This window comes from Neurospora crassa, linkage group IV (genome assembly GCF_000182925.2).
Source record: "Neurospora crassa OR74A linkage group IV, whole genome shotgun sequence".
Lineage (NCBI taxonomy): Eukaryota > Fungi > Ascomycota > Sordariomycetes > Sordariales > Sordariaceae > Neurospora > Neurospora crassa.
Genome location: NC_026504.1, coordinates 454,747 through 1,001,712, shown reverse-complemented (window position 1 = coordinate 1,001,712; position 546,966 = coordinate 454,747). Strand labels below are relative to the sequence as shown.

Sequence of the window (546,966 nt, the reverse complement as noted above, 5' to 3'; positions counted from 1 at the left end):
GTAATTTGTATATTGGAAATCCCTTGTAAATTAATTAGAATTTTTGACTAGATTAGTATTCGTTATATAAGTAATTGAAATTAATATATTATTTCCCTAATAATTAATATAATTATAATTTAGATTAGGGGATTATTGTATTTATTGTATTATATTCATTGTATGTAGTAGTTTAAGTTAGTGTACCAACCCTTGAATAATCGACTTTGAGTTGATTATTATATAGTTCCGAATCTAGATTAGGGTATTATATTATATTTGATTATATTTGTTACATTTAATTATATCATTGTAAGTTAAATTCCTCCGATCGCTTATATACATTGCTCCCCGAACTGGCGCGTAGAGCCGGCCGGGTGTAGTGCTGGGAATGTTGGGCTGGTGCCGGGTGTTGGGTGTAGGTGCTAGGTACCGGGTGCTAGGTGCAGGTGCTGGGTGTAGGTATTGGGTATTGGACTAGGGGCAGGTATAGTATAGTGTAGAGCGTAGTGTAAGTGCTAGGTATAAGTGTTGGGTTAGGCGGCGGGTAGTATAGTGGATTGTGCGTAGGTAGGCAGTAGGGTGGGCGGTAGGGTGGGGGCGGTAGGTAGTAGGTAGATTTATAAAAAAATGTACGTTTATATACTTTGTTCGCGACTTCCCTTGATGATTTTTCTGTTTGCTGGGACTAAGTTAGAGTCTTTGTAGTTATTTGACGTTTGGGAAGGTGCGACGTTAATTTACCGTAGGAGAGCAACTTACTGTAAGAGGTCAATTTACTATATAGATTTACAGACGGTTGATATACGGTAAGCTGGATTGTATAGTAATAGGTGCAGCTTACGGTCGGCTGACGGTAAGCTGATGGTATCCAGCTCTGGGGGTCCCGCAGGTAAGTAAAGGAGGCGCGTAGTTAAATATAGATTTACTAGGGATAAAAGGAAGCGTATAGCTAGAAGTAGCCTTACTAGGGATAGGAGGTAGTACTATACTACCCGGCTTAGTGTTGTCGAATTTTTCGAAGAAGGAAGGCGAAATTGCAATCCTTTTTTTCGATTTCTGCAATGCTATAATCCTCTTTGCTAGGTTTTCCACTACTTTTTTAGACCGTCTCGGGGTTGAAGGCTCGTCATCGGACTCAGAATCTCTACCTCCAGGCTTAATTATAGGTTTGGCCGTTACTTTAGCCTTCTATTACTTAAATTTATATACTAATCGTTCGATTAAATCCTTTCGATATTCTATATTATTACTAACTTAATCGGCTTCATTACATAGCCGATTACATTCTTCGAAACTTAGATCTAAATTTCGAGCTCATTCCTCAATATTTTGTAATTAAACTTCTAATTTATTCAACTTACATCGTTCTTATTATCGCCAAATTTCTTTATCGACCCCTTCGATAAAGGAGATATATTGCGCGCTCTAGTTATTACGCAATTGACCTCTATCTTATAATTAGCTACTACCACAACTAAATAAAGGGGGTAGTTAGTAGCTAAGAGGAAGGGGTGGGTACTGACCACGACTACGGCTACAGCTACAACTACTACTACGACTACTACTACAACTACTACTACGACTACTACTAAGAAGGGGGGGTGGTTGGTAACTAGGAGGAGGGGGCGGTTGCTAGCCCCGAATAAGGGGGGATAGTTAGTACTAGTTATATCTAATAGAGGAGGATTACTGGCTATAATTAAGGGGGGACGGTTAGTATTAACTATAATCGAAGGGTGTAGGCGATTAGTATTGGCCGTAACTAAGGGGGGACAGTTAGTATTAATTATAATTAAAGGGTATAGGCAATTAATATTAGCCGTAACTAAAGGAGGAGGGTTGGTGTTGGCCGTAGCTAAGGGGGGACGGTTTATATTGGTATTAACTATAACTAAAGGGAGTGGGCAGTTGCTGACTACGATTATCGCTAGTAACCGGTTATTAATATTATAGGGATTAGGTTATTCTTTAATATAGCGACTATATATTATACTTTAATTAGGCTTAATATTGTTATTAATATAACTAATATTAGTATTATTAATATTAATTATAACGAATTTATAATATTACTTTGGGTATAATAATTGGAGGTTGGGGAAGCGTAGGTCGTTTAGTTGCCGCCTAGGAATCCTTAGTTAAAAGATTAATTAAATTGGTCGCAATAGATTTAGAATAAGTAGTCTTTTTGAGATTCTTCTTAACTATAGTCCGAGGGCTTAATCTAGCCGGCGAAGTAATATTGCGGGGGCCCTATTAAGAATATTAGTAATATATTAAAATTAACTATAATGTATATTATCAATTTACTTAGGCCTATACCTTAAAAAGTTATTAATAGGTACTAATTATATATATAGGCGGCGCTTACACTAGCTTTATAGGGCTTATAGTAGGCGAAACAAGCGTACTACTAGTAATTTACTATTATTAATTATAGTCTTTATAATCGTTATTATAATATTAGCCGTTATTACTATCATCGCAATCTTAATAACCCTCGAAGCTAATAGTCCTTTTAATTTATTAATTAACTACAGAGGTAGGCGGTTTTCTCTTCCTCTTTATAAAGCCCTCTATTTAAATAAGAATATTAATCGGTCCGGGCGTATAGTTAAATTAGGGTAATACTTACGGTAACAGTAGTCTAGAATAGCTTATAAATTAGGAGGGGGGGGACTCAATAATAGTAATTACAAACTCTTTAATATATTATTGGAAGAAGTAGAGTTTAAATTGAAGGATGAGCGAAATAAGAGTCTTCAACTCTTTGGTTGGAAGGAGGGAGTTTAGAAGAGGAGGAAGCTCGAAAGGGAAGACGGCCGGTAGGATTTATGTATTTACCTAATCATCGACTAGTACTTTCGAATATTAAGATAAAATATAGCGCGCAAGTAACTAATTCTTATTAAAGATAATACTAATAAATATAATTACAACAGTTCAACTACCTTCAATTAACGATAACGGGGTAGTCGTTTGCTCCATTCTCGTTTATACTGCCGGACGTAAATAGTATCGAAAATTCAAACGACGGAACAGAGTACTACGCATTCAATCGTCTTCGATACTCTACCGGCCCTATTTTTTAGAGTTAACTTACCGACACGCACCAAAAACTTACAGGTACGCACTTTTGGGATCTGACAGCTGACATGTAAATTATCTCGTTTTGGCTGTAAAAATCGTGATTTTCAATGTCATGAAGTGGGTCAACCTAGTAAATGCCCAATGAATGCCCTGTAAAGCTTGGTCTTCAGCGGGCAAGCAAATCTGACAGCGCGAATCTGGTGATACTTTCCACTTCATGGAGTTGATTGAATGCGACGATTGAAACGTACATTAAGGTGGTGGATTGAATGCATGTGTATAGTATAGATGGGTGCAGTGTAATTGCGTACAGTGCAGTGCAGTGCAAAGTGCTGGCGCAGACTGGAGTGCTGGTGCAAATGGCCGTGTGAAAAAGAGTGAAAGAAATGACTAAGTTCTTAGCTACGGGGTCCTAGGGAAGCACATGTCGTGAAACGACCGTCAATCGACGGTATCCGCCTCACTACCGTCAATTGACGGTTGGCAACAGACTACCGTCGTTGGGCGCCATGTACCGTTGTCAGGAAAACTACCGTTGGAGGTCATGCAACCCAAGAGGGGAGGAGCAGATAAGAATATAGTCAAAGGCAATTACGATTATAGTGGTCCTTCTATGTTTCACGGTCGCAAATCAGACTAGCGCTGCACGAGGGTGGGTTATATTCAGTCCAACGCGGAAAGTACACCAGCGCTCCTGCCCAAGACATCGCTAAATGAACTTGGCGGTTGGCGGCGCTTAATACCCCTGTAAGCATATAGTGGTATTCAGGGGGTGAAGATAGCGCATTTGCGATACGGTTGTATATCAATAAATTAATCAATCGCACTGCGATAACAGTACCAAGGACAAAGGGGAACAGACAGGACAGTAAACGAAACATTATAGTGTTACCTATCTACGATTGGATGGGATTCTTTTTCTGTAGTAATATTGAATACCATATATCTAAATTGAATGAATATTGCGACGTTAAATTGCGTATTATTAAATACGATACTACTAAGTACGATACTGCTAATTATAATACTATTGTTAATCGGATATAGGTATTATATAATACTATAACAATTGGCTATAAACAGCCGCATACTAGAGAATAAATGCATTGTTCAAAGGTGTAAATGCTTTATACTTTCGTCTAAGGTAGTAGCCGATTGGAAGATTATAGCCGGCGAAGAAGTAGTAGCGATTGGTATACGCGTACGCCTGGGTATAGGAGGCGAAATATTGAAGGTAAATTAGAATATAGCTTAACTATAACGACCGTTGTAATGACCGCTATAATGGCGACCCTTACGTTTATACCGTAGATAAACCGGGCTATTATCATCCTCGTCATCTTCCTCGTCCTCCTCCTCCAAATTATAGCTACTACTACTACCACCGCGGGCACTACGAGCACCGATAGAGCATTAACGCTCATATTAAGAAGAAGCATGAGTAGGGGTGTATTCGCAGTACCTGCTGCTTTCGCCTTGATTATAATCGCCTCTATAGCTACTTTAACCGCCGTGACTATAACCGCCGTAACCTCTATTGTCCCTAATATCTCAGCCACCTCTATCATTACAATCAACTCTATCTCAGTTGTTACAACCGCCACCTCTATTATTATAGCCGCCACTACGGCTATTACAACCACCTCTATCATTACAACCACCTCTGTCAGGACGGCCACCTCTGTCCCGGTTGTTACGGCCACCGCTTCTATCATCACGACCACCTCTATTATCACGACCACCTCTATCGGGACGGCCACCATATAGACTATATCTAGGACTCTAATTACCAGAGCCTAGACTAATATTACACTAGGCACCATAGTTGCCGCTTAGAGTCTTAGGAGTGCCGGAGGGTTCAAGGGTCTATTCGGATAGTAAGCGACGCTATCTACCAATATTGGGGTGAAGAACGTTAGGGGGCGCGGGTAGTGCTTTTATAATAACGCTCCTATTTAGGCGATCTATTTTGGGTGCATTAGCCGGCTTAACCTATTTAAGTACGAATTCTAATAGTATTTTAACGAACTATTTTCTATCGACTTCCTTATACCGCTCGTTGAAAGGCAGGGTTGTAAAGGTTTGGTGTATAATTTTGCGGGTATTTTCGTCGGTTTTTCTCTCTTCAGATTTAGGCCGGCCCTTATTTATAATGCGTTCGGATTTAATAATATTTAATATTACGAAGCCTATATTTTATAATTCCGTTTTAATATAGTAAAATAGAAGACTAGTCCGATTGCCGAAGGTGGCCTTGTAGTCGATATATTTTACAATATAAGTATAAATCTAGTTGAAGGTCCTTCTATTAATCTAACTTTCGATTAATTCTAAGTAGTAGGCCCTATATTTATTATTATTATTAAGGTCGTATTCTAAAAGGAATAAATTGTCGGTAATAATGTTTTGAAAAAATGATATTAAAGTATAGTTGAGAAAGTTAGACTTTTTCGTACAATAGGTTTTAAGTATATATTCTCGAAGGGCTTTAAAACGCTTAAAACGGGTATTAATACTATTAATTGTATTAATAACGAGGGTGCTAGAGAATTAGTTGTAGTAATATAAGAATAAGGCCTATTGAAGCTCTTTATTTAATTTATTAATAATAATAGTATTATTTTACGGTAGCTGGACACCCTATATACGTTCAATACCTCGTATAGGATCATTTTTATTAATAGAGCGAATATAGTTACTATCTACCGCGTCGAAATCTAGCCTAGTAAGTATACTATTTTTACACAGCTTCTACAAGCTAGTACGGCTGGGCTTATAGAAGAATTCCGGGTAGGATTCTTATAATAGTCTACTATTATCCCTCTTTCCCTTTTTCCGCTTACGAATACTTAAACTAGGGGTTTCAGCACTAGGGGCGGCACCGGGGGCGACACTAGAGCTAAATACAATACCAGAGCTAGAGGCGGCACTAGCACCCCTACCACTGGGAGTGGAAGATGTAGGACCGGCAGGACCTCTACGGCCAGAGGTAGAACCAAATGCAGCACCAGAAGCAGCACCGCCAGGGCGACGAGGGGCTCCAATATCGCCAAATACATCATCATCCTCCTCATTATCGTTATTGGCATTAAAATTATCGTACTCATCGTTGTTTTACTGCGGTGGCTATCGGAAAGACTCTTCGAAATTGAAACCAGAATAGGCATCGGATGCGCTACGGCCAAATATAGTAAACGTATTAGTGGTTAATATAGTCTGGCTGAATGGAGGGACAGGCGGTCTGTTAGCCTTTACCTAAGCTTAGGCTTGAGCCTTTACCTATTGTACTTAACGAAATTATTCGGCTTTCTATTGGCGCGCTATTTCTACTTTACGAACATCTACTTTACACACTTCCTCTACTTTATATACTTCCTTTACTTTGCGAGCCTCTTCTACCTTTCAAGCCTGTTGCTCGACTTACTCCAGTATAGGACCCCTCTGTGACAGGGAAAAATCGCTCGTATCAGTAAAGCTTCTACTACGAAGAAAGCGTTCGAAATCCTTCTAGTTCGTATTGGTAGGAGTAGGAGCAGCTATAGAGGTAGCCGGTTGGGAGGTCTGAGTAGTAGTAGTAGCGGACTGGGCTTAATTAAGTTACTATTGTATTTATTATATTTACTACATTTGCTATTGCATCTGTTGTCGCATTTGTTGCTGTATTTCCTATTACATTAATTGCATTTGCGCTTAGACTCGTTACTGGATTTCTTGTTCAACTTACTATTGAAGAACTTGTAGATTTACTACTATATAACTAGGGGAAAGCTAATAAGGTGAAAAGATTTAAGGAGGTGGCTATAGTATAGGCATTGAGTACCGAGAGGCAGGGCGATGGCTAGGCGGAGTATAACTATGAGGTGGGGTAGGCGAGAAATGTTGGGCGGGTGTTAAATTCCGAGCCGGTGTTGGTACCGGGGTGTAAAAGGACGAGGCGAAAATACCTGGGAGATAACCGGGTATCTAGGAGGATATCTATAAGGAGGATATCTAGGAGTAGGGAGGTATCCAGGAGGCGGGTATCTAGGAGCAGGATATCTAGAAGTGGGAGGATATTGAACATTGGGTGTGGGCACGCTGCTACCCTGTGTACTATACTTTTATTAATATTAATAGGCAGGTGATGTTATGTTCGTTGCCGGGCCAGAGCCAGTGCTAGTGCTAGTGCCAGTGCCAGTGCGCTGGCTCTCCTTTTGGAGGATATCGGTAGATGCGGCCGACTTTATATATTTGGCCACATTCTTAAAGCGGCTACCCTACTACTCTTTGTGCAGCGATGTGATATTGCGGCGCTAAGGCAAGGTTAGAATCAATGTATATAAAGGGAAAAAAAGACCGATTAACTTACTGGATCCTAATGTATGGGAAGTTGAATACTATCTTAGCTAGTGAAAGAACGCGACGACATTTTGGACATAGCAGGTTTGGGAGGCGTATTAGTAGGTAAAGACGGTTAATTACTAGCAATATCCGGCTCGTTATCGTTATCCTCGAGACCTTGCATATTAAAACTGACGGTCCGTTTACCCTTATTAACTGGGTTAGCCGTATCCTTGGGAGGGCGACCACGAAGACGACCACTCTTGGGCTTCTTGCTGGGCATCGTCTATATCTATATCAATCAAGTAAATCTGAAATTTTGGTAATGATTATAATACGTACGTTCACAGTCGAGTATTACTGCGAAAATCCGGAGATACTTTAAATTATTTGAATTGGGTGTAGTTGATTGGAGATTGACAATCAATCGCGTGCAAAACATAATGGCTGCGGGCGACAGAATATCGTCTACGATCTGTAGTTGTTGATTTCAAAGAAAGAGAGAAAGAGAGAGAGAGAGAGAGAGAGAGAGAGAGTTGTCGCAATTAATGTAATTTGCTAGATTTCTTTTATACGCGTAGGGCATAGTCGGCTAGATTCTACCGCCTTCTATTTTACCGTATACGCGCGCGTAAATAGTCTTCATCCTGTTGGGAATTTCAAAGACTGGATGAAATCGCGGGGTGGTGTTCGCAGCAGTTGGTAAATGTAGTGATGGTATTTTGGATGAAAATTGATGGAAGTACAAAGTGGGTCGTCGAGTACGGCTCGTTTGGCCAGAACTGCAATCTTGGTAGGGGAATGGAAGCATTGCAGCCAGTAAAATTAGCGCAGTATAAGCCAATACCCCTAACACTAGACTTAAAGTACGTACAGGTGAAGTAGGGCATATATTGAATGACGGACGTGTAAATTAAGAATTAACAAACAAATAATAGTAAACAGGCACAGTAGCGGGTAATTAGATACTCTTTCCAAATATTGAAATGGTGGGTATAATATACAGACCAATTACTACGTATATTTGGCTAGCTAGATAGAAGCAATATAGCAGTTAATAAAAGGGATAGAATTAGGGAGAAGTTCGTACAGGGGGGAGAATTCTCTAGCTTTAAAGGATAAGATATTTAACTTAAATAATAGGGTATATAGAGAATCGAAGTACTTTAGTACTTAAGACACAAGACTACATGACGTATCTACCCGTAAATAAGCAAACTTACTGTGTAAATATATAAAATGAATAATATCAAGAATTATTTATTAATTTCAAGACGGGACGAGTTCACGAGACTAACCTTATCTGACTTGTTTGTACTACGTACACATCATCAGTGAATATCTCAATAAGTACGTACTACTACCTATATAATCTAATTTATCGTTTTAATTTAAGTTTATACTGTAGAACTGTTGGCGAGTATCTCAAATCTACAGCGTCTGGGCCACCCCTCCTCGGCTACTTAATTCTAACTCTTCCCTTTATAACTACCTCTTCCCCTTACAACTAACTCTTCCCCTTACCTCTCTGCTTGCTTTACCTACTTTGGTTATAATTAACCGTTGACGCAATGCCCCGCTAGGCCAAGATCAAGGAGTCTTCGTCCTTATGGGCAGACTTTGTAGTTAGCAGGCAGGTAAATTATAGAATCCGGGCTGGATATGGCAGACGAATGCCGGTTCCAGATATCTACCCTTATTCTAGTCGACGATAGTAATAATTAAAATTACCAACCCCCCCGCGCTAATTAAGATTATTAATAGCTTAAAATCCTAGTTTCGAACTAATTTTTAATAATAATAACAACGGCGATACTATAATGTTAGACCCCGCTCTACCGCTTAACGAATGGGAAGATATTAACGAAGATAACTAAGGTTAGTCATTATCTTGATACTAAAATAAATCTGATTGCTAACTTATATATAAAGACCGGATTTATCGATTACGACAATATACTTACAAATCTAGACTTGATAAATATACGCCGGCGGCTAGCCGAATTTGAAAATAATGTCCTTCTAGCTACGTTTAACGATGATTAATTGCGTTTTAATATCGAATATATAGAGCGAGAATACGACTGAGAAATATAATAACTAGAGATAGTAGTATTCGACGAGGATTTTATTAACGAATGGGTAGTAGACTAGTTTGTGGAACCCGAAGCTGTAGTAGGGGCACTACCAGTAACCGAACGCGGCCAAATTTTCGATACCTCAGAACTTATTTAATATTTTTGTAATAAATAAAAATATATATCGGATTTTAGTATAGTACTGGGTCTATATACTTATATCCGTCGTATGTTGCTTAGGGACTATAAGATTTGGTTATAGATATTAAGTATATTATAAGGTTATAATAGTTAGCCTATTTTAGTTATTTAAGTACTACTAAGATAATTAGCTACTATTAAAGATTGGGTATTACGCCGCCTCCTTTTATTAGATATACGAATAGTATAAGTATTATTGTAAATAGATAGAATAAAAACCGAGTTAGTGCGTTAAAAGAAATAGGTAGAATAGGTTAAATAACGGGTACAATAAGCACAGCAACCCGAAGCAGATACAAACACGGCAAGACCAGGATCACAACAGTCCGGTTCTAACGAAGACCAATCTAGTACTATTATAGCACCGCTATATTTTATAGACCCCAAATCGCTATTTTAAACTTTTTTAAATTCCAATACAGCTAGCGCAATATATATAGGCATAGCCTATTTGGTAGATAACCCGAACGAGTTATTTTATTCCCCCTATTGGTTATTATCTATTTGGACTACCTCTAGTAAATATACCTATTTTATTAGTAATTCTAATAATAATAGAAAGGCTATTTTCCCATCGGACTTTATATACTTCTACTATTATAAGGATTATACCGCCTACAATATTAGGGATATTAATAATTATACTAACGAAGATAGCTATGTCTAGAGCTATAATTATAGTAATATACAATACTATTATTATTTACCCGATAATTACCCAAATTATTGTGTATATATCGGCCGGGTTAAAAGTGTAGGTAAAAATTATATTAATAATTTCAGAGACTTTATAGGCGAAGTTACCCTTATAATCAACGAATATATCCTAATTAACCAAATTAAGGAGGAATTTCCTAGTTTTAATTTATATTTTTAGTTTAATTATAGTATAAAGTTCAAAAAGTAGGAATTAATATTGCGTCTTGATATCGAAGATTAGATTCCTTAAGAATAGGCGGATTAATTTGCACCCGTCAATATTAATTACTTTAATAGTAACAATTTAAATAATCCTAGCCTAGTAATCAACCTATAGCCAATAAGGGGACGGGCAATACGAAATTGGAAAATTTTCCTAAAATATACAATATAACTAGACTTTAAATTTTAAAAGAACTCTTTTCTAATACATTATATACTAAACGACGTTGTTGATAGCGAACTATATTCTTTCCGAATAGATAACGATAGTAGAAATATAAAGATTTACCCCCCTGTATTTATTCTACCTATTCGAGCGGAATTCGAGATTAAGACCTTTGGCTGATAATTTTTCGAGGAAGAATTCAATAAAACTTATATAAGGTATAGTAACGATATTTTAAATTGTCCGGTGCTTATATTTATTGATAGTTTTGGTGTTTATTGTAATGCCTATAGATTTATTATAGGGGTATATTAATTGCTAGCCGGCCTATCCTTTAATACCCGTACCCGAGATGCTAATATCTTTCCTATCGTCTTTAGCCTATATATATCCAATTTTAACAATATTATTAAAGCTCTCGGATATACTATACTATTAAACCGTAGTATTATAATAGAAGTTTAGGGATGGCCGATTTTCGTATTAATTTTTACTTTATATTATATTAGTAATATACCTCAGTAAAATTAGAACTCTAGTATAGTTAGTATAGCTAGCTATAAATTCTATCGTTTTTATTTTATTAGATTAAAGTATATAGTTAATTAATAAGATATACTTACTAGAACAATTGGCGTTGAAATAAATCGATATTATTACTAGTATTTATAAATGCAGTATAAGGTGGATTTCAACCTTTGGAGAATAAGCGATAAAAATATATATCGTACGTAATGGGGAATTAGTAAATTTAGGCCAACTTTATTCGATTTAACGCCGGTATTCAATATTATATTAAGCCGCCCTCCGGATTTAGTTTATTCCGAATATAAAGGGATTATTGTAGCTACCTACAAAATATTATTAAATGTGTTCCTAATATTTAAAGCTAAAATTGAGTATAATTGTATTTTCTAAGGATAGTTATTTCCCCTTAATTGGAGTACCTTACCTTCGCCTTTATTATATATTTTAAGTTACAACCTTATATACTATATATAGTAGTTAATTATTGTACTACCGCTCTTTGAGGCATAGCTTTGTAAAAACTATATTAATTTACATATATAGGAAGTATAGAAGGTTATTTATTGACTAAACCGCTAAGAAGAAGAAGAGGATAATAATATAAAATTTAGATAGCGAGGAGGCAGCTATAAATACTAGATTAGTTAGCTACTTTATTAGAGCGCTAACTATAATAGTTTAGAATAACTCCATTTTGATAAATATACGAAATATTAGGTAAGTATATAAAAACGTCGATATTAAGATTAAATATACTAGAGATTAGTATATATTACTCTATTAAGTAGCTTCAATTACTATAGCTAAAAACCCTAGAATTAACGCCTTCTAGAATCGTACTCGTACAAATTCTGGTCCTTCTTAGGAATTATCGACTCAGCGATTTTTTCAATGGTCATTAGCAAGCAGTCCTAGTACTAGCAGTCCAGATGAATAGATAGCTAAAATAGCCGACCTAAACGACGAAGAGGGTGGAATTGTGGCTGCAGCTGCTCCCGCCGACTTGCTAAAGAGGGTAAAGGAGTATGTGCGTGAGGCACCTCGACCCAATGTGTATTTAGGCGTCCATTATGGTTAAATTTATAATGAATATGGATCACCCGGTTTGTTAAATGTGTTGGCGGAAGAAAAGTATTATAAGTGAATTCAAATGTACCCCTAAATCCAAGTCTTGGCGTCTGTCAGGTACCCGACTGCACTACACTATAATGTACCTAGTGTAGGGCAGCTTACAGTACGTAACCTATACCGAGAATTGATGTATAAAAGCCGTGCCAGCAATGCTCGAGGATGTAATTTGAATATATATTTATATTAATAATGACGATCCAGACGACTTAAGGCCACGGCCCAAACTACTAACGGTAGGGATATCGAGAAATGGATCCTTGAGTAGGAGCGTATTATCTATACTATTCGGTTTACCTTGTTTAATTTATTTACTATATCCGATCTTATATTAATAGAGTAGATCTAAGCTATTGCTAGGGACGCCCCCAATTTATTTAATAGCTTACTCTACTACGAAGATAAGTAGCATATTAGTATTAGCGGTAATTAGAAGAAGGATAGATAGGAGTTCGATATCCCGAAAGCGGTAATAATACCGTTGAGAGGGTATTTGAACGTTGTGACAATAATATGTGTCTGATTGAATATGTGTAAAGTGATGATCTGGATAAGAATCCAGAGCAGGGAGCTTGCGTGCGGTCGATTGACTATAAGGTACGCAAGCCTTATCTAATCTATAGGACCCACATACGTGGGTGGGCCTCTGTGGGAGCGGTTCATTTAATTGAATGAACCCGACCGAGCGGGCTGGACTATCCAGTCAGGTGACTTGACATATAATAACCCTAGCAATACTATTCTAGTATTAAATCCCGGCCGCTAAAAGGAAATACTATTGTCTTTAGTGGTTTAGTTAATATATATGTGTGAATGCCTTCTTATTTCTTTCTTAGTCTTAAGTTCCTACTGTAAGTAGGGGGCTCGTTGGTTTCGAAATGGACCTTCCTCCGCTTTTGTACTAATAGCTTGGCCTTGCTCTTCTGTAGTCCTCTTAAGCGTTCCTAGTATTCCGAGACTAATTCTTGAGTATTGCCTATCTCCTTCTCCGGTAACTATTTATTGCAATTGTAGTTATAATTAGTCTATTTTATTAGATATTTCTATTTTCTATTCTTTTTGTCCTCCGTATGGTTTAGGATGATATTTATTTCGTATTCTTCTTCGTTTAGTCTAGTTTAGTCGTCCGTAATTGGACTAGGGGGAGGTTGGACCCGATTATAAGGATTTTCTTCGATGGGAGTTTGTTTGAGGTGAGCTATTGAAATAATTAGATGAACGCCGGCTATTTTAGGAGGTAAATCTAATTGGTAAGTTAGATTCCCTATTTTCTTAGTGATTGTGAAGAGATTAGTTCGTTATTAAGAGAATTTATAGGATAGTTGGCTAGGTAAATAATACCCTTTGTGTAATTTGAGAAATATTCTATCGCCTACGACGAAGGATTATTATTTATAATTATTATTGTATTTCTTCTTTGTATTAGTAAATACGAATGTTATAGCTATTTATATTTTTTCTTTGAACCCTTCTTTTAATATTGGAAATTCTTTAATTAATTTTGGAACGTCCTTCTTAGCGATTGCTTCTATTGGTTTAAGTAGTTTAAAATCGAAGAATTGTTCGTATAGGGACGATTTAATTGGATTGGAGTAAGTGCTGTTTATGTTCTATTGGAGGTTAGGTAGGGCTTCTACCTAATTGGATTTTGGGAATATAAAGTAGTAGAATTGTATTATAATTTTTATATTTTAGTTTTAGTATTTAGCTATACTATTTCTTTGAGGGTGGTAGGTAGTAATTATTAAAAGTTTAGTGCTTAATACCTTTTATATTCCTCTTTATATTTAGGATATAAATTTGTAATTTCGGTCCGAAACGATACTTTGAGGGAGGCTCTAGTCGCCTAATATTAAATTTTACATTAATATTATACCTTAGTCTTTAATAGTATATATTAAATATTTTAGAATAAATTTATATTTTTTAGAAGAATAGTAGGAGATTGGTATTAAGGTATCGAAGAAATTGTAGTTTAATAAGTGTTATAGAGTGCCGGATGCCGGAATTTTCGGGAGATTGGTAATGAAATTTATAGTTATTGTCCTTATAGGTAGTGTATATTCCGGGTTAATTGGTTAATATCCGCTAATGGTAGCTTCCCTATTTATATAATTGAATTAATAAGTTGGGTAGTATTAGACGTATTCCTTAATTTACTATATTTTCCTAATTATTATATAATTTTTAAAATTGTTGAGTATATAGTCCCTTCTAAAGTAGTACTTTTTATTGTGCGTAGTATTTAGAATTATTACAACTATACCCTTTAGGATATATAGCCTTTTAGTTTTGTCCGTTAGATTAATATTATACAATAGTCCGTTTATAATTTTGAAAGGGTAGTCGGCGTATAAAATAACGCTATCGACCTCGGTAGTATTAATATAGGTTTTAAATTCGGTTATAATAGTATTGAACTTCGTATTCTATTTGTATACTTCTTTAAATTGCGCTTTAGTCGTTACTTCTATTTGTACTTCTACTCTTACGAAGTAGGCGGCCTCGCTGATTAGCTAGATTTGGTCTAGCATTAGTACTTCTTCGAATCGACCTAATTTATTACTTTTAATTAGTAGGCGGTTTAAAGCGTCGGGCACTAAGTTTAGCTTACTTACAATATAGTAAATCTTTAGGTTATATTAAAATAAATAGATAGATATATTAATTAAACGGCGATTACCCCTATTAGTTAATAATATATCTAGGATAGTTTACTTATAAATACCCTTAGTAGCAGTATAGTTTATTAGTATAATAATAGGGTAGTTATAAGAGTAGATTAATATTCGTAATTATTTAATTACTTATACGAAGTATACAATTTCTATTTCCGATAGTCTATAGTGTATTTTAGTTTTATTAAAGGCTTTACTTAAAAATATAATAGGTAAAATTTAATTCGCTAGAATCTAGCTACCGGGTAATTAAATATATCCCTCTTTTAAATAGTATAGTATTACACTATATCCCTTCTCTAAGGAACTATTAATTTATAGGAATACTTATTTATTAGGATTAAAATAATATAATTTTATATTATTACAAATAGCTTTCTAGATTGCCTTGAATATGCGTTCCTCTACCTCAGTTAGGATGTACATTATTTTTATATAGTAATTAGCCTATTTAGCTAGGTTATTTACTACAATAGTTCTTAATTTGCGTCCCTCTACTAGGAGAGTTACTTTCCTATTTTATAAGGGCTCCGACAGTTTTGTGTAGTAGGGTATAAAGTACCGGATAAATCCCAATACGCTTATATATTTCTTAAACAATTTTAAAGTATTAGGAAACTTTGAATTTCGAAACGCAGCTATTCTCTCGTTCGTCGTTAATAGGCCTAAAGCGTTTATTTTAAAACCTACTAACTCTATATTTAGATATTTAATATATAATTTTATTAGGGATAGGGTAATATTCTTTAATACGAATAGGTCGAATATTTACTTTAAGTGCCTCAAATAATCTTCGGCCGTATCCGAGAAAATAATAATATTATTAATAAATACCCTATAGAAGGTAGCGAACGTTGTTAAAAATTGGTCTATAAACCTCTATATATACGTTAGGGAATTATAATATCCTATTAGGGCTATATTTAACTATTCTAATCCTTATAGGTTAATTAATATAAGTTTATTCCGATACTAAGGTTAAACGCTAAATTAATAGAAAAATATTGTAGCGTCGATAATAGTAATAAATTTCTTGCTTCTAGAGGATGTAATAACCTTAAATTGAAGGGGTAGGGGATAATTATCCGGGACTATAATTTTATTGAATATACGAAGGTCTATTACAATTCGACTTTTTTATTATCCTTTAATAGTATATTAGACTACGAAGATTGGATAGGCGAAGGGGGTAGTCCGGTTAACTTAATTTATTTTTCCTTATTTATATAGCGTATTGAATATTTAGTTTAATATTTTTCAATCCTTCTTACTTAGGGGGTAAGAGTAGCTCCGGATACGCTAGTTTTACTACCCTTCTACTAATAGTATACGTATTATATCTTCTTTTTTTATTCAAATAATATTTCCCTCCTCCTATAGGGAAGGGTATTTGTTAATAATACGTTCGATTTTGCGTACTAATGTTAGATCTTGGGTATATATGTAGATGCTTTTATTGGTAATTTTCTTAAGTAGGTTTTTGGAGGTTTTCAATCCTAGTATTAAATGCTTTTCTAAGCTTACTTTTGGGGGCAACCTCTCTACGTTTATTATACTATTTAATATTTTAGTAATTTTATATAATACGTCCTCGTCTTTAAATTCCGTGGCTAGTTCGGCTAGGATTTCTTTGTCCGATATATTATTAATATAATTATATTTTCCTAGGGGCGCTTTATATTTTAGGAATTATTCTAGTTCGATATTATAATTAGCTTTATCTACTATATTGTATACCCTAATAATAGGGATTTCGAATTTATAATTAAATAAAGTCTCTATTTATATTATAGTAGTAAGGTCGGCTATTATACTTTTTAATAATAAGAGGTAGCCGCTATTAGTTACTTTAGTAATACTACTTACGTAAAACCTTTTTAGGATTATTAATACGCTATTAGTAGTATTATTAACGAATATTACTGCTAGGGACTTCGAATTTACTATTGTATTAGTAGCCGCAGTATATTTAGAATTTAATATAAAGCTTCGTCCTTTAGGGAGTAGCTTATATTAGACTGGGATATATTTAGATTGGCCGGGTATAATAGTGGTTTTCTTAATAGTAGTTACTTTACGAAGGTACAGTTTTAAATTAATTTATACGACGAAATTTACTTAAAAATTATTAAAATTCTAAAAGGTAATAGTTTTAGATTTATAATTTGTATTAGCAGTGTAAGAGTATAAAAAGTTGTTACTAAATAGGATATTAAATTTTAATTCGTTAATTACCCATCCTCCTTTTATAAATCTTATTAAAGTAGGGTTACCTATTTTATTATATCCTTCTAGATAGACTTTAAAAGTTGCTTATTTAGAAATATTAATAGACTTTCCTCCTACTCCCTTTACTTTAGTATATTTAGCTTCGACCGTATATTCTAAGGTTTTTAAAAATTATTTTCTAATAAGGGTTCTCCCTATACCGGGGTTTATATAGATTTTTACGGTACTACCTTCGGGAGTTGGGCGGGCATTAATTTTTATATAAGTATAATTAGAAATAGGACTATTATCGATATCGGAAGTAGACTTTATATTATATGCTTTATGGATTTTTATAGGGGCTATTATTTTAATAGGTATTGGCGTTACTCTAAGTATAAGGCTTAATTCTTCTCCTTTTAGTTATCCTTCTACAGTTATTTAGTACCTCTGAAAATGCTAGAAGAGTTTATTATATAATTCGTATTATTTCCTATAGTAATTGTACGTTTATTGTTCTAGGGTTAGAGGCGATAGGGTCCGGATCTTCTTAGCTTTGGTGGTTAGGGGTAATTAATAGCGATTTTAATGTTCCTTCTTTTTCGCGATAGTTTTAAAGTATTTGGAGTATTTACGGTATTTCTTTAAAGATTCTAATACTATATATACCGTCACCCTATTAATAAAATTATTAGAGTCCGAATTATACTTATTGTTTATATTTTCTCTAGTATAATAAGTATAATTATATACCCTTTTATTATACGTTAAATCTCTATTTTAACTGCGATTATAATTAGTATTTTTATACGGGGGGGTAATAATTGTAGCTACGTTTGTAGTAACGATTCTAATTTTGGTTTTACTCCTAATTCTAATTGTAGTTGCGATCTTGGTTGCGATTGCGGTTATAGTTTTAGTTTCGGTTGCGGTTTTAATCCTAGTTGCGGTTATATTTATAATTCTAAGAGTATAAATTAAAGTTAAATTAGTTAGAGAAGTTTAAATTTAATTCTTATTTAATTGCGGCTATAAGTATAGTTTAGAACGTTATAATTAATTATATATAGTCGGCTAGAGTTTCTCTTTCTATTGGGGTTTTCAAATACTATTTTACTTATAAGTCTAAATTTAATTAAATTTATATTATAATTCTATATTAGTTAGTATTATCCTTAATTAAGGTACCTATAGCCTTGGCGTAGCGTATTTACTTTTAGATATAGTATATAAGGGCATTGTGATTGTTATTGATATTGCGGAGATAAAACCGGCCTTTTGTAAATTTAGTAGTGGCTGTGGCGGAATTTAGTGAAAAGTGCGAAATTAAACGGTCTAATAATTTATAGATATTTTTTTCTTTCTAGCTGAGTTTGGTCCCGCTGTTTATTTCTACTATCTATTAAATACGAATTGTACCCGCTAAATAGGTATGAAATAAGTATATGAGTTGTTTATTTATTTTACTAGTTGGGTATTTCTGCTTTGCGTTGGTAATGAAGAATAATATTTATTTTTGGAAGGCGTAGATATTAGTATATATAGTGTATTTACTATTATTAACGATACCCTAGTCCTTAGGGTTGTATCCATTTGGATCGAAGCTTCCGATATCTTTTCGTTTAACTTTTTCGAATTCTTTATAATTATTTTTACTATAGCTATGTCCTTAACGCCTATTATTAAGATTAATATATCCTCCTCCGCTTCCTCTTAGGGGGGAGTCTCTACCTCCGCTACTATTATTACCATCCGTACAATAACGGTAATAGTAGCGTCCTTTAAAATTGGGGGTATAGGAATTGCCTCTTCTATTTCTTCCTCCATCTAATAGGGAATTCGGGGGGCCTCCTCCTCCTCTTCCTTTGGAGTAAGGTAGGTTATTATTACTATATATACTATTAGCATTGCTTAATATTTGTTCGGGCGGAATTTTATTTAAAATGACGATGGGTTTGGCGGGGGAATTAGTAGATGTAGCGAGGGAATTGATATTAAGTCTTCGAAATTAATATAATATTTAAATTTTAGTAGGGGTCAGTGCCAATGCCCCTTTAGAGTTTAGTTAATTTAGAGATAGGTTTTTAATTTGAGGGGGTGTAGATTGAATACGAATTATGTTGATGGCCGTTCTTAGTTTTAGTAGGGTAGGAATTATCTTTAGCTTAATAATTTCGTTAATGTTCTACGCGGCTTTAGTAAAAAAAGCGTATTTTTAAAAAGGGTTAGTTAGAAATAAAGTTTTATAGGGGGCTTCTTTGGGTATACTTTCTATAGAGGCTTAAAAGGCTTAGGGTTTTCTTTTAGTAAATACTTTATTTTTAGAAATTATTTTAATTAAATAATTATATATTGTAGTTTTAAAAGGGGTAATGAAGATATTATTAGCCTTATAAATAATTATTACCGGCTTATTTAGAATTAAAGGATTTTAATCCTCTTTTAACTATATTCGAATAGGATTAGGAGGAGTATAAGGGTTATTAGACAATCCTTTAAGTACCTCCTCTTAGATATCTTTCGTTACTTTAGTACAGATCCTATTAACTTAGTAATATTATTTATAATAATCTTGGCCGTTTCCTTTTATTAATTTACTAATTTTTTAATAGTATTATTTAGTATAACTTCGAAGTACTTCCTTTAAATATTAATTTACTCGTTTAATACTTTTTAAAAGTCACTATTAATATTACAATACTAAGAATTATATATTACTTTATTTTATTTGTCCGACTTATTAATTATTTTCCTAACGTTGGCTAATTATTCGATTAATATATTACTAATTTTAATAAATTCCTTAACTAGTAGGTTATTAATCTTCTTACAGTCCTTATCCAACGATTCTTAAATATTAACTAATTGTAAGGTAATTTGGTTAAATAGAGCGTCGATTTGCCTATCGAGCTTAGTATTAAGATATTCGATTAATTCTTTATTGTTACTAAATTTGGCTAGCCTTACCAGAAGGGCTTTATCTAGGTCGTTGTAAAGTAAGCTTATAATTCTAGAATTGCGCTCTAACTTTATATATAGTTAGTCCTTCGGGAGATCCTTACGAAGGTAATTTATAGAGGGGTATTAGAGTTCGCAATACAGGTCCACGATAGGGGGAGTATAAACGTTGGTTAGTAATAGTTTATTGTAGGGTTTAATAGCGGTTATTACATAGGATTCGTCCGGCTTATAGTTGGATTGATAGAGGTTGGCCTTACTTTTAATATAATTAATATCGTTGTTTATACTACGAATATATTCGCTTTGGATATCCGACGTATCTATTAGGTTATTGTAGTTACAGAGTCAACAAGAGTTTAGGGGGTTAAACCCGATTTTGGAAGTAGGGAGGATATTCCAAGAATTTAGCTTTAGGTCGTTAGATTCGACGAATAAGCCGGGTATATTAGTTAAAGTACGTTAAATAAGTATGAGCTTAGGTATAATTTTATAATAATAATTGGTGTTTGAAAGTATAGAAAGTACATAAATAGGAAATAAATAGGAAGGACAAATACTATTACGTACCCAAATTCAGTAGTAGGGGAAACTTTTCACATTTAGAAATTTTACGACTATTAGAATTTAGGTAGTAATATATAATTACCTAAGTTTGCCGTATAGGGTAAAAGAGTATAATTTATTAACATTACGAGTACCTAAGTTCGTTGTAATATCGAAGGACTTTTACGGGTACCTAAGTTCGCTATAAAGAGGGGTAGATTGTATTAATTAAATAAATAGTACACTCTTTAGAAGAAAGGTGGTTGTAGTCGTAAAAGTACCTAAATTCGTCTTACGTACCTTGTAGGTACTTCTAGTCTTTATAATAGAAGCAATCTTCTATCGCTCGATGCGACGTTGCTTAGTACCTTCTTAGTTTAAGGCCGGTTGGCGATGGGGATGGTGTAGTGTAGTTTAGGTTAAGCAATTAAAATTGCAATTACTATTTAATACCGTTGAGAGGGTATTTGAACGTTGTAATAATAATATATATCTAATTGAATATATATAAAGTAATGATCTGAATAAGAATCCAGAGCAGGGAGCTTGCGTACGGTCGATTGACTATAAGGTACGCAAGCCTTATCTAATCTACAGGACCCACATACGTGGGTGGGCCCCCGTGGGAGCGGTTCATTCAATTGAATGAACCCGACCGAGCGGGCTGGGCCATCCAGTCAGGTGACCTGACATGTGATGACCCCAGCGATACCATTCCGGTATTAGGTAACTAAAACGTATATTCAGCTATCTGTGACTAGTAAGATTAATAATACGGTAGTGCGCTGAATATACTATTCTATTACTAGTCTTAGTTAATACTTACCTTTATCCTTTCATTAAATATCCGATAACTTTTAATGTGCTCTTTTATAGGTATGCGAAATAGACTACGACGTACGGATCCTGCGGTTCGTGCCTGGTGCCTTATAGTATAGCATAGATCTGTCGTTTGTAGATAGGTATGTTTATGTCCTATCCTCCCTATATCCTTATCCTATATTTATCCTGCCCTTCTAACTAATACCAACGCATACCGGGTAGGGGAGCCGTCTATTAAAGGCATCCCCCTTATCTTGTACTTAATACTACGCATCTGCTACCTAAACGTAATGTATTTATGCGTTTAGTATTGTTAGGCTTTTAATATTATGAATCACTGTTAATGTCACCGAAATCCCGTAAGAACCTACCAAATACCGTCCGAATTAAAAAATCCCGCTGCCTTTCTACACTCTTCGCACTTGTTATAGCACGGAATACGCAAACTATAATAAATAGCTAATAATTTAATATACACTATATTAACTATAGCCATTGGGCCCTATAACAGCACCTCGAAGCGCTATAGCTACAGCGTTAGCGATTATATTAGATACTGTAACTACAGCGCTATAGGCTGTATTAACTATATTTTTATTTATAAGTAGAAGTAGTATAACGAACGCCGTATCTTTCTTGTGCTAACTAAGATAATAGTTACGAACTGGATTATTCAAAGCCTTACCCTTTAAAAGGTTGAGGAAACGGGAGAGATATTGATCGTCGGCTTACCGGCCGTCAAGATAGATAGAATCTATATTATAAACGTTTCTAAGATTAGCGAGCGCAATGAGCCAGGTCATTGCCCTGAATGGGTGTTGGTGAAAGTATAGGCAGGGGTAGTCCTCCCCAGCATAATCTCCAATATCATAGCGCTCCTAAATATTATAGTCCGTAGTATTATAGTCCTTAGCATAGTCCCCAACATAGCCCCCAGTATAGTCCCCAGTATCATAGTCCCCAATATTATAGTCCCCAATATCATAGTCCCTAATATCATAGTCCCCAACATTATAGTCCTTAGTATAGCGGCCCCCAGGGTAGTCATTAACAAAACTATCAAATAGGCATAGGCAGAAGTGGTAATTACAGTCAAGATAACCGTATAAACCGTAAATACACCCCAATTCGACCATCTAAGCAAGAACGTCAGCGCTAAGTCGGTAGCCGCCGCCGCAATCCTAGCGGGGCACCTCCCAATCTCCGAAATAAGTATAGATAGCCGCCGCCTACTAGTAGTAATTGTGGTAGCTAGCGATTTTCGATAATCATTGGCATTACACCCCTTATTCCCAGGCGCACTCGCATACCCCTTACTACAATTATACCTTCTAATAGTATACTCGCTTCTTCGATAATTAACGAATTAGAAATACTAGATGTCGGTATAAAGTTCTTACATTTGTAAATTAAATCCATCTAGTATATTTAGTATTTAATATTATTAATATTATTAAACTATTTATGTAATTATTTTCAATTAATGATACTGTTTATTTTAGCGATAAAGTAATTAGCGACACCTTTAGGCATGCCTTTATTATTATATTTAATATTAAAGCAATTAGCGATATAGCAATCAGCAACATCTCTAGTAGGTATATATTCATCGTCGCAATTAGCGACACTCTCAGGTATACCTTCGTCGTATTCAGCGACAGCCATACTGACGGTAGATTCTATAGTTATATAGATAGGTAGATCGTTGTTTATATTGTTATTTAATATACTATTTTCTTAATATAGTAGTTAATAATGATAGTAATAATGCATCTAGTAGTGTAGCCCGTACGCGCTGACTTCGTATACTAACTTAGCAGTCTTTAATTAGTAAAACCCTCCTATTACAACTGCCTTTGATATTTACGACCGTGAGATCTACTATGTATATTGACTTTGACTAATTGAAATAGCAAGAGCCTACGATCATGACTTCCTTTCTAAACCTTTTTTACGACTTAGCATGTCGTAGCGCCCTATGGTAAAATGTTTTCCAACAGTAAATTGCGAACCAACGGTAAAATGTCGACTTACAGTCCTATGACGGTAATTTAATGGTAAAAATCAATTTATAGCTCTAGGACGGTAATGTGATTGTAAACAGGCTTCTATATACCCCTAGCTAAGTAATATTATTTAATTTAACTCTAGTACTAAATACCATCTTAACACACCCCCCTAATCCAGCCCATTCTAAATATAAGGGTATTATAGCCGAAATACGTAAAATATTATTAAATGTGTTTTTAATAATAAAAGCACGTACTAAATACAATTGTACAATTCGATATTAACTATTCCCAACCGGTTAGACTTCGTATTAGGAACGTAGGCGAAAGGTAGGCTGAGGTGACTACGGTCGTAACCATACGTAGGGGACGGTAAATTAGGGGTTAATCCAAAAATATATTAATAGTTACCAACTATAATAAATTACACTCCGGTAAACCTCTTTTATATTTGTATAAATTCTATTTATCCGCTAACGAGCATTATAGAGCCTCATACTAATTTAGCGCCCTAGTACAGTGCTGGATTATCCTTCCCGCGAGCCTAACCTAATATAAGCGTTATTGTTAATAATTCTACGCTCCGGTCGACGAAGGGGAGCAGCAGCCGCTGAAGTATTTCTATATACGAGTTCTTGGCTTTTTAATACAACCCCCCCCTTTATAAGTTCCGTCCTCGGAACCTTTATAATAAACGCCGGTATACCGTAGTATTATTAGATATTGCTCGCTATAACCGCCGATACTATATACCGGACTATAGCTACTTTGCTACTAATAAATTGCCCGCTAGAATATCGGTATTATAATATCTATTCTTATAAATTCTAAATATAGATACGAAATTGGTATTAGATTTAAAGAGCTGGCGTTCCGTCTGCTAGAACATCGGTATTGTAATATCTATTCTTATAAAACCTAAATATAGTTATAAAATTAGTATCAAATTTAAAGAATTAACTAAGTTCCCGCCCGTTTCTAAGACTATTATCCCGTAGGCGTACGAGGTGGTGAGTATTATTTTGCCTAATAAAGAATATTTTATTAAATTTAAGAGTATTAATAAATACTTTGGAATATTAATATAATTATACTCCGTAATTCCTCTTACTAGATATTCTCTATTATTTATATCTATTATAAAATACTTATGTAATCGAATCCCGAGGCTCCTCTTATAGGGTACTCTCTATTATTCGTACTTACTACGGCCTATTGTAATACCTAAATGTAATCCCCCTCCCTATAAATTCCGCCCTTAGGATTTTCGTTTCCTTCCTTTACCTCCTATAATTTTATATATTATTCCCTCTATAAACCTCCCTTATTTATATTATTCCTTCCTAATTACCTTCCTATTATTTTCGCCTTACCTTTCGTATTATTCTTTTTATTTTAATAATATAATTCTTAATTACTACCCTTACTCTCCCTACTATAATCCGAATTACGTACCTTCCTATTTTCCGCCTTTTTTTCCTACTTTTTTATAGCCGTTACTATTACCTATTCGTCCTATCCTTTCCCTTCTAACTATTACCCTTATTTTATCCTTCTATTTACCCCCTCCTACTATTTATATAGCTGCCTACCGCTTTTCCTACCCTATATTATTTTATATTCGCCTATTTAGAATTATATTTATTTACTTCAATTCATATTCGTATAGGAGCCTCCTCCCTTATTTATATAATATCCTTTCCGCCTACCCTCTTCACCTCTCCTCTCTCCTTCCTTCTATTTTTACTTTTATAATTATATTTATTATTCCCTCCCTTAGCTCTATAATTACTTCGGCTACCCCCTCGCTTAAGCCGGCCCTTACTACGGATATACGTATCTTTATTGTATATTTATATATTAATCCTTATTTTCGTTATAAGCCCAATTAATATATTTACTTTTCCTCTCTATTTTCTTTTTTTTCGCTCCGTCCTTTCCTTCCTTTTACCTTATACCCGTTATTAACCTTTAATCGGCTATTCCTTTCTTATCCTTTAATAATATTCACCCCCTTACTTATTTAGAATATAGTATCGCTTTAATTTAAACGTTCGCTAATACCCTAACTTTAAATTTATATAAAGTACTCCGTTTAATTAGTACGAATATTTGTTAGACTAAAGGTACGCTATTTTCTTTATACCCCTTATTATTTCTCCTATTCTTTTTATTTTTTTTCTTTTTTTTTTTCACTAACGCCTTCTCCTTCCAAAGTTTAACAAAAGATCGCAGTATTCGCTATCGCTACGCCGCTATATTTTTAAAGTCCCCCGTAGTATTTATAATCTCCGGAATAATATATAGGATATAGCAGTTGAGATTATACGCTTTATTAATACTAGTAGCCCCCTACTTATTCTCTTCTTATAGCGGTTACATTAATTTGTAGTAGCATTTTAGGTTGCGATATAGGTGCGTTTTATTAATAATAGTCTCCTTATAATATTATTTGGTATACTCCGAGCTAGGAACTTCGATTATAAAGGCTATTTGAAATTTAACTACTATAATATTAGTAATACTAATATTAATATTAATCCAATAGCCCTTATTAGTAGTTCTATTATTAGTAATAGCGGCTCTCCTATAAATATTTCTACGCCGAACTCTCCTATTCGTATTACCCCCTCCCCCGGTTATAGCACTACCGTTTAGTATTATAATATAAATAAATAGTTGGAAGTAATAAATGGAAAGTTAGACGAATTATTAGTATTAGCGAAGGAGGAATAGATAATATAAGGTAATACCTATTAATAACGTCGATAAATGTAGTAGCGTATAGGAGTACTTCTCCTAAAGTTATAGGTTCTAATCCTATATTAATAGTGTTAGGCGCCGTTGAGGATTTTTTCGTTGGGGGTAATAATAGAGAATCCGGGTTATACTCTTCCTAGCGCTTTATTAATTTTCTATAATAAATTTGATTTACTTCCCCTCCCTCTATCGCCCTATTTAGCGTTTCTTATATTTTTCCTCTACGTTTTACATTTATATTTTATATCTATATCTTACATCTACGTTTTACATCTCTAATTTACGTTTTATATTTACATTTTACATTTCTACTTTATATTTTACATTTATATTTTATGTTTTTACTTTATACCTTACATCTACGTCTTACGTCTCTACTTTACATTTTACATCTGCGTTTTATATTTCTACTTTACGTTTCTAAATCCGAGAAATTAGTATTTTCCTTCCTCTAATTAATTAATGCTTATTAACTTAGTAGTTAGCCCGCTTCTAATATATTATTACTACGCTTCCTTACTTTTATATTCTTTAAGAAGGTCCGGGTAATTTATATCCTTTTATAAAACCTACGAATTTTCATCGTCCGGATACCCCTTCCATTTAATTTAAAATTAATATTAACGGCCAGATCTATAATATTTCATAATTGCCTCAACTTCGTACTAAATATTATCCTCCTCAATATCTATAACTTCCCTTTGTAGCGCCGCTATAGTAGAATCCCTATAGTACAGCTCTAATAGAGAAATAGAGAATATTAGGTAAATTTAGTAATATATAGGGAATATAAGTTGGTATACTATTTTCTTCTCCCTAACGATTTTAGTAATTTAGAAGGGTCTTAAAAATTTATCGGTTAATTTAGTACAGTAAAAACCCCTGCAGTTGCTACCCCCCCCTTTTGCTAAAACCCCCTCTTTTGCTAGAAATTTCGATTGCCCGCATTCCCTCTAGTATAGATTACTACTAACTACTATTAGCAACCGTAACAGCCCGGATTTACAAAAAAAGGGGTACTAACAGCCGAATCCGGGCATTTAACAGCTACAGACGGCCCGCCAAACCCAGGGTTAGGGTTGTAGAATCTTCCAGATTCCAGGCCAGCCAGCACTCAAACACCCTAATTTGCACTCGAAATACCCTAATTTTACGCTCTATTGCCCACGCTCTATTACCCACCCTCTATCGCCCACGCCCTATCGCCCACCCTATCTATAAGGGACCTACTCCCTATACAATTTTATTAGTAATTTTGTTTCTAATTAAATAGTACTATTAGTACCCGCCTTCGAGCCGCCGCCGCTATACCTAACAATAAATACCCCTCCTTAATATAAGAGTAGTAATTACAATTGCAAAATTAGGCTAACTGCTATAACTCTCGCCTATCCCTCGCCTATACTACCTACTATATTTAGGGGAAATAGGGTATTAATATCCCTCTTTACTCTATTTTTCAATACTTTAATAAAAGGAAAAATCCCGCTACACTTATTCGAATTGATAAGCCTTTAATGCAATTCCAAGTATTACGTATAAGATTTGGTAAATAGCTAGTTTTTAAGACTTTATTCTACTACTAATAAATTAGTTTTGAAATGCGGGGTATAAGTACTTCTATTGAACTTTTATAGGAGAAAGTACACGAGATTTGGTTGAAGTACTTTAAAGCCCGCAATTACGAATTAATTAACAAAGATACCTGCCCTCCTTTTAGAAAGAAGTAGTATAGCCTTTTTAAGGAGCGATATTATATTTGCGAGCGCGCCTTCTATAGTAAAGTAGTTGAAGCGCCCAAAGACGATAATAAAATATATTAAACGATAGAGGAAATATAAATTCTTACCGCTACTATTCCTAAAGGCAATAAATATAATATGGATGAGACTGGGTTATATTAGCGGTGTACTACTTCTTACTAATTCGTTTTAGAATTACAATTAGGCGTAAAGAAGGATAAATTATATATATTACTTATACTTACAATTAACAATATTAGTAACGAATATTTCAATATCTAAGTAATCGGGACGTTCAAAGAACCTTATGCTCTATACGGGTTCAATTTTAATAATACGCGAATTGTATAGCGAAGTAACGATAAAGTATAGATAATTAGTAAAGTTATAGATAAATAGCTCCAATCCTTTTATATGTATATTAATTACAAAAAGCCCGGGTAACGAGTATTTTTACTATTTAATAGCTTCTCTATATACAAATTTAGCATTAAATTAGCGCTTCCCCCTTCTAATATTATTATTAAATTTTTACCCGCTAATATTACTTCGTTGTATTAACCAATAGATTAGGGTATTATTAATACTTTTAAGAACTACTACTATTACTACTTTTTATACTAAATATATTATTAAATTATTAATACCTCTACTACTAAGGATTATATAAGTAAAATAAATTTGAGAATTACTTTTAAATAGATTTTATAGATTTAGTTCTTAAAAGTAAAGGTTGAGGTTATTTAGAACTGTTGGATTAAATTTACTGTCGTAAGTGATAGCTCTAGAAGGATTGTAATAAATAGAGATATTGAATAGCTACCGCTAGATGTGAATATTCTCTTTTAGTAAGTTAATAATCTCGTCCCTATACGAAATCGAATGACTTAATCTAATTTTTTCAACCTTAAGGACGAGAACAATATACTAGTAGAGCCAAAAATAGTAGATGAGGTACTTGAGTCTGTCGTTGCTAATTGGCAAGTAGAAAACGGTAAGAATAAGACCGTAGAGGAGGAAGAGGATGATTGTAACTTTAAACTTCTAGTTACAATATTAAACAAAGAGGTAGTATAGTACCTCACTAGTATATTAAATTGGGCATTCGAAAAGGACTATCTGCGATTTGAGGAGGTTCAGTAGTTAAAGAGGGTTAAACAGCGAGTAAAGGGATAGAGGAATACTAGAAAAACTTAAGTTACGATTGAGGGGATATTGCAATGCAGAAAGTAGTAAAAATGTATGGGATTTTGACACTTTTGACATGGGACCCCCTCTTTTGCAAAACCCCCCCTTTTGCTAAAAATTCTGGCTGCCGGGATTATTAGCAAAAGCAGGGGTTTTTACTGTACTTAGGTAATATTATTTAATATATTTCGCGTTAAGTAGAACCTAGCTTCCTATGTCGAATTCCTTTAGCTTCCGAACTTTATTATATTATTTCGCATACCTTTAATTAATAACCTCTAAGGTTACAACAACTTCTAACTACTTACAAAGTAATTCGTCGATTCTATTAGTAATTACTATAGGAAGGACTATCCTTCGCCCTCGCTCTAAGTCTACTAGTCCCTAAGGATAATACCCGAAGAGTAGTTCCGAAGGGGACTTCCCGATAATAGTATAAAAATGGTTATTGTACGTTTATTGCGCTAGTATAATTTTTTCAGCCTAATCGACCTACTCTATATTATAGAAGATTCGAAAATATAGTTCTAAATTCTAGTTCTATCTCTCTATTTACCCGTCCGTTTAAAGGTATTAGGCTATATTAAAACGCCTATAGATATTTAAGAGTTTGTAATAAATCTTCTAAAATCAATTTATAAAAAGGCTACCTCTATTTAATAAAATACAGTTCCCCTGGGCGGAGCCAAAGTCCAGGGGAGACAGAGAGACGCCCTAGAATCTACTTAGTTAAAAAAAAAAAAAAAAAAAAAAAAAAAAAAAAAAAAAAAGACTCAGAGCTGAACTGAACAGGTGACCTTTAAAAAAGGTAATAATAATAATAACCATTAAGCTACAAGCTCAACCAGTTTCTTAAATAAATAGTAGAATTTTCCCCCCTATATTACCTGTTCCCCCCCCCCCCCCCTCCTCCCCCCTACCAAAAAAAAAAAAAAAAAAAAAAAAAAAAAAACTTGAAAAGAAATTTTTTTTTTTAAATTCGCTTTCAGAAATCTCACTTCTAACCCTAACCCTCTTAGTGGCCTTTAGGGTTAGGGGAATTAGTCATTTTTCGGACTTGGTCATTTTTCGGACTTGGTTATTTTTCGGACTTAGTTATTTCTAGGCTACAATCGCAACCAAAATCCTTATTTTCAACTTCTTTTTTATTTTTCTCAACAACCAGAGCGTGCACTACAATGCGACCGGTACCAAAATAACCGCCTTTCCTTTCTCGTCATTTTGACACCAGTTGCATTTAAGTGCATTAGATGGTCGAGGAGAAATCGCTGTTGCAAAGGAAAAAGTGGCTTTTTCGAGCTGCTATTCGAACCGTGTCCTGCTTGGCGCCAAGTTTTCCTATTTGGGCCCGCCAAGCACGCGCCAAGACGGGTAATTTTCTGCATTCTGGCCTATTATAGACAGATACGCCGCGCCTTCCTTGCTTGCGGCGTTGGAGTGGGCCCATGGACCACGACCTTTGGTGTGGATCTTCCATGTCACCTTTCGGGGGCCCACGACAACGGCCGGGCAAGCTCTGAAAGCATGGGCGTCTCAATAATAGAATTTAGGAGGCCGAACTATTAGAATATATTTCCCTAGAATAGGAACGTAAATTGCCGGGTATTAATTATTTTTTACGTAGGGATATATAAGGCGTACTTAGTAAAACGGTCAATAATAATAAGGATAACGTCGCAAATCCAATTAAATATAGGGTCGAATACTTTTAATAATCTAATAATAAAGTTATATAAAATATTTTACTAGGAGATAATAAGGATAGGTAGCGACCCTAATAGCCCGTATAGTTGGTACTTATATAATTTAACCTTTTAGTACGCTAAATATTCGCGGACGTATAATTTAATATTAATTACAATAGTAGGCTAGTAATAGAATTAATTAATATACTTTAACGTCTTACTTTAGTCCGGGTATCCGGCTATTATAGTATTATAGTAAATATAGAATAATTCGGCCTACATTTATTCTAGGACGTAGACCTAGTATTAATACTATAGAGTTCTGTCTTCCTCTATCTTCTAATTTTTCGTCCGTCTCCTTCCTTCGCTATTCTTCTATACTTCCTTAATAATAAATAGGTCTTCCTTCTATACTTCTAATAATTATTATCCTAATAATAGTAGCTACTCTTTATCCTTCCGCACCCTTACTACTATTATATACCTACGTATATTTCTTATAATAATACCTTCGTTCCTCTTCCCTAATTTAATAGTAGCTTCGTTTATAAATTTTACTTTCTTCTTTACTACTCTATCCTCTCTACTATCGGCTTTAATTCCCTTTCGCTTCCTCTCTTCCCTATTTAGTTCACCTTCCCCCTACGAATTCTACCTTTCTTTTTATAATTTAACCCCTTTATCCTCCAACGCCCAATCCTCTTTTATTTCGCCTATATCCTATTACTATTCCCTTTCTTTTACTACCATCCTCTAAACCTCCTTTCCGACTAAAATTACTTATTTTACTAGCGCCCTCAATACCTAACTTTCCTTTATCGTTTAACCCTTCTTCTTATTCCCTTTAATAACTTTTATTAATAGGTAATTGCCTTTCATCTCCGGTTCTTCCTCTTACAATTATAATTTTTTTAATAGCCTATCCGCTAGATTTAACTTTCCCGGATAATATTTAATCTTAAAGTTATATACTACTAATTCTAATGCCTATTAATTTTACTTTGCGTTAGCCCGCTCCTTATTTCAAAAATACTATAAATTTAAACAATCTATAATTATTAAAAATAATTTATTTATATATAATAAGTATTACCTTTATATTTTTAATACTCCTATAACTACTAATAATTCTCTATTCCTAACCTTATACTTCATTTCCTCTAGCAATTTCTTCTTTAAAAAGAAAATTATTAAGTACTACCTATTATTATATAACTATATAAGAACCGTCCTAATTATAAAATTTAATATATTTATCTTTATTTAAATTTATAATACTAGGTTGAAGTAGCGCAATATAAGAACTTCTTAGAATAATTTTTTAAATTCCGCAAATACTTCTTCCGCTTCTTTTATAAATTTGAACGGCCTCTGTTTATTCCCCTTTAGTAATTCCGTTAAAGGTGTAGTTACTTTAGAGTATAATATTATAAAATATTAATAGAATCCTATAAATCTTAAGAAGACTTAAATATTATAAACGCTTACCGGAGCCTCCTATTCTACAATTACTATAACCTTCTCTAAATTTATCGATACGCTTTCCGGGGAGACGATATATTTTAAGAACGATACCTACTTTATATAAAACTTATATTTACCTAAATTTATATAGAAGTTACAATTTTATAGCCGTTAAAGGACTTCTTTAATATAGTTAATGTAATTTTCTTTATTCTTACTATAAATTAGGATATTATTAAAGTAAATAATATATATTATATTTATTAACCCTATTAATATATTATTAATATACGTTTAAAATATTACCGGTATATTCGCTAATCCTATTAATATAATTAAAAATTTATAGTACCCGTACTTCGTACGAAATACCGTCTTCTTTTCGTCTCCCTCTCGAATCCGAATCTTATAGTATATATCCTTTAGATCCAACTTTATAAAGACCTTAATTAATAATAACCGATCTAAAATTTCCTAAATAAAGGGTAACGCCGTCCAATTCTTCTTCGTAACCTTATTTAACGCCCTAAAATCGACGTAGAATTTTAACTTTCTACCCTTCTTTAAAACGAAGATAATAGGAGCGTCCACTAAATTAATAAAAGAATAAATCTATTTTTTCTAGAGTATTTCCATTAGCTATTCGCATAATACTTTTAACTTTTTAATATTCAATATATAAATTAGTCCCTAAAGCGCCAATTCCCCTTCGACTAAATTAATATAATATTCTAGCTGGTTGTATTAGGGTAGGAATACAATTAAAGCTTTAAATACTAATTAGAATCCTTTATATTCCGGCGGGATAATCGGTTTAAGGATAATAAATTTACCTTCTATTTCTTTTAATAATTCTAGGGGTTATAATAGCGCTAATTCTACAGGGGGTACTAGGGTAGGGTAAATACTATTAAATACTACTCAAAAAACCTTTACTAAGGGGGTAAGGATTGGATGCGATTCGGCCGACTCTAGTATAACAGGTAGGGTTACGAACTCTAACATTAAGGAAAAGGGGATTTCGAATAGGATATTTATATACGCGGGAAAGTAAAGACCCTCCTCTACCTTTACTATTTCCTAAAAGTCTAATAGTAGAATTAAATCCTACTATAGCCCTACTAGAACGGCTATAACGTTATATACTTCCTTTACTAGTACTATACTTAATACGAAATTACTAGCCTTAATATAGAATTAAAATAATTATTATCGTTAATTAATATTGGAATTCTATTTATAAAATTAAGAATAACCGAAAATAACTTCTATAGTTAGAGATTTAATTATAATAAAAGTAATTCACTTCGTCTACTTAATACTATAGGAGTTACGTATTTTAATAAAATAAGTAGTTATATTATATATAGGAATAGGCCGAAGGGAGAAATTAATAAAACAATAGGGTATTAGATTAATTTTTACGTTCGATAGGAGTAAATACCTACTAATTAAATTTAATTCTATACCTAAATCTATTAACCCTTATATATTCTACTAATCTCTATAAATCCTTACTAATAACTTCGTTTCTAAGTATATTTATAATCTACCTGTATTATCCTAGGCAATTATAGCTACTATTTTAATTATAATCGGTTTAATATTCGTTTTATATAAAGGGGTATTTGTAGGGATAAAGCAATTCCGTACTAAATAGCCAATTTAATTATAATTGTAATAAGTTCGGTTCGGGTACGCTACTACGAAATAGTCCGTTATACTATACTTATAATAAGTATTCAGTAGCTTCGGCTAAGTATATTAATTATACGTATAACCTTTCTAGTAATAAAGGGAATAAATAAAATTAGGATTTATTCAGAAAGTAGTAGGGGGGCGACGGAGAAAATCGGAGGGGTTAATATTATAAAATAATTAAGAAGGGATATTCGAAGAGGAAGTAAAAGGGTACGAAGGTGAAGAAAATAATAGAGTATACCCTAAAGATATTTAGTTTTAGTAATATAATATAGATAGTTTGATATTCTTTAGGCCTTCCAACCGTTTTACGTATACTACTATTTTATTTATTATATTAATACCGGCTATTAAGAGGATACTTTATTTAAAAAGGGGGTATAACCGGTTAGCTTAAATAATAATTCGAATATATTAGTTTAATTAATCGTACAATAGATTAAATTCTTCGGTATAATAATAGTTATAGAAATTATAAACGGTTTCTAAAGCGCTTTACTATATATATTTAAACTTATTGAAAGTAGATTGTTCAATAGCCTAAGTATTACTATTATATTCAATCTTTAAGAAAGTACAAAGGTCGCTCTATATAGGCGTATTACAAATAGCATTATACTTAAACTTACTATAGAGAGCCAATATATATTTAATTTATATATTCTTAGGATTGCCCTTAATATAATTAATAGCGAATAAGAGGGAAGTATAGGGGTATTTCTAAATATATATATCGATATTATAAAAGTAATTCTATAGTTATAAGAAACTTTCACTAATAAATTTAGTAATATTATATTTAAAATAATATTTAATACGGGCTAATATAATTACAATTAATAAGGGAATAACTATAGCAATGGCCGTTGACGAAGGGGTAGTAAAGGGAAATATAATAGAAATACGAATTTAATTATAAAAGAGGTAATCCTAATAATAAAATTTAGTAGGAATAAGGGGGTAGTTTCTTACTAAGTTTTATTTAACGAGGCTTACAAAAGCGAATTATTCCTACTAGGATATATACAAAGGGAAATAATTAAGAAGGAGTTTAATTATAGCGAATTGAGATTCAAATAATTATTATTTGTATATAAATTTATTAATTTCCGAAATTTAGGGGTATAAATAGGAAGTTTGGGGCGGCGTAGGGGGGTAATTTTCGTTACTATCTTCTTCGACGGATTCTATAATAAATTAGTATTATTACAATAAAAGTAGAGGAGGTTGAATTATTTTAATTATAGTAACTACAGGGGTAGTATTACAAGAGGGATAAAGAGTAGCTTTAGTAGTATAAGAAATAAACCGGCCGCTACATATATATATTTTAATAGTATTAGCTCAATTCCCGGAGGAAGAGCTATTAATTTGTTAGGAACGTAGGCGAAAGGTAGGTTAAAGTAACTACGGTTGTGACTATACGTAGGGGACAGTAAATTAGGGGTTAATTTAAAAATATATTAATAGTTATGAATTATAATAAATTATACTCCGGTAAACTTCTTTTATATTTATATAAATTCTATTTATCCGCCAGCGAGTATTATAGAGCCTTATACTAATCTAACGCTCTAGCGTAGTACCGGATTATCCTTCCCACAAGCCCAACCCAATATAGGCATTATTATTAATAATCCTACGCTCCGGTTAACGAAGGGGAATAGTAGCCGCTAAGGTGCTTCTGTGTACGAGCTCTTAGTCTTGGACTCGTGGGTACAAGAAGCGTAATAATTGTGCTAAGCTAAGAACGAGAAAGGAAAAGAACTGTGGAGGGCTAAAATATATAGTAGTAGCGCCCTAATAGGCCCTATATATGACCGAGCAATTCGGGTAGGCCTAATGCCAGTGAATGGCAGTTTGGGCGTTCTATACTACACTACAACACCCCCCCGTAGCCCGAAACGGCTCTGTAGACTCATCCTTCCTCTTACTCTCATCAATTATAGTATAAACTTTGCCAATTGCCCTTTTCCAGTCTAAAGTAGGCCCCTTTTCCCCGTCGGTTAGTACAACTAATTAAATTCGTCCAAAATTTTTAACGTCCGCGCCAAGACGGGAAGCCGCTTAATATTTAGACTCTTACTTAGGGGTAGAATACTAGCTAAAATATTGCTAATCTAACCCTTCTACTGTGAGAGCTATTATTCTACGTAATAATCCCTCCTTCTACCGCAAACTTACTCCAAACGCTCCAATTACACTATATAGTTTTCCTTAAATTACCTTACTATTACCAACCCTACCGGGGGTACTATAGGGACGTCCGTAGTATAGCGGTTTATGTAGGACGCCCGTAGCTGCTACTAGTGTAAGTTTGGAGAGCTTGTGCGTTTAATTCCCTACTATTAACTTCTTTTCTCTTTAAACGTTTAATTATTGTACTATTAACCTCTTTTAGATCCTTCTTATTTTTAAATCTTAGTATTAATTATGTAGGGCCACTCTAAGGAATAGGAGACGTAAGACCGCTGTAAGACGTACTATCTCTCAGTACCGTTGATAGTTATTCTATAAAAAAATATACTATAAGGTATTCGACTAGGGTGTACGGAATAAGTCGAACTAAACTCCTTTCTTTTTGCTTAAAATTCGTTTAGCCTCTTTTATTCGAGATTTATTCGGGTTTCAACCTATAATAGTAATCTTTATTATTATTTATTTAAGCTTATAGTATTAATTTTTATTCAAGTCCTAGTTACTTAACGAAGGAAGTGTGCTTATTTATTTTTAGAGGTTTTATTAATCTATCGGTAATTATATTTTCGCTTTTAATATAAATAATTTCAAACTCCTCTCTTTTAATTTGTTCGATAATTTATTTAAAACGTATATCTATACAATAGTTGTAGCTAGGGACTTTTCGATTTAAGACCCGGTCCTTCGTATTTTTGCTATTTGTATATAATATTTTTAGTAGTAGTTGTCTATAGCCTAGTTCTTCTATTATCTGAGAGATCTACTATAGTAATTTAACTATTGGAACGAGGTTAGTAAACTCTACCTCGGTTATACTAGTTGTTACAAAAGCTTACTTCTTTAATTTCTAATATATTAATCTTCCAATTAGAAATATAATGTGTCCTCTAGTATTGTAGCGAGTTATTGGATTATTTGTAAAAGATACGTTACCGAACGCCTTTAAATTTATATTTGAAGGTGATATTTTACCTCCTAAAAGAATACTTATATCGGTATATTTTGTTAAGTACCGAAATAAGTGTTTTATTATAGTAATTGATCCTGTCGATAGTTTGGCATTAATTTTACAAAATTTATTAATTGTAAATGTAATATCCGGTCGGGTACCTATTAATAAATAATTTAGGCTATTAGTCTTTTTAATATACTATTTCTATTACTTAAGTAGCTCATCCCTAGTTTTATAATCTCCTACTTTTATATCGTTAAACTACGGTATATTAACATTATAAAGGTCTTTGTACTTAAACTTCTTTAATAGAGATTTAATATACTAAATCTGTAATACGAATACCGTTCTTTCATTCCTATTTCTTATAATATTAAAACCTAGGAATGTCCTTATTTCCCCTATTTATTTAAGTTTAAAGTATTGTAAGAATTAGTCTCTAACTTTAAGGATAATATTTATTGAAGGCGCTGCAATAAGGAAATCGTTTATATATAGTACCAAAAGTGCCCCCTTCTTCTTATTACTAAATAGATATATATTATTACTTATTAGTTTAAACCCTATATTCTTCAATATAAGTAATAATATTTGAAACTAGTAGAGAGGGCTGCTCTTAAGACTATATAAGGCTCTTTTCAACAGACAGACTAAGCGTTAAAGTCCTCTCGGTCCCTTTTCCAATTTAGTAGGTTATTCGATATAGTATATCTTACTTTTAGGAATTAACGCGTTTAAGAACGCTGTATTAAAGTTAAATTAGTAGTACTCAAGGTCTAGGATTACTATAATAGCTAAGAAGAGTTTTACGCTCGCTACGTTAGTAATAGCCGTATAAATATCCTCTATATCTTAAGAACCCTATTCAAAGTTACTACAAACAACCTATCTTACCCTAAGCTCCTTTATTTTCAAGTCGTGGTTATCCTTTTCATTATATACCTATTTACTAGGCAGAACTTCTATATCTCCTCTCTAAGGAATTAGTTTATATACCTCTTTATCCTCCAAAGCTTTTAATTGCTTTTCCATAGCTAATTTCCAATAAAACGTAAAATTGGCCAATTTTCGTACTTTTCTATAATTTTTAGAAACTCCTTCCTAAAGGTTATACTCTACTTTTATACCCGTAAGATATTGCAGCTTAATATCCTTTTTAATTATTCCCCTCTCCCGAAGGCCGAAGTAGAAGGTTAGGATATCTCTAGTAGATTTATTGTTACTATCAACCACGATTTGCTTTCTAGTCAAAGTACTTAGTTATAGTACTACTTACCGTTTAAGCCTACCGGTCCTTATTAATATCATTATTAGTTCGGTAATAGTTTAGTTCGTTACTAGGTTCTATTAGGATTCTTCTTATTGCTAGTTTATTAACTAATTTAAATCCCTTAGCAATTTTAATAGGGTATTAACTATAGAATCCGGAGATAACTATCTTCTTAGGTTTCTTCGGGATAGGATAGGTTTATCTTTATTTAAATTATTAGGGTTAATAAAGGGGGAATTATCGAAAGGTTCAAATTCTTCCTTATTCTCCGACCTAATAAATAATTCGAAATAGTCGTTATTTTGTTTAATCGAATTTACTATATCGTTGGCCGGTATTATTCTCTAAGATATTTGGAGTTATTTTATTGTTTATATTAAACTATTTAATAATATAAATATTTATAGATTAGAAATAATTAATCGAAGACCTTAAATTAGAATTTTAGGTATTAAACTTATTATAGTAATTTGCGAGGTTAGTATTAGGGTCTATTAGCCTTCCGGTAGTAGGATTTATAATAATATTAATAATTCTAATCCTAATTCTAGTTCTAGAACTAGCGTAATACTAAGTGAAGGTGTGGGTAATCCTGGTTGATTTGTTGTTTTGAGACTTATAATATTATTAATAGACGGTTAGATTCGTTCTTTCTCTCCTTCCTTCTCCGTTTCCTCTATTCCTCTTATAATTTCTATTACTTTGGGTCTATTTACTATAATCTAAACTTCCTTTCTACTTTATAAAACCTTATCTATATCTTTAATCGATTGATTAGAAAATATAATTGTATAGTCTAGTGCTTGTTCTTCTAGTGATTGATCTCCTTCTAATTCTAAGAATCGTACCGTACTAGCTTTAATGAGTTGCTTATATTCTGGATCCTAGATATAGAAGATTCGTCTATTCAAGTCCGTATATCCTACTAAGTAACCTCTTTTTAAATATACAGTAAATTTATTACCTTAAACCCGCTTCTACTTCTTAATATAATAGTATACCGTATAATAGTATATCCGAAGATACTTAATGTTAAGTTTAGGATTCGGGATGCTTATAGTACGGCTAAAGACTTCGTATAAATTAATATACTTATTATTAGCCTTTATAGGAAGAAGGTTTATAATTTTAACTACTAAGTTAACTACTAAAGGCTATAGCTCAATGGGGATACTATGTTGGATAATTGTGGCTCTCGCTTTCTCTATTATTACTCTTCCTGTTCGTTCTAGTACACTATTTATCCAAGGGGTATATACTAGTATCTTTATAATTTTAACACCTTCTTATTATAATTATACGATAATTTTATTATTTTAGAAATCCTTGGAGCTAAAACCAAATTCTATACCTCTATTTAGGCTAAGTACTTTTACTTTTAAGTCCGTTTAAAATTCTACCTATCGCTTCTACTCTTTAATTATATTAAAGCCTTCGCTTTTATCTCTTATACCTTTGATTTAGTAAAAGCCTAATACTATATATACGAAATATATAATATATCTTATACCTAAATAGCCGGCTATATTATAATTCTATATATTAACTCTCACGAATTCCAACGGTATAGTTGTTACTAAGTTCGAAGTCCTATAAATTATATCTATTGACTTGCTCCGAATGCAAGTATTGCATTCCGATTTCCTAGTATTAGCCAACTTAATACCAGCATCTTTGTAAACCTTCAACACCTATTCCTTTCTTACATATATAAATCTTCAATATATTATTTTATAGTTAATAGATACTATTAGAGCTAATCTTAGTACCTAAGCCCTATATTTCTCATTAATATCCGGAGGTAATTTAATTAATAATACTAGTAAATTCCTAACCCAATTGTATTGGACTTCCTCCTACCTCTTCTTCAATATAATTGTATTGGTCTCTATTGACTATACTATACTATTATTGAAAAGACCGGTCGTTGTAATTAAGTTAATTAGTATTAATGGGTAGAGTATAATATTTTTAATTTTAATTAATATCCGTTTCCCGGTTATAGTAAGTAAATTTAATTCTACTACTCCTATATAATATAATCTAGTCTTTTTACTGTTGCTGATTTGATAGGTGACTGGTTTAGGTAGGGGATGTAGTTCTATAAACTATTTAATATCGTTAAATATATTAGAACTACTACTACTATCGAATAGTACTATATTTCGTATTATAGTTCGTGCTTCAGGAGTTTATTAGATTTTAATAAAATTATATTGAACGCTATCTACTTGATAAATAAGTTCCAAAACCGTTAGGAGCTCTAGTGAAAATCCTCTTCGTCCTAATTATTATTAAAGGATAGTCTTCTAAGACTAAATAGCAGGTTGGAATTAATATTAGAATTGGTAATAGTAGGAGGGTTATTAATATTAGTATTATTGCTAGCGACCGTAGTAGTAGTACCACCAGTTCCCTTTTTAAAGCCTATAGCCTTTACTTTATTCTTCCAAGTATCCGGGGCCTTATTAGGCTCGTACTACTAATAGTCTAGAGTTCTAGGAATTCGGTGATAACCGTAAGTATAATACTTCAAACCCTTAAAGATCCTTTTCTAATAGATATTGCAATTGATATACTTCAGGCTATTATCCTCAATCTTATTCTCTTTTACTGTATCCTTAGTTCCGATTTCAACCTTCGCCACAATTATATTAGTATAATTCTTCTAAGTATTGGTTAGGGTAGATAGACGGGCGAGGAATAATATAATTATTATCTTATTCTTATTTATATCTGTAGCCTATAGTATAGCTTTAATAGGAAAGGAATATTTAATAGTATTAAATAAGTTGGTTAATTCGATTATCTTATTAATTTTATATTTAATATCCTTCATACATTTACATAAAGTTTACTAATATATTAGGAAGGCCTCTAGGGTAGTAAACGAAGTATATTTGATGGTCTAATACTTATTGAGAACGTTGCTCTTGGCCTCGTTGGTAATATTGGAAATGTTGCTTTTAATGAAGTCGAAAAGATATTTAGGGTTATTATTATTTTCGTCCTAACTATTAATAGATAAAGTATTCTAGATTTTTTTATTACGAATTGTAGAATGGATAATAGCTATAGCTTTAGCGCAGTCTATATGCTACTAATGTTGGCGTTTCTCATCTTCTACTTTAGTCGTATTATTAATTTTAGGCTTGGGGATATTGATAGTAATATAAATTTTCAGGCTATGAGAGGTAAGTTTAACTTTTAAAGTACGAACCTAAGCGTCGATATTGGATTTGCCTTTGAGGGCGATTAAGGTAGCGGTATTGAAAGATATAGTATCTTGTCTATTATTGTAAATAACGAGTTTGTTTTAGTATAAAATTTTGGTAGTAATCTTTATTTATTTCGTCGCTTAATAGATTCTGGTTTTTAAAGGTTTATTGCTTAATAATAAGGAGATTGTTGTATAAAAGGATTTATTAATAAAAGAAAGGGGTACTTATATATAGTATACACTCGATATTGCGATATTGCAATCTTAAATAGACTTGTGCTTGAATAGTATTGCTCGTCTTCTCGTTTTGGGTTGATTCGCGCTCGAAATAGTGTCGCTTGTCTTCTTATTCTTTGTGATTTGTGTTTAAAGGGTGTCGTTTGTTGTTTTGTTCTAGTATTTTTGAATAGTTGCGCGTAGTATTGCGATATAGAATATCGCGTATAGAGGGCTCATAACCTCTTGGACTCGTGGGTATAAGAAGCGTGATGATTGTGCTAAGCTAAGAACGAGAAAGGAAAAGAATTGTGGAGGGCTAAAATACATAGTGGTGGCGCCCTAATGGGCCCCATATGTGACCGAGCAATTCGGGCAGGCCTAATGCTAGTGAATGGCAGTCTGGGCGTTCTATACCACACCACAACACTTAGCCTCCTAATACTTCGCTACTATTACTAATATTATACCTTCTAAATTATACTTTAACGGACTATACGAAATAGTCTATTATAGCACCCCCTCTTTTTACAATATAGCTTTACAAAGACTATATCGAGCAATATATATAGGAAGCTTAGAAGTCTATAATCTAGCTAGACCGTAGAAATAACGAAGATAAAGAAGCAAATATTCAATTAATCCTTAGTTTCGCTAAGGTATTAACTACCATAGTTCAAAGTAACTATATATTAATAAATACTAGGAATACCCTTTTAAAATATAGTAAAATAAACTATTATATTCTAATTACTAAGAATTAATATACTAAACTATACTTAGCTGTCGGTATATGGGATTGCCTGTGCAGTAGTGACATGGTTCCCGAACGATAATTTTTATTTGCTACTATTCACGTACGGTTCGCACTTGCTTTTACGAAGTTACTATTATTTGTAGACTACCGTACTCTTAGAGGTTACCGTACGTATTTGACTACCGTATACAAACTATTTTAAGTAGTTGCAATCGTACTTGTACGGGAAAGAGCTCTATATTTACGGATAGGCGTAGAAGGCAAATCCAAACATTGCGATCCTTCCCTCCCAGCCCATAAAGTTTGGGCGGTCGGCCGCTAAGATAAGGAATAATATAGGTACTATAATATAGGTATTACAATACATAGTATGTCGGCTAATATTCGATCGTACTCAATCCCCCCAATACCCCTACTAGGTAGATATTTAGTAGGAAAGATAGTAGCATATGCGATACCCGTCGTACTATAATTAATTATATTAATTGAATATAGCGAAATAGAAATTTGCAATATACGTAATTATAATTACAATGACGAAGATAAAGATAAAGAAGTATAGGAAATACTTAGAAAATAAATTAATTAAGCTCGCTAGGAACTAGAATAGTATTACTCCTCCGAATTTAATAGGCCGAACCGCTAAGGATACAAAATACCATTACTCTTATAATTTAAATATAATTAAATAAACTATAATTAGTTCGCTAATATAGTTATACTAATAGACTAATTAGTTAGCAGAATAGGCACTTTATATAATTTCGTAGACGTACTATCTAGTTATAAGGCTATATATATTAGTAATTGCTATATTAATATTAATATTAATTATATTACTATATACTATATTATTACTTAGTAATTCGAATAGAATATAACGAATAAATTTAAAAAAGAAAGTAATACTAAAATTAAACCGCTTAAAATAAACATAAAGAACTTATACTATCCTTAATTATAGCTAATTCTATAATAGTTAATAAAGAAATAAGTATACGTATACGCTAGGGAATTGGAGGGGTGATATTAATAATATTAGAGCTATTGGGTTAGCGGCGTTCGCAATTGCGGATCGATATAATATTATATAATTAAATATAGTAGTTATAATAATAATAATATTGCAGAATATTATTATCGTTATTGTTATTGTAGTTTTAGCCGATTGGGCGCTATTAAAGTACCGCAGGTTCGTTGCGGGGTATTAGTATAAAAAGCCTGCTCCTACTACTATTAATATTTCTACGGCCGCTATTATCGCTATAGTTATTACAATAGTCTCTATAGCCGCTATTATTATAACAATCTCTATAATAGTTATTATAGGGACGATTATATAGACTACTATAGTGGCGAGGATTGTTTATTACGGAGCCGGGACCCGAAATACGGCGAGGACCGGTACTACTAGTACTAGTGCTAGTATATAAAGGTATAGGCCGTTATATATTTGAATTGTAATATTGTCTAATATTTTTATACTTATAGCGAGGCGGTTGACTAATAATAAATCTCTCTATTATTTTTTAATCTACAATATTATTACGGGTTTATTAGCTAATAACGAATTCGGGGGGTATATTAATGAAATCCTCCTGATTAATATTTATAAATAAAGGGTAGAAGGTAAGTATATTGTATATCGCTAGTATTTCGTCCTACAAATTTCTATCCTTCTTTTTAACCTCCAATATAGTATAGCTAATATTAAATTTAACTTCGGATTGGATGACCCTATACGCTATAATACTAAGGTTAGTAATTACGTTTTTTAAGAAGAAGTATTAAATATCCTCCTTATCCCCGAAAGTAGCCTAATAATCGATATACGGCGCGATATATATAAAGACTTACTCGAAAAACATAGTATTAATATATAGCTCTACTATAACCGTAAAAACCGCTTTATCTTCTAGGTCTTCGAAATTGTACTTAAAAATTTTAAGGTAGTCTTTAATTAAGGTTATGAAAAATAAGTGAAATTGTCCCCAAATGAACCGCAATTTCTAAGTACAATAAGTAGTTTTAATATACTTTTATAGCCTTCTAAATCGAATATTACGTATATTAATACCCGGGGCGGCTTATATAGTAATCCAATTAGTAAATTAATTAGAATAGTAAATTTAAAGATAATACTATATTTCCTTATAAATATAATTAATAATTTCCAATTCCTTGTTACGAAGTATAGAAATTATAATATTCTTTTCCTCTCCCTTACTAGGGTTGAAATCTATACGAAGGGGTAGAGTACTACTATCCTTTAATGAGTAAAGTATAGCTCTGTTAGAGTAATAAAAGTAGTTAGGGTATTTATTTTCCAACTATTTTTTATTAGGATCAATATCTTTATCTTTAATTAGCCGGCCCTATAAAGACTTACTACAACTATAATTTCCTCAACTACAGCTACTATAATTACGGTTACTATAATTACCTCTAAGTATCTCTTATCCTTATAAATGAAATTGAATATTACTATTAAATTATTTAATATTAGGGGTTTAGGGAGTTTGGGGAGCGTAGGATTAGCTTTAGAAGTTATTTGGAATATATAGAGCTGGGTACTATTAATTATATAGTCCTTGGATTTATGGACCTTAATAAGTATATAGATCCTGTAGAAAGCTATATTGTTGGAAGCTAAGTTGTTAGAAATTTTGAAACCCAACCTGTTTAAAAGTATAGGGGAATCCCTCTCGTAAGTAACTATCGCTAAAGTAATCGCTATAGCTAGAAAACTTATCGTCTTTAAAGTTGCCTTAGTTAAATGTAGTACCACAACTAGAGTAGCCTTAGCTAAATATAGTAAAATAGTTCTCAGACACCGGTGCGATGCTGGATCCTCAGCTCAAGCAATGCCCGGTGTATATTAAAGCGTGCTTTGGATCCACATTACGTAAGCAGGTCAAATGTCAAAATGCCAAGACGGGAGCACGGGAAGGTTCTTGGCATCTAGAATTCGCACTCAAAGGCACAACACCAGCCAAAACATCACCAAATCTAACCCCTTCCACGAATCTTTCTATTATTTTACCTATAAACCCAACTAAACTCAACAAACACGCTCAAAACGCTCCAATCAGCCAATATAGTCTACTTCCAACTACCCTACTATCACCAGCCCCCCCCGGGGTACTATAGGGACGCCCGTAGTATAGCAACTTATATAGGACGTCCGTAACTACTACTAATATAAATTCTAGAGAATTCTCGCATTTAATTCTCTATTGTAATTATCTTTTATAAAAATTTAATTAATAAACTACTAATCTCTCTTAAATCCTTCTCATCTTATCTTCAAATCTTCTAATATTAACTACGTATAGGCCATTCTAAGGAAACAGGAGATGTAAGACCGCCGTAAAACGTACTATCTCTCGGTACCGTTAACGGTTACTCTAAAAAAGGGTATACTATGAGGTATTCGACTAGGGTGCGTAGAATAAATCGAGCTAAACTCCTTTCTTTTTTACCTTTTTTTTTTTATAAATTACCTTAACCGTTAATTAGATTAATTTAGATTATAATTAATAATAAGGGTAACATACTACTTTAAACAGATGGGGAGAGAAAGTTTAATAATAGTAATCTTCTTCTTATAAAGAAGTTCATCGTTGGCTAGTAATAATATCTTAGTACTAACCTAGCTAGTAAAAGTCCATTAACGCTTAAGGGCGAGTAAATTACAATATTCTTTTTCTTCTTTTAATATATTATTGAGGCACTCCTCAAGTTCGAAATTATCGTCTTCAAAAATAACTAATATAGTAGCGCTAAGCATTGAGAATTGTAATAATAGTTAATAATTAATAAAAGTAATAAAGGGTTAAATATAAGAGAAAGAGGAAGAGGGAGAGGGAGAGGGAGAGGGAGAGAGAAGGTAATAGCGTTAGAAATATTGGATACGAAATGAAATAGAAGGAGCAGCTACAAATACTATTAATTTATAGAGGAAGGTATATTAGGGAAGTTCAATTATTATTATATTTATATATATATTTAAAGTTGGCACCGGACTGGAAGTAGTAATACTGGGTGCCCGGGGTCTTAGTATTTAAATATCCGGGATTGGTAGCTTCTCTAGCAACCTTCTTACCTCGTTAGTTACTCTTATAACGAAGGTATAGTTAAAAGTAATTCGGAGAACGTTTAAATTGAATAGTATATCGAATATAAGCCCTTATAACGTCTTAACTCTCAAATAAATTACATATATAAGTCCTATTTGGAAGTCTTTTTTTGAAATATTAAGTACCGCTATATTTAGTATTGAACCCTATAATTTATATATTATAATAGTATATACAATTATTAAGGGGAATTATATTCTTTGGTATTGGGCGTTCCGATACGATATAAAATCCTGTATTATTTTAAATATTGGGACAACATTTTAGAATCGTTCTTAGTCTTCCTAGTTAGGAAAGTAATGTAGCCCAGTATACCAATCGAATTTAACTAATATTATAAAGGGATTTCTATAAGGATATACCTTATTATATATCTTTTGATCGGGAAAATTAGTATCCTAAGTAATCTTAAAAATAGTACCTAACGTACTATTAACCAACCTAGCCTCGGTCCAAAGATTTTCAGTAAGTATAACTCTACTATAGATTATTAATAGTATTTCAATTTATAGATTATTAACTTCCGTAGTATCTATATCCTTAATACTAGTACCCTTATAAGTAATAAGAAGTATAAAGTATAGTTCATTCAATACTTCTATATATTCGATATTGTAAGCCCTTATATTATTGCGCTTGGGATAAATACGTAAAGCGTATTAAAACCGGTCTACTTCTTTAGTAGGCAATTGTACTTTAATCCGAAAATATAATAATTATTAATATTAATAGGTAGGTAAATTATTACATAGTCCTTCGAATACATCCCTAAATAGGGCCTAATTATCACCTTATTATCGAATAATCTGCTATAACTCTACGGTTTTATTGAATATATAGTAATAGGTATAATTAATAGCCTTAATAGCGGATAATACTTATTAATTATAAAATAACGATTTTTATTTAATTGGTGGTAATTAGTAGAAATTACTAAGTAGAAGAACGCTCTGCCTACTAAATAGTTGACTCTAATATTTAGGAAATACTTAATAAAGTCTTTAATTAATAAAATTGAATATTCGAAGGCCCAATATTAATTTTTTATCTATAATAAAATATTAATATAGTTATAGTCTTCGTTATAAATTAGTAAGATTAATACCCTACAATACTGCAACGGCCACTTCTAGATTATTTTAATTGACGTTCTTGGGCGCAATAGGCAATTTGAATAAAGAGTATAGGGTTTAGCCGTTAATATTATTGGCAGTTACCCTAGTAGGAGTACTATAAATAATAGGATTACCCTTCCTACAACCTATAGTTATTTACTCTAATTTAAAAGATAGAAGCTTAATAAGATGTGACTTGCTAGTGCCTCTACGGCCATTAACTTGTAGAAGTAGAGGTAGGATAGCCCTAACTTATTTATTATTATTATTGTAATCTAGGATAAATTAGTAATAAGCTATAAATTAATTAAAGACAACCTTCTAGGTAGGGTTGAGATTGTCGATAGTAGAAGCGGTAATAGTATTAGTATTGGCTCGTAGATGAGTATTGTCGGTTTTTATATTATATTAATAATTCCGAGTTAATAATAATAAATCTTAATAATCTAAGTAGTTATGCTAATTGTATAAGACGTTTTGATCCCTAAAGTTAAGTATTCCGAAATTTGTATTATTTTCAACTCGTTGGTAAGTAGGAAGCTCTTTAGCCAATACTTACTATAGTTCTCGTTGCCTCTCTTCTTCGGCGGGAAGTTTAAATTCATTATTAGGTTTTCTATTAGAGAGGTTGCCGTAGTAATTATAAAGGTGATTTATATTGCCGGTATGAACTTCTATATAAATAAGATATATATTAGAGTATATCTCCAATTTTTAGACTCTATCTATACTATAAATACTAAATAAATTTAGCTAAATACAATAGGGATAATGTAATATTAGCTTAAGTCTATACTAGTCTTTATACTAGGTTTGATCCTCCATATCGGATTTATATATAGGATAGTAATTAAATACCCTTTTTTTAGTACAACTACCCAAATGGTGATTATTATTAAATTAGGTAAGCTATTCGAAATAATTAATATTTTCGAGGTTGTTTAGGCGAGATAAGTATTGAGAATATTAATTGCGAGTTTGAACTGGCTAACCTTATTTAATAAGCACTCCGGGTCTAGGGATTCTATTAGGATAATGATAATCTATATTAATAACTTTACGGGTGCTTTGGCTAAGCTGTAAGCTAAGAAGAAGATAATTAATCTCTTGAGCAGACCAATCTCTTTCAACAACCAACTAATTTATTATTTTTATAGCAAAAGAAACAATAGGGTTATTAGAAGTAACCTGGGGGGCAATCTATTGGGCGATCTCTTTGAAAGGCTTTAACTACTTCTTTGCCTTTAAATAGTATTTAGTAATATAATTAATAATAGTATTATAATTAGTATATAGCTGGATATTTATATTAGTACGCTATATTAAGGTAATAGTCCGGTTATAGTTATTTATACGGTTATTATTTCTTACCCTATCGTATAGCTAATACTTTGGGTTAAAACTACGTATAAGGTAGGTTTTTAAGTGGTAATTCCTAGGAAAGTGAAACCGGTATACTTTTAAAATTAAATCCTTAGGACGTAAAGTACCTTAGTTAAACCGCTTAATACAAAAGCAATAATTATTAGTATACCAGCTATATTATTATATCCGGTTGACTATACGGGATAGAAGGTTAAAAGTAGGTAGGTATATACCTTCTTCTTCTAGGCCATCCCTAATAATAATAAATAGGGGATCTCCTTCGCCTTATTAACTAACTCTCTCAAACTTAAAGTTAAAAGCGGTTATATAATAACCCTATAGTTCGGTAAACTCCCGCCGTATATTTTTATTAGTTAATTCAGGTACCTCAATATATAGTACCTAATAAATACTATAATTATAGCTACTACCTCTTATTTGGAACTTAATACGGTACTACTAATCTTTGATTTTAAACTTTAGTATTAAGATATACTCTTTGAATAATTTAAAACAATATTCTAAGTAGTATACGGCAATATAAGGGTTTTCCTTGAAGTTCTTTCTTACAATTCTATTACGATCTTCGGCAGAGGCAACCTTCCACTCTTCGTAGTTGGGTATATACCGAGCAAGGCTGTCCTAATAAGTATTAGTTGTATTAAATATTATAAATATAACTAGTATGCCTAAAGTTTGGATATAAGTACGAAATTTACGATTTTTACATATCTAATATAGTTATATACCCCGAATAGTATTAGAAAACCGAATAACCGAATCGAATAGCCGATATACTTCGGGAGTATTAAATTCAATTACTTCCCTTAATTACTCAACACTAGCTAAACCCTCGTTATTTACTCTACTACAACCCGAGTGGATAAAGAATTAATTCTTTAAATTAATTTATTTATATATTAACGTATTAAAAACGACGAAAGGGAATTAGTAGTATTGTAAAAAACGACTATTATACTATTTAAGGGTATATTTAATATAATCCTTAAAATTAATAAATTGTACTTAGGGTTTAATAAAATCGGTTTTACCTTAGGGATAGAAGGTTAGGAATACTTATAATAGAATAGGCTAAAATCTATCCCATTCCCTTATAGGGGTATTACGTAACGGACTAAGCTTAAAGAATAGTTGAACTAGAAGGTATTAGCCGGAAGCGGGTTAAACTAATATATTATTAATTTGAGTACTAGCCTAAGTAGGCTATCCTCTATTTAATTATTGACGAAGTTATTCTATATCTACTTAATTAACTATAAAGTTGGAGAGGGCGGCGATTTCTAACTCAAAAATATTATTATCCTTATCCTCTTCTTATTTATTAAAATTAAGATTATTATCCTTAGGGAAATTATTAAAATCGATTTTATATACTACTAAATCGTTATATATATTACTATTAGGAAGTCATTCTAATTCTTTAAACCGGGCCTTAATAATCTTAATATCCTAATATTTAGGGTAATTAGCTTTTAAGTAATTAAAATAAATATAAAGTTTATTAGGATTGACTATTATAGCCTATTTAATTCTTCTAATAATACGGGGTTCGTCCCTAGCTTTACGAAGTTGAAGGATAATAATATTGAAATCGTAGGGTAGTAAGGGTAATTAGTAATAAATGTAACTAATATTATAAAGGAAGTTGATGATATAATTAGAGTATTTATATTGTAAACCTTTAATAACTTAAATATCGACAAATATATATACCCGGGCAATAAATTATTCCTTAATTTAATTAAGCGTTAATAGATTAGGAATATTACTAAAGTTTAGATTATTATTGGCGCTAAAATATTTAGGGTTATTGGAGACTCTTCGGTCGTTACGGTTATAATATTAATAATAATATCCAGCAATAATATATATATTAAACTATCTCTTTTTATATTATAGATACTATTCTATATTATCTTCTTTCTCGGTTGCTTAAAACTCCTTAATTATATTGAAATCGATATTAAATATGGCCCTTACTAGAAGATCTTCAAATCCGTAGTATAAAAGATCCCTTTTAAATTCAATACCAGGAAGTCCGGGAAATTAGCGAGGCCGAGGGGGGGATGGTGGCGTAGGTTGCTCAAGTCCATTTACTACTATTTCGGAAGGTCTAAAACTATAATAAAATAGTAGTAAAGCGGGAGATTATTGTCGAACGTCACATTGAAGTGTACGTGCCGGTATATTAAAGGGATTTATAGATTGTATACGTTCGGGGGAATTATTATTATAATAATACTAATCGCAATATTCCCTCTCTTCCCTATTATTAAAATTAAAGAACAACCCCCGTATAAATACCCTTCCATAACATATATAGAATTTATTCTCGAGGTTGGTATTGCTATATAGGGTACCCAGCCGGCAATATCTGCAAATACCAAACTCAATATACTTATCTACTATAACCCGAGCAATATTATATACTAAACAAAAGAAATAGTCGTCTAGGTCTAGGTTTAAATTTGGGTCTAAATTTAGGTTAAGGTTCTAACCAAGGTTAAAATTATTATTTTCTATATTATTATCTATATTATTATCCAAATTATTATCCTAATTATTATCCCTATTATAAATACTAGTATTATATTGTCTCTGACTATTGAGAGAAGGAGTAATTGAAATTGGTTGACCGTTACAACAACGACGACAATAATCATACCGAATTTGATTAATTTAGCGGCGGGCTACAACGGTATTAGGGGAATCCTATACAAAAAGTATAGTTAACTATATTTATATCCATTATTAAAAATAAATATATTTGCAAATTCTTTCCTATAGGAAAGAAAGGTGTGATTGAACGTATAATACGATTTCGATTTTAAAACTATTTATTACTATTAATAATTCTTTAAAATTATTATACTAGCTAGGCTAGTACTAGGACTGGTACTAAGGTAAGTACTAAGGCCGGGGCTAGGGGTCTTTAACGCGGCATTAGTATAGGGGGTACTATCGGTAATAGTACCATCAATAGTACTATAGGTAGAAATAGTTAAGGTTCTCGCTCTAATAACTTATTAAATTCTTCTTTATAGGCAACTATCCTAGCAAATTGGAATTACTAGGTTGGAATTACTAGAACTATAATTTAATAGGGTTAAGGATAGGGTTAAAGTAATCGAAGTAGTAAAGGTTTTAGCGGGGGAGGACCTAATAGTTATTATACTAGTTATTATACTAGTCGCTATACCGGTTATAGTCGGTTAGGAGGAGGGGATAGCTCAGTAGCATCTCTCTTTTTACAACGAATAGCCTATTAATAATATTAGTTATTCAATAGGCCGACCAACCGATACTGCCCGAATTGTACCTACAACCCCCCGCAACTCGGATTATAATATTATTGATTATTAAGTATCCTATTTACCTATAGGTAGTAAAACAATATAGTATATTAGGTTTATAGTAGGATTTACACATTTTAAAGGATTTACTATTAAACGGATAATACCGGTTAGTTAGCAAAAGGAATATAGGGATAGTAATAAATAAGGACATAATAAATACTTACCTCCACTTACTTATTACGGTATTCTTTACAATTTTGTACGAATTTAGTAGGATCTCGCTTATTAGCAAATTCGGTATCGGGTTTATATTAATAATACGTCTTACAATATTTAATACATATATTTATAATAGTAACGACGAAAGGAAAGATATATAAGCCCCTAGAATAAATTAATAGATATTAAACAGGAAACCCTGAGAGAAAAAGAAACCCTAGAGAAAAAGAAATCCTCTATACCTATAATAATAAGTTAGTAACAATAAATAAATAAATAAGAAAAGGAGAACTAACTTCACTTTACAAACGGGATCTAGAAAATCGGGGTCTATATCTACTATCGAATTTAGGGCAATACCCAATCATAAATTTTCATTACCTTTCGAGGATAGAATTGTAGGTTAGTAATTAGTAGGATAGTCTATCTAACAATCCTTTTACATACCGAAATAAACTAGTCGCTCTAGAATTTAAGAATATAATAATTTATTTCGTTATAGATATAAACTTCGACTAATTCTAAAATACTTAATTTATTATTAGCCTTAATAGTTTTACGAAGGCCAATCCTCCTTTCGAAAGTAAAATTGTAAATTAGTAATTAATAGGATAGTCTACCTAGTACCTATTTCGAAAGTAGAATTTTAGATTAGTAATAAGTAGAGGAGAAATTTTGAAGCTCGAAATTAGAGGGGGGCGAAATTCTTATACCCCGCGCGGACTACTTTACCGGTCGCTTACCGGAATAAAAAAACTACTACTTTTTAATAATAGGTATTTATAGCCGTTACAATAACTTATCTAACGGTAAATTAGGTATTAAAATTAAATTGTAGTAATAATATTAGTATTGTTATTAGTAGGTGGAAGGTTGAAAGTTGAGGTTAAATAGCGGGAGGTTTATAATGTAAACGGTTGGATAGTACGTATGCTAGACCGATTAGTAGCGCTAGTATCCGGTATTTACTAACCGTCTACCAGACCCGTTAGCTAACTATTATTAAAAAAAGGAAAGACTTAGTGCGACTTAGCGTAGACTATTAGAAATACTGTCTACGAATTAACTAATTAGAAATGGGCTTGGTAGACGCCCTAACTAGTTGTTGGGACGTATATTTAAGTTAACTAATGATAGGCCTAAGAACTTTGTTAGAAAACCCGGCTTTAGACGAACCGTCCCTCAACAGTCCGTTCGGTGGATGCGGGTCATGGAACCATGAGCCCCTTTGAGATAGTGAATGTCATCCACCTCTGAATAGTTGAAGCACGCTTCAATTACAACCCAATATAGTATTACGACCCGATATTGTACTACGGCTAGAAGTGTTGCTACGGCTAGAAGTGTTATTATAATTAGAAGTATTATTATAGTTAGAAGTATTATTACGGCTGGATTATAAGCTATTAAATTATTATTATTGGAAAGCAACCTCGAAATTAAAGGCTGAATGTATATTACTAGAATAAGTAGGAGTACAATTATTAGTGCCTAAAGTAAATTCACGGCTAGGAGTAAATATTGTAGGTAGGGGGGTTGAAATAGGTGCAGCGTTAGTAGTTATAGATATAGATAATCTAAAGTCGCTAATAGAAGATATAGTAGGTATAAAAAATTCGAAGGGTAGAATAGGGGGGTTTTATTGGGCTATAGTTTGCCGATTAACTTTATCAAATATTATTTATAATTTAAAATCGAGGACGTCCTATATTAACGGTATACTTCAATTATTATATAAATAATCGTCCTTTCCTTTCGTTCTATAGCGCTTAGTTTAGTAACTATACTATTTATAAGGGAGTTGATGGAATTGTAGGGATTATTAGGAACATTATTAAAGAAATTACTATACGAATAGTTGGAATTACGCTAGCAGGAATTGGAATAGAGGTTAGCGCTACTCCGGAGTAAATTGGCGCTGCTATTAAGTAAATTGGCCTGGGGGTATAGGTATTTAGTCGGGAGGAATTATAATATTACTAAATATACCGGACGGGTTAATAAATATAATTAAGTATAGAGGTATTAGACTTCTAATATTGTATTAGGGTAACTAATTGTAACGACGGTTTAATATTATATTACTAATATACAGCCTTTAACGGTTAATTACCTTCTAAATATCCTTCTAAAAGGGATTTATTAATATTATTATAGTAGATAATATATATAGTATAAGATTTTTTTTAATTGTTGTACGAGGTCCTTAGGGGGTAGAGGTATATATAGCGTTACTAAGATAAATATTAATTAATAGTCTATACTATATATTAAAAATAGTTAAGGTTTAATTAAATAAAATAGTATATTTAATAAATTTGGGGTAGGACTTATAAATAATTAGTAATTATATACTAAGCACGGTCAATAAAATTAATAGGCCTTTATATAGGCTATAGCGGTTATAGTAATTAACAATTATTATTATTATCGTTATTTAAATCCTCCTCTTCCTCTTCCTTATCGGAAGTCTTCTCGGGCTTATTAATATTATTATTATTATAATTAAAAAACTCTTTAAAATTAGACTTCGAAACCTTCTTATTAATACCGGTACTACAGCTACAACTATAAGCGCCCTATCCCTTAAGACCCATAACCTATTTAATATTAATAATTTAAATATATTGTAAGAGGTAAAATGATTTACAGTGGTTGTAATTTGAAATATCGCTAATATTAAAAGTAAAAAGCTAGTAATAAACCTATAAATTATTTATATAGGGGATTATAACTCTTATAATACTATAAATAATTAGGGTATCTACTAGCAAATCTCTATATTAACGAATTGCCTATTTAATTAAAAGGTTATAAGAGGTTTGCGAGAGAGAAAGGAAGAGGAAGAAAAGTTTGGCGATTCAATAGGATTTATAGTACGCGGGGTAAAACAGCGAGCTTCCACCGCCTTCTATACTACTAGGCGGCCTCCTAAAGGTAAATAAATTTTATTTTTTAAATTGAGGATTAAATGAAATAGTAGGGTATAATTAATAATATAAATTATTATAGTGAATAGTAATAATAATATTAGTAGTAAATATATATTTGGTTAACCGTAGCGTTAATTAAATCCTTTATAGGGCGGCAATCTATAGGGCAAGGGTCCTTTTAAACGTAATACGGGATGGGAATGTAGTCTTAGTAGGGGAATAACGCCCTATAATTAATAATATTAGGGCTACTTTAGAATATGAATAAATATTAAATATTATATTTCTAATATTTATAGTATAGAGGAGACGGAAGTATTATATAAAAGGAAGGAAGCTCTAGAATATTAAGAATTAATTTAATATATTTCTATTCTCTTCTAATTTAACGGAAAGCACTATAATTAAGTAAATACTTCTATATAAAAGGCAAGCTGTATACCCCCTTACAACTCTTACTTCTACTACGTAGTATTTTCAAATAGAATAATATTATCTACTATAGAAACTATATATAAATAACGTATAACTCAAAAAATATCTTTATATTTATTATTAAAGTATAGTATTACTATTATTCTTATAGAAGATAGGACGGATACCAATAGGACGAATAATCTAATCTTAAATCTCGGTTTATATAATATATAACCTAGTTTGCTCTTATAAATAGGACGTAAATAGAATAAAATATTTATTTAAAATAGTATAAATTTAATTTATTAAAAATTATATACTCTCTCTCTCTTTTATATTCAATTATCCGTCTTATATCCATCCACTTCTCCCTCTTATAATTAATAACTTTTTACAACGCCTCCTTTAATATTTCCTTTACTAAATAGGCAAATATAAAATACTAACCGCTTACGTACCTAAGATTATACCCCGGTAGGTACCCCTAGTCCTTAATAAGATATATTTTAGAATCGATTATAATAGTCGCAAAGTACTATTATTAAGGCCAAAACCCGTACATATTCCTAATTATTAACTATTACTATAATACTACCGCTAAAGGTTATAAAGTACTAACTTTACCCCGCTTTTCGATAGTAATAATAATATATTTATATTAAACCTAATAGTTAGCGAAGACTACAAAAATAATAAAAATTATAATAACAATAATAAAAATAAAACGGGTAAGTTACCTTCGGGTTAGATTATTTAAATTAAACCTAATTACTAATTTAAATATAAGCGCTATTAATTAAAATGCCCAACTCCGAATAAAATTAGAGGGTTTAATAATGGATAATATAGACAATAGCGTCGATTATAACGAAGTACTTCCTATAGGGTTCGATAAAGAATGATTTTAGTTAAATTTAGAATATAGTAAATACAACGGTTAGGAACCTAAAACCGTTAAATTTAATAAAGAGTTTATAAACGAGGATAATATTATTAAAGGGTAGATGGACGATTAAGAAGCACTGCTATATTAAATAGTTGAGCCTATCCTAGGAGTTGCCTCTACTACCGGAAATATTATTAATACATTAGAATTAATCTATTACTATTATAATAAGTCGTTCGAATTATTTAATTTCTATATAGGGTTTGGCCTATATACGTATATTAATTATATAAAAGGCGTAGATTATATAATATTATATTAGTTATTAAATTTATTATACGGTTAAAACGGTAAACCTATACTAGTATTTTAGTAATTTCCAAAGTAATTACGCACCTTTAAAGGCTATATTAAGATTAGATTACCGTTATTCAATATACAAGTCGCTAATATCCTTTTATAAATCGAAAAGTTTAGGATTAAAGCGGCTATTTAAAAGAAATGATAATAGAAATAGACTATATAATAAAACGGATTAGATATAGACTCGGATGCCGACCTATTAATAATAATAGTCCTACTATTTTTTATAGACCCATATTCCCTTTTTTAAGCCTTCCTCAATTCTAATATTATTATAAATATATATAAAGGTATAGCGTATTTAGTAAATAACCCAACCGAATTACACTATACTCTATATTAGTCCAGCTTTATATAAACCACTTCTAAGGAATATACGTATTTTATTACCGGTATTAATATTAGGAAGCCTATTTTTACGTTAGACTTTATCTACTTTTAATATCTCAATAGTAATTATAACAGCTATTCGTATTTTCTATAAAAGGGTAATAACGAATATATATTATATATTAACCGTGTAAAAACCGTAGGTAAGAATTATACTAGGGATTATATTAATTACGAAGGTGAGATTACTATTGTTGTCTAGGAGTATTTGATTATCGATAAAGTCGATAACGAGTTCCTTGGCTTAGGTATTGGAATATAAATTAACGAGGGTATAAAATTCAAATCTAACGAATTGGTACTTCATATAAATAAAGAGCAATAGCTATTATAATATTTAACCGATTCTTTCGTACTAATCTATATTAATTACTTTATTAGGGATATATTAAATAATTTAAATCCCCTAGTCGATTTGCTATCGATATTTAAGAAGTTAAAGAAGCTTCGAAAACTATTTTATAAATATAGTATTATTCCTAATAATCTAATAGCGAAAGGATCCTTCTTAATTAGACGTACTTTATAAAAAGTTCTTAAGCGGATACTATATAATAAATAAATTATACTATTAGTATATACTATGCTACTTCGAGCCTATTTCGAATTTAAAATTTATGGCCGGGAAGTTTTTGAGTAATATTGGGATAGAATTAATAATCTAAGTATTAATGTTTTGAACTACCCGGTGCTTATATTTATTAATGGATTTAGTATTTATTATAATGTACGCTATTTAGTTATAGGTATATATTAGTTGTTGGTAGGTTTATCGTATAATGGTAGTAAATGAGTTAGAAATATTAATATTTTCCTTATAGTTCTTAGGCTCTATATAGCCAACTTCGATGTTATTATTAATACTATTGGATATTTAATACCTTTAGAAAAGGGTATAATAATAGATATTTACAGTAAGTTAATAATTGTATTAGTATTTACTATATATTATACTGGGGATATACTTTAATTAAATAAGAATTTAGGTACTACTGGCCCTACCGGCCTAAAATTTTATTACTTCTATTTTATTGGACTAAATTATATAATTAATAAATAGGATATTGTAGATGAATATGGTCTGTATATAAACCGATTCTATTACTAATATCTATAAATAAGGTACGAGGTCGAAGTTAATATTCGAAAAAAGGGGATAAAAAGGCGTACCGGATTCAATAGGGAATTAGCGAAATTCGCTTAATTATATTCGATTTAATACTATCCCTCGATGTAATTATAATTAGGGCACCCGATCTAATATATTTTGAATTTAAGGGTAAATTTAACTATATATATCAAAACTATCTACTATATTTACTATATCCGCTTTATTTACTATATCTACTATATCTTTCTAACTAACCGATTTTTTTACTCCCTTCCTCTAATTATAATTGCTTATATCTACAATATACTTCTTAATATATTTTTAATACTATAAACTGTACTTGAATATAGCCGAGTATTATAAGTATAGCTATTTCCCTTAGGTTAGCTAATACTATTATTATTAATTTCGTACTTTAAAGGATATGAATTAATATATTATAGTCGGTGGTCGATTATAGTACTAGTACTTTTCGAGGCCTAGCTTGAAAAGGACTATATTAATCTATATATATGGGATGTTTGGAAGGATGTGCTAGTATAGTATAGTAATTATTAGAATTTATCTAATAAATTATTAGTTAATTTAATACTTAGAGCGCTAGTAACGATAGTTATTAGTAATTCGGTATTAATAAATACTAGAAATACTACTTTAGCCTATAATAATATAAACTAGTATATTATTTATAGTCGATAATAGTATAAAATAATGTATTATATTATAATAGAGGGTATAATTAAGAATCTTCGGATAGATACGTTTAAAAACCGGATTCGAATAATAGAATTACCTTCCTAAATATTATTAAGGCGGTCGTCTATATTAGTTAGGTATACCTCTCAATTTTAATATTCGGTACTAAATATTATAACGATTGATAATATAGTTAAAGATTTAGAAATATAAAACAATATTGCTCTAGTCGCCGAAGTAGTAGCCGAAATAGCCGCAAAAATTATATAGCTCCTAAAGCGTATATAGGAATATATAAAGAAGGTACTCTAATTTTAATATATATTTAGGTATTTACTACGTAGATATTTATAAGGAGTATAGTTTATTAAAGTTATTGAATATACTAGCGGAGGAGAAGTATTATAAGTAAATTATTAATTATATTATAATTACCCTTGAAATTAATATACTATTACACTTAAATCTCAACCCGTTGCGGGCCACCCTATATAATTTATATTGCAAATTTAGGTATACAAAAAGCGGACCCGCAATAGTAGATTACAATATTCTTAAATTGAATTAATAATTTTAATAAACGATTTAAGAAGATAGTAGAGACTACTAACAGCCGAGATATTAAAAAATAAATTCTATAGTATAAGTATATCGTCTATACTATCCGATTTGTACTTCTAAACGCCTACGCCCTATCTAATCCCGACTTTACAAGATAAATGAATACTATTGCCCGTTAGATGCCTAGTTTATTTGAGAAGTTATTATATTAAGAAGATTAAATTCGCCTTAGTTTTATAGAAGAAGATAAAGTACTCGATATTAATTTATTTATAAATAATACCTACTTATAACCTTTAATTATTAGTAAATTTAAAGAAATAGCTATACAACGAACCCGTTACCTAATCTCTAGTATTAATACAACTATTAATCTACCTTATATACTACTAGTAACGTTAAAATTAATATTAAATATATTTCATCGAATACTTTCCGAAACTTATAATTTAAATTATATAATACTATATATTATAGTCTTTCCTCCTAATATTATTAACTATAGCGAGAAAGTATCTTTTTTAAACGAATAAGTCCGACCTATACCTATATAAATAAACCCCTTATATTATAACCCTTAGTATTAATCTTTCGGGTCTATCCGTACTCTTACTACCCCTTTCCCGCCTATTATATATAAAAGATATTAGGGTAGAATATAGCGAATATATTATATACCCGTTAATTTAATATACTATTACCTCCTATTCGTATTATAGTATATAATACTATATTATTCTTATAAAGATAGTACAATACTCTAAACTATATATAGCCCCGAAGAAACTCTATAATAAGTTCCGAAACTACATTCGAACTTCGATTTAGGGGATATAGTATAATAATTTTACTAACTTTATATATATATATTCCCTAGGGCTTATAAGCGCTATACCTATAGCGTTAGTAATTATATTCGTTATAGAGATATGGATTTGGGGCGTATTAATTATATTTTTATATATGAGATAACCCGTAAGTATAAACGTTATATTTTTTTTGTATTAATAAAGGTCGTTTTAAGTAATATTATTATATTATTCGACCTTAAAATAGTTAAAGATATTGGCGAGCTTATTATTATTAGCCTTTTAATTATTCGAACCGATTATATATATATTATTAATATTTTAAAGTTTAAGAACTACTATAAGTTTAGCTACTAGCTATAATAAGCTTTAGTAAATTAGAATATTATTTTAATATAGTTATAATTTAGTAGTAATTATTAATTCCGTTCCCTCTTTACTTAACTACTATAATCATTTGTAATTGAATGTATAATAGGCATCCTGTGTAGTGTAGGAAAAGGTGTGTATAACTATATAGTATATTCTATACGTTTGATTATTATTAATATTTCGTTTAATAGGTATATATAGTATATATTGAATATCGTCTCGTTTCTTCTCCATCGTTTTATTTAATATCCAGAAGTTATTCTACTATTTATATATTATAATATTTGACCGGTATATTTCTTTTTGCTTGTGCGTACAATAGTATATAGGACTATTCTTCCAAACTTCCCCTAGCTATTAGAAATTTAATATTAGTTATACTATATTAGCTATAGCCTATTATATACCGTATTCAATTCATTGTATTACAATATATTTAATTTATTACATTGTATCGCAATACATTCAATTTATTATATCGCAATATATTCAATTCCTCGCATTGCATTACATCGTATCGCATCGCATTCGGGCCGGCGCACAGCGCCGGGCGCCGGTATAGTACAGGTGCAGGTATAGTACTAATCGGGGTCAGGGTCGGGGTGCAGTGCCGGGAATGCCGAGTGCAGGTGCAAGTACAGGTGCAGGTGCAAGTGCAAGTACAGGTGCAGGTGCAAGTGCAAGTGCAGGTGCCGGGGTAGGCGTAGGTCGTACGTTGGTTGGGCGGCCGGCAGCTAGTATAATATATTGTACTATAGTTTATAATTAAAATTTTTAGTTATTTGACGGTCGAGCGGGGCGTGATAGTGCGGGTACATAGGTTAGTCGCGACTCCCTAACTAAATTTATAGTTGCTTACTATAGGAAAATAAAGTATATAGTAACTGGGTAAGAATCTCCTTTACACTTACCAAATATAACTTAAATATATTGTTCGCGAACAATAGTCTACGAATTACAGTAGGGGAACTATATTTCGCTGTAGTACGGGAAAGAACGATTGTAATAGTTCGGGAACTATATTACAACTATAAGGCGGTTCTAGGGTGGGCTAGGTAAGTAAAGATATATATTAATATTAATAATAACAACGACAAACAACTCAAGGCCACGGCCTAGACTACCAATAGTAGAGATATCGAGAAATAGATCCTCGAATAAGAATATATTATCTATACTATTTAATTCGCCCTACTTAATTCGTTTATTATATCCGATCCTATTAATTAATAGTCTTATTCCCTATACTATAACTATAGCGCCTTATTAGCATAGGGTCCTTCTCCAGTTCTCTAGAGGGGAAAACCGTGCGGTATTAAACACCGCCGGATAAAAGCCCCCAGCTCTATCTCGGTCGTAGTTCTCTACACTACTCCTATTTTACTTATAACTATAATAGTTCTTACTTACTACTATAGTAAATTAATTTCGTCTCTCCTACTACTATATTATCCTGATACTAAAATAATAAGGATAATAGGAATAGGACCGGACTAAACGTACCGCTTCCTTCGCTACCCCTCTATTTTATTTTCTACCGCTCTTTCCTCTACCCTTTCTCCGCTTCCCTATCCTATTTTCCTATTTATTATTCTACTTTTTTACTTCTTTATTCTATTTATAAATACCTCCGCCCTATTATTTATTCTATTATTCTACGGATTTACCTTTATTTATAATAGCGTAAAGACCCCCTTCCTTTATTTATATAATCCCCTACGCAGCGCCCCTTTTTAATCCTCCTTCTCCCTCCTTCCTATTATAACCTCTAATAAAATAGCTTCCTCCGGCCGTTATCACCCTAATCCAATCGATTTAACTTCTAATATAGAAGGTCCTTCCTTTAGTATATCCCCGGGCCTTATATTCCTTATAGTTTTATTTTTAGAATTTACATTCCTTATTTATAACTTTTATAACTTCCTTAATAATTATCTTCCTCCACACCAATACAGCTTCCTTCTTTATCCTCCTTAACCTTTATATTAATTTAAAAATACAATTCCCCTGGGCAGAGCCAATGTCCAGGGGAGACAGAGAGACGCCCTTAGAAATTACTTAGGGCAAAAAAAAAAAAAAAAAAAAAACTCAAATCTGAACTGAACGAGTAACCTTTGAAAAAGACAATACTAATAATAACTATTAAGCTACAAGCTCCAATAGTTTCTTAAATAAGTAGTTGAATTATGTGTCTTGTATTACTAACATCGTCTGCCTCCCTCCCTCCCCCTACCCCTCCTATTTTGAAAAAAAAAAGAAAAGAAAAAAAAAAAAAAACCTCAATGGCAAAATTTTAAATTTTTTTTATTTTTTTTTCACTTCCCTAGAGGTTTTCGATTTTCAACCCTAACCCTAACCCCCTCCTTGGCCTTCAGGGTTAAGGGTGCAGTCTAGGACTTGGTCATTTTTCAAACTTGATCATTTTTCGAACTTAGTTATTTTTCGGACTTGGTTATTTTTCGGACTTCGTCATTTGCAACGCCCGGGCGCATTTGCTAGTTTACTTAGCAGGCGGTATATAGAAACCTATATACCGTAATACCACTGTACTAACACCGTACAAAAATCACTACGGAACAGCAACCGTAACAGTATAGTAAATGCTAAACTACCGTAATTTGCTAAATTACCGTAGGAGTTTCCTACTACAATATGATATTTCTGTATTTAGGGAAGTTGGGACATAGCGGTCCTTCCTTAAAATTACGAAGTTAAATTGTATTTACGATACGGTTGTATATTTAATTGAATATTAGTAAAAGGGATAGCGATTATATTAAATTAATAAGTTAATAAACGATACTAAATTACTTAGAATAATTTAATAATTGTATAATTATAATTATAATAAAGCTATAGTATTATTGATTAAGCGGTTGGCTAGTAAGGTGTACTATATTAGGGACGTAGATATACTATATAACTATACCGTCGATTGTAATATTGGATGTAATACTTCGGAATATGATACTAAATATAATGTTACTTTTTTTATAGGTTTTTTTTTCGTTTTAGCTTAATAATTATAAGTATTATAAAACTCTAATAAAGGGAAGACTAAATACTATAGAACTTAAAGATACAAGGAGCTTATACCCTTTTTAAGTATAATTGAGTCTAAGGTAACCGAATTTACGGTAGTCGATTATAGTATCGCCGATAACGGGGAAATAGCGGTAGGAGTAAGTATACGGGTACGCCTAGGAATCGGGGGAGTAATATCGGTAATTATAGATATTATACTAGTACGGTTACTATATTAGCCTCTATAATTATTATAGTAATTATAATAATTATAATAATTACTACCGCTTTAACTACCGCCGGGATCTCCGCAAGGAGCCTTGCGGCGTCTATTATAAGGATTAATAGGATTATTATTATTATTATTGTTGTTTTTATTTATATTACGGCGGCGATTGTAATTACTAGGAATAGTACGTTGATGTTTGGAATATTGAGGGGTTAGTGTATATTCGTACGTCCTATTAATATTATAATCCCGATTATAACTATAATCTTAAGGATATTAACGGTCTTAATTATAATTACTATAGCTATTATTATAAAAGGAGTCCTAACGGCTACTTTTACTTTAATTATTTATAGTCTAGCCGCCCCGACAATTATAGTTACGATAATTATAATTATAATTATAACCCTTACGACGGTTGTAATTATAATTATTACGATTACTAGTATTATTATAACCGCTATAGCTACTTCTATTATTATAGCTACTTCTATTGTTATAGCTACCTTTAATATTATAACTACCTCTAATATTATAGCTACCTCTAATATTACGACTACCTCTATTATTATAATTACTTCTATTATAATTGTAATACTTATAATTTTTTTTAGGTAATAGATTAAAGTTAGAATTACTTTTACTTCTACCTCTATTAGCGGGAATAAATTAATTATTAGGTATAGGGCATTATTTATTAGCTAAAGGCTAGGTATTTTACTGTATTGGGGGAGGTTGTTTATTAATAATACTATATTAAAGCAGGCCCAAAATAGGGGCTTTAGTAGGCTATATAACCTTCGGTATAAATTCTAAAAGTACGTTAACGAATTAATGATGTTCGACCTTAATATATCTATTATTAAAAAGTAAATTTTCGAATATAGAGCGTATTACTCTACGGGTATTTTCGTCGGTAACCCTCCTACTACTACGGGCACGACCTCTATTCATTTTATTCTTAGACTTAATAATATTAATAAAGATACAGCCTATATCGAAAAACTTTATTTTAATATAGTAGAAAGGAAGTTAGCGTTTATTACCGAAAGTAGCTTTATAATCAATATATTTAGTAATATAAAAGTAGACCTCATCGAAAGTACGCTTATTAAACCAACTATTAATAAACTATTTGAACTAGACCTTATATTAGGAATTTCCGAATAAATTATAGTCGAGGATTTTAAGGTAATCCGAAGCCAAATTTTTAAAAAAGCCGAGTATAAAACTAATAAGGAATTTGGATTTCAATAACTTATAGATATCTATAGCGTAAAGGCGAAGATTTTTGAACCTTTTATAACGGGTGTCAATACCTAGGACTGCTTATTTAATAATCGAACTATAAAACTAATTATAATAGAATAAGAATAAGGCCTACTAAATTTCCTTATTAATCTCGTTAAAAATAGATAGGTAATTATTAAGGATTTTAATACCTTTAGAAAGGTCTTCGATACGTAGGGGTATCTCGGGCTCTATACCGTTTAATATATATTCGCTAGTAATAGGGTCGAAGTTTAAACGAATTAGAATACTACTTTACTAAAGACTTCGAAGGTTAGCGCGGTTTGTAGTATAGAAGAATTCGGAGAAAGATTCTTCGAGACAATGACTATTATCTCTTTTTTAATTTCTCTAACGAGAATTAGATAATTAGGTAGGAGTTTCGGATTATATTGAACTAGTACGATTACTACTATAATTACTATAATTACTACTACTACAACTTCTATAATTACTACAACTATATTTATAATTATTATAATTACCGCAATTACTACCTCGGCTATAATTATTACTATAACTACAACCGCCTTGATTACGACTTTTATTACAGCTAGAATTACTAAGATTGAACTCCTCTTTATCCTCGTTGTACTAGATAGGATCCTCGTTATTTTCATTATCTTCGGGACGACTTTAACTATAACTAAATATACTAGATAGGGGAGTACCAATATCGCTAAATTCCTTATCTTCTTTATTATCGTTATCCTTATTATTATTTTTATTAATATCCCTATAAAACCTATCTTTGTAATTAATATTATCTTTATTACCGTAATTACCTTTACTACCGTTATTATTATTATTTTTATAATTAAAATAATTATATTAATAGTAAAGACCGCTACGTTTATACTATAGATTATAGTAGGAGTTGGATAATTGAAAATATTATTACTAAAAATATTTTTAAATAAGAAGGTTAGAGGTAGTTATACTCATTAAACTACGCTAAATAATTATCGCGCTAGTTGTAAAGGATTTAGGGGGTTGCTAATAATAATTGGTAGTACTAGTAGTAGATTTACTAATAGTAGATATACTAATAGTAATTATACTAGTAGTAATTATATTAAAGGGGGGGATAGGTAGAAGTTTAGCGCGTTTAATTTTCTCTACTACATCCCTTACCTTCTTTTAATTATTTAATTTATACAACTTTTTAGTTACATTACTATAATTTATTAAAGCTTCGAAAATATTATTATTATTTTGACTTTTATAAATAGCTTTAAATATTTTAATTTAGCGTTTCCATACTTCTCTATTGCATTGAGTTTAGTTTAAACGATATATAAAGTATTTACTAATCCTTTTAACCTTGCGCTAAAATATATTTTAGTTAACTTCATTAAAGGTTGTAGCTTCCTCTATATTTAGAAAACTACTTATATTACTTATACTTTAGGTACTATATAATATCTTTTTACTAGCCTATTTGCCAATAGATTATAGGATACGGCTTTATCCTAGAGGGGGGAAATTTAGAAAGGCGGGAGGTCGAAGCGGAAGTTAGAGCGGAGGATATTAAGGGGGGCGACGGTTTTAAAAAGATTAATCCCAAAAAGGGTTAGAAAAAGTAGGAGCTTAAGGCGGAGGTTGGGGCGGAGGATATTAAAAGGGGCGACAGTTCTAAAATAATTAACTTTAATTAAATATAATAGCGGTAGGCGGAGGTAAATAAATTAATTAATATAAAGTATCCTAATATAAAATATCCTAGTATAAATTATCCTAGTATATAGTAGTTTAGCGACCCTATATAGCGGTAGGAGGGGGAGAATAGGTCTAACGGTTGGGAATATACAATTCTTAATATTTATGAAATATATAACGAGTTTATAATATTACGTTAGAAGTACTTACTTAACTACAGTTTTAGGTATTTTTTTAAAAAATATTAATCGATATAACAAACTCTATATATTTATTATAGTATTCCTTTCTAACCGTACTAAACGATTATTAAACTCCTTAAATAATATTAGCCGGTATACTAATATATTTATTAGTAAAGCTAATAATTCTTTTATCCTTTAAAGGCGTACTTTAGTTATTTTTAAACGGGCGACCCTATGGACGACTACTAGCTTTACGCTTATTAGGTATTATTTTAATTAATATCAGTTATACAATTAACGGAATAGATTATATAATTGAAAGGAGTACTTATAATAATTATAATTTAAAATAATTATTAATTAAATCAATAATATTAAATACTAAATTAAAGGATAAAAAGGAAAGGCCGTTAAGTATTGCAATTAGAATATTATAAAACAAATTAATTAGATAGCGGTAGTTAAATTGAAAGAGTATTAAAATAAGAAGTTAAAAATTCTTTAAAAATATAAATAACCATCGCGTAGTATTTAGTTATAGAAGGAGAGGAAGAGGATGAAGGGATTAGGAATTTTAATGTAGTAATTTATATACGTAGGGTATACCCTTCTACCGCCTTCTATACTATACTATAATACTAGTAGTAAATAGTCTTTATAATTAATTGTTTAATAAATTAGAATAAAATTACGGGACTTTACTAATAAGGATAAGTAAAAGTAATAATTGTGTTCTAATATTGAGTATTAAGTATTTATTTATAGCAATTCTCGAAAATCTAAAGTAGGCCGACCTTAAAGTGCGGTTCGAACTATAGGTTTAGTAGGGGAAGTAGTTAATTAAATATAAGGAATACCTAGCGACTTTTTTAGACCCTAAAAGATATTAATATATATATTTAATATAAATAGGAGATGGGAATAATAATAAATATATAAGGGGGGTAGAATTAATATATAAATAAGATAAATAGTTATATAAAGTATTTATATATTTTAAATTAGTTATATACTTAGTAATTAAAATAAATTCGATTATCCTCGTAATTCTAATATTGGATTAATAACCTAGAAATCTTCCAACTCTTACTAACTCTCCCCTTAATACTATATTTTTAATCTTTATACCCTTTTAACTATAGTAAGGTTAATATACCGCGTAAGCCCCGGCTAAGGTACTAGCCTACCGTACGTATTAATAATATTATTAACCGGCTATTACAATATTTTTACATTGACTGTAGCCGACGAATTCCTATCCTAAGTATCTACCTATATACTAACTAATTAAGAAAATTAGTAATAAAATTATTGCACTCTAGCCCGGTATTTAGCGATAATAACGACGATAATAATAATAATAATAATAATAATAATAATAATAATAATAATAATAATAATAATAATAATAATAATAATAATAATAATAATAATAATAATAATAATAATAATAATAATAATAATAATAATAATAATAATAATAATAATAATAATAATAATAATAATAATAATAATAATAATAATAATAATAATAATAATAATAATAATAATAATAATAATAATAATAATAATAATAATAATAATAATAATAATAATAATAATAATAATAATAATAATAATAATAATAATAATAATAATAATAATAATAATAATATACTTAATATAGTTGGTCCAAATAGCGAGTAGGAGGATATTAAAAATAATAATAATATAGTAAATAAAGGTAGGTGCTAATTAAATTTTAATTTATTAATTTAATACTAATATAAAATAAATAACGGTATAATTAATTAAAATGTTCTACTTAGTAGTAATATCAATTTCGCCGATATTCGGCACTAGCTTGCCGATTTAGAAGTTAATAAATAAGAACTTCGTATAGATATCAAATATAACGAATAGGAATTTGACCAATAAAAGCCTAATATTATTGAATTTAATAAGGAGTTTATTAACGAATAGGTTATTAAATAAATTAATCAATTAAAAAAACTAGAGATTATTAAAGGCGTTATATTGTATAGACTTATAACTAATAAGTCTAAACTTTTACAATATTATTATAATAAGTACGAAGGATCCTCCAACTTTGAGATACTATTCGGCTTATATATATATATTAACCGTATATCCTATAAATAGTATAAAATATAGGTATAGATATTAGGCGTATTATAGGGTTGTAATAGCCACTATATTTTAATTATTAAACAGCTTCCTAAATAATAAATAACCCTTAAAAAGCGTATCTTACGTAGACTACTTTTATTAAATATAAGGGTTGTAAGTATACTATTATAAATTTCGAGAATAAGGACGGAGTCGGTACGTTAGAAATAAAAGTAGTAAGCGAAGTGTAATATATTAAAATAAAAAGATAAGGATAAGAATATTGAGGTAGATTTGGAATTATAGGAGGGTTCTAATTCTAATTAATTAGCCGCAGCCGAATAACAACTAAACGACTAGCAACTAAACCCAAACACAGTCTTAGTACCCCTATACTTTATAGACCCCAAATTTCTTTTTTAGGTATTTCTCAATTCGGATATAATTGCAATATTGTATAAAGGTATAGCCTATCTAATAGATAATCCAATAGAACTATCTTATATACCTTACTAGTTATTATCCATTCGTACGATATTTAGTAAGTATATATATTTTATTAGTAATTCTAACGATAATAGGAAGGCTATTTTCCTATTAGATTTCATTTACTTCTATGACTACAAAGAGAATGGTTATTACAATTATCGTTTAAATAACGATTATTATAATTATATAATATATATTAGCCGTATTAAGGTTATTAGTAAGAATTATACTAACGATTTCTATGAATAGTAAAGGGAGGTTATACTTATTATTAATAAATACGTAGATATTAATATTATTGAACAAGAAATTCTAGGATTAGGTATATACTACTAAGTGGGCTAGGATATATATTTTAGAAAATTTAAATTTATAATACGTATGAACGAAGAGTATTAGATACCTTAATATTAGGCTGACTAATTTGCACCCGTTAATTCCGATTATTTTAATAGTAATAATTTAAATAACCCGAATCCGGCTATCCTAAGTAGAAGGCCTAGATTAGACTTTGCGAAATACTTAATAGAGTTATATATAGAGAAAAAAAAGAATTCTTTTCTAATTCGCCGAGTTTTTAATAAAGTAGGACTTAATGAGAAAGAGGGTACTAGCTATCGAGTAAACCCTAAGGATCTAGACTTTAAAAGATAAATTTACCCTCTTACTTATATTTTACCCCCTCGAGCGGAATTAGAAATTAAAGCCTTTAATTATATAATTTTTGAGCATTAATAGGATAGAATTAACGGCGGTATAAATATATTAAATTATTTAGTACTTATATTTATTAACGGTTTTAGCGTTTATTACAACGCCCGGCGGTTAGTTATAGGTATATATTAGAGCCTTGCTGGCCTATCTTTTGGAAATAGTTGTACTAGAAATACTAATATTTTTCTATTGGTTTTGGGCCCCTACGCTTTTAACTTCGATAATATTATTAAATATTTTGGCTATTTAATACCGTTTAATTAGAGTATAATAATAATGGAAATTTATAGTAGACTTGCTATAGTATCGGTATTTACGCTTTATTATACTAGCGATATACTATAATAGAATTAGAACGTTGGTATTATTGGTATAGCCGGCTATAAATTTTATTATTTTTGCTTCGTTGGCCTATAATATATTATTAATTAATAAAACATTATTCGTAGGATAGGAACCCCTAAAATTAATAGGTTTTATTATTAATATATATAAATGCAGTACGAAGTAGATAATAATTTATTTATTAAGAAAGATAAGGCCGCTTTTAAGACCTAGTAGGGTATTAGTAAAATACGGCCAATATTATTCGATTTAACGCTAATGCTAAATACTATTATAACCCAGGTTCTAAATTTAGTATATTTTAAGTATAAAGGTATAATAGCCGCTACTTACGAAATGCTTTTTAAAGTCTTTTTTACGCCCAAAGTACGTATTAAGTATAATTATATATTTTGTAATTGGCTATTCCCTTCTAATTGGAACGCTTTACCTTCTATTTTATATTTGGATATATACAATTTATTACAATATATCTAATAGTTAATTATTATAGTACCCCTTCTAGAAGTATAGTTACGGAAAGATTTTATTAATTAATATATATAAGTAGTTTGGAAGGCTGTAATATAATTTAATTATATTAATTCGGATGGAGATGATAATAATAAAGATGACGGAGTAGACGATAGTTTATTGAGTTATATTGTGTAAGCTATAGTAATAATAATTTAGAGTAATATAGTATTAATAAATACTAGAAATACCAAATAAGTATATAAAAAAATTGAAAATATTACTTTTAATAGAAGGGTATAGTATAAAAAATTGTATTAGGCTGTAGTATATATAGTAGCTAAGAATCTGAGAGTGTACTAAGTATTTAAAAATCGAGTTCGTTATTTATTATAAATATTATTTCGGATCTTATTAGTAAGTAGATTAATAAGTGTTGGGGGCCTTAGTACTACGAGTAGTTATAGTGGAAGTAGTCTAATAAATATTAATATACTAAATAATATAGAAATATTTAATAAAGATGAAGAATAGGGGGTAGTAAATATAGTAGCGGAAGCGACCAACCTTCCTAAGCGTACAAAGGAGTATATTAGAAAAGTATTACGGCCGAATATATATTTAGGTATATATTATAGTCGTCTTTATAATAAGAATAGTCTACTTAATTTACTTAATATATTGGCGGAAGAGAAATATTATAAGTAAGTAGTACTAGTAATTACTCTTAAAATTTTATTATTTATGCTCGTATTATACGAAATCTCGGCCTGGTGCTGGGCCGCCCTATATAATTCTTTCCTAATTGTATATACAAAACTAATACCTACAATTAGGATAATGATATTTAAGGAATTAAAGTTAATAATAATAAAATTAACGATTTAAAATAATAGCTTAAACGATTAATAGCCGAAATATTAAAAAATAAATCTTCGAATAGGAGTATATTGTTTATACTATTCGTTTCGCGCTATTCAATTTATTTACTGATACCGACCGCGCTTTAATAAATTAAATTAATATTTTAGTTTAGTAAGCGCCGATATTATTCGAAGATTTTTTTTAATATAATAATAAAATTAAGTTAAGTATTACCCCTTATCCAATTGAAGAGGAGGAGTTGGATATTCCTAACGTAAGCGAAAACCACTTGCGACCTACTATTATTAGTAAGTTCGAGAAAGCTAAAATGCGTAACATATATTACCCTGTTATTGGATATAGTAATTACTTACTATTATTATTATATTAAATGTTGGATGCCTTCCGCTGGGCGCTATTTGTAATATACGAGTTAGATTACGGTATTGATATTAAACGATTTGGTTCAAGTGCTATTTAGTATTTAAATTGAGTGTTATTTATAGATAAGTAAGTATACTTTATTTTATATTTATTATATAAATGCTAGCTATATATTAAAGTAGGTATTAGTTTTATACCCGCTGTAATATATGCTTAGTATTAATCCTCGTACCTTACTATACCTAGATTCTAAAACCCCGAATTTACTTCCCCGAATTATTATCCTAATATATTACTTCGGTAAATATACGGCCTTACTACCCCCTAGTAGGCTTATTTATATTAATAGTATATCATAACGTTAATGTATATTATTTATATATATTACTAAAGGGCTATATTATACCTCGTATTACCGTACGTTAGATTATCCTATTTATAGAAATCCGAATATATTATATCGAAATCGGGATTATAATTAATAAAATATATATAGGACCTTCCGAAGATATATATATAGTGTAGGAAATAATATTAGATACTACGATAATAATATATTCGGCCGTATTAATTATATTTTTATATATAAGTAAAGCCGCTATAGTAAGCGATATATCTTTTTAGTAATTACGAAAATAGTAGTATTAAATATTATAAACACCAACTTTAACCTACCCTATATTTTTCTATAGAAAACGCTAATTATTAGGCTACTAACTATTCTTATAGAGAGGGTATATATTATAGACGTTTCGAAGTTTTACGAGTACTAGAAACGAAATTATTAATTAGTATTAATATTAGTGTTTTAGGATATTATTTGGATGTAATAGCTATATTATATATACTAGAGGATACTTCCTAATTAATAGTATATAATTATATTAAATTATTTTATTCTTAACGATTATACGAATTATTAATAAATTTAATATATATACAATAACTAATACGAATTCTAATTACCTAGCTATAATTTAATATAATAATATCTTCTTTCCCAATATTCCATTTATTCTTTTCTTGTCTATTATAAATGAGAAGTCTAATTGTAATATATATTATTTCCAATCTAATCGCTATATCAATTCTTCATATTTGTACTGTTAGTGTAACTTTCGTATATTTCTCTCTATTGTATAATAATTAACTAATTTAATTTACATTGTTCTAAATGAATTATATTATAATAATTTAATAGCTAATTAGACTAGCCTATAGCGCCGGCTACTAATAGTACGGTAATATTGTATAGTTGAGGAATTCCTTCGTTCCGTTTATAATATAGACGGTACGCATTTAGTTAGAATATAGTATAGTAAATTGTATAGTACGTTGTATTAACGGTATTAGGTAGGTTCGGGCGGTATAGGTATTAGTATTAGCACTATAGTTGTAGGTAAATAATTGAATATAAGCGTCCTACGCGATTTCCGTGTTATTCTATACCCTTATATATATATATATATACCTATAGGTCGGCCTATATTTGGATAGGGATTAATTTTTCTAACTTGGGTGCTAATCTACTATAGGAAATTTAGTATTGTGCTAATCTATTGTAGGAAATCTACCCCGGTGCTAAATTACCGTACTGAGCTATTTACTGTAGAGCGACCGTAGAATGTTTAGGTACGGTATAGATATACCGTAGTAGTACGGTACCAGCACGGTATCCACGATTCCTATATATCCAACTAAGTACTACTAAAATCCTAATTTTCAACTTCTTTTGCATTTTTCTCGACAACCAGGGCGTGCACTACAAGGCGACCGGTACCAAAATGACCGCCTTTCTTTCCTCGTCATTTTGGCACTATGTGCATTTGGATGCATCAGATGGTCGAGGAGAAATTGCCGTTGCAAAGGAAAACGTGGCTTTTTGGAGCTGCTATTCAAACCGTGTCTTGCTTGGCGCCAAGTTTTCCTTTTTGGGACTGCCAAGCCGTGCCAAGACGGGTATTTTTTTTGCATTCCAACCGCTAATAGATAGATACGCCGCGCCTTCCTCGCTTGCGTTGTGGGCCCATGGACTACGACCTTTGGTGTGGATCTTCCATATTACCTTTTGGCCCACGAACGCTCAAGCTCTGAATGCATGGGCGTCTCAATTAATATTATTCGTAAAATTCCTTATTTTTATTATATTCTAAATTTCGCTTCCGTTTTATATTCTAATAATAAATCTAGCTCCCTTAATAACTTCTGTAAGGTTATTACTAAGAAGATTTGCCTTATTTTTGCGATTAGTAGGTCCCTTATTCTCTATATTTCCTTTTTTTTATTATTATTTAATTTCTATTCTAACTAACGGTATTTAGAACGCTACTTACGCTTATACTTATAAAATGTATATATTGGACATTCCCTTTAGCCTTTGTAATATTTGTAATATTATTTAAATAATAATTATTATTATAATATTAGGTAGTTAGAATAAGTTCAATTACAATTTAGATACTTTTATTTATATTATCAACAATTTTATCCATTGTATATATACTCGTTTAGAGCGGGACGAATTACCTACTAGTTACGAGCGTTTTCTCCGCGCTATTAACTATAATATTACTAGATTTTAGTAAAAGGTTTACTATAAATTAATTATACAGGATATTCGTTATAATTATATTCCTCCTCTTCCCGGCGGTAGTACTATAAACCTAATTCGGATTACGTCCGGCTTTAGTAGTAGTACTATTATTCTTATATATATTATATCCGGCGGTAGCAGTTTTACTATTCTTATTTATATAGTCTCTAGTTTTAATGATAGTAATTCTATTCTTAATAGCCCTATAGCTGTCGACATTCCCGGCCGCCCCCTTATAAATAATAATTAAATTTAATAGTATTGTAAAGTTACTGCGAATTAAATTCGTATAATAGAATTATTCAAATAATTTCGTAAATGTAATTAAATATTCGTTAGATAGTATTCTTCAGTTCTTATTATAATTACCATTTAAATAATTCTTATAATTAATATAATTATCTCTTTCTTATTCCTATCTTTTTATTCTAATATTATTAATATTCTATATTCTTTTTGAAAATACTTTATAACTTCTTTATATTCCTCCTCTAATTCGATTATTAAATAATATTCTCTTAACCTCCCTAATTTTAACATTTATAATAGGATTCTTTCAGTTTTAATTCCGTCGTTTAAGAATTCCTAAAATTTCTCTTATATTAGTAACTAAACTTCTTAATTCATTTAGAAGTTAATATTCGTATTAAAGTAATTTAGGATAATATAGACGAAGGTCTCCTTTTTAAATCTATAGGTATAAATAAGAGTTAAAACGTCTAGTATTTTCCTCTAATAGAGGAAGGCCCGAAGGTTAATAATTTCTATCTTAATTTAAATAAGGAGGGAATTCTTTATTTTAATTAATAAGCACGGTTTTTCCTCGTTTTCTTTTAATTTTCAATATCTTCCTTTCTTCTTCTTCATATTAATTATATATCGTTAGATAGCTTTTCTATTGAATTTAGGGGTAAGGTTAGCGATAGTAAATTTATATTATCGCTCTAATTTTATTACTACCGCTATTAACTAGTAATTATAGTACAATATTATTCCTAATTCGTTATATCTTCTAATTATTCCTCTTAGTTAACGGCTATTAGTTTTAGGATTTGTAATAGCAGTAGCGGGGTCCCTAATTCCGGGGGGGGATTAATTACTATTACTAGTAATTTTTCCGTCGGTATTTATAATTCGGCTTATTGAATTTTAACTATACTACTCTTCAACTTATCGGCGGATAGCCGACCTTTCAATTATTATACTTAAATATAATTGGAAATTTAAATTACTATCCCTTAAATAAACTAAATTTAATCTATTTAAGTAAGCCTTTCTTCAAAAATGTAGACTCTTTTATTAAAGTAGAAGTTAAATAGTAAATAGAATATTTCTATTTCTAGGTTTCTTATTAACGTAGCTTTATACGCCCTAATGATAATTTTTAAATACTTAATCTAGTATTTTACTAACTTAATTACAATCCCTCGTAATTTTTTATAGACTTTAGTTAATTAATAAAATACTAAGACTCTATATATAATACCATTGCAAATATATTTAATATATATTTCCCTCGTTTAAATAAAGGAGTAACCTTATATTTTCGCTATTAATCTTATAAATATATTCGTTTAAATTATTATTTTTTATTTTACTACTTCCGCGTAAACCCTATAATTAAATTTACAATCTAACTAAACCCTTAGGAATTATATTAATTTTATTAATTAAAGTATAATATCCCTAAATTAGAAAGTTTCCGCCTTTAGTACCCTCGTTTATATAAAATATATTAGCTCCGTTTTAGTTACTTCGAATTCTATACCTCTCGCCCCTATCTGTTCCGAGTATAGTTCCTATATTGCCTATAGTATCCGATAATTTTCTTCGGTAGTACGAATTACTATTATAATATTAGTATTATTTATAAAGCCGATTGTAATTATATTTGGGATTATTGTTAATTTCCAGTATAATAAAGTAATAAAGAGAATAAATAGAATAAGGAAGAGGGAGGAGCCTTATAGTACGCTTATAATAATTATATAAGGGCGGGATATTTCATTATTAAAAAAGAGTAAACCTCTTTTTTTAGTAATAAAATTTACTATTTATTTAATAATTCATATTGGGAATTATAATTCCTATAAGGTATATAGAAGTTACTTATAATTAATTCTATTAAATACTACTTTTAAATTTAGGAGTATAAGGGACGTTACAACCCCGAGTTTTTAGGTTATATATATTATATTGGGCGTTCGAAGAACGTCTAGCGCGCTCTCCAGCAGCGGCCTTCGTACGGGGCACACCAGCATAGCTAGCGGCCGAGATCCGGAGCTAAAGAATACGATGTTCGCTATATTTAGCGCCGATTAGTAGTAAAATAAAGGCCGAATAGGTTGCGTAGTGGGCCCTAATTAAAGATATACCGGTACTGTAAGGGGAGATAAGAGAGCTTACGCTAGGGGAGAGAGAGAAGTAGTTGGAGGAAGTAATAAAAAGAAAATAGGTAGCGAGATGGTACGTAAAGGTCGTTAAAATAATAAGGAGAAGGAAACACCTAAGCGTTATAGAGGCGCATGTACAATTCAATAGGATAATACTATAGTACTATATATAGTTTAGTACGGACGAGAATCCCGTACTGTACTATCTGTCGAAGACTATAAGCTCCCTACTAATATAGGTAAGAACCGGGAAAATAAGCCTACGGGTATTTCTTTTTAAAAAGAAAGTACTAGAAATAATAACGCTATATTGTTAGTATAGTATAGGGAAGGAAATATTCGAATACTTTATACTAGAATACTGGGAGATAAAATAAATTTAATTATAGGGCGAGAACGCCTCTATATAACTAATAAATAAAGAGGAATTATATAATAAATTTAAAATGAATATTAAATGGATTCTATAATGGGCCTTACGGTTAGGAAGGTTATAAGAATATAAATTAGTAAATAAAATTAAAAGAGTAAAGGAAATAAAAGAAGCGTTAGAAGGTATAGATTAGAGTAGTTTAATTATATATATGAAAGACCTAACTAAAATTAGGAATTACTTAATTGGAATGGAATTATATTGGAATTAATAGGAAATCAATTAAATATATACTAAATATATAAATAATAACCTTAAAAGAAACTTATATTATATTTAAATTGGAAGGATAATAGAGTATCAATTATTTTATATTACTAACGACTAAGACTATATCGGTATTGTTACTAACTTTACCCTCCTTATTAAAAAATTTATCCTCTATATTAGAATTCTCCTCGTTGGCCTTAGGAAAAATATTATTAAGTACCGTTTTTATATTGTAGCGGGGCCGAATAGAGGTAGTATTGTCGATTAAATTTATATTTAAAATATAATTATAAATATTATAAATAATTTATTCGATATTAAAAAGCTATACGAAGAGAATTAATAATAGGGTTAATATAGAGATGTTGCGGAGTACTTATAGTAGAGAGGTAATTATTAAAATTATTCTACCTAATATAGATTGCTATTATACCTTTACTGATACGTTTAATATTAGTAGTAATTGAATTAATTTTATTAGAAAGAGTACGGATAGTCTCCTCGACTTTTATAATATAAAGACGAATTATAATAGTATTATTATAAAGTAGAGTAAAATTTGTAAAGGTATTAATAGGAATATAAATAGATTTCCTCTTCTTTAATAGAAATTTAATTATTATAATAAAATCCGAGGCTGGATAGTTATTAATAGACGAAAGATTGGCGCTAATATAATTCGCTGTAGCCTATATAGTAGCTACAACCTATATTTTACTAACGAAAACCTTAAAATTACCTTTAGCCGAATTGTAGTTATATAGTATCATAACGGATTTAATAAAAGTATATACTAAGGGAGTAAATTCGGTATTCGGATACTCCTTAATCCTCTTCTATAATTAATATTTATAATAAGGGGCGTTAGAACGAATTATTTTAAAAATTAAATATAAAAATACTATAGAAATAAAATAGAGATTTATAAGTATTTTAAAGGTATTAGGCTTAATTAAAAGCGAATTAGAAGCTAATTAGGTTATTATAAATTGTAGGAAGAATATACTATAGGCTATAGGTATAGGAGTTATACTATTTGTAAAACTCGGGAGGTTGGAAGTATCCTATAGTAACGCCCTTCTTCTCCTATATTTCCTTTGATAAATATTTTTTAATTTTTTGAAAGGTAACGGGCTTAACCGGGGTATTATTATAAAACGAATTAGCGGAGCCGGTATTAAGAATTACGGCCTCCGCTATAGCTTCGCCTTCCGATTTGTTAGGGGGGCCCGTAGCTTTTAATACCTTTAAAGCGGGCGTCTTCTTCGTAGTATTAAGAGGTTTTTTACGCAGTATAATATAATAGTAGTAATATTAATTTGGGTTGGATATAGATATAGGACGGCGGCGGATTCGGTTAGGATACGGATATAATATAGTAGAGGCGGTAGTATGATATAAAAAAAGGAAAGAGGGAAGGAAAGAGAAAACCGGGTTGAGGTTTTTTTTATAAATAAATTAGGCGATTTAGGATAATATAATTGAGGAAAGATAAGATAAAAGGCTACTAATTATAAGGAAGTAATAACGAAAAAATAGAAGTAGGGCGGCGATTAATCGGGGTAGGGTCGGTTATGTATATAATAAAAGTTTATAGCCTCGGTTATAATAGTAAAGTTATATTAAAAAGAAAGAAAATAAGACGGGACGGAGTTAATACAGCGCTATAATAATAGCGAAGCGGAGGGTTTTTATCCGGCTATTATAGTACGGTTTTTCCTACCGACTACGAGCGAAGTAGCACCGTATGCCCACGGGGCGAACTATATAAATAGTTAGCGTGTATAAGACTAATAATAATATATTATATTAATAACTACCCGGATTATAAACTTTATTAAATAGTTTACCCGGTTGCCTATTTAACCCTCTAATAGGAAATTAAATTTTTCGGCTACTTATATAAGTCTTTTAATTATAAATATTTCGAAGATTTTTCTTACGTTACTAAATAGTAACATTAGCTTCTACACGCCCACTAACTTCTATTAAATAATATTCTTTCTAAGCTTTCTAAAGATAATTACCTTTGTATTCTTAAATTACTATAGGAAGTAGACGAATTGGAGGCTAGCGGATATTAAATATACTATAACCTATTAGAATAGCTACCTATATAATTTTAGAAATTTATTTAAGTATTAATTAATCCCGGGGGCCTTATTAAGCACTATTTAGGAGAGTATATCTCAAACATCCTCTTTATTAATCAATTTACTAATAATTATTAGATTAATACCCTTTAATAGCTCGGTTTAGTCTAGTAAATAATCCGTTAGGACCTCTACTTTCGGGAAAAAGCGGTCAGTAAAAATTTTAACCTTATTACTATAATTTCCGATTTCTATTACTCCTTTATAGGTTTAAAGGGTTAATAATTTAGGCGGGTCTATTAATCAGTAACTTCGGGTCTAAACCTATCGTTCTAATAACTAAAGTTGATTTAGGTTCTTTAAAGCTTTAATAATACTATTATACTATATAGCCTATTAGGCCTTCGTAATAATCCTCTTCTTCTTTATTATAGGTTTAATAAATTCTCTCTAATTTAATATTATTTAGTATTTAAACTATTCCTAATATATCTTTTATACTTTTTTTATAACCGTTTTATATTCTAATATCTATTAATTTACTTTTGATACCGGACACTCGTATCATTGTATATAGATTAGATAAGGCCATGGAGTGGCTGGTCACGTGTGACCAAACTGCCCGGCCTCTCGTATATAAAGGTTGCTGCGACCGGGCTGTACCCGGCCAGCAAGCCGCCGTCCCAATTAAATAGGACTGGCGATAAAATAAGGAAGCCTTATAAGGCGCGCCCTCTGGGCAAGCCGTTGGCTTCTGGTTCTTCCTTCTACATTATCTTTTACAACGCTTTCAAATATTATTATACTATTATTTACAGAACACTCCGGTTACCCGTATCAAATAATAACTACAACCAAAAATTAATTAACCAAACCAAACCCCTTCGATCAAAGCCTTTGACTAAGTAAATTAATTAATCTTTATTAAACGGTTCGTTGAGCCTCTAATTGTAAAGACCCTATATTATACAATACCGACCCCGCAATTACAATTAATAATAATAAACAATCCTTTACTATTACGTCTCTAAATCACTTCCTATCCTTCCTTTATACCTTCTCCCCCGTACTTCCTTTTTATATTATACTAACTTACTCGTATCGGCTTGTATCGATTAGAATATTCAATACCGTACTACCCCAATCCGAATACTTATAAGCCTCAATACGAAAAGTAACTTTATTTACTAATTATTTACCTCTTAAACGTATCCCTATCCTACTTCCTATTTATACTTCCTCTTAAGCATAATCTTTACTTTCAATACCGTTATTTATTAGCGACCGCAATTAAATATACTATAAATTAGGAAGTTAACCTCAATACTATAGCCGATTACAATTCAGCCAACGATCTACCTAGCGGCTTACTTACGTATAACAACTTATTTTAATAAAAAAATCGCTTTACTAATAACTTTGATAATTTAATCAATTATAACGGCACTATTATCGGACAAATAAATTACCCCTCTACTCGTAGCAGATTACCCTTCATACGACTAATTCAACCCCCGCCCGGCCTAGCAGCATAGTCCAATAAGGTTAAACAGCCCAATACCGCTAAATCGAAGTAAAATCCCTCAATTTCAAATTCGTCTCAATAGTTAGAAGATCCTCCTAAAACCAACTCCTTACTATCTCCGTCGTCTTCTTTACTACCCAAACCTCCAACTCCGCCCCCAAAGCCACAATTACTTCCCACAATATCGTCAACTAAGACAATCCTCGTAATATCTCTAAATAAAATAATCTTTACAATGCCAAATAGCCCACCGATTGTAAACAGTTCCCTAATAAAGCTAGCCTTCATCCTTATAACCCCTAATAATTTAACCGAGCCAACAATAAAAGAGGCACCTAAGAAAGAACCTACCTCCCTATCTAAGTTTAAGAATATTATTAATTTTATAAAAAGTATATTTAAAAGTAGTAAATTTAAAACGATACTTCCCGAAATTAATTTTAATAAAGGAGATAGCGCTTTATATATCGAATATCGTCCGACTAAGGACTGCCCCTCAACCCGCTATAACTGTAATTCTATAATTATAAATTGTAATAATCTTTATAATTATACCCGAAAAAATATAGAAGCACCCGAGGAATCGGAATACGAAATAGAGGAATCTACGTCTAATTTAAAACAACCCAATACCCCTAAGCACCTCAGAATAAATATTAGAACTATACAATTCTTAATTAATAAAACGGCTTTTATTAACGACCGTTAAAGCCGAAATTTCGCCGCCCTATTAAACTAAATTATTATAGCAAACTATAATATTAAAAATCTTATTAACTTTATAAATAATTACTTTAAAACTATTAAATTAACTAATAACAATATTTAAATAAAAATTAATATTATTAATAGAAAAATCGTTATAATAGGCATTAAAGTAACGTAATTTTAATACTAACCTTAATATACTAAATAATAAAATTACTTTAATACAAACAGATCTCACTACTCTTAGGGCAATAACTAAATAGTCCAACGAATTAAATAAGTATATTGAAGATTAACTTTCGTCCGTTATTAAATTACTTAATAATAAAACCCCCCCCGCAACCCTCCCTAGCGTATACCTAGAGTCTATTACGGATAAGGAATTACATCCCCTAAGGATAAAATTAGCGAAGACCTCGAAGCGGGTAGTTACTTAATATTATACTCCTACCGTTAGGGAACCTACTTTAGGCAATCCTATACCCCGGTTTATTAAATTACCCCCCGGCCTAATATTTATTAAGGATTAACGTAAACGCTTAATATCTAGAAGTCCTTTAGTTAGTAATACTAATATAGTTAGTCCTAGACCTTTTCTTCCTACTTACAACCCCAGTACGTATAAGGTTGTACCTCTAAAGCCAACGGTTGAAGACGGAATAAAAACCCTAAAGCTCCTAATCGCCCTACTCCTAGCCTATTCTATACTATTCTAATACATCCTCGTCCAATTTTAAGAATTAGGATTTACCCTAACTTTATTAAAGCCTTACTGGTTTATAGCACTTACCCCTAGCACCCAAAAGATATTAACATCAATTCGTATAATTAACGTTATACTCGAGGAGTCTAAGAAGAATTCTAAATAAATCGCTAAAGATATAAAGGCTATAAAAAAGGATATTAATACCTAGATAGCCGCCTTATAAGTAATATTTATATCTACCTCGAATATAACCCCTATTAATAGTAATGGAACTCTCCTAAGCAAACCCTCGGGAATAGTTACAGCAAGAGCCCCAAGTAATAACAACTCCAATAATAACAATAATAACGCTTATCGCCCCACATCTCCTAAAGGCTTCCCGCCTAGAGGAGGAAGCTTCCCGCCTCGTAGAGGAAGAGGAGGCGGTTTTCCCCCCGACGATAAACTTATAGCCGGAATATATAAAAGCTACCCTCGGGAGTACATTAAAATTAAAAAAGAGGAAGTCGGATATTTCAACCCTTACTACTCCGACCCTAATAACCTTAATATTATATAGGATAGAAAAGACGTTATCTATATAAATGCAACTATATTTACAGACCGTATCTTATTTATAATAAAAGACTTCACTACTTCTAAAACTAAAGTAGAAGTTCAATTAATCCGTCTCTTTCCCTAATTACTATAAAGCGTAATACTCTTATAGTAATATAACTAATTTAAGCCGGATTAATAATATATAATATAAAATAAAGGGCTTAGCGGTTTATATAATAGATTAATTATTCGCTTTAAACTAAATTCTGCTACTGCTACCCGAAAATTTAATTAAGGAACTATTACTTTAAAAGATATTGCTATAAATAAAAACGCCGTCTCGATATACGTTATAAAGAAATTATAATTGGCTCGCGCAATAGGTATACTTTTAAAGACGGAAAATAATTAGCACAATATTACAATATATATTTGGAATAGTATATACATACGTATCAAAACCTTATTGCAGCCTCCCCGCAAAGTAGGCTTCTTAACCGACTATATAGCGGAGATTGATAATACTAGGGAGTTTTTTATATTTATAATTAAAGATAAATACCCCAATATCCCCCCCAAATCTTCCTATACTATTACAAATTCCGCTAACTATACGACTAACGATTTAATATATAATAATCCCCGCTAATACCGTAATTGTAATTCCCAAGGCACTAGCCGTAATTTATGCTATAGTAATTGTAATTAATATACTGACCGTTATAATAATCGACGTACTAACCGCCGCAATAACCGCCGTACCGACTAATATAATAATTAGGACGCCCGTCGCAATAATTGCTAAGATACCTATTGTAACGATAAGTTTAGAGGAAGTAAGGATAATAAAATAAGTAATTGTACTTACTACGCCGAAGACGCTAAGGAGTAAGAAAACAGCCCTAATAAAGCTACGGAGCAAGATAATATAATATTTATAAAAGATTTGGATTCGAATAATAGTACTACCGACGTCTACTATATATATAATAAAGAATTAACTTATTACAAGTACTTTAAGGAGTTTAATTCTACCCTATTGAAAAAACGCTATATAAAATAATACTCACCCTACAAAGCAATTAAATGTAAAGCTATCTAACTACTCTCTAAGATCCCTATTATCCGAAGGATTTACGATTAATATTATTTAATCTACCTATTGCGAAACGCCGTCTTCAAATATATTAAGAAATATAAATATATTTTAATAAATATTTATAAGGAGAAGAAGAAGGCCCCGGAAGTTGTATATTACACTGGCAATCCTATAAACTATAAAATTAAAAAGTCGAAAGCCTACCCCAACGAGGACCTAGCTAATAACTTATTATTAAATTACACTTATTTATATATAAAAACGAAGATAATACTATAAAACGAGGATTTCGAAGTCTATTTCGACCCTAGCGCGGGACGCAACATTATTGACCGAAAAATCCTACTTAATCTTTAACACTCCGTTTCTACAAACCACTCTACAGTAGTCCGAGGAGTAAGTAATAAATTAACTAAGTTGAAAGAATAGGTTACCTTTACAATATATTTTCCAAGTACCGACTAATATAGTAAAGATACTTTACTTAAAATAGAAGTAAATACTTAAATAATAAATAATTTAGCGCCGAATATTCTTTTCGCTAACTCTTTCCTCTACTTATAGTAAATTAATATTAACTATAAGGCCGAATTGGTTCGCTTCCCTAAAAACGGCTTCGTAACAAACTTCTCAGTAGTTAAATAATTTAATAAATATAATAGGAAGGTTACTATTAGTAAGAAGATCTTACTATTGCTAAGCGAATAGACTATAGTATTAATCTACTATAAACCCTTACTAAAGGATCGCTCTTTTACCTTTATATTACGATACGTAGCGGTCCTCTATATAATTGTCGATACTAAATCGCTTAGGTTAATCCCTATAAAGAATACGTCCGAAATTGCTATTAATATTCCTAAGAATTTTTATATTAAATCGATTAGTAAATACGAAAATAGCGGTTTCTTTATAGCTTCGTAGGTTAATTTTAACGCCGCTATAATTATTAAATAGGTACTAACCGTCCTTAAGAATAACCTAAACGCTACCCCTATAAATATAGTAAAATAAATCGCTAAAGACTTCCCGCTACTACTAAACACTAAAATCCTCCTCTCTAATAAATTAAGTACTGAATAGTAATATAGTTTAGTAATTAAAATACTAAAATTACGAAACGTTCCTAAAAAGCATTTAATATTGGGTATTTGTATAGAAGATACGTTAGAAATTATTACCAACGAAGGCGTATATATTTACGCAACCGATCCAAACCTAGCCAAAATTTTAAAGGAGGTCGTAGTAACCTTCTTAGACTTATAGAAGGAGGGAGGAATTATCGATATACTATTAGAAGATATAATAAGAGTCCCGCTCGTAGAGGGATAGTAAAAATAGAGAATTGCGACTAAGATATACCTATTAAATAAAAAAGACTAAACTATAATTAACGAAATTTTTAATATACTTTATAAATAAAGTAAAATAGAGTACGTTCTTCGCATTACGCTATTTACTTACCTAATATTCGTAGTATAGAAGATAACGAAGCTCGGTTTAAAAAGGCGACCGGTTATCGACCTAAAAGCGTTTAATAGTATAACAGTACCTAATAACTACCCCCTACCACTTTAAAGCGAAATTATCGCATTTATCCGAGGCAAGCTCTTTATTACAATTATTAATGTAATATCTTTTTTCTATTAATTTAGTATATAATAGAAGTATTATAATAAATTTACCCTTATTATTTATTATAGCCTAGAATAGCCTATAATAGCCTAAATAGGGTTTAAAAATATACTAACTTATATCTAAAAGTTTATAAATATACTGTTTAAGGACTATAAAGTATATTACTAGGTATATATTAATAATATTATTATTATTTCCAATATATTAAACTCCTTAAATTTCGTATAAATTCTTTAAATTTATTAACTATAATTAAATAAATCGCTGCTATACGTAACTTAGCCTTCCTAAATTAATTAAAGGCCTTCGAATAATATATTAGTAGAAACGGTTTCCTCCGTTATTTAATACCCTACTATATTCAATTCGTTAAACCCCTACAAAATAAGAAAGTCGCACTACTAACCGAGGGTAAAAAAGCAAGCAAAACAGATAATTATAGAAAGCGGGTAATTTACTATATAAAAACTAAATTCGAACCTACTAAGTAAAAACTCGCTGTATTCGAAGTACTATAGAATATTATTTGTAATAATCTAATTATATTCAACCATTTCAACCTAAATTAATAAGCCTTCCTATAGATAGATAAATCCCTAGAAAGAGGCTTCAGCATTATAATATTCTACTTAAAAATAAACTATAATTGGACCCCTAAATTAAGTATTCCTTTAAACTAGGTTTTGCCCATTATATTCTTAAATAAAGTACTAACCTCAATTAAAACCAAATACGGACTATTAAAATTAGAAGTCGTATACTTAATTTAAGCTATTAAGAGATTATATATTTAAATCTATTCCTATAATCGGACGGTCATTATCCTAACCGACTACTCTACAATAAAAAGGATCGTCGAATAAACTAATTTAAGGATTTCCTTAATAAATAGAACGAACTAGCGCCTAATTAACGTATTAATCTACCTATCCTAATATAATATTAAAATCTACTATTTACTAAGAAAACTTAACTTCCTACCGGACGCGCTAAGCCATTTAAAAATAAAAGATAATAATAGCAACCCCGAAGGCGAAGCAATCTTAAACAACATCTAGTATATAAGCGAGGACGAGGAACACTACAACCGAAAAGTCTTTTACATCTATACCGAAGCCTAAATAAATAAAACAACCCGTAGGCGTTTCATCGAGGGTTACAAATTTAATACAAAGTTCTTATATATTATCGACGATTTAAAAGACTACGCTACCGAGGACGGCAGCTTTTTTCGCCGGCCCGGATATCCATTCTTCATAAATAAATAAAGCTTAATTTATAACCAATAGAATAATAACCCTAAGAATCTATACGTACCTTTCACCTACGTAAAAGAAATACTCAAATCCGTATATAATAAAAAACACTATTTTAATAGGAACCGAATAATATATAATTTAAAAGCTTTCTCCTTCCCTAATAAAACGCAACTAATTAAAGACTACGTACAAAAATACCTAGTTTATAATTTCAATTAAATTAATAGGAGTGCGCTAATAAGTAACTACTAGCCAATTCGACCTAAAAATACCCTACTAATACGAACCATCACTATTAATTTTATTATCGGATTCCTAGAAATATTGTCTATCGGTACTCCATAGTATTTAAAAAGCTATAATACATTCGATTATATAGTACCTATAACCGATAAATCTTCTAAGTAATCCTTACTTATTCCTAGATACTTAATATATATAATAGAAGACTAGGGAAAGGTTCTTATCTGCTCCCTATTATTTTATAATTAGGGAATACTAATTGTTATTATTTTAAATTGAGACCGAAAGTTCACTTTAGCGCTATAAAGAGGAATATAGAAGAATATAAATATTAAACTCTTAATAACTACCGCCTACTACCCCTAGGGAGATAGTTTAGTAGAATATAAGAACTAGACTATTAAGGTAGTATTACAATTTTATACTTTTTGCTACCCAAAGAAAATATAATTCGAAATAATTATTTAATTATAATAGAACCTCAATAGCGCCTACATTAAAACTATTAAGGCTAGCCCCCACAAATACTTCTTTAGCTATAAGCTAGTAGTTCCCCTCGATTTAATTACTAATAAAATAATTACCGAAAATTATAAAATCCTTCGTAATTATATCCGGGAAGACGTCCGTCTCGCTATAGACTTCGCTATCGCCGACGCTAAATATCGCTATAACGCTAATTATTAATAAATTAAACTAAATGCCAATAATAAAGTATTCCTTAAATTATATAAAGGTTACTATCTATTAGGTCGGCCTTCGAGGAAATTATTATAATAGCGAGTAGGACCTTTTAAAATTATTTGAAAAATAGGTAAATTTGTATACGAATTGGACTTCCTTAAGGAAATAAAAATTCACCCGGTCATCTTAGTCGCGTACTTAAAGCCTACTCCTAAGGGTAACGATCCCTTTAACCGAACCGCCCCGCCGCTTAGACCAATCGAAGACTCCCAAAATTCGGACAACAACAACAGTGCTAACTACAAATTCGAAATTCTTTTGGATCACAAGCTTCGAAGCGATAGCACCTACGAATATTGTGTTAAATAACTTGGATATAAATATTAATACAACCGCTAGAAGACCGAAGTAAAATTATACAATACGAAGGAATTGGTTAAAGAGTATTAGGCTCGGAAGGGAGGACGTAGAAAGTAGAATGAACGTTGCACTAAGTGCATTATACGAAGCCAAACTAAGAAATAAGGGCATCTTAATAAGGGCGTTCCCAATAAGGACACTAGCGATATCTTTATAAACCGGAACTTAATACCGGATACTCGTATTATTATATATAAATTAAATAAGGCTATAGAGTAGCTGGTTACGTATAACCAGACTGCCCGGCCTCTCGTATATAAAGGTTGCTGCGACCGGGCTGTACCCGGCCGGCAAGCCGCCGTCCCAATTAAATAGGACTAGCGATAAGATAAGGAAGCCTTATAAGGCGCGCCCTCTAGGCAAGCCGTTGGCTTCTGGTTCTTCCTTCTACATCATCTTTCACAACGCTTTCAAATATCATCATACTGTTATTTGCAGAGCACTCCGGTTACCCGTATCAACTTTCCTCCTTCAACCTTTCTTTTAGTACGAGACGAATTTTTCTATAATATTTATAAATTCTCTGTCGAATTTACAAAAGGCGAATTTAAAGTCCTCCACTATATTAATCCTTTTCAGGATTAATATTTATTTCTCCAACACCTCTTTTACCTTCTCTATATTTATAAGATTTTAATTATATTTTCCTTCTTCTTTAATTTTTTTATTTTTTCTTTTTATTTAGACTTAGATCTCCTAAGGGTAGTAGTCCGAACTGGTTTACTTATATTGCTACACTCCCTAATATTCAGCTTCGACCCCGGGTAATAGTTATATATAGTTAATTATTCTATCCCTCTCTCTTTGTATTGTATTTCTAAATTTAATCGATTTACTACGGGGGGTAAGTAAATTAAATCTCTAGCGTTATACCTATATAAGGAAGTGAGCGGCCCTTAAACTAGTTTTATTCTTTAAATTCTAATTAGGATAGTAAAGGTTAAAGTCCTTAATAATAATTAAATTTCCCGCTAAGGGTCCGGCCTCAATAAATTCAAAGAGTAGTAACCCCTATTAATAATCCGGCGTTCCCTATATAGAAATAGGAGAATAAATAGAATAGACGGTCGTTAGATCCTCTAAATTTTTAAATATAATTGCAGTTTAATTCTTTCTAATTTAGAAATTTAAATCCTTTAAATTTTATTTTTTATATATATATATTATTACCCTTCCTTTTTCTAAATAATTAACCCCAAAATATTTCCCGCCTTTAGAATAATAAATATCCCTATTTAAATTTCTACCCAACTCCTAAATTACTATAATATTATAAGTCTCCTCTTACTTAAATAGAAAATTTCCCCCTTTATACGATTTCCCTATATTCTAATAGAATATTTTTAATTAGATTATTAATTACCCTAGGATAAGGTTCCTTTTAATCCTTCGGTAGAGAATAAGGGTATTACTTCCTTAGGGAGGGTTATAGTTATATAGGCGCTATTACTACTATACGACCGATTTCCCCTTATATTTTATAAATATATTTAATATTTATTAATTAAATTTTGTAGGGTTATAAACTTTAATTAGGCGGACAGGCCGATTAGTTTTCTGAACCGTCCCCTCTTTACGCCTCCTCTAATATATTTCTCTAAAGTAATAATAGTATAGGAGTTGGAGGGGGCGTTTAGTAGGACGCCCTTATCTATAATCTCTATTATTAATTTTAATACCTTTCTAATTAGGTTCTTATAGGGGGCGAATACCTACAACCTTTTAATATATATAATAAACGCCTTTATAATTGCCTTTTAGAAAATATGGTACTCTTTATAGTTATACGTATAATACCCCTTCTTCTTATATAATTTATAATAAACGAATAATTTATTATTATTAAATAGATAATTTATTTTATTAAAATATTCTCCTTTGTATTTAGTTTTATTGTAATAGGCGTCAATATCATTTTAATAGTAGAATTTTACTATATATCTAGTTCCTTAGTATTTAAAGTATTATTAGACGTTATTCAAAGTTTAGAACGGTTTGTATAAATATACGCTACTATTTTAAAGGAAAAGGTTTTCTTAGAGGAAGTACGCTGCTAATGCGGTAGCGACTTCTATAAGGAGTAGGCTTCTATTTTTTCCGTTCTTTCTCTTCTATAACCGAATTCTAATAATAGATACCTCTAAGTTTCTCTTCTTTACTACATTCAAAATAACTTTTACTATAGTATAATTATTAACACTATCTTAGGGTACGCTTTAAATTAGTACGCTTATAGTACTTATAATAATAAAGTATCGGAGTTCAAAATTTCTTTAGCCTACTACGCTTAATTTCGCTAATACTAAGTACATATAGGTTCGTCGAATATAATTATATAATTTCTAATTATTAGTATTCTAATAACTATATAGATTATTAGGCCGGGTTTCTTCTTATTTAGGTAAGTAGTTAGGGTCGTCTTCGTATCTTCGTTCGAATAATTTATAAATTCGGCGGTAATTATCGTTCTTTTAATAGTAAATTACTGTTCGAAGTTAAAGGGGATAAACTTTTCAATAGTAGTAGGTAGTTATTAGAGGGTAATACCGATTTTATTCGGATTAATTTTTGCTATAATATTAATTTAATATTTCGGCGCCTCTTGGATGCCTTTTTTAATTTCCTTTAGAATATCCTTTAAATTATTAAAATCCTTCTTAATAATAAATTAATTAGTTCTAGCCTTGCTATCCTCAGGTCGTATAGACCTGTTTTTTCTAATACGTACTTTCGCGAATTCGAGAAATAATTTTCGAATTTAACGACAATCCTTAATTAAAACGGTATTATAACCTATAAATTTATTTGTTTTAATAATAAACTTTTTTAATATTTCATTATTTTTATCCGTTTTATCTAAGGTCTTCATAGTAAGTACGGCTTCGAGATCGTTATATACTAAGATTTATATGAGTAGGTTATAAACGCTATTTTCAAATCTATAAGTACCGCTATCGATAGTTATTAGTAACAACAATATAACGCCGTCGCTACGTTCGTCGTAGGATATTATAAGGGACGTAAACAACTCTCTTGAGTCTATTACTGTTATTAGTTTTCGTTTTAGAGCACTCCTCAACTAGAAATCGGCGTTTCCAGTTTTAAAGCAGTTTACTTTTATCCGATCCTATATTAATAAAATAAATCCAAAATATTATTAAGGACGCCCCCATTTATTCGACAATTTACTCTACTAGGAAGATAAATAGCGTATTAGTATCGGAGGCAATTAGAAGAAGGATAAATAGGAATTTAATATCCTAAAGGCGGCAACTAAAACGTATATTCAACTATCTCTAATTAGTAAGATTAATAATATAGTAGTATATTAAATATACTACCCTATTACTAGTTTTAATTAATATTTACTTTTATCATCTTGTTAAATATTTAATAATTTTCAATATACTCTTTTATAAATATAGTATGAGATAGATTACAATATACGGATCCTATAGTTCGTACTTAGTACCTTATAATATAATACAAATCTATCGTTTATAAACAAATATATCTATATCCTATATCTATATCTATATCCCTCCCATCCTTATATTTATCCTACGCCTTTTAATTAATACTAATATATACTAAGTAAGGGAGCCGTTTATTAAAAGCATCCCCCTTATCTTATACCTAGCACACTATAATACTATATATCTACAATCTAAATATAATATATCTATACATTTAATATTATTAATTACTTATTATTATAAATTACTGGTAATATTACCGAAATCCTATAAGAACCTACCAAATACCGTCCGAATTAAAAAATCCTACTACCTTTTCTACCCTCTTCGTATATATCCTAGTATAGAATATACAAGCTATAACAAATAGCTAACAATTTAATATATACTATATTAATTATGAGCTATTTAGACCCTATATAACAATACTTTAAAATATTATATTTATAATATTAGCGACTATATTAAATATTGCGATAGCGCTATAGGCTGGATCGATTATATCTTTTTCTATAAGTAGAAGTAATATAACGAACGTTACATCTTCCTTATATTAATTAAGATAATAATTATAAACCGAATTATTTAATGCCTTACCCTCCAAAGGGTCGAAGAAACGGGAGAAATATTAATTATTAGCTTACTGGCCGTTAAAATAAATAGTATTTATATTATAAACGTTTCTAAAATCAATAAACGTAATAAACCAAATTATTACTCTAAATAGGTATTAGTAAATTAGAACATTATTTGGTTGTAGTATTTAATAAGACTTTTAATAGTAAGGATTCGATAACTACTATATATATTATTATATTAACTTACTCCAATATCTAAATTTCAGTTGTACTAATATATAATAAAGTATTTATTCTACTACCCCCTTTTCCCCTCCTTATCATCTAATCTTCATATACATAGAGTTAAGGATATTAAGTAAATTTATTGCTATATTTAACCGATTTATCCCTAGTATTATTAATTACGTATCTATATATTCCTGTTCGTCTAAACCGTATTAATTCAATTAACTATAATTTAATAGTAATCCCTAAAGATACTATTACTACGCATCGCATTAATCGCATTCCTATACTATACTATGCAGTACAGTACTATACTGCTTTCAATCGTATCAATCGCATCAATCGCATCAATCGCATCAATCGCATTCGCATCAATCGCATCAATCGCATCAATCGCATCAGTCACATCAGTCGCATCCGCATCAATCGTATTAATCGCATTAATCGCATCAATCGTATTATATTATTTATTAGCATTGTAAATTCATTCGTATTATATCTATAACGTCCTATTCCTATATAATTATATTCAGTGCAGCCCGGCGCTGTGCGCGGTGCAGTGCCGGGCGTATAGTGCCGGGGCGGGCGCCGGGCAGCGGTGCGCTGGACCGTGCGCCGGTGCGGTGCAGGTGCAGGTGCAGGTGCTAGGTGCTGGGTGTAGGTGCAGCGCTGGACTGGATCGTACGCGGGTGGGCGACGACGGGTGGTGGACTGTAGGTAGCTCCATAGACAAATGTATATTGCGTGCGACTTCCTAATACTCTTTTTTTATACCCGCAGCAGACCTGCATGCAAGTAACACGGATTCATTTTCTCTAATAGGGATTCATTTTCTCGCCTACAGTAGATTTAACTTTTTAGGAAGGTATAAACACCTCTACTATTGTACGAAAAACTACCGTTCTACGCTATTAACCGTCAACTCACGGTAACCTCCTTTACAATGGTAGTTTTCTACTTACGGTCGATTGACGGTCATTCCGCGGTATGTGTAGGTCGGGGTTCTACAGCTAAGTAATAGTTATCCTCCTTTAAATTAGTATAATTACCTTTTTCTTCCTCCTCGGCCTTTATATTAATTTAATTAATATTATTTATAAAATTCTTTACTTTTACAATATATTAGATTTCGCCTCTATCCTACATTCCAATGATAAATTTAGCTCCCCTAACGCCTTTTATAAAATTATTACTAAGAAAATTATTTTTTATTTCGGCAATTAGTAATTCCCTTACTCTCTATACTTTTTTCCCTTTATTATTATTTAATTTCTATTTTAGCTAGCGGTACTTAAAATATTACCTACGCCTATACTTATAGAATATATATTTTAAATATCCCTATTAGCCTCTATAATACTTATAATACTATTTAAATAATAGCCGTTATTATAGTATTAGATAGTTAATATAGGTTTAATTATAATTTAAATACCTTTATTCGTACTATTAACGATTTTATTTATTATATATATATATATATTTAGTATAGGATAATTTACCTCCTAATTATAAGCGTCTTCTTTACGCTATTAATTATAGTATTACCGAATTTTAACGAAAGGGTTACTAGAAATTGATTTTAAGGGATCTTTATTATAGTTGCGTCCTTTCTCTTCCTAGCGGTAGTACTATCAACCCGGTTTAAATTGTATTTAATTCTAATAGTAATACTATTACTCTTATATATATTATATCCGGCGATAGTAATTTTATTATTCCTATTTATATAATCTCCAATTCTAATAGTAGTAGTTCCGTTTCTAGTAGCCCTATAACCGTCGATACTCCCGGCTACCCCCTTATAAACGATAATTAGATTTAGTAGCATTATAAAGTTACTGCAAATTAAATTCGTATAATAGAATTATTCGAGTAGCTTCTTAAGTATGATAAAAAGTTCGTTAAATAGTATTCTTTAATTCTTATTATAACTATAGCTTAAATAATTCTTATAATTGAAACGCCCATGCCCTCACGAGAAGGCGATGTCCGGGGCCCAAAAGTGTTATGGCTGTCGAAGACCCCACACCAGAGGTCGTAGTACCATAGGCCCCACATCGTCGCGAAGAAGGCGCGGCGGTTCTATCTATAATAGGCCAGAATATAGAAAATTACCCGTCTTAGCACAGCTTGGTAGTCTTAAATAGGCAATTCTTGGCGCTAAGCAAGACACGGTTTCAATAGCATGCGCAGACAGTGCTGCATTTGATATGTTCAGACATTTATATTTATATGTTAATTGTATGTATTAAAATGCAAAAAGTATTATTCGATAGAGCTCAATTTACTGTATCTCCTATATTATTTGTATTAAGATATAGTATTGAATGTAGTGTACGTAGTATTGCAAATGAAATCCCGTTAAAATGGTTGCGCAGTTGGTTTGCAATTCTAATGCAACTGTGGTGCGCGGGCTCCCGGCTATCTAACACTCCCGGTAAGTTTAGTAGCCCGACTATCCAACACTCCGGTAATTCTAGTACTCCCGGTAATACTACTATTTACGTTATCGCTAAATCCACTACTTTTAATTAATAATACTAATACTCTTTTATTAATACTAATATCCTTTTATTATTGTAACTATTATACAATACCAGGAATCGTCTAGAATCGTCGATATTAATTAATTTGAGGTTTTCAAACGACTATACGACCATCTATATTACTACATACCCATTTATACGACTATTAGTAAAGTATATTTAATTATACATTACTACTTCCTTATTTACGGGCCCTACTATAGAAGGTGCAATACTACTACCAACGACCGCTACTCTAAATTATCCTACTACCTTCCACCGACAACCTTCTACCTTCTATTTTTCAATACTAATAAAGTAATTACAATACTATTCACTCGTTATTAACCCTACTATAAATCCGACTATTAGCTAGACTAATAGAAATTTTTGGTACTTGTTAGCTCCCTCCTAGAAGGGTATAAGAAGCTAGCTCCCCCCGCCTTTCAATTCTTAAACTCTCTCCTCTTTAATATAATATAATTAATATTTTATATTTGAGATTAATTTTAATACTTAATCTTAAACATCTTTTACTATTAAAATAGTCTTAATTTTAATACTATTCCGCAGTAGCTTGGGCTTGATTATTCGCCTATCTCGAAAACCGGCCGCTTTTCTAAATTAGTAGTTTAGGTTTGACTATTTACTTATTAATAATATCGCTTCCTAAAGTAATTATTTACTACTAAAATTAAACGCCGTACGAGCGGTTTGGAACCGGGTTAGTTCCCTCCTCCTATCTCCCCTCTTATTTACTACTAATATCGCTATAGTAAAGTATTTCGGTATTTTTTATTACCCGGTAAAATATATCGGTTATTAAATAGAATTGAAGAGGTATATAAATATTTATTAGTAAATCCCCCCTCCCCCCTAATAATACCTATCTAATTATTTATTAATCCTTAGCTTATATAGATTTACCCACCTTCTTAATCTCTTATATTATTACTACTTAATATTAATATCCGATATTACTACTATCCTACCCTATAGAGTACCTAATTAATAATACGTAGGCTTTTAGGACGAAGTTGGAAGGGCAAGGTTATTAACCTAACTTACCCTATCGGTTCGGACAATATTATTTTAAATCCTCAAAAACAAGTTATTAATATAGATTAGGGTTATAGTAATAAGATTAACGATTCCTATTAGAATTACAATTCGTACTTAAAGTTAAACATTTAATTTTTTAATCTTTCAATCTTTCTATTTTTCTATCTTTCTATCTTTTCAATTAATTAATTATCCTATTAAATAATTTAGTTTTTTAGTCTTTTAATTAATTAATTAAATATTTAATTAAGATGGATTCTAATTAATAGCCGCCTCCTAGTAATTAAAAGTAGAGTTAGATTCGGTAATGCTACGGTTGTAGTAAAAAGAAGTTAATATTAGTATTTATTAATAAGAATAATCTAAACTTTCTTATAGTTACTTATAACGTTTACTATAATAAACGTATTCTAGTATATTATCTTTCCCCTTTATTCTTATCTAGTCTATTATTTCCCTTCTTATTAGCTAATTAATTAACCGGTATTATTTGTTTAACGGTAAATCCTTTAAAATATATAAATCCTACTAATAGAATCCTAATATACCGCATTATTTTACTACCTACGGGTAAATAGGATGCCTATTTATAGGTAATATTATAATCCGAGTTGTGGGGGGTTGCGGGTGCGATTTAGATAATATTGGCTGGCTGTTTGGTAATAGGTTGTGTTTTGAATAATTAACTTTCTGCCTTTCTAGAATCGATTTTAGCGATATTGAATGGTATTTAGTTTGCGATTTGCCGCTAACCCTGATACTTCCGGCGTTCCCGATACCTCCGGTAATCCTACCGTCTTTAATCCCTCTACCGGCGATAAATATAATCCCGAAGCCGCTTTGATATTATTACCGGAAGACACCCGTACCCAACTTCGTAATAGGAGACCCGCGTTGTTAGAAGTTATAGAGTATTTTAATAATACCCCCTAGTAATAAGTCTAGGAGAATCTACCCCCTTAGTAAATTTAGTAATTTTAATTTTAATAACCTATATAACCTTAATAATTGCAACTACAACCCCCGGCATTTTAATATTTAAATCCCTATTAATATTTTAATAGCGAGGATATTAATATTTCTATATAAGAGTTGCTGGATTTTAAACGGTAGTAGCAATAGTAGTAAGGGGAATTCGGACCTTATATAGTTATATATTAAAAATTCGAGGTTAGATAGCGATAGCAATTATAATAAGTATAATAACCTCCCTAAATTCCCCAACCTCCCCTACTATAAATCTAATAATTTTAATATTAATAGACAGTTTAACCCTAACCGGTTTAGAGAATTAGTTTAGAACAGCTTATTAATCGTTCGATTTAATTTTTATAACTTCAATTTTAAACCAATATCTAGTTTACTACTATTAGTACTTCCCGCTTTAAAATTTATACTCCCTAATATTAATTTATTAAGTTTAAGGTTAGTATTATTTAATAGGATACTTAATATAAAATAGGTAGTATATATTTATAGGATAATAAAGAGACTATTCGAACCCGCCGTAAGAGAAATTAAATCTAACGTAATTACCGCCTTTATAAGCGTAATTAGGAATAAAATATTATACCTACTCCCTTAATAGTAATATTAATTGCTCGGTAATACCCTAGTTTAGAATTGAGTACTAGCGAACTAGAACGATTCATATATTACCGCTATTATATTATACAGCTTATTATAGACTATAATTTAATTATTAATTTATATTAACTTTATAATAGCGATGATTGATTTACCTGCCCGATTTATTATATTATTTAATTAATTATAAATTGGAACCTAGCTACGGGTAATTGTATTATATACGATAATAATTAACGATTCATCTATTTGAATTGCCGTTACTCTCAATATAATAGCGAACATAACCCTATTATTAGAAATTGTATATTTTATTAATTATTTACGTAATATAATTTCAATTCTTAGTATAAAGTTTATTATATTTATAATAGTATAGCTAACCGTCTAGATTATATAATTTATAATTTCTTGGAATAGGATTATTATTTGTTATACTTAGGAAGACCTAGGGATTAGAATCGTCCAGTTACTCTTGATTTCCTAACGTAGTCTACTAATAATAACGATATTAATATTTAACCTAATGAAGATATACCCTACTTCTTCTACCCGGTATATAGATTAGTACGGCGCTTTATTAATAAAGATCCTATTACTGGATTTTGCGTGGTATGTATTTATGCTAGTCCTAATTATAATATCCGAGAAGAAAATAAAGTTTGTTTCGGTTGTTTTTAAGACTTTTAATAGATGGATTTCTTTAATAGATATAGTATTGAATATAATTATTATAAATAGTGTTGGGAACTATTGTATGAAGACGAAGTAGATAATAATAATTACAATAATAATCCTAATAATTTCTACTATTTCGATAACAATAATAATAACCTATTTTAAATTAGACCCTGCCTCTAAATGCGTAATCCTCTTAATAGTTTAAGTAATACCTTCAATATTAATGACTTTATATAAAATTATAGCCTTCTATAAATTTAGTCCTAGTCCTAGTCCTAATACTAACCTGAAGCTTTATAATAGAAACGAGGTCGGCTACGGGGCTCTAGACTACTATAGCTACCTTAGCCTCCCGGCGCTTAATTCCCGGGCTTACCCGGTATTAAATTTGAGCGCGACCCCGTATTTAATAGTAATATAACTGCCTGGGCTATTATTAATACAGATTATTAATATATTCTTAATTATTAAGTTGTATTAGATATTGAGACTATAGAAGAATGTTAATATTGTAAAGAAAAGTGGTTTAATTTAAGGTTTATTAGAATTGCCGATTAAGATGTTTGTAAGTAGTATCGGTATATTAATATAGACTTCCGACTAAGCGAGCCTTTTAAGTATATTGCGGCTAATAATATAAATTTTAGTACTTTTAATCTTAATATCGAAGAATACTAGCTACTACCTCTTAATCTTGTGGAGGAAATGTTCATTGTACGAGTCTACGTTTATATTAGTAAGTTTTTACTTCTCCTTAAGGTTTTATTAATATACTAATAATCCTATTAAATATTTATATTTTCGGCCGCTAGTAACGAAAGTATAGGGGTTATTATATTAACTTCCTTTGTAATATTTCTTACGTTTACTATTAATTACCTAAATTACCCTAAGAAATTGATATCGTCTTACTCCGGCTACGAAATACTTAAAACTACCCTAATATTAATTATATATATAAAAAGTTTAAAATTAACCGTTATAAAATTAATATCTAACTTCGGTTTTTAAAAGACCACTACCTTAAGTATTTAAATATCAATATTATCTAAGAACGGTTTAATACTTTACTAGAAAACGGGGATATAATAGACAATGTTACTAATATTCTAATAGATGATATTGTTATTGAAGACCTCGATATATTATAAGAAGATAGATTCGAAGAGATTTTACGAAAAGCTAATAAAATAGAGGTTAGTATAGCCCCTAATATACTAGGTAGTACTCTTAAGGATATCGATCAATTAAAGGCACAACTTCGTAGGGATTAAATACTAGACCCCAACTTTCTACTAATTAAATTTGTAAATATACTAAATAATTAATAATAGCCTCTAAGTTAAACACTATAATTTGTAGGGCCTAAAGGACAACCTATAAATCAATAAACAGAACTTATAGGCCAGCAGGAAGAATATCTTAGTCCCGCTCCACTTCCGGTTCCGGAATTGCTAGCTACTAATCTACTTCTAAATTCTAACCCGGCTCCGGCTCCGGCTCCGGCTCCTAAACGTTACTATATTCAATAAGGCCCTTTTTACAATTAACCTATTAATAAATTCCGGTACAATTAAGTATTACTATCTTAAGTATTTCCTAGTCTTTACCCCCGTAGCCAAATTGAATATCTTAATCCTCGTATGAGGAGAGTTGAATATAATGTATATATCCAATATGCTATGCGGTGGTATAATAGTCGATTTACCTAGTATAAGAGATTTTAATATATTGCCTTCAATTTATTAATACGTAGCCAAATATATAGTAAAAGCGCTTTTTATGTACGAAATGCTAGATTTAACCCCGAAGCTTTTATAGACTAATAATAATTCGAAGAACATTTCGAGGCTTAATTTGAAGAAGTATAGAGTTTTCTCAATTCAATTATTCAATTTACTAATATAATTCGAAGTACACAGTTTTATTAAATTCAACGGTTATACGAGTTAGCTACCTATATTAATTTTCTTAGTATACCGGCTATATTTTTAACCTTTAATACCGCTAATTTATATTGGGAAAGTCTAGTAAAGTATATACCTAATTATAAATAATAGCTAATTTCTAATAATAATGATCGTTATTATATATTTAAGACTAATATTCTTAATAACCCTTATATTGCCACCTATTATTTCATTCGCCGTTTTAAATTATTTAAAGAGTATATATTGATATTTAAATTCAAATTCAATAATTTCTAGTAGTGCTTAGAGTTCTAAGTACGAGGTATTGGTTATACTTATAGAGTATATTAGGTTAATAATATTAATACCCCGGACTTAAGAAATCCGGAAATCCGAAGAGAGATTGCTAAACTATAGGGTTTATATATTATTATATGGAATTTAATACTCGAAGGTGTTAAATAGCTAGAAGAAGTACGGTTTAGTAAGGGTAAAAATCCAGAAGGCCCACCTCCCGGTATTACTAGTTAATATAAGGCCCAAAACTAGCTAATCCCTATTAACCAATTTTTAAAATACTATAATAAACGTAGCGATACCTTAAGTAGAAGGATAGATGCCGTTAAACCTACTTTCGAAGAACTTACAACTATAATTAACCGTATACAACGATATATCTATAGTAATACTTACTACCTCCGAGTACGCCGGCAAATCCAAACCCTTCCCGGAGACCAGCAAATCCCGGATCTAGAGCTCCCTATACCCGAGCAAAAAGTATGCCGCTTTTATTTTGCTAAGAAGCTTTATAAATACCCTTTATTTACTACCTATATTAACCTTAGATTCTAATTATTCGACAGCCGAAGAAATAATAGTATTCTTAATTAATATAACCCCCTTATTATATTGGGTTGGATAGCTAATACGGATGTTCAGCTATATATTAGTATGAATACTATATTGAATTATGTAGCTAAATACGTTTCGAAGGTTGAGAAACGTACTAAGTTTTATAATGAGATTGCAATAGAGATCATCCCTCAAATTACGGTTAGAAATCTAATTAAGTAATTTGCTATAAAGTTTATAAATAAGTTTATTGCTAAAAGGGATTGGTTAATTTAAGAAGTCTGCCACCTTCTTCTTAACCTTCCTCTTTATAAAAGTAATTATATAGTAATTATAGTAGATTGCCGCCCTCGAAATAACTGAGGTATTATTATTTATAATCCTAAGGGAGGAAGAGTAGTAGTGGCTATAGTTGGTGGTAATAATAATGAGGGTAAAGGTAGTATTTATATTAATGCGGTTAACGAAGTTCGGTAAACCCGGTTAATTTACTAAAAGTATATAAATTAAGAAGAACGTTATACCTAAATATCCTTCTTTAAGTTTATTACTAAATTCGATTATATTAACTTACGTCCCAGGCCTTTAACGGATTATACAAGATAGAAGGTAATTAATTATTTCCCTATCTATAAGTATGAAGATAATTAGCGAAATTTTATCCGCGTTAAATTTATATTGTATTATCCTTATTAATATCCGACTAATATTTATATTATTAATAATGTTTACTATAAATTATTGGAAGATATTTATCTAGTTTATTGTAAATAATATATTAATAAATTAAATTACCCTAATAACTATTACGGTAAACTACCGAATATTGAGCTAGAAGAAGAATTTGAGTTACTTAATTAAGAAGAAGAGTTTAATGAGCCTGGCTGGGAAGAAATTGCAAGGTAAGTATTGTATTCCCTACTAGTTTAATTCCTAGTTAATAGTTTAATTATAGAGATAACCCCAATTACTATATTAATCCTAATAACGACGATTTCAACGGTAAGGTTCTTAGCCGCTATAATATCGATTTCAATTATAATTAGTATAATAACTATATTAAATTCTAAAAATTCCTCCCGTTGGCTGCAAATTACTAGAAGTCTCGTTGTAATACCTTTAACCTTCCTAACCTAGAGTTTATTATTTAATATACTTATAATACTTTTAATACCGAGTAACGTATAGTATTTAATTAGTTTATTAATTACTATTAAGTAATATTCGACGGTTAGGCTCCAAATTAGCTGCTTCTTTAAGTTAACGGCCGTAGTAGTACCGGGAAATTTTACTTTATTCGATTACTATTTTATAAATTTACTAAAATAGTATTTATATACAACCTTCTAACTCCTATTATTCGTACTACTCCTACTAATATTACTGCTAATAATATTGATAGTTATACCCTCTATTTTCTTTTGCAGCTTCCTTTCAGTATTGGAGGATTAGCTAATTTATAAGGTACTAGTCTTACTAATATTTAAAACAAATTGAGGTTTTATAAGTACTTTATTATCAATAAGAAGTCTATACTAAGTATAAAAACTATATATTATATTAATACCCGCCTTCGTTAAGCCTTCGTTGAAAATTAAAGGAAATAGTTCGGTAGTACTAATATATTTCTTCTTAAGGATTTCTTTTAATTAGTACCTATTGGATAAAAGGCCCTATTTTATTAGGAACCCCTTAAATTCACTAATAACCCCAATACTCCTCTTAAAGCGCTTGGGGAAGATAATAATCTAGACCGGCTTCCTAATAAAACTGAAGAATAAAAGAAGAAGTATTTAGAAGGTAAGTTAGATTTGGTTCAACGTAGTAACCGAACTTATTACTTTAATTTCGATTAGAGTATCGAATTGAAGTAAATTCTTCATTAATAAAGCCTTAAGTAGGAAGACTTTTATAAAGTTCTAAAAGGACTACGTAATAATAACCCTACTATTTAGGATTAGTATATATTAGCTAATTGTATTAAATTTAAATTATCTATACCCGACTAAGCTGAGTTCGATAATACTTTACGAATCTACCCAACTAATACTATAGTTAATAAATATAATTTAAAGTATTTAGAATAGTTTAAAAGCCCAACTTTTATTATTAAAGCTACTAATAAACCCGATAGTACTAAAAATATTAAATATACTAATGCTGGTAATTTGTATAGTAAATTTACTTATATTAAGGGTAGTAGAATTATATTTACCGAAAATCTATAGATTGAAGCTAGCCTTATTAATAATTCGATTAGTACGGTTATTAATATTATATAGGACGGCAATTAGATGTATAATGTATAGTAAGTTATTCGATATTTATATACCTAGTATTATCTTTTTTTTATTAACGCTATTTGTATTTATAGCCCTAAAGCTAGTAATTCCCCTTTTATTATTATAGTATATTTTAATTACTACTGAGGATCTAATTACTTTGAGGACCTGGATTACTTTAATATTAAAGACCCCGAATATACTATACCTATATTCCAATTTATTCGAGAGTTTTTGAAAGGAGCTCGTACTTGTAGGAGAATTCAATTCCCTTTAACTATTATATATACTATTATTATATATAAAGCGTAGGGTTAAATATTGGATAAGGTTGTTTGCGATATTTCAAAGAAGGATTTTATAATTGGGCTATTATATATAGCTATCTCTTATACCCGTACTATCGAAGGTATTATATTTAATAAAAGCTTCGAAATTAATATTTTACGTATAAGAAATATTAAGATTTATACGTATAGAGCTACGGATATAGCTAAATATATACTTTAATAGTTATATTCCGGCTATTTATTGCTACTATACTATATTTGTAACCCGGGTAGTCCTCCAATTATAAATTGAAGGCTCTAGTTACCTCCGGGACTGGGTAATATTGGTAATAATAATAATAATAATACTAATAACAGCCGGCCGTCCCGGGGAAGAGGAGTACGCGGTAGACCCCGCGGTAGATTTGGATTAAGAGCTAGTAGTAGAGCTAAATTAAAAACTAGCTTAAGAGCTAGCAGTATAGCTCCTTCTAATAGAGTTAATTTAAGAGGAAGGCCCTATAGAAGACTCTATAAGAGTACTAGTACTAATAATAGACCGCTACGGTTGAAAGGAGGATAGATTGGTAAGAGCAATCTAGATAAGCAATTATTATTATAGTAAATAAATATAATAATAAACGAATCTTTACAACTCTCAATCTTTCTCTTTTTTTTATTACTTTTATTAACTATTAATTATATTAATTATTTTTAAAGACGATAATTTCGAATTTAAGGAGCGCCTCAATAATATATTGAGAAAAGAAGAAGAACGCTATAACTTACTTACTCTTAAGTACTAACGTACTACTACTACTAAATATTAGGTTAGTACCAAAATATTACTACCAGCCAAAGATGAACTTCTTTATATAAAGAAGACTACTACCGTTAAATTTTATTTCCCTATTCGGCTAAAACAATATATCTCCTTCGTTATTAATTATAATTTAGCTTATTCTAATTTGGGATTTAAGTAATTAAATCTTACTACCGGCTTAGAACCTTATTAACTACGAAAATTTACTATAAAAAAAAAAAAAAGAAAGGAGTTCAACTCGATTTATTCCGTACACCTTAATCGAATACCTTATAGTATACTCTTTTTTAGAGTAACCGTCAATAGTATTAAGAGATAGTACGTTTTACAGCGGTCTTACATCTCTTATTCCCTAAATCGGCTATATATACAATCAATACTAGAAACCCACAGCGGACAAGATTGGAAGATGAGGAGGATCTGAAAGAGGTTAGTAGTATAATAATTGAGCGTTTAAAGAAGAAATAAGGTATAAGCAGGGAGTTGAACGTATGAGCTCTTTAAACTTATATTAATAGTAGTTACGGGTATCCCCTTAATTATTATACTACGGGCGTCCCTATAGTACCCCCGGTGGGGCTGGTAATAGTATGGTAGTTGGAAGTAGACTATATTGGTTGATTGGAGCGTTTTAGGAGTATTTGCTATACTTGTAGCTGAGTTTATAGGTAAAATAATAGAAATCCGATGAGAAGGGTTAGATCTGGTGATGTTTTGGTTGGTGTTTTGCCTTTGAGTTAGGATTGGCTGCTAAGAACCTTCCCGTGCTTCCCGTCTTGGCAAATGGATTTAATTGGGTGTATCCAAGCTCTATGTGGGTCCAACTTTTCGCTTTAGATGTTTATACCCATGGGCGTTTCTCTGTCTTCCTTGGCCATATCCAGGCTCCGGCCAAGGAAACTGTATTTTTAGTATAATTACTTCCTTCTTATTCCCGTCCCCTTAATCTAATATTATTAATATTCTATATTCTTTTTAAAAATACTTTACAATTTTTTTGCGTTGCTCCTCCTTTAATTTAATTACTAAATAATATTCCTTCAACTTCCCTAGCCTCAACGCCTATAATAGGATTCTTTCGGTTTTAGTTCTATTGTCTAAGAATTCTTAGAGTTTCTCTTTTATTAGTAGTTAGGCTTTTAAATTCGCTTAAAAGTCGGTATTTATATTAAAGTAATTTAGGATAATATAAATAAAGGTTTCCTTCTCGAGTTTATATATGTAGATAGGGGTTAGGACGTCCGGTACTTTCCTTTAGTAGAGGAAAGTCCGAAGGCTAATAATTTCCGTCCTAATTTAAATAAGGAGGGAACTTTTCGCTTTAATTAATAAATATAGTTCTTCTTTATCTTCTTCTAATTATCAATATCTTCCTTTCTTCTTCTTTATATAAACTATATATTATTAAATAACCTCTCTATTAAATTTAAGAATAAAGTCGGCGATAGTAAATTCGTACCGTTGCCCTAATTTTACTACCGCCGCCGCTAAATAGTAGTTATAGCGCAATACCTATTCCCAATTCGTTATATTTTCCAACTATTCCTCCCAGTCGGCGGCTATTAGTTCTAGGACTTACAATAGTAGTAGTAGAGTCCCTAATTCCGGGGGGGGACTAGCTACCATCGCCAGTAGCTTCTCCGTCGGCGCCTATACCTCAGCCCACCAAGCTTTAGCTACACCGCTCTCTAGCTTGTCGGCGGGTGGTCGACCTCTCGACCGTCGTGCCTGGATACAGCTGGAAACCCAGGCTGCTGTCCCCCGGACGAACTGGGTTTAATTATTCATATAGTATTCCTAATTCTTTAATATTTAACGTATAAATCAATCCCTAGAATGCTAATTCCTCTTTAATTTAATTAATATAATACTCTAATTAACTTAATTGGAGTAAGGGTATAACTAAAGCCTTAAATACTAATTAGAATTCTTTATATTCTAATAGAATTATTAGTTTAAGGCTAGTAAATCTATTCTCTAATTCCTCTAATAATTCTAAGGGTTATAGTAATACTAATTCTATAAAAGGTACTAGAGTAAAGTAAATACTATTAGATACTATTTAAAAAACCTTTATTAAAGGGGTAGGGGCTAAGGGCATTTCAGCCAATTTTAATATAATAAGCAGGGTTACGAGTTCTATTACTAAAGAAGGGGGGATTTTAAATAGAATATTTATATACGCGGGAGGGTACAAACCCTCCTTTATTCTTACTATTTCCCTGGGGTCTAATAGTAGGATTAAATCCTACTACAGCCCCGCTAGAATAACGGCAGCGCTATATACCTCCTTTATTAGTACTATACTTAATGTCATGGGACTGGCGCCCGACTAGACATCTGGCTCTGACTGGCCAGACTTGAGTGCCAAGACGGCAGCCAGTATTGAGACTGCTCCAGCTGACTCGGACTACGGCACTGAGCCTCCGGCACCCGGCCTTCTGGAGCATTCTCTAGCGGCTTCAAGCCACGAGGCAGCCACCAGAGTGCACGGCTATTTAAGTTTTAGCACTCGAGCGACCCGGAGGGTAGCGTTTTATCCTTTCTTTCTTCGTAGAACTTTAATATACATATATAAAGCTAGCACCTACGTATCGCTCTACTATCCCCTTACATTAAGTTCTACCTTCTTATTAATCAACTACTAGAAGGAAAGATAGCCTACAATTAATAACGTAGCGCACACTAGTATTAGAATAGTCTCTTTTTCTATATTGAATAATAATAATAATACTAATACTAATATAGAAATTTCCTACAATTCTTCAATACTTAGGAGTGTTAGAATACCCCCCGATACTACTAACCTACTTAGCAACCTACTCCGAATTTTATAAGCGAATCCCGAACTAAAGGGGAAGGTTAAGTCTATAATCCCCTTCTCTATCTACTTCCAGCCCACTTTAAAGCCCGAATTTACGTACCCTATTAAGTAGGATTCCTCTAATAGTAGTAATAAGGATAAAGAGAAGTCTAGCGCCGACGATAATTCTAATAGCGATTCTAATAAATTATACTAGTAGAAGCTACGCAAATTCCCCTAGTAGGATAGTAAATTTACTACCTTCCTCTTCTATTATAATAAATTAATTCAAATATATAATATAAATTTTAAGGCCGGTCTATATACTAATCCTAATACTATATAAATCGAAATCCTTAATACCCTACTAATTAATAAGTAGCAACGGTTAGAGGGCTATTAGATTGCCCGTACCCTCTCTAATAATAAAAATCCAACCGAACTATTCGAATAGATCCGGTAAGTCTTCGATACTTATTATACTTAAAACTACGCCCTTAATAATCTTGCTAAAATAAAGTAGAAGGACGGCGAACCGTTCTCCAAATTCTTTATTAACTTTAATAACGAATTCCTAAAAACCGGCGGCTACAATTAAAATAGCCGTACTAAATTAGGATTCCTTTATCGTACTATTAATAAGAAGTTTAATAACTACCTCTTTATTATTAAGCTCTCTAACAACTACTTCACTTATATAGAGTAACTCTAAAATATTACTTATAAATATAAAAAGACTATGGAATTCCGAACGCTCTACTAGAATTACCTACAGAATAGTAACCGAAATAACCAGCGGATTAGAATATACATCCCTATCGCCGCCGGCTCAAATCGCTCTAATTACTAATACCAATCCCGTAATTCTTCCTCCGCTATACCTTCTAAAATTCAATATAATATCGACGGCAATATCCTTATAAGTATAACTAATATTCGCAGTACTTAAAGTAAGGGGTTTTCTACTTAGTTAAAAGGATGGGCTAAATAAATATTATAGAACGAAAGGGAGAAACATTGTACTAAAGGATAGTATATTCATTGTAGTACTACCAATTACATTATTACTAAGTACCTATACCTACTAACTATAAATCCTTAAAGTAAGGGAATATATATTTAAATTACTTAAGTAGCCCCGTTATTTAATAAAGAATTTCGAGTAACCGAACTCTTAAATTCCGAATTAAACTGAGGAAAAGAGTAGTTCTAATACGAAATCAGGTACTAAAACCTACCCCCGAAGTATTAAATAAAGTAGAAGAGTTTAAACCCCAAATAGAAATAGGACTAACTTTAATACTAATTATTATTAACTCTACTAATCTATTCTACGCCTTTATTAATAAAGGTTACTAGTACTATACTACTATTAGTAAAAATATTGTTCGGGATTTCTAAATCCCTATCGCCCTAATCCTAACTTAATAAATCCGAGGCGCTATAACGATTATAGAAGGCGCCTCTATTTAGAATATTGCGTATTTCTTTATAGAGTTTTAAAATTATATTTTACTAATTTGCGCGTACGTAGTACTAAAGTTCGAATACTTTATTATTTTTAGGAAACTATAATTAACGGCCAACTAAATATATTTAATTTCCTATAAGAAGAGACTCTAATATAGCGCTATTTAATCCTAAATAAATTATATTAATGAATTTAAATTTAAACCCTTATTCTTCGAGGAATTCTAAGGAGCTATATACATTCTCGCTACTACCTTTATTAAGTATATTTATTAGATAAATAAGAATAAGGGTTGGGCTGCTATAGAAGCCTCCGTATTCGCCGTTCGGCTAAAGGATATTAAGAAAGCTTTAGTACTTAAGTAGGTTCGGACTAATAAAGAATTCTAATAGATTATCCCTAAAGATTTCTAAGACTTTATTCTTCTTTTTAAGAAGTAGGAAACCGACTATCTTAATAATTATAAGTCTAAAATTAATTTAAAAATCGAACTAAAGAAGGGGCCCGACGGTAGGAATCTTCCGCTCCCCTTTAGCCTATTATATAATATAGCTCGGGAGGAATTTTTAATATTTAAAAAGACTCTTCGAGATTTAATAAATAAAGGCTTTATTCGTACTAGTAGTTCGGCCGCTAAAGCCCCTATTCTCTTTATTTAAAAGTTAAGCAAAGGCCTTCGCTTCTATTATAATTACTGAACTCTTAATATAATTACTCAAATAAATTAATACCCCCTACCGTTAATCCGAAAGACGTTCTAAGTACTTAAGAGAATAAAGTAGTTCTCTAAAGTAAATATAGTACAAACCTTCTATAAAATCCGAATAGCAGAAGGAAAAGAGTATAAAATAGCATTTCAAATACATTACGGCCTATTCGAATAATTAGTAATCCCCTTCGGACTATACAATACTCTAACTACCTTCCAATAATATATTAACTAAATATTATAAAAATTTCTTAATAACTTCTACTCAATATATATAAATAATATCCTTATTTTTACTAACGGGTTTTAAAAAATTATATATAGAAGGTCCGTATAGTATTCGAACGTCTCCAAAATACCAGACTTTATTTAAACCCCAATAAATATAAATTCATTATTAAGAAGGTTAAATACTTAGGATTTATTATTTACACTAGTATAAACATCCAAATAGACCCTAAGAAGGTTAAGGCTATCCTAGAGTAGGACGTTCTAATATCTTAGAAAGGGGTTCAGAATTTTTAAGGTTTATAAACTATTATCGGATATTTATACCCGAATTTACTATAGTAGCCGTACTATTTACGGCGCTAACCGGTAAAGGAATTCTATTTAAATAATTAATAGTATATGAAGAGGTATTCTAATTATTTAAAACTCTATTTATTCGAACGCTTATATTTACTAAGTAGGATTTTAAGCGCCCGATATTCTTAGAGACCAATTGTAGCGGATTTACTCTCAAGGGCTATCTAACGTAGGAAGTAGATAGTTAATAATATATAGTAGCCTTTTACTCGAAGAAATTAAAGCCGGCGGAATATAATTACTCTATTTACAATAAAAAGATATTAGCGATTATTAATTACCTATAAGAGTAGTAAGCCGAACTACACAACTATAATAACTTTACCGTTTTAATTAATTACTACAATTTAGAATATTTTATAATTTAGTAATATTTATTAGAATAGTAAGCCTATTAAGCCGAATACCTCTTTAGATTCTCTTTCGAACTTCAATATTAGCCGGGTAAAGAAGTAGTAGTACCGGATATATTATTTTAGAGAGAGTAGGACTATTCTACTAAAGGCAATAAAGAGGTTTAAAATTTCTAATTTATTCCTAAGTCCGCCTTATACAATTATATCCGTATTTCGGTAATAAATCTTCGGGGTTCTTAAATAATTCGGAAGAAGGGTATAAAAATTTTCGAAAATCCGAATTTACAATAACTCTAGGACTCTATAATAAGAAGGGACGTTATATATTAGTAAGTCTTTAAAGTAATAAAAAATAACGTAAGGGATTTACCCCCCTTTTTTAAATTTAAAATTTAAATAACCGACTACTCTATTAATAATTTTAAGCGCTTAAAATATTAAGGGAAACTATAGATCCCCGGGTACCTAGTAATTATTAAAGCGGAAGTTATAAAATTGTCTAATACCGACCGAAAATTTAATATATTCTATACCCGTATTATCCAAATTACGTACGACTTTCAAATACTCGGGTACCCCAATAAAGAAGGTACTATTATAGCCCTAATCCGCTATTTCTACTAGCTACTACTCGGAATTTATATAAGGTAATTCCTACGCAATTACTACATATATAACTCTATTAAATACTAGAAAGCTTAAAGGAAGGGGTTGCTCCAATTAATACTAATACTAAATTAATTTTTCTAAGAGGTTCAGATAGACTTTATTATAAACCTCCTATTAATTAGAGGTAATATTTACTTACTTATTATTAAAGACCGCCTTAGTAAAAATATAATATTAGAACTAATATTATTAATAAACACTAAAACCTACGCTAAGAGATTTATAAACTATTTCGTAAGGTATTATAAATAACTATAATTTATAGTTAATAACCAGGGTATTAACTAAACCGGGCGGTTCTAGAGCAAATTTTATAAATTACTCGGAATTAAATAATTTCTTAGTACTATTTATTATCCCTAAATTAACGGCGGCCCGGAACAAATAAATTAAGAAGTATAAACCTTCCTAAAAATATATATTAATTAAACTTAAAATAATTAGTACGAATAGTGCCCGTTGGCGCAGTTCGCTATTAATAGTTATATTAATACTTTAATTAGTATATCCCCTTTCTTTATAATCTACGGATTTAACCTAGAGTTAGTAATTCCAATAGTTCCCGAAACCACCGGAGACTCCTATATACCCGCCGACGTTTAAATTCAGTAATTTATTAAAAAACTATTACAAATTATAAATTTGTATTAAACTATAATAACTATAGCGGTTTAAGAATAAAAGAGGTTCGCTAATTATAACTATTAGTCGGTAGAAAGGTTCCGAATCGGTAATAAGGTATAGCTCAACTTTAAAAATTATATTTTACTAAGGCTTAAGAAGAAGTTAAATTAATTATATATTAAATATATAATCTTAAGAATATTCTTACCTCTAATTATAAAACTTTCTAGCCTTTTAAATAATATTTATAACGTTTTTTATATTAATTTCTTCTAATAAATTATTAAAAATCCCCTACCGAACTAAATTATAATTAACGAATAATTACCGCTAGTAATTATAGAAGGAGAGAAAAAGTACTACGTAGAAAAGATCCTATACGTTAGAAGGCCCCTAATTAAACGGATAGCCTTTATAAAGTAGAAAGGATATTATAAACCTTTATAGCACTAACTCAAAGACTTTTAAAGTACCGAAGCGCTTAAATTCTTCGAAAAGCAATACAGGGACGTTCGAATTAATAATAGACCCTTAAATAAATTTACAAAAGGAGAGATATTAATAGAATAAGAAAAATAAGTAAAATTAGTATTCGGAGGTAAAAAACGCAGCCGCTAACTTAAAACGCCGCCGATATTAGCCTACTATACTTAAAACTCTCTAATATTTAACGCTACCCCAATACCTAATTTAATTATATTATTTAAAAATAATAATATTATAACTATACTACCGTAGGAAACCTACAATCTTCTCCTCTTCTTTAAAGGAAAGGTAATCTCTTCTACCGAATTTAAGAACCGAACTACCTTCTTCAACCGAATTTTCTCTTTAAGGGTATTCCCCTCCTATTATATTATTTCTATTAACGCCGCTAAATCCTCCTCTAATACCTAAATATCTACTACCCCCTCCCCCAATTCCTTTTCCTCCTCTAATTCCCTAACACCTACTACCTCCTCCTTACTAAATAATATACCTAAATAAATATATAACTCCTCCTCCCCTAATAATACCCCATCTCCTTTTATTATCCTATATTACTCTTCTAACTTCCTAATATAAACCTCTAATTCTATAATTAATTTACTAAAAATAATACCTACCGCCCCAACTACTACCCTTTCTTAGAAGGACTAAATTACTCTAGACATTTGAATATTAATTTTAGTAATAAAAGTATTTAAATAAGTAGTAGCTATAATAGTAGTATATTTAATATTCTAAGTAAATTCTATAGTAATATTTATTAAAGTAATTAATTTATAGTTAATTAAGGATAATTCGGCGAATAATAATAATTATAAAGCTACTAAACTACCCTAATTTATATAAAGAGCCCCAAAACTCTTTTCTAAAGTTTCTAATCTTTTGAATACCGTAACCGAAATCGGGGCCGAAGACGAAGAAATATTCGGAATTATAATTAAAAGTACTATAATAGTAAAAAAGGGGGTTAGTAGTACTTTACTAATAGAGTAATTAAGTATAAAGTAAGTAATATTCCTAAAATTGAATTAGTAGTTAAAATAGAATAAAAGGATTTAAAGAAATTTACGGAACTATATAACCTTCGGCTGCTAATTACTTAAGATTTTAAATTAAAATTACTATATACTGGAAAAATTAGTAAAATAGAGTTTTACTACTTAGGTAGCCCTCCTCCAATTAGGAGGAATACTACTTCTAAACGGTAGAGGGCTATTACTAGTAGGTAGTAGAATTCTTAGAGCGCGTATAAAATACGCAATAACCCTTACTTTCGTCGGGTACGCAAACGCTATAGTCTCCTAGTATTATGTAGTGGGAGTATTAAGTAGCTATAGTACCCTCAATAGGGGCCTTAGTAAATTTATAGTAGCCGCCGCCGCCGCTACCGCTACTATTAAAGGTCTAGGGTACCGGAGAAACCGGTATAGTAGGAGCTAGAGTAGGCGTAGTAGTAGGAGCTAGTATAAGTACTAGAGCGGTAGTAATAGTAAATATAAAAATAGTAGTAGCCGGCGTAAAAGTAGGCGTAAGCGTAGGAATAAATATAAATATAGGCGTAGGGACGGGCGCGGGCGCAAGAGTAGCTATAGCCGGGCGGCGACGAGCTAAAGTAGTAGGCCGGAGCCCGAAAGGATTTTAATTAGAATTAGTACTATAATTGAGAATTAGTAATAGGCGTTTAATAGCATTCTAAAACGGGGTTAAAGGTATACGTACAATATAATTGCAATTATTTATTAAAAGAATAAGAAGGAGAGTGTAAATAGTAGAGGGGTAAAATAAGGGTAATATAAATATTAATTATAGCGCGCAACTATAGTTAGAGGGAGAAGGGGGAGGCTAATATTATAGGACTGGCGCCCGACTAAATATTTAGTTCTAATTGGCTAAATTTGAGTGCCAAAACGGCAGCCAGTATTGAGATTGCTCCAACTAACTCGGACTACGGTACTAAGCCTCCGGCACCCGGCCTTCTAAAGTATTCTCTAGCGGCCTCAAGCCACGAGGCAGCCACCAAAGTGCACGGCCATTTAAGCTCTAGCACTCGAGCGACCCGGAGGGTAGCGTTTTATCCTTTCTTTCTTCGTAGAACCTTAATATACACACATAAGGCCAGCACCTGCGTATCGCTCTGCTGTCCCCTTACACTTAAGTTAAAATTATTAGCTTCAATATAAAATTTAAACAACCGTTATTATAAAGTAATATTGGGGTTCTACTTATAAAATTAAAAATAATTAAGAATAATCTTTATAATAAGGGATTTAATTATAATAAAAGTAATTTATTTCGTCCGCTTAATACTATAAGCGCTATGTATTTTTATAAAATAGATGATTATACTATATATAGGAATAGGTTAAAGGGAGAAATTATTAGAATAATAGAATATAGGATTAATTTTCGCATTCGATAGGAATAAATACCTATTAGTTAAATTTAATTCTACGTCCGAATTTATTAACCTTTGTATACTCCGCTAGTTTCTATTAATTTTTATTAATAACTTCGTTTCTAAATATAATTATAATCTACTCATATTATCCAAAATAATTATAACTACTACTCTAACTACAATCAGCTTAATATTCGCTTTATATAAGGAGGTCCTTGCGGAAATAAGGTAATTCTATACTTAATAGCCGACCTAATTATAATGAAAGTAAATTTAATTTGAGTATATTGTTACGAAATAGCTTATTATACTATATTCGTAGTAAATATTTAATAATTTTAAATAGGTATATCGGCTATATATATAGTTTTTTTTAATAATAAGGGGCATGAAGAAGATTAAAATTTATTTAAAAAGTAGGAAGGGGATAATATGGAAAATCGGGGGGGGTTAGTACTATAAAACGAAGGAGGAAGCATATTTAAAGAGGAAATAAGAGGGTACTAAAACGAAGAAGATAATAGAATATACCTTTAAGATACTTAATTTTAGTAATATGATATAAATAGTTTAATACTTTCTAAACCTTCCAACTATTCTACGTACGTTACTATTTTATTTATTATATTAATACTAACTGTCGAAAGGACGCGCTATTCAAAAAAAGAGGTATAATGAGTTAGTTTAAATAACAATTTAAATATATTTTAATTAATTGTAGGAGAGATTAAATTCTTCAGTATAATAGCGGTTATAGAAATTACAAACGGTTTCCAAAATACCCTATTATATATATTCAAATTTATCGAGAATAAACTATTTAATAGCCTAGATATTACTATTATATTCAATCTCTAAAAAAGTACGGAAGTTGTTCTACGTAAGTATATTATAAATAGTATTATATTTAAATTTATTATAAAGAGTTAATAATAATCTCATTCCCTATACTATAAAATATAGCACTTTATTGGAATAAGGTCCTTCTCTAGTTCTCTAGAGGGCAAAACCGTACGGCGTTAAGCGCCGCCGGATACAAACCCCCAACTCCATCTCGGCCGTAGTCCTCTACGCCGCTCCTACTTTGCTTATAGTTATAATAGTTCTTACCTACTATTATAACGAACTAATTTTATTTCTCCCACCGTTGTATTATCTTAATATTAGAATAATAAGGATAATAAGAATAGGACTAAACCTAGAGCGCCGTCTCCTTTACTATCCCTCCGTCTTAACCCCTACCGCCCCTTCCTCCGCCTTCTCCCCGCTTCCCTATCCTATCTTCCCGTCTACCTCCCCACTTCTCCGCCTCCTTACTCTATTTACAAACACCTCCGCCCCGTCCATTTACTTTCTTACCCTATGGATCTACTTCTATTTGCAATAGTACAAGGATATAAAGAGCTAATATATATTTAATTTATATACTTATTCTTAGGATTACCCTTAATATAAGTAATACTAAACGAAAGGGAAGTATAAGGGTACTTTTAGAAGTACATATCGATATTATAAAGGTAATTCCGCAATTATAAGAAATTTTCGCCCATAAATTTAGTAATATTATATTTAAGGCAGTACTTAATACAAGCTAGTATAGTCGCGGTTAGTAAAGGAGTAGCTATAATAATGGCCGCTAACGAAGGGATAATAAAGGAAAATATAGTAGGAATATAAATTTAATTATAGAAGAGGTAATTCTAGTAATAGAACCTAATAGGGATAGGGGGGTAATTTCCTACTAAACTTTTTTTAACGAAGTTTACGAAGGCGAATTATTCCTACTAGGATATATACGAAGGGAAATAATTGGAGAAGAGTTTCATTATAATAAATTAAAATTCCAATAGTAATTACCTATATACAAATTTATTAACTTCCGAGATTTAAGGGTATAAATAAGGGATTTAAGGTAGTGTAGGGAGGAAATTTTTATTACTATTTACTTTAACGAACTCTATAGTAGGTTACTATTATTATAATAAAGACGGAAGGGGTTATACTATTTTAATTATAGTAACTATAGGGGTAATAATATAAGAAGGGCGGAGGGTAGCTTTAGTAGTATAAGAGATAGACCGGCTGTTACGTATATATATTTTAATAGTACTAGCTCAATTCCTAAAGGAAGAGTTATTAATTCTTTAAGAACGTAGGCGAAGGGTAGGCTAAGGTAAATATAATTGTAGCTATACGTAGGGGACGGCGAGTTAGGGGTTAATTTAAAAATATATTGATAGCTACCGGCTAGAAAAACCTACGCTCTATCGAACTTCTATTATACTAATATAAACTCTATATCCTTACTACTAAATATAATAAAGTAAACTGCTTTAAAACCGGAAACGCCGATTTCTGGTCGAGGAGTGCTCCAAAACGAAAACTAACAACGGCAATCGACTTAGGAGGGTCGTTTACGTCCCTTATAATATCCTACGACGAACGTAGCAACGGCGTTGTATTGTTGTTACCGATAAGTAGTTATCGATAGCGGTATTTATAGACTTAAAAATAGTATTTATAACCTGCTCGCGGAAATTTTAATATATAATAATCCTAAAATTGTATTTACTATAAGGACTTCGGATAAAACAAATAAAGATGATGAAATATTAAAGAAGTTTATTATTAGAGTGAATAAATTTATAGATTATAATACTATTTCGATTAAGGATTGTCGTTAGGTTTGAGAATTGCTTTTCGAATTTGTAAAGGTACGTGTTAAAAAAAGTAAATCTATACGACCTAAAGATACTAAAGTTAGAACCGATTAGTTTATTATTAAAAAGGATTTTAATAATTCAAAGAAGGATATTTTAAAGGAAATTAAGAAAAGCGTTTAAGAGGCGCTAAAACGTTAGGCTAATATTGTAGTGAAAGTTAATTTAAGTAGAATTAGTATTACCCTCTAATAATTACCTACTATTATTAAGAAGTTTATCCCCTTTAATTTCGAACGGTAGTTTACTATTAAAGGAGTAATAATTACTACTAAATTTATAAATTATTTAAATAAAAATACGAAGATAATCCTAGTTATTTATTTAAGTAAGAAGAAACCCGGCTTAGTAGTCCGTACGGCTATTAGGATATTAATAACCGGAAATTACGTAATTGTATTTATCGAACTTATATATATTTAGTACTAACGAAATTAAATATAGGTTAAAGAAATTTTTAGCCCTAATATTTTTATTACTATAAGTACTATAAGTATATTAATTCGGGGCGTACCTTAGAATAGTATTAATAATTATACTATAGTAGAAGTTATTTCAAATATAGTAAGGGAGAGAAACTTAGAAATATCTATTATTAAAATTCAATTATAGAAAAGAAGGGATAGAAAGAATAGAAACTTACTCTTTATAGAAATCGCTACTATATTAGTAGTATACTTCTTTTAAGAAAACCTCTTCCCTTTAGGACGGCGGTATATATTTATACAAACTATTTTAAATTTCGAATAATATTTAATAATACTTTAAATATTACGGTGCTTAACACCGTACGGTTTTCCCCTCCAGAGAACTGGAGAAGGACCCCATGCCAATAAGGCGCTATAGTTATAGCATAGGGAATAAGACTACTACTACTTTAAATATTAAGGAACCGGATATATAGTAAGATTTTACTATTAAAATAATATTTATACTTCTTATAGCGAAGCTAAATATAAAGGAGAGTATTTTGGTAAAGCGAATTGTCCGTTTAATAATAATAAATTATTTGTTTATTATAAATTATATAGGAAAAAGGGGTATTATACGTATAATTATAAGGAGTACCCTATTCTCCGGAAGGCGATTATAAAAGTATTTATTATATATACTAAAAGGCTACGAGTATTCGCCCTTTATAAGAACCTAACCGGAAAGGTATTGGAGTTAATAATAGAGATTATAGACGAGGGTATTTTATTAAATATTTTTTTTAATTCTTATATTATTACTATCCTAGAGAAATATATTTGAGGAGGCGTAAAGAGGGGACGGCCGAGAAAATTAGTCGGCCTATCCGCCCGGCCGAAGTTTATAACCCTATAAAATTAAATAAATAAATATTATATATATTTATAGAATATAGGGGGAAGTTGGTTGCGTAGTAGTAATAGTACCTATATAATTATAGCCCCTTTTAAAGAAGTAGTACCCTTATCTTCCGTTGAAGGATTAAAAGGAATTTTATTTTAGGGTAATTAATAATTTAATTAAAAATATTCTATTAGAATATAGGGAATTTATATAAGAGGGGAAAACTTTTATTTAAATGAGAGGAGACTTATAATATTTTAGTAATTTAGGAATTAAATAGAAATTTAAATAAGGATATTCATTACTTTAAAAACGGAAGATATTTTGGGATTAATTGTTCGGAGAAGGGAAGGGTAGTAATATATATAAATAAAAAATAGAATTTAAAGGATTTGGATTTTTAAGCCGGAAAGGATTGGATTGTAATTATATTTAAAAATTCAAAGGATCCAACGACCGTCTATTCTATTTACTCTCCTATCTTTATATAGGGAATACTAGAATATTAGTAAGGGTTATTACTCTTCGAATTTATTAAGGGCAGACCCCCGGCGGGAAATTTAATTATTATTAAGAATTTCAATTTCTATTATTCTAATTGGGATTTAGAGAATAGGATTAGCCCAAAGGCTATTCGCCTTTTTATATAAGTATAACGCTAGAAATTTAATTTATTTACCCCCTATAATAAATTAATTAAATTTAAAAATATAATATAAGGAGAGAGGGATGGAATAATTAATTATATATAACTATTACCCGGAGTTAAGGTTGAGTATTAAGGAGTATAGTAGTACGAATAAACCGGTTCGGACTACTACCCTTAGGAAATTTAAATTTAAGTAAGAAAAAAAAATTAAAAAATTAAAAAAGAAGGAAGATATAGTTAGAATTTTATAAATATAGAGAAAGTGAAAAAAAGTATTAAAGAAATGAATATTAGTTTTAAAAAGGATTAATATAGTAAAGGATTTTAAATTCGCTTTTTATAAGTTCGATAGAGAATTTATAAATATTATAGAGGAATTTATTTTATACCAGAAAAAAAGTTGAGGGAGGAAAGCGAATTAATAGATATTAGAATATAAAACGGCTATAAAAGAAGTACGGAAGATATATTAAGAATAGTTTAAATATCAGATGGTAATATTAAAGGGAATTTATTAAAGTTATAATAAAGAAGAAGAGCATTATTATAAAGGTTTAGTAAACTACGTAGTATAATAGTATTACCGAAGCTTCGAAGAATTTAAATTGATTTTAGTTATTAGAACGATAGGCTTAGACCCGAAGTTACTAATTAATAGATTGACTGAAATTACTAACCCTTTAAACTTATAAAAGAGTAATAAAAATCGGAGATTATAGCGGTAAGGTTGAGATCCTTATTAACCGTTTTTTTCCGAAGGTGGTGGTCCTAATAAATTACTTACTAGATTAGATTAAATTATTAAAGGGTATTAATTTAATAGTTATTAGTAAATTAATTAATAAGAAGGACGTTTAGGATATATTTTTCCGGATAGTATTTAATAAGGCCCCTAGGATTAATTAGTATTTAAATAAATCTTTAAAATTATATAGGTAATTATTTTAATAAACTATAGTATATTTAATATCCGCCAGCCTCCGACTCGGTTATTTCTTATAGTAGTTTAAAAATACGAAGGTAATTATCCTTAAGAAGTTTAGAAAGAGTACTACTTAATAGAAGTTGGTAGGCGTATAAAGGTTAATATTATTATTTAATAATATAGGAAAGATTTTTAAAGTATTTATAGTTAAGAGATTTATATAGGTAGTTGAAGAGTTTAACTTCCTACTAGAGGGTTAAATAGGTAATTAGGTAGGCCGTTCGATAGAGTTTATAGTCCGGGTAGTTATTAATATAGTATATATAGTTTAGAAACTCGGGGCTATAATATTCTTTATATTTTTAAATTTAAAAGGAGTATTCAATAGAGTTAATTATAGGTAGCTTTTATATACCTTATAGGAAATATAATTCCTAATATAGATTATTAGGTAGGTAGCGAATTTCGTTATTGGAAGAAGAGGTTTACTCTTCTTTAACAACGAAATATTCCGCCCCTATACAATTATTATAAGCGTATTATAAAACTCCCCCCTCTCCCCTATTCTATTTATTCTTTTTATTACTTTATTATATTAGAAGTTAATAATAATCCTAAATATAATTATAATCGGTTTTGTAAATAATATTAATATTATAATAGTAACCTATATTACTAAAGAAAATTACCGGATATTATAGGTAATATAGGAGGTATATTTAGAATAGGTAGGGGTAAGAGGTATAGAATTCGAAGTAATTAAGACGGAATTAATATATTTTATATAAACGAGGGTATTAAAAATAGAAAATTTCTAATTTAGGGATATTGTATTTCAATTAATAGAATTAATATAATTCCTAGGGGTCTAGCTGGATTGTAAGTTTAATTATAGGGCTTATGCGGAAGCGGTAAAATAAAAAATAATAATTTAAATAAATATATTTACGAAATTAGTAGTAAAGATATAGGGTTATCCCTTTGCCCGGGCGAGGAAAATATATATTAAATATATTTATAGTGTTATTATATATAGAGCTTCGGTATTCTACTAATTAATTAAAAGTTATAGAAAATTATAAAGGATTATAATTAGGTTAGTAAAATACTAAATTAAATATTTGAAAATTATTACTAAGGCGTATAAAATTACGCTAATAAAAAATTTAGAAATAGAAATATTTTATTTATCATTCGATTTCTACTTTAATAAAAGAGTCCGAACCTTTAAAGAAAGGTTCGCTTAAATAAATTAAGTTCAATTCGTTTAAAGGATAGTAATTTAGGTTTTTAATTGTATTTAAGTATAACAATTGAGAGGTTAGCTATTTACTAATGAATTAGAGAGTAGTATAGTTAAAGTTTGATAGGTTGAATTATAGGTATTAATAGAAAAACTATTAGTAATAGTAATTAATTCCCCCTTAGAATTAGGGACCCTATTACCGCTATTAGAGGTCTTAAAACTAATAGCCGCCAGTTAGGAAAAATAGTTAAAAAATATAACGAATTAGAAATAGGTATTGTATTATAATTATTATTTAGTAGCAGTAGTAGCGAAATTAGAGTGACAGTACGAATTTACTATTATTAATTTTACCCTTAAATTTAATAAAGAAGCTATTTAATAATATATAATTAATATAAAAAAGAAGAAAGGAAAATATTGAAAATTAGAAGAAGATAAGGAAGAATTATCTTTATTAATTAAAATAAAGAGTTCCCTCTTTATTTAAATTTGGATAGAAATTATTAACCTTTAGGCTTTCTTCTATTAGAAAAAAATATTGGATATTTTAACCCTTATTTATACTTACGAATTTAAGAAGGAGATTTTCGCCTATATTATTTTAAATTGCTTTAATATAGATATTAACTTTTAAGTAAATTCGGAAGTTTGGTTATTAATAAAAGAGGAATTTTAGGAATTCCTAGACGATGGAGTTAAAGCTAAAAGAATCTTATTATAGGCGTTAAAATTAGGAAGGTTAAAAGAGTATTATTTAGTAATTAAATTAGAAGAAGAGTAATATAAGGAGGTTGTAAGGTATTCTTAGAAAGAATATAGAATATTAATAATATTAGAATAAAAGGATGGGAGTAGGGAGGAGATAATTGTATTAATTATAGGAATTATTTGAATTGTAATTATAGTAAGAATTGAAGAATATTATTTAACGAGTGTTTAATTACATTTAAGAAGTTATTCGAATAATTCTATAATATAAATTTAGTTTATAGTAATTTTACAATGCTATTAAATTTAATTATTATTTATAAGGGGGCGGTTAGGAGTATCGACGGTTATAGGGTTATGAAGAATAGAATTACTATTATTAGAATTAGAAATTGTATAAGTAAGAGTAGTAAGATTCCTACCGCCGGATATAATATATATAGGAGTAATAGTACTATTATTAGAATTAGATATAATCCGAATTGGATTTACAGTATTACTATTCAAAAGAGGAGGGATATAATTATAATAAATATCCTTTATAATTAATTTATAGTAACCCTTTTATTAAAATTCGGCGATATTATAATTAATAGTATAGGGAAGACGCTCGTAGTTGGTAGGTAGTTCGTCCTACTTTGAATAAATATATATACAATAGACAAAATTATTAGTAGTATTAATAAAAGTATTTAAATTATAATTGAACCTATTCTAACCGTTTAATACTATAATAATAATTATTATTTAAATAGTATTATAAGTATTATAAAGGTTAAAGGGAATATTTAATATATATATTTTATAGGTATAGGCGTAAGTAGCGTTTTAGGTACTACTAGTTAGAATAGAAGTTAAATAATAATAAAGGAAAGGAAATATAAAAGATAAGGGATTTATTAATTATAGAAATAAAATAAATCTTTTTAATAATAACTTTACGGAAATTATTAGGGGAATTAAATTTATTATTAGAATATAGGACGGAAGCGAAATTTAGAATATAGTAAAAGTAAGGAATTTTATAAATAATACTAATTAAATTAGTATAAAAGCTGAAGAGGATAAAGAAGGAAATTATACTGGTTTAGAGGAGGACGATTACTAAAGAAGTTATAAGGGTTTGAAATAAAGAATATAGGTTCTAAAAGTAAAATTATAAGGGATATAGGGTTTAGGGATATATTAGGGGAAGGACCTTCTATATTAGAAGTTAAATTAATTGGATTGGGGCAATAATAATTGAAGGAAATTATTTTATTAAAGGTTATGATAGGGAAAAGGGAGAAGGAGGATTAGGAAGGGTCGCTATATAGAGGATTATATAAATAAGGGAAGGGGGTCCTTGTACTATTATAAATAGAAGTAAATCCGTAGGGTAATAGAATGAAAAATAGAGCGGAGGTATTTATAAATGGAATAAAGAAGTGGAAAAGTAAAGTAATAAATGGGAAAATAGGATAGGGAAGCGGGGAGAAGGTAGAGGAAGGAGCGGTAAGGAGTAAAATAGAAGGGTAGTAAAGGAAGTAATATATTTAATTTAATCTTATTCCTATTATCCTTATTATTTTAATATTAGGACAATATAGCGGTGGGAGAGACGAGATTAGTTTATTATAGTAGTAGGTAAGAACCGTTATAACTATAAATAAAGTAGGAGTAGTATAGAGAATTATAATTGAAATAGAGTTGGGGGTTTTTATCCGGCGGTGCTTAATACTGTACGGTTTTCCTCTCCAGAGAACTAGAGAAGGACCCTATGCTAATAAGGCGCTATAGTTATAGCATAGGGAATAAGACTATTAATTAAATATAATAAAGTTCTATACTAATATACCGCCCTAGCGCAGCGCCGGATTATTCTTCCCGCGAGGTATATTCGTTATATACTCGTTGCGATGCTCCTAGGTATAAGCTTGGTGAGCCGGGTAGAGCGTTATAGCGTTGTAGCGGCCCCCTCCTAGCGGTTGCCCCTTTAGCCTCCTAACATAATCTCAACCCAATTAATTAATTAGAGCTCTCCTTCAGCCCAATAGATCTAATTAAATTAATATATCTTATTAACGAAATAAAACCTATTGTATTAATATAGCAAATAGGTTTTAATTGAGACGCCCATGCTTTTAGAGCTTGCCCCGCCGTTGTCGTGGGCCCGAAAGGTGACATGGAAGATCCACACCAAAGGTCGTGGTCCATGGGCCCACTCCAACGCCGCAAGCGAGGAAGGCGCGGCGTATCTGTCTATAATAGGCCAGAATGCAGAAAATTACCCGTCTTGGCAGTCCCAAGTAGGAAAACTTGGCGCCAAGCAAGACACAGTTCGAATAGCAGCTCCAAAAAGCCACTTTTTCCTTTGCAATGGATATTCCTCCTCGACCGTCGCGTGCAGCCAAATGCATCCGGTGTCAGAATGACCGCCTTCTTTTTCTCATCATTCTGGTACCGGTTGCACGCTGTCCGGATGAATAGTTGTTGAGAAAATCAAAAAAAAACGAGTTTCTGGTTGAAAAGGGAGTTTTTGGTTGCAAATGCGACCGTACGACCGTTGCAAATGACCAAGTCCCAGAAATGACCAAGTCCAAAAAATGACTGATTCCCCTAACCCTGAAGGCTACTGAGCGGGTTAGGGTTAGAAGTGAGATTTCTGGAAGCGAATTTTTAAAAAAAAAAAAAAAAAAAAAAAATTTTGAGTTTTTTTTTTCTTTTTTTTTTTTGTAGTAGGTGGGAGGGGGGAGGGGGAAGCAGGTAATATAGAAGGAAAAATTCAACTATTTATTTCAGAAACTAGTTAAGCTTATAGCTTAACGGTTATTATTATTATTACCCTTTTAAAGGTTACTTGTTCAGTTCCGCTTTGGGTTTTTTTTTTTTTTTCTTTTTTTTTTTCTAAGTACATTCTAGGGCGTCTCTCTGTCTCCCCTGGACTTTGGCTCCGCCCAGGGGAACTGTATTTTATCCTTTATACGCCTTGTTCCCCAGCGCATTTTTTCATTATAGTAAATAAATATAGTAGTCCAGTCTGCACCTGCTCGATATAGATTGACACTACGGTCCACGGACCGTAGTATTTATATAATCATTTATAGACGGAATTTTACCAATGTACTGGAAGGAACAATGGACCGTTGAGCGACTGTTGGGCGACTGTTCCTTTAGATGGGGGTTTGGTAGCTATATATTACTACTATATTCCTATATATAGATAAGTGCTGTACTACAATAGTGCAGTCAGTTGTACAACTACTTATAGTATAGTAGTTACGTGTATAGGTGTTGTAGTTTATATATTGGACCTATAGCGTGCCCTATATAGTTCTACGCATAGGATTCACTTCCTATTCTTCGTTGGACCATCAAAGTCTTACCTTAGTGCTTGCTCGCGCCCCGTGAGAGAAGTGTCTCATTATCAAATACGTTGAACCGTTATAAACAAAACCGCCGCTCCTTCCTCGCTTCAATTAAAGCTTATAACACTACAATCTTCAGTGTGGATTACTGCCTCAACATTTCTAGGCCCGACGACGCAACTCTGTAAAGAAACGAGCGTTTCAACTGACGATAACATTTCATCATATCTACTTAAGAGCAGCCGCCACGCATATATTCTATAGTCGTCTTTTCTATAAATTCTACACGTCCTAGTCTACCCTACACGTTCGGTACCGTCTTGGCCCGGGACAGGCCCAAGGTTCCCGCTACTAGTCTTATAGCTATTTCTTCATGACGAGATACATTGTAAAGTATCACTATATCCTTTTCCGCCAGCAGCTATCTGAAACCTCATACACAGATCCAAATTATCTCAAGCTGCCTCTTCAGTGATATCAACAACTGGATCCCTTACTTTCTTTTCCTCCCGGATCTCCCGGAAAGTGATGGTCGGCACCCAACCAATACTCTTCCTGGCATCCGAGACCTCTTCATATAGCTCGTCAACCTGCTCCAGTGTGAGACCTTTTGTCTCATAGATCATGAAGTAAACGAATGCGATGCAGATGAAGCAGCATCCGCCCCAGACGAAGAAGATCTTGGACTGCAGGTTCGCATTGCCAGGGCCGTAGTTGACAAGGTAAGGTGTGCTGTAAGCAATGGCCCAGTTGAGCAGCCAATTCGACGCTGTAGTTATGGAGAGCGACTTGGCGCGGACTTTAAGGGGGAAGATCTCGCCTGTAACGACCCTGGAACCTAACAGTTAGCTGCTGGTAGAAATTGGCGTGATGAGGAGAGTGGGATCACTTACCAGGCAACTGGACCCCAAGATGCAGCGAAGAAAAAGATGTAGAAGCAGATGAATGCAATAGCTGCTTTCTGTGCGGCGAGATTATGCACAATGATCATTCCGCTTGCATCTTGACTTGTCGTTGTTGTCCCAAGAATAGCAACGATGAACTGGCAGACACACATCCCAACAGCTCCCCAGAGTAAAACAGGCCTCCGGCCCCATTTGTCGATGGCGTAGAGTCCGGGAAGGGTCGACACGACATTGACAAGATTAGTGATCAAGGATATCAGAAACGAGTCTGAGAATCCGGAGTTTTTGAAGAACTGTGTGCCGTAGTAGAAGATAAAGTTGATGCCAGTCAACTGCTGCAGGCTCTGGAGAAAACAGCCAGTAAGGAGCCGCTTGAGTAAATTGCCCTTGAGGCAGTCCAAGTAGGTCGCCTTCCCGAGGCTCTTCTCAAATTCATGATTGGCTTGGATCTCGGAAAGCTCTTCGATGATCGCTGGATGGTTCTGCTCCAGACGGCGGAGGATAGCTAGAGACCTAGTGGCGGCTGGGAGATTGTCTCTCTTGATATGAAAGCGTGGAGTTTCGGGAAGAATGATCATGCCAACGATCAGGATGATCGCCCATGCAAATTGGACAGCTATGGGGATGCGATAGCAGCCGGTGTTCTGCATGTTATGCGTGGCATTGTTGACAATGGAGGCAAGAAGAAGACCGATGGTAATGGCTAGCTGATAGGACCCGACGATGACACCACGAATCCATTTCGGGGCAGTCTCGGATTGATAGAGGGGGACTTTTAATATGTGTTAGTCAATGTCACATGGACTAAACACTCTTTCAAGATCGCAGTTGGAGGCAAGATAGCCTCTAGCACTACCGTTGAACAGAGTTATCGAGTTGACTTACTGGTTGCCGATATGAGACCAACTCCCAATCCAGCAAAGAATCGGCCAGCCAGAAAAAGAGGAATGCTGACGGCTGCGGTCTGCAGGATGACACCGAAGATAAACACAAACGACGACAGAATAAGGCCCAAGCGTCGTCCAGCCCAGTCGGCAAGGGGAGCGGCACCAAGAGCGCCAAAGAAGGTTCCAGCAGACAGAATGGAGACGATAGTGGCAGACTGCGACGCGGTAACGTCCAAGTGATGCTCTGGGTTTCTGTAACCTGTCGAAAACAAATCTTGCCAATAGGGCATAGCAAGGATACCGCCAATAGTGCCAGTGTCATACCTACATGGATGTTAGTTACAGCAACACGAGTAATCGTTGTTTGAGGGTCTTGAGTGTGGGAACACACCCAAAGAGTACACCACCAAAGGCGACAAACAAGCCAATGACAATGGCGGGCCATGACTTGCCCGGCACACCTTCAGGCTTCTTGAGTGACAAGCCCATCTTGTACAGAGGTATATCGGTCCTGAGCGGTGAAAGACAGGAGATCGAGGAAGGAAAGACTCAAAGGGGTAGCGACTTGAACATGGGAGAGCTCATTCCGTGTAGTACAGGAGGCTTTGCCCTCGCCTTATATAAAGATGAAGCTCGAGGTGACATTTGGATACTTGGATAGCCAGGCCATGATGGTCTGATCTGTCTTCACGGGTAACGCCATGAAGATACTGGAAAAACAGCAGAATGAAGCATCAACATACCCGATAAGGGAAGCGACAAGGTCTCATTGATGCAACGCACATGCCAGCCACTATGGGGAGGAATGGCCGAGACTCTGCTGCAGTCAGCTGTCAGGGGTATCATTGGCTGATGACATATCTGCAACTGGCTGATTTACAGGGGTCAATTCCCCCATCTGGGGTTGTTTTCTGGGGGAGCGGGGAGATTCCTGGGGTCGGGCAGGGCTAGGTTGTGTGCGGGGGAGAAGTTGGAGAAGGCTTTAGGGAGCACCCCTACTCTTCTGTCCCTGCCTGGTTGGTGGTATCCACCCTCGAGCCACCCTCTGGAGGGCCTCGCTTACAGACAACCCAAACTAACCCAGAACCGACCATTCCCATCGTCAGCTGAGAACGTAAGCCGGCCCCAAAAGGAGGCCCTATGCCCTGATGCGATGCACTACTTACGAGTAACACCGAGTCTGTGGCCGAGATGCACCAAAGTGGACACACTTCCTTCCATGACTGTACAATACCTTCGGGCATCTCTAAGGCTTGTTGCGTTCTAGACCAATGGACCACCATCTCAACACCTTCCATCGCCTCCAGCATGGCAGCAGTTACCGAACCACTGGTATCGGGTACCAGTGCTTGATCCAATAGCTCCCGGATTTGCTGTCTCCTCCACAAAAACCCTTCGTAGTCCTCTTTCCGGGGTGTGACAAATGAGGAATATTGGCCGAGATGCAGGTAGGTTTTGGTCTCCGTAGAGGTATGCTGGTACGTGAACAACTAGCCTTATTACTGACTCCACAATGTACAGAGTCAAACAAACCGAAGCTATACCAACATGCCAGGTCCAGGTCACGAGGTGCTGGAAGTAGACGTCTCGAGGTAGGTAGCTATATGAGAGAAGCGGGATGCTCGCGGTCTTCGGACGAACGGAGAGGTAGGCCGCGGCAACCACATAGCAATCCGGCTGCCCATATTCTCGAGGCGAAGACACGTCCACAACCTCACCGTACACCTTCCCAGCCCCACTCACGCTGTCTGTACGGTCTGCTGGCTATTAGCGATAATGAACCTCCGCAAACTTTGCGAGATTCACGTCCCTCTCAAGCCCACCGTGATTGTGGCCGTGACCGTTGTCGTGGGCGTGGTGTGGATGGCGTAGAAGCCGCCTATTTTGGTAAGGAAAACTGGGATAGAAGAATTAGGGCGAAGACCCCAGGTGTTGCCTAGGGCTTTTATGGGCCTTGAGCTTGCGCTCTTCGTCTTCTTTCTCATCCCCGCCTTTGCAGATATCGAGAACTCGGCCACATGGATAATAACTTTAGCAGCCACTTCAGCCCCAAACGGTGGTTCGTCGTCCTCATTTCATCTTTCTGAGTTGCTTCGTCACCCTGATGAGCTTCAGTCTAGCCTTTAGCGGGACTCTTAACTTAACGGTCTTGAGAGTGGCTGTTGGAGAAGACAAGGTGACTGGCAGGAAGTCAAACTTCCCACGGTAGAAGTTGAAGTTCGAAAAGTTGCGGCTGGACATGGCGACGAGAGTTCACCACCCCCGCCCCTGCCAAACCTCATATGAAAGGCGCTGCTAATGTCAACCTCGGCGTCAAGTTCGATGATCAGATCAATGACAACCGCAAGGCCCGCTGTGATATCATCTCCCTTGGAGAAACCAGGACTCGGATCCTTGGAAGAAACGAGGTTCAACTCATGTCAACGCTGTGTTTATCTTTATGTTGAGCTTCGATACAGCTCGAAGTCGTCCTCGAACGCAATCCCGATTTTGACCTCTGGTAGAGGAATCAGATCGTCATCAAAGTCCAGGTCCAGGGCTGACCAATCTGTATCAGTGCAGTCAGTATCTCTCTCGTAGATCAGCTCTTTGACTTGGTTGATGATCCGCTACGTTCGTCACCTCTTCGATTTCTCTCCCGCTCTCGGTCGAGGGTGTGATTCCGGAAGACGTCGGTGACGTTGTAGTTAAGAGTGAATCAGCATGTGGCAGCCGTGCCCCTGGTGTAGCACTCCTCACAGGTTTCCTCGATATCGAGGCTGGCACTCAGGCTCTGGTCCATGAAATCGAGGAAAGAGCAAATGCTTAGCAATATGACAACTGAAGTTTCATAGTACCTTAGTGTGGCCACCTCCAGCGCCTGTCAAATTCCATTCTCCCGGTTGCTCAGTACTTGGCTCCTTTCTCCTACCGGATAGCATTCAAGCTTCTTACGATAAAAGTACTTGAGCCCACAAGTGCCCAGACAAGGACCGTTGTGAAGCCTCGGAGTACCATGGTCATGAAGAAACAAGTATGCTGCTCGTTGAGTGGTAACAGGAGATAGGGACAATGGACGCGTACAAGGGATGAGCAGGTTGGATAGGTTTGCACTAGGCGGGGAATGGGCTTCATGTAGGTACATATGCCTGGACCATGGAAATTTATCGGACTAGCGCTAGCAGGCTCTTGGTCTCCTCCTTGAAAAGGCGCCAAGGCAAAGTTTCCATTTTGTCGCTGGTGCCGAAACGATAGTAATCCAGGAACCCGGATGTGGTCAAGCTCCTTAGCTCTGTCAGACGCTACAGCAAGCTGAGGTACATTAGTTTCATGAATTAGTAGGTACCTCTACATACCGAAGTTCGGGAAGGAACAGCACCTAATCTTTTGTGGCTTGGAAAGAGCTATATGCAGCTTGCCTTGGCAATGGCGATCCGTCAAATCTCCTATCTCAATAATGCGTGCGGAGATAACCAGCTTTGGCAGTCCTGTCTCATGCGGGACACGGCAAGCTGTATCATGCCCCTGCAGGTCTGTTTGTCCGTCGTTGAAGAAGCAGGAAGGCGGAAGTTGCGCCGACGCGATGTGTACCCATTGCTTCGGTGTCAAGAGGTGGAGGGGTACCCGTACGGTATTATTGACCTTGACCAAGAAATCAAATCTTCTCGCGTTTACAGTGGTACGTCACTTGAAGAATGGTCACGACATACTATGTGCATTCGGACCCAAGGTTACAGTGCAAGGACAACGGGTGACATAACGTTGGAGACCAGGTCCAAGTCAATCTCTCTCATGCATCTCGGGTACCCTTCCCTTCCTACCTCTACCTATCTCTCTTTCCGTTCACATGTTTTCTTTTCATCAGACCTCCTACCTAATTCCGTGTACTGTCTGCGTACAGTACCTTCTTTTTCGACGATCGAATGTCCTCACCAACCGTTCCCGACAGATCATCGATCTGCCAATACTGTCTTTCGCATGGCTCATGTGCACCTCAGGGAGCCATTACCTATCTTGAGAGCGACAACACTCTGAGCTCTTGGTGTTGACCTGATAGGAAGCCTCGCAATGGTTAAATGCAATTAAGAGTTAGTCCTGCTTCAACGTGAAATGGTGAATCTAGGAGCCAGTGTCTAACAAGCATCTTTAGCAGCTTCCCCGGCTCATACCCACTCCTATCAATGACCCAGTACCTGTTCTGAGGCTACGGGTTGTATCAAGCGACAGCACAACATCAACATCACATGATCGAGATCACAGCAGCTTGAGCACTGTGACTGTGAAGGACAGGTACCCTACCATTGGGTAATTACCTACCTAATCTTCAGATCTGGTGTAACACAGAATATCACCGTGCTCTCTAACGTTGCAAACCAGAATAGTAGCATCTGGCCACGTCAACAGCAAGGCCGCACTCCAGTAACTGGGTAGCTAATGTTGTATCTTCAGCCACTGACGTCTTTCTGAACAGCAGTCTGGATGTTCCTTCGCTCGACAGACGCCATGCCCGAGGATCTGGCCTTATCCAGAACTCACGCTCCTCTCGCGACCAGTCGCCGATTCCCGTGGTTGGGCTGTGAGGCAGTTGTGCTACCATCTACCCAGTGACAGCAGCACCGCATGGCAAAACCACACTGTACACCTCCCACAGGAAAGCCCCTCTGATGTTGCCGCCTTTTGAGGGGTACGTAGCTCGGACGCTGTCTGCCCTGCACTGCTAGATCATAGGATGCTTTGTGCATTACGGGCTCTTTGAGTCGTTAGTCACAGCAAGGCATATCCAGGGTAAAAGAATGGGGCGGTCATTCCGGTTTTCTGATATGAAGCCGTCCGTTCGAGCTCGGAGAGGTACCAGGACGTGGTATGTAGAGAGAGAAACTTTCGTCATAATACCACCTTGGACACGCCCAATCTCGACAAGATCCCGCCGGTAAAGGAGAGGATTACTGCAAATGGTTTTACACGCCGATAAATTGGATTCTTGGCTTCCCGCTAGTGGCACGCCGACGCCGAGGTAGGTAAACTCTTCGATATTTTATTGCCCAAGGGGTTCCTTGCCTTGATGGGCGGCCAGTGAAGCCTAAAGTTTAAAAAAATGCCCCTTTTTTAATATTGGTTTTTTTCCCCACAGAAGCCTTTTTCGCACATGAAGATGTGCTAGCGTACACTCGTGCCATTAGATGGCAAACCTATGTTTACCGAAAAAGAAAGAGAGAAATTCAAGCATGACTATTCATGGGCGCGGCTTCTCGCAGCTTCATCAAGGACTTATTGCGAGCCATCAAGGATGTGGTTATATCTTTGCATCAAATTCCAGTCGTTAAGTTCATCGAGGACATCTCATGCCCAAATCAAGCCCAGTCCCAAGACATATGGCCAGAGTGCACTATGCCTGGTTTACAACACAGGATGTGGTACTGGAGTTATAGTCGGGCATGGACGCAGAGTATATCAGAAAGGCGGGAGGACACGTCTAGTCTTCACTTGCTCATCACCCTTCTAGGGTGGTGGTGAACCTTTACTGCAACTCACGAGACCAGGATGATCGGCAGATGTGAAGAACAGCGGAGCTACTTGGTTTCCAATGGCACTTCCGACTTTCCCATTCACAAGCAATGACCGTCGCACCCATCATGCCACAGGAGGGAACATTGATGGTGCTGCTGTGGTACCCGTACATACAAGTCATCAACCACTAACCTATCGGGGCTATCGGCTTGACATCTCGTTGATGTTCATGAATTTCTGGGACCAATGATGCTGCCGATAGTCCAAGGACAGGAATATTGGGCGTACTCACTACTACCGGATCAGTCTTCCATACGTGCCGGCCTGCCACCATCGGAAATTCAGGCTTTACATATCGGGTTTCCAGTGTGCCATCTACTTCTTTTGGGGGGGATAACCGCAATATCTTGGCAAGGCGAAACTGGATCCTTGTCGGTTGCCTGTATGCCTTTATCACTATGAGCCCAATCGTCACGAAACCGATATAAAATGCCTCCCTCTGGCACGAAGTTACTAACACCAAGAGATATTCTTGTTTTCAGGACTTCAATGCATTTTCCGTTTACTGCAGGGAAGAGATTTCGACACCTTTGAATTCTGTTACTCCAATCCAGAACAGGAGCCGAAGGCCGAACCTTAGCTGAGCAGGTGCATACCCGTCAACATTTTCGCCCGTCTTTGATATAGACCACCGAGCTCTCTCACGGAAACATTTATTCACTTTTTTCCTCTCGCCAAAACTCATGCCGGTGAGTGAGAGTGCACAAGGGTATTCCACAGGACAGCACAAAGTGTGGGAAAGTGATCAACTGATGACCATGTTTTTCCAGTATCAGATTGGCGATGTTGTCTGTATCCGGGGCGCAAGTCTCCGCTACAAGGTCATTGCCGTTACTGGCTCAACGATTACGATCATCGTCGTGAATCCCCAACCAGACGGCCAATACTTGCCATTCAATCCCATGTCCCTCCAAAGTGTCGACGAATCAAGGCTAGAAAAGGTTGAGACCTAGTTAAGCCATGCTCAAGGCTGATTGTGATCAGGGAGGTACGGGGTCGTTTAGACATGAGGGATGGATAGATTCATGCTGGAAGTCAGATCTCACCACATGCAGCGTTCCAGGTCCAGCGAGGAAAAGTGCTGAGCCTAGCGGAGGTATGGGCGACAGACAGAGGAGGCAACCAATGCTCATACCGTTTGACTTTTGTCGGTTGATCACCGGTCGCCAGGCCAACCATACTCTGCAGTGACTTCAGAGTGAAGGAGACTGAGACGGAAAGCCCCTTCACCCCCATCGTAAGGCTGCCAGGCAACAATACCTTCCGCCCTGTCGCAAAATTACAAAACCACCCCCTCTCCTCCTGTTGCCGTCTTCATCACTTGGTATACCTTTTCCACGGGTTGCCATCCCATTCTTTATCAACCTCAACAAATTTGCATATAAACAGCATCTTGCCGACATAGCCCTCTCTCTCTTCTCCCACTCTTCACGTGGCTTGCGCTACATCCACCTCGATTTGATACGTGGCCATCTTCCGTCGCGCTCCTACGATTGGGATACCACTCGCAGCGACACTTGACAACAATTTCGGCATCATGGAACAGCCTCAGGTCAAAATCATTGGTGGCCGCGAGTACGCTGCCACGGGCTCCAAGTTTGGACCCTCCTACCTGCCCGTCGACGTTATGGCCCGCATGAATAATTCGGCGCATCAGGGTCTCGCCATGTCCGCCGTCGTCCACGTACTGATCCCTTCGCCGCGCGTCTTTGACAACATGGGAATAACTAACATGGCGCTCAAAAGGACAAACGATCTTTGAATTCCGAGGCACCAGCCAGAGAGCCCCTCTCCGGCGTTGATACTCGCAAGCACTTGACCATGCCTAGCCCGGAGCGTGGCCCCGTCGCATCAACATTCCGCCCGCTGCCCAAGATTCCCAAGGCCAACGGTAAGCTACCTGTTCGCGCGCTTTTTGTCCCACGTCCGTACCCGATGGCGCGCGCCGAGACTCCCCCCATTATCCTTCCTTCTCCACGTCTGTCGAAAGCATACGTGACCTCGGATACCCTGAAGTTTGACAGACCCGAGTCCACCGGAAACTTGAGCGCAAGCTACTACAGCTCGGCATCGTGGAAAGAAGAACTCGCAAAGGTTACCAGCAAGTAATGCCGGCGTGGGTCAGTCTCCAGACGGGAGATAATGCATGCGGAAGACCAAAGAAAAGGAGAAAAGACACAGCACAAAAAAATTAAAAAGCCTAGTACAGTAATAGGCAGATTCTCATTCTTTCTCCCTATTATACCTCCTTTTACTCTCTCCTCATCCCTTGGTAGTTCCGCTCTTTCTTGGGGTTATCGCACGAAACGATCTGCCAGCGCAGTGATATTTGCCGCGTCTTTGTTGATGATCAGGATAGGAAGCTAACTATCTGACCACATCGTGTATGAATTATCACAGATCAAGGATCTGTCAACTCTTTTGTTTTGCCCATCCGTATGGCCAACAACCCCATGGAGGCGGCCATGGTCTGCTTCTTCAACTCCGTTACCGATAGCTCCAGAACCAGATTTGAGGATCTGCTTGCCAACATGGTCGGTCAAACTTCTACTACGGTCAACTCGGGCTCCGACTCTAGTACTGCTAACAACGGCAACGGCGACGGCAGCGGTGACGGCGCAGCCTCTTCATCCGCCACCACTACCACCACCACCGCAGCCGACACCACCTCCACCAACAGTTCTAACATCGGAACTCCTCGCCGTCGTCGCGCTGCCGGTGGCGGCTCGGGTGGTTCAGGCCGTAAGCCCGGCGGTACTCCCCGCAAGAAGCCTGCCTCCCGTGCCGACGTCATCGAGAAGCGCGGCTCTTGCGAGCGCTGCAAGAAGTCCAAGGCCAAGTGCGAGCCCATCCCCGAGTGTATCCGTTGCGCCAAGGACGGAGTCGAATGCTCACTCAAGGAGACAATTATGCAGGAGACTGGTCGTCGTCTGGGCGCCTGCCAGCGCTGCAAGAAGAACAAGGTCGGCTGCAAGAAGATTGAGAGCTGCGGCCGTTGCCACAAGGCCGAGCAGCCTTGCTCTTGGGCCGTCAAGGCTTAGGTTGACACCGGTAGGGCCGTTAAAGATACATGGGGAGTTCTGGAAAAACGAGTCTGCGGGTCGAAGGAGTATCCGACGTTTGATCTGGAGATAACCGACTTTATGAGCTTGGATCTTCGTGCAGCTTGCCTGGCTGAGGGGTTCTTTGCATTGTTTCGGAATGGCGGCTATTATATGGCTCGGGATTGAGGAGTGTCGTTTGCGTGCATGGGCTGATCAGCAAAGAGGTATTGGAGAAGGGGAGGAGTTTACCTATCTTGGACTGCTCACTGTCCGTTGCTTGAGCAAAGGATACCATGTCTCACAAAGGACTGTAAAGAGAGCCGAATTCCAGAGTCCAACGCTTTCAGTGGTTAGTTGTCAACTGTCCCAAAGGGGAAATAATGGGAGTGAATGATGATGTATGCTCTCTATATGTAATCGGGATGATGTGCGCAGAGAAAGGAAATCCACTTGTTGATGCATTGTGCATGCATGCATGCATATATCATTATGCGGGACGTACCTGCGTGTCACTCCTTTAAGTTCCCTGTTCACACTGCACTTTCTCCACGCCCCCGACTTCTGCTCAACTTCACGAAAGCGTAATCGCCAAATAATCAAGTGTGTTCAACATCTGTAACTGCGGCTTCGTCTACTCGATCACCGTCATTCCGATACTACCTATTTCAGGTACTGAAGACAGCCACATATCTCACTTCCATCGCCGACCCCTCCCCTCCAACCGTCGCATTATTTGGCGTCCTCTCCAAGCTCGGATTCGCCAAGACATCTGGAAACGAGCCTCCCACAGCAACGTTGAGCAAAATGTACTTGGGAGTTCGCGTAAGCGCCGTCCAAGCCTTCTCGTCATCGACCCGGCTCCCCTTTACAGTGAACACGGCCTTCCCATCAATCCTCCACACGATCTGCTCCTCCTTCCAACTCCCGCCAGGGTTCGTTCGATCAATGTCCACCGAGAACCTATGAAACCCACTCCAGCGGTGCGCCGCCTTATTGGTGATCCCCGTATACTCATTGCACGGGCCCGGCGCAGTTTTCCCGCAGTGTATTGTCTGCCACGCTGCCGACGCGCCGTTGACGTTCTCTAGAATGTCGATTTCGCCAACCATCGGCCAGTTCCAGTAGTTGCCTCGGTACGCTGAACTCATCATCCAGAATGCAGGCCAGATACCAAGCTGCTTGCTGACAGGGAGGTCGCCGAGCTTGATCCAGGCCTCGATTCGGATCGCCTGGCCAGGAGGACAGACAATATCTCTAGCTGCGACAGTCTCGATCCGGGAGGATGTCCAATTACCCGTTACTGGGTCTTTGACCGGTGTGATTTGGAGTGTTCCGGAAGTAGTGATGACGATGTTGTCGGTGGAGGCGGTGTAGGTCTGGACTTCGCCGGTGCCCCAGCCCTCCGGACCACCGGGATAGGATGTGCCCAAGTCGAAGGCCCATTTGGAGGTAGAAGGAAGGGAACCGGGCACGTACAGGGCGAAGTTCTCAATAAAAAGTGCCTTCTTGAATCCCTTGGGAAGGTGGACGTGATACCCGGTTCCTTGACCCCATTCATGGACCGGTGGTTCTGCAGCATACGTTCCGCTGAGGAGAGCAAGACCAGTGGCCAAGACCAGACAGAAAGCACCCATTTTGAAAGAATGGACGCTCGGCAGGGAGGACGAGCTAGCTCACGGAGAATGTAACGAGAGAATGTTCGGTCGAAGCCGGAAAGCGTAACAGCACTCACCACAGCGAGCCGCCTGTTATTAGCCAAATCGAGAAAGGGAGAGAGCTAACATCCTGGAGCTAGCTTCCTTCTGGTCCATCTTATATGCCAGTCATCCAGGTACTTCTCATATCCTCGGCGGAGGCTGGTCTATTACAGCCACTATCGTCGCCGCGCCGGCATGCTTCACGTTCGGGAACGCTAGCATTCCTGTTTATCCCTGGCTTCACCAACAAGGCTGGTCGAAACATGGAGGCTGAGAAGGAGTAATTCTCCGCACACCCACCTGAAGTCAAAAACTCAGCTACGTACTCTCAAAACAGTGGGTCCGTGCGCCTACTGATGTCTGACTGCAAATCTAGTTTTTACCTGCTATATTCTGTCTTTTTCAATACATGCCAACATTACCGCTACTGTTTACCCTTTTCCTCTCACGATTCGATGCATATTATTGCATAGCTCGGTGACCAATTGATCAAAATGATGACCAGGGTACTCGACAGTTGAATCGTGTAACGTACAATTAAAACACAGTTATTTACATCATGACTGGCTTGGTTGCCGCGCACAGGCCATCCCGAATTTGATGATCCAGAACTCTACCCCCATTACGCTAAGAAAATATGTTTTATTTTAGAGACTCTGCAAAGACTTGGAGTTGATGATCATATCAATGATGCATTTTCATCAAGGGAACCCAAATTGGTAAATGTTTTACCAAGGACGTATCAACAGGGGTAAAACTGACTTGACGGTAGCCAGGATTTTGTCATGAACGACGGAGCGTGGGCATACGGAGGATTACTCCTGAGAAGCACGTGTAATGTGTCTTAGATCCCGCTAGCCGCGCTGCCGCCCCTTTTCTTGGAAATAGGCAGCCCCGAGAACGATCCACTCCAGGACATTCCACAGTGGTTCTAGATCCAAAACAGAACATACCTGTCCATAGTCTAGATCGACTGGAGGCAAAGATTGCAATCCCACGGCCTCATCCAGCTGAATACCTCTACCATGCCAGAACGATAGCGAGCATTTCGGAAAGCGAAGACTCATACATCATGTTTGTTGAACCATACAGAGGAGGTGACTAGTAACGCGAAAGAGGGACTACGGGGAAGAAGGGGGACGCAGTCCTTATATACTGCGGTTGCGTGCTAAAGTAAAACCCCCTTGTCACGTACCTGGCACGGACCACCGAAGCCATTGCTTCGAGAGCACTGTGTAGTCAACGACCTGGCCCACGGGTTTTACTTACCCACCACACCATAGTACACTTCAAAATAGCCAAGCATGTGTACTATGTACATTGTATCCACTTGTGCCAAGAATGCCAAGACATGGTGATGGCTTCAAGACCATTCACCGGAAGATATAGCTGGGCTGCGTCGTGCAGTTGTTCACCAGACCTGTTCTCTGGACACGGTATAAGAAGTGAATGGCCCCAGAGTGTCGCTGGCTAGATATTTCTACGCAAATTGCCAAGGCGTTGTGAAGCATCGCGAGTTGTTTGGGCTGTGGGTGCAACCTGAGTTTCATGCCTCTCGGATGACAAAAGGCATAAATATCGGGACGCAATAGCTTTCAGCGTATTAAAAAAGTAGTCAAAACGTCACACTTGTGCAGAACATCACAGTCAGAAGTATTACATACCTCCATCAGCAAGCAGGTTTCCAGCAGTCAAATATCCAGCTCCGCATACAGCCGTCCAGCCATTTCAGGACTCACGACCATGTGTATCCGCCGATTTGCCGAAAAGAAATGCTGGGAATGCAAGAACATCATTTGGAGCGACGTCAAAGAGGAAAAGTGCTGGCCGATGGCTCTGGAAACAGAGGAGGAGGCTAAGAAAAAGGGTCGAACCTGAGGACAGTTCGGAGGATCCACACAAGGGGTGACCAAAAAGACTGATACGGACTGGAGCACTTGCTCCGACTGTGCCAGAAAGCCATACTTATAGGAGCGTTGATGGCAAACTGAAGTTTCGAATCAGGCCGATATTCCGTGGTCACAATGGAAGTTTGATGAATGAATGGGGCCTTACAGCTCACGCTCTGAGCAATGGCAACTTCAAATTACCGCAACCATGATACTCGCGTCCACTCACAAGAAAAATGCGGCCTCGATAACCCCGAGGATGGCAGCCTCCAATACGTAAATTCAGAGATGGTATTGATTTATGGAGCACAGAGTGACTCATCTGTGCATGCCGCTCGAGAAGTAACAGCAGCATCCACTTAGGTAGCATAATAACCCTTTTTGTCCCCCACCTTGATTCTAGACAACAACTATGGGAGGAGAGTGCACCACCAACCTCGATGGCGGCCATTCAGGCTTGTCTCCAGCTATATAATGGCACATTCATTGTGTTACCCGTCCAAGAATAGAATGGGAAGGATCTCGTCAGTGTGTAAGACCATCCAAGTCTGCTCTCTGGGCGCTGAATCCTATAAAAGGCTGGCGGTAGGGAGGCAGAGTTCTCCCATCCCGGACCCCATAACCAGGTCCAACGAAGTTCCAAACAAAACTGCTTCAACCTTTATGCCCCCATTTGACAGTCAAAGGCAACCAAGAAAAACCCATCAAGTATTATCGATCAAGATGTGCAGAACAACCGTGTACAGAATCTACTGCGCCGACTGCAACAAATTCATGCGCGAGCACAGGGGCAGAGAGTACTGTGAAGAGGTTGACAAATACTATAGAAAAGGCTACCAGCCAGGATTGGACGCTTCTTGGCCTGACGAGTATGGCAGGTGCGCGGCCGGGGAGACGATCAACATTTTCACAGACACGAACACGCAGCGATGCTTTGCTTGCAAGAGGAAGAAAGATGAGGGAGGGGAGTCACTTAAGAGGAAGAGAGACGAAAGAGGGGAGTTACTCAGTAGTAGGAACAAAATGAGGCGCCGGAGATCATGAAGTATAAGGAAGCATATCAGCGGACGAGAGGGAGATGCGTCCAATCCTGAAGAACACTAGGTAGGCAAAGGGGAGAAGGAAATGGGTCAGAAAGAACTCTCGGTCGCTATTCGAGGCCTCTTCGCCTTAGCGGGCAGGTGTCATCAGTCGGGAGGGAAGGAAGAACAGAGAAGGCACGAGAATAGATGGCCGCGCATGCATGTGTTTGCAGATAAAGGAAGGTACAGTCGTGAACGTTTACTACCGGTCTTCTGTTTTCGACATCCAGTTCCTTCTTCCCTCGCATCATCTCGGCTTCACTGAAGTCCCGAAGTCCATCGTTTCTTGCGCGCGAATTAACCTCGAATTTGAACAACCAACATATCCGCTCTGTGCCGTTCCCTATCTTCATCAACGCCCTAGCCGGCTTTGCAAAAAGATCCACAAGTATCTCGCACATCACTGCATACCCAACCACCCTGTAGATATCCTCTCTGACGAACCCCATGTATCATCCTCAACAGGTCTGATCTAACAGCTCACTTCCCCATTTTTGCAACAACTTGAAGCTTCTGACGCATTAAAAATTGTAAATTTGGAGTAATGACAATGTCGTTGGATACCTACTCGCTCGAGATGATGATGATGATGATGGGGGTGTTCAAGGCCTGAAGGCTGCTGTCTGATTCGATTTGATCTGACTCTGGAACCGTCATGGCACTGGTGAATTGGCACAATGAAGCAGTGCAGTGCCCATCCCATGTGTGCCGTTTGCTAAGTTGTGAAGTAGAGCCCAGATATAGAGGTATGTCTTCGCAAAATGCGGCTTTCACGCAACCTTTTAGGTTACTAGCTAACGAACGAAATCGCCCCAAGTAAACAGAGACCACCGCGTTCGTACTTCTCAAATGGCTCTGACGCAGATCGCTCTCGAACGTATACCTTTAGGAACGTACAAACGAGTCACAATATACAACAATTATCGTTCCACAAGATAAATACCTCCTCTATCCTCACCCGCCTATCGTTCTGTCCTCCCCTCTACCTCACCATCCCCAAAGAAACCAAGCAGATCAAGCCTGCAGTGCAAACCACCATCTTTAACCTACAACACCAAGAGCAAAAAATTACATAAGAAACAATTGCTCGCTGCCTCACCATTTACAGCCCAAAAAGATGGGCCTCCACGCCATTACCCGTACCAAGTGCCCCGGTTGCGCTAGGGAACTGAAAACCGAGACCAGGGAGACCAAATGCAGCGATGCCATAACCAACAACAAGAGCTGGGGCAAGTGCAGGGACGGAGGTAGAACCACGGAATCGAGCACATGGGGGCGGTATTGCTACAGTTGTAAGGGCAAGAGCAACTACAAGGACTATGACGTCTAGACTATAGTCGTACGTTGGCTGCTGGAGTTGTTTGTGATGGGACAGTTGAACAGTTGGGACATTAAGGACAGTTGGGACAGATGGGTGATGGAAGATGGTGAAAAGTAGGCCTCGGTACCTTACAGATTACTGTGAGGTCAGGAATAGGGAAATAACAATAACACTTCGTTCGTCTTCAATTTGCCTCTTGTCGATGATAATCTCGCGTCCCAGCCCCCGCTTCCTTCATTGTATAGACGTCCGCTTTTTCACTGATGTACAATGAAAGGTAGCATCTTCAACGTAAAACTTGGGAATTTCCTCGTGAACCACACCAAAAAGTCACCCTCGTCACTCCTCGATTCAACCGCAACATCAACCCAAAAACAATGCATTCTGAATTCTAGAAGAAATCAAAGTCGTATTGTCAAACCCACCTACCTTACTCTCAAACTATCAAGGTTTTAGAGGGTTGGTGAAGTCGTTAAAGTACGTGTTTTGAGTAAGAATGACCAGCTGTGCGTTTTGAAATGTTACCCACAGTAGCTCCCCATGGTGTCCACTTGTCAGGCTTGTCAAGTAGCGGTAGAAGTAAGCCAAACAGGTCACGGTCAAATATATCACGCTTTCGATATACTCTTGCCAGCATCTACTCGTCCCTATCAACATCCCTTTTGATCGAGATTCAGAACTTCTTGCTGATTGAAATGGCACCATAGAGTTTTGGCCCACATGCTAGCTGAGAAGTGCTTACACAGTCAAGTGGAAGAGCGATTCGAGGCACGATTAGGATAAGGAAGGAAAATGAATAAAGAGCCTGAGCAAGAGCTTCCTTGAATCATAATTTGATCAATGCCAGATGAAAGAGTGAATATTGTCAACGAAAGCAGTGAATCGAAGCGGCAGTGATGGATGAAGAAGGCAGTGTATCGTCATTGACTGAATGTATGTAGTAGGAGTAAGAATATCCAGTCGGCCCTCAACCATCCGTTCACCTGAATCAGAGCCAGCCCTGCGGATGACAAATTAGTACGTGATGTAGGTGAATCCAGTGTTGCAGACGTCGAGAAGATTTCGATGCATTCAATATATCGCCTCGGGCGTGAACTGCCACGGACGGTAGGGATTGGGAATAGATATCGGGTATAAATATCGAAGGTACCTTGGCCTCCAAAAGGTCAACGAGGTCAGTACCAACATCGACCACTCTCAAACACACAAGACACCCAAGATAGCCGTTACTACCCCGAATAGCCCACCCAGTTCCAATGTGCACAAGACACGCTTGCATAACATATTGCCAGCATTGCGCCGTCGTGATGCGCAGAAGATCCTACCAGGTCAAATGCAACTACGTCATAAGTCGCCAGCGGGCATGGGGCGGTTGCGGGCATAGGTTTCATCAGGAGCATGTCGGCTTCAGAGAGTGCTCGAGGTGCGCACGCGAATGAAGGCGGTGAAGAGGAGGAGGGAGGGGGAGTGAGGCAAACAAAGGTTTGGAGAGTGGACAGCAAGGAGAATGAAGGTAATTGGACCTGTCTGCATTGAGCTAATGATGGGCTGTCACACAGCTGATTAGTGACGGGTAAGGGAAGGAAAAGAAGAAGCCGAATGAAGTAAAGAGGGAAGTCTGAAAAAGAAGCAAGGAAAGGGGTGTGTTGTTTTGGTATATCCACTGAACTCCCACCCAGTCCCAGGTATACTTTTCAACCAAACCATTGTACAAAACCATGGCCAGGTGATTTAACGAAACCAAAAAAAAAAAAAAAAAAAAAAAAAAAAAAAAAAAAAAAAAAAACCTCCTAACAAACGCCCAAGCCCCAGAACTGAAGCCACCCTTTGACCGCGATCGATTCCGTCTTGCCGAGAAGCACAGGCCCCTTACTAACCACCTCATCCCCATAATCCTTTTCTGCCATTATCCATTTGTTTCTGATATGCCCTGTCCCCATCTATACCTCATCGATCCCTGTATTGTTCACAGTCTTTACCATCTTCGTGGTCTTGGTGTTCCTTGCCCACCACCCCTGGAACCTCTTGGTTTTCCCGCCTGTAGTGGCCTTCAGACAGTCCTCAGCCTCCTTCAGCAAAGCTTCGAGTTCCTCTTCCGTGGCATTTCTCGTCAGGAGAGGCTGCATGGAGGCAGTTAGGCGGTCCAGTCGTGCTTGGTCGAAGCCGTGGATGAGCCCTTCGATCACTGTGGGTTTGGTGGTCTTTTTGAGGGGCATCGAGTAATACTTCTGGGGGTTTGACGAATCTGCTCGTGGGTATGTCAATCTATCTGTGGATATGATGATACAACTGGTGACTCTTGCGAGCAAATGATAACAATTACAAAAAGTAAGACAACGGATATTACATGTGAATTCTTGTGACTGAGGTGCGTTATGGTTGCGAAATTCAATTCGACATTCGTGATCGGAGGAACGGCATATTAAGGGGTCCGAGACGTCTTTTGGAAGTAGACTCTTCCTATTGTCTCCGACACCACAGTTGGCCTTGCCAACAAGGGGACTATTGTCGAGTCTTTGTCCACTGGGAAACAACTCGGCAAGAGAACCATGCAGGAAGCCAGACATGCGCCAGGCTGGCTGAAAGGCTTGGAAGATGAGCGGGCTGGAACAAAGACCGACCGTGGGGAGAAACCACGTCCGCGCCTTCGGGAACTGTAACGGTCCTTCGGGTTCCATCGTGGGGGACCAACCGCAAGGCCCTCTGAGGTAGCGATTTCCACGTTAGGCTATCTACCCCTCGGTGGCTTGATGCTGACCCAAAAGTTGGGTGGAAGGAGATGCAGAAAACTGTGAGGCGCCGGCAGTTGATGGATCTATCTGCCGGAACACAGAGCAATGGGACGGGACAAAAAACAAGTAGCGAATCATCAAGTGGTTTGTCATGGAAACGAACGACATGGTAAGAAAGCACTGGTTGCTAGATGTCCAATAGGACCGACTTGACGTTGATTTGGCACCACATGAATTGACAGAACGAAACAGCGATACAGGGAACGAATCACGAGCCCGGCCATGACTGTAAAACCAAGAACGCAAAGCACAATGTAAGCCCCTAGGCAATACTCGCCATCAATGGGGACATTCAAGAAGGAAGGTTCTCTGGTATCACTCGCTCAAACCAAGCCGCTGGCCGACGTAAACAAAACAGAAACTGCTTGACCGGACAATATCCATCCAAGAGGCATGTTTTCCCATACCATAAAAAAAAGCCGGAACGCCTTTATATCCACCAGGCCCAAGAACGCCAACATGCAGAACCAACAGGATAGATAAGAAGAAGGACTTAAACAGGCTAGAAGAGAACAGCCTATTCCTCAGACCACTGCTTGGGTGCTTGAGTCTGTGAGTGAGAAGCGACCACCGTGTTCACCTAGATACTCCTGTTGTGCGCTTCCCTCAGACGCTTAATCCAATGTTTGCGCACGTGGTTGGGCATCTTACAAAACACCATGGCCTTGTTTTCGTCCGTGAGGGCCTTTTCGGCCACCTTGAGCTGAAAGTCCATATCCTCCTGGGCGAAGTCTCGGAAGAAGATCTCGACGGCTTGCTCTGCCCAACTCAACTTGGGCTTGGGAAAACGAAGAACCTCTGCCAAAGCTGTCACCGCATCGGGAGTAGATAGACTGCTGACTGCGGAAGAGCTGGCGATACCCGGGGGCTGAGAAGCGTGGTCAACAGAGTTTGAGGCAGTACGGCGGCGTTTTTCAGCGTTAGTAGAGCCGCTGGAGCCACTGCTGTCAGGCATGTGAGGCCTTCTTCGGTTCTGGACAGGATTCTCCTCGGGTGGCGTGAGGGCGGACGTGCTCGGGTTATTTCGGGGCTGATGTGCGCTCAGGTTGGGCCGGGAATGTGATGGTGTTTGAGACGACGGCAAGGTTGGTGGAGTAGGAATAGGGGCCAACACGGGGGCGGGGATGGGAGAGGGAAGAGGGGCGGAAGCCGAATGGACTGGCGGCGGCGGCGGCGGAGGAGGCATGTGGGCCTGTGGATGAGGGTTCCCGTAGGATTGATCGGCAAGGAGGTTCATGATGGTCGTATTAGGGGCATCCTGGTCAGCGTGGCCGGGACCGTGACCGTGGCCAGAGCCGGAGCTGGAGCCGGGACCGAGGCCGGGGCCGGAAGGGTTGAGGTTGTCGTTCGTCTTGCGGGGGCGTTGTTTGGTCAGTCGTTTGGGGGCACCGCCAGAGCCGATGACATCGGGGAACAAGATCTCGTAAAGTTCTTCATGTTCGAAAGGTCTTCCACGAAGGGAGCGAGAGAGTGGTTCCATCTAATATAACAGCAAACATGAGGTTAGCGGGAGTCGCTGAATCAAGATGCGACGAGGCAATGCGATGCCGACGTGACATGACGCACCTGCAAATGTCTGGCCCATGCTTCCTCGGAGGCATTCACAGTCCTGGTCATGACATCGTAGTGGAAGTCGGGATCCTCGCGCAGACCACGCCACAGACGGAACTTTTTCCGGGCATTGTCGCTCTTGTTGATGAGGTGGCCCTTGTTGGCATAGGCGTTGTGGTGGGTGATGAGGGCCTGCAATGCGCGGTCCCAGGCCTCGGGCTTGAACGTGTTGCCCTCACGTAGGCCGAGATGGACCGACTCGCAGAGGGAGGTGAAGAAGGTGGTCTCATAGGCACTGTTCCAGCTGAAGCGGGGGCCGCGGTGCTTGCCGGGAGCCAAGGCGGGAGGGCCGGCGCCGGGAGCGGAGGCCGGGAAGGGGTCGTCGGACATTGGGGGCCGTCCGTGTGGTCCGTGGTCTGTGGTCCGTGGTCCGTCCGCGGTTCCGTCCGGGATCCGTACGGGCCGTTGACCACTGCAAGGTATAGCTAAGTACAGACGGCAGTAAGTACGGTACCGTTAAGGTGCAGTGCCGCGTTGTCGGGATGGGTGGAGACCCCTTTCTGGTCGGCTGTTGACGCCGTTTGTTGACGCCGTTCGAGTAGAGTAGGTGTCCGACGGAGGCTACTTGGACAGTGGCCCCGTCCGCCAGTTGAGTTGTTTGTTGTCCGTCTAGCAACGGGACTGACGGATGGTCAAAAGAAAGGGAATCGAAGACGGAAACCAAGCCGCCCGAGGGTTGGTCGGGAGGGTGCGAAAATAGCCCAGAAACGGAGGCAGAGATGGGTCGATTGCGCTGCAGTCAGTGGTGGGTCAAGGCGGCGGGGCTGGGACTGTAAAGTCAAGCAACTTGAAGCGTCAACACACGACGGCGCAGCACGCGCAGGCAGCTGCCAGGGCAGAGCGCGAGACGGTCAAGCCGACAAGGTGAAGAATTGTAATTGCGACGGCGACGGCGGGAACTGTGCGCGCCTCGGCGTTTCAACGGGAGAAAGAAGAAGAAGAAGAAGAGAGGTTTCGTTTCAATCGCGCTTCCGTTTCATGGCAATCATGGGAATCCCGTCATCAAGCGCGTGCGTAGATGGATGGATGTTCTCGATGCCCGGTCATAGATGTAGACTGTGACTGGAGTGAGTGAGGGAGGGGCAATCGGGGGTTGGTGCAGGTGCCAGGTCTTGCTCGCGAGGAGGAAACTGTTAAAGCCGTGCACTGCAGTCCAGATCCCATCACCGTTTCGCCGAATGATTGATTGCCACTGCAGACACAGATACCGACAGCGACCTAACTGAACTCAATGGAAAGAAGGCTGCAGTGACAGTACACTACCTAGTACAGTATGTACCTCTAGGAGACGAAGACGGAAGAGCGGGGCCTGGGGCTGTTGGTTGGACCGCAGATAAGAGAAGTGGACCAGCACTGCCAGCTGGCGTACTCGTCTCCACTGTCAGAGAGGTACAAGGCTACAAGCAGACTGCTTGCGGTCAAAGCGCAGAATTCAAAGTCGCGAAAAGTGAAACGGACCATGACTGCCACTTGCAAAGTCGAGTCCAGACCTTTTTTTTTTTTTTTTTTTTTTTTTTTTGCTTCCTCTTCTTCTGCCAAGCCAGGTCACGGGATCTTGTGGACCCTGCTGCTCGCTCAAACCATTTGCATTCGACATGTCCACTTCAGCTCCAGAACTCGCTCATCCCATTCACCAATCCAATCGAATACTACTATACCTCACTCCGTCTCAACAGCCTTCTGATCAGCCACAGGGTAACGGATGGCGTATGGTGTACGCGTTATTGGATCGTCGGCCCATGTGTGTCAGGACAGAGCTAGCTCCAGGTGCAAGTGCCAGTCCCCGGAATCTGGGGGTCGTCCTCTTCCGTGATCCGGGGACAGCTTCGCCCACAACTCCACGACCGGACACCAACATCTGACGAATCGTTCAAGGCTGATCACAGTCCACAGGGTTTCATCGGCCGCGCTCAGCCAATCACACACGACCGAGAATTGGTGTGCTCCCAGACCACTTACACGCCCAGTTTCAGAATGCCAAGCCCTTTGTATCAACTGTTTCGAAAATTACCGAGTTCACGAGTCGTCAACACCAACACCACAAGTGTCACAGCCATCCATCCATAGCTACCCATGCCCACAATGCTGGCCCAAGAGAAGCATGTCGGCCCCTTGGAGTTTCGATGCTCGTCTCTTCCGAGTCTCCTGACGAGGCCTCCTCGTCGGCGTCAACGGTCTAGATGGCAAACCAGTCTAGTGATTCTGGTAAAATCACACCTCCTGAGGTCCAAGCGGTCCTGGGTTTGAATGAATATTGCCTCTTTGCTGTCCTCTCAACAACATAAAAGATCGCTGCAGTAACGAGCTTACTTTGTTTCCTTCTTAGCTACCTTAGTCTGTATCTTTTTGTTTCTTCCCATTCGCTTCTGCTAAACTCTACCACCTGGCGTGGTAGTTGTTGCCTTGTTGTTCTTCTGTCTTTTGAGTTCTCATCACTCCCTCACCATGCCTGTCTTATTCAAGCTCTTCATTTTTAGCGTCTTGCTTTCCCTGGTGGTGGCTGTGCCGCTCACCAAACGCTCATTCAAAGTCGAACGGGTCAGGAATCCGAACTTCAAGGGACGCAATGGCCCCAGGGAGCTGTTGAAGGCGTATCGGAAATACCGAATGCCAGTTCCACAACCCCTACTTGATGCCATGAACAACCAAATGAACGGCACCACACCGACAATCACATCAATAACCCAGGCAGACACAGACACCTCGGAGAGCGAAAGCCTGCGGCTAGACGCTACTGGTGGCAGCAGTACAGCACCGGCGGCAGGAACGGCTACTGGTGCTGTCACGGCCACCCCTGAACAGGACGACGTCGAATATCTTGCTCCAGTCACCATTGGCGGCCAAACCATCAACCTCGACTTCGACTCGGGTTCATCCGATCTGTGGGTCTTCAACACACAACTTAGCCCCCAGTTAACAGCTGGCCACCAAGTCTACAACCCTGCTGCATCCAAGACCTTTAAATTGCTACCGGGACATACCTTTGAAATCAGCTATGGAGATGGCTCTGCTGCTGCCGGTAATGTCGGTACCGACGTGGTGGAGATTGGCGGTGTTTCTGTCCAGAACCAGGCTGTCGAGCTTGCCACCAAAGTCACCCAGACATTCATCCAAGATACCCAGAACAATGGCTTGCTCGGCCTTGCCTTCTCCAAGCTCAACACCGTCCAGCCTCAGCAGCAAAAGACCTTCTTCGACAACGTTCTCCCCTCTCTCGCCGAGCCCGTCTTCACTGCCGATCTCCGCCATAATGCCGTCGGTGCTTATGAATTTGGCCGCATTGATAACACAAAGTTCACGGGACAGCTGGCATGGATTCCCGTCAACACAGGCATGGGCTTCTGGCAGTTCACGACATCGGCCTTCTCCGTTGGAAACGGCCAGGCTGTGAAAGTGAAACCGGCACAGGCTATTGCTGATACGGGCACCACTCTGATGCTCGTTTCCCAGTCAGTGGCCAACGCCTATTATAGCCAGGTCCAAGGAGCGAAGAACGATCCAAACGCGGGAGGAATTACATTCCCCTGCAACACAAACCTTCCGGATCTCTTTGTGGATGTGGGTGGGCGGTATATGGCCCGCATCAAGGGCGATGACATCAGATTCTCCCAAATCGATGCCACTAGTAAGTTTACACCATTTCCCTTTTATAACAAGTCAAACACTAGATGCTAACATCGATGCTCTTTTAGCTTGCTTTGGCGGTGTTCAGCCCACGACATCTGCGTTGGAAATCTGGGGAGACATCTTCTTCAAGTCTCAATTTGTCGTTTTCAACGGCGGTAACAACACGCTCGGCATGGCCCAACATGTGTAGTAGCACATGCTCTATGTCGACTAGTGACAACCGCCATGACTGTTCTGCGCCGGTATGATTGATATAGTATACCTAATAATATCATCTTGAAGAACAGGCCCTCAGGATCTATTGGCTTGCTTTAGCTTGGCCGGTGTAAGTTATGTGATTACTCAGCTTGACTTGTGACCTCCGATGTCAAGTGGACAACTGATTTTTCAGGCCTGTCTCTCAGCTACATGAACCTCGGTGTTTTCTTTCTCGGAAGCACGGTATATGAATGATTGGTGGGAACGTTTACACGCAGTGCACCAAGATCTCTGGTTGATCGTTTCCGCGAACCATTTCCCATCTCGTAACAAAGTTGCATTTGCCTTGCGGCTATAACCCGGTCCCGCATTCAATCCGACACCACAACCAAAAAAACATCCCGGTCCTCAGAACATCACGCGAGCTTCAAAGGCACCATCCCCCGCATTCCAACTTCAGCACTGACGACTGTGGCTTCGGCGTGAGCTTCTCTTGGTACCATTTCCAGTCCCGAAAACACAATGGGAGCTCGGCCGTTCTCAGGGGAGCGGGGTGTTGCACAGCGCGAGAAGAGGCTACATGTAGCCTAATTAATATATGGGAATGCGGCCCGGCTGTTGTTGGTGGTCACAACCGCTCGGGATGTTTCCTTGGCCAGTTGAAGAACATAGTATTCGCTCGCCTCGTGTCCTTCCGAAAGCCACAACATCTCGTCCACTGCCGGAGCTGCACCCCGCCATTTATTTCGCACATGAAGCATGACCCTACTGCATCACGATGATCTTTCGGGGCCTCGGCGCCCGATGTTTTCTAGTCTGAATCCAGGTCTTACATGCCCGGAAGAAAATACTGAAGATGGAATTAGGTAAAGTGGCGCTAGCTATCCGTTCAGGAAACTCGCCGTGGTTCCGACTGGGCATTTCTTGGACTTCAGTATAAGAGAAGGACGTTTCTTGGTTTGGTGAGAAGGGAGGGAGAGGTTGACCTTATGAGAGGAATTCAACCCTGGCTGAAGGACCACCAAGAAGAACCGGGACAGTCACAACACTCAACGAAGCGCCCGACATGCACCTTCGAATATTTGCGGTGTTGGCCGCGACTTCCCTCGCCTGGGCCGAGACTAGCGAGAAACAAGCTCGTCAAGCTGGCTCAGGTTTTGCGGCGTGGGACGCAGCCTATTCTCAGGCAAGCACTGCTCTCTCCAAGCTTTCACAGCAAGACAAGGTCAACATCGTCACCGGAGTCGGCTGGAATAAGGGCCCATGTGTTGGCAACACCCCAGCTATTGCATCAATCGGTTATCCCCAGCTCTGTTTACAAGACGGCCCTCTCGGCATTCGGTTTGGAGGAAGTGTCACCGCGTTCACGCCTGGTATCCAGGCGGCTTCAACATGGGACGTCGAACTGATTCGACAGCGCGGCGTCTACCTCGGTGCAGAAGCCAGAGGGGTTGGCGTACATGTCCTTCTTGGACCCGTGGCCGGAGCGCTTGGCAAGATCCCCAATGGTGGACGTAACTGGGAGGGCTTTGGTCCGGATCCCTACCTCACAGGTATTGCCATGAGCGAAACAATTGAAGGGATCCAGAGCAATGGTGTACAAGCTTGCGCCAAGCACTTCATTCTCAACGAACAGGAGACAAACCGCGATACTATCAGCAGTGTCGTCGACGACCGCACCATGCATGAACTATACCTCTTCCCTTTTGCCGATGCCGTACACTCAAATGTTGCAAGTGTGATGTGCAGCTACAACAAGGTATGCTCATCAATGCCTTCTTGTATGTAACCTGATGGATCTGAATGGCTGACGTGCGTCTAGGTCAACGGTACGTGGGCATGTGAGAATGACAAAATCCAGAATGGCCTTCTCAAGAAAGAGCTAGGCTTCAAAGGATATGTCATGAGTGATTGGAACGCCCAGCACACCACGAACGGCGCTGCAAACAGTGGTATGGATATGACGATGCCAGGCAGTGACTTTAATGGCAAGACGATCCTGTGGGGACCACAGCTCAACACCGCCGTCAACAATGGCCAGGTCTCCAAAGCAAGACTGGACGACATGGCCAAGCGCATTCTCGCATCGTGGTATTTACTCGAGCAAAACTCAGGCTACCCTGCGACTAACCTCAAGGCCAATGTTCAAGGAAACCACAAGGAGAACGTTCGCGCAGTGGCAAGAGACGGCATTGTTCTGCTGAAGAACGACGATAACATCCTCCCGCTCAAGAAGCCTAGCAAGCTGGCAATCATTGGGTCATCGTCCGTTGTCAACCCTGCGGGAAGGAACGCCTGCACCGATCGAGGATGCAACACCGGTGCGCTCGGCATGGGTTGGGGCTCCGGCACGGCCGATTACCCCTACTTCGTAGCACCCTATGATGCTCTCAAGACGCGGGCTCAGTCCGACGGAACAACTGTCAACCTACTCAGCTCTGACAGCACCAGCGGCGTAGCCAACGCTGCCTCCGGAGCCGACGCGGCACTAGTCTTCATCACAGCCGATTCCGGCGAAGGCTACATCACGGTCGAGGGCGTGACCGGCGACCGTCCCAACCTCGATCCCTGGCACAACGGCAACCAGCTAGTCCAAGCCGTGGCTCAAGCCAACAAGAACACCATTGTCGTCGTCCACAGTACCGGCCCCATCATTCTGGAGACTATCCTCGCGCAGCCGGGCGTCAAGGCGGTCGTGTGGGCCGGTCTCCCCAGCCAAGAGAACGGCAACGCCCTTGTCGATGTCCTATACGGCTTGGTCTCTCCCTCGGGTAAGCTGCCGTATACTATCGCCAAGAGCGAAAGCGACTACGGCACTGCCGTGCAAAGGGGAGGGACGGATCTGTTCACTGAGGGTCTGTTCATCGATTACCGCCACTTTGACAAGAACGGTATCGCTCCCCGGTATGAGTTCGGTTTCGGTCTTTGTAAGTTTCTCCCTTCCCCCTTCCGTAGTAGGTAGACAACAGTTTACTCACCTCTTCTGTACCTCAAAATATGCAGCCTACACGAACTTCACCTACTCCTCCCTCTCCATCACCTCCACCGCCTCCTCCGGTCCCGCCTCGGGTGACACCATCCCTGGCGGCCGCGCCGACCTCTGGGAAACCGTGGCAACCGTCACTGCCGTCGTCAAAAACACGGGTGGTGTGCAGGGCGCCGAGGCACCCCAGCTATACATCACCTTGCCCTCTTCCGCGCCGTCGAGCCCGCCGAAACAGCTCAGAGGGTTTGCAAAGCTGAAGCTGGCGCCCGGGGAGAGCAAGACAGCTACGTTCATTTTGCGGAGGAGGGATTTGAGTTATTGGGATACGGGCAGCCAGAATTGGGTGGTGCCTAGTGGCAGCTTTGGGGTGGTAGTGGGTGCTAGTTCGAGGGATTTGAGGTTGAATGGGAAGTTTGATGTTTATTGAGTCAGCTGTAGGGAGTAAGGGCTGTTAGCTGACTTGCCTGAGAATTAGCTGCCTCTTTCCTTTTTTTTCTTTCTTTGTGTCGCTTTTGTTTTCTTGGACAAGACCTCTTCCTTGGATCAAAGTTTGGAATGTCCAGCACGTGTGTTTATTTGAGCGTGGGCTCGGATATTGAAGACCAAGCCTCTAGCCAGACTATGTGGTCTCATATCGATGAGTAGCGCTACAGCGAAAGAGCTTCAGGGAGCATCTCGAGTAGCAACGGATTAGGTCGAAGTGCCCCCCATGCTCTTTTGCGTCCTCTTTCCATGGGTATCATGCTTATGTGCAGCTACCTGTGCAGGTTGTCGGACTTGGGACCAGTACTGGCTCCCACTCTTTGATCTCAGCCCTCTATGTCATAACTGACTCCCATCCAACGCCACCGGGTGTCTGGCAGTAAGATCATCACCCTTCCAACTCTCGGTAGCCGGGGCATTAGAGGCAGCCAGCAACGACAAAAACCGAAATAACCGACCGCCATCCATTCCCCGGATTCCATCCCGCTTGTTGTTAACTTGAGAACCATGGATCATGCTCAACAATCCCCATTTGCCCATGGTGCCGGGATCAAGGGGCGATGGTAACTTATCATGTCACACAATGACACGCTTGTCTCCGGACTTTTGTTGTGGTACCATGCACGCTCCGAATATGGGATGTTAGAGGTCACCCACAGCAACTGTCCTCCTTGTGCCCAGAAGCCAGATACCGTGCTTGCCGCGAACCTCTTTCCCCTCCTGCCCTTCGTCGTTCTTCCCGCCAAACAGGAGCCGAAGCCTCGAGGCTAGTTTCGACAAGTCGCTCACTGTCCCTGCTGCGCTTGTAGCCGGCCAGTGTGATCGGGAAGGTAGTCAAGAGTGGACTTGACAACGAATGCAACCAACCGGCCCCCTGCACCTAGCTTATCACCCAAGATAGTGAAGCTGATAGGGGCACACCTACCTAAAAAAGATCACCTGTTTGTTGATCACGCCCCTCCTCCGTGTGCCCTTCATTGCTGGAACCCGCATGCTTTGATTGGAAAAGATGTTCACACCAAAACCCGCGAAATGCGCTCATGAAATGTGTCAGACTGCCCAGTGTGTGTGTGTGTGTTCGTATCGATGTTCCCCTCACCTTCCGGACCCTACGGGTAGTGGGCGGGGGGATGGAACTGGTCGAGAAGGAAAGGATGAGGGGATTGCATTAAACTGAGTTCAGGGCGACAGGGCGTGACGGCGTGGATGGCCCCTTATTCGTCTCACCATTTCACTAGTGACTAGTGTCGATGTTACCTCCCCTCTAAACTACACTAGGTGGTGGGCTGCTAGTGCTGGGCAGTTAGCGTACGATGTAGCGCTGCTGCCGCGGGTAGGGCTTGGGATATAAAAATTGAACTTCCCCTCAGACTTCAATTTGGTGTTTTCTTTTCTTTTCTTTTTTTTTTTTTTTAAGACTCTTTGACTTCGTAGGTATCAACGGCGCTTTGACCACCAACCTAACCCAAACAAATCCCCAACGACAACAACAACAACAACAACAACAATCAACATGTGTGGAGACTCTTGCTCTTGCGGTGACAGCTGCACCTGCGCCAACTGCCCCAAGCACAGCAAGTAAATGCATTTGATCATGCAAAATTGTAAGTGACACGCGTGCATGTCCTGCCTGTGTTGATGTCCGAACCGAATCAAATTTTCTAACATCACCCAGAAACCAACTCCCAAATTGTTTCAGTCTCGACATATCCATCCCTCTTTCGACGCCTTCCGAGTGTTATCATCAAGACATCGCCTCTCATTGAACCGACTGCCTAGCAGAGGGGAACCGGAAACACCGATATGGAGTATCACCTCACTGTCAACTTTCAACAACTGCGTTCCTTATGAATCAATCGGTTTCGGGTTTCGGTCTGGCTGGAAGTGATGGATGTTCGGGTTGCCGCACTGGGAAAGCTTGTGGATGGATGAACGACTCGTCGTGCTGCGTTGGACAAACATCAGATTAAGCTTTAAATACAAGGAAGATGACCAATCTTCTTTTCCGTTGCGTTCCCTGATGCCACAACTTTGTGGAACCCGGTTCGAATCGCTACATGTTTGGATGGAAGTTCCGCTGTGTTGTTTGAAACCGGCAGATGCTTTGGACGTACTGGAGGAGAGTTGTTGTGAGAGGGAGACCTGCTCGTGTTTCATTGTGTTCCTATGTTGCTCTATCGACATGGCGAAGTGGGCTGGGAAAGGTGAGTGATGACCCTACATGCGGCTCCCTCTTCGACTCTTTTCTTGGCACTGGGGGTCAAGTATCGATGTGAGGACACTGCTATACTCTGTCGGCTTCGGCAGGGGTTTGCTTTTTTTTCTTCTCTAATATAAGTATGCAGACTGAACCAATGCAGTAAGTTCTTATTTTACGAATCCCATGAATTCACAGATATCGTGTGCATAACAGTGATCCCAACAGCAAGACGCCCGGTGAGTTCTCCTAAAGGACTGACACTGCTGACACAGCCACTGTCCCAAAAGGTAAGTCTAGCATGAAAGCTTGCCACCTACCATGCCAAAAAAAATTAACTTCTTTATCTCCCTTCGTATTATGTGACCCACAAAGCGTTGAGCAGGACTGTTGGGGCTACATATGGGCCTAAGATGGCCAATAGTTTAGAAAGGAAGGTCCCATACCCCCGAAGGTTCACAAAGACTGACGTAAAAATCACACCACAGCGTACAGTATAGTTGCTCAACAACATCCATTGGTACTCCGATCTATAACCTTGTGAGAGCGTGAAATGGACACAGGTGTAACCCAGTGGAAGGACGATGTTCCCATTCCCACCGGACTGACCGAGTAGCGAGACAGAATGCCTTTTGGCCAAATCCAAACACAAGCACAAGCTTAATGCTCTGTTTGGGTAGTGGTTACTGTGGTTGACACCTTGCCACTCACCAGCAGCATGTCGTGGAAGTAGCAGCGAGGCAACCTGTTCCCATCCCATACCGGTAGGTAGTCTCATTGCTGGTTTCAAGTTGATGCGATATGCTCTTATGGCCTTCAGCTCAGCTGCCCTCCTCCCACCGTTGAACGTCCGGTGATACCCAAACATAATTCACTGCGCGATAAGTCATCACCACCATCGACCGGTAGGTATAATTTTCCGGTGTCACTTGTCTCAACATGAGATATATGGCGATGCAGGGACTTGTGGACAATCTGCACGATCGGGTTGTCGAAGAGTACCTAGGTAGAGGTAGATAGCTTCAAGATGGTCTTGGACAGCACGGCACAGCCACGCAGTCGAGGTCCAGACTCGATATTGTACCTGTAGATCTCGACGTGGACCAGATTCCAGAAACATCGAATGAATTAGATCCAGCTGTAGATACGGTAGGTAAATCAACAAAGGCAGCAGAAGACCTGAAGGATGAATGATTCCTTCAAAACCTCCCTCCAACCAACCTCCCATCCAACAGTGCCTCCGTATTGAAATCTCAAAATCCGACACACAAACATACCTACAACCCAGTGCCCACATCCAACTCATCTTTACTCCCTATTCTCAAACTCGAACTCAAACTTAGACTTGGTCTTCAAGCACCCCACACATCCATCTCTCATTTCATACCTACTTCCGACAATCAACAAACCAGTAACACCCAATCACGCCTCACCACCAGAAGAAGCACCACCTATTCAAACATGTGCACCCAAGCAATCACCCAATCCCTCTGCTCCCACTGCAAGGAGCTTCTCCTCGAAGTCACCACCGAAGAACGCTGCCCCAAAGTCATCCAAGCGCAAGCCTACACCTTCTCGTGCGGCGCCAAGAAGACGACCAAAGCAAGGGAATACCCGAGGAAGTGCGTTGCGTGTATTAAAAAGGAGAGGGAGGAGGAGGAGGAGGAGGGGTCGGATAAGAATGGGAGGAGCAGGATGGGGGAGAGATCAGGTAAGTCCAGTCCCGTTCGGATAGAGACGGAGCATCTTTCTTGTGTTGTTTGTTGCTCGTACGAGCACTGCATGTGCACATGGCTGACTTCTACCTCTACCTAGTGTCAGCAGCACTTTTGTTGAGCCCCTTCATTGCTGGTCGAGGTATCCGCTGCCATTCGTGCCCTTCTGTTTGGCAGCTGGGAGGACGGAGTCGATGAGAGGGGAGGAGGTGTGTTGTCTTGGTTGGTTTAAGCGTCAAAGGGGTGGATGGATCTCATGCCTTTTTTTTTTTTTTTTTTTGGGACTCTATGAAATCTCGAATAAGATGTGTTCTTATCTATGGGAGCGGGAAGGACAGGAAACGGGTCTTTTAATCACGTGGTAGGGTCAAAACACACTGAACCACCAGCTCCCATATACGGGCATCAACATATCGTTCGGACGGAGGCATTAAGGGGACGAGGCACGGGTAGTAGCGAAAGCTTAGCGGGCAATGTAACAGGGGTACCTTTAGTTGAGCTCTTGCCTATTTGAGCCACCCCTCTCAAGCTTATTGTTAGGTACCTACCTCTAGGTACCTACTTATATCCCATGCACCTACTCCCTTTCCCTCCTTGTGCTTTTCCATTTGCAATCTCTTTCCGCGCCAGCTACCAGCTTCCTATCCCTCGGGTTCCAATGGAATCCCCTTCCAATTCAACAATCATGGAAACTTCCACAGAGGCAACTCCCCAACCAAGCGAGTCGTACGAAGAGCTTGAAAGCCCGTACTTGCCGCCCCATGTTAGCCTCTCTCCAGAAGTTGATCGACTGGTTTGGGAGTTCAAAGGCACGTTTCCCTCGGCGATTTCCGTCATGTCCAACGACAGCGGTGCCCAAGGACACCTGGAACCATTCTTCAAACCGGCAGATGCAACCGACGACCAGAACCCCGAAAACACCAGCACCGGCACCTACCACCCCATTGCCCTCCTCCCCATGACCGACCCACCCGCGTCCTTGATGACCGTAGCCTCCGTAGACCTCGACAGCTGGGAAAAGAACTGGGTGGAGTCGCACGAATGGCACAGCCAAGTACACGGCGAATTTGTGACCTACGGCGATCTCGACGACGACATCCGGCCGTGGCTAGATGACCCAAAGGAGGAGGATCCTTATAACTGGGAAGCAGATTCTGACACGGAGTTTCTGATCAAGTGCTGCGGGGAGGATCGGCCGGTGCGCACGTGGGGAAGGAGGTTGAAGGTTACGCCAGGAGGTGCAGGGGGATTTGTCACAATTAGGGATTATATTTGTGGTGCGTTTTTGTTTTTCTTTATATTTGCCTTTTGCTTCTTTTTTGGCCGTTCAATCACCTCCCTGTCATGTCCTGGATCTTTGCTAACGATGCGTCACCTCAGCTGTCCATACTTGGCTTATAAGTATGCGCGACGACGTTTTGAAAGCCAGGGGCGTCAGACAGTACGATCAATGCGACGCATCGCATCCGGAATTCGAGTGGATGGTAACTTTTTACGACGATGAGCCAGCACATTGGTTGGTAGAGAAGACGGAATGGGTCCGCAACCATTGCCCGCTCAGTCAAGATAGCATTGATGCGGCTAACGCGATGCTGCGTTCATTGGGAAGTAGTGGCGATGTGGTGAATGTGGTGAACGTGCCCGTTGGAGGGATGGGTATTCGTACTAACCCTGGAGGCGAGGGACAGGAGGAGACAACCGAAGGACAAGAGGAACGGGAAACTGAGCTAGAGGGAAAGGGGAAGAAAATCGAAGGATAAGTGGAAGTGGAAGACGAGGACAAGGACACGGAAAAAGGACAAAGGAAAATGGCATTGAACGAGGAGGAACCTGAATTTCAAGGGCAATAAGAAATGAGTAGGGGGGCACTAGGAGGTGTGTGATATCGATGCAGCTAGTGGCAGGAGAAGGTGGTAAAACCCATGTAGCAGAATTTCAAATCTTGTCGTACACAGGAAGGTAGTTCGCAGATTGGAGTAGAAGTACATGAGATCCTTTGCATTCACGAATGTCCAAAAATGGGATGTCACACAATGTTCCTGATCCTCCACATCACACCACTACCTTTCCGCTACCCAACTACCACGGTGACTTCTCTTCCTTTTAAATAGCGGTTGCAGACGCACAATATGAACTTCCGTACGCAATTACACTCGAAGCAACTGCCGTCCCACATGCGTTATTTGAACAATCTCTCAGGCCGTATCCAAAGTTGGCATTCTTGCACAAACAAGACGGCGCGGGACTAGCGCAACCAAGAGTCGAATACTGAGCCACCATATTGTTGAAGCATATCTGACCGCAAGAGGGTAGAGCAGCTAAGCCGGTGGTAGTGGCAGTGTGGGTAGCAAAAGCTGTAGAACAATATGCGCTTCCGAAAGAGGTTACCGTGCTGCCAATAGCAGTTCCACAGGCTCCGTTTGAGCAATCGCGAATGCCGTTCTGGAAGTTGACGTTGTTGCAGAGACAATAGCTATCTAGAGCGGCACATCCCAGCGCGGAATATTGGGCAAGCATGTTCTTGAAGCACGTTTGGCCACACGAAGGCAAAGCAGCCAGACCGGGGATTGTAGTGCTGGGAGGTTTTGTGGTAGTTGTAGTTGCCGCAGTGCTTGATTTGGATGGTGTGGTTGAGCTTCCTGTTTTGGTAGCGGAACTAGAGGTTGTGGTCCTCAAGCTGCTTGTGGATAATGACTTGGTCGTAGTACTAGTTGTGGCGGTTGATGTTGAAGCTTTTGAGGTTGAGGCGGTTACGGGATTGCTCGTTTTAACGGTGGCTGTGGAAGATGAGGTTGTGGAAGAGGTTGGTTGGCGGTCACAGTTCCCCAACTGGCATTTGCCGTATGCGCAAAAGTCAGGGCCAGTTCCGCATCTCCCAGCTGCATTGCAACAATCTCCCCATATACCCGTACAGGACCTAAAGCCGTGGTCTCGGCCACATGTACCGTCTGTGCTATAGACAGCATCGCCTACACATGCACCTTCGTAGCATGTTCCCTCTGCACAGTCTTCTCTGATGTTAGGAGATAGCGTTAGATTATACTTAATCAGATGGAGCTAGGTAAAGGTAGTGTTTATGATTGACAAGGACTTACGCAGAGTCGCCGCATCTCCAAGTTAGTGCATTGCAACATTGACGCCCAGTGCCGAGACAAGTAGCATTTTTGTGAGGAGGACCGCAAAGACCGTCATAAGCTCTGATGGGTTCGATAACTACGGTGTGCAAGCGGAGGTCATTACCTAGTCTGTAGATGAAACAACGGCAATCCCAAGTTTGTGTCTTTCACTTACACCCTCGAACGCAATACTCGGTGTCGGCTTCAATGTTGCCGCAGTCACGATCCAGCCCTGGATTCAACCCGAATAATGTGTCGACACTGATCCTATTTCTCGCAGCAAGTGCGGTGCACGTGTAGTAGTTGATCTCCATGCCCTCTGTGCTGTCGGTATCTCGACAGTTGATCTCACCCGGCTGGGGGTCTTCGTTGATGAGGGGGCTGATGGTGACTGGCACCAGCGCGGCCGAGGTAGAAGTTGCCGTCGCGGGTAGGGAGCTGGAAATACCGGCACTTGCAGTGGTTGTAGAATTGAGAGCAGCATTGGTGTCGGACAGGTCTCGTTTCTCAAATTGACCCGGTTCCCAGTATATAGGCTGACACTCGCTTTCCTTTGCACAAACTGTGCTTGCAAGATAGAAGAGCGCAACGAGATAGAATGCAAGGCGCTGGGGCCATGCGCTTCCGTGGGGTAGCTGCATGTTGGAGATACCTCTAGGTAGAGGTAGGTAGGCAAGAGCGGGAGTCTGGTTTTTTGGTCGATGAGATGTCGGGTATGTGGGAAGTGGAAGGTTTGGGCGAGGGCGACATGACATGGACAAGCAGCTCCAAGAATGGGCGGCGACGACAAGGCAGTTATTGTTTGGAAGGAGAGTATTGCGGTGCCGTGCCTTCCATCTCGAGAATTTGATGTTTTTCCCGTAGTGGAACAGAACGCGTACCTACCTGTGTTATCTCGGGCAAGTCCATTGTGTTCATCCCGTCCGTTGTTCCCTCCATCATTTCCGGGCAATGTGACATCCTGCTTCAATTTTCATGTGATAGGATTCGAAAACGTCCCCGCTAGCTTCGCGAGTGCGACTTCCAACCAACAGAGCGGCAAAAATCGTGATGCGGCTTACGAACTCAAATAGGCAGGAGCTATGTATGTTGGATCAGTCAGCCTTGTCGACCGAGTCGGCCGGATTTTGCCAAACGTTAAGCTTCTGACATGTGCACTTTCCCGGGCGGTCCGCATCTCCGTGAGTCCATTTCCTTCTGCAGCGCACACAGTACACAATGCTGAAAGTCTACATAGGGGTCCGTTTCCCGCGTAAAGTCATTTGAAAAGTTGCATCCAGTCCCCATCACCACCAACATGAACCTTTCCATCCTTGCCATCATGAATATTTGCATGGCCATCTCCCAAGGTAGGTACCAAAGTACCATATCTCTTAATCCTAAACTTCAGTCATCTCTAGGCTATGCAACACTCGCCATTCTACACATGGACGAATCGAATAACAACATTGACGGCGAACCACGAGTCCAAGACAAAGAGCAACGGCAACACAATTAGATACTATTCACAAACAACAGCCCTAGAAGTGCAGTGGTGGTGGACTTCGCCAATGCCCATTCACCGTACTCCTTATCCCATATGTTTCCATGCGCTTCTCTTCCAGAGACGACCCATGTGGGACGTTGACCGGCATGGCCGCGGCTGCTCTGTGGAAGAACGTGCTTCAGATGGGGAACAGTGGTATTGTTTAATCTTACCTAGGCACCCGTCGCAAGTACAGCGGTGGCGAGTAACTACTGTACTTACCTTTCGCAGAGTTCCCATGGTTGACAAGCATCTAGGATACTTACCTACATCTCGTCTTGTTCTCGGCCAGTGCTCAAAATGTGGTCGAGTCCGGCGCATGTTACAGTCATTCGCAGCAAGAACAATCCAGACTCTCGCCAGTCCTCAGGCTAATGACGCTTGTCCGGGCTCATGGGGTGATTAACATGAGAAGCGGAAAATGGAACCGAAATCTTCATTCCAAGGGTCGCAAACCCCGCGAGTGTTCCCCGAGTCATACCTCACCGAGTGGTGCTGAACACACCTTCCTCATACAGCCCAGGCCGCTTTCTCTCCCATACGACATGTTTGGTCAATCCATCTCTACCTAGCCAAGCTGAAGAGCATTGGTGGATCTAGTGATTAGTAAAGACACACTCAGAAACCTAGAGGTAGTTTTGGTACATGTCGAGTTGCTCAAGTATAACCCATGCCTACCTCTAGGTGCTGTTACCTGAGAAGTTCAAGCTTTGTTTATGCCACTTCTTTTATCTTGTTGTTACAGATTGGGCCACACTCAGGACATGGCCGTCTTGCAGCTTCTCGCGCTTTTTGCGCAGATTTTTTGTATATTCTCTCCCCAGGTGGCAGTGGCTCAGTACCTCCAAGACTACACCCAGGATACCACCAAGCTTGGACATTATTTTTAGTCAGTTAACCCCTTCACCTCTAATTTTCTCAGACTTGTCCAGATTGCGAACTTCAACGAAGCAAGGCTCCTCGGATTCTCATGCCCTGGCGGCTGATTTATGTGTTGGATGTTTGCCATTGCTAACCTCATGGTTACTTGCACAGCCGGCCGATTTTAAGCGTACCATTTTTCGATGTTGTTAACACTCAACCCTACACGGTGGTCCTGATCTACAACTGTCACTACATGGTGGAGATATGCAAGAATGCCGAAAACTTTGCGGCCACACCACGAGGGCAAAACCTACATCCCGTCAGCGGTCTTCCAAATGATGTGTACGGCTTCGATTTTGATACAGGTGAATGGGAGAAGGGGCCTCAACAGCCGTCATCTCACCAGGATGCTCGCCGCGACGAGTCATGTCCCAGGTCTTGGAAAGATACTCATTCCTGTCCGGAAACTGATCAAAAGAAGCCTTGGCGAAATGATGGCGAGTGGTTCACAACTGCAAAAGAGCCAAACACAGTTATGAACGAACTCGAAAACAAGAAAGATGCAAACGGAAATGTGATCTCTTACAGCAAAATTAGATATAGTTGTGACGAGTTTCCACCGGCTACATGGTATGTACAACTTCCTCCCGCTCCTCAAGACCAGTGATTCTGACACCTTCCTATAGGGTTGAGGGTGGCAGTGGCGCCTCGTACAACAACCCTGCCAAAACCCGGTGTGCCGCGATTTCATGTAATGGGAACCAAGGTGTGAAGCAAATCATTAAAGCGGAACAAGATTGTGAGACCTATTTCTACCTTTTCGCTTATACACCTCGAAATTTTCCTACCACATACCTCTAGAATACTTCAACCTGTTGCTGACATCCCCGATTGGTAGGGCAGGCAACGGCTCACGGACTACTTCGAAATGAGTTCAAACGTTTAGCCAAAGCCTTGCAGCTTGCTGCCTATGAGAACAACGTGAAGAGAGCAATCTTCCTGTTTAAATTCCGACCCGAAAATGGAGGAGCTGATGGAATAGCTGCCCGCATCTTCACTTACAAGGATTATGGCACGCCTACTCAGACTCAAACCTATACCAGGTTGGTGAATCAGGCGAAACGCTCACTAGAAGCCAACCACACCTCTCTTTTTCGCCGATCCTTCACGCCTGCCGAGCGTGACGAGCACCTCCAGGCGGGCATGGCGTACGAATATGTGGTGCGCGCCAATCTGAGTCATGTAGAGGTAAGTTGACCGGCGACACGATCCATGTCCACTTAATTCAGCCGTCAACACGAGTCAACTGACTATTAATACCTCTAGGTTGCCGAATCTGATCTGTTAGGTCAAACGATGCCTGGCATGTCGAGTGTGAAAAGCTTCACAAGCTGGGGCCAAGAGCCTGCAGTGACCAGAGAACAAGCAACACGGGATCAAAACGTGACGCTTCCCAGGACGCTACCACAAGAAATCGCTCCTCGGCGTCGGAATGTTCCTGAGCATCACGTTACACCACTGCTCAAACGATCGACAGCCAAAGAGCTTCAGGTTGCGCGAACTATTGTGAAAAAGGCGCTTGCCGACTCGGCAAGACTGAACAAGGCACGTGTGGCTCATCCGCTCCGCAACAACTATGGCTTGAAGCCCGGGACTGTTGTGGGTGGAGGTCACGGTCCAGGTGAGCAAAGGATTGCATCCATCAAACAGGATGTAGAGGTACCGCCGCTTTTGGATATCACGGATGAGATTGCGGCAGCCGCAGCCCTTGTGGCTGAGGCCGATTCGGTGGGTGGATGGAAGAATGTCACGAAGCGTGCGGCTACAGCAAGCACCGGGACATATTGGATGCAAGGGTATGTCTTTCTTTCTGATGGAACCGTACTACCATCAACCCCATTCAAGGATGCAGAAAACGGATTTACTAACATCCGTCTCAACCTCGCAGTCTCGATCGCAAAGGTACAGTACCTTGGGAAGATGAACCCACTTACGTGAGTTGTCCATGCACTCCAGATTGACCGTCAGGATCTCCAGCGTAGTTCATTCCCTAACCAAGAAGTGCAGGCTATCTTCAGAAATGTGCTCGATTATGGAGCTGTGGGAGATGGTATTACGGTAGGTTCGACGCGCTGAAAGGGCAGTCCATCGCGTCCCACATACCTCTACACACATCCGCCACCCCTCACCTCGCCTTGTTGTGTTCCTTTACTGTCCGCTGGTTCGTTTGCATGTAATAATACCTACTGACTCATAACTCCCGTAACTAGGATGACACAAAAGCCATTAACAGGGCTATGGGAACAAACAGCACCCGATGTGGCAAAGGATGCAATGGGTCGACCACCAAGAACGCCATCGTATATTTCCCCCCTGGCACCTACCTTGTATCCTCAACCATACCCCTGCCCTTTGGAACACAGGTTATCGGTGATGCTAACAACAGGCCAACCATTGTCGCTGCTCCGAGCTTTGTTGGTCTGGGTGTCTTGTCCACGGATGAGTATACTGGGGAAGAAGGAAAAGGCATTGATGGCGGTGACCCTCAGTATGTTGACATCCCTTTTTCTTTCTTACCTCCAGGTTGCACATGCAGAAGAGCCTACCTTATGCTTCCTTCCCTCTCTCTCTTCATAACCACCCCTATTCCGTGTTTCCAATCCGAGCACATGCACATGCGTGACTGACTCTAGCTGCACCATTCAGATACTATGTCAACACCGCCAATTTCTACCGTCAAATTCGAAACATAGTGATAGACATCCAAAAGGTCACTTCAGGAACCTTGGTTACCTGTCTCCACTACCAAGTCGCGCAAGCCACAAGTCTTCAGAACGTCGAGTTGAGAGCAGCACCTGGCTCGTCCCAGATAGGGCTTTACGCGGAGAATGGCAGCGGTGGAGGCATTTCCGATGTCACTTTTACCGGAGGTGGAATAGGTCTCAAAGGCGGCGAGCAGCAGTTCACGGCGCAACGCCTCAAGTTCAATGGATGCACAGTGGGAATCCAAGTCATCTGGGACTGGGGATGGGTATGGAAGTCCATTACCATGAATAATGTGAAGACGGGATTCAAGCTCGTCGGAGATGGTGGCGTCGGCAATAGTGAGTGTCCCCTTCTTATCCCCTGGCCGCACATACTAATTCCCGGCATTTTGCTTGTAGTCGGCTCTGTCTCGATCATGGACTCGTCATTTACCAATGTCGAGACTGTTGTCATCGTCAATCCCATAACAGCAATTCCGGGAAAGGGAAGCACTGGGATTGCACTTGAAAACATTGCTCTCTCAGGTGTCTCTGTTGCTGTTGCTGACACGACTGGAGCCACGCTCCTTGCCCCTTCGCCTGTGATTGACCAATGGGTCATTGGACCTGTCTATGAAGGATCGACGACTGCTCGTTCTTTCTTCATGGGCGGGAAAGTTGGAAACTATCGAAGGCACTCGACACTTTTGGATCCCCAAGGCAACTACTTTGAACGCCCCAAGCCTCAGTACGAGGACCAAGCAACTTCCATGTTCATGCATACAAAGGACCTCGGGTGTAAAGGTGATGGCTCTACCGACGACACATTGGCATTCCAGGCGGCGCTCTACGCAAGTTTGGGCAAGATCCTTTTCGTCGACGCCGGATCATACATTCTCACCTCGACTATCACTATCCCTCCTGGCGCCAAGATCGTGGGTGAAGCATGGTCGCAGTTAGTTGCGTCGGGCTCATATTTCTCCGATGCCAGGTACGTTAAAGCTTCGACCCTCTCTCATCTTTCGTCAATCTGAACGCTGATCCATATCTGTCGCAACTCTAGCAATCCCAAGGTCTTGATCAAGGTTGGAAATGCTGGAGACATTGGCAACGTGGAAATGCAAGACCTCTTATTTACGACACGGGGTGCAACAGCCGGTCTTATTGTCATCCAATGGAACATCCAAGCTGCTACACAGGGTTCTGCCGGGCTCTGGGACTGCCACGTCCGCATCGGAGGTGCGACCGGGACGAAGTTGACACCCGCAGAGTGTCCTCCCATCACTAGCGGCGTAAATGCAGGCTGCTCGGCCGCTAGTCTGATGATGCACCTTACGTCCTCGGCGTCAGGTTACTTCGAAAACATGTGGCTTTGGGTAGCTGACCACATGATTGAGTAAGTTGCACTCCAATGTTCCCCAGGCAGGAATAAGTGTACAGGTCTGGTACCACCTCTTGTTACCGATGGACTAACAATTGCCTGTCTGATTCTCCTAGTGACCCGGATCTTGTCAGCACAAACAATAGCATGGTGCAAACATCCATCTATGTTGCCCGTGGCTTTTTGATTGAGAGTACAAAGCCCACCTGGTATGGAAGCTTTCCCATCTTCTTGTCTCATCACATCCAGGAAAACTGACTTCTTACTGGACTGCAGGCTTTATAGTACTGCGTCAGAGCACGCAGTGTTCTATCAGTATAATTTCCATTCGGCAGCGAACATATTCGCTGGTATGGTGCAGACCGAATCACCGTACTTCCAACCGACTCCTCCACCACCATCACCTTTCGCTGCTGTTGTTGGCCTTTTGCCAGGGGACCCGGATTATACATGTGCGGCCGGAAATGAGTTAAATGGTTGTGATCAATCCTGGTCCGTGGTCATGACAGGTTCGGAAAACATCTTTGTTGCTGGTGCAGGCATCTACACCGTAAGTGTCGTGGTTACCTATAACCCAGGGACAGTGGCAAACCATCTTCTCTTTTGCACAATTGCTCCTTGCTTCTACATTTTTCACTAACGACCGTTGAAAACAACAGTGGTTCTCGACCTATGCGCAGACCTGCATCGATCTGCAGCTATGTCAAAAAGCACTTATGCTTCTTAAAGACAATTTGGCCAACGTTCGCTTCCAGAATCTTGTCACCATCGGCGCAAAGTACATGGCGGTCATGGACGGCAAAGGCATTCCAGCCATTGACAACCTCAACGTTGACACGCACCCCAGTTGGTCCCAAGTTAGCATTCTCGACGTTGGCAGTAACGGCACCACCAGATTTGATGAAGCTCTTTGGATCGACCCCGTGATCTGGGACATGGATGAGCCAAAATTCACTTGCTCTCCTCCGTGCAATGTCAAGTTGCCACCATGGAAAGGTGCAACCAGCACTGTCCACTATCCGCTAATTACCGTCAGCCAAGGAACCTGGACGAGCACCATCACCCAGGCGCCCTTGACCATCACGGAATGGGTGCTTGAGCCGGTAACAATAACTCGGGATGCCGGTGCCGTCAACAACAACAACAACAACAACAACAAGCGTGATGCTGGCGTGGAGATATGGCCCGTTCCGGCAACAACACCTTTCTGGCCTGCTGTTCTTTACAGGGGTGACGACGGGGAGATATCCACAACATCTGCCACAGGTACCTTTCCCAAGCCTGCGGCAACGCCACTTTCCGGAAGCTGGCCCAAAAAAGCTGTCCGAGCAGTTTGGGGTTGGCCCGAATACCCAACGGTGGATGAATGTGATTTCCTAGACTTCAATTGTGTCCCCAAGCCATGGTTCGGGGATACTGTAGGAGATCCAGGCGGCGATGACTTCTACAACGAGAATGCCGCGGAACTGCGAACCCTCTGTCCCGAACAAAAGTCCACATCTTCCACTCCTCCCAAGCCAACAACCACCAAGATCAGTCCGACGGTAGCCGTGCCTATTCCCGCCCCTGTCTACCAGACAGGCGACCCGCGGTTGAACTCGAAAAAATGCCTCAAGGGTGAACAGACTGAGGGGGCTCGGATGCGCAACGCCACGTCCAGATTCTGCGACGACATTGCCCGCATGGACCTTATAGCGGGATTCAACTTCGAGAAAGAGTATCCTTTTGAGTATAACAGTGGCGTTGGTTACGTTGCTATCGCCGTGTCGCTGAGGATAAAGGACAAGTGCAAGTTCAACTACTCCAAAAGCTTATGCCAAAGGTACTTGGCAGTGCCAACGGATAGTTGTGACTGTAATGGAGTCAATGGGAAGCAAGGAGGTTTAGTGGAGAATAATTGTTATAAGTGGAGGGTTGACCCTAACCGTCGGTTCTGTGGGCTAAATGACAAGAGTGTTGTATGCCAAGGGTAGGTAAAACTAAATGTATTAGCACATCCCTCCAAATCTACATAGCAACAGATCTTGTACTCCATAGACATTTAACATCAGCCTTTCGTCGTCTGGTATAATAAAACGCCATTTTCTCACGTTATTCATCCCGGGCAAGTTGGACAAGTGTTGCGTGTTGAAGTGGAAGGATGGAATGAAGACGAAAAATGGGGTCGTCGTCACAAATAACAGTGCCAAAAGTAGTTGTGCTGGCTGAGTGAGTGGTTTGAGGCCTAGGTGTTGAAGGACGACGAATCGCCGAGGAAGTTCCGCTCAATAATTGTAGAAAGCGCAGTGTTCCCATGCAGGCAAATCCACCGAGGCGGTAACTTGGTAGAGGTATCGATCGTTCATTCGCGTGGAATACTAGAAGATACATGAATCCATTTCGGTTGCGAACCAACAGAACCAACAGACTAGACACCCATACGGTTTGCAACCGCAAGTAGGCAGGCGCTTGGCGCTAGCACATCAAAGCTTGTTCTAATATCGGTAGCCTGTCGGAAGTCGGAGCCCGGGGCCGAAACTGACTTAACCCACGGCATAACAGGCATCATAGCTTCTCGACGACAAATCCCCAGCGGACTCTCACAATTCCCACGTCCATACCCGGCAACTTCTTATTAAGGGTTTGGAGACATATAATATTAGCATATTCCCGTCGAAGGCCACCATATAACACATCTTGGCGGTCGACGATAGGAGGAAGCAGAGCAAAAAGCATGGGGATGGAAACACAAAAGAAGAAAAGTGGTTCGTCCCAATCATACCAAATCATCAACACATCCATATTCATAATCATAACATATGTACCTTATCAACCAGTACCGCAGTGCACATCTTCAGCCATGCGCACCAAAACCCCTCTCCTTCCCATCCCTTCTCCCACGAAGCCCCAACCCGCAGAACTCAAACCCGCATGCCATAACCAAAAACCACAACAAAAAAATCATCGCTAGGTAACATCATACCAACACTTCCAGCCCTCATTCCCTATCTGAAGAACCAAGCTGGTCATATCACCTCCCACCCTCCTCCTCCTCTTTAGCAGCCTTATAAACCATATAACCTCCTACAATCCGATCCCTCAATAGCCTAGTATGCGTCACCTTTGCTCCAACCAAATGCGCGCTCCGTTCCTCGGCTCCGATGCCTCCAAGCAAGACACTTAGGTGTACTAAGTATATGGAGTAGGTGTCAGGGGTAGGCAGGGGTAAGTACCTTGTGTAGTGTGTGCCTAGCCCACTCAGCTGGGCTTGGTGTAAGTGGAACGGTGCACTCGATGGCGAAGGCAATGAAAACGGTTCTAGATACGGCGGCGGCGTTTTTGGCTGAGTCATCCAAACCCCTGCCAAAAACTCCTCCCATAGATAACCTTCCCCTCACGTCACAAAGAGAGGAGCGAAGAACAAAAAGGGGGAAAAAAACATACAACACCAGGGATTCGCTGGTCGTCACCGACCCAACTACTAGTCTGGCCCTCACTGGCTTATCTATGGGAGAGCGGACGGGATCCCGAGTTTTCCAGTGGGTATGGGCGTATGTGCCTTTTGTTTGCGAACGTGGAGCTTATAAAGCTAGGCAACTGGAATTCCTGTGGGCCTTCTGCCCGTGGTACCTCCTTTCTCTTCACTTGTCGACGGGGACACTACAACATGGAACGATTCAACACGTATAGCTGTCTGGGAATAGACCAAGTTGATTATCAGCTGCTTCTTTCATTTCATTCGATCCTCCTCTTTCCATATGGAGACCGATAATAGGTCCGCCCACACTCATTACCTTCCCTATTCTCAGTCCTGTACTGAGTGGCTGGCAACCCAACCATTATACCACCATAGTAGCACCCCTACCTACCTCCGTCCCTTCCATCTCCCGCTCACTCTCACACCACATCGCACCTCACATCGACGGACTCCAAAACATCAACCTCTTCCGCTCGACATCCCACCCTCCCCGCGGAAGTGCCCTCAGCCTCGTTTCCCCAACCCCCAACTCCCTCCTCCCCTTCGCCAGCTCCTTAAACACGCCACCCCAACCATCCCTACTCATCGTCACCTCCACCCAGTCGATCTCTTTTACCTCCACAACCCGAAAGAGCCCAATGAATTGCTCAGCCGCCCTCGACATCACCGGTCCTTGCTCCCAAATCCTTCGTCCATCCCCGCTTTCGGCATGCTGCGCGCGGATTCTCCACTGTAGAAGAACTTCAGGAATTCCCTTCAAGGTGATTTGGTCGTCGGTTGCTTGTACCACGCCAACTGGGTCGCACCAGAGCATTTGATCGCGGATGTATCGACGAAGCTCCTCGCGCCCAGGCGGGAAGGTGATGGTGGATTGGAGGCGTTCTTCCCAGGGCATGAACCAGCGGTTGCCGACAGGGCTAATGAGACGGCGATAATTGAAAGCGGGTCGAATGGTGATGTGAGGTTGGCCATCACGCTCGCTGATGACGAATTGGACGGTTAGTTTAAGGCCAGGGACGGGCTGAGGGGGCCGCGAATTAGTGCTGTAGGACATTGTCTACACTAGTTAGTCGTGGTATTCTCCAAGTGTCGTTGATACCTCCGGTGTATGAAAGGAATCTGGTAAGTGGCCTGTCAAGTTCGACCATCTATACCATACTGGATACCGGTTCTTCAGCCCATCCGTCTGTTGAACTGTTACTCATTGTCGGAGTATCGTCAATGGGACGGTGGGCACTGGGGTCTGCGTGCACTACTAACACGGGAATGAGTCTTGAAGTAGAGAGGATGATTAGCCATCTCGACTAGAGATAACAATGGATATGCTCGCCGGTGACGCATAAGGGCGGCGTATAGCGGTAATGTTGATGTACATAGTGCCCTGCATTGTGCGTCCGTGACTCTGCAACATCGTAAAAGAGCAGCTATTGTGCGCAATCAGTGGCAACGCGAAGCGAGGAATTGAGTCATGAAGAACAGAGATGAGATGTCAATTTGACGGGAATTGACCCATAGCTAAACAAACGCCAGAATTGAGAATCAGAGAAATGCAAACCATGCCCCCGCCACAGCCCATAAAACGTAGCATGTAGAGAGAAAAAACGAGTGTCGCCCTGCAACACAGAAGAGAAGAATCGGTCGTTGTCAACGCCGCGCGCACTTTGTCAGACTTGCTGTGCCGGAGTCATATCCTCTATTGGTCCTTGGCCTTCTTGCCCTTGGCGAGATAGCTGTGCAGTCAATGTTAGCATGCTGCAAGATTTTAGTGCATTGAGGTAACTTACCTGCTGAATACACTCTCAAAGACGGCGACGGCGGCGAGGATGCCAGCACCCCGGCCAGCATGCTGCCACGTGAACTGCCTGCGGTCGTAAAGACCCCAAGCCCTGTAGCCGAGCCATCCACTAAGACCAACAACGGCCAAGAGGTTGACGGCAGCGAGAGCACCCGTGGTACCATCGCTCAAGCTGGCGAACTGCTTGGTCAACCAGTTGTCGGCCTTCTTGGCCTTGCTCTTGGCCTTCTTCTTCGCAAGGTCGGCTTCAGCGCGGGCCTTGGCCTTGGCTCTTTCGGCCTCCTCCTTGGCTGCTTGTTCCTCCTGCTCAAGGCGGGTGGCCTGGGTCTCGGTCTGGATCTCCTGCTCTTGAAAGTCGGAAGGAACGGTGTGGACAGAAGGGGTATCGACGTCGATCAGGGAAGAAGTGGAGGTAGACTCGTCAACCTCGATCTGGGGAGGGAGAGGGGCAGCAGCCTGAGAACAAAGGACATGTCAGAATCGTTATTTCATGGCGCAACGAGTCAATTGCAACATCATTGCCGAGCGCGTTGCTGAGGGTAGGTGCAGCGAGAACTTACCTCCTCGGGAGTCTGCTTGGGGCCCTTGGCAGCAATCTCAGCGTAAGACACTGTCGCGAATGGTGGTGAGCTATGTTCTCGAAATTGTCGCATGGTCCAAGTCTCGGGCAGATATGCCGCGCAAGGACACAGAGGAGAAAGATATTAAACTTACTGTTGGCTGGTGGTGGTAGAGGTGTTGTGTGTTTTGGCTAGAGGTGAGGCGACGACGAATCTCTTATTCTTGGATGTTGTTGAAGTTCAATGGTGATGATCTGGGGAAGGGAAGCTCTTTGGAGTTGACGGCCGAAAGAATTTGTATTTAGGGACGAACAAGCACGGGATTGGATGAGCGGCGTGAGGTCACCTCGTCAACCAAGGAACTTGGAGAAGGGGAGGATTGAGGATTCAACTTGGTCAAAGCTTGGCAACGTCGGTTTGGTCAGGTTAGTACGCCGACTCAAGTTCAGTTATGCAAACGGCCTTGCGGCCCAAATTGGAACAGGCATAGCGGTATCCACGATCCATTCTATCAATGTCAGTTCAGTCTGGCAGTCACAGGGGGATGCAATGCCACGTGCCTGCTTGACTTTTCGTTTGTACAAAGAGTCTACCTAATGCTGGCTGCAAATCGTAGTGTAGTGCATTACTTACAGGTGACAGCGCATGAACGGGGAGCTTCAATTCGTAAACGGTGACGCAACTGGATGGGTCATCTCACCACCCCGGAAAACAGGGCGACAGGCCCCAAAAACAACCCCGCTGCCCCGCTATACCCACTAAAAATCCCCCAAAATGGAAGCCAGCACAGCTGAGCACCCATGTCGTTAATGACGTCTGCGGCTCCGCTAGCACGCTTTTTTAGCTTCCAGGCCTCCGATCCAAGCAACGCGAAGCTGCTCGCGACTCGGAGAATGTCAACACGGAAAAAGTTCCCCTGGCATGGGAAGACGGCGAAAAGTCCCAAGGTGTCAATCGTGTTTGTTGAGGCTGAACTGGTTCCTGATCAGCTTGCCATTCTCCCCTTTCCCCTCGAAGACGGCCCGTTCCAAACGATCACCTGTATGAGCTATTCTAGGCAACGGAGGCCCTCCGTCGACAGCAACACTTTTTACTAAGGCTTGAGCATGGGATATGTCTATTTTGCGCTTGCATTACATGGTATGAATACACAGAGTCGTACATTGCCCTTCAAAAGCGTAAGGCAAACCAACCTCAACCCTCTCGCATGCGCCTCTGAACTCCCATTATCCCAGATGATGCTAGCAGCCAGTCGCTGACTATGGTCGCCGTCATTGCGCCTGTCTTCTTCCCTTTTTTCCTCTCTCCCTCTATGCCATATGTCAAATCGTACAGAGCAGTGGTGCCAAAAGCTGTAGACATAGCAGCAACAGGCCAGCTATGTGTGGTTTGTCATTGTTCGTGATCTGTTTATCTATTGCTGCTTCTTGTTGTTGTTGGCAGCGGTAGCATCGTGGGTAGCGGGCTCGAGAGCCTCCTCCTTCTTGTTCTCGACAGGCTCCTCCTTGGCGGGGGTGCCCTCGGCGGCGGGGGCAGCGGCAGAGGCGCGCTCAGCCTCCTCATCGTCAGCTAGTTCGGCGCCGTAGACCTCGGGGTACTTGCGGAAGCAGTCCTGCATGTGACTGTCGGCTAGTTAGCTTTCAATGCTCCATCTTGATTTTGACTGGACAAGAACCGTTGGCGACAGCTCTGGGTACCTACGAGAACTTTTCAATGCAGTCCATGCCCTTGGGCTCCTCGGTGGAGTAGACGAAGCAGCTGAAAGCAGCCTTGAACTCCTCGCCGCAAGGGCCGTGAGCCATGCCGCCCAGGCACGGGCAGTCCCAGTTGATCTCGCCGGTCTCGGGGTTGAAGGCGCCCTGGGCATCGGCCTCCTCCTGGAGAGCCTCAGGGGAGGCGCCAGCCTCGGGGATGACACCCTCGGTGGACTCGGACCTGGGCTTGGAATCGCCCTCGGGCACGGCCTCAGCCTCGGCCTCGGCCTTGGTGATCTGTTCCTCTACCGACTCGGAAGGTGTCGCCGGGGTGGCAGCGGCCTTGGCGGCAGCCTGGGCAGCCTTCCTGGCGGCAGCATGCTCGGCGGCCTGGCGTCTCTTCTCTTCGACAATGGCATCGACGGTGGGAAGGTCGGCGTCGGTCAGCTGGGAGGGGGCGGTACCGGCGGTCTCTGTGCGAGTTTATTACCCATGTATTAGCATTGGCGCATTGTGTAGCTGTAGTCGATGACACGACGGTGAAGCCGGGTGTGCGCAGCAAGGTAGCTATCATTAAAAGGGGCGCATACCGGGAAGCTCATCGGAGAAGATGGGGCTGGTGTTGTAGTAGTAGACAGCAGCAACGGCGAGACCCCATCGTACGGCGGCACCCTTCCATGTGCTCTTCTTCTTGGGCGCCGAGGTTGTGGAGGCAAAGCGACGGGCACCGGAGGAGACGAGGGCCGACGGGGAGGTGGTGGACCGGATTGCGCGCAATGCGCTTTGCGAGGGGCGGAGAGCCGTGCGGTACATTGTGTCGTCGTGATCGGTACTCGAAAATCAGAAAGACAGGCGCAAACGGTCGGGGCAGACGTCGGGGAAAACGAGGGTCGGATGGTGCTTCCGCAGCTCCGCGGGTCCGGGAATCAAGAGGTTTGTCATCACTTCTCGGATTCAACCCACGTCGACCCGACAAAATTTCTGGCGATGCTCCAGTGCAGGCCGACCGCCGACCGACCGGGCGGGCCAGGGCGTTAATTGGCCACACCCGCTTAAAAGTGGCACCCGCGTCCAGGAGAATGTCATTGTCTGAAGCATGTGCAACAGATGAAATTGGAGACGAGAACCTTAAATGCAGGCCGAAAGTATACTGCTGATCAAGAGACGATTGGGCTTTTGGTCCTCATCGTTTGATATCACAAAGTTTGTACAGGAGCATGGCAGAAAGTCTCGAGGCAGCAAGAGACTCCCCAGTTCTTGACTTACACTACATCTCTATCCTTTCTAGAGGGTTGGGGTTGGGGTTGTCTATGCGTGTAGCACATGAAGCTATTCCAAGCTCAACCTTCACCAATGATTGCTGCTGCTGCTTATCGAAACATTTCTGGAAAGCTATCAAGAATTGTAAGAAAAATAACCGAGAAAAGTACTTGGAAGCTGGCACGAGACTCTACATGATTGCAGACGGAGTCATCCATGGATACAGAGTTCGAAGTTTTCCGACGTTAACAGTTGACGGTCTTCTAGAACATCGGTGTTGGTCCGATCCCCACAGCATACTGTAACGCCGGACAGCCCACCGGAAGCGCCGAACGGGTACCGAGTCGGAAGCAAGCAAACCTCAAGACACACGTCAACAACTTTACCAAACATCAGTCACGACCAACCTAAGACATATCGATCAATGCTTGGTTTTGGATCGAAGTTCATACCTACAAAGCTTCCTTCCATCAGCCGCATATTTATCTCCTTTCACGTTTCCCCTTGTCGCACAGTTACTGCCCTGCCTGACCTCACGTTCACCACTAGAGGTACCCAGCTCTTTCAGCTGAACAACTACAAAGGGCGTGCAATACATTCGAATGAAACCATGGGCACAACCAACGGCACCACTCAGTCAACTGGGGCGCTCGATGAGGGCCAGATTTTCGAATGGTATCCCCTTGATTTGGTACGGGATTATGAGCAGCAGAAGCAACATGACCATAATGATCAACTGCAGAACGGCTCCAATGGAACCACTCACAAGCCCGAACCATTCGCACTAGTCGTCCTCAATCAGCCACTTACTCATTTGGGTTTGGTGAAGCGTCTATGGAAGAACGGTATGTCAACTTGAACGGTTAATGCAGACAAAAAGAAACGGGTATTGACATTCAACTTGCTCAAAAGCATCTATCCGCGTCGCTGCCGACGGAGGCGCAAACTGTCTGTATGATGTCGCTGGCAAGAATGGCGATCATGACTTTGTAAGTCCATCACTTTCCATTCTTGACCAACCGGAAAAAAAACATCTCATTAACACCCCTTTCAAGGACGACCTCACAGCAATAATAGGTGACCTCGACTCCCTCACCACCGAAACCCGCACCTACTTCACCACCCACTCCTCTTCTCCCACTGCCAGCCAAACTGCAATCATCCACGAACCCAGCCAATACTCAACCGACTTTGCCAAGTCCGTTGACTACCTCCGCGGCCCCTCTTGCTCCAAACCGGACGCTCCACCCCCGGACATCGTCGCTATCGGCGGTCTCGGCGGCCGCGTCGACCAGGGCCTCTCCCAGCTTCACCACCTCTACCTCTTCCAGTCCTCGCCCACCTATGCGGACGGGAGGATGTACCTTTTCAGCGGGGAATCGCTCACTTTCCTGCTCAAATCGGGAACCCATCGCATCCGGGTGCGTGAGCCAGGCCAGGCGAATCAACCGGAGAAAGATGTATTCGCCAAGTGGGTGGGGATCTTACCGGTCAAAGAACCGAGCAGGATCTGGACAAAAGGATTGGAGTGGGATGTGGAGGATTGGCCGACTGAGTTTGGCGGGCAGGTTAGCACGAGCAATCATGTCTTGCCGGAGACGGAGGTGGTGGAGGTTAGGGCGACGAAGGATGTCTTGTTTACTATTGCGCTGAGGGACCTTTAGGGGGTGTCCTTTGGTGTGGTGGGGAGGAGACGCATGACGGGGGATTGGTTGGGTAGTTGGGTATAAGTTATAACCTCAAGGAGAGGAGAGGCCTGACTCGACCACCCGCGAGGAAAGATCAGAGGTGAAAATAGAGGGTACTCTGCTGTCAAACAACTACTGTTCCGGTCATTTTTTCTGCGTCCCGTACATGGTGGATGAAGGGAAAGGGCATATGGTACCTTTGTTTTGAATTGTTCACGCATTGCTGCCCATGATATTAGACCATGTTTGTTTAGTTAAAAAGTAAACCAGGCCAAGCCCAACACCCAAAACTCCGCGCTTGATGACTGTGAGACAGATGCCGCCGTCGCCGGGCCCCATGCCGCAATCTGAACGGACCTTCGCTAAGAGTCCTCCTCCACCGCTAATAAAATAACCCATCAACAATTAGTCCCGTCTGTCTCTTTTTCTTTTTTCCTTTCCCAAAAGACCCATGTTTCGACCACCAACGCAGCAACAAGCAAAGCTCACCTCAAATAATGCAACACCAACCAACAGAACAAGAAGAAAACCACCACGCCTCCCCAAAAGATCCACTTATCCTGCTTCGCCCTCCGCTCAATCATCCTGATCGTATCGCCACTGATCCCCAGCGTGTTGCCAACCGAGTACAGCTTCCGCTGCGTGTTCTTCATGATTTCCCTCTGTTGATTCAGATCCCCCAGCACCGCCTGGCCCCGCGCAATGTAATCGTCGAGCGCCGAGTGCGTGCTCCTAAAGAAATCCTGCTCCCTCAGCGCATGCTGCTCGCGACTCGCGTCCCCGGAGCCCAGTATGCCGCTGCTGCTGCTGCTCTGCATCCTCCCCGACTCCGCCAAGCTATTCGTCCTGGCATGCGATATTCCATACCCTCCACCACCCGTAGCGCTGCTTGTCGCCGTCGCACCAGCACCCGCATACGGATTCTCAGGCGTACTGGCCACAAACGGCCTGCGTCCCAACAGCTCGGCGCGGTTCTGCGCGTGCATGTGTTCCTCGCGCTTGGATTTCAGAGAGTCCAGCTGCGTGCGGAAGTCGTGCAGCTCGGACCGGAAGTTGCGTATCCTCTCGTAGGCCTTTTCTTGCTTGGCGGCGTTGAGCTCCTGCTTGGCGAGGTGGTTGTATTCGTCAATGGTCCGGTTGAAGGCGGTTAAGGAGGCCGAGAGGGAGCCCAAAGCGGCGGGCGTGAGAGAGGTCGGGTCGAGCTCGTGCGAGGAGAGGGCGGCGAGGTCCTTGCGGATGGAGGTGCTCTGCTTGAGAGCCGAGTTGAAGGTTGTGTTCTGGAAGAACAGAGGAGATGTTAGTTCAAGATAGTATGTATGGTTCATGAGAAGGGAATGGTGATGGTGTCTGTTGCTGGAGTGCCGTGCTGGTTGACTGACCATGTTGGGCTGACTTTCAGGGGTTCATGCGACAGTCGCTGAGCTTCGAAGCAAGACAAGCAAGCAAGCAGCAATGCTTCTCGTTGATGAGAGATGAAGTGAAGAGGATATTGTGTATTAGAAGCTATAGTAGATGGGTTACAAAACGATGGACCCCCAGAGTAGATAGGTAGCTTCAAGCTAAGTATTGTCAAATGCTTCTGGAAGCTTTGCAAGGTGGCATCTGCAATCGTTTAGAGTTGCGATTTGGACGGGAGTCTGGGATGCTTGCTCGAGGCTGTCTTGGCGGCTGCAGTTTAGCGCCGCGGATAGGGTGTATCTAACAGTTAGGTAGCTCCCGCCGGGTCTGGGCGCAAGTGGGTTTTGTGGGGAACTGTCCACAGCCATGGAGTGGAGGGATTCAGTTCCTTTTTCTGCTCTTCCACGTCAACCCCGTCCTCACCATCTTTCTTCACCAAGTGCCAACCACACCAGAAGACATGGAATCAAGAGCGCGTCCATGTACGATGCAAAGACGCTCAGGAACTCAAGCATGAGCCTGCAGGACCGCGTCAAACCTCCTTGCAGCTGCTCGTATGACATGTCATGCGCATCATCCTATGTTGGCATCACTTCGAGGACCAGGAATTGGCCAATCACTACTTAGCCAGATACAGCGATATACGGAGGAGGGACTCTTGATGAACCTCCCTTGAGTTTGACATGGTTCTCTGGATTCCACTCTAGCAGTCCACGAAGCTGCCCAAAGGAAATTGACATACTCTCTTCGATCCACCGGCACCCCATGACTTACGGTATTGGAGTCAACATACGGATGCTCTGGATGAGCGTCAATACAAAACCAATCCGCCTTGGTCGCAATTTTCCGAGTCTCGTTATCCTACCGGAACGAGCAAGTCTTCGGCGCAAGAGACTGTTGACCAGCGCCAAATGAACCGGTATACCAGGTTTCGGCATCACTCAGTTTGACGTCGTCATGGTAGACGAACACTGGGAAGTCGAAGAGGCTATTCTGAGTGTTGAGCCACAGGTTGAAGCTGATGGCTGCCAAGCTCATGCCGTCACCTGTGCTTTTGTCGAGCTCAAAGTTACCGAGGACCCGTGAGGGAGAGACGACAGAAGAGATGGTACTACCGTATACGATCGGGATGGGATCTTCGATAGTGTAGGGGACGTTGTTGAGAGGGCTTGGTCTTGAGCGGGGACACTGTCGGCTTGACAGTACGTGGCTTTCGACTCATACTGCACGTCACGTCAGAGGGAGAGTGGTGCTTCCTGTGCTTGCGATGCTTGCTCTATGGAGTCCTCGGGGTTAGCAGCCTTTTCCGCCCGAAAAAGACGGCCGATAAACCTACGGCTTTGCAGAATCCACATCGTCACATTACCACGTTTCGTTGCTCTTCAACTCCTAGTTTCTCGGGCACAATACGGCATTTGTTGTCTGGGTGCTATACCGACTCTTACGATCTGTACGCCCGCTGCAGTTAATCCGAAGACGTGGATCCTCTCCCGCGTCGGTCAGGAAGTAGTAGAGGCAACCGACTACATGCACCGTGGCTTCATTGGTGACTTGGAACTGGATTGACCGAGTCTGAATGTCAGAAGGTCCGTCTCCAGTCTCGTGGATGAAGATGATGGTTCCCAGTGTCCACTTTGGCGTTTTGGAAAGGGTACCACAGCCTGGATTCTTGTGCCCCGGCGGTCCCTCGGCGTATGCAGGCGTGATCGCATCAGGTCTTGAAAGCGAGCTCTTTATCAAGTCCACTGGGCTGGATGATTTGCACGCATCGCCGCCACAAATGAGAGGAATAGATGAGTTGCCAGATGCCCTGTATGCAGCTCGTCATCTGCTTGACATACGAACTGATGGACGGCATACGCTTTCGTAGTCGTTCTGTCATTGCAGTACCACGATGCATCTACGTGGACGATAGCGGTAGTTGCTTTGACCTCGACTGCTCCAGCAACTGTCAGTCAATGTTTCGAGCCGGAGGCAAGGCAAGTGCCATCTTTTGCTTGACGTCCTATGTCCAGAGTATAGTTGATTGCTCTGTTTACGCGGTTGTAAGGCTCATGATGTTCCGCACGGTTGGTGGTGAAATTTTGGAAGAACCAACTTGAGACGGTGAAGGAACTGGTGGTACAGCATCCGGGAGCGGGCTGACTTTGTATCAGTGCACTCGCGGCTGCGAAAGTGAGGAGGGATATCGACTTGAGTATGGCCACCATGATGAGCTTTGTCTCAAAACACCTTGATCAGCCGCGCTTACTGGGCAAGGCGGTTGGCGATGACAGTGGCTTGATGGGCGAAGCAATCAACGTGAGCAGGCGCTGAAGAGCAAAGCTTCACGTCTCGTGTCGTCTCATATTTCCAGATGCCGCTTTTCATCTCGATGTTCTCCCAGACATGCATGCCGTGTGTTCTGTCCAGGCCGCTTCCCCTCACCATCCTACAACCCTCTGCAGGTATCATCAAGCTATACCGGGGACTTTGGCTTTTATAAGGGGCTATTGCCGATATTGGACCTCGCGAAACGTGCCGTTATCTGCGCCAATTGAGCCTTATGTCGAACGAGCTGGGCTGCTTCACTCGGTGCCATCTCACAGACGGGACATCTCTAAACAATGACCAGCGATGACAACTTCTGATATATACCCAGTCACCACATGCATGCTACCGAAAGCAGATCAAAGCCCCACGGACAGTCTCCTCATTGAAGGCAAACGGGAAGCTGTGGATGAGAGAAAAGAGGGAGCGTTGTCACCCCGACTGTATCCACATCCACTCTTCTATGGCTCAAGTACCTATCTTTGCAACAGAGGAACCAGGGCATCTTCAGACCCAAAAAGGCACATGTACTTTGACATAAAGAGTCATTAAAGAGATAAGCAGGAGTGGTACATTGCTGTACCTACTCTTAAGAAGGATGACGTACCACTGACCACTCACTAGCATAAGCACGTGATAGTCTCCGATAGACTCCGATCACGACTCATGCCCAATTCGGAAGGAGTCGATCGACAACCACCAGTCACAACACAACTTAACCACTAGCCTCCGATTTCGGGCCCTAGCAGCAACCGTTGCAGTTGATAGATAGATACGCTCCTTCCGCGATTACGTTCTTGACACAGTCAGTCACTCATCAATCGCGAGGAAGATAATCTCTGTTCCGGCAAGCACGGCCAGATCTCGAAGAAGAACCGCAATTTCTGGCAAAGCCAGCCGCAACTGCGTTCGATAATCCTCCTTCCTCGGCCATTTCTCGCCGCATACTTCTTTTTCCTCCTTTTACACCCTTTCACTCGCATTTGGGCGCCTTTCTGCCCATTAGCGATCCGAGCCAAAGCCCATCAGATGAAGCTATTCCCTTTCCCTTTCAGTCCACGAACAACTGTCTCATTATGCGGCATTTCCTAGACCTACTGCAGTGAGAGAGTCGCCCTCCTCCTCACATCACCGACAGCAAGAAATATCCATCATGCCAGCTTTGCTTTTATCCTGGTGAGCGTCCTCGCTCAACATCACGATCAAGTTGCTTGTCTCTGCCGATAGTTCGTACCAGAGGCATCGGGAATAACCAATGTCCATATGTTGTTGGCAACTGCCTCCCATGGCTTCCCACCCCGGGCATCACGACTCTCGATCATTGCTCTCGAGTCCCTATAGCCTCGGTTATCAGCGTTCTTTGGTCGAGTGACCGGATACTGGGAATCCCGTTACTCCCGTTCAGGTCAGTCAACGGTGCATCAAACCTTTCAGCGGATGCTGACAATGATTCACAGTTGGGCTCTCTTCAAAGCATTTCTTCCTTCCTGCCATAACTGCCGTCGAGAGATGCGATTTCCAAGTGCCAATCGCTGCGAGATTGCGGCGCAGCAGCTTTTGAAGCGACGCACACAATCTGTGTCAACGTTTCAAGTTCCCCGAAGATCAAGGAAGCTATAACTCATCAAGTTTGCTTCTTGTATCAAGGTACCTTGGGGGCATGACTGAGGTGTGATTGTCAGGAAGTGCTTGTCCAGTGACTAGCAGCTACCAGGATGGCTGGACGTCGAAGCCAGCCTATGACTGCATCAACACATGTTGCGAATTCACTCAGCCCTTTCCCAGATCGTGAGCATTGTCGATCGTAAGGTTAGGATGAAGAATGGTCTCTGCTGTTGGAATATCGGAATTCGACGAATACATTGCTCGTTTACGACAGTCCGCCTCGGCTAGCGTCGATTGACCCATCCCCTTTAGCAATCCGTGGTTAGCTCAGCTAAGCTTTGAAACGACACTCAGCACATCGAACATCTCAGCTTCAGCCCTATGTCAATACGAACCGTCACGCCATTACCCCAAAATATTGACGACCATCAACGAAACCAGCGGGGAGTGATGAATCAGAAAACATGGACAAGCCGACATTGCCAACGGACGAATTGCTGCGCTGTGGTTGCTGGCAGTCATCGTGATCGCCAAGTTTGGAGGTTCCCAAACCTCCTTCCTAGCTAGGGGGCTGCGGCACAAACAAGAGAAATTCGTCAGAAGAGCCAAGACTTCGTCCATGACGACAATTCATCAAAGATTGTGATGGCGATATCTTGGCCATATCGTCAGGCTGTTTTCAGGAACTAGGAGGTGGGTTGGGGTATCTGCCTCGCACGGGCCACGCGGCATGCTTTTCTCCATGGTGGACCTCGTCGTCGAGAACTTCAGATGCGACGACATCATGGGGATTTCTTTATGACGCTTTCACGACACATATAAGGTCACCTCCCCCAGATTCTCAATTCAACCTTGGGGCTCTCATCTCCATGTTTTGCTGGGTCAATGACCACGCCTTGGGGGATGAGATTGGGATCCATGGACAGGGGAAGGACACGGGGAGGCACCACCCCTTTCGCTCTTCTCAATTGTCGCATGTCTTCTGATGGGTCGACTGGACATCGGGATAGTACCCTGATACAAGGAAAAAAGAACACGGCCACGTTGTCGTCGACTCACAAGAGGGTGGCATGTCCGATGTGTGGCGATGGCCGTGAATTCTAGTATCAGGTACCAGCCCCGGGATTCCAGAAAAAGATCCAGCTGGTTGCATTGCATTGGCTCCTATGGCTGTTGCCGCAATTCTTGGCTCCGAGCACGACATCGACATATTTTTCCATTTTGTGGGCCATGTCCGTCCATTGCCTGTTGCATGCGGCGAGTGGGAAGCCCCACAGGACCCAGAATCCACCCTTGTCTCGGCCTTTGTTGCCTTCGACTGCATCACATCCCGCAACTCATCAGGATCCCTTTCCAAAGCCACGCCAACAACGTCTTGGCGATGCCGGCGAAGCTTCTTGGATGCGGTACGGAATACGGGACCAAGACAGGACTCCCAAGTCAACGAATCTCGAGAAACCTGCCTTCCTGATCGAGGTTCTTATTGCGTAAAAGCAGTCAGCCTTGCGTCTCTCTGGGCATCGAATGCATAGGGGTTGTTGCACGCTACGCACTAGGGCCAGGTTAGACCGATGAGGTTGGAAAGGTGTCCGATGGCGTGCGGCTCGTTGTTGCATGTTGCATCCACCGAAGGCAACTTTAGCAGGTTGCCCACACCGAGAACCACAGCGGTTTTGGGTCCACCTCCCTCCGAAAGCTTCTCGGAGGTCCAGGGTGCCTTGGGATTCTCTACCACAATGTACCCATAAGATGACACCAGGGCCGATCCCTGCGAGCCGCGCACACCCCTAGCATACCACAACGCTACCCAGAGCTTTATATCAAAAGCTCGCAACTTATAAACAAACGTTCGCCCTTTGATCAACCTCTCCTCTTCATAGTCATCTACATCAACCAAATCGTCAACAACCCTACCAGGGCCGAAGGGCAACAATACACATTATGGGTTCTTTTGACAAATCCTCCGACCCGGAGGCTGTCAAGACCGCCCCTGTGGCGGTTAGCGACAATGATGACTCCGTCGGTGAGGTTCAAGCAGCTGAGAAGTTCGCCTTTGGCGAAGACCGAAAGATTGGTATCACCGGCGCCGTCTTCTTGATTCTCAACAAGATGATTGGTACCGGTATCTTTTCGACACCTTCCGCCATTTTCGCCGCTACGGGCTCCGTCGGTGTCAGTCTGTTCCTTTGGATTATTGGTAAGTTGAAAGTTCTCACCAGTCTTGCTTCAGCCATACAGTTGGGAAATTCCCATCTTGCTGAGACATATCATTTCTCACCTTGGGGGTTACTCCGTTCTAACCATATGCCTACATAGGTGGCTTCTTGACCTGCTGCGGTCTCAGCGTCTGGCTCGAATTTGGTCTTGCTATTCCTCGCTCCGGTGGTGAGAAGAACTACCTCGAGTACATCTACAAGCACCCCAAGTACCTCGCCTCCTGTGTTCTCGCCGCCCAGATGATTTTTCTCGGTTTCTCCTCCGGAAACTCGCTCGCCTTTGGTCGCTACATCCTTTACGCCAACAGCGGAGATTCAAAAGACAGCTACGCAGCTCGCGGTATTGGTGTTGCCTGCGCTACCTTTGCCTGCGCCCTGCACGCCTTCCTTCCTAAGTGGGGTGTCCGCTTGGTCAATGTCCTTGGCATCTTCAAGGTTGTCATCGTACTTTTCATTGTCTTCGCTGGTTTTGCCGCCCTAGCTGGCCATCGCCACGTCCCCGATCCCGAGAACTTCAAGCACGCCTTCCGCATTGAAACGACCGAGTCCTACGGTGGTGGCGGTGCTTATGCTTACTCCAACGCCCTGCTCAACATTGTCTACAGCTACAAGGGTTGGGAAAACGCCAACTATTTTATGAGCGAACTCAAGGATCCTCGCCGTACCTTGACCGTCGCCGCTCCCATCGCCGTTGCCGGTGTCACTGTTCTCTACGTCTTGGCCAACGTTGCCTACTTCGCTGCTGTCTCCAAATACGAAATCGCTACCTCTGAGGTTCTTGTCGCCGGTATTTTCTTCAGAAACGTTTTCGGTGACAGCGCTGGTGTCAAGGCCCTTCCCGTTTTCGTCGCCCTCAGCAACTTGGGCAACGTCTTGGCTGTCTCTTTCGCCCACGCTCGTCTCAACCAGGAGTTGGGCAAGGAGGGCTTGCTTCCTCTTAGCAAATTCTGGGGCTCCAACAAGCCTTGCAATGCCCCTGCAGCTTCGCTTTTCCTGCACTGGCTGATCACTATCATCATCTTGCTTGCTCCTCCTCCTGGACCTGCCTACAACTTTCTGGTCAACCTCTACACGTACCCCGGTGTTTGGATCAACGGTTTCGTTTCTGGCGGTCTCATCTACCTCCACTTCTTCCGGAGAGATACCTGGAAGCCCACGTGGCGCTGCTGGGAGCCTATCCTCTTTATCTTCTTCCTTCTCAACGTCTTCTTGGCTGTCGTCCCCTTCATCCCCCCTGTTGGAGACTGGAACGCCGAGGGCTACCCCTACTACGTCTTCCCCATCGTCGGTGTTGCTGTTCTGCTCCTTGGTGCCTCCTACTGGTTTATGTGGACCAAGTTCTGGCCCTGGGTTCGCGGACACAAGATCGTGGCGGAGAGATTCATCGACGAGGATGGCAATGAGGTCATCAGGTACAAGAAGGTTAAGAAAGCATAAATGCTTTCTTACAGGGACACACTACTACACACACTACTACGGATCTAATGACGCTTTTTTTTTTTTTTTTGGGAGTTAACGGTTTCTTTCTGGTTGGAAGATACACTTGATTTTGGGCGGGCAGTTTTGTTTAAGATACCCTTGTTTATCACATGACTATCTTTATAGTACCTAATACCCCTATTCAACAGAGGGTCTGGCGATTTATTTGCCATTATAACTTTTTGTTCCTTTTCGATCGTATTGCACATGACAAAGATGCAATGATATTGAGTGCTTTTCTGAATATTCTTGGCGCACTCTGTCCGCATGGGACATTGAGGCTGAACAACGGTTTTTTCTTTTTTGCTCACATTTACCTAAACTTTTCCACGATGTTGAACAACATCCATGCCATAAGATCCGGGAATTATCATCTCCCGGCTACTTCCAGTTTTCCAACCCTAAAAGCACGCAATCGCTCAAATTTTTCTTTAGTGCGCACCTTGTCCCTTACACCTCACCGCCTGGAACGTTGATCGACCCGGGAAACTGCCCGACACTAGCAAACGAACTAACTGCTCGGCGAACGGGTATCCAAAGTATGTAGCATGGGTCCACCTTGTCTCCAGGCACAGTCTAGCGCCAGGGTCCAACGCTTACCCCTGAGAAATGTAAACAGACGGACAGACTGAGCAAGGACTGACCCTACTTGGTGGTTTGGGAATGGGATGAATGGGATGAATGAGATGGATGATGGATGCCAAGAGATCTTGATCTCATCTGATGTTGTTGTTGATCGGGTCAAGGTCAGGACCGGTCCGTTCGGGTGGGTGATCAATCGGTGCGTGGCAGTCAGTCAGTACAGGGCGCAGGCAGAGGCGCGGACTTTTTGAGGTTGCTGTGGCATGAGTAGGGTAGGTACCTAAAAAGTTGCGGTAGTTTTGGCGGTAGAAAGGTGCTAGAAAGAGGTTAGAACATGCGAAGGTCAAGAGAATGTTCCTATTTTAGTTTAGCACGTGCACGAGCACGCTGGAGGTTTGGGTCTGGAGAATTTGGACGATCAGATTTAGTGGATTGATAGTGATGAGCAGCAGCAGCTTATGGAATAAGGTAGCGATGAGCAAACTGCAGCATTCCCGTATTGCAGTGCTCGCAAACTCTAATCCAAGGTTCATACAAAGTTTTCTTTCGCAGGCACATCCGTCATTCTTGAGTTGCTCCTTGCGGCTCACGTGTTCGCATGTCGAATGGCTAAGTAGCTAGCCGTGACTCTGTGGGGGAAGATCTAGTGTACCGAGTGCGTGCGTTGCTATGGGAGATTCCAGGACTTAAAAAGGTTGTCTCACATGTGCTTGCTTGGTCGAGGCTCTCGAGATACACTACAAAGCTGGGGAAGCGAAAATGCCTAGCTGATGGCAATGTTCCGTTACCGGTAGTTCTTAGGATTGGGAGTGTCGTCGTCGTCCGAACTTTGGGAGTTACTTGCTGCTGGGAGCTTTAGCTCTGACTCGTGACTTGATCGGAGCGGAGTTTGTGCCGCAGGATGACTCTAAGGAGTCGTGACGGGGATATCCCGTTCGGGGAGAGATGGCGTGAGCGGACGACATGTGCCGGGATCGGAGGTACACCAATAGTACCTAGGTGTCATATTGTGAGACATGATCGTTATTTGAGTGTGTTATGGGCGAGGCCAGGGAATTAGCCGGTGATGCATCATCCAAATAAGCTACAAGCTGGAAGACAGGCACCAACGTTCGAACTAACATTTTCATCGCTTGATTTTATGATTGACTGTTAAAGACAAGGCGAGTGTCCCGTTGATACCTCTAGAATGGCTTGATAAGTCTGTAGAATAGTATACCATATACCCCAAGAACCAATACAGATGCCCGACCACGATAACAACCCGCACCGACAGCCGGTGACATTGGAAGATAAGATCTAAAAAAACACTCTGATAGGTTGGCACTCACCTCTAAGGTATTTGTGGGCAGTTTCTCGAGTTAGTCGTCAAGGTTTACGCAAACTCAGAGGTCAGAAGTGGATTTTCATGACAGTAGCTTTAAGAAGTTGAGGCTATTCGGGACCAATCAGGGCAATGTCCTCAACGAGGGTATGGAGACTGGGAGGTGGAAAGTGGAAAGTACTTCCGGCTGTCGGGCAAGCAGAGAAGGTACCTCTGCCGGTGAGATGTCTTCTTGCCTTTTCGCAACTCTCACCAAACCTCGTGGGAAGGAAGACATCGTAAACATTGGTCTCGCGAGTTCTAACGGAAAGTGACAAAACTTCCAGTTGGCGTCGTTCTCAAATAGTAAGGTAGGTAATCTTCCTCTTCGACAGCAAAAAGTTCTGTGAGGTTAAGCCTGGCAAGAAACCAGTGTCAAACCCGATCTTCCTTTTTCACCTAGTACGTACCTACGCTAATTACTCAACGACGGTAGGTTTTCCCATGCCGAAATAGCCGATCCGGCAACCGGACGACTAGCGCGGTACATACCAAAACCGGGAGGAAACATGACGGACCAGCCTCCGGTCGGCATCCATTCTTCAGCTCCCCAACCCGCCCGCTCGAGGACCATGTACACAGTACACTACAAACATTCACACACCATCGTTCGATAAGTGCCCCTGGGCAACACTCGCTGAGTGTGTATCCTGGCCTTTGACCGAGACTTGCCCGAGCTTGAAGCCATTTAGCATCAATAGAGGTAGACTCCTCCCTTCCCAGCCATCTTCAGATTACAAGAACATGTATATGGCTACAAGCCGTTATTCCCGGCATCTCCACTAGCTAGGTAGTGAGTAGCTCGCACCTCGCTACGTGCACTTGCTCGTCGGTAGAATGATGTCTGAATTCTATATCCTCTGTATGGAGTTTTAGTCTGAAAAGGGGGCGGGAGTGGAAGTTCAGCCTTGATCCATGAGCAGCTAAACATCTGCTTTCCCCATGGATGCGTGTGCGGGTGCCAGCCTCGTAAGTCAGAGTTGACTTTGGTTCTAGCCCTTGCAGGGAGTAACAAGGCTGATTAAACTTCCTGATACGGCTGGATGGATACCTAACTGGACTGGAGTATAAGTATGTATAGACTACATGTAGAAGACCGTGCCGTGTTGCTTCATGATTACCATCACGGGTTGCGGAAGAGGGATTGAAAAATGTATCCAGGTTAGAATAACATGGCTACCCGATACATGATGAACTGAAATTTCCTTCAAGACCAAGTTTTCCAGACAATCTGGGTCCCTATACTACCATACCGTGGAAAATATCCAACAACGTGTTGATCCCCCAGAGAAAGGAAATTCGTCAATGGAATCTGAAGCAACAGCTTAATACCGAAACGAGGCAGCTCCAAATTCGCGCTGTTCGGTCCCTTGATGCAAAGATAACTACAGGCGACCTTGATGATGTTTTCGATCCTGTAGGGAAACGAGGCAGCAGCCTGTCAAGACTACCGCTCAATCATCCAAGCAGCATTTTTATAGGAAAAAAAGAAAAAAAAAAAAAAAAAAAAAGAAAAGAAAGAAAACCAAATACTCAACTAGATACCTTGCCCGATCTCGGCAGTAATCTGTCATCCCAATTTTTTCTGTGTTTCCATTCCGTCAAAGCAGCCCCAATACTGACACCCCAACGCTGCGTACCACCCTCGCCACCGGGAGTCCGGTAATCCGGGACTGATGCTGGTACATGTGTAATGACATGCATACTGTAGTATCTAGTGTCTCGATGCACTGATATTTCCACACTCGCGTGCTGCATGCTACTAACTGGGCACGTGAATGAACACGCGGAGGAGGATGGGTAAAATGCTGTCCTCTCAACTCCGCCTCTGCCTTTGGCCTTGGGGTTCGGGCAGCTGATTCGGCCACGGATTCGCCTGGGGCTGATAGAAAACCGGCCTGTGGGGCGCAACCATCAAAGGCTGCCATGGAAGGCCACGCTCATGCTCGCGATTGATGAGGGGATTGTGATGCTCTTGGCGAGGTTGCTGGTGAGGCTGGGCGTTTTGCTGAGGCCTAGCCCTAGCTTGTTGGTAGTGGTTAATATTGTTGCTGTTGTTTTTAGCCGCGAACTGAAGGGGATTCGGAGCGCGTAAAGCCGTATTCTCGAGCGTCTCCAGCTCCTCCTCCATCTCCAGCTCTCTTGGCCACTCCCGCCGGCGTAACTTGTCCCGCTCCAACTCCAGCCTCCACTCTCGGTCCAGAGACCGCCACTGAACGTGAAGTCTACCCAACATGTCGATGAATCCACGGCGAGGACGCTGCGGCTGCTCCAGTCTCGGGGGTGTGACATGGATGGCGTAATCTTCTGGCCTCCAACAGCTTGGGTGCCACATGTGGCGCCGGTCATCGACACTGCCATCCTTTGGTCAGCGACGTGGCTCATCAGAGACGAGGGGTGGGAAGGGAGTGACGGGATGAATGGGTTGACCTACTCTGACACGTTGGAGGCGCCACACCTGTAGCAAAATGACGCGTCACATTTACACTTAATTATGTGGCAACCCTTGACCAGCTCGACCATGTATCCACACACCGGGCAGAGTTTCCAGCCACGCTTCTTGCCCAGAGTGAGCACCTTGAGCGTATCTTGGTCTTGTTTACAAACCAATCTTGGGTGGGAAGCCTGACGGCAATGCTTGCAGGTGCTGGCGAAGCACTTGGGACAAAGGCCGAGATCACTCTTGATCAGGGCGGGTTTGATGAAACTACCACATTGACGGTTGGAGCAGTATAGCGGGTCGGACGTGGTGAGCTCCTCAACCATGTCTTCGTACGCCTGCTTTTCGTCTGCGGACAAGGAGGCACCTTGGTAGTCTTTTGTGTCGAAGATCTTGCCGCAGCAGCGGAAGGGATAACGACCTTTCATTGCACTGCGGATACCCTCGACGAGGCAACCGCCGCAATAACCGTGGTTGGAGGGGTTCGAGTTCGATGAGTCGTCGGAAGGAGAGGGAGGACAAAAGTAGATAAGCTGATCCGCAGGAAATTCGTCCATGCAGACGACGCATTCGGAGTTTCTGTGACTCTTGAGAGGCTCGACGGTCGTGGAAGTGACAACCATGTTATTCTTCGTGTAAAAGGATGTTGACAGCTGGTCCGTTGGGTCTTTCAGCGTCGTGGACTTAATTCCGCCTTTGCTGCTCCTCCGCATCTTTGTTTGAATTATTGCCCAAGATGCGGAAACGCGTTGCCTGAAGCTCACCATCTCCGGGAAGGGGGGTTTCTGTCCCTTCTCTCGATGTGGACGAAATGGGCTGTGGAATATCTGATTCGCGGAAATCGATGTGGAAATGTGGCTTGATGATTAACAGCTGCCAAAGAAACAAAATGGCAATGCCAAATAGTCCGCCTGTGTGGGTTTTGACAATTACACGGACGTTGTTCTTCTGTGCTATTCCGTCTGGGGGCTCCTTTACTTATTGGAGCAGAGTAGATGGCGAGTATGTATCAGTAGGCTTGTCCAGTTTCGTACTTGATGGAGGTTGCGACGAGAAGGAAAAGGGTCTGATGACATGACAGTAGTAAGGAGCTTTATATGACAGCTATGGTTACTGCCTGAACCATTGTGCCCTGCACAAGTAACTTGTCCGCAGAGAAAGCGGGGATGCTGCAGAAAAGACCGATTCCGGCAGCAAAGGGACCACCTGTTCCTTATGCACCCTTTTCCGAAACGTGAATGACCAGCTTGCCATGAGTCTTGCCCTTCCTGAGGTCCCTGAAGGCTGTCGGGACATCCTCAAAATCATAGGCATGCTCGACTACAGGCTTGATTTTGCCCTCTGCGACCATCTGGCCGAGTATAGCCAAGTCTTGGTGTTGATCGCCCATCAGAGTGTACAACTGAAACTTGCGTTTTCCGCCACCGAGAAACGAGGGTCTTAATAGCCTGGACATGGTTGAAGATAGGGCAGCCAAGGACACAGGCCCACCGACCTGCACGAACTTTCCATCGGGCAGGAGATAGTCATCGCCGGCCTTGTACAGTTCCGCCGGAAGACCGACATTGTCGACAGAGAGCTTGAAGACCTGACCGCGCTCTTTTAAGGCCTGGCAGACATCGACAGCTGTATAGTCAATGATGTCGTCGGCACCCAGAGCCTTGCATTGCTCGGCCTTGGCGGCAGAGCACGAGACGGTGACATGGCAGCCGAGGGCCTTTGCGATTTGGATGCCAAAGGAGCCGACACCACCGGAACCGCCATTGAGGAAGACCTTGTCGCCAGGCTTGACGTTGGGGGCAATGGTCTGATAGGCGGTCAATCCAGCACAGGGCAGAGAGGCAGCCTCGTCAACATCAACACCCGAGGGCAGGGAGGCACAAGCATTTGCGCTTGCCACAATGTACTGGCCGCAAGCGCCGTGCTGAGTAGGGGCTTGTCGGCCAAAGACAATCTCGCCGACACGAAAGTTGTCGACGATGTTGGTGGTCTTGACGACGCGGCCGCAAAAGTCCCAGGCGGGAGTGGCAGGCGTGCGAACGACAGCACGGCCCAGATTCAGGGGCAGTTCGGCGATCTTGTAGTCCGAAGGGTTGATGCTCGCGCTGAGAACCTCAATGAGCAGCTCCTTGTCTCCCACACGCGGCGAGAGGGTGGGCACGGGAACATCGTCCTTGAGCACCAAGTTTTGTTCCAGGCCACCCGTGGTCTGTGAATACTGCCAGGCGCGCATCGTCGGGGGGATTTCGGACGCCATGGCTGAGTGATATGGGTCGCGAATCTGGTGATGAATGATGTTGGTGTTTATCGACTGTCACTTTGAGTGGGGTACTTATTGTTAGTGTCAAGCTGACGCGAATGCTGCAGTTCTGGTGGGTTGTATGTGCGCGCGCAATCGAGAAACAAAATCTGGAGTTTGGGAATGGAAGATTGTCGGTCGCAGTTGAATGCTATCATAGCCTGGGAAGGACATGAAAAAAAAGGAAAAGACGGCAAGCTGGATCATTTATCGTAACGCGTCCCGTGGTTCAGTTGTCGTCGATACTTGCCTGGTTAGTCTACTACTATGTACAGCTGAATGCCAAAAGCGGTAGGATGCACAGACCATCATGACCTCATCACTGGCTTGATGCGTGGGCGGGGATATACACAGCATTAGCAGAAAGAGCCTATCAAGAGGTACCTCTTTGTTTCTAATCATCATCACATACAAACAGTTGATGCTCTACCAGTGTCTTGTAAAGAGAAATTGGAGACACTTCTAACTGCTAGCTATATTCATGAACTACTCCTTATCGTTCTTCTATCACAATGCCAAACATCATAGGGAGTGACTCGCAGACACAAAGTCACCAACCATAGGCTTTACGGTTGATGGACTGCTAACTGCGCTGCAGGGCGACAGCCGCCCGAGCTGTTAGCGGTATAACTGATTCGTTTTACTCGCCGGCCAGCAACTCCTCCCAGGCACCTAACATCAAACGCTCCCCGTCCACAGTCAGTTCCGTTTTTCAAGACACAACCGCCGAAACCAATGACCTTCGATAGGAATATCAGATTATGGTCACCCGTCGGAAAGATGCCAAAACGTGGGATGTGTACGGCCATCACAAGCCGCTGGCGCAGACCCCCCGGCTGCTGATACAGAGTCCACGCTTCATGGGCTCTCAGCCTTCCATCTTATCCCAACGGAAACACGATGGCTCAACTTGACAATGTATGTCGATCGTCCTAATCAGTGATTACGTCCAAGTTGCGCTTACAATCCGTTTGGGCAGATTATCTTGACTTTGAAAGTTTGATACCATGTTTGTACCCAAAGACCGGACGAGATGCCGATTTTCTTCGCCCTTGCGAAGCAAGCAACATTGTCAGTGCTTCCACCACCACATGGTAGTTGGGACGATACAGCTTCCCGCAATGTCAACAACACCCCTCTCTTCCCCCCGATCCTCACCCGGTTCTCTTCCTGAACCAGGTTGAACTTTACCTCCGCCATCTCGCCCACTCACAATGGACCTACAAGACAAGGGATACAGCGCCAGAGACCTTTTGGGTGTCAACTTCGGCTCGTGGGCTCTCGCGTTCACCGCCGTCGCCCTTCGTGGCTACACGCGTCTCTGGGTCAGGAGGGACTGCTTTGGGGTTGACGATATCCTAATGTCCATGTCCATGGTCTGCTTCACGGTATACGTTGCCTTTGCTATCACCGGCATTCACCACGGAACTGGTCATCGTGACAATGACTCAACTGTAGAAGCCAAAAAGGTATGTGCCGCACATCCCCCCTGACTCTCATTTCACCCAAGGGCCAAGGCCGACCGAGTTCCTACCTAGCTAACCTGATGGCGTTCTCAGTTCTGGTGGGCGTGCTACCATGCCTACACCGTCACCATCCTGTTCGCCAAGCTATCCGTCAGTTGGTTTCTGCTACGCCTTACGACCATCAACAAAATACACAGACGCATCATTCATGGCGCCGTAATAATTACAGTCTCTAACAGCATAGCCTTTATCGTTTTCACAATCTTCCAGTGCAAACCGATCTATTACTTCTGGGATCAATCACCACCTGGTGGAAAATGCGTGAGGTCCTGGGTCATTCTCGCCGTGGGATACACGTGCAGCGTCTTCAACATCATCACCGATCTCGTCTACGCGCTGCTCCCAGCTTGGATCATTTACCATCTCCAGATGAAGCTCAAGACGAGGATTGCTCTGATGATACTGATGGGCATGGGATGTCTGTACGTATTTCATTCATCCTACCCTCTGACCCAAGTCAGCAGCGACTAACTTCTAGGGCACTATAGCGCAAGTTGCGCAGTTATAGCCCGCATGACATACCTCGACGAACTAACCGACTACCAAAACTCCAACTTTCTTTTCCTAACGGCCAACGTAGCTATCTGGTCCAGCGTGGAACAAGGTCTGGCCATCACGGCAGGTAGTCTCGCTACGCTGCGCCCGCTAATCATCAAAATTGGCCGCAAGCTCGGATTCGCCAGCGCTACGTCCGCGTCCGCAAACGGTATTGAGTTTGGCCCGATTGGACCTCCGGGGTTGCTTAGGGAACGCACAAACTCCATGTTCTCGAGGAGAGGACCGTCGAAGTCTAGAGGTAGCAATGCTGTGCTACTTGAGACGGAGACGGCGGTGCCCTTTGATGGGGCGCATGTAAGTCTAGGTTCTAGGGGAAAACGAAGAAGACTGAACGAGGAATGAGGCTAACCCGGATTCTGATGAGCAGTACTCCAGACACGTTATTGTTACGAGATCCGTCGACAAAGATCCGTCTTTCGAAAGAGATTGTGGTCAGACGGATTCTACATCTTCATGGCCCTTGAAGCCGTAGTCAGTTGATCGCTTTCGCTCCCTGTTGCTTTCATCAGCGTAGCAAGCGAGCGACTGCCCTTTGATTCAGCGCGGTCACAATTAGTCTCCGTCCATGACGAGTCGCAATCCCCCGCATTGGTCTCTCTGTTTCGTTCTCATCTTCCAGAGTCTTTCCAACGGCCTTCAGGAGAACTTGAACGAATCACGATGGCTTAGACCGTGCCGACTTCTGGAGGGGTAATTAATAGACACGGAACAGTACGATCCTATTTGGACTTTATTTGGGATAGTCCCGTTGTCTGCCATGTGCTTGTCCTGACCCTGTTCTCAGATCTTGATGAAACACATGCTAAACTCTCCAGTAACCATCATCCACTTCTTCATTTTCCAATCCCTCCAAAATATTACACGCCGCCTTCTCCGCCACCATGTACGTACTAATCTGCGTAAACGTGCCCGGAATCCTCGGATACACGCTCGCATCCACGACCCTCAGTCCCTTGACCCCCCTGACTCTAAACTTACTATCCAACACGGCCATCGGATCCCCATCGGGCCCAATCGGGCAGGTCGAGCTCGCATGATGACCCCACGCGTCATCTATAATATACTGATCAAGGTCCTCATCACTCTGTATATCCGCCCCGGGCCTAACCTCCTGCGTGCACACGCCCGACCTCCTCAGTGCGTCGCGCGCAAGACAAATGCCTTCGCGCATCGCCGTTAAATCGGCCTCGTAGTCGCCCGATCCATACTCAAAGTAGTTGAAGTTAATCTCGGGAGTGTCCAACGGATCGCTAGAGCGAAGCGTCACAGTACCAGCCCTGTTGCGCGGGTGCGCCTTCAAGATAGCCCACGTCCACCAGTTATGCTCGGCAACCAAGTCCACCGAGTAACCAGGGTAATAACCAGCAAAGTTGAGAGGCCCGCCAAAAGTAAACAAATCCCAGTCATCGCCCTCCGCCGCGCTAGACTTGTACAGCATGACAACTGGTACGCCGTTGGAGGCATAAGTGCCGCGGTTTCCCATGACAGGGTTCTCCCACCGGTCCAAGCACGGATCGGTCGTATTGTCGAACAGCAGGAACGTGCAATTCTCGAGCACCGTCCAGTCCTGGGGCACCTTGACGTTGACGCTTATCTCGTAGTGGTCTTGCAAGTTGCCCCCTACTCCCGGCAAGTCGACAACGACGGGAATGCCGAACTTGGTTAACTCATCCTGCGGACCGATGCCCGAGAGTTTGAGGATCTGAGGCGAGTTGTAGGTGCCACCCGAGATGATTACTTCGCGCGAGGCCTTGGCAGAGCCGGGCGTGCCGTTGGAGTGCTTACCTCCATGCTTCGCGTGCTTGGAAGAAGAAGAAGAGGAAGAAGAAAGGGGAGAAGCGCGGTAGAGATATTCGCCGTCGAGGAATTCGACGCCTGTGGCTACTGGTTCCCCTGTCTCATCCCAATCGGTATCATCAAAAGTGATTTTGGTGACGAAACAGTTCAAGCGCACGTCGAGCGGGTATTTTTTGCTGCCGTCGGGGTTAAGGGCGTCGCGCACGGCGACGACAAAGTCACGACTGCCGTTGCGGGTGCCGTTCCTAGTGCTAATGGGAATTCCGTTGTAGCTCGGATCATGGTCGCGGGCAATGGTGTCGGCGTTGAGATCATTGGTTGCGAGGGAGGTGAGACTGATGGGTGAATCAGTGGCGTTGCCAAGGGCGTAAGCGCCGCCGACGACTAGAGACGAAAGTTCAGAGTCCGGGGTGGTTAAGGTGGGAAGCTCGATGGAGAGCCAGCCGTCCTGGCCGTGGCCGTAGTAACCACCCTGAGGGTAGTTCTTGTCCTCCAAGGCGATGAAGTGCTGGCGCATGTTGTCAGGCAACCAGCCATCGTCACCGGTCAGGTCGGCGATGTACTGGAAGTCGGACTGGAAGGGGTAGACGGCAAGGAGGGCATTGTGGGCGGTGCAACCACCGAGGGTGCCGGCGCGGGGGTAGAATGTGCCGAGCATCTCGGCGCCCTCGGGCGGGGACAGGCCGGTGTAGATGGTGCCGTTCGGTAGCCGGTAGCTGGTCTTCCAGTCACGGGCCTGTTGCTCATCGTCGGGGTAATGGCGAACGTAAAAGGCCCAGGACAACTTCTCGTCCTCGGTAGCCCGGGTGCTGTAGGCCGGGACTGTAACGTTGACGTTGTTGCCCTGGTCGTTACCCGCTTCAATCAGAAGGGTCTTATGGCCAGCCATGGCTAGGCGAGCGGCGAGAGGACCGCCACCGGCGCCGGAGCCAACGACGATGTATTCATAGCCGGTCAGCTCGACGGCTAAGGCGAGAGGGGTGGCGGCCAAGGCTAGGCCTAGGAGATGATGAAAGATCATGGTAGTGTCGTTTCTCGCTCGGTTTCTGCAAAACCCGGAGAAACAAAAGAGTGTGATGAAAGAGCAACTTCAGCCAGCTCGAGCCGCGAGGAGGCCATATACTTATACTATGGTGACTTATGCCAGAGGAGGAGATTGGAAATCAATGGTCAGCCACACCACAACCACGCAGCGATGACTGGCTGTTATGGAGTTGGCACAGGATACAACATCGGTGTAGCCATGCTCCCCGTATCCGACAGTCGTGCAGTTGCAGGCTGTGGCAGGTCCTTCATCTCGCTTTTTGGATGGAGCCTGGATTCGACGGTAATGCACCAAGAGTTGTTTCCAAGCAGGCAGGAGCCATGTCTAGGCGGGGAAACATGATCGCCAAGTTTGGTTCCCCGGTTTCCCGAACCAGATGCGGGAGGTGAGAGCATAGGGGCGCAGTAATCGTCTTTCTGGCACACTCTCGGGGAGATCTCGAGTAACATCATTCACGACCAACCTACTTCCACAAAACAACATCTAGAGGCACTTGGTGAAAGTTTGAACTCTTGAAGCTCCGTCCTTTTGGATGCTGTCAAGACATACTAAGGAATTGACTCCTTCAACAGTTCGCGTGTTCAGTCACGGCCCAGGCCACAACGAAGACATTGCCCTTCTCGTTCCGATACTCCCACTTGGGGCAGTGACGATGCAATGCCGTATCCCTGTTTAAGCGCCAGGCAGATGACAAAGATCTACCAGAACTATGCCGCGCGCCTCTGAATCTAAGCACGCACATGCCATGGGGGACATATGTATGTCCGGATATCTGCATCAATGTCCGCAAGAGGGGGTAGAATAAGGGGGGAAAAAGGGGTACATGATGCCACCCCGAAGCATTATCAATTCGAGTCTTCTTACAATACCTATGCTTATAGACTAAAGGTACGCTTGATGTCCCGGTCAGTTGGACCTCAACCCCCCCGGGTCTGTTTGAGTACATACAGCCCGCCCTTATTCTGCTAGCTGCCTGCACAGATCTGCCTGCCCTCTGTCCGGCGCTCAAAAGGGGATATCTTGTCACCTGTTTCGCGAGTTTCTACGGCACATCACGGCACCGGTGAGTTGAAGATTCGGAGAGGGCGTTATAGCATGGTGGGTAGTATATATGGTTGTGTCGAGTTGAGGCTGTTATGTACCTAGGTACCACCTACCTTAGGTACGCATCGGACACCGCAGATCGTGTTCTGCAGCTTTTGAAAGCGGTCACCAATCACAGCTCACAGCTCACAGTCTCCTGTCGAGCGCGAACTGTTCCGGTTCTTGTCTACCTAAATGGCTCATTGGTGTGGCTTGCATGGCCTGGCATTGACGACCACTTGCATTGAGTGATGGTGGTGGTGATCGGAAGGGAACCTGGATTGACGCGGAAGGGGCCGGGGAGCAGCGGACTCTGGTCCTTCCGTTCAAAATCGAGAAGAATGAGAACTTGCAAGCCGGTTGGGTTGTATAAAAGTAAAAGGAGATGGAGATGAGCTGGAAAAACTTCCATTTTACAGCTTCAGACTTCATTGCCGTGGTCAGCAGTGCCTGAGAGCCAGGATGTCTGTCGCGCCACCTACCTAAAAGTGACCATGGTGGCGTTCGAAGTTCCCTTTCCCACGAAATCCCACCTGTTCATCTACGACCCATCGCCGCCAAATCTCGCATGCGTATGATCACCCGACTCGTGGGGCCGTAAAACAGGACGGCGGTGAAACCCAGCGTATAGCGACACAGATATCCTTCAACAGGCGCGGGTTGGGGCGCAAATTTGAGGCTGAACATTTTCCTACAAAGGAAGCCGATTGGCTGTCTTAGGTAGATTGAAGTTTACGTCCTCCTCGGGCTCGCATGTCTTGATATCGTAGACTGCATGGACATCCTGGTTCATCATTCCGTCCATGTCTCTCGAGAGGTGTAAGTCGAGTGTCGTGTCTCAAGCCAACATTTCGGGGACGGGGGACGGGGACGGGGACTTTGAGCTCGCCGATAGACTTTAATGGCGGACTCGTGATAATTCATCCGCATGCATACCGATACCTAGCTAGCATTGATGGTCTCCCACAAGTCTTGGAATCCTTCGCTTCGATAGGTTCGCAACCGTTGAGAGTTAGGTTGGAAACACTCCGTAGGCTCCTTTTCCCAGAATGTCTTGCGGGTACATATGTACAAGCGAACCCCAACAGCTCTGTACGGGGTACATAGGTACGGGTACGGAATCTCACGGGAATGGGGGACAGGAGGTACATATGTACCCCAGGAAAGGGGGGAAAGAATCAAATGCAGACGAGGCATGATGTGGATGCTATGCACGCAAGGTTGAGAAGGTCGAGAAGGTTAGGGAGGTGAGCTGGATAGCGGTGATTTCGAAAACCCGTCTTTCGACATCACTTAGGTAATAAGTGAGACGGAACCCCTGAAAGCATTTTCTCACATAGAGATACCACTTGAATCCAGCTGCACGTCTATGCCAGTCCCTTGACCAGCCGAAATGGATTCAACAAGCCAGCCCAGGATATGATACAATAGAGACTGACAGGTTCAAATTGACACTGCAGTCTATCGCCTGACAGGTACTTACTTCATGGACATCCTCGAGACCTCCCCACATCCACATACCTAATCAACAAATACCTTTCTTAGGTAAGATGCATACCTGTCAAGCCTCCTGTAACTCCCGAAACGAACTCAATTGTGTTAAATCACGATCAAGGATGCACCAAACAACAACAACAACAACAACAACAACAACAACAACAACAACAACAACAACAACAACAACAACAACAACAACAACAACAACAACAACAACAACAACAACAACAACAACAACAACAACAACAACAACAACAACAACAACAACAACAACAACAACTCGTAAGCAACACTCTCGAATGTCTAGTTTAGTCAACTGATTGCTAATACAACAACGAACCATCACAAACAACCCACGTAAGCCAAGCATGCCAAATGCAATTGTGCCTTGGACGGTTTATAGCACGTGGTGCTGGACTTGGCCGTCAGCATCGTCCCTTGGCATGCCTGCCGTCATACCTAGGATTCTGCCAGCTCTATGGTAGATAGGTAGGCAGCAACTTTGGCAAGATGCGGTGTATGAGGCTGCATGAAGCTTTGCATCGGCATACCTAGTCGACTTGCCTGGCTCCTGACAACGCTCGGGAAAGTGATGGGGATGTGTGTAATTCTGCGTAGTGATATCTGTGAATAGCTTCATCGGTGGCTACCGGTTATCCGCGTTGCTGGTTGCGCAGTAGTAGTAGTAGTAGTCTAAGGACACGTCCGAGGAATTCGCAGCGGACATGGATGCGAGAGATCAAACCAGAATCCGTATGTTATGAGTATTGTATATTTGACTGAGATATGTGATAGGCGATACTACACTTGTCAACACTGGAGGCATTCATACAGTGAGTGCCTCCGTTGTCTCGAAATGTATATGCCAACTCTAGCTATCCAAACATTATCCATTATAGCTGCCGTTCCTGGCCAGATATTCAATTACAATTTGGTTGACACATTTTTATGGGCGTAAGGGTAAAAAGCCCATCAGACCCTCCCCTGACGACCAACACTCTCCACGCGGAAGCCCAACTTCTCCATGCCCGCCACCTCCAACACTCCCCTACCATCAAACACCCAGTGAGGTTTGTGCATGTGGTAGTGAACTTTCCTCCAGTCGAGCCTGCCCTTGAAGACGTGCTCCTGTCCCGCTCCGTAACCACTGGTCCCCGTTTCCTTCTCGATGAAACAGTCTGGACAGTCCTCAGCGCAGTCCGGCACGGAGTTGAAGCGATGCAATGGATCTTCCTTATCCTCCGCATCTGTTGACTGCAGTAAAAAGGTATGAAGAGCAAGGAGCTCAGTCTCGGTTGGCTCCTCACCCTTGAACGGTCGCGGGTCGGGGACAACGGCCTTGACAGGCGCAGCCTTGGGGGCCAAGACCTCGGCAGACGCTGATACCGGCTCACCGGTGTTCTTGAACTCATCGAACTCGGTGGTAATTAGTAGCGCGTCAGAGGAGTGACAGGCCTCGTAAGCGTCTGCGTAGACAATGACAGGGCCTCCGTTTCTCTGTAGTACCTCGGCGCCGACATAGCGACCGATATCCTCGGCCATCTGCGCTGGGTTGCAGCAGGGGTCGTAGACGGCAATCTCCCGAGGCCCTTCCTCCACCAAGGTTCGGATAATCTCCACCGCTGGCGACTCACGGGTATCGTTGGTATCCTTCTTGAAGGCGTAGCCAAGCATGGTGAGTTTCTTGCCAATGAGGGTGTTGTTGAGACACCTCACGACACGCGAAGCGAACCTGTTCCTGGCGAACTCGTTCATGGTGATGACATTTCGCCAGTAGTCTGCTACCTCGGGTAGTTGGAGGCTCTCGGCCAAGTAAGCCAGACTGAGCACATCCTTCTTGAAGCAGCTGCCACCGAAACCGATACCGGCCTTGAGGAACTTGCTGCCGATACGGGGGTCGGCACCAATCGCACCTGCAACCTCACTGACATCGGCGCCAGTCACCTCGCACACGGCCGCAATCGAGTTGATACTGCTGATGCGCTGGGCGAGCATGGAGTTCGCGACAAGCTTGGCAAGCTCAGAGCTGAACACATTAGTAGTGATGATCCGTGACCTTGGGATCCAAGCGGAGTAGACAGATGCTAAAGCGGCGGCTGCGCGCTGACCAGATGGTGTTGCACTGGAACCGATCAAAATACGATCTGCGTTGAGAAGATCCTTAATAGCAGTTCCGGCAGCCAAAAATTCGGGGTTGCTAAGAACCTCGAAGTGAATACCGGGCCTATGGAGTGCAAGCTGGGGCACAGTTAGCGAGCCAATCCCTTTACATACACAAATCGGTTGTCCTTACAGTGTCTTGTACAAACTGCGCCGTCCGACAGGGGACTGTAGACTTTTCTACAATGATGGCACCCGGCCGGGCATGCTGCGCAACCACATTGGTGACAGCCTCGAAGGCAGTCATGTCCGTGGCAGAACCTGCGCCGGCACCACGGCTCTTGGTTGGCGTATTGACCGCAATCAGAACGATGTCGGCTTCGCTGATAGACTTGGCTACATCGGCTGTGAAGAAGAGATTTGGCTGGCGGGCAGGAATAGGCTTCGAAACATTGTCTCCGCACTGGCTGCCGCATTCTGAGGCCGGAGTGGACGCATCCGATACATCTGGCGTATTCGAAGATGTTGTGTTGGTCGTGGAGAGGGACCTAGTCTCGATGGTGCATTCCTTGGATCCGTCACGGGCAATGCGCAGAATGTGGTTCAAGCCAGGCTCGTAGATGGGGGGATGTACAGAGTTCCATCGTCGAATGCGCTTCTCGTCCTTGTCGACAACCGTCACTCGGATATGGGGGTTATTAAAGGCAATAACAGCCGCAGTAGGGCCGCCTGAAGATCTATTAGTCTACGAACGCTCGACTGTAACCCTCACAGTTTGGCAAGACTCACCAACATAGCCAGCGCCAACACAGCAGATGTTGCGGACTGGCGGTGTTCTGGCCGTAGTGTCGAACAGCGTGGACGACAACGATCTGGAGGTGCTCTGGGGCTTCATGGCGGGGATCCCCGGTTGTTCATCCGCAGCCTGGAGGACGGGACTGAAAGACAAGTTGCTTCCTGGGGTCGTTGGCGCGGTGGAGACGTCGAGACTAACGTCGTTCCCCAGGTCCAGAGTTGAGGGTAACTGATGGGCCATTGCCTTGTGCAAGTGTCTCTCTTAGGGTAGAGACAGGCGGAGTTGACGGGGAGAAAGAGGCAGCGGAAGGGATAAAGGGAGAAACAAGCGGGAACCGACAGGAATCAACGGGAATGGACATGAGAAGTGAACTGGACAATCGGACTACTTCCAATATGGCCTGATAGCGCCAGCAGGATGGTCCTGGAGAGGCTGCCAAGAATGGAGAATCCGGCTTCCAGTGGGTGGAAGCGAACGATTCTGGGGAAGAAAGAAGTGAGAGAAGTCAAGCCGAAGGCGGCGTGGCTCAGGAATTGGTTAGATTCAGGAGGCCAAGAGGATTGGCAAAAGGGTGGACATGACGAAAGGTGGAGCGGTGGATGTCGATCGGCCGGGTTGCGTGTGTGTACATGTCGAAGGTATTTCCATCACCCATCTGTCGGATCTCGGCAAGTCTTGGACAAGCAGCATCTTGGTATTAGTCGGGGTTTCTTGGACTTGGCTATTCTTGAGGTGCTTGAACGACTAACACAGTAGATCTAGCATCCTGCCTTTGTCTGCTCTGTTCGTGAGGGTGACCCGAGTTGGCCATGGAACCCGTAAAATCGCCGTAAAAATACGTACCGCCCATCCGCCCCAGTGACAACATTGATGTCCATATCCATCAAGTCAAAGTCTCGTTCGCTTTCGGCTGGCTTGTTGACATTGGCATCCTGAAGAGGAATGAAGAATAGTGATGTCTTGTCTCAGACGAACACGACAGACAGACTAGGGAAGAGGCGGGCACATGAATCTGCAACTGCAAGGTACTAGCGGCCTATACACGTGTAGGTACAATATTAGCGCAAGCCGAGGGACACAAACACGGTTGGATGTTTCTCAGTGGTCGAGTTGCCGCCAACATAAGGAGACTCTTCAACTTGATGATTTTGAAACTGATTGATTTCTTGTCCCAACCTGAAGTCCAAATCAATCTTGTCAGCTGTCAACTGTAACTGCCAATATTAGAAATGTCGAGCAATGTCCACCGCTGTTGCCGTCTGATGTTTCTTTTTGCTCGCATGTGTTTGTTGGTCTTGGCGGACGTGATACCGGGCTCTGGATTTCTCGATCGGCCAATCATTGGCTAGGAGTCACGAGAATAGTGGAGGGAGTGGAGAACAGTAGCCAGGGCCAAGAACTCCCCGCTGACATGGACGGCCGGGATGTTTCCCTCCTCATCCGGGGACGCGCGTATGCGCCCCAAGTTGGGATGTCCTGGCAGTCGCGGCCACTTGCGCCGTGATATCCGAACGAGCAATTGCCATTCACAATTCAGGAACCGCAATTTCAAGTTCGTTACAACAACAAATCTTTCAAAAGGCAGGCGCAATGGTCGTCGCATCAGTTGCCAGGAAGCAGCCATCTGCCACTTGCCAGGCACGCGACAAATGTCTTCGACTGGTCGGTGAGCTGCGGCATAAAGCGAACTTGGTCCAGTTGCTCAGTCGCTCTCTGCCCACTCAAGACTGGAGAACTGGGCAGCATTCGACTAATCCTGTCGTTTTGGTGAATCCTCCTCCCACTTGTTCGACCGATCCGACCGCGCTTGATACCGAGAACCCCCAACCGGCCAATCCAACACCGGCCATTCGAACACCATTGATGTTTCCGAAACGTCAATCGCGCAATGGCCAGCAGTTCATTCGATGAGCCTTGCCCGTCCAAAAGAGAACATTCGATCCGACCCATACCCTCCACGCGTTACCATCCTACCTTCAGACTTCACCTTCGAGCTGCCAGATGCCCATGGCTCGATCGGACTGCGACACACAAACATCAAGCGATGACACAGTGGTGTACCGTAGCTCAACCCAGGTTTTTCAAGAGTTGGGTGGAAGATTACAACAAGCCAGGATGACGTAACATCAACCCTGGTTTGCTTGTTAGCGCGGTTCCTGCGACAGGGCTGCGAAGAATGCGTTTTGAAGTCCCGCGCTAACAACCAAATCAGGGTTGGTGGTATACCGTAGCATTCTGCCCGCACAGCGGGAGCAGCGTAGCATTCGAGCTACATACTGGTACCAAGTAACACCATCCCTTACCCATGTCATCCCGCGATCCCTCGTGGCTCTAACCTCAACCGAAATCCCCGACGGCGACAGCCCATAATCCAACCGCTATAGCTCAAGTCACTGGCAAAAGGCTCCGGCTGCGGCGTCCAAAAGAATATGTTGCCCATCCCCTGAACTCTCAAGTCGCGATCAAGCAACTCCCGGTAGCATTTGGAGTTTTCCCCGGAATCGGTGATTTCCAAGTGAGACACCCTCTTATCCGGTTATCTGCTGGCTTTAGGCTCGGTTTTGAAGGCCCAAGGGCCCACAGCATTGGCATTCCATTCATCAAGTGAGGTCTGGGGTTTGAGACTGCTCAAGTACGCTGATGACTTTCGGTTCGAAGCGATCAGATGGTTGCCTGGCTCGACAGTACCTCCCGCAAAACAGAATTCGGGAATTTGGACGATATCTAGGCCCACATTATCCGCACTCCGGATCCTTGCTAGGGAGTATCCCCGGCCTACACTGACAACAGGCCCGATAATCTGTACAGAGACCTTGCACTCAGCACCGTCGTCGCAAAGCTGCGACCGAGTTTCCCCGGCCGACCTACATCAGCCTGCTCCGATGAGAACCCGGAGAAGACTAATCGCGAGCAAGAGCCCCAAAGTCTTTTCGGTTAGGGCTGGACTGCCTTCCATCGTTCCGAGAGGACAATTTTGGCCATCTCAGCTTCTATGTGCGGAAGGGGTGTTTGGTCAACGTTGACTGTCCCCACTTGGGATGCAAGAGGCCCGAGTTGCAAGCCACAAACGCACAAGGCATACAGTGAATATCATATGGAACGTGAGCCTTGCCAATGTCGTTACGTCCAGAGTACTATGGATAAGGGTGTACCAAGCTACACAATAAGCTGAGGAGCACCTCGTAGGTTGGATATCACCCGGACCTTTTCGAGTTGACATCTGTCGCGACTCAGGAGGACTATAAGACGCGTTTGTGGCATTTTCCAGTGCTGGTGTGCCTTGTTGTCCCTTTGGTACACAGCTCTGCATTTGCTCTCTCTTTCATACCTAAGGAAACGTTTAGCTCCGAATTCGATGCCACTCCAGCACGGGATACTACTTGTCCTCAACGCCGGAGGCCCAATATGCTATGTCCCATTCCACCCATCCCCTAACATTTACAAGGGTACTAATGCGCCAATTGTCTTCTTTGTGACCTTGCTGGCTCCAAACTCCGTTTGATCCGCTCATAAGTGTTTGTAGTGACCGTCGGAGCAGGCGCGAGAGGACATTACAGCTTCAGGAGGACCAACGAAGTGTTTGGTCTGAAAGCATCAAAGCCTGACAGTCACTGGGATGAGTACGTCTCCTGCAAGTAGTAACTGGATCCAGCTGCTTGCATCGGTTGCTAACGCTTCCGCGGTGTCTCTCCGTCCGTCATTTAAGGATTGATTTTGATGGGCTGCCAACAGAGCATGGTTTCTTTGGAAGTCTTCTACTTAAGAGTTGCTCCGTCCGGACGGGTTCAGACGATGAAGCACAAGGACACCGCAACATCAACCTTCTTACCACTCTTCAGAGTCTTACCCTCTCAGTCCCAACACCGAACAGCCCTCTTGAGATAATTACCGTCACTATAGTCCCCCTTGCCTCCCCCCACGATCACACCGAAGAGATGGTAACCTTCCAGAGTGGTGCGTTGAGCAAGTTGTGCTCCAAGGATCAGCAAGAACTTTTGGATGCCATCGATCGTCTCCGTTTGGAGGGCATCAACAACTATGTCTCATTGCCGCAAATCATTGTTTGCGGTGATCAGTCATCTGGCAAGAGCTCTGTTCTGGAAGCCATCTCTGGCGTCGCTTTTCCTATCAAGGCGAACTTGTGCACTCGCTTTCCCACGGAAGTTGTTCTGCGCCGCACCCTCGACATAAGCGCCCACGTTTCCATTGTACCTCATGAAGACGCCAACGCGACTGAGAAAAAGGCCCTATCTGCCTTCAGGGAGAAGATGACCTCCTTCGACCACCTGCCGGATATTATCGAGAAGGCCAAGAACTACATGGGAATCTCCACGACACAAGGCAAGGCGTTTTCCAACCATCGCCTTCGCGTTGAGATTACTGGTCCTGACCGTCCACACCTTACTATTGTTGATCTTCCCGGTCTCATCCACTCGGAAACGAAGAACCAAACTGCCGCGGATGTCCAGCTGATCCAAAAAGTCGTCCGGTCTTACATGAATGAACCCAGGAGTATCATCTTAGCAGTCGTCTCGGCAAAAAACGACTTCGCAAATCAGGTGGTGTTGAAGCTGGCTCGCGCAGCCGACCCTCCCGGTCATCGCACTCTTGGTATCATCACCAAGCCTGATGCTTTACATCCTGGATCCGAGAGTGAGAAGCAATACGTCGACCTTGCCAAGAATCAGGAAGTCGAATTCCGTCTTGGATGGCATGTACTCCGGAACAAGGATTCCGATAAGGAAGCCAAGAATGTTGTTGACCGTGACACCATGGAGCAACAGTTCTTCACTCAGGGCGCCTGGACTGAGCTTCCGCTTGCCCACCTTGGCATCGACAAACTCCGTGAGAGACTGAGCAAGGTTCTACTCAAACAAATTGCCTCTGAGCTTCCCAATGTGATGGAGGAGATCGAGGCTAAGTTTGAGGCATGCAATGCTCAGATTCAGAAGCTCGGTGATCCTAGGGCGAAGGAGGCTGAACAGCGTCTCTATCTGTACACGCTTAGCCAATCTTTCCAGTCACTTGTGAAGGCTGCTGTGGATGGCACTTACAACCACGACTTCTTCAAGGACGCCAAGACCGACACTGGTTATAGACAGCGAATCCGAGCCGTGGTACAAACCCTCAATGAGAAGTTCGCCGACGAGATTGCGTCACGTGGTCATCACTATGCAATTGAGACATACCATTCCCGCGTTGTTGGTGACAAGATGGTCTTGATTTCTGAAGAGAAGTTCATTGAGCATATTGAGTATCTCTTGAAGCGTACTAAAGGTCGGGAGCTGCCGGGTACCTTCAACCCTATGATTGTTTCGGATCTTTTCCTGGAGCAAGCTCGGCCGTGGGGTGATTTGGCTCGTCAACATGTCCAAAGAGCTTGGGAGGCTGCTAATCAATTTCTCGATCTCATCATCGCCCATATCGCGGACGCTTCGACCTTGAGGACCCTGAAGAAGGAAATCTTTGGACCGTTTATGGACGAGATTCTGGCTGATATGATGGAGGAGGCCAACGAGCTTCTGATACCACACCAGAGTGGCCATCCTATCACCTATAACCAGTCCTTCACAGATGCGCTCCATACGGCCCGAGAGGAGCAGTCGAAGAAGAGGCTGGAAAAGGCAGTACGCTCATTCTTTGGCGATCAGTGCACAGCAACAGACATTACGCTCAGAAAGACTGGGTATTGCAGCGGCTGCGGGGTCAACTACCCAGGGGGCACCTCCGCAGGCGGCACCAACATCAAGGAACTCGTGGTTGCACTAGCACGCACCGAACAGAATCCGGAACGTTTTGCGGCCCAAGAAGCCTTGAGTTGCCTCAACGCCTACTACACGGTATGAGCTATGACTATGCCATTTGTCCAGTGCATATTTCAACATCCACTTACACTGAACACTGTTCCAGGTAGCAATGAAGCGTTTCATCGACGATGTAGCCGCCCAGGTGATCGAAGATAAGCTGATTGACCCTCTTGAGAGTATCCTGTCTCCCGTATCAATCTTCGGAATGGACTCCAAGCAGATCGCCATCATCGCCGGAGAATCCGAAGATAGCCGTATTGAACGAGAACAGCTCAACAAGCAACTTACGGTGCTCCAGAAGGGTATGGACACGTGCAAGCGCTTCACCGGGATGAAGTTCACTGGTAGTAAGTCCGATTATCCCATAGATCATATTCTTCGATACTGACGAAGGAACAGACTCGCTGTTCGTCTCCTCGGCTTCCGAGGCCAACTCTGCGTCTGGAGCCCAAAAGACGCCTAGCTCGTCAAGTGGTGCAGGCAAGCGGAAGACCAAAGCGCAGAAAGACGAGAAAAAACAGCCACAGAATGCAGAGGTATAACTCCTGAAACCTTCTCCTGATTCCGTAAGAGATGTTGACAATCATTCAAGACTAGCGCTTGAGCCCGGAATGTAGACAGCGCCCAGCGAGTGGAACTTACAGTACCTTCATGGAGGATACTCGCCTGGCTCCAAGGCATGACCTCTCGCAGGGAAATCAACTCATGGCGCTACCAGGGGGTGATGCGAGAGACGAGGGTGGAACAACAGGCAATCATTGCGCAGAGGTTCATCAGCTCCGTACCATAGTTAACATGGATTGAGTTTGGGTACATGCAGCGCATGACAGTGATGATGATATTAGGGATATCAAGCAAACCGCCAGTCGCACTGCGGAATCGCATCGCAAATCTCAGCCTCCACCGTCCAACTTGACAACAATATGCTAACAGCGGCACCTGGATAGTTAACCCTTTCCTAAACCGTCTGTGTATCTTTGATATTCTGAAGGAAAAGACTGAGGCATACATCACAACAAAGAGAACAAAGCCACGATCTGAAACGAGATTCAACTATATAAGCCGAACTTCGCATCATTTCCTTTGTTCTTTGACTTCGCTTTTTCCACGCGCGTACACATAATACGTACCTGCTACGAGGAACTGAAACCTCTCCCAGACTCGGTCAAGAATAGTATCCTCCTGCATCGCATCTGAAAGATTGTGTTCTTCGCCGAAACTCGGTACATCACATGAGCCTCAATCTCAACCGTCTCTGACCAAGCTATTCAATGCTCAACCCAGCCGCCGACCGCGGTGCCAAACGCCGGTACCCATCCCCCAACGCAACAGACTACAACGAGATTGAACCCCCGCGCGTCCCTCTCTTTTGCATGCCCTTGACACAAAGCCGCAAACTCATTCGATTTCCCTACATCCCAATGCCCTCCACCACGAAAATCACCCCACGCCCAACCAAAAGGGTAAAATGGAACAAGGAGCCGGCGCACTGGCGCACAACATCCGGTGACTTTGTCGACGGCACCGTCCTTCAACCTTCCTCCTCCTCTGACGATGATGACGACGACACCAATCGCAATCCAGGCTTAAGCAATACCTCCGCTTCCTCAGACGGAAGCAACGCGTCATCAGATATCATCATGCTTGACGGCAGCCCGTGCTCTTCCAAAGCCGAACTTGCTCGGCTCCCCCCGAAGAACAAGCGACCACTCTCCGAACCGGCGCTGTACCAGACTATTGACGAGGCAGTGGCAAGGACGCTGAAAAGACGGCTGGTGCCGCATTTGAATAAGGTCGAGGAGATAGTGCAGCTGAATGCGGCGGAGGCACTGGAGAGGATGAGGGAGCGGATACGGATTGCGTATCAGGTGGATTTCGAAAGGTTGGAGGGACAGGTGAGGAAGGCGAAGAGGGTGTGTAAAGAGCGGGAGAGGGAGATTGAGCGGTTGGTGAAGGAAAGGGAGGGGGGGTATTGGGGGGATGCATTTGGCGATGACGCGGTTGGAGAAAACAAGGGGGAGGAGGGGCTGGAGGGAGAGAAAAAAGGGGAGGAGATGGCTGTGGAGAGGGTGAGAAGATTATTTGTAGAGTTCAGAGCGAAGGTGTGGGAGTTTGTGAGCAGTTCTGCGCTACAGCTAGAGACAAAGAAGGCGAAGGTGATGGAGGTGGATGTTATGCGGTTGCCGTGGGTGCCGGATCAGCAGCTGTTTGGGAGCGCGTCGGTGGAGGTGAGGAGGTTTTTGGTTATGGCGGCTGTGTTTCAGGTGTTGTATTCGAGGATTTTGAGGCCCGGGCATAGGACGTTTGGAGCCGAGCTGGATGAGGAGGTGGATGAACGGAGGGAGACGGGGCGCGTCGAGAGGCAGTTGGAGGAGATTGAGGGGTATTTGATGAGGCATGAGAAAGGTATGTTATCCGTATTGACGTTGGAGGGTATGGGACGCTAATGAGATACGACAGTGGGACACAAAGGCGAAGCGAAATGGCGAGCGGTCAACATCAACCTCTTCAAACAACTTCGAAACGGGATCTTGACGGTTGAAGCTAAGAGCGCAGCTCAAACGCTAATCGGGTACCTTGAGCCCTTGATGAATTTCACCTTTGCGCGGAACAAGCAAATGGTTGAAAAGATTATCGAGCAGCTTTGCGAGCAGGCTGTCGATCTGAAACTGGCCATAAGGAAGTCGCCAGTGCCATTGCGGATCGACATTGCATCAAAAAGCACCGACGAGGAAGGCGATGAGGATCCTCCCGAGTGGGAACCAAAGGTGGACAAGACTGGAAAACCGCTGATCGACCCGCGATGGCACGAGAAAATGGGACAGCTGAAGTTGACGACAGAAGAGAAGGACGTGAGCACCAGGGTCAAGTACATCGCCTTCATCCCGTTCGGAGCGTTGGCGAGATGCGAACCCAACGGACTCAAGGTGGCTGTGGAAAGGGCATGGGCGATCGGAAGGGCCTAGCCGTTGTCGTCGTTGTCAACACCGCCCGAGATTGTCAAGGGCTTTGATTGCTGTTGTCGTTAACAGTGGGGTCCACGCGGCTCCTGAGCCGCTGGATCGGCAGTCGACCCGGGGTTGTGTACTCCACTGCTACTCCACCCTTGCGGTGATGCGGCCGCACATCCGCTCCGGCCCGCTCCCGGATATTGCAACCGCGTAGTCCGGACGTAAGACAAGAAAATATATTGGATAGAAGGAGTTAAGGCACGATACTTGATGCGGCTTTGGGCTTATGTCAGAATCAAGGAGCGACGACGATGGGGCAATGCCAGGCAGTGCTAGACAGCATCATTTCCCGTCGGCCGCTTCAGAGTTGCTGGCAATGATATATAGCTTGATGTTTCTTTCCCATCCGTCCTTCGAACCCTCTGTTTTCTTTCCCTTGTTCTTCTTAACCCATTGCATTGCAAGCACACTAAAATCACCAATCCATCATGCATCTAATCCTCACAGGCGCCACCGGCCTCATCGGCTCCGCCGTCCTAGACGCCATGATCAAGACCAAAGACATCACCAAAATCTCCATCATCAGCCGACGACCCGTCAAGATGGCCGAAGACGCCAAGGACCCGCGCATCAACGTCATTCTTCACAAGGATTTCGAGAAGTACGACAGTGAGCTACTCAACCAGCTCCAGGGTGCAACGGGATGTGTTTGGGCGCTGGGAATTAGCCAAAATGCTGTTGGGAAGGAGTATGTTTTTCTTTCCCCCCTGTTTTTTCTTCACAAAACCCCATGCCTGATACTAAATGGTGACACAAAAAGGGAATACGTCAAAATCACCAAAGACTTCCCCCTCGCCGCCGCCGCCGCTTTCCAGACCTTACCCCCTTCTTCTTCTTCTTCCCCTTCTCCCGACCAAGATAAAGAACCCTTCCGCTTCATCTACGTCTCCGGCGAAGGCACCACTACCACCCCTCCTTCCTCCCAGTCCCCTCTATCAAGACTCACCACCCCTTTCTTCGCCATCATCAAAGGCCAAGCTGAACTCGCCCTCTCGCAGCTTTCTACTTCCACCTTTCTACCCTTCTCTATGCGCCCCGCCTTCATCGACGCGGCCGCCCACCCTGCCATTCACCCGTACATCCCCAAAGTGTCCGGCCTTTATACTTTGAGCAACTGTGTTTTGGGACCGCCCATCCGAGCGGGGTACAAGAAGATGTGGAGTCCTACGGAACATTTGGGAAAGTTCTTGGTGGAGATGGCGATGGGGAAGTGGGATGAGACGATCAGGAAGGAGGCGGAGGTTTCGAATGGAAAAGGGTTTGAGAAGTTGGAAGGGGGTAGTGTGGTGGTGGGAAATGAAGGGTGGAGGAGGATTGCTTCGTTGGAGGGGTAGGTGCCTCTCGGGATGTATTATTTCTTTTTTGTATAGAATAAGTGGGTTAATTTGGGCGAGAGAAAAGAGGAGGGAGAACGAGAGGAAGATAAGATAGGATGGCTGGTGGTATAAGCGGCGGGAAGGGAAGGAGAAAGATGGTGGGCGCCATGGGATGAGATTGTAATGATATCAAAGAGATTGTTTTTTTTTTCTGGCGTGGTTTAATGTTTTGGATGATCGTTTGTTCGTGAACAGATTCATAAACCTCTGCGCTATCAAGGATAGTTGAGTATTCCGACCTGATGGCTGCTTGTTCATCAACAGGGGAGTGATAATGCATCATCTTAGTACGGGACAATGGGACGTGTGTCGACAGACGGTAAAACCGAGCCGTGGGTTCAGTTGCAATAATACATCTATAGTAAAACAAATTGTTGGTTAAGACTGTGATAGACAAATGACTGAACGTCCGCCAACACACCTCATATGTCGAATGTGCAAGTATCCTGAATTACTGCCCATATGGCGCGACAACCTTGGGGAACTGCTGGACGCATCCACCACGATTGATATCTTCACCCAAGCCGGCAGACAACCAGAGTTGTGCGCCACAATAGAGAATGTTCTTTCTTCCGATGGAATCTTGGAGCGTGAGCTCACCAGTGGCGGGATTCACGCATCCCTTGATCTTGCTGACCGGGCCACCCTGTGCAATGGCACTCTCGATAGATTGCTTGTTGCCGATTTGGGGCCAGTTGCTTCCCGAATTGGCGGTCGAAATATAGACGTAGTATGTGTAGGGATAGGGAGCAATTTTGTCGTGAAGATACAGAGAGCCTTCGCTATCAAGAGCAAAGTTGTACCGGGGCTGGATGCTCTGGGAGGTGGTGGTGCTGCCAGTTTGCCAAATCAGGCCACCGGCCAGGCCGTTCACCAGGTTGGTGTACATGTAGAGGTCGTTGTTGTTGAAAGTGGTCATTGCACGGAAGGCGCCGGTGTTGATTTGACACACGGGTTGCACGGGCTCGGGGGCCAGGGTCGCGGTCTCGATGGCGGTGACAGTAGCAGTGAGGGAGACGACATTGGTCTGAGTGGCAGTGACCGTCTCAACATCATCCACGACGACAGTCACGGTAGTCGAGGCTGTGGCCTTCACTGAGACCAACTCAGTTTCCGTAGTGGTAACGATGGCAGCAATAGAGGCCAAAATGGTCTAAGTAAAAAGTCAAGTCAGCTAGGTTCGCCTGCGAATCCCGACATGGTGAGAACCTACAGTGGTCTCTTTGACAGTAACAGTTGAAACGGGAACAGGAACGGTGACGGTTACGATCTCAGCACCGACGCACTTGCAGGCCGACTTGTACTTGTCGAAGGACGGGCAGTCCAAGGCGTACTCGGGAAGCGCTGGAGAAGACTGTACGGGAGCAGGCTCGACCGAGGCCGAGCTGGTGGGCTCCACGAACGTCAAGGTATCAATGTCGCGCTTCTTCTCGGTCGGAGCAGGGACGGTGATGGTCTGGAAGACCGTCTCGGTGCTGGCAATGGTCGTTTCGGTTGTGAGCTGAATGACTGTCTCGGTACCAACGGTAACGGCAGAGCTCTCCGTGAAAAAGATCGTCTCGGTGGCAGCGGTGGTTGACTCGATTTCGGTGACGATCTCGGTGCCAAGGACGGCGGCATACTGGGTAGAGGACACAGTAACGGTCTCGGTCACGATGCGGGCCGGGGCCGACACAGTCTCGACAAGGACCGAGGCGCAGTCATCAATTCCATGTTGGTTCAGGACAATGGCTGTCGTGAGAAGAACCTTGGTTAGTATTGCTTGTGAGAACATTGTACTGGAAGCAATCGTACCTTTCAAGCACTTGTTGCTGCGACAGCAGGCGGCCGAGGCCAGGTTCAGCCAGGCAAAGCCCGAGGCCAGGAACAAAGCTTGCTTCATGATCACAACCAAAGTGGTCTCGTTAAAGAATGACTGGAGTGAGTGGTGAGCGATCGTGTTGAGACGTCAACCTCTTTTTGTCGGATCCCAAATCCACGGTTGGTTGTGTCGATCCCTTTTATTTGGGTACGGCAATGGAACCCTTTTATTCACACATAGGATCAACGACAGAACGGGTGGCAGAAGCAAGGAGAGCGGCTGAGGGCTGAAGTCGGTCCATGTGTAATTTCCGTGTGCTGGTGGTGATAGGACGCCACACGAGCTGCCCGCGATGTTGCATCTCCTCTCCTTTCAGTTGGACGAATCTCGACCATTTCCCGCTATTCCACCTCAGCCCATCCCTAGGAGGACTAGCAGTGTGTTGACATGGTCCCGGATATTTGGGAGACGGGCAAACACACGTGTAGGCCACTAGACGTGGGGACTAACAAGCTTTCCATGAGGGAATCTGGCGTGGTCAAAAACAATAGCGCGGTCAATAGCGCGGCCGGATCCGTACTCGCTTGGCGGCCGATGACAGCTGAGCCGCCGTCGTGTAGACGAAGTGTTGGAGGGAATGGAGGTCATTCATCTTTCTGTGTCCGTATGGCCGGAACCAAGGCCGATCCGAGATGTCGGTGAAAAAGACCGTTGTTTGTTGTCGATGTTGCCTGGGATTGAAGGATGACCTGGGCCAGTCCGCAAAGCTGCCTACACCCGACCAAGATCGAGGGAATTGGTCCCGTGTATGATCTACCACGCCCTGTTAGCGCTTTGCTTGGATTTGTATGGAACCTTGAGAAGATCACTAACAGGTCAAGCCCGGGGTTCTTACCGAGGCTCTTGTCCGAGGTGTGGGTGACTACGCTACGCTGCGAATGGCATTGCGATTGGACTGCAAAGAGGAAAAACAAGCGAGGAAGACTGAGAGAAGCCTGAAGACGAAGCTCCCCAGTGGAGTTGCATGTTTTCCATCTGGGGGATCCTGGGAGCCCTAGAACAACAGCTGAGAACCCCCAGGGTCCAGAACGTTGCGCACGTTGAGATTGTGGAGTCGAGATGAAATTGGAAAGGTGAGGCTGATTGCTGACGGATTGTTGCTTGATGATTGCTCAGATCATGTTGCTGTCGTCGAATTTCGCAAACAATTGAAGTCAAAAGTCGGAATAACATCCAATTTCCAGTGGTTGCAGGTGTGCCTCCCTTCTGTGCCTCTCTCTGATCTTGCCGTCGAGCCGGGGTAAAGCAGGCCGATTCGACGCCACGAAAGGAGTGGCTTGCAGTGAGATGGCTTCAGTGGCTTAGCTTTAGTGCACGTGCCAGATGGTTTAATTGTTAGTGCTGGGACCCCGAATTGCAGTCACCATTCCCCGTTTGGCCCAAAAAAAAAACTATTCCATCGCGAAATTCATATCCGGCATTCGCTGGGAAACAAGAGCTCAAAGACCAATCACTCAGTTATTTGACTGCGCGAAGCAAAGACGATGATGAATTTCAACGCTACCTCGACATTCTGCCGTCGGACCAATCTGACAGGGTGATAGATACAGTCAGGTTGCTACGCTCGATCCTCGACAACACCTATTCCTCAGACATGATGCGGACCACGTCTCTCAGACTCGGCGTCGTTCCATGATTCCATCTCGTACTGCCGAACTCCACGAGGCCCATCGGCACCCTTAGACCCAACCTTCTCCACCCCGGCCTGCAACTGCTCAGCACTGTCGGCATCCGGCATCTTGACAAAGCTGGGGAGCTCGTTCTGCTTGGACGTGTTCGAGCTTACCCCCAGGAGGGACATGAGGGACAGGAGGCTCTCGGTTGGTAAGATGCGTGCCAGGATAGGTCGCAGCGTAGGGCCGCATGCAGCAACAATACCGATGTGGACCTCAGCCAGATTCCAGATAGAAAGGCCAGTGAGCATGGCTATATCACTGCGTTAGCTATCAGATGGGATAGGATAGGGGGCACTGGAGCTTACAGATGGCATCGGACGTCCACAAACCCAAGCTGGCCTTGATGTAGATGTAGGCTTTGGCGATGGACGCACCCACGGACCTGTCACCCATTGTTAGCCTGGCTGCCACCATACAAACTCAACTGAAAAGACTCACAGGGCACCGATCATAAAGGTCAGCAGCGTCAAGAATCGGGTACGCCTGTCCATCTTCATGCTGAAGATCACGGGGATGGGGATGAGCAGTGTGATGAAATCGGTGGCAACATCACTGCCCACCATGGCATATCCTGTCGGGATGGCGCTTCCACAGTGATCCAAATACGCCTGTGGTTGTCCGAACAATGCCTTGAGATGGGAACCGCATTCTAGCAGGCCAGCCAGGACAAAGGACAGAGTCCACACAATAATGACGGCTATCCAGACCATGAGGAAACGACGAAACACCACCCGGGCAAAGAGGTGCCAGAACAGGAAGCACACAGACAGCTTGATCAAGCCGAGAGTGGCGATACCGAGGAGCAGGAACGAGAGTTCGATCTGAGCAAATGTCGGTTAGAATGGGACAGAGCAAGGCCAGGATAGGTAAAGAAAGCGCACATGTTTGGCCTTGTTCAGACGTCCGTTGACTGCTTTGGGGTCTTCGATCGATGCCCCTAGTGGATATCCCAAAGCTTGTTCCTTCACGCCTGTTTTCTCGTCAGATTCTGCGTTCAAGCAGACATAGATGGTCGGCGTCTTCACTTACCATAGATCTCCATCACGGTCATTCCGGTTGCAAAGACGGCAGCTACCAAAATCAGCCAGTCCGCCGTAATGTAGCCTTGTCGCTTCCACCTCTTGGAGTAGAATCTCAAGCCAACACAGAGCGTTGAGATAATCCACATGATGACGGACCCGGCGATCAAGCCGCCCGGGCTGTCATACTCGGGAGGTGAGAGTTGGGGTTGGGACATGATGGCTCAGGGCTGTTTGATCTGTTGTTGGCAATGACTTGAGCCCAATTCATGGACAGGACACCGAGGTGTTAGCCTCAACGGGAATCGCTACCTTATTACTATGGCTATCATACCGTCCATTTCACCATTCCGCGAGCCAAAAGGTACAGACCTGATGCTCTCCAGCCTTCCCTGGCCAAGAGTAAGCGACCAGGGCAAAATGTGCCGACAGCTGATGCCAGCCATTCCCGTCTTTGTCCGTGCCGTTGCACAACAGTACCCTCGACCTTTCTACTTCCCAGCATGGCCTCTGGTCCGGGCATGTTACAGTCCTCGCTACTTCCAACCTTCGGCCGACGCACGCTCACCACCACCACGCTGATTTTGTGTAGCAATACATGCTGCCGCATGCCATAAACGGTGTGCCGTGTCCGGTGCCCGGGAGGGTTACACAAAACGAAAATCTTGGGCTGTCTGCCTGCTACTACTCAATACACTATAATATCTGCGGTCAGCCCCTCACCTCGTCCCCGTACCCTCCCTTGGAACCATTCATCCAATGCATACACGCGAACCACAGGACGAATACCACACTGCTGCAGCAGCGAACCATGGTCAGCAAGGGGACGAGCCGCCCAAAATGAGGGGGGCGGACATCGGGCCGTTTTTATATGGACACAAAGACCACAAAAGCTGCTTCATTGCGGCGTAGACGGAGCACCTCAGTGACCCCCCACCATTTCTATCGCGGATGTGGCACAGCAATACACAGTAGTGTAGTCCACGCATGCGGGTGGAATCAAAGTCGGATAAAAGAGCGAAGGGATCATCGTAAGCCAGACCCTTTTCATGTTGCATTTAGCGCGATTCAAGCGAATAATGCAACCCGGCAGAGTATCGGGAACCACTATCGGGGCATGCGGAATCCTTAGCCGGTGGCTTTGTGAGGAGCTATTGCACCCAACCCAATATGTAAGCCACAGGCGGGGGATTTTCTACGATTGAATGTATTCATAGAGGTATTTTGACTATCTCCCGGTCCTGGAGTCCGGTTACATTTGCGATTACGCTGCACATCATCCGAATGATCGGCCAATCACTCCACTTATCCAACTCGGAAGATGCTTCTTGTAGGGACGGACTGCTTGGCTGACTGATAAATCGCAACCATTGCCGTTCTGCAATAGACATGTCGTTGGCGACGTTGGGCATTTTTGGATGTAACTGTTGATTTCAGTTTCCATCCCACTGCTGTCTCAGATCAACAGTCAGCAATCAGTCCAGTACTTGCCATAACGAGTCAATGACTAACATTTCCCCGCAGTTAATCCCACTCGAGTTACTGCCGTTGGTGCCGCCGGACCTCTCCTCCATTGATTTGTGTTCCCTTCATTCGCCCTGACAGCCGTTTACGATTGACGCGCCAACCCCTCTTACTCGTTCCTTCTTTGACACATGTCAATAACATTCCGCGTCTTTAATTGTGGGACAAAGTCAACAAAAGATCTTGTCATCATCACCAATCTCTTGCGCCATCAAGCAGACCACCAGCCAAGAAGCTTGACAGCTTGACAGCTCGAAGCACCCCAATGCATCCTCACTACCTTCCCTGAAGAACGCCACCACAAGCAACGAACTCCATCAACCAAAAGAACCACAATGCTAGCCGCACTCCAACCGCTCCAAGCGGTCCTCCTCGGCCTAGCCGCGGCAACCACTGCTGTCCTCGCGACAGACACAACGCCCATCGTCAAAGACCCCATCAACAACCTCTCTTACAAGGGCACTATCACCACCGTCGGACCCAAATCGTCAGAAACCAGCACCAAGATTGAACACTTTCTCAACATCCGCTTCGCCGAGGCCCCCCGCTTCTCCCCTCCTACCCCCTTTCTCCCCTCTTCCGGGAGCACCATCGACGCCACCTCTCCCGGTCCAGCATGTCCCCAACTTCTCCCCGCCATCCCTCCCTTCTTCTCCATGACTGACGAGATCAGCGAAGACTGTCTCAACCTGCGCATCTCCCGCCCTGCAGGCACCAAAGCAGACGCCAAGCTGCCGGTGGTCGTGCACCTCCATGGCGGCGGGGTAGTCAAAGGGTCGGCGTATGATCCGCACTTCAACCCTGACAAGCTGTTGGCGTTGAGCGTCGAGATGGGCGAGCCGGTGATTTATGTCGCTATCAATTATCGACTTACCATCTTTGGGTTCCCCCGACTTCCTTTACTCAAGGAGCAGAAGTCTCTGAATCTGGGGATGAGGGATCAGAGGGCGGCGCTGGAATGGGTTAGAGATCACATTGCCCACTTCGGCGGAGACCCGGAAAGAGTCACCGCGTTTGGGTTGAGCGCTGGCGGGACGTTTACGAGCTTGCAGATGGTTGCGTACGGAGGAGCCAAGGGGGCGCCGTTTACGCGGGCATGGATGATGAGTGGACCGCCGGGGACGGCGCTGAATATGACGAGTGAGGAGACGGAGAAGCATACGAGAATGGTTGCTGAGCGGGTGGGTTGTGATATTGAGAAGGGGGATGAGGAGGTGTTGGAGTGTATGAGGAAGGTGCCTATGGATGAGCTGACGGAGAAGGCGATGGCGTACTCGATTGAAAATCACCCGCCTGCTGGCTTGTTTACTTTTATTCCTTCTATTGATGATGACTTTATCCCGGACCGGCAGTCGGTTCTCTACCAGTCTGGCAAATTCGTCAAGGGTACGTTCCCATCATTTTCTCTCTCCTTTTTCTTTTTTTTCTCTTGCGTCCGTCACTAACATTCTTATGTAAAGGCATCCCCACAATCCTCGGCTGGGCCCAAGACGACGGCGCCACCAACGCCGGCCCAGCGCACCTCTTCACCTCTGAAGAATCCATGATCCCCGCCTTCCACGCCTTCACCGGCCCTTCCTCTCTCACCCCCTCCGACATCTCCACCCTCTTCTCTCTGTACCCCGAATCCGATTTCACCCCCGAATACCTTTCGTACCTCGCCCGCAAATCCGACGAGGACCCCGAAGCACCCATCCACTACTTCCGCATCTCGCGCATGTTGCGCGACCTGCTCTTCACCTGCTCCTCTATTGACTTTGGGTACCATGTCTCCCGCGCTTCATACGCGGAGGACCCCGACAACTTTGCGGGGGTGAGACTGTACACGCTCAACCAAAGTATGTTGACCCCGCTATTTAGCAGGGCCGGGATGCCGTATCTGGGCGCGGTGCATGGGAGTGATACCAACTATATCTTTAATGGCGTCTTCCCGGAGTTAGACGACGCTTGTTCGGAGGAAGATAAGGAGTTGGCGAGGGAGATGGCGGGGGCGTTTGTGAGGTTTGCTGCGACGGGGGACCCGAGTTCTCCTTCCAAGGACAAGAAAGAGGGAGAAGAAGGGTGGGAGTGGCCTGAGGCGTTTGGTGGACCTGAACTTGAAGATGGGGTTGCCACCAAGGGGCTGGAAGAACTACGGGGTCTCAACGTGCATGTTATCGGTGGGCCGGTGGGGACAGGAAGCTGTAAGGTTAGACATCATGGACTTGTTGAGGGCCAGGAGGATCTAGGGAGCATGCAGAAGCCGATGATGGGAGAGGGAGTGGAGTATGGGGAGATGGGTGAAAAGGATGAAGCCGAAGAGGCAGCGGCTAAAAATCCGGAACAGGCGAGGAAAAAGAGGGCGGCGCTGATGGAAAGGGAGAAGTTGCTTAAGCGGTGTGCGTTCATCCAGACTCTGAACGAGAAGCTTGGTGTTTGAGTTTGTTATGGTGCCTAGTTGAGCTACGAATCGGTTAGAGACGGGGTCTGGAACATAGCAATGAACAGGTGTAGTGCCATCCGGCTCCGAGCAGAAGGGATACAGCAGGCTGGGGTTAAGAATAGTAACACGAAAGTAGGATTCAATATGGAAGATGCAGGCAATTCGAGTGGTTGTATCTTCACTGAAATGATGACTTGACAAGTGTCACAAACGGCTGGTTGTTTGCTGCTACGTACGTCCGGCCAAGAGATACCGCTCGTTCTTCGTGGGGTACAAGCCGAAGCCAAGAGACTTGGGAGCAAGGGCGTTGGGATTTGGGGATGCTTCACACTAAAGGGCGCTCTCTTTTTCTCGCCCGATGTTCTTGAACATCATCAATAGTCGCTGATGTTGGATTTTCCACTGAGGTTTGGTACCACCAGCCAGGTGACCAGTCTCAAGAAAGAGCGAACTGTCTCTTGGAGCACAGTTGCTCCGTGAATGGCTTCCGATTCGGTGTACAGGCTTGGATAGGTGACGCTGCAGAGCAGTTTGGACATATGATTGATGGAACAAAAGCGAAATTCACGGCAATGTGGGAGTGTTGGTACTGTGCAAAACCTCGTTGAACCGTGGAGCGACGTCGATATATGCGCACTCGGCGCTTGGCTGTCTGTCGTTGGTGAGTGTACGAACCTGTGCAGTGTGTGTCAGCGAGCCTTGCCGGCAAAACTTTCTTAGTCTTGATCCCGGTGTGGTTGGAGGGTAGGTAGCTATGGTCAAGCCGGGGTGAACACCGAAAGGAGTTAACATTGAAGAAGCGGAACTTCGTTGTGATGGCAAAAGATGGAAAGCAACTAGGAGGCACAGTCAGCATTGCATGTCGGTAGTTCTCCGAGCGGCTGCAGTCATAAGCCACCATCGGACCACTGCCGTTAAGTTGCCTCCTTTGCTTGGCTTATGCTGACTGGCGGCGGTTGTTGTAAAGGCAGTTATAACGGCCAAAATGTTTACTGTGATGACAGTACCTGGAACCACGAATCCCCTGCCGGTGTGAATCCTGTCAGGCGCTTATCAGCACAAGTACCGCGAGGTGATCCAGACACCTCTACCTTCCGGCGTCTTTGCCAATCGGGTCTGATTATGCTTTAGGCCTTGCTTTCTTACAATCAGCTCGTATATCTTTTGGTCTGAAGTCATCGTCAGTGCTGTTGTGACTTCTCTCCGTCCTGGCTTCATCTCTTCTTCTTCTGCTTCAGGCACTCCTCCAACGCTGGCAGCTCCCAAACGCCCCTCACCTTGAGCACCCTCAAAGCCAAATTAGCAGTTCAAGCGTTGCAAACATGAAGACTGTCACGTTGTTTGCCTTGCTTGCGGCGTCAGTCGTTTCAGTGTTCGCTGCTCCTATTTCGTCTCCAGGTAAGGAACGCTCAACGAGACTTTGACGAGCTTTTTGACTGACGACTGGGGACCACCGCAGATGTTGCTCAAGCCATACGACGAGATGGGCGGGGGACAGAGTTTGACACAGACCTTTGTCTTCTCAAGAAACGGACGGGGGTGATTGGCGAGGGGATTGACAATTGCGACATGTGAGGAGGATCTGGTTATTGGGGCGGCATTGCAGTGATTTCTTTTTTTTTTTTTTTTTTTCGGATGGATGGATGTCGGGTCCGAGGAGCCTGGAGGAAGAGGGGTGTCCAGTCACACAAGGGCAGCTATGGTGGGGGACAAGCCTGTTCCTTCCGAAACAGTGCTGTTTCCCCGGGTTGGGTGTGATTTAAGGCAGGCACGGAAGGATCCGAGAATAGCAATCCCGTTGTAACTTCCGAAAAGGCTGACCTGATCAGCGGGATAAGACTGGACGGCTTTGGGTACCTAAGTATCTAGGGAAGGTCCATCTGTAGAGGTATGTAATTAATTGAACGAGACTTGATCCGTTCGGGTTCAGGTTGTCTTCTGACTGCGCCGCAAAGATAGTGAGACAAGTAGAAGTTCGCCCAGAGGCCATTCCAGGCTGCCTTGCTCGGTACCGTCCACAACGTCTGACGCCCCCAACTCAAGCCCCGGTACTTCCTTGTCGTATCACCCGGATTCCGGCAGATGGACCCGTTAGGTCGTCTCTCATGCTTTGCGTCACTCTCCGCTTATGTATCACCATTGCCAGTCCCGTCTGACACACATACAATAGTTGTGTCTAGCCCTATAGCGCCAAGAAGCTGGTTCACTTCCTCAGCCATAGTGAAGAGCCGCCGTTGATTGCGGTCCGGCAGATCAGCGCCCACCTCTTCCGTCGCATAGGCGCTTGTGACGGATCCTTCAACTGTTCAAGGACAGGATTATCGGCATGGCTTACGCCACCAACAGACCTAATGCCTCCCCCGGTTGCATCGTATGATATGCTTACACTACGGAGATGGAGCTTATGGGCCAATAGCTGCGCTTTTCCATCAGTATTGTAGCGTAGACGTATACCCTCATACATACCTCTAGCATTCAACACTGGTCCCTCTTCCGATACTGTGCGGTTGGTCTTCAAGCACCTATTGACAAGGATGAAGGAAAAGAAGGATCATGGAATGCATTGTACTTCACACAACCGCTTGCACTTTGTTTCATCAACTTCTTTCTTTCTCATCCCGGTTCAAGGGTACCAAACTCATGTCAAGGGAGAAGTGCCTTGACGCAGTGCCGGCACTTTCGATCGGTTAACACCACTCCCATACTATGGGCCTCTGCTTCTTCCTCTGATACTCCTCTCCCACTCAGTTATTGTACCTCTAGATTTTGATTAGCCCTGCGACAGTTGTTCAAGTTCTGTGACGAGGTTCTCATCTCAAGAAACTCCATCATGGAGCCATTGATCACAGATGAAAAGCCCCGATATGCTCGTCTGCATGGTGATGATGAGAACATTCCCGAGAATCCAGAGGCACTAGCTCTGGTTCAGAAGTGGAAGCGAAGTTTCTACATCCTTCTCGCGTCCTCTCTTTCCGTCATATTCATTCTCTTTGGAGTCGGAATCTACAGCATCTTGTCATTGCAAGATTGTTCACCATCAAAGCCTGGAGTTGTAATACCGTATTGCAAGTTTAACCCATCTCGACATGTCTTTTTTTTCTATATTTACTAACATAGTTCACAGCGCCGGCCCCAGTCAAATACGTCAACAAATGGCTAACCGGTGACCCGGACACCAAAAAGTTCATGGGCAAACCTCGTCCTGAACTCGACCAAGCATGGCACGACCTCCTTGACAGCACTTTGATCAGGTACTCTGCCGATGAGCTCTTCCTCGCCAACAATGCTACCTCTGTCCAGCACAAAGATGGTGGCTTCGTCGGTGGGCTGGGTATTTCCCATTCGTTGCATTGCCTTGTAAGCGGCCCCCTTGTCTGTTTCTCGTCGAGTGTTGACGATTGCACTTTGGCATGACTGACATCTCGCTTGAAAGAAACGACTGAAGCAATACATTCACCCAGAGTACTACTACAACCATGAGACGCAAGACTGGGACGAGCTCTACTCACACGCCGACCACTGTCTCGAGTCTTTGCGTCAGGAAATCCTGTGTAACGCCGATGTGAACATCTACACATTGAAGTGGACGCCGCACAGCCGATTCAAGCCTACCGTAAAGGTACCGCAGCCCCATGCCTGTGTCGACTGGGAGGCCCTCCATGACTGGATGAAGGGAAGACAGGCTAGGTTGGAAGACATGGTGGGTCCGCCCGAAAGCTTGTTTGAGGGGAAAGACTCCAAGGAGAAAGCGAGTGCGAAGAGTGCGCAAGAAGGGTAAAGGAAGGGGGATTGGGAAGCGAAAGAGGAAAGTAAAAGGGGGTGAAATTGCGAAGACAATGATCGAATATTCTCTGGCATAGCAAAGGCAGTTCGAACAGACACTGAACTAACCATCTTTGAACCCGGGACATGCCATGAAGAATGTCCCGCCATTGTGTCACGATGAATGATTGACAAAATGGCAAGAAACCCTTTCGCCTATCCATATCAGTGATGTTTGCAGTTTTTCCCTGAATGTATTCTGCGTATTTGTCCAAAGTTTTGAGTGTCCTCTTTTTCATGTTGGTTCCGCCCACACATAAAGAAGGAACGAGCCTCGCAGCACAATTCTCGTACGAAGAAGGTACGCACCGCGTCACCACTGCTAGGAATTACAACAGGTCTTTTAGATCAACAGCCAAGATCACTCACCTCAAGTCGTGCAAGCAGTTCATTCTTTGTTACTCTCTAGCAACGAATGAATCTCCCTAACCACGCGCCTGAAGCCATCACTTCGCATCGACAAGCTGAAGCCCATTGTCGACAACATCCATATTTTGCATTAATAACCAAACCTTCCCTTGCTCTCGGTATTCTACCCTCCTTGCTACCCTGCCCACTGCCTACCGTGTTATTCATCCCCTCTCTTCCTCCAGATCTGCTAACAATGAATTCCATTCACAGCAATGTCCGCAAACGATTACTACTACACCAACTCCAACTACTTATCCTCGGGCCCCGGCCATCAACAGCCGTCCTCCTTTGACGCCCAACAAACATCCAACCAGCAGCAGCACAGCTCGCACACCTACCCTCCCCAAGGCCAAGCTCACCTCCACTCCTACGACAACCACCCCCAATTCCAAGACCATGCCGCCGCCGGTCGTCGCCGCAGCTCCGCCATTTCCATCCCCGCCGGTGCCGCAGACGTCAGCTTGAACCCCCATCTTGCTCAGGGCTTCCTACAACACGAATTAATCCCAAACAACAACACCGCCACCAACCATAGTGGTACCTTTTCCGTTCAACAACATGGTCATCCTACCACTAGCCACTTTTGTCCCGTTGGTAAGGAGTCAAACAACATCAACATCTCCCATAATCCCAACGCTCCCAACGCTCCCAACGCTCCCCACGATCCCACCACTCCCCACAACCCAGACGGTCACACAGGCCCAGACGGCGAAAGAGGCCTAGGCGCCACCCTCGTCGGCGGCTCAAGCGGGCACTTCCTCGCCAAACAACTCGGTCGCGGCGGCGGCCATCACCACGGCGTGCTTGGGACCACTGCGGGGGCAGTAGCTGCTAATATCCTGGAGCACAAGTTGAAGAAGAACCATGATCAAAAGAACCATCACCAACAGACTCAGCATGCCCATGATTTGGAACATGGACATGGACATGGCGGCGGCGGAGGCTTGAGTGGGATGTTTAGTGGTGGTGGTGGCGGTGGTAAGCATCCTACTCTTCAACAACAGACACAGCAGCATCATTACCCGGAGACGCATGCTGGATCTGTGGAACATGGACATGGTCATGGACAGGAGTATGGAGGAGTGAGCCAGGGACATCATAAGCATAGGAAGCATGGAAAGTGGGGGCATTAGTCTGGTCGTTGGAAGACTAATAAGGTTTCTTGAGAGCCCGTTGCTACCTATTCTTGGCTTGTCCTTGGTGTACTGTATCGATAGTGTTAGTCCTAAGTCAGTAGATAGACCTATGTGAACGGAAACATGATTACAACTTGCTATATCACCAGCAAGGGAATCAAGCACAGGCCTCTCGTATGCTTCAAATCGCGCTGTGTCTATAGGACTTCATGTGCCAAGCAAGTTACCCCAACAAAGATCGCTCGACCAATTTGGTCACCCTATTCGACAAGTCCGCTGCAAGTACTTGCCCCCATGGATGGAGGATATCCTTACTTACGCTCTTGTCAAGGACCTCGCTGACCAACCTGGCACTACACAGAAGAAAGCCAAGGGGGGAAAGGATAACGGTTTCACACTGATCGACTCACAAAGGTCCCAACGCAAGTCAGAGCGGCGGGAGGGATGCCCACGCAAACCCGGATATCTCTTCCGTCCCCAAACTCTCAAGCCCCCTTCGTCGCCGGCCGTCGAACCCCTCGACAAAGCCGACTGGTAATTCCGCCTAGGCCTTCAAGCCCTCGGCATCCACCATATCGCCGACCAGCGTCTTCACAAATTCCTTCTCTCAACGCCCCCCCTTCCTGTTACCACAAGCCCCTGTCTGCATCCTATCCTGGCTGCCCCAATAAATGCGGGAACATCGGGGGTGAAAGAAAAAAAAAATAAAAAAAAAGAAAAAGTAAAAAAATAAAAAAAATAAAAAAAAAATACTTACTTCGCTGGGAAACCGCTTGGTGAAAACCCAGATCCCACTTGGGATTCCGCTGTTGGTTAGTACGCTGTTGGTTAGAGATACTCGCTGTTTCGCTATGGGTTAGTACGCTGCTGGTTAGTAATACTCGCTCGTTTCGCTGTTGGTTAGTTATATTCGCTATTTCGCTATGGGTTAGTGATACTCGCTCGTTTCGCTGTTGGTTAGTATGCTCGCTCGTTTCGCTGTTGGTTAGTATGCTCGCTCGTTTCGCTGTTGGTTAGTATGCTCGCTCGTTTCGCTGTTGGTTAGTATATTCGCTCGTTTCGCTGTTGGTTAATACTCGCTGTAGATAAGTTATATTCGCTATGGAAGGAGAAGCTACGCTAGGATGAAAGACTCACCATGGGAGAGTGCCCAGGACTTGCCCGGACAGCTCTCCCATAGCAATGGGATGAAAACTCTGTCGTGCTTGCCCTCGAGATGGGATCGAACGAGTGACCTTGCGGTCGGTAGCTGAAAGTGGGGCGTGGCAGGGAGCCGCTACGCTATGTAACCACATTGGCTGTTTGTTATTTATGACTACTTTTGACCTAACCTATATTGCACTAGTCTTGTCTGATTCCTTCCTTCCGTCCCACCATCTCGGCCCAGCACCCCTGGTCTGATGTACCTCTGTCTGATGTACCTCTGTACCTCCACCAATCTCAATTGGTGACGACCTCAATTGCCAACAACCTCAATTGCCAACAACTAACCAACACCTTGGGTTTTAGCAATGAGAAAGTTGACGAGAAAGAAGAACTCATTGATGTCTGGCACACAGAGATGCTGGAATCTGCTTTCACAACTCAGCGCGCCACCGCAGAAAGGGCATTTCTTGAGTTGAACGCATCGCTGTGAGCGACGTGAAAGACATTGGAGAAAAAGACCACTGATGAAAAAAAAAAAAAAAAAAAAAAAAAAAAAAAAAAAAAAAAAAAAAGGTGAAGGGCTGGACCGTGTACATTCCCACAGGCGTGGTCTTATTTGGACCACGAAACTGGATGATGACTCCCATGGGCCCCAGTGCCACAGACAACCAGCAAGGGGCATGAAAATGATGAGATCAGAAGGATGTAAAGGCAATGATGTAAGAAAAAAAGAACATGGTGAGAGAGAGGGAAACCAAGACGCTAGGGTTATGTGATGAGGATTTGTGCAAGGAAAAAAAAAAGAGAAGAAGCAATGAACAAAAACATCGCGTGAGTGATGGGTGGTGATGAGAAAAGAAAAGAAAAAGAGACAAAAAGGAAAGCAAAGCAGGGGAAAAAAAAAGAAAAGAAAAAGAAATTGGAAGCATTGATAGAAGGAACCATGGGGGGAGGGAAGGGTCTGGGTTTTGTGTGTCCTGGTTGGCCCGTGCATCGCGGAATAGCCACCACTCCTGCCAAAGTTGGTACGTTCTTGCGCTGCAGTGATTTTCTTGCGTTCAGGGACGCAAACATGCAACATGCAAAATGACCAGTACGACAAACTCCCATCACATGCCATTGGGAGAACACCGATATTTTGTAGCAGTTGATACCAGAAGAGAAGAAGGCGGTACAGTAAATTGAGACATGATCGTCTCTTGGCTGTTGATTCATACCCCGACATGTTCGGTTTGATCTCCGTGACAAATAAGCAAATTCGCTTCTTGTAGCTTGACGTCTTCCCAAAGCCGGTCTTCAAAACCACTGGCCTTTATGCCCGGTCAACGTTCCCCAATCAATGATGCTTCGTAATGAAAACATAAATCACTGCTTCGAGAGCAAATAACAAATGTTGCTGCAATGCGCCGATGTCCATATGGCTAGAAAATACCTAGCAAACAATGACCTCCACTTTTTTCATAGCCTGGTCGCGCCAAAACCCCCCGAGTCAAGTCATTCGATTGACTCCCCTTTCGTTTCCATTCCTCGCAAATACTGGCCGTAGACACTGTTGCTTTATAGCGATCCCGTCAACTCGTTTGATCCCATCAGCCCATCTGGCATCTGCCTCCCCCAGAACCCTCCCAAATGTTACTACGCCCGAACAATACCTGCGCCCTCCCGGCGCCCCCTCGATACCGGGATTTGAATCTCCCCTTCCGAATCCGAGTCTCCCCTCTCTCTGGCCGCTGCGAGCTCCAACATCCTGTCAATGTCCTCGTCTTTCAGACCCGTGCGTGACGGCCTCGATGGTACTGTCAGCCCCGAGGAGACGGGCATTTGCTTCAACTTTGGTATCGGTGCATGTGCGTGTACGTGTGAATATTGTTGTAGCTCGCCACCGCCAGCCGCGTGCCCGTTGTATCCTCCTCTCTTCCGCGGCGTGCCTCGCGTATTGTTGTTATTGCTGTACGGCGAGACGCCGTAGGTGCCGTCGTCCATGTCCATAGCGTTGGGAGACTTTTGGAAGCCTACGCGTTTTTGGATGGGCTGAGACTGCGTTTGGTGGGCGCGTGGGTGGTTTACTGGTCTTGCCGAGGGTAGGCTTTTCCGTGGTTGTGAACTTGGTAAGGCGGTTCGTTGTTGCGGTTGTGCGTGGCCGGATGGCAGAGGCTGTGATGATGACAATGGTGGTTGCGAGGACGAGAGTGGTTGTGATGATGAGGGAAAGCCGTGTTTGAGGTTGGCAGAGTTACCGGGACTACTCATAAAGAGCAATGATTCTATGGCGTCTTGTTCCCGGACGTTCTGATGTGGAGGATAAAGTGGCGGCTCCATTAGCGATGTGCGATGATGGTGTGTCGGTAGGTAAGGACTCGGTTGCCCAACTGTGTTGGGCCCTTGTTGAGGTGGTGGCTGGTGGTTAATTGCAAGGAAAGCCTGAGTGTTTCGTGGCACTGAATTGCGTCGGGGGTGTTGGAATTGCTGCCGTGTTGGCTGGATAGGGGCAGGAGGAGCAAGAGTAACCGAAGGAATGGGCTCGGCTTGTTGTGTTGGGCTATAACGAGGAGCAAAGTGGCCTGACTCCCGAGCATAAGAACTCTCAACCGGCCGCCCTTGACTATACTGTTGTTGGTGTTGCTGTTGTGATGCTGACGGATGTTGTTGCGAACCCGACGGGTACTGCTGAGACCCTGATGGATATTGCTGGGATGATGTTGGGTACTGTTGAGAGTTGGCGGGAACCGTGCTGGCGTGACTACCTATGCGTTGGAGGTTCGAGAGTTGTGGGCTGGCGGACGACCCGTTCCTCATATGTACAGTGGAATTGCTCGAGGTAGGGGAAGCAGCACGGGAAGCCAGCGACTCGACTTGGTCAATCGAGTGAGATTGCCATCCATTGTTGACCTTTACCATTGCGTATGAAAGACGAGTCTTGAGCTCGGCAGAGAGCTGTGGCCAAGGTGGTGTTAGCAATGAAAGCAAGACTACCCCATGGGCAAAGATCCCACCAAAGACTCACCTCTCCCAGTCGGCTGGTGGCAGTAGAAGCCATACTGACGGCGCTTGTGTTTCTTGTGTGACTGGCGGTGCCTGCGGGAGATAGACTGGGCCTTTCGTACGTGGGCTTGACCATTCCGTCAGCCATGCGCTTCCTTGACAAGGCAATTCCATTCTCGGGTATCCTCTCCTGCGCGGCAGCAATCTGGGAGAGCTGCAGCAGCTGTGAATCCTGGCTCGAGTCGTGGCTATTGGGCTTGCTAGGGCTCCGACCACCTTCGCTTGAGGGCGGGGTAAACACCAAGTCAGCGTCGTTGGTGGAACTTGTCGCTTGCGAGACGCTGAGGGAGTGCGGGAGGCGGTGACGCTGGGACGGCGGAGGAGGTTGGAAGCGACTCGAGCTGTCGTAAGGAGCTAGATTGGCATTGACGGCGTTGACCGGAGGGTATTCGGACGAGCGAGGGTCGTAGATACGGGGCACCTCGGGGGCCGGGTGTCGGACGGTGGGAGTGGCGGCGGGCTGGTGGGAATGGGGATGCGGATAACTTGGGACGCGATAGTCGGTCGCGTCGTGGGAGCTGGGGGCCGCTGGCCGCGTCGCCTTGTCGCTAGTCGACGGTAGAGCAGTGGAAGCTTGTCGCATGGTGGCGGCGACCATGGAGCTATGAGGAAGCAAAAGTGTCGAGTCTTTGTCGGCATGGTGAAGCGTCGGCGTCGGCGTCGCAGTCGCAGTGACACGTCCGGGGTCCAGCGCAGGCAACACCGACGCGGAGGGCGTGTCCGGCCCCATAATGGCGCTGTGGGTAGAACGACAGCGGCCGGGCGGGCGAGGGGATCGTGGCGGAGGGTGGCGGGGGACGTGATAATTCGGGGCAAGCAATTGGAATGCAGTCGTAGGTTGAAGATTACTTCCTGCGAGATTTGGCGACAAGCGAAAGCGACGACGAGGGCTCCCGTCTTTGGTTGGAAGCTCGGGTAGGTGACCTCTCTCTCACTCTCTCTCTCTCTCTACAGGCGCTAGTGTCTAGTTGGCGTGCGTTACGCGGTTCGCGACGACGCCCGCAGATGGGCTAACGAACTGGAACCGCGCTGCGCTGCCCTGGGCTGTGTGCACTTACACGACTCCGCTTTCTACCTATAGCTGCCCGTGCTGTGGACAATGGTCGCACACTAAGGTATGGATTTAGCGGATCCCGGGTCCCCACTGCCGCGCGCGCGTGAACTTCTGGCGCTCTTGGCCTCCCCTGTTCTTGCAGTTCTGCACGCTACGGTTCACTGCACGGATCAAATGGTCAGCGACGCTACAGAAAACAGCCCCACAATCTTCAAGCGTGTGCTGTGATTTGAGACCCAGTTGTTCATATTTCATCTCTGCAATTGGCTCAACGCGTCGCTGCGTCATTTCGCAACTGCAGTCTTCGCAGTCTCGACTTCCCCGTTGTCCAACATTGGAACGAATGATCCATTGTCAAACAGTCCTCTTCGCTTCTCTGATCATCATCATTTGCTGATCTGCCCCCGTGATCATTTTCCGCCTTTTATTCCCATCTTGTCTGGGTGACGGCGCCAACAATCGCCAGCAAACACTGCCAGGTGCAGATTGAACGCGAGGTCACGTGTTCCTAACCACACCTGGGACCCGAATGGGGTTCCCTTCGTCACGAACCATGACAAAGGATGTTGGAACACAGTATCGCATTCGGCGTGTGTTTCATCAGTTTGACGAGTCAATACTGCTGGAATTTCACTGCATTCTTTCTCTGCATTCAGTTTCTCCTCATCAAACTCTATGTCATTCTTCCTCTTCCTCGTCGTACTCGGACTCATCACCAGTTCCCGTCTCCGCCCGTCTAGTCGGTATCTTCCGCGAGCTCCCGGAGTTCGGAGTCTCCACGGACTGAAAAGGCCTTTGTACTCGTGCAAGATAACACGCTATATTGACCTTTCCTGTATTGTTGGAAGTAATCCGTATCTCATTGGCGAGCTACCAACCCTATGGTATGCTAAACTGACATTGGTTTACCGGCTTTTTAAGCAGCGGATGCGACTGTATTCCCAGAAAGAAACCAGAAACTGCAAGGTCCATAAGACGCAGCAACAGTGCACCGATGCCAGACAAGAGTGCCTCGTGCCAGTCCATGATGAAGCGTTGACGATGGTGCACGATCTCCGGATCGTGCGTTGACATCGTCCCATTACCCGGCTTATCCCACCAAAGCAGTTTTGTCACGGCGATGAAGCATGATGTACTCCATTCCAACCCACTACCTCTCATGCTGTAACCACAGCTTCTACGATGTACATATCGGGCGAACAGGTAGCGTGTGACTGTGATTTGTACCCTCGATGCAGTTCGAAAGGAGTAGCTTTGAAGAAAACCTCGGATCTCGACGCATTTCCTCGCGAACCACGCCTCCCATTCCCGAATACTGAGATCAAAAGATAGAGACATATCAAGGGAATGCGTTTTTGGGTGTCAGTTTGCAAGGATTCAAGCAAGCCATCCGGCCTTTCATGGCGGTTGATACTTGGATCAGTAAGACACGTTCGGCCCAATTTTCCGATGCGCCGATAAACGATTAACGAAGTACTTGGAGAGATGATCCGTATGGGCCAGGTCGTGATGGAGATAGAAGAAGTCTCGAACAAATTTGTGACTACCTAAGCTTACGCTGACAATCAGGCTTTGTGCGCTATCGGAAGATACCTCTCAAGTATCTCCGAGAATCTCCAAGATGTTACTACCATCTCTCACTTGAAAGACACAGCAGGCTTCAGGATTGGGTTCACGATCAGTAAACTGACCCCAAGGTTAGAGGCCAGAGGATGAGTCACATGAACGTCAATATATGTAGGAACAGCAAGAGCTGTCTTGGACCGGGTACTAACATTCAAGGAGGAAAGCTTCTCCGAACGCAAGTCTGTCGTCGCCAATCCAGACGTGCGGACCTTACTTTCTGCCCGCCCAACATCATGGGCTTCTGCCCAGCAACAAGAAACAAAACAAACCAGGTTTCGGTACTGGCTGGATTGTCTTCGACCTATCGACTAGAAGCCAGATCTCTGGGAGTCTCTACTCCTACATAATACCCAAAAGCGCCTCCTATAAGCGCTCGTTAAGAATCGCTTGGTCCCTAACAATGCCCAGGACCAAGACATGCAAAGAGGCAGGGGCTGCTTTTACCGTTACATGTTAGTCCCGGCGGATCTGGAAAGACAATGACCGCAGGCAATTCAAGCAGCTAGGTACGGCAATGGCCAGTACGCCATGCCCACCTCGACGGACAGAGGCCGCCTCTGATATCCAGTTTACTTGGAGAGGTGAATTGAGACAACTGCCTGGGCCTTTGCATTTGAGGGGTTTCTCTCAGAGAATCATCGCACTACTTCAAAAATGGCCAAAATGGCAGACAGCCGCCGTGCAACTCGATGAAGCTGATGATGTGTTCCTGGAGAAACGCAACGGCACACAAGGTCACAAGGCCAACCGAAACACCTTGTAGTGTAGTCGGTGCGGATCCTCCGTGATGGAACCATACTATAGCAACTTTTCCTGACGTCTCTTTATACTTACCAACACCCTTCCTGAAGCATGTCGAGTACATCTCAGGGATTGTGTTCCTGACCATCAGCGGCGTCCGGTCGTTCGATGCCGCAATGAAGTTTTGCATACACCTTGCGCTGACCTACGGCTGCCCGACCTTGAAACTCGGCGGCAACTGTGGTTAAAGTTTCTCGAGGTGATCCTGGAGAAGCGAGATCGACGTGGCTGTCAACGAAGATATTGAAGAGCTGCATACAGAGAAGCTCAGCGGTGAAGTGCTATCGTGTGCTGTCGGCACGACACGTATCATTACTCGTTATAAACGACGACCGCTGAGCATTGATCACTTGATGCCTGTCTTCGAATGCGGCAAGAGTTTGGCATGTCTGGGAGAAGTTTCAAAAATGAAAAGAAAGCCTCGATTACACGTGCCTTTGGAAGCCTGGAATTCTATCTTCGGTGCTCTGCCTATCAATTGAAATCGATTAATAATACTGTTTATAGAACTCCTTCACTAAATGTGCAATGCCTTTCCCATCGCAACAGTATACATCTTCTCCAGGGTAGCCAACTTCTCCATCAGAGGCCCAAACCTTGAGTGGACCTCTGTGCTCATAGCTGGTCTCTCGTTCAAGATTATCGTCTCCATCTCGGAAACAAGCATTTGCTCCATGAAATCCAACTTCTCCTCTGTAGATAAATAGGGTGACACGTACGCGGGAATACCATGCTCAACAAACAGCTTTCTCAGAGCAGTCAAGTTCGCGACCAGAGACTTGTACTCGAGCGAAAACAGCATGAAATCCTTGGAGGCTTCCCCACCTCCGCCTCCCTCTTTGTCAACTTGGTTCGAAGCAAGCCCTTTCTCCATGGCCGCCAGCTTCTGCTCCACCCCCTTCCCATCCAGTAAAGCATTGTTGATCCGAGCGACAAGCGGTACGAAGACCGCCTTCATGTGCTCCAGCCTATGCTCCACCAACTCCAGCGAAGACCTGATCAGAGGAAAGTTATCCGGTGAAAGCGTCTTCGAAGAATCCATTTCCATCCCCACAAGCTTCAACCCAGTCAGGATCTTTTTCTAAGAAATCCTTCCAGCTTCCTCATCTTCCTCATCCTCCTCATCCTCCTCATCCTCCTCAATTTTGTCTCCTCCCTCCTTCTCGTCGACATCAAGTCTCTTGGCCGGACTCTTCCCCTTTGTATTCCCAATCATGACTCCCTCTCCAGCTTTCTTAACCAACTCATCAGAAGTCATCCTATCCGTCATCTCAGTATCCTCGGCAACATTAACTCTTTCAGTAACCTGAACTCCCAAGTTCTCATTTGTAAATCCCATCCACTGCTCCCTCTCTGACTTCCATGCCTCTGGCTGTCCCAAGCTCATGATCGCAACTCGAACGTGTTCCGAGGTCACAGGTCCTGGTCTACTCAAGCACAGAGGCATCATACCGAGGCGGGAATTGATGGAGCAACGGACTATGTCCATGATGTAGAGGATGCGCTCTTTAGCGGAGAGATCAGGGGTTGATCCGATTTGTTTGAGGACTTGGGCATGGGCTTGTTGGTAGATGGAGAGCTTGGGTAAGGGGGGGAGGCCGAGGTTAAATTGTGGTTGATACATGGTAAGATCGGTGCTGGATCGCGGTTGGAATATGGTAGTGGCAGGCCGTTTGCGGGGAGCGCTAACAGACAAGTTTGATACTTGGTGGGACTGGTGAAGTGAGAGTGTCAGTTTGCGTTTGAATGGATGGATTGGCTGATCTGACTTACTGATTGTTGTCTAATGTATTAACTGTTCTCAAAAAAACAAAGAAACAAAAAAAAGCATACGGCTTGGAAAAGAGCGAAAGAATACTGTCATTCTCTGTCTCAGGGAAACCAACCTTTAAGTACAACTGAAGGAGAAGGGCAAAAAAGAACAAGGTGCGCCATGGCTTCCAGGCAACTACCTGTAGGTTGAACCGCACGGTGAGTAGGAGCGTTGTCTTTGGATCTCTCGTGTCACTCACAGACACGAGGGATTACCTGGGCAGGTTGAAGTGCGCTGTCCTGGCTGCTTGCACCTGCAACGTCCTAAAGGGTGATTGCTGGATTCATGGATGTATTCAGTGATGCTGACGCGAGTAAGGGCGATTTGTTAGTGAGGTCCGTTGCCATCAGGAAACCATGGAAGTTGTTGAAAAGCAGGCAGAGACTGGTTTGGGTTTTCTTGTGCAGGAAGTTGTCGGTGGGAACTGGGAAGAAGGAACGCTGAGAACGCAGCTTCCCCGTCGTTGCTCGCGCCTTCCCAAAGCGGAAAACAACGACCGGATGTGTAATAACTGATTGGTTGAAATACTGGGACGAAGTGGGGTCTAATGCTTGGTGAGTCGGCGTTCGGGCCCGCAGCACGACGACATTCCAACTGCTCCTGCTCCTGTCCTCTAGGTCTGCCTTCAACCCTCTCATGCGACTAACAAGTTCATGCAGTCATTCGTGTCCCGAATCATTCCGCTTGTCCCGCCTTTCCTACAAATCCAGAAGCGACCATCCCACCCGTCTTCGTTGGATGACCCTTGTTCGAGATGCGAGACAGCAGAAGGTGTTGGCAACAAAGCATCGTCCGCCAAAGGGCCAATACCAAGCAACTGTGACGCTGTAAAGGTCAGCATATATTTACACTGATCAAGTTATTAGGGTCCCTCAAGATCGTAAGAATCCGGCATATCACAGTAAGAATTCTGGCCTACCGTAGAGACTCGCCAGATTGGCAACAGACTATCCCTCTTTGAGCGCCCGACAGATACCCAACGACAACGCAATCATCAAAGACATCACCCACCTTCACGGACTCTATTGTGAAATTTGCAAACTAATTTACCAGCAGTTAAAGAGTGAGGTGTACCTCTATTGATATGGGGTACACTCTATACACGCCCAAATACCCTACAAACACGCCAATTCCACCTATGACAGGTAACATGTAAAACAGGCCGTATTTGGTGTAAAAAAAACGTAATTTTCAATATTTCTGACGTCTGACATAGGTTCTCTAATCTATTGTAAGTACTATCAACAAGAACCACTTTATAAGGTTAGCAATTAAGTAGAGTATAGATATAGATAGTGATTGACTATTTAAGTTATTATATAATAGCGATTTATCTTAGTAGAAGGGGGGGAGGGGCGCTGTTGAGTGCGTACCTTAGGTACTATGCTTGTTACTGATGGGCCATGTTACGTGCATTGAAAGTGCGAAATTTTACCGCTCAAATCGGTCTTTACAATGTCAGTTGGCATTAGGTGCTATAGACCCACCTGGGGTGGAATTGGCGTGTTTGTAGGGTATTTGGGCGTGTATAGAGTGTGCCCCATTGATATAGGCAATCCCCCAGCCATGTCACCAAACTCAACAGAAACACCGCACGATTCTCTCGCCCAGACCCCCGCTACATCCAAAGATGAACCATCTCCCGGAACAAGACTGTAATGGCGCGACGTTCGATGTGGAGGTACCAGTATATACGAGCGCCGTCTGAGACTGGAGACGGGCGCTGAACGGGAACCCCGAACGGTGATGGAACAGTTCCGACGGGAACAGGCATTGCAAAAGTCAGAACGGAAAAGGGGCGGCGCAAGTCGCTCGAGCCGGACACAGATCAGTAGAGGGCAAAGCAGTAACATCTTGATAAGTTCAGAAAGCCCAACATGACGGCCAAGGAGCAGAAGGATGCGGCGAAGAAAACGAAACCGGCCCGATGCTGGTCAACCGTGATGACGCCACTACTTCCCCATCTCCAACTAGAGGCACTGTCTCCGAGTCTCGTACCCGTGAGTTCAATAGTTTCGATACCCACAAATTCACCGCCGGCATCCCGACCTTAGCCAGTCACCTGGACTCTTCACAGCGGCAGCCACACTCGCTCTTCCCACACAAAGTCCACCAACAGCGGCACCACCAACAGCGGCACCGACAAACAGATAGAGGTATCTCCTTCCTCAAGCCCACCGGGCCTGTCGATTGGAACCTGGCGGATTCTGATAGTAACTTGAGACTTGCCAAGAAACAAAGGAACTTGAGAAACATGCCACCAAGCACGCCTGCCGGTCCCGAGCATCTGAACCGCAGGGAAGAATTGATCCGAAGGACCTTGGGTCAATGTGACGATACTATTGAGTGTAGTCGTACAATCGTATTACACTCACGACGCCACCGTCATGAGCACCTACCTCACAGTATTCCGCCGTGACAACCACTGCTCTTCACGAGGCAGGGTCGAATCACCTTCCTCCCATTCACACCTACTTTTTCTCTTCCCACCAGCGCCTTTCAACCTCCCAAACCCAACTCGAACAACCGCCACCACTTCTTCCCCTCCTTCCTTCCTTCCTTCCTTCCTTTCTTCCTCCTCTACTCCTCCTCTGTTAATCTCCTCCAGTCCTCTCTCTCTGTTCATATATCCATCTCCTCCTCCGCTCACCACCGCCCCACGCACCGAGTCCAATGGAGACCTCCTTCCGTCTGCTCCTCCACAACAAACAATATCTGGTGTCTACCTACCTCTACCTAGAGTACCTCTAGGCAACCAGACAGACCCTCTTAAAAACCTCAAACGCGACACGGGTCACGGACCACCCCACCGACCATCACAAGGACGGCAATTTCGAGTTCGGTTACGGTAGTAGTGTTTGGTCAGCAGCCTGCGCCCCCCCCCAAAACCGGGACTGGGACATGCGTACGGGCGGTGCAGTGCGGCGCTCGTGTGTGTGTGCGGCAGTTCCTGTCCTGACCACCAACTTGCGCGGGGGTTCACAGTTATTATGTGTAGGTAAGGGAAGTAGCATGTGTGAGGTTAGGTATTTGAAGGAGAGGATAAATGCGAGAAAGAGGGATTTAGGGGGAGGTGGGGATATGTGAAGGGGACGCGCATGCCCGGTAGGTAGGTTGGTGAAGTTGAGGGGGGGGAGGAAGTAGAGGAATTTAAAGTCTTTGGGTGATGCTGAGGATGGGGCAGTATATGGGGTTCGTTGAGTGAGGCTGTGATGGGGGTTAATAAGGAAGGATTTGAGGAGGATTTGGAGGGCGTGGGAGGCGATGAAGGGGGGGGGGGGGGTAATGTAGTGAGGTGGAGGATCGGAGCTAGGATTGAGGTCTGGCTTTGAGAACAAGTCTCATGTGGTAAGAGTCTACCTACCTCAGGGAGAGAAGAGGTGGGAAAGTGAAGGACAGGGAACGAAGATCGAAAAGGAAATGAAAGAAAATGTAGGTAGGGAATGGTTCATCTTGTCTGCTTATTCTCTTGATCGTGTATTCTATAGGTACAGAATAGTTCTTACTGTTATATCCCCAGCACTTTTCTCTGAACCTTTGCCCTCCAAAGAGCCAAGAAAACCTCTTTCAGGTCAACTCAATTTATCGGTAGCCTTCATTTCATTGACGTTCACGTGTTGATGTACTGTACTGCACCACCACCCTATGAAAGACTATCTCACAAATGAACATGAAAGGTCGGTATAACACATTACACTTGTTATTACTCACATTGGTCACCAGTTGGCCGTAAAACATGTGAGTGTCCTACGCGTGTCCAAGACGCAACATCCAGCTCAAGCTTGTGATACCTCACACCCCAGGTGTCAGCATAGCAAAGACACTGAGTGTCCCTGCCGTACATCACTCGACATCCAGACAGTACACTAGCCATCTTTCCCTGAATAGCCTCCGTTCCATAACGGAGACACCTCGTTGTTGACCGTCGTGTGCATCACCTGGTGAAGATGGATCTACATACCAACAGCTCCGTTGCGTTGGTCTTAGTGTACCTAGACAAGGCAGACCGTCATCCTATAAGAGGTACGACAGCCGGGTCCCTGTAGGTGATCCTTCTTTAGCGCGTATCAGACCTTTCGAGGGCCAATGGGAGAATCTGACGCCATTAAACTCCGTTGAAATGATCCACGACAAGGAATACACACTACACTAGATGTGAGACGCTATCCCCACCGGTTAGCGAACGACGGACGGCTGCTGATGAGCAGAGGGGTCGTGGTGTAGATCAACGTCTCAGCTGTCTTGCACCTAACCTATGTACCTACGCGCAGGTGTGACTGGTGACCTTCAAGCATGTAGACTAGGTGCTGTAAGTGATGTGGTGATAATCCCTCAATATGTACACTAAGACGACGATGATCAAGTTGTTGACGTGACTCGGAACTCGCATGGACTCCGAGACTCACCTTGAGCTTATTATTGATCGGCAGCAGCAGCAACGGCCTCGGAATCTTCCGGTGCCCGGACGGGTGGTTGTCTTGGGTGATGTGATACCGCATGTCTTGCGTGGTTTGTTTGCATTGCAGTGGTTGGTTATCACGTTCACGCTATGTATATCGCGACTTCACCGAGGTAGCCTAGTGCGGCCGGGCGGGTAAGGCATGAACTCGCGAATCACAGGCTCACAGGTTGCTAGTGTCTGGCAAGTAAGGGTGGGGGTCAACACTACCTCTAGGTAGAGGTAGGGAAGATAAGAGGGCGTGTGCTGCGGACTATACTAAACAGTGAGTGAAGTGCCGTGGAAAGAGTTGTAGGTAGTGTTGCAGTGGTGGATAGCAACGAAGGGGACAGAAGGAGACTTGAGTGATCAAAGGTGACTCGGAGTGACGGAGTCATGTCAAACTCAAGGTGAACCTGAAGGTTATAAGCACGCTCACGACACTCGGCAAGATGGAAACCCAACACCATCGGAAGAAGTATCTCCTCTCATCATCTGTTAGAAGGGGTAGTAGAGCGATGAAATTTGCCATAGTTACCTACCTCTAAGCATGATGCCCACTAACAGAGGTACAAACATGTGTCAACGTCAGTGATCTCAGTCCTTCGTTGTTTCCTCATTGATGTGATGAGTGAGGGAATTCCGAGACAAGATAGGAAGGTTACACTACGGTTGCTCCCTGTCGAGTCAAGTGCACTTCACTGCCGTAAGAGAGGGGCTAAAGCAAGAAGGTAATGATGGTGGTGGGAGCGCTTTCCAGTAAAATGAAGTTGTTAGTGATGGGTTGGGGTAGCTATCATTTCTTCCGTCCAAGTCGGTCAAGAAAATGAGAGTTTGATACGGTACAGTGCGGATGTCGTCCTCATCGATTGCTTCCGTCGAGGCCAGGAAATGAGGGTACTAACCGCAAATAGGTGACTCGACCTGATGACGCTGAAAAGACGTGAATAACTCAAATGATGATGCAAGGCGGATGTGGTTCACTTGAACAGCAGTCTCCAAAGGCAGTTTCTGTACCAAGAAACATGTAAAAAGTGAAGAGGACCAGTGAATCCCATGGAAACAACACTTAGCATGACCGTGTAGTCGATGACGGCTGAGGAATTCAGCATATGAAGGCCTCATATCAAGCTTGGCCGCCGTCATCCAACGGCAGTGTGCTTTCGTGAACCATGTTGTCGTCACCGCTGGTGGTGTTGTGAAACGAGGTGGCAAAAATGGTTAGCGCAATTGTTAGTGCGAAGTCACTGTTGACGTCCAAAAGGCGGCGAGCTGACAGTGCCAAAGGCTAAAATCCAACTGAACCCAAGGGTCGATGGCGACAGGGGTCCTGGTTCAGGGCTGGTAGGACCCTGGGACGGCGGCGTGGTGAGCACTGTGTGCGAGAAGGACTTTTGACCGGGACGGTGAACAACGGTGAGAGACCCTTGAGGGAGGTGACCACCAAGACATGGTCTGAAAGAGCACTGACCAACCGGGCGAAGGGCTTCCGACGCCACCCGCGCCATCACGCCGGGAATTAACCGACGAGAGAGATAGCGTCGATGTGGATCTCAAAACCGACGTCCAACACCAGATTCGGTTTCTTGTCGCCAAGCTCGCCGCCAGAGCCGCATTGTAAAGTTTGCCGCAACACCATGCCATCGAGGGTGTGTTTGGATCGTGATACCTATCTCTGTTCAGTGATAGTCGGCGATGATAAACCCGCGGATAAGCAAACCAGGTACCACTGCAGCGATCACGGCATTTCTCGCTAAGCCTACTTGAGGGATTGATCCCGTTGACAAAGGATCATGATCAACATCCAACCCTCTCAAATGTAATGCACTCACGGAAAGCCGTAAGCCTCACAATGTACCAACTTTGTCGTTGTTCCAATCAGCATGGCGGGATCTTCAACGCTATCACGGTCCATCTCTCGACGGACCCTTCAGCCCTTGAGTTCGGAATGCAACAACAACAACATCAAACAATACAGTGCGCGGCTCATTTCAACAGCAACAACAGATATGATGAACCAGCCGATTCCCAAGGCAGCACAATTGCAAAAGTGGACTTCAAGGCATCCTGAGAAAGGCAGAAAGGTTCTAGTGCGATATCATATCTTTCTTCTTTGGACACATTTAGTTTTTCCGACGGATAAGAAAGGTGCATAAGCACGGCTAGCTATTGTAAGATATGTAGCATCCCAGAAACCAAGAAGAGAATCCTGGATATAAAAGTCAAAAGGAGGCTAAGATCGACCTCACCAGGCGCAACAATCGACCGATTTGTGGATTCCAAGCGGATGAAGATCGTTTTTTTTTTTTTTTTTTGTGGATTAATACGACGATGGAAAGCGGTTGTTGGTTGGGCGTTGGATGTTCCGTTCCTTGAATCTCGATTGCCAGGGACAAACAAACACTCAACATGTGAATGAAGCCAATTCCCCAATTGGGTCGGTTGCATTTTCCAACCGTGTTTGTCTCTTTTTCCATGTGATGTGACTTGATCCGTGAGGGAGGTAATGATAGGCGTTTTTCACGGCCGGTGATTGCCAGGGCACCAAATACACAAAGAATGAAGATCTTTGGGTGATATCTGCGACTTTTGTTGCACTGCATTTGATAAACGACACAAGCAGGCGGAACTGGATCAAATCAAAGTCCATGAATCAACGCAAAAGGAATCTTGGCATAATCTTGGCCGGTCCCCACGACGGCATGTCGAAGAACCATTGGAAAAAGGGGAGCGGCTCGGTTAGCAGCTCCAGGAATATTGATTGGTGCCTGGCGAACTCTCGGCGCCAAGAGATTCGAATACTCGCGTCGGAGAAGGACCGAAGCCGAAGTGAACCCGGTACGGAACGGCGACCGCCGACACCATATGTCTGTGCTCCATCAGTCCCTCCTTTTCACGGCCGTGAGTTGCCGGGTTCCCGGACACGACCTGACGGACCGTCGGACGGCCCCTCTCAACGGAGACGGAGTGGAGTGGTCCGAGCGGTGTCCGACTGCGAACAGCTGGCGGACTGCCAATTATTTCCTGCTATTTCCACCCGGGCGTCTTGGCGTTCGGACGCTACGGGATACTACGGGATACCCGACGGACCAGTGGAGTGGAGCTGAGTGAGCATTGCAGTGAGGTGCCTGAGGGTTTGTTTGTTTGTCGGCCGGCAACAGCAACGGCCCGGGCAACCATCGATCAATCCCAACGACGAGGGAGGGAGGTTGGTGACTCGGAATGGCACGTCGAATGGAGCAAGGACACAATTCACACTGTCGTGGTTCAGTTGCTACTAGCAGCTTGACAACGAGACGACCGGGGCGGACAGGACACTGCACTACGGCGTAGACGCATTGTGAATACTTCCCCATTTTCAGACAGACTGACAACGCAAGGGAATGGTCTTTTTGATGATGGTGATGGGAACATGATGCCTTTCCCATCCTCATCTAGCGTCGTTTACTTGTTCCCCCAAGTTGGATGCCACGCGGCCATTGCGTCTACATACCAAAGTCGAAACACACCAATGCAATGCACAAAGGGTTCATTCTTTGCTGCCTTGCTTTGATGGCCAAAATTATCAAAATCCCACGCGCTATTTTCTTTACCTTGTTGATGTGTTTAGTTTTCTCACTTTTCTGATCTATCAACAGGCATCCATCAACGACATCGACAAACCTAACTTAAGACAAAGACAACGAAAAACAAATGAACCCCCCCAATAGACCCTGCCCAAAGTCGGGTCCCCGCCGCCGCAATATGTACATAGTAGTTGAGTCCCACATCTATCCCGCTTGGCGCCATCGCCCTTCCGCTTCACTTCACTTCACGCTCTCTGTGGATTCAAATCTCACCCTTGTTGCTTTGCTGCTGCGGGTTTCTGATTATGCAAAATGACATCAGTGTGGGTTTATCCTTATGGGGCGGCCTTGTTCACCAAGTGGGGGGCGGGCCTTGTTGTGGATGCCTGCGTGCTGCTGCTGCTGCATGCTGTTGTCCGCAAAGGTTCTCCTCACCGTGTCCGGAGGGGGAGGGGGGGAAGGTTTGTTGTTGTTGTTGTCGAAGCCATCGTGAAACTCAAAGGAAAGGGTTCAGGGGGGAAGAATGGGGACATTGTCATATGAGAAAATACTAGTAGGTAGCCAAAGGCATAACGAAACATGAGACACTGAGACGACTGAGACAGCGAGAGTAAAGCACAGTAATGTATATGTACCTAACTCCAGAAATGGGATGAACTCATTTGCTGTACTCGATGGATGCTGCTTGCATTTCGTTGTGTTCACTCGTTGTCAAAAGTCATGGATGCAACACTGCGTAGGTCGGTACGTACTTGGTACTTACTGTGTAGAGAATGGGTAGAAACGGTCTGGCTTGGCGTTTTCTTTCCGTTTTGCTAGCGTAGTCCTGGATTCCTATCGTCCTGGTCAGTGCAGTGCTTGGGTCTTGAACCGTGCTTGCTGTTTGAATGCCACGGCGCGGGTGCTTAGACGACATCAAAGAGTTCGAGTCGCGTCACCCCCAAAGAGTCGGTCCGTTCAACGCCCTCTTATCTCGATGTTATCTGTCATATCAAGATCTTGGGGGGTCTTTTTTGATATCAATTGCCTTGCTGTCCTTTTCGCCTCTCACGATGCAGGCCCATAGAAGCTGGTCATTGCTTCCAAAGCCTGCTGCTTCAGCACTAATGGTCGACGAGATCAATATCATCAGCTTGAAGATCCATGACTTGGCCGCAAGAGCTGAATACGATTCCATGGGCAAATTTTAGTTCCCTCGAACGAGTTTCCACAAACTGTGTTCACATTTCGTAAAAAGTTCCCCCGTTCGGATAATCAAGGTTTAAACTGGGATTGGACAATAATGGCGGTGATGGTGGTGGTGGTGGTGGTGGCAAATCCTTGCCTTTGGAGGTAGGGACTTGCGCAGTGTAGATGATTCTGGTACTCGTCGGATCTCCCGAAGCCAGCCACCCACCACGGCACCACCACCACCACGACTAATTGCCGACGTGATGGACAAAGTTGCTGACATGTCGATATGAAAACAAGCAACAAAACAAGCAAATGGATGAGCCGCATTGCGCAAACTCTGATGCTACCTCTACCGAGGTACACTACACTAGTGTAAGCCGGCACCCACGGCAAGCCAAGCAGAAGCCAAGCAAAAAGTCATGAAAATGTTTGTTGGAAAGTTGGAAGAAAATCCTTCAAACATATCGCCAAAATGCTTCCAATCCAATGAATGGATCGATTGCGTTGGTAGGTACCCTTCACAACCTGGAAGAATGGAAGTACTGTATCAAATCGCCAAGGATCACGGCTATCGCTCGGAGAGAGAGAACGCAGGGGCCACTATCCGACGGACACCGGCACCGCAGTAGCGAACGAACGAGTTTTTCAGTTCTCTTCCTGTACATTGGTGATAGCTAGCTAGCTACTTCCCTGTTAGTTTGTGAAAAAAGATTGGAAGGGAATGAGGTCAGTTTGGCATGATTCTATTGTTGTGAAACATTTTCTTTTTCCTTTGCAAATTTGCTTCCCAGGTTCTTACCTGGGCAACAACGAATATCATGGATGTTAGCAGTGTAGACAGTGTACACGTGTAAGGAATATGGGCATTCGGAATTCACACTTCCCTCTCGACAAGTCGAAAGAAGTCCCGCCAATCCACAATTTACTCCTTGGCACGGCTCTTGGCACACTCTTCACATCTTGAAACCGCGCCTTGGCAAGCCGGCCCCTCCAGCGAGGTGGCCCCGCCAGGGTCATCCGTGCGGCTTGCGTTGGCAAGGTGGCATCCGCCAAAACACGCACGGCTCTTGTGCACAACTGAACCAAGCTGAACAGATAGGGGTGTCCCTGGTCTTGGGTGCGGGTTGATGATGACGACCTCGAGAAAAAGAAGGTTTTGCTGTCGTTGAACTGACTTCGTTGTTAATGGAATGCATTCACAACTTGATTGGGTCATGGAGATTATTGTAGAAGTATGATGTTTTGTGTATCCTAACAACTGACATCTAAAGAGAAAAAAAAAAAAAAAGATGCTGAGCTCTAGTGTCTAAATGCTAGATCAAACAACATGAGAAAAAGCTAGATGAAAAAGAATTGAAATGATGAGAAAAGGAGAAAAAAGAAGATACATCTTTCATCCTGCTCCTAGTCACATCCTCCTCGTCCTCCTCTCCTCCTCATCCCCGCTTCACAACCCTCGCGGTATCCAAGTCCCAAACCAAGAAAAGTGAAACCCTTTAAACGCCAAATGGTATGATATCTCCCAATTCCGAGATTCCGCTGTCGCTGCCAAAGCGAAGGTATATATAGCCAAGCCAATCAATGCCCTAATAACCAATGATCATGCTGTAAACAACCACACGCGCTGCCTGCTGCTTTCTTTTTTTTCCCATTTACTCAATGGCAGAGGCGTTGATGTTAAGAGGGTTGACACGGTCATCCCACTTGAACTTGAAGTCATCACCAAGCTCCTTGCGGCAGGCAGAAGTGACAGCCTCCCAGACGTTGGCGAAGACACCGAAGTTGGCCGGGTTCTCCTCGTCGTTCTCACCACCCTGGAAAACACCGGTGCGGACAAGGCAGGTGTTCCAGCCGTAGAGGTTACCACCGACAATGTCGGAAGCCGGGTTGTCACCGACCATGTAGATGTTCTGGGGAATCTTCTCCTCGCCGTGGATCTGCTCCATCCAGGAGGCAATGACCTCGTCGGCGTACTTGTAGGTAGCCATCTCGGGCTTGCCGTAGACGACACGCTCGAGGTCGACGCCGGTGAGGGCCTTGTACATGGCCTCGAGACCAATGCGGAAGGCGCCCTGGCTCATACGAGGAGTAGGGTGCTCGGTAGGGCAGAGCAAATCACCCTGGGAGAAGTAGATGGGGATGCGCTGCGAGACAGGGTCCTTGGCAACAGTGCCGAGGCGACCATTCTCGGATCGGAGAAGATCGACAATGATTTGCATGTCGGTAGCGTAGTCGCGGGAGTCGGAGAAGACCATGATGGCCTCGATGTTGGTCTTGGTGAAGTCGCGGGGACGGGAAGTGGCGCGCTCCTCGTCGGTGAAGACGCGGTAGGGAGCGATCGAAGGGTCCCAGGCAACAATGTCGTTGGGGACGACAATGTCCTTGAAGCCATACTCCTCAGCAACCTCGCGGCACTTGTAGCCCTCACCACCGACAACAAGGACGGTGTTGTAGTACTCGGCCAAGGCGCGCATGGGGGTGTGCGACTGGATGAACTGGTCGGTGCTGATGGGGTTCTGGAGGATCTTGGAGAGCTGCTCGGTACGGGCAAGCTCGGGCTTACCAGAGCCGTTGGTAAGGAAGATGTGGGGAATCTTGATGCCAAGCTCGTTATCGCCGTTGAGCATGTCCAAGACCTTCTTGCCCTCAGGGATCAGACGATCACCGTGGACAAGGACACCATCAATGTCGAAGACAAAGCTCATGTTCTTGACCTTCTCGACCTTCTCGGAGTGGATGTCCTGAACACGGTCGGCCAAGAACTCGCGCGTAGGCTTGAGAGGAAGGGTGCCGCCGCTGGCTTCCTGGAGAGCCTCGGCGACGCCGCCGGGGAAAGTGACGCTGCTGAGACGAGACTGGCGCTTGGAACGGGGGATGGGAAGCGAAGCGCCGAACGAGTTGCGGGAGAGTCTGCGCTCCTTCAAGGATGGGGAAGCGGAAAGGTTGTGCATGTAAAGATCGGCGTGGGCATCGGGAGACCTGGTTGCCGGAACCTCAATGGTGTTGTGGTTGGCGACAGAAGGAGAAAGAGGGATGGTGAGCGAGTCTTGGCGGGAGTTACCACGAGTCTTGGCAACGTTGAGCTGTTGTGGCTGTTCCTGCTGCTGCTGCTTTTCGACACCATCGAGGGCCTTGATTTGAGTCTCAGTTGGTGACTCTGGAGGAGTGTGGGGGTTCGTCTTGGTGTTTGGGTTAGGAATACCCACAACGATATCGCTTTGCTGACCGGACATCTTGATGGATGGGGTATCAGAACAAAATGTTTCAAAGCTGAAAGTAAAATAACCGCGGTTTTAAGTCTTCAAGACTGTTCGATGTCTGCTGCTGGATGGATGAAGAGACGCAAAGATGAAAACGCTCTACGTTTCGCAAAGTAGTGGTATCAAAGTTGAAAGAGAAAACACAAGAGGATTCGATTGCTGATGATGGCGGAACAATATCATCATCTTGAGCGGCGGGGATCAGTGTCTCTTATATGTCGCCGTCGGTAGGGTCCAAGGCGATAGTATCATGGTCTTGGCTCCTGTCATGGTGGGTGTGTGCTCTCTGGACCCCTGGGATGCTGGGATGTCCTCCCCATCAGACCAACCACGCGAGTCGCATTCGCGAACCCCTGATCTACTTCTGACAAAGGAATCCATTCTGAGGGTGCCGTCTGGCGCCAGGCGTCGATCTGAACCATCTCAACCGAGCAGGTATCGCCGCAAGATCTCCAGGATGACGACAGATAGGGCAACTGCAGTGATGTTAATATGGCCGTACCCACACAGTGTCGTGGCAGCCAGCGCAGGCCCCCCACGGATTGGATGGCATACACAGTGTACACTGGCGCCCTCCACATTCAGTCCGTCTCCAGCTCCGTATTGCCCATCGGACCATATGTGGCCCCCTTTCTTCGCATGCTCCGTGCATTCACCGTTGTCCTGAATCAATCTCCCGTACGGGCTACCGTCAGTTTGAAGCGGACACAATGTGGATTGGGAGGAGCTGGAGGGTCTTACGGAACGGAACACGGCTAGGACGGTTGGAGCATAGGCGGCGGGCTTGACCATGTCGATGTCGTCAGAGGCCCCAGAAATGCTCAGATGCTGAGGGTCCTGGAGAACGGAGATTCTGGACAAAGAAGGAAAGGGATTGGCCGTCCTAGCAGGGCGACAAGTGGGCGAGATATGTGGGACCGTTTGGCCACTACAACTGCACCACTGCGCGGCGCTAAGACAGGTGGCAGCAATCAGGAGACGACCCGGCACCCGGCACCCGGCGTCCGGCGTTGGCGCTGCCGCCGGCTTGACCGCTCACCACCCAATTTGGATATGGTTTTTCTGCCAACAAGTGAACCTCGCTTGGCCGGACCTTGTCTGTGTGTATGTGTGATTTCGCCGCCGTTGTTTGTCCGTTGTCCGGTCGGTTGTCAAGGTAGCGTTGCACTCCCACCGACGAGGCGCCATAACCGACCAAGCAATGAAGAAGGCACCAAACGGCGCCAGAGAGACGAGAGAGAGCCCAAAGCGACGAGGTGAGGTGCTGGCTCCAATGACAGCCCGGTGCCTGAAACTGACCGACAGTGATGTTCCATGAGGACCAAACAGCAACAGCCAAACATGACTCGCGGAGGGCGAAGATCTCGAGAAGATCGGAGGCCGTAAAGGGACAAGCTTGGCCTTGGCGCGTCCTTTTGTCATCCGTTGGAATGCCGGGCGGTCCCTCCGTCTGGCACCATGTCGGTGCTGCGTCCGTCCTGTTTTTGTGAGACCTTGTCGGCGTCCGACAGCGACCTCAGCTACTTAGCCCACCTCATCCCCGCCGCACGTGGGGCTCCGTGGGTCCTCCGTGCGTCATCGGTGGACCCCTAAAAATGCCGCTGGCGACGTATGGACTGAGGACTGACCCAGCACTGATCCAACGCTGCGCTGACCCAGCAGCATTGGATGATGCATCGACCTCCTCACTCAGCAGTGCAGTGCAGTGTCAGGATGAAGGATACCTTGGCAGGCCGCTGCGAGTGGCCCCGAGGGGAGTTGGCCACTCCCGACCTCTCTTCGCTTGTCTTTGTTTACCGCTACGAGTCTCAACAGGGAAATTCGTGCAGATGAGCAGCTGTGGTCGTGTAGGCCTCCGAATTGGATTTAACTGGCGCTTCCCGTGGGTTGTGTAACTTTTTGGACGCTATACCCATCCTACTGTATCTCTGCTCCTGCAATTTCTCTCTCTCACTCATCAGCATCAGCATTCATCCATCATCATCATCTTCTTCTCCATCACCACACAACACACAAGAAACCACCTAGTCAAGGATTGCTCCGACAATCCGTAATATCATCATCTCCTCCAAAATGACTGGATTCACTGCCGCCAACACCACCTACACTCTCAACAATGGAGTGAGAATCCCCGCCGTCGGATTCGGCACCTTTGCCAACGAGGGTGCCAAGGGCGAGACCTACGCGGCCGTCAAGAAGGCCCTCGAGGTTGGCTACCGTCACCTCGACTGCGCGTGGTTCTACCAGAACGAGGACGAGGTCGGCCAGGCGCTCGCCGAGTTCCTTGAGAACCACAAGGACGTCAAGCGCGAGGACATCTTCATCTGCACCAAGGTGTGGAACCACCTGCACGAGCCCGAGGATGTCAAGTGGAGCTTGCAGAACTCGCTCGACAAGCTCAAGGTTGACTACGTCGACCTCTTCCTCATCCACTGGCCCATTGCCGCCGAGAAGGACGAGGCCACCAACATGCCCAAGATCGGCCCCGATGGCAAGTACATCATCAAGAAGGAGCTCACCGAGAACCCCGAGCCAACATGGCGGGCCATGGAGGATCTCGTGGATGCCGGCAAGACGCGGTCCATTGGTGTTTCCAACTGGACCATCCCCGGCCTGCAGAAGCTCCTCAAGTTTGCTCGCATCAAGCCGACCGTCAACCAGATTGAAATCCACCCCTTCCTCCCCAACACGGAGCTCGTCGAGTTCTGCTTCAAGAACCAGATCATCCCCACTGCCTACTCTCCTCTCGGCTCGCAGAACCAGGTCCCATCGACGGGCGAGCGTGTCCGTGATGACCCCACTCTCAAGGCCGTTGCTGAGCGCAGCGGACACAACCTTGCCCAGGTGCTCCTCGCCTGGGGTCTCCGCAGAGGCTACGTCGTGCTCCCCAAGAGCTCGACCCCCTCGCGTATCGAGAGCAACTTCCAGATTCCCGTCCTCCGCGACGAGGACTTCAAGGCCATCCAGGAGGTTGCCAAGGGCCGCCACTGCCGCTTCGTCAACATGAAGGACACCTTTGGCTACGATGTCTGGCCCGAGGAGTCCGACGGCCAGCTCAAGCAGGAGTAAATGTTGTGTTGTGGAGTTTTTTGTCGAGACGATTTAATGACTGGGATGCAGGCGTGTCAACGGGAACGGAACGATTAGAGCGGTTGGATAGCAAAATTCCTTTGTATTGGATACCTTAGAATGATAGACATCACTTGGTAGATGGTCAAGCAAGCGGGTGGATTAGTTGCTCTTCTCTCATGGGTGGAATTGGAACTATTTTCCGAGTATCTGTGTGTTGAATGTTCTATTGTGATTTGTGACGTCGTTGCTTAGGTATTCATGTTCAACCTCAGTTCTCATCTCTTCCGTCCAGTCAAACGAACTGAAATCGAAGTCTTGACTCGCAATTTTGCAGCTTGACCAGGAACCGACTCATTGATGCGGACAGTCCCGTCCCGCCAGGTGCTCCTGCCCGTTTGATCGCCAGCACAGACCTCCCTTTCTGCTCACAATCGCCAACCTTGGAGTGGAGGAGTCGCGGTTTCCATGTTCGCGATTGAGATCATCCCTGATTCCACTTGACATTTTCACCTGCGTTTCATATTGCGCGTCTCATTTCCCCCACCATCATATCGCTCATCACGGAAGCAGCGACCCGCCAAGCCGATCCATGATCAGTCTTATGCCAAGAGAAGGAACAAACTAGGTGACGAGGCCATCCGCCCTCGATTCTCACACTCATTCCCTCCGGTTAGACTCCAGTTGATCGTCAGCACCACGAAGATGTACCGAAATCTGTTTGGTCTTACTCTCCACGACCTACGTTCGCGTTTCTATCAGTTAGGCCAATCGATCATTTGAGGCCTCCCAAATACTTTGGTACCTATGTTTCTCACTGTCAGAACCAGAGGCTGAAGAAATAACTTCAACTCATCAACATGGTCCATGAAACAAACACTGAGCACCTTCCAGGCAAGACCTTGGTTCACTCTCCAATTAGCTTCTACTTCCAATCTGCCGCATCACGCTCTTTCTTTTAACTGCACCACATTCGTTATCAGTGACATTGCCCATGAATACCTCATCCCATGTACCCTCTCCATATCTCTTCATCATCCACCCATCTGTCCCACCCCCGGCATCTCCAAACTCCAGTATCCCCCGTCCTACACTCAAACACTCCAAACCCCTTATCTGGTCTACGTACCAAGTACTTCCACACTCCTCCCCGACCAAGCATACATCAACGCCCTCACCCTCCCATTTCCCCCCTCTCCTTCTCCTCCAGCCCCTACTCTATCCACCGTCACCCAAATCCACCAATGCGCCCACCAACATCCCTGCCCCCACCTCCACGGCTTCAAACATGCACAACACACATCGCTTGAGCAGGGAGTTTGTCTCAGCCGTCGGAACAGGGCCAGCAGCAGAGGGAGCTGTGACGGAGGCAGAATCGGTGAGGGGAGACTAGGTTTTGGAGGGTGGGATGGGTGGAGGTGGGGGAAGTGGTCTGGGGGCGATGAGGTCGGCGATGGTTGGGCGGGTGGCGAGCCAGGCTTCGCGGTCGAAGGATGATGGTGGTGGTGGTGGTGGTGGTGGGCGTCCTGGTTGGATTTGGAAGGATTGTAGAGGATTCGCCCTGTCTTTGTCTTGGTCTTGTTCCTCAAGCATGCGTTGTACCTGACTGAGTACTTGGGTGGGATTGGGCTCGGGGCGGTAGCCTTGTGGTGAATCGGCTGTTTGGAACTGGGCAATGTGTGGGTGGGGGTATGCCATTGCTTTCGAGGTCACTCTCGTGAATCGAGGCATTGAGTTCCAATTTACGGCGAGTGTCTTCGCAACAAGCGGGTCTGTTTGAATTGGGGACGTAGGCGGCGTGAGAAGGAAGTGAAGGATCGACGTCATCATTTCGGGAATTGTTACGTGCAGCGTTGTCATCAAGTCCGAGAAGTTGACGAGCTGTGAGGCCCGATGAAGTCTTATCCGCTGTAAAAGACATTATAGCTGCCTTCCAGCATTCCTTCGGAAGTTCAAGTGACGCCGACCGGGTCTTGGTTGATATAACCTGTCCTTAGGTTGAGTTGATCAAGGCTTGAAGATCAATAGACAGTATTCTACAGATATAAGGTTCGTAAAAGATACGTCCCGTCAGGGCGAGATTATGAGATCTCTCGCCGCTCCTGTTGGTGACTGGGCAAATGCCGATGCGCATACAAAGAATGATTGTTGGTGTTGGACGTGGCCTTGTCCCTGCATTTATGTGAATTTTCATTGTTTGCGATGTGGGCTATCGGCCCCAGTCACGGCCATGGACAAACGAAGACTATCGTTGGGTGACTAGTCTTACGATGAAGGTATCAGATGAAATGCACGTAGTGTAGTGGCCGATTGTTGGTCATACAAGGAGCGAAGAGAGATCATCACTGTTCCCATCTATCAATAATCTCCTGGAAGCAATGACCATTGCCACACGACAACGTCCAGAAATGGGATATGGATGATAGCAAATTCTCTACAGAAAGATCACTAGAGGTATCCCCCGCAAAAAAAAAAAAAAAAAAAAAAAAAAAAAAAAAAAAAAAAAAAGATGGCGCCCAACCCTATCAGACGGTCAATATCACAACGAGGGCAAGAGCAATGTCCCTCCTTCTTCTCAGCCTACTCCCTTTCTAGTCTCCATCTTATGAACCTTTGCATTAGTCTTAATATACCTCGCCATTCTCCCCTCCCTCCTGTTGGGTTAGTACGGTGTGAGTTTGGACCGTTAGGATGCCAGTATGGGCAGTATGGGCATGGCTGCCTGGAGGTTTATGGGGTTTGTCTGGTCGTGATGGCAGATACTAAAATGGTAAATGTACCCAATGGCTATAAGGATGTCGCTCTCTACCTCTAAAGTTGATAGGTAATCTCACTGCATTCAGTGGACATTGAAGTGTTACGTTTTCAAGACTGACCAACTTCTTCTGGCCTAAAAGAAAACTGGAGGCAGTGGCCATCGAAGAGAAACCAATGATTTACGATGAAGGAGTAGAAAGCGACCTTCTTGATGACGGTAGACCGATGGTCTGCTTGTCATGCTGAGGTATCCTTACGCCGGTACGTTTTATGCCCGCGAACTGTAGGGTCTCCGAACTATTTGAGATGCCGCTACGATTGGGGCAGCTGAAAGGAAGAGAACATCCAGGAAAACCAGAGCACCTTAAAAACCCTATCTCATCGTGACACACCAACACCCTGAATATTGCAAGAGTTCACATGGGCGTGGGTGAACCGCGGTCTTTCTGTGATCAAAGGAGAAAACGAAATTCTCTCGTCTCAACCAACAGGGACGAGATAGCCTGCTGCGCCACCCCTCTAGGGTAAAAAATGCGCTTCCTAAAATGATAACCAAGTGGGAACGAAACCAGGAGGTAAAGACACAGCTGTGAGTTGGGCAATGGCAGAGGGCAGAATGTCCCAATAGCCTCAAAAGCTCCGAGGGAAGCAGTTATGACCGGTTGAACGCACATTTATTTTCCGGTACCCGTCGCTACACAGAAATACATCAAGTACTATTCTACACTAAAGGGGAAAAAAAAAAAGGAAAAAAGAGGACCCTAAAAAATTATGGTTGGCCAGATCAACACCATGCGGTATTAATCGCCCCAGGATCGCTCACGACTGCTCACTACGTAAGCCCAGCTAGACAAAGTGGGCGGACCGAAGTCCCCCGTGCACCATATATCACCGGAGTGAAGATGCGGGCCTGGGCAATATTGAGTGAATTTAAAACCAGCCGCCACCATGGGACTCGAACCCATGGCCTTGTGAGTGGGTTGAGAGAGCTGTGCGCTGTCTAACGGCCACTCGGCCAACCTGTGTGTTGGAATCTGTGCCTGCTGGGTGGGCTTATAAGGGCGGGTAGAGCTTGGGACGGTCCCGGGCATCCAGGACCTAGTGGGCGGCAGGCACGGCGGGTGTTTGATACCGAGGAGGGACAACAGTGCTTCAATGATGGAGAAGTCCGACCAAATGTGAACCACTGCAATTCTATTTACGCGTACTTCATGTCGTTGAAGAATTCCTGAGCTGAGACAACAGATGCAATCCTCGATGCTGTGCTGCCCGCAACGATGTGGCCGTCGAAGGTTTTGGTGGTGGCATTAAAAACGCACAGGATGGTTAGTCATCCGGCTGGAGAGGCGATCATGAAGAGAGGGGCCAAACTTCCGGGAAGGAACAGGTATCCTTTATGCAACTGAAGGTTGAGCAACCCTGTAGGATACCGTTGAAAGAACCCCAGAGGATGAGCTGTTTTGTACATGAGAGTGACGTGAGGCATTGGAGATGCGTCCCTCGCATGATTGTCGGAAGCCCAAGCATCCCCGAAACAGATACTGATGGTTCGACGGGGGTCAGCATATAGTCAAGGTCCAGTGACCCTATCACGTTGCCGGCGTCAATACCGAGAGACAGAGACATGGGCTTTCCATGTGTTGGTATGAGGGTGCATTCGATGTAGTCGGGCGTTCTTCTGCTCATCTGGCTCCCGGACACGCCCGTCCACGGAATCGAGGAAACTTTCAGATGCATGATACTGAGTTCACTGGGTGTCGCCATAGAGAAATAGACAGCGTTTACTGTCGTTGAAGTTTGAGGTATCGCCACTGTCAGAAGTGCTGACCTGCGGCCATTTGCGCCCTTAGAAGAGTTTTCAAACCCTCCAGACCCAAACTCGTCATGCCACATGCCAGCGAACTCACGTGTCCCCAAAATTGGTTTTGCTATCGTCAATGAAACTGCCGTCGTCAGCTTCGACGTTGCTATTTGTGCTGTCACCGGTTTTGCCGCTGAGATGCTCACTGTCAGACTCGCTGTCGGTGTTGCTGTCGGTGTTGCTCCCAGCATAGGAGACATTGTCGACGAAAGTGCCCATGACAGCTTCGTCACACAAGCCACCGGGGGAGGAAATATGCGAGCAGTTGTACTCATCAATATGTAGAAGGTTCCGACTGATACCTCGGGTTGGCTGTTTTGGTCTCTGAGTGCCCTACGGTGTCACAGCCCGAAGTGGACGGGGGCATGCTGGGCTCTCCAGCAAATTGCCTAATTGGTCTACCGCTCCCAACGGAACAATTGATGATGTGATAGACCACGGAATGCAGTTACAAAGGAGAACATCAAGGCCACGACGAAAATGGGGCCGAATTCAGCCAAAGTGATAGGCACCATGGTAATTTGTTCGTCTACTTCCGTCCCTGGCGCAAACATGGACCCTGTGTACGATACAAATGTCCATGTTGTAGCTCCAAAAAAATGCAACAATATCATGCTTAGAGATACTCAGCACCGCAAAAGGTCAACTACCATGCCGTTATCGTGCTCAATAGGCAAGCTAGTATCCGTGATATTGACCCAGAGTCGATCGCCGAGCAACTGTGGAACTGTCCCCAACTCGTCCGCTCCGCCAACCGCAAAGCCCACTCTGACTGGAAACCCTACCTTGGCTCCTATGCACACTAATGCCATATTGCTTTGGCAGCCTGTCTTTGCCTAAGGGCTTGCTCGCACGACACGATAGAGGGGACCAGAGTTGCAGAAAAGCTTGAGCAAGTGTCTGCATCCATCAACCTGCTGGTACGGTTGATACTGATGATCGAAGTGGGCGAGACGGAGAACACCTTTTCTGGTCGACAGCCACTTGTCTGGACCAAAGGCACCATCAAAGACTGTGTGCACGAACTCTTTCTAATCCCAAGCATGGCAGACTCTGGAACAAGGAAAGTTTGGCCGACTGTTCATGGCGCGCAATCTGGCTCTCATTACTGCTTTTAGGGTCAAGCTGACGAACGACTTGACCCATCATCTTTTCTTCTGAGACAGCGACAAGACTTTCATGGCATTCCACCAGGCCATAACTCGTGTGTATGTGTAACGGAACTTTCTATCCAGGCACTTGCTGGAATACCGGTCTATGCTGCTAACAGTCCGTAGTCCAGAAACGCAAACTTGCCATTGGAATTTGTCCCTGAAGGTCTCGGCACGCTTGCGCTCATCTCCCTCGAAATTGACGGAGCTTCTCGGAAGTGGTACCGTAAACAAGGGGAGCTCATCTGGTGGTATTCAAATGTGGATCGGGACATCGGAAGACTCGGCTCGACGAGTACCACCACTGGCACGATCCACTGTGCATTCTCAAGGAGGAATTCAACATGTATCAGGGGAGGAGTCATCGGGCGGATGAAGTTCGGTGTTGGGTTGAAGTTGAAAAGGGAAGAATTGGAAGACGTCAGAAATCTGGAGACGACCAACGAGGCCCCCGCATTCCGATGGTGGGGTAGGTACATAGGTCGATGGGGTATCCAGCCCTGTCAAGCTTGCTTACCTACAGGGGTAGCTGCAGCGGAGACAGGGCACGTCCCGCTGCAGCTCCAGGCCTACAGGGCTCAAAACACATGACGATGCCCGGCCCGTGCAAGAAACCTAAGCATCACATCATCGATGCATCACTGTCGTCCCCGTACAGATATATCGATGCACAACACCCGCTCGGCACCAACCATGCACTCCATCTAAACATACAACAACAACAACAACAACGACAAGTCATGATCATTCTCTTCAGCCATGCTGCACCTCGCTGAAACGACCAACCCATGGGGCGGTCACTCGTGGGTAGGCGACAGTCCATCTGCCGTTACCCTCGACAACCGCCCCCTCTACGAACCCGCCACCGGCCCAGAAACCACCGCCTCCCGGGGCGTTTGTAGCAAGCTCTTCCACTCCTCTCTCTTCGACGTCGGCATCCTCCGCGACACCCTTCTCCCCTCCATAACTTTCCACTCCGGCCTCAGCTTGATCGCCTACGGCGCCGGCCGCCTCACCGACCGTCTCGAGACCAAAGACTGGCTCTGGCCCGCCGGCCAGGTCCTCAACGCGTGGTGGTCCGCCCTCGGCAAGCGCGTCATCTGCGACGGCATCCCGCTATACTGCTCCTGGGCCATCATCGACCGCCCGCAGCGCCTGCTGCTCGCGGGCGTCACCCTCTGGGGCAGCCGGCTGTTCTGGCGCATCGCAAGCCGGAGCGTCAAGCGCGGCGGGGACGATCCGCGGTATGAGGCGACCAAGAAGCAGCATGGATGGTCGTGGAACAAGGCGCTGTTTACCACCTATCTCCCTGAGGCGCTGTTCCAGAGCTTGATCACGTTGCCGTTTACCGCGCCCTTCCGGCACTTGGTTGGGTCGGATGTGCCCGGGCCGTTTGCGACGCTGTCGGGCGGGTATGCGGCGGTGGTAGAGGCTGTGGCTGTGGGACTGTTCAGTATGGGTTTTGCGCTGGAGGTTTTGGCGGATTGGCAGCTTGACACGTTCAAGGAGAAGGAGAAGAGTGGCCAGGAGAGCCCTTCGGCCATGTGCAGAGAGGGAGTCTGGAGCATTGTCAGACATCCAAAGTGAGTCCCCGTCCCCCTTTACTGTTGGTTCATAACACAGGCACCTTACTGACAACACTTCCACAGCTACCTCGGCGACATGCTAGTCCACCTCTCCTTCCCGCTCCTCCTCTGGTCCAGCAACTCCCTGCAGCCCATCCACCTCCTCGGCCCGCTGACTAACTACATCTTCCTCCGCTACGTGTCGGGCGACAAGGAGAACGAGCACAGCCAGGCCCGCCGCTACAGCACCGAGAACGTCAACAAGAAGATCGACTTTGACAAGTACCGTCGCGAGGAGAACGCCTTTTGGCCCGACAAGTGCCAGGTCTCCAACAAGTGGACCTGGATTGTAGTCGGAGCAGGTGTGGCCGGTGCCCTTGTAGAGGGGCTGGTGACGCAGCTGATCGCGTGACTCGCCATAGGCTGGAAAGCTGTAGGAATGGGCTTGGTAGCCATGGAAATAGGTTTGAGCATTGGTTCCGAGTTGGGATTCAACGAGGTCATGGTGTTGGCCAAGGAGGGACAGGATGTGGCAAAATTGTTGGCTGGCAGTGGCCTTGACTTGACGGATTTCTTCGCCTGAAAGGGGTTTTCTGGTTGGAAATGTTGTAGGATATTGTAGGATACTGTTAGGATATGGTGTGTAGGATATGGAACGCTTGGAGGAAGAGGCGGTATCTCGTTTGGTGGATGTGGTTTGGATGGACGTAATGGCCTGGTTTGGAGTATTTGGATAATTAGTAGTATCTTGAATGACCAGAAACGAAGCATTTCTCCAACCCTCTAGTCCATCAAGTCGTTCGGTCGCTGATGATAGATAGGCCTTGACAGTCCGAACAGCGGAACTAAAACGGGAGAAATGTTTTCGTCATCGGTGTCTTCAGTTGCCAATGAACATCTTCCATGTCATGCTCTCTCTGTGAAGATCATTAACATAGGCCGAACGGTAGCTGTTTCTGATGAGTTGTTCAATGTCCTTGTATTCGAAAACTCTGTGTAACTGATACTAACTGTTCTAACATCGCGACTCGATCTTCGACGCCTGTCCAGCTTCCAGCAGTACGTGAAATATCTGCAAACCCTATTTTTGAACCTTGTATATGTACGAAGCAGTGTCTAAAAGCTTCTCTTCGCCGAGCCTGCGCGTACAACAGTTTCTCAAGGCTTGTTTTTGCCCGAGCCAATGCCTCTTGTACCAAATCGCCTTGTTTTCGGCTCCTTGCTTGTCATCAATCATACTATAACTTCATAACGCCATAACACCAAAACTCCTTGCTCAATTTTGACCTTTAAGCTTCAATCCTCACACAAAGGCCGACAAAAATCAACGAGCTGAAACAAACAACACACGTTCCAAGATGATCGAGGAGGAAAGGAAAACAAGGAAGAAGCAAGATCAAAGATCCTCCTCCAGCTCCTTCTCCATCTTCTCCCTTGCCCTTTTTCCGCCCCCGGCCTTGTGGACTAAGCTTCGGATCAAAGTCCTGTTGTGTCTCATAGCCCATTCATCGTTGACAGGCGTGTTCTTTCGATCAGGGACAACTGTCTGACGGTGAGCATGTACTCATTATGACGAAACAAGGAAAGAGGAGCGAAAAAAGACTTACCCCTCAAACAACAATTCTCCCATATTTGTCTTTCACTACGAAGTTCCTCATGTAACTGGCATGTTTCGATGTGTTTCATTGCGCGGCGCCTTTTGAAGGGGTGCCGGCAAAAGACCCCTTTGCTGTCTTCCGGATCGTTGTGGGTGGCGTCGGATTGAGACATGCAATTACGATCGAGTGGACAGCGGAGGACATAATAGGCGGTTTGTTCTTCGTCGCCTGTGTCGGTAGTGGCGCGTTTGCGCTTGTTGGAGCTTGAGTCGGAGCTGGATGCCGTAGTGGCGGCGGCGGCGGCGGTAGTGACTTTACCCTTCTTGGCTTTGTCCGTGAGGGTATAGGTACTGTCTTTGCTATCGTCCGTTTCGCTGCCACTGTCGTAGTCATCACTCTCTCGGCCAAGGGCCAGCTCGTCGTCGGAGTTGTCGTCATTGCCATTGTTGATGGCCGTGGCGGTCTTGCTGCTACTGGCCATGCTGCTGCTGCCTTCGCCATTGTCATTGGCACTGTCAGACACCGTCGGCCTAACCTTTTCTTTGGCCAAGCTCTTGTTGTTTCCCTTGTCATTAGAAAACTCCGCCCTGATTCTGCCGTCTTTCGTAAACATGGAGGAATCAAGCTTGAAAGCCCAGTACTTTCCTTTGACCACTTGCGAGCGCTTGATGATTCTGTTTGTAGCAACGGCCGCGGGCTCCTTGCTACCGCTGGGCTTGGTAATCTTGTGGGCATTGTTGTTAACGTGGCTGGGTGGGTCGACCGCTTTACCTTTGCCTTTGACGTCTTTCTTGCTACCAGGAGGGATGATCTTGATCTTGGTCGCTCTGCGTTGCACGTTTGCGGTGCTCTTGTCTTTGGCATCGTTTGCGACGGCTTCCTGATCGCTCTCTACTTTGCTGGTTGGAGTGGGAATGATGGTGTCAGTGGAGTTGCTGTTAGTTGTGCTACTCTTGTTGCTGGTGTTACTAGCGGGGTTGTCGATCGTATTTCCGGTGATGGACGGTCCCGCAATAGAAGGGCCAGAAGCGGAGACAGGAGCAGCGGCAGATGTAGATGGAGACCCAACGGCAGTGGACGAGGAGTCAATGATCACGGTGCCAGCGGTGGCCGTGGTGGTGCTGCTGCCAGGGGTATCGACGGCCTTTCCCTTCCCTTTGTCGAGCTTGGTGGGCCTAGTGTCGTTGGTACTTGGCGGTACCGCAATGATGAGAGCAGGGACTGAGTCAGTGGCAGATGTAGACGAGGAGCCAGAGATGGCAGCGGTGGTCGTAATGTTATTCTTGTGGGGAGTATCGACGGCCTTGCCCTTCCCTTTGTCGAGCTTAGTCGGCCGAGTGTTGGTATCCGACGGCCCTTCCGAGGGAGAGCGAGTGTGCTCGGGGGAAGATGGTTGCCCAGCAAGGCGAGCGCTGGAAGCTGTGTTGAGGGCGCTGGACGAACGAGACAAGGAGGAAGCCGCCTCTTCCGGATTGGCAACGGGCTGTGGGGGCGGCCGGGATGGACCTGCCTCAGTTGAGCTGGCCTGCTTTTGCTCTACCTGCTCCTGCTGCTCCTGCTGCGTCTCCTTCTGTTGCTGCTGTTGCTGCTCCTGCTCCTCCTGCTGCTCTTGCTGCGCCTGCTCCTGCTGCGGCTCTTGTTGCTGTGCGATATAAAGGGGCTGAGGGTGGGCACGACCGACCCAATGCGGAGAAACGTTGAACGGAGGGTAAGCAGGCAGTCCTTGTGGACCATAGCATGCTTCTGCTGTCATCAATCTTTCCCTCCACTCATTGTGCCATTTGTGCTTGGGACCTGGCTTGATCTCCAGCCTCAGTCCGGTAGCGCCCTCGATCCAGTAGTCGGGCGTATTCCAGTAGACGAGCCATGGACGACTCTCAGAAATGCGCTGGGCTCTGTTGGGCAAGTTGTGGACTGTGGCCATCTCTTCAAGGATGGCATCGTACTCTTTCTTGCATTCCCTGATCGCTTCCACTCCCTTCTCGTACTCTCGCAGCGCTTCGAGAATGTCTGCATGAAGGTTGGCTCTGATGTCGAAATACCTTGCTAGTACGGCGTCGATCGCTCGTGCTGTGGGATAATAGATTTCGGATATCTCGAACGGGACGCTGCTCTTGTCCGCCACGCCCCATGTCTTGACACCCCATTCCCGAGGAGCAGTCATCTTTGCAACTTGATTGGGTACGCTGGTGAAATAATCAGAGGCGATTAATGCTAGAAGCCAGATGAAGAAGCAAAGCAGGGTATCTAGTGGCGGCGTTGGATGTGTGAGTGACCGAATGATTCTCATATGGTCGAGTCTGGAAAGTTCAAGTGCTGAGAGTTGAGATCGTTCGAGGCAAGATGATGACGGATGGAGAGAAAATCGTAAAAGGTTGAAGTCCGAAGCTGGGTCAGGTAATGGGAGAAGAGCAAGTTAAGAGGAAGGGATTTGGAAGAGATGCCGTGCCGTGCACGTTGGCGATTTGACACAGGTACCCACCCCACAATAGGCACAGTTTGGCTATTGTTCTCGTTGGCTGTCTCTCGCGTATGTTGAATAAGATGAGAATAAAAGGGCAAAAGATGTCATTCACTGTGTCCATGGTGTGGATCTCCAGCACTTTGTGGGGTTGTTGCCAATGCAATGACCCGGTCATCTCCTATTGTCTACATATGTTCCCCTCTATTTGCAAGTGAATTGACTTCGATGAGATCCCTTGCCGTTCGACCAATCGACCGTGTCTTGGCATTCATGAGACTTGGGGAACCTAAGCGACCTCCACTTGTAAAATAGATACCGTTCAACTTGACGAACAGGGCCTGTGGCTATTCCCTTCCTGTACTGGCATTTAGTGTTCTACACGCTAATGTATCGTTCACTTGATAACTACCCCTTGAGCTAATTCGGTCCTTTGTCTGGGCTAATCTGTGCTGTCATGTCATTTCGTCGTCTACGCCCATATCGAAATTCCCGGGGCGGGCAACTTCCCCTCTGTGCTTTGGCTCATTCACCGCGGCTTCATGTCTCGTCCATCCGATGTCGATGTCGAAGTGAATGGGCTCGGCGCCTGGCTGCACTGAAAACTCTGATTTCTTCTGTCATAGATTGGCTGACAACTGTATGGCACCCGAAATCGTCCCATTTCGTTGGTATGGTAAGCACATCGACCTTTAGGGCTCCCCTTCACTTCACTTCACTTCACTTCACTTGCCAGCGACCCACCAGCCCACTGGTGTTTGTTAATCTGGAATTTTGTGCTCGTTCTTTTCCTACGCACAAACGTATGTGGCATCAACTCTGAGCTCGATATCTGCTTTGAAGTTGCCCAACCGCCCCATTCTCAACATCATCTGGGTTCTCTCATAGCCCACAACTTGTCTACCCTACGCGTGTCACTCGCAGCACTTACGCTCAAGAGGTCATCCTGCCCCGTTCCGGCGTCATTTACAGAGAGGCACGATGCAAAGACGAACACGGCAGGGAAAAGCCGCCGCAGCGCAACGTACCAGTAGTAAAAAGGCAACGACAACGCAGCCGACGCGTAAAGCTGCTAAGCCTGTTGTGCACACTCGTGGTCCGGACACGTAGGTTCCTTACCCAACCAGTACAACAAAAACACAAAAAAAGCGATGATCTCCATCTCGTGCCGAGATCAGCTAGGTGCTTCAAGATCACATAATGAGAACTGACATTTTTTGTTCTTTGCCTTTCACAGTCAAGAGATTCTCATGGGTATAGATCTGGGAAGCTCCGGTATCCGGGCAACCATTTCGCCACCAGATGAGTCTGAAGAAATCATGATGATCTACAACGGAGAGGATGCGGCCGACGGATACGCCTTCTCAGCCCATGGCTATGTTTTTGACCATTTCGACGACATTGACTCGGCGCAAATTCACAAGCAAAGTCTCGACGACGATGGCCGTCTGAGTGTGTCCCTCAAATATGCATTCTACATCCTCTCAGATGCACCAAAGACTCTCAAAAAGGAGTATCCTCTTCTGCGAAGAATGATTGAGGAAGATGACCGCAATAGAGAGGACTTCAGAAGAAAGTTACGCCTAGGACTTGTACAGATGTTCAGATGGCTCATTGGCAAAGTCGAGGAGACCATCAAGACTAAGCGGGCGCCCTGGAGAGTCGGAAAACTCCGCGTTACGGTCCCATCACAATGGGACTTGAGGTTCGAGGGGCAATACCGTTCCATCCTCGCGGAATCATTTGGTTGGGATGCCGAGACAGCACATGATCGTATACGGTTTTCCTTTGAGGCCGAAGCCCTTGCTCATTTTCTGGTTCGCAGCAAACATTATGAGAACGAAGCAATTGCCCAGCTCAAGCCAGGCGAGCATCGTGTTATGCTGGTCTTCGATTTTGGCGGCCACAACATGGTAAGTGATGACCAATTTTCTCTCATGCCTGCGAAGAATGCAACAGACCTCCGAGTGTGATGACATGACTAACATGTTTTTGGGTAGAACGGCTGCCAATACTGGATCAACTCAAAACGGGGCGAGACATTGAACTTTTTCCGCATGGGCAAGCCCTTTGGTATGGGTTTCCTACCTACTATTCTCAAACCTAGGATTCTTCTGACCCAACCCTTTTGTCTAGGAGTCGGTAGCGGGACCGAACATATGGTTGATTACATTCTGTCGGCCTGCGAGAAGTACCGAATTGACAATCATGAGGTTCCCTTGAGCGATAATGCCAAAGCCCAGCTTCTTGTCAAGATCCGAAGCCGCAGGGCCCACTATGGCCCTGGTTCACCAACTGCCCGCGACGAGGAGACATTCGAATTTTTTGACTCGGGTTCAAATGGTATTGGTGGCGGCGCCATTCGTCTGACGAAGGATATCATCGACCAATGCTGGGAAAAGGCCTTCCAGCCCGCGATTGAAGAGGTCGAAAAGAGGCTCAAGGCGCTTGCCAAGAGCCACAAGCGCCGGGGCAGGCCAAATCCCCTTGTGGTCATGGCTGGAGGCAGCCTCATGAACAAGGCTTTTGGGCTGAGGCTGGACAGTTTGGTCCAGTTGTACCGCCTGGATCCGGCTTTGCTGGTAAACAAGCGGACGGTTAGCGAGGAGTAGGTTTCAACCCTTTCAAAAATTCTATTTACCCAGCTAATTATGTTGATATCGACAGTCTTGTGCGCTGCGCAATTGGAGTCCTCTATGGAGATCTTATGATGTTGACCGTGCGTCAATTTTTGCAACAGGGCGCTGCAATTGGCCTGCAGATGAGGCAGGCAGGACAAGAGGAGGGGCGGGGCGACTGGGACAATAAAGCCTACCTGCTCTATTTCTACGTGAGTTGGATCTTTATGAAGCCGCTCAATACCAGCAATCATACTGACGAGGTATACATGAGTAGAACGTCGAAGCAAAGCAGGAAGTCTTCCCGACTTGCGTGATCCCCATGCAAGCCGGTGACCGTCTGCGATTGGTCTGCGACCCATTTTATGGGCAAGACGAAGTCAAGAAACGCGGACCCTTGAGGGGAATTGACCATAAAAGGAGCTATGACCTTATCGAGAGGTTACCTCTCAACCCTCGCAACCGTCAGTACGAGTGCAGGGTGGGATTTCATGATGGAGGCGACAAAATGGCGATGACGCTCAGCATCGTCGATGAATTTCCTGACTCGGTGTGGGAAATCCCTCTATATTTCGACAACGGCACAAGGTGCATTCTCCCAGGGAAAAGAGGCGTCCCGCTCAGAGATGCCGTTCCGGATCTCTTCCTCGGCCTAGCGACTGAAGAAGACGACGAGATGGAGGGTTCTGAGGATGATGTTGAGATGGAGGATGTGGCCTGAAACGTTGAACGAAACTACCTTGAATGGTGTTTACGTTAAAGTCGTGTTCTGCTGCAACATGAAGAGGCTGGGATGGCAGCAGGGATGAAAGATTGATTAGACGTTCGTTCAAGGACACTGTAGATAAACGTGTACATATACCTATACCAGTACAAGATGAACGGAGAAAGATTTCGCGCCAAGGGAGTCTCACTGGTTCCCCATGCCGGGAAATATAGAGCCACAAAATATGTGAAAAATCAAGACGATCCAAGTCCGAGGAGTGGTGTGAGAGCGAATATAGCGTGAGAACCTAAGAGAATGAATGAATATGAAGGCAATTGATAGGCCAGTAGTAATCCTACATAGACAAGGGACACCAGACACACGAAATAATGGACAGGGACGTTCTGCCGCTGTGCGAAATACCAATAAAAAGAAGAAAAGGAAGGGATGAAGGCATTGTGCAGCAAGATGGAAATGAGCAAGATTGAAAGCCAGACTGTGGTTGATGCGATTCATTAGGAAAGAGCAAGTCAGCTGAAGCTAGAAATGCTGAGAAGCAATAAACGTATGAAGAATCAACCAGCAGTTATCGGAAAGAGTGAAATTAGTTGAACTAAGTCAGTAGCAAGGAAGGCGATATGAAAAGATAAAACGTACTTCAAACGCTTTCTTTTGTCTGAATAGAATAACATTCTGTATCCATTTGACGGAGTCACGGTCAACATCTTTTTCTTCGTGTCAATTTTCTCACTTGGTCGGTCTATTTAATTCCTTTCATCGTCAGGATGAAAAGAGTTTGCATATTCGGACTGCAGCCGTGTTTGATATCTTGGATAACATGAAGCATAAGTACCTACTCTAGAGGTACGAACGACACTACGACAACCCTACCTGATCATATTGCTTCAAGAGCAGTTCCCGCGCCCCCCATTATGATTTCAGGTTTTATCTCCAGACTCTGCACACCGTTCTAGCACTACTTGGATAGCTGCCTTCGGCTGGAAGGTTTCTATTACACCACCATCTGATTATTGACTCCAAAGATGTACTACAACGGATCAATTGTACCACAAGAAGATGTTCTCGTCAAGTTCTTCGTCCGGGCCCTCATTCGCTTTCAGTGAGTGACCAAAGGCCATGTCTTCTAATTCTTCCGTTTGTTCGTTTTCTCTTTTCTTCAGCAGACAGAGCATGTCCAAGAAATTCAGGGCATTGTTAGATACATCGGACATGACACAAATTTGCAAACAAAGACGCCTTGTCTTGGAGGCAGTTGCCATCATCGGTGTGCGTAAAGTCATCTTGAAGGTTGGATGCGTGAAAAGCAGGTACGTATCGCAGGGGGGAAGAGTGAGGAAAGTTCCTGCCCTCCAGGGAATGGCTCGGTGGGGCAGTAACTCCACGAAACGGCACCGGCTTCGCAGTCGTTCAATACAGTACTGCAAGTTGAAGGGAGGTACGCAGGTTTTCTTCCACAGGGGCACTGAACCTTTGCCTTCCTCTTTCTGCCATCGCTCACCGGTTCCAGTATTTTGGACGGGAGCTGAAGTTGCCGGGCGAACCGTAGCCTCGGACCTTGCGTTATCACCTTTATCGGTACCTGACCCATAACCTAATCCATTACGAGCTTTGAACCCTTCACTGCCGTTCGACTTCAGTAGAAAACGGTTTTGCTACAATCGCATCACTCGTACGACTAACCGTGGCAATTCGGATCACAAGCGCCCCGCCACTTTTCCCTGGGCTTTTTTTTTTTTTTTTTTTTTTTTTTTTCGCTTCTGGAACGGCCGCCTCGCACTCGTTGCAGTGGATTCTACTTTGGAGGTAGTAATCCATATCGCTGCATCGCTCGTCGAAATCAGTATTCTCATATGCGCGCGCCCCCTCTGGCCCAAGAGTTTAAGCCTTGCTCTACCACGACGATACCAGTTTGTCCGCAATGGATGTACTGAATGATCCAAAACTCAGGCCCGCACAGCCGGAAAGAATTTGGCCGTTGGTACACCTGCCTCCTAGAAGATACGACAATTGCTAACGGTAGATTGATATCCAACGACATAGGAAACAACTCATCGGTATCGATTTAGGATGTTTCGGTAGCCGGATTACCGTTGTCTGCCCTTCCACGTGCCCGGATGACCCTATATACGAGACCTTGGTACGCGCTATTGGTCCCGCTGTACCATCAGGCGTTGGCGGCACAGCGTGGCATCGCTTCGACTTCCTGGCTAACGGCTACCCTCTTGACGATGATGCCCCAGCGTATGACGCTGATGTCAGTTGGCGAGAGTTCGAGCCCGTACCTCTTAAGTACGGGGTTTACTTACTCGCGCAAGAGCTGGACAAGACTGTCGCGAAACATCCGATGGCGCAGGAGCTCGCAATCTATGATTCGCCCGAATTACGGGGAAGAATGAAATCCGCACTTGTAGCCATGTTGAGAAACATGCGCGCAAGAAAGGACGCTGTGTTGGCAGACGATTGGGGCCGAGCCTTTACCGAACATCAAACGGTAGATCAGATCTGTATCACTATTCCGGCACTCTGGAACTCTTCGTTCCAAAAGGTCTACCTCAACCTGGTTGCTGAAGCGTTCGACTATAATCCCCTTTCGGTACAAGAGCATGTTACCTTCATCACAGAGTCTGATGCACGGGCTCACGCGATGATTGGTCCTCTTGTTCGTACAGATGGCAAGGAGGAGGTTGTCCTGGTCCTAGACTTCGGAGGTCACATGATGGTAAGTCCAACAAGTTAGGAGTCCTCGTACAAATTAGTAACTCGATGTCTCCATTCTAGAATGGCTCAATGTTCTGGGTAGGCCCCAACGAGAGCGGTGAAGGAGGTGGCACCAGCAAGCGATTTTTTCGGATCGGAGACTCATTTGGTAAGTCTGGACACGTGTATCTTCGCTACAGAGTCTGACTAAGAATTCATCGTGACACAGGAGCTTGCGGAGGTCAAGAGCTACTGATGCATTATCTTCTTGAATACGTGGATGACCTGCTGTCGTCAAACATTGGCAGGGTATTATCCACAAGAGAAAGAGCCGGCTTACGTGTTAACATCACAAGAATCACCAGGGAGCTGGACGGATATCGCACATACTTCGGCCTCCATTCGTCAAGACCGTTACTTTTCACCACCGATACAGGTGAAGTTGTATCACTGGAGATTTCCGGTCAGGAATTCTATCATTTCAAAATGAGTGCGTACCGGCATCCATTCAAGGTTGCAGCTCAGCAGTTTGCGCTTGTCAAAGAATTCACTCAAGATCGAGATGTTGTGGGAAGTGTGATTATATCAGGTGGAAGCCCGGAGTGTGGGGGTTTATGTTGTTCCCTCCGAACATATCTGAGCCATCTGGCTCGACAAGCAGGGCTTGGGCGTTCCGTCATCTGGCCAGTTTGCGACGAACCCGAAGAAGGATCACTGACCAGGGGTGCAACTCGTGCAGTCGAAATTGCTCTGACTTCCGAACAATTCATGACTCAAGGGGTCGGCATCGGCTTGCAAAGAAAAAGGCCGGGTGCACCAAAGTGGGAGGATGAAGCTCCGATGATACTTTATTATGTAAGTCATTGCCCAACAGAGGCCGACAGTGATCATATTGCGGAAGCACACACAAAAGGCTAACATCCTCCGTGATACTTGAAGGACATTGTGGCCAAAGAGTACCGACAAAACAAGTATACAAGAGCAGGGCCCCAAGTCGAAGGTACCCAGTTTCGTCTTCTCTGTGACCCTATCTACCACGTCAGGCCATGGGACAATCCATTCTCGAAGCAAACGTGCCCAGAGCCTAAACCCAAAAGCAAGGCAGAAAGAAGCCCGGTCGATCTACATCGATCCTATGTGTTGTTTGACAACCTCCCCACAGCCCAGAAGCGCGATAAGTACGAGTGCGAGGTTTCCATCCAGGGCAGTGGCAACGACACGTTCGTGATAGTCAAGGTTAAGCAAACGGGACCGTCCAAGATATCACGTGTAACCGACCTTCGTCTCCGCCTACACTTTCAGCCGGGCCCCAGGCGTGCCAAGGCCACCATGGAAACAGCGAAAGCCGATGATGAAGAACTAGAAATGGAAGAGGCTGCTTGAATAAGGTGAGACTCGAAAATACGACGTAGCAATCGTCCACGTTTTTACTGACACGAGATAGAAAAGTCTCAGTGGGAACCTCCCCCCACATCAATAGCTACCTATTGTCGCCCAATTCTACTTGACCACAGTGTAATCAGAGGTCAAGATCACCTACTAGCGCTATCTTGAGCAAAAATTCTGACGGGTCTCGGTGTTGTCATCATACCGCATAAGCCCCCATACCTTCCCACTGTTGAAGTATCAATGTCTGAGTGTTGTTACAAATTCAACACGCAGTGGACAGAACGTTGTCGAGGCAATGAATAGGGGCTGGTTCCACAAGGATGTGGCTTGCATGCTTGTTAGTTTGGGGAAGCCCGTGGATCCAACGTCCTGCTTGTATGCTCGCTCGGCAGTAGTGTTGTATGCACGAGTGTGCAAGTCCACTCATCTTTTTCAGCATCAAGCGAGCTTATTATTAAGAGGCATCAGGTCTTCCACGCCCAAGAGGAGTGCCTTATCCCTCATACTTGTTTACAGAAAATAGAACTCAGATAATGGGGGATATACGGAGGAGTGTCTAGGGAGTGTTGAGGCAGAATGATGCGTTGATGGACGGGGATGCCTCGCATGTGCAGTCTTGGCATCAATTGGACGGGGAGCATCACTGCATAGCCCCGTCATTTGTACTTTAGGGTTCATGTAGAGTTCCTACATAGGGACATCTGTGTGATAAACATCATTTTTATCGATTCGTCATTTTGAAGCCAATTTCAGCTTATAGTTTCGTTGAGCCAGCATGAATCATTTCCTGCCGAGACACTTGGGCTTGACCTCGGCATTCATTGCTCTGGTAAGTCGCCCACTCCGGACACTTACGGGATGTATCGAACAATCTCTGTTCGCCAAACAGGTACCAGACCCTACAAGGCATATTATCCATCATCCAGAGATTTCTCTTCTTCCCCAGAGCATTCAACGTATCTCACCACTGTCCCAGCCTCCAGCGCCCTTCATGTACCACGCTCCTCCTCGGCCCCTTCACTTGCCCCAATCCGCGAGAGCTTTCATCAGTGGGCGACGCATGTGTTGAGGCTTGCCAAGGGGATCCCAGCCGTCAGGATTTTGGGAGGAATGTAACGTGGATCACCTCATTGAGTCCAGCCGGAGGGCCGAGTATGGTTGTAACGGCAGTATGCAGGGGTCAGAACCCCTTGTCGATGCAGGTGTCAACAGGGTCTTTCTTGCCTTTGCTGGGACCACAACAGGAAGGCCATCCAGAGAATACAACTCTTTCTGCATAGGCTATCCACAGTGGAAAGCCAGCAAAGACTGCCCATACAACCTCATGGATACCGACTTCCGTACGATGCCCCGCTTGGCTGCTCTTCCTGCATGCTTAAAGTCAGGTCCTTTCTCGCTCCTCCATCAACAAGTCCTACTCCTTCTCTCATCGCCCAAAAGATTTCCGTCAGATTGTTCACCCAGAAACCGCGACCATGGTCACCAGTTCAAAAGGTCCCAAGAGTCCCCAAAGCCCCAAGGGCGAGGCAGCTGCTCCAGCCCCGGTCTTGGCCCCGCTCAGTGTCGAGGCGCAAAACGCCGCAGGCATTCTTCCTGCATCGCATTGGACAGAGCAAGCGGTAAATCACTCTGCTCATTAGCATATTTTCTCCCAAAATTGAGATCTGGTGTCGTATAGAAGACTTGGTCTTCATTGCCTGCCAGATGCGTTTGGGGAGCCGTCGATGAGCATGTACATGGTTGATACCACCAACATTGCATTCCCGACCCCCGATTCCGCGAGATTCTACCGTACTTGATGTTCAGGCATCGAAACTGACACAGTTCTCTCTATTTTGTAGCTCCCGGAAGAGGGCCCGGGCAACGATGGTGCCTCTACACTTGGATCTTTCATGTCCACCACCGCTTCTCTGGCTTCGAGCATTTACCAATACCGCACCATTCAAGGAAGAACCTATCACGGCGAGTTGGGTAATGCTGAATCGTGGGAACCGAACGACCCGCGTCACGTCGAAGCCTTGGATCTCTTGTAAGAGCCCGCATACCCGCAAATATTGACCTGATTGACGATGGGTGTGAGCTGGTTGCCTTTATCTGTTGTTTTTAATCCGCAGTCCCTCTTCTTGTTGCGACGACAGCCAAAAGCAACCACCTCATACCCACGATCAATAATGACTGCTTCGATCGTACAGTCTAACAGTTGAAAAGACACCACGCTCTGATGTTGCAGACAGACGGCAAGCTGTATCTCGCTCCACTGGAGAAGAAGAAGGTCCAAAAGGTACTCGACATCGCAACTGGGTCCGGGTTGTGGTCCATGTGAGTAGCAATCTTTTCACCGTCTTCTCATCAAGTCTTCCTAACAATGTTGTCGTTTCTCAGCGATTTCGCCGACGAGTTCCCGAATGCCGAAGTTATTGGTACCGATATCACGCCCATTCAACCTTCCTGGGTGCCGCCGAACGTCCAATATGAATTGGAGGACTGCAACCAAGAGTGGACATGGGGCGAAAATACCTTCGACTTCATCAATATGCGCTTCATGAATGGTATCGTCACCGACTGGTATGCCCTCTTCCGTAATGCCTACAGAGTCTGCAAGCCTGGCGGTTGGGTTGAAAGCTCCGGGACTTCTGGGAGGTTCTATAGTCATGACGGGACGGTGAAAGAAGGTAGTGCTATAGACCAATGGGGCATAGTCTTCCGGGAGGGCGGTAAAAAGCTCGGAAGGACTTTCACTGTCTATGAAGAGGACGTTCAGAGGAAGGGTATGGAAGCTGCGGGATTCGTCGATATCCAATTCAGGGATATCGAAGTCCCTCTGGGTGTCTGGCACCCGGATAAGAAGGCCGCCGAACGAGGTCTTTGGTGGAAAATGGCTGTCGAGGCGGATATCGAAGGTAAGTTGTGCTTCAAGGCATGAAGAAAAGGGAAGGGAGGACTACCAAGGGGGAAACGCCAACACATCCGACCCCTTGATTGAAACTGCCGACACTGATGCTAACATACGACTACAGGATACATTAACTACTTTTGGAATGCCGCCCTCGGCTGGACTCCCGAAGAGGCCAAGGTGTTCGCCCGCTACGTCAAGAAGGAATGGAACGACCCTAACATTCACGGCTACTTCATCTTGCGGGTCGCATGGGGCCGTAAACCAGAGTGAAAGAACGCGATGGACGGTTGCAATACGACGAGAAACATGTATCACAGACTTTTGGGTTTTCTAGGAATTGACCCGATGTATGGAGGCAAATCGTTGGCGACCGTTGGCTGCCTCTATCACGTCGGTCTTGGTGAGGGCATTGATGATCTCTTTTCCATCCCAGTGCAGTACTTCTTGTATGTGGAAGATAGTTCAGGCATCAATTTCCTAGTGACCTGCCCCCCTTTCACAACTCCTTGAAGTCAGGGCCAACTTTCACCCAGGTACGAAGACGAAAAATCACTGCTCAACGAACACTAGACCCGCCCCCCCACCCAAACAAAACAGTTCCAAAGTCATAGTCGAAACTCTTCCATTGACACATCCTCCCTCTTCTTTGCAATCAGAACTATGCTGTTCTTTCTTGCCTGTGCTTATCAGTCACCGACCAAGGCTTTCGATCCGTGCTTGTTCGTGGTTTTGCAGATCGCCATCGGTGTCATTGATCCCATCACTCTGGTTGCTAATCTTCCACTTGCTGCCGCTGTGGTGGCTTTGCGCCCCTGGCTTTTCCTTTGTCCTTATCTTTGGATTTCAATCGAGGTCACTCATTGGGTGTTTTCTTTTTCCATCGGCAAAGACAGTAAGCGTGGCGGAGGCAGACGATGTGGTGACTGGGATTCGGCGATGGGGGCGGGAGCAAGGGCTGAAGTGGTGATGGTGGTACGCGTAGCACGGCGATTGTATTCGGCTGGGCTCGGCTGATAGCGCGGCGGGAACACTCCCGTCGTCTGTTGCAGTAAGGCGGGCCGGAGGTATATGGGAGCGGCTGACTTGGAAGGTGTCGGTGAGTAGGTAATGGCGGACGGGGAGAGGCCCGGCCGGCTTGGGTACGAAGTATGGCTCGGGTACAGGAACGGCGGTTGAACCGGTTGCTGAGACTGAATACCTTTCAACAGCTACTACGCCGCCCTTTCAAGAAGATTACCTACAGCCTCTACACCATGCATGCTTCAACCGATGGAAGTCGTGAAAAACAAACGAAACAACGCCCCTCCTTGCGGGTCTAGGCTCAACTGGAACTGTCTTCTTAGCGTTTGTCAGTCTGATGTTGCTGTTTCATCACCTTCATGCGTGGGGCTTCTGTGCGGTTCACCGGACAATAGGTAGGTACTTGCTAGGTAGTGAAGGGAATCAACACTTGAGGATGAAACTGTTCAAGTTGTTGGAAGTTGAGCCCGCAACCTTGGGCGCCCATTCACTGCAATCTCCATTCACCAGCGGCGCTTCCTGGTGGTATAAGTAGACTGCTCTGAGTCCTCGTCCGTCGTCTTCTCTTTTACCTCTCTACCTCCAACATGCAACGAGGCGGAAAACTTTTACGTCTTCTGCTTTTGTCTTCCTTCTTCAACGCTTCTTCAACCACTTCGCGCCGAGTAGATATCTTCATCTCCTTGCGCTAAGTCAATTACACGGATCTTTGCACCTGGCATCATTTGCCGCAGACAATCGGAAACAAAGCGGACAGGACTTCGAAAACTCCCACGCAATGGGCGCTCCTACTTCCCCCATGGATATTTTCCGGATGATGAGAGAAGTTTCGTATGTTCGCCAATCCCCCTCTACCCACTGATGTGTACTGACTCATCTTGGATGACTTAGCGGCGATATCATGGTCGGCCTTGACCTTGGCAGCACCTTCACCGTCGCCATCGTCAACAACACCATATCCAAGGCTTTTGCTTCTCATGGCTATCCATTCGATGATCAGGGCCCCGTGTACATGGGCGAAGCTCGTCCAGCCAACCGCGAAGCTGTTTCGCTGAAGCATGCGTTCTACATTCTCGCCAACGCTTCAGACAGTCTTGTGGACCAATACCCCATGGTACACAAGCTCCGTCAACACGACAGCGAGGCATTTCGCCAGAAACTTCGGACTGGCGTCTTGGAATTCTTGAGAACAATCCGAGGATGGATTCTGGCCAATATGCGCAAGCATTGGAAGATTGATCGTCTCTCCGTTACCATGCCGGCGCAATGGGGGCGGGAGTTTCAAGATGTCTTCCTGTCTTTGATCGGAGAGGCCTTCGAGTGGAACCCTAGGACGACAAGGGAGAAAGTCGGCTTCGTCAAGGCCGCAGATGCGCTGACGCGTTGCCTTTTGAGCACACCCAAGTACTTGGACAAGGTCAAGGCGCCAAATGCCGATCAAGTCTGGCTGGCCATTGACTTTAGCGAAGATATTCTGGTAGGCACTCCTGTCATCATGAGTTGATCAATGGACGAAAGTTTTGCTGATATTGGAATCAAGAACGCATCTATGTTTTCGGTCAAACACAGAGCGGAGGGACAGCCGCGGTCTTTCAGACTGGAAGAGTCATTCGGTAAGTTTGATCATCTGCCTGCCATCTTCCCCGTCATATTCCAGTCTAGATTCTGATACGTGGCTACATTTCTAGGCGTCGGCGGTGGCATTGAACACGTGCTGCACAACGTGATGGCTGCCTGTGCCGTCAAGTGCCTTAACCAGGCTTCCGGCCCAGGACATCCAATGTGTCCTGCTATCGCCGAGCAAATTCGCGACGTATTCACTGACTTACCGGCTGGACGAGAGTGGGGCCCTCAGCAGGAGGGAGAGAACCCGAGACCATTTATGTTTGGTGTGCCCCAGCCGGGAGCGCAGCCCCAGAAGTTCCTTGTGTTCAACTTCAGCCAGGAGGAGGTCACCCAGATTTGGAACGACGCTCACAAAGCCGCCTTCCAGCTTGTGGGAAACCTACTGGAAAAGCTGAAGATGAGGACCGTAGAGGCCAAACCCCCTCTCATTATCCCTCAGCCGGTGATCTTCATTGCGGGAGGTAGCATCAGGAACAAGCCCCTGAAGCGCACGTTGAGCTCCATGGTTCAAGAGGCCAACCTCCCCGCTCCGATCTTCATCGACTAGACGTCCCATGATACCAATTAAGATGTGCCTGTCTTGTGGCTTGAAGTTCCACGCCCAATGGAATTTGGACTGATAGCATACCTCTCGTAACTGGATGCGAAGCGCCAATGGAGCTAGCATCACGACGGCCATAATGAGAGCTCTCGAGACGTTCATGAGATTGGAATTGGCAGCGCTCTATGGATCGGGCGATCGAGTAGGCGGTAACTCAGATGGTTGGAGAGAGGTGGTTTGGGCTCATATGGGATGTGGTTGAAGTGGTTTACCCTGGATCGTGCGGGCTTTTGGCTTGTGGTTGACAAAAGGCTTTGTCACCAGTGGTTATTCTGGTTGGTTCTCTGGTTCTTTCTTCACGTCGTGGGACCCAGCAAGTTCTGGCGTCCGTTTTACGCAGGCCTTTCTGTCTGTTGGACAGGCGAGTCGTCGCATCCTTTCAGTTCTGACGGCGTGTCAGCGTTTGATCAATCGGAACTGATAAAGGGTATCAGAGGGGAGACAGAAGAGTAACAAATTAGAAACGGCACAAGCCCATAGATGGAATCACCATATTAATAGTTGAGTTGTCCGTGATCATGACGCTAGAATCGTTGGGAGACGTGTGTCCTTGATGCTTTATCGTCGTCTTCTTGAGCTCTACAGTGTATGTGTCGCTTGACAGGGACAGCTTTCTGTCACATGCAGGTGCGGGTTAATGCAGATTTGTTCATTAGGTACGTAGGTAGCTTCCACTTGGTACCCAAACAATACCATTTGCAACTGCCCAATTCCCGTTTTTGTTTAAGACGCACGATTATGCACACAAAGTAAATTATCGGTGTCCGATATGACATGCATCCAAGCCTATTCGAAGCCTTCGTTGTATCCAAGAAAATACATATATGCAAGTAGCTATGATATCTCAAGATGGCAAGCTTTTTAGGGGTGCCTTGCAATGAATATAAGTACCTCTTTACTAGATGTAAAAGTGCAGGCACGACAGTCAGCCTTCAACTTGGCTATAAAACCAGAGACTGAAGACCACAGGAGCGGCATGTTGCATGTTGGCCGTCTATCCGCGCCTTGTACCTGCAGATTCATTCAGAAAAGCAGGACGCGCAACCACGCCCAATTTCTGTGCGCTCCAACGTCCACTTTCCAACTATCCAAGACACTCAACAACAACGTCGCACCTATGCAACGGGACTTGATAGAATATTCTTGGAAGTAAAGACTGATCGCTACCATAGATGTGTCGTCGGTCCTCTTTACGTGTGAGAACATCGTGAAATGCGGTCCTCTAAGGTGTTTGTATTTGTATCGCGCACCACAACTACAACTGAACTACCTGCGTCCCTCTTCGCTTTCTTGCCTTTTCACTCCCTTCTTAATGTGAATCGGTATCGTTAATGTGATCATTGCTGCTCGAGTGACCCAGTAGCCCTTCCCGCGTTCTCGGCCAAGTCCTGCTGTAGCCGCTCCCCGTGTTCAAGTCCATCCATGTCATGTTGCCCATTCAATTCCGCAAAGATCGCGAAATTTGCGCCTTGATGAAGAGAAGCAGATGAAATCCCCAGTTCTTACTGAATGTTGAGCTTGGAGAACACTTGTTTCGGACTCTCAATGCCCTTGCCATTGATAACACAACTTGTGTTTCCTCTGTGTTGAAACCCGTTTTTCCACAGCCAAAATGACTCTCATAACTGAGCTGAGAATCTGAAAGTGGACTTCCAGTTGTATATCGTCTTCCTTTTGGGTTAAGCTGAAGAAGCTCGCTGACGATAAGGGTGGCCGGTTCGCTTGAAGCTATGAAAACGGAAGAGAAAAGGTAGAAGAAAGTAAAGAAAAAAAAGCCGAGAAAAAGTTCAGGGAGGTTTCCCGCCATGGCCTTGTGGGTTTCTTATGACGCTATGTGGTTGAGGAAGTCCTGAACATCCAGGCGGCGCCTGACCCGAAAGTCTCTGATGGCCTCACGCAAGGCTTTCCCCCTTTCTCCGATAATAATATAGTTGTTTTTACCTTTGTGGTCTAGCGGGAGGTGGATATCGACCTTTTCGTAGCGGCTACTTCGGGCTCGATTGGGGTTTGCAACCAGCGCTGTGTCTAAGATAAGCTCCATGTTGTTGCTATCTCCTCTGATATCGACCTTGGTGAAATAATTACCCTCAGCGCGACTTGGGGGCAAAACAGAGGGTTGACCTTCAAGCAGAACGTACCCATGCTCGGTGCTGATCTGAGGAAGAGAGTTGGGGTCCTCGTTTTGGAGGTTCGGGTTTTTATCGGCGTACCAGGGATTACACACAAGACAATACCCATCGCCGCCGCGAATGTTGAGAAGTTGGTGATCAAGGTTTCCCCTGTGATGTCCCGACTGTCCCGTTCTGGTAATTGTGGAAAAGAAGGAGGAAAATTAGGATGGTGCCTATCGTCCTCTAGACAAGTGGTTGTGCCATGGACAAGTGTACACAGAAGCAGGGGGCCGGGGGGGACTCACGTAGTAGAAAATTGTGGTCGCGCTGTCGTCCCATTTGTAAGTGTGGCGTTGTCGCATCTGGATGCCGGCCCCGACACCTTGCCTGAGGATGAAGCCTCACGGTGTCGATGCCTGGAGGAGTTGGGACTCCTCACCTTTGAAGTTGGCAAATTGGCTAGATTTATTGGTAAAGTGCGTTAACTTCCCGCAACTTTTCTTGTTGTATTTGACTTCGGCCTTGGTTCTATCGATCAAGGCGTATTTGTCGATTGGGGTTGCGGGGTGCCGGTCAGAATGTAGAAGGTGCAGCCGGACTGTGGTGCTTACGGTACGGCTCGATGGAGAGCGAGAGGGTGGTTAATTGGAGGAAAACTGGAAAAGGAAGACTACCTAACCATTGTACCTTGAGAGGCGGATTTAAGTAAGTGCCACCACTTCATGACCGTCATGGTCAAGTTTGTCGAAACTCGAAAATAGATCTGATCAGAGTTGACGCTGCCAGATTCTCGTCCACTTGCTGAGAAGTTATAACCATCACCACCATTCGCTGTTTTATAGTATCAACGTCATAACGGAAGGACCCTGCAAGGATCGAACGGTATTGCTTCTCGAACTTCAAGTCCCTCTGTGAGGGAATGGTAATGCACAGTTTTCCGACTTTCAAAGCTTCTGTCTGGTCCATATAGCCGGTTGTCCAGTTGATATGGCTAAATGTCCTCGAGGTTGGGACGAGGAGCTACTGGGATATTTGCCAGCGTCAGGTCAGGGTGGCGGCCGGCGCTGAGATAAATGCAAACTTGTATCTACTTCGCCAAACGAAGTCGCCTTCGTCAATAAACCGGCACATTCATTTCGAAACCGGCCGCATCACGATTTGGGATTTTTTTACGAGACTTCGCGCCTTCCCTTCCGCAACTGCCTCCAATAGTTGGTAACTGAGGTAAGAGCAATGCACGTTCGAAGCAAGTCCCTTCAGTTGTGTGGACCACAGACCGCATTGATCCATCCATTCGCGATTCTCATCGATTCTGTCGTCGTTGTGGGAGACCGGTTTCGACTTTGAAACACACTTCCCCCTTTCTAGCCTAACCATCTCAAAAGCGCCATATCCCAGCATTGGACCCACCAAGTCTCTGCCCGAATTTACCTATCGAACACCAACGAACACTCTTTTTCCATCTGCATCTCAAACTTCAAGAAGCCAGTGGAACTACCGTTCATCTACGTGGGCACAGGAACAGACCAGAATATCAGTACCCATGCAGGATTCCGAGACTATGATGAAGCTGGGTATACACTTATCCAAGCTCACAAGCATTGCCCGCCAAGATACTCGCCTCGTGCGCAACAACACGGCGATGCTGGGCCCAATGAGGGCAGGGACTTGCAGGGAGAATTACTCAGAGCGGCGCAACGGGGGCTGAATCGTGTACCCGCCGCTCTTCCCAAGTTCAACAACCACCGCAGCATGGTCATCGGGTCGGTACTGACACAGAGAGCGCCCGGAGAGTAACATTGCGGCATCATCTCTGATACATCTCAAGGTTTGCCCAAACTTCCCAACGCCAGGGCCCCCAGATTGTTCACAACGTTCAAAACGTCCCAGTTACACACGGCCATCACCAACTGGCAACTGCGGCCGGATCAAGTATCATGATCTTAACACCAGCTTTCATCGAGACCTGATAGCCAAAATCATTGATTTGGTTGAACAACTCTCTCATGAGGTCTGCTGCTTTGAGGAGGTACATTAGGCCAAAAGACATAATAATGTTGAAAGGAATGAACAAACAAGCAGATCTCATTGCAAGAAGGGCCTGCCGGCTTGCCCAAAATGTGATCGAAGAACCTTTTGGGTTACTTTCCCCAACACCGGCACAGCGCGCAATTCACAACCATCGTCTACAACTTACCAACATTCACTGTCCTGGCCATTCAAGCTAGGTATGTACAGTTCATAGGTCCACAGGCCTTTCCCCGATAAGGTATTGCCTTACCAGAATTTCTCTGACGCTTGATATTGATCCATCCCACCATGACAGAAACCCAATGGGCAACAGGGAGAGAGACATCTCTGCCCCACATCACCATGGTAAAATCATACGATATATTTGATGCGGATTCGCCGATTGCTTGAGTACATAGGCTCACAATAGTGCTCGATCAGCTGTCAATGAGTACGAAATGTGGTAACGATGGCCTCGACCGTATGTGAGGAGCCCAAAGGAAGCGATCCCTCATCCTTGGAAGATGCATAGCGTCCCAGTCTCCATGTCCTGAGTGCGTAATACTTGGGTTGGGGGATAAGCTGATTTTTGAGGGGGTGCCGGCACTGAGAAGGGCTACCGAAGCATATCAGTTTGGAGGGTCTGTCGGCTCAGTGGAGATACCATGTTAGCTTATTGAGGGTTGAATGGTGAGCCGGTGGATGGGTCTTGATCAATCCAGGGTCGTTATCCTATGTAAGAACGTTGCACAAAGCGACATGGAAAAATAGAAAGTTAAAGAGCGAAGGGGAGAGTGTCATGGAGAGGTAGCGTGTAACATTCATTAACAATACCAGGTGATTGAGTGATGATTATTCTGCCAGCGTCTCAATGTGGTGAATTGGAACAGCCACCAGCCTCCTTAGCCCAGCCTGACTTTTAGACCGTGTCAACTTCAAGGCTGTCTCGTTCCTACAAGTATCCATGGTGTCAGGTCGTGGAGGGCGGATGTAATCGGCGATTCTTTGAGCAAAGCTTGCTTGCCTTTTGAGGGTTGGAGCCCTTAGGTGCTGTGCAAGGCCGTTGTCCGAGATCCGACCTACGGTTCCTGAGCGGTGTATTGATTCCTTGACGCCGTTGGGCATCACCGAATGGCTCTTGGGATCTGGTTGTGGTTGATGATGTGAACTGATATGGTGAGGTTGTGTTCTTAGACTTCCTTCATGTTGTTGGGACACAACAATCTCTGCCGCCGTGTCGCCGGTTGCAGAACTGGGTGCCCAGCTGGTGCGGCTTGCACGACTCTTGTTGCCGGTCGTTGTCCGACTTGTCCCAGCTACGGCGGTCGAGCCTGCGCTTAGCCTGGTAGGAGACAGCGAGACAAATTGTTGATGAGGGTCTGGCCTGATGAGATCATGAAGACTCTCATGTAGCTGGGAATTCATGGTCTGTAATAAGTCCCTGTGTGCTCTCTCTTCGAGTTCTGCTCGTGCGAGGAAAAGCTCGTAGTCTGTGAGAGGAACCGGTCTCGTGACAGTCTGTGGCGGTTGTCTTGATAGATGAGCTAGCTTGGACTGTTCTTGTTGCGAAAATGCGGATGCCATGTCCCGCCGTTGACCGCGGAATCGTATCTCGGCCAGAGGATTTGCCGATTCTGGGCGGCGGTATACTCGCCGTGTTTGTGAAGGGGATACCTGACTTGTCTCGGACTCCGTCAAGCGAGAAAAATCGGCGGCAGCATGTTTAGGCTGGTAGCTGGAGCGCGGTCTTTCTTCCTCATTATCGGGCACGGTATCCAGGAGGGGGAAAGGCTTTTGCCTTATTCTGAGCTTGTCGTGGAGACTTGTTCTGTGTCTGACTTGCGGCTGTGCCATTGTAGCTGTTTGTCATTCGAGTGGGAAACACTCTGTTGAAGAAAACATGGAAAAATTCATGGGAAAGTGTCTGGGCCGATCCTGATTTTGAGAAAGAGTGGATGGCTATATTATTATACTTCAGAGTCAGGGGTAGTAGAGTGATCTTAGGAAACACACTGAAAAATGCAAAATCAGTGGTACTTGCAAGCAGGTATTGCTGTTGGGTATGGTCTCGATCAGGTGATGTGACGTCGGCAAAAGATATGTGACGGGGGCGGCCTGCTAAGCACAAGAAAAGACATGATGACTCGGGTGACCAGGGTAGCATCAGACATTGTCTACCAAGGTTTGATGAATTGGCGAGCGGGCGTCACTGCTTGCGAACACCACTTTTTCCCTGAATTGCAGACGACTTTTGATGAAAACAGTTTGGCTCCCCTGCATGTTAACATTTCTTTGACCAATAAGCGCTACTTTCAGGCATACAAGAGGGTGTGGAGGGCAGGATGCAATGGTGCTCGTGATGGGGTGAATTTGGGCTCGTGCAAGTGCAAATGCCGCGGATCGAAGCCAGACAAGGTGTGATTCGTGGGTAGGAGAATTAATTTGCAACTATGCAAGTGATGACGAACCGATGTGATGGAAAGGATTCGACAGAATCTGGAGTCAGAAACTGGGGAATGCGGGGGCTGACCCTGTTTGTCTGACTGGTCACCACTCATGCGATCTCACCCAGTCTCGTGACTTTTTCCACCCGGCGTCAAGACAAGAGACCATGAAGGTGGCTTGGTAGTGGCTTGTCACCAACCGTACTCATTGGCATGAACAAGGAATGTCATCTTCTTTGGAGCCAATATCAGGATATGTGTACAATACTTCGAAATGTAATAGAAAAAGAACGACGAGAACTCAGATTGTTGACGGTATCGTGAGACACTTGCTGCCCGCCGATGGGTCATGATGGTGGAGGTCAACAACATGTGGTTGAATTAAGCTCAGCATCTCCACTGCCGAGAGCAAACAGTGGACACTGGCCATCTTGTCTTCAGGGTTGTCCTTGTCTTGATGTCGATCGGACACGCTCAAATCTGTACATCGGCATCGGGACAGGGAGAGGAGTGGATTCCCCGGCCGTACGGGAAGAGACAGGCGGGAGAGGGCATTGATGTTGACTGTTGAAGCCATGCCCTGTAATTATCAGCAATAGCCCTCCCCCTTCAGCGGTTGCGCTTTTCTGTGGCTTCAGCCTCAGCCATGGTCAACGGCCATATCGGGTGTGGTTGCAATGAATGTCTTGGATACGAGAAATGGGCTGGGAACTTATGACGGGTTGTGTTTGGGAAGAAAGACATCCACGGGACCACAAATGGCTGCCGAGAGCGAGTTGCAAAATCCACTTGGCGACGAGGGGAACTTTGTCTGCACTGTCGGTTTGTGCCTGACGGTCCGTGCCGATTGCTGAAGCTGTGGGCCCCCTCCTGACACCTGCCAGCAGCCCCACTTGAACAAGGACATGCTGGTCTGGGCGTCGCGCTACCAAACAGCTCGGCGCTGTAAACTGAACATCAAGACTTTCAGTGCAGCTCTTCGTTGAACATTTGACATCTCGTCGCCGTCAAATCACACCGGACCTCCATGAACTGCTCGTACATCACACATCGCTGAATATGGGCGCCCTTGTCTCTCGTGCTTCCCGTCCCGCAAGATACACCCTCGTCTTCCACGCCGAGCCGCAGTTTGTGGACACGGTCAAGCAGGCCGTCTTCGCTGCTGGCGCCGGCCGCTATCCCAACTACAGCGAATGCTGCTGGACTGCCACCGGCACCGGCCAATTCCGGCCCGTCGGCGCCGCCAACCCTCACACCGGCGCGGTTGGCGTCCTGGAAAAGATTGAAGAGCTCCGAGTCGAGATGTTGTGTGATAGCGAGGAGACGGCCAGGAAAGCTGTCGAGGCTCTCAAAAGGCAAGTTCCACTGGTTTACAATAGCCAGTGGGAGGCACTAACAATAACCGCTATCATGGTCATTTGCCAGTGGGCATCAGCTAACAGCAACCCTAACAGAGCACACCCCTACGAGGAGCCATCGTATGCCGTCTACAAGTTGGAGGACTTCTGATCTTCGTTGTCATTGTCCACCAGGAAGTGATATTGTCTGATAGTTGCCTGTTCTCTGTTTGCAGGAGATGATAATGTCGAATCCTCGGTGAACTCACTGCCAACCCCATCCCAGCCAGGCTGAGCAGAACACTGCCACGATGCCAAATCAAAATTGGCCCATCACCGAGCTGACACCCCGTCTCTCCCATCGTCTCCAGACTGTCCCAATGCATCAAATTGCAACTCAATCCTCGACTAGACCACATCGTAAATGCGCCTTTGACAGTTCGACTCGGTTACCGGAAACGCCAAACTAGCCGCCGCCTCCTCAAAAACCAGGCCATGAGACACCTCGAGGTAGTCAGAGCTCTCTCTCCCAACAATGCGTCTCATCAATGCCCACACCCTTGAGATCGAGTACTTTACGGGCACAAGCATCCCGAATTATGCCATTCTATCGCACACATGGGTTGCAAAGGAGGCAACTTTCCAGAAATGGACCAACAAATGGACCCGATTGACCCACAAACATCGCCCCAGCTTCCACAAAATTCTCGCAACTTGCAGGCAGGCTCGCCGGGATGGTCTCGACTATGTGTGGGTGGACACGGTGTGTATCGACAAGTCCAGTTCGGCCGAGCTATCAGAAGCCATCAATTCCATGTATACTTGGTACGAGAAGGCCAAGATATGCTACGTCTACCTCTCCGATGTTGCTGCGTCTGGTGCAAAGGGCAATGACGATACCTTCGATTCGCTTCGCAAAAGCAGGTGGTTTACTCGTGGTTGGACCCTACAAGAGCTCATCGCCCCCGAGCATGTCCAGTTCTTCACAAAGGACTGGGAGGTCCTGGGCGCTAAGAAGGCCCTCGCTGTTCTCATCTCTACCATAACCGGCATTGACGCCGCATGTCTGAAGAAGGAGAAGCGGTTGCGCGACTACAGCATTGCCCAGCGCATGACCTGGGCCGCCAAGCGAGAGACAACCCGCGTGGAAGATCTGGCCTACTGCCTGCTTGGCATCTTCGGCATCAACATGCCCTTGCTGTACGGAGAAGGCCCAAAGGCCTTTATGCGACTTCAGGAAGAGATCATCAAGGTGTCCGATGACCACAGCATCCTCGCCTTTGAAACCGACCTCTCCGACAACACCCTCTTTGCCCACCATCCCTCCGCCTTCGTCAAAGGGGGCTGCATCCATCCCAACTATGGCCGCCATCTCACCCTACCCTTCTCCATGACGAACGCCGGCCTAGCCATGACCACCCCGCTTATACAAACCCTTTCGCCTTACTGGGTCCTCGCCGTCTTCAACTGTGTTGAAGTTGACACCGAAAACAATATGCAGCGCTCTCAGATCTGCCTGCCCCTCTTCGGAAAAGACAACCAGTTCATGCGCGCCCGTATACCCATCAGCCTGATTAGCCGCAAGATCGATGACCCATATACACTGAACTCCACCGAAAATCTGGGCGCGGCAGAAGGTGTCCTCGATCTAACCCCTCGCTCCGAAACGAGCTACTACATCTCCTACTTTGGACGTGTCTACTCTGCCTATGGCCGCGAGATCGATGTAGCCATGAAGGGGTTTCAAGTCTATCCCCAGCCCGATTATGGGTTCATGATCACTTTTCCCCGGGGCATGGCTGGGTACCGACTGCATACCGCATTGCCGAGGCAGGACCTCCGCGACGACATAAGCTTCTTCATCCCTACCTCCCGATACGTCCGTTCCTCCGGCTCTTCCCAAAAAGAAGAAGAAATGCAAATATCCAGCGGGCTAGTTGTGTTCAAAAACGACAACCTCTCCGACGACGATCCATCCAAATGCGTCGGTGTATACCTCGCTTTCGTAGCTACAACCAGCAGCATAGCCAGCGACACGACCACAAGCACCACGACCCTAAAAACTACAACAGATACTGGGGGAACTCAAGATCTAGGATGGGCATGCAAAGTTTCCCCGACCCGAGAGTTCTACAACAACCGAACGAATGCCAAACAGGTGTTGGCCATGGCAAACCAGGAGGCCTTGTTGGGTGATTGTCCGCATTATCATCGCTGTGAGAACACAATTGTGTCGGCACGGACGAGGTTCCAGACTCCCAAGGGGGAGCCGTGCAAGGATACAGTCATGGTGGAGATTGTGTTTGATGCGGAGGAGTTGGTGAGGGAGAGGGATGCTGAGGAGAGAGATTTTGAGTAGTGGTTGACAAGGCTGGCCACAACGTTAATTTCATTCACCTATCTAGCGAAGCCCGGAGATAACGATTGCCGATGTGCACCGCCTCTTTCTGGCAACAAGTGTGGTGACACAAGCGATACCTGACACGGTTCTGGCTGATAGGCCAACTCGGTGCTGTATAATCCATAATTTCGACCTCTCAGACGTCCTTTTCACAGTCAATTGACAGCCCCATGTCAATTGCTCTCGTAGCTACTTGTTGGCATGGCGTCGTGCCCAGCCACTAGGACTTTGAGAGCCGCATCACGCACGCAAGCAATGGTGGATTTGCCGCAGCTGTACGACCGCTCCCTCCTCTAAATGCAGATTTAAACAACTGCAGGAATGAGTCTACGCCTGGGGTTTCTTCGATAGGCTGCAAGTCACCCTCCTTGGAAGCTTACTAGTTGCTCTCCATTGTCCGTCGAAAATATTGACCAAGAAACTCTGTTTCTCTGTAATCTTCAAGTAACCAGGCTCCAAATTTCCAGCCCGGAACGCCGGAATTATACGTTGCGACTCACAAAGACCGGTAGATAAGATGTGAATGCCCAGATTTGGCTTCGGAACTTTGGAAGAATCCCGTGGAAGTGTGTCCTCCGCCCAGGCACACGCGATGAGACCCATTATCTGATTCGATATGATTGAGTGTTTCCTCGGACTCTCCAGGGTTCAAATGAAGTTAGGGACTAGTAGTTGGGGAGAGACACTCTCCTTCTATCCTCACCATCCCATTATGTAACCTACACGCACTTGGAATCTCAACACGGCCCTCAGAACACTCGATGATAATACTTTCAATTTTCGGTCTACTTACTGTGAGGACCTTTATCACAGATGAACATCCAATGAACCAAACTCCAAGCCCTGAATAGTTCTCAGATAAGTAACTTGAGGTCTACTGAGGAGCAAGGCCCTTCACGCGTTACAAAGACAGGACGTTGCGTTATCATGAATTAGCGGCGAAATTTACTCCAACGGTTTGGAGCTTGGGGACAAGACGCAAGTGAAAGGCCGAGTGTGTATGAAATTTTACGCAGTCGCTGATTATTCAGGAGAAGTTGTTACCGGTTTCTCTTGAAGTAATGGATGCGTGACTACATGTACCTACCTCTTGGGAAAAGGGTGTTGCGCTCAGGGTTTCACATTGGGAAGAAAATGTTGGCAACTTGTGGATTACTTTACGACACCGGAATTACCATTCACTGGTAGATCGAAAGCTTCAACGAACCGGATAGAGGTAATCTTTCCGCCTTGCTACCTTCACCTATTTCGTCGGTATTTACCCCATATGCCGTTCCCTCGACTCTCTTTGAGAGGAATAGCCACCGGGATCAAGTGATCAAGAACAAGAGACTCTAATCGAGGTGCTTCCAGCTTATTACGAGGAATGGCCCAAAATTGAAACGGCATTTCTTGAACGAAAAGTGGTATCATGGACTGTTAATATTCAGGCAATTTCACAACCTGGAGTACTCACTAGGCTTAATTAAAGATCGAATAACGAAGTAAAGGACCCATTATAGGCTTTAGCTAGCAGTCTCTCCTCTGCTGAAAGAAAGACCGTGGTATCGTATATGGGTGCCTCAAACTTACAAGCAAAACAATAGCATTACCGCAGGCGAAAGCGGTGGCAAGTGCCAAGACAGGACGCATTGTGGTGTTGAGATATCGACATCAGATGAAAAGCCCTTGACGGTATCGATTGTCCCGTTAGTGTCGATTCGTCTCATCGCACAATAGCAATGAATTGGAAATTCTTATTCAGGTTCCATTTGTGGTCACCGGGCAACAGTTGGTAGGTACCCACTCCCTTCAGTTCCACTCAAGACAGACAGAGTACAGACGAACTATTCAAGATCAGAAAAGGCGGACCAGGAAGGTTGACAATAGGATACTTCTGTTGTTCACGATCTCAATGCGAACGAGGATCCACTTGTCAATCGCATAAGATCTTTCATTTCAAATCTTTGACTCGTCTCGAAGACTCAACTTTACAACTTTTTCAACAAATTGCAGACTGCAACAAACTTCAACTTTCATCACAACAACACCATCCACCTTGACAATTGTACATTGACAAAGAGTCAACCTTTCACCCAACAAGTAAGTCGCCTATCTTTCGCGAGATCGAAAACTCGATTCTAATCAGTACCAGACTCGTATCATTGACATCCAACCAAAACTTCACCATGAGCGACAACGACCGTGTGATCGGCAACCCCGTCCAAAAGGCGATGGACGCGGTTGTGGAAGCCTGGGAGTCGGCACTCCACAAGATTCGGGAGTGCAAGCAGGAGTACCAAGCCCAGTTGGAGGAGCTTGCTGGTCTGGGGGGCATGCCCACGCCGGCTCAGGCTCTCGGCGTTTTGACGAGCTTCTACGAGAGGGTTAAGGGCCTCAGGAACACGCTCAACCAGCCTGCGCCGCAAGAAGCTCTTTCTCAAGTCGAGGTTGCCCCAGCCAATGCGGCTTGGATGGCTGCTGTCCAAGCTGCCGTCACACCCGCACCCAGAAAGAGACTGAGGGAGCTTGTCATGCCCGAAACCCAAGTCGCCGCTCCCTTCGTCCCTGTCAACGCCGAGAGCTCTGAGCAGCAGGATACCACTGCTGAGTTCGAGGCCGAGTCACCCTCTGCTTTTTGTGATTCGCAGGGAGAGGATGTCAACAACAGGAAGGATAAGGGCAAAGAAAAGGCCGTCGACACTTCCACGACTACAACCACAACCCCGACCAAATTGAGCGGCAACAGCAAGTCCGGCCCGGGGTCCATCGTCTCCAAGAAGGACATCAAGGGAAAAGGCAGAGCCAAGTCCAACTCTCCTTCACCTGAGCCTTTCTCTGCCAAAACCCTTCAGAGAATCACCAACACAGTCAGGAAGACTAACAGGCTTCCCCTTATCAAGCCTGTGTCCATGCTCAAGTATGCCCGTGGTCCTGCTGCTGCTGCTGCTTCATCTGTTCCTGGTCCCAGCCGCCCCGAGCAGCGCGCCGCCACGCCCGAGCCTGAGCCAGAGTCGGACTCTGAGGATGAGTCCGTGTACTTGTCCGTGTTGCAGTTTCAGGGCAGCTCCTCTTCCCCTCCTGATGCTGCTTCCACTCCTGGTCCGTCTTCGACTTCCGCTGCTGTCGCTGCTGCAAGTGTTTCTGGGGGTCCTACCTCGAACGACACAGAGGAACAGCCCATTGTTGGAACCGACGAGGCGATAAGCAATGCCGAAGTTGTCGACTTCGACCCTACCACTGCCGTAACCGAAGAGAGCGACAGCGCTAGCGCCAGTGGATCTGGATTTAACAGTGTCACCTCCAATGACATCCCGGAGACGCATGACATTGCGGACATCGAGAAGACGGGAGAAAACCACAACAAGGACTCAAAGGGCAAGGAAAAGGCCAGCGACACTTCCAGCAAGACAACCATCACTGCCAGCGGATCTGGAAGGATCCCCTCCAAGAAAGATCTGAAGGGAAAGGGCAAGGCCCTCGCCCGCTCTCCCTCTCCAGTTGCTTCTTCCGTGACAAGCAACAGTTACAAAGTCACAAAGAGCAAGAAGGACAACAAGGAGAACAAGCCATTCTCCAGGCGTAGTCCACCTGTCACAGGTTCAACCGAGCCTGCATTGAACAGCAAGTTCAATAACAACATCAACAACAACATGCGCGAAGAGATCATAGTCAAACTGGACAAAGGAAAGGGAAAGGCAATTGACACACCCACTCACATCCCTACTCCAAGCACCACAGAGGACGTCAACAACAAAGACGAAGTCATTGTCACCACTACCGCTTCTTCCATCACAGCGGAAAGTAGCAACAACAACAACAAACCCAGCGCCAGCAACAGCGCCAGCACATCCACCTCCGGCCGCGGCACCATCCCCACCCAAAAAGACCTGAAGAAGGGCAAAGCCAAAGCAACCACCACTTCTCCCTCCAGATCCGCATCTCCCGGCCCTTCATCTCCCAAACCCAAACTTAAACCCACCACCAACAGCACCGACAAAGCCACCATCACCAAAGTAACCAAACAACCTGCCGCCACCCGTGAGCGCCAAACAATCAAGCGCTCCCTCGCCAAAAAGGGCCACCACTGGGCCTTCAAGCTCGAATCCCACTTTGCTCGATCAGCCGAGGACGTTGCCATCAACCAAGACAAGTATTTCATTCTCTGCTGTCCAGCGCCCAATTGTCCCTCGCCCAACTTTGGGGGTAAACATCCTTTTAAAGAGGGAAGAGCAGTCGCGCACTTTGCTGCTGGTGATGCTGCTGCCACTGATACTGGTGGTGCTTCTGGTGGTGCTGCTGGAGGGGACACTAGAAATACTTGTTTGATGGAGATCGATGGTGAGGAAAACGAGGAGAAAGATGAAGATGGAGACGTACAAATGACGGAAGCAGAAATCTTTGAGCGGTTTGGAGCCGAGATCGTGCAGGAACAAAAGCGGTGGCCTGTCGATGAGAAGTGGGCGTTGAAGAATAATCGCGAGTTGTGTATGAAGGTTGGGCAGGAAGGAGACGAGAGGGAGGGGATGTTGAGGGAGTTGTGAACTGAATGTGTTGTGAAGGATCTTTGAGGTTTAGCGGTTGTTGAGGATGGATCGTTGACGTCTCGAGAGAGAGAAAAGAGGCGTATACCTACCTTAGGGCTCATGTTCAATTTACTTGTGTGCCAGATGGATGGTATGAGATAGGGTGTTTGGTTCGGAGTTCGGAGGAGATCATTGTTTGCTGATATTAGAGGGAATCAAAAGAGCCGTACTCACTTGCTCGTCATACAAGAGACAGAGTGGATGGTTATATGGCTCTGAGGGTGATGTACGCGCCAGTTGCGCTACCACTCATAGACATATAGGACAGGTAGTGGTTCAAAGTTCAAGACACATACATGACAATAATGCAAAAAAAAGTGCAAGAAGTGCTTATTGTTGAGACATGTCGTAGCCGCTATATAGCCTTCACATTTCACGCAAAAGTGGAAAGAGTCCTGGAGAATTCACGCTCCTTCATGAAGAAAACCCATTAGATATCGAGCACACCAGCCTGGGTCTTGCCTTCCTTTGCAACCGGCGATACATGCCTCACCTCACCCTGTGCGCTTGCCGCACGACTTGGTTTTCCTCCTTAGTCCCCTCAATCCAAACAATCTATCCTTCCGACTCATGTAGATGCAACTGGCTGTGAGCCAGGATGTGAACTTCATCCTTTGGCTCATTCAATACCCATTCATTATCGTAATGCTCGTCCATAAGTTCCACCACGACACTCATCATCGTCACCATCATCATCGTAATCCTCTGGCTGAGTCTGAAACTTCTCACCTTGGCTTGAAATCGAAATCGACAATCCACGTCACCGTCTCCAGCAACAAAGCTTTGAGATCAGTCATACGAAACAAAGAAAACATTCGAAGCAGCCACGATGCTCACCCCTGGCAACACACCACTTCCCTGGCAACCTGTGACCCCGTCATAACTCTCGTAGAACTTGGTCTCAAGGTATCACATCAAACACAGCATCGCAAGTTTCATTTCGTATCCTGGAACGCCACATCTGTCTGCAAATCCGTCACTGTTTCGTCAAATCGTAAATCTGAAATTTCTTTACATCCCCAAACAAGCAGCACTCTCAACAACTCAATCGTCCGCTCTTTCATGCCCGACCGAGGTCACACCCGCCGCCTCCCATGTCGACAATGGCATCACGCACCCCGGGGGGCTGCCTTGCCTGTCCTGCGCCTGCTGCACATGCGGTGGTTCCCCCCTCTCATCCAAAACTTCCTCGCGAGCACCACCACTCTTACTCTGGCTTCCGGCCCCATACGATACGCGCCATGACGTAGCCATGAATGTTGGGATCATTCCACTCCTTCTTACAATGGGCGCAGAAGGCTTTGGTCTCTTCTGGCTTCCAGCCTAGCAGACTGTGGCAGACATAATTGAGATATCCTTCAAGATCCATATCAAGCGTCATCTTCCACCAAAGTCCGCGTTCTGCAGCGTCCTTATCCGGATGCCAAACGCCAATCGGGACCATCATATCCTTGAAGTCGATATCGACAAAGCCAGCCGCTTCCATCCCCTTCCTCTGCAAATCTTCTTCATAAATATCAAACGTTCTTCCGAATTTCTTGCCGCCCTGAGCCCAAATGTTGCCCCATTGGTCTAAGGCGGTGCCTGGCTTTATAGACCCATCGTCGCTTACGAAATGGCAGGAACAAACGAAGCTCTCGACATAGCCGCCTGGCTTGCAGGTCCGATAAGCCTGGCGGAAGAGGGCGTACCAGTCTTCAACGACACCAATTAACATGCGTATATTGATAAAATCGAAGGTATTGTCGGCCCAGGTCCATTCCTGGTTGCAATCCTCAAGTTCGAACTGGACGTTGGGAGGTACCCACGAAGGCTGGATGGGGGTGATGTCCGTACCAATAACCTCCACGTGGGGGAATTCATCGGCAAAATCGCTGGATGGAAGAGATATGGTGTTAGTTGAAAATTACCAGAGATCAACGGGGGACCTAGCATTCCGGTAACAGTTGCGGGGAAACTTACATTGCCCACAAGCCTGTGCCCGTTCCAATATCGACTACCTTCTGAACCTTCTTCGTGTTAAGAGGGGACAGGAAAAGCTTTCCGCCGTAGCACACTGTGAAGCAATGGTGGCTTTTTCAGGCCGTTAGTGTCTGCACTATGATTGTAATTCATATAGTCTCGCCAAACTCGGGATTCTGGATCATGAACGCCCGCACATACGCAATATCCATGGATTCCAGGTGACGCTCGTCGTTGGGCTCCCAGCCCTCGGCATTACCGATATCGCCATGGTAAGTTCTGCCATGGTGGGTACGGTATTGGAGAATGGTGCTGCTCAAGGAAGCGGTGCTGGAGAGAACCGATCCAATCGTAGAAGCCGTATCATCGTCTGCATGTTCCTCGGGGAGCTGCCAAAAAGATGGAAGACTTGGTTAGCTGAGTTCCCTGTGACATGAACCCTCGAGTTGGTTCAACTTACCGGTTGATCAGCCCAATGCGATGCAGGGAGAATACCAACCGCAGCTGCTGCCTCGGCGCTAAGCAATGGCGCGGGGGCAGTGGCCGGTGTTGGAGATGCTGCCTTGGGACTCTGGCTGCTGCTAGAATCCATGAGGGCGGCTTTGAGGACAAGGAAGGCAAGCGCGGATAAGGATATTGAGGGAAAGAATCGGCGGAAGTTGGGGCAATGAAGATGGTCCAAGTTGTCTTGTGGGCATTAGGGCGCTTTAAAGACCTAGGTGAGGAGGAGCATCGTGTTGGAACAACGCTGCACACAGTCTTTTTCGTCCGATTCACTGTGGTGTGCGCAGGAGTACGCTGTGATGCACCGTGATAGACCAATGGATCCTCGCCGGCTGCAGTTTGCAGGACCGAATCCCCAAATAGCTCCTTCTCGCTATACCGCTTTTATCTTCCCCGAATCCCGTCTCTGGAGAGTCGTAATATCGCTGGATTGCCTTCGGGTTTTGTTCTGACTACCAAGAACTCTTGCACGATAAGGATGCCCGTGTCGTTCAATGTTGCAAGATGTTTGGCTACACTCGGGGACTGCGAGCCCCAGTCGGGCACGGTAACCGTGAGTGACGGGCAGTCCAATGGGAATCCACCCTGCTTGACGCCTGCAGCAAACTCGGGTTTGCTACCCCTACAGCACTAGTGTAGAACAACAGACGGAGAAGACTGCAGTTACATCCGGATTCAGCAGTGGCCCAGCTCGGACTGAGAGGATATGGAATGAGACACGTCGCATCCAGCTTCATCCTCCACAATCGCCTTGACCAGTTCGGATGTGTTGCCGGCATCCTCTTGACTGAACTATGGGCCGGCAGCGTGTGCAGTCTGGACCAGCCGACCAGGGAAGTCGAGCCATTACCCCGCAGTCACAGAGAGAATCCCGACTCCCCCGACTGACAAACCAGGGTCGAAGCTGATAAAGCTCCCAGGATTGTTTGGATCGACCCGGATAAAGCGACTGTGCTCGATTCCATATGGCCTGTGTGGGTCCATACAAGTTGAGAGCCAAGCTCAGCCAAGACCCAAAGCTTGGCACCTGTCGCGCCAACTTTCGCGACCGCAAGTAACCACCAAGGTTACTACCAAAGTCACTACTAAGGTTACCACCATATGTCATTGTCTTGACAACGACAACAAGAGCTCAAAACCACCTTTTTCTAAAGCGTTGAACTTTCATTTACACGATGGGGCCTCTCACCGGCCCCCTACACCCCCGGAACTAACCCTAACGCCTAACCCTAACACCTAATCCTAACCACTAACCCTAACCACTAATCTAGGTTGCCGGAGGTGACATGTGCCTTGGCCCACACAGGCTGTTTGGAATCGCGCACAGTCGCTTTATCCGGGTCGGTTTGGATTGGTCGGAGACGTGTTTGCAGCTCGGCAAAGCGCCAAATCAAGTCGGGTGTGGACTGGCCGAGTGGTGTCATTTGGAGATCGCAGGCTTGTCCAGTTTCGAAAAGACCGATAACCGTAACCCGATGGTCTATGGCTGGAAGGTCAGTCCTATTAGCAAGCAAGAGTTAGCAAATGGAACAAAAATGCAATTGGTGACAGGGCCTACTTCTTACCGAAATCCAAGCAATAGGTGTGTACGTCGTGCCGACACTCAGGAGAAACCGTGTCCAAGGAGACGGGTTTTGGGTATAAATATTCAGTACTCTTCTAGTGTGAAGAGGAGCCAGTGATGACCAGGAACGACAAGCTGAGCTGATGGGCGAGTGAGGCGATGGCGAGAACCACTCTCTGTGAAACCATGAAGAACGATGTGAACCAAGAAGTAACTGATTGTGGGTTCAAGAAGAGGAAAGGAGATACCCCGAAGGTGACTGCAATGAATCTAGCATTTGCAACAGCGGTGGGTGACGACTGTCCACCACACGAGGGAACGATGTGAACTTTTATGGTGGAGAGGGCGGGGTACGGAACGGCCCGAACTTGGTCTGCCCTACCTCCCGTCCGTCTCGGCCTCCACCTCCGCATATACAGCCATCCGATAAAGAATCCAACACTTCTAATCAGAAAAAGGGAGAGAAACGCTGGATTCTCCTGAGAATTCCAGAGATGTGTGTCCCAAGTTTGTAGCGCGCTGGTCCATTTTGCTAAAGGAGATTGGAGCAAGACATCCGCCCAGAGGATGAACCTATCTTACAGCATTTCCCTTTCTCCCTACGGCTTCCGACCATACACCACACGCAGCCAGACATAGCTGTGAATATTGGGATCATTCCACTCTTTCCTAACATGGGCACAATATGCCGCAGTCTCCTCTGTAGTCCAACCCAGCAGAGCGTTACAAAGGTAGTTGAGGTATCCTGTAAGTACGGGTTAGTACAGGCAATCCATCGGAAATTTGTAAGGGGCCAACAGAGGACGAAAAAGTATTGGAACTTACCCTCCAGGTCTGATTCGAGTGACATCTTCCACCAAAGGCCAATTTCAGCCAACTTTTTATCCTCTGGCCAGGCGCCCAAGGGAATCTTGATATCCTTGACTGCAATATCAACAAACCCCGCCTCCTCCATGGCCTTCTTCTGAAGATCATCCTCCAAGACCCTGAAGGTTCTTCCCAGTTTTTTACCGCCCTCCCAAAAAATACTATGCCACTGCTCCAAGGCGCTCCCCTTCTTAACTGACCCATCATCACTGCGAAAGAAGGCACTGGAAACCATACTCTCGACATATCCACCTGACCTAGCACAACGGAAAGCATTGCGGAAAATATCGGACCAATTGGATACAACTCCAAGCAACATACGAAGATGGACGAAATCGAAGGAGTCCTCGTTCCAAGTCCATTCTCGGTTGCAATCATCCAACTCGAACTTAACGTTAGGAGGGACCCAAGAAGGTTGGATAGGAGAGACGTCGGTTCCGATCACTTCGGCGTTCGGGAATTCATCGGCAAAGTCACTGCATTCCAGCAATGAACTGTTAGTCGATGGGAGGCGTCAAGACAGCATACATGACTTACATTGCCCAAAGACCGGTACCCGTTCCAACGTCAAGCACCTTGTGGATCTTATTCTTTTCGAGCGGCGAGAGGAAAAGTTTGTCCCCAAGGGAAAGCATGAAAGTGTGGTGAAAGATGTCCAGGGAATCAACATGACGCTGATCATTAGGCTCCCATGATTCCGCATTACCAATCTCGCCATGGTAGGTTCTCCCGTGGACGGTCCGGTACTCAAAAATAGTCGAAGTGAGGGAGGCTGTTGTGGAGGCAATGGATCCAATAGTCGAGGCACCGTCGTCGTCTACTTGCTCAATCTAGACAGAAGAAGATCGAATCAGTTGATACTCATCGAGTAAAGTGGCAGGCGGAGACGTAAATATTACCGGCTGCTCTGTCCAGTGGGCGCCTGGGAGGATACCAGCTTCCCTAATTTCCTCGGCACTGAGCGCCACGATCGCAGGTGGTGCCGGGCTCGGTTCAGGAGAAGCTGCTTTACCCCCGTGACTCGCGGGGCTCCTGGGGCTCTCGGGGCCCTTGGGGCTCTTGGGACTTTGGGAGCTCGACATTTTTGCGACTGTGCGTGGGAATTGAAATGAAGAGAAAACGCAGGAATTTGACTATGGTCTTGACAAGCGACGAGTCTGCCGAAGGGTGAGCTTTTTAAACACTCACAGAATGCGGGAGGGGTATCGCACGGCGAGGACAAACCCGTACAATTTCCCGGCAATGTCCACTGTGAAGAATGCAGAGGAATCCTCGGGGGTGAAACCGAGTCGGGCACGGTAACCGCTCATTGAATGGACATCGCCAATGGGAGCCAACGGTGTCCGACGCCGGCATGGACTATAGGGTCCGTCCCCTTGTAGCAGCGCATGCTACGGTGACATGTCCAGTTGGTAGTGCTTCTCTGGCGGGATTCTTTTGGCGGGGTTCGTTTTCACTGGCTTAGCTGGGAACACCTGAGAATGATGCTGGCCGCGTACACGGTGTCGACAGAGCGGTTGCGACGTTACCCCGCAATGGCCGAGGTATGGACTATTGGGTGACATTTTACCCTTGTAAAATGCGATGGGTCAAACTTGAACGTGGACTTGCGGTATGCGTTCGGGAGCGTGCCGGCAGTGCGGGCGAGCAGAATCCTAACCCGGCCATGTGTTGTCATGGACATGGCAAGCTGTCCACTGCATCGGGGGATCTCAAGCCCGGGAATATTGGTCCTGTCTGTCTCCGTTAGCAATGATCATTTGAATAGGGGAGATAAACTGACAAACACCACAAGTTCATGAACCAACAGCCGCGGCTTTGTCGAAGCAGTACTGGGTGCAGTTGAATGCTGACCTCGCCCTTACCAGTCGTCCGACTGAATTTCAAACTCTACGCGCGATAGAGATTGGCCAGAGAATTCCATCAGAAATGAGGGCCTGATGAGTGTTCCTGAAGACGCCCACAACTTTGAAAAAGTACATCCCATCAGTTGGTGTTGTGGTGTAAATGGGGGAGTGATCTGCAGGAATGGACAACATGCTGGTGCCTGGGAGATGAGGAAAGAAAACGTCTCCACGGGTTGACGCGGGCCGGTAGGTATCGCGGGCTCGCGCGGGGTGCCTGCCCCGACCACATCGATTACATCATACATCCATGCACGCTCTTGGAAGAAAAAAGCAAACGACGCCGACAGCAAGGAAAGAAATCGAAGGTAAGGAGGGTACGATCAGGATCAACAGAAATTTGACCGTTAATCAAATATCGCCTTCGTCGCTCGAACAACAAAATGGAGACCCAACTGGTCCACCGTCTCGAGCTCGACCCCAGCAAGCGGATCCCTCTCCTCAAAGCCCAGCTAGAACACCATCACCACCACGAGCCCGAACCCGTCCTCCCCGTCGCCAACGTCAAGACCCATCCGACCAAGGCCTCGACTGGTCCAGAGAACGGGAGCGTCTACTTCATCGGAAACGCTACCACGGTGATCGAATGGCACGGCATCCGCATCCTCACTGACCCGAACTTCCTGCACGCCGGCGACCACGTCCACCTGGGCCCGGGTGTCACGGCGGAACGTCTCAAGAACCCAGCCGTCGACATCGACGCCTTGCCCCCGCTCGACTGCATCCTCTTGTCCCATTACCACGAAGACCACTTTGACAAGTTGGTGGAGGAAAGCCTGAACAGGGACTTCCCCATCATCTCCACTCCGCACGCGAAGCAGGCATTGGCGGGCAAGGAGGACCCCTTCAAGGCCGTTTACGACTTGGACTTTTTCCAGTCCATCCTCCTTCCCGTGGTCAACTACAAGGGCGACACGGGAGGGAAGAAGCCGGTGATCAAGGTGGCGGGCATGCCGGGGAAGCATGTCCCTCCCGGTCCACTGGCAGCTGTAAACGAATTGCTGGGAGCTGTCCCACCGACCAATGGCTGGTTGATCGAGATGAACTACTCTGCTAATGGATCAGAGGATGGAGGCGAGACGGGGTATCGCATCTACATTTCGGGCGACACGCTGTTTGTGGATGAACTGAAGGAGATTCCGCAGCGGTTGAAGGACGAAAAGATTGATCTGATGCTGGTTCACTTGGGTGGTACCACGATTCCGGGACCAAAGTTGCCGCTCCTTATGGTGACTATGGATGGGGAGCAGGGAGTCAAGCTGATGCAGCTGATGGATCCGGATGTGACGATACCAGTGCATTTTGATGATTACAATGTGTTCTTGTCGGGATTGGATGACTTTAAGGAGGCAGTTGCACAGGCGGGACTAGGTGAAAAGGTCGTGTACCTGGACAGAGGTGATCAGTATCGGTTTAATACGCGTGAAGTTTGACCCTTCTTGTTCCTTCAGCAGACCAATCAATCACAGGATTTACAGCGTCCATATGCTTTGCTCTGTTCCAGATGCTCTCAAAACATGAAAGCCATTGGAGGTTGGTCAGGTGGGCGGCTTTATGTTGAATCACGGATCATATTAGAATCTCCACAGTACATCGATTTTCCTTGCTTCTTCCCCGCGAATCAGCGGGCATGGTTGCACTGAGTGGTGATGTCATAGCCATAACGTCACGCCAATTGAGTACCTCTTTGGCCATCCGACTGCCCCAAGCACGTAAACAAAACACAGCTTCTCTGCCCCTAGATTCACAATCCTTTCCAGCTCTCACCCTTCCATTAATTCAGCCTTGCAAAAGACCACAACTCTCAAACACCCAGTAACAATGCAACGCTTCGCCTCCCGCACCCTTTTCCGAGCCTTCGCAACGCCCCGCGCTACTCTCCCCGCCGGCGGCGTCGCACCCCTCCACACCTCCCGCCATCTCCGATCCACCGCCGGCTACGGAAACACCACGACCTCGGGTCAATCCACGGGCACCTCCTCTCCAAAATCCCCCGAGGACGCCTCTGCCCAGTCAGGCGGTTCCCGCTCCAAGGAAGCCGTCGAGACGGGCTCCTCGCCCACCGGGGGGCAGATCCCCAACGCCTCCGAAGGCCAGGAGAATTCCAACACCTCAACCTCAACCTCATCCTCAACCTCCGACTCGGACAAGTTCGCCATGCCGGACGGTCTAGCGAACGGCGACGCCCGCGGCCGCACCGGTGGCGGCGAGCCCCTCTCGAGCTCCCATCCAAGCGCGCCGGCCCAGCCCAAGATCAGCAACGCTAGCGTGCCCGGGAACAAGCCCAAGCTGACCGAGGAACAGCAGGCCGAAGTGGACGCGCATAATAGGGACTTTGAGAAAAAGCATGGGAAGGCGGAGAGGGCCGCGGATGATAAGGTGAACCCCAAGTTTTGGGGCGGTGGCGGGAGGCGGTTGGAGGAGGACTAAGTGCGTGGTGAACGATGTTGGGGAAACGGAGTGTTGAGGGCAATGGAACTGAACAACGGAGCAAGGCCATGACATGAAACGGAGTCTTCGGCGTCCGTAGTTGGGTATACACCGTGGAGAGGGTTTGATGATACATGGCTGTGTGTTTGGACATTGGATCTTTGGCCGGATCATCCGCACTCTGGTCCAAGAATATCTCGTCTTTCCTTGCGGTGCTACCGTATCTACCTACTGGCAGGGGCAATTGATTCATTGAAGTTCACATGGACTATTTCAAAGCGGTTCAACGGATGTTATGTGTTATGCCGAAGGTCAAAGGCGGATTGGAAGGCCAACTTCCTCGGTTCTTTCAACCGATACTACATTTTCTAGGCAAAATTTGAATTTTCCATTTGCTATCTCACCTGCATACCGTATTGACTCCGGGCATTGATTTTCAACTTCTAGGCAAATCAGGAATGAGCAGTAAACATACTGCAACCTTCATGCCCACTGAAAGTTCTACGCAAGACGTTGATTTCAATTCCCTACAGACACCACAGAATCTCCAAGGCAGCTGACATGAAAATTACCATGTTTTGGCTGTAACTTTACACGTTTTGAATGTTAGGCACCTGGGTCAGATTTCTGGGTTACCCACCTACAGTTCATATATAAAACCATCAGCGGGCGCACGCAATCAAGAGAGGTTGTAGACCATGGAAGTGGAACTTCATTGATTTGAGCGAGATCACTACATGTATGTTGGGGGTAAGGTTAGTATACGACGTGCAAATGGCTGGCGGTAATGGGTGCAATTAACCGTATGGAAAATCTGAGCGTGAAAGAAATGACCCAAAAATCGAATTTACAATGTCAGGTGTCATCAGCTGCATAGTCCCACAATTTCTGGATTTCGGGTGTATGTAGGGAATGGGTAGGGTGTGCGGAGGGTTACTCCTTTGGAAACATAGGTGTGAAAAGGCAGGATATTGATGAATCCAATTCACAGTACTCCTATGTGGCAACACGTCTTCCCCACTTATTTGGTGGGCATGAAATGCACTTAATCGGGCAGTATACTTACGGATTATGTCTGATTTCTTCCTGGAGGTTATGAGGTTGTCAGCTTTGGCGAGTTTGCTGCTACCGAGGCAAGAGAGGAGTGAGACGATGAAGGCGGTCGATTCTCCCAGGGATTCGGTGCCTATGTATTGCGAAGTGATTTGCCTGAGGAAGATCTGGTTGCATGCTTACTGTGAGAAGGTGAAGTTGGAGGCGGAAGAGAATACAAGGAGAGTGTACAGTATGACGATAGGGTTCCTAGGAAGAAGGCTAGAGAGTAGGTCGGACTCTGGTGATTGTGTCTCGGTCTGTAGGTACTTAGGAACAGGAAAATGTAAGAACCTAGGTAGGCAGGTACGTATGGAGGAGACTACTGTACCCCCACTTGACGCTTCTCGGAGTGAATTTTGATGAATGAGCATTATAACGTGTTGTTTGATAATGACTGACTGATTTCGATCTTCTCTTAGCAACACACAGACCTGGAGTCCGATAACCAGAAGTTCAGTCAATGTCTGTGGAAGTTCCCTACTTCCCGTGTGTTGTAATGAAGACTTGAGAGCCAGGATTGTAGGGGCGAGGTAGGTTAAGGTGACTACGGGTAGTGCAACACGTAGGGACGTTAAGGTAGTGGGAGAACCAATGGTGTATTGCTTAATAGCCAGACCCGGCAACTCCAGAGTTGCTATAGCTAGATATTCATAGTATTGCGCTCCTGGTTCTGTGGCGCTGTGAATCCGCCGGCGTGTTCATCGCCGCTTCCATGAGTTCCCTGCTGTTGAAGCCATCACCAGTTCTTAGCATTCTTCTGGCACTAGTGGATACGATCCACACATGGGTCTCCTGTATACCTATAAATCGGATCTCATCTTTCTTCTTCAATCAAGACTTTCACCACCACAGACGTCGTTCACCGTGATCACTCCCTTCCGTATGGTTCAACACGTGGCGCCCTGGAAAGAGGTATCACTGGAGGTAAAATTCATAATGTCATTGTCGATTCGTATAACCTCGATGTTATGCGGAGCGTACACAAGCCGAAGCTCGCTACACCGTACGCCGTTTTATTAAGCGACATGATCAAAGCCGTGAGTTGACTGTTAGCCTGACCAGGTAATATGAATATGCCGTGTAGTTGATCTCGGGACAGACAACATGGAAAAGCCCGAGACGGTTGCTAAAAACAGGGTCCGGGACTTGTTAGCTTTGGTCACTGTGGGCGTGGCTGTCAGGACGATTCGTGGACGGAAACACCAGAAGTAGCGACCGATGGGAGATGGGGATTGGTAACGTAACGCATCAACGAAACCTGATGAATTCATAGGAAATGAATGTCATGTCTCATCATTGCCAGATGGAAAATTGCATTTGTATGTACTCCAAACTGCAACGTATCTCGGCGACCAATTCCCCCCTCCCCCTCTATCTGTCCTGCCGGTCAATACGGCGCCACCAACTGTTCCCACCATTGAGATGCCTATTCCGGCTTGCGACCCCATACAACACGTGCCATGAGATACCCGTGGATGTTGGGATTATTCATGTCCCTTCTCACGTGACGGGTAAAGGCTTTCGCTTCATCCGGTGTCCAACCAAGGACGTTGTTCCAGATGTAGTTGACGTAACCTAGAGCGTATCATCAGAATTGACTGGATGAAGTCGCATTCAGGAAGCGGGAGGTGAAAGAGTTGCAACGGTGTTCATGACAAGCGAGCTTACCTTCAAGATCCGCCTCAATGGCCATCTTCCACCAAACACCAATTTCCGCGAGTTCCTTATCAGAGTGCCATCCGCCATACGGAAGTATGATATCCTTGAACTCAATATCAACAAACCCAGCTGCCTCCATTCCTTTCCGCTGGAGATCTTCTTCGTATATTGTAAACGTTCTTCCAAGCTTTTTGCCACCTTCGCGAAAGACCTTGCCCCATTGCTCAAGAGCACTACCTTCCTTTACTGTTCCGTCGTCAGACAGCAGATGACATCCTGTATCATAACTTTCCACATAGCTTCCAGGCTTAGCGACTCGATAGGCGTTCCTGAAGAGGGCATACCAATCGTCAACAATACCTACAAGTAGACGAAGGTTGACGAAGTCAAATGTATTTTCGGGCCAGGTCCATTCTTGGTTGCAATCCTCTAGCTCAAACTTAACGTTCGGGGGTACCCAAGAAGGCTGGATAGGAGAGACATCAGTTCCTATAACTTCAGCATTGGGAAACTCGTCGGCAAAGTCGCTAAATATGCAATTGAGTTAGCCATCCATGTGCGACCAAGTAAGTCGTCTAACAGGCACCTGAGTCAATCAGGATTTAGAAGATGACGTTGAGGACAAAACCTACATCGCCCACAGGCCAGCACCCGTCGCAACATCCAGCACCTTCTGAACCTTCTTTGGTTCGAGAGGCGACGAAAATAACTTCCCTCCCAGTGTGACCATAACGGCGTGATGCCTTCCCCGGCTGTTAGTTGTTGATCCGAGAAGGTAGGGATGCGTTGCCAGAGGATTGTGCAGAAACTTACACGAGCTCCATCGCATCAAGGTGGCGTTGGTCATTGGGCTGCCATGCCTCGGCCCTACCCATTTCAGCGTGATATGTCCTCCCGTGAACTTCGCGGTAGTGAAAAATGCTCGAGCTTATGGAAGCTGTGGTGGAATTAAATGACCCGAGGCTAGATGCCCCATCGTCGACATCATCTTCGGGAAGCTGCAAACATGGGTCGACCTATCAGCAAGTGCAAGCCAATTTTGTGATCAGGAACGCTCGAGGTAGTTACCGGTTGCTCCGTCCAATGGGTTGCAGGAAGAATGCCAGCTGCGGTTTGCGCAGCAGCGCTTAGCGGGGCCGGGGCAGCTGCTGGTGCCGGCGAGGTCGCTTTGCCCGTGGGACTCTGGGGGCTCTGGGGGCTCTTGGGGCTTCGGGGGCTTTGCGCGCTGGAACTCATGGTTGTGACAGCGGCAAGGACAGCCGAGTCGGTTCGGTGTCGGGGGAGCGAAAGTAAAGAAGCCAGAAGCACTGGGGAAAAATGTGCGGCGTCGTAAATTGAGGATCTGGGACTTGGGAGAGAGTCGTTCCATGGGCAGGTCTTTGTACCATTTTGGTGGAGAGGAGTATCGTACGGCAAAGGCAAGAGTGTACAGTCCCTTTCATGGTCGCGTTACTGTGAAGCGCGCACGAGAGACCACAAATCGCTAAAGTTCCTTCCTGATGCGGTGCAAGGGCAATGCAACTGGTGAGACTGTCGTGGAAGACTGGGTTTTGGATTTCCAGGGGTGTATATCTGACCAATCGACAGGTGCCAAACATCGCTTCTGCACACTGCGGGATCCAAATAGCTTGTGTTTGCTATGCCATGCCTGTGGTATCCTGCAGTCCCCTGCCACCGAACGTTGCAACGTCTCAAGGTCGGTCGCCGGATCAACAGTTGAATCCACCAAAGAGCGTTACATTCTTCAATGGCCGTCAGGATATTCACCCCATTCAACTGTGCAAGCCAAGACGGGCACAGTAGCCGCCAAGCCGGGGATAAACCGTCGGCCGAATTGGAATCCGCAGTTCTTTGACCGGGACGGTTTCTACATCAACTTGGAGCGGCTCTGTTTCCCTGCAGCGGCCTGCACTAGTAGAGAGTAGGGGATGCAGTTGCGTCTCAATCTGATCATGCGGCGTAGTGACGGGCTTCAAAAAGGGACATGTTGTCTCCATCGATGGACTGGCAGTGTTCAGCATGTGGTAGAGAAGTTTGTGATTTGATAAAGTTGACAGGGTTCACCCCGCCCGGCAACTTGATCCGGAGACAGTTGGGCACATCAAAATGTGATGGATCATGTTGAACGAATGGCGGGCGTCGGTTCCATTCGAGCATGAAGTTGTTCAACCGATCGAAGCGAGGAAGACTAATCGATTTTCGTATTGGATTGGAACTAACGACGAGCACGAAGCGGTGGCGGTTGGGCTAGGCTGGAGAAAAGCTTTTCCTTGTGTCAAAGTTTCACCTACAATGCAAATATACCATGAATCAGTATCATAGAAGTGGAAATGGAGAAATGGCGCGAAAGGGAAAATGGCAAAATGAACACGGAAACCATACCCTTTTTGCCGTTTCTTTCACGTTGATGCGAATGAGTTGTGTGAAAGGAAAGGATAAGCAACATGTGAATAATGACTTGGGTCTTACATCTCGGCGGGATATGGGTCGTTGGCTGACACCAAGAGATGGCCGGTAAAATATACAAAATCGGGGTGGCCGGTCGCCCACTCCATCCTCTTCAGTCAATCTTTCGTTGATCGTGTCGTTGTCTCTGATATTCTTAGTGGTACCGTCCAGAAGCTCGAAGCGAATGAAGGTCTTGTCGAAGCTGATGATGAGATTCTTGAGCACCTGGGCTAAGTAATGAGAGTTAGTTGATAGTCAGATGAATGGGTGAGTTGGTAAGTGAAATATCTGAAACACTTACTTTGCGGGGTTTGAGTGGACGGATAAAGCACACGGATGGCTATGGAAACTTCTGACCGTCATACCCGTTGGTATCGACTGTTGGAATACCTGCCCGGCTGTCGGGTCGCTGCGAGATGTGAAACTCTCATATTCGAAGGGCTTGGGAGTGACGCTGTACGACACGACGTGATGCCATGGTTGGTTTGCTTGAGTGGTGAGACGGTTGGTGAGTTGAGATCTGAACTGAGCCTCACTTTGAGGTCGGTCGGTGTCATGAACCCCAGATGGGAATCTCGATGGCAGTGAAAAGAGCGCCACTGAACTCGACGATCCTTTCTTTGGCAGCAAAGTCCATTGCGATCAGCAGGGGTAGTCTTGATGTTTTTTGACCGTTTTAATGATTCAGGTTGATTTGGTGATGCGAGCGGCTCGAGTGCACAAGTTTGAATCGTGAAAGGTTGTTATTTGGTAAAAGAGAGAAGGCGGGTCTCGATCAAAACCTCTCGAGATTGCCGGCACAGGGCAAAGGCTGAGCCAGGTAGTCTGCAGTCGGCTGGCGGGCCCGGCAGAGTGTTGACAAGGGGGGTATCAATGTCGTTCAAGTTTCAGAGCCACAGGACAGTCCGAAATCATCTAGTCCTCTCATTGTTCCCTGGGAAATACCCTGGCTTCCGTCCCCATGCACTGCGTGCGATGGCATAGCCGTGAACATTTGGATTGTTCCACTCTTTCTTGCATCGGTCGGCATACGACTTGGTCTCCTCCGGACTCCATCCTACCACGATATTGAAGATATAGTTGAGGTATCCTATCGGGAGACGTTAGCACTGACCCACTCAGGTCGCTGATCGTGGAACGGTGGGGTGCTCGCCGCAAACCGAGTGCTGGCTGCACATGCAATCTTACCTTCAATGTCCGCCTCGATGGCTAACTTCCACCATAGACCGACTTCCGCTGCTTCCTTCTCAGGGTGCCAGACACCTACGGGTATATAGTAGTCTCTATACTCGATGTCCACAAAGCCAGCAGCTGCCATAGCCTTGCGTTGGAGGTCGTTCTCGTAAACCTCAAACGTTCGGCCGAATCTTCTTCCACCTTCATTAAAAACCTTGCCCCATTGTGACACGGCGCTGTCTTCCTTTAACGTACCGTCGTCGCATTGAAAAGTGCTGCAGACGACAAACGTTTCAACGTAGCCTGCATGGAACTTGTGTGAGTGTTTGTCAATGGACAATTGGTGGATGGAAGACGTCAGGGGGGGGTACGTACCACCCGGTTTACAGGTCCGGAAGGCCTGGCGATGGAATAAATACCAGTCTTCGATAACGCCAAGTAGCATGCGCGCATGGATAAAATCAAAGGTGTTGGCTGGCCAGGTCCATTCTTGGTTGCAATCATCAAGCTCAAACCTGACGTTGGCGGGCACCCAGGAAGGTTGAATAGGGGTGACATCGGTACCGACGACGTCGGCTTCGGGGCATTCGTCGGCAAAGTCACTAGACGGCACCAGACATACTGTTAGAAGGGCGGTTGGGGCAGGTTATAGCTGCCAGGGCTCGAATCGCATGTCTGCCCTCGGGCGCAACATCACAAAGCGCTTCGAGACCGGACGAGTGCGCAAGACGTGTGTGGAGTAAGACTTACATTGCCCACAGACCACTTCCTGTGCCAATGTCCAACACTTTTCGGACCTTGTTCTTGTCGAGTGGAGCGCAATACAACCTGTGGCCCATAGTGAGCATATAAGCGTGGTGGCTGTTACCATGGTCAGCATATACAACCAAACTTGTCGGTACTTGAAAGGGCAGGTATTTACGCAATCTCCATTGCCTCAATATGACGCTCATCATTGGGTTCCCACGATTCTGCATTGCCGAGATCGCTGTGGTAGGTTCTCCCATGGATATGGCGATACTGGAAGATGGACTCGGTGAGCGATGCGGTCCTGGCCCTGGGGACAACATCTTCGTCGGTTTCGTCGTCCGTGAATTGCTGTTGCCAATGTGAGGCAGGGAGAATACCCATTGCGGTTTGCTCCTCATTGCTGAGCAACATGGATATGGGAACCTTTCTGGGTTCGTCTGCCGACGACGATGCCGTATTATTTGGACCACCATTGGGGAAGTTGGAGTTGTGAGCCATGCTGGTGGTTTTGACGAGTGAAACAATGCGTGGAACGAGGTGTCGGTAAGGTGGATGTCGAGAATGGACGGCCACAGTTTGGTTTTGTGTTCGAGGCCAATTACATATGAACAGCGAGAGCAGGAGGGGTCCTGTGGTACAGTTGCTAGCGCTCTCTCCACTGTGAAGAACGCAACCTACTTAAGGGAAAGGGCGGGACCCACGCGGATGCTCCGCGATGCCTTCGTGTGGGACTGGCATGGATCACTGGCTGACTCGCTGCCTGTATTCCCTTGTGAGACTGTCAATACATCTTTGAAAGCAGGAAAGAGGAAGTACTAGCAAGAGCGGCGAATTTGGAGGGCTGGATTTTACCTACCAAGGCAGGCAGGCACACTTGGCCAGACTAGTAGGTCGCTTTCATTTTGGTGTGCAGTGCTGGGTAAAGAAAAGAAAGGGTGCTGGATCCAGAGGCACGTGGCAGGGAAACTCTCAACGTCTCTCTTGCCGTGATGTGATGTGCCAAGCACATTTTGAGCACCCCCGGTGGGATTCAGGTTGGACACACTACATACTTGGCGCCAAGATGCTCCCTAGCGATGCAGTGTACGGGCACCGAAGCCTCTCGGCCCTCATTTTATGCAACTTGAGGCAGCCTATTTCACTTGCATCATACGGTAGTTACGGAGTTGACGGGGCCATAATACCACTTGAAGGGTGGTGTACACTACAATTCGACCGCGAGAATTGCTTGCATAACGGGGGTTTGGCATTGGATGTGGGTTGCATGAACTGAGGTGGGCCATTGTGTGCCTTCTATGCTTATCTTCGCCAGCTTCGTGACAGGACATGACCTGCCAACACTCCATTTGTTGAACCACCGTTTGGATGAGAATAGACACATCCAAAGAGTTCTTACTCTGGCTTACGACCCCAAACACAACGTACCGTGGTGTAGGCGTGGTATTTCGGGTCACCGAGCTCCTTCCTAAGCTGAGCGGCATATACGCCAGTTTGCGCCGGAGTCCACCCCATCACCGCGTTGAACGGGTAGTTCAGGTAGCCTGTATAACCACGCATTAGTTAATCCCGGTATGTCTCCAGCCACAATCAGGGTATCGCCATTCAAAAGGGTCTTACCTTCAAGATCACTCTCGCAATGAATTTTCCACCAAAGGCCTTTTTCGGCCAGGACTTTGTCCTTGTGCCAAACACCAAGGGGTACGTAGTAGTCTTTGACTTCAATGTCCACAAAGCCCGCCGCCTCCATACCCTTCTGCTGGAGATTGTGAGCGAAAACCTCGAATGTCCGTCCCATCTTCCTCCCTGCCGCATTCCAGACCTTTCCCCACTGGGCAAGAGCGCTATCATCTTTCACCGTGTCATCTTCGCTCCTGAAGGTGCTGTCGCAAACAAAGCTTTCGGTATAGCCACCGGGCTTACAAGTACGGTAAGCTTGACGAAATATAGCGTCCCAATCCTCGACGATACCGAACAGCATTCTCATGTGGATGAAGTCGAAAGTGTTGTCGGGCCAAGTCCACTCCGAGTTACAATCGTCGAGTTCGAACTTTACATTGGCTGGAACCCACGTGGGCTGAATAGGGGTAATATCCGTACCGATCACCTCGGCATTTGGAAATTCGTCGGCAAAGTCGCTAGGGGAAACATACATCAGCGAGGCATTGGTGGCATAGCTTCGCCCGACTCACATTGCCCATAAGCCCGTTCCTGTTCCAATATCGACGACTTTCTGCACTTTCTTTTTATCGAGAGGAGCATTGAAGAGCTTCCCGTCCAGTACCACTGTGTACACATGTTGACTGTATCTATTATATCAGACTCGGATTCACAAAGTCAAAGAGGTATGTGGTGGCAGACTTACGCAAGGTCCAACGCTTCACTGTGACGTTCATCGTTGGGCTCCCAGGATTCAGCACTGCCCATCTCGCCGTGATATGTTCTTCCATGAATGGTGCGATACTCAAAGATGGTAGAGCTCAGCGAGGCGGTGCTGGAAATGAACGATCCAATGGTTGAAGCCGAATCATCGTCGGGGTCCTCTACGGTGGATTGCTCCTCCCAATGCGAAGGAGGAAGAATACCAATTGCGGCTTGCTCCTCATTGTTGAGCAATGGTTGCTGCTGTGCAGGCTCGGTTGCCATGCTTGGGGTTTTGGTGAGTGAAACAACGAGAGCGAAACAAGCTGAGTGCTGGGAAAAGTATCCGAAAGATGACGGACGGCTACGGGTTCAAGCTTGGTTGTAGGTTCGGGAGCAGGAAAGGAAACTGGGCCACATTTTAAACAGCGAGGGCGGGAGGGTTGAGGAAGGCCAACGATGGCATTATACACTAAAGTTTTAGCGTTCCATTCACCGTGAACAATGCAACAGGCATTGCAAAGTTATAGGATGCCTTCCTTCCGCGGCCCTATGAGGACTTGGACAGGCCATCGTGGCACCGTGATGCGGCGCTTGGTTTCTTGGTGTCAAAAAGAGACCGGGCAGCGGACCAATTGACATGTGCCAGGCACGCTTTCTGCACCGCTGCAGGATCCTGTAGCAATAGCCCCTCCTGACTATGCATGCTTTCACCTTTTTCTGTGACCAGGCGGTTTTCGACTACTGGAAGCATTGCAACCCTTCCCCTCTGCTTGGAATTGTACTGAAAATGGCCTCGACTGCGACCGGCAACCGGCAGTCTTCTCGAACTCACAAAGTGTTTTACATGCCGTCCGGGGTTGTAACGCCCAGTCCCGGGCACGGTAACCGCCATTTGGGGTTGCAAGAATCACCTGAGTGGCAGGGGGTTCTTGGCCCTGCAGGCTGCGGTACAGTAGCACCCCAACTGGGGAATACCGCAAAGGTTAAATGTGGGAGAGGGGACACGTCGCATTCTTCAGTTCCCAATGTCATGACTCTTCTGAAGGATTTCGCAGCGCTGTTGGGCGAGCATTGACCGCGAACGATTGGCAGTGTGAAGATGGTAAACTCATAGTCAAAAGATACTGTCCCTCTCACCCACATATCCAATATGGTGAGGGGGACAGTATTTTTTAACCATCACTGTAGGTAGTGACCCGTTACTCGAAGCGACGGAGTAGCGTAAGAATGGGCCAAGCACAACATTGACTCGCGCGCTCAAAAATCACATCACCAGCTCTTGAAGAGGATCGGTGGTTGGTCGGAGGAGGTGTTGTGTCTTTCGGGGGGATAATAGCATCTACTACAAGCCAGGTCAGCGTCTCAATCATTGGACAAGCGGGCGATGTTGGGAACTGCCTTGGGTGGGCAAGGTTGAGAAGGTTGAACAACGGTTCAAACGGGAGAGACAAGATGTGAGGACACGAACCGCAGTTTGTCGACAATTGATTGAGTGTGCTCGAGGAGGAGAACCGGCCAGATAAGCCAGACCAGGACGTTCCTTGGAGGGGCGAGGAGGGCTGGTGGCTGCGTGGCCCGGGAGATCGAGGAAAGGGTGGGGCACGACACAGTCGTTCCTGCCACAAGTATGCCGGGACCGGAACCGGAAAATAGCCCGGTTTCCACCCTTCCGATCCGTGCTTTGCCCCCGCTGACCCCGCTAGACCACCGGACTCGTACCTCCCGAACAGTACCAACAACAAAGACTGCAGATTTCCCAAATACCTGACGCATCACAAGGTCTAGTTTTCCGATTTGCAACAGAATTCACGCAGGGTCACCCCATGTAGGTGGGACGAGGAGTCTAGCGTATTTGATCACGTTTAAGTGCGTCAAAAACGGTCTTGCAGTGAAAACATGTTGGACCGCCCTCTAAAAGCACCAAGACCGTCTAACTGGAACCGCTAGCTGCTGTCTTGCTGTTGGTATTGCGATATAGCATGCTCAAAGTTCACATGGGAGAGATGAAGTACCAGGATCAACGTCGTGTGCCATGTGAAATCTTCTAAGTTGACAATAACGCTAGGTCTTTGCTCTCCTTCAGCCAAGCTACATGGTTGATGAAAGATACAGCAAATCGATACGGGCCTTGAATGCGAACCTACGGCTGTCCTTGCGATGTGATATGGGATTGAACTATGGGAATCCAACATGCCTGACAGGAATGGATGCTCGCTCCGACTTCCCTGCACCAAACTCCAGTCTCCGGTTCCCAACTGTAATCGGGACCTAAGTTGAGAGCCCTTTGGCATGTGCTCCATCCCCCCCCCCCCCCCCCCCCCCCCCCAAAGACTTTATTCTGGTTTGCGACCGTACATCACACGCAGCCAGAAATAGCCGTGAATCTTGGGATTGTTCCACTCCTTCTTGGCGTGGGCAGCAAACCTCTTGGTCTCCTCTGGAGTCCAGCCCATGACGACATTGAGAAGGTAGTTGAGGTACCCTGCCCCACTCGTTAGTATAAACTCAACATCTGGTCTCGATGAAAGAAACTTACCCTCAAGATCTTCCTCGATTGCCAACTTATACCACAGCCCCCTTTCTGCCGCTTTCTTCTCAGGATGCCAGACCCCCAGGGGACATTGAATGTCCTTGAACTCAATGTCAACAAATCCGGCCGCTTCCATACCCTTGCGTTGCAAATCGTCCTCATACACATTGAACGGTCTTCCCAATTTCTTGCCAGCCTCGCCCAAAACCTTGCCCCATTGATGCATAGCAGTACCTTCCTTAACCGATCCATCATCACTCAAGAAATGGATACTACTGCCAATGCTTTCTACATAACCGCCCGGCTTACAACACCGGAACGCGTTACGGAACAGCTTATCCCAGTCGTTAACAACGCCTGCCAACATGCGCATGTGGATGAAATCGAAGCTATTCTCGGCATATGTCCAGTCTAGATTGCAATCGTCGATTTCGAACTTCACATTGGGAGGAACCCACGAAGGCTGGATGGGGGAAACGTCGGTGCCAATGACTTCCGTGTTGGGGTATTCGTCGGCAAAATCACTACAACAAATAGCAAGCGTCGGTTAGTACGGTCGTAATCAAGATGGTGACACCGCACTGTGTGGCCGGTCACAGCGAATGCGTAAAGACAAGTTTGACAAAGGTGCAAGTCCCCTCGGTTGTTGTGGCTCGACATGATGACTTCTGTGATCTGTGACGGATGCCAAGCTCGTAATCCACGGTTGCGGGGACGGGGACCGATCGCATGGTCGCTTCAGGCGGCTCGGGTGTAATGAACAGAATGTGCAGGAAAACTTACATGGCCCACAGGCCACTGCCTGTCCCAACGTCCAGCACTTTATGAATCCTCTTCTTATCAAGTGGTGAAAGGTAGAGCTTTCCATCCAGCTGAACCAACATGGCGTGGTGGCTTTTTGATGCATGTATAACGTCAGCCTAGGGTCAACTCCAATCCTGCAAAGCCATGGGTACAGTTGTTACTTACAAGATTTCCATGGCCTCGACGTGACGTTGGTCATTGGGCTCATATGACTCGGCATTGCCAACATCACCGTGGTAAGTCCTTCCATGGATAGTGCGGTACTGAAAGATAGTCGAACTTAAGGAAGCGGAGCTCGAAATGAAGGAGCCGAGTGAAGAGGCGCCATCATCTACTGTATCGTCTTCTTCGAGCTACGAACGAGAGTGTTAATGCTTGTCATGGAAGATGCATTACATCTGTGACTTACAGGTTGAGCTGCCCAATGCGAAGCTGGAAGAAGACCAGCTGCGTTTTGTTCCTCGGCCGTGAGCGGTGTTGGGCCGTGACCAGGCGCGACGGGTGCTGGTGGGTTGGACGCTTGGTCGCTCTTGGGGCTCTTGGGACTGGACGCCATGCTCGCGACGCCGGGTAGGGAAAGTAATCAGAGGTAGACAGATGTCTGTGTCAAGGTCGTTGTGCCCGAAGCATGGCAGGGTGGAATTTAAGGAGGGGACTCGGGGGAAGCATTGTACTTAACACCGCAAAAGAGGCCATCATTTGGCACGCACAACTTGGTGTGATACAGTCAGTGTGTTCAGTCCACTGTGGAAGGTGCGCAAGAGACAAGGATTCTCTGGGATGCCTTCCTGTTTTGGGTCTAAGACCATGCAACTGGTACATAATGCCCGACCGCACGATATCACCGGAACAAACAACGGATGTGGTTGTCAATGATCAGGGGGTCAACATGCTAGACCAATTAAAATGTCGGTCCGAAGAATCGCGTCTGCATGCTGTGGAGCCTTAAGTCCCTGATAGCTCCTCTTTCCAGGTTGTTCCCCTTCCGTGTCGTGAAAGCTTGAGGCGGCCCCGATTTTTCCCCGGCCTTAGCCCAAACCAAGACCTTCGAGGCTTGTCTGCGAACGCTCATTGACTTCGGCGGCCCCTTACAGAGTGGGCACAGATACCTAATGGTCAGAATATTGGAGCCATCGCCTTCACAGGGCGAGAGTTCATCGGGAACGGTAACCGTCAGTGGAGGTTGTGCGGCCTATATTGGACGATGCGAACACCCAGGGTATTAGCGGTCGGAGTGGGAAGCCGTTGAGCCGTTGCCCCGCAGTGATTGATGGGATTGGGAGTTGGGAAGTGGAAACCCGTTCAACCCGGATACTCGGAGATATTTCTACTTGCGAAATACTGCGAGTCAACTTTTCCAGTTCGGCCATCGGCATCTAGCCCCTTGAAGTTGAAGCTCAGGTCTTGCCGAGGTACGTTTGTTTGGGACGCGAGCACAACCCTATACCGACGGGATCATTGTGTTTATGGCGACGGCCACGCGGCATCAAAGCTGAGATTGGCGATTCTGTGTTTGTCGCGTCGTGTCAGCAATTGTCGTCTTGAAGATGGGAAAACGCTGTACATGTGGAGTTTACTGATATGGCATACCATGTAGGTAAGCATGAAGCCATGACTTTGTCCGTCGACCAGGGCGGACTTGGAACGATGACCCTGCCAGTGACTCTGCCCCGCGCACTAGCTATGCTTCTGACAGCGAACGGTCTCCACGACGCCTTCCTGATGCAGCCCTAGGGCGGGCGACAGACCGAGTAGGTGAGGGCATGATTCGCATCAGCGTCGTTGCTAGGGACGGGCCGATGAAAAAAAGTAAAAAGGACAATAAAAGAGTAAAAACGAAGAAAAAGTCAAGAGTCGAGCTTGTGTGGTTGATGATGATCGCCAGGCACGACCTGCTGAGGGGGGGGGGGGGGGGGGGGGGGGTTGTTGGATGAGTGGCAAGAGGTGCGAAAGCTCCGCTGAGCTCCGCACGCGTGACGCGGGCCGTTGATTTCGGCGGGGAAGGCGGGGTACGGTACGGTACGGCCCGGTGGCGCCTGCCCCTCATCCCGCCGTCTTCCCTCCGGTTTCGCCCAGCGCAAGGAAGCCGGAAAGCAAAGCCAAGTCAAGCAAATTTTGGTAAGAATTTCGTTGTTTAGTGTAAAAAGAAAAAGAAAAAGGCAAAAGGCTTGTTTGTGTGATCTTCAATTTGCGTTGCGTTAACATTTACAGATATTGTAGTTACACTATCTTTCACGCCGTATTACCTACCATTATTGCGCAACAAAAACCCACACAAGCAACGAAAGCCCTGAGGCCATCACCACATTGAATCTCTTGTTCTACCGTTCGAAATGAAATTCCTTCCCTTACCATTCGAGTTCACCACCAACTAACTTACACCACCAACTGACTTCCACCGCCAACGAACTTACGCCATCAACCGAGATCACCACCAATGATTTACGCCACCAACTAACTTGACCAACTAACTTCACCAACTACCTTCAAAACCAACTGCTTCACACCACAAACCACATTCATCACAACCTACTACCCATCCTCAACACACCCACTTTCAACCATAAAAACAAACATCCTATCGCCTACCATCGTCGATAAATTACTCAACGCTTCCAACATCATCTAACTTCATTTATATACTCCAAACAGATCAACCAAAACACGAAGTTCACAAACCCATACAGAAAAATGCCCGCCCCGAGTTCCCTACAACCCAAAAACCACCCTGATAAATGAGCAGCACTCTGAAAAATGAGCAACAAAATGAAGAAAACAAAACAAATCAAAACCTAAAAATAAAAGGAAAAAAAAAGTTTTGTTCTAAAAAAAGAAAAAACGTAAAAGAAACTCAAGCCAAAGCTGTCCCAAACAACTTCTCCTCCGTCTTTTCCGCGGCTTTGTTGCTTTATTCACTTTATTAGTTACCACTTCAGTTGGATTACGAATCGGCATTGCCACTTACACTAAAATACAATTAACGCACGCAACCGACACCGACATCGACACCGACAGCACCAATAACAACACCCGATGGATCTTTTGCATGCCACTGGGGCTGCCATGAGATCTGGTGACGTGATATTGTGGATGAACTGATTGTCGTAAAGCTAAAAAGCACTTTCGCATGGGTCCATGTATCAAAGATAATTTTTCTGGGGTGGATGAAACGTTCTCTATACTTCGGTTGGAACCAATGTGTAATAGTGAGAGTCAGACGTGTGTAACTTGCAGGATTGTGAAGACTGTGTAGATCATTATAGTAAGACGTGTCAGGTGTATTCTTACGATCACTCGAGAGTGTGTGAGTGTAGCTAGGAGCTACCTTTACCAAACACTGCCCAAGACCTTTAACATCTCCTGAAAGTCGCCAGGAACTCCCAACCCCGTTACGGGATCCCACCCCTTCCTCGCATCCCATCCTCCCAAGATAACATTTTCGCTCTGGTCTCCTTCTCCTTCTCCAACTTCCCCCTCCCCACCCCAGTCCTCTTCATCTGCCTTACCCTCTCCATCTCCTCCATGTGTACCGCCATCCTCTTCTGAGTTCCCTTGCCTTTTCTCTACGACACTGTGCCTCCAGTATTTCTCCTTCCCCTTGCCTCTCCCCTCCTCCAGCGCCTCCCCAGGAAAGACACATCCCTCACTTCGTCCCCACTTCACATCCGTCAACACCCGTCGCACCCTTGGGTCCAAGTACAAATGTCCATTCAGCCACCCTAGACTCCTCTTCCCTTGTCTCAAGCGTTGATCATTAACGAGCGCCACCATAGCCGCCACCACCGGCGTTGACGCACTCGTCCCGCGTACTTCCACCATCTCTCCGCGGTGTATGATCTGGAAGCCTGAGCCGATAGCAGCCATGTCCGGCATACCGCGCCCGTTGTGGGAGAAGTAGACTCCTTTCAGATCACGGGGCTGGCTTGGTTGACCCGGTTTGCTTGATCGAGAGCGGAGAAGGCTGGAGACGTAAGGGTCTACTGCCGCTCGCTGCCAGAGAGGCCGATCGAAATACTCGCTGAAGCCACCGCTGGAAAACGCAGCGCCGGTCAGGTTGAGGGCCGTGTTATCAGTTGCTCCTACACTGGTAACCCAGGGACAGGAAGCAGGGAACGTGGGCACGAATGCCCGTCTGCCTGATCCATCGTTTTTAATGCAAGTGTCGCCGCCTCCGGCCGAGAAGCCGATGCCTGCTGCTCCCCCGTCGCCAGTTGCCACAAGAACGGAAGTACCGCGTGCTGCCACGGCAGCAAACAGGTCGCATACTCTGTGAGCGTATTTTCGCGGAACAGATTGTTCATCGTCTGCATAGCTGATGCTCAGAACGTGCGGTATTTGGTTGTCAGGTAGAGCAAGAAGGGCTTGCAAGAACTCAAGGAAGGGTTCGTTGTTCGCTCTAGGATCGTTCGTAGGGAGGGGACGGCCGGAAGAATCGAGTTTGGTCCCGCGCCCACCAGTGGCGTAGTAAATCACTCGAGTAGGATGACCCAGACTGAGAGCGTATTGCACGTCGAGGTTGGCTTCAAGACCGGAGAGGGCGGGGTCGGTGGAGTGCGGATCCCAACGGGTGGCATTGTTAAGGAGAGTTATGGTGATGTTGTAGGGAGGCTCGGAGGTGGTGTTTGTGACGGGAGGGAGCGTAAGGCTACCCCCGCTGCCGCCCCGGGACGGAGTGGGTCTGAGGGGGAGTAGTTCACGTGCGTAGGTGGCCAGGAAGGAGGTCACATCGCGGTGAGTAATGTATTGCTCCAAGAAACTAGCGATGCCGAAACGCACGGGGGAGGGAGAGCGAAAGTCGGGGGATGGAGTGTAGGTGAGGTTATAGAGCTTGCGAATACAGCCGGGGAATGTGCCGGTCCAGCAAGGAGGAGCAAAGAAGTCCTCTCGGGCGGACAGTTTGGGTTGAATTGGCTGGCGACGGCCGATGCCAAGGGTACCGTCGTTACGGTTGCGAGGAGGCATGAAGTTTGTAAGCGGGTGAACGAAGTCAATGTCGTCGCTGAGCCACCGGGGAATCGTGTAAGAGCGGGAACGAAGGATCTGGGTGCTGGGGTCACCGTTGTACGAGTAATAGGCCAAGTCGGCTTCAAAGAGCATCTGGACTGTAGCAGCTGTAGCTTTGAAGGTGATCCAGCTGTTGTCGGCATTGTAGCTTTTGATACCGTGGGACTGTAGCCAACGGCCCACAGCTGTGACTGACCTCTGGTCTGGTTGACGGTGTTTCTCAACCTCTTCCTTTGTAAATTGACGGCTGTTGGGGTGGTCGTCAGATGTAGATTGCTGTAAGAGACGCCTTTTCAGCTCTTCTATCCCGGGTTCTTTCAGCGCTATGGACAGTTGTATCCGATCGGAAGCGGTGGCATGGCGTTCGACCTTCCACCCCGCCGGTAGATGGCCCGCTTCTTCAAGAACGATTCTTGAGGCAGTAACCAACGAAGAGAGAAGAGCAAAGAGCCTAAGGAGGGTCCAAAGGTGGAACCGGAACATCGCGACTGCAGAAATATAGAAGGCGAAGCGAGCAGTGACCATGAAAAAACTGAAACCGTACCTTGATGATAGCAACACTGTCGTTGTCTAACCACGCGCAGATGATGTTACCGGTTTATATGCCTGGCGCATGAATACCTGGCCATACCACGAAGGCAACTGCTGCGCCCGTGCTGAACTCGGATGTTTCGTGATGTATCGTCTGACGATGTAGAGGCCTGTCAACAAAATGGATCCGTAGACACGGTATGCGTGGTGGACATGATGGCTTCCCTCGTCGATTTCTACCCGGATCCAGGAAGATTTGGCCGTTGCTCAAGATCAGAAGATGCTGCTGAGATCTTGGTTGTCAAGGAAATGGTACATGGAAGCTCATTTTTTCTAAATTTGGAAGACCAATATACTGGCGCTGCTACCGCTGGGACAGTAATATGTAGCTGCCTCATAGTGTGGTGCCGAGAGTCGAACCGAGTTTGTGAGCCGCGGGCGCTGGATTCAGCCGCGAAGGCAGAAAGCCCGTATGGGAGCATTGGTGGGTATCTCGACAGTCACAGAACAACAGAAGAAGGGAGGTTGCCCCTTGATACAGGGAGAACATTGCTGTTCATAAACAGAGGACAGGCTTCCAGACCCATAACAGAGTCGCGGGCCCATGGTATCTAGCTGACACTTGGCAGTCACAAAGACACGCCGATAGGAGCAATTGTTCGGAACGGCTAGGGTCCCACGGTACCAGTACCCTCGGATACCACCTCAGGCTTCCTATTGACTTCGCCTCCAGCGTTTATTGCTTGTATTCCCCACCGAGGATCCTCCGCGACCGCGCTTCCAAATCGATTCAATAGTGTTCCGACGGATACTGGGCCGATGACCGTATTGAGCACAATGGCCCAAACTGCAATGACAAAGGCCTTCCTCGACAGGTACGGTGTCTCGTTCAAGCCGATTTGAATGATGAGAAGTCCAATCTCGCCGCGCGCGACCATGGCAGTACCAAGGAAGGCTGCTGAGGACCAGTTTGGTCTTGCCGGGGGTGTCGAAAGCGCTTTCTCTGAGGGGTCCGGCTTCCTGTTTGCAATAAGATCCCACAATGGGATCACTAGGCCGACAACCAACTTGCCAGAAACCATGAGGATGGTGAAGACAATGCCTTTCCAGATGACCTCCCCTGTCCAAAGCTCGATGAATGGAATGGAAAAGCCGATACTGGCGAAGAAGCATGGTTGAAGGATGAAGCGCTGTGCATCTTGGATGTATCGCTCGAACGTGTCGCCGAATGTTGGCCTCTTTTGTTTCGTGTTGTTATCAACGTCGGTTGTCTCGTTGGGCCCGTCTTGGTGTAGATGTTGCTTGCTAGGCAAGCTCGACACCACTGTCCCGGCCAAGAATGCGCCGAACAAAACGCTTGCGCCGGCATAGGCAGCAATGGCCAGAAACGCGCAAAGGACCAGCACCATGAGGACCATGTTCGCGACGTGTCCGAATTTCCGGAAGAACCGTGTCTCGATAGCTGGCAGGCGGAACAGGGGGCCGAGAACGAACTTGGCTGCGAGAGGCGTCAGGATGGCCATGAGACCACTGGCAAGGATAGGCTGCCCTATGACCCAGCCCAAGTTCGCATTTTCGATGTCACGCAGCTGGGAGATGACACTGACAAGGACCAGACCGCAGACATCGTCGAGAATGGCGGCGCTGATGAGTACAGTGCCGACACGGGTCTGGGCAAAGTCGTGCTTTGACGAGGCGCTGTTGATGACGACGAAGGTGGTCCCAAGGGAGGTAGAGCACAGGGCAGTGCCAACGATGAAGGTTTTGAGGGGGCCTGTGGTTGGGTAAGCAAGGTGTCTTTGACTAGGTGAAGTGGATAACAGACCATAGCCAAAGCCAGCATAGAACAGGGCAAACGTCAAGGCAATCGGGGTGAGCACACCAAGAAGCGCCGCGCTGGTGCTAAGGAACAAGTTTTGCCGAAGGAGATCCAGACGAATGGTCAAACCACCTTCGAAGATGATGACGATGAGGCCAAGGTAGCCCAAGGCGAGAAAGGTTTCCTGCCATTCCAGAGCCAGGATGTTGCCAATGGGGACGCCGTAGATGAGGCCAACAATGATTTGGCCAATGAGCCCCGCACGGAGCACCTTGTCGGCCACCCATTCAGACACGGCAAGAAAGAAGAAGAAGGAGATCAAGGTCAAGATGCTGACAACTGGGTGAAGGAGGAGGAAAGGTCAGCCGGTTGTTCCTCGTTGGAGAGAGCGAGTGACAAGCGATACAAATTGGAACGTACTGTCTGGTTCATGATATTCGAGGAAGGCGCCATTTCCTTGGGCGCTCATTTGGGGCGTGTTGCAAACAGGACTCCAGCTTGACCAATGTTGCGCAGCGCGGGGGAAGCGCTGCTGTGGTACAGTAATGAAGCTTGGCGTAATTGAGGGAGAAGCAAAGGAGTGAGAGGAAAGAGCAATCCCACGAAGCACCAGATGGATGTTTTTTGGATCGTGACTGCAGATGTGAATTTTACGCGATGACGACGATGTTGTTGTTTCCTCCAGTTCTGTCACAGCGCAATCAGGACGTCAAGTGTCTGCACTCTTGGCACTCTGCCCAACCGTTTTCTCGGCGGAGAGGTCTGTGCCTTCATGTAAGCACGGGCCACACAACCGCGAAAAGACTGTGGCCGAGTGGACGTTCAGTTCCGTCCTCGGCAGACTCTCGATTTCTGGCACCGGACTGCAAGAACGCTCAGTTGGCAGCGAACCAAAGCGGCCTCTGATCCAACAAATGCTCTCGTTGCACTCCGCGCATTCAAGCATTTCCCTTTCACACTTTCCGCGTCCTCATCCTCATCATTGTTGAGCGCGCCCCCCAAGATGTGCTGACCACTGCAGGTCCTAGTGTGCCGCTGTCTGTCACTGTCGCTGACAGGGACTGTCTGCTCTCACGACTCCCGGGTTAGGGTTGGGGGTTATCAAACATAAACAACATCGTCAAAGACACTCTCCCGTCATGATCCCATTCCATGCATCAAGAGGATCATTGTGCCGGAGAACGCTTCCTGAACAGGTACTCCATTTTAGTTTATTTCTTCTCACCTTGGAACAGTATTCCGTGTGGTTTACCGGTGCCATCATCCGCTCTGTCTGTTCTTCATTTTCCCACTAAGGAACGCGACCTTCCTGGCTCAATTTCTCGCTGACTTGTGGCCGTCGTGACCGACCCTAATGAGATATGATGTATGTATTCCACCAAAGTCGGTTGGGAAACATCGGTTGTCGCAAATTCCCCCTGCTTTGCCTTGCCTTCTTTCACGACTCTTCGTTTTTGCCAATGAGGTCAAGTGGCAGACTTCGGCTGCCATCTCCTTCATGAACCTTTGCCGTATTGATTCAAGCCTTCATGCTTCCGTTTCATCCCGCGGAGGGATGATCGGTCTCGTCACCATGGCTGCTGAAACCATCTCAAACCGCCGCGATACCGGGGTGGCCTTTGTCAAAAACCAAACAATCAGCCACCCCTTCGAAACACAGTGCCGGGGTCTCTTTATCTCGAAATAGCTTCCGACAGAAGCTCACGGGATATGCTTTGACCTTGATTGGCAACTCTTTCCCTTTGATGACCAGCGCATCGCCTGCCTGGACCGGCACAGTCCCCCCATGCCATGAATCTTGTATGCCTCAAAAACCTTCAATGGGCTATACATCCCCATGGAAAGAAAAGGACCCTCAACTCTACCGTGTTCAGTTGTTAAAAGGCCCATTCTTAACCCACTTGGTAAGTGATCCTCTATCCTTCGCCTCGGCTCTCCGTCTAACTCTCCGAGAAACTCCCTTGATCGGTCCCCTTAGCACATCCCCTCAAACCCATACCCCTACCCTAATAAGCTCAACAGAAACATCATACACTCATACCCGGGGCATAACCTACCCCCGAAAAACCTCTGGCATGAAGCTGGTCTTCACGGTCACGACCTCCGCCCTCCTGGTGACGGTCCCCGTCATCGCCTCTCCCATTACTCCCAACACCGCGGCCGGCGAGAAGGACACCGTCATCGTTAGTGCCACAACCATTTCCAACATCATGCATCCTACCACTACGACTATTAGTCTTCGACCTGAGGTATCAGAGACTGCTGAGAAGTTCGATAAGAACGTTAATGAGTCTGACAAGTCTGACGAGTCCGATTATACCACGTCTGACTCTGAACATGCGATCTCTGGCAAGGATGCCTCCTCTTCTTCCGAGTCTCACCTGAACTTCCTCACCCGCCGCAACGGTCTCCCGAAAGGGCTCCACTGCGCTCACCACGGTGCTTTGTGGTTCGCCGGCTGCAAAAACAAGGACCCCAACGATTGCTGGTGTAACTACGTTAAGGCGTGGAGTGTCACTTGGCATCGCGAAAGGCCTGTTCGTGATAGCGACGGCCAACCTTACATAAAACGGGGGTTAAATAGAACGGTCTGCAATGGCACGGAGAGAGGAGCGGGGAGGATGGAGATGAAGCAGGTGGACAAACTCAAAGCTCGTGACGGGCCCAATGTGGTGTAGGTGCCAATGAAGGGGAAGATTGGTTTGAAGCTTGGGGGAGGAGCAGGATAAGGATCCGCACTTGATTGCTATCCCTGGAGCTGGGGGGATGATGCAGATGCTGATACGGGTGCTTATGGGGGAGATGATGAGAGCCAAGGCGGTGGCGGTGTCATCACGATAGGTGTCATGATATGATTTGCAATTCGAGTTTGAGAGCTTGTGGGAAGGTTGAGTAGATGGGAGTGGATAGATGATTGACAGCAGCAGACTGAGAAGGTGATGACCTGGGGAGAGGGGGAAAGGACAGAATGGAGGAGCGGAGGCAAGAAGTGGTGGGAGTGATGTGGGGGGTCTAGGTGGGTGGGAGTTCCCATATGCATGACTCCTTGGATGATGAATCTTGATTCGAGTTGATACAACTGGTTTACTGCCGTAACATGTTAGTATCTCGCGAAATCCAGATTCTAGGTCAGTCCGGTAACGCAGGGTTAAGCATCAGCTGTTCGCTTCAAGGATCACATACATACAGCCACTGCAAATGCAAGAGTACACAAATGGCAAACCATGAACCCTGCGTTGCTAGATTGAACTGGAATCCGGATTCCCTGGATAACTGAAGTCTAAGATAATACATTACCTGTCGGAATCTCGATGCAGCGACGACAGGGGGAGGATGCCTCGGTGAGTGATGTTCACCTAAGACGGAAATAATGGTTCAGCACTCGAAGTATGCAGGCACGCCCGGAGCTCTGACACTGCCGGCCTGTCTGAACTGGAAAGAACAAAGGGTCATAATCGTCCAGCTGGTAGGTGTTGGTCAGGGGCAGTTGCCTGCCTCATCGATCCCAAGTGGAGGTCGCTGCATGTATGCCACTCGGACTTTCCCCAACTTTCTCTGGTGTGCAAGATGAATCCTTCTTGTTTTCCAGTCTTGCCAGCAGCAGTCCGACGCGCTTCAGTGACGAAACATCCAGCGCTTCAGTTACGACTTTGGCTCCTCTGTGATAGCAACGATGACGCCGTTATTCACTTGATCTGCAGAACATCTCAATCACCAGAACATTACCTTTGGGTATATCACTGTTCAGCCTCTCTGGAAATGCTGCGTCGTGAAGACACCCCGAGGGGTCTTGCCTCTAAATGATACTTCAACCTGAGAACTACAAGCAGGCAATGGATCGAGAGTCAAGCAGTCTATTCAACAGCTTCTCTTTGATGCGGAACTTGGAAGTTTATGATGGCTGCTGGCAGATGAATGCACGAAAAACGTGTTGCTGCATCAATGCCCTTGATTTGGCATATTGCCACCAAAGAAAACAGGATGTAGCCAAGGACAGACCAGAGATGAAAATGGCAATGCCACGAAGCAAGTTGAGGACACATCGAAACCCTACCTCCACGTATTTTGATCCGCCCAGCTTGCCCGAGCCACAAACTTTATCCCTTCCAACTGAAGTTCCTCATCCTCAAAACGACCTCTCCTTTCTCAATACATCCAACTCATTCGCCTACCCACACATCTGACCGACTCCATCACCATCACAACATTGCCATGATTACCATCACAATGTTCCTTCTCGTCTATGTCGCCCTGTTGTTCGGGCAAATCCCTTCTTCCTTTGCTGCCCCCGAAGCCAACATCGAGGGCATACAAACAACCACACTACTACAGCCTCCCGTCGCTGCCCCTCCTCCTCCTTCTACTCCTGCTGCTACAACTCCAGCTCAACTAGAGCAAACACGCAGCTCGAGCTCGGCCTCAGCATCGGTAAACGAGCAATCGGCATCGGTATCACAAGGCTCACAGGCACAGGCCCAGGCCCAAGCACAAGCACAAGCACAAGCACAAGCCCAGGCTCAGGCACAAGCACAGGCCCAGGCGCAGGCGAGTCCAAAGGTACAGGAGTAGGAGGAGATCAAGGGAGGAGATGTATGGGGAACAGTGGTGCCGGGCCAGGAGGTGGTTGTGGGTGGGAAGACAATGGAAGTAATGACCGTCATGTCTGGTGGGCCTTAGGATGATCTGGAGGTAGAATTGCCTCCCCAATCTAGTCCTCTAGCCACTGGCTCCTATTATTGGCCCAATTATAAGGAAAGGGGGAGGGGGTATGAGGTGCATGAGGGTTATGAATGAGGGTTATGGGGGTTATGGACGGACGGGTAGACTTGTCTTTTTCTTTGAGGTACCTATCTATCTTTGGAACCTTATAGGTAATACCTGCTTCCTCTTCGGGGATCAATATAGAGGTAGCTGCCTCTGAAGAAGGCCCTATGTGGTATGCCCATGGCTCAAGATCAAAGAATGAGAGGGAAGATATGTTCAGCAACAAATAAGGCGTTGTGTATACGTTCAGACAGGCCGGGAAGTAAACGAGATAGACAGGGTTTTCTTTACCTTGGTAGTCAGTCCAGATAGGATTACGGTAGTTCATCAAATTGATGTTTTCTTTTCTTTTTTTTTTTTTTTTGGGTTACTGTATCCCCTGTCGATTGTTGCAATCAGAAACCCGAAAAAAAAAAAAAAAAAAAGATTGAAGTTTCAGACAGTTTGACGATACCTCTAGGTATCAGTGTAGTATCTGGCGATACACTAACGGTACCCGAGCTGTTTAGGTGTCTCTGTGAAGAAGAGGTCGACGATACCTACCTAGGTAAAGTACAGTATAGTGCGGTATTTCATTCGAGCGATTTGCCCAGACAAGCTAGAGTGCGTGCTTGAACTGTTAATTCTCTGCGGAGGGCTACAACGTAGTAGTAACCTAGGTAGGTATAGATAGATAGTAAGGATCTTGACGCCGACTCAGACTGTCTTGTGTCTGTTTTTCCTCGGTATTTGTTTCACCATAAAGCTAGGTAAGACCCGTGAGTAAGCGAGTAAGTGAGGGTTGACGGTGTAGAGGTGAAAGTCGACGAGGCTAGTGATGAAAACTGGAAACCTGCCGGCGGCATCTCCCTTTGGGTCCTCCACCCAGCTCCAGGGGCAGTCAGTCCGGTGGGCCCGGGCCCGTTCGACCGCTCGCTCGCTAGGTCGCGCGTTCGGGAACAGCGGGAGATGATGGGTACGGTGTATATATGGATGTGGGTATAATTAGAAGAGGGAACCCACTTGTGCTTGTCTTGACTCCTGCCACTATTTCCGGTGGTCCGCGTGGTTTGCATGGTTACGTATCTTATCTCGGTTGGCATTGGCTGGGCTGGGAGTAATGGGCATGTAGAAGTAGCTGATGCACTCAGGGACGATGCCATCATCGCGAAGTCCCAGCCAGATCGAGGACAAAGACGGGAAAAAAGAGGGACAAAACGAACAATCATTCAAGGTCATGATAGTTATACATTAATGCTAGGAAACAAGCAGGAACAAGCAGCTTTTCAACCAAAGGCCAGTAACTTTTTTTTCTGTGAATGAGGCTTCCCGCCCGAGAAAAACTGAAACCTCTCACTCGGTATGGATATCGATAGTAGGTACGTATATAGTAGTAACAACAATGGCTCCCAACTCCACTTCCTTCCGTCATGGCCGCGACGATTTGTTTGTTATAGTCCTGGTTGAGAAACTAACTCCACCCATTTCCGTCATGTCCGATGATATAACGAACGAACGATGGCCACTTTCTTGTCTACTATCTCCACCAGATGTGCTGCTAACCCGTTCCCACGCAGAGACAACCCAATTGCTGTGTTTCAAGCATGTGAGTGAATGTCGCTACTAGAGATCGAAAGACAGCTTAGTAGTCGGTTAGAGACGTAAAAGAAAATGCGCCGGTCGCTCGCTTCAGTAACACTTCTCTAAGCTATCGCTAGTGTATAGAGAAATGCACTTATTTGCCGGGGTTGGCGGCGACAAAGTCCTTGCCCTTCTGGATGTTCTTCTTGAGGTCAACAAGGCAGGCATCAAGGAGCTTCTGCTCAACCTCATCGACGGGGCCGACGGGGTAGATCTTCTCAACACCGTTGGGGCCGAGCTCGACCTTGGAGGCGAAGAAGTCGATGCCCTGGTCCTTGTAGAGAGGGGAGTCGACAAAGGTGGGCTCGATGACGCCCTTCTCGCCCTGGGCGGCGCGGAGGAGGGACTCGGCCATGCGGGCACCGGCCATGGCCATGGAGAGGGTGGCGGAACCGGCACCGTCCTTGGCCTTGACGACCTCGTCACCACCGAACTGGACGCGGTGGATGAGCTGCTCGTTCTTGGAGAGTTCGGGGTGCTTGCTCTGGGAGAAGAGGGGGACGATGGTGACGCCGGAGTGGCCGCCAACGACGGTGATGTTCTCGTCCTTGGGGTCGGTGCCCTTGATCTCGGAAACGAAGCGGGAGGCGCGGACGACGTCGAGGGTGGTGACACCGAAGAGGCGCTTGGGGTTGTAGACACCGGCCTTCTTGAAGATCTCGGAGACGATGGGGACGGTGGAGTTGACGGGGTTGGAGATGACGAGGATGTTGGCCTCGGGGCACGACTCGGCGCAGGCCTTGGCGAGGTCGCGGACGATGGAGGCGTTGGTGTTGAAGAGGTCGTCACGGGTCATGCCGGGCTTGCGGGGGACACCGGCGGGGATGAGGACGATTTCGGAGCCCTTGAGGGCATCGGCGAGACCGGAGGCGGTGGGCTCGTAGCCCTTGACGGTGCTCTTGGTGTTGATGTGGGACAGATCAGCACCGACACCGGGGGCGCCACGGATATCGTAGAGGGCGAGCTCGGAGACTCTGGGGTTGAGCTTGAGGAGGAGGGAGAGGGGCTGGCCAATGCCACCGGCGGCACCGAGGACGGAGACCTTGGTAAGCTGTAGTGTCGTGGTGGTGATGTTAGCAACGTGTGGTGGTCTCGATCGAGCTTGGAGGAGCTTGCTGGACAACGAAGCACATGATAATTGCTCATGGGAGAACAACAACAATAACAACAACATACCTGGCGGGCAGAGGCCGAGAAGGCACGGGTCTGGATTCTGGAAGCGGCGAACATGGTTGCTATGGTGGACGGCGTGACGGGATGTGTGACGACGGTTGGGAGAGAAGAGAGAGAAGGGAACAAAAGTTGGAATGTCGGCGCGCGCGAAATGTTGATGAAGCTGTGCAACGAATTGTCTCGTTCCTGGGCCCGCCCAATCCGGCTTAGCGCAGCCGTTCAACATTTCGGAATGGTCGGCTGGGGATACCCCGCCCTTTCCAGCTTGTGCGCTGTGGAGGCCCAAGCCAACTTAAGCCCACTGACACTGGGAACATGGCGCCTGAGGCAGCAATGACAGCACCTCAGGTCCCAATGTCACTTGTCGCTGAGGACAATGAGACGGAGGACTTGGGAAAGTTCCATGGTCTGTGCACTCACTTGTCTACTACATATGTACAAGGAACGCCAACCAGCCAGCAATCCGATCATACCACAATACGTTGCATCCGGGCAAAAGGGTCAGTTCATCCCGAAGAGCCTCGATAATTTTCAGGGTGTCAACGGAATTGATTTGCGTCTGTCAATTGGAGAAAATTTTGGGGTCAAAGAAGCATCACAACATGGAACCGCTAAACACGCATCTAATCTGCTTCATAGTCTATCCTAGTATATGTATTGTACAGCAACAATTCTATCACAACTCCCCCTATTATAAACATGTAGTTTGATTGGTCTTGAACATATCCAGTTCACTCACCCCATTTTCTAACCCTCCTCAGGTAGTCAAGTCATAACATTCATCAAGATGCCACATCATGACCCCAACTATCAAGCACTCCCTCCCATTCGCGCCCGCAGCCTCCTCTCAAACTCGGCCACCTTCTCCATTCTCGCCTTCTCTTCTTCCTCCTCCTTCATCCTCTTCACCTCCTCCAACTTCTTGAGCTCCTCCGCCTTGCGCAACCTCTCCCTCTCGAGCTGGTCCTCCCTGCGCACCGCAATGTCGCGAGCCTTGAGATCGCTGAACAGGTACTTGAACACAACCTCGATGAGCCAGCACGCCACGTAGTCCAAGATCATGACAATAGTCATCGTCCACTTAAACTCCTCCTTGAAGGGCACGAGCTTCATCGCCTCGTTCAGCTCGGGAACCATCTCAGTGGAGCAAGCGAAAGCAATGGCAGTCACACCAACAATGCCGTAGAACATGCCCTTGTTCTCAGACAGAGACTCGCGGAAGGGACGACCTTGGTAGTTGACAGCAAAAGTAGAGATCTGCTGGATGAGCTGAAGGAGGTAAACGGCAGAGTTAAGCAGCGAAGGGGAGAACTCGGCCTCGAGGTCGACGCTCTCGGAGCGAGGTTCAAGCTGGTCGCAGAAGCGAGCAATGTAGATGAGAGTGACCACGTGCACAGCGAACTGGCCGAGGATGGAGCCGATGATGTAAAAGTTGAAAATGTTGGGCTGAGGACGCTCCTTGGAGAGACCCTCGACCGACTTGGCGCGCGAGATGGAAAGGAAGCAGACGCTCATGAGCATACCACTGATAGTAATCTGGCCATCACCAAACTTGATGCCTTCGAGGTAGAGCACGGACAAGCTGTAGGCGCTGATCAGGCAGTTGAGGGCGAGAATCTTGTACATCTGAATGGTGGCAACCAGAGTGCAGCGGCCTTGACGGATGATGTTGGGAATGGCAACAACGTTGCGAAGCTTGGACGTGAAGGGAGCAGCGACCGAGGCATCACCAAGCTTGAGCGTGGGAGGCTCATCGTCATCCATTTCCATATCCATCATACCAGAGGTAAGCTTGTCAGCAAACGAGGAAGCCTTCTGAGCCGCCGCAGCCTGTCTCTGCTTGGGGTCCTGGTTGATGAGAGCCTGGGCGCCAGGGGAGGTGACAGTCTCGATAGCAGCAGGGTGGTGAAGAGACTTGGCAAGCTTCTCGACGGTGATACCCTTCTTCGCCGCCTCACGCTCCATAGCCGCGTTGTAGTGCGGGTTGGAAGGTCCAGGCGGGTAGAGGTGAGCAATCAGAGCGGGGACAGGAGGAGCGGGTTGGCCCCAGCGCTTCATGAGATCAACCTGCTTCTGGTACATATCCTTGATCTTGTTGTTACGAGCGTGCTCGGCAATGCGGATGAGATCTTCCTGAGTACCGTTGAGGAGAGCAACACCGATGTGAGCCTGCTTGAGCGCACCGACATCGTTGGTGCCATCACCAGCCATGAGAGTGTAGTAACCCATATCCTTGAGACCGAGGAGGATGTCTTCCTTCTGCTTGGGCGAGACACGAGCGTAAACCCAAGTGTAGCGGAGAAGTGTCTTCCAACCAACCTGTCCCTTAAACTTGGCCAAAGCGTAACCGGTAACACACAGATCCTTGGTCTTGATGATCTCGGGGTCAATGGGCTTGGTAGGGTCGACCTCAATGTTAACCTTGTCATCGACGCTGCGCCAGATGAGCTTCTCCTCGCCATGAACGCTGTGCTCGGGGGCATCCAAGATGAGAACGTCACGGTCGACAATCTCGACTTCCCTAGCGACATGGACGGCAGTAAGCGGGTTATCTCCAGTAATCATGACGACACGGTGGCTACTCTCGTTGAGCATCTGAACGGCCTGCTTAGCATCCTCCTTAAGAGGGCACTGGAGAACAAGGAATCCGGCAAAGGTGAGGTCAGCCTCAACGTTCTCGCGCTTAAGGTCGTTGATCTTGCTGGCACCCAGCTCGTTTTCGGTAGACAGTTGCTTGTAGGCAAGAGCCAAAACACGGGAACCGCGGCGGGTAAAGTACTTGTAGGTCTCTTCGTAGTCCTTGGGGACGGTAACCAGCATCTTCATGATCGTCTCGGGCGCACCCTTGACACCAACAAAGGTGCCTCTGAGCTTCTGACCGGTCTTGGAGTCGGTGGCATTGATCGTGGCGACGGAGCTCTGGCGCTTCAGGGCACTGGAGAACTGGAAGCGACGCTTGACCTGAACGTTACCAAGAACGGTGCTCTTGGCGCCAGTCTTGGTCTTGAGCATATCGTTCTGGCCAAGGGACCAGCCGAGGGCGGTAAGAGTAGCCTTCTCCATAGGATCACCGACAATGTCTCCCTCATCGAGTCTAACAAGAGCGTGGGCGGTGGCCAGAACAAGAGTAGTCTCCAAACCGGCCTCGTCAACAGGGGTCATGTGACTGTGAGCACCATCCGACTCGCGTGGGGTGTCGGTACCGGAATGGCCAAGGCCGAGACCAGCAATACCCTCGACAACGAGATCCTCGCCAGTAAGAGTACCAGTCTTGTCAAAGCAGGCAACGTCGATACGGCCGGCAAAGGGGATTCTGAAAGGCTCAGTGCAGAAGATGGCGAACTTGGCAAGAGCAGACAAGCTAGTGTTTACAGCCAAGCTAAGCTCCATGGGCAGCTCGGGGGGAACGACACTGGTGACAATCAAGACGCAGTCGAGCAGAAGCTTGGAACGCTTGCGGTCCTTGCGTACACCCTCATCCCAGACGTACCAAGAAGCGGCAAGAGCGAAAATCAGGAGGAACAGAATGAAGAACAGAGCCTCGGCGTTGTTGGCAGAGACGCGCTCAGTCGAGTAGATCATGGTGCGAACCAAGCTACCCTGGGAGGTCTCGAAACCGGTCTTGGTGACGATAGCCATGGCGCCGTTGTCGGGAGGAATGGGAACACCAGAGGCAAGCTTGGGCTTCTCCTCATCGGGGTTGCCGTGGGTGATCTGAAGGACCTTGGTGCCGCCCCAGAGGAAAGCGTTCTTGTCCAGACCCTCGGGTTCGATCTGGGCCTCACCGGGACGGAGCTGGATGGAGTCCTTCAACAGAGGGGTACTCTCGCCGGAAAGCATGGCCTCGTTGACAATGGCGGTTCCCTCCACCAAGAGCATGTCGCAAGCAACACCACTGTCCTCCTTTGTACGTGTAACCGAGACAAGATCTCCGGGGAGAAGCTTGTCGCTCGTGGTCTCGGTCCACTGGCCAAGGCGATAGACGTAGATCTCGTAGGGCTTGATGCTCATGCTGCGGAACTCGTTGAGGGTGCGCTGGCGCTGCCAGACGACGGTGCTCTCGAAGACGACGAGCATGAACAGGGTGAAGAGCGAGTAGTACCAGTATTCGTCCAGCATCCACAGACCGACGCAGAAGACCTGGAACACGAAGAAGGGAGCGACGGCGTGTTCCTTGAAGAGCTCGGTAAAGGTAGGGACGGGGATATCGAACGTGTTGGTGCCATAGTGCTGCTCCAGCCGGTCGAGCTCCGAGGCGGTCGTGATACCCTTGGACTTTTGGAAGACCTCAAGCTTGGGCTTGGGCTCGTCGTCGATCTGGTACGTGAGGGTGCTGAAGGAGTTGGTCTCGGCGTTGTAGAGGAATCGGCGCTTCTGAAAGAGGAAGGAGATGTTGGTCTTGCCTCCGGCCTGTGTGGTTGTTCGAGTTAGCCATCTGTCTTTTTTTCTCTGTCTCTCTCTTGGGGTTGCTTGATAAGGGCAAACTAACAGTATCGCGCACAATGGGGCAGATATCAGAGATACCCGCGTTGGCGACGGGAATGACCTTGATCAGCTGGGCATCGTTAACGGAGCGGGCTTTCTTCGCGGTAAAGGCAGCGCGAAGGTTGATGTTCCAGTGGGTGCAGAGCCAGACGAGGGCCTGGATGGTGATGATGGTGCCGGACCAAACAAAGGTCCATTCCTGGCCGTTGATGTGCTTGTCGTAGAGATCTTGGTCCAGATAATAGCGGAAGAAGATGGGCCAGATGATGGCAAACGGCCAGACGTAGGCGTGGAGGTAGAGAGGCAGCGGCCTCAACAGCTCGGCAGACTGGATCTGCGCGTTGTCGACGAGCGGCGCCATGATAGCGGTTCGGCGGTTGAGTGTTTGTCCACTATAGAGACGGCATTGAACGGGGTCGTCTTTGGGAAGTGTCGTCGACGCGCGTATGAGATGTTGAGTGGTGATGGGAGCAGCAAATCGACTCGATGGGTGTCGAATACTCCGTCGGATGTTGGTTGCTCTGGTCGACGTTGGCGTCGGTTGCTCGCTGCTGCCGTGCCGAGTGGTGTTTGTCTCCGAACTGGACACTTCGTTCTTCTCGTTCGCCGAACGGGCCTGGGACACTTTTTCCCACCAAAACGGTTGGCCAAGTCCGAGCCAAGGTCCAGACAGGACTAGCGCTTTCTGTTGGCTTGCTCAGTAGAGGTACCTGGTACCTCACAAAGCGCCCTCTGTGCGCGTCTGCTGCCCCTGGCGACGTAACTCAAGTACCAACGCCACTCTTTCAGTGCACTTTTTGCCCTGGAACTGCCAGGCCTTGTCATCCAGTGGACCGCCACTCTGGATCACCTAGCCGCGTTCCTCGCCATCGGGCGCCGTCCGCTTCCCTGCTTGGAGCTTGAGCCACAAATCCCGCCATGAGGACCGTGCACCCTGCCCCGGCAGGCAGACAGTCAGCGCTCGCCATCCCGCTTGAACAGCCGTGGTTTTGCCGGCTGAGACTCTTCGTTTATATCCGTGCGTTTCATTTTCCCCCAACATCTCGCAGTCGTCGCGAGTTCCAAAGTCGCCTACCCTGCTCTTTGCGTTGAGTACCCTGTAGTTTGGCTATCTCAACAGCCCAACCGTCCCCATCTCACATTTGTTTCTTCTTGACCTTGTTCTGGTTGATCTATCACAAGTATAATCTTTCTGGAGCTTGCCATGCCATGTGTTACCAATTTCAGGCTGCTCTGCATCAATCACTTACTTTTCTGCTATCATTCTTACACTTTCATCGCGTTCATTATGTCAGTATTCACCTAACGGCTTGCCAATGAGCCATCTTTGTATCCCGTTGTCGGGGAAGAAAAAGAATTTGTGCCATTTGCACAACAGGGAAGTTTTGTTGCTCAGACACCACACAATCGGCTGAATTCTGACTCCTAGCATGACTGATTGCCTGAATCTTTGCTTCTGTTCTGGATGGTGAGTCAGGAATCACAACCACGTTCCTAAAAGGCAGAGTACAAATGGCCCATCACCCAAGGCCCGTATCACTCTGTCGGTGAGCAGACTAAAGGCAACATGAGAATTAAGATTAGCCATCCTGCTCTTAATTTCTTCGCCACATGTTTCCCAGCACCATTTTGTGGATGTTCGTGAGCAAGGAGCCATGGCAGGTAGTGAGGAAATTGAAGGATGGGCCAAGGTGAGTGAAGGGGCATATTTTGCACCGACGAGGAAGGTACGAAGAGTAATAGGTGCTCGAATTCCCGATCACGACTTCTTGGGCGTTCCGAAGGCGCCTTCCGACTCAAAGCTCACTAACCGCAGGATGTTAACATGGTCTGGGGCAGTTCAAATGTTCATTTTCTGCTGAAAAACCTCCTCTTCTCCAAACCAGGGACAGAGTTTTTCCTCACCCTCATTGTCCTAACTGACTCGGCCGCTCTTCAAAGCGCACATCGAAGAGACCGGTATCCCCCCATCAGCGTTAATCAGTATCTCTATCAACACGATCACAAATTATTTCTTACCATGAAAAAGCAGCTTTACTTCCCTTCCATCCCACCTAGCGAAGGCGAGGAGAGCCAGGGTAGGCCGGTCACGCTTTCACAAAACGCCATCTGACATACCAGCTAACCACTGCTATTCAAGAGCCGAATGTGCCCGAAAGTCCCACTCCTAGTACTCCAAGATGTCCAGTACGCAGGCCACCTACAGTCTGGCACCACAACGCTCTTGCCGAACTCGCCCACGACCTCAGAGACACAATTCTGGTCGCCCTCGACTTTGAAATGATCGATCACCCAAGACACCAAAAAGTTCTGTCAGCATCCCAAAGAATGTCCGAGCTCGGAATTGCCGTCTACGACCCCCGAGATGCCGCCGCCTCCGCCACGTATACCATCGAAGAAAGACTCCAAAAGATTCACATCCGTCATTATATTGCCTCCCGCTGGCGCAAAGTCACCCCCTTGACATGCGACGCCTTCATGCACACGACCTGGCCCGGCAAAGGCGGAAAGATAGTCGAGCACGTCGCTCATCCCTACGACGGCGTCTTCGCCCGCTCCCGCATCCGACCTGCTCGCGCCATCCGCGATCAGCTGCAGGATATTCTCAACCGTCTCCCCACACGTTGTCTGACCGCTGAAGAAGTCGCCCACGGCCAGCGCAGACCCGTTATTCTCTTCTTCTGGGACGCCAGGTTGGAGATCAAAATCATGACGCAGTGGAGGATCCGGCTTCCTGCGTACCCTGACCCGGAAAAGATAAAGATTGTAATGTGGGATCTGCAAAAGTGGCATAACCTCCAGCAGGCCAGGCGGAACGCGGAGACGAGCGATTCCGCATACAATCTGTTGAAACCCCTGGGGGTCCTGGCGTGTGGGCATAATGCGGGGAACGATGTGTTTGCGATACTGGCGGCGTTTCTGTACTTGCTTTATAGCGAGGAGGCGGTTTGGAGTCGGTATATGAAGGACTTCACGTGGTTTTCGGAGGAGTATATGGTGAAGCTGGATTGGGTGGATTCGGAGATTGCCGAGTACAATGAGAGGCTGGATCCGAACTGGGATGTTGGGTCGTGCCTGGGATGTTTCTTTTGAGTGTTATATCCTCGCTGGCTTGGAAAGCATTTACTTGCAGGTTGGCAGTGATGGGTAGACATCGGCATGTGAGCGACGGAGGACTGGTGTTGGCTACTTCAGGCGCGCTAACAGATGTAATGTTGTTCAGTTTGGACTAGACATTTTTAGAACAGCGATCCCCCAGCCATCTTGCAACTTTTGTTCGCGATCATCAGCAAAGACTACCTCGCTTATGAGTTATGTTGCACCTACCGGCCCAACTCCTATTCTATTTGTTTCCGTCCCTGGCTCGTCACAGTTCACTTTATCGGTTCGTCGATTCGTAGATGTTTTTCGGGGAAGTTTGGAACCCCTGATATCGCGAGGAGAGACCAGTCGTCACTCGAATGTATGTGCGCTGGGCCTTTAAAGCTTGTCATGTTCTTGGGCTTATGTGCCTCTGTAGGTAGTATGCCGCAGATCTGAGGGACAAGAGATGGAATTGCGTTCGGAGCATACTCGCTTTCGGCCTCAGGGACATTTGATAACGTAACCGATGGGACTTGAATGATGCCGCAGGTCGATCGACGAAGGAATTGCCTAGAGCTGTCGAGGTTTCGACGAGTAGCCGGGCCGGGAAGCGCAAATTGGCGGATATCGGTTATGGATCGTGATTCAGTTTCGTGGAAGTGGACTGGAACTTTGCGGTTAGCCACCATTGTTGACGAGGCAGGCTAGTCTGACTGATAGAGGGGGCGGGGGCGGGGTATTGACGAGACTCAAAAAAAAAAAAAAAAAAAAAAAAAAGGAAAATTAAAAAAAAGAAAATTAACTGGTCTGGGAGATTGATGTTGGTGGGAACAGTTATCGGGATGGTTGGGTGGTCTGTATGATGGATGATGGACCGGCGTGGTGGAAGACCCTATAACAGAAGCGAAGTATCAGTAGCTCATTCAGCTGTGCCTATAGTGCTGAGGGGTACCCAAATGGAGAGGTGCTGCTGTTAGTGTACTAATTCGGATGTTTGTTATGCCAAGGGAATGCACGCGGCAGGTGCACCTTCGCTCTCAGGGGCACCCGAGCTCCTGACGTCCGGCCAGGCTGCAGCTAAGCAGGTGGAGTTTGTCCTGCCTGCGCGTCTTCCTCAAGGTCGATCTTCGTTTTCTCACAAGTAACGTAGTCTCGCTGTTCAAATGTTCGACAAGGCGGCTCCGAGAAGAGCAGCAAGATAATTCAAGGCACGCAGTCGACGCAGTCCAAACCGTCAGTTGAAGGGTCGTGTACAGGTTTCAAGCTCTGCCCCTCCCTCGGTCCTTTTTCGCCGGAATCTGGATTGCCGCTTCAATCATGAGGAATTTCTCCTGTCAGTATCCAAGAAACACACGCTAACGGACGATTTAGGATCACTAAAGATCGGATCCGGAACACAATGGCTTTGGTTACTCGACTTCTCTTTCTAGCAAGAATTGTGGATCTTCTCCTTTCCCTTTGCCGCACTGCGGCTTCTGTGTGACCTAAACAGGCGCAGACGCAGGGCAGCACGGCACAGCATGCTCCTGACGCTGTAGTTCGGTTCTTGTGCACATCAACTCTGCGTGCTTGCTCCGGTTTCTGCTGGTTGAAGCCAGCTAATTTAACATTCGCAATGGTGTCGTTAAGGCCAGCAAACGAGAAAATGGGTGAAGTGCCTAAAGATTCCTCCGGGCAGCGCTGGGCCTGGAACCTTTCTTGCTTTCTCACCTTATCGTTTGCCCCCGGTTGGGAAGTAATAGCATCTACTGGCCAAGTGGACGAAAAGACGTATTGCCTTATCGGCGCCTGCTCGGAAACCTTCCCCGCCGTTGCTGTCCGGAGGAGTGGACTACGTTTGAGGCTTTGATGCGACTCCAAGACTATTCGCGGTAACAGCCTGAACCACTGCGTTCACGAGATCGCTCAATGGTGGCAGCTACAGGTCTCAGTAATGAACCGTTTGTCTACGGCGAAGGACCTGAAGTCATCCGTTTCTGTTTGAAACTTGGAGATCTCGCCGTTTTCTCTCATTTATCCAGTGGTCCGGTGTGCACGTAAGTTCCAGCCGATGATCCCATACTGCGAGTGAATGATGATATGAAGGCGTCCAAGGTTGCTAAAACCTTTGCCCTAGATTGTCAAGAGCCTTGGTGAATGGCTATATATACTGTGTTTTTTTTTTTTTTCTTTTTTTTTTTTTTTTTTTTTTTTTTTTTTTTTTTTTTTTTCCTTGATATAAATTCCTACCTTGATCCGTTCTTCTGCCTCCCTTGCCCGGACACCACACATCATCAAATTCCCACTCACCTACACATCCAGCCCAACATCTCGCAATCCCACACAGCAATTACAGCGACAATGAAGTCTACTTGCCCACCACCCCCGGCTGTTCACAGCTATGCGGAATTGGTCGACTTCAGAAAGACCTATATGGACACCATTTTCGTTTCCATTGATATCGAAAATATCGACCACCAACCCAATGACCGTCCGATGGAAAAATTGTCAGAGATGGGCGTGGCAGTTTTTGACCCAAGAGGTGGTTCATCAAATTCCGAGGTCGAGCAAATCCAAGACATCCAAGTACGCCATACCATCATCGACGAGTGGGCTTGGGTGACTGCGAAGACATGCCCAAACCGTCGGAGGGCCTGGCATTGCGGGGCGCACAAGCCATCACCATACACCGCAATGTTCTGTATCAGCAACATTCAATCAAGCCAAAAAGTGATGAGCCAGCTCACCGATTACTTTCGGATTCTACAAAACCAACACCTCACTGAGACGGAAGTGGCCGACGGCATCCGCCGCAAGGTTGTCGTCCTGTCCTGGGACTCAAACGCGGAATCCCAACTGTTCAACGATCATGCATACAATTTTACCAGCATCAACGATATTGAGCACTGGGATTTTCAGTTATGGCTTCCCGTTCTTCACCGGTTCGGTCATCGCAACAAGACTGGAGCCGAAAAGTTCTACGCGACAACTGGCGTGCTCGGCTTGGAAAATTGTTCGATCACGCTACACAATGCTTCAAATGACGCATGGGCGCAGGTGGCTACCCTCATTCGCTTCTTCCACATGTCGAAGGAGGAGTTTTCCCACTGGGTTCAGGCTGAAGAGGATCTCAAACCCTTGGATTTGAGCTGGGTTGATCTCCAGATCCTCCACCACAACGCCGCCTTGGAACAGAAGTACAAGCGGTTTCCCAACCATAACGGTCTGTCTGGTGTCTCGTTGGCGATGCACCCTGACCTGCCCGGCCAGGCCATGAGCAGGAACGGACGTCACCATCAGAACCCCAACCCACCACCAGCCATAAACGACAATTCCGCCTTTCCGGGTCTACCTCCTCGTATTCAAAAGATCGAGGCACCTCCAAGGGTCACATGGGGCGCCAAATCGAACGCGCAACATCTATTCAAAACCAATGAAAGTCGTGAAATTGGCAAGGGACTCGGTACTGAAATTCCGAAGAGGTTAGAAACTAAGCCGGCACCCAAATCCTGCTGGTCTGTCCCACTATCCTTTGGTTCATCATCACCATCACCCTCTTCTGCTACCACATCGCCCAACCAGTCAACCCCAGCCTCTACGCCCTCTTCTTCTCTCCCTTCAGCTTCGGTTTCCCGTACCCCCTCACCACCTACCCCCGCCACCAATGGCAACGCACCTGCAAGTAGCAGCACTGCGACCATTGTTAACAACGGCTCAAACAACTTTTTATCCCACCATGAGTCGGCAAGTGTCAGAGACCACGGAGCCGCAGGTTCCGCCAAGGAGGATGGCCAGTGCCTATCGAGAGATGTGCCAAAGAGGAAAAAGAGAGGGAAGAAGAAAGGTCAGGTGGTATGGGAGTTGTGAGGTAGAGATCAAATTGAATGCATAGTTTTGGTAATGATTTTGCCCTGCTTCATTTCTTTGCTAGGCCGGTGCAGAAAAGGCCTTCGATAGTCTCGGGGCCCTCGGAGCCGAGGCCGGGGGTATGGCAGTCTTGCACAACGCTGCCAATGACACATTCACCCAAGTCGTCGCCTTCCTGCGATTTATGGTCATGACCGAGGCAGAGTGGAAGAACTGGCGTGGTCGCTCGGACTTTTACCCTGGTGACTTGGATCCAGTCGATTTATCCTGGATTAGCGATGAGACCTGGAAGGCAAACCAGGAACTTGGCCCGTTACTTCAACCGGGGGAAAGACCTGACGAGGTTGAGGAGCCTGAGGACCCAGAGCCTGAGCCCGTCATTGTGCACCACAGCGCAATGGCTGAGATTGAGGCTGGTGTCATTTTCACCACTGTCGATAGCGCGATTGAGTCGAGAAGCTAGGCGGATGTTCTACGAAAGCCGGCAGAGAAGACCATCGATCTCACTTCGCCATGGTCACCGACCACAAGCTGGTCCTCGACGACCTGGACTTCATGCTCCTGGGAATCATGGGAATGGGAGTCAACCACGGGGTGGTAGTTCCCGCAATTGGGACTCGCCGAAATCCGTTGAGGACCGCCATGCTCAACTGTCGACTACGTTGAGAAGGTCTACGTCCAGGGATCCCGCCGCATTACCTGCATCCAGAGGTACCCCATCTACCACAGAGGAAGACGAAGGGAGTGACTGGACTGTCGTCGCCCATACACTCTAAGCCCCGCACCACAAAAAGAGACCTGCCCAGCAAAGTACTATCTCTTCCCCCGTAGACAACAAAGATGGAAAACCCGACGATGGAGCATATCAGCGTGACAATAGACTCATGAGATCCAGCAAGCCCAGAAGGAAACTTGTCGACGCTTCTCGGAATGCTCTAAGGCCGCGGCCGCTGCTGCTCGACCTCCGGCAACAGTAGCCCGCTACTACGGAAAGGCCGCCCATGAGCAATCGTCCGGTGTCACTCGTTGTGCCAAGTTCTGCTCTACCCCTGGTAAGGAACATGCCCGCCGACCTGACTGGGTTATGAAGACGCACAACGTTTGCGGTTTGCATGTATGTCAATCACCAAGCCAAAAATCTGTCACACAGAGGTATGGACTCTGGGGAAGTGACCAATATCAGTCTCAAACCGCAAGTGCTTCAGGTCTGCGGGAAGCACTACCCAGAGTTAAGGACCGAAAGGGAAGCAAGCATTGCCAGGATTTCTCGCACAAGCAAGTCTGGAGTTTGAAGCAGTGTCGCGGGAGTTCGAGCCAAGCCAAAATGAAGAGCGCGGTTAGGTTCCTCTACCCAAGTGAATGGGGCGCTTGGATGTAGCCACTGTTACTACCTCTGTCGCTACGCCGTGGCATGAGAGGAAGAATGAGCGGAAGGAAGCACGGTTTACGGGAGGCAAGGGCAACGGGTAGGAGTGGAATTAAGATGATAAGAGCGTAATGAGCTGCGGTTGAAATGGGCCATAGGGTAAAAGCGAAGAGTGGCTACTGGCTCGAGCTTGTTGACATCTAGAAGAAACACGGAGAAAGGAATCAAGTTACAGCCGCAAAGGTAGGTAGCAAAATCAGTCCATTCACCATACAAAATCGCAATCAATTCAACTGTTTTCCAACGTGCTTTTACTATTCATTTGTGCTCAGGCGTTAGCATGAAGTCTGATAGTACCTACCCAGCAAGCATGTGGTCAAACCATTGAGCAAGGACACTGCTGGCCCAAGCTGTTTCCCTGACGGTTTGCCCCTGTTGGGCTGGAGCTTGCTCAGCAAATGTCTACTATTTGATTACAACAAGCATCTCGTGTTGTGGGAAGTCGCCCCCAGGGGAAGATTAAAGCTGGAAATTGCGACCTTCATGAGGTATAAAGCTGGGCTTGATCCCGCCGGTACAATGACCTGCCTGTTGACGATGGATATCATGGACACTTTGCCTTTGCGCAGTGGACTTTGGAACTTCGTCTCTCCTTTCCTGCCTACCATTTTTGAGCATCATTTATGGCATTACGCTTTTACTACCCTTTCATATTTTTTTAATTTTTTTTGGATCACATGTGGTTTATTTCCCTGCATGATTCCTTGCTGTCCCTCATCCACTTCTTGTCTCTCCTGGACGAACAGACAGGAGATGCTGTATTGCTAGTCTGCTATCCACCGCCGGCTCGTTCGGCAGTGGTGACCTGACCACTGATGCGGGCTTTTCTTTAGGCTGGGGCTTCCATTTCTCATAAATGCTTCGTTATCATCTTTCTCCTCTCGCCTCTCTTATTCCTTCTCTTTTTCTCCCTCCCTTTACTCCCTTTTTCTTTTTGCTTTTTCTTTCTTTCTTTCTTTTTTTTTTTTTTTTTTTTTTTCTGTGGGCGATGGGAATGATTCTGCTCACTTATGTCGTCCACAGCCGGGAAATCTTCAGTTGTTTGACAGTGCTACTGGACACGGACCACCTTCCCGATTCGGATGACTGCCAGGGCATTCACAGCTTTTGATTGGTCTGATCTTTTCAACCCTGCAGATGTTCACTGAACTTTGCGATTTTATAGCGGTCGTTATAGCGCACGAAGTTCGTGTTCATGTACAGGCCTGGCCGGGGGGCCTCGGGCTCGTGGACATGGAACATCTTCGACTTCTTCATCACGGCCTTCAGTCCCATCTTCTCCTTTCGGAACCTTAACCTGACGACCACCTATCGAGTACGTACCGCACACATAGCTATCGGCTTGGGTTCAGGAGCAATGAGCACCTCGAGTGAGAGATGGCGAAATTGCATGATTCCTTCGATAGCCCAGAGAATGCATCTGGATCCAAACATGGCACCCAACAAGGTTTTATTCGGGCATCACAAAACAGATATTCCATCTCGCCAGGAGTGTGTCAAGGGAGAGTTCAATGGAGTTTGAAGCATTAAACGTGGACTCGGTGGGTCAAGATGGAGGTCACGTTAGCATGGCGAGTTTATCCCCCTTTTTGTTTCCCTACAATTCTAGTCCTCCACTATGGCGAGAAGACCGGATAGCGCTGACGAAACAATTCACAGACCTCTTTCGAATGGATTTCGTTGGTGGAAAGATTGGGCAAGCCAGCTGCACTCTCCCCGCCATTCCAAGCCTGAGCCATGGGACAAACCAGACGAGCGAGCATGGCTACCGCATTGTCTTGGGCCGTTTGTTTTTAGGTTCCAAGGAAATCAGGCATACTGTATACTAGTGTTCGGGTAGATATATGGAGACGACGAGGTCTCAAAGTACTGCCAAGCGTCCGAGCTGGGAGTCTCGGTTTTTGACCCTCGACTGGCGCCGTACAGCCGGAATACATTTGACCAGCTTGCCCAGCACATCGAGGCCACACATTTCATCAACTACTCCTGGTCGTTGGTCCATGAAGAAACCTGCAGGAGTCACCCACCAAACCACGCCAGAAGGAGACATTTTGCCCGGCCATACCACTCTCAATTTACGAAATCCACCTACCTGTCGAAAATCAAAACCACGTGGTGGTTGCAACCTTTCTTCTGGCAGTTGGCACGCCAAAATCGAACCAATGAAGAGTTTGAAAACGACAAGCAGCGCTCTGTAAAAATCCTCTTCTGGGATCACCGCCTGGAGCAGGACATCCTTGATGAAGGCGGTGTCGACTTTTCATGGCTGGGTGACGACATCGAACGGTGGGATTTCCAGACCTGGTCACCATTCGAGTACCATTTCTTCCCGGAGCCCTGGTTTGATGACGACGGCTGGCCGGTCGCCCCTCCACGTGTGAACTGCGGGAGGGCTTTGGCCTCTTTAGGAATTTTGGAAGGAGACGAAGAGGCGATCAGGGAAGGACGGGAGCATGGCATCGTTTTTCACAATGCCGCCAACGACACGGTCGCCCAAGTCCTTTCCTGGCTTCGCTTCATGAAGATGACGGAAGAGGAGTGGCAAAAGTGGTATGAGAAGCAAGAAAACCTGCCCTCTATATGCTTGGACTGGGTCGATCCGGCAATTTATAGGGAAAATTACGCTAAGAGGCTAGAGGTGGGTGAAGAGCCGCTGCCGCCGTCACCATTTCCGTTAGACATGTGGGCGGACACTTCGTGCAAGCAGTGGAAGGAGGAGTGGGAAAAGAACCCATGTTGGTAGGACGGCAGCTCCTCGGAACATCTACCTACCTGAGTTTTGCCTGCAATTTCTGCCAGGACAGTTCTCAATTTCAGACGTGACAGTGGGAGGAGGGCTGCATGATGAAGGGCTTCCATAGCATCAAAGGGCATTTTACCATTTCACAATTCAATTCTAGACGTACATTTGCCCCCATCTATTATAGAGTTAACTTGCCGACACGCACCAAAGACTTACAGGTACGCATTTTCCCAGAAAAATGGGGCAGTGCAGCTGATGACACCTGACATCGTAAATCCCGTTTTTACCCGCAAAATTTCGTCTTTTCAATACACGCAACATCACTATACCTTAGCCATTTCTTTTCGCTCTTTTTCACACGGCCATATGCACCCGCACTCTGTACCAGCACCTTACACTACACGCAATTCCACTGCACGCTATTACACTATACCCATTTATATTAAATATATTTATTTAATCTACCGCTTCGAGTAGAGTAGAATAACCTCTTAACTCTATAAAAGTATTACTAGATTGGCGCTATTAGATTTACTCGCTTGCCCGCCGAAGATTAAAAGTTACAAGGCATTTACCAGGGATTTATCGGGTTGACCCACTTCATGATATTGAAAATTACGATTTTTATACCCAAAACGACATAATTTACATGTCAGCTGTCAGATCCCAAAAGTGCGTACCTGTAAGTTTTTGGTGCGTGTCGGCAAGTTAACTCCTATTATACCTCAATTTCCCATGACCTGGTTCTTTTTTTGTGTTTCCAGTATCGTCATATAAAACTTTTTGACATTGATGTCTTACATGGCCTTCGCCGGGTCGCTCGATTGAACTCCCGAATGTTCAGTCAATGAACATCATTCTCCCGAGTGTCCAGTCCACCCTTGAACCTTTGTGTATGCTCAAAACCTTATGGGCGAGTCCATAAGTGGGGAGTTCCCAGGGAAAAGGGTTCGCTGTCAGTGAAGGTCCGTCAACAGAAGCTGGACGAAACCTGAATTTTGACCGGGCATGGCAGTGAAGCCATTCACCGACCGTGCTATGAAGCTATTACAGGACCTGGTTTCTGAATCCACTTCCGGTCGCCCTCCCAATAAGAACCGTGAACAATGGAATAGTTACAGGTTCCATCAACCTGTTCATGACCCTTCACCACCAAACTCCCCTTCACTTCTCCAGGCGGTGACCTGTGTTTTATCTCTTCCACAGCCCTATTTAATCCCCCACTCTTTTCCTCCGACTCACACTTCCTTTCTTCCTTCTTCAAGACAATTCCACCAACTGTCGAGGTATCAATATCGAGTCCAAACATCAACACTCATCAGAGTCTCGCGGAAAGGGGGAACAAGGGCAATAGTCGTGTAAACATCTACCTATCTCAAACACGTAAGCGATAGGCAATCTTTCAAGCTTCGCCTGCCTTTAGGTACACAGCGATTAACACTCACGACAGTTACTATACTCCAGTACAACCTCTACACTCAGCAAAACCAGTCATCATGCCAGGTCCAACCACTCCCGCTCCGCCCATGGTCGTTGACCACGCGGACATGATGGCTTTCGCTAAAGACGTCGAGGACTCTATCCTCGTCACCATGGATTTCGAAGGCGTCGATCACCTTCAAGCAGCGAAGGGTCAACCACAGCCCTCGAACTACGTGAAGATGTCCGAAGTCGGTATCGCCGTGTTTGATCCCCGGGACAAGAGCGCCAACACCAACCAAATCCGGATCGACGACCTCGGCGCACAGATTCGTGCACGCCACACCATCATCGAAATGTACCGTCGGTATACAGAAGAGACATGCACTGCTTTCTACCATCGCGGGGCATACAGAAATCCCAGTAAGGCTCATCACGCCAGACCTTACCACTGCAAGTTCGCCCGGTCGATCTTCAGGACAGCGGAAGAAGCAATGCGCGACATCAAGCAGTTGATCGGAGAACTTGTCCACCAAAACAGGACCACGGCTGAGGTCCAAAATGGTGTCGAGCGTCAAATTTGCGTTTTGTTCTGGGCCGCTGGTATGGAGGAGGATATTTTGCGTGAGGGCGGTATCGACTTGGTCGGTATGAGTTCCCGGATCAAGGTGTGGGACATGCAGATCTGGTCAGTATTCCAGATCCGGTTTACGAAGAAGCAGACTAAGGGAGAGGAAGCATTTGGGTCTTTGGGAGCCTTGGGAGACGGCTCCAAACTTCACAATGCCACCAACGATGCGGTGGCGCAGATGCTCGCCCTCCTCAAGCTTCTAACCTTAACTGAGGAAGAATGGTCAACTTGGCACGTCGATCGGCGTGACCTGCCGAGTATATCGATGGATTGGGTCAATACGACCATCTACGAGGACAACTTCAGTTCACGCCCCAAGGCCTTGCGTGATTTTTCACGCAATCCTTCTACACAGAATACCTCTAAACATAATGGCAACAAGAATCCAAGGGGCTACTCGAAGGGTAAATCGAGTCATCACCGGGGTACCTCAAATTATGCCGCACAGACACCCTCCGTGCCGGCCGTTCGGGGTTCGGTCGCTTCCTATGTCAAGGATAATACCTCAACCAATTCCAGTATCGGCGGCAGTGAGACCGATCAATGGTGGACGGCCTACGAGGCCAGGCAGAGTATAGGTAGGATCTCTTCTGCAAAGGAAGTGTCTAAAAAGCCCACTGCCGCTGTGGCCTCATCATCTGAGGAAGTCGGTACTGGCTGGCCCGCCGAGATGGAGTGGGACATGTGAGATGACGATGCTTCGACGTCTCGAGGTACAAGGAAAGATCGGGGCTCCTTCAGACATGTACCTCCACTCGCCCTAGGCGCTCGACTGAGACAGCTCGCCTTTAGATGCCTCTACCTAGAGGTAGGTACTGTTGACGAACTCAGAAGAGCAGAGGGCAATGATGGTCCGATGGTCAAGTTGAAAGGGGGAAGGGCAGGAGAACTCTTTCATTGCGATGTACATATCTCTATAGTGGTTTAAGGGTAGGTGTGCTTCCTCGGAACGGCAGGAAGTACCGCAGGAAGGAAAGAGTGGTTGTACCCAGGTATGAACAATGTGTGCCCCAGAAGCGGGAAACTCGAGCCAGGCTCTAAGTTGGAAGCTTGACCAAGAGGTATCAGGAAGGTATCCACCTGCATGCATAGGGGTAGAGGTACCTGCCTTATATACTTGCTCGGTGGATGTAGAAAAGAGACCGGCAGTCCATTACCTCCATCTTTGAGTGTCCTATCTCTAGCATAAAGAAACATTGCTCATCATCTAAACGCAAAGTAGGCCGTGCCTCCCGTCTTTATACCCTTACTTGACCTATGCATTACCTATCCACCAGCAGGTCAAAACACCCTCTGTATTTGTACCTATACCGGCCTTCAACGTCCCCGCTGCTGGACACAGTCTTTACGAGACATCACCGTTTCATCCTATCAGCCCAAGGTCAACCCGGCTCCCAAACTCGCCGAACGCCGGCAATATATAAAAGGAAGACGACTACCTAACACAAACTTACACTGTTTCATACAACACTTCTTCAAGCACCAAGTCTAGAAGGCCCAGGACTATGCCCTCGTGAAGGATAATGAGAATACCTCTACTGGGCTGCACACATGGAAGAGACAGTATTTCAGCTCGGCGGCCTTGATCTGACCGCTGCTGGCTCAGATGTGACAATCTGGGACTTGCAGTTGTGGTCCGTTTTCCAGATCCGCTTCCACAAGACACAAAGCAAGGGCGAAGATATCCTTGCGTCGCTCGGTTTCCTGGGCGAGAGCTTCAACCTAGGTACACAACGTCACAAACGACTGTGTGGCGCAGTTGCTTGCCCTAGTGAGGGTTTCACATATGAAGGAGGCGGAGTGGACTACTTGGTTCGTCCAATATATTGACGCGTCACCATTGGCCATGGACTGGCTCAACGCATCAATCCTTCAACACAACTACAACATGCGGCCAAGGAGCCTCCATGAGAGGATCACTCGGCCGAACCAGGGTGGCCGCTCCTACCCTTCAAAGGGTCAATCTACCTGGAGGAGATAGATACCTTCACGGTGGGTAGCGGTCATTCCACTTCTCGTGGATGTGGACACACGGTCCAGCTTTCTGGAGGTACTTCTACTTGTGGATACCTGGAGCGAGACAATATCGTCCGCGGGGGGGAGGAGGGAATGAAAAGGAGGGAGAAGGATCAACCCGTTGAGATTGGGCATGTGGAGGAGACATGTACTACCTCTAGTTTGCTCCTACCACTACAGCGACAGAATGCGATTTGCATGCCCGGTCATGGCAAGTGGAAATGATATTGAACATGGTTGTAGCTTCTACTCATACAGAAATAGTCATTAATCACGTCCTTACCAACTGTCATCATCTAGACTCCCTTGTTCCTTCTCTTCATGGTCTCGAAAGCCTTCCGAGGCGGAAAAGGTTGCTATTTGCTGCTTCCGATGAACAAAAGACGTTGGAAAACTCCGTAAAATCATTCAGAAGATCTGGTATATAGCGTGATTGGAACACAGTAACATTGTTTTGAAAAAAACCAAGTGATGGAATAGGAACTTACAGCATACCTCTAGGTACTATATAGTACCTTGCACTTCCACCTACACTGCCTATCCATAGAGGTAATCTTGTTGCAATGAAAGGGCGTTACCGGGACAACTTATCCTTCAAAAACCCAACTTGAACACGAACTGTAAGCATTCAGAAGGGTCAGACGGGCGGAGAAGAAGCGTTCAAGTCGCTCGGCGCTCTTGGAAATGGTCTTAACATGCACAACGCCACAAATGACTGCGTAAAGCGCAGTTGTTATCTCTGCTCAAGATTATATCTATGACAAAGACAGAGTGGGACCTTTGGTTCCGTTGGTTGCGCAACCTAGTGCCGTGCCATGGCCATGTCATGAGTAAATCTTGATATTTATCAGGAGAATTTCAATATTAGACCAAGGGCTCTCCACAAGAATGCCCACAACAGGCATGGTCAGGGACGACTCCCTGCTTACAATCACTATGTCAACGAGCAGCCCAAACGTGTTACAAAGCCTACTCCCCACTATACCTCTAACGACTTCACCTCACAAGCGCCTTCCGCGCCGGGTGTTCGGGGTACGGTACCTAGAGGTACCTCTAGCAACAACTCAGTGGAGGAGCAGAAGGCAAAGAAACCGGATGGCAAGGAAAACACATCTGCCAGTTGTTTTTTGACGATTTACAGTCCTTTCAAGAGTCCACGAAACATGTCATCTTTTGTGCCATAAACTTCGAAACAGTGGATAGTCCATCGGCACCGACCTCGAGAAGATGTCGGAAATCGGGGCGGCCGTCTACGACCCACGGGTCAGTCCTTCCTCCTCAAAAACAACCACCAATACATGTACCTCAACGTCCAATACCACTCTGGAGGATCTAGCGAAGTCAACGACCGCTAGCCACTTTCTCGTGGAAGAATGGAAGCATGAAACTGAAACAACCTGCAAGGCCTTCTGGCATCGAGACCGGAAGAAGAAGACCGGAACCCTCACACGGCGCGACCATATCACTGCCAGTTTACCAGGTCGACGATCTTCGGCCGTACCAATCAGTCGATCGAAAAAATGAAGGCCATCCCTAAGAGTATTGCCAAGCAGAATGTTACTAGTAGGCAGAGGTATCGAAGTGTACCTAATACCTCCTAGGTTTATCATTGTGGATATGTGCATGGCCACTACCGGACAAACAGGTCGCTGCTATTCTCCGACAGAGAAGAATGGAATACTGAAAAGCCAACCAAGTCCAGATACCCCACAAGCCCTGACCGTACGATTGCCAGTTTGGCCAGGCTGGGGTTCATTTGGACAACTCGCACATAGGAATTTCTCCTCACGAAACCTTACAACCCAAAACCTGGATAAAGGGCAGTCAAACGGCGCTGTGGAAAGCGAAGTTCGAAAGTGTACGTGAAGGGTCGATATCCGGTGGATAAATGTGAGAAGATGAAGAGAACCTGTGCTGGAATGCCTTCACTCCGAGTCTGGCCCCAAAAGCACTAAGAACCTGGAACCTTGTTCAGTGACGGATGCTGTTGCGTTGGATATTCCCGTCTTCCTCCTCCCAAAACTCCTATAAAGCAAGTGAATTTTCCTTCCTCTCTCAATTCTTTACTTCCTCATCTTTGTTATCGTCAAGACAAGTCCAATCAAGCAAGATGTACTCCGACGACTATGACAGTCTTGACGACGAGGCGTTGGTGCCTCGTAAGAATAAGACCACACCGCCACCTCCACCGATTTACTCGTTTGAGGACTTGGAGTCTTTCCAGATCAAGTTCTCAACAAAGCACGTTATCATTTGTGCTGTCGACTTCGAGACTGTCGACAACTACGTCGGGAGCGACTTGGACAAGATGTCAGAAATTGGAATCACGATTTATGACCCAAGAACCAGTCCCTCTACCAGTACGCTATTCAATACCACATCGACCACCTCACAGTCCAATAAGCATCTCGAGGACTTGGGAAGATTGACGACCGCTCATCACATCCTGATTGATGAGTGGAAGCACGAAACGGAGATGACCTGCAAAGCCTTTTGGCATAAAGGTCGCAAAAACAAGTCCGGGAAACCACACAAAGCGCGGCCATACCACTGCCAGTTCGCAAGGTCCACCGTTCTGAGCCGCGATGAGTCTATCAACTGGCTGAAGGCTCTTCTCCGCCGACTTACGACACAAAATCGTACCGCCGAGGAAATCAAGAACGGAGACGAAAGGGAGGTGAGACTTCTCTTCTGGGATTCCGGCCTCGAAGATCGGATCTTCTGCCAGGCCGACATCCATCTTCCTGAACTTGGCAAAGACATCCAAGGTTGGGACCTTCAGGCATGGTGCCCGTTCAGAATCCGCTTCAACAACGGCGTCAACAACGGTCAGGCAAGCGGGGAAATGGCATTCGCCAGTTTGGGCGTGCTAGGCACGACGTCGACCACTGTCCTTCACAACGCAACCAACGATACGGTTGCGCAGCTGTTGTCATTCCTGCGTATGACGGTCATGACTGAGGACGAATGGAAGGCGTGGTTTGACGAAAGGGTCGATTTTTCTCCCATTTCTATCGACTGGTTAGACGAATCAATTTACGAGGACAACATAAGCCGGGCTCCCAGAACCCAAAAGAGACATCAGCCAAGGACGCCGATGCAAGGGCATGGGAACCATGTCACTTATAATGGAAAGCACGGCCAGTGTTCAAACACAAAACCATCGTCAAGCTGGAAGGAACCACGTCACAGGGGCAACTACAACAGACATTGCCAAAACGGTACACCTGGCCCTTGTAATACGACCAGTCCTAGCAACACTCGGCTCCAGGAATCTCATCAGCAAGTCACAACGCTGCGACAGAACCTAGGACCTGAAGCCGCCAACGTCACTGGTGCCGTCACCGAAATTGCCAGCCTCAGCCAAGAGATGGGCAACATCCATCTCCAGGATTCAGATGTCCACATACAGGTAAAATGTGGTGCAACGGAGGTGGAAAAAGGCTATGAGGGAGACCATAGCTCAGGGAGGAAAGGAGGCGCCTCGAGGAAACAAAGGGCCCGGAAGAAGAAGGCTGTCAAGCGAGAGGAGTGCTCGAGGCAGATTCCGGGTCTTTCGTAGTCACTGGGTCAACGTTAGGTCAGCTGGTCTGTATCAGGGCGTTCCCAGGTACCGGTACCTAGAGGTAGTCAAAGAGTCTTCAGTCAAAGTTTCACCTTCAATCGTCAGTGATAGTTCAAGTGGACTTTGGCTTTTCTTTTCGTAATATCAAACAAGTGCCCGGTTTAGAAGGTTGTCCAGCTTCACATTCTCGAGTGTCCACATTCATTCATGACCTACGTGCAAGTCATAGGGGGTGGTAAAGCGCGACATATTCTTCGGGATGATGGAAGGAACTGAGGCTCTCGCACAAATTCGTGATTCATACCGCCGACTTCGTTCCCTCCTTCTACAGACACACTAAACTGAGTTTCCGACGTCCGAACCCCGGACACAGATAGCTGGTCCTCATAAATTGACGACTCGATTTACGTGGATATCCCAAGACCCACCGTCCCGTTCATCAACGGAATGAACCATCCATTACCTTCTCCTTGTAGTTTAGTTTTCATTAAATGCGCCCCGTGGATGGCGATTTCCTCTTCCGTCATCCTACCTAGGTAGTTCCACGTCGAATGGAATCTTACCTCTACTCAATGAAGTTTTTGATACATGTGTCTGCAGCTACCTCTAGGTATTGTACTTCCATGCTTTTAGCAATGGTTACTTCTACTTTCGATGGCCAAGCCTCCAGTCTCTCATGTCCACAAATCCCTCTACGTAGGTACTTCTGAAACTCTTTTGACATCCATTAATCCCGAAATAACATAAAATTAACCTCTGCGGACAGGGGAAAAAAAGAAATGGACAGTTGAGGCTCTTAGCGTGGACGGCTGATCTACCCATCTATACCTCTACACTATAGAGCGTGGATAGATAACTCCATGATACCTCTACATGCTACTCTATCTCAAATTCGCACAGGAGCAGTGGACGGCCTCAGAAGGTCTGGTGAAGGATAAAGGTTTGTACGGCATTTACCGAATCATTCCCCCGGCACCATCACTGAACCTTGGTGTAGCCGAATTACTCGACGGCCCTCAGTCTCGACCTGGCATGAAACCTTGATGGTTCGTTCTCATTCACTGCCCCCCGTTGCTGGCGACTTTCTCTCCCGTAATCCTATAAGATGACCTTCAGTTCTTCCTCCTCGAAACTTTTATTTTCAACACCCTTTACATTCAGTCTAAATCAACCCTCAAAGCAAACAGCATCATCAATACCTCAACCAACACTTTTCAACATGGTTTTCACTATGGACTCGACTTGGGACTCGGACTCCTGCGACCTCGATGAAGGCCTCAGTATTCCAGGTCGAATCGGCGCATCAAACCCACCCGCCGTTTACTCGTTCGCAGATCTTCACGACTTCCGTAACCAGATCAAGGACGTAGTGGTCATTGCGGTAGACTTTGAGTGCGTCGACCACTTGGGCAAAGAGTTCGGACAGGATTTCTTCGGAAAGATGTCGGAAATCGGGATCGCCACTTATGATCCTCGACAAAGCAAGACATCAAGCGGAGCAATTTCGAAGCCCAGTCTGGAAAGTATTGCGAAGGCTATCACCGCTGAGCACATCATCATTGACCAGTGGAAGGGTATCACAGAGAGAACTTGCCCAGCTTTTTACCATCGCAAGAACACCAAGCAGCCACACAAGGCCCCAGCGCCGCACAAAGCGCGGCCTTATCACTGCATGTTTGCGAGGTCGACTATCGGCCTCAGCAAGGAGCAGGGGGTCGAAAGGCTGAAGGATGTCTTAAGGCAGGCCACGGTCAGCAACCTCACCGCTGACGAGATGAAGACGGGTGCCGAGCGACAAGTCAGAATTATCGTTTGGTGTGCGGAGATGGAAGAGAAGATCTTTAGCCAGGCTGGAGTCAACTTGGACGACCTCGGCTCCGATATCAAAATGTGGGACTTCCAGATATGGATGCCCTTCCGCCTTAGATTCCCCAACTACCGCACAGCAGGCGAGACCGTTTTTGCATCGTTGGGCGTTGTGGGAGCGCTGGATCCTGAGGGACACCCATCAACCGTCCTTCATAACGCAACTAACGACACGGTTGCGGAGGTTCTTGCGTTTCTTGGGTGCATGGTGATGGCAGAAGCTGAGTGGGGTGCTTGGCTCAATGAGAAGGTCGACCTGACCCCGATTTCTTTCGACTGGGTTGACAAGACCATTTACGAGCACAACATCGCGCAAAGCCCCACGCCCAAGTCGAAAGGCAAGGGCCGCGGAAAGCCTCGGGTTGGACAAAGCTACAACACCAGAGAGCCCAGAAAGGACACAGCCACAAAATGCAAATCGCCTCCAAAGACGACCTACACGACAAAGCCAGCGCCTCTGGACGTCAATAACGCGACATCATACAGCAGTGTCAGACAGGAAGCATGGATGGCCGAGTCAACGAGCAGTTGCGGTAACAACTGGGACAGAAACGATGACTGGGCCGACAACTCCAACATTGGATGGCCCGCCGATACTTGGACCACCGACGGAACATATGGTACCTCTACTGACAATGACATGGACTGGGTCAATCGCTCTGGTAGCGGCTGGCCAGATAATTCCAGCCCGTCGAGCAATGATTCGGGTGATCTTACAGCCAACTTCTCCGGATGGCCTCCCGAGATGGATGACAGGAGTGATGCCTCGGACGAATTCACGGGATGGCCTGATGACGTGAGCGATGTGGATGATTCGGAGGATACCTCGGCCGGCGCTTCAGGATGGCCTGCAGACATGGACTATCCGGAGATTATCTCGACGCTTGACTCAAGCGAACACACCAAGACTGACACCAACAACGAAAATGTTCCTTCCGCCTCCATGTCTGTCGGTTGCGCATCGGAGCGTAACGAGTGGCAAACCGTCCATCATTTGCGCCGCGGAAAGAAGAAGACATTCAATGCGGGTGCTTACCGCCGCTGAAGCTCAGTATGGCAGGTATAGATATCTCAACGTGAGAATCACGTCCCCGGACTTGTCAGCGATTTGAGGATGGAGGATTGCAAGGACATAGCACAGTTCTGCAGCGGTATTATAGGAAATTAAGACATGAGAGAAGGACCTGATGGATGAGGAACGAGGAATAGTGCTTCAAGAACTGGGCTACAGGTAATTCGAGAAGACCTGCCCCTTTACTTGGAATAACTTCATCTACTAGTACCTAGGTAGGTATATAGAGGTCCCGAACACAGCTCAGTAGGAGACGTGGTCTTGGCGTGCCTTAACTTTGCATTACTGTACAGAAGTACAACTGTAGAATCTGCACAGTAATGCAATATCAGGGCTAACTTTTTACTGCGGTAACGAACACGCCTTAACCTGATTTTGTGCGTTGTCCTTTCAGCGGCCGTGGAGACCAAAACCTCACATTCTCGTTTGGGCCTTACCCGGAAAACCTTGAGAGTTCCCTTCACCAACGACTTTCGTTCCTCTAATGATATTGTCTTCAAACCTGTAGAAGTGTAGAAAGGTTCTAGTTTCTCCGACAACCTACACTATATAAATCCAGCTCCCACCTTCGAATTGGAATTTCCCCTTTTTTTTCGACACCACAACCACAACTGGATCTTTATTCAGCTCACCACACAGCGAACTCAAACATCCGTCCTCTCCTTATCATTCCTAACCGAAGAAATACGATAGGTAAGACTGTCGATACGACCGGGTAAAGTACCTCTAGGTAGGTAGTTCGTGCTAACAATTCGTATTAGACAACATGGTGCCTATCACAGCGACGGAACCAGCCCTCGTTTGGGACTACAAGACTCTCAGCGAGTTCCGCCACGTCTTAAAGCAAGAAGACCCAGTTATCCTGTCGGTCGATTTCGAGAATATCGACCACCTCTCCGGGCCCGGCATCACTCAGTATCAGAAGATGTCGGAGCTCGGGGTGGCGGTTTACGACACCAGAAATCGACCATCAACAAGCGGCCGCCCCAGTCCCACCGATGGCAGCAACAGCCGCCTGGAAAGCCTTACCAAACTCATCGTCTCGGAGCACATCATCACCGAAGAGTTCCGGGACAAAACAGAGGAGACTTGCGAGGCGCCCTACCATCGCCACGCCCACTTGGACCCTGGCCGTGCTCACCACGCAAGGCCATACCACTGTCGCTTTGTCGACTCGACTTTCCTCACGAAAGCCGAGACCATGGGACGCCTTGCTGAAATCGTCAAGGGCCTTTCAACCCAAAATTTGACGGACCAGGAGAAGGCCGCGGGTATAACCCGCAACATCAAGGTCATTGTGTGGGACTCACATTGCGAGGAGTCCACATTCTACCATGGTGGCCTTGATCTGGCAGCTCTGTGCCCCAGTATCGAGTTGTGGGATATCCAAATCTGGTATCCCTTCCGTGCTCGGTTCCACGACAACCCAAACACAAGGAACGCAAAGACCAAGGGTGAAAAGGCCTTCAGCTCCTTGGGCGCTTTGGGTGAGGGGCTTCCGTTGCACAATGGGTGTAATGACACTGTCGTCCAGTTGATTGCCTTCTTGCGATTCATGCTGATGACCGAAGCCGAATGGGTTACTTGGTTCGACGATAAGGCAGACCTTCCCCCTATCACATTCGAGTGGGTTGATCCGGCCATCTACCAGAGGAACTTGGCAATGGCGCCTACTCAGAAGCCAAAGGCAAAGGGCAGAGGGAAGGGCAAGACATACCAAAGACGTGGACGAAACAACTGGGAGCATCAAAGGCAAGACCAAACCACCTCTTGGCAGCCGGCCCAGGCCGAGTGTGATACTTCTTCCAACTCGACGTCCAGACTCCTTGTGAATAACATGGCGAAGTTGGACCTCGAACCACCGGCATCAACACCAAGCGACAGCTCCGGCACTGGGTGGTCGGAGGGCATGGAGGGATTCGACGACTGGAGCCAGAGTTCCAAGGACAGCTCGGGTGACAACACGGGCAGTGGTTGGCCAGATGAGATGGACAGCCTAGGTCAGGACAATGACTGTGAGGATGGAATGGACAACGCTGAGGATAACAATTTAGAACGTGGTTGGCCGAACAGGGAAGACACTGGAGAAGAGCACGAGCACTCCGATGTCACCGTCAAGGCCCTCAATTCGAACCACAACGACTGGTCCCACAGGGCTCCGAGAAGGAACAAAAGAGGACGCAGAAAAAAGTTTGTGGAGGACGTCGAATGGGCTTTGTAAGGCCGAAAACCGGGGTTGTCAAATTGGAGGGCGGTAGCGTACTTCAAGAGACCTGCATTTGATTCATTTTTCAGTATCTCCTTCATTTGTGTGCAGTGCTTTGAAATGAGAACTCTCGTGCTTGATTCAAATAAGACGGCCGAAGTGTAGTAGATGAGCCCTTGATGAGAAACTCCAGAACATTGAAGGAAACGACAAAACTTGGTTTGAGATGATCGAAGGCCGTGTCAGGGATCAAACCAAGGAGCTGACGACAATGTTTTCAGTTCAGAAGGGACTTTCTCTGTACCAGTGATGAACTGGCAGTTTTGGAAAAACTAAGACGAGAAAAATCGGACATATGTAGACTGCTACATTGATGAAGGTGGCCGGAGGGGACGCCATTAACTCGACGGACATCACAATTCTGTGGGAGAGAAATTGTACACATACCGAGAGGCACCTCAATATTTCGATGGAAACATATATGGAGGAATAAATGCGCACAGATTTGTCACGACGTACAGCCAGTCGTGCATGTAGCTGCTCCTTCTCCAGTTGTACTCAAGATTCGCTAGAGGTACCTACCTTTAGATCATTGACAGTCGAGGAAGGGAAAGAAGAGTGTTCATCTTCTTCAGATCATGCGAGTAGGGACTGCTTGGTATTTTCCCCGAGTTCTCCTGCACATTTGGAGACGTGAATTGGAAATCTCCGCACCTTCCGCACCTTCGGCTTGCAGCTGGCAGAAAGGGAGCTGCTGCCCACAAGCCCCGCTCCAAGGAAGTGAAGTTGCAAAGCACAGTGAATGCCGGTAGAGTACCTATTCAGTCTTTGCATGCAGGAGCATCAGGTTCGCAAAAACGCGGGGGTGGAATGTGAAGTCCGCAGTAGCACCCGTACTCCGCTTGTTTACAGGTACCTACCTGCACCAGGACTTCCGGAAATTCAGACCTGACTTTCCCTTCCTTCAGACGAAATTCTGTACAGTCGACTTCTTATAAATGTACAGAACCAGCAAGCACACGTCCTGTTGTCAATCCGTCATCCACAACCTCTCCATCTTTCCATTTTCTCACCAACCCTCTCGAACCCGAACTTCACCCTCTCAACACTCGAGGTCAACCTACGACAACCTCAACGTTCGCTTGAACCACCGGCGAGGCCCTTACCGATTGATTTTATATATAAATTCACCCTCTTCTCTTGTCAACAGTCGTGTTTGGCTGTTCTTCACCTTCGAACATCTCCCTGAACCTCCATCCACTCCTCAATATGGCGTCAAAGCAGTTACAGTCGACCGGACGACAGGTCGACGAATATCTTTACCAACCTCCCTCCGTGTCCAGCCTTCAAGACCTCAAGGACATGTACAACCAGCTCAAAGACACAATCCTCGTGTCGATCGACTTTGAGTGTGTTGACCACCTTCCCTTCGCATCGTACTACGAGCGGCTGTCCGAAGTTGGCATGTCCTGGTACGACCCCCGAGACCATCGGTCGCCGTCACGTAAACGCAAGTTCACCGTCGAGAAAGCGCTTCCCAAGATCCGCTCCGTACATTGCATCGTGCGCAAGTACAAGAACTTCACGGCCGACAGTTGCTTCGTACATAAGTCGCTCCAGGAAAAGTCCCACAAAGCAAGGCCCTACAGCTGCTACTTTGCCAAGAGCTACTTCTGCAACAGGGAGAAGGCAATGACTGTCATCACAAACAAGATGAAGTGGCTGTCGACAAGCCATCTGTCACGAAACGAAGCAGCGGCGGGCAAGAAACGCAAAGTCATCGTTCTGTACTGGGACGCCCGACTGGAGACCTCGGTCTTCCGCGAGGCCGGCGTGGACATCACCGCCCATGGCGCAGAGCAGTGGGACTTCCAACTCCTCGGGCTTTTCCATATGCGGTTTCGCAAATGGAGAAACAAGGCCGAGGAAATGCTCTACTCGCTCGGTGTCTCGTTGGCGTCCGCCTCCTCCGGCCTTGGCCGCAAGGGGTTTGCCTGGCACAACGCGACCAACGACTGCTGGGCAACGGTGGCGGGGCTTCTTCAGATTCTTTCCATGGCTCAGCAACCATGGAAGTGGGAGCGCTGGTTGGAAGAGGAAAAGTCGGACGAAGACTGGGAAATGATCTTGTGGGACAACTATTCGAAGGAGAGGCGGGCAGGTACGGACCTTGAAGCTCTGGACATGAGCTGGCTGGACGCAAGGAAGTTTAAGAGGAATGCTGCCTTGTCGCCGCCGCCTGAGAAGTGGCCGAAGGATTCCTCGGGCCAGAGAAATACTAAGAGATACGACGTCGACAACTGTATATGTGCCCTTGAGTATGGGGAGATCACATAGCCAGCCCGGGATTGACTTGCAGATACTGGAACAACAGTCCAAGTCGCAACGGCGGCGCCATTGCAAGCGAGACAAGCGTACCTCGGATAAGTCTACTCAACGGATAGAGAAACAATAAGATCGCATTTCACCTCGTATTCCACGTGATTTCTTTGTGTTGCAACGGTGACGCCTGTTGCGTTTTCGTCGAGTGTCTACACAATGTTGTTGTCGTCGGGCCTAGTGAACCCATGCTGAAGACCCTGACCTATATCCCTGTTGATGATCATCTACGAGCACCATTCGTGGTCAGCAATGAAGCGGCGGTGGCTTCCTGGTAGATAACATGCACCTTTACCCTCAGCTCGTAGCCTGTTAATGTACGGTCCAACTGGTTAGTTAGAAATATCAAAGTTGTAGAAAATTTTCACCCTCATGGTCTAGAATTATGTTGTTGGCGCTAGCAAGACTTGTACCTTGCATCTGAATGATCTGATCGACATCGTATTGCTAGGGTATCATCAGCAAAGTCGGTCCACAGAGGCTACCCTATCCTTAGCGAAGCATGTAGGTAGAGGTACGTATACTTATAAATGTCAGGGTGCTCACCGTACCTCAACCCAAGGGCCTGGGCTTGCCTGGTGCTTTTGGTACAGTGCGAACTTGGAGAAACCGAGAACATGTACTGGCTCAGATTCCAATGCCAATTTGGGGCTTGTTTGGTCCACGACGGGTTTTTGCATCCGAAGCCGTCGTTGCCATGTCGAAGTTCCAAAAGGGTATCAGATAGGCTGCTCTTTATGATCTGATTTTCGACAATCTTCAAGAGGCCAGCCGAGGATGACTTTGTAGAATAGGAGAAGGTTGAAATCACTGAAGTAAGGGAACATATCAGCATGGGTCGTACAATGTAAGCGGATGTTGCAATGGGCAAGTGACTGCCTAGAGGTACCTGCCGTACAACCGGACGGTGAGATTTGGTTTGCTTCCAAACTCCCCAAAGACTTGGCAGAGGGGAATCATTGGGGGCTTCACGCGCGTTGAACGGGAAGTGGCACAAAATGTGCTTTCCATTCCATCGACGGTTCCACCGTTCATGAAGGTTTCATTACCCCAGGTTAGGTTGTGATTGCTTGGGAAGGAATCCCACCACCAACGACAGTCGCATGAAGCCGAATCAGATAGGGCGAGACAAAGCAGAAGTCACCTTAAAGGGACCTGTGGAAGGACCTCCAAGGGAGAACTCAAGAGACACGGGAGCAACCACACACCAAGTCCATCTTTCCATCTGACAGCTGACGTCATCCTTCTTTTTTTTCTGCCACACCAATCTATTGTCCAGACTCGTGTTGTCAACCACTCAATCTTCCCATTCCCTTCTTTGCTTGGCAGTCGGACGATTATTGGCCCACCTTTGTCTCCCACACCTAAACATCTTTCCTCCCAATTGACGGAGACGGATTACCCCGCCGTCACCTTTCGTCTCCTCAACACCACAAAATTGGAAGCGCTACTCAAGCTTCGCGCTTGAAGTGTGCGGGTGTCACCATGGTGATCGGAAGCTCGCCCAACTTGAGCGGCCTCAAGTACATTGCCCTGATCCTCCCTCTTCTCTTCACTGTCATCTACTTTTACCACCACCGCCCCGCCATCCTCGCCGAAGAGTCGACACGCTTGCGACTTTTGCCTCACGAGCCCAATGATTTCTGGGTCGAGTTCTTTGCCCGTCTCGAGGCGGTCCGACCTCATTCGCCGCCCCTCACGTTCAAGGAAAAGGTAGACGCCTTGAACTGGGTACCCGACTTTGACCGTGCCCGTCCCGAGATCTGGAAGCCGAATCCCAAAGAGGTCAGCGATTTGAGCAAGTCTCACGCTGCTTTCATCAAGACACTCCCCGACTTTGCGCGCCACCTCCCCTACGATGCCGACACGACCGGTATCGTGACAACAGCCGGCAAGGGCAACTTTGGTCAAGTCATCACTCTGCTCGTGATGACACGCCAATCCGGCTCCAAGCTTCCCATTCAGATCGTCATCGACTCATCCTCAGTATGGATTGACAACCTCTGCGCAAACCTCGTCCCGCACTACAACGCGGCCTGTATTTATCTCGAAGATATCTGGGCACATCTGAACCCTCATCCCCCCAAGTTCGATCGCTTCCAGTGGAAATTTCTCGCCATGGTCACCTCCACTTTTCAGAACATCCTCTTCCTCGACGCCGACATCATCATAGCGAACAACCCCGACAAGATCTTTGCTCCGGGCGCCGAGCCCTTCCAGTCTACGGGGTTCATTTCCTGGCCCGACTTCTGGGTCCCCTCCGGCTCCAAGTACTTCTATCAAATTGCCGGAAGCATTCCCGTCCCGCAACTCACCGACCGCGCGAGTTCCGAAAGCGGCATGATCGTCCTCGACAAAGCTCGGCACGCCGACACCCTCTTGCTCGCATCGTATTACAATTATCACGGCCCCTCGCACTACATGGCCATATTCTCGCAGCACGGACCGGGCGAAGGCGACAAGGAGACCTTCCTCCAAGCTGCGTACGTCCTCCAAGAGCTCGCCAAAAGGCCCGCCGAACACGGAGGCTACTCCCCGCCCATGGAATGGACCAAGCTCCCCTCCGCCCAAGGTCAAAAGAAGGGGTTCTATGACGTCAAAAACATGCCGAAAGCCCACGGCCGCAGCGCCAACGGCAAATGGCGCGGCATGTTCATGAAGCAGATGGATCCCGTCGAAGACTGGCGAGCGTTGCAGCAGGCAGCAAAGGAAGCCAAGCATCCTGCTCCCGCCGATACCCAGTCCCCTTTTTTGTTTGATTCATCGTGGCTGTCAACAGTGGGTAACCTCACACTGAAGCAGGACCAGAAGAAAATGATGTTCTTCCATCACAACGGCGTCAAACCGGATTTCTCGGACGTGGTCAACAGTAAAACGGGACTGGTGGAGATGGACGAGAAGACGGGCAAGCTTTTGCGTATGTGGGGAGACCCAAAGTGGATTGTCGAGACCACGGGTAAGGATCTGGAGAAGGTACTGTGGTTGAGTACCATGGAGGTGTGGTGTCGCTTGGATGAGGACGAGTTTGATGATGTTTGTGGGAGGATGTCGGAGATATATGAGGCGGTTTATGTTGAGAAGTGATTGTGCGAGTAAGCGAGAGACAGAAGTGAGCGAAACATGTTGCATCGAGGCTTCCCTTGGTTGGAAGACCCAAGGCGGGATGGCGTTTGTGGCTGAATGGATGAACTAAAACAGGTCGCCAAGGACGTGGTTGGTGTCACCTTCAGTGTAGTCACTAGTCGGCTTGCGATGTATTGCTTGAAGATCGGGCACCGTCCAGGAGATTCATTTGTCGAATTTGCTTGCCTGCGGAAGGGTATTCGCATTGTGCATGGCTAGGTGGACGAGTACACATGTGTTCCCTTTGCTGTTTTCACGGAGTTCGGCGTAGCGGGCAACCCATACTTTGGTCAATATTGAGATCCAATGGAATTCACAGGTAGATTCTCTAGAAACGAAAGATGAGAATGATAATGTGTACAAATATGCCATGGGGTGTGGAGACAGTCATCACACAAGGGAGTTGGGAATTCAGTACATGACCCAAAACTCGAAGTGGTGTATCAATCCAACAAGAAGTCAACACCTCCTGCATCTTGCATGCGTTCGTTGTCGAGGGAACACGCACATGATGCAGCACAATCGTAGGCCAGACAATGCAGCAAATGTCAGGAGCATGCATCTACGGAAAATTCATCAGAATGACATTGGGAGGTCGCAAGTGTCTGATCGGATCACCGGTCCTCCTCCAAGGATCAAGGATGGAGGTGTTGCTGGAGATTTCACTGTTACAAAACCAGTTCATTTGATATTTCTTTTCCTAGAGGAATAAACTGCAGGTACCTCTACTCATCATTCATCAATTCATCATCAATTCATGTACGGCATCATCAACACGTGCATCCTCCATTCCACCACCATCGTTCAAACAACGGTCCCTTCCTCCCCCTCTCTTCCACTTCCTCTCGTTTTCATTTCTCCCATACCCATCGCCCTCTTCACGTTGTGTTTTCTTTTCCCATCTTTATAAGGTACATCCTATTCCTTCGAGTCCCACTCAACCTCCACCAGACCCCATCCATCTTTCCACCCCATCCATTCGACCCACCGCTCCACCCCCCCCCCCCCCCATCTTCTACCCATCAACATCCACCCATCCACCTCACTCAACCTCAACCTCATCCATATTCCTCAAAAACATCCAAAACCACTTCACGCCATTCACATGCGCCCTCACACTCACCCGCTCATTTACCGTGTGAATGTTTCCAAACCCAGCATCGTCATCGGCGGGGTCATACCCCGGTCCCCACCGGAATATATGTCTCGTCACGTCCCAGTAATATCGTGTGTCTGTATTGCCCGTCATGATCCCAGGGGTGACAATCACCTCTTCACCGTAGAGGGCGCGGGTGGTTCCTGCTAACACCGCGAAGGGTCCTCTACTGGAGGGGAAGGAGGGGGTGATGGGTGCGACGAGGAGTTCGTGGGAGGATTTGGTGAGGATCAGGGAGTTGGGTGGCTCGGGCTGCTCGTCTTCATCATCATTAGAATCAAAAGCGTGGAGGGCAAGGCCGTGGCGCTTGGCGACGTGCGCGGCGAGCTTGGTAAGACGGTCGTAAACGACCTGGGGGGTTTCGCCTATGTTGATCCGGTGGTTGATGGTGGCGCGGACACGTTCGGGAAGAGCGTTGGTTTTGATGCCGCCCGAAATGACGTCGACTGCTTGAGAGGTTTGCATTAGGTATTTGATGGCTGGGCCGCCTTCGCGCGCGGCTTCGAGGGCTAGATAGTCTTTTGTTTTGCAGGTTTCAACAGCAGAAGAAGAGGAAAAAGAGGAGGAGTGGCGCTTCCGGTGGGCAAGCAGTTTCTTGAGTTTGTGTGAGAAGTGAGGCGAATGCGCTGCGCCGCATTGTAATTGGGTGAAGTACGGGTTTTCCTCTTCTAAATGGGTGCGGTACTGCTCTGCTTCGATGCGCGTGATGAGCTCGCTCAAAACACCAATGCTGGTGTGGTCCGAGGGGATAGACGAGTGGCCGCCCGGCATGCGCACCGTGATGTAAACGTCCGTGTATCCCTTTTCGGCCGTTCCCGGTTTGGCAAACAGTGTTCCCCACGTCTTTTCGAAGCCGGCGCCTTCGTCGACAATCACAGCCAGCGAATCCTTCCCGTACCGCTCTTCGATGAACTTGGAGAGATGAGCAGCGCCCTGTCGACCGGAGCATTCCTCGTCGAAACCGAAAGACAGCAAAATGGTGCGTTTGGGCTCCCACCCGGCTTCCAGCAGGAGCTCAACCGTCTCCATGATGGCGATCAACTGGTTCTTGCAATCCCCGGCGCCGCGACCCCAGATGTACTTGCCGTCGTACTCGCCGGACCAAGGCGGGTAGGTCCAGGCGGGGATCGTCTCGGGCGGGACGGGGACGGTGTCCTGGTGGGCCATGAGCAAGGTCGGCTTGAGGTCCTTGTTGGACCCTTCCCAGGTGTAGAGCAGGCCGTGGGTGTTGACCTTGTCGACTTGCAGCTTGGAGTGGATCAAGGGAAAGGTCTTTTTGAGGTACGAGGCAAAGTCGTAGAAGACGTCCCAGCGGGGGTCCTCGCCGACGGCGCCGAGGTCGTCGAAGGACTCGGATTTGACGCGCACGGCGCCCGACAGGCGGGCCACCGAGGCGTTGAGGAATGTCTCGGTGGAGAGAAAGTCGTAGGCCTCGTCGAGCTTCTCATCTTGGCTGGGCTTGAGCGGAGGAGGTTGCTCGCATTGGGAGGCAAAGTTGACATTTGCGCGGGAGAGAGATGGAATGATTGCTTGGTTGGTGTGCCAGGCGTAGAGGGCGTAGAGCGGAAGACCGAGGGCGAGGGCTTTGGCGACGGTCTTGAGGGACTTGCATCGGGTGGTGGATGCCTGGGCCGGCGGGGGCGTGTAGGCCACCGGGAGAGAGATTCCCTTCTCCATATTCAAGGTTGATGATGATGATGTTGCCTTTCGTGTTCGAAAGACGGTTGAAACTGGAGGTGGTCAAACAGACATCAGCGTTGTTGGGGATGACTGGGCAGCTTATAAACAGCGATTATTAGGTAATGGTGGGTGGCTGTTGATTGTCAGCGGCCCGGAGTCAGACCGGAATTGCCGAGACGTACGACAATTGACACCTCCTAGATTGGGCATGGCGCGGGCTGTGTTTATCTGTCGTCAAAAGCGGGCACGCCATCCCCACTGGTTCCCAGGAACCGGAGCCGAGAAGTGGTGGGCCGTTCTTGGGCAAGGATCGTCTTCCCGGCCGTGTGGGGTTGGGGCAGTCGTCATCTGGACGGATGATGGTGGTAGGGACACTCGGCTTCGAGATGGCTGATCTTTTTTGACCCGTTAGCAACTATACGGACGGCGATGATGATGTAAAAGAAAGGCCGTGAGGTGAGGGAGACATTTCCTTTCAATTCACTCGGGCAACCGGTTTTTTTTTTCTTTTTTTTTTTTTTTTTTTTTTTTTCCTCAACATTCGGACGAACCTACATGTGTACCCTTCAACCGGGGAACACATGTACGCTCGTCCTACCTGCCCAAGCGTCGGAGCACCAAATTAGCTGGTACCATAATGTATTCTCCATCCAACGAGTATACGCATGTTAAGTTCGTTTGTTACACCACAGTATCTAATTACCGTTTCCTTTTGATCTGCGTTCAATTCTTTGGCCCCAACAATGCCTTCAACTCCAAGTCCGGTTGGCGTTTTGAGGTGACCGCTGATGCTCATAGTTGCAAGTTTCAAATACAGGTGATATCAATAAGCGCCAGTGGTTTAGTGGTAAAATCCATCGTTGCCATCGATGGGCCCCGCGTTCGATTCGCGGCTGGCGCAATTGAACTTTTCTTTTTTGCGACTTTTGCCCAATGAATCTGGGATCAGGGACGTCTCATGACTCGGCTTTTTGTTTTGGGTCCACTCCCTCTCCTTTTTATTCATATTAAGTTTGGTCTTGTCCCTTTTGAATCAAGAACAAAGTTCTTCTTGTCTGTCATGAATGTCTGTCTATTTTGCGGTACTACATACCAAGTGTCCGAAAGTGAAATGCTACCATGGAACGTTGAATCTAACCCGAAAAGTCGCACATGACGTTCCACACATTGAGCTTGGAGATTATATCCCGTCTATCCCTCGAACCACAAACCCGACGCCGGAAATGCAACGCTGAAAAGCAATTGGATGAAAGCAATGGGTATCACAACACCTTCTCCTTCCCCGACTCCTCTTCAAAATCAAGCCGAACGACCTTAGTTATGCTTGGGCTTCCGTTTCTCTCATCACACACTCACGCTTTCTGTTCTTGCTTTCTCTTCTCCTCCTTGGCCTCCTCCTTCCACTTCTCCTCCGCCCTCCACCTCATTCCCCTGCTCATAAGCACCAGCAACAACGGCGCAAAGAACACATACAATCCTCCAAAGATGGTATACGCCCATCCACTTCCTATTCCTTCGACCATCGGCAGGATCACCGCACTGCTTGCCGCTCCAAGCAAACATCTCGTCAAGTTATTTGCTGCCGTCGCCGCTCCGGCCTTGCCCGGGTAGATATCCGCAACCAGGGTGCTGACCGTGTTGTTGAATCCAATCATGCCCACTCCCAGAAGGAACAGCAAAACACACGGCGCCGCCAGACTGGTCTTGCTCTGCATGGCCCAGCCCCATGAGATCACCACAGCACTGGTCAGCGCCAACAGCGGCAGTCCCACCTCCAGTCTCGCTCGCTCAATGGGGAAGGCACTCAGATCCGTCTGCCGGCTTCTGTCGATTACCATACCCAGGCGCCTGGCATGGCGGTGAAAGTTCCATGTGATAACCCTGCCAATAACAAAGGCTGTGACAATGGAACCACCGGCCATGGGTAGGTACATGAGGCCGATTTCGATGTCGTTAAGCCCGTAAAGGGTCGAGAGCTGGTTAGGCATGGCGGTTCCGATGGCGTAGAAGCCGGAGAAGACGATGGCTGAGTAGGAGAGGAGGATGGCGAGCTGTTTGGAACGGAAGAGAAGTGTGAGAGACTGGAGGATATTAGGTGTGGTAAGGCTGAGCTTGATCTTCTGACGGGGGGCAGAAGCAGTTGAGACGGTTAGGTGGAGGCCATTGTTGTGGTTGGACGGGTCTTCCTTGGAAAGTTCAGCCTCGCGACGCTTCCGCTCCCTGCGGCGTTCGCGACGGGCAAGGTTGTCGCGGAGTAGCTGCCAGCCAGTCCAGTATATCCAGTGCGAATCCTTGCGACCACTGCCATCGCCTACGATCTTGCGGCAAGTCTCGGGGAAGAACATGAGCAAGCCCAAAAGGTTAACGCCAGCCATGATGGTTAGCAGCCAGAAGATCCAGCGCCAGCCGAGATAGTTGGTCAACAGACCGCCTACCACTGGACCGAGACTCGGAGCCAAGACTTGAGGAAGCGCCGTGATACCGACGTATTGTCCTCGTTCCGCACTGGTGGTGATATCTGCCAGCGTGGCTTGGCAAAGAGCAATGGTGGTGCTCGACCCTGCACTCTGCAGCATGCGGAGAATCAAGAGACTCGTAAAGTTCTTGCACAGCGCCAGACCGATATTGGCCCCGATGTATATGACAAAGCAGATGACGTAGGCAGGTCGACGGCCCGCTGAATCTGCCAATCCACCAAGAAACATGGGCGTGATGCCTTGGAAGATCATGTAGGTTGTCACCGTCAGGGTCGCCTTGGACGCGGTAACATGGAAGTCGTCAGCTACGGTAGGCAGAGCTGGGAGGTAGATCTGAGCGGTGAGGGGCGAGAAGAAGGCGGAGATGGAGGCGCCGAAGATGATGAGGCGCTTGGCCCATGCTGGGTGAATCGAGTACTTGGGAGGCTGCTCGACGACAGGTGCTTCGCTCGGGGGTTCGCCGGTCAGGAGGGACACGGGTTCGGCGGAAATCGGTACAGCTGGCGTGAGTTCGGTGACTGGTTGTGAAGCTTGTCCGGCTTGCTCTTGCTGCTTCTCACTATAATCATGGCTCGCTCCTTGTCCAGCGTCAAACTGATGTTGATTCTCCTGGTGATTCGCCTGCATTGAAGTACGCGCTGAGTCTTGAGTGAGCGTATCCGTGGCAGCGGCCGTCGACGTGGACCTCCGCGAGTCCGCGACCTGGTCTTTCAAATCTGGCTCCGCCATGGCGCTTTCCAGTCTCTTGCTTCAGTTGAAATTGGTCAAGTGAGGCAACGCGGTACATGTACTTGTCGCAAAGAGTGGGTGTTGTACTGAGATGTTGGAAAATGGCCCAGGAAAGGAACCTAGACGTAAAAAGTTGCTTTTGAAAGAAAGAAAGATCGAGTCACAGTTGGCTGAAGGATCGACGTCGGAAGTTGAGACCGAGACAGCAGTTTTATGGTGGCAGGTGGGGTGGAGAGCAAAGGTCGGGTCCAGTGTTGAGATTCCCTTATAGGAATGTACCCCGGCAACTTGGATCCGATCAAAGGCGGTGACCCTGACAGGAAGGAACAGCTGCAGTTTGTTGGGTCGCATCAACCCTTTTGGTACGATGAGTTCTGGAGACCTGAGAGAAGGCGCTGTTCTTGATAACCCCCTTCTCGATAAGACATGGATAAGTGGCTGAGTGAGAGGTACCTAACAAAAGCTCACCGCGAGATGGAGTGGGTGTGAGTAATTGTAGAAGGTCGGGTACCCGTATTTGAAGGAATGGATGGCCCGACCGATCTTATGGAAGTGGAGCATCAACTGTCAGTTATGTAGTGTATGTCTAGTTCTTCATCCATGATTATTCCCGCCAACTCGGTTCCGAATGTGCATGTGGTTCGTTACCTAGTTTCTGGACTTTTCCACTCTCGAACCACTTGATTTCGATGTCATCGAATACTGTAGGCATAATAGTAAGTTGGTGTCTCCACCGCGGGCGTGGCAACGCGGCGTGGCAAAGTAAAAAGAAGCTTTCCTCGGCCGATACAAGGGAGCACACTGGACTCCGATCCCACCGGCAGTCCGGCACCGTGGCGGTGGTGGGGCCGTGATGATGAAAATCTTTTGAAGTGGTTGGTTTCAGAGTCCGAGCGGTCCGCACGTCGGTGCCGCATCGGCTATGGAATTGTGTCTTTGCTGGCCAATCCCTGACAACCACTTCCTTCCTGTCCAGTGTTGCTCAAGTTCCTCGGTTGTTTCGTAGTCTTTTGGATCATGACTGATGATAAACTCTATGATAAGAGTCCCGACATTTTGAAAACCCAGGTGAAAGAGGGAACGGTGTTATGGCAAGTGGAGGCTTCGACCCTGCTTGGTTATGGCACCCTTGTATGTATATCGTGGGATGTGGTAAGGTATCCCTGGGAAGGCATTGTTCCTGAATGTTAGTATGTAACACCATGATCGCGGTTGACGGAACCTGGAACTATGTTTCTTCAGCTTCTAGAACACTGCTAGTTGGGTAGCTTTTACTTCAAGTTTGTGTTGCTTCATGTGCGATGAGGTGAGGTGAGTATAAAAACAACTTACCCTATGGACTCCACTAGTTCACACTCATGCTGCAAGGATGGTGGCATACGAAAAGGCATCAGGTGAAACATCTGACAGAACAGAGAAAAAGACATTGAAGATGCGGTGAAGGACCGGAGTAATTGGTGTGATGTATGTCTATATAATTCTTTCGCATCTCTCCTTCAGCTGTGGTAGGGTAAATGTCTCCTCCACTGAAATGGTTCCAACCAGACAAAGACAGGGTGACCGGAGCACACGGAGGTCAGAAGCGGGAACTAGGCCGGGGCCGAGGTCATGTGTCGGAGGTGCCCGGTGGTTCTGGGCACATCGGATGTCACTAACCCGGCGAGCACAATCAGCGTGGCCGATGGGATTCCAGGACTGACGTCGATATCGAAACCGACACTGCTGTCATCTCCGTATCTGCATGTTGGAAGTGGAAGATGGACGGAAAGGGAAGAGACAGACTTGGGTCGATAAGCGGGAGGTGCCGTTGATAAGCGGAGCGTTGGAAGAGAGGGGATCTGAGCGGGGGTTTTCCCCGCACCGTGATACGTGCCCAGAGCAGGACTAACACGTGTAGAGGCCTGGAATTGGGGGAATTGGGGTACCTAACTCTAGCACTGCAGCGTGTCCATTGGATAGGTGCTACCTAGCAGCTGTCAACCATTAGGTTGTTTTATCTGCGCTGTAAACATTGGATGCCCGTTCCTTCAGGGCGGCCGGTCCTATCAAATTGCGGGATAAGGGACCCGACGGGCACATGATCGACGACGACGCCGCCAAGGAACGCACCTAACTAAACCGAAGATAACCCCCCAAAACGGTTTAACGCCAGAACTACGTGGACGGTGAGAGGGCCATGAGCTGATGCTGCTGAAACACCGAAACCGACCAGTTGTTCCCTCCGCCTTCTCTCCTCCTCCAGCTCCCACCCATCATTATCATTATTATCATCGCCACTGCAGTATCTTCATCAGGCTCAACAGACCTCAAGTTTCGATTTCAACCCTCATTGCTTCCGTCTCCCGTCCCTTTGATCCTGCTTATCCGGGCGCCCTAGAGGGAGTAGAACTGACTGCTGCCCTATCCCGGTAATAAGCTCCGTATATTGTATCCATACGAATTTGCAATCGCCATGTCCGCCGCCGCCGACGACCAGGAGAAGCAGAATTCTACCGCGGCCCAAGATGGCTTCTGGCACAATGGCAATTTCTTTGCCTGGGCGCCTCCAGTTACCAAACCTCCACCGGCTCGAATCCCCAGTCGACTTGTGGTAGCAGCCATTCTCCATGATCCGACAAAACATGTCGCCCCAAAAAGCACAACAAACAACGCCCCCAAGAAAGACACCGTCGATCCATCCACCGAAACTGCTATTGTTACCGCTCCAGCTCTCAATCAACAACAGCCGCAGTCCACAAGCGCATATTCGCAAACAACCGAGTCAAAACCAGGCGCGAACACGTTTGTCTCGCACAATGGCCACATCTTTGCTTGGGCGCCGCCGCCCGTCTCAAAACGTCAGCCAGACGATGCGACCACTTTCAGTCAACCCACCCCCCAGCACAGCTTCTCGCACAATGGTCATTCGTATGCGTGGGCTGTACCATCCGTGACAACACGGCAACCAGAGTGCCAACCGGAAGCCCCTGCGCAGTCAAAACCCGACACCCCTACCACGGCTTTCTGCCATAATGGTCACTCTTTCGCATGGGCGTCATCCGAGCCAAAACGCCAGCCAGATTCCACAACCAAAGCCCCGGTACAAGTCCCCGTGTCATTGTCGACCCAGTTGGGGGAAACACAAAAAAGAATGGAAGAACTTGGCGAATCCCTCGAGCGCTCGCGAGTCCATATCGAACGCTCGCAATTCCACCTCGAACGCACCAGGGCCGGCATCCTAGAGTCCCTCGCCGAATCTTCCCGAGCGGGAACGGTTCAGCCAGATCCGCTACCGTTCCCTTTGCCCCGGAGCAGCCCCCCAAGATCCTTCAAAGATTTCCAGGACGAACTGATTGAAGCACGCCGCTTGGCAGTATCAAGCATTGCTCGCAATCAAGAAATCAGAAACCGTCTCAGCAATCATGGGGACCTTGACAATAAACTTCTTGCCATGGCAAGCAGGTTCCTCGGCGAGCGCCTTCATTCTCAACCAAACCCTCAAGGCCATGTCGCTCAAGGCCCAATTTCCCAACAGACACCCGAGCCTCTCCCCAAAAACGCCACCATTGAGCCCCCCAAAGACCTGCCCAGCCGATATTCATTCGCAAACAAGACGACCGATAAGCCCCAAGACCATGTCCCCAGTCGATATTCCTTTGCGGCCGACCCTGTCACGAATCCGAAATCGGTTGTCACAGGTCAAGGGCAAAAGGGCCACTACCGTTTCAGCCTTCTCACCGATAAGCTTGTTCGATTCGAGTGGTCCGAAGATGGCGGCTTCGAAGACCGTGCTTCCACAACGGCATTTTTCAGGTCGTTCCCTACCCCCGAGTTCAAGGTCGACGACAACAAAGATAAACTGGAGATCATGACCAAACACTTCCATCTCACCTACGACAAGAACGAATTCTCGTCTTCCGGCCTGACGGTCAAGGTTGGCGACGATGTGTGGCGCTACGACGGCAAGAGCTACGGCGATCTGGGCGGTACAGCCCGAACCCTGGACCGGGCCGACGGGCGCATTCCTCTCGAGCCGGGCATCTTGTCACGCAAAGCCTACGCCGTGCTCGATGACAGCGCCTCCATGCTGTTCGAAGATGGATGGATCGCAACCAGGAAACCGGGCCGCAAGGATGGCTATCTCTTTGCCTACCACGGCGATCACAAAGCTGCCATCAAGGACTTTTACCGTCTGTCGGGCGGTCAGCCGTTGCTTCCTCGATGGGCTCTTGGAAACTGGTGGTCCAGGTACCATGCCTACTCGGACAAGGAATACCTGGCTGTCATGAGGAGGTTCGCAACCGAGAAAATCCCCCTCAGTGTTGCCGTGATCGACATGGACTGGCACAAGGTCAACATCCCTGCCAAGTACGGTTCCGGATGGACAGGTTACAGCTGGAATCCCGACTTGTTCCCCATGCCCGAAAACTTCCTCTGCAATCTCCATGACATGGGTCTCAAGGTGACTGTCAATGATCATCCGGCAGACGGCATTCGGGCCTTTGAAGACCAATACAAGATTGTGGCCAAGGCCCTGGGTCACGACACGTCAAAGGAAGAACCGATTCGGTTTGATTGCACCGACAAAAAGTTCCTCGACGCTTACTTTGATATTCTCAAGGCCAATTTGGAGGATGAGGGCATCGATTTTTGGTGGATTGACTGGCAACAGGGCAACCGATCGCGCATTCCTGGCGTTGACCCCCTCTGGGTGCTCAACCACTATCATTACCTTACCAGCCGTCGCAACGTCAAAGCTACTGCGACGCCCATCACTTTTTCCCGTTACGCCGGCGCCGGCTCCCATCGCTATCCCATCGGCTTCTCTGGCGACACGCTCATCACCTGGGCCTCGTTGCACTTCCAGCCCGAGTTCACAGCGACAGCGTCCAACATTGGCTATGGCTGGTGGAGTCACGACATTGGCGGACATTACGCTGGTGTCCGCTCCAACGAGCTGACGGCGCGCTGGGTCCAGTTTGGCTGCTTCTCGCCCATTTTGAGGCTGCACTCGGAAAAGAGTCAGTGGAACTCCAAGGAGCCATGGCTGTACGAGCCCGAAGCCCGCAAGGTGATGACGGACTACCTCCAACTTCGCTACCGCCTCATCCCGTTCCTCTACACCATGAACGTGCGCGCCTGCTATGAATTCGAGCCCCTGGTGCAACCCATGTACTGGAACCACAAGGACGAAGAGGCCTACACGGTGCCCAACCAATACTACTTTGGTCCCGATCTGATGGTTGCGCCAATTACTACGCCAAACGATCCAGCCACGCTCATGGGCAGCGTCCGCGCCTGGCTTCCCAACACGGGCCGTCGTTACATTGACATTCTCCAGCCCAGTCTCGTCTACGATGGAGGCCGCTACGTGGACATCCACCGGCCTCTGTCGGAGATTCCCGTCTTTGCCAAGGAGGGAACCATTATCCCGCTGGACACGGCTAAATCTGCGAAATACGACAAACACGGTAATAGCCGGCCCCAAGCGATCACCATCCAACTTGTTGTTGGCGCAGATGCCTACTTTGAGCTGGTGGAGGAGCCAAGCAGTACCGTGCCAGCGGCCAAGGCTGACCGGCCTGACCCCTCCACTTTGGTGCGCACCCCGATCCGGTGGAATCAAAAGGAGGGCGTTCTTAGCATTGGACCTGAGGTCAATGGACAGGGCCAAGGCCGGGATTGGAGGGTCGAGCTGCTGGGGTGCACCAAGGACCTGTGCAAGAACGTTGTTGATGGGAATGACGATCGGCCCAAGTTCACTGGCCGCCCCGATGTACAGAAGTTTGACCGATTCCGCGAACGAGTCCGTGAACGATTCGGGGATGCCTCCCCTCCCAAGTCTTTGCACACCACTACCATGTACCTGGGCACCCACGCCTTCGGCGGCGACATTGCGGACAAGAAGAGGGAGTTCAGCCTCGGTAAAGATCTACAGTTGGATGTTGTCAATATAGCGGCGAGATTGCATGATATGCTGTACAGGTGCGAGATGGAATACCCGATGAAGGAAGTCATTTATAACCTGGTGACGAGGGATGGAGGACCGGTGAAGGAGAGGGTGCAGAGGTTGTGGGAGTTGGCGAGCGTGCCGATGAGTGTGAAGAAAGCAGTGTTGGAGATTTGGGGGGCTGATGGGCGGAGTGAGGGGAATGCTGTTGAGGTGATGAACGAAGTGGTGCTGCTGCAAGAGAAGGGGGTGGTGGTGCCGAAGACGGACGACGTGGTCAAGAGCGAGGATGAGTGGGATGAAGATGCCAGGAGTGAGCAGAGCTATGAGTTTGTTTGAGCAAGCGACGGTCCTTTTTGGTGGTTTCTCCAAGGTTTTGGGTAGGCAATGATGATGATGCACAATATGGGTGCTGGCGATGCTGTTGTATTAACGAGACCATGACCTTGTTGCTGTTATGATGCTGGGGACTCGGTTGGGTCGGTATGTTGCGTTTAGCGTTGGTTTTGGCGTTTCAGCGGGTTTGGTTTGCTTCAGACATGATATTACCTCTTGAATTTGGACTGTTTTCAGCGATCGATGGCTTATAATCCTTCATTCCCTGTCTTCAGAAAGACCGACAGCAAGACGACGCGATAAGGTACCTCCATCCGTCATTGACCAACATGGCCAACGTCCGACCTAGGTCACTTACAGACCGAAGCATTCATTGTGCAAGGTGAATGAGCTCCTTGGTTTCCTTTTGTAGGTTCCTTTTGTAGGTATGCAAGGTCCTTCTCTTTCCATTTTTTCTTTCTTTATTTTCTTTTTCTTTTTCCGGAACCAAAAGATGGCCCTGAGGTCCGGATTGATTGGCGAGGTGTTTATGGTCCGATTTGGACGATGTCATATGTCTAACAATTTCCCACTAAAATGAACCTTTTGTACCTGCCAGTGCCCGGCCTGCCTTGGCTAACATGCGGGTGGGTGTTTCAACCCCGCTGGCATGCTCCCTCCTACCTAGGCTGTGTGCGGGGTAGGTAAGGCACCTTGTGCCCCCCTAGACCGTGGCTCCCGATCGGATCACCCATGCCCGCCCCCGGCCTCGACAGGACAGGTGGATGGATTCAGCGTGCGGAGATCGATCCCGACTTTTCGGGCTTTTAGGTTGCCTTGTCCCCTAACCCTCGGGGCTTTTGTCCCCCCTCCCGATGTGTCCAACCAATGAGCGGACTTACATATTTCCCGACAGCCAGCATTGGCATCCACATTGCCGAGCATCCATCTACACTACACCACAGCCAGTCTGTCTGTCCTTGGCCAGCGGGCATCTGGCAACAGCGAACAACACCAAGCCTCCTTCTACCTTACAAGGCTTCTCGTCATCATCAATACCTAAGTACCAACCTGTAGATACCTACCTCTAATCGCCCGCCATGGCCGCTATACCCCCCGCCGCCGCCCTCGACACTGCTGGCCCAACTGGCTCGGAGGAGATCCATGTCGCCCCATCACTCCCACTCACCCAGAAGCTCAAGTACGGCGCATTGGCTTACGGCATCACCAAGCTCATCAAGACTCCACTCAACTTGATCACGGCCATCAAGACCGACTACTTGGGCTCATCCCCTACCAACCCGGATATCATCAAGGCGTATCCTTCAAGACCGCAGTTGCCCGTTCGGTATGGCCCCTCATTTACCTATTCTTACCTAACTGAACCATTCAGGAAGTTATCCTAGTGATCAACTGACACATACAAACAGGGTATTCCTCCCCAAATCACACTCGGGCGAAGATGGTCCATGTCCCACAAAACTACCCACCTTACTCACCATCCACGGCGGCGGCTTCGTCCTCGGCTCACCCTACGACAACGACAGTTGGAACCGGCGCTTTGTCCAACTTGCCCAAGAAGGCGACACTCCCTTTTGCGTAATCGCCCTCGACTACCGCAAAGCCCCTTCCTACCCATTCCCAACAGCAATCCACGATCTCGAAGCCGTCATTCTGGACCTTTTCAAGTCAGATGACCTGCCCGGCATCGACCTCAACCGCGTCGCCATTGCGGGGTGGAGCGCCGGCGGGAACTTGGCCTTGGCCGTCTCGCAATTACCAAACATTCGCCCACTACTCAAGGCTGTGGTGCCCATGTACCCCGTGCTGGACTTTGTCACGCCTTCGGAGACCAAAGCGACAAAATCGAGACGGTATAAACCGGCGCTGGGCGGGTTTAGGGGAAAAGACACGGATTTCTTGATGGGCTTGTCGGGCATGTTTGATTGGGCTTATGTTTCCCCCGGGCAAAAGATGGGGGATCCGTTGTTGAGTCCGGTTTATGCTGTCAGTGTGGAAGAAGCAACCGCAGAAGGGGCGGAAAAGGTAGTAGTAGTAAAGGGAAGGGAAAAGTTTCCTGCGAATGTGTTTGTGATTGCTTGTGAGCTGGATATGTTGGGGGGCGAGGCGTGGCGGATGGCGTGCAAGTTGGGAGGGAAAAAGGTGCCGGGGGTGGAGGACATGTTGGGGAGGGAAGAGGTGGGTGAGGAAAAGGGAAAGTTGGAGTTGGAGGATGAGAGGTTTCATTGGCGGGTGGAAGTGGACGAAGGGCAAGTGAAGAGGAGATATAGGTGGTTGTTGGTGCCGGATGCGATTCATGGGTATGATCAGGATGGCGTGGGGCGGTTTGGGGATGAGGAGCTGGTGAGGGATGGGATGGAGAAGAGGGAGGAGGTTATGAAGATTATTAGGGGGTGGTTGATGGATGGGGTTCTATGAGGCGTTTACCTAGGGTATGGTAAGTCTTGCGTAGTGATGCGGATGGGTTTGATGTTCCCTTCGATTTCGTCTGCTCTTATCTGACTCTTTTGCTAGGTTCTATCCTGTGTTTATCTTCCGCGAATAGGTAGGTAGGAAACGTTGTTTTTGTTCTTGCTTGCTCAACCAGCATCAATTCCAGACGTCGTCCTGAGTATTCGGTTGCCCACGTTTCAATTCGAATATCCCAGGAGAGACTATCATCGGCACTGCAATGATACCCGCATCCAGAGTCTAGACAAATCGCAATATCCGGGTAACGTTGCATGTTTGCTCAATGGTCCCCGTGGAGAAGATGTAACGACCATCGATGATTGGTGGTGTACCTGACCGTACCTACCTAGGTAGGGTGGTATTTATTCCCTTTATCAACAAACCTTTATCAACAACCGAACAACGTCTGCCCATGCGCACGAGACTGCGACTACTGACACTTCAGTTGATGATGGATAAGTGATGGTCTTGTGTGCATGCACCGGAGATTGTCAAATTCGATATCACACATCGAAACAGTTTGAAGATGGCGGCCACTTTTCTCGCTATTTGGCCGAGCCCGGGCACATACCTATACACCCATGCATCACCGGCGATTGTGTGCACGACGGGACCTCCCAATGCGGAGGGGTTGATAGATGACTTCCCCAGATCTATGATCCAGATCCGACGGCACTTGGATTTGCCACATCCGGGGCTTCGGGGATAATGATATGAACAACCGGGAATATGAATGTTCGTGCCGATAATGAACCCCAGGTGGCAAAGACCAAGACAAAAACATCTTGCCACCTCCCGCTGGAGATAATACCTCTGAACACTTTGGTACCTGGTGCCTGGTGCCTGGTTAGGTATATCCGGTGCCTGATTATCCGTCCGGTGATCGCACCTGCTTCCCATCCATGCGATGCGATGCGATGCGATGCTTCCCCATGAACCCTTTCATGTGCATCTTAACCACCGTCCATTTTCCCTTTCGAGGTCTCGCTCCAGTCGACTAGTTACCTCTCATTCACCCCCTTGATACCGGCCTGAACTTGGAAAGACACTGAACAAGCACAAGGTCCGAGATAAGATCCCGCCCATCAAGGGGACAACCGTCTCATGCCCCCCCCCCCCCCCCCCCCCCCCCCCCACCCTTTCATCTGCCTACCTAAACCTTCTTCATTCCCAAGACACCTACCGAATGCTCACGATTCGATATCGACGTCTCGTGCCCAACTGCCCATCCTCGGCGGTCGAATCTAAACGCTCGATGGAACATCGCTACCTACCTCAAGCCGACCACTGCAGGCACTCAATCCCACATGGCGCGGGAATTACATCCCCTTTTTTTTTTCGCACGTGAAGACCTGGAAATCACCGGTCCCCCACAGGGTCGCATCACGCTACGTCCTTGTCGGCCTGTCGGGTCAGTGGTCACTTGTGGTCCAGGTCGAGCAACGGTTCCCTCACCATGTCCCATTGATCTGGGACCCTGACGCCAGCTTCATGGACACGGTTACCTCTACATAACCCGGTGAAGTGGACAGGACAAAACGAGATATGGATGGTTGGAATTATGGAATGATGGAACAGTCACCTCAGATGTACCTACACACCTTGGGCCATGGCAACGTTGCGAGATTGATATTTGCTACCTCCACATTTGATCAAAGAGACATGGGAGGGGGGAAATGGGTAGATATCTCGAAGTTGAAGTTGTGGGATTAACATTAACGGCAGTATGGGGTTCTGTACCTCCGAGAAGTTCAAGTTTGGTACCTATGAACTTTCATCATCGTTTCATCCCCTCTCACTCCTTTCTTTCTTCTCTTGAGGAGGAACTTACCTTACTAATCGTGACTGATTGTACGCATGTCATTTCATTTGATCGAAGGTGACAAGTATAGGGCGCATGTCGTATAGTAGTGTCTGCCATGTATCAAAGCATTGTGCGGCTGCAGAATGATTATGTCAAATGTGTCAAACGGTTCCCACTTGGCTGCCGATAGGTTGGAATTCCGAAGCTAGAATCTTGGTACCTTGCAGCATCGAGAAGACACCCAAAGGTTACTAGCGAACAGGTCGGGTACCTTAAAATGGAAATAACGGGATTTACAATGTCTGACACTAGTGTCGTTTAAGTGTAGTGTAGGTGCCAACTAGGCCCCACTATTTCCAACTGGGAATTCTGTTTGGGTGTTTGTAACCAAGATTTTTTGGGGTTGGTTGGGGTCGGGTCGGGTAGTGTGCGGAGGGTGACTCCGCTAAACGTTTTAGTTGGCCAGCCACAGGTCTGTCTGTCTGGCACGTATCACTCACGCTTTCAGGTCAGGTAAGTACGTTGTATGGAGCTACTAGACTAGCCTAGCCCGATGCAACAGGGCATTCAACGAGGCATCGGACCGGACCTTTCCTTTCCTTTCCTACGTCCCACGTCGGTTCCTGTTCCTGTTCCTGCCAGGCACAAGGCACAAGGCACAAGGAACCAACCGCTCGACGACCTGATTGATGATGGTGGATGACGATGAGGGGGTTCACATGGAAAGTTTCCCGCGTGTGCCTGTCTCGATGGCAACACCACAGAAACTTGGAAGAGATGGTTGGATGGGCCTGGCCAACCGGTGCTTGCTGGCTTTACTCTGGTGTCGACATTGAGTCCAGATGGACGTCAAGGTGAGGATAAAAGAAGCTTCAAGTCCTCCCCTTCCGAGATGTTGTGGTCTGGTTCATCATCAGACAAGCAAACAACACTCTCTCCCTCCTCTCCTTTTGCGCCATACACTACTACTACCAGTCTGCGGCATCTTCGTTCATTCATTCGTTCATTCGTTATGATGTTCTCTATCAAGGCGGCCGCACTGGCTGTCCTTTCCTTCTCTTCATTCCTTGTGGATGCTGCGCCTGCGCCTATGTGCCCGGGCACCAACGTTACCTCTACCTCTGCTGACACCAACGTGACTGTCCCTGATCGTGCAGACAGTAGCGGATACAAGAACGTTGTGTACTTTACAAACTGGTATGTGCCTGCCTAGAGGTATCCTCAACCTTCGGGCTGAACAGCTTGCTGACTTTCCTTTCCTATCCAGGGGCATCTACGGCCGCAACTACCAGGCTGCCGACCTTCCAGCCGACAAAATCACCCATGTCCTGTACTCCTTTGCCAACCTCAAAGAAGACGGAACTGTCTTTTCCTCAGACACCTGGTCTGACACGGATAAGCGCTATCCCACTGACTGTACGTGTTTTCATCCCCAATCTTCTTTCCTAGGTCGTCAACAACATAACCCACCCAGTCTTCTAACACAACAATCCCAGCCTGGAACGACAACGGCACCAACGTCTACGGCTGCGTCAAACAGCTCTACCTCCTCAAAAAAGCCAACCGCAACGTCCGCGTCCTCCTCTCCATTGGCGGCTGGACCTACTCCCAGACCTCTCCCAGCCGCTTCGCGCTGACCGCCTCCACCGCCGAATCCCGCACCAAGTTCGCCACTTCGGCCCTGGCCCTCGTCAAAGACTGGGGTTTCGACGGCATCGACATCGACTGGGAATACCCGGCCTCGGAAACCGAAGCCCAAAACTTTTTGCTTTTGCTCAAAGAAATCCGCTCGCAGATGGACAAGTACGCGGCCGCCCACGCCGACGGGTACCACTTCCTGCTGACCATGGCCGCCTCGGCGGGTCCGTCCAAGTACGGCGTCTTGGAGTCGTCGATGAAGGAAATCGGCGAGACTTTGGACTTTATGAACCTCATGGCCTACGACTACGCGGGCGCGTGGGATAAGAAGGCCGGCCACCAGGCTAACTTGTACCCGGACGAGAAGAACCCGGACACGACGCCCTTCTCGACCGATCGGGCCGTCACGGACTACATCAAGTTCGGCATCCCTTCCAACAAGATCGTGCTGGGCATGCCGCTGTACGGCCGCGCGTTCGCGTCGACGGATGGACCGGGTACCGCCTACTCGGGCGTCGGCGAGGGATCGTGGGAGAAGGGTATTTGGGATTACAAGGTGTTGCCCAAGAGTGGAGCCAAGGTTTTCCTGGATGAAAAGGTCGGCGCTAGCTGGAGTTATGATGAGACGAACAAGGTCATGGTCAGCTACGATACGCCCGAGATGGTCAAGCAGAAGGTGAGCTACATCAAGGAGAAGGGGCTGGGCGGTGCCATGTACTGGGAGGCGTCGGGCGATCGGACGGATAAGGACAGCTTGATGACGGTGGTCAAGGATGGGTTGGGAACTTTGGACAGCGAGAAGAACTTGTTGGAGTATCCCGACAGTCAGTATGATAACATGAAGAAGGGCATGTCTTCGTGAGTGGGAGAGGGAATTTGGGGTTGATGGGGAAGTTGGGGGGGGGCTTTATGTTTTCATTTGACCAGATTGGAGTTTCGATTCTTTGTATATGGTCGGTACCTACAGTTGCCGGACTTGCTCGTTGGTTTGAGCAGTTTCATTTTTGTTATTTCTCTTTTTCTTGTTAGCATGGGTTGCGGGTTGGACGACTTGGTTACTTGGATCACGGCTTAATTTCATTCACAAAATATTCGTGTTGTTACATGTCATTATAGAGTACTACCGTTTGATAGGGATATTGATAACAAAGTTCTATTATGAAAGCACAAGGCTGGAGTCATTGACAATGTCGGCCGGCCAATATCTTCCCAGCTAGGTAAACTGCTACTTCTACCTTCACACATTTTTGGATAGATGTAAGTATCCGATAGCAGTTTCCATGGTAGGTACCTACTAAAGAGCCAACTTGAGCCCCCTTCCACTCTTCCAGTTTGTTTTTTTTGTTTTATTTTTTTTTAACGAGATCATCCCGATCAACTTACTGTAATCATACAATCCTTTCTCTACCCCAATTCCCACCTCCATAAAGATACCAAAAGAAAAAGGTTGTACAAAAAGAAACTCCCCATCCCAAAGTTCCTCCGAACAGAACACCATTATTGAGACCTCCACAACTTCCTCGACCCGCAAGATACTTTTCCCTGCCCAAGTAGGTACCTACCTCCCATCCCCAAGACACCTCACTCCTTATCCCCTTCCCCCCTCTCTCCCTCTCAATTCCACCTCTTACTCCCCCCTTCTCAGCTATCAGTTCCCCTCTCAGTTTGCAGCCCCCCTCTTACTACCCCCCTCTCATTCAGTCCCCCTCTCATTCAGTCCCCCTCTCACTCAAAAGTCCCCCTCCTCTTCCCCCCCGCCTTCCCACCCCCCTTAATCGGTTTAAAAAACCCATACAACCCTTCATTCTTCGTCTCCTGATCTTTTGTCCTCAGATGCCCACACTTTTTTCTTATCTGGTTATCACACTCCCCCACCATTTTTTTGTCGCCTTCATTCGTCTTTCTACACGCCTTCCACGCCGCCTCGCACATTAATCCGGGAACGGTATAATGAAACAGTTCCATCTTGGGCCTGAGGTTATCCTTGTTGCAGATACATTCGTATTGTAGCGTCTTGTATGAACAGGCGTTGACTTTAACGCCAAGGAGGTCGGTGTCGGTGCCGGGCATGCCGGTGCCGCAGATGGAGACGCAGGTGGAGGAGTGGGAGTCGCACCAGTCGGATTTTTGGGCGTCCGGAACGGCGGAGGCGGGGAGGGTGGGGGAGAAGTCGTAGCTTTGAATACACAAGGGGAGGAGGAGGAGAGGGAGAAGAGAGAGGAGGGGGAACATGGTGTGATTAGGGAGGGGAGTTGAGGTGCTGTGTTGTTGTTGTTGCTTTATGTGTGTGGAGTTGGTTGGTTGGTTGGTTGGTTGGTTGGTTCGCTGATGTGGCTTCCTCAAGGTGTAGCTGTAGTTGGTCTCTCAAGCTTGGAGGGCGGAAGGACAGGGCACTTAGGAATGCTGGGCTTCGAGTGGAGACTAAAAGGGTTGTGAATAGGAACCTGAATAAGAGATGGCAAGCTTTATATACCTCACCATGGTACATTCTCATTCACTCCTAGACACACGGGTCTACATATGCCTGCTGATGTTGAAAAAAGGGGGGAACGTGCCGTGGTCTTTGTTTACTTTGACATGGCGGGTTCACCCGCTTCTCTGTTTCATATGAGCCGCTTGTTCCCGTGGACTCGTGGTTGAGGAACAATGAAACGCCAAGGGGTCGAGTTATTTGTGTCTAGAGAAGACACGGGTAGAACAATTGTAGTCAGAACGGGAAGAAGCTCGGGGACAAAGGCTTGCTTGACATTGTGTGAGCCGAGAGCTGCACTCCACGCACCTCTAACTTCCTAACTGCAAATGTTGAAGACCAAGTACTTTCTTCGGTTTACATCCTTATGAAACCAAATAAGTTGTGCGTAATTTGAGGCCTTCACGGAAAAGAGACGGGGAACAGTATATTCAAACAAAAGAAATGCCATTGCGAAAAGTCCAGAATCATCTTTCCCAAGCACCTACCTGGTAAGGAACCACAACTCGCTACCGCATGGGACGACGACAGCCATATGCGAGTGGTAGATTTACCTTCAACATCGGCTTAGCATCCTCCAGCAACTGATCCATATTCTGTAGCAACCTTCCAGCTTCATGTTCATCTAGCTTGTCGATGCTCGTATGAGCAACCGCTCGGCGCAGCATCTGGTATGTTGCCAAACTCCGCTTAGCTCGTTCAGAGTTCCAGCCGTCTATCAAGCGTGTCATGTTGAGAGTGTCTTCCGTTATTCGAGTCCAGTCATTTGGTCCGGTTATGAAGCGTGAGGTTCGTTGCTTGAAGCTTTCATACTCGCTTATGATACTATTCGCGGCGTATGTGTTATCCTCAACGAGTTCCGTGGCCTTTTCCAGGATGGAATGGCTTCCCCCGGCGTCTTCCACCTTAGCACCAAACTTGAGAAGCATTTCGACAGCTTGGGGATTGAGTGACATGACCGCAAGGAAGAGAGGCCTGTTGCCCTGGTGGTCCGTAGCCTCAGTATCCGCACCGCTCTCAAGTAGCAGCCTTACTAGCTTAACAAGCCCCTTCTCAGCGGCATTATGTAGGGGCGTTTTTCCGTCATAATTTTGTGCATCCAAGTGAAGGCATTTATCAATCAGCGTCTTTGCTAGGGATACCGCTGCAACCTCATCTTCATTGTAGTACAAGATCATGTGAAGGGCTGACTCGCCCTGGCCATCTTGTAGGTTGGGATCCGCACCTTTCTCAATGAGGAGCTTAGCCAAAGCCCACCTTCTCGTACTGACCGCTTGCATGAGAGCGGTTTCTCCGTATTTATTAGCCATATCGAGACGAGCTCCTTTCTCAATCAGCACCGTGGCGAATTCGATGCCATCGTTCTCCCACTCCCAGACATGCATGTACTCCATCAGAGCGGTATTACCGGCAAAGTCGATGGCATTGACATCCATACCCCTGTCAGCTAACATCTTCCCAATCTCGGCGTTTCTGCGTCCCACCGCAACGTGTAGCAAGGTTCGCCCGTAGTCTGCATCCAAAAAATCAACAGAGGCCCCGTAGTTGAGTAATATGGCAACACACTCGGAATGCTTAGCATCCACTGCTTCATATAGTGGAGTTCGTCCATCCCAACCAACATCCACTCTCGCGCCCGCTGCTATCAAAAGCTGCATAACATTGCGGTGTCCGTGTCTGGCGGCGAGAGCTAAAGGTGTTGTCTCCAATGCGTTGTAGCCCGTATTGATTTCTTCAGCTCTAATTTCACGCAGAAGGTGTTGGACGAGGCCAGTGCACCCCAAAACCACAGCAACATGGAAAGTTCTAGAGAAACAATTTGCAGAATATGCTCCCGTCTCAAAATAAAAGGTAGGCGCCCAGATGAGAAAATATTTTGAGCCAGGCTTACAAAGGCCCATCGCTGTTGTCGTGATGTCGAAATCATCATCCAAGTCACCGTTGCGCAGATGATAGGCCCAAAACTTTCTCGAATAAAGCAGGAAAGGATATTCCCTTTCAAGGAGGGAATGGTCGGAAATGCGATGAACAATGTCAGAATCCAAAATGGAAATATACTGCACGCAAATTCGGGCAAGTTCCCCATGGGCCTGGTTCTCCCTGATCGAGGCGCGCCATGACTCTGGCGCTGTGGAGAGTTCCGTTTTGGCGTGCAAGAACTCTCTCGCAGTTTGATGCAGGAAGTACACTTTGCGCTGGTGAATCGAGACAAATAGTCCACATATTGTTCTCAGACGTTTTGAAAAATCTTCCTCATCTTCCAGGTCTAGTTCTTTGACAGATTTTATGTGAGGCTCCATGTTGACGACAATCTGCATCTCGGAGAGAGTCAGAGGGCGTTGGGCAGCGAGCATGACACACAACACTCGTCGCAATATTGTACGTAGGACACCCCGGGCCCGATTGAGAATCCGTTCATATGCATCCTCGACTGTCCGAGGAAGTTTCTCCATGGCAGTCTTAAATCCTTGAGGCGTCCGCTTCAGAGCATCACTTGTGACGAGGGTCTCCAAATGGTCAAAGACAAGATAAACCCAGAGATAGGTTCGATGCTTTGTCTTGTTAAGTTCCGCCCAAAGGGTATCCCTGAGTTGATTTTTGAGTCCATACTTGTGTACGAATTGCTCGACGCGAACTTGAATAACATGATTGATCTCAGTGCTGATTTGGTCTGATTGGTCTTCCTTTTCACCCGGGATCAGAACGCGCGGAAATCGTTGCAGCATGTCACCATACTTGAAAGAGGAAATCACATCCCCATACGGGCGAGATGTAAGGAGAAACTTGACAGGGTTTTCTCCCGCTTGAATGAGGTTGTGTACCAACAGTTTGAACTCGTCGGGCTCGCATTCATCAAGAGCATCAAGCAATATGATGATGGTGCCCGCTCTTTCATCTTGCGTTGCGTCCTTGAAGACCCGCCATAATGAGGATGTCGTTCCGATTAGGCCGTCTCCATTGCGAACATGTTCTTCGAGAGCATGCTTGATCAATTCTGGCTTTTGGCCAAAAAGCTGATGCAGAAGAGCACAAAGGGCCTGCTTGACTGTGCTTTGGTCCCCATCCTTGAAAAAGAAGTAACAAACAGTTGCAGTCGGGCACCGTTGTGGCAGATACTGGTCAATCAAGTATTTGGACAAGACGGACTTCCCGCATCCCGGGTCTGCTGTGATCAAAAGTGGGCCTGATTTACGCTCCAGCCAGTCTTGGAAATTCTCGTGCTCGACGGCCCAGACACAAGTTCCTTGGACCCGTTCTTCGACACGACTTTTGTACCATTCATAGGTGACATCTCTCTGGCTGTTTGTAAGACGGAAAAGGCGTAGGCACTTCTTCTCTTTTTCCTCGAGCTTATCCTCAGTGTCCTTGCGAACAAGATGCTGAACGTCTTGCAGAGCTTGGAGGACCTTGGCGTTGGACTCCAAGTATTTGTCACTGTTTTGCTTGAGAAGGTCGGAAGTGAGTGTCTGGTGCACATTGTGGTATTGCTGTAGGTCCTGATGGAGAAGGCGCTCTTGATCCTTGATAGCGGTAATCAGTTGATCCCATACGTTGGATGAAACATCTTGGACGAAGCGTGCAAAACCACCCTGGTAATATCGGAGAACAGTGCGGACCTGGAACTCGAGCAAGTGCTGATAAAGAGTGATGAATTCATCTTGAACACTCTCAGTCCAGATCATGGTGTTGGCAAGCTGACGCTCAAGCGTAGTCCAGAAGGCGATGCAGGATGTGACGTATGAGAAACCATTCCTCTGGGCTTCGTCGGCAATGGCAGGTTGGGTGAGGAGGGGCAGAACAAGGCACACGCCAGCCCACGCCAGGGAAGCCTCCGGGGAGGCCTTGACAGCCTCGCTGATGAAGTTCTGAAGCGCCAGCATCAACTTGCCAGCCTTGTCGACTGATGATCTTGCCAAGCTTTTCTGTTGGGCCTGCGTTAATGCGTCCTCGATGGCCCGGTCGAGTACTGCCTTGAACGTGGGTGTCTGGCCCAGGAGTGATTTCGAATGCGCTTCCGCTGGCTCAACCGTACTTCCTAGAATTGACATCATGTATATCAGCATGTTGATTTGGCAGGGCACAGAACGCTCATGCTCACCTGACATTTTGGGCGCGAACGCTTGAAGAACTCGTCCTTCGTATTCGGCAATCAAGCCAGATTTGGCGGCATCGTTGGATGATCGAAGCGCGTCATATGCGCGGTCCCATAGAGTTTCAGGCGTGCTTGTGATAGTGATGTCTTCACTGACGGCCGTGTACTCCTCAGATAGGCTGCTGGGGGCAACCGAGTTGCAGGGGGAGTGTTCAGTCGGTTCAGAATTAGTCCATCCCATGAACTTATGGAAAGATTTGCGAAATCCGAAGTGGTGCTTCCGTTCGGCCTGAGGGCCGCCTTTGTCGCGCCTCCGGTGGAAATTGGTAAAAGACATTGCGGATACTGGTGGGTTGTGCTGCTTTTCCAAGTACCTATTGTCGCCAAGATACTTGGTGTGGTGGTGATGGGAGAGGGCACAAATTCAAGCTCGGTGAAAAAAAGACTGCTCTGCAAACTTGGGGGTTGGGCGATGAGCGGGAGGAAAACTTATGCCCAACCCCCAATCAAGCAAGATAGTATCGCGGTTTCATTGGTAGAAGTATATGTGAAATAGATCATGTGTTGTAAGGTACACTGGACCAGTCAGATACCGTTTCTGCATAAGCCGGGGGGGGAGGTTATCGCGATTCCAGACCCACAGACACAAGTGCTGTACCGTGGCGATGCCAACCTTTCGAATGAAGGGAATTATTTGACCATGGTATTTCTGGTAGACGATCGCGAATCATGGAAAGCCGGGAGTCCATGTCGAAGATGGGTGGAAAATGGAGAAGATGGAGACGGGAACAAGTGAAGATGGAACTGGAACGGGCCGCAATGTGGATGATGGATGGTCTCCTCCAGAGCGGGAAAGGGAACTGCGAAGGTTCGGGTTGCGGGGACCGGGGGAGGACTTGGGTTGGTTTCGAAGCAGATCCACTTTTGTGTCCATTTTGACCAATAGATAGAGTTTTCCTGGCTACAATCTGCACGTGCAGGCTTCCGCCCCGTTGGGCATGTGGGGTTCGGGTGTTTACAGCGTCTTGTTCCCCTGGGCCAATGATTTGTACAGGAATCAACGCCTTTAATTTTCAGAGCTTTCAGTGTCTCTGGTCATTGAGACTGCCACGTCAAACACTGCACTCCTCCAGATCCTTCCATTTCCACTCTGTCTTCCTTCGCTTCTTCCCCTTCCATGGATCCGCTGGAGAAAAGGTCGGCAGTCCCGTCAGCTCCTCCAAAATGCGCCTCGTCCCAGTGCCCGTCCTTGGCCGAGGCAACCTAAATGGAAAGCTTCCATCCAGCTCTCATCCCACATGGAAATTGGAGGGAAATCCCAAGTTGTTAATTGATCAAACGTTAGTATGAATTTGACACGTCAATCCATGTGAGGCTTCATCTCCAGACTCCAGACTCCAGACCGTCGTCATCAGCCCATCAACGAAACAACCGCGACTTGTCCCTGCGTCGCCGATCCGTTCCTGCTGCCGCTTGCCTCTGCCTGATGCATGAGAAATTGGAAATATGCCAATCGCCGTCCATTGATGCTCAGCGTCCGCATCAACCAACCACCCCGGGCCCTGTCCCTAAGAGCCACTCGGCCCACTGCCCTACAGCCGCTTATCCACCCAATCCACTCCAAAGTTCATCACCGACAGACACACTTGAGCCACGTCGGTCATGTTCAAAACTTTTCAACATTTCTAGACTCTACACCTCAGCAACTTTACATCACCACTCTGTTGACCATACAATACACAGACACTTGCCCAAGCTGGATACTCCCCAGAAGGAAGCGCTCCGTGGTTTCCTCCGGTCCATGTCGACGACAACCACCGAAACCACGGCTCCGCCAACCATCACCGCTTCCGCCGCCGGTACCACCACCATCAACACCAGCAGCACCAACACCACCACCAACCTTGCTGGAAGCCCGCTATCACCAACAACAACCATGGCTTCCCCTTCCTCCCCCTCCTCGGCGAACATGGACCCCACTCAAGCCGTCGATGGTCTCGTCCGGGCCATGCGCGACCTGACAGCCGACAGCAACTACAAGCTGGTCGCCGACGTCTTCGGTCAGTTCATTGTGCTCAAGGAAAAGAACGAGCGGCTGTCCATTTCCCACCGTGAGGTCCTCGACGAGTACCACCGCTACCGCTCCGAACTGGACGACTGGAAGAAGCGCCTCGACAAGGAAAAGGAAGGGCTCGAGGACGTGATCCAGTCCAAAGTGCAAGAGGTCCTGCACCTCCATGCCATGCGCGCCAAATTGCAAGGGGATTTGGAGGACAGTGCCAAGAGGGCCGCCATGGCTGCCGAGAATGCCGAACGTGAGCTGGTGAGGCTAAAGGAGGACAAGGAGAAAGAGTTGGATGAGTTGAAGAAGGACAAGGAACGAGAGCTGGCGGCGCTTAAAGAAGACAAGGAGAAGGAGTTGGCCGCGTTAAAGGAGGATCAAGAGCAGCAGTTGACCAAGCTTCGGGAGGACCAGGCATATGAACTTGCCAAACTCAGGGACGACATGGGGACCGAGTTGAGTGACATGAAATCTCTACGCGGGATGCAGATTTCAGACCTCGAAGCAGCCAAGGCCGCTCTCGAAAAGTCAAAGGAAGAGCTTGAGAAAGCTGCTGCCCAAGCTGCCGAAGCCGCCGCCGAGGAGATTGCCGCACTGTCCAACGCCAAGACCCTTCTCGAGGCATGGAAAGCGCAAGCCGAAGCCGACCTCGCATCGCTGCAGGAATCCAAGACCAGTTTGGAGACCGACAAGACGAAGAACGAGGCCGAGATCGTCTCCCTCAAAGAGATTGTCGCCACGCTGGAGGCTCAGTTCAAGGCAATCGATGACGCCCTAACAGCCACCAAAGTCGAGTTTGAGTCCCTCAAGGCCACCGAAGCTGAGAAGACAACTGAGATTGAGAGTTTGAAGGCATCGCTCAAGGCCGCTGAGGAGGAGGTCGTCTCTCTCAAGCAGACATTGGCCGAGAAGACTGCAGAGATCGAGGCCCTGCACAGTAAACTCAAAGCCGAGACCATTCGTGCGGACACGGCCGTTGCCCGGTCCGCAGACCTTCAGAACCGACTTGACGAGACAGAAGACAGCCTGCAAACAGCCGAGGAGAAGCTGGATATTCTGGCGTCGTATCAGATCAAGCTTCATACCGACAGTGAGGACGTTTAGTAAGTTTTCTACTTTTCTGACTTCTCCCCTTTCTTTCCATCGTGTCTCTTCTCCCTTTCCTTTACTTTTCCTCACTCTTTCAAAGGAAGTAGTGGGATCCTTTTCACCTGCTAACCCGTGCTTAGCGTCGACATCCTCGACAAAATATGGACCTCCATCGTCACCCTCGTCGAATCCACCTTCCGCCCCTCCCTTCCCGAGCCCATCCTCTCTGATCCCTCCTGCTGGGCCAACCTTCGCAACTCGCCCTACCTCAAACACGCCACTCAACTCCAAATCCCCTTGCCGCAATCCAACTCCCCAGCCGCCAAGGGCATGCGCATCTCCGCCGTGCTCGCCGTCCTCTCCCGCGCTTTACACCGCCACCTTTTCCGACCCGTCTACCTCCTCGACGACGACGACGAGAACCTCGTCAAGTTCCTCCGCGTCTTGGAAGACGAAAACCCCGCGCGAGAACTCCATCTCCGATCAACCCTCCTAGCCACCATGCCCGAGCGCCAAATCGAGCAGGGCGCAAGGCGAGTAAAGACGGTAGTAAGGGAAGTCTCCTGGCTCGTACAACACCTCTTGTCCGCCCTTGCCTTTGAGTCCTTCGTCTCCGGCCTCGAACAAGCGTGCAAGCTCGCCTGCGAGCAATGGATGCGGATCCAACTAGCCTCAATGAAAATCGAGCCTTACTTCGGACCGCCATACGACGACTTTGACTGGCAAGTTCTGGACCTGCCGGAATTTGTCTCCTCCAGCTCGCACCAACAGCGTCCCTTCTCGGTAACGCTCACAGACGGCGGCGACGGCGACGACGGCGCTTCCACAATCGGAGCCGGCGCCCCGTTATCTACACCCGGACCAGACTCCAACAGCAAGGGGCATAACCTCGCCCATTCTCACTCGCACTCCCATCTGCATAACCACCACGAAGATCCTCAGAACTCAGATACCCCGCAAGAAGAAGAGATAGATCCAGATGATATCCTCCTGGTAGTCTGGCCATCCATGTGCTCCGTCGAAGACGGCGATATCATGAGTATCACGCAAGGATTGGTAATTTCCAAAGAACAAGCGCGGCCCGCGCTGGAAGAAGTCCGTCGGTCCAAATCCCAGGGCGGGAGCGGGTTGAATCGCGATGGGAGTTTGAATTCGAATAATGGAGCGCCTGGGATGCCGATGAGACCGGGGTCGACTACGAGGAGGGGGGGCGCGGCGAGGGGGATGAGTATTGCGGCGGAGGATAGAAGGAGGGGGGAGAGTCGGAGTCCGGGTACGAGTAAGAGGAAGAGTTTCTTTGGGATGGGTGGGGGGGATAAGGGAGAGAAAGGGGAGGGGGGTAAGGGGGAGGGGGGTGGGGAGGATTAAGTGGTGATGATGGAAAGAGAAGAGAGAGAGAGAGGAGAGAGGAGAGAGGGGTCGGTAATGAGCGGATGGAGTCATGATTGATGGATCTAATGATTGGAAACATACCTGGAATATGTACATGAAGGGAATATGATGTGATGACGGATAGAGGTACAAACGACTTGGGATATGGGAGATAATGGGGTATGTACTAGCATAACTACCTCTACCTACATGAAATCACGATATCATGAACTTGCTTGGCGTTGGGTTCTCTTCACTTGGGTTATGGACTTGTCTTGCCTTGACTGTGGTAGGTGAACAGTACGAGCACAACGATTTGAAGCGTACCATGTGTAGGTTGTGTTTAAAGTCCGTCAGTTGGGCTTTTAATGTTGCATCCCGCTTGGAGGGTCATTTTCCTACCTGGAAGCTGGATACCTCTATGGATGAGGAGATTTGATAGAGGTGATCATTGACTTAGTTCCTCAGAGGTAGGTAGTCTTGCACAACACCTACATGTACTCTTACAAAGGTATATCGCAATGCCGGACTTCATACCTCTACCTACCAAGGTAGATACCAACCCACCAATCATTCTTCCGTCATCAAGTAGAGGTAGAGATACCTGCGCGGCACGAAAAACTCGTATCCCCGAGCATACCTAGGTTCGCTAAGTAGGTAGAGGCAGGTATCGAGGTCGTTGATGTCGTGCAGCCACGCAACCATGCAAGCCACATCAAAGTGTGGCGCTGACGTGAGAAGGTCACCTATGATCCTATACCGTAGGTGTGTTCCCGTGAGTGTCCCTGTGGGTGTTCCTGTGAGTGTTCCCGTGAGTGTCCCCGTGAGTGTCCCCGTGAGTCTTCCCGTGAGCATAACTCAAAGAGTCAGACTTGGTTTTAACCCCCCCCCCCCCCCCCCCCCTCCCCCCCCCTTTCCCTCCCCCTCCCTCTTTCCCTCCCTAGGTAGGTACTTCGTGTTTCCTTGGTCGGCACCAACCTACTTGCTGCTCGCTGGTCGCTGAACCTTCTTGTTTCTTTTTTTTTTTTTTTTTTTTTTTCAAAGGCTGTGGTTCTTGCGCATTGCAGGGGAAGTTCATTCATCTCGTCCTCGCATGCAATGGCCTCTAGTAGACAACGAATTATCGATATAACAGTAATCAGGGTGTTCCATTGTTACAACTTTTGTTCAACTGCTCGTTCCAACTCTGCTTGTTCTTCTTCCCAACAGCAGTGATCGGCATATCTCGCAGATTAGAGACCAGGTCCAGCTCCAGTTCCAGGTCTATGTATATGAAACAGCACCTAAGAAGGTACCTAGATAACCGTTGTCTGCCGCTTGTGATCCTACTTACCTCTAGGTTACACAACGGGTAGTCGCAGTGACCACCCAGAGGTAATTGTTTGGATCAATGTAACACACCCTACCTTACCTAGAGGTAGTTACCTAGCGTAGGCAGGCTGTACCTGCCCGTTTCAAGCCGTGTGACGATCGGGACTTTTGGTACCACGACGCCCCCTCCGCGGCTCCGCCTTGACGAGAATAACGCCAGGCTGCTACCATAATATGAAACTGTGGGGAACGGGAGTCAAGTTGTTGCACTGGGGTCTGGGGGAGCGAGCGGGCAGTGCAGACGGGATGGCACCATTGGTACTACCTTGACCCCAAGCTGAAAGACTGGAATGGCGATGTTCCCTCCACCAGGGGGCTTCGATAGAAAGGCTTAAAGAGTGAAGAAAAGACTGCAAGGAACTGAGGAAGGCGGGAATGGGATAAGATGGGGTAGCTGAGCATTGGAGGGGGGGGGGGGGGGGGGTTCACATTGGGCGACGCAGTGAGAAAAGGGAATCAAGATGAGAGTTGGAAAATGAAATATGGTGTAGGTACAGATCTGATGAAGGGATCCGAAGGAAACGTACTTGGTGAACGCTCACTTGGGAGATGAAACTTGCATACCTTAGGCACCACTTTACTCACCACATCATTTGAACTTGACATCTCTCGTGTTAAAACATTTTCGAACTTGGCTTACTAAGTAGTCGCACTTGCGGCATACTTGACTTGCACATCCGGGTCAGGTCAGGCACAAAGAACCAACGCCTCACACCTGCCGCTGGCCGACCGTTTATCACCGTCCCATCCACCACTGACTGCGATCGAGACATTTCCAGCATAAACTGAGAAGCCTGTATCGTTCGAGTTGCATTGCTGAGCCTCCCACAGCTCTCCTCTGTATATCTCCTTTGCTCAACATTTAGGTACCCTCGCCAAGCAGTCGCCGTCCACATTGTAATCAATATATACATTCGCTTTCCCATCTGGATGCAGTGGAACATCATAATCGCCGATTAGCATACTTGGCCAGGCAACGTCAGCGCACCAGCACTGAACGAACTATACCTGAGGGAGTTAGAGGAGCGTCGAAATTGCGACACTATCGCGGCTTCTGCAGGTTGGTTGCTTTGAAGCAGGGCATGAAGTGACTCCTGCCTCCCCTCTTCTCATACGTTCGAGCGTTACATTCATCAAGATCACTGCAGGTACTCTAACGTATTTTGAGAAGGTGACGATACCATTCGGATGGCACTAGAGGCCCTGACATCAATGCTTTCACCGTCGCAATATAAAGTAGTATCACTAGCTACAGTACCCTAGGTAGGTAGGTACCTCTAGTGCTCACATCTGCACAAAAGGACAAGGAGGCCCGCCCGAAGGAACTAACGAACAATGTTTGTCGAGAAAAAATGAGGAAGCCAATCGGCGTGATGCGGAAGTATTGTAAAGAACGAATCATGTGTTTATGCGGCGCGGTTTGTCGGCATTGGCACTTGCCTGTCGAGAGGACCTGAACTGAATATCAGGTTCCTGATGCCTTTTTGGAAGTTTGGGGCGGTTGAATTTCGATCAACGCGGTGTGTCTCTGTCGAAGAAGCGAAGAAAAATCGTGACTAACTGACATCAACCCTCTGCGTTGTCTTCTCGTAATTGCTTCGGAGGCTTTGAGGATGTAATTCGTGGGGGTCGAACACTTCTACGGCCATTGAATCAGGTGCCGAGTACTCGTCTCTTTGTGCGCCGCTGCGTGCTTCGGTAGCTGGTGGGGGCCAATGGCGAAGTCGAATTGTTTCCGTCGTGGGATTTGCTTTGTACAACCAGTCTAGGCTCGTAAAACGCCGGCATCAATGGGGTGGTTACGGGTTTCTTCGAAGGATCCAAGTGGCGAGTATCTTGGGGTCGAGGGTCGAATCCTATGAAAATATAAACATCAGTCGAGAGGTTATTGACGACGAATTGCAAGCCATCGAAGAAAACGGCAGACATTCCAGAGCATTGGATTCCATGCCATGATATCCATGCCGACCATGTCACAACATTGGAAACAAAATCCCGTTATCAATCACACAGCTTCTGATACCGTCCAGTAATCAACGTTCGCACTGCTCTTCTTGGCTCTTCTTGTCAGTTCGACGTTTTGGTGAGGGGCAAGACAGTCCTAATCCCTGTCGCCAATCGCCAAGGGTTCGGTTCTTGACTGCCCTTTTCAAGCGTTGTCTAGGCCTGTCCATTTGGCCGCCTTCCTCCCGTTCGGTCCAGACAGCTTGGCTCGCCGCCATAGCCCAGCTTTCCAGAAACGGTCGGGTTGTAACGAGGAACGTGCGAGGAGACCCTTCAGGCCTTGGTGGGCGGCCTACCGACGGATTGACAGATGCTATGCTGCACAATGTGACTGTACATACATACATACATCCTCCTTGTTGTAATGGAGTGTCGATCTTGACAGCTGGGTCGGGCAGATCTTCGGGGTCCCGAGTTCTGTGTCAGTCGTGATGATGCTGTCGAGTTGGAGAGGTGGTACGGCGTTGACATATGAATCCTTTGATCCAATTTTATCCAAGACTGTTTGTCGAGGGGAAGTCGGTTCGTGATACGGCTCCTGTGCTGGTGTGTAACCCATCGTGGGGAATCTAGCAGAGGGGACGTCGGAGGTCAGCAAATGTTGGCTAGGTACACTAGGTAGCATCCGGGGAGGTATGATTTGCGGCAAGGAACCTACAGGAGGAATGTTCCTGTCGTCCAACATTCCCGTGCCGGAAATCTCGAAAACAACCCGCGGCCGATTTATTGTTGGGTAGGTACGAACCAGGTTTCCATGTTGAAAAGTGTGGATGGGTGGCATGCCGGGTGGTGTGGTGCAGGTCGGGTGCCCCTGCGTGACGGAAAAGGGTTACCTCTAGAGAGGCGGAGAGTGAGGCGGGAGGTCTTTGGTGCACTAACAGCTGCTAACAATTTCGTGGCGGAGTTGGTTGCACATGGGACCGCTGTTTTTCGCTTAAGCTTGTTCTGGACCCGCTTGGCTCCCCGCATTCCACTTCTTCACAGGGGGCAGCTCACTTCCTCACCTCAACTTTGGGTTTGTTAGTAGTGTAAGAGCACTACCAGGTAGCTTGCGGAGGAGCAGGGGTTGTTTGCTAGGGACCTGCACAAGTGCCCAAGAGGCCGGCCATCCGAACTGGGAAAGTGGAAGCTCTCTCTTCTTTGTCAGTCTGAGCTCTCCGTCCTGGGACCTCTTAAACTCGAGCATTTCCCCCCTCCATCCGTGGGTTTGCATAGTGCCTTACCTACCACTCCACTCCATCACTGCGACACCATCTGTCCGTCATTCTTTGCTCTGCTTACATCCGTCGTCAGTCAGCAGAGTTCCTGTCAGCTTCCAGTACCTACTTTTGTCTGACAGGCCGCCGCTGTTCTTTGCCCTCGTCCTCTGTCACTCTGGTCATCCACCAGGAGCTCTCCCAGAATCATCACCTCGACAAGCTACAGTCTTGAAAGCCGTGCTTACCTACGCACCTACCTGAAGCAAACAACCACACTATCAAATAATCCGTCACCAAATCAACACCATCCACAATAAAAAAAACCATGGGCTGCCTACGCCTCTTCCGCCGTCTCAGCCGGCGCTCCTCCCAAGAAGATGACGCTCTCCTCAACTCGCAACATCGCCGCGGTCCGCGCCCCTACCGCGATCACGAGCACAAGCCCAAACACAAACACACTCCCTCGGAAGACTCATCCTTCTCCACCGACTTTGTTGAAGAAGAAAAGGCGTCGTACAACAGGGGCAGATCGCGGACCAGCCACGGCTGTGCCGCCGTTCCCGTCATCCGCCCCAACGTCAACCCCGCTCGCTCAGCTTACGCGACGCCCGAGGTCTACCGGTATGGAGGCGCGGGGCCCAGAGAAGATGACAGGGCACCGAGGAGACCTGCGAATGCGGAAGAGAAGGAGATGGGGGTGAACGATGCCGAGGAGCAGGAGAGGATGGATTTTTTGCAGATGATGTGATGTGATGTCATCACGATTCTGCGGATTGAGATTCTTTTTTGCTTCTGTAACATTTTCTTTGTATCACGACATTTTATGATCTGGTTTGGCCTGGGAACACAAGGGCTGGGATGGGCTTGGGGAGTTCACGGCTGCGGCGTTTGGGGCGCATATCAAAAGGGCATTATCATCATGGCCGATTATGATCTGGGTCTGTCTGGCTTGTTGGTTTGGGAGTTTACATTTCATGTTACCTCCATGTTACGATTACTACTACACCTGCTAGAGAGGTACCTTGTTATCGCCGATTTGCAAAAGCGACGGCGGGATATAGATGAGAAAGACTGGGAGATTTGTTGATTCATCGAGTTCACGACAGCTTCCACATTTTCTCTATTTACACTGTCATGAGTTTCCATTACTAAACTCTGTCTCGCGTACCTGAAATTCGCGATAATTCAGTTGCATGTCTCACCTTGTTTGAATTTCTTTAGTGCATTGAATGATCTCTCGGCGGCACAGGCAACATGATGAAACCAGCGTAAACACTGTGACCTAGAACATCACTAACACACAACACAGCCCCACTTGCATTGCGCATCGATTGGGTTGCTTTGCATCCAAGACATGAGAGCTACAACGAGTCAACGACCAATTTCCCTCATTCCAGTCGCCAAATGACACATTTTGTCCTTCACAACCAGTTTCATCATGGCGGGACATTACTATGCATGCCTCTTCAGCTTGAATTGATGAAATTGTTATTACTGCGTCATTCATGAAGTTTTTTTTTTGACGTTTTCAGCATGGAAGAAGCCGCATGCAGCATTGGCGTCATTGGGCACGCATATCTTGCCTCCCCGGCCAGCAATATCGCCGATTGGAATCAAATTTCATCAACATCGACGTCATGGGCCGAGTCAGGGGAAAAAAAGCCGGGTGGGCGCGACCACTGCATCCATCCATTCCCGGCCAACAACGAAGCCTCAGAGCGCCGAACGTCAAAGCAAGCCACAAAAGCCTCGCCCGAAGTGTCGAAGACACTGACTGGCCCAATATTTTGGGACTTATTCATTGAGTGACTCGACTCGACTCGACTCGACTCGATATCAATTGCATTGCCACGCTGGCATACAAGTAAACCGGCATCAAATTGGACTGGCTGGCTGGCTGGCTGACACCGACAGCGATGAAAAAGATGCGATGAACTTGTGCCTGCCAACGAAACGAAACGAAACGAACGAACGATTGGTGTCCAGTCAGTCCCTTGGCAGCACGAGTCATTGCAGGGAATAACCTCTAATCGTCACAGGCATCATGTCGTGCAAAAAGAAAAGATATGAACGCTTATCAGGGTTTATTGCTTATCATCGCCCAGTGCTGAAAGCAGCGAAAGAGGAAAAAAAACTTTATCGTCCAGCCCGACTCGATAGTGGCAAAAAACAGAAGAAAAAAACGCGTGGCTTTTCTCTTGGGAACTGTACTTACCCAAGGTACTAGTACGCCTCAGCACGGCAGTTGATGATGGGAGGCTCCATTGTCCCGGCCGGCCGTGACGGGATCAGCGGGCGGGCTGGCGGGCGGGCGATCAATCAATTAATTCAATCAACACCACAATCACACCGGGTAGGCAGGGATTCCCGTCCTTCAGCTCTTCGATTCCTCCTCCCACCGAACTGCAGAGAGGTAAACATTCCATGTTACACTAACAACATCCATCACCCGTGATGCTGCAGCAATCTCCAAACCTCTTCACGTGCCCAACCCTCGGGGAATCTAATTTTCTCAACCTAACCGCTTCTTCCCCTTTTCGGCCTCCTTTTAAGCTTTCGCTTAGTTTTTAATGCTCATGTGTTCAGGGAAGACATTACCATTCTTCAGCGGTTTGGCTAGGGGATGTTTGCCGAATGGTTTAGCGAACAGTTAGGTCTGGCCTAGGCCAAGTAGAGCCCTGCAGTTTGCGGGGACCCTTGGTGGTGACCTTGGGCCAGCGGGTCAGGGGTGGGCCTGGCAATGGAAGTCTGGATTGGTCCATTTCTGCCGCCATTTGTTGTTGGTTTGTTTGTTGGTTGTGATGGTGTGCATCGATGCATGCATTCACTTCCCATGCAATGTTTCAATTGAGACACTGACAATGAAGCTCAAAAGCGACGGACCTAACTACAAACAACAACATCTGCTTATGCGCCCGGCTACCACCCCCCAGCCTCCGTCCCTGATCACCGACATCGACCCCGACCCCGTCACCGACCCCGACCCCGAACCCCGAACCCACACCCTAACTGACGGCTTTCGCGGCCCGGCGCCTTGGCAATGAGCGGGAAGCTAAAAGGTAAAAACTCCGGATTATGAGTTTCGATGGGGAATTCTCCCATCAAGGCGGAGACCATGGCATGAGTTTGGAGTTGATCGGTGAGATCGGTGAGAGGAATTGTCTCCAGTCGTCGCGCCTGTTTAGAGGTACTTATTCATGCTCATGCTACCGACCAGGTCCAGGACCAGGGGCAGGCCGGGGGACATTCAGCCGCCGCCTGCTGCCCGCCCATCCATGGCTACCGTTTTGCGGGAAGGGCTCAATGGCATGCGCCATCATCAAAACTTTTTGGTGAACACACCGAAGAACAACGGTAGTAAACCGTTGGATTGGAATCCCATGTTGAAATGCCGGGAATTCCCCATCCACTACCTACGTACACTAACAACACCACCAAGGGGGAAAATCCGCAGCGCTAACGACGCTAACAACGCTAACCATGGCTACCTACCCCTAGGACATTCACAATTATGCAGCTATGCTGCTACCTCTACCTCACCGATTACCACCATCATGCCATCATGCCATTGTTTTCATTCCTTCCATCTGCATTCCATACACCGTCCACTTTATTCCTGAGCAAGGAGATAAGATCAGGTACGGTATGCACGGCAGGGGAGGGGAAGAAAGGGGTAGGACTTGGCATCAACAACAACTGAACCAGCCAGACCCCGGTAATGAACACTAGGTACACTACCGGCCGGCGGGCATAAGAAAACGGTCAACATTTATCACCGAGACCACACAGCACCACAACACCATGGCAACCAGCAACCACCAACCTGAGTGACACGGACCGGGACAGACCACTTACTCCACCAGATTCACGGCTCCACGAACTCCAACCCTCATGACTCCACGACCTAACCCCACGGACTCCACGAATTCTTAACAGTTAAGACTAACTGGTGAACTCCATTCAATCTCCACTTAGGTAGGTTCGTTCCCATTCAGGGGCTTCCCAACTCCAAAGGAACTCCCCAAGGAGCCACCTAGTGTAGAACAAAGTCCACAAACTCCGCGAATTCATCAAGCATCAAGCATCAAGCATCAAACATCAACCTTGTACTGTACTGTACCACAGCAGCAGACCAAGAGCCATGTGAACCGTTTGATCATGTTTATGTTAGTAGTACTAATGGGAGGTAGGTGACGACACTTCCACTTCCAGAATCCCGAGTCCCGGGACATCCAAAGCGGGATCAGTGACCTTCAAATTTGAAGTGTAGAGGTAAAGACGGCTGCGTACAGATTATTAAAGCGTCTTACACAAAGCAACAGCGAGGATATGACGGACTGACCCAGCTCACTGCTAAGCTGCAAAGATGCACATGCGTTCCCGTTGTGATGAAAATCCATCAAACTTTTGGAGATATGCAGGCTTGGAAGTATCAGTCTGGTATACTTTCACTCAACTGAAGAAGTTGTGGTAGGTCACGGGGAGCGACTGCTGTGTTACGTTCACCAAGAGGATTTTGTCCCCTTTATCCTCCGACCCAATGAATGGAACCTCAACGTACTACAAGGTTTTATCACTCTGCATACATCTCCTGAGAAGCAACAATATGTCATCTTTATCATCATCATCTGCTACCTTTCATAGCGCTCCCGCATGGTACCTACCTACTACCTAGGCAAAGTCAAGTCTACCGAGCTTTTCACATCCTCCCGTCTTCTTCGCTTCGGATTTCCGTCTTCTCCGGCTTGACTCAGGGCTACGCATTGTTTTATTCTTGGTCAAGAATTTATATTATTACTGTTCAACAGACAAGCCTGGCGAGATCTGTCTTCACAATAGTGCCTCGAGGTCATATCATGGACCGATGAAAACATCCTCTTGCCTTGTATCTGTGTGCTTTCAAGGACTCATCAGGACTGAGCCAAGAAATGATACCAGTCCAACGATTGAGAGCCGTCATCGTCAAGATTTGCGAGGAGCTCACACACAATCCGGCACAGCTTACTTCTAGCAAACACCACACGGATTAGTGCCATCACAGACAGTCGCCAAGTGAGAAACACATGACATGGTCATCACACGCATCATGAGGCACAACGAAAGTATCCAAACGATTAAATGTCAAACTATGCTGCCACTATACTACCACTCCAAAGCCCATATCCAAAGTCCATGTCCAAGGCCATCCAACTCTATGCCATGCCACCGCCGAAACCGTCTTTCCCATGCAAAACCACAACGCCATCAATGCAACCACGCTATGCCCTCTGTCCAAAACATTCATCCAAAGCCCCTAACCAACGCTGCTGTCCAAAGCACACATCTGAAGCACTTGTCCACCCAAATCTCCAACCAAATCCTCAACCAAATGTCCAGCCATATGTTCAACCCAATATCCAAAACGCATATCCAAAGCACCTCTCGACAGAAGATCCCCAGTCAAATGACCAACCCAAATTCTCAACCAACTGTTCAACCCGAATTCTCAACCAAATGACCAACCCAAATCTTCAACCAAATAACCAGACCACCTATCCAAAAAGAGACAAATGGGGTGTCCGAGCCCTGAAGCACCTTGTACGCCCCTTGTCTTGAAGGTACTTCAGGGCCCGGACAGCGGACATTCCGTCGTCCGCACCCCCGCTACATTACTCAGACAAATTCACCCACCGCTTGGGGAGCAGCGAAGAAACCATTCTACCGCCCGCAAAGCAAACCACGAAAACCAAACGCATGTCCAACACCACCACCACCACCACCACCACCACTTCCACGCCCACCACACACACACACCCCCATGCTTCTCCTCTTCCTCCTCGCCCTCCCCCCTCGAACTTCTCCTCCCCCTTCCTCCCTCGAACTTCTCTTCCTCCTCTCCCCTTGCCCTCCCCCTCGAACTTCTCCTCCTCCGCCATGCATATTCCACAATTCCGCATTCTGAATCATGCCCCCTCCCCCCTCGAACTTCTCCTCCCCCTCTCCCCTTTCCCTCCCCCTCGAACTTCTCCCCCTCCCCCCTCTTCTCCCTTCTTCCAATTCTTAACAATCTTGTCGGCCCCCACCCCGTCCACCAACCATATTCCACAATTCCGCATCGTGGATCGCGCCCCCTCTTCCTCTTGCACGCCATACACCGGCCATCCCAATCAAGTGGGCACCCCAATGTCGCCGGGACGACAATCACACGGGCAACGCCCCTGGACCGGCAAACACAACCACCACAACACAACATCTAAACGCCCACCTCCGGTCCCAAGCCCAGCCTGCGGTCGCTGCCCGCAGACTCCCAAGTTGATTGGAGAGCTGCTTGGGGGGCCTTAAGCTCGCAGGCTGGGCGACCACAATCACAAGTTGAGTGTGATGTGGTCAAGATGGGTCGGATCAGTGTCGACAGATGAAGTCAAGACACCGAAACTGGCATGGGTGCCTGGTGGACCGGAGTCACAGCCGTCGCGGTCCCAAGCCCAGCTCGCAGAGGCTGCCCACTTGCTGACCCCCTGATGAAAGGGGCCAGAAGTTTCGGGCCTTGAGCTTGCGGCTGGGCAGAGGAGGAATGCTGAGTAGATTCCTCAGGGGTTGTCTGCGAAATCCACGGGTTGGGATGAGGCCCTGGTGGACCGGACGGCTGTTGGGTAGGCTGTTGATGCGGGGTGCGGTTGTTGTTGTGGTGCTTGTGTCCACGGATGGTGAACATGGTGGTCTCTGGAAATGACCACGGTAGGCAGTTTAACGTCATGCCCAGGACGTGGCTCTCGAAGACGGTGGGGATAACAGATGTGATGTGATGAGCTAGTGTCTGATGGAAGAGAGACTTGCGGCTGGTTGTAACTCTTGAAAACGACCCTCATATTCTGTCTCCTCCGCTCCTCCTTCCGCAAGTCCACGGCAGTCTGGCATGATGTGGGTTGAACCAGTGGCTGGGAAGGCTTTTGCCGCATACAGAAGCGCTCTAGGATGGTTCAAGGCCGAGAAGGCTGGGGCTTGTGAATGATTTCAGCCCACTTTCCGTGGTTCACTTAGAGAGGGGGTGTGCCACCGAAGCGCGAGCGCCTCTGTGAAGAAGATGAAGACGAAGCGATGCCAAGTCTGTCAAATTGCACACCTGTGGGTTGTTGAACTTGAACTGAAAGAAGACTGAGGACTCCATCTGGCTCATTGGAAAGGTGTGATGATTGTTTTTTCTTGACCGATGATGGGATGGAGATGATGTTCATGGTCGGAACCATGAGCAGTGATATGTTGGTGCTGTGGGTGCTGCTGAGGCGGCTGCTATGGTGGATGTACAGCTGGTTCTTGATGACTTGCAAGTTGTGGCATTGCCAGGAGATGCCAAGACATGGAGCTGAGAGAGCAAGTCCACGTCCAGTCTTGTGTTGTGTGAAATGTGCGAAGGCTCAGTTCGGTGAGCAAGAGTGATGAAGGCCGGCGGGTGAACGTAAACTGATCAAGGCTGAGAACAGAAAGATGACCGACGAACGGCCTTGAACTCGCGCAGTGATTCAAGGGACAGCAGCGATGTTCAATGTGCCCCGACACGGCTGGAGTGATTGTTCTGTGTCATAGGTTAGTGGTGGTAGACACAAGGTGAAATGATCGAGTATGCCATACCTGGTGCCTTGTACTTCCCAGGGCTGATGGAACCGATGCTCATGTCGTTGACCGGTAGCTGTACATCTCGAGCTGTTAGCAGACTGAAGTCATGTAGAGCGCAAGGGAAAAAAAATGTAAGTGTGTTCCGCTCAGAATGCCATGCGGTCCCAGTGAAGTGACAAGGGAGGGGGTAAAAAGCAAGACATAGCGCGTTATTTGCGCAAAAAAGAAAACTTGGAGTGACAGTTTGGAGAGATGTCGAGTGTAGTGACGGCATGGTGAAGTCAGGATAAGGGAAAGGCACTGTGGGAAGGCCGAAGCCCCGCGATGGCAAGGTGTATCTTCATGCCTTCCAAACGCTAGCTTCACGAGCTAGGTAGGTTTGAGGCCATGAGAACCGCCGAGATTTGTACTCGGTAACGGTTGAGTGCCATCATCATAGCGGAAATAGATGTGCGTCGGTGAAAGAAGAGATGGTCAACTTACTATTGATGACAGTGAAGCCGATGATTTGTGGGTGGCCTTGCTGTGACTTGAGAGCCAGTGAAGACGGAGCCGAGAAGCTTGAGTAAGAAGAAACTTGTCGTGGGAAGAAAGTTGAATGGAGGAAGAAGTTGAAGGAGGAAAAGAGAGGAGGGGAGGGGGGTTCTTATAGCCCTCTGAGAGGACCACTTGCCCCACAACGCGAAAGAGAAACCGTCTGTTGAGCCACATCGTTGTGCGTCAGGGGAAAGAAGGCGAAACGACGAAGATGGGACGAGAAAGCAAGCCACAAATGTTCTCAACTCTGCGTTGTAAATGTGAACTGCGAGAAGAAGAATCGTCCCGAGAGTTGAGGGGTTCTTGGGGCGGGGAGATTTGGTGGAAGGCACAGCATTATAGCCGACTGGGACACGCACAAAACTCTCCGACCCACAGGCAGGACCGGCAGAGGAGCTCTGTTGAGCCGAGATTTAAGATTGCGAAGCAGACGAGCTACGTCACTCGGACAAGACGAGGCAAGAGGCTATCGAGGTTCTTGACCTATCAAGACCAATCAACTGTCGATGAGTCAATAGCCCTGAGGCGTTATCAGGCAATCACGGTGGAGGAAGCAGGCTGGGCACTGGTACTTTGGTCACGTACTGCAGTCCAGACTCCCATCGTTCGATCTTTTTGACTTCCAGACGGCATAGAATACGTCACACGAGCCTCTCAATAGCATCGAGATGGAGACCATGCAGATAATGCCATCCCATTCGTCGAATCAGAGCTCAGGAAGAGATGAGTGAGTCGATGGAAGGAGCTCGACAATAGAAGAAGAACAGTTCATCCCGTTATTTTCTTCCCCACCCCTCCTCATGACCAAACGGGTGACTTCTGCTGAGTACCCCACCGGTATGGGTTGGGAAGGCGCATATTCCAGGCCGCTTCGAGTCTGCGAGGCTGGCAAGGTGTTCTTGAGTTCTGGGATGGAAATCATGGAATGGGTTTGCATTTTCTACTGTAGAGGTACTGAGGCGCTCACAGCCTGGATGACACCGGGAACAGTATTTCGCCCTAAGATGCGTTCTCATCGAGAAGCTTGTGTTTGTTGGCCAGTTGTAATATCAGATCATTAGAGGTAGACTCTGGAGAGAAGTTTGCGTGCTATGAACTGAAGTTTGCGTATTGCTCATTCGTCCCTTCCTTCTCTCGTCCAGATTGTATCCAGGATGACAAATGGTCCTACAGGGAGATCAGACCCCATCCCGTAGAGCACGACGGTTTTGATTTCTTCGACGGCAGGAAGACGGAAGGAACTAACCAGCTCCGCACCACTTGAACCCCTTTGCGTTTGAAACTTCGACGCGGTTATCCTCGGGAATCACAGTCGTCTTCATTTCAAACTTGCTCACTTTCGCGGAGGTTGTACTCCGCCAAGATCAGGCTACAAACAGGACGATGCCACACCTCACAATGATAACAGCGCTAGCCAGAGTGGATCCTTGTGTCCGCTCGGGACCGATGGGGGGCAGGAGGGCGATGGAGTTGATCGAGACGAAGTACCAATGTACCTGAGGTGGGGAGGGGAGCCTAGAAGTGAGGGGGAAGGAAATGAAAAGAAGATCACCGAGGGGAGTACCTGCCCTGGATAAGAGCATGGGGTGACGAGTTATTGAGATAGGCGGTGCAGTTATGGGAGATATCTGAGAGCAATTTGATGTTTGTAGAGATGTGGTATCGGGAAGGAGCAGTGGAAGATCACCAGACTGGCCGGGCCCTTGGTTGGGTTTACGGGATTGCCAAAGAGAGCACAAGGAATGGAATGAGAAGTGGAAGTAGACGGATGATATCAAGATTGCCAGCCAGCCGCTAACTGTTCGGCCATCTACGCTGCCATGACTCTCTCTCTTGTTCGTTTCCACGGGGCTCACTCGACAGTCAAGAAGCGATCGCGAACGGCATCGTGATTGATCGTTTGGACTTCATGGCGGAACAGAAAATCTCCCCGGAGCGCTAGACGATAAAGACAGCGCGCTCTTTGCAACTGTGGCCAAGACCATTGTCTTCCAATCTTCCTTATTGTAACTGCTAATTCTTCGTGCGAAAATGCGAGAAAGCGGTAGTCCTTCATGGCCAACTGCGACCGCGACGCCGGGCTTCCGCCTCGTCAGAAAGTGTGCACAACACCAGGAAAACGAAATCAACATCTCTGCAGGGCTTCCCATAGGAGACTTCGGGTATTTTTGAAGCCTTTTCACATTTGGTTTCAAGCTGTGTGTTCAGAATGCGAAATATTGCAGCACCCAAATCGCCGAGTGTGGCGCTGGTCCCCCCCGCAGACACTCGATCATCACCACCACAAGCAGCATTATGTTGTCGCTCTTGATACACCAGAACATCGAGACAGCATAGGTCGAACGTTTCTATCGTGTTTGTCTCGATAAAATTCTCAAAATCCGAAGTTCTTCTTCTGATTGCCTCATCTTGATAGAAACTTGCCCTGTAAACTCGGCCCAAAACGATGAACTCCCGCGTATGTATCACTCTTACATTCTGCTATAACCTATATACCTTAGACGAGCGATCGAGCTTCAAATGTGATTGATGCGATAACTGCTTTTGAAGTCAGAGCCCATGAAGTGGGAGTGGTCCTCCCAGTCCACAGATGGCGAATCTGGCGAAGCACAGGTCTCGCCTGGGACACTCAGTCACTACCTCCATCCATAAAGCAAAGCAATGATCTAACTAACATGAACTATTTGCTTCTGTAAATGCATGTTCCAACTGTGTGCAGCGAGAAATCTCGAGGAAATGTGTGTGCGATGTCAATCCATAGCCGGCGACGGTGCGGGGCAGGCCCAAGTCACCCAGGACACTCGGTCACTACAATACCAGGGATTTTGCAATCAACACACGAGTATATTCTATGAACTCTTCCGCGTTGTTAACTCGTCAAGATGCAAAGAACTCCCTCAGTTTCACGTTTTCTACAAATGTGTCTTTTCTTTGTTGGCCCCCTTTCCGAAATCTCCTTTGACCGGGCTCCCTTTGCCGACCGACTCGAACAGAGCCATTCTTCCAGTCAACCGTGCCGAGATGTTCCTTTTGACAAAACCTCAATGTACCACTAATTGACCTTATGTCCATAATCCCATGTGTAATGTCCTTGAGTCTTGCCAAACAGTCGAGCGCTTCTTCTTCCCTTAAGCCCTTGTTGCTGCTGTCATCACGAAGGCTTCGTGCTTCAGCCAGCCTGCCTTCGTCTTGCACGTCTCTTCCATAGTCAACGACGTAGTGCGCCCAGTATCTGGCGAGGAATCCACGGAAACACTGTAACACAAGGGGGTTAGTCATGGAGTTCGTTCCTGTAGTTGTAATACCGTTATGCCACATTATTGGATCGCCTTTGTGCTTGTCGTTGTCTAGTCGCTGAAGTATTGCTTCCAGAACTAGACAAAACGGCACAATATGCGCAACAGACAACGAAGTGATTTTATGGAGGTTTCTGACGTACCTTGAAGTGGGGTTGAAGAGGAAGTTGCCCAGCGCGCGAGGTAATCAGCGAGTCTCTCGGTCGTGGAGTTCGTCGGACATGGAAGCACTGCTCTTTTGGGCATCCCTCGCCATCTGGATTGCTCTGAGAAGGGAAGACTCCTTGGAAAATTCAGAAAGAGCTTCGCGAAGGTCGCGCGTGGTTACAAGGTTGCGATGTCTTCTGCTTGCTGAGAAGCGGTCGCGGCGGATGCGCAAGGTTTGGGGAGTATCGAGTCTCAGAACCGCTTGCAAGGCTTTGTCCCAAGTGGAGATTTGGACAACGTCCGCAAAGAAAAGAAAGGTCAAGAACTTCATGATGGCGAGTCTGGTATGCGAAGTGGAGTTTTGGGTGTTGTTGTCTTGGAGAAGTCTTCTTGGATTGATGAAATTGCCTTGCCGCAAGTAAGTTGTAGAGGTATCACTTCGCGCTTGGAACAAGGTCAAAGGTTGATGACAGGAATCAGGTAGACAAGACAACCTGGAGGGTCACTGTTCAGGAACAGGAAGGTTGCTGCCACCGATCACGAGTGCTCAGAAAACTCGCTGGCGACCGTTTTAGCATCTGACCCCATCAATGCTCTCTCACCCTCACGCAGTTACCCGGTACTAGAGGTACCTCTACTAGGTACCGGATCGAGATTCTCGCTACAACTAGAAGTCACATTGTCAGGCGCTGCCTCTACGAGTAGAATAGCCACGGCCAACAGCTGGATTGAGAGGCTGTAGTCAGTGTAGCTTCAGAATCAACCGTAATGTCCCTCCCACATCTGTCTTCCTTCAAATGACAATAAGCTCAGCCTCAACTGGGACAATCCTCCAGCTACTCCCGGTATTGGGGCGTGCCACAGACCCACAAAGGGGTCCTTGAGGCTGGGAGGGTCGACACGTCTGAACGACAAGGCTTTTGGATTCCTCCAAAGTCGATTCTCACCTCGGTATGTCTCAAGGAATTGGTCTGACCTGCCTCTTTCTTGTCATCCTATCTCGAAAGCAAACAACTTTTCAACAACTTGCTCGCCTTGATCATCCAAAGCCAGTTCTCGTACCACCGTGAAGGTATGCTGTGCAATGGATCAAGACAGAAGTCGTCGAATCGTCTGATCAAAACCAGGGCTGGCGTCATCTGGTTTGCTCCGGCCATCTCGCACAGCCAGGTGACACCAGAAGTACCAAAGTCACTTCTCCCTTCATGCAGTCCTGCAGGCAGGGCTCCACCCTGACTTGCCCTCCCAACAACCCCACACACTCTTCTTTTCTTTTCTCCCACACAGCCTTTTAAACCTTCCCTTCTTCCTTTCTTCCTCTTCTTCTCTTTTTCTCTTGCTTCATATCTCACCAACACAAACTTCCCCCGACCTGCCCGAGGGGGGCAGCCGCCCATGGCTAAAGCCAAAGCTTGACCCACGAGGGAGAAGGCCTCAACCTCAAGATGTACGTATCCTGCTCTTCGTCTTCTCTTCCTTTCTTTTAGTTCTTGAACCAGGCCGATCGAGGCCTTGCTCGCCGTCATTTTGTTTCTCGTTCATCCATTTTCTACATGTATCGTCTCTCACTTCGACATCATTTCTTGCAGGCTAACGTCTCGTGCCTAGGGTCATCGGTGCCATGGCTTGACAAGAATCTTCCCCCCACTGAACCCCAACGCCCTCGGCGTCCCGTCGGGCAAGTGATATTTCATGTTTGGTCGTCTTCACATCGCCTTCAACTCATGTACTGACCACCATAAACAGTGGCCCAGTACCCACCAGGCCCGTGACTGGGACCACCGACGGGGACGCTACAATGGTCCCTCCTGTAGCCAGAAAAGCATACCCGTACGTTCATTTCATATCTCATCTCACCTCACTCTTTGATCGTCAGCTCACATGTTCCAGTTGGGATCCTGGAGGTGTAGCAACAGAGGAAAGCGCTCGCTGGAGTTTCGTCAGCGGTCTTGTCATCGGCCGCCGACTCCCTCGCAACGAGTCCAATCTCGTGAGTTCACTTGATGTCTTCCATTTCTCCCCAACCAACGGAAGCTGACCACAGTTCCATAGGTGACTGTGTCAACGGCTCCAAGTGCTACAACTGCGGCGACTCTCCTTGCCTCACCCTCGGTGGGACCAGTCTTCGCCCTACTTGCGTAGTACACCTCGACCGTCGCAGCAGGGGCTACCTTCATCCGCGGGACGTCATCGGTCGCCTTGTCATCAGCAACCTGAGCCGACACGGGTTCATCGGCAACTCGAGCATGGGTTCTCATGGTCCCTCTGTGATGCCTTTGGCCGGGGCGCCGCCCCCGAGCCGAACAAGCGCGCGGCGCCCCGGCCGAACAAGCGCGCTCTCTACGTTGGCGGCCTTGACCCTAGGGTCACCCTAGGGTCACCGAGGACGTCTTGAGACAAGATTTTCGAGACTACTGGCCATGTCTAGAACGTCAAAATCATTCCCGACATTGTCGGCGGTGCCCCCCGCGCCGAACTAGGGGGGAGAAAGGCGCAGCCCTGAGCACACCAATGTGCACGTCCTTGTTCACACCTGTAAGAGGGGAGCCGGAGGCTCTGCTGAGAGAGCGCGAACTTAACGGTTCCAGCAGCGTTTGCTCTTGAATGACAAGGAGCAGGAAGATTTGTCAATAATCCAGTTCCGTCGGAGGCCTCTCGAGGAACACAATCTCCGTCGCTGGACTGTCCGGGTACGTCCTGGGCATCCGGGGATGGAGCTGGGGAGTCCTTCGGCGGGACTGGATGGGTGGTGGTGGTGGCTTGTAAATAACGATAGAAAAGAACAAAAAAAAAGATAAAACAACAACTCCAAGTGTTCTGAATGCGTGATTGTTGGTGTGATAGGGTGTGTCATGGAATGCGCGATACATCTGCAGTCAGACATGACGCTGGGGTGTTGCCAAAAATTGCTCAGTGCTGATCTTCAGACATGGAATTATTTTGTTCAGCTGAGCATGATGATTTCGTCCATTGATTGTCGTTGTCGCTGTCGCCGTCACCATCAACATGATTTGGAAGGAAGAGGACCGTCAGTCCCATGAAGTCAAAAGTGGCGCCCGACGTCGTAAGCTGGTGGAACCGGCAAAACAGGCAAGTACCTACCTACCATACAGGATGCAGCGCTGTTACCTGACTATCGCAATTCGCCCCAGTTTCGTGCAGGCGCAGATAATGATCCATCTAAGTGCCATGGGTGAAACCCCACCCTCTCTCTTTTTCCCGCTCACACTCATAACGGAGCCTCAAACCTCCAAACAACATCGACCATTTTCACAAGAGATTTTTTTTTTTTTTTTAAACCGTATAACCTGTTCTCTAAACGCCGTGAAGTTTCTTTAAACAAGTGAACCCAGCCTGTCCCTGTGCGAAAATTTAACTGTCTTTATTAGCCTGAAGGAGTTCTGTGGTGGGCGTTACAACGCTTTCAAAGTGCATAGTATCAGCGGCGCGTGTCGGCGATGGGAAGTATAACCTCACATTCATATGAACAGCCGCATCAACTACTTGATCCAAATACATCGTGAGTTGCAGTAAATCCGCCGTCCTTCTGCTGTATAAGTCAGCTTGTGCTGGCGCCCATACACTTTCATGCAAAGCCGGCTGGACCTGCAGCGCCGGAAATCTGCGGACGAGTCAAATGCTGCAGAATCTGCCTGTGGTCCAAAACCAGAATCGAGCAATCTTCACTTTTCAACAAAAGTTATACCACTACACTCAAGTACTTCATCGTCTTTTTTCTATTTGCTATATCACTCTATCTAATAGCTGGCTCTAGAGTGCTCTTCCACCTCTACTTTTAGGTATCTAGGTACCTAGTTTTTATGCAACACGAAGTAAACACCTCTGACACGCGGAATCTCTCCACTTCGACCTTCACCACTTCTTAATCCTGGTCTTTGTTTCCCTTCTACGGCCGTCTCTACCACTGAGCTTCTTTTCCCCTTTTCTCCAAAGTCGTTCACGAGACGTGGAATTTCATTTCCTGGTCTTCATTCACGCCGTCCACGGAGATAGGTAACTTTGGCGATCCAATCATCGACTTCATGCACTGAACAATTCCACGCATGATCGCCTCCATGAGACCTTTGACTCTGCAGTCTCCGAGCCCAGAACCTCGCTCAAGCAATCACGAGCTTCACAACTTCTCTCTAGCCGGCCGGGAACATCCAGAAACCCATCGAATTGAGTTGAGTTTGGCGCAATTGTGCCTTGCCTTGACGACATCAATGTGACAAGGCCGCGACTACTGCCAGGATTGTCAAGACAGGGTATAGAGAAAGGTCACACACGCTGATTGAAAGGAGGAGAGGCTTAAGAAGGAAGTGAACGGCAATGACGGGTACCATGGGTCGTAGCAAGCGCAGTTGAAAGCACTTCTATTGGTCTGAGGGAATCGTTATTATTTCTTTGCTTTTGGCATCCCTATATCAAGCACTAGGTACCTCTCCTGCAACAGTCTCACGGTCAAAGACCTACACAAGCAGTGTACGCCTCGAGCAAAAGATTCTCTCCTTTTGTGTGAGTGTTCTTGTTTCCATGGAACATATTATGATCCCTGCCCCTGCTGAAAAGTTGCGCTGCCCATCTGTGGTGGTTTCGCCCGAACGTTGGGACCGTGTTGTCCGGCCCAAGCTGTCTTATTTACTCCTGCATCCCCCCACCTGTCCCCAGTATAAAATTTGGAGTTGAACAAGGAGTACACCTGTATTCACGCGTTGGTGTTGCCGGTTGTTCAAAAGAAAGAGAAGTGGCGTTGAAAGGTTCCACGCGGGTGAAGAGTGCTCAGCTGAGTCGAGAAGTGTTGGTCTGATGGTGTACTGCATGGCGGAATCAAAGGGATGGACACCCAATTGGATCTTGTCGACTTTCATGATGTTGCCAGCTTCCGTCTTTTGTTCCAATTTCTGCTGAAACCACCACCGCTGCTGCGGGAGAAGCCACCACCGCCACCGCTGAGGTTATCAAGGCCGCAATGTGTGCCCTGAGGGAGTGATGACTTCGAAGACTCTGGTCCAACGGTCCTTGACAAGTCGGTATTGTCCATCTTCAATTCAAACTGGTTTCAAAGGCTCGAGAGCTGAAGAAGAAGCGGGGTCCTTGCTGGACTTGGTGTGGTGGCTGCCGAGTCTGCCGCGGTGTCCGCCAGCTGCGCTGTATCTTGTACATCGTGCTTCTTACCTAATCTTGAGCCAAGTTTGCCACAGCAGTGGAACTGACGCCTCTCCTAGACGGTGCCAAGGTGTGAAGATGGTCTTTGTTTATCGTTGAATAAGGCTTTTGTCTGGCATCGTATCACCAAGGTCGTTGGCCAAATTCACCTCGTCACTTTTCAGCTTCAATCTGTCGACTGTCCGACGCCTCTCCTACACCTTGGTCGGAATCCTCATGGTAGCTGGAAGTCCTCAATGTCGCGGTCCTGAAAGTCGGGGGGCTCAAAGTTGAAGTTTCCAAGTGGGAGCGAGTACACGGGCCGGGGGTACTCGGCCCTACGGCCCTCCAACTCGTTGTACCTGACCCCAGAGTACCTCTCAGCGCCAGGGTGCCTGTCGGGCCCTTCATCGTCGAAGTCTTCCACATCAGAATCCCCAACTGGATCCCTCTCAATATCCAACTTCCAGGCATCCAAACAACTCCTCAGCTCTTTCACCAACTCCCTCGCCTTCTCCTCATGTCCCTGTCGGCCGCCAGCCAAGCCACACTCAGGCTCCTCCCCCGCCTCGCAACTATCCCACGGCTTAGCTATCACGCCACGACGAAGTGCCCACGCTATGGTCTTGAAGAGGAGAGTTATGCAACGGGTCTCGTCTCCCCCGAATACTGCCGTGAATAGGTCTAGACAGTGGAGTTCCAGACCTCTCGTCCAAGACTCGTAGTACTGCGGAAGCCAGGGGCAAGTGCAGACCGAGGACTCTTGTGCTTGGGCGTCCCTGGCTGGAAGCTGGGAGACGGTAGGGAGTGGAGCACGGAAGGGTGGGAAGGGTGCGTTGCTGTAGAGGATGTGGTAGAAGAGGAAGAGAAGTCGGACGGCTGGGGAGGGAAAGTTGTTTAGGTCATCTGTTTACCTCTAGTGTTAGTTGTTGTTGGCGCTCGTGGAAGGGAAACGAAGGAAGAGAAGAGTGGATAAGAGGGTTGGACTTACCAACGATGGCCATCTCCTCCCTTGATAACTGGTGTTGTTGGTGCATATTGACGCTGGGGTGGGTGTCACCTGCGAGGCGCACCCAGAAGTGCTCCGGCAGCCGCCTGACCAAGTCAACGCTCAGCTGCATGAAGATATCCAGTTGGCTGAAGTAGAAAGCAGCCTTGGTCAACTTCCATCGGACTACCAGATTGTCTTCGTCGACATCAAGATCGTCCCTTTGTTCCGAAAGCCATCCTTGCGCCGCCTGTGACAGCGTGGCTGTGTCGGAAGATGGATCCGCAATGCCGATGTCGAACTCCAAATCGTGTGCCGTCTTTGCAATTCGGAACACGAGGTCGAGGATGTCCGGCGTCGACGGGCGGATGGACGCTTTGCCGGTGTGGCAGGCGCGGAGTATCAAGAAGAGAGCCTCGGGGTCGACGTCGGAAAGGGTGATCTTGAAGTGCCTCAAGTCATCGTCGGTGCGAGGGATGTTGTTGATGCACCTCCCGCTGAAGAGGCGCTTGTACAATGAGGAGTTGAGGAACAAATGGCAAGAGCGGATCTGTAAGAGGCGTTGAGGAGGTTCAACGACGCCAGGCGAGGTGTCTCCGACCAGAATAACTGTGTCGGCGTCGCGGTCAAAGACGACGGGATCTTTGGTTCCGTAGAACGTCTGGCAAAGCAGCAGGTCAGGCGACACCGATGTCATTGCCGGAGAGGAGCGAGCGGCAGGCGAGGTGCTCTGAGGAGGGTTTTTTGGGTTCATCTTGCTAGGTTGTTGACGATGGCCGCCCTGGATGATCAGATACTGTTTGTAGAGAACTCCTGGAGATGTGTCCGGAGCAGTATTGAGGAAGTTGGCGGTAGCGAAGAGTGAGGAGTAGGTAGTGGTAGATCTATCCGCGTCTCCTCGTGTTGGGTGATGGAAAAAAAAGCAAGTGTAAACAAACGGAGAAACTCGTTCTATATAACGGAGCGCACTTGTTGAGGTGAAGGGTATTGTGCTGTAACGAAAACTGGGAGTGGATATTGGCGGGCCGGTAACGTTGAGTGAAGGGAACAATCGTTCCTCTGGACGAACCTTTGCTTCTCCGGATGACACCGTATTCCTCCACCCACCCAATGTCGCAGAGGTCGCACCACCACGTTAAGTCGCCATTTTGTGTCTTGGGCGGGACATATTTCCCATTTTCTATGGCTAGAGGTACCTACCTCTATGTGGTCGGCAGTCTCTCGGTGCTTTCCCAAATTTCCGGCGAAGTTAAACGAAATCTCACACGTCTCGCAACAGTAGGGACCTAGTAGGTACTAGTTAGGTCGGTAGGGCCCGATGAGCGGCAAGAGATATTTGAGTTTCATTTTTTGGTTCGAATGCTGGGGGTGCTGGGTTTATATACACAACCTCTCGTGCCCAACCGGACTCCCAAACAGCCAACTCTTATCCTTCAGAGTGACTCCTTCCCTGACTCCTTCTGTGTCAGTCATTCCTTATGACTCCCCTCGCAGTAGAGGCAGGCACAAGTCTAGCACGGCTGAAAGTTATGATGTAAGCCTGAAGCAGTCAGCTCAATGTGGTTCTTATACTACAAATTACCGCGGCGGTCCCCACAACAACTGCATCTGAGGCCGAGCACTGGGGAAAGCGACGCATCCTTGTGGGCGCCAAGAGAGCTGAAGAACTTCATAACTCTCGAGACGTCGACTGGCCTCGCCAGCGCCTGGGTGCCACGAACAATTAAGTCGCTGTCTGTATAAACGCGACTCAGGGGGTGACTGCGGTGGATTAGGTTTTTGATCTGGGCGTTTCTTTGAATCTCGGACTGCACCAGGTTCCGGGTCTCCTCCTAAGAGGCCTTGGGGTCCTGGGTGAGCTGTGTGACACGATCGACCATACTAGAGGCTTCTGCGATATATTGGCTTGTCGCGTCATTTTTCGGATAGAACAGGGGAAAATCCTCGTTGTTCACCTGTGTGGTAACGAGCCGTGGGGTCTCCCATTGGGCGGAGAGCCTCTTGATGCAGGTGTCTAGACAGTACTTGTCCAGGCGAAACGCAGGGTCAGGCCCAAAATAAAGCTTGCCCTCTTTCCTGCAGAGCTATAGACATTATTGCCAGGGCAACTTGAAGGAAGAAAGAGACTGGGACAGAACATACCTCTAGAGGTACCTGGGAAGTGCAGTGACGACTGAGACGGTATTTTGGACGATGCCTGGGTAAGTCATCGTGCCATTCGGCAGGCGCCGCGGAGTGTTCAACCCTCTATTGACCACCATCACATGGTTCTCCCTGCCTACCTATTTATCTAAGGGCGTACCAAGAAGGGGGGATCCTGAGACTCTTTATTCAGGCTTTTCGCATTTCGTACCTACTTCGGACGAAACACTTCGCCGTTGATCTCTCGAGATAATCCGTTGTCGACTTGATATGATTAGGACGACGAGTGTTTTATCCGGCAAAGATCAGACCATGCTAATGGAATATCTTCAAGCAGACAGGTCCTGCGGTCTTAGCCCGCTTTTTGCCCCGGAACGCGGCGCTGTGGTTTTGTGAGAGCGCTGATTCGCGGTCAGACGCCACATGTACCTCTTCACGACCGATTATATTGTCGATCTGGAGTAGGTCCCAGGCATGAACGTCCTGCGCAAGATATTGAAGTCCTCGCACGAGGACTGGGCCAAGGCCTTTGAGGCGATCGTCTGCGCCAAATGTACTAGCCGCGTCCTCTGGCTGCTCCGTGACCAATACGAGACATTTGTTGGTTAATGCCTCTACTCTGCCGGCGAGCCGCTTGCCATGCTGCAAGTGTACCCGGTGAACCTCCATTCTCGAGTTGCTGCTAGCAGGGCTGCCACCACCAGCAACCGGGCCGCCATCATCGTCAGTGTCAGCGATAGTACGATAGCCGAGACGTTGGTACCTACCTACTAATCGGCAGTGAGACTATTCGTACCTCTAGGTACGAAGCATGCCGGGCAGGGTCGTAGGGAGGTCATCAGCAACCAGCCGCGCTTGCATCGCGGTCAAGAAGGTCGACGTATACTGGCGCAGGCCTTGCAGGGTGGCAGCAGACAAGGGGGTGCCGACGGGGACAAGGGATACAACTTCGGCAGCCATGGCCTACAGGGCATCGGGGGGCCTCCAGCATGTACCTGCGACGATACAACTTTCCGTGCAGAATTGAGAAACATGTATGACAATCCGCCGTCGTAATCGGCGCGCACAACATAGATCCCTGACAACCTGCACGCCCAAACGTGGAGCGGAGTTGTCGGCGCGCCTGGATGATTGAAAAACGTCTTTCCGCGTCCGGTTGGCGGCCAGGTTCGCAACGTCTCGTAGAACGGGCATCCTGGTTGGTGGTAGGTCCTTGCTCGCAAATGGCAGTGTCTACCATAAGCATCGCATGGCCGTGAATGTCCTGGGCCAAGAATTGCATTAGTCGAACCAGCGTCATATTGAGTGCTAAGGTCTTGTCGTCCTCCGAGACCTTCGGCATAGCTAACTCGTCAATCTCGTAATCAGACGGATCGACCGTGACGTAACATTGCAAGCACAAGGCGGCCTTGTGAGGGCCGTCTCGAGGTGGGAAGTTGGACATCATAACCGGAAATTCCAGGACACGGATACCTATGTGCCAGGTGTTCCAGGCAGCGGTTGCTGCTCATGGCCAAAGGCTCGGGGCAGCGGCGTCTGAACATGTCGATCTCCCACAGCCATTGATGCCAGCCCGTCACCAACACCGCCCTCGACATGCCAACCAACAGGGTATAAAATGCCCGACCCGCGGTCAACCTCAACGTAGTTAAAATCATAGAAGACAATACATCAAAATCATCCACATGTCCATGACTCGGTTAATCTCACAATGGTGCCCAATCAACAGTTGATTTGAACTGTCATTATCTCATACCATACCATTTTTTTGGAATTCTTCTTGGAATCTATTTGCTTCGCTTCATCGCGTCTATCGCGCTTCGACCGGCATGCAGCTTGCCCTGGGTCAAACATTAAAGCCAACTAAGGTAAGATACAACATCATGAAGGCCGTGGACAGGGGCTGGGTTTCCCGTTCGTTGAGGACGAACAAACATTCCAATCCTTCCATCGTATATCCCATCTTCAGGCATGAGAAGAGTGGGCTGAAGAATATACTCATTGCTCTCAGACAGTAGAGGTACGGAAACGATTGGTTCGCCTTCCGATTCGCCTCAAAGTTTTTATGTGCTGTAGGGACGAGAGGTAGGTAGGTAGGTAGGTATGCTTGCGGATCCTTCCTCAACCAATCATCCACCTATCTTCGCCTTCGCCTTGTTCCGCGCAGAAATCTCTCCATGTTCGTGAGTAAGAAGCCACATAAAGCCATTGATACCTGAATGAAAGGAGAGTACAGCCAACTGTTTTGAGTACCTCTAGGCTTTGGACCTGTCACCTGGCTGTAAACGCCGCCCTCACGTATTTCTGACAACTCACACATGCGCTGCCCCCGCCGGGGAGTTGTAGATCCCTTTAATGAATACCTAGAGGCGACGGTGGTTGGCCTACTAGAGTCAAATGGGGAGCTGGAGTGAAAGTTTGAAGGCATTGGGGAAGGGGACAGAGGACAGAGGGAAGAGGGAAAAGGCACATCTTCGCCAGATGAAACGTTGGGCTTATAGTGGTTGCATCAGTGGTCGGGGTATAGTCTGTCGTAGCTGGGCCTGGCCTAACGAAAATATTAGACCCTTCGATGGCTCGGTGGCTCGGTATCCTAGAGAGCAACCGGCGGAACGGACACTTTTTGTTGAAGACTATCGTGTTGTAATAACTCAATAAGCCTCATTGACATCAACGCCAGGAAAATGATATCACTGACGTCAACTTTCCACTCCTCTTGTGCTTATCAAACCCCACTGTTCTCCAGTTGGTGGAACGTTCAATATCCTGTTGCAATGGCAGATATACACAGAGTGGACATGCTCTTCTCCAATTACAAAGTTTTGACGACGTCCGAATACTGTGATAAGCAGGGTACGTAGAGGTAGTGCTGTACCAAGATAGGGGGTCCGCGTGTAACATGGAAATGAATCATGTCCAGTCTAGTTGCAGTGGAGTCTAACCCAATATATGTATCTAGAACCACAGCTGCCCAAAAAAAGGGGGCGCTCTATCCAAAATGCCCCCCCTGTCCATATTTCCGTCTATCCGAAGCATCCGAGCTTCCCCCAAACCAAAGTGTGAAAACCAAAGAAATGTAAATGCTCGCGTAATTGCCTGATTGGTCGCCAAACTCCATCTAAGACCCAAAGGAGAAAAAAAAAGAGAAAAGTGAAAGACATTAACAAATGGGGCCAGTCTGTGGCCGTAATCCTAAGGCGAGCAGTAAGAAGACCTGGGCAAATCCTAAGAGAGTATCTTCTTACTCCACCAGGTCCCGGATAGAAGGAACAAGGAAATACAGGGGCTGGTGGTCCACTGAATCTTCTCCAAGCCGAGGAAGAAGGGACAGCTGTGCGTTGCCTTGCGGCTTCAACAAGATATCTTCATTTGTGGCGCTGGGTGATTAGTGGGTCTCCTTGCTGACAACCTCCTCACGCTCCAGACCAGCCGGCCTTGTAACGGAGAGGTGTTTGGGGAAGGCCTTGACGACTCCACCACCGGGGCACTCCATGAAGGGGTTGGGGTCAGTGACCTGGTCGAGGTTGCCAAATGTGTGGTTGACGCCACGGTGGGAAGCCTCGTCAGCCTGTTAAATGTCAGCATAGGACGAGCTTGCAGAAGTGCTGACGAAACTTACTCTAACGTAAAGGATGAGGTCCTTCATGGTCCTGTGGCCCTCGGGCATGTTCCAGTAGCGAACAGCAATGTCAGGGATGCGGAAGTTGGGGTCGGACCACCTCTTGAGGCAGCCGTGGTCGAGCTCAAGCAAGCAGCGGGTGTAAGTGTGAACGGCCTCTTCCTCGAGGTAGCCGACGAAGCGGTGGCAAATCTTGGGAGAGAGGAGGTACGAGATGAACATGGCGTTGTAAAAGACACCCTGAGCACCGAGCACGACGAGTCTCATGAACCAGCCAGGCTTGTACATCTCGAGAAAGGTGAGGAGGTGCATTCTCTCATTGTAGGACTCTTCGAGAAGAGACTTGATCCAGCCCTGGTCGGGCTGGAAACGGCGAATGGACTGGAGGTGGCGCAAGCCCCCGGCAACCATGCCAGGAACACCAGCAATTGACTCGAGGAAGATGAAGCGGACGAGCTAGTATCGTTAGCATAGCACGAGGTCGGGTAGTCGTGGATTGAACCTACCCATTGGCGTTCAGTCAGGGGCTTGCTGGCAGCCAAAGCAGTTGTGGGATTCTTGGAGTCGACCTGTTGCTCAGGACGCATGCCTGTGACGAGATCCATCCAGAATCTGGGGAGAATTGGTTAGCGATGAGCGACCAGAACTCTTGGACGTCTTACATACCTGCATGTGCGGACAATCTTCCAGGCCACCCAGTCACCGAAAGTCCTAGGCTCGCGATGGCTGGGAACCACATTCAAGAGAACGTTCTCCTTCCAGCCGTCGTGGGGCCATGTGAGCGGCAGAGTGGCAAAAGCATTTCCATCCCTAACCTCCGAAGTTGAAGCCGAAGAAGTACCAACATGAGTTGCAGGAACAAGAGGAGAGACGGGGCCGGTAGGAATGGCGACGGCCGGCTTCTTGGAAGTGTTGCTTGTCGAGATGGCGCGAGGATGGCGAAGAGCGGCGTAGCCGACAAGAGGAGCGGGAGTGAAGAAGGACGAGCCAACAGACACGCCCTTGTTGAAGAGCCGGAGCTTGGAGCAGTCTGGAAGACGATGAGCCATGGTTACGGATGTTGTGAGTTTCCGACAGAAGAACGAATGACTGTGATTGAGATGGCGTCTCACTTTATCCAGCTCTCAAGGGACATGACGAGGTAGGGGAGAAGATGTGCAATAAGCTTTATACAGATGAGCCATGGGCCGAAACACTGGACAACAGCTCCAACACCCTGAAGATTCATATTCACCTGGATCTGAATCGCGACGCGATGGAGCTATGACGAAAATAGGGCACAGCCGAGGATCGCCGTGACTGAGGGTGTATGGAAACGAAAAGAGGCCGGGGTGGGATATGATTCATGAAGACTGGGTCGCATGTGGAAACCCGAAAGGACGAAATGAACGGTTAGAGTGCTGTATTTCCTCAGATACCGCCAATGGAGGGCCTTGCCCGGTGTCGCCTTGAGGTGACATCCCTTTAGCCCTATCAGATGGTTTATTCCGGGAAACATGCTCCAAGATCTGGGAGGAGTCATCGGTGTAGGCGGCGGTCGAAGAATATGTGTTGATACGTGCCAAGGCAACCAAGGTCGTGACAGCGTCGAGGTCTGGATCACAGTAGCGAGTGTGATCCAGGCCTCCCTGCCTTGGTCTACCGCCACTTGGTTATCTCCTCCGACAATCAACCGTCAACAGTCTGGGTGTGTCTCGGGGAGTGGTGACTGGGCCGTTTCCAGAAGTCCGGACTCGCTGAAACATGTGAAAATCGATTGGTAGAAGCTTGTGAAGGCGTCAGCGAACAACAGCGTTTGACACTTGACAGTTGGCTTGAAGTGGGAACTCGGGATGTTCGGGAGTACTATGGAAGGAGTGGAACGGGTGGAGGAGGGAAAGGGATGACCCATGTGAATGTGCCGTGACGACGACAAGCTCCCATGGCGATCATCGTCATTTGGGCGTGGTCTGTATTCAGCCTCAGACCTTGGCATGATTTCGACGTCGCGAAAGGGCTGAGCCATGTGATGTTGGGCGTCAGGGTGATTTTTTGTGAAAGAAGCAGAGACGGTTGACGGTGTTGGTACACATGATCATGGAATAGTACTAGGCCTTTGGCTTTCCGTCTCGACTTCTGAAGATTGCAGGGTAGCCAAGTTGGTGGTGGTTTGTCTACCCTGACATTTGGCAGATGAAAGTCGGGAGGTTTCGGAGCAACGGAACGAAACCCCCTGAGTCAACAGCGAGCTCGCGTTCTCATGGCAGCGAGAACCGCGCGGTCGCTGTTTTCCCATTTGTTCCGATCAGCAATCTTGGAGACCCATCCGCCACAGTGAAGTTGCCAATGCGAAATGCGACAAGAATGGAAACAGACGGAAAATAGAATGAAGAGCGAGACGAGAGAAGACGAGGAGATGGAAATCGGTGGATTTGACTTTGATTGCGATTGAGATGGCAATTGCGAACTACATCGAGGTAGCTGCCTAACCTAAGTATTCTTGGGCATCTCAACTCAACGAACTTGGAAGGACCAGATGTTGTGAGTGCAGGTGTCCAGTCATGATTCAGTTCCTTGGCAGCTCCTTCTCCATCGCAAACGAACATGGAATTGTTGTTGCCAAAACCGAAAGTTCGGGATGCATTCGTTGTTCGCACTTACTTGCCGAACCCCTCCGAGAAGCCCCACTATTTGATGGCTGTTCCTGGCATTGGCGATAACTTTAATTTGTTCTGCGCTTATCCATTGGTTGAGGCAGCTGGCACCAGCACTTGGTCCGTGCTGAGCATCCGTCATTGTCTCCATCGGACATTATGGAAACTCCAACACAGCCCGCGACATCCCGTCCACCAAGATGACTACACAATCTCTTGACCGCCATCATTTGACACAGAACATTCCATGACTCCAAACCACGATCAGCAATCCTTACGGATCTCATAGGGCTGAGAAAAGTGGTCTGATCAGATCCTTCGCGTACTTTCGTTGTCGGTGACTGAGCAAATCGTCACATGAGCAATCCGCGCTGAGTGAATGCTGTCAACGATGAGCGGATGCCTCGAGTTCTAAATCAAGATGCCTTTGGATTCCCTCTTCTCAGTCACTGCAGGTTCGGACTGGAGACCGCCGCAGCGGACAGGCAGAAACTCACCGTGAGCCACCGGCATCACGTGCCACCCCTCACCTTCCTTCCGTCTCTTCTCCAGATCGACCTTCGGGACCGAGAGCTGGCCGCCAAGGTGTTCAACACAGATAAGAGACCTCTTGGCAGCACTTTCGAGGCATCTTGACACGCTAAAATGGATCACGATAGGTTGACTTAGTGGATTACCTTCATCCCGAAGGAAGCAAAGACGACAATTCGTAGGGCAATGGTGGGGGGTCTTATTGACTCACGATAGTGTCTGAGACGATGACGCAATCCTTCACGATAGCTGCCCGTGAGTATACTTACATCTTGGGGTTTTGGTAGCCTGGAATTTGTTCCTGTTCATGATCTTCCTCAGACACAACATTCGCACCGTCAGCTCGTCAGAAACCACTATATCACCAGAGCATCCAGTGGATCTCAACTAACCAACACGTCAAACACATTATCAACTACATGCAAAAAGCCTTCGGCCAAGATGTTTTTCATCGCCGCTATCCGCAACTGGAGAGTTGACCCCCGCCGCGTCAAAGACGAAGCCATCCGTATGTTGAGGATCTTGACCGGGTCGATCTAGACAGTCCGTCTGGGCCCATCTCGGGGACGCCGACGGCAGCCACCCCGTGCCTTCACAGAACGTGTTCAACATCTCAGCATATCAAGTGATAGTCTCAACCTCCCCCATCGGGCTCTGCAAGGACAACGTTTCCTCATCAATCATCACATCCCTACCAGAACGTCAAGAAGACAACACAACTAGCGTACTTGCGGCTTAGAAACACCAATGACATGGTCACGAGAGTCATCAACATGAGTGATCAGGGATGTGTGATGCAGGTGCTCGGGAAATGCGCGGAATGGGTGGAAGGTAATGACAATGACGGAGGAATGGCAAACGTTTACAATGTCAGGAGCTGGGCTGTCTCAGTTTGCGCTTGATGGATGGGAGAACGGGTTGCATGACAAGAATGACGGAGCTTGAAGGTTGGGCTTGCTGATTAAGTACCAACGCGATTGGGGGTTTGTTTCTTGACAAGGGAGTCGGGATGGAAGTATCTGAATGAACGGATATCTGGTGCGGCTGATGTAGATTGTTCTCAACAAAGGACGTTACCGGCTTCGAATGACAGCTGTTGAAAGGAGAAAAGAGAAATCGATCGATTCCAGAAGAGTGATTGAACATGAGTCACAGGGAGACAGAGACCGCGGCCATCTTCACCTCAGCATTGTTGTGTCGTTGATGTTTGGAGTCAGCCGCATACCTGCACTCTGGCGTCAAGTGCTACACCCCCTTCATGGCAACCAATGTACCGCACCGCCGAGATGGTGTGGTGGTCTGCTTCGTTTGATCGCAAGATGTGCAGGCGGGAATCTTGCGTCTTAATGGAAATGTTGAAATGACAGAAAATACCTCGCTACACTAGTACATGCCCACGAGGTAGGGAATAGGATGGGCGGGAGATCGTTGGACAGGATGTTGATTGATTGTCGACGGAGGTGGTGTAAGCGCCGAACTTGCAAAGCTAATTTAGGCAATGGAGCTTCCCGCTGTTAATGGCGACCGTCGATCGCGGGAAGCGCTGTAACTTGATGCAGGTTTTTGGGCGGTTGCACGGATGGGGGATTGCCGGTTTGTGACACCAAGGTACAAGGTACATACAATTCGGGTAAAGCAGCAACTCCTGCATCTATGCCAGGCATGAATCACTTCACAAGAATGGGGAACGGAATCAGAGGGTTGACTGCATTCCTTAGTGCCCGCCATTTCTTCCTCGCTGCCCAGAGCGTTTTAATATCTCTTACCAGTTCAGTTCGATTAAGATGTTAAGAGTTCCGTCTGTTGCAACGGACTGACGGCTGCTGCGCCACTGACACCCGCCAGCAGTTGCCAGCCTTGGCTTGTTTGTGGCGCCATGGTGGCTTTATGGTGGCTTCACGTTGTTCCGCCGTAAGCGCTCGGACCGTTTTTTCTGCCGAGGAAGAAGTCAATTTCTCTTGCACTGTTTCAGATTCAGGCGGCTGACGGATTTGCGATCCAGATTTCCCCGCCTCTCTCTTCCCCTTGCTCGACTCACGACCTCACCTCCCGACTCAGATGATGTCTGTTCGTTGTGTGATGGTGGCAGCAACCCCGATTATCATCATCATCATCATGGAATCCGACCTTGTCGCTTTTTCTTTCAGTTTATGAGCAAGTCAACATGATGGGTTTTGACCGCAAGTGCATCTCCAAATAACGACAAGTCCATGGCCTTTTTCATCACTAAAAACGGACAAGTCCCTTGTCCCGCCAGCATCGATCTGGTACTCATCTGGATCCCAACGGGCGGCGTCATGATGCAACACATTGCGCCTCAAGAAACCCCACGGACCCCTCTCACGACACCGGCCCGCCCCCCCAAAGTCTTGGACGTTTGGGTCTTTTGCTGTAACATTGTCTTTGCCTTTTGTCTCTCTGTTTTCTTTCCCTCCTGGGACTCCATGTGATCATGGCTATCAGCAGCGCTGCCCTGCCCCTGGTCAAAGTCAACCGAGAGCTACGTTACACGGAGCAATGTCCCTCATGTTGATTTGTTCTCGACCCATATCGAACAATTGCCTTGTCTGACCCCTGTTCTGCCTCTGTTGATGTCGGTGTTGATCTCAAAGGTCAAAGGCCTTTTGTACGCTGTCATTTGATTCCTGTGGTCTCGGTTTGGGTCTGAAGAAGGAACATCATTGGTCCAGAACGACTTATACCTTTGGCGCTCAGCCGCTCACAGTTTGGGATATTCCCACCTCATTGGACCTCACTGCGCCCAGCCATGTCATGTCTGACATAGTTGATCCTGGAGCGTCCAGGGGCTCATTCGGACGGCGATGCTTCCTCACTCCACCACCATGCCACGCGATGCCCCTTCGCAACAACACCACGTCCATGGTAGTTCCTGGGCCTATATTGTCGGCTGCTTACCTCTGGCATCCCTCAAGCCTAACCCGTCAGCCCCCTCCTTGTTCCATCTCCGGCCCCTACCCTCATGGCTCTGACAAGTGGTCAGACCATGACCCCATATTGAACATTGCGAGTTTGGACGTCTCCGGCTCGAAAGTCCCTTACCAACCCATGACAACCATGCCACCTCATTTTTAGTTACCGCGTGCTGCTTTCCAATTCTGTCTAAATCACCGCATGTAATTTCCCATCTTCTCTTTCTTGCCTGTTCTTGAGTGGCCATCATTTTAATTACACGATTTTCACGGCGGCGCCCGTGCTTCTCAATCGAGAAGGTAGACGTTCTCTTCACCAACTGGGCTGGTCCCTCCATTCAGTTACATTTTTTTACCACCTTTAGTGCTCACTGATCGACAATCCCATCCATATCGGACGTAGGGCTGGCCTCTGATCTACGGGTGCCCAACCCAGAAGCAACCCATCATTGAGCCTCTACCTATCAACAGAATCACTCGAGTCGGCCGTGAATACGACAGCAACCGGACCGCGCGAGCACTTTCTCTTCGGACACTCCGCTGGGCGGAACTAATATCTACACCACCACTTAATATCGATACCCAACCCCAACCGCCATGATGCTCTGGCAACCAACAACCCTCCTCGCCGCCCTCCTGGCGATGGCCCCTGCCGTTCAAGCCGGCATCGGCGCCCTCATTGTCGAAGGCATGACGCGCGACTCGCCCGCCTACCACCGACGCATGGAAGAGATTATGGGTTCATACCTCCTGCGCCGGGGCTTTCTCGAAGAACGACAAGCAGAGCTGTCCGCCTCCTCGGTTGGGCAGGACCCCATCTTCACCGCCGACGGTACCCTTAACATGACGGCCTGGAACGCCCAAGTCAACGCCGCCTGCATTTCCACACTCCGCCAGCTGAAACAGGCGAGTAACCCGTCGGGCACATGCGTATGCTACAATCTGCCGGCGCTGGACAACTCGACGGGCGTGTTTGAGGCGGATCTACGCTTGTTCAGAATCAGTGATGCGAGAGACAGTTTTGCGGGGATCGCGCCGGAAAAGATTTCGGTGGGCTTGCGGTTTACAGGGGCTAATGTGAGGACTGCGAACCCGGATCAGCCTGTGGCAGGTGCTTCACAAGCTTCGCAGGGAACAGCGGCTGCTGCTGCTGCTTCTACTTCCAGCCAGGCCGAGACTGCTTCGCCTTCTTCGGGCGCGGTTGGTGCTGCTTCGGTGGGAAGAGTAGGAGGAAGCGGCGATGGCGAGGCCGCGAATAGACTTGCCGTGAGACAGACGACAGTGCAGGATCTGCCGTCGAATGGTGATCCCACTCTGCTACAGCAGTATCTGTTGGTGGGAAAGATTGATGCGGACAAGATGACTGGTCAGATGACTATGTAAGTTTCCTCTCCCTTTTCCCCATGTTAATTCTTCAGTTCAGTTACTTACAGTTAAACACAGGGCCCAACTCCAACATCTCCTCCTCCCCATCGTCACACTCTCCGGCGTCAACCCGCAAGGCGCCACCGTGTCCACCAACATCTCCTCCAACGAAGCCGCTTTTGTGGCTGGCGTCTTTAGCAAGGAAGTCGTCCTGTCGGATTTCAACAGGGCCCAGCTGGCGGTCGAAGACGAGATTGCTCGTCTCAAAAATGGCACGACGGCGTTTGTGTTGCCGGGCGTGCAGATCATGATCTTCCCGGTTGGCCTGGTGATTACGAGTGTGTGGCTGGCGATTGGCATCGCGGCGTACGGCTACGGGACGTTTGTCAGGTACAATTTTGCTGTGCAGTACAAGCAGAGGAGGGCAGTGGTGGAGAGGGGAGGAATGGCGAGGATTTGAGTGGTGTTTCTTGTGCTATTGAAGCTTGGAGTAAAAGGAGGCAAATTGTGACGGTGGTGACGGTGGTGATGATGGATGTTTGGTGTCTTTTTTCTATCTGTTTCTTGGATATCCAGCCATATGGCAAATGGGAAGGAGGTTTGGAGCGGTCATTCATATCACGTTTCTTGGCCTTGGGCATTTTGGCTACCACTACTTTCAGATACCTAGGTACGGGTCGCTTCTCTCTTCCTCCTACATTATCAAAATAGCGATTGTTTTTTCCCCGCATTTACATGGTGTTCATCAATTGAGTATCATTATCATCAACAGTATACAATGAGGTATTCCAGAGATGCACATTATTCTCGCATAGTTAACACTGAAACTCCCCATCAAAGAAACGCTCCGGATCCAATCCTTCGATATCCGCGACGTAAGTGATGGCGGCGGCGGCGCGGTCCGGGTGTCATTGTCAATGCCATAGACGACCACCCGGTTACGCCCAACAGTGAGCCCGAGTGCTCCCAGGCCGTCTACCCGAATGTGAATAGAGGTAGTCTTCTTCATCTTGATGCCATATTGAAACACCACAGCATAGTAAAAGCCATCCGGCATCTCTTCACATGTTGCATCCGAAGTGTGAAGGGGAACTTTCTTGGGACTTTCGGAGTTTCAGGTTCCGCGTCACTTTGACGCTAGCGCTACGACGTTGTCCGGCCAGGGTGCCAGGTCCACCTAGGCTTTTAGTGCTACACTAGTGTCCAACGGTTTTTGACGGGACTCGCTTGGACCCTTGTCCTGGCCGTAGGTAGGGACTTGGCGATAGTGGGCGGGGAGGACTTCAGCGTGGACTAACAGCTTACAGTTGGAGTTGGGTGTTGGAAAGATGGTTCACAATAGGGTAGGGGGAAGATACTAAGATCTTTCCCGCTTACACAGATTGGCATCCGACCGCCGCTGACTAAGTGTAGGTGTAGTGCTGTGTACTGCATAGTACACGCCCCCAGGGCACAATAGAGGTAACAACCCTGAAACATGTCGTCACATTAACATCCCACATCCCACCTCCTCATCGACAAACGACTATCAACGACGACGAACGACGAACGACGAAAGACGAAAGACGATCGACGGCGGTATCGCGACATGGACGGGACTTTGATATTGTCACATTGCATTGTCAACAGCTGCGCGACTCCGAACCAAAGAACAACCCGAAACGGAAGCTGTTCGGGTACCGAGTCCTGTATTACCCAAGACGCGCCTTGCCGAAGACGTGGTTTTCGAAGCCATGGGTCACCACGGCACCGGGTCAAGTGCAGAAGAGAAGATGGCTGGCCGAGTGTCTTATTGCCGGTCCGGTCTGGTCCGGTCATTGTACATACAGTACATACTGGTACAGTAGATGCGCTCCGATCAAAATGCGAACGGACGCCTCCTCCCTCCCTCCCTCCCGGCCGGGTTTGGGTCCCTTGTCTATCTACATACACGTCACGTAGAGTCCGACCGCCGTCGACATGGAGTACAGTAGTACGGCGCGACTGACTGCGATTCAGTTCAGTTGCCACACTATTCTATATGGCGATGGATGTCAGAGTCGAGGGTTTCGCGCAAGTGGCAGGTGGCAGCTGGCAGGGAGTGGTATACACAGTAGGAGCATACATAGCGAGTGCTATAGCGCCACGAGTCGACGGTTTATCTGCTTGTTGAGAGAGAAGTCTACGAGGTTGAAGGGGTATCCTGTCCTGGCTGTCTTTATTGTCCTCGCCATCCTGGTAGGGTGGTGTTGTTCGAGGTTGATATACAAGTGTATACCTCTCGGGGAAATATGAAGGCGAATATCAGCTTGATGAATATGTACCGATGGGAGCTCGAAGAGGAGGATACTATGGAAGGGTATCGCTGTCTCGAGAGAGCTGATGCTCGACTCGACTCGAGTCTTCCATGTCCAGTTGCCGTCCGCCTACTCGAGTGCTTACTGCTTGGTATTATCGCCGGTGCTCGGTGCCAGCTGCAATGTTCGGGTTCCCCATTCTTTCGTCATGTCATTTTGTCTATCCATATCTCCGAGCTTGGCGATGTTGTATGTTTACTATAGGTGACAGCAATAACGAATTGAACTAGCTACTAGCTAGGCCATCCATCAACGTTGACTACCGCACCTACAAGCAGCATGCGTCGTGACGAGCCTTGACAACCAAACCAAGCTACATCGACGAACGAACGACCCCAACCAAGACCCGAAATCCATTCCAGTCGAGCGCCATCCAATTCAGTTCCACGAGAAAAGAAAAGAAAAACAACCACCCACCACGCAGCCGACAACAATCACCAGCGGGCGTCCAGCCCCCTACAACCCATCCATCATGACGTCCACAACTTCTCCAACAACCCAACCCCCCTCCTCCTCATCTGCATCCTTCGCCTCGCCCCCGTCCGTCGTCGTCACCGACAAAGATGACCTCCCCACCCTCCTCATCCAAATGCAAGAAACCATTTCCCAAATCCACACCACCATCATCACCCTCCAGCCGCCCTCCGCCGAGCCCGACTACGGCGCCGGCGGCGGTGATCCCTATCCCATCGCCTCCCCCGAGGAACGCCTGAAAATCACCGACCTCGTCACCCGTCGGGAGTCCGCCATTCGCTCTTTGCTTAATGCCTTTACGGCCGAGACACAATTCCTCTCGCAGAAGCGGCGGGTGGAGCGCGAGGAGATGCTAGAGAGGAGAAGGGCGGAAGATGCAGAGCTGCAGAGGCGAAGGAGGGAGGAGGATGAGCTGTGGGAGGAGAGATTAAGGCAAGAGGATGAAGAGAGGGAGCGCACGCTGGAGAAGGAGAGGGGGGACGTGGAGAGGGAGACGGAGGCGTTGATGGGGGAGATTGAAAAGGCGTGGGAGAGACGGTGGGAGGAGGAGGTGGGGAGGTTGAGGGGGTTGGAGGGGCGGAGGAAGGTAGGTCTTTTCTTTTCCTGGGAAGGATAAACCTGGCTGATGGCTGACGAGCAATAAACAAAAAATAGGAACTGAATCGGTTGATTGAGGAAAAACTCCAAGTCCATACGGAGACTCCGTTGCCGCTTAACTCGAGAGCTATTCGAGAGGCGAGAAAGGCGAGTGCCGCCCAGATGCTTGAACCAGAGCAACCTTCTCAAGCCCAGGAGGAGCCAGTCGAGACACATGTCAACGAAAGGGGTTACCTCCCCGCTGCAGCGTTCGAGAACGCTCCTCCCGACTCTGGCAGATATTACAAACTTCCCGACAGCGAAAGCGAGCAAGAAGAGGAAGAGGAACCACTTCCACAAGACGCCCCGGTCGAAGAAACCGGCTCGGAACTCTCCCACCTCAAAGACAAGATGGCATCAATGAGCATGGACGACCTCCTCAATAGACCCGACGAGCTTAGTGTTGCTGCCCCCGTAGCCGTTGCTGTCTCGAGACCTACCTCTCCCGTTGCCCGGACTCTCTCCGCCGCTGCTGTCGGCATGGAGGAAGACATGGAGGAAGATGTTGCTAATACCGTATCTGTTGGAGATTTAGCTGCTGCGGAAGAAACTTCTGATGAGCCCGTCCCGGAAGACAAACCGTCTGATCCCCTTCGAGAACGGAAGGTGGAGATCGAGACAAAAACCACAGATACCAAGACAAGCCTGGTGGACGTGGAGTTTCGAGGGCTTCCATTCTCTGAGTATACGATGGACAGGAACCCTCGTTCGGCTGGGTTCGCGGAGGTCGATGAAGAGGGGGAGGAGGTGGAAGAAGGGGAGGAAGGGCAGCATTGTGGGTTGCCGGTTGGGCATCATCACGTCGGATCTAATGATACTGCCCCTGTTGTTGTCGAGCGGGCTGCTACGGAAGAGTTCCGGGGGAGGCATGATAGTTTGGGGATTATTCATCCTCCTGCTGCCCCTGCAGAGGACGGCCACAGGGGCGCCAGAGTGGAAGAAACAGATAAGGCTGGACGAGGGACAGGCTCGAGCCCGGAGTCGGAAACTTCTGATTACACACCTTACACACAAGCTCCCTTTGATTTTGCGGTCACGTCTGCTGACCATGAAGCCGACCATGGCATCGACACTCATACCAAACCTCCCGATACCGAAATCCCTACCTCTACAGACCATGCAAATTTGAACCCTCCCGAAACCGGCTTCCCTACTACACACCCAACCAACCCTCCAGACACCGCCCCTGCCAATGCCGATTCCAATACCGACACCGAAACCAACCGAACCTCAGCCTCAACCTTGGAACCAACTCCAGAAGAAACTTCCCACACTGATCTCCCCGACACCGTCCCCACCCTCCTCACAATCCCCTCCAACGTAGACACAAACGCAGAAGCGGACTCCTCCATCTCCACTGCCTCCGAACGCGGTTCCTACACGGACATCAACGAGCCCACATCTCCTCTTTCTCCCACGGCCGCCAAGGCGATGGAGGAAGATGACGATGCGGATTTCGTTCCTGAGCAGTGGCAGGGTGGAGAGGACGTGCAGTTACAGGGTATGGAGAGGGAGGGTGAGGGAGAACATGTGATGGGGCAAGGGCAAGGGCAAGGGCAAGGGCAGAAGGAGGGGGAGGTGCTGTTGGATGAGATAGAGGATGTCCTGGATGATGACCTGCTTGAGCCTGATGAACAAGATGTTGATCATCATTCTGTGGAGAGGGCTCAGGGATGTATTGATTTGGCTGTTGCGGAGATTGAGAGGGAGTGGGAGCGGGAGCACCAGCATGAACATGAACAAGAACATGAGGGAGAGGAAGAGCGGGAGCAGGGCGTCGATGAAGAAGCAGCGCTGCAGAAGGAAGTCATAGAGAAAGAAGTCCTCCAAGGCTTGGTCGATGACCCTGTCGGTCCGGCGCATGATGGGCGTTTCGAACTGCAGGAGGAGGCAACGAGAGCGAGGGGAGTGTTGGAGCCGTATGCCAGTGAGGTGGATTTGGGACAGGGTGCGGCACATGATCAGGAGGAGGCGCAAAAGTATGAAGAGGCGGAGGGTCCGGTTATGGGTGTGGAAGGGGTCGCTGAGCCCTGCGTTACCAGGGTGGAATTGCATCCTCCTAGTCATGGGCCTGAGCATGAAGATGAGTCGGAGCCTGAGCCTGTCCCGGTTGAGGAGCTCGTCAGGGAGCAAGAGGAGATGGGCCTAGGTCGACCCGAACCACACGACTTGGCCGAGTTTGGACACGACGAGGGTCATACACCAGTACAGATCCTCGACATGGACCGCCATCCCCTCGACCCTTCCCACATCCCTTTTGCCGTTGGCGTGGCCCTCACCCACAGCGAACCAGTGCAGATGCACCACACTCCCATCGAAGAAGGCGATCATGAACCAGCGCATTACTTCGTCAACCAGCATCACGTCCCGCACAGCACCGACGACTATTACACCCCGGCTGAATCCCCTCTTCATCGTTACGATCACCACCAGGAGCATCTTGATGATTCGTATGCTTCTCACGACCATGCGGCGGACCAGGAGGCAGATGAGGAGGTACACCGCGAGCGCGAGGTTGCCGACGTTAGTGAAGAAGTGGAAGAAGACGTCCAACCTCGGTACCAGCTCTACGAGAGACCTTATACGCCTAGCGACTTGGCTCCTACTCCTGGGTTGGAGGCCAGTTTTCATTCTGCTGAACACGCCGCTAGCATGGATGGACAGCCAGAGGTGGTCGTTACTTTGCAGCCTGACACTCGAGAAAAGACTGCTGATGACCAGCGGGATGATTGGCCGGGAAATGACCATGAGACTGAAGACGATGATGATGATGAAGTGGGCCATCAGCTCGAGCGCGTCCCTAGCCGACAGGATGTCACGGAAGAAGCAGAGAGTCATGGACCAAGTGTGGATGACTTCCCTGCTACTGCTGAGTATCAGCATGCTGAGCAATCTGGGGACATGCATCATCGTGATATGGAGCCTGGTCCTGAGCATCACAGTCATCAGGAAGACTACAACGAAGACGTCCATGTCCAAGAAGCCTTGTCGTCCGAGTCTGAAAGCGAGGACTTTGAGGGTAGGGATGATCTTGTGACCCACCATCTTGATGTGATTGCTGAGGAAGTGTGTGACGAAGGTGAACCTGAGTTCAGCGATGGTGTTGAGCGGCGTGACATGGCTGCCGAGGCAGAGAAACAAACCGAAGGTCATGTTGGTGATGATGAGGGTGAAGCTGCTACTGCTGCTTTTTCCGACGAACATGACGTTCCCGTGGATGAAACAAGCAACGCGACACTCTTCTCCAGCGACATTGTCCAGTCCGTGGCTGATGCCGAAGAGAGAACAGAAGGTCTTATCCCCCCTCATGATACCGTTGAGTCAGTACCGGATGACGTTCACGGCTATGACATGGAGCCGAATACCCACACCTTTGTCCGTGAGCAACATGAGACCAAATGCACAGGAGGCTCTGATGTTGACAACTTGACCGAGGACTCCGTGTATGAAAGAATCGATGAAGGAGGTACCGAGACCAGATCCTCTGAGGGGCGGCCTGCTTTCGATGAAGCTCCTGACTTAGAGGCTGCCCACCCTGTAACGGAAAAAGAGCATGCCTCGCATGAGCACCACGAAGCAGACGAAGACCAACAACCTCATGATAGCCGTGATGACAACGAGTACGACCCCTTTCGCTACTCGTCCCCTAAGACGATTGCTGAAGAGCATGTGACTCCCGCGGAGTATCCCGACGTCCAAGGATCATCTGACAAGATCTTGAGTGTGGAGGAGCCGACGTCTGTGTTGAGCCATGAACAGGCGGCGAGGGCTGAGAAGAGTTTGGCAGAGGAGTTAGAGGGTGTTGGTGAGGAGGAGGCTCAGGAGAGTGATTATGAGGGTCAACATGACAATCACATTGAATACAACGACGAAGGGCAGAATATTCAGCAAGAGGAGCATCATGCTGAGCAGTCCCCTGTTGGGCAGGTGTCGGTTGAGGACCAGACTGACCGTGGTTATCAGCCCAGTGGTAAAGAGGAGGAGACAGTTGCTGATGATGGTCACTCGCACAACCACGACAAGGCCGACGCCCAACCGTCACAGCCATGTGAGCCTCCAGTCCTGCAACTCACAGAGCCTAGCGATACCGAAAACGGCGAGTTCCCTTCGGAGACCTCCTCCATCTCTTACCATCCGCATGCTGTTACAAGGGGGGAGGACATGGGCAGGGATTGGAGCGAGGTAGACCAGTTCTTGTCTGAGTCGGATTATGAGGATGAGGTCAAGGAATCTGAGCATGTTGAAGAGACTGGTGTAGCTGCTGATACCGTTGCTCATGCTCATCCTTCCGTTAATGTTGACATTGATGCTGAGGTCGAAGCAGCTCTGGAGACCCCGGTCACTGAGGCCAAACCCGCCGACGACACGGCTGAGCGACAAGAGCGCCATGATGATCACGTCGGGAATCATCACTCCCCTGAGCCTGCGCAAAGCCAAGAGACGAATCTCGAAAGTGCGACCTACCAATGAAGACCGCGATGATCAGGACAACAGACCATCAACGCCTCTTGATCAACCTTCGCAGTTCGAGAAGCCGGGAGCCGACGACAGCGAGACCATCACCCCAGCTCATCATCACGATCTTCCCCCTTTATCCATCCCCTCTACTTCCCCCGGCTCAGCTCAAGGCCATATGTCCCACGACACCCAACAGCAACCCAAAGAAGAAGAGGAAGAGCTCGTCTCCCACCACGTAACTAACCGCGCCTCACGCTCCGACACCGTCAATACCGCCGCCACTTTCGCCACAGCCGACACCTCCGGCACCGTTCCCACCGCCTCCTCCCCTCAATCCGCTCGCAGCGGGACAACCCTCTCCTCCGGTCCTAGTTCCCCCGTCGAAGAATCTGGACAAGACCCGCGGATCCGCGACATGGACAGCGTCGGCGACAACATCGGTCGTCCGCGCGGTGGCAGTTCGTTGACCGACGCAGGGACTGATTACAGCGGCGGCGGGTACGGTGACAGCCTAGCGCATGACAAGGAGCATGATATAACGAACAGGGCGTCAACACCAAAAATAATGGAGATGTGGCACCAGCGAGAGGCCAGCCTTTCTCGTAATGAGGAGGTGAGGCTCTCAGGGGAGAGTGTTGGCTCTTCCAGCCAGAACCGTGTCACATCAAGCAGCGGCAGTGGCAGCGGTAGCACCGGAGGAGGAGGAGAAAGAGGAGGAGGCAGCTCCCTCTTCCAACGCATGCGCTCCGTCTTTGAACAATCCTCCTCCTCTCCCTCCTCAGCATCGGCGCCAGCTGCTTCTACCTCCAGCAACCGCGTTTCCATGCCCTCCTTCTTCACCAAGTCTCACGCTGCCAGCCCCTCGCAGTCTGCCTCTGTCTTTGAGAGTACAGTTGTAAAACAAAGACCGATGAGCACTTCTCCGTATCCTGCCTATTCCAGCTCTCATCATAAGAATCTTAATGGTTACGGACCCCCTGCATCCACACGGTCAACAGAACGAGTAGAAGCCGAAGAAGCAGGTGAAAATAGGGGTTTGCTTCATCGAGATGCCGCTGAGGATACCTCAAGCGAGGGCTACGGCGAGGAGTACGAGCGTGAAAGGGAAAGAAGAGAAGAAAGGAGGAGGGAGGAGTGGAGAGAGGGACAACGTGCTTATGGCGATGAGAGTGCTGGTACAGTGAGTACCTCTCGGTATGACTACGGGGAGTATGGGCCGGAGTAACCACGCTCGGGAGACTTGTTCGAGCCTGTGTACGACGCGCCTGGGCTCGAGCTACATAATTGGAAGACGGTCGTGAAGGGGGAAGAAGAAGAAGAGAATGAGCTGGGGAGAGTTACCTCTATGAAGGGAAATGGGAAAGAAAGTCGGGTTAAAGACTGGATCAGAAGGAATGCTGAGAAAGGTACAGGTACCAAGTGGGCTGAAATTGGAAACAACAGGGTGTCGAAGAAACATGACGTGGAAGTTTGTGCACATGAAGAAGAAGTGGTAGGAAGAGGAAATGAAAGAGGGAGGCGGTGGATCGACCTGCGCTTGCGATGGGATGGAGACACTCAAGCGCCTGCGAAGAAGACGGCAGTACCTCTGCTTTATGGTTTAGAGGTACGCTTGCCGCCGCCGTCTTCACCGTCACTGGCACTTACCCCGAACTCTCTCGAAGCAGTCAACCTCAGGCGGCAGGACGTCGTCAAGTGCCCATGCCCACCACCAGTACATATCTCATTGAGTACTGGTATCATGAACAGTGGTCTTGACCTCTCTGTCCTCCCGGATCTCAAATCCCTGCCGGACAGCACCAACCCCAGCACCAGTACTCCCAATCTCCACTACGGCAATCCAAACACCGATACACCCGAACCCATCGCAAGTTTACCTCCGCCTCGTGAGTGGAGAGGTAGAGGTATGTGTATGTGTATCGTCGTCGTTCGGACCGACTAAGGTGGAGGATGGAAGGATGGAAGGATGGGAGGATGGGAGGATGGGAGGATGGGAGGATGGGAGGATGGGAGGATGGGAGGACGGGAGGACGGGAGGACATGGAGTATAGAGAGTTGGGCGGGGTGGAGAAGAAGGAAGAGGCAGGGAGGATAGAAGATGAAGGGGAGGGGATGGGAATGGGAACGAGGATGAGGCGGAGAAGGGAGATGGGATAGGGACTGTGGTGGGAAGAGGGGGGGTGGTTTGCTGGGGTCGAGTCTACCTAGTTCTAGGTTGTTGTTTCCATTCGTGGATGTTGTCATACAAATCTTTTGGAAGTTCAAGATGTTTCTTACGGACATTACCTAGGTAGATCGAATAATGCCATCATGAAGTTCTTCGGATTCATTCCTACCCTGGTGTATGGGAAGACCCCCCCAGGAACGGCACGCCGGATCGCGATCTTCCGTGTTGCGCCTGGTAAGTTGGGTGTAGATCATGTCACTTTAGCTCAGTAGAGGTACGTATTAGCAGAAGAGCCTCTACCGTCTAGGTACCTACACTGTAAAGCATGGTAACACTGGATTTTGAGCGCGTACACCAGTCCTCCAATGGAGGTCGAATCAGAAATATTCCTCCTATCACTGGCCTCGATCCACGTCGACTGGAGCGCAAACATCCGCCTCAACCTTGTGCGCTCGTGGCACTTACTCCGGGATGGAAATCTGGGGTAACGCTGATCACTTCTTGTGCCCGCCCCGGATAAATGCGGATAAACGGAACGAACTCTAGCTCAACTGTTCCCAATTGGAAGTCGTCTCGTGGCTGCTGGAGCATGGCAAAATCTCAAGCTCCATCTAGTGCACTATCCCAGACGAAGCTGTATCCACGCGAAGGTAATAGAGTGCCTCTAGACTTCCACCAAGATGGCTCTAGTTCAAGCCCAGGGCAATCATCCTCTTAAACCGCAGTCCATCCTCCCCCATTGACAAAGACACTCGACTCTCCAACCATCATCCCTCCCCAACACCTTCTCCCCACCAGGCCACACCAAAATGAAGCTCCTCTCCCTCGCCACGGCCCTCTTGGCTACCCTCACCACCGCCCACCCCGTCTTCGACGACCTCATCACCCCCTCCACACCCCTCGACCACAAACGCGCCCCCGCCGCTTCCCTCCGTCATATCTCCAACTTCGGCTCCAACCCCTCCAACGCCAAAATGTACATCTACGTCCCCGACAACCTCGCCGCCTCGCCACCCATCATCGTCGCCATCCACTACTGCACCGGCACCGCCCAAGCATACTACACCAACTCGCCCTACGCCCGTCTCGCCGACCAAAAGGGTTTCATCGTCATCTACCCCGAATCCCCCTACTCCGGCACCTGCTGGGATGTCTCCTCCCATGCCACCTTGACGCACAACGGCGGCGGCAACAGCAACTCCATCGCCAACATGGTCGAATACACCCTCAAGACCTACAACGGCGACGCCACTAAGGTATTCGTGACGGGTTCCTCGTCAGGCGCCATGATGACCAACGTCATGGCCGCCACTTACCCTGCTTTGTTCGCGGCGGGGATTGTGTACAGTGGCGTTCCAGCCGGATGCTTTTACTCGCAAGCAGGCGGGACGAATGCGTGGAACAGTAGTTGCGCCAATGGCCAAGTCCACGGAACGCCCCAGGTGTGGGCGAAGGTGGTGCGTGATATGTATCCGGGCTATGACGGGGCGAGACCCAAGATGGAGATATACCATGGGAGTGCGGATACCACGCTGAATGCGAACAATTATAATGAGACGATCAAGCAGTGGGCGGGCGTGTTTGGGTTTGATTATCAGAAGCCGGATACGACGCAGGATAACGTGCCGCAGGGTGGGTATACGACGTATACGTGGGGAGAGGGAAAGCTGGTGGGCGTGTATGCGCGGGGGGTTGGGCATTCGGTGCCGATTCGGGGGAGTGATGATATGAAGTTCTTTGGGCTGTAGGGGATTCCCGAGGTATGGAGAGGGAGGATCGGTCGGTTGGGATGTGGAAGAGGGTTTCGGTGGGCGAGATGTGGTCGAGTGTCTGGGGTCGGTATCGGAGAAGAGGCTGTAGAACCGTCAGCCCCTTGGTGAAAACTGTTGCGGATGACTCAAAGTTAGCATGTAACGATGGCGAGCAAGCCCAATGAGAGTAAAGTGGTAAAGAGATCGGGTGTTTGAGAGCACTGGGGGTCACTACCTCTACTGCTTCACCATCTGGTCGGGACTCGGACAAAGACTCAGTCGTGTGTAGTTGTCACATCTCTTGCTCTTGTGCCATTGCATCCATGGTTCAGTCCGACTAAGGCTCTCTTCTTGTTGTGCTATGTCGCGTCGGGAATTTGTTGACATGTGGAACCCGTCCGTGTAGTAGAGTAACCCCCTTGTTCGTCAAGTGTCATCCAAGCACCAGTCGGTTGATAGAAGAGTGAAAAGGCTAGTGAGGGAGTGGTGTTCGGATGTTGAACGCGTCGGTTTTTCGATGCCGCTGCGACGGTGATGGAGCGTCGAAGAGATCTCCAGATGGATCTGTTTCAAGGTGAATTCCCGGTAGGATAAAGACGTTTCGGGCAACTTCTGGCCAAACTTTACGAACTGAAGTCAAGTAAAGCCAACGTGGGGCAATACTAGAGTAAAGGATGATTTGTTTCGGTTGTTTTGGTTGCATGTTCGTTGATATCGCCGTCGTGATTGCCGAGTGTCACGGAAGTGATTCCACAGTGCAACCAGACTTCTAACAGAGGGCTGTCGGGCGGATAGGCCAGAAACTTGCGCCTCCACCTGACTCTGCGACGGTTTACTGGCTGTCCCGCAGTAGAAGAAACACGGAAGGCTGTGAGTTGGAAGGTGGTTGGCGGCCCAGTTCCAGAGGCAGTTCATCTTTTCCGTCAGGTTCTAGCCGTGTCTTCCTTGTCTCCGGATCCAGGCTGCTCCCACCGCAGCAGCCCTTTCTCTTCACCACGTTTCAACCTTCAACCGGTCGAAAAAGTCATCATCAACGCAAGTAAAAGCTCAGAAGAAAAAAGGAAGTTTGTGCACTCTGTCTGCATCGAGCCAAAAACAGGAAAAGACACAAAAAGAATGTGCTAGAGCCGGGATTCGCACCCGAGTCTCTGCCGCAACTCCAAACACGAGTTTGGGAGGGCAGCGAGTTAAACTACTACTCCACTCTAACTTTTTCTGATGACTTGTTGGTACTGAGGTCTGACATGGGTTCCTATATTCCGCCGTGTGAAGGTTGGGCTGGCGCGTCTGTGCTTGCTTGTGTTCAATTGCTGTCGTGGATGTCAACTGGTCGGTCTCGGGCTGCTGGTGCCGGCCGGGGCAATGGTCTTGGTGAGGTGGTGCCAGCTGCTAAGGGCCGGAGAGCTGTGTTGACGGTCCAAGGTTCTTGACCAAGTCTATTTGCGTGTCTTTTTGGTCCAGCTTCCTTCCAACTCGTGCCCAGGTGAACTGTGATGGCCTGTCCAGGGAGATAGATCAGAGTTTGAAGTTCCTCTGCAACTTGCAAGTGAGACACGAGTCCGCAATTACCATCATGAAGACACCATCTATTAGGAGGCAAAAAGAAAGAAAGGGAAAAAGGGAATGCGCAGTCCAGGAATCGAACCTGGGTCTTTCACCATTTGCTCATATATGCCCATGCCCCCCCAGAGTCGGTCTTTGACAGTGGTTCGCCGGGGATTTCAACCCAGACAGCCTGTACACTGAGTGGTGAACGCGTTGACCGCTACGCCAACTGCGCTTCTTTCTTGTTGAGCTGTGAGCACAAAGACCTGATACGTAAACCCCAGTGTACACACTCGAGGTTCCTGCCCATCTTGCACTTGCTGCACATGGCCAGTCGAATCCGCACACTGTCTCCCAATTTCATTCCGTGAATGCCAGGCTCTTTCCCTACAATACATCTTCCTTCCTCTTTCCTTCGGGCACTGAGCTCACCTGCAACCAAGTCCCCCCCTCATGTTACACTCCACTCCCACTTCCCAAAACCACCTTTCATCGCCACCGCACCATCATCGCCAGACAAAAAGGCAAGATAAAAACACAAAAAAAGGAAATGCGCAATCCAGGAGTCGAACCTGGGTCTTCCACCAGTCTTATGAACTATACCTACCTCTACGTACCCTCAATCTCGGTCTTTCCAAGTGATTCGGCGGAGATTTCAACCCGCATGGTCAGCATGAGATGGTGGACGCGTTAACCACTACGCCAATCGCGCTTTGTTTCTTGTTGTATCTTGTATTCCAAGACCTACTACCTCTACATATACCTCGTGTCAAGGTCCCTGAGGTTCACTTGCTGCCACCCCTTGAGGTACCTTAGGTATGTTCTGTCTGGGCACACCGCCGTCATGAACTGCCAGCTGCGAATACCCGTACATGACGTTTCAGTAGCAGAGCGTGGGAATGACGCGATGTGGGTGACTTGTGCTGGCTCTTTCCTTTCTCTCGTTTCCTCTTTTCTACAACGTTCACCCGCAAAGCAAGTGCTCCCATCCAATACCTCTACGAAAGCTATCGGCACCGCAGCACGGCACTACCTAGACTATGGCCTCGGCGAGATTATCACGAAGTCATAGGAGGCAAAACAAATGCCATCAGGAATTCGACCGGAGACAGATGTCGCAAGGAGTCAAAGTCATATATGTCTTATGCAGCGTCTAATGTCATCACTGCATCGGAGTTTATGCGCCCTTGTCATGACGTTGATGTTGCTCCCGATACCCACTGCGCAGGTCGCCACGTCCCCTGCGTTGCATTCCCGCTGCTATGACTGCATGCAGGTACAGTTATTGAACAAAACGTTCGTGATTCTTGGAAGACACCCAACAAAGAACCTAGTCAACAAGTGGAATGGAACTCGAGCGATGCGGGTGTAACAGCAAAGCCACTTGTTCACTCATTCATCCATGGTACCACACCGATGATGCCCTCAACTGCGGTCTCATTCCCAACTTCACCATCCGCAGATCGTTGACTTCAACAAGAGACAGTCTACGAATTGAACATGTTGTAAGCATCTTGAACCATTCTCGCTGGAGGTTTGGAAGCAACATGATAAGAAATGCAAGTGCAAAGCTCTCCGTAGCGGCGAAACAAAGAGCAAACATCACATCACAAAGTTCTCACCACCAAAAAAAGAGTTCAAAAAAAATGTGATGCGCAGTCTAGGATTCGAACCTAGGATTTTCCACAAGATCAGGTCCACGGCCCGGTAACCACCTGCAGTCTCCAGAAATCTATCCCTCTTCTCGGGTGACAGGTTGTATGATATGAATATTTTGTTGTTGGGGAAGAGAACATCGGAACCAGAATTCAACGCACAAAGAATTTCCAAGAAGAGACCAAGAAAATGCAAAGGACGCCAAACGCCAGACCATGCAATCGAACCCAGAGCCTCATGGGGATGTCTGGAGAGGGGCCCGGGCCGTGGGTTGCTGTGTGGACGTGTTAGACCACTACACTAACCGCGCTTGTATTTGTTGATGGACGGGACCAAGAACCTAGTACTTGTACTACCTGGAGCCTGTCTGTCGGGTATGAGAATGAAGAGGGAAGGGTAAGGCAGAGGTAGCGGGGTACTTGGTACCTGGCGCAGGTTCTGAAATTTCTGGAGTTACGGCTTGGGGTGGTCGGCTGGACTTCGGATGAGAGGGTGTTCAGTTGCTGGGACAGTTGGCGGGCGCTGCGGAACGGTGACGCGTTGAGTCTTGGACCTTCTGGTGACCAGGCTGGAGAAAGGTGCTGAGATCTGAAGGAGTGTCTTGACTGAGGTTCTTTTTCTTTCTCAGCGCAGCATGATCTTGTTGGCTCTTCTTATGAGACTTTGAGTTCCTCTAGGTAGTTATAGGTACAAATTTCTCAAGTGACGAGACGAGGGGTAGTGCACGAGGATGGCTGCTTCTACCTCGAATCAAATGAACATGTCCATCCAGGGTGTTGTTGAGCTCATCTCAGGGCAGGGTCGTTTTGAATGCCTCTACGGATACATGCAAACCCGCAGAAAAAGACCAAAAAGATTGTTGCGCGGTCCAGGAATCGAACCTGGGTCTTCCACATCCTTGTTGCGGCCATTTTTCCCCCAAAATCGGTCTTTGAAAGTGGTTCGGCGGGGATTTCAACCCGCATGGTCCTTTTTCGAAGATGGTGGATGCGCTGACCACTACGCCAACCGCACTTTTTGTTGAAGTAAAGGCACAGACGGCAGACCTATATGGTACGTACCACCTCTGCCAGCCTCAGAGACCTGGCAGCGCCGCCATCTTACTGCTCGTTCCTTGCCTCTTCTCCTTCGAGTCTGGCCACCTGCCCACATGATTTTGCAGAAACTTTGAACAACCAGAATCTGGCAGGCAGCCGTGCTGTTACCCGGTGCCGGTGTTGGATATCCGAGATATGCAGCATAAAATATGCAGCAATATTTCTAGCATTGCATATTTTCGATCCAAACTCGTGTATATAAGAAGCTTCTCATCCATTCTCAACTTTCCTTCCTTTTTCTTCTTCTTCAATCAAGTCAAGCATTCTCACTTCCATTGTTCCAACGTCACGTGGTACTGCACGCTCAGAATAATCTGACAGCCGGAGTGGCAGGCTGAAGCGGGTTGTGAGTCTCATCCCGGCAAGGGTTTTGAAAGCCCCTTCTTCTTGCTCCCACTTTCTTCGTTTTCCTTCCTCCTTCACTTCTTCCACAATCACCACCAACACAAGTCCTCGCTCATCACACCAAGATCTGCGCAAGAACAAGCTCCAAACCTTCCATCTCTTCCACAACCATCACAAGATGTCTTCGCCGGTAAGTCTTCAGTTCAACTTCCTTTCCTTTTGACAGCGGTTTCCGCGTCTTCCTTCCACAACACCACGCGACCGTGAGGCAATCTCAGATCATCTTCCATCCTTGCCATCCCTCACGTTGATTCTTCTTCTGTTGGAAATCACCATTTTCTTCCGCACAAGATCAATTCTATCACCCACAAATCCTCTTTCCACAAGATGTCCAGCTCCTTGAAAGAAACCTGCATCGCCACCACCGTGTGGCAATCCCAGGGGGGCGCTTTGTTTCACTTTTCAGGTTGAACGCACCATAACTCCATCCAAAAATCTCAACTGACAGCAACAGCAGAAGGAGCAGCAGCAGCAGCAAGAAGCTCGCGACGAGCAAACGAAGCAGCATCACACCACCAGCAACACCTGTCCCGGTCTCTTCCCTCACTCGGCTCAGGCTTCCACCGCGGACACCGCGATCCATGCGGTGGTCACCACCCGGCGGCCTCAGCACCAGACTTCCCGTACCCCGGGCCCCTTTCCTCCCCCAGCCTATGCGGTCATCCGACAAGCCGCCCTCCAAGTTTATGTGACTAGCACCCCCAAGCCCAAGGGGCTTCCTCGCCCGTAAAGAACATATAGCGTAAGTATCACTTTCCTTTCACTTTCTTGACCTTTGTGCGTGGATACCTCTTCGCCTTCTCTTCTTCAAAGTCTGAGAAAAACCACATTTTAACACCTCAGACATCTGACACTCAAATCTTAGAATTCCTACAACGTCAGGGCCGCGATGCTTCCAACAGCATAGCACAGGACTGCCAGTTGGGCTGCCACTGAAGTGACAGTCGTACCGGCACGTTACCGGGTACGTTGCCCCAGAGGCCGAACTCGCCAAAACCTGCTCTCAGAAGCATGAGAGCTTCTAATAGACCGCCGGCGAGCCGGAGCTCCTACGCCATACCAGCCGTGTTCGCCTCCCACCACGTACATGCCGCGGGCACATCCCGTCTATGATGGTGTTCCCGCCGCCGAGGCTAGCGATAACTTTCTTGTCAGCAGGGTGGAAAAATGAGCAGCGGTTCCAACGGTTCCCCTGCCGGCGACCTTCGAGGCGTCCAACCCTGGAAGTCGCCGCCAGCAAGGTATACAATGTCCCGTCTTCTTCTTCTGTGGTTGTAGTACGATGGGAAATGCTGACCAGTTGTAGTGATAGGTGTCCGCTGGCCTGGCCCTGTAATATGGCGTCTGTCGGAGCGCGACTGAAGGACGGCTCACTGGAGGAGCTGGACCGTATCTTCCGCCGGGTTCCTAACCTTGTTTTATTGCTTCATTGCTTCATTGTTGAAGGGAGGTGGTAAAGATCGGAGGTACATCTAGGTAGAGATTAGAGTGTTCAAGCAAATTGTAGTCTTTGTATTCTTGCACGCATGAGCTCTTGGTACCTGGTAATACATGATACCTCTATGTTGACTCTTCGCCCTACCCGATGTTGTTCTAGTTTGACCAAGTCTCTCTTGTATATCTTCCCCTTCGTGAACTCCGTATTCGTTAACATCGTCCAAGAGAAAAGTTTCAAGCACTTTGGACTGGTGAAACCTCTGTTTATACCTCTGAGCATCTGCCTAGAGGTACCGTAGTGGGAAAATCTGTTTCCAGACATGCATTGTGGTTGCTGGGCAATAACCACAATTAATGTTTAAAAAACAATGCATGTTTCTTATAGGGGGTAAGCGCTATAATACAGTGTCCTTGGTTTTGGAGCCGGGTCGGGTCCGAATTTCGAAATTCTCAAAGTCTCAAAGTCCTACCTTCCCCTTGATACTTAACGCCCCCTTTATTAACGGAAAGAACCAGCTTTTTCTTCCAGAAATAACCAATTAGCTCAGTGGCCAAGTGGTTACCTTAATGAAGTAGTTCTTCATTTTTATTCTTACTCTTGACCTCTGTTCGATTCCTGTTCGTAGCCAACTTTTTGAAGTTATTCCGGAAGATTTTCTAAAGCCAATTTAAATACTGGCCTTTACCTTAGTACTACCTTTAGGCTTTCAGAAGGCTACTATTCAAAATAAGGTAGGTATAGTATAGAAGGTTCTACCCTATACTTTTGACTTCTAGGGGCTTAAGAGACAATCAATGTTTGATAGACAATCAATGTTTGAAAAACAATTCTTGTTTTCTTTATACGTATTGTCTCCCAAACAAGGCATGTTGCAGCTTAGGGTTTCCCGCTTCGGTAGCTTCACTGTGAGAGCTTCATGCAGGTTTCTCTGCCTCTTTTTTTGATATCGGCGTGTGCGTTGAAGATAAGGTACCTCTAAGGTAGATCTATGGAAACATCGGATGGTATCAGGCGAAATGACTCGAACCGGCTCGATTCATGGCAATGGAAAGTGATAGCGAGAGTTTTCACCTCTACAGAATGGCACACTGCAAAATTAATGGCTGCTACATGTCTTCTCAGTCTTCCAATGAAATTCTAATACCTCTAGGAGAAATCCTTGAAGGGCAAAAATTAGGTCTCACCACCCTATACGGATGCTGGTCGAGAATCGCGACGATCTTCATCCGACAGACCATCACAACAGAGACAAAAGAGCAGAGAGGGACTGAGGGTCGAGACATGAAAGAACAAGAAAGAAGACAAGAAAAAAAAAAACAGAAATGCGCGGTCCGGGATTCGAACCCGGGATCTTCACTAAGGGATTCCTCAATACCTATCGTAGCTGGTGCTGCCCTCTGAAACTCGCCGGTCTTTCAACTGTGGTTCGTCGGGGATTTCAACCCGAATACTTGAATCGAGTGACGCGTTATACCACTACGCCAACCGCGGTTGTGTTCCTTTTTTTGTTGGGATTGGGGCTCGAAGAGGTACCTTATCTGCTGGAAGTGGAGGGACTCGGGCCTGAGGGGGCAGGAAAGTGACGTGGAAGGGAAGTTACGGGATCTGGCAGGCAGAGGCGGGGGGTCCAGATGGAGCAGAAGGCAGCGGGGGCGAGTGGGCGGGTTGACACTTCGTTGGGAGTTGGGAGGGAAGGAGTGGAAGGAGGGCAGGAGGTAGGTAGAGGTACGTACACCTGTTGCTGTTGCTGCTGGCCGCGACTTGGGTTATCTTGTGACTGCTCTGGAAGGCAGCCAAGCTTCGGTGAGCTGAGAGCCCGAGAAGCTTCGGTACCGTCGTCTATCCACTTGCCCTTTCTATCAGTACATGGGAGTCTTTCCTTCCATTTACATTGCCAGCTTCTGTCCCCTCCTGTCGTATGACAATCAGCCGTTCGGCTAGCAGAGGAAGAAGGACAAGACAACCGAACCCGGAAGACTTCCACTTGAGAGGGAAGGAGGGAGGAAGAAAGACAGCAGACACGCACAACATCAATGAGTGACTGTGGCTCTCGTGCTGGCAGTCATGTAGTTACTTCCCTTTTCTGGAAGACGGGCAATCTTGAGAGCGGGGAGTCTGATAGTTTCGGTCCCGCCGTGTGTCCTAGGAGTCTTGTGATGTGGATGTATTTTGCTCTTGCCCTTTGAACATGAGGTACCTCTATGGGTCTGGTGACCGCCCCTCTGGAAAACGTGCCACTTTGGCTTGGGAAGCCTGGCAACCTCGGTCCCTCCGTCTGCTGATCTTTTGATCTTGTCGTTTCTGCCAGCCCAAGTCTTTCCGTTCAGTCTGCCCGCTTTCCTCCTGTCTTCATGTTGCCAATGGCAATCTTTTCTTCCGTCATGTCTTCCAGCTTGAACTGTCTGACAGTTGTCCAAATTTGCACTCCTTACTTACCTGCCTCTGGGGAGGTATAAAGCTTCCCAATCCTCGACGCTGAGAAAACATTTCTTCTCCTTTTCCTCACACCTTCACGCCTTGTCACTTCTCTCTTCAACCTCACACCACAACAACCAGGTCAACGACATGCTCAAACCTGCATCACCGCCATCATCTTATCGACGTACTCCACGTCGTTAAGGAGAGAGGGGAGCGCCGCGGGGGGCAAAACATGGAGAGAGAAAATGCATCTCGTGAGTACCTCTCCCTGTACACTTCTGTCTTCCAGTCTTATACACTCCATCCTATGCACTCTTCTTCATCCCGTAACACGTTTCATCTGGTTTTGTTCCAACTCGGTCACTAATGCATTTGTCCCGTCACAGCTCCCCGGCGCTCCCCGCGCCTAAGATTGTTCTCGCGCCGAAAACCCAACCAAGAGAGCGATGATGCTCCGCTAAAGCATTTCGACATTTGAGAGATGGGAGTGCCGCGGGGGCAGGATATGGAGAAAAGAAAATGCATTTCGTGAGTGCCTCTACTAGTGTACACTTCTGATTTCCACTTCTCATTCACTCAACATATCCCATACACTCTCTTTCCCTCCCTGTAACACCTGCACTTCTTTTGCAACTCGATCACTAACGCGTTTGTTTCGTTACAGCCCCCCGGCGCTCCCCGCGCCTAAGACCGTTCCCGCGCCGAGAACCCGACCAAGACAGCGACGAGATTCCGCTTCGTGGCGCGTCCAGACATTCTGGGCCCGTACGACGCGTACATAAAGCTGGTCACTTTGGCTTTGCCCAGTCCGAGCTGGAGGCGTGTTGTTTGGGGGGAAAGGGCTGGAAGGAAGAAGAGATCTTCCGGAGGGGGGGCGGGGGAGTGGAGAGAGGAGGGAGGACAACTTTCGTGCGGTTTTTCCTTCGACAAGCAAACCATTCACTCATAGTTTAGGGTTTGGGGTTTTTGTTCTTGTGTTCCAGTCGCTTATTCCGTTCACTTTGACACGAACTTGAACTTTGTTCGCCTCGCAAATCCTGATTTTGACTCTTGATGTGATCCTCATTGTTGCGAACTTCCATGCCCGCTCAAGCTCTGTGCTCGTATGATCACTCATGTCTCTCTTGTGGGTACCAATCTGTGACGAATTCCCACATGAAAACCAGATGTCTCGCGTGTACCGTTTGGAAGGCACGATGCTAGATCTGCTAGAGGTAGGTTTCCACTCCAGTCTTAAGCTTTCCCCTTCTAGCTTTCAGAGGTATTACAGCACATTCCCGAGGATTTCAACATTCTTCCAGCCACTGCCCATAATTTCCAGACGGTGTGACAACCAGACAACACAACTAGGTAGCAGATTGAGCTCGGAATGCTTGCGAGGATGGGTCTATGCTCGTTCACAAGTGCCAGGTGTAGGCGAACTTCCTTGTACCCGACCTTGGGGCTTCCACTTGCTTGATGAGGTGTTCTCTGCTTGATGATTCTTTTCGGGTGTGACCGACGGTGCTGTAGCCTTTGGGCGATGCTGTTCACGTTGCGATGATGGTTTTTCCGGTGGTTACCTCTAGAGGTAGGTGTGGGTGAGAAGACCAAAAGCGGTCGTCATCTTTCCGTGTACCTCTAGACAGCGAGGGTCACATCTCCATATATTCAAGTACCCCTAGATGGTAGACAGACAGATCAGGGATGTCTTCTTCGTCGATTCTGTTTCAGAAGGTGCGAGTGTCCACGTAAAGTCTCTACCTAGGTGTGGTTCATGTTGTCAGGAAATGATCGAGTCGCCTTGGTCTCGCCAAAGTTCAGATTCTAGGTACTGCACATCTCAAGCATCGACATGGGGAAAAGAGATATGTTTGCGAGCCTTCTCAAGAGGCTCATGTTTTTTAGAGATCCCGGCTTGGTGTTGTTACCCTGACTTTAAGACTCTCTGGCGGTACATCTAGGATATGAGACAGTTTCCTTCGCTGCTTCAGAGCCCTGTAAAGCAAGGTGGACATCTTTCCAACTCACCCACCATCTCTTGCAGGCTCGTAAGGCAAGCACCCGAGAAAAAAGCAAGTGTCATTGGCAAACCGCTGGTGCTCGAACCATCTATCACACAAGGCAAAGCGAGGTAGAAACACGATAAGAGGAGAGATCACAAGTGAAAACAGAGAATAAAACAAACCGCAACAATGTTGCAAAAGAAAAAAGGAAATAGAAAAAAGATGTGTGCGGTCCGAGATTCGAACTCGGGTCCTTTCACAGCCGGCTGGTCTTCAGGTCAACCTTATGGTAGGTAGGTCACTGTGGAGGCTGCCACCCCTCCTTGGTTGATCCTGAAGTGGGAGTCCCAGTTTAGGAGGTGAACGCGCTGACCACTGCGCCAACCGCACATTGGTTCTTGTTGGAAGGTGTGCACAAAGACCCGATACATATACCGCGAGGGAAGGAGCCCGGACAGCTGCCCTGGGGAGAGAAACAATGTACATGGTACGTGTACCTAGGGGTACCTGGTAGGGACAGCCTGCTCCTGCTCTGTTGAGCTTCTCCTCGAGGTCCCGTGGCTGGTTCCCCCGCCTTCCATTTGGTTCATAGTTGGAAGGCTGGTGACGTGATTTGTACCTGTAGGGCTAGAAACCCCGGAAGTGACCTCTCGGTCTGCTGAACCTGCTAGGCTTGCACTTCTTCATTTAAAATCCCCGTCATCTCCTGGTGTTCTTCCCTTTCTCTTCCTTCAACACACCCCCTTAGCTCCCCTCACCTCACCCTCAACACAATGCCACCTACACCCAAGTGGTAAAACCGGCATCGACATACTGTCCGGTCCGGCGGAATCCTTCTTCTGCTTCATTGGCCCACCTGATTTGGTCTTCTTCGCCTCGACGAGACAACACGAGACGGAGAGGGGGCAGCAGCAGCCATCTCTGTCAAACCAGAGCGCTGCCCCCTCTTCATGTCCTCCGTTCAGAAGCTTGGGCACGCCAACGGGCGCCCTCCAGGGTACCCAGCAACTTCAGGTATGTCCTGTTTGCTCATCAAACCACCAACCATCCGACCGTGATCTAACCATAGCAACTGGCCTATGAGCAGGACATCGTTGACCTCTCTCGACCACTATCACCGATAGATCGGGACCAAACGGTCATCCCATACCTCTGCGTAGCGTCAGCGTTGATGAGGCCATTGAATCTTCTCAGGGGGCGGACGCTTGATCCGTACGTTGTGTAAATCATGTTCCCCAAGTCCAGATCTTGGATGACTGACGCTTGATTGCACCAGAGTCCGCGCCCGGGTGTTTCGTGCGCCTCCCCAGATCTCCGCTGTTTCTCCCAAGAACGCCGTCCCGAGTCGCCTTGGCTTTCTCCAGGACCTTCTCTCCAATTGTTTCTCAGTAAGGGATTTAAATTGTACTCATTTCAATTACAAGACCCAACCCTGGTCCGCTCGACCACAGAACAGCTTCTCGAGGCTCTCGCCGGCTACCGCTCCCGCGGACTTTTACGAGTCCTACACCGACCCTGTCATTCTCCCTTCTTGGCTCCAACAACAGCAGCAGCAGGTCAAACCCCAAGAGTTGTTGTGCCGCAATGTAAGATTCCAGTCCCAATTTCAGAGCCAAACCACTGCTAACGATGACGCTGGAGCCGCAGACCCCCCGTTCTGCCATCGGCTAGCAACAAGCAAGCATCATCGCGACCTACATCAGATCCAGGCACACGCCATCACTGGTTGACCGCTTCCCTTATCGTCCACAGGTTGTTCATAGACGCACTGAAGACACTACTCGAGTCCATTCTCCTGGCCCTGGATCAATGATTGGATCACAATGAATCGTGCTGCAGAGATTATGGTCAGTTGAAGAGGGAAGGGAATGGAATGATTGCGTAACACGTACATGTACCTACGTCTACTCTAGCCATAGAACAAATACACGAGTAGCAAACTCTCAATTCATTGTGACTACCTTACCTCTACCTCTATGGTTGATTTTGTCCATGTTCCTACCGCCTATGCCTGAGATATCGTATGCGCTTCCCCGTAATCCTGTGCCCTTGTTGACGATTACACTTCTGCGGCTCTGCCGTTCATCCCGTACATGCAACTCCATGGAATTCCAAGTCCAGGGTGTGAAAGCCTGAAAAGTGTGATGCGAAAGATGACTTGACAATGTTGAGGTATATGTAACCTGAGTTCAATTGGTGTACAGTGGAGAGGGAATCATGACTTTGAGTGAGATTCTTGTCAGTTGAAGACTAGAGGTATTGGGAGAGAGGCAATAGGAGCCAAAGAAGACAAAATGTCCACCGCTGTATCCTTCTCAAACGTTTTTGAGGATACCTCTGCCATGTATCGTGGAGCCTCGATACCTAGAGGTAAAATCTCCCCAACCAAATAAGCAAAGACATTTTTGGTTTCAGCCATTCAAAGTTCATCGAAAGGGGTAGAGAATTGAAAGCAAGCTCGACGTCTCAACGGATTCACTGAAGCAAAAGCAGCAACAAATGTTCCGCCTTAGCCGCAGTTGACAATGATAATTCGAACCAGGTAGACTGTGATACTGCCAGTGGTGATCTGGGGATTTGGAACCGGGAGACGCAAGTGTCAGTTCATCTCGTCTGAAACAGTTCTGCACAGCCGACGACCAGAAGCCGGGAAAAAAAGACCTAGGCATATCCCAATTTGAAAGAACAAATCTTGCTCTCTCTGCAAGTTTTCAGGACCTCGTCTCGTCTCGTCACTCCCAACCAAGCACATGTCCCCACCAGCCTAAACGCAGCATACCACAGCCCAGTCCCTCCCCAAACAACCACCCACCGCAAAAAGACCAACATCACCAGCCTCAACATCAAGGCAGCAAAAGGAAAAAAGAAAAAAGATATGCGCGGTCCGGGATTCGAACCCGGGTTCTTACACTTCCGTGCCACTTTTTTGTCTGTGATTTAGGTGCGCCACCACCCTCCCCAGTTCGGACTTTTGCGTGCTCGGGTTGGCATTGAACTCACACCCTTCGCACAAAGTGGCTTTTTCGGTGTGTATGCGTTAGACCACTACGCCAACCGCGCTTGTGGTTGTTTGTTTGTTGGAAGGGGGGCATGGAGAGGTGATAGATATACCGCTGGAGAAGGGGATGGTGCCTGGCGGAGTGGGATGGGGGAAGGGGGGGGGGTTAACTGCCCGGGCACTGGGGGTGCATAATGGGTTGGGGGGTATTGACGTGCCTGCTTGCTTACCTGTAGGTGCCTTGTTGCCTTGCGCGTGCGGCTGGTAGGTACCTACCTCTAGACTGAGACGAGTGGACTTGGTAACCTGCAAGCCTCCCGCGAACGGTTGTAATGTTCTTGGTCCGTGAAGTCGCTTACCACGCCAAACTACCTAGGTACCTAGGTAGAGGTAGGTATCATGTCCAGTCGTCGCCTGTTTCTGGTGTTGCACGGTCTTCGAACTGACTCCATCAACACTCGTCTTTACCACAATACCTTGCCTTACCTACCTAGAGGTACCTACTCTAGCTTCCATAGGTACCTACCATCACGACTGGATCACCATGACCCAAGCCGCACGCTTTCCAAGGCAGCACGCCCTCCAAAGCACACCTCCAACAGACCTCTACGGAACGAAGTGACAACGTCAATGATCCTCCTGACCTCCCATCATCGAAACATGAACCGACTGCGCGACTATAACGAAAGAAATCCCTCGCAACCGCACACTCGCACTCGCATAGGTAGCGTACTTCCACTTTGACCCTGTCAAGCATTGAAGGTAGGTGGCCTTGCGTTGCCCGGTAGGTACCTAGCGAGGCTTGCAATGTCTGCCCTTACCTACCTTTCTTTACCTCAACTGGTGTGCCGCCGCCGCCGCCGCCGCAGGCGCCTCGTGGTCACTAGGTAGGTAGGTACGCGCATACGGAGATCCGCCAAATATTGGGCGAGACATAATCGACGCTGCCTACCTAGGTACCTAGGTAATGTCGCAGCCCCACGAGAAAAAAGGCCAGGGCGGGTTCGGAAAACAAGACATCCATGGAAATCAGCTGGATGTCGAGGTACCGAATATGTTCCTGATAGGATGTCTCAAGGATACCTCTAGGTAAGGTACCTACCTACTTACCTCTAGGTAGGTAGGTACCAAACATTCAAGGGGTCCGTCTCTGTCACAGGGGATGGTCAGCAACAGGTCTCACCAGTACGACCAGTACGTGAAGGCGACGACCTACCTTACCTAGAGGTATATACCCGTTTCTGATTGACATCCGTTATCCCCCCTTCGTCTCCCCTCTTGGTTTCGTTTGTACTAGGTAGGTACATGTAGGTACCTAGGTAGAGGTATCAATCTCTCGTTCTCCCTAGGCGGGAAAGCTTGACGGACCTCTGTTGTACAGTCAATGTCACACCGATATCTCTCGTTCTTTCTAGACGGCGGGCACGCCGCTTGCCGGACCTCCGAGATCAGCGTTAGTTAATTCGAGACCACACTCGATCTTGCAACATAGGTAGTCCTGCCAGCCAAGCAAGACATAAATACCCCTCTGTTGCTGTACATCCTACCTACCTATATATGCCGACCATTGGTATAACAAAAGAACCTAAGGGAAAGGGAAAGCTGACATCTGCGTTTAGATTCAGTGTAAGGGAGGCAGGACATCTATCCCCTTAAACCATACATCAACCTTCGCTAATCGTTCTCCTCACGAGCAGACTGTCGACACTAGAGGTACCTATCTACACACACTTTTCACAGATCACAACCTCAATCACCAGAGGCCATATGTCATTTACTACCTACCTACCTACCTACCTAGGTACCTTATGTTTCGCCCTATTTCTCGCGCCCCCCCCGATCGACTTCCAGGTTGACTCACACGCCCTTACACACTTGCACACACGGCATGGAAAGAAATCAATCACAAGGGAAGAAGGAATCCCCTCACAGTCTATTGATGGAGATCTACCGACCCGCCTTCCCTTTTAGGTCGTGACTTGGAACGCGGGGGGAAGGAAGGAAGGGATATGTACGAGGTAACGAGAGTAAGGTTCCTCGGTAGGAGCTACCCCTCCGCGGATCGTCAGGACGGGGTAGTGTAGTACCCTAGACTAGGTAGATACCCTAGGTACGCTAGGTACCCTAGGTACCCTACAGGTAAGGTAGGGAGGGACATACACACACCTTAGTTTGCATGCATGGGTGTAAAAAAAAAAAAAAAAAAAAGTTCGGTTAACTCGGTTGGAACTTTTTTTTTTTTTGAGTGTTAGGTTTGAGTAGGTAGGTAGGTGGTGAAGCTAACCTTGGGTATTGAACTGCCTGTAGCTGTCAAGTGGTACAGGAAATGGATCTCCTGTGGTTTTGATTGATGCTTGTTTTTTTTTTTTTTTGTATGATCGTCGTAGCAAGGAAAGTGGAAGGTAAGCTTTTATACCTACTTTTATTTGTGTAGAGGTGTACGACTTGTGAGGAGGAGGTTATCGCATACCTCTAGAGAGTGGGCGGGTATATCGAGGTACATATCAACCGTACGTCAAGAGCGATGGACAGATAGATAGATAGACAGACAACCCGGGACAGACAGATAAGAAAGAAAGAGAGGGAGCGCAGGTCGAAGTCTGGTGCACGTTCCATCCATTATATGTATTGTCTGTTCAGACTTCCATATTAAACAGTTCACATTCTGTGTAGAGGTAGGTAGATGTGCGGTACGCCTAGTAAGCGACAAGAAGTTCGCTTCTAGACCCGGCGTTCACCGACGACGACATGGTGAAATAGGAGAACATGGTACCTCTACATGGATTGCCCAGGTAAGGAGCAGGAGACCGGAATGAGCACCACGGGTAAGTAACGGGGGTTTGAGACCACCACCACCACCACCACCACCACCACACTCAATAAGCGGGGGTGGCTTGAGACTTGAGACCAGAAGGAAATGGGTCAGGGTATGCTACCTTGTACCTAGTCTAGGTAGCAAGTAGGTTTACCGGCATGTTCCATGCCTTGTGTATGAAAGTGAAAAATGTCAAAGATGTCTGAAGTGAGACAGTGCCTGGCAACGACTTGAACAGAGAAGGAGAGTGGAGGTGTGCAGCCGCCTCACTCAGTTCACACTTACCTAAGGTACCTAAGTCTAGGTAGCTTTCCATGTCTCATTCAAAACCTACCCATTCGCAGCTGACAGTCGAACCTAAGCCATGCGGCACTGGGCTGGGTGGGCACATAGTCAGTAGGTTAGTAGGTACCTTAGGTAAGTAGGTAGGTAAGTAGGTCGGTATCCCCGGATTCATTGTCTTCTTCCCCGGATGGCCGTCAGTGAGTGCAGTCACTCCACCTAGTAGTAGTAGTACGCATCAATGAGCACGCAATATCATAAAGTCAACGGCGATGCGGTGGACGAGCAAGTGTAGTGTAGTGTAGTGTAGATACAGTACGTAGAATTAGGTCAATACATACCCACGGTAAAAGCATGCCGGACACCGGCCCCGGACAACGTCCCGGCTGTTCCCGATAGTTTGGTTTTGATCGGTCCAATCACCTTCAAGGCGGGACATAGAACTAGAGAAAGGATGGATGGATGGATGGACTAGGACAAGTTCATAGTCACCAACCGCGCGGAGTGAGGGATGTGTCACTTGCATACGACGACCGACCGACCACGGTAGCTCGGCTCGTGGGTGTGTAGTGTAAGGCGAGGTAGGTAGCTTTCGGTTACATGTCATGGACAGGCAATGAAATCGTCAATCCATGGACTGCAGGTTTGGGTCGCATGAAGATGATATGATCTGATTGATCCTCCAGTAATGAAAGGGGGGGAAGGGGGGGAGATCAATTGGAGGGATCGGCAGCAGGGATGGATTCTTTGGGAATACGTGAGTGGATGAGAGAGAGAGAGTGTGTGTGTGTGTGAGCTGGGATGGGGGGATGGAGGGGGGGAGGGGGACGTAGCCAGCTCTCCCAAATAGGCAGGTGGAAGGTGTTGTGTCTGTCATGTATACAGTACAGCTGTGTAAGGGTACTAGGTAAGGTAGCAATAGTAGGGCGTGAAGATGGAGATGAGAGGGTTTTTTGATTAGACATGTGATGAGGCAAATTCACTGATTCTGATCAGATATTCGCGCAGACAAGCACTTGTTTCTCCTCGGACGATGAGACATTGAGACGCTTTGGCGCCATCATACGATGAGTACGCCAAGGCTGCTGTCCATTGGAAATCAGTGTACGTCGGAAACAATGGAACGGGCATGCGTCGGGGAGTTGTAGAGGACAGGACGAATCGGTTTGCAGACACGATATGCGGGGGGAGAAAAGAGGGTTGGAACGATATCCGACCGTTAAAGTTGGTGATGTTTGACTTTGATGCACATGCTCGGCTAACGAACGAACGGTGTACATTCAATGTATGGTAGCTGACTGGACGCAATGCATCTCGTAGTGTACACAGTGAAGAGTGGGAAAACCGGTAGACTGCCGGCATTTGAGAGAAGTACCGAGCGTGACGCCAGCCAGCCAGCCATTGGTCTCTGCACGGTGCTGAAGGCACAGCTCTCAGATCCGTGATGGTGACCATCAGTCACTTTCTTTCTTGATCAATTGATGTTGAAATGCAAGCCCGTATGAATGTGAAGCTGTCAAGATGAAAATGGAGGGCTACCCTGTGGACTGGACGTGTTTCATCGCATTGTGGATGTCAAATTAGGCAAGGTATTCAACCTCTTCAACCTCGTCCCAGCCCACGAGAAGTCCCCGCCAAGCCGGATACCTCATTTTGGCCAAGTGGTTCGAGGTAGCATCGGCAACTCTCTTCCCGCTTGCCAAGTCGACGATCAGCATTGCGCATATGTACCGCCTCTGGGTCAAGTGGAAGGTCGTGATGCGAGTAATCTCTCAATTTAGAGTTTGGCAATTTAATTGCAGACGCGGATTTCAACGGGCGGGATCCAACGCTGGGAAGATTTAGGTGTAATAATGAGAAATGGAGATGACGAGACAAAGTGAAGAAGAAGCAAAGGGCGAAAGACGACGTCGACTGTTGACAATGAATGACAGACAAGCAAAAAGGTCCCCGTTATGGCTGCTACGGAGACATTGAACGCTGGTGTGGGTCGACGCTAAGATGAAGCTACCATACTCTATCGGGTAATGCTCGACGTCTCTTGGTCGAGGGTTGCTGAACTAGCTGAAAGGTGAACACGCAGGCGGTGGAGAGAGAGCGAGTGTATGGCGAAGTGGTCACGAACTTAGTGTACTTGTGAAGTTGACAGCTTGGTCATAAATCGCGAGGCCTTTTCGGGAACGCCGTGGGACCCATTGGGACCCATTGGGAGCCGAGGGACGTTGATGGTTAGGTGGACTTTCCTGATACAGACGGACAGTGTCTCAAGGATCGGAGCCAGGATCATGGATCATCGATCAGGCGGCGCTGGCGGGTTTGACGGACGGATGCCGGTGATGGTTTGGTTTGATTTGGTTTGAAATGTCTCGAGTGAGTGAGGCCAGGCGTGATGGCATGGATGGGACGAAGGAGGAGAATAGAAGATCAAGTGTCGTGTCATTCATTGGTCAATGTTGCACGGTTCCGGGCACTTTTATTCGGTGTGAGGCGTTGAGCCCCAAATCATCACTGGGACCGTCGGCGTCGTTGTCGTCGTGGTCGTCGTCGTCGACAGGGGTTGCACAGGCCTGGAAGTGTCTCACTGATAGCAGTTCCGCTGCTGGATGGATGCCAAAAAACACCCAAAAGAAAAAAAAGGATCTATCACGAGCCTCGCATGTCCCCCACTCTTTCATGGATGCGGCTGGCGACGAGATGATGATGATACTGATGTGTGGAGGAAGTGACGATTTAGCTCGGATCGACTTCCGCTGTGGAATGGGGCGATTAGATGATGGCGGCGATGAAAATAGCAGATGAGGAGGGGAGATTAAATGATGGGTGGATGGATGGATGGATGGATGGATGTCCAAAGTAAAGTGACTGGAAGGTGGGATAAATGACAATTCTGGGGATGGATGTTGATTTTGATGGGAAATTCAGGGGTGTTGATGTGGATGGCCAGGGTACCTAAGACAGAAAGAGGGTTACAGTAGAGGTACAGGGGGGTGGTCTGTTAGCGACAGTCTGAAAGGGATGCCAAGACCTCTTTAAACAGCCCTGAAAATCCGCCATTTGGTGCCCAAAGCAGTCAGTGAGTGTTTGGGTGTCGTTAGAGGGCCAGTTGAGACCGGGAAGCAGCCCGATTATTCCCTTGAACAACATCAACAGCAACAACAACAACAACAACAATTGAGCCCAAGGTACCAAGGAACACATCCGGAATCATTCCGGTGCCGTCTCCCGCGCTGCTGGCTGTTCCCCTCTGGCCGGTTCATGTGCTTCTTCTTGAACAAGGTTCTTTGTGTCGAGTATCAGATGTGTCACTGTGTGCTCTCTCTCGCTGTCGCCGGTCAACGAACCAGATGAACAGGACCAGGTAGAGGTAGCTGAGGAGGGGACCCCTTGAACCCCTGCCCTGCCATGGGATCCATCCATCGACGACAATCTTGAGTTAGATGTCACCAAGGTACCCAGCTGGCGGTACGGTACATGCCTACCTACCTACCTACCCCGTACAGTTAGAGGCAGCACTGTAGAGGCGCTAACGCTGCAGTGGTCTGGATCCCGTATCTGAGCGAGGAAAGACTGTCCATGATCATGGTTCTGGTGTCCTCCATCCAGAGTGGAACATTTTGGTGGGCAATTGCACATCCATCCCCGATTCATCTCCATCTCCAGCTGCCCTCACTCCTCAGCAGGTGAAAACATGGGCACATCCCGCTGACGTTATGCTTGACAATAGGTACCATCATCTCCATTGATCCAGTCGGGCACACCACAGCACAACTTCCCCAGATTTACAACTCAACCCATTTCGCCGAGTTGCCCACCTCACCCCCCCTGCCCTGTAGACATCCATATCCCTTGTCCACTTACTACTAGTTCCTGGCTGCTGCTGCTCTTCACCTTCCATAAACTGACCGACACCCCATACACTACAAATGCGAGAGCAAGCGTATTAAAGACCAAGTCCCGTCCCGCGGTGCCTCCAAACATCCTCAGCTATCATCGTCATCACTATCATCATCATCATCAACAACACTACGCCCATAGCAAACAATAAAAAAGACAAACGACAAAAAGATACACCAACCAGTTACACAGCCAAGATGCCGCCTGCTAGCCGACGAACCAGCAGCACGGATGGGCCTCCGCAGCCGAGACAGCTGCCCGGGTCCGCCTGCGAGGAGTGCCGGAAACGCAAGTTGCGATGCGACCGGCAACGTCCCCAATGCGGAACTTGCGCCGATGCAGGAATCGTATGCGAAGTCAACCATAATCGCCTCGCCCGCGGGCCCAAGAAAGGCGATCTCAAGGCCCTGCGGAGCCGCATCGGTAGGTCACCTCACTTCACCCCCGCCTTATTCCAGCCCTCGTATTCGCGTCTTGTTCAGCTGTATCAAATTATTGACATTAAAAAAAAAAAGTCGCTCTTGAACGTCGTCTCAGTCTCGACCCAACCAACCTCGAAGGCCTATCTCTCCATGGCGACGCCGACCTTTTACAACATCCTCTTTCTGCCACCAGCACTTGCACAACACCACCAGGACCTGCCTCCGAAGGCGACCTCAGCCAAGTTGCCTCACCACGAGGGAGGGGTTCGATATGGGAGGGCGACTACCACACCCACAATGGACAGCTTTCGCCCATGACACCGCAGATTCCCTTGTCCATGCAAAACTTCGAGTTCCCTCCATCACCACCCACACCACCCAAGCGCGCCTTGATCCATGATCTCATGCGTGCTGACCTGTATGTCTCATCCTCTCGTCTCCCAAGGCATTCCAAGCCACCTTCTAATTAACCTCTTACAGCGACCAACTCTATTTCGACCGCGTCCACTCCAACGTCCCCATCTTCAACCAGTCCCGCTACTTCGCCCTCTCCCAACAAACACCCCTCTCCACCCACCACCACAACAACGCTCCCAACCCCCGCCTATGTCTCCAGTACGCCATGTGGACGCTGGCCATGGCCTTGTCCTCCCAGTTCGAATCCTACCGTGACACCCTCTACAACGAAACCAAGCAGATGCTCGAGTCGCTCGACATGTACGAAAACCACCACCCGCACGAAAGCCCCGTCTGCGTCGAGGAAATCCAAGCCTGGCTTTTGCTTGCCTTTTACGAGTTCTCCAGGACCAACTACAAGCGCGGGTGGGTGACGGCCGGCAGGGCGTTCAGACTGGTGCAGCTGGCAAGACTGCATGAGATCGATAGCCCCGAGAGGTCGATGCTGCAGCAGGGGGAGGATCCGGTGCTGGTGGAGGAGCGGAGGAGGACATTTTGGGTGGCGTATTGCTTGGATCGGTTCATCAGCTTGAAGAACCAATGGCCATTGACGTTGATGGAGGAGGTGGTAAGTTCACAAGTCCACTTGCAGATACAAGGGAAGGAACAGTATGCTGACATGACATATGCACAGATCTGCACTCGCCTCCCCTCGCCCGAACTTTCCTTCCAAAGCGGCCAACCGATCCAAATGTGTTTCCTCTCCGAAGCCATCGCATCCGGCGATCACGGCCTGTTTTCTCCCTTGGCCGAGAGCGTCGTGCTCGCCACTGTCTGTGGCCGCACCCTCTCCCACACGCAGGTTGCCAACGTCGAGCGCACTTACGGTAGCAACTCGGCCGACTTTTGGATCCGACACGAATGGCTGGCCGGCATGGTCAACAAGAGGCTGGATTCTCTTGTGCAGAGCTACCCGGTTGTGTCGGCGGCGGCGGATCCGATGCTCTTCTTTGCTTTCATGCTTGCTCACACGACGACCATCAACTTGTGCAAGGTGGTAGAGGCTGGTGATTGCCAGGGGAGTGGACAGCAGCAGGCTTGGGATCCGGCCGTGTTTGAGTATCAGAAGCGGGCGCTGAGGGCCGCGAGGGAGATTGCCGCCTTGACCAAGGCTCATGAGCATCTTGGTTATTTCAAGGTATGTTTTCTTTTTTCCAATCTCTTCCATTTCTAGCAAACCACTAACAGGATGAAAAAGGCACACATCTTCCTCCCTCTCTCCATCTCTCTTGCCGCCTCCCGCCTAATATCCCAACGGACCCAAACCATCAACGACCTCGCCGCCCAAGTGCCCGAGGGCTTTATCCCCGCCACGGAAACCGAATACGACGGCGAAATCCAGTCGTGCATGGACGCGCTACGAAAGATGCAAACGTTCAACAACTTGGCCAGGGAACATCTACATACGCTGGAGCTTGTCCAGCAGCAGCAGCAACGTGCGCAACAACAACAGACTCTTTTGATGGGCCATGTACCAAGTCAGAGTCCTGGCCATTCTCTTAATGTTTCACACCAGCATATACCCCAAATTCAACTTTGTACTTATTAGTCCTATTATTATCTGTAACTAGCGAGGGCAGTGGAGAGGGAATCAACGGATGGGATGATGAGAAGAGAGAAGCGTGAAAGGGAGATACCATGGGGGACCAGGGAAGGGGGGGGGCATGGAGGATAATACCCACGAAGCATACGTCTGCAGAGCAGAACAAGATACCCAACAACAACAATACAAGCATAATGTTTTAATCAAGCAAAACTAGCGTACAATCTACCTCTACAGCAATCCCCTCAATGTGTTGATACCTTTGGCAGGTACATACCCCTCCTTCAACGGCTAAGCCCGAAAAGAGCTGCAGTCTGCAGCTGAGTCGCAAGCCTAACCCTCTCCAAAAGGAGACAGGGATCGGCAAACGGCACCACCACACTACACACAGCCTTGCTTAAGCAGACGAATCAAACGTGTCGGCCGCTTCGTTTCTCATGCATGCAGAGACCCCAACGGTTCATGCCGTCTTCCGCCATCAATAATAATAATACCTCAGGTGGGTAGGGCATTTGACATCATGCATGAGACGAACGGATCGTGGAGACGATAACATTTTTTTCGTCTAGTCTCGGACGACTTTCGGTCTTCAACTAGGTAGAATTTGCCTGTACCAGGCAATAAGACTTCCGTCTACTGTGACAGCAACAACACATCCCTTCTCAAGTGGAAAGCGAGGTATGTAGGTAGATATTTGTGTTTCAGCTTGCGGGGCTTTCCAAGTTCGTTCGGACTCTTCACACCCGACAGCGGGCACTCTGGTGATGTTCCTGACCGATTGAATGCACAGGTCAAAGTAAGTGCCTCGACTGGACTGAAACCGGATATTTATACCCTAAATTATAGTACACGTGGAAAATACCTATACATGTACCAGGATCTACAGTCTGCCAAAAACCTCGGATTCCAAATAAATTTCATTACGCTCTCAGCTGAAGCTGAAGCTGCCACCTGGGCCCCTAGAGTATATGTAGAGGGGCATTGAATGATGAAGATAAAACAAAGATTACCTACCTACCTATATAATCACGACGGACCTTGTCAATTTTGATCCTCTCACTCTAGGGGGCAGTTATGTTATTGATCATCGCGGCCCGGTCACGTAGTTTCAGCTTCAGCTCCAGCTTCAGCTTCAGCTCCAGCTCCAGGTAATGGCTGCTTAGGTACCTACTGTATATGCCTTATACCTATTTAGGTACCTAGGTAGGTACTATGCCACCCGCAAGTTCACCCACACAACAAGCTCTTTTGTAGACCTACCTAGGTAGCTGAAGAGAAGTTAGGTCCCTTTCTTTCCCTCAAGTCCCTCAAGGTCAAAAGTGATAACAATTGGAATGCAAAGGGAACATGATCCGGTGTGTGTAGTAGGTGGGTACCTAGGTACCTAGGTAGGTAGGTAGGTAGGCAGGTAGGTAGTCTAGAGGTAGGTAGTCTAGAAGTAGGGAGACAGGTAGGGAGACAGGTACCTACCTACCTACCTACATTGATAGGCGCGTTGATCATCACAGAAAAAAAATCTAATCAGTCACGATTGTTGTTTCAAGTCATCACGATAAGCGAAGAATATCATTTTTTGTTACCTACCTTGTCTACCTACATACCTAGGTAGTGACTACTACGTACCTGTCAACCTACCTATCAACCAACAGGACATAGACCGGACCTACCTCTACCTAGAGGTAGCGTAAGTAGCCAAGGTAGGTAGGTAGGATAGGTACCTACATACCTAAGGTAAGGTAGCACTGCACTTCGGCTCTCGCTTCCCAAAACTCGTCGTCGCTTGCGAGCTCTCGCTTCGACTGTGCATACCTAGCTACTTAGCTCCCGGTCTATCCATCCCACCCTGCGTAGGTAAGGTAGGTAGAAGTAGTAGTGTAGAGGTAAGGTAGAGGTAAGGTAGGTAGGTAGGTACATGCTTGCAGGTTGGTCAAATGTGTCAAAAACATGGGTAGATAGTACCTACCTCTACCTACCTACCTAGGTAGGGTAGAATCAATCAATCAATCAATCCCACCCACCCAGCCGTCGATCAACTGCACTGCACAATTGTAAATAATAGGGTCTGGGGGGTCTAGTCTGGGGGGATTTCTTTCCCACATGCAGTTGCAGTTGCATTCATGGTAGTACTTACAGTATAAAAGGGGCCTCGGGTAGTAGTGTGGATTCACAGTGTACCATGTACTGTGAGCCCCGGTCGTGAATGGTGATCGACGGCGGCGCTAGTCTAGTTGTGGTAGCCGAGGTGGTAGCGCTTGTGGGTGTGTTATGGTTGGTTACCTACATGGGGGATACCTACCTCTAGCCCGGTAAGCCGGTACCATGGCAGAGGTAGGTAGGTAGGTAACTGTGGACAGCTTGATAGCCTAGGAACAGCTTGACATAGGTAACAGCTACCTAGACAGCTGGAGATAGACAGCTAGACAGCTAGACGGGCAGCTAGAGGTAGACAGCTGGATACCTACCTAGGCAGGCGAGCTACGAACGAAGGAACGACTGGGGAGAAATTGGGAAGGGTGAGAGCGAGCATACCTACCTACCTAGAGCAGACAGAGATCAGAGTAGGTACAGCAGAGTGGTCGAGGGTAGAGCGGGAGCGGAAAGCTCACCAGCCAGCTGCTGAAGTTATAGTCCCTGTCCATAGTGTACATACCTGCATATAATTGTGTTAGCAACAAGCCATGTCGAGAGTAAACTGTAAGCTCTACCTACCTACCTCACTCTCACCACTGCACGCAATGAAAGTGGAGGAGAAGTTGTAAAGGAAGGCATGTGATCACACTTGTATTCCTTTCAACCACATCATCTCTCTCCAGTCTCAACCCCATCATTGTTCCTACCTACCCAAGGCTGCGCCGGGTGTGTACTGCGTACAGTGTGTTCACTTCAGCTCAGCTCCAGTGGGGCAGAATGACACCTTGGCGATGATCGACGACGACGGAGTGAGTGCGGAATGATGATATCCTTTCCGTTGTGTCCACCCCGCAGCAGCAGTGCACAGTGTACAGTACAGTATTGACCTAGACGTAGCCAGGCCATCAAGGTTCTCACTCCCGTCTTCATCTGCAATCAATGTTCCTCATTTATTTAGGTAGGTATTCACTCTCCAGAGATCACACGAGCAATCAATACCTGCTAGGTAAGTAAAAACACACGAGACTTGCAAGGAAGGAAGTTCCAGCGATGCCGAATCCTCGTCATTCGAGGTACAACTCATCACAACCAGAACAGGATTGTTGTTCAAACATCTGAAATTCGCGCAGAACTGACATAGGTAACATGACTCCCACGGTACCTCGATCAATGCAAACATTGTAAAGAATTGGAAAAACAAAAGCAGGTAAATTGACCAAATACAGAAAACGCCAGTACATATGCTGCTCAGAGTTGTTGACTGGATTGAACTCGGCCAGCGAGTCCCGTCCCCTTTCCACTTCTCCACTATTCTGTCCCCAGTGGGGTACCTATCATCCCCCCCCCCCCTAACCGCAGATCACTGCATCTCATCGATGAGACCGGCGGTGACATTTCCTCCCCCCTTGTCCTCGTCTCAATGTCTCTCTTTCTTCCCACCGCTTTCCCAAGAAATGTGCTCTGCTCTGCTCTGCTCACACACCATTGCCCCGGCCGGGGTCAACCCGCCGATTTCGGAATCGCGACTGGAACTCCAGAGTCCCCGCTCATCAATGGTTTCCGGGCATTCCCGATTCCTGCACGGCAGTGTTCCACCTCCGTCTCCATGTCCACAGCTCACCGAGCTCACCGAGTTCACCGTTCACCGTTCACCGTCCACCGTCTACTTTCCTTGCTTCTCTGTAAACACCACTGTAAACATCACCACCACCCATCATCCCCATCACCAACACCACCCATCATCCCCATCACCAACACCACCTTCCCCCTTCCCCCAGATACCTCTCTACATGCCACAAGTACCTCACTCACTCCTTCAACCCATCATCAACAAACCCACTCTTCCCCACCACCACCCCCGCCAACCCCTTCAAACTCCCACACTGCATAATCTCAAAGATACTCATCTCGCTCCCCGCCTTCATACTCAGCATGTTCCTCAACTCCACCGCCACCAGACTATCCACCCCAAACTCTGCGGGCGAACAATCCGGGTTGATCTCGCTCGCGTCCGCAATCATAAAGATATCTTGCAATTTCTTGCTGATGGCTTCCAGCGTGTGGGTGACTGCTTCTTCGATACTTTGAGACGAAGCCAGCAGACTGGATAGATCCCCCGTGGTGGCTGAAACTGAAGATTGGGAGGTGGAAGAAGACTTGACAGCGCGGTGTTTAAGCTGTGCGAAACGGGCGTCGCGCGCTAGAGGAGCATCAAGGGATGGTTGCCCGGACGGTCCGCAGTTGAGACCGAGGGTGAGGGGGCCTGCGAAGGGGGTCTGAATCGCAGAGCCAATGGCTGCTAGGACTTCGTCCTCTGCCAAGGCAGTGAAGCCGTGGCGCTTGAGCGAGTCAATGGTCTTTTCCGAGTCGGGGTGGTCGGCGAGGTAACCGACGGATTTGACGACGGGCAAGTCGAGCGAGACACCGGGAAGACCGTGAGCGACGCGGTGGGTGGCGAGGCTGTCTTGGAAGGTGCCGCCTGCGGAGTAGTTGGATTGGGAAGCGAAGCCGACGACGCCGACGAGAGAGGAGAGCATGATGTAGAAGTCTAGACTCTCTTTTTCAGTAGAGGAGAAATACTGGTGCAAGTTCCAGGAGCCGTTGAGTTTGGGCGCCAGAGCGGCCTTGTGATCTTCTAGTTTCATGTGTTCGAGGACGGAGTCGCGCAGTTCCATGCCGCCGTGGATGATGCCGCGGATGGGAGGCACGCCGCGCTCGACGCAGTCGAGGGCTTTGGTAAGGACAGCCATGTTGGAGATGTCGCAGCTGATGGCGGTGACCTTGACGCCCTTGGAGACGTGGTTCAGTTCGGTCTGTAGCTGGGCGAGCTTGTCGGCTTTGGCGTTGCGGGAGACAATGACAAGATTCTTGGCTCCGTGCTCGGCGAGCCAGGAGCAGATGGAGCGACCGAGACCGCCGAAGCCGCCGACGACGAGGTAGGACGCGTCGGAGCGGAGAGAGACGGTGTTGGAGGTGGCACGCGGGAGGACCGGCACCAAGGTCTCCTCTGAGGCAGTCAACACGATCTTACCCATGTGCTTGCCAGCCTGCATCAACCTGAATGCCTTCTCAATCTCTCCGACGGGATAAACTGTGATCGGCTCAACCACCCGCAACTCTCCAGCCCCAACCAAGTGGATAATGTCCTTCATGATCCGGTTCGTCTCCATCTTCTTGTACTCTCCCAGTGTGATCACGTCAATGCTTGTGTATGACACCGCCCGCGTGAACGCCTCCATCGCCAGACTGCTGTTCTGCTCCAGATCGCGTTTGCCAATCTCCACGAAGCGGCCAAAGGGAGCCAAGCAGTTGAAAGATTCCTGCAAAAGAGTGCCAGCCAGCGAGTTAAGCACCACATCCACGCCCCGGCCCTTGGTCATGGCCATGACGCCTGCAGCGAAGGAAGTATCGCGCGAGGAAAAGATATGGTCGGCCGCAATCCCGTAGTGCTTCATGACAAACTCGCGCTTCTCGTCCGTGCCAACAGTCACAAACACCTCGGCGCCCACGCGCTGCGCCATCATCACCGCCGCTTGACCGACACCGCCCGTGGCAGCATGGATGAGGACCGACTCGCCCTTTTGCAGACGAGCAGTGTCATACAAGGAAACGTAAGCAGCGACGTATTGCGTCGGCAAGCTAGCGGCCGTCTCAAACGTCATCGTATCGGGGATCTTGACGGCGCTGGTCCAGTGGATGCGCGTCCTGCTGGCGTAGTGACCTCTGAGCAAAACAGAGACGCGGTCACCAACTTGGTAACCTTCAGCAGCAGCGGCGGGACCAACGCGCGTGATGACGCCGGCGCAGTCGTAGCCCATGGTGTTGGACTTGAGTTGGCCCATGGCAACCATGACGTCGCGGAAGTTGACGCCGAACGCGCGCGGCTCGACTTCGACAAAGTCCTCGGGAAGAGGGTCAGACGCCGTCGGGTCGTCGACGAATTTGAGTGTGTCAAGCAAGCCGGCGGTGCCAATGGCTAGACGCAAGGGGCGGTCAGGCTGGATGAAAGGCTGCATCTCGGCTTCGGGTTGGGTGGTGGCTTGCTGTTGCTTGAAGACGGCCGAGTTGCGCGTGACGTCCTTGATGTAGCGTGGGATCTTGACGGCTCCCTCGCGCTCGGCAAACTCGTAGTCGCTTCCGGCTTCGTTGATCGAGTAGTCGAACAACTTGCGGAACACCTCGGTGATGGTGGTGATGGACGTCTCGGACCACATGTCCTGGATCGGGTCGAGATCGAGTGTGGCCAGACGCTTGCCGGAGTACTCCTGCCTCAAAGAGCGGAGGAATCCAGCAGCGAGCGAAGCCAAAGGCTGATCGCACTCATCGGCGCCGCCCTGCGTCAACCAAAGCAGGCCCTTGGCGCGAGTGCACATGTCTCTGACGCCACTGAACTGCGCCTTGCTCGGGTCCGCCAGAACGGGGTTCTTGGGATCATCGAGGAAGACGCAGACATCGTTTCCATCAACCGTGACCTCCTCGAGGCTCTTCACCGTTGGCACGGAGCAGGTCAACAACCCAATTGACACCCTCAGCTTATCCAACCACACCTCGGGAATCTGGTTGCTCGCCGTGACAAAGGTGATGTCAAAGTCAAATACAGGAGCACTAGCCGCAGCCGTCGAGCTCATGACGCTAAACGCATAAAGCTCATCATGCTCGACATCCCTGATCTCCGCCTCAACACCGCGGAAGCCAGTGCGATGCAAGACGCGATCCCACATGGGCACGGAAAGCGACGGGCTGAACTTGCGCTCCTCCTCCTCGCTCAACCACCACCCGGAAAGGAAACCAAACACAAACTGGACATCCATCTGGTCCTGGGTCGTCTCCATGATGAACAGCTTACCGCCGGGCTTGAGGAGCTTGCGCACGTTCTGCATCGTGTTATCCATTGACTTTGTCGCGTGCAGAACCTGGCAAGCAATCACCACATCGTACGTTCCCTCCTCGAACCCTTGCGACACAGGATCCTGCTCAATGTTGAGCTTCTTGAAGCGCATCAGGTCCTTCCACGGCTGGAACTTTTCCTTGGCCGCCTCGAAGAAGCCCGACGATACATCGGTGAAGTCGTAGCTAGCAGCGCGGGGGCCCAGTCCATCGTCGGCCGTGCCGATGGCGTTGAGGACATGAGCCGTGGCACCGCCGGTACCGCCACCAATCTCAATCATCTTCGCGTGGGGGTTCTTGTGCGCGTAGTGGCGGACCATTTCGCCCAGCTTGGCGTTGGCGCGACCCCATTTGAGGCCTTCGAGGTAGTAGCGGGACAGCAAGTTCTGCTCGAGCATCACCTCTAGGGCCGTGATCTCTCCCCTCAGGATGGGCACGATCTGCGGACCAAGACGGTACACCATCTCGCCGTTGGTGCTGCTCATCTTGACCTTCTCCAGCAGGATGGCCTTCTCGTTCAGCGTGGCGTTGGCCCATTTGCTGCTATCGGGGCCCAGCTCGTTGGCGCGCGCCAAGTCGGCCTGCAGACGCATCCAGATGTAGAACTTCTTGTGGTACCACTCGAGCTTCTTGATGTCCTCGGGGGTGAGGTCGCGGAGGGCGTCGTAGATGTAGTACATGCACGCCTTGCGGAGGTCCATGAGGATCTCGGCCTCCTCGGGCGTGATTTGGCTGCCGAGCTGTTTCTTGAGGAAGGCGTCCTTGAGGAAGGTCACGTCGGGCGCCCAGTGGGTGGTGGTGAACTTGTCGGCTTCCCAGGGCTCGTCGGCGGCGGTGGGCGCGTTGCCGATGGATTGGCAGACAAAGCCGTCGATGGAAATGACAGGCGCGGCAGCATCGGCAGCATCATCGACGACGCGGAGAGCAGTCTTGGTGGATTGGTCGTCGGCGTGGTCGAGGTTGGCGTAGGCCTTGAAGTCGTGGCCGGCTTGCTTGCTGATGTCGTGGGAGATCCAGAGCTTGCTGATGGAGCGAGGAACCTTGGGGGTCTGGTTCTTGCCACCAGCGCCGGGGGCAGCAGTGTAAGCGGCTTGGAAGACCGAATCCAAAGTGGTGGGGTGGATGACATGGGCATGCTCGTGCTGCTTGGGCATGACGGACTTGGTGTCGGCGACGGTGAAGGTGGTGACGGACTGCTTGCTGCGGGCACGAATGCTCTTCATGTTGCGGAAGATGGGACCATGGTTGATACCACCCGAGCGCATGCCAGCCCAGATGTCATTGGGGTTGATACGGATGCGGTAGTGGGAGTCCTGGGTAGGCTGGTTGACGGCGTGCTTGGGAGCAGCGCCGAACTGAACCCAGATCAAGCCCTTGCAGTGATCAGTCCACTTGTTGTCCAAGTTGACGGACTGAACAGTGAACTCGGTCCATCCCTTGGTAGATAGATCCCGCTCACTGCCGGGGCGAAGAGAAAGCTGCATCTCGATACCCTCGCTCGTCTCGGGAACAACCAGAGCGTTGAGGATGTCAACATCACGAAGCTGGTAGCCAGCAATCTTCTTGTCGCCCGCTTGACGGGAAGCGAAGCGCTGCATGCCCTCAACAGCCATGGCAATGTATCCAGCAGCGGGATAGATCATGTTGCCCTGGACACAATGGTCCTTGGCCCAAGGAAGGTCACCGAGACGGACAATGTGGCGCCAAGTAGGAGCACTAGGATCACAGCCCAGCACCAGCGAGCCAAGCAAGTCATGAGGAGCCTCGGAACGCTGTCTGAGGGCCCTGTTGAAGCGCGGCTCAATCCAGTGCTTGGTCGAGTGATTCCAGGGGTAGGCAGGCAAGTCAGTCAACACCTTGACACCCTCCATGCCAAAGGGGAAGTTGACAGCCTTGAGGTTGACAGGATACCCCTTGCGAACCAGGTCGCCGACCAAATCCTGCATGGTATCAACCGCGCTCTTCTTGCGAATCAAGCAGCTGCCATACGGGATAGTAACCCCCTTGAACTGGGGCATACCCAAGATATCCTGGATGGGACCCGACAGCGCCGCGTGGGGACCGACCTCGATCACCATATCAACCGTCGGCTCTGTGGCACCCTCCTCAGCAAAGACCATGCTGCGGAACGCATCCACAAACCGGACACAGCCCGTCAACGAGCGCACCCAGTGTCCCGGGCTGCCAATCTCGTTAACCTTGTCCATCCGCTTGCCGGTGCAAGGAGAAGAGAAGATCATGTCCAGCTTGCTCTTGGCCGGCTTGACCTTCTTATCCATGGACGCATAGTACGCATCAGCGACAGCCTCCATGTGATGCGAATGCCAGGCAGCATCAACTTTCAGCCGTCTGGCAAAGATGTTCTCCTCCTTCATGATCTGCTCCAGCTCAACCAAACCCTCGACATCACCCGACAGGGTGCTGCTCGTCGGCGAGTTCTCGCAGGCAACGACCACCTGACCCTGGGTAACTCTAGGAAGGTACTTCTCGGCTTCCTCCCGTCCCAGCCCGACAGCCATCATGCCTCCCTTTCTCGCAAACTGGCGGTTACCCTCGCTAGCCAACCCTCCTCTGGCAAAGGCAATGGCCATGGCGCTCGCCAAGTCCAGCGCACCAGCGGCATAAGCAGCGGCAATCTCGCCCGACGAGTGGGACGTGACAGCCGTCGGCTTGATGCCCCACGCCTTCAGCAGCTCGACCAAGGCAATCTGCACGGCGACGCACACGGGCGTGCTGTAGTCGAGCTGGTTGACCTTGCTGGTCTCGGCATCGCGCGACAGCTCTTCGCACATGTTCCAGGTGGCCCCGAGTTTCTTGAGCTGGACGTCGCAGTCGAGCAAGGCGGCCTTGAAGATGGGGTAGGCGTCGATGAGCTCCTTGCCCATGGCCCACCACTGGGCGCCTTGGCCGGTGAAGACGAAGCCGATGCGCGGTGGCTGGGCCGAGGCCTTGGCGGGCTTGACGCGGCCGGAGTCGAGGGTGCGGATGAGGGAGTCGAGAGAGGCGCCCGAGAAGGTGGCGGTCCAGGGGAAGAGGGTGCGGCGGTCGCAGAGGGTGTGGGCGAGGTTGGAGAGGAGGGCATTCTCGGCGATCTTGGAGTGGGTGTTGGCCTTCTGCTGGTGGAGGTACGTCTTGAGGTTGGCGATCATGCGCTCCGTGGCTTTTTCGTCTTTGGCGGAGAGGAGGAAGACCTTGGAGTGGTGGTGGTCGCCATTGTTGCCGTTGCCGTGGAAGTCGTCGTCAATGACAATTCCGCTATCGGTGTGTTGGTGGTGGTGGTGGTGGTGGTGGCCAGGGGCAGTGCCATTCGTCAGAGGTAGCGCCTTGGGCCGCTGAGTCGTGGCGAGGTAGCTGCTGTAATCCTCCATAATAACGTGGGCATTCGACCCGCCATAGCCGAAATTGTTAATGCTGGCCCGCCTGATGCCGTCCTTGCCCACCCACTCCTCCAACTCGGTGGGCACTTTGAGCTTCCACTCGTCCAAACTCAACTTGGCATTCGGCGTCTCAAAGTTGATGCTCGGCGGGATCTGGCCCCTTTCCAGCGCCAAGGCCACCTTGATGATGGCCGCCACGCCCGAGGCCGTCTCGGTGTGGCCAATGTTGGTCTTGACGGACCCGATACGCAGCAGCGCGTCCTCGCCGTTGCCCTTGCGCGAGTCCTTGAACACCCTGGCGATGGCCTTCACCTCGATTGGATCGCCCGTCGGAGTACCCGTTCCGTGTGCCTCAAAGTACGTCGTCTGTCCCGGATCGAGACCTGCGCGCTCGTAGCAGGCGCGGATCAAGGCCTCCTGTGCCTCGCCGCTGGGCGTGGTGATGGTCTCGGTCTTGCCGTCCTGGTTGATGCCGCTGTCGCGGATAACGGCGCGGATGGGGTCGCCGTCGCGCAGAGCGGCGTCAAGGGGCTTGAGAACCACCGTGGCCGATCCCTCGCCGCGGCCGTAGCCGTTGGCGCGGCTGTCAAAGGCCCAGGACCGGCCGTCCTTGGAGATGAGCGTCATGGAGGACATGGCGAGGAACATGTCGGGGTTGAACATGATGTTGGCGCCGCCCACAATCGACATGGTGGATTCGCCCGAACGCAAGCTCTGGCAGGCCTGGTGAAGCGCTGTGAGGGTGGTGGAGCAGCCCGTGTCGACCGACATGCTGGGCCCGCGGAGGTCAAAAAAGTGCGAGAGACGGTTGGAAGCCATGGCGGCGCCGGTGCCCATGAGGAGGAAGCGGGGAAGTGTGTCGGGGTCACGGATCAAGCTCTCGTGGTAGTCCCGGAAGAAGGAGCCGGCGTAGACCGACGTGTTGGAGCCAGCCACATCCTGAAGAGTAATACCCGCTGTTTGGCGTCAGTTTCTGCATCGATCTGGCGTGGAAATGAACAAAAAAATGAAAAAAGCCTACCGCTCTCAAGAGCCTCGTATGTTGACTCGAGCTGCAGACGGAATTGGGGGTCCAAAGCAGCAGCAGTCTCGGCAGAAAGGTTAAAAAAGTGCGCATCAAACAGGCCAACATCTTCCTTCATAAAGTGGCCGCCTATTACATTTGTCTATGTGGGCATGTCAGCTTGTCACTTATTTTTTTTTCTTCTTCATCAGGTAAACACGAGACATACACCATTAAGCTTCTCAAAGTTGGGGTGGTGGAATCCATCGATATTGAACCGATCCTTGGGAATCTCCGACCACGCACTCTTTCCTTGAGCCAAGAGATCCCAGAGCTTGGACGGACTGTCGACATCGCCAGCGAATCGGCAGCTCATGCCAATAATGGCAATAGGCATGTTGGAATCCATTATGATATGTGTGTGTGTGTGTGTGTGTGTGGAGGGGTATATAATAATTAAGAGGGGGTCGTAAGAGTCGTTCGTATGGTTCGTTCAAACGATGATAATATGTCGTTTCGTTAACGTCGTTTCGTTAGTCTTGATAAAAACGACAAAGTATAAAATATGCCTACAACTAATGGGATGCTGATGAAAGGCACAAGGGTGGGGGAGGGAAAAGGGTATCTTGGATAGACGTATGTGAGGGCAATACTACGTGTCTCTCCCTGGGGAAGCGGGATGAGACAAGAGTTAAGTATTAGAGGTAGGTATGGTGTGTGTGTGTGTGTGTGTTTGTGAAATGTGTCTGTGGATGTCTCGGCCCCGGCTTGGTGAATCCGATCTCCTTCAAGGAAGCAACTCGCCGCCCCCTTGGTGATGCTTGGTCAGGATAGGCGACGATGCAACAGTGTATACCTACCAAGCTGAAAATGGACAAGATCATTAGAGAACCCATGGTTGACACCGTCATGGACTGTGTAGTCTGCCTCTACTAAGGCAGGTCCGCCAGCTTGCATGGTGCTGTCCACGACTTGCTATCCCGTTATCTGCTTGGCTTGGAAGGGAATCCGATCGAGGCCGAGTGGGGGGATGAGGTTCTTTAGGGTGGCGTGGTGTGGACCGCCTACGATACTCCGCCGATTAGTCAAGGTACAAGATCATGGGGGACCCCAACTCCGGGGACCTTGAATCCAGGGCATCCAGGACGGTGCAGAAAGTCCACCCACCATAGCTCACGGTATCTGTACTTGGTGTACGTGTACTACTACGCGTTCGGGATCTACACGTGTTCCTCGAGTTTGACATGAGCAAAGTCTTGGCCGCATTTTTTCTGTGGGGAGGTTACGTTGCGTGCAAATGTTTTACACTACAGGGCGGATATTAGGTAGTGTAGTGTATATGTGTGCGTGTTGCTTGCGTGAACCCTGCTTGCGTTGTATCTATCAATAGGTAGTAGGTCTCCCTTGGTGCTTTGGTGTTGTGCATTCCCATCCCGTCACGAACCCGTCTCCAACTTGAGACCTTGTCTCGCACGGACCGTCAACTCGTGCGCATGCCGGATCGACGAACACGTCCTTGTAGTGTAGTGTATGCGGCTGGTAGACAAGACAAGACGCCGTAACATTTCAGTTTGACGGTTTGGGATGCGGCGCCTAGTCGGATAATATTTTCTGGGCATTGTGCTAGTGTACTGACTTACGTGTTTTCGGTAGCCTCAAGACACGGTTGGCGTTGTTTTTCGGGACGGTCTGGGGAACCTTGTTTTACAGGGCGGTGAACGGGGTGGGACAGCTGAGAGCTCAGACCCCTGGAAACAGTATAAGAAGAGGCCGGGCTGTCTTTGCCTTGGCAACAGCAGCACAACGACTAACGAGTCGGTGTCGATATCACGTTCCCCATGTGGTCTCCATGTCTTGCGGAGGCAGGCAGGTGATGATTGATGGCTGACGAGAGGAGAGATGCCCTGTCTTTCAACTCCAACTCCATCTCCATCTCCATCTCCAGACCCCGACAGTCGGAGTGAAAGCGGCTCTTTCGCTGGGCAGCTGAGTCGTTCGTTGTACAAACAAGATACTCGACGTTGCATCCCGAATGCTTGGTCCGAATGTTCGGGTTCCGTACACCGTAACATTCACATGACATCCATGTCCTTTTTTTTTTTTTTTTTTGCGGAGCTTATACCAATGGACGGCACAAACCAGTCTTTTAGTCACCAGCAAACAGGGGGTTTATACTGTATCGGCGGCACTCCTATCTTGAGATCCGAACTGGCCAACAATCGAGGTCGCCGACGACATGGTCCCAATTGATCACATAGAACTGACCGATCCAAGCTGACCTTGACCTTGACCTTGACCATGCTGTCCCTATCGTCACCTTATGTCTGGTTATCAAGAGTGACGACCGGGCAGGGTCCAGCACTTTAGATACCGAATTGAAGGCTGGGGAATATGTAACACAGCTATTCCAGAACTCGGATAGACGGGAATAAAATTTTAAAAACAGGAAAAAAAAGGGGTAATGAAGAATCGGGAAAAGAGAAAAGAACAGAGACTGGAACACGGGTAAACCGGCTGAGGGGACCGGCGCCGAAAGGACGGGGCGTTGGAGGCTGGAGCGGGCTTTTTCGGCGGCCGAGGCAAGAAAGCGGGAGTGGGGCCTTCAGTTCTGCCGTAGACTGGCGGGGACGGGACCAGTGTCAATAAGTGGGGTCTTGAGTCCCGTCCGACTCAAAGAAACTCCGGCGGTCGGTGAGACGGGACCTGAGTGCACAGAAGAGCTGGAAAAAGTGTGGAAGAAGAACTGAAGCTTGAGGCCCGCCGCCGGTGAGGCCGGGACAATCCATCCATGGCAAGCGTAGGTGCAAACAAACAAACAAAGCAAGAAATCCCAACCACCTCCTCATCATCAATTGGCCAATCACTTGCAAACGTCCATAGAGGAACCTCACTTATCTAATCTTTGGTGCGCAGAAGGAGAGGCACAAGAAGAAGTGGAAGTTTGTAACTGTTGACTTTGGCCGTTTTATATGAATATGAAGACGACGACAAGAGAGACTAATGTACAGTACCTCTACCAGAACCACCAAGCTCTCACCTTGTTCAAGTTCAAGTCTCCTTCCTTCCCACTGCACACTGCACAGCATGCCGTTCAACGACCACTGCACACCTTGGAGTCGCATCGCAACGGATGCACTGCACGGTTCCAACTGAGGGATCTGCAAACCCCAAGATTGGCACTCCACTTGCCCAGCCAGCCCAAGTCCTAAAGGGGAAAGGCGCAGAATGGTCAGGGCAGGACCGTGAGGACCAATGATACCTCGGTGGAGTGAGCTTATGCAGATCCCGCGGATCAAGCTAAAGTGCGGGTACCTGTGAGTGGAGCATTGACAGGATGGAAGTGCCAGAGTCCCGGCCATTCTCCGATGCGGGGGGCAGGCAGAGGGGACGAACCGGCCAAGAATGGATGGAAAAGGGGTGCAGACTGCAGGGCAGTCAATGGTCAGGCAACTGGTCAACTTATCGAGTTCCCGTTCACTACCTCTAGGTACCTTAGGTACCGTTGTCTCCTTCAGTTTCTTCCTTCCCGGCTCAGCTCCCATCAACCAGGCATCTCCTCGTTCAGTTCAGCTGGAGGCGCCTTCTCTCTCGAAGCATGATGCCTGTATCCGTCTCAATTTGCCTAGTTCGCGCTGGCAGGAAGTCGGACCCGAGAGCAACTTCCCGGCACATCCATCGATGGTGGAGGTCCCCTCTCCCGTGATTTCCAGTGATGGACAAGAAATTCCCCGAGAGACAACACGGAGAAAAAAAAAAAAAAAAAAAAAAGAGAGAAAATCACATCAAAGAAAAAAAAGACAAGACAGGAACGAAAAAGGCGAAGAACAAGCGACTCGCCAAACTTCAGCTTCAAACATCGGCTACCGCTCCCCCCCTTATATACACACTGCCTCCTACCTAAGGGGTCTCGGGTAAGCCATTTTTTTATTCAAGCTTTGTTCACCATTTGACCCTCGCTCGCTCTCGCTTGTGCAAAATGGCGGCGGTTCATGAGAAAGATGAGGAGACTCGGACCATCAAATCCCTTTTGTCTCCCGGAAGTTCTCTCCGCCACCTACCTGCTAGCGAGGTGTTAGTGTAATGACGCCTTGTCTCTCGAATTGACCTTCCACCGGGAATGAGGTCCGGTCCCGTCTCCAGCAAGCACTTCATCTCTCATCTTCTGTCGCTGTTTTGGACTCAAACTCGGCCCGTCCCCAAGTCTCATCTAAACTCGGGACAATTGAGGTCAATCAGGTCGTTCATCATATTATCGCAATCGCACATCGGACATCAAGCAACGGATAAACACCCCCAAATCGAGTCGGGTCCATCCGAGATAGACGGGGTCATGGACAGGGGGGAGGCAACCACACTGGAATCCCCCTGGAATGCGGCGCCGCTATTTGAGTTTCTCAATGACCTCGTGTCAGCTCAGCTCTTTGATGGTTTGACCGTTAAACTTGACAGTCACGTCACGCACATACACATACACACACACACACACACACACACACAATTCTTTTCGTTGCTTTTTGCTTGACAATTATAACCTGATTCTGTCCTCAGAAGGAAAAGAGGACGCAGCTCATCATATTACTTTGCTTTTTTCTAACGTATACAAAAAAAAGAAACACCAAAAATGACGTCTTCCCTATCAAACTCATCGTCGATAACAGTCCCCTTTCTAGAGGATGTTCGGCAGTTCAATCTACGTAGTGCGTAGCTTATCAACTGTGTCCTCGGCATAAACTAATGACAGAAAAAAAAAAGAAATTAGCATTTGAACCCCCAAATACCAGCTGGCGCCAAGATGGTCTCATCCGGATACGCCAACCTGAGTCTTTGCTCTCAAAATACTCTGTCGGGGACCGGAGCGAAGCACTGGAAGCAACTAGTCATGTCGTAGATTTGTCGATCCTAGTGGAAATCCGGGGCATTAGTTTGACCAGGAACGGACATTGGGCCGGATGATGCCTTTTTGGGTCTCTGATGTCTCTTGTTTGTTGCCTTTAATATCACTTACACTACTGCATCTACCGTCTGGTCCAGCCGAACAGCCAGTAGCTCGACGTTGGGACCCCATTGCCCAGGCGCGCATAACAAGCTGGTCGGGCCCTTGGCATCTGGAGGATGGATGCTGGATGCAGCCCTGTCCCTGTCGATCTCTGTGCCGTCGACAACCTCAAGATATGTCCAATGCCACCATGTTTGTCCCGAGTCGGAGTATCTCCTTCTCCTCCTTTTCTCTCCGAGTTTCTCAGCAACAAACAAAACGCCTTGGAAACACCGACGGTCACATCTAGACGACAAGGACAGCCAGCAGCCACATATCATGTCGCCCATCACCACCACTCCACTCTCTCCGCCCCCCAGGCCGTCCTCATCCCGCAGCGTTGCCAACAGCATCAGCGGCAGCACCTTGTGCGACTATCCCATCACGACCGGCGGCAACATTAGTGCGTTTGGATCGAGGAATGGGAACTGGCCCGCCCTGCTACTAGGCGATCTTCACTTCACCGCCGCCGAAACGAACCTTGTTGTGGATGCGCAGGCTACCTCGCATAGTAGCTCCGCCAACGCCAACGGCGGTGCCACTCCTTATCCTTCCACCTACACCGAGCGGGGTTATAGTGACCGTGACCGCGTCGATCGTCTCAATAACTACTTTCGGCCTTTAACCTCGACCGACACCAACGTCAGCAACGGCACCACCAGCACCAGCAGCATCAACTACTCCAACAACAACTTTGCCACAACCCGCACCCGAAGCCAGACCTCTACCAGCTCTGCATCCACCGGCCGCTCCAGAGCCAGCACTAACCGCCGTTACCTGGCCGGCGGCACTAACTCCAACTCCAGCTCCAGCAACCAGGCTTCCTCCTCCTCCTCCGTCAACTCCCCGTCGACCGGTCAGAATCACAACCAAAACAGCCACCCCCGGGGCATCTCCCCTAACGGCCTCGGCATCGGCCGCTACGGTCCCGGCACCACTGCTCACAACGTCCCTGCCGCCTCTACCACCACCACCTGCACCTCGTCCCCCATCTCCCGCACCTCCTCCCCCACCACCCAGCGCAGCGGCGGAGGCCACAAGCGGCAACACAGCATGGTTACCCACGAGCAGATCCAGACCTCTAACGCGCAAATCGTCTCATCTTTGCCGTCCGGGTTAGTAGCCGTGTTTGTGGGCGCCACCAGAGGTATTGGCGAAGCGACTTTGAAGCAGTTTGTACGGCACGCGGTGGCGCCGAGAGTTTACTTTGTGGGGAGAGACAGGACGAATGGAGAGCGGGTGGGCGCGGAACTGGCGAATCTCAACCCGGAGGGAGAGTATCATTTTCGAAGCGCGGATGTGAGCCTGCTGGCGAACGTGGATGAGGTGTGTAGGGAGATCAAGTGTAAAGAGAGGGTGATCAACTTGCTGTTCATGAGTTGCGGGACAACAATCATGGGGATAGGTACGTTCTTTTCCTGGCACATTTCGAGGGGGGGTAGATGGGGAAGAGGACGTTTGGGGAAGGGCAATCGAGAGGAATGAAGCACCTCATGCTCACACCCTCCCGTGCCACAATATTCAACAGACCACACACATGACTAACACCCCCGCCACATACAGACACCAAAGAATCCCTCCACTACCCCGCCGCCGTCTCGTTCTACGCCCGCATCCGCTTCATCGTCAACCTTCTCCCCGAACTCCAAAAAGCGACGTCCCTTCGGCGCGTCGTCTCCGTCCTCAACGGCACCAAAGAAGGGCACATCGACACGGGCGATTTCCAGTTCCGGCGCCTCGCCATGATGCAAGCCCGCGGGCACTCGGCCTCCATGATGACTCTGGCGTTCGAGTCCTTGGCACTCGAAGCCCCCGACGTCTCATTCGTCCACACCTTCCCCGGACTTGTGAGGACGAAGTTGGGACAGGACACCAACCGGGCGGCCATCACAGTTCTGAGGGGAGTGTTCAAGGTGATCGGACCGCTGTGTACGATTCCCGTGGCGGAGGCGGGCGAGAGGCAGTTGTTTATGGCTACGTCTGCGAAATTTCCGGCGAGGGAGGGAAGGGATATTGAGGAGACGAGCGGGGTCGGTCTTGGGTTGGGACTGGTAGGCGGGACCAATGGCAACAGCAGCAACAACAATGGCAGCGGCAGCAACAGACCATCCATCGAAATCCGCAACACCCAATCTGGCTCCGTGGTTTCTGCCGCAGGCGGCAGCACCACATCCGACAACAAAAAGGGTCATCGAAGAAAGGACTCGCACTCGTCGCACTCTACCAGCTCATCCTCAATATCGATGAACCTGAGAGTGGCCAGGGGAACAGATGGCAAGGAAGGCAGTGGCGTCTACTCGGTTAGTAACGATGGGGAAGGGTTGAGCGCCAAGACGGAGGAGGCGTTGAGGGTGATGAGGGAGGAGCAGGATATGGTGAGGAAGGTGTGGTTGCATGTTGAGGACGAGTTTGTGAGGATCACGGGATGTGCTTTTGTGGCATAAAGTAGAGGTGTAGGGAAGGTGAAGCGTGTACACTTTTTCTTTTTTATGACTTGGTTCCTTTTCAAGGCGTTTTCGGGTATGTCTTCTCCCTTTTCGTTTGGTTGGAATCGATCTCTCTCCCTGCGTCCCCAATCTTCTTGCGACGCAGATTGGGGACGGGGATTTTTCAAGTTTGGATACCACAGGTGCTGGCTGAGATGCCGGCACCAACAGCAGAATGTTTGTCCTTTACCGCTTATCTAATGTAGACATGAACAACCTCCTCTCCTCTTGTACCACGTGCCCGTTGAGGCTCGTATCCTATCACTCGGCCCAGCCAGGATGGGTCCAACTTTGAGGAGATAGATAAAAATACGATAATGTAATACGTGCAAGGTGCGTTTACGGATGTGATATCTTGAGCTTTGGAAGGAACAAGTGGTATGACAGCCATGGAAAGGAAGGAGGTGTGGAAAACTGTTGGAATTTCCTGCATACAGGAAGTAGTTTTTCTCGGATAACCAAGTTCTTCGGATAACTATTGCATGTCGCCTCAAACACGTGTGTAGACTAGTATTTAGGGATTCCTGCAGTCCTGGCGCCTATCCTTCTCTTCCTCTTTTTTTCCATTGAAAAAATTCAGTCATCAGCTTCTGTTCACCGTGCTTACCCTGCACTCACATCTCACCATGTCACAGCCAAGAAGATGTGAAAAACAACTGCCCAAGACACTGCATTATTACGGAACAGGATCACCATTTTTTCCAAGGTTTTTTTTTTTTTTTCCTTTTCCTTTTGGGTGTGTGCAACGATTTCTTAGTGCTTCTTGTTTCTTCAGCAAGGCCTTTCAACGATCTAACCCACATCACTTCTTTGTTTTTCCTCTCATATATATCCCAACTGAAGTCAATCACTTCAAGAATTCCACTTATTTGAAAGCAATCAAGGGCTGAAATACTCCACATACTACTTTTCGATATCCCTTTCCATTCTTCATTTCCGCTTTCTTCAATAACGTCGTTGAGCTGTGGCTCACCGAGATATTGTCGCTAAACACAGACCCCTTTCCTATAGCCGTTCTATCTCCACCAACAACCATCTCGGCGCCGCGATGGCCCAGGGGCATCAAGGGACCTCCCGACTTTCCGAAAACACGGAGATACCAAGATATTCCTGCCGACAAGATTACTCCAGAAGCCATCTACCAAATCTTCCGCTCGCTTCTCAGTAAGCTGCTCGAGTGCTCTTGTACAATCTGTCGTTGATCCCCTGCTCCTCGTGCTATATGTGTCTAATCAGGGGCGCATCCGGGGCTAACCGGGGCTCGGCAGAATGTAACTGCAACGCCGTTGTACCCGACTATGACCGAATCAGGGAACTGACAAGGCCGTTGGCCAGTGGAAATCGGCCTTCAGTCAAGGCCTGTTGCCTCTTGCAGGCAGGACCCATTCGGGGCTAGCATCTCCTGCAGCTCAAAGCAGTAAGGGTTCAATGGCTTGCATAAAGAATTCATCTCCATCAATTTTGGCGATGCTATTTCAAGAGATGGAAGATGCAGAAGTCGTTGAAAAAAGTTTAATGGTCAATTTGGGTGTTGGGAAGGGGGAATTTGGAATTAAGCTGTTATATGTACCTAGGTAGATATATTTCGTTTTTCTTATCAGACTGCCTGCCGCCATGTCCCCCTCTTTTTAGCCGGCGAACTGCTTGCTCATCATGGCACTTTAACTTGGTCGTTCAGCGCACATCTTTTTCCCGTTCCGCCCACCACCCACCCCACACCAACGCGCTTCTTCCTCCAAATACACACTACACCTATACTACACTATTATTATCACGACAAACCCTCTCTCGTCCCGCAGACGGAAACCCATCAGAAACAAAGAGATTGCCACCACCCACAAGCACCACCACAAGCACAACCCCCGTCGGCACTTGTTTGAGCTCGCTGATTGGTAGTCTCACAACGTAACGCTACCCTTTTTCCCACCCTTGTCCTTACTTCACACAACGTGTTCAGGGTCCAGCCAAGGGTAGGTGGCTACACCACACTAGGTAGACCCCGTCAGTGCCTGGCAACTAACCTCCATCAGTGCTAGCCCCTCACTGTCTGCTCACCCTCGCGATCTGCCAAGACAGCGGATCTAAGACCGCTGAACGACGACGCCACTGGTGGTTCCCTTTGTTATTGGCATCTCGGCTTTCTCTCATTCAAACGCGTCGCCTAGGCCCCCGCGGACCGGAGTTCTCTCCGATCCTCTACGTCATTTCGTTCTTTTCCTTCTTATTTTCCTTTAAGCGACACTGTTTGTCACTCACTGTCACCGGCTATCGTTCGACCAAGTCACCTACAGTCAGTTGACGGCGCCATCACATCAACCAACCAACCAACCAACCTTTGTGCGCAACCTCGAATCTGAACGCCGTCTACTCAAGTAGTAGAATACTTACTACATACCTGTACCGCCACTTCACTTCTTTGTCACTCGTTTTCGACCGGAGCCGTTGACCATGCCTTCCATATCGGCATTGCCAACTGAGCTCGTCATCTTCGTGCTCGATAACCTCGAGCGTTTGCGGGATCTGGCTGCTCTTGCCAGGATTAACCGAAGGCTATACGATGTTGTGAACCCCGTCCTTTACAAGCGCGCAGTCTCGCGCGACTTCCCTTACCCCCTCGAGTGGGCAGCACATAACGGCGTGGTCGGGACCCTGTTAAAGGCCCTTGACTCTGGTGCAGATCCCAACCACGAGTTCCACCAATGCACATCATCCAGGGAGTGGAGAAGGGCTCTTACTCAACGGGGCCAGCTTCACCCGGGCTGGGATGCCGCAAGTGTCTGCGATTCCAGAAGCACTTTGCTGGCCGGCAGCAACGGCAGCTCCTACGGTGTTCAAAGCATGGCATACGACGACGACGAATCCATGTCAGATTACACGGATGACGGCGACAACTATACCGACCATGAGCCCTTGTTCTATTCGCCTACCTTCGATGGTGACGGCCGTAGCGTTGGTCGTAGCGATGATTCTGACGGTTCAGAAAGATGGACCCAGACCAAGTTCGGCCGCAGGTACACTGCCCTCCATCTCGCCGCTAGAGCAGGCCACATCGGAGCCATCAGCACTCTAGTCGAACGCGGTGCCCGGATGGACGTAGTGGCCAAACAGTTCTGTTCTTGCTGGCGAGAATATGGCATCTTGACCTCGATAGAAGGTACCGCCTCCATCGATGGACTCTACATTCCGGGCTGGACGCCTCTCCATGTCGCCATCTGTCATGGCAACGAACAAGCTGCCATCAAACTTTTGGCCAGTGGAGCACCGATCTACATGGAGCTTTTCCCCCCCTGGGAGAATTCGGGCTTTCTCGAATATCCTGCTACCGCCCTCCACCATGCTGCCGCCATGGGCCTTGTTCATGTCATTCGATATCTGGTGGACGTTGGACTGCAGACAGACATCGATGTGCGCGACAACAAGACCCTTACCCCCTTCTACTACGCCTACGCGTATCGCCGCTGGGACTCTACCGTGCCGCTGCTGCTCAACCTCGGCGCCAACATCAATGTCGATATCGATATATTTCTACCCTACTCCACCATCACACCACTGGGCGAGGCTTGTCGCGTTGGAAACTACGAGGACGCAGACATGTTGATCGAGCTCGGCGCCGACGTCAACCGCGGCTACATTGCAACCAATATCGGCAACGGCCTGACCCCCCTTCACATGTGCGCTATGCCTCCGGCCAAAGGCCATCGCTTTGCAAAGCTTTCCTCAGCAGACACCAACGTTGTAGAAGAGCCGGAAACGCGCGATCAGGAGTACGCAAAAGCAGTGAAGCATGGCTTGGATCGGATGCAAACGATCGAGAAACTAGTGGCTCACGGAGCATCCCTAGAGACAAGAGATTGCCCAGGAGACACACCGCTCATCGCAGCAGTCCAGCACTTGAACGTGCCGGCCATCAAGGCCCTGATCAAAGCAGGCGCCGACATCCACGCCACCAACTCTCGTGGCCGCAACGTCCTCATGCAGGCCATCGATGGCCCTCCCTTGCCCATCTCCTCCATGTCACCACGCGTGAACATCAACACCCTCAGCCGCGTCCTCCGCGAGCTTCTCAACAACGGCGCCAGGATCGACCACAAAGACAACCAAGGCAACAACCTCCTGCACGTGATCTGCAAATGCTCCCCAGAGCGCCTCACCCCTGAACTGCAGTGCGACATCCTCCGCCTCGTGCTCAACATCCCCGGCGCCGCAAGCCTCATGCACGCCCGAGAAGACTCGCACGAGTCACTCACCCCACTCATGGTGGCCTTCAATGAAGGCAGACTCTTGTGCTGCGACGTCCTCGTCCGCCGCGGATGCTGGGGTGGTGGGGACAGCAATAACCCCCAGCGGAAAGAAGACCTGGCGTGGATGGCCAATCGGTGCTATCTCCGCAACAATAACCCCGACCAGCACCTAATGCACTTCCTCTTGGACTTGGACGTGGACGGATACCTGGCTACTGACCCCCAGTTTGCGGCTTACATCCTGCATGACCTTGAGCGGGGCTGGGTTCGGCACTCGGGAGACGACCTGTTTGATCCCCAGCGCCCTGTGACCTTCCTAGGCGAGCGGCTGTATAATCGCTCTGTTCTGCTGCGCGGGCCGGACGAATTGGATGAGGATGTCTTGGGCAAACCCAAGGAGGACGTGAAGGCGTGGTGTGTCAGCGCAAGTACCACCTCTAAGCGGACGGGTCTACTGTGTACTAGTAATAATAGTATCATGGATGATCCGTTCGGATGGGCGCGGCCGATGCCTGGTTCTGGTTGGCAGTGATTACACCTATTTTCTTTGCTCTCCACCTCTCTTTCTTTTCTTTTCTCTTTCGGATTTCTGAGACGATACACATTTCTTTTTATACAATATTCTTTTTCTTGTTTCCATTTTCGGTTCTCTACCTACCTATTTTTCACATTTCGTTTATGCATAATCCGCGAGGCGTTCAGGTCGGTAGAGGTACTAGAGGCGTTACGAGGTGCGGTTAAGGTGCGGTCAAGGTGCATTGTTTGGTGCTTGCGGGATGTATAGGAGTGACCTGGATGGATGGATGGATGGATGGATGGATGGATGGTGGGATGGGATTAGAGAGATATGGAAGGGTTTAAGGTAAGAAGGTTACCTACCACAGTGGAAATATAAGGAGGGCATCACGTCTTGAGGGGGGGTTACAAGGCTTGACTGGTTTATTAGAGCTGATAACGAGACAAGCCTTGTTGCAGGAGCAAGCACTGTTGGTTGAGGGAGGCTTCTAATTGGTCGGATTTGGGTGCAAAATGGTAAAAGCTAAAGACCCCTATAATGACCTTCTGAAAGGGCCACTATAAAGGTCTCAGAGTTTTCCGGTTTTCCTTTCCCTTTTTTTTTTTTTTTTTTTCCTCTAGAGTAGGGCCTCGGAGGGGGGGGGGGGGGGGGGTTCCGGATGAGGGTATTCACACTTTTACTTCTGTGCGAGACTCCTCGCGCAATAAGAAAAAAAAGCTACTACTTGGAATCGAACTAGCGATCTTAAGAAAGAAATGCATTAATGAGAACCATTGAGCCACTGGCCCAATTAATTGAATATTCGTCTTGGTTCCTCTCTCTATATAAGGAAGTGGAAAAAAAAAAAAAAAAAAAAAAAACTAAGGAAGCACTGAATTTTAGAATATTTCAGCAGTCGTTTATAGCGTACTCTCAAGCCAACCAATCAGAGGTCTCCCTCAACTAACAGTGCTTGCTTTTGTAACAAGGCTTGTCAAAATGCAAGCATTGGACCCCCCTAACAAGGCTTGATGTCCCAGTGATTTTCCCGCTATGGTAGGTACCTGGGTAGAGAGGTACCTACCTAGCCACCGAGAGTAGTAGTCATGCCCGGCTGGTTCTATAGCATGGATCACTTGTGTGCCTCATAGGTACTCGACTAGTGAGATGCTTCTAGTGTAAATAATCGTATACTTTCATAGGTACTTATACTGTGGTCACTTCTTAATAGTGGTAATATATATGCAAGGTACATGTACCTAACTTCATACCCGTATATCTTATTATATCCTAGAGGTATCTTGCCAGCCCCTTACTACTAAATAGAAGGTTTAACGCACTTCCACTTACCCGGGCACTTCCAATCCTACCTCTAGGTAGAGGTACCTACTAGGTAGATAGGTAGGGTACTCTCCCATCCTTTCTTTCCGCAACCGAGCATGCCCGAAACCCCTAGCTTCAAACGTTGCCGAGTACTTACCTTTAGGGAGGTAGACTCTATCCGGCGAGACTTGCAAAGTGTCCAAGGTTTACAGGAATCCGACATCAGCAGTGGCGACATCGAAGAAGAACGGGGTGTTTGAGTAACATCCCATTGACTGCCAGTTAAGAGACTGCTGCTGCTCAAAACTGAACTTCATGAGTTACATGTATATTAGCTATCGGAGAGTAGAGAGTACCTCTATAAATCCTTACTTTCCTCAACGTGTTCCCACCGGAGTTGGACAGCACAAGAACAGAGGACCAGGACGCGTGAGCTCACATCAATGACATGTCGGTAAGCTCTCTCAAAGTTACAAGGTGATATCCCTAAGCCTACCTCTAGATTCGAAGCGACGATACTCGTCAAAGTAAACGTGGTCAACATAGGCACGGTGCAGGAACAATGGCAGAATGGTAATGAGACTCCTCTAAGTACCTCTACGAACTTGTGGACTGAGGTGGTGAAGAAGAAGAAGAAGAAGGCAACAGCGCTACATACAAGACCAACCCACATGCTCTTCGCACAGCCCCCAAAACAGCACACTTATTCCACAATTCCGCATCCCTTCACTCTCGAGCCCCCTACTTCCACCCTTCTCTCCTGCCCTCCTCCTCGAGCATCCCGCCCCTGAGGTCTCTCGACGATCTTGGCACCATTGCCAATGACGGGGCTGTGGCTAGCGGTGACCCCAACACCCGTCCACCGATGGTCTGGGAGTTGAGCTTGCGGGTGCGCAGAGCCGCCAGCAAGCCGATGCGGACATGTGACGGCGGTGTCCCAAACCCCTAGCAACAGGAAGCTGTTTCGTCCTTCGCCCGAGTCGGCAACTCGAGCTTCTTTGGAGCTCGGGTCAATGCCCAAGGTCTTCAGATGTAACCCATCTGGGAGCCGTAGCCGGCAGGTGACTGGGCTTGAGGACCGCGGTGCCCTCAACGGGTTTTGCAGGAACGAGGTCATTCTGAATGGTGTAAGGGGTCAAGTTGCCGACATAGCAGGTCGTCTGCCAGGTATGCGCGGCTTCGTAGAGCATTTTGTGGGGGCAAGGTTTCTTGTGAGGGCAAGGCATCTTGGTTGGGATCTGCCCCCCGCAGTGATGCAGGATCCGCCCCCCGCAGTGATGCAGGACCTGTAGTCTGAGGCTGTGTGTTTGATGCCGCACCGCCACCAGAAGAAAAGTGATACGTTGTGGTCTTCTTCTGGTGGCGGAAGTTACCTTGCTGGCCTGGGTAAGAGTCTTTTTTGAGTGTTAGCAGCTGCGCGTCAAGCATGTAGAGGTGTGAACCAGGGAAAGGGACTTACTGCCATAGTTGCTTGAGCGGCAACTCCTACCCCAGGTGCTCAATGTTGATTTCGAGGGGCTCTTCCGGGACCGGCTCCAAGAAGACCGAAGGCGGAGGGGCCCAATGCGGTTGCCATCATTGGAAGTGGCATGTGGAAGGTGCAATGGTGTCCTGGGTACTGACGGGGTATTTAAGTTCCCTTGTCTTTCTGGGATTTTGTCTCATTCTTCCTTTTCCTCCAATCAACCACTCCTCACTCTTGAACCCTCCACCATAAGCACCACCACGGTTTTGGCTGCATCTTGCCGGAGCTCCAACACACTGAAGAGTCTGCCGAACCTGCCTGCCATAGATCCGAAGTAACGGATGGGGGTATTTGAATAAGCATTATGGTCAGGCGGCCGACGAGAACGCTGTTGGGTGTGCTCATGAACTGGCCGGGGAAAGCGAGAGCGTAAAAGATTGCTTTCATGGCGAAAGAGTCGTCATCAGGGAGAGAGATCTGCGGCAGCAACACAGTGGTCCCAAGAGGGCGGCGAAAGGACTTCCTCCTTGGAGGAGCCGGAGTGATCGTGGAAAACGAAGGACTGGCTTTTTGTCCTTTCCATCTCCATTTTCTCCTGAGTGTCCTTGACAACGGACCCGCTGGATGGCGTTCCGAGCATCATCAGGGCTTTTTGTCGTCGCCGACAGGGACGTTCTTCTTGCGCCAAGCAAATCTGATCTCCCTGAAGGCCTTGGTGGTGCCACTGGCGGTGTCCTCTACTTGCCAATGACTTGGGCAGAGCAGTGCCATTGTCCTCGCAGGATGTGGTTTGCATAAGCGCCGAGGGGTAGGCTCTGTGGATGACTGACCGATGGCCAAACTTATCTACAAGCCGCCGGGGATATAGTCGAGGCAACTGCAGCGAACCTCTTGTTCGTGGGAACTGGACTCGGTGCCGTTAGGTGGCCAGCGAAGCTTTGGGTTTGGGATTCGATACCCCGAAATCGGGGAAGGCGGTCTGGTTTGAATGTTCAGTTTGGAGCTATGGCACGTCGTTGGCCTTGAAGAACTTCTCGTCCCTGAATCAGAGTGTCAGCGTCCGCTCAGCTTCACTCTTCAGAGAGTGTGAACTTACTCCTGGCCGTCCATGTTGGCAATGGCGTTCTCGACACCAGCGTCACAGCCGTTGGTCCAATCTTGCAAGGGCCTGTTGTTCACTTGGTTCAAGTCCAAGATGGCATGCTTGACATCCCAGTGGCAGCGCCTGGCTGTTAGCAGCCACTGTTGCCAGTGTATCCAACCTCGCCGCAGGAGTGACAGGGTGGCCGTAGCTGCTGGTGGCTGGTACCGTCCATGGCGCCAGTGGCCGAATGTCATTGATTTCGGCATCAGCATCGTTGGTGTAGCTGACGAAGTCGAAGCCCCTCCCTCAGCATGCCATCGGGCCAAGGGAGGAGCTTCTTGGCGCCATGGACGGTGTGGACTAAGAGCATGTTAGTATTCTGAACGTGAGTTGATTGAAGCGGTAGTATCATGCAACTTACGGACAACGGGGATCCCGTAGGCGGGGGCAGTGGAGCGGATGTAGTGAGTCGGCTTCTTCGTCAGCCGCGCCCGCGCGAGCGGAAGCATTATTCCCTTGACGTCGGCGCCCGCATCGGGCTGCTCAGGAGGAGTCGCGACGACCGGGAAAGTGGGACTAATTTGAATGATGAGGGTCAGTCGTGAGCAGATCCTGTGTTAGTGTCTTGAGGGCATACTGAGATCAGGGAAGGCATAGTGACGGGAATGTGTAGAGGTATGATTTCGGTGAGTGAATAGCGATACGTTGTTTCTTGTTATTGGGACATGGGAGAGGTAGCAGATGCCTTACGAACCTTTGTGAGAGTGGTGATGAAGGTGACTCTAATTTAACTCATGATGGTGAACATGAGAGAAAACATAAGGTAGGTAAGGAAGAGGGAAGATGAGGAGGAGGGGGAAAGGGACAAGAAGTAGAAGTGAGTGGCAGAAATTTGACATACCTCTGGTCTCATAACTGATGGAAACGAGAAAAGATGAGCGGGGTAGATTCCAATAAGAAATACTTCTGTGTGAGTGAAACGGGAGAGTCTAGTGGTCACGAGCAAGGGCTAGACCGTCAACACACCAGTGCAATTTTCTGGCTCACTGGCACCTATGGCCTTCAGTAAGTAATCTGCAGGCTACCAACGGGAGCCACTGGACACTCATAAAGGTAGCCAGTGGACTACATGCTGGAGCAGCTGGCAAGCCACAGAGGTAGACAGAGCCTCATCCAACACTCACACCAACCAGGCGACCAGGCAACCACCACCGGCCCACCACCAGCCCACTACCATCCCATCAGATGACCGGGCAGCCAGTGTACCTCCACGTACCTCGTCTCCTTCCCCAGCCTCTACCCCTCCATCCCTCCTTCCATCTAACCCTCCTTTCCTCATACCCCTCGATCCCCCCCCTTCTCCTCTCATACCGCTCCTTCTTCCCCTCCCTCCTTCCATCCTTTTCTTCCTTCTTCGTTTACCTTCTACCTATTCTTCGGTCCCGAGGCCGGGACTACCCCTAGCTTAGACTCCCTCCCAGCCTCTCTCGGTCCCAGGGGTGCAAGTTGAGACCAAGTCTAGGTACTAACCCAGGGAAAGCAACAAGCCAGGGAACAGCAAAAGATACCTCTACCGGGTTTGACATTCGCCGTCAACTGTCAGTGCCCTTTTGCTCCTTCCATAGGTAGTCGAAGTCATCTATCTGCTCGTGCCTTTATCGTGGCTGGTGTATGTGTGCTTTTTCCGTGGTACTCGGTTGCGGTTGTGGTGTAGTGATGATTGGGACGGGAAAGGGGTACATGCACTTCGAGTGTCCCGTTGAATGTAGCCCTTGGCTTCGCTGTGAGACACGCCTTCGGTTGAGACTTGGTTCGTGTCTGCCTCTGACAGGGCAGTAACAAGCTTGACAGTTTGTGTTCTTAGCATTGGGGCTTGTTCAGATGTGCAGTGTAGACGAGGTATCTCACGGGCACCCTGCTGATGGATTGCGCTCTTTAGTATCTGCTGCCATAAGATGTAGATAGAGGCATGTTTCACTTGTCAGGTGTGTGGCCAATATGCCTGGGGCTGTTTGGTGGCTGAAGCTCATGGTGTTGGCCGAGACTCAAACGGGCACATTTACTTGGCCTTTTCTGGTAGACAATGTCCTTTCCACTTCCAAAGACAACGCTTCCACCTCTAGGCTTCCTTCTATCCATGTCGACGGAAGTTTCCTCGAAGCCTATGTTGCCTGCGTCGACATTCCACTATTGACACATTGATCGAAACACCACGATTAAATATCATGGTTCCGCAAACGGAGAAATAACCTCTATTTGTAAAGAGATTGATGGGGAGATTATAGCGACGGTTGTATGTTCAAGATATCGAAGCTCAGGGGGGAGTGTCTCGTCAATGAAGAGTCGGGTGATATTTACAGGTAGAGATCGTGGAGTTGCAAAGTCACATATTGACACAGACATCCTTCAGCTGAGCAATCTGGAACTCCCCGTGACTGTTCATGCAAGTGGTGTTGTGTTCTATGTACAAGGATCACCATACATCATGCATCATGCACCATGCACCGTTGAAGCAGCCCCCCTCGGCTCGTCCTTCCGACAATTTCCACTACAACCTCGTGTTCTAACCTTTGTCAAGCCTTGACCGGCTTCCAGGACAGCGGGCGGTTTCTATCAGCGGGACCACCCTACAATGATTTTTACAATCAGATGCTTGATCGCATGCCGACGACGCAGGTCCTTCGAGAAGACATCAATCATGGCCATTCCATGTCGAAAGCGGGGACGGTCGTCCTTCTCCTCTTGTGCCATGATTGCTTCAATTTCTTTTCTTGTTCAGAAGCTAGAGGTCTGTATATTCCAAGCCAATCTCCGTTCCCTCTCTTCCAAATTTCTGCAGCGAGCACCAGCAAAAGGGCCGATCGAGGTCGAGTGGCCTCGGTGGCGCGCGAAGCTTGTTACAAGGCAACTTTGGCCTTGCCGTTGTCTACCTAGAAACACAAAATCTCAGTCTCTTTCATTGGCAGAGGAACGAGAATAGAGCCACTACGAGGGGAAAAACATCAAGAGAATGAAATCAAAGTCAACGTACCTTTACTCTGTCAAATTGACAAGGACCTAGTGATATGACTGGGCGCAGGCTGGAACAGGCTGGGAGGAGTTTTGTGGGCTGGGCTTTTTGGCCTTGCTGGCCGGCTTCTGCGAGGCCGAAGCACCGGAGACGCCCCTGGCGGCGCAGGGAAAGCGACAAGTGGTCTGAAGCCCGGTAGGGTTGACTGAGATCAGGGGAGTCAGTTGCCCATCGAACCGCGAAGCAATTCAAGACGCGGGGAAGGATGGGGAGGGGTGAAGATACTGTGACAGTAGGCGTCCAAGGATGGGCTTTGACAAAAGAAAAATGGCACGTACATTGTCGGATTCAGGCAAAGTTGCTGTTGCGCGCTGTTGCTTCTCTTGCTGTTGTGGTGCGTTGATTTAGGTTTGAATGATGGTGATGGTAATGGTGATGGTGATGGTCGTGGTGATGGTGAGTGATGGTGAGTGATGGTGGGAGAGTGAGAGATGTAGGCCACGGGAAAGAAAAAGAACACCAAGAGAAGATCAAGACGCGGGGTGTCAGGGAACCCAACTCGCTTTAATACTGGGCCTCGTGTGCCGTGTGCTCGTAGAGTGACCCACGGTCTTACCAAATCAAGCCAGCCAGCCTTCCCAGCAGCCAACCGCTTGTAGAAAGCAGTTTGGAAAGACTCTCACGGAAGGAGCCCAGCAGAAGCAGGGGCAGGCAACAACCGAGTCCCGTCCTCAAAGTCTCGCCAGCTCATCAGGAAGAGGTACGTACCCGGTACTTGACCCCCCAGTGTCCCCGTCCCTCTCCATGCCTTGGGGTATATGTATTAGGTCTTTGTACCCCTTTTACAACAACAGACAACAGCCTGGTTGGCGTAGTGGTATAACGCGTGCACTTCAGAACTTTGTGCTGAGGGCTTGGCACCCCCGAGGACGCATGTTCGAACGAGGGGCGGTCTGGCAAACCGCAGTACAAACCAATGTGGTGCAAAACCTGGGTTCGAATCCCAGACCGGGCAATTTCTTTTTTTCTTCCTTTTTTTCCATGTTCACTTTCTGTTGTTCCTTTGCTTTTTGCTTTTGTCATGGCCTTGAGGCTGTCTGTTCGCTGTTCGGTCATGTTGCCAGCTCCTTTTCTGGCTGCACATGGCACAGGCTGGGGCTCCCCGCGTGTTCGTTTCAACTTTTTTTTTTCCTTTTTTTCTGGCCCTTTTTTTTGGGGCGGATGACATTGAGTATCAAAGGGGACACTGGTAGAGATGTACTTCAGTGTACAGGTATCTTTTTAGATACCTCTAGCAAGGAGTGAATGTTCCAGTACATTAGGAGAGGGCGGTGGTTGATACCTATGGACAGGTGACATTATCTCCCTTCAGGTATACCTCCAAATGTCAAAAGCAACACGGCCAGAACTCGACCAGGCAGTGGACGCATGCCCCAGTGCTTGACAGGACTTCCCTTGGGTCACTAGAGGTATTACAGCACATTCTCCTACTCGTCTCCTTCTTCCTCGGCACGTTTGCCCTAGGTCCCCGGTCTTTTGACCATGGCCGCAACCCGCATGGAACAGTCCTGCAAGATTCTGTTCCAAATGACAGGCCTCATCAAGACAAGTCAAGGCGTCAAAGGGATCTTAAAACGTATTGGATCTGTTTCTCCGTCTAACAAGCGGCATACGTGACTTCAATTTAAGGTAGACGTATTGAACTCATTCAAGAGGATTTGCTCGCATCTTGATACTTACTATCTAAATTTGTTTTCTCGGTACCAACCTAGAGGTAGGTAGGTACCTAAGTATCAACCCCACATCCCTCGGGCTTGTTGTAAGAGAAGTTGTAGAGGTAGGTAGTCTGTCGCCCAAATCGCATTTGCACACCCACCAAAGAAAGGAAGCACCTACTTTAGAATACTAACCCAACCACGGCTCTATCCGGTTCATAGACGACCATACCTCTATCAAAGACAAACCCATCCACTACTTCATCAGTGCGTGCGGATGAAGTGAGCAAGAACACCAGACTTGAAAGGTCGAAACCGGGAAGCTGGGCCGAACCTTGGGCTTGGGAGTTTGTCACTCCGTCATCGCATTCACAACTGGAAGTTTCATTTGTGATCCGTAAATCACTTCCAAGGAGAGTCAAGCGAATGGAAATACGTGTCTTTATCTAGGTAGGGGACGGATCATAAAATTCATCATGTCAATAAAAATCTCGCAATGTTCAAGTCGTTGTCTCAGAAAGCGATTCGATTTCCAAGTTGAGAGAGCTATGAATTGCTCTTTGACTGCAGGCCACCTCCCTCCCAGAAAGAACTCCACCGCCCGTCACCCCAACCCTGCACAACCACTGGTTCAAAAGATCCTCCCAAGCTTCCTCAGTCCAGTCCAGTCCAGTCCTTTTATCACCACGGGCAGTTGTACGTTGTGCGCTTCAAATTCAATGCCAAAGTGCTTGGTTTCCTCGCTACTCCTCGTAGACCTTATCCAGGCGGAGCATACCTAGGTTAGGTGAACTCTGTAAAAAACCAATGTGAGTCTGCCCGTGTTTGGTGTGTCTCTTCACCTACCTAGATAGATCCCAGTGGGCGGCGGCCAAGTGGAAGCTTCCCAATTGCCTAGCAGGTACCTATGTTCGTCAATTCCATCGGTGGGGGGAGGGGGGCTCCATTACCGTCCGACGGGTTGTTGTTCCATTGTATTGTTCCATGGGAAGGGGGCTCGACGGCGGAGAATTACCTTGAGGAGGTAAAATAGGTAACGACGTTCGGCGGCACGAGCTGTGATTGGGGAGAGAGAGGGGGAGTTAGCAAGTGTTGTAGCGTACCTACCTACGTCTACTTCTACCTAAGTAAGGTAAGTAGAGGTAGGTAGGTAGTTGGGAGGAGTTGAGGGAAAAAGGCTTTTGCCGTGCCTACTTCTAGAGGTAAGTTGCTTTCTTCTGCGCTTGCGGCCGTGACGATTTGCAATTTGAAAGTTCCTGCGACCGCAAGGGGCTGGGGAAACTGGAATGCATCGATGCAGGACTGGGACATGCAAGACTTACATTGTCGAGCGCAGGTGGTTAGTAATACAATACCCAGTAGGCCTTTCCATTCCAAGGAGGTTTGGCACAGCCGGGCTGGAGGCACTTTGAGAGCATCGTAGGTACCTGTTGCTGTTGCTATTGTTGTTGATTGATAGAGTGTTGACAGTCTTGGAGGAGGCTGGGAAGGCGATCCCAGCGAAAAAGGCTTCCTGGTTTTGGGGTTTTGTGACGGATGGGGATTGAGGGGAGAGGCAGAGCCGAAACATCCTGCTTTTTGGAGTTTTGTGACGCAAGTGAAGAAGAGAGGAAATGCGGGAACCAAAAACATCCTGCTTTATAGAGGTACACAGGAAGGGAGTGTCGGTGAATGGAAGCGCCGGCAGTCAATGGGATCAATGTCGAGCCAAAGCACGGCCGGCCAAAAGAGGTGGATGCCAGGTGGCGACCAAACAGTGACAGAGGTGGTGGCAGAAGTGAATGTGGAACAACAAGACAAGACCACGATGGCCAGTGCTACCCCTGGCTGTTCCAAAACTCCAAGTGGCCGACAAACTAAGCCACCCCTCCAAGTGGTGCGAGTGTCTGAGTCGGTGGTGACAAAGTCAACTCCCAAGAGCCAAGTCCACCAACTCCAGTTTTCAACAACCGGAACGGAAGTGGCAGGCACGACCATAAACCTAGGTCTTCTCCCAGGCCTCCACGCTAAATTCCATGAGCACCTAGTAGGTGGCTATATCTATAGGAAAATAGAGGTTTGATATGCCAAGGACAGGTATATAGTACATCTACATCTACCTAGAGGTGCCCAAATGTAGCAGGGAGTCTACAAAAACGACCAAACTCCGCTAAACGCCGTTGAACAAAGGACAAAGCTATGTCCTCGTGTGCTGATATGCTATTTATACATGTTCATCCATCTGTACTCCGCACTCGTACCACCGTATAGTCATACTCCGTAGTCATACTCCGTAGTCATACTCCGTAACATGCTACATCGATGCAATCCTATTCCGCTTAGTAGAGGTAGTTCGGGTATCCTTCTCTTCCCAAACGACCTCGCCAAGTGGTATCTCCCCCAACTTGGTCATGCAGTACTATGCCCATGACCCACACCCCATCCATAAATGCCAATGTTCCTTGATAAACACTCCCTAAGCGCTCCCTCTCATGGAACTCAGCATCATGGCTGCCTCCTGCCTCAACTGTTCCTCCGCCGACCACCCCGGCGGCCACCGACCTGGTCCCGCGCCAGGAGCCGGCCCCGGTCCAGCCATCGACCCCGGCTCAGCCCCCATCATTTGCTGCCGCTGCCCGCCTTGTCCCAGCGGTGGTCCCTGCTGCCGTATCTCCTCCAACCTCTGCTGCTGCCAAGCCTGAAAAGGCGTATAAAACCTCGCTGGAACACCCCTTGCCGGAAGAACTGTCGAAAACGGCAGTGTCGATGGTACTGGAGCTCCTTGTACTGCCAGCTGAGCAAGTGCTGCCGCGCCGAGGTCACCCCCCATAGGCAAGCGTTGACGGACACGGCGAGCGGCTTCCATCCAGGGGTCGTCTACTTCGACTTCTGTCTCAAGCGCGGGCGTGGCCGCCAGTGCGGGTTCTTGGATGCCTAGGCCCATATTCTGTTCCTGTTCCTGTTCCTGCGAGGGCTGCTTTTGCGCATCCATGGATGGCCGGAAAAACATATCGAGAGCGGTGGTACTCCAATACCTAGTTGGGTAGTTCGCGGGGGAAGGGCCTTGCTGATACTGGGACGGAGGCTGCTGTTCCTGTTGATCCCCCCACCTAGGAGGGAAACTCAGTTGCGACGCGAGAGGATCCGAGTAGAAGAAAGGGTTGCGGGCTTGATTGGTTGGCTGCCCATGTGGCGGGACCTGCTGCTGTTGCTGCTGCTGACACAGTTCTTGTTGGTCTGCCGGCGGCTGTCCATGTTGCTCTTGGCCTGGTGGTTGGTTCTCCTGGTCGTTGTGTCCCTGCGGTTGATGCACCGAGCCCATCCTACCTCTCGGTCCGTTCGAACCTAATGGCGGGCTGCCAACATTAGGACTCAACACGTTCTCTGACAACGGTCCGGGTGTATCGAACTTGGGCTCCAACACCTGCAACTTAAGCAAGCCATTGGCGGGTCCAGTCTTACTCCTCTTTCTGCCCCCCTTGGTGACGGTTGAACCTCGGCTTGGAACGGTAGTCTGGGCATTGTTGAGGTTCCTCATATTCAGGGGCGGTAGCTGGTGTTCCTTGGGGGTCTCAGTTTGTCTCGGCTGCGGACTGGAAGCGCGAGTGGAGGCGCGAGACTGCGAATTCGAAGCAAGCTCATGGTACCTAGCGATCAGCCGATCAGTCTCTTCGAAACCGGCGTCATATTTGTCAACTACCTCAACAGCGAGGTTGGCGAGAGGTTTGGGTGTGAAGATTGCGGTTGTATGTATCGCTGTATGCGGCGGTATGCTAGCACCGCTGTTGGTTCGGTTTCGAGGGGCCTGCGGTTTGGGTTTCGGCAGCGCTCGGTTCTTGGGTATCGTTGCTGGCGGTAAGAGTTGAGTCTGTTGCGGCGCTGGAGGCTGAGGAGGCTGAGGAGTCTTGGAGCGCTGACGCTGAGGCGCCTTGAATGGGATGTTAACCGGGACGGCAGTAGCATGGGGGTGATGTGGTGGTGGGAGAGCGACCTCTGTCCCGTTTGTATCGAGAGAGACGCGGGTCTCGACACCCCGTATCATTTTCCATGTGACATTCCGTTTTCGCTTGCGAGTCTTAACCGCCGCGGTGATGGAGTCGGCTTCAAGGTCCACCTGGATTTCGTCCTGCTCTGGAACGCTGCGACCTGCATCACTGGCAGACACTTGTACCGCTGGTTGGCTGTCCCGGTTAGGCTGAGGCTTCTTTCCAGCCGCTGCTTTTGGTTTGTCGTTCTGAGAAGCAGTAACCTTTTTCTTTTTGGCCTTCGACTTGTCCTTGGTAGTCGTCTCAGCAGGAACAGGCACTTGCTTTTCCACTTCTCTTTCCAGATTCCTGATGACTTCCAAGTTGCTCATGATCCTCCAAACCAGATGTGCCGCATTGTTCTTATGATCGCGTACAGACGCCGGTCGTTTCGCATCGGGGTTAAGTTTGGGTTCCCTCGGGGCTCTCGTGGGTCGCTTATGAGCAGTCTTTGTGACAGGTGCCGGCGGTGGCGGCATCTCAACCTCGATTGTTCCGGTTGACTCCTGTTGCTGTCTCATCTCCTCCGGAGTTACCTTGTGTTTCTTCAAGGCACTCAGGGCCTCGATGGCGAACTGGTCCTGGACCGTGTTTGCTGCCTCGACCAGTGCTTTCAGCCCCTTGTTGTCGCTTTCCCTCCTCCTGTTTGATGTCGGAGGCTCGTCGGTCTTGTCAGACTTGTCCTTCTCGGCATTGTCCTTGTCCACTGCCTTGTCCTTGTTGGTAGTCTTGTCGGCTGCTTTGTCGGCGGCCTTCTCAGCCTTTTTCTTGCTAGTCTCTCCACCACCACTAGTTCTGGCCTTGCTAGCCTTGGCCTTCTCCTCCTCCGGCAGAACCGTGCCAGGCGGCAACCACAGCGCAGGCTTCCTAGTCTGGAGATCTCCCACCCAAGCGTCACAATCCCATTGCACCCAGAAATCAAGAACATCCGACCATACACTGTCAGGGGGCTTGGTAAAGTTGACAAACACCACTTTGCCTCCCTTGTCATGGACAGCCTTGGCAAACTCCTTCACCAACACCTTTAGGCCATGGACTCGCATGCTGGTGCCGAGAATGAGAAGCATATCCGGTCCGAGAGAAAGGTCGTGTTGCACCAGAGGACTGATGAGGTGAGCATGTGGGTGCTCTTCGCCGTACAACACAATATCCGGGCGAAGCTTGCCTACTCCCAGCGCTCGTTTGCCCCGTTCCTCTCTGGCTGCCGTCGCACCAGCACAGTGGGGGCAGGTCGGTTGCCGACCAGCTAGGGTATCCGCCTGTCGATCAGCATCATCCCATGAGGCGGTTCGGGCGCAAACGAAGCATCGAAGCTCGGCCAGGGATCCGTGGAGGAAAACGCATTCGACACCGCGGTTAGGGGCGGCCGGTTGCGAAGATGTATCCTGCGAAGCCTCGGGTTGAGAAGCCGGCGGTTGACTAGCTGGCGGGCACTCAGTCTCCTTTTGTCCCTGACTTGACGAGGGGCGGTCCTCTTCCTGGCTTTGATCTGCATCCTTGGGCCGGCTACCTGCAGGCTTTCGCGTCGAAAAACGGTAGCGGCTACCGGCGCCAAGTTCGAGGGACGTGGCCAGACCGACGCGTTCCTCCAGCTGGTCGATGTTTTGGGTGTAACAACGGACCAGTTTTCTGCTGTCACGGAGAACACTGACGAAGTGGTGGCTGGTCGTTGGCTCGGCGGCGCGCACCTTGTGGCGAAGGGTGGTCGCAAAGGTGTAGAAAACGGATGTCTTGACGGGACACGACCAGATCTGGGCGTCAAAGAGATCCTTGCCCTTCATGTTGGGTAGCGTGTTCTTGGACGAGAACGACGATTGGGACGTCAGGAAAGGTGTAGAGACGGACGATGGATCTTCACTGTCGGAGTCAGACGAGGAGATACTGCCACTGCGGGAAGAGCCCGAAGATGAGCTGTCACGGTAGGGATCGAGTAGAACCGGCGGAGGCGAGGACAAGGGCGAGGAGCCCAGGCCGCGGTCGTCGCGCAGATGGGAGAAGTCGAGGGTGGGCGGAGAGGTCTGGAAATGGGGAGGGCGGTCTGAGGGCTGTCCATTATTGCTGGTGATCTTGGACTGAGGGGTGGTGACTGTGATTGAATCGTGTATCTTTTCCTCCGCTACTGCGCTCGTACCAGGTAGCTCGGAGTCGCTCACGTCTTTTCCGGTGGCGTCTTGAGGGTCGATTCGCAGTCGTTTCGCCGGTCGATTAGCAGACGTCTCGGACTCTTGGGAAGCATTCTGCTTCTCGGCGGCGGCGGCATCGAACTGAGCTTGGATCAGGGAGTAGAGACCATTTTCGGATCGAAAGTCCTGCGGTGTTGGGAGGGCTATTAGCAGGAGAGGGGGCGCGCGTTGTTTAGCTGCCGAATGCTACTCACGGGAATGCCCGAGTTGGTGCTGATTCCAGCGCCCGTGATGACGACGACCTTCCTGGCCTTGTAGAGGGAATTCGCAATTTCCTGAAGCAGTGCTTCCGAGTTGGGCTCGACGTGGGTTGTAGGCATGGTCGGCCGTCGGTAGATGGTGGTGGTGGTGGTGGTGGTTGTAGGTTGTTGTTAAAAACTCTAACAGCCACCGACAAGCAGACGCCAGGACGACAAGACAGGCGACAACAGGCACGGTCGTCGTCCAGCGGGTGCGCGTGTGATGGCAGAGAGATCCGAGGATTAGAGCGTCATTGCTTGGTAGGTGGTGGTGGCTGGTGATGTAAGTAGGGTGACTTGTCAATGGCTCGTCTTTTGCCTTGGCTGTGGTGTTGACCTCGCTCTTTCGTCGTTTTCTCGCTGGGGTGGGCAGACAAGTAACGCGTCGGGAATATCGATGTTGACGCCGCTGGCTGGTCTGACAGATGACAAGGCTCGTCGACTCGACTAGTAGGGATGATGATGATGGCGGGAGAACCCTCTTGTGTGCGGTTGGGGCTCACATTGACTGGAGTGGTGGTGGTGGTGGTGGTGGTGTCGTTGCAATGGACCGATGGCAGTCAGTCTCTCGAGTGACGGGCACTCAGTCAGTCAGTCAGTCTGGTGACAATGGAAGTCCCGGTTGTAGAATCTTTTGTTGACTTCTGTGTGGTCAAAGTGGATTCCAAGTCGTCGATTTTGTGGATCGCGGCCGTTAGTGGACATCCACATGAGGTGACGGCGTGCTGGAGGTACCTGAAGCCACTGTAAGGAGAGTGTTACAGCGCCCTAAATGCTGCCATGGCACACGCGGGGAGTCCCGTCTCCACTTTACCTAGCAGGGTTCCATGCTTCACTGGGCACAGAACCTCCAGAATCATCACAGGGCAGCAACCAATTGAGGGGCGGGCACACACCCGACCGTGCACCCCTGGAACTAAGTAGAGGCTGGGCCCTCCGCCGGCTTGGCGCCTGCCTGCCTGCCGCCGTGACAGGCCGGATTCCATTTGCTTTTGACGGCCGGGCTGGAGGTCAACTCTCTGGCCGATGTCTCACTTGTCTCCTTTTCTACTCCTTGACGTCTTCGTTCCACCAAAGATGAATTCGAACCAGCTTCTAAAGTCTAAAACTTCGAAGAATGCGTCTTAATCAATACTGGGCGGTCTGGTCCTTTACACTCTACTACCCTCTGCCATGTCCTGAACAAGGAACAGCAGCAAACAAGGAGGAGCAACAATGATGATTGCTAACAAGTGTATCACTTCACCGGACCTTCTTCTTTGAATGCTTTACGGACAAGGCGGAGGTCGAATACAATGGGACATCAAGTTTCAGCTGAATTTGTAATCCATGACTGGCATATATACACCAAGCAAAACTGCATGTTCCTAACGACTCAACGACGATCGCCATGTTTGTTGATTTACAGGGGGGTTGCCGCAGCAACTATCATGATAATCCCAGCTCGCTAGCTAACCCCCCATATCAACTTACAGCCTTGTCGGCAACGGAGAAACACTCAAAGTCACACAAGAAGTTGAAGAGGGAAAATAAAAATTCAGGATGGAAAAGCTGATCGGGAAGATTTACATCTCAAGTCCCGATCTCCTTCTCGACATTTATCCGCTTATTTCTACGGCTACGGACCCGTTCCGACATGGAACTCCAGTCCAATTACTCCTCTCAGTCTTTATATACAGCCTCGGCCTCAACTCACTACCTAGGTACCCTATCATCCGCTTTCTACAGGACTCGCACTTCTCTCCACGCCCATCAACTCGATACTTTCATTGAGGTAGGTATTCATTAAAAAAACCCCCCCCCCCTCCCTTCAGTGCTACTTACTACCCGTACCGCACATCATCCCCTGCTGCGCTCCGTCTGTGGAATCATAGAAACTACTACCTACGTAGGTACCCGCAAAGTTGAATGATATATGTAGGCCTGATTGGGGTTTCCGCGGTAGTCAGTGGTCAGTTGACTGCCCTCTTGTCAGTACGCCATTTTGTTTAAACCCGCTCGGGTCGGTCAATATATGTGCTGCTCCCTGAATGCAACTGGAGCACGTGGCTTGCCTCTTCAATTCTGGTTGCAGGAACAAAGTCGAATCGCTAGCTAGAGCTGGAGTTTTTTTTTCCTGGCTGTAATGTGGTGGTGAAGCGGAATGTACGATTGAAGCCGCTTCATGTATTTCACGTCTCAGATACTAGCCGCATTTCCGCAGCTGAACGCTTTAGCACTGATGCAACTTCGGGGTACATTTCGCAGTATGTTTCCCAATTTTTTTTTTTTTTTTTTTTTTTTTTTTTTTTTGAGAAAGCCGCTAGGGAATCCCTCTGAGCAGGGGACCTTGGACCGCCGCATCATCCCCATGTATATAGTGAGAGTCGGCCTGCTCGTGCACTTCAGGACTACCTGAGATTCGCGCAGAGGACGGGTGTCGGGGGGGCCGTTGTGAGGATGTCCTAGTCCTTAATAGCGTCGAACTGCTCAGCCTACGAGAGCAAAAAGTCTGGTGATCCAGTCGAGCTACACTACCACTGCATAAAGCCAGTGTTTGATGCGTGACAGCGTAGCTCAGAAGATGTCTTGATTGATGATCTGTCTAAGTGTCTCTTCTACAATTCCGTCAAACGATCGAGCTTTTAGTAGGCTGCGTTGATCGGATTGCTGCTTCCCTCAAAGAGGGTAATGCTATGCGCTACTTCCTCAACGGGAGTAGGCGGGGGAAACCCGTGTCAGGGTCCTTCGGTGGCGTATCGGGATTGTACCAGCTTGATGATTATCTTTCTGATCAGTAGAGGTAGGATTCCAACCACAGTGCCGAGCAAGCCAACGATTGTTCCAAGTGTCCACCAAGTGACCACTCCCACTGTTCTGCTCAGTCTTCTATGCTCGTCTTTGAACAAAGGATATTGTTCTTGGCTTGAGGTATGGATTCCATGGTGTTTGATGGACCTCCAACTGCTCTGGCTGCCACTTGGGAAGCTGTCAAGCTGGTCTGTAATTCCAACGAGGGCATTGTGGCCACGGTACCTAACGTTCCATGTCGAGCCTCTTCACCTGGATCACATCCCAGTGCCTCGAATGGAAGTTGGCAAAGAAACGAGTGCTCATTGTAGTCAACTCACCATGGATGCATCCGCTCCCAGCAACCACAGACGGTCCAGGCCGCTCTCATCACCAAACCGCCACATACCGACATCGACATCCTGATATTGAATTCCAGCGTCAGCGCAGTCAGCTCGAATGCCCACCAGCAGTCAAATTTTCCGATGGGCTTTCCTTCCTGTGCAATATTTCCACCATACTCCAATACATCCATCGGCCGACTATTCCGCATTCAATGGCCAAATGCCCATGCGCCTGTCATCATGGAAGGGCTACGATCCGTTGGGCGGGCCACCCAGAAAGCTAGCCCCTTAAGATCCCTCTCCCTCTCCCTCTCCCGTCCGGGCCCAATCTCTCGACCCGATTCCTTGCTCTTCAACATCGTTAGTACCTAACTTTGTTATTCTTCTTGTTCACACCTCATTTCATGTCGCTCCACGCCGCAACAATGTCGACAGTTATCACTGCCGCAAGTGCGTTTTGGACGATGTTCTGGACCAAAGCACTCCAAATACAAAGGCGACTAGAGGAGTTAAACTAAATTCAAGAGTGTGGTAGACTAGAATTTTCTACCTGTACCGACGTGAACAAGACCCTAGGCTAGTCACCCCTTTTGACGGAAGGGAAGATTGCCATCTGCCTTGACACCTGCCCTCTCCCTGCCGCCGCACCTCTCTGGCGATCAAGGCAGTTGGTTTCGACAGTAGACTTCTTTCTCTCAACGTCTCTCGTAGTCTTTGAACCTGGGTCGACGGCGTTTCAGACGCCAATCAGACCATCTCTCTCCAAGGCACCACAACCTCCAGGGCACCAATTCACCAGGCCCCCTCCAGACTCCGTTGCGAAAACATCTGGCAGACAAGACCGACTTCCCTGGACCCATCATATGCAAGACGATAATTGACCAACGCCCCAACCGATCCAACACACGTGAATCAGACGAAATGGGCAATTCACCGCCACCAGCCTATCGTCGCAAGGTATCCTCCCTTTTTCATCTCATCGTTCGTTGGCCATCTCATCCAAACCATTTATCAAAACCTTCACTCCCAGACGCAAACATACCAGCGTGTTGACGCGTCGGAGACGTGCGCCACTTCATTGATGAAATATACACTATCACGTCCCAAAGAGGAGGGAAAAGATTCCAGCGTTGAAGGCACCGTGGTGATTCGTATGTCCGGGAACTCACCGCGTCTGGAGACCTCGCCCATGGTCTGGATTTGAAGACAGCTATGATGCCAGAACATCTGGATGGGGTAAGAGGGAGAGAAGGAGGAAACGGCTCTCCAAGTTGCTTGTGATTGTGTGTTCGAAACGGGTGAGGGCTTCGTGTTCAAATTACCTACCTGGTATGCTTAACTCGGAGGCCATTTTCCCGTTGACGTTGATGTTGCTAATAACGCATTATGGTGAACGAAGGAGAACGAACGACGGACATACAGTCCCGGAGAAGCCCAGTGAGGTATGCTTTACAAAGCGTCCAGGAGATGACTGCGCGCAGAAAACACACACACCGCTTATATTGCTTGGAACAACGAGTGAAGCTCCTCATCGTCAATTCTGGGGAATTGCCCAAGCCTTTTCGAACATCCCGACACTTCGAGCGACCACATTCACGGCCCTCGACAAGCACAACAAATCCGACATGGACGCAACGGGACTGAAATTGTTGTCGCTGAAAGATTTCCATGACATCGACCGGCTGGGCGACGTCTTTGAAGCCATACAACGAGAACCAGGCGACTCTCCGCACGGATAACTCAGGCGGATCCCGAGCAAAGATGCAAAGGCGATGGCAGAGGCCGTTGATGCTTCATCTTTAATCCAGGGCTTCAACAAATGTTCTGGTGCTTGGGTGATTCGGATGGCGGCACCTCATTTTAGTCGATCCGATAGAGGCGGCCCATATACTGGAGAATCGTGTTTTGGTTCCAGACGTGATTGAACCCAATGCCGATATGGCATGCGGCATGTAAGTTGAGACCGGCCGCGTTCTACCTAGTAACCTGTGACTGATTGGGATCAACCAAACGCTTGGAGCGGCTGCTTGATTTGGGACCTGAAAGTGCCGGTGAAGGACGGGAGTCGCCAACTGGGGCTGAATTGGCAGGTGAGGTGTTGAAAGTTGCGTGGTGCCTCTTGCGTTGAACGATCGCCAGGCGAAGAGGGGAGCGGACCCCTTTCGCTACCTATCGACTGTCATCGTTGGAAGTTGGGCCCTGAGATAGACAGCGGCCAAAGGCACGATAGGGCAGTTGAATGCCCAGTTGATCAAGTTGGCAGCAGAAACCCCCTCTCTTAGTTTGGGAAGTGCGGTGGACAGTTGCTTCCCTTCCTTGAGGTTCAATTGCAGAGCACAACCGACCCGTAGCATCAAGCAAAGAGAACGATGCAAGCCGCCACTGAGATTGTTGGGAAACTGAAGGCGATATGTCGAGGTGGTTGTCTGAGTCGACCAACTGTGATAGTTGGAATTCCAGTGTCTGCCCTTGTGCTTCTCAGGGTCTCTCTCTCTCCCTCGAAACTGAGCTCCTCAGTACACTGATGGGTGACTTGGGCAAGCTGACTCGAGCGAGCGAGCAGCCCAAGTTTTCCAGGCTCTTGAGCACCCTGGCTCCGAGAGCGACAAGCCTTTTGAGTGTACAGAGCCGAATTGCGGTCAAACCCTCAAAACAACCTGCCAACCTACCGAACACAAATCCGACGAACACAAATGCACAACACAGCACCTAAAAGCCTTATGAGTGCCTGTACAGAGACGGCCGCGTTGCGGTCAGACATTCAAAACACCCCGTGATCTCCACAGCCACGAAGCGACACACAGCACCAATGGGATATAGCCATGGTGCTGGAAGTGAATGCAGGAAGGGAAGCCATGTCTCTGCCCTTCCCTCGTTCTGATATTCAGGAGATGATACTTGACGCTCCGATCATGGCAGCCATATTTTTGAACTTCTTTGGCTTATTGAAGTATTGGCAAAGGAAGATGTCTCCCACATGAGCGTTGTGAGCGCGGTGATCAAGTCACCCAGGCGATTGTGGGTGGGGGTTGCAGAGCAAATCATGCGTGTGGCCCTCGGGATCATCGAAATTGGGGTCGATAAACTGGTTGATTTGCGGGTTCTGCTTGTTCTGCGGTTGCTGCCCTTGCTCTAGTGGTAATCATCACCCTCATGTCGGTGGCGATTGGCAGAGGTTGAATACTCCACATAACCTTACCGAGAGAAATGGAACAAGAACACAAGAAAATCTCAAGTAGGTACCCAGCATCCAGCACAGAAGTGTTCCTTGTGGGTGCCAATCTGATCCCCAATCAGTCCGGAACCTGTCTACTCATCATCCTCCTCGGCAGCCGCCTTCGCCGCCAGAATACTGGCCAAGCGGCCCTCCTTCTTCCTTCCTTCCTTCCCAAGAAAGCCAGAAAGGCAGTAGCAGGAGGGTTGGGTCTGGTGGTGAGGGTGTAGCGGGGCGCGCACACTAAATCAGCACCCGCCAAAGCCGATCTACATCATCAGACAGGGATCTCCTCGGGATGAAAGATGTCAAGATGCTTTATTGTGTCGTAGATCTTGAATCTGATATCGTCGATGATCGTGTCGATAGTGTCTGCGATGGTAGTAGAATGACGGATCGGATGATTGCGTCATATACTTCGGGAGCTGCCAGTGGGTGTTGTGGGAGCTGCTTGTGGAGACCGCTTGTTGGAGGGAACAGCTCTTGGTGAAGCTGAGGATGGTGAAAATCATGGAGCGGGTAAAGATGGTGAAAACGGCAAGACTGCTCCAAAGGCGTGGGGACCCTGGGATTATATGTCATGGAGATGATATCACAACCCAGCTGTAAGTTATGGCACATGCCTTGGCTTTCTGGAAGGAGAACATCGAAGAGGACTCTTGAGAGTGTCCGGCGTCGGGGGTTTTCGTCCCCTCTGCGAAGTGCACCTTCTTGCGCAGAAGTTCTCCCGGGCACGCCAGGTGACAAAGTCGATCTTGGTTCATTTGTCCCGTAACAATTTGCACGCCTGCCACATGGAAAGGTTCTATTTGTAGCAGCCGCCTTCCGGTCCCGGGTTGGGCACTGCTCTTTGGGATTTGGCTTGAGGCCTGGCCGTCTGAAGCCGGTCCACGTCCTGCTTTCCTCGATTATACATGTCTTCTCCTTTGCTTCGGAAAGCCTCGAAACTCCCACCGGCACCAAGTTGGACTTGCAGCTCTCCGATCGCCGCGAGCTACTGTAGCGAGACTCGCAACAATCTGGTCTAATAACCAGTCTTCTTCGTCCGCTGGTGATGATGATGAAAGTCTGAGAGCACCGGGATGGTGTCGAGATCGGGACCTTCAGAATCAGGAGGCCTCTAGGAAAATATGAGTCGAGAGGATTTCCAGAAGTCGTCCGTAGATGACCGAAGCACCGCAGCTACTGGTTTTCGAAACTGAGCTGGTGTAGATGTTTGGTTCCAGCTGCTGTCGTTCCAGATGTTGCTGCTCCCGCTGCTGTTGTTGTTGTTGTTGATGCTGCTGGCGTTCTTGTTGCCGGCCATCGGAGGTCATGAGGACGAGGAGTTCGGTACGGAGTTCGGTGCAGACTTTGGCGCGGAATGCGCACCATCGCAAATTGGAAGCGATAACGATCCAGAGGCCGTTGGTGCTTCGCAAGTGGTTCAGCCATGGAGTTCATTTGGAGAAGTTGCTGGCGAAGCGCGTGAGTGGTGCGTGGTCGGTCTGAAGGGGAAAAAATGATGGAAAAGCGGTGAAGTTCCATGTCATGGACCCTGCAAAGGGGGAAGAAGGGAGAAGCTGAGAAGCGGAAGTGCTGTAGGCTTGTGAGCTTTCGAAGAGAAGAGAAGAGTAGATGAGAAAGCGGCGATGTTATAATGAACACAGTGAAGCGAAGTTCGAATAAGGCGTGAACTGGAAGTTGAAAGTGTTGAAGATTGGTGGGCTTCGAAGTAATGAACAAACGGGGTAAGAAAGCGGTACCGATCTGGATGGAAAAAGAATTGTTCATCTCCCATGGGAAGACCAGTCTTCTTATAGGTATCGAGCCGTCTCCAGAACTTTCACAGGCTCAGGAATTGAGGAGAGCCGAGAGTAGTGGCTGCAGGAGATCGTCCAGGTGTCCCAAGTCAAAAGGAAAGAATTTGCTTTTTGGCAGGAAGGGTTATGGACAGAAAAGCACATTTGCGAGAAAAGACGGCAGGTTTTGTTTGTCTTTTGCAACAGTCGGACTTGGTTACAGCGGTCGACCGCTTTAATCGGTGAAGAGCGGGCGCTGTTGAAAGGAGAGCATGCGTGAGTTGAGATGATGAACGGTGAGCTCCCTCAATGGAGAGGATGATGGAAGTCGTCGTTCAAAGTATAGGCAGTCGTCCTACTATCGTTCTTCTTCCCATGGTGAGCTACACTCCCGGTGAGAGCAAGGCCGAGAAACGGTTAGCACTTGCGGTGAAGAGAAGAATCGAAGGATGGAAGGAGCATACCTTGACGGGCGAGACTTTGATCAGATCAATATCTGCGCAGAAGCTCTCAAGTAGGTTCCACTGCTTGGGCTCACAAACACAGATCTTTCTCGTTCTCTCTTTGCCTGCAAAGAGTCAGTGTTTACTTGCGTGAAAAAGCACACGTGCACACGCAAACACCAGGTAGCGACGGTAGCCACCGGTCACGATCACAACCTCTTTCATATTCTCCTGCCGGCCATCAAAGATCTAACAAACATCGCTTCCATAGGTACCTCTATTGTATCCCACTCGCTCAAAAAGAAACATCCACCCATCCCAACACTTTCCTTAGTCCCAACTGCATCTCTCCTAGTCCTACTCAAGTTTGTCCCTCCCCTCCATCACCATCAATACCCCTCCCTCCTACTAACCCCATTTACCAACCTCTCCCCCCTACCCACCCTCCCCAGATTCTCCTCCAAAATCGCCAACACCCTCTCATTATACCTCGTACTCGCCCCACTCACATGCGGCGTAACAATGACATTCCTCGTGCTCCAAAGCCTGTGTCCATCCGGCAGTGGTTCCGGGTCCGTAACATCCAGCGCCGCGCCTCTAATCCACCCCTTTTCCAGCGCCTCAATCAGTTCATCCGTATCCACCACCGGTCCCCTCGCAATGTTACTAACAAACGTCCTCCCCCGTTCCTCCACCTTTCCCGTTTCCTCATTCATAACCTTAACAGTAGGCGAAGCCTTGTACAAAACCTCAAACTCCTCTTTACCCAACAAGTGCTTCGTCCCCGGCGTCAAAGGAGTGGAAACCACCAGGAGATCCAACCCTGACCGTAAAAACGAGTGCAAGTCCTCTTTGGAGGAGCCAGAAAACCACTTAGAGGGAAAGATGCCATCGGGATCACCCATCCCGGAGGGGGCCCAGCTTCGGTCTTTGCGGGATTCGGGCGTGGGCCGCGGGTGCAGGGTGAAAGCATGGACGCGCATGCCCATGGCGACGGCGAGACGGGCAGTTTGCCTGCCGATGGCGCCGTAGCCGAGGATACCGACGGTTTTGGCGGTGGCGTCCTGGATGGAATCGGACTTGGCGCGGGACCAGTGGGCTTGTTGTTGGAGGGCGAGGTAGTGGGGGAGGTGGTGGTTGAAGGCGAGGTAGGTGAGGAGGAGCCATTCGGAGATTTGGGGCCTATCGATGTACTTCTGGTCAGTCACGCACTGACGGGTTGGACAAAGAAAAAGGGAAGAAAAAAAAAGGAAAAAAAAAAAAAAAGAGAGAAAGAAAGGGGAAAAAGACAAACCCATGGACCCCATTAGCAGTACAGAACTCGACCTCGGTCTCTTTGAAAAGCGGATGATCCAGGATATGGTTGGCTCCGGCGCTGATTAGCTGGACATATTGCAGCTTGGGCGCATCTTTCGGTTGCGGGAGATAGGTAAAAGTCAAGGCGATGGTGACGTCTTTCCACTGTTCAATGGGGAAAGGAGACTCCCCTGCTCCGGTTCCGGGGGCCCTCCATTCGGACTTGTGGCATTCAATCACCAAGTCGGGAAACTGTTTCTGGAGAGAGTCTATGTAGTCTGGGGTTGGTTCCCAGGGAGTGATGAAGACGAGTTTGTGGCCTTTGAGAGTTGGGTTCGTCTTTGTTTCGTTGTCGAGGGAAGAGAATTTGATGAGCGTCATTGTGAAGTTGTTGTGGTGCTTTTGGTGTGGTCGTGGTGTTGATGTTGATTTTGATGTTGAACCGGAATCGGAATGTCTTTTGTTTTGAGACGGAATTGTCACAGTCATGGAATTCAAGGACGACGGGGAATGATTACCAATCTTCCAAGACGGAAGACATCCCGGCGACAGCGGCGTTCCCGTAGTGCGATGCGGGGTTGGTCTGGCGCTATCTCGCGTCATCCTTCCCGGGGTTTTATGGGGTCCGTTAACCCTGGCGGGTGCGGGAGGGCGTGGGGGTCCCGTCCCGTCCAGTCTCGGCATTATCGCCGATCTGCGTCTATCAAGTATCTCTTCCACCTTCATTCCTGTTGCCACGAAACTCGACATTTGGTCCTTCTTTTCCATGGCTCAGTCAACATGCCGTTGAAGTTGTTGACCGTTTGTCAGATGGTCAACGACCTTGTATGAGTTTAACTTTCTTTGTTCTCCATTCCATCCATCCAGACCTACGCTGTTAAAGACAATAAAGCACTGCGAGTTCAATCGACTCCAAGCCACCCATAGCCAAGAATCGTCGTCTTCCTTCTCCTTCTCGTTTCAGTCATCATCATCGTCCATAATCCATCATTGCCCTCATATCATCCATCTACATCCGTCCGTACTGTATCCCGGAACTGTTACGCTTCTTGCCTCTCGACCTCATATCTTAAACGTCCTGACTGTTTTGTCTTGGAGGGACACGTCTTCTAGGCCTCAACCGCATCGTCAACCGCGCCGAAGCAGGTTTCCACTGAGTAGAGAGGTATAATGTCAGTACCTTGCTGTGGACCATAGGACGGAAAGAGGGTAGTAAGAAAAGAAAGGAAAAACGTACTGATGATGCCAGTAATGAGATAGGGATCCGCGTTGGAAGCAGGACGACGATCCTCAAAGTAGCCGTAGCCCTTGGCGGCGCACTCGCGAGGGATACGAATGGACGCGCCACGGTTGGCCACGCCGTAGGTGAAGGTGTCGATGGCACCCGTCTCGTGACGGCCGGTGAGACGCTTCTCGTTGCCTTCGCCGTAGACTGTTTTCCCCGCATTAGCCTCCGTCCCAACCCCACTCCATTCTTCCTCTGATCGGACAAACTCACCAGCAATATGCTCCTTATGCCTTCCCTCCAGCTTCTTGATGGCCGCCTCGATCTGCTTCATGCCGCCCTCCTTCCTCATCTCGACCGTCGAAAAGTTGCTGTGTAGACCGGCACCGTTCCAGTCGCCAGGGATGGGCTTGGGATCGAGCGACACCTTGACGGCGAACTCCTCAGCTACGCGGTGCAGCAAGAAACGGGCGAGCCAAAGCTGGTCGCCCATCTCGATGCCGACGCAGGGGCCGACTTGGAACTCCCACTGGGCGGGCATAACTTCGGCGTTGGTTCCCGAGATCTTGATGCCCGAGTACAGGCAGGCGCGGTAGTGCGCTTCGACAATGTCGCGCATGACAACCTTTCCGGCACCGACACCGCAGTAGTAAGGACCTTGCGGGGCGGGGTAGCCTGCATGTTGTCAGTGTGTGTCTGGACATGGGCATGGATGAGCCGATGGGAGAGACATACCATTCTGAGGCCAGCCGTAGGGACGATCATTCAGATCGAGAAGGGTGTATTCTTGCTCGAGGCCGAACCAAGGCTCATGCTTGGCGTGAAGCTCCATGAGCTTGGCGCACTCGTGGCGGTGGTTGTACTTGTTGGGGGTGCCGTCGGCATCCCAGCATTCGGCGAGGACAAGAATGTCTATATGTACAGTGAGCAACAAGACGATATGCAGGTTGCAATATGGACTGGTGGCTTACTGTTGGGAGGGCGGAAAGGATCGGGGTAGACGGCGACCGGCTTTCTGTGAAGTGGTCAATAAATGATGCCCCTGTTTCATCATCACTATCAAGCGCATAATGACTTACAGGTAAACATCCGAGTTGTCACCAGGAGCCTGGCCTGTTGAGCTACCGTCAAAGTTCCAGATGGGGAGCTCCTCGGGCTTGTAGCCCTCTGGCTTCTCATCGAGAGTCTGTTTATGATGGAAAAGTTAGTCTTGATTTCCCTTTTGGTCACTTCCTCTTGGTGGTTGCGCAAATCCCAATTGCTGCAGTGGTGACGGGAGATGGGTGGTGGTGGTGGTCTGATCCCGAGCAGGGTGGCGATAAGACGTACGCGAGATTTTGAGCGGGTGTTGCCTGTAAGTTTGAAAGATTGTCTGTCAATTTGCCATTCTTTTCCTTTGACAATCCGCTGGAAAAGCACATACCCTCAGAGTCAATCCAGATGTACTCGGCCATGACTATTTTGACGTCAAATGTCAGTGTTTACTAGTGTGGTATAACAACACCAAAAAGGCGGACATGAACGCACTCTTGCCGTGCTGGTCGAGATCGCGGAACTTGGCCAAGATGGCCGCATTGGACGCGAAGGACTCCTTGGTAGCCTGTTGTGAAGCCATCTGTTAACCTGTCTGTTCTCGATTGTGTGGTTTCAAGGTCTGAACTGGATCCCAGAAGAAGAAGCAGTGGTGGTTTTGATAGCGGCGGTGACGAACCATTGTGGTGTGTGAGTTGTGTAAGTATTAGGTCTGTAATGGTAATGGTATGTATGATGTCGCAAAAGTCCCAACACCTCGCTAGCACGTAGCAGCAGCAGCAGCAGCAGCAGTCGCAAGTCGCAAGTCGCAGTCGCAAATTCGAAGAAAAAAACAACCACGTCCCAACGTTGAACGTGTTCACAAAGACTGAGTGGTGATGGAGAACAAGGAGAGAATTGGAATGGAATGGAGAGATAGAAGAGGTGAGAGAGAAAAAAAAAGGACGCGCGCGTTCCTGGCGACGGGAACGGGTCAAAGATAAGGAAACTCGCTCGCTAGGTTCCCGTCACGGTTGCGGCGCAGTCAGCCAGCAGCCGAGTGTGCCCATGCTGCGGTGCGGTCTGGAAACCAACATGGTGCTGCCCACCCGTGACTTTCACGTTACCATCCGATCCCATCCGAACATGTCACTGCGTTTGTTGCCTTGGGTCTAGACTTTTTCTAGTGTGTAGCTATTTGGCGCGGTGTAGGGTGTAGACTGTAGAGGTATGAGGTAGCTATGATGAGGTAGCGGGGTCCATCTTGATGGGACTAGCCGAGGTGACCTGATACGAACCGCAAAAGATACGATACCGACGGACAAAAGATACCTCTAACAATAGCATCGAGTCCATAATCCAGGCGGGTCACTTGTGTTAAACTGGACATGGTTGCTTTTCCTCCCCCTGATGTCCCCATTCCACGACCACCACCTTGGACCCGTATTGCCCGCGCATTGGCCATTCGGTTGCCTCCGAGGCCCTGTTTACCCCCGAGGCATCGAGGGCGTATGTACACTACCTAGAGCGTGTCTCCTTTGAACCCATCGTTTGATGGAGGGTGGCTTGGCTGCTTGAACTGTTCGAGTGGGATGAATTTGGAACAAGACTGAAAGAAGGGCCGGTGATCGGTCCAATCATGATCTGATGTGTTTGTGTTTTTGCGGTGTGTGTGTGTATATTTCTGTTTCGTGATAGCAATCTCATCATCCGTGACCGAGGCGGAATGTCAGAAACAAAAGACACACGACGTGAAAGTCTCGGATTATCCGCATGAGCTTCAGTTGCTTCTCTTTCCATCCTTGGATCAACCTGGAAGAATCGATGGAGGAATAGGGTTCCACCGGTCATCGGCCCATCCTCCCCTTGTGCCTCCAGTAGGTCCCTGCAACCACCATTCACACCCTTCCCAAAGGTCACAGAAGTGGTGATTCCAAGCTTTTTGTTAGTAGGGACTGGAGAGTGCTCGCAGTGAGACCCGACAGAGGAAGGTGCAGTGACACGCTACTGCGCTGTTGACCTCTGATCTCCCGCCGTGGAGATTCACAAGGGACGCTGTCTGGGATACACCTCACGAATGCTTATTCTGACTTCCCTTCCTTAATCGTGTTTTGGTATTTTCATCCATCCAATCCATCTTACCAACGCTTTCCTGCTTTTCTGCCCTCTGCCCTCTGTCCTCACAGGATCACCGAAATGGACTTCATCTGTTCATTGTTCCCAGGTCTCCCCTTCCCTTTCCATTCGAGAAGATGAAAGAAACCCGTCCCCGCTACCCCACTCAACCTAGGTACAGTACATCCGCCTCAAAGCGCAGCTTTCCGTCGTATCACCACTGCACTGCACCGCACTGCACGCATCACCCACACCTCAGCACACTGCACTTTCTCCAATCCCTTGGCACCGGTATATGACAGGTAAACCCGTCTTCAGCCTATCTACACATAATCAGGCACTCCTCACCGCCCCATTGGCCACTCAATGACTTTCTTATCCAATCTCATGACTGATGGCTCCCCCCCCCGTCTCTGGTCTCTGGCACTCTGCCCCTCGATGACCGCCCCTAGCCCTCAGGCCCCTGCCGAGCTTCAGCTCAGCTGTTGGCCTGGCTGCTATCAATATTCAATGCCCACCCCGCATTTTTCTTCAGGTGCACTGCACAGGCGAGACAGGCAGACTGCAGACACACGTGGGGCTCCGCCTTTTCTTATCATTGAGCTGTGATTGGATGAACACCGTACTGGTTCGTCGTCGTCGTCGTTTCGTTGTTGGAGCTTCCACTTTCAAAAACTGAATCAAGCAGAAGCTCGCAAGCTGTCCCGAATAACCGGTCCAGTCCAGTCCAGGCAGTGACCACGCCAGGTGACGCCCAGCTTTCTTTCCCAGCTTCCACTTCTTCTTCCACTTCACTTCTTCTCTTGCAGACCTCTCAACTGCAGGATGACTGAACACAGGGCAACTAGTGATGAGCGAGGACGAAGCACGCGGGGTTTTCCATCCATGGTGTCTCAATTTCCATGTTTTTTGTTTCCTCTCCCGTGCTACCCACCACCTGGAAGCCATTCCATTTCCAGGGGACGAATGACGAACTGGGCTGAACTCTTGGAATGGGGGTACACACCATACCACACCACATTACACCACATTACACCTCTCTACAACTAGTCTAGTGTACGGTTACAAATTCCTGTGACTTGTGCTTCTGGAATGTTGCAATTTGTCTTACCTGTTTCAGTACGTACGGGCGAAGCAAAACCGGACCCGGATGGGTCTTGCCCTACCGTCGCCGTCGCCGGAGGCAGGCAGCGAGACGAGTAGGTAGTGTGACATCACGCAGGGCGGACGGGCCAAGCCTTTTTTTTTTTTGGTTTTTTTTTTTTTTGTTTTTTACGGTGACAGTGAATTGTGATGAGAATGGAAAAAAATCATAGGGCGAACCGTAAGGCTGTGTGGAGGTTCGGTCAATCATGCGGGGCAAGACATCAGACCTACGAGGACCTACACTACCTAGGTACTTATACCTACCTACCTACCTCCCGCTTCAGTCACCGCCGCGGCGGCGTACGGAGCTAGTCTTATCACTCTTATCTCGCGATAGCATTTTAGGAGTCTCGCTCAAGACCTCGAAAACGGGATTGGAGTTGGACTCATGATGCTATTCGGAAAGAAAAAAAAAAAAAAAAAAAAAAAAAAAAAAAAAAAAAAAAAGGGGAAACAGCCATGATTACAGCCGCCGCAAAGGCCTCGATGAGCATTGATGACATTAAAGACTGAAGCCACTGAGTACAATAGTACACTACCTGGGGCAACATCATGCGTCGACTACACACCTGCTAGACTAGAGGTAGACGGCGTATGAGCCGCGATAAGTGGTACATCTCACGACCTACAAGAATGCCGACTCAGGCCGCTGTGAGGACCTTGATGGTACATGAGGCTGATTGATAACGGGGTGGAGCATTCCACTTGGTACTGTACTTGAGTCCTAGAAGGGAGCGGGAATTGAGGGAAAGCTCTTATCGCGATGGGCCGAAAGCTCTTATGATAAGCCATGCTTGTCTGTCTCTTGGCTTGAGGTTCTCAACTGGCCTGTCCAAGACAGGTCTAAAATCCACATGACATTCGAGACATCATCAGCGGTCAGATTCACCGGCTCATCCAATACCAAACATAGGTATTCATGTTGGAACCAATCTATCTTCGCAACCACGGCAGACCACCACCACCACCAGCTCACCCTTAAGCAGGCTCATCATCCCCACCCCCCATCGCATCCATCGCTACTTCCTGACTCCTTCCGTAAATGCCCCCATCCAAAATGACGGCCTCGTTATCATCCCGATCATCCTGCACCCTCCTCCACCTTGTACTCTTATCCCTCCTCCCTTCCAACTCGGTGGCGGCCCCCTTTTCTTTCAAATCCGCCGGTGGTTCGTACACAGGCTTGATCATGCCTCCCAACAAGGGATTCTTGCTAAACGCACCACCACCACCACCACTCGTCCTCGACGACGACGGGGCAACATGATACTCCCCCGGCCCACTGAATTCGTCGGGTTCAGACTCTGGAGTAACAGGTCTCTCCACCTTGGTGACTTTTCTGAGCACCTTTTTGCCCACCAAATCAATACTAACCACCTGCTGCCTCTTTTCGTACTCTGGGCGGGCATTCCACTCCATCTCCCTCATCAGCTTCTGCTGCTTCTTGAGCGCTAGCGCCCTCTCTTCAGGGGAAGCCCACATGCTTCCTCCCATTGCCGTGACGTCAAAGTCCGCCGCTTCGTCTCTGACCGTCGTTCTCTGCGCGTTTTCCGCTTGGAAATTCAACAGCTTATCGCGCTGCTCGATAGCTTTTTGCTTTGCTGATTGCGCATGTTGCTGTTGAGCCTGTTGTTTCGCTGCCGCTTCCTGCAACGTAGGCGCATCCTCGTACTCATCACCGTACCCCCTCGGTCGAGCAAATGGTTTGGGCACACCGCCTACGTCAGCCTTCTTGTTGGCTGCGCGATCGGCAGCCATTTTCTCACGGCCGCGCTCGGCTTTGAGTTCTTTGATCATTTGTTGGATCTCGGAGGGGGAGAGCAATGGGTGGCTGCAGAAGGTGCAGGGGCCTAGACCTTCTTTGACGCAGATCACTTTGCCGCAGTTGAGGCAGTTCGGCGCCGCAGCGAGCAAAGGATGGCGCGCCGCGACGCAGTTGCACCGGCGCGAGGCGATGCCTGAGGATGAGTTGGAGGTGTGTGTGGGGTTGGTGGTGATTTCGAGTTGGCGGATGGCGTCGTCGAGGTCGGAGAGGGCGGTGGAGGCGCCGTGCATGGGAGTACCGCCGGCGATGGAAATCTTGGTGGCATTGTTCTTGCCATTGCTGCTTGGGCCGGGCGTCGAGGTGCGGGAAACGGGATTTGATTTGGGCTTTGGTTTGCCTAGGTCGGAGATTAATGTGCCGTGGGCCGATGGCGGTAGTTTTGGTGTAGGTTGAGCGGGTTGTGCGGTAGATTTGGGTGGTGGTGGCGGTTTGCTCGGCCCTCCGGCTTGCTCGTTCGATGGTGTTGTTGGCTTGGACCTGGCCGAGATGTATTCGAGATCCGCATCCTTCTTGTTGTAAGCCTTCGTCCCTGGCGCAAGGGCAAAGTTTGTGACTTGACGAGAAGGTTGGGCTTGTAATGGTCCCTGCTTCTTCTTCGGTTTGCGCTGGGGCTTCGGGACTCGATCGATATCTGAATTGGGAGCCGAGTTCTGTGCTGAGCTGGGTGCTGACGGCGTTCGGGCGGCAGAAGACGGGGCTGGCGGCGCTTTTGGGTCGGCGCGACGGGCGTTGAAAGTAGAGATAAAGTCGATGACGGCAGGGGAATCGCCGAGAAGATTGGTAAAGTGATCAATGGCTTCGGTCTTGGAGAGCGTCGAGGCGTAATCTAGGACTTGCTTGAGGTCTTCGTCCGGCAGAGGGAGGAGCCGGGAGAGCTGTTGTTGCGACATTGGTTCCGGCGGATCTGTCTGGTGATTGATGGGCGGTACAACGGGCGATCGGGAGTGTTATTGTTGGTTTTGGGATGTGAAATGCCAACAATTAGCCGTTCAAAAATTCGGCATGTTTTGTAGTTGTATGAGTGATGATGTCAATGGTAAACATCGGAATTGGTGAGTCTACGCCGGCCGGCGACCTGAGCCAAGTTGGGAAAGCGGCGGGCGATAACGTAATCGCTGGCTTGGTGGGGCTTACGAGATCTCGAATTGTGAGCGCCACAAATACGTACTCTGTGGCTGACGGTTTGTGAAGGAAGTGAGGCTTGATAGTTCGGCTTCCAGAGGGCAGACACGGCCCCACCCGGCGCCGTTCAGGCTCCCCCGACATGATCTCCGTTCTCGGTGCTCAATCCCGGATCTTCGTTCCCCGCGTCATCAACTTGTTCCAATTTTGACAGCTTGGCACGACGTTGAACCATAGCTTTCAAAGAATGGCGCTCCGGAATCAAGAGTTATTCTGCTCGTCACCCACTAGGAAGTCAGCATAAAGACGGCTTGACTGGTTCCGGGCGGCTCGCGGCAGCAAGTATCCCGTTTGCTTTTATCCTCCGATTTATCCACCCGAGAATCAGACTTGCCAATCATCATCCAAGATTTGGGGGACCAATTCTCCAGGAACACGCGGTGCTATAAGTGGAATGCGACCACGAGAGCCGATTCACGCCAAGGAGTGCAAAGTGTAGAGAATAGGATACAGAACAACAAGACACTATGGCAGCACTTCGCTACCGGCTCTTTGCTGCCGACGGCCGGGAGAAGGAAACAGAGATCCATCACAAAGGGCCAAGATAAAGAAGATTGGAAACATCCTCTACAAGTCCGCATTTGCGATATAAACCGGCCGCGCCATGTGCTCTTCCGACATGTCTTCCATCTCAAGCAAAGGCGAGCTTTGTTCTGCTCAAGCCCCAAGACCATGTCACGAAGGATTCTCTTGTCGGCCTTGCTGGTCGCCGCCGTGTCCGCTCAACAGCCAGGCAAACTGACACCCGAAGTTCATCCCAAACTTCCAACATGGGCGTGTACCGTTGCCGACGGCTGTATCCAGAAGGACACATCCTTGGTCCTCGACTCTGACTACAGATGGGTACACACGGACGACTACACCAACTGCAAGGTCAACGGTCTTAACCCAGCCGTATGTCCCGACGTTGAGACATGTGCTGCCAACTGTAACCTCGAGGGCGTCGACTACACTGGATCCGGGATTCACACCAACGGTAGCGAGCTTACCCTGAATCTCTTTGTCAACCGGACCGACGGTACCACTAGTCTTGTCTCCCCGCGAGTCTACCTCCTTGCCAACGAGACGACCTACGACATGTTCTCGCTCCTAGACAAAGAGTTTACCTTTGACGTGGACGTCAGCAAGCTCCCATGCGGAACCAATGGAGCTCTTTACTTCAGCGAGATGCTTGCCAATGGAGGCAAGAGCGCGCTGAACCCAGCCGGCGCAAGCTATGGCACGGGCTACTGTGATGCCCAGTGCCCTACTCCAGCATTCATCAACGGCGAGGTATAATTCCTTTTTCTCTTTGCTGCCTCCTGTTGCCCTCTTGAATGAATCGCTCCGCTCAAGTTTGCATACTAACTAACCCCCCAGGCCAACCTCGAATCCTACGGCGCCTGCTGCAACGAAATGGACATCTGGGAAGCCAATTCCCGCGCCACCGCCTTCACTCCTCATCCCTGCAACGTCACCGCGCTCTACAAGTGCTCCGGCGATCTCTGCGGTCGTACCGACAAGTACCAATCCGTCTGCGACAAGGACGGCTGCGACTACAACCCCTACCGCCTCGGTGACCACCCTTACTACGGTCGCGGCGAGGGCAACAAAATCGACACCACCCGCCCTTTCACCGTGGTCACTCAGTTCTTCAGCAATACGACGAGCGCCGGGGAGAAGGAATTGTCGGCCATTAAGCGGCTGTACCTCCAAGATGGCAAACTGATCAGCACCTCTACCATCGCCGTGCCTGGTTTCGATTCAACGAGCGATACCATCACCGACGATTATTGCGCCAAGAACAAGCAGATCTTTGGGGGAGTCAACGCCTTTGCCAACCAGGGCGGACTTCGACAGATGGGCGAGGCGCTGGATCGGGGCATGGTTCTGGTTTTCAGCGTGTGGCATGATGCGGGAAGCGCGATGAAGTGGCTGGATGGGACGTTTCCTCCCGGTGCTGATCCGGAGACACAGCCTGGGACAGAAAGAGGCCCGTGTTTGCCAGGGGAAGGGCATGCGGATGATATCCAGAGGGACGCGAGCTGGACGGAAGTCAAGTTTAGTAATGTGAAGAGTGGGGAGATTGGGTCGACTTTTGAAGCTTGAAGGGAACGGCCAAGGGGAGGCAAAAGGAACATGGCTGACCGTCATGAGCCACTGGTTGCTGTTCTGGTGTTGTTCAAGAGGGCTTGGTGTTGAAGCTCTACACTGATGTCTTCTGGGGACTTCCATCTCTATCGACCGCAGATATCACAACAATATACCGCGCAGCATTTTCAAAGATCATGTCCATAGCAGTGCTGCTTTGTGCCCCTGTACGAAGTGAAAATCCGTCCTTCATTTCGATATTCTGCTTCCAGTTCTCAGGACGCCCGTCTCCTCGGCACGACTCTTTCTTCAACATCGATCTCACATCACGATCACCGTCCATTTCATTACGGCCTATAATCGTGGCAGCACTGTCCTTACCAGCGCTCTTAGGGTGACAGTAAGTTGAACAGTTGATCATCCTGAATCTTCGCTCATCAGAATCACATTGAACAGATTGCTATCCACGAGCTTAGATCCTGATTAATCACGTCATCATCACCAATCATCACTTCGTTTCCATTTCCGAGATGCTACATCAGTTCCGATATCTGAATTCCCTTTGTCTCTTTGAACGACGCCTAACTACTCCCTACTGTCCACGATAACCCGCGCCGTTTGCCGCGAACCAATCCCGTCCAAATGTCCAACATCTTCATCATGTTTTCCCTCAGAATCTGAGGCGTATGAACAGCAGGGCTGAGTGCAAGGCTTTCTGTTGAATATCGTGAGCCTTGTTGTCTCACTACGGTCGACCCCTATATCTGCAAGCAAATATAACAGGCCATTTGACTTGTACACATCACACAGCGGTTTGGCATTTGTGGCGGTGTTGCGCAAACAGGGGGGCTGAGTGCAGATATACGCGTACACTACCAAACTCCCCTGGCCATGACCCTAAGCCTGTTCGAGCAACCCGGCTCCATCGTCTCACCATTCATCGAGGTCATATGTAAGACGCAACACCACATGACTTTCCATGGCCACCCCAGTTTCCTGTCTAAACCAACGATTTAGAACATCAAAAACAATAAAACCTCGGTGCGGCCGTCAGAAACTTCATACCTTCAGAGATCTCAACAGCAGCCCTCACCATACCTACCATGGCCACTTCCTTCCACCTCTTCCCCCATCTCCCGTGGGAGATTCGGGCACGGATATGGGAGCTCACTATCGAACCTCGCACGGTTGACATCCGCATCTCCCACGAGTGGGAGGACATTAGCGACGATGTCAAAGCCAAATACAACCATTCAAGGCTCGGTGTCCTTCGTTTGCGCTCATCCACCCCCGTTCCGGCACCTTTACAAGCTTGCCGAGAGGCCCGGAGCCATCTCGGGCACCGATTTTACCACAAGGCCTTCAAACAGTTGCCCGCTGCGAGGTCGGACTCGGAGACAGTGAGGTGCGACACACCCGAGGACCGGCTGGAGCTGGGCCTGGAGGCAGAACCGCGCTACATCTGGGTCAATTTCGACGTGGACCTGATCAACACCGGGGACACCCCTTTCAAGGACTTTGAATCCCATTTGTTGGACCTCAAGCGGTGGAAATTTGCGCGGGACAGATATTCGATGGACGACTATGAAGCCAAAGTCTTGGGGAAAGTCGTCAATGCAAAAGAGATTCACGTCGTCTGTCTGGGCCCCCGCGGAGCTAGCGATTGGGAAGGCACGTATGAACAATGCTGTGTCCCCTGCGACAAAGATAGGTTCTGGCTCATCGATCCGATTCACGGTCGGACGGTGACCGCGATCGAAAATAACGCCTTATGCGATGAAGCGTGGATCAGGGACTATAGGAAAGCCGGTGCCTACCTCGATCCTAATACTATGCAGCCTTTTGTGCCCTATCTCCCGCCAGGCTGGTTCGAGGGACGGGAGCGATGGGATGTAATTTACCGTTGGAGCAGGGGCTACGAGGAATCCTACAGGTAGACGGGCGAGTCTGCATCTGAGCACCTTTAAAGACCGGGCATTGAATGAGGAGAGGAGTTGGTGGTGGTGGGTGGTGGTGGTGATCATCGCACTGATCTTTCCTTTCTATCGGTTGCGACGCAAGAGTTCAACGGTCACTGAAGGCCAAAACTACCTATGGTCTCATTTCTCTCTCCTCCTTGATCTGTCTCTTCCCCAACTTACGTCCTCCAAATAGGTACTCGCCAACTTGGGGTCACTTCAGCTTTCATGATGTAGACACCCGCCTCACTCCCTCTTCTGGCATTTGCCCGCCACGCCGCGTATCAACTAGTACCGCACTTGTAATGGTACCCAAACACACCTAGCTAGGTAGGAATTGCATCCAATGTTATGACATGATGACTTGACCGACGAGTCTGCACCATCCATCGACTCCAACTCAACTCCTGCGAGGCTGTACGGAACAACGGGTGCATCACACCGCCGAAGAGTTCCATAAATGGAACCTTCCAGTCGGCCTCGACTGCAGACCGGGGAAAGACGCAGCATCTTGCTGCAACACCCGAGTTCCTTCCGTGTCTCTTTTCATTGCTACCACTGCCGTCCTTAACAACCTACAAGCCCGCCCAACCTTGTCGATAACCTCATCTTCTTCTTGGTTCCCTTTCAATTTCCTCAATTCAACAACCATGCCCCCATCCTTCATAGCATCACCACCAGTCCGCATATCTCTGTCAGCCATCATCACTCAACAGCCCCCCTCTTCCCCCCTTTCGCACCTTAATTCAGCTCTCATGACACACATCCTCCCGCTCGATCTCCCCTCCTCCTCCCCTCCTCCATTCCAGTAGGCAAAGCAAACGGCTCCCCCATCCTTTTCCCTCCCTTCCATGTGTCCTCCCTCCCTTCCATGTGTCCTCCCCCATCCTTTTCCCTCCCTCCCTCCCTCCCCCCTCCCATCACCACCACCACCGACGGCCCAGGTACCTCTAGGTAGGTACCTAGGTAACCACGACAAGCCCGTGCAGCCCAGCGCAGCTCAAAACCTTGCCGCCCCGTCGGTCATTAAAGGCACCACCACCACCCCCTCACACACCTCCCTCCACGTCGTGCTCGCCGTCGTCGCTAAGGCAGTAGCACTAACATGCAGATTCGGACATCCGACCGCCCATTTCTCGGTGACACTCACCAGGTACATGCATCCATGGCAGTCGATGGGTTTGAGGAGCGTGGTGGTGGATGGGTAGGAAGTGAAGGTGCCGTCGTAGTTGGGTGGGGGGCATGGGCGGTTGTTGGTGTTGGTGGTGTTGGTGGTGGTGCTGGTTAGGGTGGTGGTACAGGGGCGGAGGGACTGGAAGGAGCTGGGTTGGGAGGAGCTGGATTGGGAGGAGCTGGATTGGAAGATGGGTTCGGAGCTGGGGGTTTGGGTTGGGGAATTGAGGTGGATGTTGGTCGATTCGTAGGAGGGGTCGGTTCCAGGAGGATGGGAGGGGATAGTGGGTGGGACCGGTGGGGTTGGGATTATGCCCCTAGTGTTGCCGAGTGGTAATGTGGAAGCGGTGGAGGTGGTGGTTGTTGTCGTTTCGGAGGAGTCGGAGGAGTCGGAGGAGAGAACTTGGTGAGAAGCACGGAGGTTGATGGCTGAGAGGGCGGGAGATGTGAAGATGGTGGAGACGAGGAGCAGGAGGTGATGGAGGGTCGTCATGGTGTTGAGGTTGGGTTTTGTGGTGGTTAATATTGTGAGTGTGGGTGTTGAGGTGGTGTGCTTTCGAACTGGATCATGGGTTGACGGGAGTATACCTCAAGGATCGTATCGTTGAAGGAAACCGGATCTTCAAGTACTCCCCCATACCATAGTCTAATCCCAACTCAGCGGGACATGCAGTCTGCATCCAACACAGTGACAATCGGCATCACTGGCACGAGCCTCGACATCGCTCTGGTGTCCAAGTCTTCCGTTCTCTCACATCTTCATACCCATTGACAAAGACATTTATCTATCTCTGTCTGCTTCTCCCGGGCGTTCAATAATAGTGCGGCGGTATCTAGGATTGTGAAAAATGTGAAGAACGAGAGGTAGGAGGGATGCCAGAAATTGTGTAAGAAGTACATACAGTCCGTTGTCGTACGGCCTCGTGTTGGTTCGGTTGGGCAGACGTTCGGCGGTTGGTGTCAGTGATCCGGGTTCCTTGAGAGTCAAGCTTTCTTCCTTCAGGTTGTTTTAAAAACTAAGGTGACATGTCTTTATGGCCATCAGAGTGCAACGTGAATGCAATTTTTGGAAACTGTCAAGTACCTACCTATAAAGGGCCAGTTAATAGGGTGATATTGTATCGTCACGTTCCGTGGTCAACATAAACGGATCTGGATTGAAGCTTGTGTGATAGCTACCTGTTACCGAATGGATGATGTCTGAGGCAACATCCACAATTCAAAGGCGGTATAGGAATAGAACATGGAACATCGAATAAGGAAAGGAAAGGAATGTGATGGTGTTTCAGTGTACACACAAGCCGGGTAAATAGGACGGACTACGACGTTCGTGATTGGGAGGAATACAAACTTGTTACACACACGGAAACATGGATCTGGTGTAATGGCCACAAGGGCTAACTAGGGCATGAGCCGTGGAATTATTGAAAGACTCTTCCAGGCCGTCATCGGTTTGCTTATAAGTAGAGGTAGCTGGCCGCTATCATCAAACGTGGTCGTCGGTTTTTTGCGGGCTTGAGTGTTCAGCCGCTTCGTGGCTTCGCGCTTGCCGTTCATGTATTTCCATGCTTCGGCTTGTGTGGGACGGGCATGAGGTTTATGATCATCTCGATCTGTGACCCATGGAAGCTTGCGTGACGGAATTGCAACACTCGTGAAGTTACAACGACGGGTTCGTGAACAGATGTCTCCAGTCAAGCAAGGACTTCCTCCGCTCTGCCTTATTTTAGTCAACAATTCCACGTAAACCCCGTCTTCTTGGCCCAACTTTCAGTCCACTCAACCAACCAGAAGGCTCTCAAGGCCATCCATTCATTACCTACTAGTTCGGCCCTAACAAACCCAACCACGCTCTCGCCAAGTCTGGGGATTGAAGATCTCTGAACGTTCGGAATCACAAGCGCGGGTGGGTGAGTGTAACCCCAGGTCACCTAAAAATAGGCCAACCAGCCTTGGTACGGCATGGTATTGGAACTTTGGGAGGACACTAATGCGTGCGATACATTGCATACCTAGAGGTAGGTAGGTATTTACATGTAGCTGCGTACAGCTAGTGGTACATAGAGGTCTGGTATGTACCCCGGTTCAAAAACATGGCAACTCTGGGAAAGTTTCAGGAATTGTATAAAGTTGTAAATGTGAGCACAGATGGGAAGCAAATGGGGCGCAAGTGGGGAGATGGACCAGAAGGGTCAAGGATGGATATATGTTACCCTTTTCGTTATTCAGAGTCTGGTCCAAACCACGAGCTGTAAGTGTACTTTAGAGGCAATTTTCGAAGCCGGTGCTATTTTCCACTTCTCTTGGGAACTTGGGTTTGGGTGGATATATCCAGAGCTGCCCTGGTGTTGATGTTTTTTAGGTACAACTTTTTGGGTTTTTCGGTTCTGTCTAGGTATGTTAAGGTGAATATTGGAAGTGGAACAGAGAGCGGCATCTCAGATGTCGACGAGGAGGAGGACTCGGGAGCGAGGGAAGGGAGCATACACGGACGGGCACACTAACAAAAGCGACATTTGACACTCGCAGTCCCCGTCGTTTTTCAAATCTTTAGCTCTAAGTATAATAAACAAACAAACCGCACACTATTCAAGAGGTTCAGTCTATCGACTGTAGCTCTGGTAGTACTCTTCTGATCACAATGTCTACTGGTTCTGGCCCCAAGTGTCTTTCACCAACAAAGTAGATCCGCTAACACTCAGCCCGGACGCTCGCAGCCGAGTGGAGTGGCCGCGCAATGGGAAGGCGACTGGAAACATTTCACTAACAATAACAATATCCCCTGGCAGTTCTTAGCAGCAGCAGCAGCAGGTCTGATGACATCGCGGAAACAACGTTACGTGACTTTAACCAAGAAACTTCGTAAGGCGGCAGTGTACTGATTTATACCAAAACCGTTCTCAAGTTGAGTTCGAGTTTCAATTCGGCTTCAAATGCGGAGGTCACTTCTCATATCGAAGAGAAATGGGGGAGACCTCTAGCGCAGTCAAACTGTTATACGCTTATGTGGGCCCCGCACCGCCCGACCTCCCGACCTTCCAACCTGCCGAGCTCCCTCGACATCGACGTCAACATCAACATCGACATCGACATCAACCGACGTCCTCGTTCATTCAACCTTCCACAACCACATCCAACTCCAGCCCAGTGCCGCCGACAACCAGAGATCTCCCTACATGTAGACAACCCACCACCACTTTGTCAATCTACCTATTCGACTTATCCAGCAGCAACAAATTATGAAAAAATGCCCATCCGCGCTTCATGCCAACACATCACAGGTCTTTCGCTTGTTTCTTTCTATCCTCGCCAACGTCACAGTCACAGTCACAGCCACAAGTTACAGTGCGACCTTGCGACCTTGCGCAGCCACATATATAATATATCTCCGGTCGCCCGATGCTCTATGCTCGATGTCCACGACCACGACCATGTCCACTACCACGACCACAACCACGACCGGACCATATAGCAACCTCCTCGCTTACCGAGACGCGAAAAATATCTGGGATACCTACTTACCATCTTCATATTTCTACTTACCTACCTACCTACCTAGAAGTACCTACCTGGGCATGGACCTACCACTACCACTACACAAACTACACAACCAAAACCTCAAGCATAGGTAGGTATCATATCATACCGTACGTACAAGTAGAACCAGTGCTAGCTACCTACCTCTACCTACTCTTCATCATTGATCATGTATCAGATTGGCACCGTAAGTACTAGGCTGACAGAAGAAGCCCCTTTACATCTTCTACTTACCTAGGTAGGTAGGTACCTATCTAGGTATCCTTTGCTCAATCACCAGCTAGCTTAATCGGGTCCCATATCGTTTCTTGACCTCCTCGACAATCTCGATGTAAAATGTCACATTAACTAGGTAATTTGAGTGTAGAGGTAGATAGTAACAGGTCATGCAAACTTCCCCCCTCTCCTCCTCTTCTTCCTCCTCCCTATTGTTTTTTTTTCTTTTCTTTTTCTTTCTTTTTTTTTTTTTCCTTTACTAATTTTTTTTTTTTTTTTTTGGCATTTTCATGTCCCCCTTTCTTCGTTTTCTCCTGTTCATTTCTAGGTAGGTAGTGTTCCACCTTCATCGCTTTCCATTCTCGCTTTGTTTGCAGTTTCAAATTCCTCGACTCCATGAAAACGAACAAACAAACAAACCCCATAGAAAACTCCTTCAAAATCTCCTCGTCCATGTGTCTTTTTTTTTTTTTTTTTCCTTCTTCTTGCATTTCGTTTCTTATTGCTCCTCATGATACATTCTTCCGACACCTTTCCAATCTGCCTACCTCTCTCAATAGGACCAGCTCCAAACTCCAGACAACAAAGGGAACGTCAAGAAACGTTTACCCCTATCCCCTATCCCCTATCCCCCCCCAAGGTGCCAGTGAGAATCGCTTGTGCAGGTTCACTACGAACAAAAGGTATACGAACTTCGTTGCACAAGCGAATTTTTTACTGGCACCTAATACGCCCTCCTCCTCCCCCCCTTACCCCTTACCTTTCCCAACAGCCTACACCCCCGCCAGGGAACAAAAACCACACCCCCCCAACCCATCCAGCTGCTGTTCCTGCTTCCAAGTCCGTCCTTTTTATGTCCCCTGATCCACCACCCCCTTCGACCGAAATACTCATCACACCCCAACCATCTTCATCCCTCTCGTTTTCTCTCATTGTGCCTGTGTAGCTGCTCTTCTCTCATGTTTCTTCCCCGCCCCTGCCCCAGCCCCTACTTTTCTTCTTCTTCTCCTCCTCTTCCCTCCCTTTCATGTACTCTTCCATGTTCCCTTTCTTCCCTTCCTTCTCTTCCCGCGTCGTCCTCCGCTCTTTTGTTGTTCTCTTCCACGGTCGAAGTCAAGGTACCTCCAGTTTCTAGCAGGTTACTCCTCCTCCCCCTCCCCCTCCTCCTCCTCCTCTCGGCCTGCCCGTACGGATTGAAGGGCGAGTTCTTGTCCGAGACAAAGTACAGATCGGGCGGCATGATAAACTCCCAGTAGTCGTACTTGGCGTTCATGATCTCCGGCTTGGCTTCCTCGGGCGAGAGGTGGATTTCCAAAAGGCCTGGGACTTCGATGGATTCGTCGTGGGAGTCGATGTAGTCGGGTGAGTCGGTTGGGTAGCCGCGGATTTCCTTTCGGTGGGGAAACTGGGGTTTGGAGGGGTTGGGGTTGGGGTTGTTGCGAAGCGTGGTGGGAGTTCCAGGGAGATTACTGTTATTTTCGGCCGGGGGGAGGGAGGAGGAAATGAGGGTAGTGCCGGGCTTGTTGGTGTTGGCGCCGGCGCCGGCGGGAGGAGCAGCAATGAGGGTGGCAGTGGGAGTGGCAGCGGGAGTGGGAGTTGTTGGGCTGGGAGAGAAAGAGGGGGTGGCAGGAGTGGGAGTGGCGGAGAGGATAGAGGCAGCGGAGGCGGCGGCGGAGACAGCAGACGCTGTAGAGGTCCCCGTCTTCAAACGGGGATGAGGAGCCCACCACTTGGGCGATGCCTTGACTGTCAATGAAGCCGTGGCTGTGACGGAGCTACCGTTCGCAGACGTCTTGGAGACGACAATCTCCAGACCACACCTCATCCCCTTCTTTTTCTTCTTCTCGTCACAACCCACCACCGTCGCCGTGTCCGTCGTGTCAATAGTCTCCTTCACCATCCTCTTCTCCCTTTTGCTCAGCCCCTTTCGATGATGTTGATCAATACCACCGCCCCCAATCCGTCCCCGGATCAAGTGATTCCACCACTCCTTGACCTTTTGATTCGGATAATGCAAAGAAATCAAAGCATTGTGGTTACTGTGACGATGATGCTGAACCTCCTCCACTTCCTCAGGTGACTCGGACGACGACAAGCGATGAGATTGATCCTCGGACTCCTCCTCCTCCAAAGACCCGTCGGCGGCGTTGGAGCCTTCAGTGGTGTCTTCTTCAGTGGTGGTGCTCAGACCGCCCGTCTCAACAACACCCGAGCGAGGGAGTTTCATGAGTGCGTTGTTGCTGCTGCTGCTGCCGTACTCAATAACCTCGTCGTCGTCGTTGTTGTTCTTGTTGTTGGCCCACGAGTCAAGATGATGATGAGTGACGCCTACGACAGGTGCAGCAGGTCGTGAGGAGCGGCGCGCGTGGAAACTTCCATGTCCATGTCCATGATGGACCTTTCCTTTACCTTTACCTTTGATGTTAGGAGTACCAGCAGCAGCAGTGGCTTTAATGGTGCTAGTGTCCCCCTCCTCTTCCTCCCGATCCTCGCTCTTTTCATACTGCCAGTAGTCAAGACGGCCAGCACCGCGCTGCTGCTGCGACAAAGCCGCAGTGGTGGAAGAAATGGCAGTGCCAGAGGCAGACGCCCCAGAGGCGGAGGTAGACGAAAGCGGCGGCGGCGGCGTGTCGAGGTGTGTTCTTGTTCTTGGCAGTGGCCATCTCAGCAGCACCAAGAGCAGCACCAAGAGCATGCTTACTTGCAGAAGAAGAAGAAGAAGACGACTCAGGGGCAGCAGCACCACCATACAACTGATGACCAGCAGCAGCTACTGCTGTACCAGCGTCAGTACCAGGCGCCGCCGTCACTGCTGGGCGACGAGTAGCAGCTGCTGCAGTAGCTGCAGAATAACGGCCCGGACCTCCGAAAGTGTGGATGCCTCCACTTCGTGGTGTATTTCCCACCACCCACTCGCCGCCGCCGCCTGCTGCGCGGCTACTGCTGGCGCTACTTTTCCCTTGTGGTGGTGGTGGTGTGAGTGTAGGCCAACCGTGGTACTGCTGGTCGCGATCACGACGGCGAGCAAAGCTGTTTTTGTTGTTGTTATTGTTGTAATGGTTGACGCCGTCGACGTTGTTGTTATTGTAAGAGGGGTAGTAGTTCTGTTTGTTGCACACCTGTTAGTACCAACTTCTTCTTTTTTTCATGGTTAAAAGGGAAACCAGAATGCAAAGAGAAGAACGGGCAAAAAAAAAGAGAGATGAAAAAAAAGTCAAGTAAAGGAAGAAGGGGAAGAGGGAGAAACAAAAAGAGAAAAGGGAAAGGGGGGGGAAACAGAAAGAAAGAACTCACCCCCCGGGTCCCATCCGCAAGAGGTACACCCCCCTTCTGCATCATCTTCGAGTTATCTGCGTGCAACCCTCCCTCCGCTCCTGCCCCATACTTCTCTCCTTGTCCCAAGTTCGTAACCGCCCTTGAAGTCTTCTTAGAGGTAGACTCCCTATTGGCAGCAGTAGGAGTAGCATTCGCCGCCGCCGCCGCCGCCGCCGCCGCCACCCCATCCTTGGTACTCACACTCACAGGTACAGGAATCCTCGGCTTAGTCCACGACTCACCACCCCTCTTAACAAACTGAGCATCCATAGAGCCAGTCTGTCCAAACCGAAGCGCTGCTGCACCCTCCATGGTATCGATGAGGGATGACTTTTTCTGCTGCTGCTGCTGCTGCTCCGGTGACGACTCAGGCTTTGCTGTTGCTGATGCCGCTGCCGGTGTCAAGGAAGGGGAAACAACAGGCAGATGATCATGCCAAGTACTTGACATCCCCAGCCTTCCATCGTCCATGGAGACATCGTCCACAGCAGCAGCAGCAGTAGATAAAGAAGGATGCAAAGCGGAGATAGGCACCGGGATTTTAGGGTGGATGGTTCTTCTGCCCCTGGTCTTGGTAACTTCCACCATTTCTTCACGCGGCGGCGGGGCCTCTTCTTCTTCTTTCTCTTCTTTCTTGAGTCCGCTGTCAAGGCCATGGTGCTGGTGCTGGTGTTGCTGATCAGACTCGGGGGGCGCAGACAGACTACCAGTGCTAGTAGGAAGTGAACCAGCAGCAGCAGCAGCAGTGCCAGTAGGCGTCAAAGTCAACCAACCACCCGATCCAAGCTGGAACAATTGTTTCAGCTTTGGTTCATCAGCTGCTGCTGCTGGCTGCTCGGGAACACCAGAACGACGATGATTACGACGACGCAAACGAGCAACACCACCTGCCTGAAGACTTCTTCTTCTCAGGGCTGCTGCTGCTCCTCCGTCATCGTTGGAAGAGGAAGTTGTATCCTGGTGATGATTGTGAACCTCAAATCCACTGGCTGCCTGCATCCATTCCTCTGGCTTGTAACTGACTAGTTCCTCGGCACTGATTCCCTTGGGGACTGCGGTGCCCGTCAACTGCGGGACTACATGTCTGTTGGAGACATGGTAGGGTTTGTCCGCCGTCTGAGAGGGGGTCATGTCCCGAGCGTTCAAAGCGTCGTTGCGTTTGTTGTTGTTGTTGTTGTCATCTGCTGATTTGAGACAATGAAGTTCCATCGGAAGAACTTGTACGGTGGTGTTACTCTGGTCCATGTCGAATTGGGTTTGTGCCTGTTACGTTGTTTCATCATGTCAGTAGGGTATCCTTTCCTACCTTCCTGGGTACCTGACCTAGGTATATATATATATATATATATAGGTAGGGGGATGTATAACTCACCTCACTCGACCCATGTGCACCACCCCTCATTTTAGCTTCAATCCCCTTCCCTTTCCCTACCACCTCCTTCCATCCCGGAATCACCACATATGCAATGAGGAGGTATCCAAACAACAGGATAAGAAGAGAGCTGAAGAACATGGTGGCCAAGTTCTGCCGAGAGAAAGAAGACTGGGGAGCAGGACGATGCTCGGGCTCGGGGTGGTTACTACCACTACCACTATCACTAGCAGCAGTAGTAGTAGTAGCTGCCGCTGATGCAGGAGGAGGAGAAGAAGAAGAAGAAGGAGAAGAAGAAGAAGATGGATTGCTTGAGGGAGGGGGACTAGTCAGGGGAGAAGGGGGAGAAGAAGAAGGAGAACTGCTGCTCGAAGGAGGTGAGGGAGAGGGAGAAGAATTGGTCTGAGGGGGCGGGGGATAGGGGCTGTAACTTGGCGGGCGGTCCAAGCTGTCATCATGCTTTTTCATGTCGTCCATATGAATGTCGTTGGAGTTCATGTCAGTGTCAGAGGAGGAAATGGAGGAGGAAATGGAGGAGGCAGACGAGCTGGAGCCGGAAGGGGTGTAGAAGAGATGCATTTCATGCCTCTCCTCGGGTGTAGGGTCCACCATCCCGCCGATACCTTCTTGAGAATGGTCGTGGATGGGCTTGTTGGTGTGCAATGAGTGTGTGCTTGGTTGGTTGGTTGGTTGGTTGGTTCAGTGATGGATGGATGGATGGAGAGTGTGGAAGAAAGAAAGATGAAACAAGTGGGTTGGGTTGCACTCTTATAAGTGTGCTTCGAGCGAGGGAGAGAGAGGGAAAGGAAAAACCCAAAGGGAGGACGGATAGCAGAGGGGAGAAGGGTGGCCTTTTGTACCGTATTTTGTGCCCGCTGCTACCACACACCAACTTAGATGGACACCTATGCCACGGATCTCCTTGGGGGGGGGGACCGGCTTAGAAATCTGGGCGGTAGACGTGACATATGTGAGGCGTGCCATGTTAGGAAGATGTAGGCATGTACGTGGTGTTGACTAGAACCTGTTACTGACTGGTTTTTCCAAGGGCAGCTGTGTCTATACCCGTGTTATCTGAATGCACGCAACTTTGTATGCCTGGTTTACCCACATACTATGGCAGATTAGGCAGATACCTGAGCTGGATTTCAGAATGGCTTGCGTGGTGGCAATGGGCAGATAACGACCCAGTTATTCGTGCTTGCATAGGACATGGAGATGCTGAGGCCAAGTGTCCTGGAGTTGGTCAGGTTATCCGCGATGGTGAACGACTGCAAATCATTGTTTTCGATCTTGGTTTTGCAACTGATTTTCCAGCCTTGGTCACGGTTGATGGGTATAATGAAAGGGAGTGGGTTGGTTGAACAGGCTGACTAACGGTTTCTCACCGTGACCACTGGTTGAATACTACTGCAGCAAAGCCCACCAAAACCTCAAGCCCCATTGCATCTTCCAGACTTCAGTTCTGGCGATGGCTGGGGTATCGGTACCTACTTTTTCCTTCTCTGTTACCTATGGAAGGTGCCATCATCATGGGGCGTATGGATTCCGAACGATGCAGTCTGCAGTCTGCAGTAGAGGTATTTAGTCTAACTGGTGGTCACGGTGAGGAACCGTTAGTTAACCTACCTACCTAGGTAATCAACAAACCCCCTCCCTTCATTCTACCCACGAACCGTGAGTAACGCTGGAGAACCAGCTCAGCTGCACCTTCACTGTGGGTGTGATGTGGGACTGGACTTGGTTGAGTTGGAGGAGGCAAAACTAAACCAACTCTTTCCTTGTTTGGTATCTATGCTGGCGACTGGCGTACATCAGGCATATACCTGCATGATCCGCCTCGTATTGCCGCCTCGTATTGCCGCCTCAGCATCAAATATACCCCAACAAACTTGGACATAGGTTTCACGTGGGAGACAGACACCGGGCTTCCGAGTGTGGAGGAGGTAATCAAGTTATTTCCTGTTCAACCCCCCCCCCCCCCCCCCCCCCCCACCCCGCAAAGGCCCAGAATTACGAAGCTTCAAATATGCCTCCGTGGAAAATGTATATAATGTCAATCATCGTAGCCCGTCCACTCTCAATTTCTAGTAATCCGATCATTCCAGACTTCGCTGTTGTTGGCCATCATGACAATGACCCCAAGTGACTGGTAGAGTAGGGAAATTGATCTTGATGATGATGTGATTAGGAGCATATCATAGCCCACATTGGTCTGAACGAGTCCCTAAGCGTTGGTGATGCTATTATTCAGTAGAGGTGTCTTCCAATAAGACGGCACGTGTTTACTCTATCCGATACTACCAGTGTCGGCCACCTACGTGACACTTCCAATCATTCATGTCCCCATTATCTAAGATTATCCTAAGAATGCCCTCCACGTTGTATGTTGATGCATATATCGATGCATTGAGCTTGATAACTCTGTCCATCGAGCAACCATAATCAAGTGACCGCCTGGGGGGCAACCGAATGCAAGCGTCAAATCCTCCAAGGAATCGACGACAGCCCCCAAATAGCTAACAACACACATAGGCCTCCATTTCTCCTGTGCCCAAGATGCCCGCACATACAGTTGCTTGACCATCTATTGCCCTGTTTCTCTCCCAACCATTTATTTCCTTGTAATGAAGCAATAATCCATACCCGGCCCGTTCTGTGCCCCACATTTTCCGACTGCTGCCGACACTCTACCGCCTCCGATTCGGTCCGATCCAATCAACCATAAATGCGTGGCAGATATGCCTACTAGTAGTCCATCAACTCTTGCATATAAATAAATTTGTAATTTCTCAGATCGAAGACCGAATTAAAGCGGATGACCTGGGCGAAGCAGTAAACGTCAGTCAGGAATGGATCAGGGCGCGGCCAAAGAACCAAAATAGACAAGCAAGCATGACCGAGTACTTAAAGCACACTTGTGTCCTTACTGCCTGGCTCAAGCGTGGTGACCAACGTCGACAGTGGGACATAGCCCACAGCGCACAGCGATTAGCACGGACAGGGCCGACGGGGTCAGTAAACACTGGGGCAACACAATATAACTTACTGGACGCTCTCCCCTCTCTGCCATCTTCTCCAGCTCCAAGCTTGTTTCGCTAGCGGTCCTGCCCGCCAATGCAGCAGTATCGCCATTTCTTTGCCGCCCAGCCATCTCACCATTGCTTTGGCTTCCACTTCCACTTTCATTGCCAGTCCCATTCACCTCCTTGGTGAACTGCCAAACCTCCCTCATAAGCTCGGCAACCCTGTTCAAATCACTCGCAATCCGTTCCTTCACCAGCTCTTTTAGTTGTTCTTCCCTTTGTCTTTCCACGTTGGCCTCTGTCGGAGGATTCGAGGACAAATCCTGCTGCCGCAAATGAGCCACCCACCTCCTCTGCAAAGCCTTCACCTCTTCCAAAGCTGCCGAGGAAAGCAGGTACATCCAAACATACGCCCCTGTATCCACGCTCGCAAGCTGGATTCTGCCAAAAATCCAGTCGACAGCTGAACAAGCCAGGTCCAGAAATTCTTGTCTCGTTGCTTCTGCTGATGTGTCTTGTTCTTCCCAGTCGTTGTTCTTGTTGCTTGGTGAGGCTGTCGAGGTTGAGCCCTGTCGGAGTCTCCGTTGTTGCCATTCCTCCTCCATCTGCCGCCTCAATTCCACCAGCAGAGTCAAAACGGCCACCGTGGCGGTTGCGTGATACGAGGTTCCGCTTCCGCGGCTTACCAGGGTCGTGAAGTCGTCCATTTGGTGACCTTGCGCCGCTCCTTTCCCAGAGCTTCCTCCTGTTTTTCTTTGGTTGCTTAGACCCGAAACAACAGCGCTCCAGATTGTGCCGGCTGCTGCGCCACAATATGTTCGAATTTCTGGCATTTCCACCTCCAAGGGTTTTACCAAGGCCAGATTTAACCCCAGAAAAAACCGGTCCACTAACATCTCCGCCATCCGAAGCTGGAACGCGGAGATCCTATTCGGCAGGATGCCGGCAGGGTCGTAGCCTGGTTGAAGCGCGTCCGCTAGTGCACGTGATGCACTTATCAGTTCGGTGCTGAGAGACTTCGTCGTCGGTCCGGATTCGACTGCCGGGGGCTTTGTGTTGGGGGACTTGAGAAGCGTGGCGAGATGTTGAGCGATAGCTAACCGCACAGGAAACGAACGGTGCAATTCGACAAGGATGGTCGTTTGCGTGAATGTCCCGGAGGGACGGGGACCCGAGCTCGAGCGGGTAAGCTGCTCGTCGTCGTAATTTGCCGGCGGGCTAGTATCGAATTCGGCGAGCGAGATACCCGGTGGAAGGCCGGTGTCCAAGCTCGATTGGACAAGCATTTCCAAAATGGTGGCCCATAATCGTCGACGCAGTTCGGCTTGGTATATGGGCATGGACGCGTCAGGATCCCGGTTTAGGCCTAGACACATGGCTTTTCGCAGCAGAGAACCGGCCGAGTTGTAGGTTCCTTCGCCCCCACTTCCACCAAATCCGCAGACCTCTTTGGTGAGATGTAAAAGACACATGGTCTGCAACCCGGCAAGGTTTGTCGGCGGACAAAGGAGAAGCCACGACTGGCCTTCCTGAATCCATCTTTCCTGATACCTCCGCAATAAACCGCCGGCATCCTCAAAGACCGACCCGATAGCCATGCAAAGCTGAAGCTGGACAAGGAAGGTCTTGGCGAGCTGGCCGTCAAGCTGACCACCAAAATACTCTCCAAACCGCCTCCAGAAGGTAGGCACGTGCAGAATGCGGTAGACGCTCTCGAAAGTGCGGAAGTAGGCTTCGGCTAGACGTTGGGCGTCTTGGCGGTACGACAGGGGGAGAATGCCGCCGATGTCGCTGAAGCCGAGGGGATGGATGCTTCCGGATTGTGCTTCCTCGATTTTCTGCGAGAGAAGGGTGCATGTTCGGAGGTTGGTCAAGGCCTTGCCGTTGTCGTTAGGTTCCTTGAAGACTTTGTAGCTGGCGCTAGTGACTAGTGGGAACTAGGTATCAAGCGATATATCAGTCTGGAGAGTCGTGGTGGTAACGTAAAAGCCAGTGCTGGAGGAGGGCAGGAGAGGTACTCACGAGTTGGTTGATGGGCCAGCGATTATCGCCAGTCTGAGATTCAGGTCTTGATTCCGGCAACGGCCTTTGTCCTGGTGGCAGTTGCTGCTGGAGCTGCTGTCGATGTGTCAACTCCTCGACCTGCTGTCGCAACATCCACACCTCCCTCCTCAACGCCTCTGTTCCCTCCGCAACAGACACCGGATGGGCATGACGAGGAAACGGACTGGAAGCCGACGATACGGGCGGCAGCCGGGGACTAGCTGATTCGCCGTCATACCCGTCCGAAGAAACAGACTCGGAGTCGCGATATGGTATATCCACAGTAGGGGGCGGCGGCCCAGGCATGGAAGTCCTCTCTTCCGCCTTCACGATGGCATATGGCGCACCACCAATGTTCGGGTCAACAGGCTGGACAGACGGGTGTTGTTGTCGCTGTTGCGGTTCTGGCGAAGGAATTCTCGAATCTGCTTCGCCTGGCCATCTCTTTTCCTTGGGTAAGCGACTCTTATCGTACCTGCAGGGACCCTTGATATATTTGGACTTGACGCAGCTTTCGCACGGCTTCTGTTTGTCGCATTTGATTTTGCGGCCTCTGCATGGGATGCATGAGACAGCGGGACGGTTACGCCTCTTAGGTTGGCCCTGTCCCTGTCGGTTCGGTTGGTCCTGACGGGCTCGTTCCGGGCGGGCGGCATGGGATGGAATAGTGGTGATTGACGGGATTGCGATGCTGGGCGGCTGCGTAGATGCGGCAACAACGGAAAGGTACGCGTTGGTGTGGTGAGTGTTTAATAACGACGCTGGACCGGGGAGGGTGATTTGCTGTTGTTGATGTGGTTGTTGTTGTTGTTGCGAGGTGGGATTGACAGCAGTGGGCGACGGCGTAAGTGCGGATGACGGCGACGGCTGGTACGAGGGTTGACTTGGAGGGGTTAGTCCGGGGATCTGGATGGGTTGCCACGGTGATGAGTGTTGATGTGGCGATTGTTGATATTGGTCTTGGTAGGATGGGAAAGCCGAGATAGGCGGAAGGTGTGGTGGCGGCGGCGGTGGTGCTGCTGCTGCTGCTGCTGCTGCTGCAACGGCTTGGACGGGCGGCGTTAACGGACGGTTGGAGTTGTTGTTGTTGTTGTTCTTGTTGGAGTTGTTGGTTGCCGGAGCTGGCGGCATTGGCAGGGTGTGGATTGGCGGCAATAGACCCCCCGAACGGTCCGACTGCTGTGCCGCCGCTGGTGCCGGTGCCGGTGCCGGATCCGATGCCGGTGTGGATTCGATGCCCTCCATCGGGACGGTCATTTTTTTTGGACCTGTCAGTTGTTGAACTTGGTCATATCCGATTTCCGAACAATAACAAGCCCGATAATTGCCTCTTGCTAACGATTTCCCTTCCCAGTTGCTGTACTTGTTACCAAGGACAGAGACACACACACACACAAACACACCTCACACACAGGGGCTAGTCCGTTCCCTTTCTCGCCAGTTCCGCTTGAAGCACTCACTGCCTAGATGACCGGATCGATGCCTCTTCAATATGCGCAATCAATTGACCTGGGGGAAAACCAGCTTTGCTCTCTTCTTCGTTGGTGGGATCTTGTTAATCTTGGATCGAGGAGGGATTGTGACAGTGATCAGCAGCAGCTTCCCCTGGTGGAGACGGTGCAGTGGCCCGTCTGTCTGCCAGGAACAGACGCATCCGAGATTGGCGACGACTGGGCACTGGATGAAGGGCCTGGACTGGACCCGACCCCAAGGACACCCTCACTCTCCAGGTCTTGTTCCTGGCTTGGCTGGCTGGCTGGCTGGCTGGCTGGTTGGCTAGCTAGCTGAGTGCCCTGAGAGAGACGTGTACGACGGCGTCGGACGTCGGATCCCGGAGGATGGAAAAGAAAAAAAAAAAGAGGAGACAAGACGTGTGTACGTATTTAACCTGGGACGGAGAAAGGGGAGCGATTTGCAGAGACTGAGACTGAGAGAGAGAGAGAGAGAGAGGAAGAGAGAGATAGCCTGGGTTCGGATGATGGCGGGAACAAGGTACTTTCAGATGGAGTATTAATTGTCTCGGTCTCGGTACCAGGCACACGGGGCAGCCGGGGGCATCCGAGTCAGAGACAGAGTCAACGACTAATACAAAAAGGCAGCTAGCCCTACCAGGAAGATACTAAAAAGACACTGAAAGCTGCAACAAGTTGAACTGTGGTACGGGATGAAGAAGGAAGTGAAATCAAGAGTGAGAAAAGAAGAAAAAGAGGACCAAAATGGGGGCTCGGCAAGGTAGGTACTAAATACAAAGTCGATGCTCGATATAATGTACCCCGGGCCAACTTTCATGTACACCTACTACCTATGTAGAGGTACTTGCACTTGCCGTGTCATGTCAGTCCGTCCCACGCAATCTCCCTTTCCCTTTCCAATCCATTCCTTCCCTACATAGGTAGTTGATGCGTCTTCTCCGGTCGGCAGGCACTACAGTAGATAGAGGAAGATCTGAGGTAACCGGCGACACAAGAGGGTCAGGAACTCTCCTATCCTATTGTCGACACTGACAGGCGGGCTGAAAAGAGGCCACCCAGTAGTAACTGCCCTCGGTGGTGGGTGAGTGGTGACCTAGACACTTACACTGCAGCAGGAGACCAGCCATTGGCGGATATTGATGTACCTTTGTACCTCCCATCCATTACCACTAGAGGTACTGTAGTGTACCACCGATATCAAAGACTGGATGGACTGGACTGTGATATGTCCGTCCCCGAAAAAGCCATCGTCCATCAGTTCGTCAGACACAGACACAGACACAGACACACCGGTCGCGGGTAGGGTCCCGTCTGGAATACTGGAATGCGGGGGGAGCTGAAAGCCAAAGCCGACACACGCAGCTAATCACCGACCCTTTTCCCCTTTGAGATGTTCCCGAGGTCCAGAAAGGCGGAACTCATCCCGTTGTGTCTCCGTCAACTGTCAAGTCCGGTAGACGTTGGATTTCACCCAGATACCACTTGGCAACGCTTCCGATTAATGCTCTTCTTAGTTCTTACCAGGACCACCCGGACTTGGATCCCTTCCCTTCGCCGACAGCTAACCGACCGCCCGGCACCCACCTGCACCCAACTTTGAGTTCTCCGGTCCTGCAACGTCCACTTCGAGACCACGATTGCCTTGCAGTAGTGTCCCAAGTGCACCCTGCCATTCGGGGTCGTTACAGGTCGTTACAAGAACATGGCCGAGTTAGTCGCATACTTACAGGGCATGTGCTTTACTGTACTCGGTCGCTGTACCTTGACATCACTCAACAGTGCACTCCTTTCAGGTTTGGTACCGTACAACAGAAGCTCGGGAAATTGGCAAAGAGCTGTCGGTACCTACTGTATGTATGTAGCCCGGTAGGTAAGTCCAGAAAGCCCTCATTCCCACAGAGTTGGGTCCTGGACAATCCAAGCCTGTGGTTTTTGTTCATGAAACGCAGGTAAAATAATGGTTGGCAGTGTCACCTCATCCTTTCTCATTTCAAGTGTATCCCCACGTTGCTTTGTCCAATTACATTTTGGACAGGGTCCTGCGCGCGCGCCGATAACGCCACAAGATGATTGGCTAGAATCAAGCGTGGGGATTCTAACTCCGATCCGAGTGAGAGGATGTGGTATTCAGCCATCATCGACTCGGCGCCCAAGGAAGGATATCTGTTGGGTTCTTCTATATTTCCCGGGTTCCCTTCTACGGTACCTACCTACTATCCGGCAAGCGACGTTGTTGGGACAGGGTAGTAATCGCAGTTGATCGCAATGATGAATGGCTTTCATATGATATCACATTGGATGGAATGTCAACAAAGAGAGCTGAGAGAGCCTCATCACGACCCTTTCATTACGTACACCACGAACTCATTACCCGATTTGGTCCAAATCTAATAATGTCCACAGTCTCAGGTTTGAATGGTACCTCTAGGTATTAGGTACGTATTTCCGAGCAAAACTGGTCCACGTGGTGGTCAGAGTCGCCGTTATCTCCGCCCATCGTCCGTACACTAGTCTAGTGCACCTAGTGTAGCTGGCGCTAGATATGCCCGCCCGCCCGCCCGCCCGCTGAGCCCACTAAAAAAACAAAACACCCGCCAGAGCCCGTCAAAAATCAGTCCGTCCGATGCGCCCGGGAACGACCTGACCTAAAACCCACTCACACCCACCACGAACCCGACCGACTTCCGAGAACTACTTACCTCTACCATATAACCTATGTACCTAATGAAGGACAACAAAAGTGAGTCCGTGTCTGAACACTAGGTACATACGTGGTGTGCAGTGTACTACATATGTACAGATAATAATGCCGCCCGGCAGGAGTGACATGACGTGACGTGACCTTTCTTCTTTCCACCTCAGCTGTTTCCTGTTCCTAGGTCACCTAGTCCAGTCAGTCTTTTTCGGCCCTTCTTTTACAAAGTCGGTGGTGACATGACGGACGTATTCCACCAAATCCCCTCAATCGGATTGATTCCATTTTCTCTCGTTGCCGTCTCCACTTTCAGTCAGTTCGCTCTTTTACTACATACTAACTACCTCGCTCTCAACAACACGACACGAATTGTCCGACTGAGAAGAGAATCTCCAAGTCCCTCAGCCCACCCTCGCCATCAATGCGTGTCTGTCTAGCTATGTACAGTATGTACTACTATCAAGGGACCCCTGAACGAGAGAAACGAAACAAACAATCAGTTAGAAAACAAGGCGAACGCAACAGAGAATCAAATAAAAAAAAAGCGCAAAAAAAAAAGAGACAACAACGACAAAACAGGGTCCAATTTTCGATTTCACGTGCACATCGATTACTTAGTACATACATATGTACTTAGTCAACTAGTGTACTGCAGCGTAAGCACTGCATCACCCCAACCATTACATACCTAGCTAGGTAGTTACCCACCTTTAGGTTCTCCGCATGCATTGCATCTGCATCTGCAGTGCAGCAAGCACGCGGACATTGTACACTAGAATGAGGAGAGATTTGAGGGTTGAGGGATTCCGTAGAAGCCGAAAGGGCCGACGACCTACCTATACATTACAGGTAGCCCGGTTGTGGTTCGTGGTTCGGACGGGAGTTTCCGAGCAACGAACTCTTTTGATTTCATTACGCGCATTATTCTATTGAAGTGAACGAGGGAACGAGGGAACGAACCGGCAAGCAGGCAATTCCACGCATGGTGTTCGTTGCGAACTTGTGATCTGGGCGACGACGGATGGAAACAAATGAGCCCCCCCCGGGTTCTGGCCGAGGTGATGCGATAGTACATATACCTAATTGAAGATTGCCGAGGGTCTGTCAGGTCTCCCAGTCGGTTACTAGGTAGCCAATGGCATTTGACCTTTTACCAATATCGCGAATTGACTTCAACGCTGGGAATGTCCATGTCATTGTCCGCATTCGCGACCTTTGAAAAATCTCCTCTCGCAACTCGCAAGCCTATCCGTAAGGATACATAGTTAGTAGTCGGTTGCCAGACCGGAGGTAACAATTACACCATGTAGTATCGCAGGGCGGAACGGCTGAAGTATGTACATATGTAGCTAAGATTGCCTTTTTGGAAAAAGGTCATATGACCAGTGCTAGTCAATTGGGCATGTTTGGCGCTAGGAACATTCGACCCTGGTGAAAGAAAGGCGAGTGTGAAAGAAACAGATGGTGACAGTTATAAAAGAGGACTTCGTTGATGTAATGGCTGAGTAAATAAGAATTAGGGACATGTAGAAAAATGCCCGACGAGAAACCAAAAAACGCACAAACAAAATGGAGGCACAGCTTCCATGAGCAGCCAGCCATACGGCACAACGAAGCTAGTACGAAGCTACGAAACGAACCTCGCACCAAACTGAACAAACTCACTCCCTTCCCGGGCCTCGCCAATCTCGCAGTCACTCTCACCAAGACTTCCTTCTTGAGGTTTATCGCCGTTCGACTTCGCCAAGATCAAATGCTTCCTTCCCGTCATCCAAAAACTTCCCGTCCTCAAAAACCACAGGCACCGACCCCTTTCTCCAATTCCCAAAAAGTTACCTACCTTACCTACTTGTATATACTCGGGTACAACCCCTGTACTGTACCAAACAACGCCCGTGCCCGTCCAGTACCCGTGCCCGCGCCCGCGCCCGTGCCACACCCTCGCGTACTTACCGGCTGAAACCACACAAATCACAGCGAATGAGCCTCGCCCAGCCTCGCCAAGCGAGTGGGTAGCTCACCTCACACATGCCCTCGACCTCGGCCCTCAATCGGAACGCCAAGACCACAACAAGGGTACTGCCCCACACTGTAGAAAAAACTCAGCCGAAGCCGGATACCTTAACAATAAATTTTCGTATTATATATTTTTTGAATTTTCTTATTGGTGGATATTCATAGAAGTAATCTAAGGTTAAAATAGTATCTAAAATATAGTACAGAACAAATTGATTATTAATTAATTAGGAATATATATATAATAGATTTTCAACTTTTATTATATTTTATAATTATACTCCAATTCGTATTAGATTAAATATATTAATAATATATTGTTAATATATTATAATGGATTTTTGACTTTTATTACATTTTATAATTATATTCTAATTAGTATAAGGTTTAATATATTATAAATGTATTATTAATATATTATACCAATTTTTTTCACTTTTATTACATTTTATAGTTATATTCTAATTAGTATAAGGTTCAATATATTAAAAATATATTATTAATATATTATACCAATTTTTTAACTTTTATTACATTTTAT

The 546,966-nt window shown here is 47.1% G+C and overlaps 119 protein-coding genes, 9 non-coding genes and 3 pseudogenes across 138 annotated transcripts; 66 read left to right on the top strand and 65 right to left on the bottom strand.

Annotated features, from left to right (window-relative positions):
• Positions 1-6,925: 6,925 nt before the first annotated feature.
• NCU04974 (hypothetical protein) lies at positions 6,926-7,675 on the bottom strand (the record flags this gene model as incomplete). The annotated part of the gene is made up of 2 exons (XM_953791.2): positions 6,926-7,164; positions 7,534-7,675. 2 exons carry the CDS (start codon positions 7,673-7,675, stop codon positions 6,926-6,928), a joined length of 381 nt encoding a protein of 126 aa, XP_958884.2.
• A 119,587-nt stretch (positions 7,676-127,262) lies between these two features.
• On the bottom strand, positions 127,263-129,629 carry NCU04963 (high-affinity glucose transporter). The gene is made up of 4 exons (XM_954318.3): positions 129,250-129,629; positions 128,857-129,182; positions 127,960-128,743; positions 127,263-127,897 (listed from the first exon to the last, which is right to left on the bottom strand). The coding sequence occupies exons 1-4, from the start codon at positions 129,345-129,347 to the stop codon at positions 127,522-127,524; spliced, it is 1,584 nt and encodes a 527-aa protein (XP_959411.2). The 5' UTR covers positions 129,348-129,629; the 3' UTR covers positions 127,263-127,521.
• Positions 129,630-132,294: 2,665 nt separating this feature from the next.
• On the top strand, positions 132,295-133,518 carry NCU04962 (hypothetical protein; the record flags this gene model as incomplete). The annotated part of the gene is made up of 2 exons (XM_954317.1): positions 132,295-132,516; positions 133,309-133,518. The coding sequence occupies 2 exons, from the start codon at positions 132,295-132,297 to the stop codon at positions 133,516-133,518; spliced, it is 432 nt and encodes a 143-aa protein (XP_959410.1).
• Positions 133,519-134,912: 1,394 nt separating this feature from the next.
• On the top strand, positions 134,913-135,553 carry NCU04961 (hypothetical protein). Its single transcript, XM_954316.2, has 2 exons — positions 134,913-135,094; positions 135,176-135,553. The coding sequence occupies exons 1-2, from the start codon at positions 135,089-135,091 to the stop codon at positions 135,356-135,358; spliced, it is 189 nt and encodes a 62-aa protein (XP_959409.1). The 5' UTR covers positions 134,913-135,088; the 3' UTR covers positions 135,359-135,553.
• A 389-nt stretch (positions 135,554-135,942) lies between these two features.
• On the top strand, positions 135,943-137,681 carry NCU04960 (hypothetical protein; the record flags this gene model as incomplete). Its single annotated transcript, XM_954315.2, has 3 exons — positions 135,943-136,089; positions 136,152-136,296; positions 136,806-137,681. 3 exons carry the CDS (start codon positions 135,943-135,945, stop codon positions 137,444-137,446), a joined length of 933 nt encoding a protein of 310 aa, XP_959408.1. The 3' UTR covers positions 137,447-137,681.
• Positions 137,682-138,021: 340 nt separating this feature from the next.
• On the bottom strand, positions 138,022-139,421 carry NCU04959 (secreted glucosidase). Its single transcript, XM_954314.2, has one exon. The coding sequence runs from the start codon at positions 139,081-139,083 to the stop codon at positions 138,115-138,117; it is 969 nt and encodes a 322-aa protein (XP_959407.1). The 5' UTR covers positions 139,084-139,421; the 3' UTR covers positions 138,022-138,114.
• A 5,957-nt stretch (positions 139,422-145,378) lies between these two features.
• On the bottom strand, positions 145,379-146,116 carry NCU04955 (hypothetical protein; the record flags this gene model as incomplete). The annotated part of the gene is made up of 2 exons (XM_954310.1): positions 145,379-145,683; positions 145,915-146,116. 2 exons carry the CDS (start codon positions 146,114-146,116, stop codon positions 145,379-145,381), a joined length of 507 nt encoding a protein of 168 aa, XP_959403.1.
• A 69-nt stretch (positions 146,117-146,185) lies between these two features.
• NCU04954 (hypothetical protein) lies at positions 146,186-148,944 on the bottom strand. The gene is made up of 2 exons (XM_954309.3): positions 147,797-148,944; positions 146,186-147,710 (listed from the first exon to the last, which is right to left on the bottom strand). Exons 1-2 carry the CDS (start codon positions 148,169-148,171, stop codon positions 146,811-146,813), a joined length of 1,275 nt encoding a protein of 424 aa, XP_959402.1. The 5' UTR covers positions 148,172-148,944; the 3' UTR covers positions 146,186-146,810.
• Positions 148,945-150,209: 1,265 nt separating this feature from the next.
• On the top strand, positions 150,210-151,658 carry NCU04953 (penicillopepsin; the record flags this gene model as incomplete). The annotated part of the gene is made up of 2 exons (XM_954308.2): positions 150,210-151,466; positions 151,534-151,658. The coding sequence occupies exons 1-2, from the start codon at positions 150,287-150,289 to the stop codon at positions 151,656-151,658; spliced, it is 1,305 nt and encodes a 434-aa protein (XP_959401.1). The 5' UTR covers positions 150,210-150,286.
• Positions 151,659-152,664: 1,006 nt separating this feature from the next.
• On the top strand, positions 152,665-155,372 carry gh3-4 (glycosyl hydrolase family 3-4). The gene is made up of 3 exons (XM_954307.2): positions 152,665-153,425; positions 153,489-154,593; positions 154,670-155,372. Exons 1-3 carry the CDS (start codon positions 152,733-152,735, stop codon positions 155,077-155,079), a joined length of 2,208 nt encoding a protein of 735 aa, XP_959400.1. The 5' UTR covers positions 152,665-152,732; the 3' UTR covers positions 155,080-155,372.
• Positions 155,373-156,502: 1,130 nt separating this feature from the next.
• On the top strand, positions 156,503-157,518 carry NCU04951 (hypothetical protein). Its single transcript, XM_954306.3, has 2 exons — positions 156,503-156,739; positions 156,811-157,518. The coding sequence occupies exon 2, from the start codon at positions 157,027-157,029 to the stop codon at positions 157,345-157,347; it is 321 nt and encodes a 106-aa protein (XP_959399.3). The 5' UTR covers positions 156,503-156,739; positions 156,811-157,026; the 3' UTR covers positions 157,348-157,518.
• Positions 157,519-158,320: 802 nt separating this feature from the next.
• NCU04950 lies at positions 158,321-159,532 on the top strand. 2 transcript variants are annotated; one of them, XM_011395821.1, is made up of 2 exons: positions 158,321-159,043; positions 159,148-159,532. In XM_011395821.1, exons 1-2 carry the CDS (start codon positions 158,794-158,796, stop codon positions 159,243-159,245), a joined length of 348 nt encoding a protein of 115 aa, XP_011394123.1. In that variant the 5' UTR covers positions 158,321-158,793; the 3' UTR covers positions 159,246-159,532. The 2 variants fall into 2 exon arrangements, with proteins under 2 accessions (XP_011394123.1, XP_011394122.1); XM_011395820.1 differs by having other exon boundaries at positions 158,321-159,532.
• A 200-nt stretch (positions 159,533-159,732) lies between these two features.
• Positions 159,733-160,947, top strand: NCU04949 (hypothetical protein; the record flags this gene model as incomplete). Its single annotated transcript, XM_954304.2, has 2 exons — positions 159,733-160,324; positions 160,428-160,947. The coding sequence occupies 2 exons, from the start codon at positions 159,733-159,735 to the stop codon at positions 160,805-160,807; spliced, it is 972 nt and encodes a 323-aa protein (XP_959397.2). The 3' UTR covers positions 160,808-160,947.
• A 203-nt stretch (positions 160,948-161,150) lies between these two features.
• On the bottom strand, positions 161,151-162,804 carry NCU04948 (hypothetical protein; the record flags this gene model as incomplete). Its single annotated transcript, XM_954303.3, has 3 exons — positions 161,151-162,060; positions 162,143-162,260; positions 162,339-162,804. The coding sequence occupies 3 exons, from the start codon at positions 162,802-162,804 to the stop codon at positions 161,151-161,153; spliced, it is 1,494 nt and encodes a 497-aa protein (XP_959396.3).
• A 2,951-nt stretch (positions 162,805-165,755) lies between these two features.
• Positions 165,756-170,650, top strand: NCU04947 (LysM domain-containing protein; the record flags this gene model as incomplete). Its single annotated transcript, XM_954302.2, has 11 exons — positions 165,756-165,800; positions 165,879-166,408; positions 166,501-166,519; positions 166,569-166,670; positions 166,823-167,100; positions 167,259-167,656; positions 167,717-168,287; positions 168,360-168,692; positions 168,794-168,886; positions 168,963-169,227; positions 169,337-170,650. 11 exons carry the CDS (start codon positions 165,756-165,758, stop codon positions 170,648-170,650), a joined length of 3,948 nt encoding a protein of 1,315 aa, XP_959395.2.
• A 1,443-nt stretch (positions 170,651-172,093) lies between these two features.
• On the bottom strand, positions 172,094-172,205 carry NCU15627. The gene has a single exon (XR_897879.1). It is a non-coding gene; the product is annotated as a 5S ribosomal RNA (ribosomal RNA).
• A 329-nt stretch (positions 172,206-172,534) lies between these two features.
• NCU16746 (hypothetical protein) lies at positions 172,535-173,236 on the bottom strand. The gene has a single exon (XM_011396064.1). It carries the CDS (start codon positions 173,186-173,188, stop codon positions 172,571-172,573), a length of 618 nt encoding a protein of 205 aa, XP_011394366.1. The 5' UTR covers positions 173,189-173,236; the 3' UTR covers positions 172,535-172,570.
• Positions 173,237-173,604: 368 nt separating this feature from the next.
• Positions 173,605-174,900, bottom strand: NCU04946 (hypothetical protein). Its single transcript, XM_954301.2, has 4 exons — positions 174,644-174,900; positions 174,490-174,539; positions 173,919-174,385; positions 173,605-173,864 (listed from the first exon to the last, which is right to left on the bottom strand). Coding segments are annotated over exons 1-4 (555 nt in total). The 5' UTR covers positions 174,645-174,900; the 3' UTR covers positions 173,605-173,827.
• Positions 174,901-175,525: 625 nt separating this feature from the next.
• On the bottom strand, positions 175,526-177,362 carry NCU04945 (mitochondrial intermembrane space protein Mia40). The gene is made up of 3 exons (XM_954300.2): positions 176,774-177,362; positions 176,191-176,656; positions 175,526-176,111 (listed from the first exon to the last, which is right to left on the bottom strand). The coding sequence occupies exons 1-3, from the start codon at positions 176,994-176,996 to the stop codon at positions 175,904-175,906; spliced, it is 897 nt and encodes a 298-aa protein (XP_959393.1). The 5' UTR covers positions 176,997-177,362; the 3' UTR covers positions 175,526-175,903.
• Positions 177,363-177,752: 390 nt separating this feature from the next.
• On the top strand, positions 177,753-179,419 carry NCU04944 (thiamine pyrophosphokinase Thi80). Its single transcript, XM_954299.2, has 3 exons — positions 177,753-178,288; positions 178,356-178,432; positions 178,499-179,419. Exons 1-3 carry the CDS (start codon positions 177,868-177,870, stop codon positions 179,105-179,107), a joined length of 1,107 nt encoding a protein of 368 aa, XP_959392.2. The 5' UTR covers positions 177,753-177,867; the 3' UTR covers positions 179,108-179,419.
• On the bottom strand, positions 179,317-180,730 carry NCU04943 (V-SNARE protein Bos1). Its single transcript, XM_954298.2, has 2 exons — positions 180,511-180,730; positions 179,317-180,408 (listed from the first exon to the last, which is right to left on the bottom strand). Exons 1-2 carry the CDS (start codon positions 180,511-180,513, stop codon positions 179,617-179,619), a joined length of 795 nt encoding a protein of 264 aa, XP_959391.1. The 5' UTR covers positions 180,514-180,730; the 3' UTR covers positions 179,317-179,616.
• Positions 180,731-181,390: 660 nt separating this feature from the next.
• NCU11043 (hypothetical protein) lies at positions 181,391-182,923 on the bottom strand (the record flags this gene model as incomplete). Its single annotated transcript, XM_001728218.2, has 3 exons — positions 181,391-181,717; positions 182,063-182,339; positions 182,781-182,923. The coding sequence occupies 3 exons, from the start codon at positions 182,921-182,923 to the stop codon at positions 181,391-181,393; spliced, it is 747 nt and encodes a 248-aa protein (XP_001728270.2).
• A 3,187-nt stretch (positions 182,924-186,110) lies between these two features.
• On the top strand, positions 186,111-188,345 carry NCU04942 (methionine permease). The gene is made up of 2 exons (XM_954297.2): positions 186,111-186,641; positions 186,761-188,345. Exons 1-2 carry the CDS (start codon positions 186,386-186,388, stop codon positions 188,095-188,097), a joined length of 1,593 nt encoding a protein of 530 aa, XP_959390.1. The 5' UTR covers positions 186,111-186,385; the 3' UTR covers positions 188,098-188,345.
• Positions 188,346-191,106: 2,761 nt separating this feature from the next.
• Positions 191,107-193,237, bottom strand: NCU04941 (hypothetical protein; the record flags this gene model as incomplete). The annotated part of the gene is made up of 2 exons (XM_954296.2): positions 191,107-192,438; positions 192,519-193,237. The coding sequence occupies 2 exons, from the start codon at positions 193,235-193,237 to the stop codon at positions 191,901-191,903; spliced, it is 1,257 nt and encodes a 418-aa protein (XP_959389.2). The 3' UTR covers positions 191,107-191,900.
• Positions 193,238-193,261: 24 nt separating this feature from the next.
• On the bottom strand, positions 193,262-195,036 carry NCU04940 (reticulon-4-interacting protein 1). Its single transcript, XM_954295.2, has one exon. The coding sequence runs from the start codon at positions 194,779-194,781 to the stop codon at positions 193,738-193,740; it is 1,044 nt and encodes a 347-aa protein (XP_959388.1). The 5' UTR covers positions 194,782-195,036; the 3' UTR covers positions 193,262-193,737.
• A 953-nt stretch (positions 195,037-195,989) lies between these two features.
• Positions 195,990-197,640, top strand: NCU04939 (hypothetical protein). Its single transcript, XM_954294.2, has 4 exons — positions 195,990-196,292; positions 196,383-196,771; positions 196,838-197,201; positions 197,275-197,640. Exons 1-4 carry the CDS (start codon positions 196,038-196,040, stop codon positions 197,377-197,379), a joined length of 1,113 nt encoding a protein of 370 aa, XP_959387.2. The 5' UTR covers positions 195,990-196,037; the 3' UTR covers positions 197,380-197,640.
• Positions 197,641-197,709: 69 nt separating this feature from the next.
• On the bottom strand, positions 197,710-199,725 carry NCU04938 (choline dehydrogenase; the record flags this gene model as incomplete). Its single annotated transcript, XM_954293.1, has 1 exon — positions 197,710-199,725. One exon carries the CDS (start codon positions 199,723-199,725, stop codon positions 197,710-197,712), a length of 2,016 nt encoding a protein of 671 aa, XP_959386.1.
• A 1,910-nt stretch (positions 199,726-201,635) lies between these two features.
• NCU04937 (hypothetical protein) lies at positions 201,636-202,641 on the top strand (the record flags this gene model as incomplete). Its single annotated transcript, XM_954292.3, has 4 exons — positions 201,636-201,651; positions 201,940-201,977; positions 202,053-202,079; positions 202,378-202,641. The coding sequence occupies 4 exons, from the start codon at positions 201,636-201,638 to the stop codon at positions 202,639-202,641; spliced, it is 345 nt and encodes a 114-aa protein (XP_959385.3).
• A 428-nt stretch (positions 202,642-203,069) lies between these two features.
• On the bottom strand, positions 203,070-206,389 carry NCU04936. Of its 2 annotated transcripts, none has more exons than XM_011395818.1 (4): positions 205,975-206,389; positions 205,219-205,899; positions 204,623-205,158; positions 203,070-204,567 (listed from the first exon to the last, which is right to left on the bottom strand). In XM_011395818.1, exons 2-4 carry the CDS (start codon positions 205,463-205,465, stop codon positions 203,302-203,304), a joined length of 2,049 nt encoding a protein of 682 aa, XP_011394120.1. In that variant the 5' UTR covers positions 205,466-205,899; positions 205,975-206,389; the 3' UTR covers positions 203,070-203,301. The 2 variants fall into 2 exon arrangements, with proteins under 2 accessions (XP_011394120.1, XP_011394121.1); XM_011395819.1 differs by having other exon boundaries at positions 206,069-206,389.
• Positions 206,390-209,160: 2,771 nt separating this feature from the next.
• Positions 209,161-211,843, top strand: NCU04935 (dynamin family protein; the record flags this gene model as incomplete). Its single annotated transcript, XM_954290.2, has 4 exons — positions 209,161-211,065; positions 211,136-211,379; positions 211,432-211,568; positions 211,625-211,843. 4 exons carry the CDS (start codon positions 209,161-209,163, stop codon positions 211,634-211,636), a joined length of 2,298 nt encoding a protein of 765 aa, XP_959383.2. The 3' UTR covers positions 211,637-211,843.
• A 460-nt stretch (positions 211,844-212,303) lies between these two features.
• Positions 212,304-213,998, top strand: NCU04934 (hypothetical protein; the record flags this gene model as incomplete). The annotated part of the gene is made up of 2 exons (XM_954289.1): positions 212,304-213,438; positions 213,493-213,998. The coding sequence occupies 2 exons, from the start codon at positions 212,304-212,306 to the stop codon at positions 213,996-213,998; spliced, it is 1,641 nt and encodes a 546-aa protein (XP_959382.1).
• Positions 213,999-214,338: 340 nt separating this feature from the next.
• Positions 214,339-218,295, bottom strand: NCU04932. Of its 2 annotated transcripts, XM_011395817.1 has the most exons (5): positions 218,094-218,254; positions 217,214-218,033; positions 216,633-217,150; positions 215,841-216,572; positions 214,602-215,775 (listed from the first exon to the last, which is right to left on the bottom strand). In XM_011395817.1, the coding sequence occupies exons 2-4, from the start codon at positions 217,299-217,301 to the stop codon at positions 215,871-215,873; spliced, it is 1,308 nt and encodes a 435-aa protein (XP_011394119.1). In that variant the 5' UTR covers positions 217,302-218,033; positions 218,094-218,254; the 3' UTR covers positions 214,602-215,775; positions 215,841-215,870. The 2 variants fall into 2 exon arrangements, with proteins under 2 accessions (XP_011394118.1, XP_011394119.1); XM_011395816.1 differs by having other exon boundaries at positions 214,339-216,572; positions 218,116-218,295.
• On the top strand, positions 214,472-215,377 carry NCU04933 (nucleoside-diphosphate-sugar epimerase; the record flags this gene model as incomplete). Its single annotated transcript, XM_954288.1, has 2 exons — positions 214,472-214,731; positions 214,804-215,377. 2 exons carry the CDS (start codon positions 214,472-214,474, stop codon positions 215,375-215,377), a joined length of 834 nt encoding a protein of 277 aa, XP_959381.1.
• Positions 218,296-218,729: 434 nt separating the features above from the next.
• Positions 218,730-220,843, bottom strand: NCU04931 (hypothetical protein). The gene is made up of 5 exons (XM_954286.3): positions 219,986-220,843; positions 219,838-219,926; positions 219,395-219,777; positions 219,262-219,338; positions 218,730-219,206 (listed from the first exon to the last, which is right to left on the bottom strand). The coding sequence occupies exons 1-5, from the start codon at positions 220,191-220,193 to the stop codon at positions 218,869-218,871; spliced, it is 1,095 nt and encodes a 364-aa protein (XP_959379.1). The 5' UTR covers positions 220,194-220,843; the 3' UTR covers positions 218,730-218,868.
• Positions 220,844-220,969: 126 nt separating this feature from the next.
• NCU04930 lies at positions 220,970-224,474 on the top strand. 2 transcript variants are annotated; one of them, XM_011395815.1, is made up of 3 exons: positions 221,222-221,442; positions 221,500-222,885; positions 222,960-224,112. In XM_011395815.1, exons 2-3 carry the CDS (start codon positions 221,835-221,837, stop codon positions 223,916-223,918), a joined length of 2,010 nt encoding a protein of 669 aa, XP_011394117.1. In that variant the 5' UTR covers positions 221,222-221,442; positions 221,500-221,834; the 3' UTR covers positions 223,919-224,112. The 2 variants fall into 2 exon arrangements, with proteins under 2 accessions (XP_011394116.1, XP_011394117.1); XM_011395814.1 differs by having other exon boundaries at positions 220,970-222,885; positions 222,960-224,474.
• Positions 224,475-224,921: 447 nt separating this feature from the next.
• On the top strand, positions 224,922-225,861 carry NCU14089. Its single transcript, XR_897878.1, has 2 exons — positions 224,922-225,319; positions 225,381-225,861. It is a non-coding gene; the product is annotated as a ncrg155 (non-coding RNA).
• A 514-nt stretch (positions 225,862-226,375) lies between these two features.
• NCU04928 (hypothetical protein) lies at positions 226,376-227,828 on the top strand. The gene is made up of 3 exons (XM_954283.3): positions 226,376-226,986; positions 227,046-227,278; positions 227,355-227,828. Exons 1-3 carry the CDS (start codon positions 226,752-226,754, stop codon positions 227,697-227,699), a joined length of 813 nt encoding a protein of 270 aa, XP_959376.3. The 5' UTR covers positions 226,376-226,751; the 3' UTR covers positions 227,700-227,828.
• A 339-nt stretch (positions 227,829-228,167) lies between these two features.
• NCU16745 (hypothetical protein) lies at positions 228,168-229,442 on the top strand. The gene is made up of 2 exons (XM_011396063.1): positions 228,168-228,270; positions 228,365-229,442. The coding sequence occupies exon 2, from the start codon at positions 228,367-228,369 to the stop codon at positions 229,285-229,287; it is 921 nt and encodes a 306-aa protein (XP_011394365.1). The 5' UTR covers positions 228,168-228,270; positions 228,365-228,366; the 3' UTR covers positions 229,288-229,442.
• Positions 229,443-231,557: 2,115 nt separating this feature from the next.
• NCU04927 (hypothetical protein) lies at positions 231,558-234,494 on the bottom strand. Its single transcript, XM_954282.2, has 2 exons — positions 233,441-234,494; positions 231,558-233,370 (listed from the first exon to the last, which is right to left on the bottom strand). The coding sequence occupies exons 1-2, from the start codon at positions 234,206-234,208 to the stop codon at positions 232,072-232,074; spliced, it is 2,067 nt and encodes a 688-aa protein (XP_959375.1). The 5' UTR covers positions 234,209-234,494; the 3' UTR covers positions 231,558-232,071.
• Positions 234,495-237,387: 2,893 nt separating this feature from the next.
• On the bottom strand, positions 237,388-238,066 carry NCU04926 (hypothetical protein). Its single transcript, XM_954281.2, has one exon. The coding sequence runs from the start codon at positions 238,005-238,007 to the stop codon at positions 237,477-237,479; it is 531 nt and encodes a 176-aa protein (XP_959374.2). The 5' UTR covers positions 238,008-238,066; the 3' UTR covers positions 237,388-237,476.
• Positions 238,067-241,116: 3,050 nt separating this feature from the next.
• Positions 241,117-242,119, top strand: NCU16744 (hypothetical protein). Its single transcript, XM_011396062.1, has one exon. It carries the CDS (start codon positions 241,160-241,162, stop codon positions 241,622-241,624), a length of 465 nt encoding a protein of 154 aa, XP_011394364.1. The 5' UTR covers positions 241,117-241,159; the 3' UTR covers positions 241,625-242,119.
• A 3,793-nt stretch (positions 242,120-245,912) lies between these two features.
• NCU04925 (hypothetical protein) lies at positions 245,913-246,317 on the top strand (the record flags this gene model as incomplete). The annotated part of the gene is made up of 1 exon (XM_954280.1): positions 245,913-246,317. One exon carries the CDS (start codon positions 245,913-245,915, stop codon positions 246,315-246,317), a length of 405 nt encoding a protein of 134 aa, XP_959373.1.
• A 2,796-nt stretch (positions 246,318-249,113) lies between these two features.
• cut-1 (hypothetical protein similar to phosphatidyl synthase) lies at positions 249,114-252,129 on the bottom strand. 2 transcript variants are annotated; one of them, XM_011395813.1, is made up of 4 exons: positions 251,951-252,129; positions 251,765-251,872; positions 251,156-251,685; positions 249,114-251,080 (listed from the first exon to the last, which is right to left on the bottom strand). In XM_011395813.1, exons 3-4 carry the CDS (start codon positions 251,180-251,182, stop codon positions 249,602-249,604), a joined length of 1,506 nt encoding a protein of 501 aa, XP_011394115.1. In that variant the 5' UTR covers positions 251,183-251,685; positions 251,765-251,872; positions 251,951-252,129; the 3' UTR covers positions 249,114-249,601. The 2 variants fall into 2 exon arrangements, with proteins under 2 accessions (XP_011394115.1, XP_011394114.1); XM_011395812.1 differs by having other exon boundaries at positions 249,114-251,685.
• Positions 252,130-252,790: 661 nt separating this feature from the next.
• Positions 252,791-254,622, top strand: gcy-1 (glycerol dehydrogenase-1). The gene has a single exon (XM_954278.2). It carries the CDS (start codon positions 253,283-253,285, stop codon positions 254,276-254,278), a length of 996 nt encoding a protein of 331 aa, XP_959371.1. The 5' UTR covers positions 252,791-253,282; the 3' UTR covers positions 254,279-254,622.
• A 1,045-nt stretch (positions 254,623-255,667) lies between these two features.
• NCU16743 (hypothetical protein) lies at positions 255,668-255,976 on the bottom strand (the record flags this gene model as incomplete). Its single annotated transcript, XM_011396061.1, has 1 exon — positions 255,668-255,976. One exon carries the CDS (start codon positions 255,974-255,976, stop codon positions 255,668-255,670), a length of 309 nt encoding a protein of 102 aa, XP_011394363.1.
• A 2,806-nt stretch (positions 255,977-258,782) lies between these two features.
• On the bottom strand, positions 258,783-259,115 carry NCU04922 (hypothetical protein; the record flags this gene model as incomplete). Its single annotated transcript, XM_954277.1, has 2 exons — positions 258,783-258,819; positions 258,943-259,115. The coding sequence occupies 2 exons, from the start codon at positions 259,113-259,115 to the stop codon at positions 258,783-258,785; spliced, it is 210 nt and encodes a 69-aa protein (XP_959370.1).
• A 1,555-nt stretch (positions 259,116-260,670) lies between these two features.
• On the top strand, positions 260,671-262,501 carry NCU04921 (DUF1295 domain-containing protein). The gene is made up of 2 exons (XM_954276.2): positions 260,671-261,630; positions 261,697-262,501. The coding sequence occupies exons 1-2, from the start codon at positions 260,807-260,809 to the stop codon at positions 262,022-262,024; spliced, it is 1,152 nt and encodes a 383-aa protein (XP_959369.2). The 5' UTR covers positions 260,671-260,806; the 3' UTR covers positions 262,025-262,501.
• A 507-nt stretch (positions 262,502-263,008) lies between these two features.
• NCU04920 (hypothetical protein) lies at positions 263,009-265,374 on the bottom strand (the record flags this gene model as incomplete). The annotated part of the gene is made up of 2 exons (XM_954275.1): positions 263,009-263,154; positions 263,220-265,374. 2 exons carry the CDS (start codon positions 265,372-265,374, stop codon positions 263,009-263,011), a joined length of 2,301 nt encoding a protein of 766 aa, XP_959368.1.
• A 1,278-nt stretch (positions 265,375-266,652) lies between these two features.
• Positions 266,653-269,010, top strand: NCU04919 (hypothetical protein; the record flags this gene model as incomplete). Its single annotated transcript, XM_954274.3, has 6 exons — positions 266,653-266,777; positions 266,909-267,584; positions 267,672-267,744; positions 267,808-268,268; positions 268,412-268,501; positions 268,567-269,010. The coding sequence occupies 6 exons, from the start codon at positions 266,653-266,655 to the stop codon at positions 269,008-269,010; spliced, it is 1,869 nt and encodes a 622-aa protein (XP_959367.3).
• Positions 269,011-270,038: 1,028 nt separating this feature from the next.
• NCU04918 (hypothetical protein) lies at positions 270,039-273,096 on the top strand (the record flags this gene model as incomplete). The annotated part of the gene is made up of 6 exons (XM_954273.1): positions 270,039-270,115; positions 270,249-270,323; positions 271,057-271,735; positions 271,795-271,882; positions 271,943-272,568; positions 272,653-273,096. 6 exons carry the CDS (start codon positions 270,039-270,041, stop codon positions 273,094-273,096), a joined length of 1,989 nt encoding a protein of 662 aa, XP_959366.1.
• A 1,443-nt stretch (positions 273,097-274,539) lies between these two features.
• NCU04917 (hypothetical protein) lies at positions 274,540-276,268 on the top strand (the record flags this gene model as incomplete). Its single annotated transcript, XM_954272.2, has 5 exons — positions 274,540-274,721; positions 274,944-275,131; positions 275,311-275,421; positions 275,485-276,002; positions 276,120-276,268. The coding sequence occupies exons 1-5, from the start codon at positions 274,578-274,580 to the stop codon at positions 276,266-276,268; spliced, it is 1,110 nt and encodes a 369-aa protein (XP_959365.1). The 5' UTR covers positions 274,540-274,577.
• A 1,528-nt stretch (positions 276,269-277,796) lies between these two features.
• On the top strand, positions 277,797-279,191 carry NCU04916 (hypothetical protein; the record flags this gene model as incomplete). Its single annotated transcript, XM_954271.1, has 4 exons — positions 277,797-277,849; positions 277,910-278,495; positions 278,559-278,631; positions 278,707-279,191. The coding sequence occupies 4 exons, from the start codon at positions 277,797-277,799 to the stop codon at positions 279,189-279,191; spliced, it is 1,197 nt and encodes a 398-aa protein (XP_959364.1).
• A 1,492-nt stretch (positions 279,192-280,683) lies between these two features.
• NCU04915 (hypothetical protein) lies at positions 280,684-282,089 on the bottom strand (the record flags this gene model as incomplete). Its single annotated transcript, XM_954270.3, has 4 exons — positions 280,684-280,973; positions 281,187-281,548; positions 281,662-281,815; positions 282,044-282,089. The coding sequence occupies 4 exons, from the start codon at positions 282,087-282,089 to the stop codon at positions 280,684-280,686; spliced, it is 852 nt and encodes a 283-aa protein (XP_959363.3).
• Positions 282,090-283,906: 1,817 nt separating this feature from the next.
• NCU04914 (hypothetical protein) lies at positions 283,907-285,425 on the bottom strand. The gene has a single exon (XM_954269.3). It carries the CDS (start codon positions 285,218-285,220, stop codon positions 284,219-284,221), a length of 1,002 nt encoding a protein of 333 aa, XP_959362.1. The 5' UTR covers positions 285,221-285,425; the 3' UTR covers positions 283,907-284,218.
• Positions 285,426-286,869: 1,444 nt separating this feature from the next.
• On the top strand, positions 286,870-287,319 carry NCU04913 (hypothetical protein; the record flags this gene model as incomplete). The annotated part of the gene is made up of 1 exon (XM_954268.1): positions 286,870-287,319. One exon carries the CDS (start codon positions 286,870-286,872, stop codon positions 287,317-287,319), a length of 450 nt encoding a protein of 149 aa, XP_959361.1.
• Positions 287,320-287,682: 363 nt separating this feature from the next.
• Positions 287,683-289,506, top strand: NCU04912 (HET domain-containing protein; the record flags this gene model as incomplete). Its single annotated transcript, XM_954267.1, has 1 exon — positions 287,683-289,506. One exon carries the CDS (start codon positions 287,683-287,685, stop codon positions 289,504-289,506), a length of 1,824 nt encoding a protein of 607 aa, XP_959360.1.
• Positions 289,507-291,716: 2,210 nt separating this feature from the next.
• NCU04911 (hypothetical protein) lies at positions 291,717-294,071 on the top strand (the record flags this gene model as incomplete). The annotated part of the gene is made up of 1 exon (XM_954266.1): positions 291,717-294,071. One exon carries the CDS (start codon positions 291,717-291,719, stop codon positions 294,069-294,071), a length of 2,355 nt encoding a protein of 784 aa, XP_959359.1.
• Positions 294,072-294,982: 911 nt separating this feature from the next.
• NCU04910 (hypothetical protein) lies at positions 294,983-297,032 on the bottom strand. Its single transcript, XM_954265.3, has 4 exons — positions 296,536-297,032; positions 296,277-296,464; positions 296,076-296,186; positions 294,983-295,987 (listed from the first exon to the last, which is right to left on the bottom strand). Exons 1-4 carry the CDS (start codon positions 296,665-296,667, stop codon positions 295,321-295,323), a joined length of 1,098 nt encoding a protein of 365 aa, XP_959358.1. The 5' UTR covers positions 296,668-297,032; the 3' UTR covers positions 294,983-295,320.
• A 1,568-nt stretch (positions 297,033-298,600) lies between these two features.
• NCU04909 (hypothetical protein) lies at positions 298,601-300,375 on the bottom strand. The gene is made up of 4 exons (XM_954264.3): positions 299,910-300,375; positions 299,548-299,840; positions 298,969-299,486; positions 298,601-298,888 (listed from the first exon to the last, which is right to left on the bottom strand). The coding sequence occupies exons 1-4, from the start codon at positions 300,090-300,092 to the stop codon at positions 298,743-298,745; spliced, it is 1,140 nt and encodes a 379-aa protein (XP_959357.3). The 5' UTR covers positions 300,093-300,375; the 3' UTR covers positions 298,601-298,742.
• A 160-nt stretch (positions 300,376-300,535) lies between these two features.
• On the bottom strand, positions 300,536-301,012 carry NCU11293 (hypothetical protein; the record flags this gene model as incomplete). Its single annotated transcript, XM_001728217.2, has 2 exons — positions 300,876-301,012; positions 300,536-300,743 (listed from the first exon to the last, which is right to left on the bottom strand). The coding sequence occupies exons 1-2, from the start codon at positions 300,995-300,997 to the stop codon at positions 300,536-300,538; spliced, it is 330 nt and encodes a 109-aa protein (XP_001728269.2). The 5' UTR covers positions 300,998-301,012.
• A 157-nt stretch (positions 301,013-301,169) lies between these two features.
• Positions 301,170-302,399, top strand: NCU04908 (hypothetical protein). The gene has a single exon (XM_954263.3). It carries the CDS (start codon positions 301,298-301,300, stop codon positions 302,345-302,347), a length of 1,050 nt encoding a protein of 349 aa, XP_959356.2. The 5' UTR covers positions 301,170-301,297; the 3' UTR covers positions 302,348-302,399.
• Positions 302,400-302,631: 232 nt separating this feature from the next.
• Positions 302,632-303,790, top strand: NCU16742 (hypothetical protein). The gene has a single exon (XM_011396060.1). It carries the CDS (start codon positions 302,736-302,738, stop codon positions 303,342-303,344), a length of 609 nt encoding a protein of 202 aa, XP_011394362.1. The 5' UTR covers positions 302,632-302,735; the 3' UTR covers positions 303,345-303,790.
• A 1,933-nt stretch (positions 303,791-305,723) lies between these two features.
• Positions 305,724-307,410, bottom strand: NCU04907 (hypothetical protein). Its single transcript, XM_954262.3, has 5 exons — positions 307,167-307,410; positions 306,912-307,096; positions 306,731-306,841; positions 306,108-306,625; positions 305,724-306,014 (listed from the first exon to the last, which is right to left on the bottom strand). The coding sequence occupies exons 1-5, from the start codon at positions 307,332-307,334 to the stop codon at positions 305,866-305,868; spliced, it is 1,131 nt and encodes a 376-aa protein (XP_959355.2). The 5' UTR covers positions 307,335-307,410; the 3' UTR covers positions 305,724-305,865.
• Positions 307,411-308,373: 963 nt separating this feature from the next.
• NCU16741 (hypothetical protein) lies at positions 308,374-309,183 on the bottom strand (the record flags this gene model as incomplete). The annotated part of the gene is made up of 3 exons (XM_011396059.1): positions 308,374-308,385; positions 308,568-308,776; positions 309,108-309,183. 3 exons carry the CDS (start codon positions 309,181-309,183, stop codon positions 308,374-308,376), a joined length of 297 nt encoding a protein of 98 aa, XP_011394361.1.
• Positions 309,184-309,273: 90 nt separating this feature from the next.
• Positions 309,274-310,994, bottom strand: NCU04906 (hypothetical protein). The gene is made up of 5 exons (XM_954261.2): positions 310,645-310,994; positions 310,473-310,583; positions 310,110-310,324; positions 309,735-310,025; positions 309,274-309,636 (listed from the first exon to the last, which is right to left on the bottom strand). The coding sequence occupies exons 1-5, from the start codon at positions 310,968-310,970 to the stop codon at positions 309,458-309,460; spliced, it is 1,122 nt and encodes a 373-aa protein (XP_959354.2). The 5' UTR covers positions 310,971-310,994; the 3' UTR covers positions 309,274-309,457.
• Positions 310,995-311,642: 648 nt separating this feature from the next.
• NCU04905 (hypothetical protein) lies at positions 311,643-314,201 on the bottom strand. The gene is made up of 4 exons (XM_954260.3): positions 312,835-314,201; positions 312,662-312,772; positions 312,090-312,607; positions 311,643-312,013 (listed from the first exon to the last, which is right to left on the bottom strand). The coding sequence occupies exons 1-4, from the start codon at positions 313,113-313,115 to the stop codon at positions 311,865-311,867; spliced, it is 1,059 nt and encodes a 352-aa protein (XP_959353.3). The 5' UTR covers positions 313,116-314,201; the 3' UTR covers positions 311,643-311,864.
• A 943-nt stretch (positions 314,202-315,144) lies between these two features.
• NCU04904 (hypothetical protein) lies at positions 315,145-318,067 on the bottom strand. Its single transcript, XM_952748.3, has 6 exons — positions 317,758-318,067; positions 316,577-317,674; positions 316,333-316,520; positions 316,147-316,257; positions 315,370-315,887; positions 315,145-315,315 (listed from the first exon to the last, which is right to left on the bottom strand). The coding sequence occupies exons 2-6, from the start codon at positions 316,721-316,723 to the stop codon at positions 315,167-315,169; spliced, it is 1,113 nt and encodes a 370-aa protein (XP_957841.1). The 5' UTR covers positions 316,724-317,674; positions 317,758-318,067; the 3' UTR covers positions 315,145-315,166.
• A 1,355-nt stretch (positions 318,068-319,422) lies between these two features.
• NCU04903 (tripeptidyl peptidase I) lies at positions 319,423-321,911 on the bottom strand. Its single transcript, XM_953319.2, has one exon. The coding sequence runs from the start codon at positions 321,694-321,696 to the stop codon at positions 319,495-319,497; it is 2,202 nt and encodes a 733-aa protein (XP_958412.2). The 5' UTR covers positions 321,697-321,911; the 3' UTR covers positions 319,423-319,494.
• Positions 321,912-321,959: 48 nt separating this feature from the next.
• NCU04902 (sodium-hydrogen antiporter) lies at positions 321,960-324,053 on the bottom strand. Its single transcript, XM_953318.2, has 3 exons — positions 323,942-324,053; positions 323,528-323,860; positions 321,960-323,476 (listed from the first exon to the last, which is right to left on the bottom strand). The coding sequence occupies exons 1-3, from the start codon at positions 323,988-323,990 to the stop codon at positions 322,371-322,373; spliced, it is 1,488 nt and encodes a 495-aa protein (XP_958411.1). The 5' UTR covers positions 323,991-324,053; the 3' UTR covers positions 321,960-322,370.
• Positions 324,054-325,358: 1,305 nt separating this feature from the next.
• On the top strand, positions 325,359-326,199 carry NCU04901 (hypothetical protein; the record flags this gene model as incomplete). The annotated part of the gene is made up of 2 exons (XM_953317.1): positions 325,359-325,425; positions 325,544-326,199. The coding sequence occupies 2 exons, from the start codon at positions 325,359-325,361 to the stop codon at positions 326,197-326,199; spliced, it is 723 nt and encodes a 240-aa protein (XP_958410.1).
• Positions 326,200-327,748: 1,549 nt separating this feature from the next.
• NCU04900 (hypothetical protein) lies at positions 327,749-328,090 on the top strand (the record flags this gene model as incomplete). Its single annotated transcript, XM_953316.1, has 1 exon — positions 327,749-328,090. The coding sequence occupies one exon, from the start codon at positions 327,749-327,751 to the stop codon at positions 328,088-328,090; it is 342 nt and encodes a 113-aa protein (XP_958409.1).
• A 1,155-nt stretch (positions 328,091-329,245) lies between these two features.
• tca-15 (tricarboxylic acid-15) lies at positions 329,246-331,370 on the bottom strand. The gene is made up of 2 exons (XM_953315.3): positions 331,082-331,370; positions 329,246-330,956 (listed from the first exon to the last, which is right to left on the bottom strand). Exons 1-2 carry the CDS (start codon positions 331,133-331,135, stop codon positions 330,000-330,002), a joined length of 1,011 nt encoding a protein of 336 aa, XP_958408.1. The 5' UTR covers positions 331,136-331,370; the 3' UTR covers positions 329,246-329,999.
• A 326-nt stretch (positions 331,371-331,696) lies between these two features.
• Positions 331,697-336,327, bottom strand: NCU04898 (cation-transporting ATPase 4). Its single transcript, XM_953314.2, has 2 exons — positions 335,568-336,327; positions 331,697-335,488 (listed from the first exon to the last, which is right to left on the bottom strand). Exons 1-2 carry the CDS (start codon positions 335,922-335,924, stop codon positions 331,889-331,891), a joined length of 3,957 nt encoding a protein of 1,318 aa, XP_958407.1. The 5' UTR covers positions 335,925-336,327; the 3' UTR covers positions 331,697-331,888.
• A 328-nt stretch (positions 336,328-336,655) lies between these two features.
• On the top strand, positions 336,656-338,747 carry NCU04897 (hypothetical protein). The gene is made up of 2 exons (XM_953313.2): positions 336,656-337,641; positions 337,704-338,747. The coding sequence occupies exons 1-2, from the start codon at positions 337,389-337,391 to the stop codon at positions 338,654-338,656; spliced, it is 1,206 nt and encodes a 401-aa protein (XP_958406.1). The 5' UTR covers positions 336,656-337,388; the 3' UTR covers positions 338,657-338,747.
• Positions 338,748-340,987: 2,240 nt separating this feature from the next.
• Positions 340,988-342,956, top strand: NCU04896 (hypothetical protein; the record flags this gene model as incomplete). Its single annotated transcript, XM_953312.1, has 2 exons — positions 340,988-342,478; positions 342,558-342,956. The coding sequence occupies 2 exons, from the start codon at positions 340,988-340,990 to the stop codon at positions 342,954-342,956; spliced, it is 1,890 nt and encodes a 629-aa protein (XP_958405.1).
• A 2,158-nt stretch (positions 342,957-345,114) lies between these two features.
• NCU16740 (hypothetical protein) lies at positions 345,115-346,662 on the top strand (the record flags this gene model as incomplete). Its single annotated transcript, XM_011396058.1, has 2 exons — positions 345,115-345,234; positions 345,760-346,662. 2 exons carry the CDS (start codon positions 345,115-345,117, stop codon positions 346,660-346,662), a joined length of 1,023 nt encoding a protein of 340 aa, XP_011394360.1.
• Positions 346,663-348,158: 1,496 nt separating this feature from the next.
• Positions 348,159-349,400, top strand: NCU04894 (hypothetical protein; the record flags this gene model as incomplete). Its single annotated transcript, XM_953310.1, has 1 exon — positions 348,159-349,400. One exon carries the CDS (start codon positions 348,159-348,161, stop codon positions 349,398-349,400), a length of 1,242 nt encoding a protein of 413 aa, XP_958403.1.
• Positions 349,401-350,263: 863 nt separating this feature from the next.
• Positions 350,264-350,953, top strand: NCU04893 (hypothetical protein; the record flags this gene model as incomplete). The annotated part of the gene is made up of 2 exons (XM_953309.3): positions 350,264-350,524; positions 350,909-350,953. The coding sequence occupies 2 exons, from the start codon at positions 350,264-350,266 to the stop codon at positions 350,951-350,953; spliced, it is 306 nt and encodes a 101-aa protein (XP_958402.3).
• A 663-nt stretch (positions 350,954-351,616) lies between these two features.
• Positions 351,617-352,252, top strand: NCU04892 (hypothetical protein; the record flags this gene model as incomplete). Its single annotated transcript, XM_953308.1, has 2 exons — positions 351,617-351,760; positions 351,932-352,252. 2 exons carry the CDS (start codon positions 351,617-351,619, stop codon positions 352,250-352,252), a joined length of 465 nt encoding a protein of 154 aa, XP_958401.1.
• A 586-nt stretch (positions 352,253-352,838) lies between these two features.
• NCU04891 (hypothetical protein) lies at positions 352,839-354,290 on the top strand (the record flags this gene model as incomplete). Its single annotated transcript, XM_953307.1, has 1 exon — positions 352,839-354,290. One exon carries the CDS (start codon positions 352,839-352,841, stop codon positions 354,288-354,290), a length of 1,452 nt encoding a protein of 483 aa, XP_958400.1.
• Positions 354,291-355,512: 1,222 nt separating this feature from the next.
• NCU04890 (hypothetical protein) lies at positions 355,513-357,204 on the top strand (the record flags this gene model as incomplete). The annotated part of the gene is made up of 1 exon (XM_953306.1): positions 355,513-357,204. The coding sequence occupies one exon, from the start codon at positions 355,513-355,515 to the stop codon at positions 357,202-357,204; it is 1,692 nt and encodes a 563-aa protein (XP_958399.1).
• Positions 357,205-357,997: 793 nt separating this feature from the next.
• Positions 357,998-359,452, top strand: NCU04889 (hypothetical protein; the record flags this gene model as incomplete). The annotated part of the gene is made up of 1 exon (XM_953305.1): positions 357,998-359,452. One exon carries the CDS (start codon positions 357,998-358,000, stop codon positions 359,450-359,452), a length of 1,455 nt encoding a protein of 484 aa, XP_958398.1.
• Positions 359,453-360,706: 1,254 nt separating this feature from the next.
• On the top strand, positions 360,707-361,881 carry NCU04888 (hypothetical protein; the record flags this gene model as incomplete). The annotated part of the gene is made up of 2 exons (XM_953304.1): positions 360,707-361,755; positions 361,812-361,881. The coding sequence occupies 2 exons, from the start codon at positions 360,707-360,709 to the stop codon at positions 361,879-361,881; spliced, it is 1,119 nt and encodes a 372-aa protein (XP_958397.1).
• A 1,126-nt stretch (positions 361,882-363,007) lies between these two features.
• On the top strand, positions 363,008-365,307 carry NCU04887 (hypothetical protein). Its single transcript, XM_953303.3, has one exon. The coding sequence runs from the start codon at positions 363,302-363,304 to the stop codon at positions 364,898-364,900; it is 1,599 nt and encodes a 532-aa protein (XP_958396.1). The 5' UTR covers positions 363,008-363,301; the 3' UTR covers positions 364,901-365,307.
• A 311-nt stretch (positions 365,308-365,618) lies between these two features.
• NCU11129 (carboxypeptidase s) lies at positions 365,619-367,941 on the bottom strand. Its single transcript, XM_001728216.2, has one exon. The coding sequence runs from the start codon at positions 367,770-367,772 to the stop codon at positions 365,982-365,984; it is 1,791 nt and encodes a 596-aa protein (XP_001728268.2). The 5' UTR covers positions 367,773-367,941; the 3' UTR covers positions 365,619-365,981.
• Positions 367,942-368,605: 664 nt separating this feature from the next.
• On the top strand, positions 368,606-368,676 carry NCU15147. The gene has a single exon. It is a non-coding gene; the product is annotated as a tRNA-Gly (tRNA).
• A 169-nt stretch (positions 368,677-368,845) lies between these two features.
• NCU04886 (MFS multidrug transporter) lies at positions 368,846-370,981 on the bottom strand (the record flags this gene model as incomplete). Its single annotated transcript, XM_952858.2, has 1 exon — positions 368,846-370,981. One exon carries the CDS (start codon positions 370,979-370,981, stop codon positions 369,128-369,130), a length of 1,854 nt encoding a protein of 617 aa, XP_957951.1. The 3' UTR covers positions 368,846-369,127.
• A 2,242-nt stretch (positions 370,982-373,223) lies between these two features.
• On the top strand, positions 373,224-377,572 carry NCU04885 (alpha-xylosidase). The gene has a single exon (XM_952857.2). It carries the CDS (start codon positions 373,434-373,436, stop codon positions 377,247-377,249), a length of 3,816 nt encoding a protein of 1,271 aa, XP_957950.1. The 5' UTR covers positions 373,224-373,433; the 3' UTR covers positions 377,250-377,572.
• Positions 377,573-377,988: 416 nt separating this feature from the next.
• On the top strand, positions 377,989-379,969 carry NCU04884 (alpha/beta hydrolase fold protein). The gene is made up of 3 exons (XM_952856.2): positions 377,989-378,573; positions 378,656-379,683; positions 379,761-379,969. The coding sequence occupies exons 1-2, from the start codon at positions 378,326-378,328 to the stop codon at positions 379,662-379,664; spliced, it is 1,257 nt and encodes a 418-aa protein (XP_957949.1). The 5' UTR covers positions 377,989-378,325; the 3' UTR covers positions 379,665-379,683; positions 379,761-379,969.
• Positions 379,970-382,104: 2,135 nt separating this feature from the next.
• Positions 382,105-384,152, top strand: gh18-4 (glycosyl hydrolase family 18-4). Its single transcript, XM_952831.2, has 3 exons — positions 382,105-382,698; positions 382,769-382,917; positions 382,998-384,152. Exons 1-3 carry the CDS (start codon positions 382,394-382,396, stop codon positions 383,999-384,001), a joined length of 1,458 nt encoding a protein of 485 aa, XP_957924.2. The 5' UTR covers positions 382,105-382,393; the 3' UTR covers positions 384,002-384,152.
• A 712-nt stretch (positions 384,153-384,864) lies between these two features.
• Positions 384,865-385,371, bottom strand: NCU04882 (hypothetical protein; the record flags this gene model as incomplete). Its single annotated transcript, XM_952830.1, has 1 exon — positions 384,865-385,371. The coding sequence occupies one exon, from the start codon at positions 385,369-385,371 to the stop codon at positions 384,865-384,867; it is 507 nt and encodes a 168-aa protein (XP_957923.1).
• Positions 385,372-385,864: 493 nt separating this feature from the next.
• NCU04881 (hypothetical protein) lies at positions 385,865-390,411 on the bottom strand. The gene is made up of 3 exons (XM_952829.2): positions 389,709-390,411; positions 387,668-389,645; positions 385,865-387,415 (listed from the first exon to the last, which is right to left on the bottom strand). The coding sequence occupies exons 1-3, from the start codon at positions 390,037-390,039 to the stop codon at positions 386,119-386,121; spliced, it is 3,606 nt and encodes a 1,201-aa protein (XP_957922.2). The 5' UTR covers positions 390,040-390,411; the 3' UTR covers positions 385,865-386,118.
• Positions 390,412-390,926: 515 nt separating this feature from the next.
• Positions 390,927-394,663, top strand: NCU10836 (the record flags this gene model as incomplete). Of its 2 annotated transcripts, XM_011396035.1 has the most annotated exons (4): positions 390,927-391,042; positions 391,446-392,867; positions 392,994-394,132; positions 394,518-394,663. In XM_011396035.1, 4 exons carry the CDS (start codon positions 390,927-390,929, stop codon positions 394,661-394,663), a joined length of 2,823 nt encoding a protein of 940 aa, XP_011394337.1. The 2 variants fall into 2 exon arrangements, with proteins under 2 accessions (XP_011394337.1, XP_011394338.1); XM_011396036.1 differs by lacking the exon at positions 390,927-391,042 and having other exon boundaries at positions 391,360-392,867.
• Positions 394,664-398,769: 4,106 nt separating this feature from the next.
• Positions 398,770-399,952, top strand: NCU04880 (hypothetical protein). Its single transcript, XM_952784.3, has one exon. The coding sequence runs from the start codon at positions 399,124-399,126 to the stop codon at positions 399,544-399,546; it is 423 nt and encodes a 140-aa protein (XP_957877.1). The 5' UTR covers positions 398,770-399,123; the 3' UTR covers positions 399,547-399,952.
• Positions 399,953-403,902: 3,950 nt separating this feature from the next.
• Positions 403,903-404,557, top strand: NCU16738 (hypothetical protein). The gene has a single exon (XM_011396057.1). The coding sequence runs from the start codon at positions 403,917-403,919 to the stop codon at positions 404,391-404,393; it is 477 nt and encodes a 158-aa protein (XP_011394359.1). The 5' UTR covers positions 403,903-403,916; the 3' UTR covers positions 404,394-404,557.
• Positions 404,558-404,813: 256 nt separating this feature from the next.
• NCU04879 (hypothetical protein) lies at positions 404,814-405,492 on the bottom strand (the record flags this gene model as incomplete). The annotated part of the gene is made up of 1 exon (XM_952768.2): positions 404,814-405,492. The coding sequence occupies one exon, from the start codon at positions 405,490-405,492 to the stop codon at positions 405,199-405,201; it is 294 nt and encodes a 97-aa protein (XP_957861.1). The 3' UTR covers positions 404,814-405,198.
• A 4,313-nt stretch (positions 405,493-409,805) lies between these two features.
• On the bottom strand, positions 409,806-410,702 carry NCU10502 (hypothetical protein; the record flags this gene model as incomplete). The annotated part of the gene is made up of 2 exons (XM_001728214.1): positions 409,806-410,183; positions 410,553-410,702. 2 exons carry the CDS (start codon positions 410,700-410,702, stop codon positions 409,806-409,808), a joined length of 528 nt encoding a protein of 175 aa, XP_001728266.1.
• A 1,467-nt stretch (positions 410,703-412,169) lies between these two features.
• Positions 412,170-412,874, top strand: NCU10644 (hypothetical protein; the record flags this gene model as incomplete). The annotated part of the gene is made up of 3 exons (XM_001728213.1): positions 412,170-412,201; positions 412,262-412,361; positions 412,800-412,874. 3 exons carry the CDS (start codon positions 412,170-412,172, stop codon positions 412,872-412,874), a joined length of 207 nt encoding a protein of 68 aa, XP_001728265.1.
• A 2,880-nt stretch (positions 412,875-415,754) lies between these two features.
• Positions 415,755-417,261, bottom strand: NCU04877 (hypothetical protein; the record flags this gene model as incomplete). The annotated part of the gene is made up of 2 exons (XM_954041.1): positions 415,755-416,398; positions 416,511-417,261. 2 exons carry the CDS (start codon positions 417,259-417,261, stop codon positions 415,755-415,757), a joined length of 1,395 nt encoding a protein of 464 aa, XP_959134.1.
• A 1,078-nt stretch (positions 417,262-418,339) lies between these two features.
• On the bottom strand, positions 418,340-418,717 carry NCU04876 (hypothetical protein; the record flags this gene model as incomplete). Its single annotated transcript, XM_954040.1, has 2 exons — positions 418,340-418,583; positions 418,662-418,717. 2 exons carry the CDS (start codon positions 418,715-418,717, stop codon positions 418,340-418,342), a joined length of 300 nt encoding a protein of 99 aa, XP_959133.1.
• A 730-nt stretch (positions 418,718-419,447) lies between these two features.
• NCU04875 (hypothetical protein) lies at positions 419,448-420,096 on the bottom strand (the record flags this gene model as incomplete). Its single annotated transcript, XM_954039.3, has 2 exons — positions 419,448-419,612; positions 419,887-420,096. 2 exons carry the CDS (start codon positions 420,094-420,096, stop codon positions 419,448-419,450), a joined length of 375 nt encoding a protein of 124 aa, XP_959132.3.
• A 1,412-nt stretch (positions 420,097-421,508) lies between these two features.
• aod-3 (alternative oxidase-3) lies at positions 421,509-424,838 on the bottom strand. Its single transcript, XM_954038.2, has 4 exons — positions 422,935-424,838; positions 422,775-422,880; positions 422,269-422,724; positions 421,509-422,217 (listed from the first exon to the last, which is right to left on the bottom strand). The coding sequence occupies exons 1-4, from the start codon at positions 423,315-423,317 to the stop codon at positions 422,035-422,037; spliced, it is 1,128 nt and encodes a 375-aa protein (XP_959131.1). The 5' UTR covers positions 423,318-424,838; the 3' UTR covers positions 421,509-422,034.
• A 2,479-nt stretch (positions 424,839-427,317) lies between these two features.
• NCU04873 (hypothetical protein) lies at positions 427,318-428,314 on the bottom strand (the record flags this gene model as incomplete). The annotated part of the gene is made up of 4 exons (XM_954037.1): positions 427,318-427,365; positions 427,471-427,497; positions 427,768-427,932; positions 428,156-428,314. 4 exons carry the CDS (start codon positions 428,312-428,314, stop codon positions 427,318-427,320), a joined length of 399 nt encoding a protein of 132 aa, XP_959130.1.
• On the top strand, positions 428,274-430,578 carry NCU04872 (hypothetical protein). The gene is made up of 2 exons (XM_954036.3): positions 428,274-429,741; positions 429,806-430,578. Exons 1-2 carry the CDS (start codon positions 428,960-428,962, stop codon positions 430,185-430,187), a joined length of 1,164 nt encoding a protein of 387 aa, XP_959129.1. The 5' UTR covers positions 428,274-428,959; the 3' UTR covers positions 430,188-430,578.
• A 1,957-nt stretch (positions 430,579-432,535) lies between these two features.
• Positions 432,536-438,856, top strand: NCU04871 (hypothetical protein; the record flags this gene model as incomplete). Its single annotated transcript, XM_954035.3, has 3 exons — positions 432,536-433,123; positions 433,192-437,626; positions 437,796-438,856. 3 exons carry the CDS (start codon positions 432,536-432,538, stop codon positions 438,854-438,856), a joined length of 6,084 nt encoding a protein of 2,027 aa, XP_959128.3.
• Positions 438,857-440,607: 1,751 nt separating this feature from the next.
• Positions 440,608-441,546, top strand: NCU04870 (acetyl xylan esterase; the record flags this gene model as incomplete). Its single annotated transcript, XM_954034.1, has 1 exon — positions 440,608-441,546. The coding sequence occupies one exon, from the start codon at positions 440,608-440,610 to the stop codon at positions 441,544-441,546; it is 939 nt and encodes a 312-aa protein (XP_959127.1).
• Positions 441,547-442,668: 1,122 nt separating this feature from the next.
• Positions 442,669-442,759, bottom strand: NCU15146. The gene has a single exon. It is a non-coding gene; the product is annotated as a tRNA-Gly (tRNA).
• A 414-nt stretch (positions 442,760-443,173) lies between these two features.
• On the bottom strand, positions 443,174-443,329 carry NCU15145. The gene has a single exon. It is a non-coding gene; the product is annotated as a tRNA-Glu (tRNA).
• A 316-nt stretch (positions 443,330-443,645) lies between these two features.
• Positions 443,646-443,806, bottom strand: NCU15144 (annotated as a pseudogene). The gene has a single exon. The product of its transcript is annotated as a tRNA-OTHER (tRNA).
• A 1,804-nt stretch (positions 443,807-445,610) lies between these two features.
• NCU15143 lies at positions 445,611-445,764 on the bottom strand (annotated as a pseudogene). The gene has a single exon. The product of its transcript is annotated as a tRNA-OTHER (tRNA).
• A 348-nt stretch (positions 445,765-446,112) lies between these two features.
• NCU04869 (hypothetical protein) lies at positions 446,113-447,257 on the top strand. The gene is made up of 3 exons (XM_954033.2): positions 446,113-446,382; positions 446,707-446,994; positions 447,118-447,257. The coding sequence occupies exons 1-2, from the start codon at positions 446,371-446,373 to the stop codon at positions 446,980-446,982; spliced, it is 288 nt and encodes a 95-aa protein (XP_959126.2). The 5' UTR covers positions 446,113-446,370; the 3' UTR covers positions 446,983-446,994; positions 447,118-447,257.
• A 1,756-nt stretch (positions 447,258-449,013) lies between these two features.
• Positions 449,014-449,181, bottom strand: NCU15142 (annotated as a pseudogene). Its single transcript has one exon. The product of its transcript is annotated as a tRNA-OTHER (tRNA).
• Positions 449,182-452,318: 3,137 nt separating this feature from the next.
• On the bottom strand, positions 452,319-452,483 carry NCU15141. Its single transcript has one exon. It is a non-coding gene; the product is annotated as a tRNA-Arg (tRNA).
• A 366-nt stretch (positions 452,484-452,849) lies between these two features.
• NCU04867 (hypothetical protein) lies at positions 452,850-454,049 on the top strand. Its single transcript, XM_954031.3, has 4 exons — positions 452,850-453,107; positions 453,181-453,305; positions 453,370-453,679; positions 453,741-454,049. The coding sequence occupies exons 2-4, from the start codon at positions 453,265-453,267 to the stop codon at positions 453,762-453,764; spliced, it is 375 nt and encodes a 124-aa protein (XP_959124.3). The 5' UTR covers positions 452,850-453,107; positions 453,181-453,264; the 3' UTR covers positions 453,765-454,049.
• Positions 454,050-454,969: 920 nt separating this feature from the next.
• NCU15140 lies at positions 454,970-455,153 on the bottom strand. Its single transcript has one exon. It is a non-coding gene; the product is annotated as a tRNA-Ser (tRNA).
• A 7,007-nt stretch (positions 455,154-462,160) lies between these two features.
• On the top strand, positions 462,161-464,725 carry ada-6 (all development altered-6). Its single transcript, XM_954030.2, has 5 exons — positions 462,161-462,505; positions 462,598-462,922; positions 462,985-463,528; positions 463,595-464,098; positions 464,159-464,725. Exons 1-5 carry the CDS (start codon positions 462,280-462,282, stop codon positions 464,507-464,509), a joined length of 1,950 nt encoding a protein of 649 aa, XP_959123.2. The 5' UTR covers positions 462,161-462,279; the 3' UTR covers positions 464,510-464,725.
• A 3,111-nt stretch (positions 464,726-467,836) lies between these two features.
• Positions 467,837-476,621, bottom strand: pks-3 (polyketide synthase-3). Its single transcript, XM_954029.2, has 3 exons — positions 476,130-476,621; positions 475,919-476,063; positions 467,837-475,853 (listed from the first exon to the last, which is right to left on the bottom strand). The coding sequence occupies exons 1-3, from the start codon at positions 476,307-476,309 to the stop codon at positions 468,442-468,444; spliced, it is 7,737 nt and encodes a 2,578-aa protein (XP_959122.2). The 5' UTR covers positions 476,310-476,621; the 3' UTR covers positions 467,837-468,441.
• Positions 476,622-479,775: 3,154 nt separating this feature from the next.
• NCU04862 (hypothetical protein) lies at positions 479,776-483,751 on the top strand. Its single transcript, XM_954026.3, has 3 exons — positions 479,776-479,811; positions 480,653-482,340; positions 482,499-483,751. Exons 2-3 carry the CDS (start codon positions 481,017-481,019, stop codon positions 483,377-483,379), a joined length of 2,205 nt encoding a protein of 734 aa, XP_959119.3. The 5' UTR covers positions 479,776-479,811; positions 480,653-481,016; the 3' UTR covers positions 483,380-483,751.
• Positions 483,752-485,691: 1,940 nt separating this feature from the next.
• Positions 485,692-488,670, top strand: NCU04861 (hypothetical protein; the record flags this gene model as incomplete). Its single annotated transcript, XM_954025.2, has 2 exons — positions 485,692-488,183; positions 488,609-488,670. The coding sequence occupies exons 1-2, from the start codon at positions 485,870-485,872 to the stop codon at positions 488,668-488,670; spliced, it is 2,376 nt and encodes a 791-aa protein (XP_959118.2). The 5' UTR covers positions 485,692-485,869.
• Positions 488,671-490,184: 1,514 nt separating this feature from the next.
• On the bottom strand, positions 490,185-493,267 carry NCU04860 (hypothetical protein; the record flags this gene model as incomplete). Its single annotated transcript, XM_954024.1, has 8 exons — positions 490,185-490,599; positions 490,824-490,875; positions 490,941-491,099; positions 491,261-491,566; positions 491,797-491,925; positions 492,043-492,114; positions 492,452-492,606; positions 493,215-493,267. The coding sequence occupies 8 exons, from the start codon at positions 493,265-493,267 to the stop codon at positions 490,185-490,187; spliced, it is 1,341 nt and encodes a 446-aa protein (XP_959117.1).
• Positions 493,268-495,900: 2,633 nt separating this feature from the next.
• NCU15139 lies at positions 495,901-496,055 on the top strand. The gene has a single exon. It is a non-coding gene; the product is annotated as a tRNA-Leu (tRNA).
• Positions 496,056-498,800: 2,745 nt separating this feature from the next.
• nst-4 (Hst3p) lies at positions 498,801-503,768 on the bottom strand. Its single transcript, XM_954023.2, has 2 exons — positions 503,137-503,768; positions 498,801-503,068 (listed from the first exon to the last, which is right to left on the bottom strand). Exons 1-2 carry the CDS (start codon positions 503,260-503,262, stop codon positions 499,211-499,213), a joined length of 3,984 nt encoding a protein of 1,327 aa, XP_959116.1. The 5' UTR covers positions 503,263-503,768; the 3' UTR covers positions 498,801-499,210.
• An 8,167-nt stretch (positions 503,769-511,935) lies between these two features.
• Positions 511,936-513,592, bottom strand: NCU04857 (2-hydroxyacid dehydrogenase). The gene is made up of 2 exons (XM_954021.2): positions 513,027-513,592; positions 511,936-512,914 (listed from the first exon to the last, which is right to left on the bottom strand). Exons 1-2 carry the CDS (start codon positions 513,515-513,517, stop codon positions 512,122-512,124), a joined length of 1,284 nt encoding a protein of 427 aa, XP_959114.2. The 5' UTR covers positions 513,518-513,592; the 3' UTR covers positions 511,936-512,121.
• Positions 513,593-513,653: 61 nt separating this feature from the next.
• On the bottom strand, positions 513,654-516,469 carry gln-2 (glutamine-2). Of its 2 annotated transcripts, XM_011395811.1 has the most exons (10): positions 515,965-516,469; positions 515,781-515,853; positions 515,677-515,709; positions 515,583-515,605; positions 515,333-515,439; positions 515,225-515,268; positions 514,989-515,165; positions 514,527-514,928; positions 514,266-514,460; positions 513,654-514,181 (listed from the first exon to the last, which is right to left on the bottom strand). In XM_011395811.1, exons 1-10 carry the CDS (start codon positions 515,965-515,967, stop codon positions 514,138-514,140), a joined length of 1,101 nt encoding a protein of 366 aa, XP_011394113.1. In that variant the 5' UTR covers positions 515,968-516,469; the 3' UTR covers positions 513,654-514,137. The 2 variants fall into 2 exon arrangements, with proteins under 2 accessions (XP_011394113.1, XP_011394112.1); XM_011395810.1 differs by having other exon boundaries at positions 513,793-514,460; positions 515,965-516,176.
• Positions 516,470-519,136: 2,667 nt separating this feature from the next.
• On the bottom strand, positions 519,137-521,413 carry NCU04855 (C2HC5 finger protein). The gene has a single exon (XM_954019.2). It carries the CDS (start codon positions 521,238-521,240, stop codon positions 519,504-519,506), a length of 1,737 nt encoding a protein of 578 aa, XP_959112.1. The 5' UTR covers positions 521,241-521,413; the 3' UTR covers positions 519,137-519,503.
• A 188-nt stretch (positions 521,414-521,601) lies between these two features.
• Positions 521,602-524,087, top strand: gh7-2 (glycosylhydrolase family 7-2). Its single transcript, XM_954018.3, has 2 exons — positions 521,602-522,804; positions 522,892-524,087. Exons 1-2 carry the CDS (start codon positions 522,205-522,207, stop codon positions 523,618-523,620), a joined length of 1,329 nt encoding a protein of 442 aa, XP_959111.2. The 5' UTR covers positions 521,602-522,204; the 3' UTR covers positions 523,621-524,087.
• A 618-nt stretch (positions 524,088-524,705) lies between these two features.
• Positions 524,706-525,539, top strand: NCU16729 (hypothetical protein; the record flags this gene model as incomplete). Its single annotated transcript, XM_011396056.1, has 1 exon — positions 524,706-525,539. The coding sequence occupies one exon, from the start codon at positions 524,706-524,708 to the stop codon at positions 525,537-525,539; it is 834 nt and encodes a 277-aa protein (XP_011394358.1).
• Positions 525,540-526,609: 1,070 nt separating this feature from the next.
• On the bottom strand, positions 526,610-527,226 carry NCU04853 (hypothetical protein; the record flags this gene model as incomplete). Its single annotated transcript, XM_954017.1, has 2 exons — positions 526,610-526,633; positions 526,711-527,226. The coding sequence occupies 2 exons, from the start codon at positions 527,224-527,226 to the stop codon at positions 526,610-526,612; spliced, it is 540 nt and encodes a 179-aa protein (XP_959110.1).
• Positions 527,227-531,474: 4,248 nt separating this feature from the next.
• On the bottom strand, positions 531,475-535,785 carry NCU04852 (hypothetical protein; the record flags this gene model as incomplete). The annotated part of the gene is made up of 4 exons (XM_954016.3): positions 531,475-532,980; positions 533,075-533,605; positions 533,781-535,064; positions 535,174-535,785. 4 exons carry the CDS (start codon positions 535,783-535,785, stop codon positions 531,475-531,477), a joined length of 3,933 nt encoding a protein of 1,310 aa, XP_959109.3.
• A 1,652-nt stretch (positions 535,786-537,437) lies between these two features.
• Positions 537,438-542,180, bottom strand: NCU04851 (hypothetical protein). The gene is made up of 3 exons (XM_952819.3): positions 540,222-542,180; positions 538,223-540,136; positions 537,438-537,996 (listed from the first exon to the last, which is right to left on the bottom strand). Exons 1-3 carry the CDS (start codon positions 541,497-541,499, stop codon positions 537,922-537,924), a joined length of 3,267 nt encoding a protein of 1,088 aa, XP_957912.3. The 5' UTR covers positions 541,500-542,180; the 3' UTR covers positions 537,438-537,921.
• A 1,606-nt stretch (positions 542,181-543,786) lies between these two features.
• NCU14088 lies at positions 543,787-544,505 on the top strand. The gene is made up of 2 exons (XR_897876.1): positions 543,787-544,065; positions 544,118-544,505. It is a non-coding gene; the product is annotated as a ncrg19 (non-coding RNA).
• The last annotated feature ends 2,461 nt before the right edge of the window (positions 544,506-546,966 follow it).

Coding starts and splice junctions, on each gene's coding strand:
- cut-1 (XM_011395812.1), bottom strand. CDS start 251,182: ATGTCCGGTCAGCAAAGCGATATCGTTGTGGGTATTCCTAACCCAAAC.
- NCU16745 (XM_011396063.1), top strand. CDS start 228,367: ATGTCCGCAAACGATTACTACTACACCAACTCCAACTACTTATCCTCG.
- NCU04908 (XM_954263.3), top strand. CDS start 301,298: ATGGAGACCCAACTGGTCCACCGTCTCGAGCTCGACCCCAGCAAGCGG.
- NCU04921 (XM_954276.2), top strand. CDS start 260,807: ATGCTGCACCTCGCTGAAACGACCAACCCATGGGGCGGTCACTCGTGG. Junction 261,631..261,696: donor AGCATTGTCAGACATCCAAA/GTGAGTCCCCGT, acceptor ACACTTCCACAG/CTACCTCGGCGACATGCTAG.
- NCU04963 (XM_954318.3), bottom strand. CDS start 129,347: ATGGGCTTGTCACTCAAGAAGCCTGAAGGTGTGCCGGGCAAGTCATGG. Junction 129,183..129,249: donor TTTGGTGGTGTACTCTTTGG/GTGTGTTCCCAC, acceptor ACATCCATGTAG/GTATGACACTGGCACTATTG. Junction 128,744..128,856: donor TGGTCTCATATCGGCAACCA/GTAAGTCAACTC, acceptor ACATATTAAAAG/TCCCCCTCTATCAATCCGAG.
- NCU04855 (XM_954019.2), bottom strand. CDS start 521,240: ATGTCGCAACAACAGCTCTCCCGGCTCCTCCCTCTGCCGGACGAAGAC.
- NCU04950 (XM_011395820.1), top strand. CDS start 158,794: ATGTGCACCCAAGCAATCACCCAATCCCTCTGCTCCCACTGCAAGGAG.
- NCU16744 (XM_011396062.1), top strand. CDS start 241,160: ATGAGCACCTACCTCACAGTATTCCGCCGTGACAACCACTGCTCTTCA.
- NCU16742 (XM_011396060.1), top strand. CDS start 302,736: ATGCAACGCTTCGCCTCCCGCACCCTTTTCCGAGCCTTCGCAACGCCC.
- NCU04940 (XM_954295.2), bottom strand. CDS start 194,781: ATGGCGTCCGAAATCCCCCCGACGATGCGCGCCTGGCAGTATTCACAG.
- NCU04907 (XM_954262.3), bottom strand. CDS start 307,334: ATGAGTTCCAGCGCGCAAAGCCCCCGAAGCCCCAAGAGCCCCCAGAGC. Junction 307,097..307,166: donor CCCATTGGACGGAGCAACCG/GTAACTACCTCG, acceptor CCATGTTTGCAG/CTTCCCGAAGATGATGTCGA. Junction 306,015..306,107: donor CATTGAGGCGGATCTTGAAG/GTAAGCTCGCTT, acceptor GATACGCTCTAG/GTTACGTCAACTACATCTGG.
- ada-6 (XM_954030.2), top strand. CDS start 462,280: ATGCCGCCTGCTAGCCGACGAACCAGCAGCACGGATGGGCCTCCGCAG. Junction 463,529..463,594: donor TGACGTTGATGGAGGAGGTG/GTAAGTTCACAA, acceptor ACATATGCACAG/ATCTGCACTCGCCTCCCCTC. Junction 464,099..464,158: donor AGCATCTTGGTTATTTCAAG/GTATGTTTTCTT, acceptor AGGATGAAAAAG/GCACACATCTTCCTCCCTCT.
- NCU04936 (XM_011395818.1), bottom strand. CDS start 205,465: ATGGCCCATCAGTTACCCTCAACTCTGGACCTGGGGAACGACGTTAGT. Junction 205,159..205,218: donor TGTTGGCGCTGGCTATGTTG/GTGAGTCTTGCC, acceptor ATAGATCTTCAG/GCGGCCCTACTGCGGCTGTT. Junction 204,568..204,622: donor CGCAGTTTGTACAAGACACT/GTAAGGACAACC, acceptor ACTGTGCCCCAG/CTTGCACTCCATAGGCCCGG.
- NCU04862 (XM_954026.3), top strand. CDS start 481,017: ATGCTGGATGCAGCCCTGTCCCTGTCGATCTCTGTGCCGTCGACAACC. Junction 482,341..482,498: donor GACAACAATCATGGGGATAG/GTACGTTCTTTT, acceptor CGCCACATACAG/ACACCAAAGAATCCCTCCAC.
- NCU04867 (XM_954031.3), top strand. CDS start 453,265: ATGAGGCCATTGAATCTTCTCAGGGGGCGGACGCTTGATCC. Junction 453,306..453,369: donor AGGGGGCGGACGCTTGATCC/GTACGTTGTGTA, acceptor TGATTGCACCAG/AGTCCGCGCCCGGGTGTTTC. Junction 453,680..453,740: donor AAGAGTTGTTGTGCCGCAAT/GTAAGATTCCAG, acceptor CTGGAGCCGCAG/ACCCCCCGTTCTGCCATCGG.
- NCU04939 (XM_954294.2), top strand. CDS start 196,038: ATGGACCTACAAGACAAGGGATACAGCGCCAGAGACCTTTTGGGTGTC. Junction 196,293..196,382: donor CAACTGTAGAAGCCAAAAAG/GTATGTGCCGCA, acceptor TGGCGTTCTCAG/TTCTGGTGGGCGTGCTACCA. Junction 196,772..196,837: donor CTGATGGGCATGGGATGTCT/GTACGTATTTCA, acceptor AGGGCACTATAG/CGCAAGTTGCGCAGTTATAG.
- NCU04926 (XM_954281.2), bottom strand. CDS start 238,007: ATGGAAATGGATTCTTCGAAGACGCTTTCACCGGATAACTTTCCTCTG.
- NCU04857 (XM_954021.2), bottom strand. CDS start 513,517: ATGACTGTGACAATTCCGTCTCAAAACAAAAGACATTCCGATTCCGGT. Junction 512,915..513,026: donor ACTGCTAATGGGGTCCATGG/GTTTGTCTTTTT, acceptor GTACATCGATAG/GCCCCAAATCTCCGAATGGC.
- NCU04959 (XM_954314.2), bottom strand. CDS start 139,083: ATGGGTGCTTTCTGTCTGGTCTTGGCCACTGGTCTTGCTCTCCTCAGC.
- NCU04946 (XM_954301.2), bottom strand. Junction 174,386..174,489: donor CCAAGCAGACTCCCGAGGAG/GTAAGTTCTCGC, acceptor CTTTGTTCTCAG/GCTGCTGCCCCTCTCCCTCC. Junction 173,865..173,918: donor TTTGAGAGTGTATTCAGCAG/GTAAGTTACCTC, acceptor TTGACTGCACAG/CTATCTCGCCAAGGGCAAGA.
- NCU16746 (XM_011396064.1), bottom strand. CDS start 173,188: ATGTCCTACAGCACTAATTCGCGGCCCCCTCAGCCCGTCCCTGGCCTT.
- NCU04904 (XM_952748.3), bottom strand. CDS start 316,723: ATGGCGTCCAGTCCCAAGAGCCCCAAGAGCGACCAAGCGTCCAACCCA. Junction 315,888..316,146: donor GGCAGTGGCCTGTGGGCCAT/GTAAGTTTTCCT, acceptor TATTTGTTGTAG/TGATTTTGCCGACGAATACC. Junction 315,316..315,369: donor AATCGAGGAAGATCTTGAGG/GTAAGTTTCTTT, acceptor CGAGTGGGGCAG/GGTACCTCAACTACCTTCTC.
- NCU04887 (XM_953303.3), top strand. CDS start 363,302: ATGGTGATCGGAAGCTCGCCCAACTTGAGCGGCCTCAAGTACATTGCC.
- NCU04909 (XM_954264.3), bottom strand. CDS start 300,092: ATGTCGAGCTCCCAAAGTCCCAAGAGCCCCAAGGGCCCCGAGAGCCCC. Junction 299,841..299,909: donor CCCACTGGACAGAGCAGCCG/GTAATATTTACG, acceptor TCTTCTGTCTAG/ATTGAGCAAGTAGACGACGA. Junction 299,487..299,547: donor GGTACCGGTCTTTGGGCAAT/GTAAGTCATGTA, acceptor GCTGGAATGCAG/TGACTTTGCCGATGAATTCC.
- NCU04930 (XM_011395814.1), top strand. CDS start 221,835: ATGCTAGCCGCACTCCAACCGCTCCAAGCGGTCCTCCTCGGCCTAGCC. Junction 222,886..222,959: donor GTCTGGCAAATTCGTCAAGG/GTACGTTCCCAT, acceptor TCTTATGTAAAG/GCATCCCCACAATCCTCGGC.
- NCU04910 (XM_954265.3), bottom strand. CDS start 296,667: ATGGATTCTAGCAGCAGCCAGAGTCCCAAGGCAGCATCTCCAACACCG. Junction 296,187..296,276: donor CTGGAATCCATGGATATTGC/GTATGTGCGGGC, acceptor GGCCTGAAAAAG/CCACCATTGCTTCACAGTGT. Junction 295,988..296,075: donor GGCACAGGCTTGTGGGCAAT/GTAAGTTTCCCC, acceptor TCTTCCATCCAG/CGATTTTGCCGATGAATTCC.
- NCU04932 (XM_011395816.1), bottom strand. CDS start 217,301: ATGAAGCAAGCTTTGTTCCTGGCCTCGGGCTTTGCCTGGCTGAACCTG. Junction 217,151..217,213: donor CAGCAACAAGTGCTTGAAAG/GTACGATTGCTT, acceptor TTCTCACGACAG/CCATTGTCCTGAACCAACAT. Junction 216,573..216,632: donor TTACTGTCAAAGAGACCACT/GTAGGTTCTCAC, acceptor CTTTTTACTTAG/ACCATTTTGGCCTCTATTGC.
- gh3-4 (XM_954307.2), top strand. CDS start 152,733: ATGCACCTTCGAATATTTGCGGTGTTGGCCGCGACTTCCCTCGCCTGG. Junction 153,426..153,488: donor TGATGTGCAGCTACAACAAG/GTATGCTCATCA, acceptor ACGTGCGTCTAG/GTCAACGGTACGTGGGCATG. Junction 154,594..154,669: donor TGAGTTCGGTTTCGGTCTTT/GTAAGTTTCTCC, acceptor CAAAATATGCAG/CCTACACGAACTTCACCTAC.
- NCU11129 (XM_001728216.2), bottom strand. CDS start 367,772: ATGGAGAAGGGAATCTCTCTCCCGGTGGCCTACACGCCCCCGCCGGCC.
- NCU04906 (XM_954261.2), bottom strand. CDS start 310,970: ATGGCTCACAACTCCAACTTCCCCAATGGTGGTCCAAATAATACGGCA. Junction 310,325..310,472: donor GGAAGTGGTCTGTGGGCAAT/GTAAGTCTTACT, acceptor GGTGCCGTCTAG/TGACTTTGCCGACGAATGCC. Junction 309,637..309,734: donor CATCGAGGCGGACATTGAAG/GTAAGATTGCAT, acceptor GTCTCCCGATAG/GATACCTCAACTATATCTTC.
- NCU04905 (XM_954260.3), bottom strand. CDS start 313,115: ATGGCAACCGAGCCTGCACAGCAGCAACCATTGCTCAACAATGAGGAG. Junction 312,773..312,834: donor AGTGAAGCGTTGGACCTTGC/GTAAGTCTGCCA, acceptor TAATAGATACAG/TCAACATGTGTACACAGTGG. Junction 312,608..312,661: donor GGAACGGGCTTATGGGCAAT/GTGAGTCGGGCG, acceptor TGTTTCCCCTAG/CGACTTTGCCGACGAATTTC.
- NCU04902 (XM_953318.2), bottom strand. CDS start 323,990: ATGAGCGCCCAAGGAAATGGCGCCTTCCTCGAATATCATGAACCAGAC. Junction 323,861..323,941: donor CGAATATCATGAACCAGACA/GTACGTTCCAAT, acceptor TCCTTCACCCAG/TTGTCAGCATCTTGACCTTG. Junction 323,477..323,527: donor CTATGCTGGCTTTGGCTATG/GTCTGTTATCCA, acceptor ACCCAACCACAG/GCCCCCTCAAAACCTTCATC.
- NCU04880 (XM_952784.3), top strand. CDS start 399,124: ATGGGCTGCCTACGCCTCTTCCGCCGTCTCAGCCGGCGCTCCTCCCAA.
- NCU04897 (XM_953313.2), top strand. CDS start 337,389: ATGGTCTGGGGCAGTTCAAATGTTCATTTTCTGCTGAAAAACCTCCTC. Junction 337,642..337,703: donor CGAAGGCGAGGAGAGCCAGG/GTAGGCCGGTCA, acceptor CTGCTATTCAAG/AGCCGAATGTGCCCGAAAGT.
- gh7-2 (XM_954018.3), top strand. CDS start 522,205: ATGTCACGAAGGATTCTCTTGTCGGCCTTGCTGGTCGCCGCCGTGTCC. Junction 522,805..522,891: donor CAGCATTCATCAACGGCGAG/GTATAATTCCTT, acceptor CTAACCCCCCAG/GCCAACCTCGAATCCTACGG.
- tca-15 (XM_953315.3), bottom strand. CDS start 331,135: ATGTTCGCCGCTTCCAGAATCCAGACCCGTGCCTTCTCGGCCTCTGCC. Junction 330,957..331,081: donor TCTCGGCCTCTGCCCGCCAG/GTATGTTGTTGT, acceptor ACGACACTACAG/CTTACCAAGGTCTCCGTCCT.
- aod-3 (XM_954038.2), bottom strand. CDS start 423,317: ATGGCTCATCGTCTTCCAGACTGCTCCAAGCTCCGGCTCTTCAACAAG. Junction 422,881..422,934: donor AAGATTGTCCGCACATGCAG/GTATGTAAGACG, acceptor AATTCTCCCCAG/ATTCTGGATGGATCTCGTCA. Junction 422,725..422,774: donor CCCTGACTGAACGCCAATGG/GTAGGTTCAATC, acceptor TAACGATACTAG/CTCGTCCGCTTCATCTTCCT.
- NCU04954 (XM_954309.3), bottom strand. CDS start 148,171: ATGTCCGACGACCCCTTCCCGGCCTCCGCTCCCGGCGCCGGCCCTCCC. Junction 147,711..147,796: donor CATGGGCCAGACATTTGCAG/GTGCGTCATGTC, acceptor CTGTTATATTAG/ATGGAACCACTCTCTCGCTC.
- NCU04851 (XM_952819.3), bottom strand. CDS start 541,499: ATGACCGTCCCGATGGAGGGCATCGAATCCACACCGGCATCGGATCCG. Junction 540,137..540,221: donor GCTGGCCCATCAACCAACTC/GTGAGTACCTCT, acceptor CTTGATACCTAG/TTCCCACTAGTCACTAGCGC. Junction 537,997..538,222: donor CAGAGAGGGGAGAGCGTCCA/GTAAGTTATATT, acceptor TGCTTCGCCCAG/GTCATCCGCTTTAATTCGGT.
- NCU04903 (XM_953319.2), bottom strand. CDS start 321,696: ATGGTCACTGCTCGCTTCGCCTTCTATATTTCTGCAGTCGCGATGTTC.
- nst-4 (XM_954023.2), bottom strand. CDS start 503,262: ATGCCTACAACCCACGTCGAGCCCAACTCGGAAGCACTGCTTCAGGAA. Junction 503,069..503,136: donor GCACCAACTCGGGCATTCCC/GTGAGTAGCATT, acceptor CCAACACCGCAG/GACTTTCGATCCGAAAATGG.
- NCU04944 (XM_954299.2), top strand. CDS start 177,868: ATGCTTGGTTTTGGATCGAAGTTCATACCTACAAAGCTTCCTTCCATC. Junction 178,289..178,355: donor GAAGCGTCTATGGAAGAACG/GTATGTCAACTT, acceptor CTTGCTCAAAAG/CATCTATCCGCGTCGCTGCC. Junction 178,433..178,498: donor AGAATGGCGATCATGACTTT/GTAAGTCCATCA, acceptor ACCCCTTTCAAG/GACGACCTCACAGCAATAAT.
- NCU04872 (XM_954036.3), top strand. CDS start 428,960: ATGATGCTCTGGCAACCAACAACCCTCCTCGCCGCCCTCCTGGCGATG. Junction 429,742..429,805: donor ATGACTGGTCAGATGACTAT/GTAAGTTTCCTC, acceptor AGTTAAACACAG/GGCCCAACTCCAACATCTCC.
- NCU04881 (XM_952829.2), bottom strand. CDS start 390,039: ATGTCTTTTACCAATTTCCACCGGAGGCGCGACAAAGGCGGCCCTCAG. Junction 389,646..389,708: donor GTTCGCGCCCAAAATGTCAG/GTGAGCATGAGC, acceptor TGTCAATTCTAG/GAAGTACGGTTGAGCCAGCG. Junction 387,416..387,667: donor CTTGCCCGAATTTGCGTGCA/GTATATTTCCAT, acceptor TTGTTTCTCTAG/AACTTTCCATGTTGCTGTGG.
- pks-3 (XM_954029.2), bottom strand. CDS start 476,309: ATGGATTCCAACATGCCTATTGCCATTATTGGCATGAGCTGCCGATTC. Junction 476,064..476,129: donor ACTTTGAGAAGCTTAATGGT/GTATGTCTCGTG, acceptor ATGCCCACATAG/ACAAATGTAATAGGCGGCCA. Junction 475,854..475,918: donor ATACGAGGCTCTTGAGAGCG/GTAGGCTTTTTT, acceptor GACGCCAAACAG/CGGGTATTACTCTTCAGGAT.
- NCU04942 (XM_954297.2), top strand. CDS start 186,386: ATGGGTTCTTTTGACAAATCCTCCGACCCGGAGGCTGTCAAGACCGCC. Junction 186,642..186,760: donor TCTGTTCCTTTGGATTATTG/GTAAGTTGAAAG, acceptor ATGCCTACATAG/GTGGCTTCTTGACCTGCTGC.
- gln-2 (XM_011395810.1), bottom strand. Junction 515,710..515,780: donor TCTCGACCAGCACGGCAAGA/GTGCGTTCATGT, acceptor ACGTCAAAATAG/TCATGGCCGAGTACATCTGG. Junction 514,929..514,988: donor CTACGGCTGGCCTCAGAATG/GTATGTCTCTCC, acceptor GACAACATGCAG/GCTACCCCGCCCCGCAAGGT.
- NCU04898 (XM_953314.2), bottom strand. CDS start 335,924: ATGGCGCCGCTCGTCGACAACGCGCAGATCCAGTCTGCCGAGCTGTTG. Junction 335,489..335,567: donor GCCCCATTGTGCGCGATACT/GTTAGTTTGCCC, acceptor ACAACCACACAG/GCCGGAGGCAAGACCAACAT.
- NCU04927 (XM_954282.2), bottom strand. CDS start 234,208: ATGGGGCCGGACACGCCCTCCGCGTCGGTGTTGCCTGCGCTGGACCCC. Junction 233,371..233,440: donor CCACCAGCCGACTGGGAGAG/GTGAGTCTTTGG, acceptor CCTTGGCCACAG/CTCTCTGCCGAGCTCAAGAC.
- gcy-1 (XM_954278.2), top strand. CDS start 253,283: ATGACTGGATTCACTGCCGCCAACACCACCTACACTCTCAACAATGGA.
- NCU16738 (XM_011396057.1), top strand. CDS start 403,917: ATGTCAAACTATGCTGCCACTATACTACCACTCCAAAGCCCATATCCA.
- NCU04931 (XM_954286.3), bottom strand. CDS start 220,193: ATGTCCCAACCCCAACTCTCACCTCCCGAGTATGACAGCCCGGGCGGC. Junction 219,339..219,394: donor ACCTTTATGATCGGTGCCCT/GTGAGTCTTTTC, acceptor AATGGGTGACAG/GTCCGTGGGTGCGTCCATCG. Junction 219,207..219,261: donor GTGGACGTCCGATGCCATCT/GTAAGCTCCAGT, acceptor GCAGTGATATAG/CCATGCTCACTGGCCTTTCT.
- NCU04928 (XM_954283.3), top strand. CDS start 226,752: ATGGAGCCATTGATCACAGATGAAAAGCCCCGATATGCTCGTCTGCAT. Junction 226,987..227,045: donor TGGAGTTGTAATACCGTATT/GCAAGTTTAACC, acceptor CATAGTTCACAG/CGCCGGCCCCAGTCAAATAC. Junction 227,279..227,354: donor CCCATTCGTTGCATTGCCTT/GTAAGCGGCCCC, acceptor CTCGCTTGAAAG/AAACGACTGAAGCAATACAT.
- gh18-4 (XM_952831.2), top strand. CDS start 382,394: ATGTTGTGGTCTGGTTCATCATCAGACAAGCAAACAACACTCTCTCCC. Junction 382,699..382,768: donor GTTGTGTACTTTACAAACTG/GTATGTGCCTGC, acceptor TTTCCTATCCAG/GGGCATCTACGGCCGCAACT. Junction 382,918..382,997: donor TAAGCGCTATCCCACTGACT/GTACGTGTTTTC, acceptor CAACAATCCCAG/CCTGGAACGACAACGGCACC.
- NCU04885 (XM_952857.2), top strand. CDS start 373,434: ATGTCCGCCGCCGCCGACGACCAGGAGAAGCAGAATTCTACCGCGGCC.
- NCU04951 (XM_954306.3), top strand. CDS start 157,027: ATGTTCGGGTTGCCGCACTGGGAAAGCTTGTGGATGGATGAACGACTC.
- NCU04945 (XM_954300.2), bottom strand. CDS start 176,996: ATGTACCGCACGGCTCTCCGCCCCTCGCAAAGCGCATTGCGCGCAATC. Junction 176,657..176,773: donor CTTCTCCGATGAGCTTCCCG/GTATGCGCCCCT, acceptor AAACTCGCACAG/AGACCGCCGGTACCGCCCCC. Junction 176,112..176,190: donor GACTGCATTGAAAAGTTCTC/GTAGGTACCCAG, acceptor ACTAGCCGACAG/TCACATGCAGGACTGCTTCC.
- NCU04884 (XM_952856.2), top strand. CDS start 378,326: ATGGCCGCTATACCCCCCGCCGCCGCCCTCGACACTGCTGGCCCAACT. Junction 378,574..378,655: donor AGACCGCAGTTGCCCGTTCG/GTATGGCCCCTC, acceptor ACATACAAACAG/GGTATTCCTCCCCAAATCAC.
- NCU04914 (XM_954269.3), bottom strand. CDS start 285,220: ATGGCACAGCCGCAAGTCAGACACAGAACAAGTCTCCACGACAAGCTC.